This window comes from Schistocerca cancellata, chromosome 2 (genome assembly GCF_023864275.1).
Source record: "Schistocerca cancellata isolate TAMUIC-IGC-003103 chromosome 2, iqSchCanc2.1, whole genome shotgun sequence".
NCBI lineage: Eukaryota > Metazoa > Arthropoda > Insecta > Orthoptera > Acrididae > Schistocerca > Schistocerca cancellata.
Genome location: NC_064627.1, coordinates 909394752 through 909951055, shown reverse-complemented (window position 1 = coordinate 909951055; position 556304 = coordinate 909394752). Strand labels below are relative to the sequence as shown.

The following is a 556304-nucleotide window of genomic DNA, read 5'->3' as shown; positions in this document are numbered from 1 at the left end:
CTTCTACTACTAAGCAACTGTAGACTTTTTCCTCTCCATCAGTTATCTCAATATCTTCCATTTCAATGATCAGACAATGATTCAAAGGAGGGCCATATTACTATCTTCTGCAGTGAAACAATTTTGGAAGATCAAATTCAATATTTTAATCTTCTCTCTGTCATCTTCTGTTATTGGTCAGGAACACACATTTTCAATAACTTGCTGGCAGTCACAAAAAGTTTAACGATTAATAAAGTTCAGTTTAAGAGGAGCCCAAAAAGATTTAATGGTAGCCAACTACTACTACTCCTCCTCTAATAATTATCGTAGTAGAACCAACTGATGATTACGGATTACTACTAACATCAAATAATACACATATTGTGAACAGTTTGAATTCTGTACAAATTCAGTGCAGTAATGTGATCATTAGAAATAAGTAGTGTAAAATGACTTTTCTATTTGATTCTGCATATTACATACTAAGCTGAGCACGGGCTGCTATTGTCTTAGGGTTCTCAAATGATGCATAAATGAACAGGTGTGCCTATTATGCATACTTCAATGCCCATCTCAACTATGGACTCATATTCTGGGGAAATTCCCCAGCAGCTCAAGGGACTTTCAGAATACAAAAAAGAGCCACTAGGTTTAGGACAGGGAGTGGTGCTCGACAGTATTGCAAACTAATATTTAAAGCACTGAATATACTACCTCTACCATCTATGTTTATTGTTGACACACTAATGTACGTAAAAATGTATATGATTGGAAATGATGATAATACTTTAAAAAACAAAGATATACATGATTATAATACTCGAATAAAATATAACCTGCATGTACCCCCAGCCAGTACCAGTTTGTATCACAAAGGTACATGCTATCTGGGTATTAAACTCTATAATAGACTATCAAATAGTATAAAATGCTTACAAAATATTAGTGCTTTTGAAAGATCTGTCAGAGAATATCTACAGTACCGTTGTTTCTACTCAGTAAAGGAATACTTGGCCCAGAATGACTGTTAAGAACTAAAGCTGTTGTAATTTGTAACATTGTATCGTTGTAAGAACTACAACTATTGAAATTGGTAGCATGTTGAAAAATGATTATTTAAATATGTATCATTTTGAACTTAGTAATAAGTTCAATATCATCCTGTACACTGTACTACATATGATCAAAGGACTCAATAAATAAATAAATAAATAAAGAACTATAATATGCATCTTAGTGTACTAAACATTTACATGTTTTTTGACAAGTGTGCTATTACCTTGTAAGTGAAAATATGTTTAATATTTTTGATGTATTCCCACTTTCATAGGGACCATTTCATTTGGCACCTGTGAAAGGTACATTAGCAAATTTGTTCTTCTTTGTAAATCTGTGTTGTGTTTTCTTGTTTTCTGACATGTTCTACATTCTGGAGGACCACCTCACTATGGATCTATTGGAACGTAGAGTACCACACATCTAATCTAATCCAACTTAACCTTGTTAGACTACGGACTAAGGAGAGGACATGCATCTCTACTATGTGTTCTAATGATGACACCCTCTTGGGTAAAATACCCTAGAGGTATAAAAGGGTAAGAGGTTATATTGGATGGAGTGAGGGAGAGCAGAAAGGAGGATAGGGAAGGCAACAGGGTTGAGAAAATCATGGATATTTTTAAAAACTGACCAAATGGGCAAAACTGAGTTTTTATGTTTTCTTTTTGTATTGGCAATAAAAAGGTTCTGTTTAAATTCGTATGATCAATTTTTCAAAACACTAACCCATTCTCACAACTACTTTATTAGCATTTCTTTCCTTGCCCTGTCAGCACTGCATCCATTGATGAGAGAATCTTGTTTGGTCAAAATCAAGAAATAATTTAGGATAGAAAATACCGAAGAAATTAATGAAGATGTATAAATTTCTGCATGCTTCCAAAAAGTAGTGAATTGTACTTTTCAGTCATTATTATTTTTCATCAAATTAAAGTTCCCCACCCAACCCCACATTGCAAGAAAGGTTAAAATACAATTTTAATTAAGTAAATTCCTGTGATGGTAAATAGTTGCTTCACTAAATATTATGGCCGTTTTTAATTTGTTTAAGGCTAACTATGTAACACATTGTATCTTAATTAAATTTTCATAATTAAATATAGTTTTTTTAATGTTTGTTTCTTTAACAAAAAAAGCATAATTTTTTTGGATCTGATTATATTGCAACTACCCTGGAAGGCAGGGCTGGAGAGAAGGGTGGCTGGCAGCTGGGAAGGAGAGGCAGCAAGAGAACAGTATAGGAATCTGGCACTGGTGAGTTCACCCTGGTGCAGGCAAGAGGAGTTGCATGTAGAACACAAGACAGCACAGGAGTGGGTTGGGAGTAAGAGGCAGTGAGGAGACAGAACAAAGTAAGAGGACGACTACATACAAGAAAATGTGTGTGTTGATTGATAGCGTGAAGTAAGCGCCATGAGGACAGCTGCAGAAGTGAGAGTGGCATGGGGGACAGCAGAGACTGAAGTGGGAACAAAGAATGTGTAATGGGGACAATTCCAATCCATGTAATGCAGTGAAGAAGCTGGTATTGGGGAGAGGGAGTTGTGGAGCAGCCATTGCAGTCAGTCAAATAGTGCTCATCAGGAAGTTCCAGCACTGGATGGCCATCTTTGGCCTACAGATTCAGATTCTTTATTGCCATTGACCACATACAGTAGAATAGGCTTTTACAATGATAGTAAGATACAAATATTTATCACGTTACACGTAAAAATTAAATATCTTATATACAGCTATAATCTTAATTATTAATATCAATATTGTCAATATCATAGAACTCTTTTATATGATAACATGGTTTTTTTGTTAGTCCGTCATATAATTTTATTTTGAACTTCTTAAAAGGCAAGGATTGAGCGACAAGAGGAAATTTGTTAAAAATTTTGTGGGCTTTTGCTTTACGGGAGTTTCCTGTTATTGCTAGCCTGTGCCTTGGAATGTCAATGTTTGCCTGCCTTATTTCTAGTATTGTGTTTGTGAATTGTTTTCCTGGCGATACAGTCTTTAAATTTATTCCTGACAAAGATTGCAGCCTCATAGATATACAGATTCACCACTGTTAGTATCCTAAGCCTGGTAAAAAGAGGGCGACAAGTGTTCTACAGGACCAGCATTACACATTATACAATTTTTTTTGTTTTTTTTTTTTTGTTACTGATATGAGGAGAATCCCTACATGAGTAGGCAATATGATATATGTAATTGAAAGAGTCCAAAATGTGCTGTACGGAGATGATTATTATTGACCATATCTCTGTTTCCACATATGAGGTCTCTTAAGGGTTGTGTGTGTGTTTTTTTTGGGAGGGGTGAGGGGGGGGGGGGGGGGGGGAAGCAGATTTGGCTTATATGCTCTTCCCAAGTTAGTTTGGCATCAATATGTATTCCTAAGAGCTTGACACTTTTATTTTCTCTAGTCTTAGATAATCCTAACATAAGCTTTTGGGTTTTGTCTGGATTACACACAGATTTATTGCCTGCAAACCAGTTTAATGCAGAGTCAAGAGTTTCTTGTGTAATCTTATCAAGGGTTGGGACATCATGGTGTGAAGTAAGCAGAGTTGTATCATCTGCATAGCAGATTACAGACTGTGATACAGAATGGGGCAGATCATTGATAGCCACAATGAAAAAGAAGGGGCCAAGGACAGATCCCTGTGGCACACCTGTACCAATTTCTACTAAGGGGTAATGGCTTATTTCTAATTGAGACAACCGTCTTCTGTTGGTCAAATAGGAAGAAATTATTGCTAATGTAGATTTTATACACCATAATACTCCAGTTTTGTTAATAATATGTTCAAAGGAATGCAATAAAAAAAAAGCTTTACTTAGATCACATAATATAAGTGACACCATCTTCTTATTTTCAAAATCTGTTAAAGTCTGATCAACAATTTCCAGAACAGCTGCAGAGGTATATTTACCTGGTCTAAATCCATATTGATTGTTGCAAAGCAGATTATGCTTTTCAAAATAATTCCTTAATTGAAAGTACATGAGTGATTCAATTATTTTTGAAAATATTGGCACAATAGGTACTGCTCGGTAGTTCTGGGGGACTTGTTTATCGCCATTTCTGAATACGGGGATAATTTTCGAGATTTTTAGCAAATCTGGAAAAACTCCATTCTCTAAACATCTGTTAAAAATAAAGCTTAGTGGCTTACTTATGAGGTGGACTGTTCTTTTAACAACATAATTGGACATCCAGTAGCAGTCCATACATTTGGAATTCGATAATTTAGCAACAATTTTACAATCTTGATCGGGTGTGATATTGTTCCAGTGAAACAAATGTCTTTCAGACAGCTGGGGACCAAGCAGATCCCTTGTAGATGTGTCTGTGGCCTTAATTTTGTCTCCGAGTTCTCTGACTGATGAGACAAAGTAGCCATTCAGTTCTCCTGGATCAAGCAGAGTTTGACATACTTGGCTGGAAGAATTATCTTGTCTAATAACTTCCCATGCTGCTTTACACTTATTTGGAGCACCTTCTATATACCTTTCACAAGCTGCTTTTTTGGCTTCTCTGAGCTTAGCTTTGTAACATTTTTTATTTCTGAGGTAAGCATTGTAGACCATATCCCTCTGTTCAGACTCTTGATCGTCCTTACTTTTATATGTTCGATACAATATGAGCAAATTTTCTCTAATTTCTGCTATTTCTTTTGTATATCAGTTTATTTTTGTATTTTTACATTTAACTGAGGATCTAACTTTTATTAATGTGTAACAGGAGTACCATATGTGTCTATATTTTTTAAAGAAAGCTTCAAAATCATTTTCAACTCCTGTTTTTTCTGGATGACACTCGTAAACAGTGTCCCAGTTTGTGTCCTTCAACTTGTTAATAAATGACATAATGTGCTCCTCTCTTTGACCTCTTACCCATGCCACATTAAATTCATTGGAATAAGATGGTTTTTTATGATAAAGCATTAAAAGCAATGGATTGTGGTCTGTAAAAACACCATCAACCAAGCTAACCACATATTCCTCTCTATGCAAATTAACAATAATATTGTCTAGGCATGCATAATTACAAGTAGGACACTTGTTCGTGCAGTGCAAGTTTAAAGATCTTAATATATTAAAAAATGTTCTGGAGTCTTGTTGCCTTGAATTTCCCATTTCAGTATTAAAATCGCCACAAATAATCTTTGTTTTAAACTTAAAAAGTTTCATAACTACTAGTTCAAACTGTTCAAAGAAAACAAATGTCTCCATTTGGAGACCTATACAGGCTAACAATTATTATGTTTTCTTCAGTCAGTCTTATACAGCTGAACTCAGCATTTACTTCTGAACGATATGGCATTATATCTAATTTTGAAAATTGTTGGCCATGCTTGATATAAATTCCAGCACCCCCATTTTTTCTGTTTTTCCTGCACATTATGTCAGCTAAAACATATCCTTGAGGAACAAAACTGTCAACTTGATCTTCTGTTAGCCAATGTTCTGACACACATACCACATCTACATCCTTAATGTTACAAAAATGTTCTAGTTCTGACAGTTCATTTCTTAAACAAGAAACATTGACTTGTAGTAACCTTAATATTTTGCCATTGTTTTCTTTCTCAAGTGAGTTGGCAAACCCGAGTTGCACATATTGTTTGTGACTAACTTGGAATTGCTGGAATATTTACTTCCACTAAAAAAGCATTTTCATCAATGCTCTTGGTATACATCATTGTTTCATCATGTTGCATGTTAAATTCTGAAGATACATCACTTTTGTCTTTCAAATGTATAACATACTTTATACCTCACTGCATGTTCGATTTTGCATGAACTATATCCAAGATCTTGCGACTAACAAATGCTTTCCCCAGTCTGTTGATGTGCAAACTATGTGATGTATGAAATCGTTTCCCTAGTGTGCTTATATCAACATATGTTGTATTTTTGAATTCCTTTTCATATATCTTGCACAGATTTATTCATTTTTTTTCTATTTCCTTGTTTACACAGGACCAATTATGTAGGTCATGATAATGTGGTACAGAAAAAAATGATCACATTCATGTTCCAGAATTCGTGCACCCTCCATTTAACGGAGAGCATGAAATCTTTTTCTTCGTTTTTAGCTATGTCATTTGTCCCCACAAAAAAGACAGAAAAATCGCTACTGTTCAGACCTGATATTTTCTCGAGACTGACTGCAGTTGCTACCTTGAAATTTATGCCTGGCTTCGCGATATTGTTGACCTTATGTCTGCATATACTTTGCAGTTCAGGCGCTATTCCTCGCCCCTGGCTATCAGTGTAAATGTCAATTTTACTTGTGGGCCTATTTGTTGCTGGAAGATCATTGTTATTTGGTCTATAATCACAAGTACCTGTTGCAACTTGATTCACATTTTCCATGTCTTCTTTTTTGTCAACGTGAGATGATGATAACACACAAGAATTACTATTGGTCGGTAAATGAATATTGTTCACATTCATGTTATGTAGGTTGTTTTTCCATGGTGAAATACTTCCTTCTTTCATCTTGTTTACACCATCTTCGATCCTTCCACATGGTTTCACATTGTTCACAGTTTTTTCACAGGCCATATTAGAAAGTAATTGATAATGATTGTCATTCACTAAATTTCCCTATACTATAGTGTCTTGCCCACAGAGTGGCAGTGACCATTCATTCGTGTGGGCACCTAATAGGTGGTCATTCACTTATAAAAAGACTGTGCAACAGCAACAGCAAATCTGGCATTCTTTGAGTTTGCGTGTAGGTAGATTAGAGTACTTGAAGAAAGAAATGATTAGGTTGAAATTAGATATACTGTGAATTAGTGAAGTGCTGTGATGTTAAGAATAGGATTTCTGGTCTGGTGAGTATGGGGTTACAACACAAAATGAAATTAGCGTAAAAGTAGGAGTAATAATGAACAAAAAAGAACAGGAATTTGGGTAATTATTATGAGCAATTTAGTGAACAGATTAACATAGACAAGATAGACACAAAGCCCCTCACTATTTACTGCCCACAGTGGTTCAAGTATATACAGAATGATTCCATGATAATGTTTACAAACTTTCAGGGATGATGGAGAAGGGTAAATGTATCAATTTGAGGTGAGGGACCCTAGTCTGGAAACGATCAAGTTAAAAGCTGCAAATGAAAATCATTCTGATACCTTTGACATTTGAATAAACGTACCAGTACTACAACTGTAGGGTATGCAACTTTCCGAGGTGGTAGTATGAACAAAAGAGTAGCAAACATGGGTTGTAAAATGCATACTTTAAGAACTATGAGCACTTTTCATATTTGATAATGTGAAACATATCTCTTCTACTGAAGAAGTGCTCGTAGCTTTAAGCTACGAATTTTGGATTCAATATTTACTGGAAATCTTTTTCTTGTTCTGGTCCGTATTATCCCCTCCAAAAATATGGAAACCAAAGAGCTTAAAGCAAAGAGATGTGTTTCACAGTAGTGAAGGTGAGCAAGAGCTCATAACTATTAAGGTATGCATTTTAGAGCCCACATTTACAGGTCTTTTTTTCCATACTACCACATCTGAAAGTTGTCTACCCTAAAATCTCAGCAACGACAGTACTGGTACATTCTTTCCACTGGAAGAGGCATCATAACAATTTTCACTTACAACTTCTGACTCCGTCATTTCCGAATCACGGTCCCTTAACTAAGATTGATACATATACCCTTCTCCATCATCCCTGAACATTTGTAACATCATCACCCTGTATGACTACTAGCTCTGAGATGATGGACGGAGTGTTGTCATGACAACACACTACAATGTAAATACTTCACGAGTAAGGATGTCACAAAAAAGCGGAAGCATTGAGTTGTTGAGAGGCATACACAGTAAATAAAGAAAACTTGATAGCTTTTGGAGTAATCCTTGCCTGATGGCACCAACTGGACACACAATGCCAGTGCTGCATTTTGACAGGTAGACTATGTTGGGGCTGGGTTTTTTGTCAGGTGGGATGGGAGGCAGGGAAATGGGTTAGGGTGGGTTGCTAGTGGCTCAGAAGGTGGCAACCATTTTGATGGCTAGGAATGCAGGAGAGAAGGTTGGTAATTGCATGGGCTAGGTGACTGATGCACAGTTGCCAGAGCTGGTGGGGAATGGCACACACAGGTGATGTGAAAACTATTGGGTGGAGTGTGTGGGGCCACGGGGGAACAGGAGATCAAGGCCAGGACATTGTGGGAGTGAAGGATGTGCTGCAGTTATAATTCCTATCTGTCTAGTTAGCCTGAGCTGTAAAGCAGCCATTGAAACTGAGCATATTATACTCATCTTCATCTACATATTTACTCCACAAGCCACCAAATGGAGCACGGAGAGGGGACCTTGTACCATTAATCATCTTTTCCTTTCCTGTTTCATTCGCAAATAGAGCAAGAGAAAAACAATCTATGTGCTGCTGTACATGCCCTAAAATTTTCTTATCTTCATGGTCCTCACACAAAATATACATTGGCAGCAGTGAAATTGTTCTGCAGTCAGTTACAAATGTCAGTTCTCCAAATTTTCTTAGTCCTCAGAAAAAAATATCATCTTCCCTCCAGGGAATCCCGTTTGAGTTCATGAAGCACCTCCAAAATAATCACATGTTGGTCGAGCCTATTGGTAACGAATCCAGCCACCCGCCTCTTTATTGCTTTGATGCCTTCCTTTAAACTTACCTTTTAGGGATCCCAAACACTCGAGCAGTTCTCAAGAATGTGTGCACCAGTGTTCTATATGCAGTTTCATTTACAGATGAAACACAATTCCCTAAAATTTTCACAGTAATCCAAAGCTGTCCATTTGCCTTCCATACTACAGTCATTACGTGCTTGTTCCATTTCATATAGCTTCACAATTTTATGCATAAATATTTAATTGACATGACTGTCAGGCAGCAACTACTAATGCTGTATTCAAACATTAAGGGGTGGTTTTTACTACTCATCTGCATTAACTTACATATGTCTACATTTACAGCAAGGTGCCATTCATCAAACCAACGATAAATTTTGTCTTAAACCATCTTATATCCTGCTACCATCACTCAGTGACAACAGCTTCCTGTGTACCCCAGCATCATCAGTAAATAGCCACAAATTGCTGCTCATCATGTCCATCTTATCATTTATGTGTATAAAAGATGACAACTGTCTTGTCGCACTTTCCTGGGGCACTCCTGAAGATACCCCTGTCTCTGATGAACTCCTACTGACAAGAACAATACACTGGGGTCTATTATTTAAGAAGTCTTTGAGCCACTAGCATATCTGGGAACCTAAACCATATGCTTGTACATTTGTTGAACAGCCTGCAATGCGACACTGTGTTGAATGCTTTCCAGAAACCTGGGAAGAAGCATCTGTCTGTTGCCTATCATCCATGGTTCACAGGATATTATTTGAGAACACAGTAGGTTGAGTTTCCCCCAAGCAAGGAAATTTATTATAATTCATATTCATAATATTTTTAAGAATTCTGCAGCACACCAATGTTAAGGATATTGGTCTGTAATTTTTTGAGTCTGTTCTTTTACTTTTTTTATATGCAAGAGTCAACTGCACTTTTTTCATCACTTGGCACTGGGCATGAGATATGCAATAAATGCAAGCTAAGTAAGGAGCACTGCTGTAGAGTACTTTCTGTAAAACCGAATTCGGATTCTATCCTGACCTGGCAAATTATTTGTTTTCAACTCTTTCAGTTGCTTCTCTATGTCAGGTATGCCTGTTAGTATATGCTCCATAAGGTAATATGTGTGTCAGTCAAACGACGGTATGTTTGTACGAAGTTCCTGCATGAACAAGAAATTTAAAACTTATTCTTTACTTTCGCTGTCTTCTGTTGCCACAACAGACTGGTGTGAATGAGCAACTGGATAGAAGCCTTTGATCTGCTTAGTGACTTTATGTAGGACCATAATCTTTTCTGGTTCTTGACAAGATCTTTTGCTAAGATATGATGGTGGTAGAACTTGTATATTTTGCGATTTGATATTTTACACATGCACAAATCTCTAATAACTTTAGCCTGTCATCACATGCACATTCTATTTTGAACTAAGAGTGTAAGACACACTGCTTCCTCAGCATTTTCCAAATTGTGTTATTAAACCATGAAAGGTCTTTGTCATTCAGCTGCACGTTGTGCCGCTGGGTGGTCAACATTACTATTGTTAGTGGTCACTCATCCTGGTGGACAGCTGGTTGGTAGTCATACAAACATAAAAAGCTGTGCAGTGTTGGACACAGAGTCGGTATATGACGTGGCTGTTTTCACATTTGGCTTGGTGTCTGTTGGTGTAGGGTAAACCTGTGACAGAACTGGAGTGATTGGTGCTGGGTGGGTGGACTGGGAAGGTCTTGCACCTTGGTTTTACACAGAGATATGACCCTTCTTGAGAGCTTTGATTATTTATCATCATGCCCTGAAATGAGTGGCATCCTACCCAAGATCCTTCCCAACCCTCCTAAAGTAGTGTTCCATTACTCATCCAACCTACATCATCTTATGAGGCCACTCCCAACCCCGACCCCATGCCACAGGGATCAAATTCTGTGGTAGACCAAGATGCAAGACCCGCCCAATCCATTCACCCACCACCACGTACTCCAGTCCTTTCACACACTTATCCCTCTTCATCAGGGGCTGGGATACATGTGAAAGTACCCATGTCATATACCAAATCTGCTGCAGTCATTGCACAGCTTTTTATATTGGTATGACTACCAACTAGCTAACCACCAGGATGAAAGGCCATCACCAAACTGTTGCCAAGAACAAAGTTTGCCACATGCTGGCACAATATACAACTAAACATAATATTCCTGAGTTCAATGGCTGTTTCACAACTTCGCCCTTCTGGATCTTCCCACTCAACACAAGCTTTTCAGAACTGCACATCCTTTGCTCCTCCAACTGTCCTGGCTCAACATCTGGTAACTCACTGTCCCCACAGCCTCCATCCAACAGTTTCTCCTATACATGTCCCTACATCACCTGTGTGTGTGTGTGTGTGTGTGTGTGTGTGTGTGTGTGAGGGCGCACCTAACACATGGGTGCGCATGAGCTCTAGCTCGAACAAGGATTATGTACTACAAAAACTAGGAAGTTTTCTTACTTTTTTGTGTGCTTGTGTTATTGACACATCAATTTTGCTTTTCAGTATGTGGTCTCCTTTACTCAAAGTACATATATATATAATTTTTTTTAAGTTGCTGGACATACAAAAGTGCACGAAAATGCCACAGCTTTCTCAATTACTGTTGACAGGGATAGGTTAAAAACAAATGGCAGGTCTCTCAGACATCATGATGAGACACACCCACATTAATAATATGAAATAAAAGAAAATCAACCATTTGATGATTTAAGTATTAAGGGCTATGTATTGCTTTCATCAAACTGAGCTTTCTTTGTTCTCACTCATTCCTAACTTTTATTTTAAATCTGAAGAAGCCGACTACAATTAACATAAACAGGAAAATTCACACTCTTAAATGTAGGAACATAACACCGTTGTCAAGTGGCACATGTAAAGCTTGAATCCTTAGAATATTCCTGCAACCTTCCTTAAACATCAATTTGTGTCTGGGATCTGCATCAGTTTTGACTGGAAAAATGCTCAAAAAATTGAGAAGTTCTTGATGAATGTTATTAAAAATTGGAAGCCTATTAACAATTAATATTCAAAACAAACACCACCATCATCCTCTTCTTGCAGGGGCAATAATGAATGAAACTGGAAATGGAGTAAGTTATATTAGTATAACAGACATACTTTCATTTATAAGCCCTGTTCTCTTTAAAGCAAGGATGGTAATTTTTCAAAAAATGCAGAAAAATGTCTTCCTTTCGCATATGATAAAATATGCCATGAAATTCAACAATGGACAATCAAGGATGGAATATAACAGTATTATGAAAAGAATAGTTGCTACTAACCATATAGCGGAGATGGTGAGTTGCAGGTAGGCACAACAAAAAGAAGCCTCAACCTTCATTAGACTTTGTCCTTACCTTCTAGCCCCTTCCCTGTTCCAATTCCAGCACAACCGTCCTTCATTCCACAAACACACCCAGTCTTTTTACCTAACTGCTTTTCAGCTAACCCCCCACTCTTCATCTAACCTCCCATCTGCACCTAGCTGCCCTACCCTCTCTCCAACTCGTCCCTGTATGCTCCCAGAAGCAGCACTTTACAATCCCCCACACCTGCCCTGCCAACCCTCCCTCCCCCCACCCCAGTCTCCTCCTTGCCACCCACCACCCAGTTGTGCCCCCCATCATACACAGCTGCTTGCAGTGTGGCCCGAACAGCCAGAGACCACAGTCATGTATGCGTGACTTGTGTTTGTGTGAGTATGTTCTATCTCTGACGAAGACTGTTGTCCGAATGCTGTTTTTCAACAGGCTTTTTGTTGTGCCTGCCTGTGACTCAGCATCTGCAGTATATAGTGAGTAGCATCCACCCTTTTCATAATAGCCATGAAATGTTGTTTCTACATTACTACAAGATATTTAATTAGATGATCTCTTAGTGCTTTAGCTACAGACAAATAGTGATTTTATTTGATTGGAGGCACCGATTATGAATTTGAACTTTGCCATCTCTCATTTACACCAGAAACAGACAAAATTTTTTGCTTGTAACTTAAATGAATTTTTGAGTAACGTCATTCCACACTGTCCAGGAACAGTAATGTGAACACATGCCGAAAGCTGAATAACAACCTTTTGCATAGTGGACTGCTGTAAGACGTGCAGAAAATGAGAATCTGGAAGGTGCCAACAGGTATGTGGAGCCACACTGACTCCAGTGCCATCGCCAGCTGCACAAGGTTTCTCGGTTGAGAAACTGAGGCTAACACTCTGAGTTGGTCCAACAGATTCTAAATTGAGTTTAAATCCTGGGAGTTTGGTGGCCAGGGAGTACAGTAAACTCATACTGGTGATCTTCGAAAGGAAAGACGGATTCCTTCTCATCCTGAATGGTATTCTCCCCTGACCCGCGGTTCTGGGTGACTTTCCCACAATCTGCTCCTTTTTCCTAGACCTCTCCAGTCCCTTTCCTTCACCCTTCTTCCTTCCCCTTCAACCCTTCTACCTGAAGGAGCCACCGGCTCTGAAAGCTTACCATTCCCAACAGTCTTATGTGTGTGTTCTGTTATTGCTTGGTGAGCAGATTTTTTATCTATTCAATTAAATAAGTTCTCTGCAATTTTGATTGTAATGATTTTATATGGCCATTGCATTGTTTTTCAGAAAATGTTTACAATATTTGAAGATTTGTCACTTGGCATTTTGTGCCTGTCTGCAACTTGAAGTGTTTCTTTACAGTAAGTAGCAATCTGTCTGTCTTCATTTGTTGATATTCTTACCTGGTGTTTCCATTTTTAAATATAAAGCATTATTTGTTTTGTACAGAAAATTACTGGAGTTCATAAATAAATGAAAATATTTTGTCTTCTTTATTTAGGTTGGTCCAAGAAGCTTAGGCTCCTCTTCCGCAACACCCTCTGCTTGCGTACGAGAAGCATAAACAGTGCAGAACTGTTCCTTCAGGAGCCACTCCCATTTTAAAACCCATACTGCCATAAAAAGACACCCACAAGTCTTCGGATAACACTTCAAAGTTTTGGAAGCGGGAAGGGAGCAAGATTAGAGTTTTGCATCCTTTGACAGTGTGATATTTCGGGAAAGAGCAGAGGCACAGATTACAAAAGGATGGGGAAGAAAATTGGCTGTGCTCTTTACATAGGAACCATCCCGCCATTTGCCTGGAGCAAATTTGAGAAATCACGGAAAACATAAATCTAGACGACTGGATGGAGATTTGAACTTCATCCTCCTGAATGCCAATGTTTTGGATTTCAAATCAACATGGCAGGATATATCAGGTCCCTAGGTACAATGGGTGGACAAATGTTATCACAAAAGCTTTCTGAAGCATTTCTTCAGTTTTTCCACTATGTATAACACAGCTGTGAAAATGGTGTCATTACTAGGTGCGTTTATGAACTGCTAGTATCAGGGACACTTCATTAATTTCTCCAAACTCTGTTCCTGTCTGTAATATCCTGCTAGATCCTTAATTTTACACTGAAGTCTCAAGTGAGATACAGAAGAAATAGAAGTTTCTGAATATCACTAAATACTATGTCTCCTATCTCATTTACAGTTAATCCCCCACGGACATTTGTAGTATTAGTTCCCACCTGCGGAGTTCTGAGAAACTGGTGTCTGGGGGAAGAATCCAGATGGCGCGTGCGGCACAACAGGTCAGGAATATCATGTTGTAGAGCATGCTCTGCAACAGGATATTGTGAGTTGCCAGTGTACACCCTCTGCCTATGCCCATTCATCGTAATTGATAATTTTGTGGTAGTCATGCCGATGTAAAAGGCCGAACAGTGTTTACAGAACAGCTGGTATAATTACGTGTTGTTTCACAGATGGTTCTCCCTTTGATAGTATATGTTTTGCCAGTTACAAGTCTGCTATAGGTAGTGGTAGGAGGGTTCATAGGGCAAGTCCTACAGCGAGAATGGTCACAGGGGTAGGAGCTAAAGGATAGGGAGGTGGGTACAGAAGGAGCATAGGGTCTGTCAACAATATTGTGGAGATTGGAAGGGCAACGAAAAGCTATTCTAGGTTTGGTGGACAAAATTTCAGACAGAAGGGATCTCATTTCAGGGGGCCCTGTCGAAGTAGCTGATTAACACATTCCAGACCAGAATAATACTGTCACCAATGGTGTGCTCCAAAGCTGTTTTTTGGAGGGATCAGCAGTACCAGGATTGGATGTGACGGCTCGGAAGTGTGTAACAGGCCTTCAGTGAGGACGAGATCAACATCAAGGAAACTTCCATCCACATTAAGCATACGAACAAACAACAGTACTTACATTTTCACAGTTACCATCCTTTCCATGTCAACCGTTCCCTCCCATACAGCCTTGGCATCCAAGGCAAATGTACTTGTTTGGATGCAGACACTTCACGGCAATACACCACCATTCACCTCAGCCTTCACTGCATGTAATTACCCCACCAGCCTAGTTAAAAAGCAGATTTCCTGGGCCTTCATATCCAATCCTGGTACTGCTGATCCCTTCAAAAAACCACTTTGGAGCACACCATTGGTGACTCAGTATTAAATCATACCCTGAAATGAGATCCCTTCTGTCGGAAATTTTGCCCACCACACCTAGAACAGCTTTCCGTTGCCCTCCCAATCTCCGCAATATTCTTGCCAGACCCTATGCTCCTTCTGTTCCCATCTCCCTACCCTATGTCTCCTATCCCTGTGACCATCCCCACTGTAAGACACACTCTATTGCACCCTCCTACCACCACCTATAGCAGCTCTGTAACTGGTAAAACATATACTATCAAAGGAAGAGCCACCTGCAAAATGATGCGTCATATACCAATATTTATGTAAACAATGTTCGACCTTCCACATCAGCATGACTACCACCAAATTATCAATTAGGATGAATGGGTATATGCATAGGGTATATACTGGCAACTCATAATTTATCCTGTTGCAGAGCATGCTCTACAACATGACATTCGTGACCTTGGCACCTGCTTTACCTCACGCGCCATCTGGATTCTTCCCCCAGACACCAGTTTCTCAGAACTCCACAGGGAACTGGCACTACATGTCCTTGGTTCTTGCCACCCACCTGGCTTTAAATTCTTCCATCTCAGCATTTCTTCACTGAAACTACTCTTTGCTTCACTCTATTTTAGTTTTCTACATCTTTCATTGTCTTTCCTGTCTTATTTTTCACTGCCCCTCCCATCTCTGTTACACACAATGCACTTGGCTTTTCACTCGTGCATGATGTTTAAGCAGTAATCTCTGTCTGTATATTACCCTGTTTTCCACCTTTAAGCTCTCAGGTTTTCATATCGGATGCAGTCAGCAACAATCTGTCTTCCTTTTCTCATCCCGTACGGTAAGTCTCCCTGACCCGCAGTTTGGGATGACTTTCCCAAAATCTACCCCTTTTCCTTCACCCTTCAAACCTTCTGCCTGAAGGAGGGCCCACTGGCACCAGAAGTCTGCCAGTTGCAACCATCTTTTGTGTGCGTGTTCTGCAGTTTGGTGAGTGGAATTGAAACTTTGATTGACTGGGTAGCATTTTATAACTCACATTGATAAAACAGAATGGAATAAAATTTTCGTTAAAGCTCATAGTGAGGGCAAGCTTTCATTGGTTCCTCATTCGATGGGATTTTCAGTGAAGGTACACTCATTGGTTTGTATATCAACTAGTCTTGGTGCTGAAGGGTTAATAGTAGAAAATGGCATTCTTAGAAAGTGTATGAAACTGGTGTAAAATATACTTACGTTGTGCATCCAAGAGACATGCTGAACCATCTGGAGAAATTGGAAAATGGTGAGGAAGAAAGATACTTTGCAATCCTACAAATGGTAATGGTGGTTTCAGAATGAGTATGAATGATAGTGTTCAGTTAAACAGTTATTATGTTTGCCTGCTTACTTACGAATATCAACATATCTTATAAAAGATAAAGCTTACCTCCAGGGAAAGAGGAGGATCATATCATATTGTGATCAGCAGAAGAAGATGATGGCTGATGAATATGAAATTGAAAACCTAATCTTTGATAGACAAATCTAAAGGTTTTATCATGTAAGTGAGTATTTAATAAAAAGTCATATTTCAGTGTCTATTCTTGCTAGTCTTGTCAACAGATAATGAAATTACATAATTCAAATTACCAGAAAAAAATTATTAAACCACCCACTACAACATTATTGCAGTTTTGGACAGCACATCTGAAGTTGGGAAGAAACTTAGTGATGTTTCTATTCAAATAGTGCCGCAGTAATCTTCCAAGTTCACACTGCGGTGAGAAAAAAGAAGAAAAAAAAAAAACTATATTTGGATAGTTTCAGAGAAAGATACTAAGCTAAACTTTTTCATTTTATTCATGGCTTTAATTTTCAACGACTGTAGTATCTATTTCAAAATAAGATTCAATCATATGATCCTTGCTGCAGCATAACATGTACATAGATGTGATTAAGTTACTTTAAATTGTCAATTGGTATTTACAATAATGAGATACAATATGTACTTTTTTGGACATATCACATTATGCTTATATGAAGAAGATGCTGACATCTGCAAAACCGATACTTAGCTTCTGAAGATGACTACTTTGCTGAAACATGTGAAGCTAAATAAAAATATATTTGCAAGTAATGACAATTTTATTCTGAGTGAAGACCTGATTGTTTTTAGTTTGTTCAAGGAATTTCAACAGCAACATGAAAGACACTAAAATCACATACCACTTCTACGCTAAAGCCTTTAAAGACAAATTCCCCCAACTAAAATTTTACTCGTTGTCAAGTGGCATGTGTTGTTCTTGAAGCCAAATTGAGGTATGATCCTAACAATAATAAAGAAAATAAACTGCAGCTAGAACTCCATCCCTGAAAAGCAAAGAGAGCTACGGATTCTATGAAAGCTGACAACAAAGAGTCAAGGGTCTAACTCTGAAGTATATATTACAAAAAGTAATTTATCTTCATTAATTAAGATACAGTGAAGTGTACTATTTACAGCAGTTTTGAAATGACAACTTTTGCAGTCATGTTGGTGATAAACCAGTCACTTGTTTTTTTTTTCTGGCATAGTGCATATGTGGCAGGGGTGGAAATGAAATTGCTTCCTGTGTGCAGAAAAGCTTTACATTAAAACTTACTTGTAAAAAGAAACTGATAATGTGGAGTGACAACAGGTGCAGGCAAAATCAAACTAAGAAGATAACGTTTCTGTGGGTTTATCGAACAGCAAAGGTTTACCTTATGGAAATAGTAGATATGTTTTGGGTGAAAGGATACACTTTAATGTCTTGTGATCATTAATTTGCTCATACTGAGAAATGAAAGAGGCTAACTGAGTGTGATGTTCTGGAAGTTTTAGTTAGGCTCATTACTGAACCTATACAAGCAGCACAATTCACAGTGACTCTCATGCAAGAAAGATTTTTATTACTAAGCTAGCTGCTGAAAAATACATGAATTTCACCAACGTGCATACTTCAACAGCATAGTGGATCTGACTGAACAGTTCAGTTCAAGAAACATTAGATGTTGAACAGGAACATGAAGCCTTTGGTACTTCTTATCTCCAACAGGTACAGCTGGAAACACTATTGTCAATCTAGGCTCCCTGATGAAATGCAAAAGGATTTAGCTAAAATGATTACATTTGTCAAAAAGGTGAGTAGTAGTTTTACGAGAACCTTGTGAAATGAGTAAAAATGGACATGCTGGCACTTTTATCATTATTTATGTTTGAGCCATTGTATACAAAACACTTCATTTTCTTCAAATTTTCTTCTTAAGCTTAGCAATGTAGAATAAAGAAAAAATCCAGTATGGAATGTAACAATATTATGAAAAGGATAGTTGATACTCACCATATAGTGGAGATGCTCTTAAGTTGCAGACAGGCACAACAAAAAGACTGTCAGGCAATCAGCTTTTGGCCAACAAGGCCTTCTTAGAAGATAGGAGGGGGCGAGCATGCGCACACATGCACATACGAGTGCGCACGTGCAACTCACACACGCACATACGAGTGCGCACATGCAACTCACACACATGACCACAGTCTCACCATCTCTGCTATGTGCTGAGTAGCAACTATCCTTTTCATAATATTGTAACGCAGAATAAAACCGCATGTCAAGAAACCTGGTTTTTGTGTTTGTGTAGAGATCCCCAGCTACTATACTGGTTTGATGCAAAAACTACAAGCATTTTGTTGATTATCTCCAAATCAGTTTTTCTGGCAATCGGCCCATTATTTACTTACATGTAACAACTGATGTGGGACTGGAAAACTGCAGCCAATACACAAAGGAGCTTACTTTCACCTTGATGTCCTATTTTAGAATACTGCTCATATGTGTTTGGAGCAGTACCAAATATAACTAAGAGGCTATGAAATGTACACAAGGAAATGCAGCATTAATGGTCACATGTTTATTTGGCTCATCAGAGAGTGTGACCTAAACAAGTGCTTATTATTCCGCCAAAGTGCACTTACAAAGTACTGAAGGACCAGTATTAAGTTAAGAGTCTAGAGATGCTCTTTAGCCCTCTATGTATAGAGGATGAAGACATAATTACCACTAATTATAGCATATACAGAGGCATTTAAACAGTCATTTCTCCCATGCTTGATATGCGATTGGAACAGGATACCACACTACGTAGATGTAGACAAATTTTGTATTATTGTTGAGCACAGATGGATGTTTCTTTATGGTATGTAGTAACACATACTCACCTTTGTTGTTTTCTTCAGTCCTGCTAGTTTGATGCAGCTCTCCACACAACTCTCATCTGTATAAGCCTCTTCATCTCAACATAACTACTGCAAACTCCATGGATTTGAACCTACTTACTGTATTCAAGCCTTTGTCTCCCTCTACAAGCCCCCCCCCCCCCCCTCTCTCTCTCTCTCTCTCTCTCTCTCTCTCTCTCTCTCTCTCTCTCTCTCTCTCTCTCTCTCACACACACACACACACACACACACACACACGAGTTTCTCCCCTTACGAATTGACGATTCCAAACCTGGGCTTACTTGATATGACCCTATTTTCAACTTGCCTTTAAATTTCCTAAACTCCCTTGAATATCCCACAGATAAGTCATATTCTGATATCCTTTACCACTTCATACACACTAAATGCTCAAGGGCTTCAAGTGGTAAAATGCTGAACTCTTCTTTCCTTTATTTGTTTCGAAGGTAGAACTAGTTTCTTTTCAAATGGGTCCATGGAGAAAAACATTTCATGAATCAGAAATTTTTTGCCTTGCACTCTGAACAGCCCAATCCAGTGGGAAAGGCAATATCCACATGCTACTAAAGATCGAGAAACATTTTGAAATTGTTAGTCTTTTCAGCTATTCTCAAAAATAGTACTACTCATATTCAACAGCATTTCCCAATGAGCCACTGAACACTTTTGTGATACAGAAAAATTTATGAATAGTTTTGATGGCATCCAAGAACAAGATATTCCCTAGTGGGGCATGGGGAAGGCAATGTTGTCTACTTTTTGTTTGATTTTCGAGGCTCCCTTTCCAACTGCTGTCAACCACCAATGTTAAAATGCTAAGGTAACAGTTAACTGCACCAAGTCACACACTTCTGGTTTCTCGCCTGTCCAATACAATGTTATGCACTAAATACAATGTTATGCACTAAACAGCAAATTTTTCAGAAAAGCCACAAGTTCGTTAGTGTAATGAAAACACTGTTTTACAAAAGTATAGTGCTGGCCATCAAAATTGCAACACCAGGATGATAAAAAATAATTAAATTTTACTTAGTCTGTTCCTACAGCATAGTAGGTAATTTCTCATTCCATGTTGCTTCACCTCTATGCCAAGAGTTCATCAATCAGAGGCCGATATGTTAGTGTCTCCGAAACTCATATGTTTTCAGTGCATTTGAGGTCTGGAACGTGCTGGCCAATGCAACAAATGCCTTCTATATTGAGGTGTATCACAACAGCATGGGCAACATGAGGTTTTACATTATTTTGTTGAAAGACAATGTCATGGAAACCTTTAAGATAACCCATTACATGGCAGAAATATAAAGATTGCATTCTGTACCATCACACCAAATGCTGTGACTGTGTGATGACACTGTTGGCGAACACTGTCTGCTGCCACATCAAGGGAAGCTGCAACAATGGTCCCTAGGTTGACAGTTCATTGTGCTCCAACTATCACTGCTGCAAACCAGCCTATTTTCTGACTTACAGTGTGTGACACGGCCACCTGATCATGCACGGCAGAACGAACAATGTCTGTCCTCTTGAGCCTAAGTCACACAGGGCCACTGAGATTCTGTGTGGCGTCTCGTATGGCACTCCTGAACCCACCAATTCTGTATTTACTTGACAGTCATGGGATCCCAAACAACACCAGCACCAATACAGCGCAACAAAGCATAACACAATATTCTCACAAAACACCAACGTTCAAATGGGATTTTTGAATGAGAGTGTTAGTTTTCCTTCTATAAAGGATGTAGGTGACCCCAAATAGTAATAAATTGCTTACACAAGCATGTAATACACTTCATGTCAATTTGATGTTAGTTGTATGGTCCCTTCCAGGTACTGCAATTTCAATGGCCAATAGCATACATTACAAAACATTTATCTTCAAACTTTCAAAAAATGATTTTAAATTAGGTATAAAAGATAAACAACAAGGAAATTTAGATAACTTGAGCTGCTGTTTTACTTCAAATTGAATTATCAATTGGTCAAGAGATATGAATATTTTGATAGTTTGCTTACTGAAATATTAAGAACTTTCTGCAAATGTTAAACCCAGCACCAAAGTACTTGGAACAGATAAATACTTCCTACATTCTACTACTGTTTTTGCATTTACCACCAAATATTCTTCAAAATATTCACATTTTAAATCTATAAAATTTGTATTTGTATGTGGCATACTGTACCTGTTCTACAAGTATGAAATGCTGATTGCAGCCACCAAATCTTGCACCAATGCTGACTGAGCTCTAAAGATTTGACACTGTGCCATTTTGTTGTGTCATCAACAAGTGTCAGATGCACACGAGTGGTAAGTGGAAAAGTGTATGTATAGTGTTGTTTTGTTATGTTCAGTATGTCGAAAATTATACCAAACAAAGAGCATTCATGAACAACATTAATTTTTTGTTTCCATTTGAAGAAAATTGCTGCTGAATCATATGATTACTTTGGGAAGCTTATGGTGAACATGTTCCATCACAAGATACGTGTGAACAGTAGTTTCGGCATTACAAAAATGGTGACTTCAAAGTTGTGGCAAGGAACATGGAAAACAGCCAAAATAAAAAAATAATAATAATTATGTGGAATTGGAAGCAATTTTGAACAAAGATGATTCAAAAACACAGAAACTCGTTATGAATGTAGATGAATACCACACACATTGAACAACAGGCAAATGGAAAAGGGCAAAATGTGTGACAATTTGTTCGCTCGGTACAAAAGGAAGTCATTTTAGCACCGTATAGTTACAAGGTATGAAAAGTGTATTCATTTTGAGAATCTCAAGTGCAAAATAATCATGGGTAGACCAAGGCACACCATTCACATTGACTGCAAGACTGAATTTCTTTGGCAGAGAGACAATGCTCTGTGTTTGGAGGGGCGTGTTCTATTATGAACTGCTAAAACCTGGGGAAATGGTTAGTATTGAACTTTACAAATGAAAACTGACTGATCTGCCCCGCTCGCTGTTTGGGAAAAGGGGGGGGGGGGTAAAAAAACCTCACACCACAATACCAAAACAAGCAACACAAAGTAATTTTTCTTCGTGACAACGCTCCTTCACATATGGCAAAACCAGTTCACGACACACTGGAAGCATTCAGCTGGGAAGTTGTACCCCATGCTGCTTACTCACCAGACTTGGCTCTGCTCCTGATTACCACTTGTTTGCATTGAAGGGTCATGCATTTGCTGAGCAATACTCTGGTTTGAACGAAGATGTGGATAGATGTTTCGCAGCAAAAGGGGAAAATTTTTACTGGCTTGGTATTCACAAATTGCCCGAAATATGGGGAAAATGTATAACAAATGATGGAGCACACTTTGAGTAAAGCACTATTTATCATTCTTCTGAATTTAATGTGTTTATTTGGGGGGGGGGGGGGATTTGCATTTCATACATGTACACCTGGTAATTATGTTAACAATTTCCCAGATAGTTTTGAGAAGGTATACATGATTTTTGTGTGTGTGTGTGTGTGTGTGTGTGTGTGTGTGTGTGTGTGTGTGTGTGTGTGTAGCGATTTAAATACTGAGCTGGGAGAGGCTGGGGCTGGGGCTTATTATCTTCCACTAAGTTATATACAATCACTATCCACATGAAGTAAAATAATTCATGTTTCAGACTTTATACATTATCATGATGCCATCAAAATTTGTGCTGAAAATCATATAAAAAAGGGAGTGGAAACACTGACTGTTGCACATGCTGTCTATTAATGTACTGATGCTTTAAGTGATAGTATAAGCAGCTAATCAAAAATTAAACTTTATTATGAAGTAGATCAGTAAACAGTGGATATATTATTTGTTCAGTAACTCTCATAAAAAGTTTTTACATTGCTTAACTGTTCTGACACATGCATTTGTTGAAGGTTTGCAGTAACAGAAGTAACCAAAATTTTTGATTCCATAATATGGTGTTACTTTCAATAACCAAATATATGAGACAGAACAAGAGAGAGAGAGAGAGAGAGAGAGAGAGAGAGAGAGAGAGAGATCGGGGGGGACTACATCTGTCATTGGCCAAATATAATCATGGAGAATTTAACAACTGCAGTCATTAGTAACATAGTTATAGGCCTCTTAGTGTTTGGACCATTTGCAGCTTGAGTGGAAAAGCAACAAATAAAGGTCAATTCTGTTTTTATTTTCCATGCTTTAAAAGGACGACATGGTATTATCACAAATTCTGCTTTTCATAAACAAGAGCAGTATCATTTCTTCTGGACCAATGCAATTCTTGGACGATCATGTATAAACCATACACAGATATGATCCAGCTAATGTCTATTATCAAAGGACAATTTTATATTATCTACCACACTTTTCTTAATACATGCAGCACTTGGGCATATTAAATTTTTGGTTTCTTAAATTTAGGTTTTTCGAAGTTGTCCACGTCATGCTGTCATAAAAACTTCTATTACTCCAAGTAGACTTTCATAATTGAATTAGAAATGGGGGTGTGATTACTTATCTCTTTTTCAGCACTGTCACTTTTCCATACAAGAGGCAAAACATAGCGCAGATTAATTTATTAAAGTCTTAAAATAAATATCCACAATGTCCTACAGTGATGCAATAATAAAGCAGTCTTGTGCCAAAGCTATATAACATTGGCAATACAGTTTCCAAATATTGGAATAATAAATCATCCACAATGATGCATGTGAATTATATTTTGTAAGCTTTAGTAGCAATGTAATGTTTCCTTTGGGCCAAAATTTTAAAACAAATTTTAAACAGCTTAACAGTTGAACAACAAATTTGTTTTCACAATTTTACACAAGCTACACAGGTTGAAAGTGTCAGTGTAGAAAAGCCCAAAGAAATGATATAGCATAAGTATACAGTTCAGACTTTTATAAATTCAAATCACTCCCTTAAATGGACTCCAAGCAAAATATGTGGGGGCATGGGAACAAACCTCAAGCCATGCCACTAACTTAAGCGATTTTAGTCACGTGACTATCACAGATTGTAACATTATTCATGTATTTGTTTATGTATATGAATTTCAACGTATGTAATAATACATTATTCTTTTACACATTCTATAGCAAATCTGTCATCAGATTACAATTAATATTTACAGAATTCCCTAATAATTACCCCACAAATCATTAAGAAGTCACATTACAATTCTTCGAAAGCCAATTTTGTCAACATCCTCCAGAATGAATGAGCATTTACTATTTACATTAAATTTTTAATATGACTTCAAATGATGTGTGAAATGTAGGGACTATTTATTAATTATATTGTAAAATTATTTTATATAAAATATGGTCACCAGTATTGTATCTGTTGGTTGCTTTGCAACAAAATACGTCAACTTTGAATAGCAACACCAATACACATTACAAGAGGTGAAATAAGCAAACTCATGCTACGAAATTCTCTTAAAATAAAATCTGAGCTCCAAAGAAAAAAGGCAGCATAAGGCAGGTTGAAAGACATCAGGGAATGGAAAACTCAAGCAGATGCACAAGAGCTTCAGCACGAAATACTAAATGTTGCCGACACACTTTCCAGAAAAAAAAATTAAATACAATAATTTTAACACATTGTTTGGAAAACAGATATTTTCAATTATCACAGAGTGCAACAAAACATGAATTTTAAAATGCGAGAAGCAAACTAATTTAAATTTTCCTGTGTAATTCATTTCAAGATTCAGAAGTTTTATGGAAAATAAATGTGTTCATGTGCAACAGTAGTGGCACCTGGAGGCTGTCACTAGGCTCCACTGAGCACCTGGTGTAGTGCTTGCTGCTGCTCTGCAGTCAATTGACCAACACAAACCTGAAACATTTCACCTGTGCCCTGGAAATTGAAATCAATAACATCATTAGTCTGTAGTTAACGAATGGTGGTTAACTAAATACAATAAACCCAAAAAATTCATGACAGATAAATAGAGAGATATACAGAGAACAGGGTGGGCGGGGGCACTTAATTTGAGTTACGATCTCCTAAACACTAAATGTAGAACATTTTCTCAATTTTTATCTGAACAGTCATGTGAGAATACATGATTTATGAGGAATTAACTCCATTCCAGTAACAATCTTCATCAACCAATAGTTTCAACTCTAATAAAACTGACATGATGTACAGATCGAAACTGTTCATCCCCTGTATGTGTACTTTTGGCAACTATTTTTCCTTATTTCTGTAACAGCTTACTGGGAGGTTACTGATCAAGTTGATTATTTGATTACAGAATAGTGGTCTTCCTCAAACGTCAGTCATTGGAACTAGAAATTTTCATACTTAGTATCCCAATATAGATACTGATCTGTGACTGTCTAAGAGTTCCGCTTGTCCTGGTTTAAAGAAAGGCCAACATACTACTGCCTGTGATTGGACAGTGGATTCTCACTGCCTGGAGGATAATCTCAAATGAGCCCATGATGAAAAGCTTCAGAAAGTGCTCCACATTCAATACTATGGATGGCTTAGAAGTTAACAAAATGTGAGGATTCCATGAAGAAAGAACTGGCACTAGGCTTACAAATGAAAGTAATGATGGTCAAAAAAGAGAGGTACCCTGGACTAATGGCTTAGACAGAAAAAAAGGTTATGAAGATCAAAATACACGTAAATCATTTCTTTATTTGATTGCTTTTTTTATTACCAACATGTGGACAACAAATGCCATAGGTTTGCAGTAGGTAGTGTTCACTTTCATGACAGGTATTCAAGATATTTCATTCCATAAAACAGTTTGCAGTTTTGATTAACTCAAAACCTGTTAAAAAAAATTCTCCACAAGCGACTCCAGAATGGGTTGGTAGGTGGGGGCAAGTTAAGTCATGTACTTAATTCTATAAAAATGCAACATATTTAAGTCAGATGTGTTAACACAAGACGTGTGAGCATCTGTTTTGAGTGAGAATTAAAATCACAAATTTTTATCCTAAAATAAGAAAACAAATAGAATTCAATTAAACATTAAAGAAAAAGTGATGCTCAGGAGAGGGCTCGGGCACACATTCCGAGTCCATACTGGACTTCATTCAGGTCATGAATTCAATGTTTCCTCACCATTTGGTTAAACTAACCCAAAAATTAGTGAAAGAGCAAGGCATTCCTCCAGTTTTAGGAAATAAGAAAGGAGTAGGTATAGGTGAAGAAACAAAAAGATCCAGCAGTGTTTTGAAGATAATGAAAGCAGTAGAATGTGCCCAGGTTGCAAAGACAGCAAAAGATTTGTTATAAATGGAGTTAAAGTAACAAAGCAGAAACGACTAGTGTTGTCAAATTTAAATCAACTTTATGTAGCTTTAAAAAATTCTCATCCTGAATGCAAAACTGGAAGGGCAAAAATTTGGGACCTCTGCCCTAAGTGGTGTATTTTGGCTGGATCCTCAGGGCCACACTCCTTACGTGTTTGTTTATATTGTCAAAATGTCAAACAGATGACTGTGGGTGCAAAACTCAGTGATCTTAACTACAAAGAGTTACTAGATTTAATGGTGTCTGACACTAACATTTATGACTGCATGATGAGTTTGTGTAATAAATGCCCTGGTAAGGAAACCGTTATTGAATTGTGTCACGAATATGATGAGGAAATGTCAGACAGTATTACCTTCAAACAGTGAGTCACAACTGATAGGGCAGAAATGGTAACAGTGGTTAAATCTCAGGATAACTTGGAATCCTTAACTGCTTACTTACAAAAACTCAAGTCCCCACTATGTTTCTAAAATCCAAAGTAAGTTAAGTAAGTTTTTGAAGGGCAAAAAAAGCACGACTTCATGAAACTGAATGCATAGTGCTAGTTGATTTTGCAGAAAATTTTACATTTGTGATTCAGGATGCAATACAAGGGTACCACTGGGTCAATGACCAGGCAACAGTGCATCCATTTATTCTCTATTTTAAGAATAAGAAGATGAAGTTTGCAGTTCTTCAATTTGCATTCTAAGTGACTCCTTGGAGCATAACACTTTGGCTGGACGTGTGTTCTAAAGTATATAATAAATGACACAAAAGAAACTTTTTCCAAAGGTTGAGAAGCTGATATACTTTTCAGATGGAAGTGGTAGTCAGTATAAGAAGAAAAAGAATTTTTCAAATCTTTGCAACTACGAAGTAGACTGGGTTGGAGGCTGAATGGCACTTTCTTGCTTCTTGCCATGGTAAAAATGCATGTGATGGAGTAGGAGGTACAACAAAACATGAAGTAAGTAAAGCCAGCCTACAAAGACCGACCATAGACCAAATTCTCACAGTACGGGACATGTATGTCTTTTGCAAGGATAATATTGAAGGCATTACTTATTTTCTGGTCAAGAAAGAAATGGTTCTGCATATGAAAACAATATTTCAAACCAGATTTGAAAACTATATCAATAAAAGGAACAAGACATTCCTGCTAATTCCTTGGCATTGCAGAAAACTTAGTTCGATGGTATGTAACATCAGAAACCGAAATTTATGAGGATCATTTTGTCAGTAAAATTACATCTCTGTCTTTAACGTTGAATGCCATAGTGGCATGTGTGTATGAAGAACAGTGGTGGCTTGCAGAGGTGAAAGAATAAGTTTGGAAAACAATAATGCTTTTGTGCATTTTTACCATCCTGCTGGCCCAAGATCATCATTCAAGAAATCGAGTGACAAAGTTTGGATGGCATTGAAAAATGTTTTAAGGAAACTTCCAGTGCTTGAGGTCTTATGCAGTGCTAGGAGGTCTTATTCTATATCACAATAGCTGTCTGAAGAAATAAGTGTTCTTAACATTCACCGCCAGGTTTAGGAACAGTTGCACCTCGAAGGATGTTAATTGAATATCAATTTCAGTGATGTTTCTACTTTTTGTATATAATTCAGTACCTTACTTCAATAATTGATTATATCCTGCCAATACAACACATTAATAGGCAACAGCCATAAGATCAGTCGTAGAGTAATGTGATTTATCTTCTTTCTCATTTTCAAAAATTCATATCTTTGTTCACAGTCAGATATCAATGCTGAAATTTTTACAGTATGTTACTATCATAAAGATGTACAAACTATGCAAAAATCATTTTTGTATTCAGTCCCACCTGAGATAACCAACCACAAACTTTACAAAAAATGAAAATTTCAAAATTTCAAAAATTCGTAAAAATTTAAGGAAACATTTGTAAGTGTTCTTGCTCTATATGAGGCCAGTAGTGTATGATACCAAACTAAAGGAAAAAAGATAGAATCTCATAAATCACTCCTTGTTTGATATTTTTGGGCCTAAAAAGTGGATTTTTGAAAATTTGTGTAGCAAACTTTGGGAGTCATTTTGACTGATTGTTTTTGAATGTAGGGTATTTTGTGTAATAGACAATGTTTTAACTTAACCCAGTGCAGAGATATACATATTTTCGCTAACGTCTCTAAAGCTGAAACATCGTCGTGCTTACAAACAAAAATGGCCACCATTCAGTAAATGTGAAAGGTAAAATCTTTTTAAAAACTGTTTTGAGCTTTTCAATTACAGGGTAATCACATATAAAAAATTAAAATATTTAAAAATGGTCAAGCAACCAACTTCATTTTTATTGGACCACTTCATTTGGATTGACCTATACAGAGAGAGGAATTAATGATCACTGTACTGTAGCGACAATGGTTATTAAAGCTAATTAATATATCAAGAAGGCTAGGAAAGTATTTTTTGAAGAAAGAGAAAATAAGTAGATGTCTGCATCCCAATAGATATTGGATGGCCAACATTTAGTTCCAGTATGATGAACTTCGACTGGTTATGGGCAAAGTCTAAACTGATTGTGAATGACGCCCTGGAGAAGTATGTGCCAAGTAAGTGGACTAATGAAAACAATGACCCACTGTGGATTAATAACAAAATTCAGAAAATGCTGTGGAACCAGAAACATCACAACTCTGTTCAAAAAAGAAAGCAAAAATGATGATAGACAAAGTTGCTTAGAGATTCAAGCACCAGGAAAAAGATTAAGGCATTAAGCGTACAACTATGAAGTGGTAACGGCACCTGGTGAAAACTGTAACTGTCTACAGAGCTATGACAACACTAAGGAGTTGCCATACACACATTTACAAAATCACATTATGTTGTTGGTTGAGGTAGACCTGTAAAGCTGCCGCACCCAGCCCACTGCAACTGTCGGGGATACACATAAGCAGACTTTATTACACGGCTGTCGTACCTTAGCAAAAGACCTTGCCTATTACCCAAGATAATTCTGGTACTACATAAAATCACTAAGCAGATCGAAACCTTATGTCCAGTCTCACATTGAACAGTTGGTGTAGCAATGGAAGATAGCAAAAGGAAAGTTGAAGTTCTTTTAAATCATCCACACGGAAGGATTGTAGAAACATACTGTCGCTTGACGATTACACATACTCTCATATGGAGGACGTGATAATAGGTATCCCTGGCATATAGAAGCAATTGGAAGAGCTGAAAACAAATAAGTCACCAGATCTGAATGCAACCCCAATTCAGGTTTACAGGGAGTACACTACGGCATCGGCCCTGTACTTCTCTAGCATTTATCGCCTGTATCTCACCCAGCAAAAAGTCTCAAGTGATTGAGAAAAAGTTCACGTGACTCGTGTATGTAAGAAGAGTAAATGAACAGATCCACAAAGTTACAAACCAGTACCCTTAACACGGGTTAGCTTTAGAATTCTTACACATATCCTCAGTTTAAATATAATGCATTTCCTTGAGACAAGAAAGCTCTTCTGTCCACAAATCAGCATGGTTGCAGAAAGAGTCACTCATGTGGAACTTAGCTCGCCCATTTCTCACACGATATCCTGTGACATGGATAAAAGGCAACAGGCAGATTGCATATTCCTAGACTTCCAGAAAGCAATCGACACAGTGCCCTCCGCAGACTGTTAATGAACGTACGAGCATACAGAATACGTTCCCAGATATACAAATGGCTAAAGGACTTCATAAGCAATGGAATACCAGTGCACTGTCCTTGTCAGCGAGCATTCAGAGACAGGAGTATCATCAAGAATGCCCCACGGGAGTGTAATAGGACTGCTCTTATTCTCTACATGCATAAATGATTTGACGAACTGGGTGATCAACAACTTACTGCTGTTTGCAGATGATGCTGTTGGGTACAGGCAGATGTCGTCTGTTGAGTGACTGTAGGATGATACAAGAAAAGACAAAATTTCTGGATGACAGGACAAACGGCAGCTAGCTCTAAATGTAGAAAATGATAAGTTAATTCATATGAGTAGGAAAAACAATTCTGTAATGTTCAGATACTAGGATTAGCAGTTTGCTGCTTGACACAGTCATGTCCATTAAATACCTAAGGGCAACACTGTGAAGTGACATACAATAGAATGAGCATGTATGGACTGTAGTGGGGAAGGAGAGTGGTTGGCTGGTTTATTGGAAAAAATTTAGAAAATGGTGATTCCTCCATAAAGGAGACCATACACAGAACACTAGTGTGGCCCATTCTGTTTTGGATCCTTACCAGGTCTGGTTAAAGGAAGACATCGAAACAATTCAGAGGTGGGCTGCTAGGTTTGTTATCGGTAGGTTCGATCAACAAAAGGTTGTTCGTGAACTCAAATGGGAATACCTGGAGGTAAGACAATGTATTTTTCACAGGACACAGTTAAGAAAATTTGGAGAACCAGCATTTTAAGCTGACTGCAGAATGGTTCTACAGCCACCATTGTATATTTCATGTGGTGACCATAAAGATAAAGAGAAATTAGGGCTCATGCCAAGGCATACACACAGTCATTCTTCCCTTGCTCCATTTGTGAATGGAACAGGAACGGAAATGACTAGTATTGGTGCACGGTATCCTCCACCATGCACTGGCCTGGCTTGTGGAGTAAGTATGCAGGTCTAGAAGTGTTTGTCAACACACTTCCCTTCAATTCTGGCTGTATGTACCGATAAATAATTTGTGTGACAAATACCAGTTCATGAGACTGAAAAGCCCCTCATGTGTTGGTGATGTCGAGTGTACCAATATTACGTAATAACCATATATGGTACACTCCAGATACTACAATGTACGATATTAACTCACCGAATCGACTATTTACGTTCCACCAACAACTTTTCTGTTATCCTGCATGTTTTTAGATACTCAAGCAGTGCTTGTCTTCCACTACTCCCCAATTAGTCTATCATCATAAACTTCTGGGGGGGAAAAAAGAAGAAACACCAGAAGCAACTAGAGGCTGTCACTCCTCCAACTGTACCATGAGGTAGTATATACGGTTTTCAACAGCACTAGTCTCCGGCACTCACCACTGATACTATATTGGTAGTTTGTAAAACAGAATGCCAGTTTATTAGAGAAGTATGGGCAAAGATGAAACAGGCATGAGGAGACTGACCCCAGACCGTGACAAAATCCAGAAATTAACTTATCTGCCTAGGATGACAGCAATATTCACAGTAACCTGTCTGTTGCATGCTAAAGTATCTGTATTACTATTTGGATTATTTGCTGTAGTTGTTCTATGCAAGCATGCCTACATTCAGTCACTTCTGAAGACAGATGATTTGAGAATGGATACAAGTCCAAAAATAGTCACCATCAATAAATAAAGTCTTTCTTAATGGAACATCCACTACATGATCAAAAGTACCCGGACACCCCCAAAAACATACGTTTTTCATATTAGGTGCATTATCATTTAGCTATAATATAGCAGGTCAGCAATTGGAAGCGGTTAATTCCATAAATTATCTGGGAGTAGGCATTAGGAGTGATTTAAAATGGAATGACCATATAAAATTGATCGTCGGTAAAGCAGACGCCAGACTGATATTCATTGGAAGAATCCTAAGAAATTGCAATCCGAAAACAAAGTAAGTAAGCTACAGTACACTTGTTTGCCCGATGCTTGAATATTGCTCACCAGTGTGGGATCCATACCAGATAGAGTTGATAGAAGAGATAGAAAAGATCCAACAGAGAGCAGCGCGCTTCATTACAGGATCATTTAGTAATCGTGAAAGCGTTACGGAGATGATAGATAAACTCCACTGGGAGACTCTGCAAGAGAGACGCTCAGTAACATGGTACGGGCTTTTGCTGAAGTTTGGAGAACATACCCTCACCGAGGAGTCAAGCAGTATATTGCTCCCTCCTACGTATATCTTGCGAAGAGACCATGAGGATAAAACCTGAAAGATTAGAGCCCACACAGAGGCTTACCGACAATCTTTCTTTCCACGAACGATACGAGACTGGAATAGAAGGGAGAACTGATACAGGTACTCAAAGTACCTTTTGCTACACGCCATCAGGTGGCTTGCAGAGTATGGATGTAGATGTAGATTATGCTGCCACCTACTGCCAGGTACTCCATATAAGCGACCTCAGTAGTCATTAGACATCGTGAGAGAGCAGAATGGGGTGCTCCGCGGAAGTCATGGACTTCTAACATGGCCAGGTTTTTGGGTGTCACTTGTCATATGCCTGTACACAGGATTTCCACACTCCTGAACATCCCTAGGTCCACTGTTTCTGATGTGGTAATGAAGTGGAAACATGAAGGGACATGTACAGCACAAAAGCGTACAGGCCACCCTAGTCTGTTGACTGACAGAGACTGCCGACAGTTGAAGAGGGTCGTAATGTGTAATAGGCAGACATCTATCCAGACCATCACACAGGAATTCCAAACTGCATCAGGATCCACTGCAAGTACTATGACAGTCAGGCGGGAGTTGAGAAAACTGATTTCATGGTTGGGCAGCTGCTCGTAAGCTGCACATCACGCCGGTAAATATCAAACAGCACCTTGTTTGGTGTAAGGCGTGTAAACATTGGATGACTGAACAGTGGAGAAACATTGTGTGGAGTCATGAATCACGGTACACAATGTGGCGATCCAATGGCAGGGCATGGGTATAGCGAATGCCGGGTGAACGTCATCTGCCAGTGCATATAGTGCCAACAGTAAAATTCGGAGGCAATGGTGGTGTTGTGTAGTTGTATTTTTCATGGAGGGGCTAGCACCCCTTGTTGTTTTGTGTGGCACTATCACAACACAGGCCTACATTGATGTTTTAAGCACCTTCTTGCTTCCCACTGATCAAGAGCAATTTGGTGATGTTGACTGCTTCTTTCAACACAATCGAGCACCTGTTCATAATGCACAGCCTGTGGCGGAGTGGTTACATGACAATACCATCCCTGTAATGGACTGGCCTGCACAGAGTCCCGACCTGAATCCTATAGAACACCTTCAGGATGTTTTGGAATGCAGACTTCATGCCAGGCTTCACCGACCAACATCGATACCTCTCCTCAATGCAGCACTCCATGAAGAATTGGCTGCCATTCCCCAAGAAACCTTCCACACCTGACTGAACGTATGCCTGTGAGAGTGGAAGCTATCATCATGGCTAAGGGCAGGCCAACACCATAATGAATTCCCGCATTACCGATGGAGAGCGCCACGAACTTTTAAGTCATTTCCAGCCAGGTGTCCGGATACTTTGGATCACATAGTGTATGACAGCTTTTATTACACATTAAAAGTGAACTGATCACTAATACCTTCCACAGACCAGTGAAGTCAATGTTTAGATTGAGTTTCTGCAATACAGCAATAAGCAACAACAGAAATAGTTGATAAAGCATGAGAAAGTGTTTACTTTTTAAATTGATTTTGAAGAAATATTTTGTGTATGTAGTCTGTGATCTCACTGGTTCAACTGACTAGGCTGATCCACTGGCCATGGAAATGGATATATAAGCTTACTCTGTTCTAAATTTTTATAGTGTGTCCAGCAACTCTCAAAAATTTCCCCAAGTTTTCCTGGTGATTTTTTTTCCAGTGTCATATTTTTCTTAGTCACTTGCCAATTTTAATTGCTTTTAGAACAAAATCTACAAATTTTGTCAATGTATAGGAACATTAGCTTAGTGCCCACTGCTTCGCTTGTATAGACTTTATGGCCTGCTGGAATTTTTTATTGTTTTTATTTAATTAAATTTTTATGTTGTTCACAAATTGCAATGTCATCTTAACTTTCACACTAATTAAGGCCATATAAGCATGTTTTTTTTCCAAATTTACTTCTGACCAAAAAGCGATTCTTGTAGCTGGAGTCCAAAGTATTTGTTAATCCTCCCTTTTGTGTTCTTGTGGAGATATTTCCACAACTTTCATCCCCTAACAAATTTTTCTTTATATCTAACCGAAGTGAAATAGCAATTTTCATAAATTTAGCTTTTTTTTTTTTTTTTTACTGTAATGAAATATTTTCTTAAATATTCATCCCCTACTGCTCTCCCTTAGAGGTTGAATTTCCAGAACACTGAAACACATACTATATCTAATCAAGAAGTCAAATACCAACTGTTGTAGATATAGTCTTAAAAATCCTTTAGTAGTTCTGTAGTAATTATTTATTTTCAAAAATAACTTTCAACCACTATTTTAACTCTTGTGGTTGAACTTCCAAAAATGCTGAAACATTTTTGTATCTTCTGACTGAGAAACCAAATACCAATTCTTGTAGTTTTTAGGTAAAATGCAAAAGCCCGAGTTCCTCATAAATAAAAAAAACTCACCTCTTGAGTTTTCCATTATCCAGGACACTGGAAACCTCGTGACTATCTTACGATTCAAAATGCCTAACGCAAATCACATACCTCATGCCATTACTATACTGCATGGAACTAGATTTGTTAGTAAAGATGTAACTACCGTCTAAGTTCACATATTTTAAACTAGCGGTCGTCTTCTCTTTATATTTTCTATCCTTGTTTTACTGACAAGATCTTTCTGAGATGTCTCTCATGCTATTAAGCACTAGAAGCCCAGCCTGTTCATGCTAATTCCTGATATATTGTGTCAGCTGCTGGTTCTACGCAGCTAAGAGAGGAGTGGGCAGACAACTTGTTTGGAAGCAAGGGACAAAGAAAGACTGTCATACTGTCACATCAATATAAATGTGAAATCACCTACACATTTAGAAAAAAAAACAGTGGAGTTCTCAGGTCGCGCCATAACCAGAACCTCAGAAAGCACCACAATATGTGGAAGAAACAGTCAAATATTTATGACCAGATCATAAATTTCACTACTGTTCTTATACAGAAATACATTGGTGTTTTCCTTGCTTTCGTTGGTCAGGTGGAACGATCATCGAAGATACTAATGCTACTGACGATTATTAAAAAGGATGATACCACAGATAACTGACAGATTGCATGCAGAAATGTAGATAATCTATAAATGATGTAAGTTTATTCTAAGCAAAAATTCTCGAGGACCCTCTTAAAAAGAGAGGGCAGGGGAGGGGGATGGAGATGGTATCATCTCTTACTCTTGTGAAGACGGTATATTTTACATACGTGTGAAGCAATGTCGTTGCTTAGTTCAGTAACCAAACAGCTTGCAGAAACTTCAAGAGAAGCAATTCTTACATTGTATGCCAATACATTTACTCCCCAACTGTGTTTGTTGTTAATCATGAAAAGTGAATGTCAGAAGCACAATACAGGAAGTAAAATAATTACTATTTTGGCAATGGGTCTGTCTACGATTCAGATTGGAATTTTATACTCTGGTACACAGGTCTCTAATGGGTTGCTGGCAGACATGTAGAAATAAAATATTTGTCCATAACCACATACAGTGTCGATCTCAAAGCTACAGAAATAATAACTGCTTACATTAGTTATGAGACTATCATTCTACTAAATATTCCCACAAAATTTTGAATAAAATCAGTTTATCTCTGATTGCAGCATAGCAAACTGATCTGCAACCTTTAAAGGAATATTGTGCAATAGTCACAATATTACACACACACCACTCAAGTTAGACGACACACTGCTAATGTGGCAATAAAATATTGGGAAAAATGATCAGCCCCAGGCTCTTGTGGACCAGTATAATCCTTGTTGAGCCCTGTCAGTCATTCACATGTGCCCTCCTCATCTTTTTTCTTCAATCACATATACTATCTCTTTTGAACGGGATGTGTCATTGTTATTTAAATAACAACTTTTTGTTTCACAACTGGCTTCAGATTTTTCAAACATTACCCAGTATTTAGCTGTATAAAAAAGCACACTATATTACCACTATAAAACAGGAATTAAATGGAATGAACATCAATTAATAAGAAAAGGTGGCATATCTTAAAAATATGTTTCCTTTCGTTTTGCTTTACAAATTTAACTTTTTCTTGGTATTTTGATGGTTGGTATACGTAAGGCACGAAATGTGCGAAGATATGATGTTGACTAAAGCCACAACAAACAAAACCACATAATGTGAACATGCTGCAATTTGTATATGTACTTCACCTTTTTCTGCTAGGTAACTACCTTCTTGTTAATTTACATTTGCGCCACTGTGTTCCCATTTCATAGTGGCAATGTGTGCGCTTTTTTAATGAACAGTTCAATTGGCCAGGGGACCTTTCCAGAGCTTTTAAAAATCACTGAGGTACAACCAGTGTGTAAAAAGGGGGCTATCACAGACATTAATAACTACCGGCCAATCTCTCTGACTTCAACACTTGGCAAGCTGCTTGAGAGAACAATTCTAGATCAAATCGAATCCTCCTACTATAAATACAAACTATTCATTAAAACACAACATGGGTTTCGAAAAGGATGATCTACAATAACAGCATTAGCAACTTTTTCCCATGAACTACTGAACAGGCTGGATGAAGGAAACAAAGTTACAGGGCCTTTCCTAGATCTCTCTAAAGCATTCGATTCTGTGAATCATGCAGTACTGTTAGAAAATTACGGGATAAGAGGAGAGGCTCTAAAATTACTAAGTTCTTATCTCCCTGATAGAAGACAGTGCACAAAACTGAATTATAAGAATGAAAGTAAGATCCAAACAGTAAAGTCAGCATACAGAAATCTCAATTGTGGAGTTCCCAAGGAAGTATAATGGACCATTTTTGTTTATAGTATATATTAATGATATAACACAGCCACAAAACTCCAAACTAGTGAACTATGCTGATGCTACATCTTATTAGCTGGGGCTGTACAGAGCAAGCAGCATTCCAAAGCAACAAAAGAGAACTTTGAAATGATCACAGAATATTTAACAGTGAATAAGCTTACACTGAATAAGGACAAGACTGTAGTAATAAAGTTCTTGCTACATTTTAATAATACTCATACTCAATCACTTTCTACAGTTCAAACATCTGAGAAACATAAGTTTTTAGGCATATTGATTGATGAACATCTCACTTGGAAAGCTCCACCTGTAAAAAGGTTTCTAGTAATATTTACTTACTAAAACGTCTTGCAAATATAGTAGCTCCCCTTGTCCTTAAACAAGTGTATTATGGGTTAATACACTAACATCTGCAATATGGGATCGAGATCTGGGGTGGGGCACGCACTGTCTATATGGATCACATTTTCAGGCTTCAAAAGAGAGCAGTTAGGATAATTGCTATTATAAGCAAACACCAGTCCTGTAGGGACTATTTCAAAAATTATAAATTACTGACTGTTTATTCATTGTGTGTATTTAAGGCCATAATGTTTGTAAAAGAGAATGAGGAAAATGGTGTAGAGAACAATGACATCCATAATTACAATACTCGAGCCTAAAGTGACTATCATAGGATACGGACTAACAAGAAAGCTACAGACCACAGTCCATATGTAGGAGACAATTCTATAATACGTTGCCAAAAAATATAAAGCAACTCCATGGCAATCGTTTCAAGGGCAAGTTGAAAAATATGTTAATAGAAAGATGTTTATACTCATTAAAAGAATTCTGAGCTACAGTACTGTTAGTTTATTCTTTTACATACTGCAGTATATAATCATTATACGTTTGGAGTGATATATAATGTGCTGATGTGTTTGTAACATTATTGCATGGAATGATATACAATGTGCTACTTAATGTATATATTCATTCTTGGAATGACATGATATTGATATAATTGCACAAAAAATGACGATGTCTAAGACTGTAAAGTTAACATGGACAAATTACTATTATTATTATTATTATTATTATTACTATTATTATTATTAACCTAAACAATGGATAACAGGCATAAAAAGACAAAACTGAGTGTTACATAACCAACTTATTGTTCCTAAAGTTAGTTATTAAACTGTTTCTTGGTTATTTGGTCAGCCCCTTCCTATATATTCCTGTTCTGGCAGCCTGCAAGTAAGTACTGCTGTCACAATTATTACAACTTTAATTTGTAACTTAATTTTTGTGAAACAACATACTCAATAAATGCTGAGGAAGCAATCTTTCGAACTCCTAATGTATCAGAATGTATATAAGTCATTTAAAACCATTTTCAAACAATAAAACTGGATCTATATTTACGAAAAAGTGAGATATAACTTGCGCACACAAAGAGCGTATGCCACTGACATGTACATACATGCACACTGTTAATTAAAAGTGACATCCAACTAGCTAGCTTGTTACATGGAATGCATTAAAATGATTCTTTTTACAATGAGGGGGAAAATCTTTTTTCTCTATGAAACAGGAGAACAGAAGAGAATTTGGAAAAAAATTATTACACTTGAAAGAACTGGTTTGCAGATAGTATTAACAGCCAGTTAGTAAAACAATTTATTGGGTGCAGTTTTACTGTATCCAAATACACAATGCACTATATATTTCCACTCAACTTACCTGAATGTGTCTAATTATTGCAACCATTCGTTTTGCCACATCATGTTCCGTATTAATGGCATCTTTCGCAAATGCCTCAGCAATAATAGCTATCAGTTTTGGTAAATTACTATTATTTGGACCAAGAACAAGTGGATGATTTGCTTCTATCAGGTCACATAAATAACCATACACATGCGGTGATTCATCATCATCTTCCCATACAGGTAGCCATGACAACCTGGAGAAAATAAAACGAAGTAAATCAGGCAAAGTACTTATACTGACAACCAAATTATTACATCAGTATCCTTCCATAATCTGGCCTGTCCTTCCACAATCTGGCCTGTCCAGATAATATATTTTCATTGTTTATTGTGTACATCCTGTTAATAAACTAAGAATTTTTTGTGTATTTTCAGTATTCCACAGTGTCAACTGATTGTGGCATTCCATTTGGTTGGATATTTTATGAAGTATAATTTTGCATGCATTTTTTACTATCACGTAACTTGGAAAGTGTCGTAAATAAGCACATATTGTGATAGGTTTACTCCGTTTCTTTCCCCATTTGTAATTTGTATGAAACTGACATTTGTGCAATGCTCGGACGCAATGCTTTTATAAAAATTCCCTCTAGAAATTTGAAACAGTTTTTGCATTAAGGTAAGAAATAATTTCCCGTACTTGTGTAACCTCCATCAATTGGCATCCCAGTTTGGTGTAGCATGGTGCACCACTGAGTAAGTAGTAATGCAACATGACAATGAAGTAAGGCATCATAACAGGACAGAAGGAAATCTGTCAAAAAGGTCATCCCTGTAATGTCATGAGTCGAACGTATGATTTCAAGCTGTACATACAAGTGATGTTCGTAATGTTGCTAAATGTTGAATACAAAAATTGGTTATAATTTTAGAAGCAACATAAGCATTTGTTAAAAGAAGTATTTGTACTTCTTTACAGTAAGTTGAAATTACTTGAAGATTCACTGTAGTGGTGAAGTCAATCATGCTGTGCTATCGTGGTTCACAAAGTAAGAGTTATTCTGAAGGTTCAACACGTGAGAGTCAAATTTAAACACACAAAAATGTTTAACACTAATTGTGTCCTTTCGAAATCAGCATGGCTGTGTACAAGATAAACGTTCCATGTTGACTGCTCAGATAATCCAACATTATTTCTTGTAGCACTTGCCAAGCAGAATATTTTCCTATCTTCCTGTACATTTTAATTTAGACTTGCAGTCAGTGACACCTTGTAACACTCTTGTGATAACCGATTCCCCACCCAATGTTAACTCACTCAAAAAGTTGGGCTTGTTTGTGACCAGGACACCTGCCCTCAAAAAGGAGACTGATTAACTGCTGATGGCGATTTCTGAATAAGGCATTTAGAACAATTTAACATGATTCTCTATACCTACTACCAACCCCAATCACTTCTCAAACCCAGTTTATAGCTGTCAAGTTGGAATGTCTCACTAATACTGCAACATCCACGAAATTTATCCACAACCTTCTCATCTTCCATGAAATGTTGGGCCACTACTATTACTGAAGCATTACAAAGGCTATAAAAGCATCCAATTACCATGTATGCCTAAATTAGTTCTCATTCCAATTCTGTACTAGCACCATTTGATATCACATAGTCAATGGCTATAAACAAACTGCCTCCACTGGGTTGCTGATCTTTGCGATACACACTCCAACTGGGGTCACTGACATTAGATATCTAGCTTCAACAATTTTCTGTCCTTAGTACCAGTGTGCAATGTTACTATTTGTAAGCGAGCCTAATTCCAGGACCTTTCCCAGTAGGTTAATGTTAAATTAACATTCTCTTTCTTCAAGCTGCCAAGATGATTGGTACTTTCTCTAATTAATGGGGCTGGTGGTTTACCCTCTATGAAATCTGAACATTATCAAATCAGTGGAGGCAGTCTCTACTCTAAACAACTTGCATGTGCATGCCACACATATTTTGCTATCCTAGTAGCCACTTCTTGTGTTTAGTATACACTTTACTTATTAAAGAGACAAATTCTCAAGAGCATAGGTTCAGAAATCTTCATCCAAGATTGCCTATGGTTTAAGCCTTTTAGTTGGTTCAATTATTGGTTCTGGGAATGATGATGCAAAATGGCTTCCACATTGCATATTATGTTAGCTTTCTTCACAACACCCTCGACTGCATAAAATTGTGACATTACCTTTACGTTATTTGTAATTAACACAATAAGGGGAAATCATGCATCACATGATTACTGAGCAGAAATTAACATCAAATTTTTAAAGTTCATAGAACCACTTTCAGGCTGTTTCTCAACCATTACACACTCTAATAGGGCATGGGAAAAACGCACATATAAATCTTTTCGCGCAAGCTCTGATTTCCCCAATTTCATTACGGTGGTCATTTATCGCTTGGTAGGTGAATGCCTACAAAATATTTTCATATTTGCAGGAGATCATTGGTGACTAATTTCATTTCATGGAATGATCTCCCCATGACAAACACCACCTTTGTTTTAACGATCAGTCACCAACTCGCCTATAATATCAGTGACACACACTTTCTTGTGATTATATCCTTGCCCTTAATACAAAAATGAGTGCCCCTTTTTAATGTCCTCTGTCAATCCTATCTGGTACAAATCCCTTACTACACCACGAAACTCCAGGAGAGATGATGATGATGTTTGGTTTGTGGGGCACTCAACTGCGTGGTTATCAGCGCCCGACTCCAGGAGAGGACTAACACACTCAGTGTAGACAGTTTCATTAGTAGATTTGTTGCATCTGCTAAGTATTCTGCAAATTTAAAATGTCTTTTCTATGTGATGTTTCCAATTCAAGTTGGTTGTAACTGTAACCCCTAGACATTTAGCAGAATCATCAATCTTTAAATTTGTGTGATTCACCGTGTAATTAAAATTCGACAGATTCTTTGTAGTATTCATGTGAGATCTCTCACAATCTCTAAATCATTTTGTAATTTATTTTGAGGGTCTCATGACTTCACTGGACTGCATCATCTGCAAACAACTTATGGCAGCAGTAGCCGACCGAGACAGACACAACAACAGGGAAGTAACTGCTTTTGTGACATTTAAGAGTTCCTAACCGGGAGCGACTTTTATTGTATTACCTGTGTGCTTTAATAATTTAGTTTCTTGAGTTTCTACATGTAAAGGGTAAAGGAAAGGAATGGAGAGGTGTAGGAAACAGGGAGAGCTCAGGAAAGTTGCCCAGAATGATGGGTCTGGGGAGACTAACTGGGTGGGATAAGAAGGAAAGACTGATTGTTGGGGACTCCATCAGATGTGATTGGAAAACCTGGCTAAGGTGTAAGATACAGTAATACAAAAGACAGATAATACATGTGCCACCTGGATTCTTCCTCCAGACACCAGTTTCTCAGAACTCCGCAGGACGGAGAAATGGCATTACAACATAACTATTCTTTTCTTCACTCCCTCTTAGTTTTCTAATGTTTTATTTTCTGAACTGTCTGTTTTTTCCCTGCCCCCCCCCCCCCCAATCCCTCCACCACCATACCTACCACATACAATGCACTTAGCTTTCTGTGCTGCTCATCCAGTGTAGCCCACAACAATCAGTCTTTCATTGCCATCACATCAGGTAAGTCTCCCCTGACCTAGGGTTCCGGGCAACTTTTTCTAAACCTCACCAGTCCTTTCCATTCACATATCTTCCTTCCCCTTCAACCCTTTTACCAAAAAAAGGAGCCTCTGGCTCCCAAAGCTTGCAAATTTCGATACCTTTATATGTGTGTTCTCCTGTCAAAGCTTGATGAGTAGTCTTTTCATCTGTATACTTACATTATAATTTGATATTTTGTTTTCTCAATTGCAATCCAAAACTGATTAACAGAAATACCAATTAGCATTGATTTACATTTCTTTTTCACTTTCTTATTTTTCATCAGGTTCTCAGTATTGGTTTGTGTTAACATTACATTATTACAACATTTTCTACCATGAGACAATCAGAAATTGAGCTACAGCAAACAACTTCAGATATGTCACTAGCATATGCAGATTATAAAGTTATTTGTTGTCATAAAATATACACTGAACTGCTTCATACCAGTGTGGGAGAAGTTCTTGAACATTTACTTGCGAGCTGTTGTACTTCAAAATTTTTGTCACGGCAGAGATAGCATTCTCAGTTGGATTAATATTCTCGACAGCTCTCGAGTCAGCAGCAGTGATCAGTTCAATAAGCCTTGGAATTGCTTCAGCACAAGCACCTATGAAAAAGAGAAAGTAAATAAATCATTAAAACCTTTCACACTGAGAAAATGTGGCAGAAATAATATTCTTGTAATGAGCTCACAAAAAGATAAAAATTGTTTGGTTTTTGTTGGTGTCTGGTACACGAAACTATGCAGCATACTCTCATTAATCTGCAAACCACAACAACTAAACGTTATAAAATGTTCATTACTAAAGTCCTGTGGTAGGGCGGGGTGGCAGCGGAGGGGTGGACACACAAATTGTCGCTCAGATAGTAATTACTCGAATGCAGTTCTCTGGTTGACAAATGGGTTGATGACATTCACATACAGGCGGGAGATTAATTTGGAAAGGAGGAGGTAAGAATCTTGAGCACAGTCTGCAGCTTGGAGCTTTGCATTACTCACAGATGAGCAGTGTCTCTAAAAGGGACAACTGACTGTAGTAAATACCAAATTTCCTTCCTGGTAATGTAAAAAGGCCTGACTATTTTGCAGATCTGCAGCGCACCAGAGGTGAAGTACGACTTCAACTTTATTTTTAATGAAAGAAATGGTTGGCGTACCAATGTAAGTTGCATTAGGAGGTCTCCTTTATTTACTGATAGCGACTGGTTTTTACACGGGTCCATTCTCAAATAATCCATCTTTGCAATTGATTAAATACAACTATGTATGCAAGCACTGAACAACCATAGCAAATAATCCAAATGGTAATACCAATACTTTAGCATAAATTGGACAGGTTACAACAAGTACTGCTCATTGTTAACGTGTCTACTTCAATGCCAAGGCTAGTCACAATTAATAAAGGAAGGACACTTCCTACTGCATCTTACAGCTGTGCTTAAACCATCACTTGCATTGACCATTTTATTCAGGGTGTATACGGGGACAAGGAAAAAAAATTCCCGGATTATTACCGGATTTCTCCCGGATATCCCGTTTAAAAAATACGCTTTCTCCCGGGCGAAAATACACTTTTTCTGTGCTAAGTGACAGATTTTCCGTAGATTTTCCCTCGGAACTGTAAAACTTATCAATTCTTTGAATGGTTAACGTTTTATACAATCGCGTAGAACGTCCCGGGGGGGGGAAAAAAAAAAAAAAAAAGAAGAAGAAGAAGAAGAAGAAGAAGAAGAAGAAAAGACGGGCAGACAAGTTTTGGAGAGAATTTTAATAAAAAATAAAAATAAAAAAAATAAAAGGAGAGAAGTGTTGGAAAGACCTTTGATTTGCAGCAACACATACGTTGCATATTTTCTTATTACGAAAGTATAAATTCGAATTGCACCAAACACAGCGCGTTAGTTTGCGGAGTGTTGAAACCGAGGTTGCGAAGCCATTTTGTAAGCGAGTCATATCTCAAGCCACGAGATCTCGTCAGCCGATGACAGCAGCTATTCAGAGCATAGGACACGTGTTATAGTCAGCCAGTAGCAAGATCACTGGTTAAATAGCGCGAACACGCAAGAGGAAAAGTTAACGGTTTACATTAATGTACACAGTACCGTATATCTACAATAAAAGCTAAGGTTCACATATAATATTAGTCTCTAAGATTAACACGCTACAACAGAAGCTTAGCTTTCACATGTAATATTGATCTTTTTTGCGTGTGTTATACTTTAAGATACATCACACAAATGTGCCAGTAAATTTAATATTATGACATAAATGTCTTGGCTCGAAATTCTTGTAAGTGGCTGGTCCTCAAACTGTTCAGTTTCAAACGCTCTGTGATTTAGATATCCATCCCACTTTCTCACATGTAACATAATTCATCTTGCGTAAAAAGAAATTTGCTTTGAAAGTAACGCTTTTCTAACCACCGTTCGCAATACTATCCGAAGGTTCGATTTACCAGTTTCCAGAGAGTGCCAGAAAACAGGCATTATTGTGCGTGTGCAACTGCAGTGGTGTAGGAATCCCGTATGTTCATGTGTATAAAGCACTAAAAGAGCTTACATTACACCATAAAAGAAACAGGGCATCAGAGGGTATTCCAAAGAGCATCGGAATTTCGTAAACCATACTAAAATGCATAATTCGGCTTGAAGTGCGAATTGGCTTTTTCCAGATTCACAATGAAGTATGTCCCATCTGATACTAAGCTTTCCAGTGTGGTTTTTGGGATGTAAATTTTCTTGGAGTACCAGTACTCTACGATCTCATTTTTGGTTCTTTATTATGGCATAATGCCATGTATGGCAGAAGATGATAACGTACACTTTAAATTCAGCGAAAAGTTGGAACTAGCCAATACTGTAGAATGAAACACTTCGTTTCAAATAAAATGATTGCCTCAGCGAAAGATTAATAGAGCCAAATTTCTTTAGCAAACTTGCAAAAATAACTTCACTGTTCTGCAAGGCGATTAATGCTTGACTGCTACTAACTTGGAAATAAAATAAAAATCAGAAAAGTGAAATTAATAATATATTTTTGCCCTCCATAATTATGTGAATGTATTTTAATTCACTTGATAGCTCCCCGGCCACAGAAATCCGTTTTGTTTTCATTTGACTTGGGAGCTGTACACGAAGAGAAGCAGCGAAATCACTTAACGTAAACACGTGTTACGTGGAGGTTAATCCCATCCTTTCCCCACTACAACTCGGACAACTCTGTGCAAGCGTGAATCTGACAGCTATGGCGCGCGAGAAAAATTTTTCTCGTTTGCATCTGGCTGCTTGCTACTGTTACCGACACAGTTAACAGTCAAACTTCAAGTAGCGGGAGAAGGTACTGCTTATACGCGAGTCAAATGCGCATGCGCAACAGACCGCTGGCAATTGGTCAAACGAACCAAATGTGAACAGTTGTGACGTCATACTCATAGCAAGCAGTTTATTGTTACGAAGAATTACAGTCTGCGCCCTATGGCCTTTGACATATTTTTGCTATTTGCAAACGCTTGTGCATGCACGGTTTTTTGTTGTTGTAAATTGCACATTTCCTTTGTCACTAAAGTTTTATTTTTTTCCCCTCTCTTTTATATTTTATTGCTGCAGTATCATTCTCCAGTAGCAGGATACAATAACATTCTTTGCTAGAGAATAAATTCTGCAGCCAAAATTTTAAAAATTTAACTGAAAGCTAAAACAATGAAAAATTCCCGGAATTCCGAAAAATTCCCGGTTTTCTCCCGGATGAAAAAATTCCCGGGTTTTTCCCGGTTGTCCCGGGTCGTATACACCCTGTTATTATAATAAATTCAACAAATACATTTATTACTAAAATGTAACTTGCTAAATAGAAGCTTAATTTTACTTACATGGGGGAGACCAGTTATGAGAAATTAATAGCTGAATTTGACAATTTGAAAATATCATAGTATGAACTACTTCATGGTACCTGTTTAACTGCATGTATCCCTAGTTCATGGTGGCCTTGTCTCTAGGCATACATATTTGTATCTAGGGCCACATCCTTGTACCTAGTGCCACTATGCAATTTATACCTTCTTCTATATTGTAAAACTTGGTGAACCATGGACCTTGCCGTTGGTGGAGACGCTTGCGTGCCTCAGCGATACTGATAGCCATACCATAGGTGCAGCCAAAGAGGGCTGTCTGTTGTGAGGCCAGACGAATCTGTGGTTCCTGAAGAGGGGCAGCAGCCTTTTCGGTAGTTGATGATTGACTGATTGGGTCTTGCAACATTAACCAAAATGGCCTTTATGTGCTGGTACTGCGAAAGGCTGAAAGCAAGGGGAAACTACAGTCCTAATTTTTCCCAAGGGCATGCAGATTTACTGTGTGGTTAAATGATGGCGGCGTCCTCTTGGCTAAAATATTCCAGAGGTAAAATAGTCCCTCCCCCCCCCATTCAGATCTTTGGGCTGGGACTGCTCAGGACGATGACTTTATCTGGAAAAAGAAAACTGGCATTCTATGGATCGGAGCACGAACTGTCAGATCCCTTCATCAGCAGGTAGGTTAGAAAATTTAAAAAGGGAAATGGATAGGATAGTGTTTGGTATAGTGGGAATTTGTGAAGTTCGGTGGCAGGAGGGACAAGACATCTGATCAGGTGAATACAGGGTTATAAATACAAAATCAAATATGGTAATGCAACAGTAGGTTTGAAATGAATAGAAAAATAGGAGTGCGGATAAGCTACTATGAACAGCATAATGAATGCATTATTGTTGCCAAGACAGACATGAAGCACACGCCTACCTTAGTTGTACAAGTTTATATGCCAACTAGCTCTGCAGATGGCGAAGGGATTGAGGAAATGTATGGCGAGATAAAAGAAATTATTCAGATAGTGAAGGGAGACGAAAATTTAATAGTCATGGGTGACTGGAATTCGGTAGTATAAAAAGGAAGAGAAGGAACGAAAGAGGAAGCCACCTGGTAGAATTTTGCAGTGAGAATAACTTAATCATAGCTATCACTTAGTTTAAGAATCATGAAAGAAGGTTGTAGTTTCATACAGATTATATAATAGTAAGACAAGAGATTTACGAACCAGGTTTTAAATTGTGAGTCAGTTTCAGGGGCAGATGTGGACTATGACCCCAATCTATTGGTTATAAACTGTACATTAAAACTGAACGAACTGCAAAAAGGTGGAAATTTAAGGAGATGGGACCTGGATAAACTGACTAAACCAGAGCCTGTAGAGTGTTTCTGAGAGAGCGTTAGGGAATGTTTGACAAGAACAGAGAAAAGAAATACATTACAAGAAGAATGGGTAGCTTTGAGAGATGAAATAGTGAAAGCAGCAGAGGATCAAGCAGGTAAAAAGACGAGGGCTAGTAGAAATCCATGGGTAACAGAAGAGCTATTGAATTTCACTGATGAAAGGAGACAATATAAAAAGGCAGTACTTGTCAAGAAAGGGGGGGGAGGGGGGGGGGGGAGAGAGAGAGAGAGAGAGAGAGAGAGAGAGAGAGAGATCGAAAGGGAGTGCAAAATGGCTAAGCAGGAATGGCTAGAGGACAAATGTAAGGATTTGGGAGCATAAATATCACATGCAAGAAAATTAAAGAGACCTTTGTAGAAAAGAATATGAATATCAAGAGCTCAGATGGAAAACAAGAACTAAGCAAAGAACGGAAAGCAGAAAAGTGGAAGGAGTATATAGTGTGTGTACACAAGAGCGATGTATTTGAGAGCAGTATTGTGGAAACTAAGAGGACACAGATGAAGATGAAATGGGAGATATGATAATGCATGAAGAATATGACAGAACTGTCAGACCTAAGTCGAAACAAGGCCCCGGGAGTGGACAACATTCCATTAGAACTACTGATAGCCTCAGGAGAACCAACCCTGACGAAACTCTTCCATCTGGTGAGCAAGATGTATGAGACAGGCGAAATACCCTCGGACTTCAAGAAGAATATAATAATTCAACTCCAAAGAAAGCAGGTGTTGACAGATGTGAAAATTATGAAACTATCAGTTTAATAAGTCGTCGTGTTGTTGTGCTCCTCAGTCCTGAGACTGGTTTGATGCAGCTCTCCATGCTACTCTATCCTGCGCAATCTTCATCTCCCAGTATCTACTGCAACCTACATCCTTCTGAATCTGCTTAGTGTATTCATCTCTTGGTCTCCCTCTACGATTTTTACCCTCCACACTGCCCTCCAATACTAAATTGGTGATCCCTTGATGCTCAGAACATGTCCTACCAACTGATCCCTTCCTCTAGTCAAGTTGTGCCACAAACTCCTCTTCTCCCCAATTCTATTCACTACCTCCTCATTAGTTATGTGATCTACCCACCAAATCTTCAGCATTCTTCTGTAGCGCCACATTTCGAAAGCTTCTATTCTCTTCTTGTCCAAACTATTTATCGTCCATGTTTCACTTCCATACATTGCTACGCTCCATACAAATACTTTCAGAAACGACTTCCTGACACTTAAATCCATACTCGATGTTAAAAAATTTCTCTTCTTCAGAAATGCTTTCCTTGCCATTGCCAATCTACATTTTATATCATCTCTACTTCGACCTTCATCAGTTATTTTGCTCCCCAAAAAGCAAAACACCTATACTACTTTAAGTGTCTCATTTCCTAATCTAATTCACTCAGAATCACCCGACTTAATTCAACTACATCCAATTCAACTACATTCCATTATCCTCGTTTTGCTTTTGTTGATGTTCATGTTCATCTTATATCCTCGTTTCAAGACACTGTCCATTCCATTCAACTGCTCTTCCAAGCCCTTTGCTGTCTCTGACAGAATTACAATGTCATCAGCGAATCTCAAAGGTTTTATTTCTCTCTCATTCCCTTCCGAGCCACTGCTTCTCTTGGCTGTAAAATACTAACACAAATTCTTTACAGACGAACAGAAAAACTGGTAGAAACCAACCTTGGGTATGATTAGTTTGGAATAAATAGAAATGTTGGAACATGTGAGGCAACACTGACCCTGCAAATTATCCTAGAAGATACATTAAGGAAAGGCAAACCTACGTTTCTAGCATTTGTACACTTAGAGAAAGCTTTTGACAATGATGGCTGGAGTATTCTCTTTCAAATTCTGAAGGTGGCAGGGGTCAAATACAGGGAGCAAAGGCTATTTACAATTTGACATACACCTATGCGCGTGCGCGCACGCACGCACAACTTGCACACATGTCTGCAGTCTCAGAGAGCAAGATGTGATGGTAGTTTGAGCTCTCCGAGACTGTAGACGTGTGTGCAAGTTGTGTGTGTGTGTATGTGTGTGTGTGTGTGTGTGTGTGTGTCTGTGTGTGTGTGTCTGTGTGTATCTGTGTGTACCACTGACAAAGGCCTTAATGGCTGAAAGGTATGATTGTGTAAATCTTTTTATTGTGCCTATCACGACTCAGCATCTCTGTTGTATGGTGAGTAGTAACTTTCCTTCTCTCGCATTGTTACATTGCATCCTGTATTTTCCTTTGTTTGCTATTTACAATTTGTACAGAAACCAGATGCAGTTATAAAAGTCAAGGGACATGAAAGGGAAGCATTGATTGGGAAGGGACAGGGTTGTAGCCTATCTCCGATGTTATTCAATCTGTATATTGAGCAAGCAGGAAAGGAAAGGAAACGAAAGGAAAAGAAAAAATTTGGTGCAGGAATTAAAATCCATGAAGAAATAAAAACTTTGAGGTCTGCCGATGACATTGTAATTCTGTCAGCGACAGCTAAGAACCCGGAAGAACAGTCGAACGAAATGGACATGTCTTGACAGGAGGCTGCATCAACAAAACCAAAACAATGATAATGGAATGTAGTCAAATCAAATCAGGTGATGCTGAGGATTAGGAAATGAGACAAGAGTAGTAAATGAGTTGCTATTTGGTGAACAAAATAACTGATGATGGTCAAAGTAGAGAGTATATAAAATGTAGACTGGCAATGGGAAGGAAAGCGTTTCTGAAGAAGAGAAATTTGTTAACATCGAGTACAGATTTAAGTGTCAGGAAGTTATTTCTTAAAGTATTTGTATGGAGTGTAGCCATGTATGGAAGTAAAACATGGACGGTAAATAGTTTGGACAAGAAGAGAATAGAAGCTTTTGAAATGTGGTGCTACAGAATAATGCCGCGGATTAGGTGGGTCTTCTTGGCACAACTTGACTAGAAGCGGTTGGTTGGTAGGACATGTTCTGAGGCATCAAGTGATCACCAATTTAGTATTGGAACGCACTGTGAAGGGTAAAAATTGTAGAGAGAGACCAAGAGATGAATACACTAAGCTGATTCAGAAGGATGTAGGTTGCAGTAGGTACTGGGATACCAGAAAATTTTACTTAGCAGGGTAAAAACACAGAAGTCTTCTACCTATCTTACTATTCAGCAATAGTGGATTTGCTTGGCTGCAAAAGGCGGGTGTAACGTTGATGTTCAGTGCAGCTTTCTTTCACGGTGCGTGTGGTTTGACCTATGTAAGCCTTACCACATGGCACTGTATCTTGTAAATTCTGGCCTTTCGTAGTAACAGATTGTCCTTAACTGATTACTGAACATTGTATTTCTACTGGACATTCAATGGAGTACGAGAAAACAATGATTTTATCCACAACAACGTCTTTCTGGGACTCCATTATTAAAGAATCCGTAGAAATACGACTGGCGGAAAATCTGTTAAACCGTGACAGTGGCTACCAGCTGGACAGTATACGGAATCCCATCATCTCCACGATTTGCTCAAATCGAAGACGACAGAGCGCGCCGACGGCCGCGGCAAACAGCAACGCAGAGGGCGACTGAGTTCCGCTATTCCACCAGTGGGGGCACTGCCGGCGGGCAGTGTGGTTCATCTATTAAGTTTTCGGTGCATGCGCAGAATAGTTACAGTACGCTATATATGGCAGAACAAAGGACGTTTTCGCCAGTCTGCGACGGCTTACCTGAAGATGACTGGCAGGTGCCCAGCGGAAATATCGTGCGAAGTATTGAACGACAACTGGCTGCAAGCCCGAAATTTGTTTGAACATTATTGAGTTGCTCAACAAACTTCAATGGTAGATACTAAAAGGAAGTTGCTCTACCCACCATTCATAAACGAAACAGAGATGGGACAAAATGTATGTGGTACAAGAAGTACCCTACACCACACACTGTTGGGTGGCTTGCTGTGTATAGATGCAGAACATCCTTCAGCACATTTGCACTCTTAGTTCATTCTCCTGGCAGACAAAATGTCATAAAAGCTAAGGTTTGTATTACCATTAAGAAGTTAACAATTACTTGTGGTGGGCAACTGTGGATTATAGAATTTATTCCTAAGTGACGCAAATAAGTCCTTGGTGTGTGTGTGTGTGTGTGTGTGTGTGTGTGTGTGTGTGTGTGTGTGTGTGTGTGGGCGCGCGCGCGTGCGCACGCGTTTTCTAAGTACCAAAATAGTGCTGCTGAATATGAACTACACATCTATGACTCACTTTACAAAATGTAAAGCAGCTGCTGGTTCTTTTCATGGAGAGGATATAATAAACTCTAAAAGTGATTAAGTAATCTATTCTTTTCATAATGTTGTTGATATTCCAAACTATACTTTGAACTGTTTGTCTATTACTAAACTAACTTCTTTTCCTATCGAAGTACCTTGCGGCAGAATAATATCGACCCTGGTCGCAGTCTGTTACCTTATGCTTTTCAAGTTACACACAGGTCTTTATTTTATGATTTCTTTATTAATAGCAAAACTGATTTCACTTCCAAACTATTCTTTTAATTTTTTTTTTCAACTTTTATACACACAGTACGGAAAAAAAGATGTAGGGCTAATTACAAATAGCTTTATTCCTGTTAGATATAATCTAAAAATACAAAATTAAAGACCAGCTTGAATATTACACCTTACATAGTACAGCTGTGTACTATGAAGTAATTTGCAAATATGTTGGACTGTAGACACTTGCGCATTCTGCTTGAAGATGCACTATATAAAGGAAGTATTCTACTCTGCAAATGTCTAATGCAGTGAAACAGTGTTCAAACCGAAATAGTACTGTGCCACTGACAATGAATTATGTACATTTATACTATTTTCTTTCAACAAAAAACTGAATCTGATATCACAAAATGGTTACATTTCTCAAATTAAGAGACATCTGCTCTCTGCAGTCACGTCACCATAGGTTGTTGCTTTGCCACGTTAGCACTCTTTTTCGAGCACTGCTATTGTGAAAAAATCTCATTCAGACGTTGAATTTGGAGACACCTGTGTCAAAGTCCACCTCTGTGTCAAAAATCAGCAATTTTTTGGCAAAGCTGTTTCACATTTTTGACAGCCACTGTAAATTTTTTCAACTCTTGGAATGGCCCAGGAATCTGGAAAGCCTTTTGCATTATTGGACTGTCCTACAGCATCATCAAGTGAATTTATTGCAGTGTATATAGCACTGATAACATAGAAGATACTTTTCGGATCTTTCAGAGCTCAAAAGACTATGCTGGCGTGGACAACAATGGATTTGACAATGAAAAGCACTTTGTAGTTTCTGTCCCCTGCACGGCATGGACGACATTTGCTGACCACTGGGCTTCTTAAAACTACTTCTGCAATACTTAATGTATGGTTCTCGAGCGTACAAGCAGCCATGGACAGAATAGAAATAATTTTACTTCTGGGCTATCAACACTGACCTGCAAAGCCATCTCCTCCAAACTGTCCAAGAACTCCCCAGCCATAAACAGCTGCTTGTCGAACTTCTGCTGTTTTGTCTGTGATATAGTTCAGCATTGGCTGCAAGAAAAATTGCTGGTACTTGCTGCAAGCTGGGCCACCAAATTCAATTGCATCATCAAATACACACAGTGCCCACTGACGGTCCGACCAAGGCATCTCTGGAGCCTATGTAACACAGAATGTTATGCACATTAAATTTTTAGACCCCTAAGACAGTTTTAAAACTGTAATTTTCATGCCTTGATATGTAAAGTATACAGTGTACAGAACTGATACATCTCATCAACTGAGAATAAACTGAAACATAGAATAATTTGATTAAAGAAGAAAAAAATCAGTGACTAGCAGAAGCTTTTAGTTGCCAACAGGCACACAAAAAGGGGTGTTGGTGGTGGTGGTGGTGGTGTGTGCAACACTGTTAAAAGATTTGTCCAAAAGCTAATGAAGTTTTCATTTGTGTGTGTGTGTGTGTGTGTGTGTGTGTGTGTGTGTGTGTTGACAACACTGCTACAATTTGGTGAGTTGTCTGCCTTATTCCTATATTATTATATTATTTACATTCTACCAGAACATTCCTTACCATATGAAATGTAAACTTAAGTAAACTGCATAAAAATTAAAGGAGGACTATATCAATTAGTTAAAACATGAATATTTAGTTTGTGTCTGATGCCAAAATAGCCAACGATTTTGTCCAATGAGTGATATTAAACCTGACCAAACCAATCGGGAGTCGAAGTTGGTTGACAAGTAACTATAACATCAACATATTATGAAAAGAAAAGTTACTACTCACCATATAGCGTAAATGCTGTGTCGCAGATAGGCACAACAAAAAAACTGTCACAATAAAAGCTTTCGGCCAAAAACGCCTTTGTCGAAAGCAGATGACACACACACACACACACACACACACACACACACACACACACACACACGTGACAGCAGCTTCTGGCGACTAAAGCCACACTGTTCAAGTCCATTGCTAAACATCAACATAAAATCTCTGAATATTTGGCAAAATTTGGAATGTAATAAACAGACCTATCAAATTCCAATAGATTATGTGACACCAATAAAGTTTATTATTTTGACCCATATGATTTTTTGTGCTAGTGCAAGCACCAAATTATCTATGGGCATTTCTAGTCAGCATTCCAGATGAACAACACAAAACTGTTAGACCTATGAATGAATGCAATGTAAGAGAGTTTAGAACTAGATTAAGGTCAGTTAACTGGAATGACATCTTATACAAAGATATGTGTGTGAATAACACAAGCAAATTATTTATAGAGGAAATTGCAAGAATATTTGATGAGTGTTGTCCCAGATTAGTAAAAAGACAGAATAATAACTAAGCTCATAAACCACAGAGACTAAATAATTGGTTCACACCATACCTCAACAGCATCAGGATTATGCTTCTTATGTTTAAGGACAGATCTCATAACAGTAACGAGCACAAAGAGATGTACATGAGAATAAGAAAAATTTATAGATCTGAAATAAGTTTGGCAAAACGTAGGGCAAATGATAACTATTCTTAAATCCAGAAACAGCTGTAAAGCTGCCTGGGAAATAATTAAAAGTGAAATAAATAGACCAACAACTCAACTAGCTATACCCATAGCCCCAGATATCTTAAACTCACACTTTGTTGACTTCAGTTTACAACAAGATTTGTCTCCCCTCAACACCATGCTTGATGCTAAAACTCTTTTAGGTTCAAATAAGTATGTAGTCCATAAATTCTGCTGGGAAACAGTAACTGAAAATGATGTTAGCAAAGCAATAGGCAAACTAAGTAGTTCCAGAGCAGAGGACTTCTATGGTCTGTCAAACTTTGTCATAACGAAGATATCAAGTGATCTTCTGCCCCCCCTTACCACTCTCATTAACCGTATATTACAGCAAGGGATTTTCCCCGACTGTTTGAAAATAGCAGTAACTATTCCCATATTTAAGAAAGGAGATAAATCAAATCCAAGAAACTATCACCCTATCTCATTAATCCCAATAATATCTAAAATAATCGAAGACTGTGTTCATCAACAAATGAATCACTATTTCGAGAGGAATAATTTGTTAAGTAACTCACAGTATGGATTCAGGTCTAAACTATCCACAGTTAAATCAGTTGAAAATATTGTTAGTGATATATATGATGGCTTTGAAAATAAATTAATCTCATGTGCTACTCTCCTAGACCTGAGTAAAGCATTTGACACTGTATCTCGTAGTACTTTGATCATGAAATTAAGACACTACGGCATGGAAGAGGACACCCTGAAATTATTAGAATCCTACTTAAGCAACAGAGTACAATTTGTTAGTGTAAATGGGCAGCTGTCAAACCCACAAACAATAAAAAGAGGTGTGCCACAGGGCTCCATACTTGGGCCCTTCCTGTTTGTAGTGTATGTTAATGATATGCCACAGTATTTACCCTGTTAAACAGTCCTCTATGCAGACGATAGAACTTTTATCAATTCAGGACAGGCTCTTTAATCTGTACGAGAAAAAAATAATATAATATTTGAAACATCGGTTCATTGGTTTAGTGCAAACTCCCTATTCATAAATGAAACAAAAATGAGGAAATATTCTTTAATTTTAAGGTATCAAACAAAGAAAGTAAGTCCGTTAAACTGCTAGGAATGATGATTGACCAGAAACTTAGCTGGGATAAACATATCACATACGTCTGTTCTAAACTTGCACGTGCTATGTTCCTACTTTATAAGCTTAGGAGTAATGTCAGCCAAAACTTACTGCTGCATTCATATTTTGCTTATATCCACCCCCATCTTTTATATGGTATTCTGCTCTGGGGAAATTCTCCCAATTCAATATCAATTTTCAGATGGCAAAAAAAAAAGGCTCTTCGATGTGTAGTGGGTTTATCTCCTAGGGATACATGCAGGGAACATTTCAAAAAACTTAACTTCATGACAGTTCCTTGTTTGTACATCTATTATTGCTTAGTACACGTAAAAGAAAACATAGCTCAATATCCCCTTAGGTCATCTGTCCACACCCACAATACTAGACGAAACCACACAATTGATCTGCCATACTCTAGACTGTCCAAGATACATAATAGTTACAAATATGTAGGCCTCGAACTGTTTAATATGCTCCCTAAAATTGTACAAACAGTATCTAAAAGTAAATTTAAGACAACATTGGGTCAACGGCTCAAAGGTAAAGCATTTTACTCAGTTGATGAATTTAAAGAGTGTAATATGGCAGTTTTGCTGTTTTAACATAGAGAAGGGTACCTCTGCCCGTAGTAGGACCTAAATTTGTATCACTAGCTTAGGATAATGACAGTGTTATCAACATGTATATGATAATGACATAGTGTCAACAACACGAATACTCCCTGCTTAATATAAATCTGTATGTTTTCCTTTTTATTGTAAAATTAATAATATATAAAATTCCAAATGTGTGCTATTGTACTACACTAAATTTCATACGATTTATATATACATTGTTATGAGAATATAACCGTCTTTATACTGTAATTGACCTTACTGACGAAGCCCATTGTATAAGAAAATACTGAACGGCTAATACAGATTCTTATTCTTATTCTTTAGACAAAAATACATATATATTAAAGATCTTTGGTGATTGCATTTATAATACCTCGAGAAACCACAAAATTAAGTATTACTTTAATTCACAACAAAAACTGGCAAGGGACAATGGGAAAATACTATAAATCCAGAGTATTTAGTGTGGTCCTTGCATATTACCCAGTTCAACATAATCTACCTCTTACAGTTGCAATTATACATGCAATGTTCACAATGGCATTGAATTCACTATATAACCAATATGCACCCACAATATGAAGGCCAGTACCATGATCAGGCTACCCATCTCTGAGACAGTGTACCTAGTAAACAAGTACACAATTTCAGGAAGTTTGTGATCAGGCACTCAATTTACTGTATTTACCCACGTATAAGACACCCCTGAATATAAGACGACCCCCTTTTCTGAGAGGCTTCTTGAGTAAAATTTATTTTTAACGTATTCTTACTAAAAAAAATTACAAACTGTTTATTGACAGGGTATATGCCTAAAGAGTTACTATTACACATATTCTAAACTGAAGTCATTTACTGGTTTTCTACATTTTGATAAAATAAGGAGACATAAAATAAGCAAAAGGAACTTGTTTAAATTAATTTTTATCTTCAGTACCTCTTCTGTTTAGCCTGTCATCTGTGACATCGATATTTTTAATCACCATCATCGTAACAGGGCAGCTGTGAAACTTTTATCTTCATTGTCCCAAATTTGGGCTTTTTCTCCTGAACATGTTGCAGATTATTTTTTGCACACACAGTGGATTTTCCTTCTATACTTGTATGAGAATGTTACAATGTCTTTTGCTACAAAAACATATCATCTGCCCGCCACTCTCTCATTGGCTGTGTAACCAGCATCTGACACCCCATCCCCCACACCCACCCCTACCTTTTCCTCATACCTCACGGAGAATGTCGACACAATTGCTGCATGAAACACTTAAGTACGCCACTGGCCCCAGTCTGGACTTTTAGCATCTCCTGCAGAAATGTATGCTATTATTGAGTATTTTGTCAGTTTTAAAGGCAGTGTGATTCAGAAGACAAAAAGATTTACACAGACAGCAGTTTACAAACGGTATATGTTCATAAAAAGCCAAAGTTTACAGTATAGATTCCCACGATTGACAGCACGACAAAATTTACTGGCACACATCTCTTCCCTCCCCACACTTATTATAGTTCTCAGCTAAGCTCGTGTCACTTTCTTCCCTCCAAGGCTTCCATACAGCTGTGCTTAAGCAACAGTGAAAAAACAGACGGTTGCATATTGTAGGGTACAGGTCATATGTAACAATAACAAAAACTAATATATAACTGAAAGATCACAATCACAATTCAGTCCAATTCTCAAACTTTTTTGCTCGTCCTGGAAATTACTGGAGTCTGTTGGTACGATCTCCACAACGGGTCTTTCCTCCACAATTTATTCTTGCAGTAACAACTGCCATTAGTTTAATGTGTTTTTTCCTTCTTCATTTGTTAGACATTTAATTCTTGGTTGATTTTCTTTCTCGTTTCATCTGAATGTCACCACCTTGTTCTAAAGCTGATTAAAAGCTGGTAATAACATTTTCCCTGGTATTCTAATACATGAACAGCTAATGAATTTTTATTTGTGAAGCACCGCGTAAATCATTAGTTTCTCATACCCAAATAAAATAACAACTAGGGTTCAGAATCGTGTAACAGTTTTATAAGAACAAGATCTTCACCTTTGAATGTTATCTTCACTTACAAAGCAGAATAAATCTATGTATACGGTATCCATACATTTAAGAGAACTTATACAGCAAATCAATTCCAATGCAGCAAAAGTCTGGGTAGATAAAGTTAAATGTTGTTTCCTACTGTGTTTCACAAAGCTGTCGATTTTTTAAGCAGAGCATTAGACTGCTGTAATGCCTAGTACATAGTTTGTCACATATCCGTCCACTGCACTAGTGCCGCAAGTTAAATACCACGTACGTAGTACAAAGTTTCCCACATATCCATCCACTGCACTAGTTCCGCGAGTTAAATGCCATGTGAATGATCCATCAGGATCGATACTGTATCGAGCACTTCTGCGTATCAGGGAATCTCGAGCCTATTCGAATGAAGGTACTGGCTGCTAAGCGATACGCATTGTAATTCTCCAAGATAAGTTACACAAAACCTCAATAGCCAAAACTTCAGCCATAAATGTATGGCGACCCCTATATTGATCAATTAAAAAAAGTTTATCTCAGCAGCGATTGTTTAATCTGCAATTATAAGACAACCCCATATTTTTGAATGACGAATTTGGGACAAAACCTCATCTTATAATCGGGTAAATACAGTAACATTATCTTAAAGTTAATCTAACTAATCACACTCAAAAATTGCACAGAAAATGCACGATTCACAACATAACGTACAAAAGGAGTGGGTGGTGTATCAAAAGTCATAGAGAGCACTAGAGCTTAAAAAACTGCTACAACTAGAGGTTCAACACTATACCCGGGCTGGTGAAACATGTCACAGATCGCATGCGGTTGGCTATACTGCGAGTGCGAAGTTGCAGTAGCTGCCACCACACACGCCCACAACTCCGAAGTATGTTTTGTAAATGTAAGCTACAATCAATGTTTATACATAAGTGCAACAAAGTTCGTTTTTCTAACAATGGAGAACGACGACGGAGGCTAAGCGTTTGATAGTATATGAAGCCGAGAAACAAAAACACCCATAGTTAATGACAATATCTATGAAAATTCGTTCCAAATTGTTACCATAATAGCTGAACTTAAAATGTCATATAATAATGTAAATCTAAGCATACCAAAGAACACGCTATCCACACTCATGGAAAGAAATAAAGCAAAACATGCATAGCCCACCCGATTGGAGATGGAAAGAATTAATTCCAATGTACGATGCCAATGGCACAATTCCATTCAGTTCTCCTTCACTATCATTGGAATTGGTGCTGAAACCATTTTCATCATCATCAAGAGAAATCATTAATTGCTCATTTTCATTTATAATGCCGTCTATAGTCTGTGCTTCGCTTAGCAGTTTAGCAACAGGGTCTACCTTTTTCCTCCATGAGGTAGCGTCTACAGTAGCAAGACCTTCATGTAGCAGTCTTTCCACTTCTGTTATAATAGAAGTCTTGTTGTTACTTCTAATGCACTCCTTGACTTCCCTCCAAACCAATTCAGTTGGATTGAAATGGCAGTGACACGGCGGTAGTCTAATTACCAAGTGAGCGTGTCCAATTGAAATTTCATCTCCAACATATTTAGGCATCAAAAGTTTATTTTGTTTTACGGGCGAGTATAACAGCAGCTTTGTCGTACTCATGTCTGCAGCAATGTGTATCATCTGCAACCAGTGCACCGTAGTTTCTTTACGGTCACTATTGGTGGGAGTTTTGTCTAAAATCATGTCATAGAACGGTGCATTGTCCATCGCAAACATTGTCTGAACACTAAACTGGGGCAACAAATTTTCAAACCACTGTAGAAACTGTGGGTGGTCCTATCTTCACGATAGTTACCACTTTTTTCGATTGAATAACTGAAAATCCTTCAGGCAAAAAGCAGTTTGAAGGTACTGCTCGGGCCACAATAAGTCAGGATCCTCTTCCTGTTCACTAATGACCACTGCTATTCGGAGTACCATCTGTCCAGCATTTCTCAACTGATTCTCCAGCGTTGACCCAGGTTTCACCTAGCCATATGATTGAGTATATGTCCTTTCCTACAATTCTGTGAAAGAAAATGGTACAAGCTGCAATAACACGAGCTTTTTCAAGGAACAGTTTTCGTCCATCTAATTTTTTAAAACAGAAGCCCATACTTTTTAATATCATCTTAAGTGACGTTTTTCCTCTGAGAAAAGCTCACTTTCTTTCAAAGAAATTAGCAACTTTGCAATTGTGGGATATTCTTTCCTTTTGTAGTATCCGTATATGTGCCGACGAATTGCATCAGATTGGAAAGAATCAATATAACACACTGTTTCTCCCACAGGGGCTTTCTTCCACACTGTTTACTTCACTTAGGAAGGCTTAAAAATCCACTACAGAAAGGGGTTGGTTATCCCCCAAAAAAAAAAAAAAAAAAAAAAAAAAAAAAAAAAAATTCAAATGACTGACGTCATTTCACTGGCACGAATGAACTCTAGAACGCGATCGGCCGATCGCGTGTCATCTGCTAAAATTGACGATATATCAGGCGACAGCTGTAGACGGGCGCGTAACGGAGTAAAATAGGGGCACTCAATTAAAAGGTGTCTTACCGTCCACAACTGAGAGCAGTGGGGACAGAGTGGGGGAGGATCGCCGCTTAAAAGATGTCGATGGCTAAAAAGACAGTGCCCTATCCGGAGTCTAGTTAAAATTACCTCCTCCCGATGACGCGTTCGGGAGGAAGAGGTCCAAGCACAAGGAAGAGTTTTTACGTCCCGCAATTTATTTTGGGGAAGTGTCGACCAGTGCGCGTGCCATTAATGAACAACATGACTACATAAAATGCTCCGTAGATCGGCGACGGGAATCGATGGAATAGCTGGCCGAAGAAGAGAGACTGCAGCCTTGGCTGCAATATCGGCCGCCTCATTTCCGCAGATACCAACGTGTCCCGGGAGCCAGAGGAACGCCACCGAGACGCCCCCCAGGTGGAGCAAGCGCAGACAGTCCTGAATCCGGTGGACCAGAGGGTGCACAGGGTAAAGAGCTTGGAGACTGAGGAGAGAGCTGAGAGAATCTGAACAGATAACATACTGTATCCGCTGATGGCGGCGGATGTAGTGGACAGCCTGGAGAACAGCGTAAAGCTCCGCAGTATAGACCGAACACTGGTCGGGAAGCCGAAAGTGATTTGGGGTGTCGCCAACAACATAGGCACTCCCTACACCTACCGATGTTTTCGAGCCGTCGGTGTAAATAAATCTGGCGTCCGTCATTTGTGCACATAGAGCAGCAAATGCCCGACGATAAACAAGTGAAGGGGTACCATCCTTGGGAAATCGACAAAGGTCACGGAGCAGGCAGATCCGGGGACGGAGCCAAGGCGGTGCTGTACCCCAAGTTGTCAAGAAGGTTTTAGGAAAGTGGAAGGAAAGAGAATGGAGCAGATGACGGAAGCGGACTCCCGGTGGTAGTAGGGAGGAGGGGCGGCCTGCATACCCTACATCAAAGGAGGCGTCGAAAAATATGTCATAGGCTGGATTAGCAGGCATGGAAGACAGATGGCTGGCATAACGACTCAGAAGGACTGCTCGCCAATTGGACAGCAGAGGTTCAGCAGTCTCAGCATAAAGGCTTTCCACAGGGCTGGTGTAAAAAGCTCCAGACACTAAACGTAATCCACGGTGGTGGATAGAGTCGAGACGCCGAAGAATAGACGGCCGAGCAGAGGAGTAGACTATGCTTCCATAGTCCAATTTCGAGCGCACTAAGGCGTGATAGAGGTGGAGAAGGACCACTCGGTCTGCTCCCCAGGAGGTACCATTCAGGACACGGAGGGTGTTGAGGGATCGCAGACAGCGAGCCGAAAGATACGAAATGTGGGAGGACCAGCATAGTTTTCTGTCAAACGTAAGACCCAAGAATTTAGCGACGTCTGAAAACGGAAGGTTGACAGGTCCTAGATGTAAGGAGGGTGGAAGAAACTCCTTACGTCGCCAAAAATTAACACAAACGGTCTTACTGGGAGAGAAACGGAAGCCGGTTTCGATGCCCCAAGAGTGGAGGCGATCGAGATATCCTTGAAGACGCCGTTCAAGAAGGCTGGTCCGTTGAGAGCTGTAGTAGATCGCAAAATCGTCCACAAAGAGGGAGCCCGAGACATCAGGAAGGAGACAATCCATAATTGGATTGATGGCAATGGCAAACAGTACAACACTCAGCACGGAGCCCTGGGGTACCCCGTTTTCTTGGGAGAAAGTACGGGAGAGAGTAGTGTTCACCTGCACCCTAAATGTGCGCTCTGCCATAAATTCGCGAAGAAAAAGGGGCAGCCGACCTCGAAAGCCCCAAGAGAACAGTGTGCGGAGGATGCCCGTCCTCCAACAGGTATCGTATGCTCTCTTCAGATCAAAAAATATTGCTACTGTTTGGCATTTCCGGAGAAAATTGTTCATGATATAAGTGGAGAGAGCAACAAGATGGTCAACGGCAGAACGAAGCTTTCGGAATCCGCATTGGGCAGGTGTTAAAAGACTGCGGGACTCCAGCCACCACGCTAGACGGTAATTCACCATACGCTCCAAAACCTTACAGATACTACTCGTGAGAGAAATGGGGCGATAGCTAGAGGGGAGATGTTTGTCCTTTCCAGGTTTCGGAACGGGAACGACGATAGCTTCCCACCATCGTCTGGGAAAAGTACTGTCGGTCCAAATTCGATTATAAAGGCGAAGGAGGTAATGCAGACTATGGGTTGATAAATGCAGCAACATTTGGACGTGGATACCATCCGGTCCTGGAGCGGAGGAGCGAGAAGAAGAGAGTGCATGTTGGAGTTCCCGCATGGAGAAAACAGTATTATAGCTTTCGCGATTTTGAGAGGAGAAAGCAAGAGGTCGCACTTCCGCTGCACGTTTCTTAGGGAGAAACGCTGGCGGGTTATTGGAAGAGCTCGAAATCTCAGCAAAGTGCTGACCCAACGAGTTAGAAATTGCGACGGGGTCCACGAATGTATCATGCGCGACAGTGAGCCCAGAGACCGGGGAGAAACTAGGCGCGCCTGAGAACCATCGAAGCCGACGCCAAACTTCCGAGGAGGGAGTGAAGGTGTTAAATGAGCTAATAAAGAATTTCCAGCTTGCCTTCTTGCTATCGCGGATGACGCGACGGCATCGCGCATGGAACTGCTTATAGCGGATACAGTTGGCCAAAGTAGGATGGTGGCGGAAAACGCCGAGAGCACGTCGCCCCTCACGTATTGCATCACGGCATGCCCCGTTCCACCAAGGAACTGGGGGGCGCCAGGGCAATTCAGAGGTGCGTGGTATTGAATGTTCCGCAGCCGTAAGAATAACGTCGGTAATATGTGTGACCTCATCGTCGACGCTGGGAAAGTGACGGTCATCGAATGTCACTACAGACGAAAAAAGTGTCCAATCAGCTTGGGCAAACTTCCATCGTCGCGGGCGCATGTATGGCAGTTGAGGCTGCAGTCTAAGGACACATGGAAAGTGGTCACTCGAGTGTGTATCATCAAGGGCGAACCATTCAAAGTGCCGAGCTAGCGGAACAGTACCGACCGCAAGGTCCAAATGAGATAAATTTGTCGTGGAGGCAGATAAAAATGTAGGGATCCCAGTGTTGAGGCAAACTAGATCCGCTTGGTGGAAGACATCTAGCAATAGTGAGCCACGTGGACAAGGATGTGGAGATCCCCAAAGCGGGTTGTGGGCATTGAAGTCCCCAACCAGCAAATAGGGGGGTGGAAGCTGACCAACAAGATGGAGGAGATCAGCTCGTGCCATTGGTGTGGACGATGGAATGTATACAGTACAAAGAGAGAACGTGTATCCGGAAAGGGAAAGACGGACGGCGACAGCTTGGAAGGAAGTGTTTAAGGGGATTGGGTGATAATGGAGAGTATCATGGAGAAGAATCATGAGTCCTCCATGGGCTGGAGTGCCTTCAACAGAGGGGAGATCATATCGGACGGACTGAAAATGAGGGAGAACAAAGCGGTCATGGGGACGTAGCTTTGTTTCCTGAAGACAGAAGATGACCGGCGAGTAGGATCATAAGAGGATTGACAATTCATCCCTATTGGCTCGAATGCCGCGGATATTCCAGTGGATAATGGACATGGGGTGAACAGAAAATGGAGGAATGTGACCAAAGTTGCTGTCAACTCAAGACTGCTCGGAGCTAGCGACCGACAGCATGGAATGGCATTCAGCCGAAGGCAGAAGATCCTGATCCATAGGTTGGTCAGGAGCAGCTCCTGCCACCAATGATCGGCCGGTTGACCGGCCACCAGCAGTGCGCCTCGGCGACACAGAAGATGGCCGAGGGCGATTTCCGCCAGGTGGTGCTGTAGATGGGACACGCCATGGCGGAGAAGGAGAGGAACTGGGTTTCTTTGTAGCCTTCTTAGAAGTATGACGTTTAGATGAAGGAGGAACCGATGGTTGGGAAGTTGCGGTATGTAAAAACTCCTCACGAGTATGCTCTTTTTTGGAAGGCTTGGTGTCTGACTTTTGGGCTCGAGATTTAGCAGAACCCGATGAAGGGTGAGCCATAGAGTGGGCAGGCGAAAGTGGTGAGGTTGAACGGGCGATCTTTGCGCTGGCCGATCTGACGACCGTGGCACTAAAGGTGAGGTCGCAAGTCTGCGTGGCTGCCTCCTTTGTTGGCCGAGGAGAAGCAAGGACAGTGCTGTATTTTCCTGTCTGAGGCACGGTGGGCTGGCGACTGGCGAATAATTTCCGAGCAGCAAAGGTCAACACCTTTTCCTTCACTCATATTTCCTGGATGAGCTTTTCGTCCTTAAAAACGGGGCAATCTCGAGAGGAAGCAGCGTGGTCACCCATACAGTTGATGCAGCGAGGGGATGGAGGTGGACAAGCACCCTCATGGGCATCCTTGCCACACGTAACACATTTGGCCGGATTGGAACAGGATTGGCTGGTGTGATTGAACCGCTGACACCGATAGCAACGCGTAGGGTTTGGGACATAAGGGCGAACGGAAATTATCTCATAGCCTGCTTTGATTTTCGATGGGAGTTGAACTTTGTCAAATGTCAAGAAGACAGTGCGGGTTGGAATGATGTTCGTGTCAACCCTTTTCATAACTCTATGAACAGCCGTTACGCCCTGGTCAGACAGGTAGTGCTGAATTTCTTCATCAGAAAATCCATCGAGGGAGCGTGTATAAACGACTCCACGCGAGGAATTTAAGGTACGGTGCGGTTCCACCCGGACAGGGAAGGTGTGGAGCAGAGAAGTACGCAGCAATTTTTGTGCCTGGAGGGCACTGACTGTTTCTAACAACAGGGTGCCATTCCGTAATCTGGAACAAGACTTTACAGGACCTGCAATTGCGTCGACACCTTTCTGAATAATGAAAGGGTTGACCGTGGAGAAGTCGTGACCTTCGTCAGACCGAGAAACAACAAGGAACTGTGGCAACGATGGAAGAACTGTCTGTGGCTGAGACTCAGTGAACTTACGTTTGTGAGCAGATATAGTGGAAGGTGAGGAAACCACTGCGGAAGAATCCCCCATGATTACCAGCGTCTCCGATGGCGCGCTCCTCCCTTGTGGGGGCCCCTCACTGAGGGCACTCCCGCCTTAGGTGATTGTTCACACCTCAGGTCACACCTCCCGACAAACGGACGGAGGGACCAATCGGCACTTTCGGAAGGTATCAGCTCAGCTAATCACCCCTCCCTGGGCCTGGCCGTTACCAGGGGGTACATATGTGTCCGACCTGTCTACCCGGGGCGGGGAATTACGCGTTACCCCGTCACCGGCTACTCATGGAAGTGTGTGGGTCGGCCTTCAGACACGCACAGGGAGGAAAAAAGAGAAAGGGAAAGGAAAGAAGAGGGGTCTCAAACGCCGCAGCGGAGAAAAGTGCAGAGAGAAGCGGGAAGGAAAAGAGAAGGACAGAGGAAGGACGAAGACTTGCAAGTATAGAAAGCAAGGAATTTGTAACAGTATAGAGCGTCCGTCTCCGGACGTAGGCACAAACCATACCCCCAGAGGGGGAGAAAGGGAAGGAAAGAGCCAGAGGTGAGGGGGGGGGGGGAGGCGAAGATGGGGGAGGGGGAAGGATGAGGAAAGGGAAGGTATGCAGCCCGGAAAGGAAGGAGGGCCACATTAGCTCGGGGTCCCGTGCTCGCTACGCACGTGTCCACAAAAGAGTTGTGAACCCCCTGGGGGGTGTTTACTTTACTGTCTTTTAAGTCTTGAAGTAGCACCCCTTTCTTATAATTTTTCTTTCACTGAGGCCTAGAGTGTTCGAGGTACACTCTAAAACTTTAGCAGCAGAAATTGACACATGCCCATGAACAGAAACAAATTGTTTTTCTTGCTCATAAAACTCTAGAGTCATCCGTAGAAATTCCAAGGCCTGACTATTTAACGACACTGCATGACACAACGGATTGTTGCTTGGTGAACGACACAATTTTGGTGACATTGTTTAACAAGCAGCAACACAAAGCGTTCCCACACTAACATACAATGATTACACAGAAGCTGGCAACCTGGCAGCGTCGACGCAGGAACCGGCTTTTGTTCATTGCCATTACTTGTTCAGAAGACACAGTGCCTCGCGTTCCTCACTTGTTTGATAGTTATATTACCAACTCTATGACGCCTGGGGAGTTACCTTGAAATGACATGTTCAGTGGCCCAGGTATAACAATACTTCAAACTGGGTTGATGCCAGAACAACAAGTGCACTACTACTGCTCACAGCCAATTATGAAGAAAATAATATCATCTTATTGAAATACTATGTGCTCAAAGGAAATTTTCAAGTAAATCGCAAACCTGAAAAGACACACAGCAAAAATTTAATTTAATAACATTGGAATATTAAGAAAATGAGTACACGTGAAATATCTCACCAAGCATTTTACGAAGTGTCCAACAACTTGATCAAAGAATGGGAAGAAGTCTGCTTTGTAAGTCAAAAAAAGGGAATGTACAATATCGGCAACTTTGCTCAATATATAAACATCTTCATTATTTTCATCAACAAGCTGCTCTTCTACCACCTGCAAACCAAGCATTTCAGTGTTATGATGGCACAATAATAGCACTCATCATTTCATTCAAGTTATGGAGAGTAATATTGCCATAAGCTCACCTCATCATAATCTTCATCTTTCCTCTTTTCTTGTCGTGCTGCTGCATTTTCGAAGTGATCCTTCATAATTTTGTCAACAATACGGATTAGTTCACCCACAGTTTCTGCTGTCAAGTAGAAACTACCAAGAGTTTCTATGCACTGTTGAAACAAACACAGATTCAGTACACATAGCATGAGACATTAAAATATAGGAGGAAAATTTGCAGTAAGAAATATAACTTACGCTACCAAAATATTACTGCGAAGTATAAGAAACAGGGGCAATATTTGAAGCAGAAAGGAAATACTTTGCGGAAGGGGGGAGGGGAGGGGGGGGGGGGGGCAAAAAGATAAAGCTGAAAACACCTGCCACAAAACAAAAACTAGTTGGTAATAAGAAGTGAGGCAATAGCCCCGTAACAAATTACTTTTCCAACCTAACATCTCTATAAGGTAAGTAAATCTATCCTCTTCATAATATTGTCTTTATTCCATCCTCTGCAGCTCGACTCACAACTTGTGTTCAGTGCAGTCACATGTAATCCAAACATTAACATTTTTCATCAACGTAATATGTAACAACTTGGGAAGTTACTTAACCATTATGCAAACAATATTATGAAAAGGATAGACTACTACTCACCATAACAATTTCAAGTTGCAGGCAGGCACGAAAAGACTGTTGTGCCTGTCTGCAGCTCAAGATTATCTTTAAGGTGAGTAGCATTCTCCCCTTTTCATAATACTATACTGTTTGTACTGCAACCTGGTCTTTTCATTATTTAATCATTGTCTAAAATTTAAGAAACATTTGGTGACAACAAAAATATTTATATATGATTTCAGTAAAGACAGAAATACGTCTACAAACCTTTGCCATTGAATGCATGTGTTCTGCCAGTACCTCGTTTTCGGGTTCAGTATCAATTGCTCTTAGCAGTTCAGGGTAGATGAATGACCACATATCTCTCAAGTACTCTGGGCCTATTCAAAAGAACAAACATGCAGACAAGCATCACAACACCAACTTCGTGTACCAACCTCAAATTTCGCTAACAAATAACAGAGCATAATTTACCTAATAATTTCCATTTACTTTTTTTCATCTATGTAATACAATTTTTACTCATATGATCAAAAATGTTTGTTCTTCACAATACTTAGGTAATACTAATACATAACCATTGTGAAATCTCTATTTTAATGTGCCTGTTATCTAATCACACTAATAAAATTAAATTCTAATGGTGAATCATGCAATACTAAAAATCACCAGACAACAGCTGAAACAATTGTTACGAAAGAGACCAGTATACATAGCTATGTGGATACACACTGAAATCCACACTTGCTTAAAATATCAACTTTTTGAAAACTATGGATTATCAACCCCAACCCACTGGCATGAAGTGCTGTTCTCTGAAGGAAGAAAATCAATTTGGCAATTGATTATTGGATGGAGTATCACAGATGCAATAAGCAAAAATTTCTTTACCTGCTTGAAAATATTGTTCCTCAGGTCCCTGAGGTAATAACACATCTTGTATCCTGCAGCTATCAATTATACACTCCCTCAAACTGCACTATACCTGCCTCCACCTCACTATACTATCCTCCCCCTCTAACCGTGCTGCTCCCATCATGCGCAGTTGCCACTCACAAGGGAACTGTCAAACCTGACATTTCAATACCTGGCCTGAAATTTTTTTATATGGGAAGAATATACCAAAAGAAACAAAATGTCAAAATTTTAGCAGCAAATATTTTTATAAATTATTGAAAATTGTCAAATTCCCAGTTTGCCAGGTGTCTGGAAAAATGTACACCCTACCATAGCTGTAGCAGATGGCACATGTGCAACATGACAGGAAAGTATCTTTGATTCACAGCACATAGGTGAACGGATAACATGGCACAAAGCAAACTTAATTTGTAAAGCGAATTTCAGTTTCCACTGATAGCTTCACTGATACAGTTGTTCACAGTTACTATTCACTTGAATTTGCAACTCATTTAACATGGATAATAATTAGCAGTTGCCTCTGCAGTATCACTAAGTGTTAACGATGGGGTGAAACTGAATTAGTTTCCTTTTTGTTCTCCTCATATATGTTTGCTAATAGTATCTGTTTTTGGAGAGGTTACGTAGTTTCACAGTAATCTGGTATCCAATTAATTTTTCAACTTCACAAAGATGAAATAAGAGGAACATCGTATGTAATTGCAGTTGTCTATTTCTTATGAAGATCTACATGTGTGTTATTTATTTATTAATTTCTTGGACATTTATTTGAATGATTTCGACATTTCATTATAAATTGTGGAAACATTAGAAGACACAGGAAGGAATTCATGTGATTCTGTGAATTGGGGTTTGAACAATGATTGTTGTGCTAATTAAAGTTCAGAGCACAAATACAGTATGTTAATGGCCCAAAGAAAACACAGAGGAATACCTTTCAGTAACAAAGATAATGCTGTAAATTTTTTAGTTAAACAAAAGAGGGAGAAAATGCTTAACTTTCAGCATTGCCGGTATGGTTTCGTAAAATTGAACTGAAGTATATGAATGGTACAAAGATTTACGCACAGTACAAAATATGCATCAAAATGAAACTACAAAAATTATTCAAATGAAAAACTATTCAAAAGATTTAGAACCACTTGTGAAAGTCAATATACTGTTAGTGAGGGAGGTCTATGAGACTAGGCCCTCTGAATTGAAAGTGAGATTAACATCATTGATTTCCAGGATTCTTTGAACTGGTTAAATATTTTCAGAAAATTATACAGAAAAGGAAGTTACAAAATTACAAAGTTTACTTCCAGTACATGTGTAGAGGGGATGTCATTGATAGGTATTACTATAGACAAATTATAGCTTCTTGGTATTCTCCAAAATGCTGTGCATAATAAGCCAGTCGGTCAAGTTTCGTGCAAGAACTGCAACCTGCATTTTTATCATTTTGAGCAGAAAAAAAGAGTTGCTTGTGCAGTCTATGAACTGCTTACAACAATATCAGTGATAACGATCAGTGGATTACTGTTTCTGCAGCTTTATGTCTTCAAGAATCTCAAGGCAAATTACGGCCAAAATTTAAAAACACTGTTTAGGTGCAACAATATTGTAACTGACATGGCAAAATCTGGAAAAACTGGAGAGTTGCAGAAAATAATTCATATTTGGACAGCATAAAGCATTTTGCAGGTAACTGTCAGACAAGACAATTTTCAATAGGTCTTTGTCGTTTCAGGTTTATCAACATAACAATACTGTTAAACTTAAGTCATTTTTTGCACTGTCAGTTTCCTTCATCACATTTTACGAATTTCATCAAGTATGCCTGGTAAACTGCACAATACGCAAAACAGTGGCCACAACCATCTCTTATCCCATACTAATTCTGTCTAAATAACACTAGAAATCACTGAAGTGCCTGAATGCATTAATTTTTCTTTTATCGTGTGTGCCTCGTGTAATGTAAATAAAGGGTGTTTCAAAATGAACATACTGGTTTTAAGGTGTTGTAGCATTTATTACGTTCAACTTACAATTGTAAAAAATACACCAAATGAAAGAGCAACTCAAGTAGTTCAATGGGAAGAGTATGGAATGACTAAGAGTGACTGAAGAATGTGTTGAACGAGTGAGAGTCTTTCACACAGTCACAAGAAATCATTTCAGAAGTCTAATCATGAATTAGCAGCTCCAGTGGAGTTTGTGTGGAAACTTTCAGGGAGACGCTTACAACTACGTCCTTATCGTTTACAGCGTTACAAGCTCTAATACCTACTGACTATGGTTTACATGCAAATTTAGCGAACAAAACGTTGCTGCATGACAACGAAGATTTTGTGGATTGTGTCGTCTTCAGTAATATATCGACATTTCAAGTCAATGGAAATGCGACCTTCCTTGGAGATGAGGCCGCCAAAGAGAAAAATCCTCCGCCGTTGATCACTAAATAAATGATAGGAAACTATATCGATATGCTCATGGATGGCCACCCCCAAGCTCTTGTGGACTCTGGAGCATCACATTCAGTCATTTCGGAGAAATACTGTCGCCAGTTGCAGAAAACTGTATTCATCGACAACAAAACATATCTGCTGAAGGTGGCTAATGGGAAATATGTAAAACCTACAGGAAGGTGTGTCATTCGTGTGGGTATAAGTGGCCATATGCAGCCCTTAGAATTCATCGCCTTACAAGAGACTTCATTCTCAGATGGGACTTCTTGATAGGTTCTCAAGCAATTATAGATTGTGGTCACTCGAAGATAATGCTAGACGAGATAAGATACTCTGGACAGGAAGATGCACATCCGAGTGTGTGGAGACTGTGTGCTGGATGAAGTGATCATTCCTGCAGTCAGCGCGAGAAAGGTAGCAGTCATGTATCATGCCATGCATCAACCCATGGATCTTGTAGTGGAATGTAAGAGAAGCATACCACTGAAGAATAACTTTGTCATCCCAGCCTATGTTGTCTCATGTAAGAACGGATTCGGTGAATTGTGGATAGTTAACGGTCGCCGAGAACCGCAGATCCTCCCAAGACGCATGTGCGTAGCAAATGCTGAGCCGTTAATTGCAGAACAGGTGAGCGCCGTAGAAACCTACCATTCTGAGTCTGTGGGCGAAATTAGCGCTACCACTATGACACAAGATCTTCTAGCTCTACTATCACCAGATATCACTAAGGAACAACAGAGAAAGCTACTTGCCATTCTTCAAGAGTTCTCTGAATGCTTCAATCCACAGGTGAAGAGCAAGTTAGACAAATCAACAGTGAAGCACCGGATTGGCACTGGAGATCATCAACTAATAAGCCAGAAAGCATACCATGGGTCAGCAACAGAACGTCGAATAATTCGCGGCCAGGTAGAGGAATTGATGAAGAATGACATCATTCAGCGTTTGCAGAGCTACTATTTTTAAAGTGTCTCACTTCCTAGTCCAATTTCCTCAGCGTCAACTGATAATCTGACTATGTTGCAGTATCCCTGTTTTGCTTTCGTTGATTTTCATTTTATATCCTCCTTTCAACATACTGTCCATTCTGTTTAACTGCTCCTCCAAGTCCTTTGTTATCCGACAGAATTACAGTATCAATAGCAAATATCAGAAATTTTTATTTCTTCTCCCTGAACTTTAATTCCTACTCCAGTATTTTTCTGTTTACTTTACTACTTGCTCAATGTACAGAGTGATTATCATCAGGGATAAAATACAACTCTGTCTTACTTTCTTCTCAATCACTTCCTCCCCCCCAAACTCTTAACTGCCATATGGTTCTGTACAAGTTGTAAATAGCCTTTTGCTCCCGCATTTCGTCTCCGCTACCTTCAGAATTTTAAAGAGAATAGTCCAGTCTACACTGTCAAAAGCTTTCTGTAAGTCTACAAATGCTATAAACGTACGTTTGCCTTTACTTAACCAAACCTATAAAGTGGGTCTTAACTTCAGTATTGCCTTGCATGTTCTCCCATCTTCCTCTAGGTTGGGTTGTAACAATTTTTCATTCTTTGTTAAAGAATTTGTGTCAGTATTTTGCAACTCTGGCATATTAAACTGATAGTTTGGTAATATTCACACCTGTCAGCACCTGCTTTCTTTAAAATTGGAATTATTACGTTCCTCTTGAAGTCTGAAGGTATTTCGCCTGTCTCATACATCTTGCACACCAGATGGAATAATTTTATCATGGCTGGCTCTCCGAAGGCTCTCAGTAGTTTCAACAAAATGTCATCCACTCTCATGGCCTTGTTTCAACTAATGAAGACTCTCAGCGCTCTGTCAAATTCTTCTCACAGTATCATATCTCCCATCTCACCTTCATCTACACCCTCTCCCATTTGTATAATATTTCAGTTAAGGTCACCTCCATTGTATAGACCCTCTACATACTCTCTCCGCCTTTCCCTTCTTTGCTCAGGACTGTTTTCCCACCTAAGCACTTGATATTCATACATCTGGTTCTTTTTTCTCTAAAAGCCTATTTAATATTCCTGTAGGTAATATCTACATTTCCCCTACTGAAATATGGTTCTAAATCCTTACATTTGTGCTCTAGCCATTCCTGCTTAGCCGTTTTGCACTCCCTGTCAATCTCTCATTTTAGACTTTTTATTCCCTTTTACCTGCTTCATTTGCTGTGTTTTTAAATTTTCTCCTTTTCTCAATTTAATTCAATAGTGCCTGTGTTATCCAAGGATTTCTACTGGGCCTGGTCTTTTTACCTATTTGATTCACTGCTTCCTTCACTATTTTATCTCTTAAAGCTACCCAATCATCATATACTGTGTTCCTTTCCCCTGTTCTAGTCATCCATTGCCTAACACTCCCTCTGAAACTTCCAACAACCTATGGTTCTTTGAACTTATTCAGGTCCCATCGCCTCAATTTCCTACCCTTTTGCTTTAATTTACAGTTCATGACCAATACATTAAGGACAGAGTCCACATGTGCCCTGAAAATGTCTTACAATTTAAAATTTGGTTCCAAAACCTCCGTCATACCATTATATAATCAATTTGAAACCTTCCATGCCTCCAGATCTCTTCCACATATATAACCTCCTTTCACGATTCTTATACCAAGTGTTTATGATGAATAAATTATGTTCTGCACAAATTTCTTCCAAGCGTGGCTTCCTTTCGTTTCTTTCCGCCAGTGCAGATTCACCCACTATTTTTCCTTCTCTTTCTTTCCCTGCTACTGAATTCCACTCTCCCATCACAATTAAATTTTTGTCTTCCATAACTATCTGAATAATTTATTTTCTCTCATCATACAGTTCTTCAATCTCTTCTTCATCTGGAGAGCTAGTTGGCGTATAAAATAGGCATGGGTTTTGATAATGCTTTCACTAAGCTGTTTATAGTATTAAACACACTCCTGCTTTACCCCTATTTCATTTTGTATTTATGACCCTGTATTCTCCTGACCATAACTCTTGTTCCTCCTATCACCGATGACGACATCCTCCCGAGTAGCCCCTACCAGGAGATCCGAGTGGGGGACTATTTTACCCAAGATGATCCCAGCCACCATCATTTAACCATACCATATAGAGAGCATAATCTCAGGAAAAACTATGGGTGTGGTTCCCCCTACATTTTAGCTGTTTGCAGCACCAGCACAGCAAGGCCATTTTGGTTGATGTTACAATGCCAGATTGGGCCATCATCCAGACTACTGCCCCTGCAACTACTGAAATGGCTACAGCCCTCTTCAGGAACCAGATGCCTTTCAAAATCATATGAGTAAATGATAGACCAAGGTGCGCTGGATGCCAGGCACTTTGTGAAACAAGGGTTTTTCCCCTCAAGAATATGAATCCCCCCCCCACAGATCCGGGCTGATGCGCATGCGTGAATCTGGCAGGTTGGCGCAGGAGCAAAATTTTTCCCGGTTGCTGCTTGTTGCGACTGCTTACACAGCCAACGACCACATTTCTGTAGCGAGAAGCGGGAGAAGGTACTACTCATCCGCGACAACAGCGCATGCACCCGCTCGCTAAAATGAACCTAAATGTCAACAGTTGTGACATCACGCTCATTGACGCAATTTGTTGTTATGAAGCATTGCATAGTCTCCCTAAAGCCTTTGATACATTTTGCTACTGGCAGATGCTTGTATGAGCAATGTATTTTGTTGTTGTATATGGCGCATTTCCTTTGCAATTTAAGTTCTATTTTCGTTTTTTTCCCCTAGTTCATGTTTTATTGCTACAGTATTATTCTGTTCTTACCAGTCAAAATTATAAAAAAATTAACTGAAAACTAAAACAATGAAACATTCCCGGAATTCTGAAAAAATTCCCGGATTTTTCAAGGTTTTCTCCCGGATGAAAAGATTTCCAGGTTTTTCTCGGATCTCCCAGTTGTTCTGGGTCGTATACACCCTGAATTTGACATGTTGATTAATTGCACGTACACAAACTAAATGTGATCCAGAAACACCAGCTGTACTACACCATTTCCGCCTAAGCTCACTAAATTTTGAGAAGCTTAGTTCATTTCCATATTGCTTACAATAAGCAATGAACATTTCTTTAAGGTTACAAAGGAGCAGGTGTTTCTCCTTGTGAATCTTTCCTCATTTATTCTTCCTGCAACACAATCATTTTTGCCTGTGCACGAACGAGAAAACGTCATCTTCAATGAAAGTGAGGACATTTTGTTTTATTTCCATCAATGAGCTTTTTCCCCTTTTTGGTTTGCAGGTGTTGACAAAATCCCATATTCCATCTTTAGTTTCCTAACCTTCTTCACCACGTTAGTTGAAACAGCGAACTCTTTACCCATTTTTTCAGTAGCTCAGCTATTTGTACGAGGGTCAAAATTTGAACTTTACTGCTATTGCTTGAAGTCTCAAGTTTAACCCGCGAGCGGGCGCGCCTGTGTATAAAGTGCGCCAACAAAAAATAAAACTATTTTGCATGGTTCCATTTTTGTTTCACAACTACACACCTGTACCTATTCGTTCATTATTGCTTCAGGCGACACAATGATAATTTGTGTTGTCATGCGTCCAAGAGAGCAGCAGTGATATAAAATACAAAGCGAGCTAGGCAGAAAAAATGACCCAGATTATGGGCTAGCAGCCTAATGCCACATTGAGACATTTGTCTATGAGATAATTAGTGAGCAAATAAGCAGCTGGATGGGATCTGATGCCACTGCACTGCTTGATGCTTCAAGTTGGTCATTACTGTCTCTGTAACACCTGTCCTTGGCAACAGGGTGTTGTACTGAAAATTTATTTCATTATTGTTTGATAAAACAGTGGTGTAGCTCATAGTATGTAAGTTTATTTTCTTGCTGTTCAAATAAACTACGATTAAACTGTGATTTTGATCATACATAACTCACCTTAGCAACATCAGTGATTCTCCAAGTGATGATAATGAAGTGTTAGAAAGCATCAACAACACCTATGTCTTCAGTGGATAGCGATTCTTGCTAATCCTGGTGGGATGATTCTTTTGGGGCATTTCATGTCTACATTTGGTATATATTTTCTGACCAAGTTTGAAAACTTTGCTAGTCAGTAACTTCAATGTATCAGACATTGCAGTGTTTACTGGTGTTCAAGCCTTCGGTTATGTTTTTCTTTACCAAATTGTGCAGGAATTGAAATTTTGCCATCAACAAGGCATTCTGGTATGAACAAATTTGGGCATCTTCAGAAAAACCAAGCCCTACAGTGAAGAGGCTCCTTATCAATTAACTGAATGTAGGTCCCTCTGGCCATGATAGAATGGCAATGACTTCAGACAAGATTCAGTATTGATTTTATATAAAATATACAAATTAGGCTATCAAAACATATTGTTTTAATGCTTACCTACAGCTACAACAATGATTACCGAGTATTCAAAAACTCGATACTCAACCCTAAGATTGTTCAGCACAAAAGACTGGCAATGCGAAAATTGCCAATAATGAAAGCAGCAACTGAAACTAGTGATTCAGCATGTATATCACTGCTGTGAGGATAGAGCCTTAAGAAACTATTGCTGCTATAAAATACCAATGGAAACGGAGTGACAATGCATTGTAGGGTAAAAAAATTCTAAAGCAACATAGCATTCTTCTAGATTTTACAATCCTCACAGCATTTTCTGAGATTTGATTATATTCAACACTGTAAAAAATAATGGAAAAACACTTCTTATTAGCGTAGTTACTTTCCCTAAACCACAGGAAAATCTTATAATATTAAAAGACACTACAATAACACATTTTTTGATTTACAAACTTCAAAATTGTGTTAATTTTTGTATTTATCAGTAATCCATTTTCCCTACTTTGATAGGTATTCTTACTCATCAATATGCAAGATCCAGAAATTAAACAATATAGCTTTGAAAGCTTGAAGGATGCTCTATCCAGCTGTGGCAAGGAAAAAAGGATTGAAGAAGACACAGCTGAGATATTTTCACCAAAAGTAGAAAATTTTGGCCAAATTTGCAGATGCATATCTTTTCATCTGAGCATCCTGTACTAACTAAATTTGACTGATATATAGACATCACAGGTAGTAATAGCCATCAGAAGTTTTGGCGTGATTGGCTCATATGAAAAGTAGCTGTGGTTGGTCAAACCATGGCTCTTAGAATAGGGCTAAAAATATTTTAGCCACTTTAGAGGCTTGAATATACAGTTATACGTGGCTAAATCCCTAACTTTTGCCATTGTGTGATTCAACATCAAAATTTTTCTATGTATATTAAAGCAAATGACCAAATGTTTGCCTGAAGTTTTAAAAAAAAGCCTAGCAAAGTTGGCACATCTGCACCTTCGTACATGATGCGGAGGTGAGTAGCCTCTCTTTAAAATCTCCTAAAAATTCAACCACTGAAGATACTGGGCTGAAATTAGGTATATGATCATCAAAGACCATGTAGAACCTTCACACCAAATTTCATTAGGTTTGGAGATGGTGAAGTGTGGACACTTTTTACTATTGGTCCCTCTGACGTGGAATGAGCCAACTGAAGTCTTCCCCCCCCCCCCTCCCTCCCTCTCTCTCTCTCTCTCTCTCTCTCTCTCTCTCTCTCTCACACACACACACACACACACACAGATTCATGTTTTATTGCTGCAGTATTATTCTGTAATCAGGGTCATTAAGGTAGTTTGTAAGCTGTTAACCCAAGCAAAAAGTGAAGGTAAAGGGGGCACTCACTGAGGATCCACCACCCTTAGCATGAAGTCTGGGATAATGGAAGGTAGATTCATCTTGACAACTTTCTATATCCTGAAAAAGCCCATCAAGGTGAACAGCTTTAGATTATTTCTCTATTTAGTACGTTCTTTAATCCCCATTACCATGCTTTCCCATTGTCAGTATTTTTTGAGAACAGACTATGAGGTGGCACTGAAGTTCAGCATCCCCTTTTTGTTTTAAAAAGTCATCCCTAAAACTACAGTATAACTGCACTTTTACGTTCCTGGAACTAACGTTTTCCCGCTGGTTACGACATTTTTTTCACTCCCTTCAGATTTCCTATGTTCAGAATGTCAATTCACACCCATTTTTACTTTAACAGATCAGTAATTTTTCCATAATTTACATTTTATAAATCAATGTTCGTGGAGGGGAAAAAACTGGCATATTGACATAAAATGATGCATGCACTGCATATGCCTCAAGTAGTGTTTATGTAAGTTACACAGTTAACGGTGCTCCACACTGCAAATCTCAAGGCAGAACAAATTGTGATTTGTATCCTGCCACTGCCAACCCCAACTTGGTGTGGTGGCTGATGGGAGTAACTGTTTCCATAGAAGCCAAAATAACGTGCAACTTCTGAGGAACATTCATTTGTTTTGAGTCTATACCAACTTTATCATTCAGTACTGTGCGCTACAAGAAGTAGTGCCCTTACTTTATTGTACCCGCATCGTTTCGGCGTTAATTTCACCCTGTGATAAAGATCACATACAGAGGATATCCTTTCACAGTATTTGGAACTTGCTAATATATGGTAGATTCCTTTATGGTTCGTATAAGCATTGTACAGTATTGTTTGCTATCTAAGGTTGACAACGTTGGCAACGCTCAGAAGCCTGTTCCTACAACCAAAGTGAGTCGATTTAAATCGATACAGCTACTTTAAACAACTGCCGTGAGAAGAGTTGTGTTTGTGACTTTCTTTGTGTCAGATTAAGATGGAAAACGCCGTTACTTTCAAAAGAGTCAGGGAAACCCTTTCTATGGAAGAAAAGGTAAAAATTCTGGAAAGAGTTGAAGCTCGCAGTGGAACACATGTTGCATTAGCACAGAGTTTAGGAATACCCGTTTCTACGTTGAACACTATCATGAAAAACAGACTATTTTGGAAAGTGTAACCAAGAGTGGGCCAAATTCCAAAAAAAGAAATATGCCAGCTATTCGAAATATGCAGAACTGGAAGAAATTACTGTTTCAGGCAGCATGTGCACTGCATATTCCAATAAACAGTGTGATGTTGTGCGAAAAGGTGCTTAAAGTTGCCAATGTACTTGGGAGTGAGGACTTTACAGCATCTAATGGGTGGACTGATAGATTCAAGAAGCGGTACGATGTAGTGTATAATACTGTATGTGGTGAAGAAAGCAGTGGGGCATAAAATCTGTTACGGAATCACAGAGTGGTAGGTCACAAGAATTTTTGAAACAATATAAACAGAAGGATATCTTCGACATTGACGAAACAGATCTCCTTTTCAGCGTATTGGCACATAAAACACTTGCCTTTAAAGGCGAAAACTGCCATGGAGGTAAACACGATAAAGTTCGCCTGACAGCAATGTTAGGTACGAACGTGGGTGGTTCCGAAAAAATTAAACTGTTTGCGATTGGCAAATCCAAAAAACCTCGGTGTTTTAAAAACATAAAACACTGCCACGAACTACAGTGCCAACAAAAAAGTGTAGATGACGTCGGAATTATTCAAGAAGCAATTACATTGCCTTTATGCAAGAATGGGTACTCACAACAGAAAAATTCTCCTGTTAGTGGATTGTTGCCCTGTGCATCCCAGAAATGAGCCTATGTAATGTGCAATTAGAGTTTCTACCACCAAACTGCACAAGCAAATTACACACTTTCGATTTGGGTATTATCCATGCCTTGAAAACGCACTATAGGAAGGCGATTGTGCAAATGGCATTAACTTTGATGGAAGTTGGGAAATACCCAGCCTCCTTTAAAGTGATAATTTTTATGCTTTGCATTATATTGGAAAGGCATGGACAGAAGTTATGCTTCCGAATAGCGGGATTCATTGAAGCCAACAACTGAAATGGATCTGATGCACCAGATGCGAGTGTTAGTGGCAACAGTGAAAAACTGCTTGCTTCATCATGGGAAAAGCTGCAGGTCCAGCATCCGGTTCACGATTTCTTACACACTGACGACGATGTTGTCACTGTGGAAAGTGTTTCTGTTCATGATGTGATCGACTTTCATGCACAAGAAAACACAGAAAGTGGCAGTGACAGTGATGAGGACAATGAGGTTCCCTCACTTGCAGTTGTTAATGCAGCAGTCGAAACAATCAAAAAATATATATTTCAGCTGCAGAAAAGTTTTCATTGTGTTTATGAACTCGAAAATCACAATGAAAAAATTCACCAGAAAAAATTATAACTATCTACAATTTTGGATTTTTTTGCTAAGAAGTAGTGGCTACTGTACCCACTTGTTCACGTCACATTTATAGACCAACCAAACTAAAGGTCAGTATAATAAATATAAATGGCATATTAAGTTTTGTAGATGTGTGCTTAAAATGCTTGAGTGTAGTATGGTTTCCTTCCCTTTAATCTTGGCTGTGGTACAGACCGATCTCTATTGTAACCCCGATGTCTACATCGATTTGAAAGTGTCAATTTGTCTGGGAGCTGACTAAGCCAGTGAGTTTGAAATAAAGGCTGCAGTGACAGACTAATCTGTAGTGTAGTGCCATATTTAACGCACCCTGAAAATTTCACACACCTATATACGCAAAATCAAAAACAGCATGATAAGTGGCCAGTACTGTATACATCAGCTGACGTCACTTTCGCAGGAAAGTTACACTGAAAATGGAGTTTAGAGAGATCTTTAATGGCGTATGCTCTTGACCCACACTTTTCATATGCATGAAGTATAAATACTAAAACTGCCATTTGCATCACTTCAGCTTTGCAAGCACATAAATCAACATGGCGGCTGCATGGTATGCATTATTTTTAATGTGATTTGTTGTGCTAAAGTGTTGATGAATGTTATGTCACCTGCTTAACATAGCACTAAATTCAGGTTACCTTTTATTAAATTATAAACATTCCTTGATGAGTATTTTGTTGCCTATTATCTACATATATCATACAAAACTATGAAAATGGAAAGGTGGTCCCATACATAACCAATAAAACTTAAAAAAGCATTTCCCACATTTTACATTTTCCCGCACTTTACGCCATTTTTTTTTTTTTTTTTTTTTTTTTTCAAGACCCTTGAAAAGTGTAAAAGTAAGGTTTTACTGTACTTCAGAAGCATACATCACTTCTGCATACAAGTAAGTTATAAGGGACAGTCAAATGAAAATGAGACAGGTGAAGAAAAATAAGTAAACTATTTGTAATTTCAAAAGTAATTGTTGTAACTGTTAATACATTTATCCCACTGTGATACAATTGGTCAATGCCTTCAATGAAGAAGGTTTGCAGTTGCCCATGGATATGTGATTGTACGTACCTAGGCATGCACCTCTTCGTTTGAAGCAAATCAGGGCCACGAATGTCTTCCTTCAGGACTCCAAAAATATGGAAATCTCATGGTGACATATCAGAATTGTATGAAGAAGGTTTAAAGGACTTCTCAGCGAAATTTCTGCAGTGTAGGCTAAACAACCTTGGCAATGTAAGCAGGCATTATCCTGCAACAGAATGATTCAGTCCGTCGACATTCCTGGGCATTCGAACTCTATGGCACACTTCAATTTTTACGAAGCGTCGACATCCTACTGAGAGTTAATTGTGGTGCTGTGTTAGAGAGTCTTTGAGCAGTGAGCCCCTGCCAACAATGAAAAATGTCATCATGACTTTCCCAGAGTTAGAGTCCCGAATGTTCCCCATTCCCATGCGAGTGCCATATTTTTGGAGCCCTGCAGGAAGACATTTGTGGCTGGCAATTTGCTTCAAACAAAGAGATCCGCGCCTGGGTACAATCACAGTTCTATAGGCAAGTGCAAATATTCTTCCATGAAGGCACTGACCACGTTGTCTTTCAGTGGGATACATGTGTGTGACGGTGATTACTTTTGAAATAATAAACAGTTTACTTACTTTTTTCCATCTGTTTCATTTACATTTGCCTGCCCCTCTTACATATCTGATATGTTTGCACCTGGAAGTAAGATATGGTAAGATATATCCACAAGCATCTTGTCTAAGCACAAAACAAAGTGTTCCAATAGCAAAGCTGAATAATGTTTGCATGATAAAACATAGTAATTACAACATCTGTACAACAAAATTACCAATGTACAAAACAATTACCTTTTATCTTGGCACACTCTAGAAGATATGGGAGGCTTTCAGCAGCAGCTGTTCTCACTCCATCATGAAAATAAAATTTCAGCATTGGTACCATGAGCCTCACTACTTCCTCCGCATAGTCCGCAAAACCTTCTTTTAGTTCACGGGCATAGCACACTAACATTTCACAAGCAGTGGCCTTATCTTCCAGACCTGAAACATAAAATATAATGATGTACCAACAATTTGCTTTGAACAAAACTGAATCATTCCCACTGTAACTTCTAACTGGATTTTTGTTTTCTTTCATAACCCTAACAAAGACTGTCACCAGGAAAGATAGCAATTACAATTTTATAAACTATGCAGAACCAATAGGTGCATACATAAAAACAAATCATATTCAAAATAAAAAAAGTCTGACTAAATTTGCATTTTCTTTCTTTGGATTTTGCAATTTGTTAGGTATCAAACCTACTCAGGCGACAAATTTAATTGCTTAAAGTCATTGTTATCACCACAATGGCCAAAAAATAAGCTACACCCCCTCCCCCCCCCCCAAAAAAAAAGAGAGATACAAAAAATTAGCCTACTAATACTGGTACATTTTTACATCATGAGAACCTTAACTCTAGTGCTCATTCCTTCACCGAAGACATACAATCATTGCACCTGCAGGCATGATTTCACACTTGCAGGTCCTTGAGGCACTATTTCATTTAGCTTTTAGAAAAGAAGGAGATAATGCAGTACTCCACCTGTCAACAAAGCCATCATGAGCTTTATGTGAGTGAAGTCTCTCCTCATGGACTGCAATATAAACAGTTATTATCATCAAAGGGTTCTGACAGTACTAGATATCCATTGGCCTAGCAGGTAGTAAGGATAATGTATTCTGATAGGAGGATGATGAAAGTAGTGACATTGATGAATGAAATACCAATAGTAAAGTTAACAGTTGTAGCGATGCAAGGGGGTACCAAATTTGTTATAAAAGTCAGTAAATTACTCAACAGACAGTATTTTTCAGTAAAGGTATTTTGTTCATTCCAAAGTCATCATCTAGACACAAGTTGACTGCAATCTGAAGACGTTTTAGCAAACTAATAGTTTCTTTCAGGCGATAAAATTTTATTTACTACGAAATATAAGTTCTTGAAAAGTTTATTCAGAATAGGAAATGTTAATTAGTAATTGCAGGCCATAATTTATGTTTAATATAAAGGTGTTTTGAATTTTGTGCACATGAAAAAGTGTGAATTTACGTGCGGCTTTTACTCTGAGACTAGTTATCACAGAGTGCAAAAAGTGCGCGTGAACAGTTCGCTGACCTACACGGTGAATTTTATTTTTTGTGATTTTGACCCGAATGGAGACAAATCCAGTTTCATTTAGATTTTACGCGAGATAGACATCACGTTATTACAATAGAGTTGTTTAGCAAATTTGGGAAAACTGAAACCTGCGCACTTGATTTGAAATACATTACACACTAGTACCTGATCGAGATGTCCAGTGAATCGTGAATAATAGTTGCAAACTTCTGAACGAAGTTGGAAATTAATTTTGAGACAAGTGCTGATTTTGACAAAAATGAACCGAAAGTTTATTCAAAATATCGAGGTTCTGTTTTAATTAAGATACACATCACCTTGTTGAGCACGTTGCATAGCAACACTGTAAAGCAGATTAATTAATTCATTAAAACAACTTGCGACGTAGTAAGTCTCATTACACATACAAACTGTTACACGAAATTTGCTGACCGCATGAGAGCGATTTTATTTCCAGAAATGCTAATAAACCAACGGTTTGAAAAGTTAAATTACTAACTGTTGTGTAACATCATTGCTTGTCCCATGCCACTGCTGAACGTGTTGTATTGTGTCTCTTCACAAGAGATCTCAAGAAGCCAGGATAAACGTGAAACAGGAAGAAGATTAAAGAAGAGGCATCAGTATACAGTGACATCATAAAGACTGATTACAAGGCTGGCAGGACTGTGCAATTTACAACACGAAAATGTTGTTAATGAGAGTGATTATTAGGACACGTTTTTGTAAATGGGCAAGATGATAACTATTTTGCAGTGAGTCTTTCCCCCTTTCCTATCAAAATAAAGGGTGTAGCTTATCTGTGGACAATATGGTTGTATTATAGCGAATGTGTGTGATTTGGAGTTAAATTCTCCATATTACATAATATGAGAGATGTATTTACAGAATGTAGTCATGAATTAACTTTGGACCATTTATGTAATTTCCATCTATAAGGTACTACGGTGCACAGCCAATTGTGTATGTAAAAGTGCAGTATTTACATCAGACTATCTAATTTTAACAAGACTTTTATGACTTACCAGATGTACGGATACCAAAGTTCTGCTGTTCACCAAGGTAAACAAACTGCCAATCAATATCACTCTCAATGCCCTGCATATCTTCATTATCCAACAACGCTACCTCTGGTTTCATGCCAGCAGTCTTCATAACAGGACCCATTACAAGTGGCAAGTACTGCTCAAACTGTTTTCCTGCAAAATAATCAAGAGTGTTTTGTTGAACACAATATTTAAAAGCTGTCAAATGCAGGAGTAACTCGTAAATTACCATATTCCCAAGATGAGTTACCACAGTTACGATTCAACATCAATTTTAATTTGTCCTCTGAACTTCAACACTATTCACATTTGTGAATATCAAAAAGGTTTTATGATAATGGAAATTTCAGGATGGAAACAACACCCAAAACAGGGGATCAGGAGATGTGCAACCACTCATTTATCGTATTGCTGTGGCACATAGGCATACTCAATAAATCATAAATGACCCCTGGTTTTTCACTATTTGTTCTTCCCATGTTTTATAGTGGATTTTGTGTGTGTGTGTGTGTGTGTGTGTGTGTGTGTGTGTGTGTGTGAGCGCGAGAGAGAGAGAGAGAGAGAGAGAGAGAGAGAGAGAGAATATTGGTCACTGTGGAATCTTGTATATCAGCACCCAGTCAGCTCCACAGTTGAACCTCACTACATTGCCAATACTGAGAATGCTTGCCTTCAATTACCTGAAAGGTGTAAAGCAATTAGTAAATACAGCCACACAGCCAGTTTTCTCAACAAAAATGAAGAACCCATTCTCACAGCTTCCCCTCCCCCCCCCCCCCAAAAAAAAAGAAGAAACTGCAGTCAAATAATTGTTTCAAGATAGCAAAAATAATCTCCCCCAAGAACCGTGGACCTTGCCGTTGGTGGGGAGGCTTGCAAGCCTCAGCGATACAGATAGCCGTACCGTAGGTGTAACCACAATGGAGGGGTATCTGTTGAGAGGCCAGACAAACATGTGGTTCCTGAAGAGAGGCAGCAGCCTTTTCAGTAGTTGCAGGGGCAATAGTCTGGATGATTGACTGATCTGGCCTTGTAACAATAACCAAAACGGCCTTGCTGTGCTGATACTGCGAACGGCTGAAAGCAAGGGGAAACTACAGCTGTAATTTTTCCCGAGGGTATGCAGCTTTACTGTATGGTTAAATGATGATGGCGTCCTCTTGGGTAAAATATTCCCCCATTCGGATCTCCGGGCGGGGACTACGAAGGAGGACGTCGTTATCAGGAGAAAGAAAACTTGGGTTCTACGGATCGGAGCGTGGAATGTCAGATCCCTTAATCGAGCAGGTAGGTTAGAAAATTTAAAAAGGGAAATGGATAGGTTAAAGTTAGATATAGTAGGAATTAGTGAAATTCTCTGGCAAGAGGAACAAGACTTTTGGTCAGGAGAATACAGGGTTATAAATACAAAATCAAATAGGGGTAATGCAGGAGTCGGTTTATAATGAATAAAAAAATAGGAGTGCAGGTAATCTACTACAAACAGCATGGTGAACGCATTATTGTTGCCAAGATAAATACGAAGCCCACGCCTACTACAGTAGTACAAGTTTATATGTCAACTAGCTCTGCAGATGATGAAGAAATTAAAGAAATGTATGATGAAATAAAAGAAATTATTCAGAGAGTGAAGGGAGATGAAAATTTAATAATCATGGGTGACTGGAATTCGGCAGTAGGAAAAGGGAGAGAAGGAATCTTAGTAGGTGAATATGGATTGGGGCTAAGAAATGAAAGAGGAAGCCGCCTGATAGAATTTTGCACAGAGCACAACTTAATCATAGCTAACACTTGGTTCAAGAATCATAAAAGAAGGTTGTATACATGGAAGAAGCCTGGAGATACTGACAGGTTTCAGATAGATTATATAATGATAAGACGGAGATTTAGGAATAATGTTTTAAATTGTAAGACATTTCCAGGGACAGATGTTGTCTCTGACCACCATCTATAGGTTATGAAGAAACTGCAAAAAGGTGCGAATTGAAGGAGATGGAACCTGGATAAACTGACTAAACCAGAGGTTGTACAGTGTTTCAGGGAGAGCATAAGGGAACAATTGACAGGAAAAGGGGAAAGAAGTACAGTAGAAGAAGAATGGGTAGCTTTGAGGGATGAAGTAGTGAAGGCAGCAGAGGATCTAGTAGGTAAAAAGACGAGGGCTAGTAGAAATCCTTGGGTAACAGAAGAAATATTGAATTTAATTGATGAAAGGAGAAAATATAAAAATGCAGTAGATGAAACAGGCAAAAAGGAATAGAAATGTCTCAAAAATGAGATCGACAGGAAGTGTAAAATGTCTAAACAGGGATGTCTAGATGACAAATTTAAGGATATAGAGCAGGGCTTAACAACTGGCCAGTTTTGAGCGCGAGTACTCGCGTCTGCTCAGGCACGTGCTCGCGAGCAGCTGCAAGGTCGCGGAGTAGGGAGGGAGGGGAAATGCGCGCGCGTTTGAATAGGGCCGCAGCGTGCCTATTAAATTCGCGCCGACAGTGTAACGTTTAAAGTACTATGATCAGCTCTTAACAGTCACTTCGCTGGTTAAGAATCATGTGAAGTGTAACCCCAACCATGCTTTCGCAGTTCAACCCCCATTGGGAGGAATTTTATCTGTTTACTAAAAAAGATGGTGTTGCAAAATGTTTAGTATGTCACAAAACGCTGAATTCTTTTACGAAATTTAATTTGCAGCGACATTATATGTCGTACCACGCGAAAGACTATGGACGTGGAAAATGTGATTGACCAGATTGTGCACAGGAAGTTATTAAACTTAAAAGGAAGCTATCCGAATAAGATCTGGACGACGAAGAAAAATCAACTGAGGCAGCTCTCATAGTGGGTTACAAAATAGCTTTGCTTTTAGCAAAATCCCTGCGCCCTTTAACTGATGGCGATTTAATAAAAGAATGTTTGGTAGTTGCAGCGGAACAGTTGTGTCCATCTCAAGTTGAACAGTTTCGGATTGTGCCATTATCTAACATGACCATTATGCGTCACATACAGGACATGGCAGACGACGTCCAGAGCCAGCTTGCAAATATCTGTAAAGATTTTATGATGTATTCTCTAGCTCTGGACGAAAGTGTTGATATCACTGGAACAGCGCAGCTTGCCATATTTATTAGAGGTATTAATAGAGATCTTCAGGTGAGGGAGGAGCTCCTCGATGTAGTAGCCATGAAGAACACTACAACCGGAAGTGATATTTTAAGTAGTGTTGAAGAAAGTGTTGAAAATATAGGATTCTTTAGTTTCAGTGTCTACAGATGGTAGAGGCATACACTAAGCTAATAAAATTATGTGGCACATGTACATTCTCCTTTATTCGTTTCATTTGTCGCAGTAATAATTCGTGAGTGAGATCCCTGCAGGTGGCCGCGTATTTACATCGACTGGCAGCAGCTGTTGTGTACCCCATGTGACTCTCCCCACTCTCCGCTCTGGTCCGGTAGTGGGGGTAGCGTGGTCGCGCTGCTCCGTGCTCGCGCCTTGCTGCTCACAGCTTGCTCCGCGAGCACATATGTTGTGAAGCCCTGATGTAGAGGCTTATCTCACTAGGGGTAAAATAGATACTGCCTAAAGGAAAATTAAAGAGACCTTTGGAGAAAAGAGAACCACTTGCATGAATATCAAGAGCTCAGATGGAAACCCAGTTCTAAGCAAAGAAGGGAAAGCAGAAAGGTGGAAGGAGTATATAGAGGGTCTATACAAGGGTGATTACTTGAGGACAATATTATGGAAATGGAATAGGATGTAGATGAAGATGAAATGGGAGATACGATACTGCGCAAAGAGTTTGACAGAGCACTGAAAGACCTGAGTCGAAACAAGGCGCCGGGAGTAGAAAATATTCCATTGAAACTACTGACGGCCTTGGGAGAGCCAGTCCTGACAAAACTCTACCATCTGGTGAGCAAGATGAATGAGACAGGTGAAATACCCTCAGACTTCAAGAAGAATATAATAATTCCAATTCCAAAGAAAGCAGGTGCTGACAGATGTGAAAATTACCGAACAATCAGTTTAATAAGTCACGGATGCAAAATACTAACACGAATTCTTTACAGACGAATGGAAAAACAGGTAGAAGCCGACCTCGGGGAAGATCAGTTTGGATTCCGTAGAAATATTGAAACACCTGAGGCAATACTGACCCTATGACTCACCTTAGAAGCTAGATTAAGAAAAGGCAATGCTACGTTTCTAGCATTTGTAGACTTAGAGAAAGCTTTTGACAATGTTGACTGGAATACTCTCTTTCAAATTCTGAAGGTAGCAGGGGTAAAATACAGGGAGCGAAAGGCTATTTACAATTTGTACAGAAACCAGTGGCAGTTATAAGAGTCAAGGGGCATGAAAGGGAAGCAGTGGTTGGGAAGGAAGTGAGACAGGGTTGTAGCCTCTCCCCGATGCTATTCAATCTGTATATTGAGCAAGCAGTGAAGGAAACAAAAGAAATTCGGAGTAGGTATTAAACTTCGTGGAGAGGAAATAAAAACTTTGAGGTTCGCCAATGACATTGTAATCTGTCAGACACAGCAAAGGACTTGGAAGAGCAGTTGAACGGAATTGACAGTGTCTTGAAACGAGGATATAAGATGAACATCAACAAAAGCAAAACAAGGATAATGGAATGTAATCGAATTAAGTCGGGTGATGCTGAGGGAATTAGATTAGGAAATGAGACACTTAAAGTAGTAAAGGAGTTTTGCTATTTGGGGAGCAAAATAAATGATGATGGTCGAAGTAGAGAGGATATAAAATGTAGACTGGCAATGGCAAGGAAAGCATTTCTGAAGAAGAGAAATTTTTTAACATCGAGTATGGATTTAAGTGTCAGGAAGTCGTTTCTGAAAGTATTTGTATGGAGCGTAGCAATGTATGGAAGTGAAACATGGACGATATTTAGTTTGGACAAGAAGGTAATAGAAGCTTTCAAACTGTGGTGCTACAGAAGAATGCTGAAGATTAGATGGGTAGATCATATAACTAATGAGGAGGTACTGAATAGGATTGGGGAGAAGAGAAGTTTGTGGCGCAACTTGACTAGAAGAAGGGATCAGTTGGTAGGACACGTTCTGAGGCATCAAGGGATCACCAATTTAGTATTCGAGGGCAGAGTGAAGGGTAAAAATAGTAGAGGGAGACCAAGAGATGAATACACTAAACAGATTCAGAAGGATGTAGGCTGCAGTAGGTACTGGGAGATGATGAAGCTTGCCCAGGATAGCGTAGCATGGAGAGCTGCATCAAACCAGTCTCAGGACTGAAGACCACAACAACAACAGCAAAAAATAAGGGTAAGCCATCAATTAGTTGACAAATAATGAGCATATTTCTCTTATTTTACTGTACTGCTCTTTAATACGATACAGTTCCGCACTGTCGCCTAATAAACAAATTAAGAGCCTACAGAATATCAGACCAGCTGTGTGGCTGGATTGAAGAGTTTTTAGCAAACAGAACACAGCATGTTGTTCTCAATGGAGAGACGTCTACAGACGTTAAAGAAACCTCTGGCGTGCCACAGGGGAGTGTTATGGGACCATTGCTTTTCACAATATATATAAATGACCTAGTAGATAGTGTCAGAAGTTCCATGCGGCTTTTTGCAGATGATGCTGTAGTATACAGAGAAGTTTTAGCATTAGAAAATTGCAGCGAAATGCAGGAAGATCTGCAGCGGATAGGCACTTGGTGCAGGGAGTGGCAACTGACCCTTAACATAGACAAATGTAATGTATTGCGAATACATAGAAAGGAGGATCCTTTATTGTATGATTATATGACAGCAGAGCAAACACTGGTAGCAGTTGCTTCTGTAAAATATCTGGGAGTATGCATACGGAACGATTTGAAGTGGAATGATCGTATAAAATTAATTGTTGGTAAGGCGGGTACCAGGTTGAGATTCATTGGGAGAGTCCTTAGAAAATGTGGTCCATCAACAAAGGAGGTAACTTACGAAACACTCATTCGACCTATACTTGAGTATTGCTCATCAGTGTGGGATCCGTACTAGATCGGGTTGACGGAGGAGATAGAGAAGATCCAAAGAAGAGCGGCGCGTTTCGTCACAGGGTTATTTGGTAACCATGATAGCGTTACGGAAATGTTTAGCAAACTGAAGTGGCAGACTCTGCAAGAGAGGCGCTCTGTATCGCGGTGTAGCTTGCTGCCCAGGTTTCGAGAGGGATGAGGTATCGAATATATTGCTTCCCCCTACTTATACCTCCTGAGGAGATCACGAATGTAAAATTAGAGAGATTCGAGCGCACACGGAGGCTTTCCGGCAGTCGTTCTTCCTGCGAACCATGCGCGACTGGAACAGGAAAGGGAGGTAATGACAGTGGCATGTAAAGTGCCCTCCGCCACACACCGTTGGGTGGCTTGCGGAGTATAAATGTAGATGTAGAATCTACATGATAAGCGAACACTACGACACTACCTTGTGACTTCTACAACGAGTTACTATTAAGTGTAATTATAAATACAATGAGTTACGTTGCAAGTGCATGAACATTTTATTCTTCTCAATTATCCACTGAAGTGTGAAGTAATTATCTTTCTCTATCCACAACTGCAACACCTAGCCTGCATTAGTAAGTAAGCAAAATAAGCTGCCATCTACTTTTCATCCATCAAGTTATCAGTGTTTCATCATTTCACTGATCTGTGTACTTGTACGGACAACTCTGATAACCAAATGGCCTTCATACCAATATCATGAATCATTCTGGAATTAATGTAAAATGTTTTGAGGGCACTGCAGAAGACATAATCAAATGGACTCATTCAAACTTTGGTATCATGTTTACCAAACATGTGTTCTGTATTTTAACATCTTTCTCAACAATCCATCATATAAACAGAATGCAGAAGGTTCTTTATTCTCTAATTTTCTGAGAACATTCTCAGGTCCGCATGAATAAAATGAGTCTGAGAATATACTTCACCTGAGAATGTTCTCAATTTGAGTAACAGCATGGGGGAAGTTGATCAATGTGAAACACATTCACTGGTTTTGTATGAATAAAACTAGAGAAGTTTCTCGTAAGTGGAGAGGACTCCCTGTATTTGAAGTGAGCTCTGTAGCATACTTCAAGCTGTTTTAAGTTCTGTTGAGGTTTTACTCAGAGCTGTTGTAAGTCCTGTTGAGGTTTTACCCAAATTTTTAAGTAAAAAATTTATGTTGCTCTGAAGGTAAAATAGGTAGGTATACATAGCCCCAAGAAAAACCGAAGAGAGAAACTGTACAAGTTAAATAATGAAAACATTATTTGGCCCCTGAATCACTTCCTTCCTGAAAATCACAGAAGACGATGGGGCACCCTTTCAAACGAACTGAATATGAAAACATTTCTGCACTATTCAGCAGACCCACATTTTCAGACTGGTGTAGTAGAAGACAGGTATATGCCAGACAACTGTATCAGTGGTATCTTCAGGCATTCTTCATCATGTTACCAGAAAAACACCTTTGTGGATTTGACTTCCTAGAAACGTAGGAGAACTAGAAATAGTAAAAGCCATGTGGCAATCAACGAGTCAGTTTACAAGTGAAGTGGGGAACCTCAACTGCCCACACATATTAATGATGAAATCTTCTGTAGATGGAGATGAACATATGAACTGAAAGAGTTTTTCCAGTATCAATGTGCAGGCAACATTTGATTTTAATAAAATGTTTGCTAGATTTGATGTCTCATGGTGTGGGTATGTACATGATGCTAGGATATGAAGAAACTGTGATGTATGCCAGATACAAAGAGAGAACCAATGTAATGTTTTACTTTTAGGAAGTGAAGAGTATGACACTGCACCATGGTAACTAACACCATTTCAGAATCTACAAACACCTGATGTGGGCCTACAACAGACTTCAATATAACAAAAGGTAGCTGTTCTGGAAAATTTGGGAGGGGGGGATGATTATTTTATTAAATAACCACAGTGACAGCAAGATTCAACAATCTTCTATATGGATGAGAGTGATGTCAGTGGAGGTTTTCCACTGACACCACAGAAACAAAGCATTCAGCTGCATGTTTAAAGTGTGTAGTTTACAACTGTAAATAGCTGCTTTATGACATTATACTGTCTTAATGTTTTGAAATTTTGAAAGGAACCCTTATCAGTAACTAGTTCCAAATGAAGTACATCTCAGGAATCCATACACTATCTCCCAACATTGCTGAAATACTGAGATACTGTTTCTATATTGCTTTGGTTCTTTCATCCTACACCAGTCCTATTTAAGATGATAGAAATAAGGAGGCGGATCAGAAAAAGTAATAACTGGTTAATTACAAACCTAGTGGTCTACTTCTCGTAACGAAACCACACAGGCGACTACATAATACTTTACGCACCAAGATGACCATAATATGTCATACTTGCTTAAAATTATCTTATGTTAGAAATCTCTGACAGAGTTATGGTTTTGAGTAGACATATTTTTAAAGTTTTGTTTGCATAACATTTTCCTCTAACTTCAATAACAAAAAAGTATTCCAGGTTTCGAAAATTCAGTAATATCACGAAATCAATTTTCATAAGCATCCTATATATTGCAGTCAATTTGTTGCCACACATGAAATTAAAATCTGAACCTAGTGCACCTCTTCCAGAACACATTGATGCCCATTCCATATTTATACCACGAATAGTTTGTCTGTTTAAGCAATATGAACGAAATGTAAGATTACGCGTATATTCCGTGCTGGACATGGCATGCAACATACACCGAGAACTTTGTCAAGAAGGAGAAAAAGTAGTGAGAAAGAACAGGTGTGTACTGGGTGATGAAGTGGGTGCTCCTTTGTAGCTGGTTCTCAAGGATGGTGGCAGGTTTGGGCATGTATGGGCATATGGCACAGGAAAGCTGTTGGTGGACTAGGTATGGTGGGGTAGTGCCTGTCTGAAGGTCTACACCGTACTGGGTAAGGGAGTTTTTGTCATTGCAGATACGCTGTCCCAAGGTGGTCAGGTTGATGGCAGCGATTTTTTGGTGTGGAGTGGATGGCAGCTGTCAAAACGCAGGTGTGGTTGGTGGGTTTGATGTGTACATAGATGTGCATGGAGGCATCAGAGAGCAGATGGTCAGCATCTATAAAATTGGTGTGCTGTGTTGAGGGGGACCAGGTAAAGCAGATGGAGAGAAGACGCTGAGCTTGTGAAGGAATAAGAAAATGGTGTCTTGGCCCTGCCACAGGGACCTGCCGAATCCACCCACCCACTGTGCATTTCCTATTCCAGTCCTTTCACAAGCTTCTCTAACACCACCGGAGGCTGGGCCTCCTGTGAAAGCAGCCATGTCATGTACCAGCTCTGCTGCAATAATGGCACAGGTTTTTACTTTGATATGGCTATCAACCACATGTCTACCAGAATGAACAGTCTGCCAAACTGTAGCCAATGTTGAAGAGGACCACCCTGTGCCAAAAATGTAAGTGAACATAAAATGTCTGACTGCTATGTGTGTCTCACAACTGGGCCACTCGAATCCTCTCCTCCACCACTAGCTTTTCTTAACTGCACAGATGGGAGTTATTCCTACAACACATTCTCCATTTCCAAAAGCATCCTGACCTCAACCCTACACTCAACTATTTCTGTCCCTTCTGTCCTACCACCACCTCCCCTCACCCATTGCCACTGCCACTGCCCCCACCAGTCTTTTCCCCTCTCTGGTCCTCTCCTTTTCAGCTCCATTTTCCCTCCTTTCCTCCCCTACAGCCTCCCAACACTGTGCCAGGCAGCCTTGTTCTGCCACCTTCTAGTCTCTGCCAGGCAACCTCCCCCCCTTTGTCTTGAGCAGCCGGAGATTTGCGCGAGATGTTCCTACTTGTGTGGATGTATGTGCATTTTCCTTTCTTTTCTGAATATGGCTTTGGCTACGTGTAACAGTTTTTTCATTGTACCCATCTGCAACTCAATGTGTCTATGAATTTTTGTTCACTTAAAACTGAGCACTTTCTCAGGGAATGTCCTTTTGCTCTGAGAATGTTCTCCAGAGTATGTTCTTTTTTATTCATGCTACACAATGTGTACATTCATTTTCTAACACAAGGATCTACTAGATTATGAAGAACACAAAATGGTAAGGTACATGACAAGGTTACAGCAGCTTGCAACAGAATAAATGAGTTTTCCAAGTGGATTAACTATCACAGTAAAATATTGACATACACTAACCTAATATTTTGCATATTCTTGCCCAAGCAGATATCAGGTACGATGTCTGTGGATCATCATCTGCCAATTCACCAGTTGTCTGAGTTTTTAGAAGTAGGTCCATTACTTCACTGGCGTCTCGCATAAACTGCAAAACAGAAGTTTCTACAGCAAGGATGTATTAAGTAAATATTGTAGGAAACTGAAAACTTACTTGGCCAACAATGAATGAGGAAAAGCGAAATCAAATTGACAAAAAACACAAAAAGGCATAGATTAAATCTTTTACCAACAGAGAAGGAGAAAAAAACAATCTTTATAATGTGGATAATAAAGTCTAGGGCAGGAGAGGTAATCAGTACAAATAAAATTGTACATTAGTAAGAAGATATGCACAATAATTGAGACTTGAGCTTAGCTCTGCAGAAATTAAGAGTGTTCAGATGAAAGGCAAAGGAAAGTCTCCCCCCTCCCACCCACCCCCCAAAAAAGTGAAGAGGTATGGAGAAGGGACAATGAAGTATAATTATCTCAAATGGTTGGTTAGTGGAATCCAATCAGAGACACCATATTTCAGAAGTGCAGGTATTTGAAGTAGTTATTAACCCTTTGATGCCTACAAATATGCTTGCTGCATTCCGTGAAAAGTGTGGCTTTGTAATCACCTTCTGCACTGAATATTCCTGGAGCACTGGGCACGACTATTTTGTCTGCTGCTCTGGATTTCACCGCCCCCAACAGAAAATAAACACAGTTACTCAAACAACTTCAGTTTTTCACTTTGAATCTCCACCAGAAATGAAACACTGCATAAATACACAAATATTGTCTGACACATAAGAATCACACCTTTACTAGAGTTTTTAGTAGGATGTTAGAAACCTGGTGTCCTTCCATGATTATCTAATGAACCTGCTGTCCTGCATATATTAGGAACTGTAATAACTCAAGGAAACAATGACTATCAGTGACAGCTCTCTAATACCTCACCAGTCATTGGGAACCACAGAATTAACTTCTCCACTCGATTCTGTTTACGAACAGTCAGCAATGTTGTCGAGTGGACATGTGGGCCACTAGTGAAATACCTATCGGCTTTTAAGAAAACTATTTGGCAAGATTTGATTCTTTCGCATTTTATTGTACGATATCTTTGCTCAATAAACGACTGAATTTCTTTTAGTTATTCATCTTAGTTACTGTGCAGCATACAATGAAGTAAAGCATTCCACAATATTTAGAAATCATTGCACAGACTTTGTGTATGGGTTGTTTCAGTTAACTGATTGCTGTGTATGAAATGTAGCTAACATAGTGAAATTCTACTTTAAGCTGAGAACAGAGCAATGATTATATTTAGATGTGCACATGTGCACCTGTGTGTGGTCAAGCATGCACGCCATTTTATACGCTGTGTGAAGAGGCTATAGTGGCACCGCACACACAAATTTGTACCGTATTCACTGTGAGATATTCAGCTTTAATCAAAACCTGTTTGTTGTTTGTCACAGGATGTAATCACTAAGTAAGTAAATGTTTTAGCACCCCGGGATAATAGTAGCAATGCACGTTAACACATCCAGAGCAGTCAAAGGGTTAAAATTATTTATGCCAAGACTGGATATTTGAGTGCAAGAGCGGGACCACACATAACACAATCTTTGGTCATATTTCATGGTATGTCCAGGAACTGACTGCATGGTCTCAGAGTACACAGTTTGCAGTTATTCATTCAGCCTGAGCTAAATTTATCATAGTAAATCCCATTTTTAAAACCTCTCTATGGGCTATGTTTTTTCTTACATGGACATGTTCCTTTACTGGGGGTTCACTCAATTACGCTGAAGGAGTGACCAAGAATCAGAAATGAAACATTCTGCTGTCATAAGTACATTATAATCACTAGCTGAAAACCGTACATAGCTTAGCATGAACTCAATGATTTAGACTTTTTAAGTCACATGCAAAATCTCAAACTGGTGCCTTGATTTTGATTCACTTAAAAGAAATTAATCTGAAAAGAAAACACTGACTTTGCTCAAATACTGTTTCATCCTGTTCACAGAGCTTCACAGAGCTTCACACAGCTCACTTACATCCACATGGTTATTGGAAGTCTGGGTTTTCATCATACTAATAGCCCTGAAGTGACTCACTTGGCAGAAACATATGACTTTCCACACTTAAAGGTAAACAACTGTTTTCTACTGCAATGACTGCTATGCCACAGAGAGCATTTAGAAAACATTTCAACATGTCACAGGATTCGTGGCAGCAACAGACATGTGCGTAGCTGTATAATGTTAATTTTCATTACTGCCTTTCTCTTCAGTTACGAAACTGACGACCTATGCACACAGTTTCTTTGCATTTTGCTTTCACAGACTGAATTTCATCTCCCTGCTCAGATGTGCAGGTGATCTGTGCAATTGTGAGGAAAAAGCCAATATAATGTTCCCCAGATGTGAAGCTGGGTTTTTTACTATCCAGTTATTCTTCACCCGCTCCAATTTTGCCATCTAAATCATTCAGTAATATTGCATAAATTTCTGCAGTCATCCACTATAAAAAGTGAAGTGTACAGTAGTGTTTTTATGTTTTTCACACATCTAAAGCAGAACTTTTCAGTTATCAGGCAACAGTGATGTCCATTTTTCTTATATTATTTTGCATTCAGCATATATTCCTCACTAACATGAAGTATGTACATTGCAAAATACCCGATTTTCATTGAAATTGAAAATTGCATACCACTATGTTAGCTGCAACAGAATTTTTTTCTTCAATTTAAATGTATCATTCAATCTAGTCCAACATTTGATGTGATGAATCTTCAATCATGATCTTCAGCACAATTTCTACCTATTTGACAATACATTTCTGCCTATATGAAATATTCTAGTCATCATTCTATTAAATTATTTTTGGGGGATCATTTTATTAAATCATTTTTGGAGAATGAATGTAAATACTTTGGATGACAATGCACAATTTTTTCCCTTCATGTGTACTGCAGAACATTTAGTTTCAGAGTGCCAGTATGGAAAGGCCTCTTTATTCAACAAACAGCTGAAAGAAGATGGTGGCAAATATTTTCTTGCCAATTCGAAGAGTTTAATGCTGTAATTATTTTTAACATTGTAATTTATGCTGGCTTTGAAGTATGTACATTGCAAAATGCCTGATTTTCATTGAAATTGAAAATTGCTTGCCACTATGTTAGCTGCAACAGAATTTTTTTCTCCAATTTAAATGTATTTTTGGGGGATCATTTTATTAAATCATTTTTGGAGAATGAATGTAAATACTTTGGATGACAATGCACAATTTTTTCCCTTCATGTGTACTGCACAACATTTAGTTTCAGAGTGCCAGTATGGAAAGGCCTCTTTATTCAACAAACAGCTGAAAGAAGATGGTGGCAAATATTTTCTTGCCAACTCGAAGAGTTTAATGCTGTAATTATTTTTAACATTGTAATTAATGCTGGCTTTTGTTGAAAAGGAAGTTTTCGTCTCTTTATGTACATAAATACAAGTACACCAATCTACATTTGAAAAAAAAAAATGTGGAAGTTCATTTTTAATGGATAAGGCTTCCTTTTCTTCAATTTATCATGCAAACATATTGTACATGGGATTAATGCCCTTTTAAGTGGTTTCTTTGTTGAGTGATGAAGACTTAAGAGTAACTGAAATGTAAAATTATTCTGGCAATTTCACTGTAATCCAAAGTGTGAAAATTAAATCACTACTGACATTTCTTATGTTGCAGCTCTTAAGAAATCTTATTTTTCAGTATCTCTAGGAGAAATTCCATATGCAAATTTTCACTTGTTATTTTATATGCTCAACTCCCATAACAATACAAGCATTAATACAGTGATTTAACAATTACAATTTACCTAATTATAATGTAATAAGGCATAATTGAATGGTAATGACAGATGAGTATGAGTATACATACAAATTTCTGTGTTGGGAACATTTTATAGCTGAAGGATGTTCACATTATAAGCTGTGTGGGTTTCCATTTTTGACAGTAATGAACTACGTGAGCATGGTCCTACTTATTGAGATGATGATGATGATGATGATGGTGGTGTGAAGGACATCCCAAAATTACAGCCACAGATTAAAACACAAAGTGAACAACACGGTATTGGACAACGGGAAATTAAAGGCCAGGGGTATGACAGAAGTGAGGGTATTTGTTGAATGCTGACCACAAGTTGGGTGGGGGGGAAAATGTTTGGAATTTCTTAAGTACCTTCGCATTTCTCCTCTATCCATTCCTGATTCATCATTTTATACTTTATCAATCTCTCTTTTTTGAGATTTTTATTCCTTTATGCCTGCTTCATTTGCATTTAGTTGCCTTTTGTCATCATCGTATCAAGTGCTAGCCAAAGATTTCTACTAGCCTTCACTTTTTGTCCATTTGATCCTTCACTATTTCATCTCTCAAATTTAGCTATTGTCTTCTTTTGCATTCCTTTCTCTTGTTTCAGTCAACTGTTTCCTAGAACTCCAGTGCTCCCTTTGCATCTCTCAGCTACCACTGATTCTTTCAACTGACCCTGGTCCCACGCCTCAATTTCTTGTCTTTCTGCTTTTTTCCAGATTTAATATACAGTTCACAACAAACAGATTAAGGTCACAGTCGACATCTTCACTTAAAAATATTCTGCAATTTCAAATTTGCTTTCAAAATTTTTCTTACCGTCACATGATGATCTTGAACGCTTCTGCTGTCTACAGGTCTTTTCCTTGTAAACAGCATCCTTTTGTGATTCTTAAACCCAGTGTTGGTAATCATTTAACTGTGTAAACATGAACTAACTATACTTAGTAGGCAAGTAGTATTATTGTATCAGTAGCTTACCTTTTCAGGTCCAACAGCTAACCCAATTAAGCTTACACATTCAATGGCTTTGCCTCTGAGTGTCTTCAGCTCCTCAGAATTAGCATTCTGTATTATATACTTCAGGCACGGCATTAGACGATCATAATAAGCAACAAACTGTTCCTCTGACGTATCTGCAACTGATGCTATAGTTGTCACTATTTGCTCAAGAACCAATTTGGTCCCTTTCTCCACAAGCTATAATCAAACAAGTCACTTTAATAAATACCAAATTTTCATTAAGTAAAATATTAAGATAAGCATATCATTTCATTAACACTGACAGGTCACAAATTAATGTTAATAAAAACACAGACCACTTGAAACATAATAACAAATGAAACTTGACTAAAGCTGCTACTGCTCTATAGCACTTGAGATAGGTTGAGAAAGGCAAACATACGTTTCTAGCATTTGTAGACTTAGAGAAAGTTTTTGACATCGTTGACTGGAATACTCTCTTTCAAATTCTGAAGATGGTCAAACACAGGTAGGGAAAGGCTATTTACAATTTCTACAGAAACCAGGCGGTAGTTATAAGAGTCGAGGGGCATGAAAGGGAAGCAGTGGTTGAGAAGGGAGTGAGACAGGGTTGTAGCCGACCCCCTATGTTAGTCAATCTGTATATTGAGCAAGAAATAAAACTTTTCAGGTTCGGCGATGACATTGTAATTCTGTCAGACACAGCAAAGGACTTGGAAGAGCTGTTGAACAGAATAGACAGTGTCTTGAAAGGAGGATATCAGATGAACATCAACAAAAGCAAAACGAGGATAATGGAAGGTAGTCGAATTAAATCAGATGATGCTGAGAGAATTAGATTAGGAAGTAAGACACTTAACCCTAGGACACCCAAGCCTTTTTTTCTAACTTGGATGCCTAAGGGGGGGGGGGGGGGGGGGGGTTCGGCGAGCCTGCAGGTATTAAATAAGTTTACCGACGAAAAATTACAACTTTCAAAATGGTTTATGTATTTTAACTAAGGCATCGGTTTATAAATGTCGTTAATTGTTATAAATAATGGATTGAGTGAATAAAACATTGACATATTACAATACAAAATACAGATGTGTTCATATACAGTAGACTATTCTGAGTCCTCAACTTCACGGCAAGAGAGACACTTTACAATTTTTTCTGAATGTGTGTGTTTATGACACTGTCCACAATACTGTTTTCATTTACTTAGATTGTTGTGCTTCTGCTTCTTTGTTTTAGCTTCTCTTACACAAATATGGCACCGACCTTTCCCTGCAGGAGGCTGACGTGCTTCTATTGTCACTTCTTTGATTTTCTTTTGCAGAATAGTCAACATTGATTGAACAATTTGGTTAGATAACCCTCTTGCATTGGCACTTCTTTCTTCTACCTGCAATTTCTCTAGTTCCATCCCAGCTTGCAGAAGATAAAAGTTTCCATTTGTTGTGTTTCTTTTCATTTCATCTTGGATGTTGCTGGATAAATATGGTGGTTGCACTGATAGCACAAATGTCGGTGAGAGAGTAAAATACAGATAGAGGCCATCTCACTGTTCCCCTCTTGCAGGTGTACATATGCACCATTTGAATGATGGTATCAATTCCACCTTTAGTGGAATTATAATATGCATTTATCTTGGTTTTACTGTTCTCTCCTCCAACAGTGCCTTTATCTTGGTGTATTGTTGACAACATCACTAAGCTTTTACTTGCTTTCGCTTTTGCTGTGTAGGACATCAAAGTTACTGGAGGCCTACGTGTTGGGAACTGCACTAACTCACTGCAAGTTTACAAGATAAATAACATCAACAATCACTTCCTCTGAAAGTAAACCGATTGTTGTGAATATCAAGAATATCGACCAACAAGAAACTAACTTGCTTTGATGTAGAGATGAGAAATACAAAATCCTACCAAGGGAAATTTTCTATAGCATGGAAGCCTTGGAGGGGGGGAGGGGGGGGGGGGGGTTGGACCCATAATAAGTTTATTTTTTCTTTCAAAGCAGGAATTTTCTATAAAATATATTGACACTAACGTTTCATAAAATAGCCAACAAACAATAACTCAAAGGGAATATGTAGTATGAAATTTACTTGGGCAAAAGCAGGGGACATAAAAAAAATTGTGGGTTCAACGAACCCCCCCTCCCCCCCCCCCTTAGGTGTCCTAGGGTTAAAGTAGTAAATGAGTTTTGCTATTTGGGGATCAAAATAACTCATGATGGTTGGAATAGAGAGGATATAAAATACAGACTGGCAATGGCAAGGTAACCATTACTGAAGAAGAGAAATTTGTTAACATCAAGTATAGATATAAGACCAGGAAGTCTTTTCTGAAAGTATTTGTATTGAGTGTAGCCATGTATGGAAGTGAAACATGGATGATAGTGTAGGAAAGGAGAGAATAGAAGCTTTTGAAATGTGGTACTACAGAAGAATGCTGAAAATTAGATGGGTAGATCACATAACTAATGAGGTGGTTCTGAATAGAACTGGGAAGAAGAGCACATTGTGGCACAACTTGATTAGAAGAAGGGATCGGTTGGTAGGACATGTTCTGAGGCATCAACAGATCACCAATTTAGTACTGGTGGGAAGCGTCGAGGATAAAAATCGTATATGAAGACCAAGAGATACATACACTGAGCAGATTCAGAAGGATGTAGGTTGCAGTAGTTATTCGGAAAAAACAAGACTTGCACAAGATAGAGTAGCATGGAGAGCTGCATCAAACCAGTCTCTGGACTGAAGACCACCACGACCACAACAGCAACAGCAACAGCAACAGCAACAACAACAACAACAACAACAATTCAGCAGTATTATAGCTGAACACAGGCTGGCACTTTCCAGGTAATTTACTGAAGTATTTAATTTATAAAGTGAGTTGCTATCCATTGCATCGGGGGGCTTCAAGTATTCTGTCAATTCATCATAACAACTTGTGTTGGCCACCAGTCCGCAGTTTAGTGAAAGATTAATGACACAATAAACTATTTCATTATAACTTAATCATTGGTAGTTGGGCATCTATGTTCAACCTAGTACGTATAAAGTGTTCTGATTAGTTGCCAGAACTATTTTACTCTTTTTATGAGGGTCGGAACTTAAATAGTGGCAACTATATAGTCACAACCAATACAAAAGAGTTACATGTTTGCACCTTCATAGTAGTCACCAGCTTTGTGTAGAACCCGCTGATAGCGATGTGGAAGACGTACTATACTGTTAGAAGAGCCTGTTCTGTTGATGGAGCAAATGGAGCGGTCTACTGCCTGCCGGATCTCTGGAACAGTTCTGAAGCAAATGCCATGAAGTGGTTCCTTCATGTTCGGAATCAAATCAAAGTTACAAGGACTCAAGTTCGGGGAGTATGGTGGATGGGACAGTACTTCCCAGTCCCAACGACCAAACAGATCAGCCACAGCTTGTGCTGTATGCACCCGTGCATTGTCTTGCAAAATGATGGGTGGGTTGCACAGAAAGCGTCACCGCTTCTTTCGCAAAGCTGGTCGCATGTGATGCTCCAAAAACAAACAGTAATACTGTGCATTGATGGTCTGCTGTGGAGGAACTTAATGCGTTAGGATAACACCATCACAGTTGTACACGAGAATCACCATAACTTAGACCACTCCATTCGCGCCATCAACAGAATAGGCTCTGCTGATGGTATACTATGCCTTCCACATTGCTAGCAATGCGTTCTACACAATGCTGGTGACTATTTTGAAGGTCAGTAACAGGTGCAAACACACAACTCTTTTGTATCGGTTGTGAATAAATAGGCCACCATTTAAGTTCCAACCCTCGTATATTAAATGTGAAGCATCTGAACCTTAGGAAAGAAGTAGCCTACCTTTAGACTAACAGAGTGCCACAGATTTACAAGGTTAAGCAGCTCAGCAGGTGCATCCACAGGAATTTTGCAATAGTATGTGCAAATAAATATCCACAAGGCAGGTAATTTGTAAGTCACTAACATTCCTAAATTTAGAACAAATAGACCAGAAGATTAATAAATGTAATTTCAGAATTATTGAGGTTTTCACCTATTTCAAAAATCAGCTCTTTAAACCAGATTGTGTTTGATGGTGGACACTTACTGTTTCTCTAGCACTATTCCCAAAGAGGAAATCCTGAACCAACTGTGATGGGAGTAGAAGAAAGAGAAAATAATACAATTATTTTCTTTCTGTTTAAGAATATCCCAATATCTATTAGCGGACATGAAAATGGAGTGTGTCCATCCTTCGCCTTTATGATGGATCGAACTCCAGACTCTTTCAATGAGTTAGTGAGGTATCTGTAGAGGAAAGGCAGCCCATTCTTCCTGATTAGCTGGAACCAGGGAAGTTCTGATGCTGAACACTGGAGTATGGAGTGTAGTAGACTTTCTAATTCATCCCAGACTTTTTTTTTTTTTTATTTAGGTTGTGATTCTGGGCAGCCCAGTCCATTGTCCACAAACCACTGCCTTACAGAGGCCCTTTTATGACAGAGTGCACTGACATGATACAAAAAAATCACCATCTCCAAACTGTTTGTGTATTGTACTCAGTACACAATGCTGCAAAATATGAAACTGCCCTTCTGCATGTAAAATTTAAGTGCAATAAGGGGAATCACACCCTAACCACAAAAATTACTCCAACTCCTCAATATTCACTCGTTGGTCCTATACTTTACGGCACGAAACATTCTCCTGACATTTGCCAAAACCACAAACCCAAACCCTCCCACTGGATTAAATTACCGATTTTCAGTCATACACTGTCCAGCTGCTCCACTCTTTAAAAAACCTAAAGCACTGCTTAGCACTGACCACTGAAATATGTGACTTACAAGGAGGTGCTTGACCGCTGTGCCCCCATTCTTTTTCATTCTCCATGCACAGCACCTTGCAAAGCTGGGCTGCTGGTAGCATTTTGGAACTCATGAGCCATTCCTTCCACTGATTTCACGCAATTTTTAACAAACATCCTTCGCAATTCTCTACAGTTCCCGTCCATCAATACATGACATCTACCTGGCCTTTGTTGTGCTATGGGTGTTCCTTCCCATATCCACTTTACAGTCACATCAGCAAAAGTCAACTTGGGTAGCTTTAGAAGGGTTGAATACTCAGGTCACATCCAATGACTAGTCCACATTCGAAGTCCTGACCTCTTCCAAGTAATTCATTCTGCTATTACTGCTTCTCTCTACTGAGAACACAATACTCCTAACCGCCTTTTATACCGGCAGGCCTCTCATGGCGTCTAGTGGTTAATTAGTTGTATCAATAGAAAAAAATATTGGTTTTGTTATGTTGGTACCAGAGTACTATAACATAAACTCCCACTTGGGCCGTAAAATAGTTTTGTTTATGTGGCTTTTAAATATAGCCACATTGGTTTTTGCTCAAATGGATCAACTGGAATAGCCACTCTGTACTGGTCTTTGTTGGGAACATTTTACTGACAGAAAATTTGACGCAGGCAAAATTTATTCAACAATGGAGGTAGTTTAAATGGAACTTTATACTGATTTTTAATGGTCAAAATCCTAACAATATTTCATTTTGGGACATAATTGTATTAAATACAATTCATATGAATGGTGTACCAAAATCAGAACTACATATTAAAACACTAAGGATGTGCACAGTATAGTATTGGAAAACAGACAATTTTAGGCCTGGACTTTCAGATGAGACAATGTGGTGTATTTCACATGTCTTGCGAACTGCTCGCCAGATGTTGGATGGAAGAAAAATACTTGCTGCTTGTTTTAAAAGGAATCCCACTGATTTAGTGCACCAGTTTTTTATGGTGCACACCATATTTGTTCATAACATTATGACAAGACTAAAACTGGAATTACATCAATGGATGAAAGGTGTAGGTCTACAGCTCAAAACATGCAGTCGACATCACACGAAGGTTGGTGGCATACACGATCCTCTGCCTCAGAAAATTCAATCTACAAGTCTAAGATGTTATTTTCAACTGGCATCACTAATTCCTCACATCAAGTTTAAAGTGCATTACAGGCAAAACAAACATTATAACCTCAAGTAACATGCGTTTTGCTATACTCAAGGGACTTAAGAAGTCACACAGCACAACAAGAACAACATAACATTCAAGAAATACTTGAACTACTGATTCCACAACAAGGACATCTGATCTTATGTGAACATTACCTTTTAAACTGGATTATATTTTTCTAGTTATTCCTTCAGCAAAGAAGATGATGAAAATATCCCATAACTCTTATCAACAACTTAGGTCCTTTTCTGAGTACGTCGATTGAATAGCTCCATACTTACTCACCCACAACCGCTAACAAGACGAAAGATCCATACCCAAAAACTGAAAATTTTCACAGGTTATATCAATACTGAAGAAAGGAAATAGGAGTAATCCACTAAATTGCAAGTCGCTGTCATTAACATCAATATGCAGCAGGATTTCGGAACATATACTGTGTTCGAACATAATGAATTACCTTAAAGAGAATGGTCTATTGACATAACAGTCAAACCAGATTTAGGAAAGGACATTCTTACGAAAAACTACCTCTTTACTCACAGATGTCACTGACTGCGCGGCCCCTCCCACCGGAGGTCTGAGTCCTCCCTCAGGAGGGTGTGTGTGTGTGTGTGTGTGTGTGTGTGTGTGTGTGTGTGTGTGTGTGTGTGTGTGTGTGTGTGTGTGTGTGGTTGATCTTGGCATAAGTTAGTTTAAGTAGTGTGTCAGTCTAGGGACACCCCCCCCCCCCCCCCCCACACACACACACACAAAAACGATGAGTGCTATCGTGAATGGATTTCAAACTGATTCTATATTTCCACAGGAGTTTTGACACTGTAGCTCGTAAGTTGCTTGTAATCAAATTGTGTGCTTAGGAACATCGTCTCAGTTAAACAGCTGGCTTCATGATTTCCTGTCACATTGGTCACAGCTTGGAGTAACTGACGGAAAATAATCAAGTAAAACAGAAGTGACTGCTGGTGTTCCCCAAGGTAGTGTTATAGGTCCTTAGCCTATATAAATGATTTAAGAGACAACCTGTTATAGGTCCTTAGCCTATATAAATGATTTAAGAGACAACCTGATATGGAGATAATGATGTCATTCATCGTCTAGTAAAAATCATCAAAAGATCAAAACCAATTACACAACAACTGAGATACCTGTATGGTGTGAAAGTTGGCAATTGACTCTAAATTATGAAATGTGTGAGGTCATCCACATGACTGCTGAAAGGAATCTGTTTATCTTTGGTTACAAGATAAATCAATCAAATCTGAAGGCTGTACATTCAACTAAATACCTAGGAATTACAATTACAAACAACAAACTGGAAAGCACACAGAGAAAATGATGTGGGGGAAGGCGAACCAACGACTGTGTATAAAGGCCAGAACACTTAGAAGATGCAATAGATCTGCTAAAGAGACTGCCTACACTACACTTTAATGTCCTCTTGTGGAGTATTGCTGCGCAGTGTGGGATCCTTACTAGATGGGATTAACTAATTATACTGAGGAAGTTCAAAGAAGAGCAGCACATTTTGTATTACTGAGGAATAGGGGAGAGAGTGTCATGGACATGATACGGGATTTGGGGTGGAAATCATTAAAACACAAGTGTTTTTCATCGCGACAGTATCTTCTCACGAAATTTCAATTACAAACTTTCTCCTCTGAATGCAAAAATATTCTGTTAACGCAGACCTACAAAGGGACAAGCTATCGTCATAATAAAATAATGAAAATCTGAACTCACACAGAAAAATATAGCATTCTGTTTTTTCTGCATACTTTTGAAGAGTGGAATACTGGAGAATTAGTGTGAAGGTCATTCAATGAACTCTCTGCCAGGCACGTGAGTGTGATTTGCAGAGCAGCAATGTAGATGCAACAATTTTCTACATTCAAATTCAATATGGATTTAGGCAGTGAAGATGCCATCAACATTTTCAAGGCAGGAAATGGACTGACTCATCTACTAAATATTATTAAATCTACAAATAAAGGAACCTTTGTAAATTTAAAGGCTATGTTACTGCCATAGAAAGATTATATATCCAAAAACCAAACAAATGATACCAACCTCCTTGAATTTTGCACTAAGTACAGCTTCCAGTTTTTCCATTATTTGCATCAAGATATTGTGTTAAAATATTTTTGGGGACAGTCTTCACTAAAATTGACAAGCGCAGCACCTGGAACACAAGATACAAAGATACTTTAATTGTGATTTGTAAGTACACATACAGTACATTAATTCTGAACAATGTGATACCTTATTACCTCCTTAATATACTGATTTTTAACCGTATAAGGGATGCCATGAATAGCATTTTCCAATTAAGAACTTTTGATACACGAAAAGCTAAGTTCAAAATGATGAGTTAAAAATTGTTGAAGATCGCTGTTCATAAAATACTGAGTATACTCTTGCACTAGACTGATTGCTGTATCCTGAAACAATTGAGCATGCCAAACTACACACTATTAGATAGTCACAAGAAGGGCAGTTTATGAGAACTGGTCCTCTGGAGAGTGAGCATGAGACTGATTTGATGTGGACATTATTTCATATACAGTTGTTACACTAGATCCATTGCTTTTATATTACCTGTGCTTACATTGATGCAGTCATTTTTGTCACTAGAAAGCTTCCCCGTTTGCATCTGCTCTACTTCATTCTCCGTATCACGGGCATGCATGAATGCATTTCCAATTATTCTTTTCATATGATTTTTGTTTATTGTATTTCTTGTTAGACTATATCAATGGCTGTGTCACAAAGTCACCTAGGTAAACTGCTGCTTGAGCCACAAAACCAAACCAAGGAAGGAGTTTGGTGGTGGCAGTATAGGGTCAGTATTATTCACCTGGAATTATATGGGACTTGTGGTAGGTACCGAATACACCACAACGGCTGTGGACCTTGTTAACATTATAGCAGACCACCTAAATCCGCTCATGCTTGATGTCTTGCATGATGATGATGGCACCTTCCAGCAGGATAACCGTTAGTGGGACAAGGCCAGAATCACACTACAATTGTTTGATTAGCACGATAGTGAACTCAAGTTCATGTCTTGTCCACCAAATTTGTCTGCTCCAAACCCAATGGAACACAATCAGGCAACAGCTCTGCACATACACACCAGCAACATGTAATTTATGAGAGTTGTGTGATCTGCGCTTACGCATCTGGTTCAACATACCACCAGAAACCTACTAAAGACATGTTGAATTTACACCACACGGAATCGCTGCTGTATAGTGGTCCAAATTTAGAAAAACATACTATTCAGCTATATAATTTCCTGTCTATAAAACTTTAATCTCACCCAAAATCCAAATGACTAGTTCGTACAGATGACCATACTTTTAACTTCCTATCACAAGATTCAGGGAACACACATACAAAAATAATACGGCCCTAGGTTGCCATCTGTTGAAAGAAGGGCATACCATGCTTCCGATTAACAGAGGAGTGCATACCCTCCACGTTGAACGTAAAGGGCATTATCTGTACATTCTGGAAGGGAGACAGAACTGTATGTACCAATCATTTGAAAAGCTTGCAATACTGGATGAACACCTTGTGCTCCAATCACCAATGGTTTTTTGATATTTTTATCGGCTTATTGGCTATGTCACTTTTGATACACCACAGTCCCTGTCTACCTACTTTGATTCTTTTCCTTATTTTATGTATTTTAAAACTGACCACTTCAGCATATATAAAATGTTACCACTGTCAGATTCTATGAGATACAGCTTTATTCTAGCTGTCTTAATATGTCAATTCTGTTAATCTCTTCACAATACATACAAGAAGCATTTAATAAGTAATGCAATGCATTTTTATAGGCCAATTACAGTTGAAAAAATGCAGAATATGTTTTGGAATTATCATAGAATATTCCCACTTCAACCTCTATAGTTTCACAGAGTTCCAGTAGTTGACTGCACTATACATAGCCGTCAAAATGGTGTCTGTAACGGAGATGCTTTCCAAGCAGGTAGCTGCTCTTGAGTTTCTTTTGGTGGAAAACAGAGCATCACAGATATTCAAGCGTGTTTGCAGACCGTCTATGGAGATCTGTCAGGTGAAGCATCTGTCATTATCGCAACAAGGTCACGCAAACCTGTGCAATCTCCTGGATGCCAGTGGGCTGAACACAGCTGTGCCACACTCAGGAAATTAGGAGCTCAAAAAATTTCATTGACTGTTCTTCCTCATCCACCCTACAGCCTGGATTTTGCATCTTATAATGAAAAATTGGGTTTTTGTAGCCAAAAGAATGGTGAATAATGCGGCATTTTGGAATCCTGAACAAAACCAACACACTTTCTGAGGGGGTGGGGGGGGGGGGTGGGGGGGGGGGGAGATATACAGTGTGTCCCATTTATCTTGACCACCCTAAATAACTGTTTGCCCATATGCAAATTACAAATTGTTTCAAGCCTTCAGGGGGACATCAATCAGCATGATTGCCTTCATTGTAGCTTTGTTTTCTACAAAGATGAGAACAGTGATATGACTCTTTTAAATGGCACCCTGTATTTTTTATTCGCTAATTCATTTTCTCTCCTAAAGACCTATTCAAAAATACATCACAGAGTACCATTCACTGAAACACAGCATTATTAATTACAGAACACAACATTGATGTTGACGCTCCCAGCACTTGGTGGAGGTACTCCAGGTAATGGAATACATACATGTGCTGATGTTGACAGAGGACAGGTGTAAACATAAGTAGAATGCACACCTATCATTCCATCAATCATCACCTGTTGAAGAGTTGTGTGAGTAGAACGTACACCAAGGAAGAGACGGTAGAAATGCTACTCATCTATGGGGAATTTCTTATGTACGGGTACATTTAGAACAGTAGTTTAGTCTTTTTAAATACTGTTGTGTAGAGTAGGCATACAGTAAAGGCTGTCCTTCCTAAAAAACAGCATCGACACAATGTTTCTTTTGTTATTGTTGTTGTTGTTGTTGTGATGTTGAAGGTTGGCGAAATGCTACGCAAGCAGCAGAACTGTACAGAGAGTGATATCCTGACAAGAACCCACCTGCCTGACGGATGTTTTCTCATTTTGTTGCGACACTTCAGGAAACGGGAAGTTTCAACCCACGATAACACAATTGTCATAGCACTTGCACAGACAAAGCTGCTGAAGTTACTGTTCTTGCTTCCATTGCTATGAATCCACATGTGAGCACACGACAGCTTGAACACGAGATTGGCATTCCTAAAACCAGTGTACATCGCATTCTTACATGTCACCAGTTCCATCCTTAATATGTACACCGACATCAAGAATTGCATGGGAATGATTTCCACAATCGTATACATATCTGTCAGTGGGCACCCCAGCAAATCCTTGCCATTCCAAACTACTTCTCCAATGTTCTATTTACCGATGAATGTCCCGTCTCAAACAAAGGACAGGTAGATACAAAGAACAAGCATTATTGGTCCAGCAACACCCCACGACGGCTTAGACAGTTGGAACATCAGAGTCAATAGAGAGTTCATGTCTGGTGTGGGATGCTTGGTACTACAATTATTGGCCCTTATTTCATCAATGGTAGTCTAAACAGCACAGCGTATGCCAACTTCCTCGGATGAATTCTTCCTCCTCTTTTGGATGAAGTGCCACTAAGAACCAGAACACTTATGTGGTATCAACATGATGAATGTCCAGCACATAATGCCCTGTGTGCATGTCGTGTTCTGAACTGAAGGTATCCTGCCAGATGGATTGGTTGAGGAGGAACAGTTACTTGGCCTGCTATGTCTCCTGATTTAAATCCTCTTGACTTTTTTCTTTGGCGATGCATTAAAGACATCTATCGCGATATTCCAACAACTCCACAGGGCATGCAAGAACGTACTGTGCTTACTTGTAATTCTCTTCAGCAGGCAACACTGTAAGCAGTAAATAGTTCTTTCATTCAACGAGTGCACCAGTGTATCGGTGTCCAGGGTCACCACTATGAGCACCTCTGGATGTTCTACTCCTGGGTAATGGTACAGGAGAGTCAAAGTCAATTTTGTGTAATGTTTTTACTTTGTGTTATGTTTTTACTTGTTTTCTGACAACTCCAAGTGGACAAGTTTGTCATCCCAGGCTCAAAGTCAATGTTGTGTTATGTAATTAATAATGTTGTGTTTCAGTGAATGGTACACTGTGATACATTTTTGAATAGGTCTTTAGGAAAGGAAATGAATTACCAAATAAAAAATACAGGGTGCCATAAAAAAAAGGTCATACCACTGTTCATATCTTTGTAAAAAGCAAAGCTATAACAAAGGCAATCATGCTGATTTATGTCCCCCTGATGGCTACAGAACATTTGCTTGAGAAATTTTGTAATTTGCATCTGGACAAACAGTTATTTACGGTGGTCAAGATAAATGAAAATCATTCAGTTGTTAGCTGATGACATTTTATTAAAAGACCTATTCAGTATTTGTGCAGCACTGTTCTTACACCAAATGTTTGAAAATCAATTGTTTTTGGAAAAATCTTATGTTAGTTGTAAATAGTAACCAACAGTGAATAATAATGAAAATTTTTTAAATGGAAATGCTTATTAACCTGCATGTGCTTGCACGCGTGGGTTTTCATTGTCTTCCAGAACCATCAGAAGACCTGGTACAACTTTGTCATGGAATTTCTTCTCAAAAGTTGGAGCAAAATCAGTTGACATTTGCCCAATTGCATTACATGCAGCATAACGTACTCTTGGGTGCTGGAAAAACGGAATGAAAAAAATTAGTACTTGAAGAGTTATTACATACAGGTAACAAACAAATAAAAAACTTAAAACGAAAACTTCAATAAAATCTTAATAGAAAACCCACTTCCCCAATAAATGCATGATAGCAGACCAACAGCTAGGGGTCAAACATAATTTCCTGATAAATCTCCCCCTCAAATCACCTCACAGCAAGTCAACCACTGGTTAGGATGATAATATTTCACTTTTCTGTCCATCTGTTGCCATCTCACAGTTTAATAAGTAGTAATGTCTTTTTTCACTTTCATTTTAAAGAACAGATAGATGGGACACTTCTCAAATCAGTGGAAGACAAGGCCATACCACTCTAAACAGGACTATTAAAAGAAATTTGTTCAGTGCAAACGACAATGAGGTTGGTGACGGCTTCACACTGTACTTAAATTCTTAACACTCTGATAGCAAAAGGAAATGTATATTCCTGAGGAGAACCTTAGATGGAATCATTTACTGTGCAAATAATTTCATTTCCATTCACAATTTAAAAAAACGATCACCCTTTGAATATCAATCTTCCTGGTTTTGGGTTTTGGTTTATGGCCGTACAAAAGCATCTCTGGACATTAGTAAACTGTCCAAAAACACACACTTCATAGATCTTATATGCAGTATAACAGTCAATTTAACAAAGAATTTTTAGGAACAGGGAGTTGCTTGTTCTGATTCAACATTCACACTTCCTCAACAGAATATCTAAAATAACACTCTCACTATGATGAGCACTTCAAAGCTTGCTCCTTTACAACCCCTGGACCCTTTTTCACGCATATTTCTCTGCTGAAGAATACTATTCCATATTGTACTGACAGCCACCAATGGATATCAGCCTCTGTATCACCCTCTCATCATCAAAATTTATTTCACAGTGCTGCTGCTCTATCTTGCAGAAAGTAGTTTGATATTAGTTGTTCACTCTAAGAATTCACAGCACCGTGGCTGATGGGTGTATCTGTTTCAACAGAAGTTATAAAAAGGTTTAGGTTTGGACCAATATTCACCTGTTTCCTTTAGTTACTAACCTTAAGCTTTCAATACAGTGCCCAAAGAGTAGTTTCATCAAATATATCAACAAATTTAAACAATTTCAAATTCAATTACATAAAGCACTTCTGTGATCTCTAGCTGTGTGTGTTAAGTCTGTTTTTGTTTACAAGTACACTGACACTGTTGCCTGTTGACTGCAATAGCTGTGCTATAAAAGCTGTTTGCACTGACTGAGGCCACTTCTACTGAGACAGTTATTTCATCAGCGTTAACTAAGACAGCGAACAATTTAATACGTCAAACCAGATCAGTTTTTAAAACTAGGAACAAAGTTAAAATATTTGATTGGAAACAAATATAGTATTTTTCATTGACAAACTGCTAATAACTATAGAATAATTGTGTAATAACAGCATATACATATTAAATTCTCTTTATACAATTTATAGTACATGTTGATGTACAGTGTACCTAGAACACTGCAAGAGTGGTTGTTTGTTTCTTTAACTGACAGCTGATATCCCGAACATCATGTCCCAACAAAATTGGAGCTCTGCCTCTTTGGAAAGAACTGGGGCATTGCCATCTTAACAAGGAACTTCCAAACCAGGGGTTTGGGCACTGTGCTCTGGATGATTTGGCTCTCTGCAGATGGTCCCATAGGTCTGCTGATCTGACACTTCACGATTCTTTTTCTTTAGGCATTTAGAATTTATTTATTTATTTATTTATTTTTTTTTTATAGTTGAAAGCCAATGTTTTTGAGTACCAGCTTTGCCAATAATACTGATTGAAATACAGAATTGTATCACTGCTGCCCTAGCGAACATTGGCAGGGAGATGCTCAAATGTGTAAGGGCCGAATCTGACTGCCCCAAAGATGTTTGTCATGTAACACAAGGAGCCCACAGAGCATTTGTAATTATGTGTAATACTTTGTGAAATACATTTACCCAAACCCTGATGAATCATTTGTAAACATCCTGAATATGGAACCTAAACCTCCCAAACGAATGATACAGGAACTGAAATTCAGGGTAGTGAAGGAAAAGCTGGAATGCTTAACTCCACTTTCAAATGTTCTTTTACAAAGAAAAACCCGGGAAAATTGCCCCAATTTAATGCGTACCACTGAAAAGGTGAATGAAATAAGTGCCAATGGTGCTAAGAAAATGCTGAAATTGTTAGAAGTGAGCACAGCTCCAGAACCCGATGGATTTCCTGTCAAAATATACTGAATCTGCAGCCAAGTTTCTTGATTTCCAAAAATCATTTGACTCAGTGCCAAACCTGCACTTATTGTCAAAAGTACAATAGCATGAGATACAAGTGAAATATGTGACTGGACTGACGTCTTTTTGGTAGGGAGCATGCAGCATGTTATCTTGGATGTAAAGTCTTTGTTAGATGTAGAAGGGTCAATCCAAGTGAAGTGATCCAATCAAAATTAAGTTGGTTGCTTGACCATTTCTAATTTTTTTTTAAATGTGTGATTACCCTATAATTGAGAACTTCAAAGCAATTTAAAAAAAATACCTTTCACCATTACTGAATGGCGGCCATTTTCATTTTGAAACACACAGCAGTTTCCCACTTGGATACATTAGCGTTAATTTGAATCTTCCTGCACAGGGTTAAGTTACAACATTGCAATTGACAGAAGTATTTTTTAAAAAGTCTCCTCTACAACACTGCTTATTACCTAAAATACCCAAAATTCAAAAATAACAAGTCAAAATGACCTTCGAAATGTGGTATTGAAAATTTAGACAATCCACTTTTTAGACCCAAAAATAACAACCAAGGAATGGCTTATCAGTGTGTATTTTTTTCTTCAGTTACGTTATCATAAGCTGCTAGCCGTATATGCAACATAAACACTGACAAATGTTTCCTGGATTTTTTTACAAATTTCTGAAATTTGAAAAATCTTTATTTTTGTAAAGTTTGGGGCTAATTATCTCTGGTGGGATGGAATGGCTAATTATCTCTGGTGGGACGGAATATTAAATTTTGATTTTTGTACATTTTGTACACCTATGTGATAGCCAAGTACTGTAAAAATTTCAACACTGATATCGGGTGTCCAATGCTCATCAGGAAAAGAAGTGTATCCTGGCAAAGAAAAGTAGATTTTGTATTTTGTTGCAAATCTCAGACCCACCAGACATATACATTAGAAAATATGAGAACTGTATCAATGATGCAGTCCAGAAATCAGCTACAGGGAAGCCAGGAAGCATTGCTTCAAGATTTGAAAAATGATAACAATGTGAGCAGACCTCGAGGCACCCTGTAACAAACAGAGTTATTCACAAACAATGGAACGTGACAATATTATGAAAAGGATAGTTGCTACTCCCCATATAACGGAGATGCTGAGTCGCAGATAGGCACAACTAAAGGACTGCCACACAATTAGCTTTCAGCCAACAAGGCCTTAGTCACACACACACACACACACACACACACACACACACACACACACACACACACGTGCGCAGGGGATGGTAAAGTGCTGCTGTGGGAGTGTGCAAGGACGAGGTGAGGAAAGGATAAGGCAGCTAGGTGCAGTGAGGAAGTTAAGACGGAGGGTGGGGGAGGGGGCAGAAGACATGAAAGTAGAAAGCCTGAGTGCATTGGTGGAATAGAGGGCTGTGTCGTGCTGGAATGAGAATAGGGAAGGGCCTAGATGGGTAAGGACAATGACTAACGTAGGTTGAGGTCAGGAGGGTTACGGAAACGTAGGATATATTGCAGGGAGAGTACCCAACTGCGCAATTCAGAAAAGCTGTTGTTGGTGTGGAGGATCTAGATGGCACAAGCTGTGAAGCAGTCACTGAAATGAAGAATGTGTTGGGCAGCATGCTCAGCAACAGGCTGGTCAAGTTGTTTTTTGGTCACAGTTTGTTGGTGGCCATTAATGCAAACAAGACAGCTTGTTGGTTGTCATGCTCACCTAGAATGCAGCACAGTGCCTGCAGCTTAGCTTATAGATCACATGACTGATACGTGATGTTTGTGACTGGACAGAAGCAGGTCGTAGTGTTGGGAGGATGTATGGTACAGGTCTTGCATCTAGATGTATTACAGGGATATGAGCCACGAGGCGCAAGGGGTTGGGAGCAGGGGTTGTGTAAGAATGGAGGGGGGGGGGGAGGAGAGGGAGAGAGGGGGGAGGGGGGAGAGAGAGAGAGAGAGAGAGAGAGAGAGAGAGAGAGAGAGAGAGAGAGAGAGAGAGAGAGAGAGACTGCATTATTTGCTATTTACAATGTCCCAGGTAAGAATTTGCTAGCACATTTGTCTACAATGGTAACTGATACTCATATAGCTTTGCACAATGTCCACTAAAGATGCACCCTGTTCAGAAACTTTTCACCAAAGACAACAGAATATAGCTTAAATGTTGCTCGTACACACCATTACCAATCCAAGGACGAAACTTTAAATATATTGCAGAAAACAGTGTGCAACTCTGAAGTAGTGCGAGAGCAGCATTGCCAAATAGAGAGTTAACACTGCTGGCTCTCTGAATGATCTCAGTAATTCTGAGGGAAAGTAGGTTATCCAGGGGCCTTGTTTCAAACTAGTTCTTCCAGTATTTTGTTAAATTCTTCTAATTTCTATCAATTCAACTTAAACCACTCATTTATTCTCTCTTTCTAGAATACTGTTTTTAAGCTCATTTATTTCATGGAACTTTTATACAGGGCGAGTCCATGTTGTTACAAACTGTCAGGGATGATGGAGAAGAGTAAATGTATCAATCTGAGGTAAGGGACCTAGAGTCTGGGTTTTACGGAAGAATCATTCTGATTTCTCTAGCAGTGGAACACGTGTACCAGTACTGTTGGTGCTAAGACTGTAGGGTAGACAACTTTTAGAGGTGACAACAATCTTAAAAACAACAGTACCCTTACCTATCTTCCACTATCAGAGGTATTAATGATTTTTGCTTAGGCCTATAACTTGACTGTTGTTCCAGGCCATGGTCCACTGCCTTAAATTGATAAGTTCGCCATTCTCCATCATCTCTGAAAGTTTGTAATATCACCAAATCACACTATATATTCCTTCCAATTTTCAGCTAACCCCTTTTTTGCTTAGTACCAGCTTACCATATGCGTTCTTTGAATTCATACAGTTCCTTTTCTTTTCTTCTAAGGACTCTTATATTTTCTAACAGGCAGCATTTATCTATCTATTCTCTAATTATACATTCTTTTACAACCTTGCACTTGTCATCCAGTCATAGCTACTAAGCCATTTTTCCCTTTCTGTCCATCTCTTCAGAAATCTGCATCTCTTTCGCCTGCTCTTTTTATTTCTTTCTCATTTGTCAATTGAACTAAAAATATTTCTTGGGTAATTTAAGGATTGTTACTAGGCCTTGTGTTTTTTTTTTTTTTTTCTCCCCATAACCATTTTGTCTCCACTATTCACTGTCTCACAGCTACCCATTAATGTTCTCTCTTATTTTGTTTCACTAAATTTTGTTCAGAGTACATATTGTCCTGGTGTAACGACGAGTGTTGACACGAAGATCAAGAACAATACAGCAGAGACAGCTGTGAGACGATGTCAGCCAATAACACACTGACTAGGATGTCAGCATGATAGGAGCGGCCTCCACAAGAAGAGAATAAAAGCAACACGCCGCCTAGCCTCAGCCATACTAGAAGAGAGGAGTAGAGCTGCACTAGAAGAGCCACAGTGATATTAACAATAGCAGTGGCTTATAAACTTGTGTGATTAGCTTACATGGAAATTGTACATATCAAAGGACATCGATTATTTGCATGTCGCCAATTGCTTCCGACCCATCATGTAGAAACGAAAGTTAAGTATTGTCAATTTAATTACTGTAATAAACTCCATTTATATGATTTGCTTGTATGTTGTCGAACTTCCTAGGCACCCTATAAGAGACGAGTGGGCAGGATCCCACACATATCTAGTTTTAAAATTCTCTTTCCATTATGCAGGGTGTTTCACAATTCCTATTGCAGGCTTCTAGGGCTTGTAGTGGGGACCTAAAGTGCGCGTCATTTACGACAGCGGCCGAGTTTAGGTTCGTTCTGCGCATCTGACGTCACAAAACACAGTCAACCAACGAACAGAGAACGACGTTGCCAGAGCTCGACTGCAGTGCAGAGCACGGACAAGTGTCTTCAGCTTTAGAGACGTTCATTCATAAATAGAGTAATTGAACAAAAGCAATGTCTTGATAGCAGACTTTCTTTTATAGAAAGTTTGGAAAAAGCATTCTTTATACCAATTGCTTCATATTCTATTAATTAATTAAGCTAAATAAGCAAGAAGCCTCGTAATTCAGGCGATAGCAAGGAAAGGTGTTTGTATCATTCTCACTAACCGCTTTTTCGCAATAAAGAACAGCGGTAATTGTTTATTTCCTATTGTACTGGGACAAAACGTGAGTAATTCATAGTCATAGCAACAGTGTTTGTCGGTATTTTGCGTGATATTTTAAAGTCCTCCGGGAGATCTATTGGATGACGAGCTGCGTTAGCGTAAAGGTTAAAGTGTATAGCTGCTAAGCAAAAGGTTCAGAGTTCAAACCTTGTTCGGTGCTTAATATTTTCTTTATTTAAAAACAATATCGAAGCATCTTACTTCATGAATTTACTCGTTTGAATGTAATTTTCTGAAATTTCTAGTGGCAACTAAAATCGACCATACGGAAAGTATACGCTATGGACTTTTACCCCTGCAAACTCTTCAAAATTTCGTGCAATGGTTTACAACATCTAATGCTGCACAATAACTGTGTTGAACATCGAAACAAAATTGAGTCACTTATGGGGGGAAGGTATCAGTCAAGAAGATGTGTAAAAATCAAATTTTTGGGACCAATAGTTTTTGTGAAATCAAATGCTAAGTGTGCCAGAGCACATGTGTCTGCACAGGCAAACAGTGCAGTGATGACAAAATCACGCACAGCGTGGAATGCGGGGAGCACGTCTGTGTAGCAGCGAAAGGATTAATGCAGCCGTGGTGGCTTTATTTCATAAACTGCACGCTCCCCCCAAACGTAAGTTTGCGAACTATACTATGGCGCTGCTTCTCTTGGCGCGTACAACTGGCAACGCAGCACCGCCAAGATAAAAGAATTGAACTATAGTAGACACAGTCTGATAAGGAACTCATGTCTGGAAATGTACCATTTGGATAGAAAATAAGTTCAAAGATCTGATCACTGTCACGCACAAGAGAACCAAATGATGAACATTTGTTACATTGTCCATGCCGTGGGCTTCTGTTAGAGCACACAGGTGAGTGCCCTTTGTCTCTGCTGTCTGTGTATTGTGAAGCAGAAGATTAACAGTGATCTGAAACTTCAAACTTATTTTACATGCAAATGTTACATTTACTGACATGGGTCCTTTACGAAAACTTTGCAAGTCTCCCTCTGCAACCATTAGATGGGTATTTTGCTTACAAAACATTCTCCACTCTGCAAATAATGCCAGCCTCAACCTACAGCTACCTACTGTCCACACATCCTCCAGCTAACAGTTTCCGCCTGGTCTATCCCAACTACTCTCCCCCACCCACTGTATGCTGCCCTCTGCTAATGTAGCCAGCCATCTTTCCCCTGCCCTGCTGCTCTCGTCCCCCCTCCCCCCAAGCTGCACCTAGCAATCTCCCCATGTCTTCGTTCAGTCAATGCACGCTCTCCCAGACAGCACTATACCTATACCTATACCTATACCTATACCACCACCACCACCACCACCACCACCACCAAGACCACCACCACCCGTACCCTGCTATGTCTCCCTCTTCCCTGCCTCATTCCAGACCGCCGCTCAACATGACAGCTGCATTCCGATCCGAGCTGCAGGAAATGGCAGTCATGTGTGCTTTACATGTGCTTGCTTTTGTGAATGTGTGTGTTTTATCTTCTGAAGTTGGCTTTAGCCAAAAGCTAAATGTGTAACTGACTTTTCATTGTTCCTGTCAAACTCTGAGGCTTTACAGTGACTTTCCTTATTTTACTACCGCTATATTTAACTTCAACCTAACAGTTACACCTTTTTACTTCTTTAACGTACCTACCCAATTAACCCTCCAGCTGTGTGCATGAGTGCATTCAGCTTTTCCATACAATTCGAGAGGGCATGGATACAATTTCTAGGCTATTTATACACAGAAATTCACTGTTTTCCTATCAAATATTTTCTGTTGCTCTTTGACATCAGGAGTTGAATTTTATACATTCTCAAGCATCATGGACAATGGAAATCAACAAATTATGACCTGTCTGATTGCTTTTTAAAATATGCGCGAGATACCATGAAGTTGTAAGCAACAAACTGTTGCTAACAATTAACATCAATATTATGTAACTTACAACTACGGAGCACGAAAAATATGTCATTTTTCATTAAACAACAATCGTCAATTGCATCATCAAATGTATTATACTGCTTCATTTGCTGTACAATTAATGTTACTATTTGCAAATACTGGATGTCACTTAAAAATGGACACTATCATCTGAAACCACGAATGACACAGTAATGCAGTTATGTTGAAATTATTTCCTCAAATATTACTCAGCTGTGAAACCTCAACAGCGGAAAAGATCGCAACATTCTTCATTTGTGTAGTCATATTACACATAGTTGCTTTACAATACCTGAAAGTATTTTTGTTCTGTCTTCACAACTACAAGAAAATGTGTGTTTTTCTCACCAGATGCATGTTGCTTCCTTGAAGTAAGCATCACCAGTGGTTTGTAATTAAAGATATTTATAATCTGATTTGTTTTCTAGATAAAAAAATAGTCCATTGATAAATTGTTGGTTTTTACCTACAGTAATCGGTGCTTGATTTTTCGCCTACGACAGGGGACACCACCTGCTAGCACATTTTTGGTTTCTTTCTTCATTACACACTGATACTTGGAACCTTACTGTTCACTGCTTTGCAGAACTACCCATTTATTTATGTTTTATGCAGCACACTTTTTTTTATAACAGTGATATATGAAAAAGAGCACTGTGTAAAACATAAAGAATGCATAGTTCTGCAAAGCACTGACAAATTAGACCACAAATATCAGTGTCTAATGAAGAAAGAAATCGAAGGTGTGCTAGCAGAAAGCGTTTCCTGATGTAGACAAAAAACCAAGCAGAAATTACCATAAGTAAAAACCAACATATTTTAACTGATTGTTTTTCTATCTAAAAAACAAATCAGATCATAAATATTTTTAATTACAGACCAATGATGGTACTTTATTTCTCAGTATGTCAATATATTCTGGTAAAATTTGCTGTGTGTGGAATGAAACTGATGTATGTAACTTTCCTTCTTTTTCAGCAGCTTTCCCTTTTACTTCAAACCCAGGAATAAAAATAAAAAAGACATTTACATACAAGTGCTGCATTACTTGAGTAGTCTGAAATATTTTTTGACAATATGTTGATTCATATTATAACAACTAAAACCAGAAAGTATGCATACCAGGAAAACTCGCAGTTCAAACAATAAAAGACAAAGAAATGGAAGGATGTTGGAGAAAAAGGAGGGAAAGTTTTCATAGCTTTTTTTTTTTGTTATTACAAAGTGTAATCTGTTTGCCTAGACAAGAATGGCACTGAACCACAAACGAAACAATTTGTATTCTGAGTTTTTTTTTTCAAAGTCATGCCATGAGACAAGATTCAGATTGATTGTGAAATAATAACTTCTTTCAACTAGGACAATAACCCATGTTACGAAAAGCGTAAAAAGTTATTGAATATTTACAAAACAAGTTCAGATCAGCTTTAGTTCCAGAAAGAAAGGCTAGTTTGGATGAAAGCTTTATGTTGTTGTTATTGTAGTTGCTGAAAGGAAGGCTCAGCTGGTAACAATATTTACGAAGGAAAAGACCTCGCTCTGACATAAAATAATTTGTTCTATGTGACTCTCAATCAATTTACATAAAGAATTTTTTTTTCATTGGCAAAGACAGTACACCATAGTTGTATGAGCATTAAGGAGTAATATATCTACCAAAACTGTTTTACATCTCATGGATTCTCTATTACACAAAGGCTACTGTGTAACCATTTCTACACATCACCTGAAATTATCGATCATTCGGTTGGTTGGTCTAAGTGGGAGATGGGGAACAAACAGCAACATTATTTGCTACAACACAAAACAGGTATCAAGGGGACTCTTTGAGCAAGTAAAAGGGATCTAACAACCATGCTAGTAGCCACAAAACTTAACAAAAGGAAGATCGGGGCATTCCAAAGAGATAAAGTCATGGTGCTCAAATGAAAAAAATTGCACTATCATGTATAACGGAAACAAAAAGGCGATGAAATAACGGGACCTCAGTTGATACATGGCTATAATGATAGAAAGAATGGCACTGACAGTGCTAACCAAGAACTTTCTTATTATGAGACCATGCTGAAACAGCAGAACATATGTTACAAGAAAGTATTTCAGTACCGGTGTTTTCCTGATCAGCCTCTATTCAATGCAATTATTTTATTCCAAAAAAATTCCAACATGAGGGAAACATTTTTAAAATTTGAAATGAAGAAAATGAAGTGATTCTTGGTATTTAGTTTTTGGTTTCTTCTTACATTTCTTCAAGACACCCCTTGTAACTATCCTAATTATTGAATAAAATTGATCTATTTTATACAGAAAAATCACAACATTGCTTGCGGTTGGAGGATTATGGAATGTAACAATCCGCATTCTGACACACATAACTCTTACTTTTTTTTGGTGGCTGCATTCTCCTCAGTAATCCTCAATTGGAGATTCAAATGGGGAACTATTTTACCTCCACAACATTTTACTCAAAAGGATGCCATCACACATTAAGCCATACAGTACAGCTGCATAACCTCGGGTAAAATAACAGTTACAGTTACTCATTGCATTCAGCTATTTGCAGTGCCAGCATAGCAGGAGCATCCTGGGTAAATGTCAAAAGGCCACTCAATCATCCAGAATGTTTCCCTGTAAAAACTGAGGAGTCTGCTGCCCTCTTCATTAATCACAGCTTTGTCTGACCTCTCTACAGATACCTCTCACTCTACAATAGAGCAATTTGTATTATTGAAGCCCTTAAGCCACCCACCTCAGCAAGGTTCATTATTCACAGTGGCCTTATAACATTACTCAACCAGACCAGGATAAAGCACACACTTTGTAAATGAACGACTGCATACACACCCAATCCATTTTTTTGGCAGTATTACAGAGCAACTACTGCATATGGTAGTTGCGTGAAGAAGTAAAGAAATACTACCTATAGAGGAGACACTGAAGAGTGAAGAAAAAATATTTCAATCCCAAAATCAGGAAAACTAAACCACTCTGCAAAAGCAGCCCAAAAAGGAAGTTTGCATGTTACCAACATTCCAAAAAGTTAAAAAAGTTTAAACTTTGAAAAGAATTCCAAAGACTTGCACCCCAAAATTTAAGTGTGGAGACTTTAGCAGTAAAAAACCTAATTCAGGTTTTGACAGAATATGTGGCTTTATCACAATTGTAAAAGTAGACATGTTAATGCAAATAAAAACATAACATTAATGAAATGAAAGTACGGCATTGATGGCAGGGAGACCCCACCTGGAGGAGTTCTGCTGACAAGTGGCAAGTCTTTTCAGGTGAGGCCACACTGAACAACTTGTGTGTTGTTGAAATTATGAGGACAATACACCACCCAGCTTCCTAATGGAGAAAATGTCCAAACCACAAAGGAACCGAACCAGTGCCCCTGCACGATAAACACGCTGGCCCCTCAGCTAGGGAGGTGTAAAAAACATTAATGTAAACAAGGTTAAGGAATAGTAATCCCACACATTTTCCAAGATTTTGAAGGGAATAATCAGAAACTCAATTTCTACATAAAAGTCTAAAATAATACAAGGTACAATCACAAACATATGAGAAAATCCAACAACTTAATTCATTAGCCTCAAAAATTACCCCAGTGGCTAACACTACATGGAAAGTATTGTGCAGCACTGATAGATTTAAAGTTAAAAGTCTCATAAAATGATCACAATTGCAAAATAGGGAAATTTGATCTCATATGGAGTTCTGCCAAGAGTAATTCTTCCTATGTGCATATGCAAATTGAACAGGATGGGAGAAATGATTACGATACCTGCAATAATTGTCCACATCACAATGTAAACTGGCTTGCACAGTGTAGATTTAGGTGCAGAGACAGTAACATTAATATTATGCTGTTTAAAATTAAGTTTAAAGAGTTATTATTATGTATAATCTGTCCGACCTAGATTTTAATATGCAAGGGTAGCAGATTCATGGAAACCTTTTATGACACTAGGCCAAAGCTGTGACTGTTTCTAAATTTCATGTACAGAAAGGGTAATTGACGTCATACTTACAGGATCCCGAAGAAAGTTGAGCACACCTTCCATTATTTGTGGTAGAAGATTCTCCATCTGTTTATGGCAACCTTCACCCACTGCTGAAAGAGCCATAAGAGCAGCATGCCTGGAAAATTTTAGTTCAAGATAGGTGTAATCCTACAAATATCATGATAGTAAAACTGTGGAGTAGAAATATCAAATGTTCTAAATGTGAAATTTAAACTTAGCACTGTGAACCAAAGGCAGTATGTCTTTTGTACATAACTTATTCATTTCCAAAAATCTGAAGTCTTCTATCATACAATTATGCTGTGCATCTCACCCTGTGCATCTCACCCCCATAAAAAATTATGAGAAACCAGAAAATAAATAATTCATTAGAACATCCTAGGTTTCCTACCAAGAAATGACTGGTTTCAGGTGCCAATAAAGTTTTTGTTTCTGCAATTAATACCAAAGCAATGCGATTTGTGATAATACAAGTACAGAATCACAGCAATAATTTTTAAACAATAACTGCAATAAAACAAAAACTATTTCGCTATATTATTTTTTTTAACAGGAGAAGGTAAAAATTACTGACTTCTGTTTCTTATACAACTCCATTTTCCAGATAATATGTTGCAAATTTTACTGTAGAACTCTCTGTGCCAATGAGGAAGAAATAGCAACAATGTCTACAGGTGTGTGTTTTGCAAGTGACAGATACAGGTGGTATTTCAGATGAAACACGACTCAGCATACATCAGCCATAGTCTTTTCTCTTTTGAAAGAAATGACATTTTTCCATTCTTCTCTTGTAGAGAGAGTTTTCATAGTTATTTGAGACATAAGTTTGATACACTTTGCTCATACCGTAGGTCTTCCATGCTTGCATTGACATCTTTAAAATCAGAAAAGTCAGTTTACACATCAGGATGTGTTCATAGCTTTAACAGACTCAATATACTTGTGCAAATCTCTCGGAACAAAGGCCATGATTAACTATTTCCCTGTAACTGCAAAATCTGTCAACTCAAAAAGCTGCATCCAACCACCAAAAACTTGCATTCTCTCTTTTCAAACCTTAAAGATTTTGAATATAAATGAAGCAATCTAAACTATCTTGTGCAACAAGACTTTTACCACGCATACCACAAAAGCAACTGACATGAATACTCAAAACTGTAGTGACTTAGCTGCCTGCTGTAATACACTCCTGGAAATGGAAAAAAGAACACATTGACACCGGTGTGTCAGACCCACCATACTTGCTCCGGACACTGAGAGAGGGCTGTACAAGCAATGATCACACGCACGGCACAGCGGACACACCAGGAACCGCGGTGTTGGCCGTCGAATGGCGCTAGCTGCGCAGCATTTGTGCACCGCCGCCGTCAGTGTCAGCCAGTTTGCCGTGGCATACGGAGCTCCATCGCAGTCATTAAAACTGGTAGCATGCCGCGACAGCGTGGACTTTAACCGTATGTGCAGTTGACGGACTTTGAGCGAGGGCGTATAGTGGGCATGCGGGAGGCCGGGTGGACGTACCGCCGAATTGCTCAACACGTGGGGCGTGAGGTCTCCACAGTACATCGATGTTGTCGCCAGTGGTCGGCGGAAGGTGCACGTGCCCGTCGACCTGGGACCGGACCGCAGTGACGCACGGATGCACGCCAAGACCGTAGGATCCTACGCAGTGCCGTAGGGGACCGCACCGCCACTTCCCAGCAAATTAGGGACACTGTTGCTCCTGGGGTATCGGCGAGGACCATTCGCAACCGTCTCCATGAAGCTGGGCTACGGTCCCGCACACCGTTAGGCCGTCTTCCGCTCACGCCCCAACATCGTGCAGCCCGCCTCCAGTGGTGTCGCGACAGGCGTGAATGGAGGGACGAATGGAGACGTGTCGTCTTCAGCGATGAGAGTCGCTTCTGCCTTGGTGCCAATGATGGTCGTATGCGTGTTTGGCGCCGTGCAGGTGAGCGCCACAATCAGGACTGCATACGACCGAGGCACACAGGGCCAACACCCGGCATCATGGTGTGGGGAGCGATCTCCTACACTGGCCGTACACCACTGGTGATCGTCGAGGGACACTGAATAGTGCACGGTACATCCAAACCGTCATCGAACCCATCGTTCTACCATTCCTAGACCGGCAAGGGAACTTGCTGTTCCAACAGGACAATGCACGTCCGCATGTATCCCGTGCCACCCAACGTGCTCTAGAAGGTGTAAGTCAACTACCCTGGCCAGCAAGATCTCCGGATCTGTCCCCCATTGAGCATGTTTGGGACTGGATGAAGCGTCGTCTCACGCGGTCTGCACGTCCAGCACGAACGCTGGTCCAACTGAGGCGCCAGGTGGAAATGGCATGGCAAGCCGTTCCACAGGACTACATCCAGCATCTCTACGATCGTCTCCATGGGAGAATAGCAGCCTGCATTGCTGCGAAAGGTGGATATACACTGTACTAGTGCCGACATTGTGCATGCTCTGTTGCCTGTGTCTATGTGCCTGTGGTTCTGTCAGTGTGATCATGTGATGTATCTGACTCCAGGAATGTGTCAATAAAGTTTCCCCTTCCTGGGACAATGAATTCACGGTGTTCTTATTTCAATTTCCAGGAGTGTATATACTGGAATGTGTTAATGTTGGAACAGTACTGTATATCAATAAATATGACAGTGTTTACACAACTGGGGAGTTTTGACTTGGCTGAATCAATACACATTAAATCCATTGCATATTTATAATTTTTATGATGAATCTCCTGTTCAACTACAGCTGCAGTTGTGTGTCCTTCTCACCTCAGGTCAGAAAACTAAATATCATTTAATCTACACAAGTACATATGAGAACTGCGAAAGAACCCATGTTGCATCTCTCTTAAAAACTAACGCATAAATTTGTAAGAAACAGAAGTCAATGGAGACTTTGCCTTATATGAAATGTAAGTTCTTTATACAGTTTAATGTTCATGTGCTCTTCACTCAACTTTGATTGATTAATGGCTTTCATCATGTCCTTTATGTGATCTTTAACTTGCTGTCTATCCATCACATTTAACAGCCGGCCTTCTTATTAAGGATACCTTCTCATATAGACATTACTTTTTTCCAGCCTGAAGAGCTTGCAAAAGTGTGTGTCTGAGTCCAAATACTTTATTGGAAAGCTGTCTTGCAAACTTGCTTAGTGCCACCACCAGTATCAGGTACAGTGTAACACAATGTTAACTGAAGACAACTGCTTGCTAGATTATATGTACCAGCCCACACAGTTTGATTTCTTGTTCACTTTCACTCCTCCTCGTGCCTTTGTACTGCAACAGTGCAGGGTCGACATGGTTGTAAATGGATTTGACCCTACCTGTCACTAATCCATTATACCCAGGGACAGAATAAGTTAAGCCTGACCACATATAGTGGTATTCATATGAAGGCGAGCAAAAGTTTCTAAATGTTTCTGAATCAAGTAAATGAGGCAGGCCTTGGGTGCCAACCCGATGTTAATATACAGGGATGTGGGAAACAGCCTAAAAACCACATCCAGGCTGCCTGTTACACCAGTCCTTGTTAATCCACCAAGAGGATTTGATCAGGAGTCTGTGCACCTCCCCATTCTAGAAGTGGTACTTTAACAAGCACGACTATCTGGGTAGATTCATTTTCACTCTCTATTCTGTAATATTCATTGAAAAATTTGTACTTCTAGTGAAATGATATATCATTGTACGAAGCCTAAAACAGTTCTATGAACTATACTCTACAAACTGATCCAGTCATTCATAAAGATTCAAACATTAAATGTGAGATCACAAATACTACTTGCAGTTCATTAGGTGAGTTCAGTAAATGAAGAAAGTTTGTGTTATCAGATCATTAGTAATACCTTACTGACCTCATTGTTTTGTGCCCCTTTACCAAATCTCCCCCCCCCCCCCCTCCTATATGTGACTTTTGCAGACCCTTTGCCTGTTCACTTCTCAAGATTTTTGTTACTATGTTTGAGGCCAAAATTATCTCCCTCCATTACAAAGATGTCTTGCTAATACATACAAAAGCTTACATGCACTCTGCTTATCACACCAACTGTGCATCTACTAACTGGAGGGGACCTTGACACATGGCACTTTGAATGCCAAACAGCACTGCTTGGCAAAGAGACCACGAATTTGTGGAACACTTTCTCCAAGACAAACAATGGAGAGCGCAGGATGGAGTAAGCTTGTAGAAGAGGTGCTGAGTCACACACAGGCACATTGAAAAAGACTGCTAAAATGTTAAAGCTTTCTGATAAAGTCCTCCACCTGTAGCAGAAAAAAATACACATTCACACAAGCACAACTCAGGGGGATGGGACAATACTACTGATGCTGAAAGTTAGTACAGTAAAATCCCTATTTTACGTTTTTGTGCAACCCACACTCAAAAAATGCAAATTCGAGGAAAATGCAGAATTGGGTAAAACATTAAAAATATGAGCAATATGGCATATATGATAAAAAAAAATCACAGTCCTCTCCAATAGTTTGTATAAAACCTGTCTAAGCAAGGAAATTAAATGTACAATACAATGTTTATACTATAATTCGTGGTAATGAATTTCATCAGTTCTTAAAAAATAACAGTTGTGTAAAAGCAAGTAAAAACTTATCAAAAAATTGAAATTGGTGTATGGGTACCAGGTAATCGAGCTGTTTTCTGGCACGCTTCAACTACAAACTATATGTTCAAAACATGCATTTTTTGAGAGATCATACTTTATGATCACCCAGAAGAACGCAAAAATTGATGAACATGTTGAATAAAACAAAAAACACCACAGCAGCTAATTGGTTAAACCATAAACATGAATGTGGAATCTGCTTCATGACATACTTTGCCACCATTGATGTTTTTGTTCAATGCTTTTATTGTAAGCAGCCTTTCATCTGCTCACCATCAGGTGTAAAGTGTTATTTCAGACTTTATGAGAGAAACAGAGGTGAAAAAATAAGTTTACCTCCCCATTTGATGTTACAAGCTTATTAGAAGTCGGCTCAGTGAATTCCTGTACACTGTGTAAAATGTAAATTTGAAAGCAAGCTCAGATGCTACAGTTTCGTTTCATGCGCTCTATCACTGCTGCCAATCTTTACGACCTACAGTATATGGTGCAATGTACATACATGAGTACTGTATGTAGTTGTTGCAATTGTATCATCTCACATTTGAACACAAGTCTTTCAAATGCGCTTTTGCAAAACCCGTTCTATTTCCGTGCGACATCTCTGTCATAGCACATCATCTGCATATATAGTATATTTTCAGCACTTCGCAAATGCTTTCACCCTTACTTGCACTCCAGTGGCTGAAGGGCCACTCCACCTCTCCACACATCCAGTAGGTGATTGCTGCACAGGCTATTGGGTGACTTAACAAGTCGCCAGCCAATAAATGTTCACAAGCCAGAAATGGATGATGCTCCCTCAATTATGAGCAAGCATATTCTTCAAGATTCTGTGTTTGAATTTAAAAGATCAACAACTGATATTGCTGCTGAATACAGTACATGAAAGAAAGATAAGACCAAGTTCTATGACCCGAAAAAAGATATTGGCTCGGTCCGGAACACTTCACGTCAGCTGTCTTGTTATTTCATAACCGCTGCAACCCAGCAGTAGTTGTATCGTAACTACGCAGTGAAACTAAATGTTGCAAGTTGTGCTGGCAACACTGAATGTGGATTACATTAGCATTTCCTCTCTCACACCTCCCCTCTCCACAAGGGCCTAAAATATTCCCTTAATTCTACCATCACCTGTGCTGCGAACCATCTGTCTTTTGAACCACTTTTAACTTGTTCAGTCACATTAAATGTCAAAAAGAGGAAAACAGGACAAAGTCAAGCGAGACATCAAATAAAACTTTGAATAGAGATAAAACTTACTAGGAAGAAATGTAAAATCAGGGATTTTTTAGCATTAATCTTTTTGTTTTTCACAGAGGTTATAAATTTATGGTTTAGAATCGTGAAAAGTGTAAAATCAGAGAATGTAAAATCGAAGTTCCACTGTAAATGTTTACACTTAACCCTATGTATATCCATTCCAACTTGCAGCACCAAGGAAGAGCATGTGTTGCTGGCAGCTGCTTATTGTTTATAATGCCCCCCCCCCCCCTCTCTCTCTCTCTCTCTCTCTCTGACACACACACACACACACACACACACACACACCCTGAACAGCTGCATAGTGATAGTCTGTACTTTAAATGCTTTGTCAGATATAGCAATTTGAGTCAGACTATAGTTTTATATTTTGCCGTTTTCTTAACTACTTCCATATGACTGCACTGCTGTGAAAATAAAATTGACCTAATTTAATGTGTAAAAAGTTATGTTTACAGTCCAATTTATTTCCCCTCCTAGCTCTCCCCTAACTCTCAAGCAGCTTTTTCAGCTTGGTTACCCAGCCACTAAACACATATCGGTTTAAACATTTTCATAAGTACCCATTATCAATTAATCTGTAAAATGCATAAATTCCTGGGCATTTATGAATTTTGGTCATTTATCCTGGGCATTTTCCCCAACTTATAAATGCCCAGATATTTTACATCACTAGGAGTGGGAGGGAAAAGAGAGAAGTAGGGAAGGTAAAGGACTAGCATGTGTTTCGGCAGAGTAGATGACATGGTTGGTACTGGAGTAGGGATGGGAATGAGTCAGTGGGAACAGGGACTAGTGAATGTATGGGTCACGGGCATTGCAGGAGTGAAGGATATGTTGTAGGCAGAGGTCACACCTGCCACTATCCACAACATCTGCAAGAGTCTCCATCAAACCTCTCCTTATAGTTGCCAAACCCTGCCTTGCAGACCCACAACATTTACTACACACTTAGAAACTCTGTCCCATCACCATTCAAAATCCAGAAACAAAACAGACCCACAACAGTGTCATGAAATGTCCTCCAAAAGCCTCAGCCTTGCAGGAGTATCTGTCCTTTCCAAAGGCACTACCTTTGGCACCACTCACTAGTTCAATCATTATGAACTTGTTGAAGACTCTTCTCTTCCCAATACCTATAGGGGAAACACTTTCGCCACCAATCGGAGTCAAACCAAATCCAACAATGAACCCTGCCTGACCTCAAGAACTCCTCCATCAACTGCTCCTAAATCACTGTTACCATCTCGAGTCTGCCTACAAACACCAATTTTTTTGAATAGCACAGATGGGAACTCTCCCTACAACATGTCTGTTTCCATAACCCTCTAACTCTCCCTGGCCTAAACCTTCATTAGTCTGTCTCCCACCTACCTATCCCCTTCCTACCTCCACTCCAGTACTATACACGTCGTCTATTCCACCAATGCACCAAGAAGTTCTTTCCGCTTCTCTACCTCCCTCCCCCCAAGCAGAAAGCAGCACAACCTTACGACTCATGATGTTTCACTTAACAGCCATATACTGTCCCCACCTTGATCCTGCACACTCCACCAGGCAGCACTAGCTCTTCCCCATATGTACTCTGCTATTCCTCCCCCTCCCCACCTCATGGCACCTCTTACCCCCATCACCCACCCTTGGTTGCTGCTCTGTCAATCACAGTTGCTGTAGGACTGTAATGGCCTGAGACAGTGGACATGGTGTGTCAGCTGTGTTAGTGTGAAAGTGTGCATTTCCAACAGGAAAAGAAAGACTGTCTGGAAGCTTTAATAAATTAACAGTCTTTTCCACTGTGCCTGTCTGCGACTCAGTGCCTCCTCTACATGATAAGTAGCAATCTATTCTTGCATTTTATTACTTCTCCATGACAAGGCATATGTCCAGGGATATATGACTGAGTAACGTGAACACATTAGCACTAAAGATCCATTTTGTGAAAAAACTGCACTTAGAACTTATTACATTTCCATTCCTTAATTATAGTCAGCAGAAATGGCACTAAACAATACACAGACTATATAAGGACCCTTGACATACTACTATGGATAGCAGAGAAAAATTAGAGGATGATGAGGTAGAAGATATACTGAGAGAAAAATACGAAAGCACACTGAAAGATCAAGTGGAAACAAGGAACTTGGATTAGATGACATTCTGTCAGAATACTTTGGAAAACAATGACAAAACCACATCACTTGGCACCCAAGATATACGAGATGGGTAAAATGTCCTCAGACTTCAAAGAGAATGTAATAATTTCAAATCCAAAATAAGCAGGTGCTGATGCAAACATTACTGAACCGAGAATTCATAATATTTACACCAATTATTTACAGAAAAATGAAAAGACTTAAAGACAACATTGGAGATCAATTTGGCTGCCTCAGAAATGTAAGGACATGTGAAGCAATACTGACCCTACAGCTTACCTTAGCAGATAGGTTAAATAAAGGCAAACCTACATTAAGCTAATTTGTAGATTTAGAGAAAGCTTCTGACAATTTTGACTAGAATGCACACACCAAAATTTTGAAGCCACCAGATGTAACATACAGGGAGCACAGAACAGAAACGAAATTGCATCCATCAGTGTCTAAGGTAATGAAAAGGACACGGCACATGACAAGGGAGTGAGATGGGGTCCTATCCCAATTGATGTTCTATTTGCACAACGAGCAACCTTTGAAGGAAACTATGGAGAAATTTGGCAGGGGAAATTAAATATCAGGGAGAAGAAATAAAAAACTTTGAGGTTTGTCAATGACATTTTAATTCTGACAGAGATAGTGAGAGACTTGGAAAATCAGTTCATTGGATACTGTTTATAAAGAAGACAAGATTAATGTGTGTTGTTGTTGTTGTTGTGGTCTTCAGTCCTGAGACTGGTTTGATGCAGCTCTCCATACTAATCTATCCTGTGCAAGCTCCTTCATCTCCCAGTACCTACTGCAACTGACATCATCCTGAATCTGCTTAGTGTATTCATCTCTTGGTCTCCCTCTACGATTTTTACCCTCCACGCTGCCCCCCAACGCTAAATTTAGATCACGTAACTAATGAAGAGGTATTGAATAGGATTGGGGAGAGTTTGTGGCACAACTTGACTAGAAGAAGGGATCGGTTGGTAGGACGTCTTGATGCATCAAGATTAATATGAACAAAAGTAAACCTAAGGCAATGGAGTGTAGTCACAGTGCCGTAGACACTGGCGAGCAGATTGATGCCGTATTCCTGGACTTCAGGAAGGCTTTTGATACGGTTCCGCACTTACGTTTAATGAAAAAAATACGAGCTTACGGAATATCGGACCAGGTTTGTGATTGGATTCAGGATTTCCTAGAAGAAATAACACAACATGTCATTCTTAACGGTTCAAAATCTGCAGATGTAGAGGTAATTTCGGGAGTACCGCAAGGAAGCGTGATAGGACCTTTATTGTTTACAATATACATAAATGACTTAGTTGACAACATCGGTAGCTCCGTGAGGCTATTTGCAGATGACACGGTTGTCTACAAGAAAGTAGCAACATCAGAAGACTCGTACGTACTCCAGGAAGACCTGCAGAGGATTAATGCATGGTGCGACAGCTGGCAGCTTTCCCTAAACGTAGATAAATGTAATATAATGCGCATACATAGGGGCAGAAATCCATTCCAGTACGATTATGCCATAGGTGGTAAATCTTTGGAAGCGGTAACGACCGTAAAATACTTAGGAGTTACTATCCGGAGCGATCTGAAGTGGAATGATCACATAAAACAAATAGTGGGAAAAGCAGGCGCCAGGTTGAGATTCATAGGAAGAATTCTAAGAAAATGTGACTCATCAACGAAAGAAGTAGCTTACAAAACGCTTGTTCGTCCGATTCTTGAGTATTGCTCATCAGTATGGGACCCTTACCAGGTTGGATTAATAGAAGAGATAGACATGATCCAGCGAAAAGCAGCGCGATTCGTCATGGGGACATTTAGTCAGCGCGAGAGCGTTACGGAGATGCTGAACAAGCTCCAGTGGCGGACACTTCAAGAAAGGCGTTACGCAATACGGAGAGGTTTATTATCGAAATTACGAGAGAGCACATTCCGGGAAGAGATGGGCAACATATTACTACCGCCCACATATATCTCGCGTAATGATCACAACGAAAAGATCCGAGAAATTAGAGCAAATACGGAGACTTACAAGCAGTCGTTCTTCCCACGCACAATTCGTGAATGGAACAGGGAAGGGGGGATCAGATAGTGGTACAATAAGTACCCTCCGCCACACACCGTAAGGTGGCTCGCGGAGTATAGATGTAGATGTAGTCAATTTAAATCAGGCAATCCTCTGGGTCTTTAAGTGAGACACAGCAAGAAACTGTCAGTCAGGTAATGGAGGGAAGTGAGGGAATGGGTTATTATAAATTATAGAGAGATAAAAGACTTGACTACAATAATCAGGTTTAAAAAGCACCTTTGGCTTTCTCAAATCTGCACACAACCACGAGTGAGATGGATCTGCAATTTAAATCACGACATACTGTGGTATCAGGGTTCCCTGGAATTAACCCAAAACCATTAGGTGTCAACAACACATATTGAAGGAAGCGACTAGGTAAAAGAAGATGCGACAACCACTGCGAGAGAAACAATAAGGCGAACTGAACAACAGAGAAATATCGAAACACATAAATTAAAATGTGAGCAACAATAAATAGAAGCACAATTGTTGGAACCAAAGTTCATTTTCAGTCTGAAAATGAATGTTACTTAAAATCCGTCTTGATTGCAAATTTTTTTTTAATTCATATGACCGGTTTCGGTTCATTCAGAACCATCTTCAGATCTGATATTTCAGTTACAGGAGTAACCCGTCCAAATCCAGCAACTTTCACATGCTACATCACATGTGACGTAGCATGTGAAAGTTGCTGGATTTGGATTTTAAGTAACGGATTTTAAGTTAAATTATAGAATCACTGATTGCTGTTATCCCATAAGACATTATGTCTGTTTTTACAAACTGAAAACAAATGATGCACGCCTACAAGATTTAATAATAATAAAAATAAATCAACATTAAACAATGATTAATTCACATGGTGTACAGTATTTTAAAGAATAATAGTTGACATTGTGCCACCTCCTAGGTATTATATTTTGTTTTGGGAAGGAAAAATTAAAGATGACAAAATGAGTTACTACTTCATCACCAAACTCATAATATATATATAACTATCATTTGTCCACAAAACTTTGTGTGTGTGATGAGCTTAGAAATCTTTGTATGGAGGCTTCAACACAAATTAACTAGCACTTAGGAAGTCACATCAATTATTGTTTTGTTTATAGCTGCAGCAGCATAAAAGGTTCCTTAACAGGGTGTATACGTGGATGAGGAAAAACAATTCCCGGATTTTTCCCAGTTAAAAGTACATTTCCTCCCGGGTGAAAATACACCTTTTCCGTGTTAAGTGAGAGTATACTTTTCCTCAGAACTGTAAAACTTATCAGGCTTTTGAACGGTTATGGTTTTATACACCAGCATAGAATTTACCGGCACTTTAGAAAACGAAACTCAGGGAACAAAACATGTTTTGGGAAGATTTCTGACGTGCAGGAACATGTACACTGCATATTTTCGTATTACGAAAGTTTGAATTCCACCAAACACCGCACGTTACTTTCCAGAGCACTGAAATCTTAATTGCGATGCACTTTTGTAAGCCAGTCATAGCGCACGTCACGATCTCACCAGCCGATGACAGCGGATATTCAGAACATAGGACACATGATGTAGTCAGCCAATAGCAACATCACTGTTACGTAACGCGAACACACAAATAGGGAATATTAATGGTTTAAATTAATATACATAGTGTTGCTACAAGAAAAGAAAAGCTTTCACATATAATGTTGCCCCTTTTAGCGCATGCATCACACAAATGTGCCAGTAAAATGTTTAAGAATGACATAAATGTCAGATCTTCTGGGCTCCAAATTATTCTAAATCATCATACTCAAAGAGTTGATTTTTAAATGAGAGTCAAACACTTTGTGATTTAAGAAATTCATCGTACATTCTCACACACAGTTCATCTTGCGTAAAAGGAAATTTACTTTGAAAGTAACACTTTTCAAAGCACCATTCACAATATTTTCCTGCGACCTGTTAGAAATAGGTTTGCTTCAGCAGCTGCCAGAGAGCGCCAGATAACAAGCGTCTTACAGAATGTCATAAAAGAAACAACACATTAGAGGATACTCTAAGAGCGCGGGAATTTTGTGAACCATACTAAAATGCATAATTCGGCTTAAAGTGCACATTCATACGTAAATATTCTTAGAGTACCCGTACTGCATTATTTCATGTTTGGTTCTTTATTATGGCATAATGCCATACGTTCTAGAAGATGAAAATATGCACCTGAAATGCAGCGAACAGTTGAAACTAGCCAATAGTGTGGAATTAAACACTCCCTTTCAAATAAATTGGCATTAAATTGGCTGGTTCAGTGGAAAAGATTAATAAACGCCAATTTTCTTTAGAAAATCGACAAAATAACTTCATTGTTCTGCAATGTGATTAATGCTTGACTATCAGAAAGGGGAAATAAAATAAAATCTGAAACTAATAACATATTTTACCCTTTCGTAATTATGTAATTCACTTGATAGCTCCTGGTCACAGAAATCAGTTTTGTTTTCATTTGATGTAAGAGCAATAAATGAAAAGGAAACAGCAAAATCACTAAACGTAAACACGGGTCACGTGAGACTACCCAACTCCCCATTACAACTTAAGACTGCTCTGTAGATCTGCCCCAGATCTACAATATTTCCAAACCAGGGCAATACTAGATAGACATCATGAACTTTGCATTGGTCAAGTGCTTTATCACAAAAGGAAGTAAACCCAAGAAGTAGTGTTTTTAATGACCAAAAAATGTAAGAGTGATACTAACTAGTTCAAGAAGTCTCCAGTGGATAAAAATCAATAATTAAACCCTTCTCCTGGGCCCTTCTATCACTATAAAAGAATGCTATTTACAACATGTTTCACGGTGTATTGACACACTGTTTGACCACTTTTATAAAAATTGAAGCACGGTCTTAGCTTCTTATGTAACTCTGCCAATGATGTTTTTGACAATGTAATGTGAGCCTGATATGTTCCTCTCACTGTTGTCTTTTACATACCTGTGTCTCCAATCAGTACTTGAAAGCATGGTTGGAATTGTGGATTCAATGTGTGGCATTAGAGCATTACCACCCAAACCACATGCCAAACGATCCAGTGCTGATTCAGCTACCACGTTATTACTGAAAACACATTAAGAAAGAATTTGTTACGTAGTAATGTCTACAAACAATCCATAAAAAAAAAAGAAAAACGGAATTCCTCAAATGCTACAAGATGCATCTTTTAATGCTGCTGTGTTTCATGAATCCTAATTCCTATCCCTTGCATATCAATAGTGCTTATTTTTAGAGTATGCATGCTAAAGTAATACACCAAGTACAAAATATATATATGGAGAAAGATTCAATGCCTGTCTATTTCAATCCTGTGCTAATGAGAGAACATGTAACACTCCTGTTTTGAGTACTCTTTTCTGATGAAAAGATCTAAACATGAAACAATTTTCAAAACTAATGTACTGAAAGATGAAATCCTACACAAGAGTGGTTGGCTAAATACTTTCTAGAAGGATGACTCAGTTGACAGTCTCCAGAACTCTAATCATTTACACCACACCTGTATGTGTAAATTCCACAAATTATCTGACAGTTAACCTTATCTCAAAGTTGAAAACACTCACATCAAATGAGATAGACAATCTTCCACATTGCAAATAGCTGCGTTACGTTTCCTTGCTAACCTAGTATGCATATATCAAATGCAAGTGTGCTACGTAGAATTGAACACTACATCTTGTGTAAGTTGCGTAAAGCAAGTACACCAGAGAGAGGTTGCTTGTTTCAACCAGCTACAAATTTGTCCATTCAAGCAGATATGTATGCTTCACCAGCAACGGAATTACAGTAACCAAGCAGCCCACTGCACAATAATTCTCCTCCCAATCTTCTTGGTTATACATGTGTTGATCAACAGAATCACCCGTCACGCATGAACGTATAAACAAACTAATCATACTTGATTAATGTATGATCTTTGGCAAAGTGTACTTACATAACTGTTGCGAACTATTGGGAATACAATGTGAAATCACAACTTACTTCAATTCTCAGTTTTTGTATTCTTATTGAAGAGTAGTGTCACATGTAAAATGATAGGTCCTACTTGCTTCACATTCAAAAGTGTATTCCAAAAAAGTACCAGTGTCACTACTGCCAGTTAGAACTATTCAAGAAGACTTGGAACCTTACCACAAGTGTGCACCTGTGTGCTCACAGGCATCCTGCACACTTACTATATTCGTAAATTTAACAGTTTCATTTAACAACATAGAGCAGCCAATATTTCATATACAGCCAATATTTCATATACAACCATGCTTTCAAAGTAGCTTAAATAAGATCAAACAGTGCAACATTTTATAAGTTGGACACAGAGCTAAAGGCCTTTATAATGAAAGATACCTGTCATTATCTTCATCCACGACCTCATCCGTAACACTCCAATCTTCCTCCTCTTCTAGGTCAGTCATCATTTTCAGTATTTCTGGTATCAGTTGTGTGAGATACTTGCCACCAATTTTACGTAACATGGCTGGAGCAGTTTCTGCTAATGTTACTACAGTTTCCAATGCCAAGTGACGCCATGAATCAGGCATATTTCCATCAGAAATGACCTGTGAAAACATCAAACTGCTGTATTGTAATAAAAAACATGATTGTGTGGATTCTTACTTAGACAGATCACCGGTCTAATGCATCACTTTTCAGTTCTAGAACAATTATTTGATAAGTAATTTGAAATTATTGTTTTATACGAAATAATATGTGGTTCAGTAGCTAATTAGTAAACTACGAATCCAAAGTGCTTTTAATTCAATTGGTTCTCGATTTCTTTTTGTCTCTTATTGCTTCTTTCACCTCTTAACAAAGATTCATAAATGAGAAAAATGCCACACTGCACTGGGCTTAAGGAGTTCAAGCTGACCTGTAACTCCTCGCAACCAGTTGGTTACATCAGTTGAGGCTAGAGGAAGGAATATGAGAACTACTTGCAACTTCCAACAACTTATGCCAAATAAATAGGGACTTCAAACATTCACATTTATTATAAAAGAAAATTCTGTCTCAAAATCTGAAAACGTAAAATTTACTTCAAAGCAAACTGTGACTAGATGAGCTGTTTTATAAGTGTGTTCCAAATAGCTTAAATATAACAAATTTCCTCTTAATGTTATTGGACATCATTTAGCAAAGGCCAATTTGGAAAGATAATGTAATAGTAAGTGTATGAATTCAACAACGTGTCAATGCACTCATTGCTCTGGTGCCACATCACTTGCAGTTGGTTGAAAGGTCTGTATAAAGGCTCCCGTAAATGATCAAAATGCTTGTAAAATTCACTGTTGCCTATCCACGGGTTTGTCAACCAAGTGCGCAAAGATACCAGGAAAGCTAAGTTCACATTTGAAGCAGCTGTCATGAAATATTTCGACACCAGCAGGAATAGCTACAAGTGTAAAGCACTTCTCTCTCTGCACTCCCACTTTCATGTTATGCACAGAATACTGATTTTCTTTGCAACACCTTCCTGCATAATATACAGCTGGGAAATACACAACACCTCTATCATCCTGGTAATTGCATGTGCTATTTTGTTTATATTCATACACAGTGCCTCCGCAACTGGAGAACTCACAATGCAATAAGGAAATCTCTGTCACTAAACAATTTGACTGTCAGTCAAAATTTCTCTCAAATATGTCAAATAGTATCTATATGACAAGCATGTCAAATGAAGCTACACACAGGTAAATAATTTGATAAACACTAAGAACAGAAAATATGATGAAATTGGTGATGTTTGACAAATTACTTGAACATTTTCAGGGGCCTTTTTTTAAAATACACACCACGTAATGCAACACAGCACTTTGACATACTGTAACATCGACAAACGAAGAAATGCATAGATTTGTTTGCTACCTAATGTTCAAAAGTTGAAGTAATGTGGCAGTTTTCAGTGGCAGACATTTTGAACTGTGTTTGCATGAAATACTGGGAGAGGCTGGGCCTGAAATACCTCATTTATGGTGCTGCGAACCTCAGCAGCCGATTGTGTGGTAGCCATTACCAAATGCTTTGTCATTTGCATTGCTCATTGTTCTCTGTTTGTATTTCAAAAGGAGTGAAGAGACTAATCCAGGCCACAACCAAGTTTGATTATACCCTCAACACCAAAAGAGATCAGTGATTCCTGTTCCCACGTGTCAGCTCTGCTTTCACAGAAATACACAATACACAATGTGCTGATTGCCCTGCAGCAGATAGGCAGGGCTTGTTTCACCACACCACTTCTGTGCCGTCTTGCAGTCATAATTCTAGTTTCTTTACGCTCACGGCTGACAGTCAATTTATAATGTCCCCACTATGCACTGTAGCAACCAGAAAACAAAACCAGCTAAGGTATCCTGACTATGAAGTCTTTCTCTAACGTGCAAATAATGAGTCATTTTCTGTTCTCTTTCTACACTGAGTACCTTGTTGGTTCTGTCTGTGGTCTTACACATGAGTTGCTCAGCTTGAATGCCCACAAAAGTTCAAAATCAATATTCTGTAAGATTTTTGATTATCAGCTTGTGTGAGAAAAGAAAAATAATGTTGAGAAACACCTTAAATACTGACCTTATGACTTATCTTGGAAGGAAGATTAAGGAAAGGCAAACCTACGTTTCTAGCATTTGTAGACTTAGAGAAAGGTTTTGACAATGTTGACTGGAATACTCCCTTTCAAATTCTAAAGGTGGCAGGGGTAAAATACAGGGAGCGAAAGGCTATTTACAATTTACCAGATGGCAGTTATAAGAGTCGAGGGACATGAAAGGGAAGCAGTGGTTAAGAAGGGAGTAAGACAGGGTTGTAGCCTGTCCCCGATGTTACTCAATCTGTATACTGAGCAAGCAGCAAAGGAAACAAAAGAAAAATTCAGAGTAGGTATTAAAATCCATGGAGAAGAAATAAAAACTTTGAGGTTCGCCGATGACATTGTAATTCTGTCACAGACAGCAAAGGACTTAGAAGAGCAGTTGAATGGAATGGACAGTGTCTTGAAAGGAGGATGTAAGATGAACATCAACAAAAGCAAAACAAGGATAATGGAATGTAGTCGAATTAAGTCGGGTGATGTTGAGGGTATTAGATTAGGAAATGAGACACTTAAAGTAGTAAAGGAGTTTTGCTATTTGGGGAGCAAAATAACTGATGATGGTCGAAGTAGAGAGGATATAAAATGTAGACTGGCAATGGCAAGGAAAGCGTTTCTGAAGAAGAGAAATTTGTTAACATCGGGTATAGATTTAAGTGTCAGGAAGTCATTTCTGAAAGTATTTGTATGGAGTGTTGCCATGTATGGAAGTGAAACATGGACGGTAAATAGTTTGGACAAGAAGAGAATAGACGCTTTCGAAATGTGGTGCTACAGAAGAATGCTGAAGATTAGATGGGTAGATCACATAACTAATGAGGAAGTATTGAATAGGATTGGGGAGAAGAGAAGTTTGTGGCACAACTTGACCAGAAGAAGGGATCGGTTGGTAGGACATGTTCTAAGGCATCAAGGGATCACCAATTTAGTATTGGAGGGCAGCGTGGAGGATAAAAATTGTAGAGGGAGACTAAGAGATGAATACACTAAGCAGATTCAGAAGGGGGTAGGTTGCAGTAGGTACTGGGAGATGAAGAAGCTTGCACAGGATAGAGTAGCATGCAGAGCTGCATCAAACCAGTCTCAGGGCTGAAGACCACAACAACAACCTTCAATCGAACAAGCACTCTGTAAACAGGCAGGAAAATGCTTCTGTTTCTCAAGAGAGACTATCATTTGTTGAAAGATGACCATTAGAAGTAAACAAAAGACCGTTTTGGGGAGGGGGGAAAGAGGGGGGGGGGGGGGGGGAAAGACTGTTGGAGTTTCTGCAAAAGCAACTGATGAAGTATAAAAGCTTCCCAAAGACCACTTTTTTTATCAGTTAACTACAATCAGTAAGGCTTTGTCTTCAGGCATGTAATATGACAACCTTTTAAATTTGTTCATCTCAAAATTTTGATGCAAAGTTACTAAAAATTGGCACTGAATTTTCAGGTCCCTAATTACGAATTACCATGGTGTTAAAACTAACCAGAGTTGACAACAGCTTTTACCTTAAAATACTTAATAAAACTCCGTACAGCAGAGTACTGATTACCTAAAACAATTTGGGTGAGGAGGGTTGTTATGATAAAAGATTTTTCAGATACACGATTTCTATAAAAACATATTGGATATGAAATTAATACCAAATTAAATACAAAACTGTACATTCAGTATAGCCCCTCTTTCACACTTCCCCATTGTTTACAACATCTGTTAATGTCTTGTCAAATTTTCTATGTTCACAATGTTAATTTGTATTCACTTGAGCATTAACATACCTATAAATTTCCCCTAAATTTACACGTAATGAAACAACATTCATGGAGAACAGGATTTCTTTCAAATAAATAGATATTGTTATTGGGTTGGCTATCAAGTAATGTTTATAATCATTATGCCTTTGTTTTACTACTACCTAGATCTGCTTCAGTATTAGTCATGAAAAGTTGGAACAAATTGTGGCACTCATGCTTTGTTGCCTTTCACTGCCAGCCAAACAATATCTAATAATCTTGCATACCAAGACATCTCTTCTTGTGGTGGCTACTTGGATTAACTGTTCCAACAGATGTCGGAAAATGATAAATGGCCATGCACTTGTGGTCACTACCAACTTCAGCTATCAATACTGTCTGCTAGTATGCTAACATTATGGTAGTCATATTATTTCCGTGTTAACTTGGCCTTGGAATTATGATTGTATACCAATGACACCCACTTCCCAATATTTGTAACTAATAATATAGCATAGTTGCAGGCAGGCACAATGAAAAGGCACTTACACATTAGCTTTTGGCCAAAGCCTTCATCTCATACACACCATTCAGTCACTTAAGCAAGCTCACTTTTCGCACATTTCTCAACAGCTCGGACCAGAATGCGACTGTCACGGAGAATGGAAGCAGCAACCTCGGTGTGTGCGTGCGCTCATGTGTGGTGGGCAGAGAGAGGAATGTGGTAAGGATAAAATGGGTAACTGCATTGGCAGAGGGTGGCACACACAGAGGATGGAAGACAAGAATAGGGAGGAGGTGACAGGATAGAGGGGATAGAAACTGGTGGAGGGTGTGGGGACAGTAGGTTGCTGTAGGATGAGGCCAAGATAGTTATGGGAGCGGAGTATGTGTTGTAAGGACAACTCTCATCTGTCAATTCTCCCTCTTGTTCTCTCTCACTGTTACTACTCGTTCATTCCTTCCCGCTGATGCTGTCTCTTCTCACTGTTCCAGGAGAAAGTGTGTAATATTCCTACTCTGACCCTGTGCTGTAGGAAAGGAAAACTAAGACGATCCTCGTGTTGGCTAACAAATTGTCTTTAACCGAAAGCTATCCAAATTGCTCAACTCTACATTTCTATGACCAACAGAACCCGGGGTACAAGCCCTGGAAAAATCTGTTTCTGTGTGCAGCGTTGTGGTACTATTGGGTAGTGCATGCTGCCACATGCATACCAACTGAAAATCCTAGAGAAAACATTCACCAAGCTAAAACAGACTACAATTCTAAAATTTTTGGCAAAAAAGTAGACTTTTCAGTCAAAAAGCTGCAGACGTGTTCATATGTCAAATTTATGTAAGATAACTGGTTCCCTCTTAAAGATCATTAAAATTAATACAACACCCTGTTGTTCTTTTATAATGTACTTGCTTCAATAGTAATCTCCATTTTTAACTCCTTTGAAAAGTGTAGAAGTGTTATTCATTGTATATATTTCATATTGCAAGTCTTACAAATAAGACAAAAGGACTGACTACATACTGTAGTCTGGAAAGTCCAAAATGGTCATTAATGTAGGCCCAAATATTATACGCAGCAACACCTTTCTGTAACAATGTTTGAAGTTTTCAATGATGCCCCAGTTCATCAGTTGGAAGACTAGAAAAAACTAACTTGCAGTCTTCTCTTTCAAGTAAAAAAGTTTGGAGAATGACTTCAAGCATTATCAATCAACAACATACCATATCCGAAGTCCCAGTTCCAGGCTGCTGCCTTTTTTTTTTTTTTTTTATATACTTAAGAGGTACATACAGTGTCATACCTTTCTATAAACGTCTGTATGTGAATTCTTTTTGTTTCTGCAGATGACCAATAACTTTATTCCCTTAAATCACTTTGACAGCTACAGACCCATCAGTTTCACAAAAGTCGCGTGTGATTACTTGAGAGAGGAAAGAAATCACTTTTAATCAGTAAACGTGAAATTGCAAAATAATATTTATTTTGAGCATGTCCAACAAAAAAATGCTGCTGCATTTTTCAAACGGCTTATGCTATACTGTTAATAGAATGGGATCACAAACAGGGAGCACTCAACACAGCAATCATCATTGGAATCACCTTTGTTTCATTTCTTCATTTTTTCATTCTTGTTTACTTTTACTTCCAGTTAATAAATGTCAGTGTATGAGACTGACAAGGAGCACACCACTCTGTAAACTGCTGGCTCTTTGACGACTTCATACTTCTTGTCACAGATGTCTTCTCTCGCACAGACGACAAAAACCTGGTCAGATGGTTTTCGACTTTTTTTCTGTTTATTGCTGTTTTACATTGACTGTATCTTTTCATGAAGTTGGTAAATCTTTATTTTGGGCCTCATACTTTTCTTCATATTCTTCCAGTACAGTACAAACAGTGATATTCAAGGCATGCAGTTCTCTGGCCATTGGCCATTCGGAATTCTATTTTTGATTATTTTTCCGTTGATCTGGTATGGCAGTTAGTTTTGGATGGTTGAGCCAGTAGTACACATTATGGTCTCTGCACTACAGAGATCTTGGCAGTGACCTGTTTTGTTGCTGTGGCGAATGATTTGATGAAAGTAGGGGACTGTATTGACTGAAATACCTGCTTCGCTGCACATACAGTACACATCTAGATCTTCCACAATCCCTTATCAATAAATACTGAGCATTTTCAGCTCCTCGAAATGTGGCTGTTCGAAAAATTAACCTTTTCAGGTGTAGCTGTACAATGGGTACTTGTTTCATGTGCACAGACTGCATCTGCCACACATACGGCTGACTGCACTACCACAAGCAACCGAGGGTCTCATGACCGCTGTTAATTAATCATAATTAAATTGTCTCAGAACTAATGTTAAACAACAGTTAACAAAATACGTTCAGCTGATCAGGAATTGAATTGCAGTTAATTCCTTGTGTTACAAAGAAAAGTGCCGATGATATATGCAAAAATGATACTCGCTGTCTGTCGTGCTTATGCATGCTTTTCAGTTTATCATCATAACATACCAGAGCTGCACTATACAGAGCAAGAAAAGGAAGCCTAATGTCTCAAAATTTGAAACTGATATCGTTTTAGAGCTGGTCAGCTGTAATGCAAAAGCTTTACAATACAAAAAAAAGGGCAGGTGTAGTGTTAAGAAGATTCTGGACTCTTCAACAGCTTGAACGGTGGATAATGCTGTACTACGATCTGACCTACACACAAGTAGAAATTATTGTTAACATACTTCATCATAGAGATTTCAAGATCGAGATTGATTTTGTACTTTCATTTGAATGGAAGAGGTTTGTCAATCTTGCTCATTATCAATGAAAAAGATATTTACTGACAAGATATCACGAGGCAGTCAATAAAACCAGAACACACACACACACACACACACACACACACACACACACACAAAGTTTCGTAGTACCAAAAAGTTCCAGTGTGTAACTTGGGTTTACTTTCTGACATACACTGACAATTATGTTAAGATTTCTGGCCACTGGATAACATTTCAAAATGTGTCCTTTACAATAAGAGCAGCAAATAGATTATTTATACACGTTCTTAAACTATACTCTCAAAATATTTCTCCAGGTGTTTCGATCTTGCGTGTCCTCTTCCTCTGCGCCCATTCTCCTCATTGTGTGCTGTACATTTTGGAGCCAGGTGGTCACAGGACGTCCTCTTCTTCTCCCCTCTGGTTCCCACTCCAGTATCAATTTTGATATTCTGGCTTCCTCCATTCGTCGTACATGCCCGTACCACTGTAATTTCTTCCTATCCATTACATCATATATTCTTTCTTTTATTACCATTCTCCTTATTACTTCGGTGTTCCATATCTTTTCTTTCCTGGAGATTCTTGCCGATCTCCAAAAGTCCAACTCTAGAGCTTGTAATTTTTTAATGTGCTTCATGTTATTTGTCCAGGTCTCCGTTCCATACAGAACCACACTCTCTAAAATGGATTTGTATATTAATTTTTTAGTTCTGCTCATTACATTCCTGCTCCATAAGACTGAGTTAAGCATCCCAATGACCCTCCGTCCGCTACAAATTCTTTTATTGATTTCTGACTCTGATTTTCCCTCGATTTCTAAAATGGATCCCAAATAACAGAAAGTGTTTATATTTTTTATTTTCTTTCCTTCAATGTATAGCTCATCTGAATCATTAGTCAAGTATTCTGTTTTTTGGTAATTAATCTTCAAACCCCAAGTTTTGTATGCTACTGCTAGTTGATTGCACATACAGTTAGCATCCTCCCCATCTTGTGCTACGACTACTTGATCATCAGCAAATAATAAATGATGTAGGTAAACTCCATCTCTTATTTCTAATCCCATAGATTATTTACAATAAATAACATCGGCTACTGCATGTAATACTTCTATTAAATCAAATGTGTGTGTCTGTGGTTTGTTGTGTCTTTATATACATTACTTTTTAGGTAGGAGGACACAAGCTGGCTTTCTTTACCTTCGCAGCTCACAACACACACAATTATGCTATGGCTTAAATGGAGCAGCCACCTCTCCATGTCAGTATACTGTGTAAAGACTATATTTACAAATGTCATTATTTGATTTTTAACTATGACAAATTGTATGAAAATGACATGCTTTTGATAGACCATCACTGAGCCATAGTAGCAAAGTCCACTGTACCAGCAACTCCAGGAAATACATCAGGTATGCTGAAGCCATTTACCACGGAATGCAATTCTATTCCAGAAGGAAACTTTATTTATTGTGGAGACATTTCTGCTATGATCCCCGAAGTATCACTATAATTCTTTGTGCTGTTTTACTACAGTACATTAGCGCTGTCACCACCAACTATATTAAATGCACTAATTGCATATGTCCTGAAGTCATTCTATCTGTTCACATGCAAGACGGGGTTACTCTCATACGTAAAAAATTCCAACCTCTCACTGATTTGACCTAATAACCACTACATTGTTTCTTCTGAACAACAAAATCTAACTTCAAATGTCCTCTGTAATCTTCAAAAGGATTTGCCCTTTTCACATGTATACCAATAAGGCTGTAGTGACTGTTTATGTTGTCAAGATAACATTGTCCATTTTCTAGGCCTCCTGAAACATCAAAATGTACCACCGTCTTGATACAGTACATGTTTACTTTATTCTAATCACTATGAGTTCAAAATACACGAGCCTCCAACCTCTGTGAACTTTACCTGTTATCAACTAACTTACTTAACTTTAACCAAGGTTCATGTACTCTAATTTTGCAATGACTACAGTTAATAGCCAATTTAACACAATGAATGTTGCTGCCTTATCCAGTTACCCATTAACCTTTTTCATGATATTAACTTCTACTACACCACCACCTTTCCATTCCTGAAACAGCTCATGTGTCTTCAAGTACATCATGTCCCTGCAGCTGACAACTTCACTGCTGTACTTTGTAGGAGTGGCTGCCAAACGCCTACTTGCTAAGCATATTAGCATTTAGCAGCTCATGTACTTCAGCAGCTTTTGCTGTGTCAATCCAGAGCATGCCAATTTTACATTACTTGCCCATGCTAATCCTTATTTCTATGGAGTGGGGATAATAAATTTAATTTAAAAGTTTTCTTCCTTTTCCCCATGTAATTGATCTGGGAGATGTGTTATTTTCTACCGGATTTGTCGATACGAAATTGTAAATGTTTTCTTATATTTTTGTCAGAATATTTTTTTATTGTAATTTGCCTTATTATATGTTAATTTACTTATATTTTTGAGAGTGAAAGCATATTCATTACTATTAGTAAATGTGACGAAGAATATCAGAGAGACTGATTACAAGTGGAAGCTTGTGTGTTGTGTAAAATGTCTTTGACGCTGGAGTCGTCTTTGACTGTACTCAGTCGGCAGTGAACTCGTGGTTTGTGTTGAAGGTAGAACAGTGTGCAGGTCGCCGTCGTAATAATTTGGAAGTGAACAGAAAAAAATGAATTATGTTACTACTTTTTCTATATAAACTTTAAGAAGAAACCACATTCGAAGAAATGGTATTTGAAGCACCAAAAATGACGCAAACGCATTGAACCAGGTAATTTCTGCAGCAGATGAAACTGCATTGTGGAATCATACTTCCACTAGACAACTGAAGCCAAGACAAATATCGCCTCGTAAACATTTCACGGAAAAGATACTCTCACGAAATATGCCAAATTTAAGTAAATAAAAAATAGTGAGCATATTTCACCCAGTAACGTGCCTTGTAACTAGAATGGCCTTGAGCAGTTTTATCAGATTCCTCAAATGAACTGGCACAACAGCACACCATGAGATTGGACATTCTTTTCCAGTGCTCACAAAAGCACTCTGAAGTGTACAGTGTAAATAAATTAGCTGTGCTCACAGGACCACGGCCCAGAAAACCCAGATTCACATAAAACTTATACACCTATTACCAGCCAGACATCCAAGGGGAGTATACAAGACAGTCAAAGATCAGACTCACTGCAGCAGAAAACAGTGCCGCAAAGATCTCAGAGCCTTGTGCTTGCTGAAAAATAAATGTGCTAACTCATGAGTTGTCAACCCTAGGGAGGGGAATAGTCAGATGGAATACAGGGAGACTGTGTCATGGGAAAAGAAGAAATGTTACAATGGCTCATGACCTTGTGAACAGTGTCGTGGACTCACAAGAGAGACAAGTGACCTATGGGAACATGTGAAAAGATTAAGGTAAGAAGAACTGCACTGCTGGGTGTTAATACTGAAGAAAATAAAAAGTTAGTAACATGAATCATTGGAGAAAATCCTTTAACTACTGAGGACGAGTTAACTCTTCATGCTCTGTCACTCCCCAGTTGCTGAGTGCATGTTTAAACATGGTCCTGGGCTTCCCGGAAGTGCCATTGATGCGTTTGTGTGTCCTGTTCTGCCAACTTCACTACTGCCAGCAAGTTACTTCCATATCTCGGTGAATAAAACCTCATTTCAATATCTTAAACTGTTTATGAAGTATCATGATTGTTATGCTCATGACTCCCGATGGCAGGGACACAAATGGGCATGGTGCGCATGACTGCCCATCAGATATAAAAACCAGTAACTCGAGAACGAAATAAGGTATCGCCCCACTCTCAGAGTTAAATAAAATGTCGATATCTTATCTACATTTTGTCTACAACAATGTACAGGATAAAACCAACCGCACACAAAGTTTATGTTGTGTGTTTTTACCTCTGCAAACACACTAACGTTCTATTTAATTTTATGCAGTGTATTAACTAGCTTTAGTTTTTAGTTTAGTTGTAGTTATGTCGTGTTCCATAGATCATTTTCCCGATTATTTTATTGATAAGATGTGGCACTAGATCAGTGACGGCCACGGCGTGCCAAACTGCACGCATGTACAGATGTGCTGCACACGTGCCGTCCAGGGCTTGGTCCGCCTCGCCACTACTCGGCTTTCCTCAGTCTTTCGCGGCACTGCTCGGCACGGTGCGACATTAGACTAGTTGTGCGATGCGACATCTTTTCATCCGGCATAGGGTGAGTTAGTTGATTCGTAGTGGCAGCCATGTTTATTCCTCGCTATTTGTTAGTGATTCGTAGGAAGTTTATAAGTACTGTACAGTCGTTGTTGCAATGGAACACACATTCACAAAGTGGCAGGCGGGGTAGTGACAACGCCACGAGCCTTCAGAGCTGAATGGGAATTGAAATATTTTTTCGAAGAGAAGATGAAAATTCTCAATGTCTATTACGCAGTCGCATACTCACCGGGCACCACAAATTTGCAATAGAACGGCATTATAACACCGCACACAAAGAACTTAATGATTTAGTTGGGGCTGATAGATCAAACGAGTTGGCGGAATTAAGAAGACGCAGTGTTATGCAGCGAGACGGACCGAACGTGAGTACCCCTTACAAATCTTTGTGTTTCCCATGTTTGTATTCCTACATATTTGTCGTTAGAATTCAAATTTAGAGTTCACTCAATTTTTGTTTGGAGCTCTTGACGCCACTGGAAGTAAAGCAGTTTAGTGAAATTAGTCTTTCCAGACAGACAATAGTCGATGTCTACAGGCAGTTAATTGATAGTGCCTGCAAGTTTATTGCATTCTCGACTGCTTTGGACGAGTCGACAGACATTTTGGATACAGCACAACTAGCGATTTCTGTTCGTGGAGTCGACAAAAATTTGCATGTGACAGAAGAACTGTTAAGATTTAGTACCAATGAAAGACACAACGAGGGGTACTGACTCACTAAAAGCAGTTGAAGAGGCAGCTGAAGCCGTTGACCTGAACTGGAAAATGTTAAGTTTCAGTCACCACAGATGGAGCGCCAGCAATTCGAGGGCTCAAAATAGGCTTGTAGCATTGTTGCGTAAAAAACTAGGACGATCGACGTAAGATTTGTACGGAATCATTGTTTTGTACACCAAGAAGCTCTTTGTGCTAAATATGCAAATTTGGAGCACGTGATGAAGTTGGTAGTCACCAAAGTAAAGTTTTTGAAGTCGCATGGCTTAGTACACCGTCAGTTTAAACAGTTTCTCATGAAACTGAACGAAGAGTACGGAGATGATATTTACCACTGGGAAATACGTTGGTTAAGTCGAGGGTCATGCCTCGGGAGATTTTTCAATTTAAGACTCGCTATTGTTGAGCTCCTGAAGAAAAAAGGAAAGGCAGAAACAAAATTAGAAAATCCAAAATGGATTGCAGACCTCGCCTTTTCAGTTGATCTGACTGCACACTTGAATGCTCTCAATAAGACTTTGCAAGGTGAGAAGCAGCTTATTTCTGATCTGATGAAAAAAGTGGATGCATTTAATAAGAAACTCACATTGGGGAAGGAACAACTCATGACAAAGAATACAGCCCATTTCCCTACGCTCGCTAAAGTCAGAGAAAATGCAACTTCTGACGAATATGTTTCTGTGTTGGAGGAACTACAGGCATAATTTTGTAAACGTTTTCAGGACACTGCCAGTCTGACATCTGTCCTTGAACTATTTTCTAGACCCTTTGCCGTTTTCAGTTGAAAGTGCCCCAGTGCATTTGCAAATAGAATTGATCGATCTCCAGTGTAATTCCCGTTTTTAAGGACAACTTTTTTTACGATGGTTTTCCTCGGGAAGAGTTTGCCTGTCTCCACAATGAGACTGCAAAAAAGTTACATCAACGTTTGGATCGACATACGTGTGCGAAAGGTTTTTTTCGCCTATGAAACTAAATAAGTCACGACTACGTGGCAATCTGAGTGACGAAAATACGAGAAACTGACTACGTTTATCTGTGTGCTGTCAGTTTGTGCCGGATACGAACTTTATTATATCTACAGCGAACCAAAAATAATTAAATTAATGGTGATAATTTTGTTGTATTTGTCATATGTTTTGTTGATAATTGTAGTTATTGCAAATTCTGTACAGTAGTTCCAGATAATAAAATTTGCTAGTTTCAAATGTAGTTGGAATCACTTATTCCACATCATACTGCATGCTGTAGACTACTTTTACGTCCGCTTCTATATCTCAGCTTAAATGTTGTAAGAATTTTACGAGTGACGATGTGAGAAGCACAATATTGTGGTGTAATGCAGTTTCAAACCCAGCGTTATTGTTATTTTTCTGTAAGTGTACCAACAGCCAACAAAGATTCAGTAGTGCTCAACATGATGTGTTGTACAGAGCTTAATATTATCAAATGTCATAATATGAAACTAAGCCACATGGTAGCAGGGTGGTATTCTTTACGCAACGCAAATGCACTGTCGCGTGTGGCGTGTTCGTAGTTCCGCGCATGCGCGCGCAGTCAGCTGGTGTGGTAGTGGGGGACATGTGACGTCAGAAGGGAGCGATCCGCACGCGTTCTTGGCCGTCCCTGCACTAGATAGATAGAGACACACACACACACACACACACACACACACACACACACACACACACACACACACACCACACACACAAATAGTACTAACATTAATATTACTGAAATTTTTTGTTCTACACATGCAACTACATTTAGAGATGCCCTTTTTTTTACCATTTCTGAAACAAACTCATCCATGGAGTAGGAGGAGTTGCCAAAAGAAATGATTTTAAGCTAGATTTAAAACTTTATCTGCTACCTGCCAGACACTTTATGTTGTTGGGCAAATGATCAAGGATTTTTGTTGCTGAATAACATACTCCTTTTTGAGCAACTAACAGCTTCAATAACGGATAGGAAAGGTCATTTTTCCCTCTAGTGCTGTACGTATGAACATCACTGTTCTTCGCGAATTGAGATGGATTATTTGTAACGAATTTCATTAGCGAATATATGTACTTTGATGGTACAGTTAAAATACCTAACTCCTTGAATAGGTGCCTACATGACGTCCTTGGGTGAACACCACTAATTATTCTCACTGCTCTCTTTTGTGCAACCAATACTTTATGTCTAAGTGGTGAGTTATCCCAGAACACTATTCCGTAAGACATTATTGAGTGGAAATATGCAAATTACATTAGGAGGCTGATGTGTGTATTAACAAGACTAACAATTATACAAAGAGCGAAAAAAGCTGAACTTAGTTGTTTGAGAAGCTCAATAATATGCTTCTTCCAGTTCAAGCTGTTCGGTGTACAGAACTGGATTTAGTGAGTGTTTTTCAAAATTAAGGGAGAGTCCATTTCCTGAGAACTAGCAAACTACTATTGTTGCGTTCTTTAGTTCCATAATTAGTTTGATGTAGCTCTCCAGGACAACTCATCTGTATTCATCATTCCTTGGCGTCCCTCTACAATTTTTAATACTCAGACTTCCCTCCTTTATCAAACTATTCCTCAATGCCCCAGAATATGTGCTATCAATCAATCCCTTCTTTTAGTTTAAGTTGTGCCATAACCCCCCCCCCCCCCCTCCAATGCGATTCAAAACCACATCATTAGTTTCACTATCAACCCATTCAACCTTCAGCATTTTTTTTAGCCTTACATTTCAAAAGCTATCTTCCGCACGCTGTATTTAATAGCACTACATTTGGATTTCAGAGAGTTGGGATTTCCTTTATCTGCAAGATAAGTCCTAGGATCAGGACTGCCTCACATGTTCTTACATTAGTCCAAAACCCAGAGTGGTCTTCCATGAGGTCAGTTGCTATTATTTTTTTTAATTCCTCTGTAAATGTTGTTGTTGTTGTGGTCTTCAGTCCTGAGACTGGTTTGATGCAGCTCTCCATGCTACCCTATCCTGTGCAAGTTTCTTCATCTCCCAGTACTTACTACAACCTACATCCTTCTGAATCTGCTTAGTGTATTCATCTCTTGGTCTCCCTCTACGATTTTTACCCTCCACGCTGCCCTCCAATGCTGAATTTGTGATCCCTTCATGCCTCACAACATGTCCTACCAACCGGTCCCTTCTTCTCGTCAAGTTGTGCCACAAACTCCTCTTCTCCCCAATTCTATTCAATACCTCCTCATTAGTTATGTGATCTACCCATCTAATCTTCAGCATTCTTCTGTAGCACCACATTTCGAAAGCTTCTATTCTCTTCTTGTCCAAACTATTTATCATCCATGTTTCACTTCCATACATGGCTACACTCCATACAAATACTTTCAGAAACAACTTCCTGACACTTAAATCAATACTCGATGTAAACATATCTCTCTCCTTCAGAAACACTTCCCTTGCCATTGCCAGTCTACATTTTATATCTTCTCTACTTCGACCATCATCAGTTATTTTGCTCCCCAACTAGCAAAACTCATTTACTACTTTAAGTGTCTCATTTCCTAATTTAATTCCCTCAGCATCACCCGATTTAATTCGACTACATTCCATTATCCTCCTTTTGCTTTTGTTGATGTTCATCTAAAATCCTCCTTTCAAGACACTGTCCATTCCATTCAACTGCTCTTCCAAGTCCTTTGCTGTCTCTGACAGAATTACAATGTTATCTGTAAATAATCTGAGTGTTTTGAAATTATGACCTGTTAAATTGATGTTTTGGTAATACTCAAATCTGTGAGGACCTGCTTCCTTTTTGAAAGGATACAGAATTCAGCTGAACTGAATTCAGGTATTTTCTCACAATCATTCGACGTGTGAAAATTTCTGAACCCTTGTTGTTTATAAACAAGCAAGCATGTGTACAACTAATTTTATTAAAAATTTAACAATAATTACATGTGATGAGTACAACAAACTTATTATATATAGCTGATATCCTATACATAAATTCCAACAGTTCACAAGAACACCACCTTTTACAAGCTGCACATTATTTTATTAATGCAACAGATTACTTTCACCTATTTAAAAAAGTATCCCCAGAGGGTGACAGTAAACCATCTAATTCTTTATCTGAAAACCATGCATCATTCCTTTATGTGGAAATCCAGCTGAAAACCTTCACTTTTCTGTGCACTAACTGTGGTTTTGTAACATAATATTTCAATTGCCATTTTCAGTGAGAATATGCTGGCCAACAGAAGAAGACACCCTGCACTTTGTCAGAAGGCAGAGGGCATAACATTCTCATCTGACCAGCAGGCCCTCCCAGTCACCCAGTCACTACAAATGGCTGGTCAGATCACTAAAATGTTAGGAGGAAATGAGGTAATTCAACTGAATTAAAATGACAAAAGATGGAGAGACATAAATGAATTAAAAGATTATGTCAGAACAACCCACGAGCCACGGCAGTAAATATATGCTGCACAGTAACTTCCTTTCTCCCTTTGGAAGTGGTATCAGGGTTTAATGACACAATGAAACTACATCAATCGGCATTTCAGCATGGAGCTTGTTGATGGGTGTTGGTGTAGCAGTGAAAGAATGATCGAAAAACTTGTCACTGGCTCAGCTGAAGAAAATTGGGGACTACAGACCAATATACCAACAGAGGAGAAAGTATGGTGTGCTGTGCTAATGTGAGTGGGAGGCCCAGAGTTCAAAACATAATTAAAATTTAAACACTTGTTCCCCACCGTATGTTGGAGATGCTGAGTCAGAGAAAGGCACAGCAGAAAGAAAGAATCCCTGCTCTCAACACGTGTCGCAGCTCATATCCCCACAATAGACCTGGATGCAAGGCCTGTCTCGTACATCCTCAAACTATCACCTACTCCCATCCAGTCACAAGCATCACCTAACCCATCACATGCAGTCATGTGATCAAGTTAAGCTGCAACCACTGTGCTACATTCTACATGAGCATGACAACTAGTAAGATGTCTATATGCATGAATGGTCACCAACAAACAGTGCCCAAGAAACAGTTGGAACACAAAATGCTGAGCACACCGCCCAACACAACGCTCTTCATTTCAATGACTGCTTTACAGCGTGAGCCATCTGGATTCTTCCCACCAACACCAGTTTTTCTGAATTGTGCAGGTGGGAACTCTCCCTGCAATATATTCTACATTCCTCTAGCGCTCCTGCCCTCAACCTTCATTAGCCTTAATCCTCATCTTCTAGGCCCTTTCCTGTTCCCATTATAGTACTACACAGTCCTCTATACCTCTCTCCTTTTCAGCTAACCTACCCACCCTCCGTCTAACCTCCCGACTGCACCTAGCTTCCTACCCTCTCTCCACCGCATCCCTATATGCTCCCACAAGCAGCACTTCACTGTCCCCCACCCCTACCCTACCCTACTATCCCTCCCCCACCCCACCCCAGCCTCCTCCCTAACCCCACATCTGGTTGCGTCTCCCACCATGCACAGCTGCTTGCAGTGTGGCCTCAGCAGCCAGAGACTCTGTGTGTGTGTGTGTGTGTGTGTGTGTGTGTGTGTGTGTGTAGGCCTTGTTGGCAAACGCTCATTTTCTAACAGTCCTCTTGTGCCTATCTGAGACTCAGCATCTGTCATATGGTGAGTAGCAACTACCCTTTTCATAATACTGTTACATTTCATCCTAGATTTTCCACTGTTCCGATTGATTACCATTCCAAGAAATTTTGCACATTCTTTAGTACAGGTTGTATGCATAAAAATCCCCCTAAGATTGGGGGTGGAGGTATGTGGAATGGAGGCAGGCAGAAGATCAAATCACTGATCATCCAACTTGTGGCCTCACCTTCACAGGTAGTACATTAATTGGCCTCACCGTCACAGCTAGATTAATAATATGAAATGTGAAATCTATGCAAGACTGTAAACATTCAGCTATCACTACCCTAAAAATATGATGTGGTATCTGAACCCTGAAAGTTGTCTTTACGACCAATGTAAGCATGTTTGACAATAAATGTTTAACCATAGGGGCTTACCACTTATGCCGTGTAAACCTTCTCTACCTTTGATAATGATCTCCATATGGCGAGAAAGCTAGTCCACAAGTTTCCTCAGGTATCCCAAATTTAAGCAAGTCACTCATTAGCGATTAGAACCTATAAAGCTATCAAGTGGCAGGAATTTTGACCCCTAATTTCACATGCTGTTCCAAACCGTCCCTGACATTTTCTATGGGATTAAGATCGGCACCAGATTCCAAATTTCGATTGCATAAATTCTCTCTACAGTGTTCACACACTGAAAACTAGTTGAAGTGGACTTGCATTCTGTATAGTAGCAATTCCATTTGTGTTCAAAACTGATTGTCAATGACAAGGTGTGACACTCGCCTTCCTCCCAGTCATTTTAGTAGCCTTTTATGATCACGGCTCTTGCACTGTGTTACATGGCTGCAATTGGTACACTGTTTCTTATTGACACATGGCACAGTCTGCGATGATACACCAATAAATTGGGAACTTCGTTCACGTTGTAGTCTTGGGCACAACCGAGCACATTGCTTCTTTAGACTATTCTGCCATCTCCACATCAACCTATCTTTCTGTGCTGATCCCATGCAATTAAAATACACAGCACTTGACTGTCATGAATTACATCAGTGGTATGGCAGGTGGGGCCACATGACTGCTTGGTAACACTACAACACTCCAAAGCAAACATTGTGCTCTTACGGGAGCAATGCCCTCCAAGGATATCCTTGATTTTCTCAAGAGACTTTGTAATGTCTCAAAGTGAATAGCTATCTGGGAATAAGGTTTTCTGTAATGATATACAACTGATTAGTAGTGTTATTAGAGAGTGTAGGGTTAAGATAAGCAAGGTGACTGGAATAGCTGTTGCAGTTCTGTTGGACACTGTGTGCATTTTTACAAGGGGAGGAGGGACCGGAAGACACAAAAATTTGTTTCATAATTAAATGTGAGTCAATTCCGTTTATTGTGAAGGACTGTTGCCAATCTGTATACCTCTAAATGTTGGACGATCTGGGGCCATTGCGGTTACTAAAGAAGAAATCAAAGGGTTAGACGGATTCAGCAACCCCAATGGCCCCAGATCCATCTGCCCCTCTGAGTTATAATTCCTTCATTTTTGTTATGGGCTTTAGCTCCAGAAGGGAATGTCTGGGTGGGTTTCTGGAGCTGAACATGGACTGTTCAAGAGCCTATTGCCTGTACCTCTTTCAGTCACATCGTATCACCAGGGCAAGCAGTGATGCTGGTTTGCAGTGTGGATCTGAGGGACCATATCTGATTAGCTGGAAATTGTTATAAGATAGGTTTGTGTGTGACAAAATTTAGTCATTTGGCAAGCTCAGTATGAAACAAAGAAGCCATTATCGGTTATGAGTCATGAGGGAACTACAGCCAGAGAGAACCTGGAGAGTAGAGGGGGTGGAAGTTTGAACGACATTAATGCAGCATGGGTTAATAAATGCTGCACTGGCCGAGTACTTCATTGGAATCATTCAAATGTTCACAAATGTTTTGAGCCACCTGGGAGACAGGAAGAAGGAACGATCAAGAATATCCTATTCTGGACATCTGCTCCTGCTTCAGCGGCAAAAGCTACAAACATTAAAAGGAATAAAATTCTACAGTATTATAGCTAGTCATCTATGTTAAATGTAATATGGCTGCAACTGAAGTAAGCATATTGAATGATCTTTGTATTTGATATCTTACCTTCATGCAAACACATAACAGGCTGTCCAGTTGGGGTCGTAAAAATTTTGGGGAAGATTCACTCATATCAATGAAACATTTTAACAATGAATCATCTTCCTGTTTCTGTATACTTTCAACTGTGACCTGAAATTTCAGAAAAACAACATAATTAATGGGAATTATATAGTTCTGCTGTTAAATGAGAAAATAATGTAGTTTTCCCCAAATAATGTTAACAAAACTGAATTACCCTACAACGAAGTACATACAAAAATTTCATTTTGTGCATGCGGTGCCCCACATCTTGCCAATATTTGAAAAAATTCATTTCAAAGCTGTCAGCACCCACTGATACAATAATTCTTTATTAAGAACCACTTTCAATCATTAATTGTTTTCAAGGATTATTTATTACGCATGAAAGGTAATGTTCTTACTGAGGTTAAATAAAATAAGAATCATCCTGTGTTGCTGTTGCCAACAATTAAGTGCATCAATATCTAAAATCTGCAAACCACTCTGAAGTGCATGATAGAGGGTATGTCACATGGTACCAGTTATTAGAGCTTTCCCCCACTCCATTCACATATGGATTGTAGGTAGAATTGAGTGCTCAAATGCCTCTATGTGTGCTATAATTAATCTAACCTTGTCTTTGCGATCCCTATAGGGGCAATGTATAAGGGGTTGTAATTTATTCCTAGATTCATCACTTTCAGCTGGTTCTAAAAACTTACATAAGGTTTCATGGGTTAGTATGTGTTATCTTCATGTAGCTGACTCCTCCCTTGTGTCTAAGAAACCTGCAAACACTTGTTGTTGCCTTCTTTGTATACCTTCAATATCCCTGTTAGTCCGATTTGGTGGGTTGGTTGATTAAAGGGATGAAATTACTAGGTCATCAGTCCCTTTGTTCTCGAACTGACAGGTCAATATGACTGTAGATCAGAAAGGCTACCATGCAAAACCCAGGGGAACAGAACCCCGAGCTCTACTGATGTCAGTGAAGCTAAAGTAAGGGACACAACAATAGAGAGACAGAGAAAGAAAGGTAAGCAAGGTGCCCCATCGAGGGGCAGCTGGAAGCCCCTGAAGGCAAGTGCAAAGAGGGGACATACATCTCCCAGCCCCTGCCACTTACCAGAGGTACTCTACTCTCAGTTCGCCTTGAAAAGACTAGCAGCAGAAAGAGCAGGTAGGGTGAGGACCAGGCTGGATCATGGACCACCTAGCCCAGACACCTGCAGCCCAGTCTGAGCGGCAAAGGCAACAGTGTTTTCACCAACCCCTCAATGGGCCAATATGGTTAAGCAGCCCTCCCTTCAAGGGACTGGAGGTCTGTTTCCGGAACACCAGTCTCAGGAGTGTGTTTACTGGTAGCCAGTTTGGTCAAGCTATCAGCTAGTGCAATCTCCTGGATATATGCTATTCATGGAGAAAAATTGGCAGCAGAGGGCCTCAGGATGAACCGAGTCATTTGGACTTTGTGACAGGTCAAGACGGAACTATGGCCATGGGACACACCACAGAGGTGTACAAGAGTGGGTCCAGAGGAGAGGAGGAAGAGTAAACCTCTGGAGTTCAGAGAGGATGGACTGGATGCAATTTGCCATCATAATCCCTGATCGGGACCCCCATTGCGGATGATGGATTACCGTGTTCCGAAAGAGGAGACAGTAGTTCGGATGCTTAGGGGAGCTGCAAACTTGGGCAACATAACTGACAAGCTGCTGTTGGCGTCTGATCCACAATGGAGGGATCCCTGCCTTCACAAGTAAGCTGTTCACAGGACGCATTCAAATGGTTCCTGTTCTAGGTCGAACCCTGAAGCGGATCCAGAATCCACAACACTAAGTGATGCTGAACAATATGTCAGACCTCATAATCGAGGCGGGATTGTATCAGGGCTTTGTAAAGCTGCAGAAGGGTAGTGCGATCTGTACTCAACCTGTTGTTACTTAGGCAGCAATGTGTATTAAGGTGCAGTCAGCACTTTACCTCAAGCTGGTGAAGAAGGGGAATCATTGTCCACAGAATCTAAGACTAGTCCGAAAAAGCAATAGTTCTCCACAACATTAAGTAGTTGGTCGTCGTGGTAAAGTTCTGGTTGTGGGTGAATGGTATGACATCAACAGAAGTAAATGACGCGAGTCTTGGCGGTGAAAAATTAAAAGCCAAGGGTGATAGACCATGTCTGCACCTTTCGTATGGCATCTTGTAGTTAATGTCCAGCGACACCCACCCTAGAGGAGCAACAGTAGAGGCAAAAGTCATCAGCAGACAAGAAAGGTGATACTGACAACACCTCAAGTGCTGCTAGACCATTGACAGCTAACGGAGGGAGAGGGGTACTCAATACAGAGCCCTGCGGGACCTCATTCTCTTGGATTTGGAGGTACTGTGTGAAGGACCAACTCGAATCCTAAACATACGGTGTGACAGGCACTTCTGGATAAAAATCGAGAGTGAACCGTAGGGACCCCACTTACATAGGGTAGCAAGAATGTAGTGTCACCATGTGGTGTCATAAGCCTTTTGCCGGTTGAAGAAGACAGCTATAAGGTGTTTACATCCAGGCAAAAGCTGTTAGGATGCAGACTCCAGCTAAACTGGATTATCAGTAGTGGAATGGCCTTGGCAGATACCATCCTGGGGCAGAACCAGAAGACCCTGAGACTCAAGCAGCCAAGATAGCCGCCAGCTCAGCATGTGTTCACACAACTTACAGAGAACGTTGGTGAGACTTATTGGCCGATAACTGTCCATCTCTAGAGGGTGCTTACCCAGTTTCAGTGCTGGCACAATGATGCTTTCTCACCATTGTGATGAAAACTCACCCTCATTCCATATGTGGTTAATGATGGCAAGAGTATGACACTTACAATCCGCTGGTAGTTGCTTTATCATTTGGCTGTGGATACAGTCTGGGCCTGGGGCTGTATAAGGACAGTGGGCTAGGATACTGATGAATTCCCACACACTGAATGGAGCATTATATGGCTCCAAGTGGCACGTAGTGAAAGATAATTGTTTTCACTCCGACTGCCGTTTTGGGACATGAAAGGCAGGTTAATAATTCTTAGAAGCCGAGGCTTGAGCATAGTGCAGAGCAAAATGTTCAGCACCAGCATCTGGGTCAAAGTAGACAGTGCCACTCGAGGTAAAGTACCATGTACACCTGCAGGTGTCCAGTATTCTTAGACATCTGATCTTAGCCCAAACCTGAGGATGAATAGTACACGGTACGATGGTTGAAACATACTGTTTCCACTTCTGACTTCGTATTAGGTGCTGGACCTGGGCACAGAGCCACTTAAAGGAAATGAGGTGCAATATCCAAGGGTGCCACTTTTCGTGTTGGAGAGCCCACCTACAATCCTGAATAGCCTTTGCGATTTCCAAGAACCACCAAGGTACTGTCCACTGGGACAGGCCTGAGGAACAGGGAATCGCTAAATCAGGTGCTGAAAGAATGGCTGTAATCTTATTCCGGACTGCCTCATTGATATCGTCAACTGGGGGGGGGGGGAGGGGGAGGGGGGGGGGGAGCCAAGGTCGACAGCAGAGGCAAAACATCCCAGTCAGTGCTGTTGAGAGCCCATCTGGGCAGGCGTCCAGGGGAGTGACACCAAGGGAGAGACAAGATCAGGAAGTGGTCAATACCACACAGGTCATCATGGAGCCTCCAGTAGATGGATTGGAAAAGACAAGGGCTGCAAATGGAAAGATCAATGGCCGAGAAGTTTCCGTGTGCAACACAGAAGTAAGTGAGTACCAATACTCAAGGCGGTAAGGTCAAGTTACGACAGTAAATTTTTGAGGTCTTTACTGTTGCCAGTGACCATGGTTCCACCCCACAAAGGGTTATGGGCATTGAAATCACTGAAGATTAGGAAATGTGGAGGGGAGCTGAGAAACCAATGCAAACAGTACCATCTGAGACACTTCACCATCAGGAGGGAGGTAAACACTGTTGATGGTGATAACCTGAAATACACTTACCCAAACAGCCACAGCCTCCCAAAGGTGTATTGAGAAGCACAAGTTTACTATGTAGACTGTCTTGAACATAGATGGGCGGTGAGAGAGCCATGGCCCCGAATCCACCTGCATGAATGTGGGCAGAGCTGAGAGCAGCTGACCTCTATCTGATAGTTTGTATTGCAAAGACCAGATGACTACGTGCATCCAAGGCGTAAGCATAGCCATTGCAATGTACCTGACTGAGTATATTGTGTTATGGTACAGTGTGTGGTGTATTTGAAATGGCTAATCAAAGCTATGCAGTAAAGCAGCATTCTATTTTATAGTTCGTCTCTAGTTGGGGTGTGATTACTTGTTCACTGAAAGTGAAGGAGGAGCATAATGTTTGATGTATGTTAAAATATTAGCCATAAAAAAGTACAATTAAAATGTCACTAAAGAACACATCACTTGGAAGTGTACAAGTTGAGATATAACTTAATCATCTTAATGATCTACGCAAGGAAGGATTATACTGTTCTACCTACATACAATATAAATTACAGTGCATGATAAACAAAATTTTCCTTTGAAACGACAAATTCGTTAATTTCTTACAAAGGAATGTGATGCCACCTCTTCTGGTTCACAGGAACTATCCACTTCTACTTCACTACAGGATAAACTACTACTAACAGCGACAAACATGTCACCACTGGTTGCACGCGATCTATCCTTTCTTAACACCGTCTGTGCCTTTGTAAAAATTTCGGCAGAATTTATCTCTGGCTTCAGCCAGCTTCCCGTACCTATAACTATTTCAGCTTCGGTGCTTTCTATCAGCGCTTGAAGTTCCAATACTTTACCAATGCAGCTTCGACAGTTTTTAATTACAATACCAATTGCTGCTTGGTCCCAGCATGTCCTGACTTTGCCCCGCATCCTTTGAGGCTGTTGCCCTTTCTGTACTTGCCCGAGGCCATCTAACCTAAAACAACCACCCAGTCCACACCACACAACCCCTGCTACCCGTGTAGCCACCTGCTTTGTGTAGTGGGCTCCAGACCTACCCAGCGGAAGCCGAAGCCCCACCACCCTATGGCGCAAACCGAGGAATCTGCAGCCCACACGGTCGCAGAACAGTCTTAGCCTCTGATTCAGACCCGCCACTCGGCTCTGTACCAAAGGTTCGCAGTTAGTCCTGTCAACGGTGCTGCAGATGGTGAGCTCTGCTTTCATCCCGCTAGCGAGACTGGCAGTCTTCATCAAATCAGATAGCCGCCAGAAGCCAGAGAGGATTTCCTCTGATCCATAGCGACACACATCATTGGTGCTGACATGAGCGACCACCCGCAGATGGGTGCACCCTGTACCTTTCATGGCATCCGGAAGGACCCTTTCCACATCTGGAATGACTGCCCCCGGTATGCACACGGAGTGCACATTCGTTTTCTTCCACTCTCTTGCTGCCATATCCCTAAGGGGCCCCATTACGCGCCTGACGTTGGAGCTCCCAACTACCAGTAAGCTGACTCTCTGCGACCGCCCGGATCTTTCAGACTGAGGGACAACCTCTGGAACAGGACAAGCAGCCATGTCCGGCCGAAGATCAGTATCAGCCGGAGACAGAGCTCCCTATCTCGTTACCATTCGTTTGCCGAGACTGTATCGAGACTCTCTTGGGGAGTCAGTTACTGATATGTCACCCAGCTCGTTACAAGCGAGCTGTGCCCATCACGGGGCAGAGGATGCCATTTTGATCAAAACTGACCCACTTCTTATTTTGGAAATGGCTGCCAATTCCCCAAACTTGTCTTCTAAGTTCTCCAAAAAGAACAAGGGCTTTGTGGCCACACACACACACACACACACACACACACACACACACACACACACACACACACACACACAGAGAGAGAGAGACAGAGAGAGAGACAGAGAGAGAGAGAGAGAGAGAGAGAGAGAGAGAGAGAGAGATATTACACCTGCAATTACCATAATTTCCATTTTTTATATTGAACTTTCCTGCCCACATGCCCACTATGTTTGTGTTGCATTGACAACCATTACTACTCATGCCATAAACAACATCCCTACTCCTTGAAAATACATTAAAATGTACACCAATTCCATCACATTTCCACCCATACTGAGAATGAAGGACCTTCTCAGCTCAGCAAAACAGTTCAAGATACATAAATCTTATCCATAAAATTTGGCTACAGCAACGTACTGATTGAAGAATGCAACCTAAACTCGTCAACCAACTCTGAAAACTTTAATCAATATGGCAGATAATTTGAGCTGATTATAAAGCAATTGCCCTCAGATTAACATAGAAAATGACCTTAGATCAAACCAAACTCTGAAATATGAATTGTATACACATTAATCTCAGATTATGTGGTCATCTCACAGGATCATTTTTGACTGTTTAAAGTTTGTGGAACAAATCAAGTTCAACTACAGTTGCTAGATCACAACCTAGAGGCGTTACAACACAATGCACTTGTTTTGCACAAATACAAGTTAAAAGGAGGAAATGAGGTGGTTAATAACACAAAAAATGATAAGTAAATATATGAATATGCCACACTTCCTACAGAGGTTAAACAAAATTTTAGGTCTGTAGGATTAGGTTATGAAGTTATTGGCTATGTTAGTAATGGCTGTAGATAACTGACCTCATAACAATTCTTACTAATGACTAAATGTGATGAGTTTAAGGTGTTTTATGAACACTTTGCTGCAGTGTAACAGACAGAAATTTGAGACATTTGCAGTGAAAAATTAAGTAGATTAAGCTCAACAGCAGCTAGTAATGACTGAACACCTCTTACAAAAATATTCTCTTGGCCTGAACAGCAGTAACTATACAATTCATATTAATCTTTTGCATTGTCATTATAAGGGTTGAAAATTGAAATAAACTGAGGCTTGAGGTCTTCAACCAGCTTCTGCCAAAAGGCCTGATTAAAATTATTACTTCCAGTTATAAGCACATGTAATTTACAAGGATACACACTGTAATAATAAAATTATACCGTCATGCATGAATACTTTCTTGTACTTTTCTTAATATTGTCATACCATGGTTTCAAACATTTCCAGTCACAATTTGACATTATATTCTATGAATCAAAGTCAACAGCAACATCTTTCCATATCATTCCTTTGTGGGCCATAGTAACTATCACTTTTATTTTGCCTTGTGTTGTCTACATAACGATTCAATATAATTTCCAGCAGCAAATCTTTTTCGGCTGGGGAGAAGTTTGAAGAGTGCACCTTTGTTAGCTTACTTTTCGCCAGCTTTGTAACATGACACCCTTGACAATAAATAAAGTGTATCGACACTGTACGATTAACATCTGGGGTCAATAATCAATTGTAGCAGTGTTGTGAAGTGTGTTTTGTGCTAATTTGTATCAACACTGCATCTCCTTCAGTGGATCCAAGTTTTGTGTTACGTAATGAAGCAGAGTCAAACTGAGTTTAGTTTCTGAACTAAGTTTAAAACTGACCTCCAGTCAGAAATGTTAATATGACGATTAAGCATTGAACTGCGTGAAGCAGTAAGTGAACATCCGACTCTCCAAGACACATTTCTATATGTAAAAGAATGTATATACACTATACAGAGACAGAACAGCACTGCAATTAAATATTGTGAACTAGTGGTACCAAGCCAATTTTTGAAACAAATTACAGGAATATTTCATGACTTAATTAGTAATCTTCACCTGTATCATAGCTGGCAATAAATCTGAGAAGTTTTTCTGAATTGCAATTTCTTTTTCATGAAGTATGATGAAGGCCGAAACTGCTCTGACTGCCTGGAAACGAACCTAGAAAAGTACAAAATAAAAAATAAGTAGCAAATTCATGGAATATTGCCCAATGTTATGAAACACACCACACTTTACCTCATAGTTAGCAGTGTCCATCAATGACCTCTGTAGCATTTGTTTGATGAGTTCTAAATAGTTTGCTTGTTGGTTTCCAAATACCCCAGGGACAGAACTGTAAAAAGAAAATTGAAACGAGTTATTTAACTTAAAATTTTTCACTCTGTTGTCAACATATCAACAAAATAGTCTGTTCTAATAAAACTACTATAGGAAAGGTATGACACATACATTCACCATCCTTGGTACACAAGAGCTGCAACTGTGTAAAAATACTGACCAACACCAAATTCAAGATTCCAATAATCATAAAATACAGTGATACAGGTAACTCCCAATTACTCTTTATATGAATGTCATTCTTTCACAAATCAGTTTCACTAACACCATAATTTACAAATACAACTTTTCATCCATTAACAGCCCATGCCATTTCTACCATAAACTGAAGATATAAACTCTGTAAACAAATCTACAATCATGTTTGGTATTTTATTCAGAAATTTCCATCTTGGTCACATACATTATACAATTCACAATGACTGACAGCGGCTTACTGCCATCATCAGATCACTGAAAGTATTCCGATACAGTTATCAAAATATGTATAGGTCTGTGTACAGATTGTATGAACATGACATTGTTATCAAAATACTTTTGATGATCTGATGAAAGTAAGCTGAAATTAGTAATTGTGAATTGTATAGCATATGTCATCAACACGGACATTTATAAATCAGATGTTATTTATATTTAGTCTTTCAGCTATCTATCTGCATTAATTTGTAAAAACTTGAAGCAGTGTCAATGATTAACAAATACTGTACAAACACAACAGAAAAATAAGGCAATAACCATATAAACACAATGCAGCATATATGTTACCTAACTAAGGCAATAACATATTTAAACTAGAAGCTGTATTCAGTTACTTGAAACATGATCTCTTTCATGCACTACATTACTCACCAAATTTTCAATTCTTTACAGTCGCTGAGAAGTACATTTTGAACTATAATAAAATTATTTCAATAAAATCAGTCTTGATTGCTTACATGTTAATTGTTTCATTCAGTGACTTGTTTCGATCTCTTATAGGATTATCAGAGCATTTTATTCTGCGAAAAAGGAGTACACGTTCTTAGAGGTCAAACGACTTTAGTCTTAAAAATAAAACAACATAGAAGTATGGATGACACACCCTTGGTGACAGCAGGAGATGGTGGTGTGGAGCAGGCCATTCTGGAGGTGTGAAGGATACTGCTGAATGAGGATTAGTCGCTAACAGTTTAATATGAAACTTCTGCCCACCACCTCTGACATAAGGTCACTAATAACCAATGGTTGTGCGAAATGCCTTTTTAAAAATATACAATTACTAGCAGTTTGGTCATAGAATGAACAGCTAAGGATGTTTTGAGGTGCATTATAAAAAGTTCAGAAGCAGAGAAGAAGGCTTTATCCAATGGCATGGGTTTATTTAAATGTTGGGGCAAACCATCTTCACTATGCTTACATCGGCCCTAAGTCCCTGGAGAGCACCAGCTTATGTATAAATGAGTCCATGTCATTGGATAATGATTTCTTCTACGCTTTTGAGCTAAGCACATCTTTTACATAACATTTTAAAACAACCTCAGTTGTTCATTCTATGACCAGAGTTATAACAACTACGTATTTTTATAAATAGATTGCACAGAATGTAGATGAGTCACACAACCACTGGCTATTAGTGACATTATGCTGGAGGAGGTGGGTGGAACTATTGCTAATAAGACTACTTAGTGACAGCCTTATTCAGCAGTATTCTTCATTCCTCTCCAGTGGCTTGCTTCGTATCACCAGCTCTTGCTGTTACCAAGGGCGTATAGGCAATACTTTTATATTATTTTATTTTTATAATTATATTCAACTCCTCTGAATTCTAAGAGTGTGTATTCCTCTTTTTCATAGTGTAAAATGGTCAGATGATCCTATAAAAGACTGAAACAAGTCACCACATGAAATAAATTATTTATATGCAATCTAGATGACTTATTGAATTACAGTTTATCAATAGCTGTTTTTTCCATGGACAATTTTACAAAAAATTCTTGTCTTTGGAAATGTCTACATGTGTTCATCATAGCTTTTATGGACTCCTCAGTCTAATCTTGAACTTGACTTATGAATTTTTAGTTCTGGATATAGGAAATTATAGCAGGTGTTACATTTGATGAGTAAGTTCACTGACGCAAGACATTATTTTCAGCAACAAATTTTTGAGTCCTTTTGCTTAATGCACCAGTGTTATGTTGCAGGAAAGGAACAACATCCCAAGAGATAAAGGTCCAGATTCATGCTAGCAAACATTTTAGCACTTTGACAATTATTTATTTACTGTCCCAATACAAGAATGATGTACTTACACAATGACCGTTATTGAAAAAGATGAAAAGAATTTTTCTCACCCTGGAAAGGAAAATTTAGATTTATATCCTGTCAACCAACAAGGACTTGCACAGGTTCATGTTAGGGAGGGTATGGGGAAACTAGTTTGCATCCTTTTGAGACATGCTGTCCTAACAACTGCCTTAAACAACTTTGAGAAAACAGAGACTAAATCTGGATGGCGCGCCAGGGATTTGAACCACCACCCTTCCAGATGGGAACAAGTCCATTACCACTGTGGCACATCACTTGGTGCTATCAGGCAATAGAACTTGCCTACAAGTTAAAAAAAAAAAAACTGCAAAAATGAAACTAGTAATCAGTCCACTTGTAAATTAGGTTCTGCTGCCACATCAATTTTAGGGTGGGTGAAATGTACCTCCACAAAATATACGCACAGTGTGGCAACACAGGATTCAGCCATGGTCTTATAATTATTACCAATACGTTTTTGTTCCAGCATAATTTAAGAGAAAGCTTCCACCTACAGTGCTGCATTAAATAACACATGGCTGCCAACTGTTCACAATAGGGTACAGCAATTAAGAGTTCACATGCTACAAATCCAAAAAGTACACTGCGAACTGGATGGGAAAAGAAAGATAATGTCAAGAAAATGTTAAGTCAGAAGAGACTGGTTCACACAGACTTAACAGAACTAATGACTGATTGCTGGTGACTGATTGCTGTAAGGTTATACAGTGGCTGGAGGAAGAAATATGACAACATGATTTAAGAATGACAGCCATCAAACTTTATAAAGTCACGCAAATATTTAAACTTAAAAGCAAGTTCTTGACAAAAAAGTACCATATGCCATTAGATTATTATTATTATTATTATTATTTCTCTTTCCTGTCTCAGACGTTATGTCTGGTTAAAAATGGAAAGTGACGCGGACCTTGATCAAGCGTGACTTCCTTTTAACTGTACGGTACACGTTACATTGCATTTAGGGACTTTCGGGTTATTGAACATGTATCAAGAATTACAGATTTCTGTAATTGTATATATATGTTTGGATGTAGCTGTATTGCGTTGATGTACTGGTGGATACTGTGTGGTATGACTCCTGTAGTTGATAGTATAATTGGTATAATGTCTACTTTATCCTGATGCCACATGTCCTTAACTTCCTCAGCCAGTTGGATGTATTTTTCAATTTTTTCTCCTGTTTCCTTTTGTATATTTGTTGTATTGGGTATGGATATTTCGATTAGTTGTGTTAATTTCTTCTTTTTATTGGTGAGTATGAGGTCAGGTTTGTTATGTGGTGTTGTTTTATCTGTTATAATGCTTCTGTTCCAGTATAATTTGTATTCATCATTCTCCAGTACATTTTGTGGTGCATACTTGTATGTGGGAACGTATTGTTTTATAAGTTTATGTTGTAAGGCAAGCTGTTGATGTATTATTTTTGCTACACTGTCATGTCTTCTGGGGTATTCTGTATTTGCTAGTATTGTACACCCGCTTGTGATGTGATCTACTGTTTCTATTTGTTGTTTACAAAGTCTGCATTTATCTGTTGTGGTATTGGGATCTTTAATAATATGGTTGCTGTAATATCTGGTGTTTATTGTTTGATCCTGTATTGCAATCATGAATCCTTCCGTCTCACTGTATATATTGCCTTTTCTTAGCAATGTGTTGGATGCGTCTTGATCGTTGTGTGGCTGTGTTAGATGATACGGGTGCTTGCCATGTAGTGTTTTCTTTTTCCAATTTACTTTCTTTGTATCTGTTGATGTTATGTGATCTAAAGGGTTGAAGAAGAGGTTACGAAATTGCAATGGAGTAGCCGATGTACTTATATGAGTCATTGCTTTGTGTATTTTGCTAGTTTCTGCTCGTTCCATAAAGAATTTTCTTAAATTGTCTGCCTGTCCATAATGTAGGTTTTTTATGTCGATAAATCCCCTTCCTTTCTGCTTAATGTGAATCTTTCTGTTGCTGAATGTATGTGATGTATTCTATATTTGTGGCATTGTCATCATGTAAGTGTATTGAGTGCTTCTAGGTCTGTGTTACTCCATTTCACTACTCCAAATGAGTAGGTCAATATTGGTATAGCATAAGTATTTATAGCTTTTGTCTTGTTTCTTGCTGTCAATTCTGTTTTCAGTATTTTTGTTAGTCTTTGTATTTTTCTTTTAGTTCTTCTTTAATATTTGTATTATCTATTCCTATTTTTTGTCTGTATCCTAGATATTTATAGGCATCTGTTTTTTCCATCGCTTCTATGCAGACGCTGTGGTAATCCAATATGTAATCTTCTCATTTAGCGTGTTTTCCCTTGACTATGCTATTTTTCTTACATTTGTCTGTTCCAAAAGCCATATTTATATCATTGCTGAATACTTGTTATCTTTAGTAATTGGTTGAGTTGTTGCTGCCAGTAGTTTGAGATCATCCATCTATAGCAAATGTGTGATTTTGTGTGGGTATGTTCCAGTAATATTATATCCATAATTTGTATTATTTTGCATGTTGGATAGTGGGTTCAGAGCAAGGCAGAACCAGAAAGGCCTTAATGAGTCTCCTTGGTATATTCCACGCTTAATCTGTATTGGCTGTGATGTGATGTTATCTGAATTTGTTTGGATATAAAGTGTGGTTTTCCAATTTTTCATTACTATGTTTAGGAACTGTATTAATTTAGGATCTACTTTGTATATTTCCAATATCTGTAGTAACCATGAGTGGGGTACACTATCAAAAGCTTTTTGGTAATCAATGTATGCGTAGTGTAGCGACCTTTGTTTAGTTTTAGCTTGATATGTCACCTCTGCTTCTATTATCAGTTGCTCTTTACATCCTCGTGCTCCTTTGCAACAGCCTTTTTGTTCTTCATTTATAATTTTGTTCTGTGTTGTATGTGTCATTAATTTCTGTGTAATGACTGAAGTTAATATTTTGTAGATTGTTGGTAGGCATGTTATGGGGCAATATTTTGCTGGGTTTGCTGTGTCTGCTTGATCTTTAGGTTTCAGATAAGTTATTCCTTGTGTAAGGGTATCAGGGACTGTATATGGGTCTGCAGTGTAACTGTTAAATAATTTATATCTAAAAACAAAGATGATTTGACTTACCAAACGAAAGCACTGGCACGTCGATAGACACACAAACAAACACAAACATACACACAAAATTCTAGCTTTCGCAACCTACGGTTGCCTCGTCAGGAAAGAGGGAAGGAGAGGGAAAGACGAAAGGATTTGGGTTTTAAGGGAGAGGGTAAGGAGTCATTCCAATCCCGGGAGCGAAAGACTTACCTTTAGGCCTCTGTATATGTCTGCTTGTGCCTGTATATGTGTGGATGGATATGTGTGTGTGTGCGTGCGCGAGTGTATACCCGTCCTTTTTTCCCCCTAAGTTAAGTCTTTCCGCTCCCGGGATTGGAATGACTCCTTACCCTCTCCCTTAAAACCCAAATCCTTTCGTCTTTCCCTCTCCTTCCCTCTTTCCTGACGAGGCAACCGTAGGTTGCGAAAGCTAGAATTTTGTGTGTATGTTTGTGTGTCTATCGACGTGCCAGCGCTTTTGTTTGGTAAGTCAAATCATCTTTGTTTTTAGATATATTTTTTCCCACGTGGAATGTTTCCTTCTATTATATTCATATCATTAATTTGAACCCAACAATTACGTTTGTTAAATAATTTAGTTAGATGTGAAAGTGTTGAGGTGAACTACACTCCTGGAAATGGAAAAAAGAACACATTGACACCGGTGTGTCAGACCCACCATACTTGCTCCGGACACTGCGGGAGGGCTGTACAAGCAATGATGACACGCACGGCACAGCGGACACACCAGGAACCACGGTGTTGGCCGTCAAATGGCGCTAGCTGCGCAGCATTTGTGCACCGCCGCCGTCAGTGTCAGCCAGTTTGCCGTGGCATACGGAGCTCCATCGCAGTCTTTAACACTGGTAGCATGCCGCGACAGCGTGGACTTTAACCGTATGTGCAGTTGACGGACTTTGAGCGACGGCGTATAGTGGGCATGCGGGAGGCCGGGTGGACGTACCGCCGAATTCCTCAACACGCGGGGCGTGAGGTCTCCACAGTACATCGATGTTGTCGCCAGTGGTCGGCGGAAGGTGCACGTGCCCGTCGACCTGGGACCGGACCGCAGCGACACACGGATGCACGCCAAGACCGTAGGATCCTACGCAGTGCCGTAGGGGACCGCACCGCCACTTCCCAGCAAATTAGGGACACTGTTGCTCCTGGGGTATCGGCGAGGACCATTCGCAACCGTCTCCATGAAGCTGGGCTACGGTCCCGCACACCGTTAGGCCGTCTTCCGCTCACGCCCCAACATCGTGCAGCCCGCCTCCAGTGGTGTCGCGACAGGCGTGAATGGAGGGACGAATGGAGACGTGTCGTCTTCAGCGATGAGAGTCGCTTCTGCCTTGGTGCCAATGATGGTCGTATGCGTGTTTGGCGCCGTGCAGGTGAGCGCCACAATCAGGACTGCATACGACCGAGGCACACAGGGCCAACACCCGGCATCATGGTGTGGGGAGCGATCTCCTACACTGGCCGTACACCACTGGTGATCGTCGAGGGGACACTGAATAGTGCACGGTACATCCAAACCGTCATCGAACCCATCGTTCTACCATTCCTAGACTGGCAAGGGAACTTGCTGTTCCAACAGGACAATGCACGTCCGCTTGTATCCCGTGCCACCCAACGTGCTCTAGAAGGCGTAAGTCAACTACCCTGGCCAGCAAGATCTCCGGATCTGTCCCCCATTGAGCATGTTTGGGACTGGATGAAGCGTCGTCTCACGCGGTCTGCACGTCCAGCACGAACGCTGGTCCAACAAAGGCGCCAGGTGGAAATGGCATGGCAAGCCGTTCCACAGGACTACATCCAGCATCTCTACGATCGTCTCCATGGGAGAATAGCAGCCTGCATTGCTGCGAAAGGTGGATATACACTGTACTAGTGCCGACATTGTGCATGCTCTGTTGCCTGTGTCTATGTGCCTGTGGTTCTGTCAGTGTGATCATGTGATGTATCTGACCCCAGGAATGTGTCAATAAAGTTTCCCCTTCCTGGGACAATGAATTCACGGTGTTCTTATTTCAATTTCCAGGAGTGTACTTTAACCAGAAATTTGCTATTTTATCATTTCCAGGGGCTTTCCAATTATGCGTAGAATTAATTGCTCGGGTGACTTAATGTTGCAAAATTATCACTTCAGGCATTTGTGGTATCATCTTGTATGTGTCTGTTTCTGCTTGTATCCACCGTGCATGCCTGTTATGTTGTACCGGGTTTGACCATATGTTGCTCTAAAAGTGTTCCATGTCTGTTATGTTTGGTGGATTGTCTATTTTAATGTGTGTGTTATCTATTGTCTGGTAAAATTTCTTTTGGTTTGTGTTGAATGTTTGGTGTTGTTTCCTTCTATTTTCACTTTTTTGTATCTTCTAAGTCGTTTGGCCAATGCTTGTAATTTCTGCTTCTTTTCATCTAATTGCTCTATTGCTTCTTGTTGTGAGATTTTACCTAACCTTTTTCGTTTTTTTTTTCTGACATTTCATTTCTTATAAATTGTGTTAGCTGTCCGATGTCTTTTCTCAGTTTTTCTATTGTGATCTGTAGCCTGTGTTGCCATGCTGGTTTTGTGGGTTTCTTCTGTGTGTTGGTTGGTTCTGATCTCTGCCTAGTGTGTATATTTAGTGTAGTGAGTGCTCCTACATAAACCAGTAGTTGTAACTCTTCCACAGTTTTATTTTCATTTATTTTGTTGTGTATGATTGTGGTTATTGTTGTTTCGACTTGTGGGTTATTTGGTGGTCTATTCAAGAATGGTCTAATGTCTGTATTTGTGTCTTTGTATTCTATATATGTCAGCTGAAATTTTTCTTCTATATCTAACATGTGTGTCACTTCGTGTTCTATTTGTGCTTGTTCTGGTGGCTGTCCTAAAATTTCGTTTTCTTCTGATTGTTTAATTGATGCGTGTTGTTGTTCTTTGTTTGTTTGCTCTGGGATGTTTGAGTCCATTACTGTATTTTCTTCGTCTTCTTCTGATTGCACATTATTTTGTTCCAGTATTTGTTGTACTTGTTGTTTGATGTTTTCTAATTCTGACTGGGGTATCCTGTTATTTTTTATTATTACACGAATCTGATCAGCTAGTCGTCGTCCTGTTAAAAATTTTAATTCTGGGTATCTGGTAATAAATGTTGTGTATACTTGTGATCTGTACCCAGTTGTGTTGGTTCCTAAGTTTGTTGCTTGGTAGTAACAGAACATGAGGTGTCTTAACTTCGTCTGACCATCTCATCCTCTGTCTGTTTTCCTTCTAGGGTGGTTGCAGGAAGCGTATCCTGCAAAACACCTTTATTTGGATTTAAATCATTTGCCGTGTGGCTAGCAGTGTTGTTACCATTGTGGACGGGCATAGGGTTCAAGCGTCGTCCCCGACCATGACAGCGCTTGTCCGAGGCTTCATTAGTTCTGTCCTGAACCAACTAATCACACTAATAGAGGGGTTAGCCCTATTAGTGGTGTGTTCTTTTCGTCGCCTTTTACGACTGGCAGAACATACCGGAGGCCTATTCTTTTCCAGGGCCTCCACGGGGTTTATTGTTATTATACAATTTTTACCTGAAAATGAAGGTAAAGTGAGATGTTCTAGGAAACAGAAAAAAACCACTACAATATAGCACATCCAGAACACTTCAAAAATTTTCTTTATAAACACAGAGGGATACAGGCAGTTTTGTTTCTCCTATATGCTGTGCAGCAATACTGGCAGCACTTACCATGACTTGCGACAGGAAAAGAAAAGGGTTTTCTAACAGTTTTTTGAAGCACTATATATGAAAGACATTTCACAGCAATGAGTTCAAGAAATTTTGCAAATCATTATGAGAATACAGGGTTTCTGAGGAGGAACGACAAGTGTTCAGGTGTATGACAGGAACGATCATTCAAAGCAAGAAAGTCTAGTAAACATGGCCTCTAAAATACATGCCTTAAGAGCTACTGAACACTTTTCCCATAGAAGAGATGTATTTCACAGTATAAAGATGAAGTAGTCTTGACATGTCTTAAAGTACGCATTTTAGAGACCATTTTTACTAGGCTTGTATACTTTGAATGATATTTCTTGTCATATAGCTGAATATTGACTATTCCTCCTCCGACACACTGTATATCCACATAAACAATATATTTGGAAAAAAACAGCAGTCCTAATTCTGTTAGTTCAGAAGATATTCACCAAAGCAAAAATAATTTTATGCAACATGGTACATAGCCAAAATAACACTGGCGTTAATATGAAATATAAGTAAACTTTGATAAACAAGTCTTTTGACTCAACTATAATTGTTCAGTAACTGCAGCAGAGCTGTTTCACATAACACATTCACTGCCTCCGCCGTCTCACTACCAAATGGACTTCCAACCTAATTAAGGCCTCAGGTTACTCTACTGTACTGTACTCTACTGGTAAGTCTATCAGTAAAATCTTCCATAAAAATATTGCAGCTGTGACAAAAGAAATTTCATGTAACATCTGTGACAACAGAAATTTTTATGTAACCTCTTCACAATGTGATGTGACGTGACGTAACTTAACAAGAAATAATCTGGAGAGAATATCCAACTATTTCAATGTAGCAGCTCAAAACACGTAACCTCTTTATTCACTTACCATTGGTTATCCGAAATGTTATCTTAGAACAATATAATCTTACAACTACTATCTCCATAGAGGCAGACCAATTTGATAAAGCAGTCAGAACCACAAAGGTGTATATTTTACTCCCTGTAGCTCAACAAGTCAATGCTATACTCTCTAACAAAACATCATTATTGGTAGCTTGTCCAATACCTTAACTCTGGCACTATAAAATTTTATATAGCTCCTGATATCAATCAAATGTTCCGTTTCTACAGAAATCACGAGTATAATCCTTAATTAATAAATAGTAATTACTGTTGCTCAGAAACTTGCTCAAGAAAAGTCACAAATGAAGCGAAAATTAGACACGTTGAATATTAACCCGACACAGCATTTAATTCTAAGTAAACTTTAGCTTAGCAATAAATACCTGCAAGTATTGTACAACTACCCTAAGCGAGCATATCTATTCATATATGAAACAGATTCTGTAGTAGTGTGCATTCTCTATAACTATGTACAACTTACATATCTAAATATATTCCTCACCTGAACATTCGAAGAGCACTTTCTTTGAGGTGCGGAATTGGTGTACTTGCACACGTAAATAAGAACTGTAAGAATTCTGGCCACTGGTTGTTCCCATCATCATCTATAAGATTTCGAGCAACTTCTGCTGCCACGTCACAGACCTTCCGTCTTATTGTATCCACTTGCTCCTGCTGGACCGCCTGAAGAACTTGATCCTTTAACTCTTGTTGAGCAGCAGGTGGCAGCTGTGTGTTAAAAATAAATCAATTTTTGGCAATAATAAACTAAGTTCATGGACCAAATCATCAGAAATGTTTCATGTGCCCTTAACAATGGAACAAGATAATGCATTTTTAAGTATTATGGTACACACTGATGCCAGAACAGCAGTAGTAAATATGTTTAGATTTACTGCTTTTATGGAGCTGACTAGTAAAAGCGGCATTCATCATGCCAGTTTCTCCTTCTCTCAAACAGATTTTAAAAAGGGTGAAATTCTGGTTGCCAAATTTCTATCAACACTATTTCCTATAAGGGTATTTAGGGGCACCAAAGCACTGAACTTTCTGAAATGACAAGGCTAATCAGGGGAAATGTGTGCTAAATTTGGTCATTCAAAGGATCTGAGATCTGTATCCACAACTAAGACTAGGAACAGTTCTACATATCCTGATTTGAATTTAATACTGTTTTATATTTGTGTTATTTATTTATTTAAGGCAGATTGCTTGCTGTCTTGAGACATGTCAATAGGACACTGCGACTGACTAGTTTTCTTTAGTTTCAGTTTCCAGAGCAGTTTTGGGTATGTATCCTGGGGAAAGCAATATTTAATCTGCACATTCTAAAAATAACACCAAGAAATTTTGGTGGTATGTAAAATCTATGAACACTACAAATAATTCAACACCTTCTCTTGCTGACAGTACAGGTAATGTAACAGATGATGATATACAAAAGGCCGAAATTAAAAACCTAGCTTTCAAAACTTATTTATGGTAGAGGACTGCAGCACCATTCCCCCTTTCAATTATCGAACAAATGCAAGGATGGCTGACCATTCCCCCTTTTCAATTATCGAACAAATGCAAGAATGGCTGACGTAGTGTTTAGTGTATGGAGATTGCAAAACAGTTAAGATCCTTAGACACCAGGAAGGCATCTGGCCAAGACAGTACCCCCAGTAAGATTTTATGTTTACTATGCTACAAATATAGCACCATTCTTATCCATCATCTATCAGATATCATTCGAACAGCGGAAAGTTCCACAGGACTGGAAGAAGGCGCAGGTCATAATCTATAAAAAGGGGTAGAAAAACGGGTGCACATAATTACCGGCCAGTTTCACCGACGTTGATTTGTTGTAGGATCATGGAACATATTTGGTTTTCAGACATAATGACCTTTCTAGACTCTGAGAAGCTTATCTGCAGTAACCAGCACAGCTTTAGGAAACAGCAATCATGCGAGACACAGCTCGGCCCTCTTTGTGCATGATACACAACAGGTTATAGATACCGGCTCCCAGGCTGATGCCATATTCCTCGACTTTCAAAAGGCGTTCGACTCAGTTCCGCACTGTTGCTTGCTCCAAAAAGGGCGCGCTTACAGTCTATCCGATGATATTTGCAGTTGAATAGAAAGTTTTATAACAGACAGAGAGCAGTATGTCGTCCTGGATGGGGAGACTTCAACAGAAACAAGCATAGCATCAGGTGTGCTCCAGGGCAGTGTAATAGGTCCACTGTTTTTTAAGATTTCCATAAATGATCTGGTTGATGCTATTGACAGCGGCATTAAACTGTTTGCCGACGATGCTGTAATCTACAGGAAAGTAGTATCACACGAAAGTTGTGAACAAATCAATCACGATTCGCAGAAAACAAATGTGTGGTGTAATGACTGGCAGTTACCTCTCAATATTAGTAAGTGTAACCTACTGTGTATAGCAAAGTGGAAATCCCCATTAACGTAAGAGTACAAAATAAATGCCCAGTCTTTGGAAGTGGTAACATCCGTCAAGTATCTGGGTATGACCACTCGAAATGACCTCAAATGGAACGATGAGATTAAACAAATAACGGGTAAAGCAAACCCTAGATTGCGGTTTATTGGTAGAATCCTGAAGTGATGCAGTCCTTCAGCAAAGAAAATTGGGTACAATACTTTAGTTCGTCCAGTCTTAGATTATAGTTCGTCTGTATGGGACCCTCACCAGTTAAGTCTGATTCAAGAGATTGAGAAGGTCCAAAGAGGATCAGCAGGATTCGTGACTGGTACATTTAGCCATCGCAAGAGTGTTACAAATCTTATAGAGGGTTTGAAGTGTTACACACTTGCAGGTAGACGATGTGCTAAATAGAAGGGGCTGCTCGCTAAATTCCAAAATCCAATCTTTGCCAAGGATGTAGAGCATATATTATTACCACCAACTTTCAAATTGTGCAATGATCGCCATTCAAAGATAAGGGAAATTAGAGCTGGTACTGAGGTGTTCAGTCATTTTTCCCCCGAGCAATCCACAAGTAGAACAGGGGGGGGGGGGGGGGGGGGGGGGGGGGGGGGGAATATGACTGGTGAGAATAGTGCCCTATGCCACACACTGCTTGGTGGCTAGCAGAGTATACATGTGGATTTAGACTCAGTACTTTAGAGTAATTTTTATTCAATTTCAACAATGTAGGAAAGATAGAGTGCTACCTGCCGTAAAGATGACACTATGTTGCAGACAGGTACAATTAAAAGACACTTACATAAAGCTTTCAGCCACAGCCTTCATCAGTAAAGGACATACGCGCGGGCGCACACACACACACACACACACACACACACACAAGCATACCTCACGCTCACTTGACTCCAATGCCAGCATCTTGGGTCAAAATACAATGCTCACATGGGATGCCAAGTAGCAATCTGAAGGGGGTAGGAGAGGGATAGTTATCAATACATTTATACCTATTGATCCCACTTCATCCTGACGTACTTTAGCATTTTGTTTTCCACATCTGCCCATGCCACACAAACTTTTAACCCTTGACCTAATCCAACCCCCCCCCCCTCCCTTTACTTATTCTGCCAATCCCTGACCCTCACAAACCTAGCACTGCAAAAACGTATCTCCATGGCACAGGCATCTCAGAACCACCTCTGCTCCCTCCGCAAGATACTACTACTCGGCAATCCCTACTCCATACATCACATCTCTGAAACTGAATCCTTTGCTCTCCAGCACCTGGAGGAGCATTCCAGACACCATCTCCACAAGTTATCCAACCTGCTGACGTCTACTGCCACCTCAACCCCTAACCCCTATCATACCCACAGTGTTCCTCCTTGTCCAACCCTCATGGAAGCTAAATCATGCCTAGCTGACCTTTCCAACTTGCCATACCCTCCAAATCTCCCTACCAGCTCTCCATCAAATCCAGAGCCAAAACATTCCAGTAACGCTTATTAACCTTTCCACCAAAACTCTCAGCTCCACAGAAGTTTCAGTCCTATCCATAGGCGTCACCTTTAGCCCTACATCCAACTTTACCTATGCTGGACTTGTCAAAAACCTACTCTCCTGCTCCTGATCCCTGCAATGGAAACACTTCTTTGTCACCAATCCCTCAAACCAAATGTACACTAACTCCAGCACTGAACCTTGCCTCTTCCAGTTCATACCACCTTCCATCATCCTCCCCCTCCATCTAACCACCCACTAGCCAAATTCCAGGAATTCCTTACCTCCAACTTACCCTCACCAACCTTCCCCAGTTCCCTTCCTCAGGACAACCACCTTCCAGTAGAAATAGCCATACACAGCCTCAAAACAAACCATGAGCTAATCAACCTACCTGTAGTCAAAGGTTCCAACACACTTGTTATTAATGACAGCAACAACCTGGCGGAAGGCCTCCGCCAATTATCTGACTATTCCACCTATAAACTAATAGAATGATCCCACCATAGAAGTCCAACACAACTTCCAATCATTGCTTAAATCCTTAGGCCCCTCCCAGAGCATCTCCACTGAATACATTTCCCTCCTCACCCCCTTTGACACCATGCGCACCCACCTTCTACATGCTCCCCAAAATCCCCAAACCTGGATATCCCATTGTGGCTGGTTATTGTGCCCCCACTGAAGGAATTTTGGCCATCACTGACCAACCCTCCAACCAATTACCCGTAGTCTAGCTTCCCATGTAAAAGACACCAACCACTCTTCCACAGACTCTCCACCAACCCATCCTTTGACCTCCTGGATCCCTACACGTCACTTTTGACACCACCTCGATACACGCCAACATCCCTCATGCCAATGGTCTTACCGCTATTGAACACTACCTTTTCCAATGTCCTTAAGACATCCACTGCCTGATTCCTCATACACCCTACCAACTTTGTCCTACCCTACAACTACATCTCATTTGATGGGAAAGTATATCAGGGTGTATACGTGGACAAGGAAAAAAATTCCCGGATTTCCCGGTTAAAAATACACTTTCTCCCGGGTGACAGTATATTTTCCCTTATCAATCATTTGAATGGTTATGGATTTTATACACGGGCGTACAATTTCCCGGCACTTTAGAAAACGAAACTCAGGGAAAAAGACAAGTTTTGGAAATATCTCTGATGTGCAGCAACATGTACGTTGCGTATTTTCATATTACGAAAGTATACATTGGAATTCCACGAAACACCGCATATTACTTTCCGAATCATTGAAATTGAGATTTCAACGCGCTTTTGTAAGCCATTCGTAGCTCATGTCATGTGATCTCACCGGCCGATGACACCGGATATTCAGAGCATAGGACACGTGATGTAGTCAGCCAACAGCAAAATCACTGTTAAGTAGCACGAACATACAAACAAACAGGGAAAGCTAACAGCTTAAATTAATATACATAGTGTTGCTACAAGAAAAGTAAAGTTTTCACATATAATATTGTTCTAAGCTGCAAGAGAAGCTAAGCTTTTGCATATACTGTTGATCTTTTTTGCACGTGTTACACTTTTAAGATATATCACACTAATGTGCCCATAAAATTTTTAATAATGACATAAATGTCTGATCTTCAGGGTTCGAAATTATTCTAAATGGCTTGTCATCAAAGAGTTGGTTTTTAAATGAGAGTCAAACGCTCTGTGATTCAATAAATTCATGGTATATTCTTGCACATAGTTCAACTTACGTAAAACGATATTTACTTTGAAAGTAACGTTTTTCAAACCACTATTCGCAATATTTTCCCACAGTCTGTCAGAAATAGGTTTGTTTCAGCAGTTGCCAGAGAGCGCAGATAACAGGCGACACCACGCTTGGGTAGCTATCATGATGTAGGAAGCCCGTACGTACGTCTAGAACACTGAAAGATCATACATCATAAAAGAAACAAGAGATCAGAGGGTACTGCAAGAACATCGGAATTTCGTGAACCATATTAAAATGTGCACATTTAAAGTGGATACTTAAAGTGCACATTAGTATGTCCGGATTCCCAATGAAGTAGACCTCGACCTGATATTAAGCTTTTCAGTGTGGTTTTCGGGATGTAAATTTTCTTGGCTCACCAGTACTGTATTACATGATATTTGGTTCTTTATTATGGCATAATACCAGACGTGCTACAAAATGAAAACATGCACTTGAAATGCAGCGAACAGTTGAAACTAGCCAGTACTGTGGAATTAAACATTTTGTTTCAAATACATTGACTGCCTCTGTGGAAAAGGTTAACGAAAGTCAAATATCTTTAGCAAACAGACAAAAATAACTTCCTTGTTCCTCAAGGCGATTAATACTTGACTGTCAAAGGTGGAAATAAAATAAAATCTGAAACTAATGATATATTTTAGCCTTCCGTAATTATGTGAATGTGTTTTAAGTCACTTGATAGCTCCCAGCCACATATATCCATTTTGTTTTCATTTGACGTGAGAGTATTCAAATGGTTCAAATGACTGAGCACTATGGGACTTAACTTCTATGGTCATCAGTCCCCTAGAACTTAGAACTACTTAAACCTAACTAACCTAAGGACAGCACACAACACCCAGCCATCACGAGGCAGAGAAAATCCCTGACCCCGCCAGGAATCGAACCCGGGAACCCGGGCGTGGGAAGCGAGAACGCTACCGCACGACCACGAGATGCGGGCGACGTGAGAGTAAACGAAGGGAAAACAGCAAAATCACTAAATGTAAACACAGTTCATGTGGAGACTACCCACTATAACTCAGACTGCTCTGCGCATCAGCCCTGGGTCTATAACATTTGCGAACCGGATCAATACTAAAAAAATCTGATTTTCAAAATAGACCCTATGTTCACCTTGTAGCGCTCATCTTTCTGAAAAGTCTGAAACATAAAACGTATGTATTCGAGGAAATGTAAGACATATTAATTTGGTCTTAAGTATGGTGAATTGCAGTGCCACGCCTCTTCATAAAGCATTTTTCTACCACACGTCCAAACTATATTCAGGAGAGTGGAAATTGAAATGTCCTGTGGTGCCTCTCCTGCTCCCAGTCGGCCGGTTTGACAGCCTGCTCCTCTTAAAAAAAAATCTCGCAATTAATAGCGGATGGGATTATTTGTAATCGAGAGAACAAGAACTCTTCAAAAAATCTGAACTCTATTACCTATTAGTTAATAACTTGCTGTTTTGTGTGACATAAAATTAAATATAGGATATATAAAACCAATACTGACAAGAGATAAGCAAGAAACTACACATTTCTGCAAACCTTAGCTCCTAGCATTTTTTTCTCTCTAATCTTGCTACAGCTTTACATGGCGTGCTTTCCTTTCTGCGAAAGAATCTATTACCTCATCAATGTTCGTCAAACGTTTTGCTACATGAAAAATCGAAATGCCGTTATCTAATACTGAAAAAGCTGTTAATACAAATAATACCCAAGACTGGTGTAGTTTCTCGATCTGATTACGTCTATTTTGTCACTGTCTGCTAGATAAAACAAAATGGGCCTTTCTAATATGGCAGCAATTTTGTAACACACCAAATAAACGAGACTGTTTTGGCACAAACAGCCATTTATATAACACGACAGAATATAATCCACGAAGTACCAATATCGAATGCCTATTAGGCCTACTACAAGCAAAAAGCTTTGTGTTAGGAAATAGTTTCACATTTCATTCATACCCACCAGCTTCGCAAGCATGAGATCAAAACGTGGTATTAAGAAATTTTTATGTAAATTTGGAATAGTCTTATTCTTCCATTAATGGTTGGGCGGGGAGGGGGGTTGGCAGTGTTGCCAGCATGCCATGCGCTCATGTGGATAATATTAATCACTATATTTGGTTCTCCCCTCGCAACACATGCAACTTGCCTCACCAGGCAAAAGCACTGCATTCACTTACGAAACGTTCAGCACAACAGTGCCTATGGAACAGCTGAGGTTGGCTGGAGACTGACCCGTACCACTCAACTTGCAAAAATGTCATCACAAAGTTATTTTAATCACTGTACTGAAAGTAATTAATAACACTTTTGCTCACTCGTCTGCTGTAACTGACTGCAAACCTGCCATTTTGCATTCCAATTACAGCCCGTGACAAGCACTGCCCACCCTACTCTGCAAAACATAACATGCCTACTACTGCACGTCTATCCGGGTACTATGCACTTGACGAAAGTATGTAGCCTATCTTTTAAATTGTGTCTTTCTTGCTAATGTAGAATTTGTCACTTATCACCATTGTGAGCCATGATGAAACAATAATGAAATAAGAAATCACTAGATAATCCACCACTATGACACCTGATGTCCATACAGCCTATGACATTTACAGCGGAGAGCTCAGAATATTATTGAACACTCATTGGCTGTCTAATAAAGCATTACCTCAGATGTACAAAACATGTACACTTTACCTGCCATCATTTGTGACTACAGACACGAACCACAACAGCTGAATGTCAACCAACATTTAATTATTTCAGAACTAACGCATCTTTAAGGATTTACACAGTACTGCTTGTACAGTATATAGATCAAACATATCATAGCATTTAAAATATAGAGAGTAGACGCTACTACCGAGCACAATAAGACCCGTACAAAATTCTATACTATTCAAAGATTTGATAAAATGTACTGATGTAATCCACAGAAAGAGAGTGACGACCTGAGGTCTATATATTACATTAAACTACATTTAACTGAGGCAACTACTGTGTTCTTCGGCAGGTACAAAGGCTTAGACATGAAACACTAAGAGATTCTTTTTGACAAACACTCTGGCGACTTTAAGTCATAAAGCAATGAAAAGTTATGTTACCTTAGGGTAAAATGTCATGAAGTCTGCTGACAAGAGTCTTCGTAGGAGGACGGCTGCCATTTGACGCTCATCTTCATTCACTGCTGCATTCCTAACTGTGCTTAGTAGACATGGAACTTTCGATTCGAATGGCAAATTATTGTATGTCTCCTGAAAAAAAGTTAACAAATATGAGATGAAGTGGAAAGGGTAGAGCCATGGATTAGCTGATTTTTTCCCCCTGAAACGGTCACCTCTTTAACTTATGCGCAGTCTCCCGTCACAAAAGGTTAAGTGCGTTCCATCATTTTCTCCCTACGCAAAAGATAAGTCATTCCTATTACACTACCCTACTAAGATTTACACATCTCAAATTGACGAAAACACTATCAAAATACCATCAGCGAGAATAATTACGTTAGTTAGTAATAAAATAGACAATTCAGTGACAACACGAGGCGACTGCCAACGTGTAAATTATTGAGAAATATGTCCATTAATGACCTATGCAAATCACAGATCTGATGGATTTTTTAATACAGCTATATTTCGCAGAATTTCTTACCTCTGCTGTAGACCTAACAGCATTATCAGTACTTAGGAGGCTGGTAATTAGTTGTTGAAATTGCTCCTGCTCTGCCGCCATTTTACCCTCAGACATTAAAAGAACGGCTACGCATGCGTTATTCAATTCGCGCGTTTTTGGCGCCTGTCACAGATATTGTTGTTCTGTCAAACACAATGAGTATGAGTAACCTATGGTAATTACACTTGGTTAACGAAAGAAATTTAATCCTATCAAATGAACTTGGCAGCACGGTAGTAATTAAAAGGTAGAGCAAATATATATCAACCACGTTCAAAAACTATTTACTTCCTTGTTCGACATCTACAAGACTGTTGTGTAAATAAATGCAGGCTATTAAAATGTATCATTATATGTATTGGACAATTCCCGTTGGGTGTCACGTCACGTCACATCGAAACATTCCACAATGTATTTCAAATGGCGGGATTCACATTGGCCGTCATGTCACGTCACGTCACGGCACGGCACCGTCAAGGTTTCTCGGGAACAAGTTCATCGTCTGTTGTTGATCACGTGATCCCCCAAGCTTATCTCCTTCCAATACACAGCCATGCTCTCATTCTTGATACTCCGTTTCTCCGTGCTTTCTTAGGTCGTGGTTTTAGGCATTGATATAAGTTGTTATTCTATGTCTTTGTTAATTGTTATGGAGGACAGCCGTACGAGTAGAGATCACGTGACGTGACGCGACGTGACGTGACGTGATAGACAGCGTGAATCCACCCGGGCGTGATGGTGCTATAATGTGACGGTGCCGTGACGGCCAGTATGAATTGGCCTTTACAAAAATTTAACCTCTTTCCGTGTTTTTTGGTCGTATTTACAACATCTGGTTACTGTGGATTATTTGTTATTACTATTATTTAAAAAATATATATATGTTTTTCCATATCAATGGTTAATTTCTAAGGAATTTTGTGTTTTATGGATAAAACTTGCTACGTAATGTGCGAAATTGATCTTATTTTTATTTGGTGTTGTTAAATTAAGTTGTGTACAAAAGTTGTAGGACAGCTCGAAGAATATAATATTACACTGAGAAAAACAAACAGCACCGCAAACAATATACATACAAGGTATTCCTAATGCCAGCAGGCCATTAAAGTATGTTAAGATCAGTTGTCCAAGGATTTAGCCTTTTGGGACAACATACTAAACACATGAACGTGTTGCGTCTGTTCTTTCGGACATGTCCGAAAGAACAGACACCATGCAGCTCCGAGCGAGCCGAGATAGTCTGATCAGTTGTGATAACACTGTGTCCCACATGGCGCAGTGGTTACCTCACCTGTCTAGTAAGCAGGGGATCCCGAGTTTGAATCCCGATCCAGTACACACTTTCACTCATCGCCACCGATTCCACGTAATGTCCCAATGCAGCTGACAGCAATGATCCCTCCCCTTCCTTTCCTGTCGTTCCCTCTTCATCTTCAACTTACATATAACGTACTGAATACTTTCCCACTCTGTTTCACCTGCAGCTGATAAGCCAACTCTTTATTTCCTGTTATGTCACTTGAGATTCTAGTCAAGCAAGTGGGTGGTCTTTGATGCCATAGTGTGGGAGTTTTTGTACTAATACATTATGTTTTACACAGTCAATCGCTTTAGCGACATCAAGAAAATCCGCACAGGATGCCTACAATTCAGTTCATCTAGAACTAATATCACTGTAAAATACGATCTATGGACAAAGTAAACTAAACTAAAACACAAGATTATATTCCTGCAGACTATAATGCCATTTACTATAGAAGAACACAAATAAATTCTATAGATATTACACAACAATCTCGTGTCTGCCCACATTCACCAATATTGGACGCGACTGTTTTTATACAATGTTCCAAACAAGGCATACTTATCTACATCTAGACTCTGCAAACCACTGTGAGTTGCATGTACGTGGAAAGAATGATTGTTTGAATGCCTCTGTGCATGCAGTAATTATTCTAATCTTGTCCCAACGATACATGTGTGAGCGAAACGTAGGGGATTGTAGTACAGGGTGTATCAAAAAGAATCATCCGATTTTTAAAAAATCAGAACTATTATGTTATTTGAGATATGCATGTGAACAACAAACTGTTGGAAAGAACGAACTCTCAAGTTTTACATGGTTCCTATTATGGTAGTAGCAGTGTGCGTCCACTTCAGTTCTAGTAAAAATGGTGTTGGGACAACAGAAATCATTTCGTATTTTACATTTTGCACAGTTCATGTCAGTAATAGCTGTTCAGCGTGATTTTCGTACTAGGTACAGTGTGGATCCTCCTACAGCACAGACCATTAGATGATGACATGAACAATTCCAAGAAACAGATTGTTTATGTAAAGGCAAATCGCTGGGCCATCTTCGAGCGTCTGATGTTGAACTCATCCACCATAGTTTCACAAGCAGTCCACACAAATCCATCCGCTGAGCAACTTGACTGTTTAACATGCCCCTGATGTCTGTCTGACGTGTGTTGCGTCGGCGTTTACACACGAAACCATACAAAATTCACCCACTGTAAGCTCTTCGTGAAGGTGACGAACAATGAGTGGAGTTCTGTAATTTCATTCTTGGCAAGATGGAGGATGACAGTTTTCTTCCATGCTTAGTGTTAGTTTTAACGGGAAAAGGTGTATGGCCCATTTTTCTTTGCTGAGAACAGTGTTACTGGTAGTACATATCTCAATATGCTTCAGAACTTTCTTTTCCCACAGCTGGAGACTAATTCGAATGACTTCATTTACCAACAGGATGAGGCACCACCACACTGTGTGGGAATTTTTAAATCAAAGGATGACTGAACGATGGATCAGACCAAATGATTCAGCCCTACAGTACTGGCCATCAGGATCACTGGACCTGACTGAATGTGATTATTTATTGTGAGATTTATGTGCCTCCATTACCAGCAACATGAATGAACTGAGACATCTCATAACAGCAGCTGTGGAAGCTGTAACTCAAGACATGCTCGCTGCAGTGTAAGAACAGTTTGAATATCACACTCACATATGCCATGCATCTCAAGGCGGGTATATTGAACACCTATGAAAAGGTATGAAAAAAAATTTTGAGTTTCCTGTTCACCAAAAAAACAAAATTCATTGCAAATGTTCTTAGTTTCAGAAATACGGACGTGCCAAATAAGATTATTCTTTTTGATGCATCCTGTATATCCAAAGAGTAATCATTTAAAGTCAGTTCTTGAAAATTTGTTAATAGACTTTCTCAGGACAGTTTACGTCAATCTTCAAGAGTCTGCAATTTCAGTTCCTTCAGTGTCTCTGTGATGCTCTCCCATGGATTAAACAAACCTGTGACCATTCGTGCTGCCCTCCTCTCTATACGTTCAATATCTCCTGTTAGCCCTATCTGATACAGGTCCCACACACTTGAGCATTATTCTAGGATGGATCGCCTTAGTGATTTGTAGGCATTCTCTTTTGTAGACAGATTGCACTTCCTCAGTATTCTACTAACAAACCAAAGTCTACCACCTGCTTCATGCATGACTGAACCTTTGTGATCATTCCATTTCATATCCCTGCAGAGTGGTGTACCCATGTATTTATTTGTATGAGCTGGCCGATTCCAACAGTGACCCATTGATATTATAGTCATGGGATAGTCGTTTTGTGCAGCACAAAATTTTACATTTCTGAAAATTTGGAGCAAGTTGCCAATCTCTGCACCATGTTGAAATCTTATCAAGATCTGATTGAATATTTATGCAGCTTCTCTCAGATAGTACTTCATTATAGATAACTTCATCTGCAAAATGTCTGATTTTACTATTAATATTGTCTGAAAGGTCATTAACATACACCATGAATAGCAAGGGTCCTAGCACACTGCCCTGGAGCACACTCAAAGTTACTTCTACAGTTAATGATAACTCTCCATCCGTGATAACATGCTGTGTCCTCCCTACCAAGAAGCCCTCAATCCAGTCACAAATTTCATTTGATACCTCATGCTCATACTTTTGAGAATAAGCATAGGTGCAGTATGGAGTCAAATGCTCTTTGGAAAACACATAACATTGCATCTACCTGGTTCTGTTCATCCAAAGCTTTCAGTATGTCATGTGAGAAAAGTTGGATTTCACACGATCAATGTTTTCGAAAACCTTGTTGGTTGCCATTGAGGAGGTCAATCTCTTCAAGATACATCATCATGTTTGAGCTCAGAATATGTTCTAAGATTATACAATAAATCATCAAAGATACTGGATGGTAGTTTCGTGGATCACTTGTACTACCTTTTTTGTAGACAGGCATCATCTATGCAGTTTTCCAAGATCTGTGCGTGGTTTTCTGTTCGAGGGAGCTATGGTAGATTATAGTGAGGAGAGGCTCTAGCTAACTCAGCCACAAATTCAGTATAGAATCTGACAGGAATTCCATTGGGACCTGCAGCTTTGTTCAGGTTTATTGATTTCAGTTTTTTCTCAACACCATTTCACTAATACTTATTTCATTCATCTTTTCAGTGGTACGAGGGTTAAATTAGGGAAATTCTTCTGGATTTTCCTTTGTAAAGGAACATTTGAAAACGGAGTTGAGCGGTTCAGCTTTTGCATTGCTACCATCAATTTCAGTTCCTGTATCATTCGGTAGGAACTGGTCAAAATTTGCTGCTATTAACAGCCTTTACATAAGACCAAATTTTTTTTGGGTTCAGTGAAAGATCATTTGACAATATTCTCCTATGGTAGTCATTGAAGGCATCATGCATTGCTCTCTTGACAGCCAAACGTGTTTAATTCAGCATATCTCTATCTATAGCCATACACTTTGTTTTACACCTAATGTCTGTTTCTTTAGAAGTTTCTTTACAGTGACTGTGTAACATGGACATTCCCTCCAATTATGAACTGTTCTACTAAGTATATATCTATCCGGTGTGTAGTCAACTATACTTTTAAACTTCAGCCAGAGTTCCTCTACATGCTCCTGACCTGTACTGAAAGTTTCAAGTTCCTCACAGAGAAATGACATTACTGATTTCTTACCTAGTTTACTGAACATATATAACTTCCTGCTTTTTTTAGTCGTCCATTGTGCTATGGAAATCATTATTGCCACAACCACATCATTGTCACTGATAATAGTTTCGATGTGGATATTCTCAAAGAGGTCAGGGCTTTTTGTTGCCATTGGATCCAACGTATTTCCATCATGAGTAGGGTTCCTAACTATCTGTTCTAGGTGGTTTTCAGAGAAGACATTTAGCAAAGTTTCACAGGATGTCTTATCACACCCACCACTAACAGAACCGTAATTTTCCCAGTTAATTGTTGGATGGTGTTTTTTTCTCTACTGCGCTAAACACGCCATCTCCATTTCTCATTTGCTTGTCCTTCCGATATACACTTAAATTTTCCCACAAAATCTCACTGCTATCAATTTCAGGTATCAATCAGTATTCTGTACCTAGCATTATATGAGCTTCACTGCTTTTCATCAGTGCTTCAAACTCTGGCACTTTGTTGCGAATGCTTCGTCAGTTTACCATTAAGATTTTAATACTCTCACCTGTGGGAGGCATTTCTTTCGATTTTACACTGACACTTCTGGGTTTGCTACAGCTGTCATCTGGATTGGATGGGGAGTCGCCTAATCCAAAAAACCCTTGTGTTCACCCCACACACAGTCCGCCACCTGAGTAGCAGCCTCTGATGTGTAGTGCACACCTGACCTGTTTATGAGGACCGTTGCCGCCTAGGTTGTCACAGAACTTTCGAAGTCTCTAGTTCAGTCCTTCCAATCAACTCAGAACCACAGGGCCACGGTCAGTTCCGAGGACAATGCTGCAAATTGTGAACTTCGCCGAAACTCCATGCACAAGGCTGGTCTTCTCAACCTTCTCTGTCACTAGCTGAAATGACCCAAGAATGATTTGAAGCCCAGATGACAGGCATCATCTGTTCCAATGTGCGCCATAGTCTGCAGTTGGTTGCATACTGTCCCCTCAAAGGCTGCTGGAATAACCCCTTCAACATGTTGAATGAGCCCCCGGGCACACACACTAATTGCATCTGGTATGCTTTCCTGTCTCTTGTTGCAATTTCCCTAAGGGATACCATCATTCACCGTACATTTGAACTGCTGACGATAAATAGACCTACCTTTCTGTGTTTGCCTCTTCCTGACACTGGACAAAACAGGCTTCCCCACAACAAGTGAAGTGAATCCCACTGGGTGAATTTCATTGAAAGATGGCACCTCGAAATTTTTGGTTAGGGAGATCAGTACAATACCCTGAGTTCTCTCTAGTCCCCCATCCACCTTATACAAGACGCCTAGATCTACTATTGACACGCCACTTGCGGTCAAGTGGACGGGTAATGACAGATACTGTACTTGCTGCAGAGGAGACAGGATCCACAGGAATGGATAGTACTTGAGGTACCTCTGGTACAGGCATCACAGTTACACGACTCTCAGGAGCTCTTTCAATACACCAATTCGTAATAGTTGTCAATCCCTTAGCAGTAGTCAGGGCGATTTCCAGCTGCTTGCGAACGTCCTCGGTGTTTAAGAACAGCTTTCACAGTGGGGCAGAACTTTGGCTGATGCCATGTATTACAAGGCATTGAACAAAGGATTTTAAAATAAACTTGTTGGTTATCTTTTAATCTGTAGAGCTAAAAAGTTGTTATTCGCTATAAGAATTGAAGCAGATACACAAAATGAGATATCTATTAAGGCAACACAAAAACCTGGGGTTATAATGACTAGTTTCATAAAACATTTTGTGTTAATTGTAGTTGTTAGCGAACTCGAAAACCGAGTTAATTTACGATAAAAGCAGTTAATATATAGGGCTACTTCTTCAGGGAAAATTAGATGTAACACAAAATGTTAGGTAGTAAATCTGCTACAGTAACTAAATCACAGACACCGATTTGTTACAAACTGATCGTAGATTATACAAAGGGCATTGGTAACTTGCGAAATTTCTCAAAAACGCATATTTATTTGGGTTGATATACAATTAAATTCAAGATTAATGTGCACTTTGGCTGAATTTGAACCACAAACGCTGATTTGCTACTAATTAAATCACGTTTCCAAAACACTTGTACCACTAACTTACGAATATATAGTTTTTAAGCATCGGAAATTTCTGAAACTAACCTATTTCTCAGGTAATTGTACAATGAAATTAGAGAAAGATTGTTTTGAATGATTATAGGCCTAATGTGCTTAAAAATTTAGTTTAAGCGTACATTTGGCGATAACAATACTAGTTTATCGCGGCACATGCGAATGTTCGAAATTTCACAATATATCACAGTACAAACGGTTTTGATACTATCAATGAAATATTACACAGAAGAAGCGACGTGAACAGTAAAGTAAGCGGATATAGACCTTAAGATCGGCACACGATATTGTACAAGCGGTCTCACACACAACGGTAAATTCCTAAATCGGCTTTTATATATAAATAAACGTTCGTATTGGGCGGATTTTTCACTTGGCTGATACTGTGCACACTTCTATACTGGTGTACCGAAGAAGAGCGCTGCAGATTAAGTTTATCTCGATGAAGATCGCTAAAATGTGCAGCAGCAACAAAACATGTCTTCTGCCTGTTGCCCAGTGAGACAATGTAGTGAAAATCTTTTTAAAAAAAATAAGTAAATGTGTTCACAATTACTGAGGTACCTCCTCATGCAGTCTGCAGCTAAAATACTAGGCCTGATTCTTGAGTAACAGTTTTCAAATCAACAACCAGATATCATATATAGCACATTTTCAGCAATCTTATAACAATTCACGATTTGTCACGTATGTTGGATGTTAGAGGCGTCTAGCGACAGAAAAACTATCGCAAATACCTACCGAAATATAAGAGAAAATGCATATGATGAGCAACATTAAGTATTCCACCAAAACAAGTAAGTAGAGTGTATAATTCTAAGTTAGATTCTTAAGTAGAATCATTAATGCATGACTTAGGAAATAATGATCATGAAAACATAAAAATAATGTTACTATACTGCCTGAAATATCAAACAAATGCATGCTTTACTGGACGAACATTGACTATCCCACGAAGGATTAGTAAGTGATCCAGTATGATATCTAAAATTATCATTTAAAAAATGTTCATATAATGTGGTACAATTTCACTTGACTTGTCCTATAAGTTTTCACTAGTACACTCTTTGAAACACGACCAAATAAAATCTATTAGTGAAAGGTCATGGGAGATCAAATCTGTAATGTGGTCAGGTACCAGTGTACACCAAGAAAAGATTTAAATTGATTATTAAAATTATAGTTAAAAATTAACCTTAAAATAAAATTCTGAGGGCGATGTTACTGTAGGCAAGTATTTCCAATGCTTAATTGTTTCCGCTACTTCTTTGACAAGTCTATGTAGTTGACAGATAGGGGAAATATTTGCAATGCTCAATTTTCTTCCCTATTTCTTTGACAAATCTACACAGTTGGTGGGTAGCGGTGTGTTGTTTGTCAGGGAGCAGGCGTTTGGGTCCTAGGTGCCAGTATTATAGCTTCTTGAGAACCTTCTACAATGCAGGTAGTAGGCACCAACATTAGATAAGGCTAAAACAACAGTGTGCTTCCACACGACTCTTTGGACCCAATAAGACACAAACTGATTCCAGACAGGTTAGCATTTGTTATAGCAGTTCAGAGAAAGAAAATGTTGATGTAGCATTACTTAATTGCACGAATATCTATTGAAAGGTCCTGAACTGGTCTTGCTTATTAATGATAACGATGTCTGCATTATTACAGGAAGCTGGCTGAAGCCATATGTCACTGGCTATAAAACTCTAAACTCCAAATGGAATGTTTGTCACAAAGATAGGTTGAATGCTGGTGGTGGCGGAGTGCTTATAGCAGTACAAAATGTGATAATACCTAGTGAGCTTAATCCCAGTTCCGAGTATGAAATAATTTGGGGGAAGACAGGTGTTAAAGGGCATCAAAAATGGTCGTCAGATTCTTCTGACGGGAGCAGTAGTGTTGGAACATTTGAAGGGGAATTTGGGAATATTTCTCATAAATTTCCTGTTTGTGTGTGGTATTAGGTCTTGATACCAACTTATCAACTGTACACTGGGAGACTCAAGTGATAGGGAGGGAAGCAGAGCAGGGAATCATACGAAATTATTCTAAATACTTATCCAAAAAAATGATTGAACAGTTAAGCAGAGAATCGACTTGGCACTCCACTGTGCAGACAGCATGCTATGGTTGGGAACAATTCTAGCAGTGGGGGCTCCCTTGTGTTGAGGAATGTAGTTCTACTGCTGACACCTTCACACGAACACCTGTCATGTGTAAGCTGTAAGCTACAATTAGTGTGCATTTGATTAATGTGGACATGACTGACTCCACAGAGCTGACTGGTCTGAACGTGACGCATTTATATCTTATAATTATGTGAGTACACCATTATTCACAACTTTATCTTTCATTTTGTACGTTAACCTCTTAGCACTTGTACTCTAATAGGACCTCCTCTTGTTTACAGTTGGTGGCACCTGAAGGTGACGCTTGAGCCTCAAAACCTGTTGTGCAATAAACAAAGAAATTGCTGCCAACTGAAGTGGATCTTTTATTATATAAAGACTTACGTGGAGTTGCAGTATTGTGGTATTTTTGAATAAAAACCCAATGTACGACATGAAAAAGATGAAAGCTAGGTGTCAGATCTTTCTTGCTGAGCTCACTGGAGATTTGGTTCAACCAAATATCAAAATATGGCCAAATAGGACTTCGTAAATCTGTTCTTCATTTATGGAATGTTCTGTGCATGAACCTCAAGACTCCAGTGTAGCAGTAAAAGGAAAAACTCCAACAAAAAAAGTGTTGATACAGAAGTGATCCTAAAAAAGGAAGACTGCAGAAAGTTGTATGTAATAACTGCAGAAGGAATGTATGTGGTGAGCATTCGACCTCCATAGTGATTAGATTGATTAGATTCAGTTTATGTTCCATAGACCCAAAAAATGAGACGATACTCGTCGGTGTGGAACATGTCAGAAAGTATAACATAAAAACATAATACATTTGAATATAGTACTTACTATCCTGATCATTTCTTAGGAGATTGTCGAAATAGGTGAATACAATGCAGTAAACTGGAACAGCTAATATTTACAGAATTAACACACTGTCAGAATGAAATATTGTTATGCTCTATTAATAAATTTATAATGTGAAAAATACTTAATCTTGCCTGTTGTGACCAAGTGCTGTCAAAACTGAAATCTAACAGAGATTTTTACTTAAGCTGGCTTAACAGTCTCTGTTGCGATATTCATCTATATAGTATGTACAACAATTTCTCTGTGTGAAAAACACAAAAACAGAACTTTTTCAAGAATAAAATCTATGAGTGTAATACAAGGAACTATAACACATGTACAGGACCTTTTTTTCCAGGGTTTATCATTCAGTGAATTTTATAAAATAAAATAAAAATTTTGTTACTTAACCACATTAAATTCTTATGCTGATGTTATATAAAATCTTGCTGAAACACTTTTTATTCATATTTTCATTGTTGTCTTAGTGGAAAAATAACATTATGAAGAAACATTGCCTATCAGTCTCACAGGCTCATCTTACGTGTCTACTGTGAAAAAATATCTTGGGTATTCTAGGATTAACATATAAATATCACAATAACTTCAACTGTTATTGAAACAATAGGCAGTTCATAATGAAGTTGACGAATGAGGCTATGAGATGCACCGAGAATGATGTTTTTTAAATCGAATAGTTCCTTTAAAACATTTGAGAAAGTTTGCAGTGTAGCTGGCATGTGTATGCCTCCAGTCCTATCTGTAATCGAGGTAGGCAGAGAACGAATCGACGTAATGGATGAAGAACATAGCTCAATAGGCGAAAGGCATCTGAGGTGGCCGCTTCTTTGGAACAGAGGATTGAAATCACTTAGCACTGAGAACGAGAACGCGTTTCTGTGCAAGGGCCAAGTTATATTGCGCGACCTCTAACATCTTACAAGGGGAGGCCACGACGTTGAGGTCGCGGATTTATTTCAGACTTTGCACACCATTAATGGGCCAGTAAAACAACATAATGAGCAAGTAGTAAAGTGCACCACTCTGGAAATTCCGAGAAAATCGCGGGAGAAGTTTTACACGTCTATTACGCAACGGATGTATCTCTGTGAGGCAGGTATTGTAGGAAGGCTTTGTGGTCAAGTGGTTAGCGTTCACGCTTGGCAAACGGGTGATGGAAAAGGCAGCGATTCGAATCTCATTCGTACTGAATTATTTAATGGAAAAGGCAGCGATTCGAATCTCAGTTGTACTGAAATTTTTAATAATTTTTCCTTCTTGGTCACATTATTTAATTTATATGACATTTGAGAGGTAATATAAGAAAAAAAACCTACGTGCGTTTTCATGAAGTTGTAGTGAATTTCATATATTACTTGACTACTTACAATTTGTAGCTCGCCCGGCTGTCCGTGCAGTCTAACACGCTTCCCAAGCTGGAAGGCATGCCGGTCCTCGGCATGAATCTGTCCGGTGGATTAGTGTCGAGATCCGATGTGCTGGCCAGCCTGTGGATAGTTATTAAGGCTGTTTTCCCTCTACCTCGAGGAATGCGGGCTGATTCCTCTTATTCTTTCTCAGTTACTCTACGTAGGCGATTGCTGCGCAAACACTATCCCCACCCATGCATACACCATAATAATTACTCTACCATGCAAACATTTGGGGATACACTCATCTGCTATGAGATGTTCCGAGGTGGGGGGGGGGGGGGAGGGTACACTGGGGGCACAACCGCACAATAACCCTGATTTCGGTGTGGGGCAGCTGTGGGGCATGTGGACTGCTGTGGCCTGTTGTGGGGTTGTGAACCAGTGAGGGCATGGTGGGATGAAGTCTCCCAGTCGTTTCTAGGTCCCTGGTTTAATACACACAATACAATACACACACTCACTATTTCTAATTAAAATTTCAAGGACGAGGACAAGCCTGGAAAGGCCAAGTCAAACCTTGATAAATAATTATGCGGATGACATTATTCACAATGAGTACTATAGTAGTCACAATGCGCCAGACCACAAGAGTAATGAACAATTACTCGCCGGCTGTCTCTTGACACCACACCTTGCAGGATACTACTTGTCATACAGACATGAAAAACATAAATTTAAACTTTTTTTATTATATTATCTCCCGAGTGTCGTATAAATTAAATAAAATGAACAGTGATGAAAAAAAGATTAATGATTAAGTTTGAGTGGGAGTTGAATCGTCGTCTCATTCACAATCATCCCAGGAAACTCGAAAGCTAATCACTTGACCACCATGAACTCTATCGTCCAGCACCTATGCACATATACATAAGCCACATAACAGACGCGTAAAACATCTCTTGCGATTTTCTCTGAATTGCCAGATTAGTGCATTTTACTAACTGCACGTTATGTCGTTTCAATGGCTTACTAAAGGCATACAAAGTTGGAAGTAAATTTGTGGTCCTAATGCCGTGGCCTCTCTTTATTAGGTCAGCTGATGACAAACCGACCAAAACATTTCGACTCAGTGTAGAACAGGAAATTAGTGGTCATAAGACCTTTACATTGTCACTAAATACGGCTGTGAATAGGAATACAAAGAAAGGTGGGAGGATCTTTCTACTTAGCAAGAGCGACATGAAACAGATTTAAGATTACCTCACTGGTCAGCATGAAAATTTCGTCTCCAAAACTAACAACGTTGAGTATCAGTGGACAAAATTCAAAAGTATTGTACAATATTCTTTAGAGAAGTGTGTGGTGAGCAGAGTTGTGAGACATGGAAGAGACTATGTTAGAAAGCTGCTAGGAAACCAAAGAGAGCTTCACTGCATATTTAAATACATCCAAAGCCTCACAGACAAACAAAAAATAAACATAGCCAAAATTCGTGTAAGGAGAAAATTTGTGAAGCGTTCAATAAATTCAGAAGTAAAATTCTTTCCAATCATTTGACAGAAAATCCTTGGAAGTTTTGGACCTTATGTTGAATCAGTAAACAGATCAAAGGCATTTGCTTGATCACCATAACAGTACTGAAAAGAAGGATGACACACAAAAATTCTAACAATACTAAACGTCTTTTTCCAAAACTGTTTCACAGACGAATATCGCACTGCAGCAGCTCCTTTAAAACGTCACATGAACAACTAAATGGCTTATATCGAAAAAAGTTACTGTGGATAGACAAGCAAGTGAAATCGCTCAATAGAAGGAAGGCCACTGGACTTGATGGGACATCAGTAGTATCCTACATAGTGTATTCGAAAGAATCAGCCCCTCTTGTAGCAACAGCGTGTGGGATTACGGCGCTGTCTGGTTTACGAGAGCTTGAAAACTATTTTTGTGGCCATTCATAAAGCGAAGGAGAACATACTGACCATAGTATCCAGTCTGCAAGTCCACATTCGTATTTGTTCACTGAAATAAATGTTTCTACTCTCCATTTACTCAGCGGGATCAGAAAATATGTTTATATATTAAAGTTTCGAGGTTTAGCTGATTCAACTACATTTTTTTTTAAAATTCACACGCAAAACATAGTAATATTCCTGACAATAATGGTAACAATAATAATAATAATAATAATAATGTCTCCATCATAAATAACACTAGGAGCAGTTCAGAGGCGACGTCTGTGATAAGTTCTCATTAAATGGTCTTTCGCCCTGACTTTTAGAAATGAAAGTTACTTGCTCGCCACAAAAGTGGAAAATGATCTTACCATTTGCCACACGGTTTTATTACAGGCGGCACACAAATAGTTATTTCCGCGAAATCTGAGCGAAGCAGGACAGTGTACAGTCCTCGCGAGTTCAAATCCCATTTGCACCGAAAATATGCGTTTAGTTTCAGTCTGGCTGTGACATCACCCAAGACAGTGAGCAAGCCAGCATTTGACTGATGAGGACCATATGGTAGAGGGTGCGAAGTGAAGTCATCGTCTCACTGATGCAGCAGCATCAGCTGGTCGAGTTTCCTTAGTTGGGCCTGGAGCAGGTTAAGCACGGTGAGCTGTTCCTGCAATACCTGATGGGATCGGGATTTGTGACTAGACAGATCGAGGGTCCTAACAGTTGATTTGGGTTTGTCCTGAATCTGCTGGGAAGTGGATCACTCCCACAGCAGATCCAGCCACTGTGTTCTTGCCCAGTGGTGTGGTTGGTGGCCCAGATCTCTGATGAGCCCGTTGTGGGATTCACCTTCTTTCTCATAGAACTTTTATGCTGTGGACCGGAAGTGGCCCCTCAGCAACAGGATGCCGGTGTCTTCATGTAGTTGTTGCCTGGGTCATGCCCTGGGTACACGCAGGACGAGTTTAAGCGCCCTGTTTTGGGCCGTTTTCAGGCTGGCTGTCTCGGAGTCAGCAGCATTGCCCCAAGGCATGGCCACATACTCCAGCACTTGGCATGTCAGCGTGAATGTAATGCCATGGTGAGGAGGCAGGGTAAAGGGCGTGGAGGCGTCCTATAGCCCGCTCCCTCATCCAGAGAATGTAAGGGCCCCACGAGCGGCGCTGGTCTTGCTTGACGCCGAGGTAAGCTATAGTCTTGGTCCATGGGATGCGGCCTCCCATGATGGTGAGTGGCGCATTGTCCGACGGTATCCTCCTCTTACTGAAGATGACCACCTGGCTCTATGGGGGTACTGAACTTGAGGAGCCGTTTAGCAGACCAAGCCCCCAGTGCCTCACAGTCGAGTTGCAGGTGGTGTCCCATAGTGTGAGCGTACAGGCTAAGGGAGAATAGGGCAGTGTTGTCAGCATATAAAGCTAACTCCACCCTATCCACCAGCGGCGCTTCAGCCATACAGAGGGAATACAGTGGGGGACACAGTACGAACCCCTGAGGTACCCAGCTCGAATAGGCCAGATGGTGGACATTCCTTAGTTGGCCCATATGTGGAATGACCCTAAAGAGAGGTATGACTTCAGGAGGATCACATGCGACGTTGGGACCCCATGTACAAAGAGTTTGTACATGAGGCCGTCATGCCACATGGAGTCAAAGGTCTGGGAGACATCCAGGAATACTGGCCCAAGGTATTCCCTCACCGCCATGACCCTCAAACAGGCTCCACAGGACGTAACAGCCGGTGAGTGGTGGCATGGCCACTTCATATAGATCCTCTCAAACACTTTCAAGAGGGCCAGTAACAGATTAATGGTCCAGTAACTTGATGGCAATTGTGGGTGCTTGTTGAGTTTTGGGATGGCGACCACTTCCACATGCTTACACATGGAAGGGAAGACGCCTGAAATTAGGATCTCGTTGAAGATATCCGCCAGAGGTTGATGTACCATTGGCAGTTGTTAAAGCAGGAGCATGCCAGTGATGCCATCACTGCCACCACACATTTGGGCGTTCAGTGTCCGAAGTTGTGAAGCGACATCCTCAGCAGAGATTGGTTGATTATGTCATCCTCCTCCCTGATAGCCAGGAAGTTGGGGAGCCGTTCCTCAACAAGGCATTTGTGTACCTCGTCAACTACAACCTCTACTGGCATGAAGTTGGCTTGGAAGGCGTCAGACAACACACTGGCTTTGGCGTTGAGATTGCTGATGGGTTCCTGGTCGATGAGTAGAGGTGAGGTGCATTGTCTACACCACAGGAAGCTGTGCACGACACTCCACGATTGAGGGAGGCGACCAAGTCAACCTAGCCCCTGTTCTGGTGGTCCTCCACAGCTGCCTCAATCTTGCAGTGCATTTGGTTTAATAGGCGTTTCGTCGTCGGCTGAAGTGTGAGTTGCCACTCAGGGAACATCGGATTTCTTCCAGCAGTATCTGCCAAAGTGGGAGGCAGCAGCGAAGGGAGAAGTCCCTTGGTCGTAGGTGCCGGCCAGGTGTGGCAGCGTCAGCAGCTTGGAGCAGTGCATCATTGAGGAAGGCGAGGGCCCTTCTTCCATTGGGTTGGTTGCTTGTTGGAGGTGAGTGAGCATCTTGGCCTGGTATTGTTTGACATTGACATTCCTGTCGGAGGGATGGTCAGCTTGGACCACTGCAATCATCACATCCATGTCAAAGATCATGGGGATGTGATCTGATGACGAGGCTGTTCTCATCACAGTAGATATAAACTTGTCGACCCCCTTGAGGATGGCAATGTTCAGGGCATCAGGCTGCCCACGACCTGGGAAGATCGTTGGGTTGAAAGGCCCTACAATTATGGCGCAGTTCTGTTGCGCAGAACACAGGAGGCAACATACACTGCCGTAGGTGAGGCGAGAGATCCACTTCGTGGACTTTGCATTGAAGTCCCCACCAATGAAAAGCCGCCCCTCCACTGCCAGCAGGGTGTCGATGCCAGCGCTCTGAAGAAGCCCCCACGGCGGTTGGTAGGTTGAAATGAAGGTGATCTTGCCAGCAATGGTGTGTATCAGCACGCCAGTGGCCTCGATCATGGCCAGCTTCAGTAGGTGCACCTGGTGGTGCTGGATAGAATTCTTGACATAGACAGTAGTGCCACCACCGGCAGTTACACTATCTGTCCAGTAGAAGCTGAAGTTTGGCGCCCTGACAGGAAATTCTGGGCTTGAGGTGGGTCTCACAGACGAGGCAAATATCTATTGCCTCAACATAGAGAAATTACCTGAATTCTCCATATTGTGTGAACTCACTACTTGCATTGAAAACACAGATCTGCAGACCTTAGGTATTATCGTCATCCATCTATGGCGTGGTGGCAATGGCGACCTGGATGGCTGTCGAGACAATGGAGACTAGAGCTGGGAGTTGGGACATGACTGTATTAAGGGTTTGCAGCAGAGTTCAAAGCTCGTTTTCAGGAATCCCATTGGTCAGCGTGGCCATAGGAGTAGAGTCCTGAGGAGCACGTGGAGCCTGGGTGGTCGTTGCTGGGAAGGCAGGCTGTTTCAGCACGACTGTGGCAGTGTGCTGGGTAACACAGTCAGCCTGTTGAGGGGCAGGGCCACAGGAGAGCGACCTCCGAGGCGACCAAAATGTTGGGAGGTGGACTCCTGGTCGGTCACCTGTGCTTTGCCGACAGACGCTTAGTTGACTCCAGACTGCACATTGTGTGCCACCTGCTGCTACCACGGTTGTGCGTCTTGAATGCAGTGCAGCCCCTGTAGCTAGCCACATGGGTTTCACTACAGTTGCAGCACTTTTGTGGGTCTTCTTTCTTCTTAGAGCATTCCTTGTTCTGATGATGCCTAGCGCACTTGACGCAGTAGACAGGCGTGGTACATTTCTTGGAAACATGGTCGAGTCCTTGGCAAGAGAAGCTTTGCAATCTCTCGCTCTTTGCTCGAAATGTCTCGGCCGTGGTATCGATGACAGCGATCCTGTCGATATTGAAGATCTTTCGGTTGACGCAGTTGTCAACCAGGACGATAACGAACAGTGGCATCTTCTTGTGAGTCCTGGGAGACTTCATCTGGTCAACTGTGCGAACCGCAAAGCCCCTCTCAGGCCTATTTATATATGGGCGCAGCGGACGACCGAAGAGGACACCTGCCGTCATTTTCTCTATCTCCAAGAAGCAGCATGGCCGGTTTCTCAGACAGATATCATTTTATGACACTATTGTGTATCAATTTTCAATCTTTGTAAATTTTGTATCAATGGAGTTAAGTAGGCACAGAAAAAGTTTTAGCTCGCCTACATATAAACTTTGTCGACTAGAATTTTTAAAATGGAACTGACAGTAGAACATGACCTCTGAACTACATCTTTAAGAGACCTTGTATTGATTGTTATTTACATCAAAGTCTTGAAACTTGTTGTATCTTCATTATTTAATAGATGTAATAGTGCTGCAGTCAGAACTGTCTATCATTAATATAACTGATACTTAATCTACTACAAATAAGAACATTTTTGTTCCAAATTTAGTTTTCAGTAAATTACTCAAAAACAATTCGAGGTAGCTCAGTTGTGTCCCATAGTTAATGTTTCTATATTGTACTGAAGCTTTATACGAATTTTCATATTTCTAAGTCTAATATTTAGCGCCTTCACGTTTTCGTAAAAACATGGATTCTGACCAAAATATTGTTCTGGCCCAGTGGAACTTGTAACTGTTGATTTTGACATACATTTGCATGTTCTGAGCAATTTTTGACTTTCTAGGTTTATTATTTAGCGCCATCTGTTTTTTTTATTTAAAACGATGTATTTAGGGAAACATATTCATCTGATCACTCTGAGATTTCACAATTTAAGGGGACATTGTACATGAAATTCGTTGAAATTTGACATTTTCTGTTTTCTACTCCATAATGTACTTTGGACTTTCCTGAACATTTGATATATAATACATTAAAATCAGACAATTGTGTGACCGTCAAATAATATTTTTAATGTTGACATGTGACTGTCAAATTTCGCAGCTACGCATATACTGCCACAGTTGAGCAGTCATATCTTGGGAACTACATAGTCTAAAAGGCTGTGAACGGCTTTGTTTTGTGCCTACTACTACGTCTCAGAAGTTGGCATTACGAATAAACAAATCAGTCCTTTGTTTCTGATACTAGTTTTTGTTGAAAGTAGAGTGATTGTTGGCTGTTTTTGTAGTAATCTAACTTCTATTGCTTTTTATGTGTAAATAAAATGACTAAGCATAAAGTACTGCCAAGGTTGTACAGTGAAACAGAAGAACAGATTACTGCATAAGCAGCAGTGTATAACAAATTATGATGGCACAAATGGGGGAATGGAGGTAGAAAGAGCAGTTAACATTTTCCAGCGTTGGCAGAAGGAGAGAGGTGTCAGATATGTGAATTACTTAGGTGATGGAGACAGCAAGGCTTTCATTGCAGTACAAAACAGTGAGCCATATGAGGTTCCTATACAAAAACCTGAGTATGTAGGACATGTCAAGAAAAGGATGGGAACACGTCTGTGTAACCTAAAAACCAAGCTGGGTAACACAAAACTGTCTGATGGCAAGACAATAAAATGTGCTGAAAGACTAACGGACAAAGTAATTGATGAATTGCAGGAATATTATGGGAAGGACATTAGAGATAACTGTGACAATTTAGAAAAGATGAAAAGAGCTGTGTGGAACAATTTCTTTCGTCGAATATCAACCGCTGAAAAGCCATGTCATGCCTTGTGTCCACCTCCACCAAACACTGGGTGTAAATATAGACAAGCTGAATTTTCTGGCACCCTGCATGGATTAACATATAAACAATCAAACCTATTTAGAGAGATTTGGCAAATCCTGGGCTGCTAAAGAAGTGTTTACCTGAGAAGACCCAGAATGTGAATGAGTCCTTCAATAATGATGTGTGCTGCTGTGTGCCTAAAATGTATTTGTTGGCCTTATGACTCTAAAGTTAGCAGTGTCTGATGCTGTAATAAATTTTAATGGTGGGAACTGTGAAAGACGTAAGGTTCTGGAGAAGTTAAGGGTAAGATTTGGACAGAACACAGCTAAAGGACTGCATGAACTGGATGAGCTTCGTGTACGTGAAGCAGAGTTAGCTGCTCAGCAAATAACAAAAGAAGCAAGAAAGGAAAGGAGGAGTCAAGCACTGGGCTGTTGTGAACTGAAGAAGACACGGACTAAGGGCCAGGGCAATTCTGGTGCATAAAAGATGCAGAAGTGCAAGTCTGTATAAGAACTTGTAATAAAAAAGTTTGAAACCTGAACATCTCTGAACTACAGTTTTTGCAATAAATTACCCATTTTCTAGAAAAGTACTGATGATAGAGACATGAAATTTTCATAGCATGCCAAGTGTGAGATTCAACACATATGGAACTAGAATAATTAAAAAATTCTGAGTTGTTTCGTTTTTATGTTCATTTATTTACAAAATTCTGTCAAAAAATTGAGTGTTTGAAAAGAAAGATAACGTGTCCCACAATACAATTTTAGTAGTAGTTCTAGTTCAGTGTATCTAGAAAAATGCATTCAATAATTATGGAAAATGGTAAGTTGCTGTCTTAAAAAGTTTCCAAGATAATGGGTCACGAAATTCAATAATTTAACATTAGTGGCATAGGACACACAATGTCCCCTTAAACATTAATATACTGAAACATGAACTGACAAACTTTGGAAAAGCTTCTTTAATTTTTAATTTCATTCTTAAATTGTTTGTATGCTATGCACAGGCGCGGTATGATCACTATCAATGGACCACCCCTTATATACAGGGTGGAGAAAAAATGTGTCACGAAATTTTAACCCCGGATAGCTGAGACCAGTAGGAACCAAAATTACTAATGTTGTGTTGGTCGACAACGCACCATTTTTAAACTACAGGAACTGGGCGCCACGCGCTCTGATTGGCCCTGGGATTGCCCTGTTGCCGTTCGTCGGTTGACGGGCAGTGCTATGGTTGTTGGTTCACACACACAAACGTCCCTCGTCCTGTCACTGCCCCTACATGATAAGTACACGTGTCGAATAGGTCTTGCTGTTTGTCTCCACCTCACGTCCGAAGCACTCACACGTAAGCTTCGCTTCAGAGCACACACACGTCACCTGCGATTTAGTCACACAGTAAACATGGCGGCATAGTCACACAGTAAGCATGGCGGCACAATATTCGTTTGAAGAACAATGAGATATGGTTTTTGTTTATGGACTAGCCAACGGTAATGCACATGAAACTCGACGGTTGTATGAGGAACACGACCCAGCAAAACGCCACACACACCCACAAACGTTTACAGCAATTGACCGGCAACTTGGCGAAACAGGATCGTTAGTGGGATAACATGATGATGCTGGAAGACCTCGAACACGACAGGATGCTACGTTTGAAGAGACTGTTCTCGAGCGCTTCGCGGAAGCTCCTACGACAAGTACTCGAGTGGTTGGACACAACATGGGGTCATTCATCAATTAGTCTGGGAGGTTTTGAGGGATGATGGCCAGCATCCACTTATTTTCCACCTGTCCAAGACCTAAATCCTGCGGCGGACTATGAACAAAGGCTAGGGTTTTGCCGGTGGTTTCTGCGACGTGTTGCAGGAGATCCTGACTTCCCCACCGTTGTGTTGTTTACTGACGAGTGCACCTTCCGTCGGGATGGCCTTTACAACACTCAAAACATTCATTACTGGGCAAGGGGAAATCCTCACATCACGTACGTTCACGGACACCAGGAACGATTTTTTCTCAACATTACGACAGGCATTGTGGGTGACATCAGATTGGGCCGGTACGTCTACCTCCTCGACATACTGTGGTAAATCACCTACACTTTCTGCAAGAAACTCTACCCGGACTGCTGGAAAATGTTCTCCTGGACATTTGGCTACTCATGGTTGCAGCATGATGGAGCACCAGCACATAACAGTCGTGCTGTCCATGGATATTTAAATGAACTCTTTGGCAGAGGTGCTCATAGGACATCGCTCACTTGATCATCAGACCTCACGCTACTGGACTGGAAAAAGTTCAGTAGCGTGGGGATTCTTCAAGGTTCTACTTCATCAAAGTAGACGCAAACCACCCAGAAACGAAGAGGAATTAATGGATTGCATTCAACATGCCACCACTCACATCAGGTCAATGCCAGTAATCTTTGAAAGAGTCTGGCCAAACACTGTTCGACGTTATCAAGCTCGTGTCGTGTCGCAGGGTCGCCATTTCGAGAACCTGTTTTAAGTAACCAATGTCCTAGCTACAAAAAAGACCCTTTTCAGGGCCGACATAATTTATAAAAGACTTTATGTACGCGAACTAACAGCTGTTGACAGGTTTGTTCCCGGTACTTCTTATCATGAAACTACAATGGATTTGTTGGGACTCCGGTGGATTTGCCCCCTGGCCCCCAGAGTGGAAAGATGGCACATCACCACTGAGCATGTGAGCCGCCCGCCTTCGATACATCCCGATCTCCAGTAGGTAATATATATATATATATATATATATATATATATATATATATATATGTATGTATGTATATGTATATATTTATGCTACACCAGAAGGTACATATGAACATACTTGTATTTGAATGCAACATTTTTACAAGATTGCAAAGCAATCAGTAAAGAACTTTAAGAGATATAATATTTTGAACAAACAAACATTTAGTTTTTCGTTCATATGGCTTTTCAGTATAGAAATAAAATCTATACTACTGTAGAAAGTCGAGTTATTGCCTAACATTGTTACCAAATATCTCTAAAAGTTCTTGACCATTTTACTTAAAATTTATACATGATTCTCCATGAAATATTTTGACAGACATAGGCTACATTTTTAAATATTTATGGTATATAAACCTGTATATGCTTTATAAAGAAAAACAATATTGGCATAATTAACAGAAAGTTTGTGACTGATTTCTTTCAAATATTTACACAATGCTTCAACAAATACTTGGACAGACAATATATATATATATATATATATATATATATATATATATATATATATATATATATATATATATATATATACGAGTATATAATGTAAAAGGGAACCACTGTTAGCACAAATCTCGGAAAATTTTTAATTTATTTTCTTTAAGTTTTTACACAGTATTGTAATAAACATTTGGTTGGATATTGGCTACATTTTTTAAAAATATATGTTATGGAGATGTATGTACAGGGTGGTCAGAAACAGCCTGAGAAACTTGTAAGGGTGTTGCAGGGTAGGCTGAGCTGTGAAATAATCGTTAAGACAAAATTTGATATATTGGGAGATTTCCAAGTTAATTAGCATTGAGGTTAGCCAATGAGGCCATTACACATGCCAAATCAAGCAGCCTGCTAGAGACAATGTTATGAAACATGTTCTTCATTTGGTTTCCTAAAAATGTTCAAGACAGCGATATAAAAATTGGACATGGGAAGGCAGTAAGGATGAAACCTGTGCCAAAGGCTTAGAAGTCTCTTGAGTTATCATTTACACTATGAGGAAAACTGATACTAGTTGTACCTGGTAGACTACTTGAATTTGCATGGGCAACTGCGTGATTAGCTAACTTCAATAATAATTAACTTGGAACATATCGCAACATATCGAGTTCTTCCCTGAACTAATATTTTTTAGTACAACCTACCCTACAATAACGTTGCAAACTTTTCAGACTGAATCTGACCCCCCCCCCCCCCCTACATGTATAATATACTGTATAAAGCGGAAATGATGTTACTAAAACCTCGAAACGTTCTTGACTGATTTACTTCATACACTGAAGAGCCAAAGAAACTGGTACAGCTGCCTAATATCGTGTAGGGCCCCCATGAGCACAAAGATATGCCGCAACACGACGTGGTACGGACTCGACTAATGTCTGAAGTAGTGCTGGAGGGAACTGACACCATGAATCCTGCAGGGCTGTCCATAAATCCGTAAGAGTATGAAGGGGTGAGATCTCTTCTGAACAGTACGTTGCAAGGCATCCCAGATATGCTCAATAATGTTCATGTCTGGAGAGTTTGGTGGCCAGCGGAAATGTTTAAACTCAGAGTAGTGTCCCTGGAGCCACTCTGTAGCAATTTGGACGTGTGGGGTGTCGCATTTTCCTGCTAGAATTGCTCAAGTCTGTCGAAAAGCACAATAGACATGAATGGATTCAGGTGATCAGAAAGGACGTTTACGTACGTGTCACCAGTTGGAGTCGTTGTAGACATATCAAGGGTCCCATATCACTCCAACTGCACACGCCCCACACCATTACAGACCCTCCACCAACTTGAACAGTCCCCTGCTGACATGCAGGATCCATGGATTCACACCCGTACACGTCCATCTGCTCGATACAATTTGAAACGAAACTCGTCCGACCATGCAACATGTATCCAGTCATCAACAGTCCAACGTCGGTGTTGACGGGCTCAAGTGAGGCGGAAAGCTTTGTATCATGAAGTTGTCAAGGGTATAGGAGTGGGCTTTCAGCTCTGAAAGCCCATATCGATGATGCGTCGTTGAATGGTTCGCACACTGAATCTTGCTGATGACCCAGCACTGAAATCTGCAGCAATTTGCGGGATGGTTGCACTTCTGTCACGCCGAACGATTTTCTTCAGTCCTCGTTGGCCCCTTTCTTTTGCATGATCTTTTTCCGGCCGCAGCGATGTCGGAATATGATGTTTTACCGTATTCCTGATCTTCACGGTACACTAATGAAATGGTCGTAAGGAAAAATCTCCACTTCATCTCTACCTCGGAGATGTTGTGTACCATCGCTCGTGCACCGACTATAACACCACGTTCAGACTCACTTAAGTCTTGCTAACCTGCCATTGTAGCAGCAGTAATCGATTTAACAACTGCGCCAGACAATTTTTTTCTTGTATAGGCGTTGCCGACTGCACCGCCGTATTCTGCCTGTTTACATATCTCTGTATGTGAATACGCATGCCTATACCAGTTTCTTTGGCGCTTCAGTGTAGTTTTAAACAATATTTAATAATGTTTAGACAGACATAGGCTACACATTTTAATGTATATGGCATTTGAATATGTATGTATACTATGTGAGCTCTGTTCAAAAAAACTCTGGAACTCCTTCCGCAAAATTTTTCTACACTTACATTTTACTTATCGTGCTTGGTCTCCTTCTAAATACTGTCCTTCGCAATTGATACACAGCTTCCAGCGCTGTTTCTGCTTCCGGAAGCTGAATTGTGCGAAGCGCCGTCTGGGAATCTTCTCTATCTCGTCTATCGTTGCAAATCTTCGTCCTTCGTTTTCTTCTTTGGAAATAAAAAAAAAACGTCAGTAGAGACCAGGTCCGGAGAGTACGGAGGATAAGACAGCAGAGTGATTTCGCTTTTTGTGCTGTAGTCACACATCAACAGGAGCGAATGTGCGGGTGCGTTATCGTGACGCAAGAGCCATGAATTTTCTCGCCGCATTTCAGGCCGTTTACTTACAACGTTTTCCCGCAGGCGTCACAATATGCCCCGATAGTACTATCCATTAACAGTTTGCCCCAATGGCACAAATTCATGTTGAACTAATCCTTCAAAGTCAAAGAAAACTATCAGCATAGCTTTGACATTTGACCTGATCTAACGACCTTTTTTTGGTCTTGTCGAAACTTTCCCTAGCATTGTGAAGACTGAATCTTGTCTCAACATCATAACCGTACCATGGTGCTCAGAGCCATTTGAACCATCATAACCGTAGACCCACGTCCCATCACCACTTATAATTCTCTTAGTGAACGTGTCGTTCTCATTTGCGTGATCCAAAGGCTCTTCACAGATTGGTCTTGACTCATGAGCCGTGGGAGGAACCTGACGATAACGCGATGCACTTCAAGATGCTGTGTCAGGATTTCATGACATGATCCAACTGAAATGTTAAATTCTTCTGCAATCTCTCGGACAGTCAATCTTCGATTGGGACGTACAATTTCGTTGACGTACCTGACATGAGCGTCGTCGGTAGACGTGGTAGGGCGTGCTGAACGGAACGAGAGTAATCATTAACTTCCGTCCAGCTGTTCTTAAACCGCACGAACCATTTGTAACATCGAGTACGGCTTATAAGCTCTCATCGCCGTAGGCTTCCTGCATCCTTTGGTGTGTCTCTGTAACGGCTTTTTTGAGTTTCATGCAAAATTTAATGCAAACGCTTTGCTCCTCTAACTCCGTCATCTAGAAATTCGTAAATTGTTCGACACAACGTTCTACTCAGTACAAATACCTCCAAAAAGAACTTCCTGACGCTTAAATCAATACTCGATGTTGACAAATTTCTCTTCTTCAGAAACGATTTCTTGCCATTGCCAGTCTACATTTTATATCTTCCCTACTTCGACCATCATCAGTTATTTTGCTTCCCATATAGCAAAACTTATCTACTACTTTAAGTGTCTCATTTCCTAATCTAATTCCCTCAGCATCATCTGATTTAATTCGACTACATTCCATTATCCTCGTTTTTCGTTCGTTAATGTCCATCTCGTATCCTCCTTTCAAGAGACTGTTCATTCCGTTCAATTGCTCTTCCAAGTCCTTTGCTTTCTCTAACAGAAGTACAATGTCATCGGGAAACCTCAAAATTTTTATTTCTCTTCCCTGAACTTTAATTCCTACTCCAATTTTTTTTGTTTCCTTTACTGCTTGCTCAGTATACAGATTGAATAAAATCAGGGATAGGCTACAAAACTGTCTCACTCCCTTCTCAGCCACTGCTTTCCTTTCGTGTCCCTCGACACTTATAACTGCCATCTGGTTTCCGTACAAATTGTAAATAGCCTTTCCTTCCCTGTATTTGACCCCAGCCACCATTGGAATTTGAAAGAGAGTAATCCAATCAACACTGTAGAAAGCTTGCTCTTAAGTCTACAAATGCTATAAACTTAGATTTGCCTTTCCTTAGCCTATCTTCTACGAGAAGTCATAGGGTCAGTATCACCTCACATGTTCCTACATTTCTTCAGTATCCAACGTTTCCTCATGACATAGTATACATACTTATTCATATTTTAAAGTATATGGCATATAAATATGTATGTATACTATATAAGGAGGAAAAGTAGTCAGCAAAAATTTCAAAAAATTCTTGACCAATTTGCTTCAAATTTTTACATTATACTCTAATTAACGTTCAGACGAACTCAGACTATTTTTTAAACAATTTAGAGGTTTCCTGTTAAAACAAACAGTGAGAAAGAAAACAGTGTGCTGTGAAAATGTAATGTTTAGTTTTCTTCCTTGCAGTCAGTTTTTGGTGTGATAGTCTGCCATTTAAACCATTCTGTCGTCCAGGACCATGTGCCAATGAGAGCGCAGATTCGCCACGAGATGGGGAAATACAGGGTGATTCAAAAAGAATACCACAACTTTAAAAATGTGTATTTAATGAAAGAAACATAATACAACCTTCTGTTATACATCATTACAAAGAGTATTTAAAAAGTTTTTTTTCGCTCAAAAACAAGTTCAGAGATGTTCAATATGGCCCCCTCCAGACACTCGAGCAATATCAACCTGATACTCCAACTCGTTTCACACTCTCTGTAGCATATCAGGCGTAACAGTTTGGATAGCTGCTGTTATTTCTCGTTTCAAATCATCAATGGTGGCTGGGAGAGGTGGCCGAAACACCATATCCTTAACATACCCCCATAAGAAAAAATCTCAGGGGGTAAGATCAGGGCTTCTTGGAGGCCAGTGATGAAGTGCTCTGTCACGGGCTGCCTGGCGACCGATCCATCGCCTCGGGAAGTTGACGTTCAGGTAGTTATGGACAGATAAGTGCCAATGTGGTGGCGCTCCATCCTGCTGAAATATGAATTGTTGTGCTTCTTGTTCGAGCTGAGGGAACAGCCAATTTTCTAACATCTCCAGATACTATAGTCCAGTTACAGTAGCACCTTCGAAGAAAAAGGGACCAAAAACTTTATTGGCTGAAATGGCACAGAAAACGTTCACCTTAGGCGAGTCACGTTCATACTGAGTTGTTTCCCGCGGATTCTCAGTGCCCCATATACAGACAATGTGACGGTTGACTTTCCCGTTGGTGTGGAAAGTTGCTTCATCACTAAACACAATCTTTGAAACGAAAGATTCATCTGTTTCCATTTGAGCAAGGATAAAATCACAGAAATCGATTCTTTTTATCTTATCAGCTGCAGACAGTGCTTGAACCAATTTCAGACGATAAGGTTTCATAACTAACCTTTTTCGTAGGACTCTCCATACAGTTGATTGTGGAATTTGCAGCTCTCTGCTAGCTCTGCGGGTCGATTTTCCTGGGCTGCAAACAAATGCTTGCTGGATGCGTGCTACATTTTCATCACTCGTTCTCGGCCGTCCAGAACTTTTCCCTTTGCACAAACACCCATTCTCTGTAAACTGTTTATACCAACGTTTAATACACCACCTATCAGGAGGTTTAACACCATAATTCGTTCGAAATGCACGCTGAACAACTGTCGTCGATTCACTTCTGCCGTACTCAATAACACAAAAGCTTTCTGTTGAGCGGTCGCCATCTTAGCATCAACTGGCGCTGACGCCTAGTCAACAGCGCCTCAAGCGAACAAATGTACAACTAAATGAAACTTTATAGCTCCCTTAATTCGCCGACAGATAGTGCTTAGCTCTGCCTTTTGTCATTGCATAATTTTAAATTCCTAAAGTTGTGGTATTCTTTTTGAATCACCCTGTAACAGGCGTCTATTATGCTGAATGAGGCCAGGCTGATCAAGTCTAAGTGCTGTAGTGTGCGAGTGACACAAACGAGAATCTACATCATAGGGAAACCCCGCAGGAGCTGTTTGTGCCCAGGGAGATGTAGCAGTGTTAAATATGGCGGACCTAAGATCGGCCATAAGGGGGAACATTTATGAATACTATTTAATTCTGTAACAATTCAGGGAATGAAGCCACAGTAATTTTAATCTACAATCTTTCTTAAATTTTCGTGGTGATTCCAATAAAACTTGAATATTTATCATATCTATAATAGTTTACGATTTACTGTGAAAGTGAAATTAACAAGCTATGTAACAAAGACCTGAATGCTAAAATCTGAACGCTTTGGTCGAGCTTAACGAGCGACATTTCATATAAAAGCGCATCATTAAAATTACAAATGTTGTAAATATCTACTCTGTAACTTTATTTGTTTAAAAGATATAGTAAATTTAAATTATCAGTATTTTCAGTTAAGCATCAGATCAACATTTCCTCCACACAAAACACGTTGAATGGTGACAGCATGACACCATATAGAATCACTGGGTAGTAGAATATTTGTTGTAGAGTTTAGTGCATAATAGTTACTTTTCTTCTTTATTTATTTATCAGAAAGCACGTTGGTGCAAGGCTACTGGTTCTGACATTCAGAGTTAAGAAGGAAAATGTATTGGTTTTATATAAAAGAATTTAACGTTTATTATGCGATTGATATTATTGTTACTTTATTTAGAACGTGAAAGTGGTCAAGCTTTGATTATTTAAACATGTTGAAATGTAAAATAATGTAGAATAAGCTGTAGCCAATCAGATGGACGGCTTCAGGGAAGGGAACTGCACTAGTCAGTTGAGCGCCGATGTTCGGCACGCGGGAGACGCGGCTGGAGACGGGCAGAGGGACAGTGCTGGTGCAGACGCGAAAGCGGACAGTTCGGCTGGAGACACCAAGGTGGACGGTTCTGGTCTAGACAGCAAAGGATACAGTTGGGATTGAGAAGCGAAAGTGGACAGTCGGTGTTTAGGTAGCTAGGAAGTGAAACGACTCCGAAAATTTCGCGTTGGTGGTATCGCGGGACTTCGTCTCTGAGCGGTGAGCAGCCGCGCGCCTGGTGTGAACTCTTAACTTTTCGCTTAGATAACGAGGTGGAGTACTGTACTTGTATTTCGCTATGAGATTGTGAATGATAGAACCATGTCAAATGGAACTCGGCTCGAGTGTAGCAGTAACTCTAAATACGACCACTTTCGCGATTAGTTTACATTCTGAATAACATTGTTCAAATCAAATCGTAAATGTGTGGCCTACATCATTTATAGGTCATTACTTTAGTTCCCGATATTATTATTACTGTTATTATATGTTATATTAACTTTGTACGTTTCACACAAGTTCGCAAACTTCCCATCAGCTAGACAATGTAACCAAAGTGTCACAAGTGTCTAATTAAGGGCGTGTAATGCGACACGTGCGGTTCAACCCCTAGACGAGTTTGAGCCAAGACATTTCGACGAAGAGGAACCGCATGTGAGCCCGAACATCTTTGGGATGTTAGCTTTCATTTGGGGGCTTGTTCAGGATAGGAATTTGGAAAGTGTTAGTTGAGGGATAAGAATCTTGCAAAGTGTTGGAACAGGATTGGATTTTGCAAAGTGTTACTTGCGGAATATGAACTCTGGAAAGTATTAAAATTGGATTTGAATTCTGTAAAGTGTTTCCAAAAGTATTATCTGAACTTCGGTAGGCAGGACTTCTCGCAAAACTTAAACGCGAGATTGGTTCAGGACTGAATATTAGGTTTTCTTAGTAGTTGTGAAATTACAATTATAATTCTCACAGTTAATGACATTCTGAGATCTAGGTCCTAAGTATGTGGCAGTTTAGGCAGTTTGCGCGGGGGCTCTGAGCTACGAATTTTGCGACAGTTGTTTGCTCGGTGTTTTAGCAGTGGTTAGGAGCGATAAAAAAGTAATGCGGAAGAAGAGGCAACATCGGAAGCACGTGGTTCCAGCCACCAGCGGCATCTTCAACGATGTATCATCGCGTAGCGGCGGTTGCAGTACCACAGCAGAGGCTATGAGATCTTCAGCTTCGGCTTCAACTGCAACATTGGGAGCAATACCATGGCAGAAGAATCCAGCACAACAAAGCTAAGTACCTGCGCTGATATCGAGATTATGTATGAATCTGTAGTAATCGCCAATAATAGACGTCGCTAATATTAAGCAGTCGGCCAGTTCGTGTGGGTCCGAAAATACTAGCGAGCCGCTTAGCCGGAAGTTGGAGTGGGAGAGCGTGATCGGCGGTGAATTTAATAGGGCAGATAGTCCGAAATCAGGCAAGGGGGATGCAAATGGGGGAAACATGATGTCGCAATTAATGAAAATGATAAGAAGATTTTGTTAAAACCGATATGGGTGACGTAAATTTAAAAATTGATTCGGTTCAACGCGAAATAGCTTTGGTTGTGAAAGACGAAGCAGGTAAAATTGCTAGTGGAATCGAGGAATTGATAGACGGAAAATTAAAAACCATTCGGGATGAAATGGGCAAACTTTCTGATGATGTTGGTTTACTTGACTCCAAGGTAGATCAAACTGAGAAAAATGTCAGTGATAAAGTGGAGAAGTTGCAGACAGATCTGGGAGGCAACGTAAGAAATTGTATGAGTAGGCAAGATGCTCTAATGGCTGAGACGACAGAGGCTATTAGCAACTTATCCTTTCGAATGTCCGCCCCCAGTTGCTGAATGGTCAGCGTGACGGATTGCCACTCCTCTGGGCCCGGGTTCGATTCCCGGCTGGGTCGGGGAATTTTCTCTGCCGAGAGACTGGGTGTTGTGCTGTCCTCATCATCATCCTATCATCCTCGCTGACTGCAGGTCAAATTGAAAGACCGACACCGGGCGAACGGCCTGCCAGATAGGAGGCCCTAGCCATACTATTAAATAAATAAATCCTTTCGAATAGGTAAAGGGGAGAAAGAAGTAGATAAAATAAAGGAACAAGTAGAATCTGGCATTAAAACTGAAAATGGTGAAATTAAAAAGCAAATCAGTGAAATAAAAAGTGAATTGAATTCCTTAGTTGCACATCACACCTCTACAGTGATCAGTGTTCCGTGATGAACTCGGGAACGGCCAAATGTTTTGCAGGCGACGGGAAATATCACCCAGTAAATTTTCTAGCAGCGTCCAGGGATGGTTTTATAAGGGGAATGTCCGGCGAGGCGAAGATAAAATTCGTGAAAATACATTTAGCAGGCGAACCGCAATCGTGGCCAAATATACACAGTGATACATCCACTACCTACTAAATATTTGAAAGCAGGTTCCTGAACAAGTTCTGGAGTGAAGTGAAGTAAATGAGACTCCAAAATGAGTTTCTGAACGGGCCAACATTTAAATACGGGAACAGGTCGATGCGAATATTTTATAAACATGAAATTGTGAGATTGTTGCTTGTGAAACATCCATTGGGAGTACTTACTGAAATTACGACGTTGAAAAGGCGGTTACCGGAAAATTTGCAGTGGGATCTAGGTCTCGCTGTATGGTGGTACCCCCATGAAATATGTGGTTTTCATGAGCAATAAAAGTTCGGAAATGATGTTTATGTTGATCTCTATTCCAATTTCCTGTACAGGTTCTGAAAGTCTCGGAACCGAGGTGACGCAAAACTTTTTTTGATGTGTGTATTTCCGAAAATCATTTGACTCAGTACCACACCTACACTTATTATCAAAATTACTATCATATCGGATATAAAGCGAAATTTGTGACTGGACTGAGGATTATTTGGTATGGAGGACACAGCAAGTTGTCTTGAATGGAAAGTCACTGACAGATGTAGAAGTAACTGCGGATGTGGGCCAGCAAAGTGTGTTGTGACCCTTGCGTTTTACGTTGTATATTAAAGACCTTGCAGATAATATTAACATGAGGCTTTTTGCAGATGATGCAGTTATCTATAGTGAAGTACTCTCACAAAGAAACTGCATAAATATTCAGTTTTATCTAGGTAAGATTTTAAGGTGGTGCAAAGTTTGGCAACTTGCTTTAAATGTGCAGAAATGTAGAATTGTGCTCTTCACAAAACGAAAAAAGGCGTAGTATCGTATTACTATAACATAAATGAGTCAGAATTAGAATCAGTCAATTCACACAGATATCTGAGTGCAACACTTCATAGGGATATGAAATGGAATGATCATGTGGGCTCAGTCGTTGGTAAAGCAGGTGGTAGACCTCAGACTAAAATAATGAGGAAATGCAATCAATCTATAAAGGCGACTGCTCACAGATCCAATGTGCAACGCATCCTAGACTATTGCCCAAGTGTGTGGGACCCATATCAAGTAGGACTTACTGGGGGTGTTAAATGTATCCATAGAAGAACAGCACGAATTGTCATGGATTTTTTTTTACCCTTTGGAGAGTATCACATAGATTCTGAAGACCTTTAAATAGACTCCTGAAGATAGATGTAAACTACCCCGAAAAAGCTTAGTTACAAAGTTTCAAGAACCGATTTTAAATGATGATTCTGGGAGTATACTACATAACTCTACGTATTGCTCCCATAGGACTAGAATAGATTAATTACAACACGCTCAGAGACATTTAAACAATTATTCCTCAATCGCTCCATGCATGAATTAAAAAAAAAAAAACACTCCATCTACAGGCCACAAGTGGCCCATCGGGACCATCCGAATGCCGTGGCATCCTCAGAGGAGAATGCAGATAGAAGGGGCATGGGGTCAGCACACCGTTCTCCCAGTCGTTATGATGGTATTCTTGACCGAAGCCGCTACTATTAGGTCAAGTAGCTACTCAATTGGCATCACGAGGCTGAGTGCACCCAGAAAAATGGCAACAGCGCATGGCGGCCTGGATGATCGCCCATCAAAGTGCCGACCACGCCCGACAGCGCTTAACTTCGGTGATCTCACGGGAACCGGTGTATCCACTGCGGCAAGACCATTGCCTCCATGCATGAATAGAATGGCAAAAAACTCTGATAACTAATACAATGGGAGGTACTCTCTGAAATGCAATTCACAGTGGTTTGCAGATTGTGGGTGTTGATGTACATCTTTATTATGGAACCTCTTGTCACCTCCTGTACGTAATTTTTCACGCAACTTGAACTTGAGTCTTTATCATTCTGATGAACAATGGTAACTTTTCTTTAATTTCATGTTTGTGTCACACAATGTATGTTACGCTGAAACTGGAAAAATTATCTTCAAAAGCAGCAAAGTATCGATGACCCCCCCAGATCATTTTCTTTCATTGGTCCACAAACACCTGTATGAACTAATTCTCCAGGCTTAGTGGGTTTCAAAATTCTTTCATCAAATGCCAGTCAATGATATTTACCACAGACACACCCACACAAAAGCTGTTATCGATCACTGTCTGTGTTCCACGCTTCTTCAAACAGTGATGCACCTCACCTTTGTTTTTACTTACTCATTTTTTCATGCCATCTCTGTAAAGTATCATCAGTTTCATCAATAACACAACACTTCTCTTGATGAACAACCTTCATAGCCAAATGATAGAACCAATTTTGGTCATAGGATGCAGCATAAACAAACGTTGTATTGTTTTGAAAAATACTCACAATATGCCATCATTTTCAATTATTTGATTTATTCATTTTTGTACAGCTTTCTTAACACAAAATAACTTCCAGAATCCGTCTTCAAAATATTGCTCTGTCTATCAAATACCTGCACATCAATTCGACCTATACCTAATGCTTCAATTAATGCACTGTTTTTGACACTACCTACTTCAAGTGGTTCATACATAGCACACCGATAACACTAATTTTTTTCTGTGATGTACTGCGCCACTACCAATGTGCAGTTCGTTTATGTCTAACGAAAAATTGTGGCTTCTCAATATTAAAATTATTTTCTTAATTTTTTGATGTGTGGGCGTTGCTACAATTTCTTTAACTTCCATTGATGTTACACTATGGCACAACATAGCAAAGGCTTCTCTTTTGTCTGTGCTAGTACACTCTTTTAATCGATGGCCCTTTTTCTCAGATTTAAAATAAACCAATCCTGTTTAATATTGCTTTGATAAGTGACCTCCTTTACCACATGAAAAGCATTTTCTATCTTCATTCCTTTTATAATGAGATGTTTTTGATGTACCTGTTTCAGATGAAGTTTGATTGGACCTTTCTCACTGTTCGTGGATCTTCATTTTCAGCATCATTTATTTATTTCCTTATTTAATATCTATGTCATCGTACAAACCTTACTGGACTGTTGTACAAAGAAATTAAAAATATGGAATTTACAAAATGAAATTGTCTAAAACAATATCAATACATTTATAGTTTTTTGCACATGAATGGTGAATAGTAATTCGTTTCCCACAATAACTACATATAGAGTATATAGTAATATAGATAGTAAAGTAGTATAGTATAAACTGAAACATACATCTTCTCACTGGATTTATCACACAACTGCATTACATATATTGGAGATTATAAAATCATTTTCTTTATCTTCGAGATATTCATTCATTGAGTAACAACCTTTATCTTTTACCATTTTAAGTTATAATTTAAAATTTTATTATCCTTTAAGATATGCATTGTAGAGTCTAATATCCATCTAGGTAACATGCTTCTGAGTTCCTGCTCTTCTTATTTGTTCAATGTGGAGATAGTTCCTCTTTCTCGTGTGCCTGAATCATTTTAGCAAATTATACATAATTTGTTTTCTTTGCATTCAGCGGAATTGTATTTGCGCCGAACCAAGTTTCAATATGTTTAAGGATTATATCATTAGTGAAATGTAGCGAGTTATTATAGTCGCTCACTATTAGACTTGTATCATCTGCATATATTACAGTTGTGAATGACATTGCTGTAGCAACACCTTCATCATCAGCATCTGTTATTCTCAGTTCATAATGTAAACATCGTAACTTACTCCATGCCTTCTCTTAAGCAGGTAAATCGTACCATGCAATATAAATGTAATCAAACTCTTTGGGCAAAATTTGCAAAAATTGTACTCAAAGATCACTATCATCAATGAACTTGTTAAAAAAAATGAGTTTGCTGTTTGTATTTCATCAAATTTCAGCTAGATGTCCTGATATACCACCAGATGCTTTCCATACAATGTTATGAAATTTTTGTCTAAGCAAATCAATGTTTTCAGCAGATTAATCATCATAAACTTTATGCAGCTTATCCCAAACCTCTTTTGCAGTCTCACAAGTCTATGGGATGCTAGACTTGCGAACTCGATGTTATGTTCTAGTCACAGCAAGAATTATATGCGAACGAATGTGTGGTTTTATTTTGGTAAATAGCTTGCCTTTACATTCAACATATTAACAAGAAAAAATTATCTGCTCAGTAACCCAAAACTTCTGCAGTTAAGTCTTTCTGGTAGTTAACCAATTGAACAAATAAGGAAGGGAAGCTAAAAGCACCAACAAAATTAAAGTCACGGAACTCTGTGCTGAAGCAAGAAGAAAGCAATTCACAGTGCTCCTGGTGGCTAGTCCGTGAACCCTGTTGGCGTCTGCCAACGATCAGTTGATTATCTGACTTCTGCAGTCGCTATCCCTCGTCGTTGCTACACAGCTCCCTTCTGGAAAGCAGAGCATGAGTAATATCCAGAGCGCCACCCATGAATCATGCCAGGAAGTGTACCCAGCGCCCAGGATGTGATTGATGCTGAGTCACAGTCAGCGAAGTTTCTAGTGGAGGCTGCTTGCTAATGGGCAGAGTTTCATCTGGTTGTGTGTGAGATACAGGTGTAAAGGTTCTTGTATGACAAACACTGGCTTCACTCTGTCAATGGAGCAGTAGTCATCTCTCTGTTTACGAAGATTTCAAATGTTTCCTCACTTTTGTTAGTGATGCGATGGGGACCAGTATAACGTGGTGTTACTGGCAGTTTGATGTCATCACTTCGCAACATTACATGTATGCAGTACCATAACTGACGATGTGCGAAAGGTTGCAGAGCACCATCGCGTGATTCTTGTCGCTACTGGATCTGCATCAAAGGAACAAACAGACGACTTTTTCCATTTGAAACCTCACAGTACAACGGCGCTTGAGGCTGGAACGTCAACAGGCTGAAGCTGAAGGCCAGATGTAGTATCTTTTTAAAAAATTCTAAAATTCCCAGTCAGAATCTTGCACATGGAAGTAGTCAGGCAAGGCCAGCACAAGTACGTTTTGTTGGTGTGGGTTGTTTACATCAGAGGCAACTATACATTCAGGGGCAAACCTTGTGTTCCCTTTTGACTGTCGGGTCTTAAACCAATTCTTTTGTTAAATGGATTATGGCCCCCAGGGGATAATCCATCCTTCTGAGAAACCTCTTGCCATCCCTCCCCCTTCACCTACCAACCCTTCTTGAAATTTCCAACTCTCCCCCCTTCCACTTGCTGATATAAGTACATTTTCAGGCTGACTTATACTAGTAGCCCCCTCCCACTCTATCAATTTGATTGACTAATTAATTAAACTGAGTAATTAATTAACCCCTCTCCCTATGGTAAATCCCCCCCTCCCCCCTGTGCTGGAGAGGATGGATCACTTGACAGGAAATTTGATTATGTAGCAGAGGGTATACTGTTTATTTATAAAAACTTCAATTTGCAGTGGTTGGATGTCTCTTGCTCATTATTTTCCGCTGTTTGGGGAAGATGCAGGTCCTGTACAATACATCGACCAGAAGTAATTAATTTATCACTTTTTTTATTCCAGTAACACAAGAAAAACTGTCACGAAACACTCATCACACTGTTAAAAATATTTAGATCACGAAGTACTTGCCAAACTGACTCATGCTACCACAGCAGCTGCCAGTCAGTGCCACAAGCTGGTGTCGAAAAGATCACATTGTGCCTGCTTGAGGCCTTGTGACCACTGTCATGTCAGCTGTTGCACTGCCAGCAGCCTCGTGCAGTGCACAGATCGGATGTCGCTCTAATCCCCGAACAAAAGGGTCAGGTGGTGGCGTCCCTCGATATTGATACCTGAGAAATTCCTATTGAAATGTTTACTTTCCATGTCTCAAGGAGCCACATCCTGGGGCATGCTACTGCTGGGCCCACACTCACCATCGTTCACTGTCGGTTCGAACTGCGGACAAATCAGCATTTACCTGGGAAACCCCCAAGCTTCCCCCTCAGAATACCGGTGCATGTGAGAACTCCTTCCAAGGCAAATACTTGACACAGAATCGATGCAGAAAAGCTGCTTAAGGCAATAAATTGATTGATTTATTTATTTCTGGTCACATGATCTTGATGTAGGGGATAATAGGTGGGTGCAGTGGCTCGCCAGTCCCAGTCACAGTTAGTCTCTGGAAGAAGAAGAACCATGAAGCGTCACCAGCAGCAGTCGAGATCCTTATCTGCCTCTTCATTGCAGAAGAAGTGTAAAAGTAAGCACTCACTACATGTCGTTGCTACTATTACCACATGTAGCGGTTCCTCCCCCTCCTCTTCTTTGTCAAGTTCCCTTTCTTTGTTCACCTCCTTATCATTGTCTGTTGATGCTTATTGTTTCTTCTTCTTTGTTCAGTGGTCTCCGTTGTGTCTGAATCAGCAGTAGCAACCATCGGTTTGTCGTAACTTGCAGCGAACTGTGGCCTGGCGGTATCAGCAGCAGTAGCAGCACCATGGGATCCTGTAGTGTACCTGACCAGCATGCTGGAGTAGAGCAACAAGCTGTTACTATCTGTCCCTCTCATTGATTTAGACACTCAGCAAGTCCGCAGCCCTCAGAAGAACTGTGCTGGGGTCCCTACACCACACAGTGCGGGTCAGTACAGAGAATATCTCTGACATATGCACCATTCCCGAACATTTTGGTGTTACTGCAAGGACAGAGTGTGGAGGTGGCGGATGAGAAGCTGCCGATTCTCCCCAGTGCTCTACTAGTTTCCTCTTCAACTTATAATTTAACAACTGGTGGTTCAAAGTGCTTAAATATTGGTATAGTGGGCAGTAACTGGTGTGTTGTGTTAGAGACTGAAAATGTATCAGCCGGCCGCGGTGGTCGTGCGGTTCTATGTGCTGCAGTCCAGAACCGCGGGACTGCTACGGTCGCAGGTTCGAATCCTGCCTCCGGCATCGATGTGTGTGATGTCCTTAGGTTAGTTAGGTTTAAGTAGTTCTAAGTTCTAGGGGACTGATGACCTAAGATGTTAAGTCCCATAGTGCTCAGAGCCATTTGAAAATGTATCAACAAGTATCCAAGTGCTGTTTACGGAGTTGAATTGGATGAACTGTGTTGTGCAGAACACTACATCAATCAACAGATAACCTCTGAGTATTGTCCATCATTTACTCTGCTGGTATGAGACTTTCTGTAACATTATTGTACGACAGTGTGACACTCATGGTGAGATCTGGAGGTCGATTAACCCTTAACTCACGATGTGTGGTCTCTCAGACCGCGCAAAGGTGTTCGAACTCTCTCTCTCTAAGGCCATTTTTGGTGGAATGCTTGTATACTCCCCCTACCCTCCTTAAATTGCCAAACCTACGATGTTTTCCTGTCGGTTACGTGATAGCTTTCTGTGTTTGTTGTTGACACATGTTACTGATAGGTGTTGGAGTCTCCTATACCGCGCCTCGTGATCCACGTACCTGTTTTCTTCAGTACGGTACCGTATCGCTCAAAATGTGTTGACACGTATGTGTCATTTTTAACTTTCCCGAGTTTGATGAAATTGTTAGTCACTCTATGGAGGAAGGTGTCAGTGATATAGATCAAGAAATAAGCGAAAAAGACGACGATTTTACATTAGCCAGTAATCACAGTTCTGCTATCGAACAAGAGTATCATTCAGAGGAAGAACTTCAGGAAAGTTCTGCTGGGGATCTGTCTGTTTCTTCATTGAAATACTTAAAGTGTCTGTTAAAATAGGATGTGTTCTGAGTGGTGATAAGAAAAATGTAGTTCCCCAGCAATTAATGTCAATTTGACATACTTTCTTTTTGTAACTATCGTGTGGAATTCTTATGCGCAAATTTAAACCATGGAATTTAGTTTTATTTGGAAATGTATTTGCTACAGAGGTTGTATAATTTTTCATAATGTAAAATTCACTACTCTAACAGTCTGTTTATGTGTACTATGTAAAAGAACCAGACAAAATTATGTGCTTTTGTCTGATAAATAGCAAAATGCTGCAGGCTTTGTTTATTGCAATAAAATAAATTAGAAGCATTTAAACAACACTTAAATAATTGTAAAAATAAATTTTATATAGCATAAATTAAAAATTTCAAAAGATATTTGCCTAAAATTTCGGTTTAAGCACCCAGAGACCCCACCTCATGGTATACATTACAGAAAAGTCACCTCGCAAGTTAAGCGTTAATTTATCTGCAACACTCCACCATTTCAAACTTGTCTGGTCGATGGACTGTGCTGCCACTTGTAGTAGAAAGACTGAACTGTGGGTTGCCATGTGTTCAAACTGTGTATAAAGACACAGTGAACTATCTCTGACCGAGCGAGGTGGCGCAGTGGTTAGCACACTGGACTCGCATTCGGGAGGACGACGGTTCAATCCCGTCTCCGGCCATCCTGATTTAGGTTTTCCGTGATTTCCCTAAATCGTTTCAGGCAAATGCCGGGATGGTTCATTTGAAAGGGCACGGCCGATTTCCTTCCCAATCCTTCCCTAACCCGAGTTTGCGCTCCGTCTCTAATGACCTCGTTGTCGACGGGACGTTAAACACTAACCACCACCACCACCAACTATCTCTGTATGTTTAGTGTGCATGCAGATGATTTAGAACAGTGCATCGTTACGGGGTCAAAAGAAGAGGCTAAAGAAACATCCCTCGGTTTGAGAGAAATACATTCTGAATTCACTGCATACAAGAAACAGTTATTTGGCAAATACTGAAAAAATTAATCAGTTGCTTTGTTGTTGATGTAATGCAGCCTATACATCATAGCTGAAATGTAAATATAACAGATACAGTTGCAAATCTTTGTTGTTTTTCTTATTTAATTACTCCATCATCATATAATGTAAGGTAGAGCGATTGTAGCTCACTCAGTAAGATGACTGCGCTACAGTGGCTAGATATATTACTATATATATATTACTATAAGTGTTCATTTTTCTATAAAAGCCCATTGGACACCAAAACCTGATGTAGTTAGTATCATGGCCAGGTGGGTGAAGCATCGGACTTCTTTGTAAGTGACTGGTCCTCTGGTGATATGGAAGAAGACTGGAAGAAGAAGAAGGAGAAGAATGGGTACTCCTACCCTATAACTGTAGATCCATCCAACTGTGCCAAGAGAAATGTTCTCCTGTCACTGCTAACACACCTGGACAGATTACGCTTTGAGCATTTTAAAAAACGCTGTTTCAGCCCAAGTAACAACTACTGCTCGAGACACTGCAGGTTGTTGGTGGTCTAACATACACGACATTCAGTCAAAATAGTCAGATCCTTCCAGAAGAAAAAGTAAAGCCCACACAGTGTGCGTGTTTGATGTTGCCATGGAAAACAAAGATAAAATTTTACGATATTTCTGTTTTAGTCATCATATGGATATTTACGAATTTTATTTCAGTCAGACATATTCCAGAATTCCGAAAGAGCTGACGAGGAGTAATTCAAATCTCATTATAGCTTTCAGACAAGATAATTTGAATCTAAAACACATTTGCCAGGTGCATTGTGGGAACTGACATGTCATTCAATGATTTTGTAAAGATACATGCAGGTTGCTGGAATCACGCACAGTACAGGTCTCCCGTTATTGATAAGTCAAGAAAACTGAATGACAGTTGGTATAGACGGAACTTCCAGGAGTTTCTATATATATGACTACGGAAAAAGTGATGAGTATGTCAGTATACATCACACCATGAACCAGTTCGCATGTGTGTCAGGCATTAGCCTGAGAAGATTGGTGTGCAGGGACAGAGAATGCGTCTGTACATAGATGGCAAAATTTCAGTCTCTCGAACACAAAGTTCAGGAGATAGAGACGTGTGCCCAGACCCTTCTGAGACTGATCAATGATCAGATGCTGGGTGTAAAGAATTCGACACATACACCCACATCATGCTGGGAAAGAAAGTACACGGCTTAGCTGGAGAACTTATTGGAACTGAAAAGAAACTACATGATGTACCTGGAAAGGTTGAACGAAATATACATAAGATGTAGCGAATGAAGTACCCAATTTAGTACACACGTCAAAAAAAAGTTTTGCAACACCCCAGTTCCCAGAACTCCTGAAGATAGACGTTGACTATGGATATTGTATCACGTACACAGTCCCTTTGACTGCTCAGAGATGTCACCAAACCTGCTCAAAGATGTAAACAACCATGCATGAGCAGCGCCTATTAGACGGAGGGGGTCCGTTAGCCGATAAATTCCAGTATTTCCACCAGGAAGAAGGTACACGGCTCATGTCGTCTGTAGTTCAACCATGCCTAGACGGTCAACACCGCAGTCTGATCGCGTCCGCATTGTTACTTTGTGCCAAGAAGGGCTCTCAACAAGGGAAGTGTCCAGGCGTCCCGGAGTGAACCAAGGCGATGTTGTTCGGACCTGGAGGAGATACAGGGAGAAATGAACTGTCGATGACATGCCTCACTCTGGCCGCCCAATGGCTACTACTGCAGTGGATGATCGCTACCTGCGGAGTATGGCTTAGAGGAAAACTAACAGCAACGCCACCATGTTGAATAATGCTTTTCGTACAGCTACAGGACGTCGTGTTACGACTCAAAATGTGTGCAACAGGATGCATGATGTGCAACTTCACTCCTGACATCCGTGGCGAGGTCCATCTTTCCAACCACGACACCATGCAGCACGGTACATATGGGCCGGATGGATCGCTCAGGATTGGCATCACGTTCTCTTAACCGATGAGTGTCACATATACCTTCAACCAGACAATCGTAGGAGACGTGTTTGGAGACAACCCTGTCAGGATGAACGCCTAGGGCACGCTGTACAGCGAGTGCAGCAAGGTGGAGGTTCCCTCCTGTTTTGGGGTGGCATTATATGGGGCCGACGAACGCCGCTGGTGGTCATAGAAGGCGCCGTAATGGCTGTACGATACGTAAATGCCATCCTCTGACCCATAGTGCAACCACATCGACAGCATATTGGCGATGCATTCGTCTTCATGGACGAGAATTCGCGCCCCCATTGTGCACATCTTGTGAACGACTTCCTTCAGGATAAGGACAGCGCTCGACTAGAGTGGCCAGCATATTCTCCAGACATGAACCCTATCGACATACTTGGGATAGATTGAAAAGGGCTGTTTATGGACGACGTGACCCACCAACCACTCTGAGGGATCTACGCCGCATCTCCGTTGAGGAGTGGGACAATCTCGACCAACAGTGATCTGATGAACTTGTGGATAGTATGCCACGACGAATACAGGCATGCACAAATGCAAGAGGACGTGCTACTGGGTATTAGAGGTACCGGTGTGTACAGCAATCTGGACCACCACCTCTGAAGGTCTCGCTGTATGGTGATACAAGATGCAATGTGCGGTTTTCATGAGCAATAAAAAGGGCGGAAATTTTCTGTACAGGGTGCGGAACTCCCAGAACCTAGGTGATGTGGGTATATAGAAAAAAAAACAACTAAGCATAAGCTCATCGCTGCACGGAAGGTCACTCAAGAGAAGTTGTGGTTGCTGAGTTTAGGACGGACTGAGAGCAGACACTGCGAGAAACGTTTAAACCAGTGACTGAATCTCCTGTGAAATTACGGAACGACAACGAGGATGCTATTGCCAGTTTCATTAACCGTCACAGCAACGCTGGGATACACAAGACTTTCGGTGTCAGTGGGGAAAAACCATACATGTTGGGCACACGGCCTATAACCTTAACAGGTAAGGAATAGGGAATGTCAAAGAACATCAGGTCTACTGAACGTTGTTTTCCTAAAACCCTCAAAAACAGTAAAATTTCCAGCCAAAAATCTGGAACTGTATGGTGAAATACTACAATTGACCAGTGCACACAGGAAAGCAGGAAACCAACTCAGTGTGAAATACAGAGACGTTATAAAACCATTATTATTAGACAACCGGAATAGTATTGGTGGTGGTATTGACATTCAGCATAAAAGAGTCAGCAGTCAGTCTCCTCAGTATAATTATATACTATGACGACCCCAGTGAGGTAACAGATCGACTATATCTGCTCATGGCATCAGCTGCTGCGGGCAATATGGCTCAGTCAAATGAGTTGTTCAAATAGCTCTAAGCACTATGAGACTTAACATCTGAGGTCATTAGTCCCCTAGACGTAGAACTACTTAAACCTAACTAACCTAAGGACATCACTGACAGCCATGCCCAAGGCAGCATTCGAACATGCAACCATAGCAGCAGCGCGGTTCTGGACTGAAGCGCCTAGAACCGCTCGGCCACAGTGGCCGGCGAACGAGATTGTCTCAATAATTTCATAGCATAGAGAGAGAGGTATAATCGAATAAGTATGGAGACAGTAGTTCGAGAACTGCACAAATCAGCATACAACACATATCGTCGTAGGCATGTTATGATAAAGGTTTGGATGACTTATGGCAGGCTGAGCTTGTAGATATGAGAGAATATTTACATGAGAATAATGGATTCAAATATATTTTAATGGTTATTGATACATACTCCAAATTTGCCTGGGCATTATCTGTTGAAACAAAAAGGGAGATATATGTTGCGGATGTGTTTGAGAATATGTTGCAGACAGGGGCGAATCGATGCTCAGACAACCTCCAAACTGATCATGGTGGAGAGTTTTACAATAGGTATTTCAACACTGTGATACAGCGGTATGGAATACATCACTGCTCAACATTCACCCACCTGAAGGCGAGTATCGTGGAACGTCTGAACAGAACAATAAAATGTCAAATGTGAATGCATTTTAACCTTAGTGGCTCATACAAATGGATATATATCCTATTATAAATAATTGCACACTATAATCGAGCTAAACGTAGCGCAATATAAGTGAGGCCAATCGATGTTCTTGATAATGGACTAATTGATACAGTGTACTATTGTATTAAAATGCTGGATCCACCTAAACAGAAATTTAATGTGGCTGATCTGGCATGTATCTCAAAACACAAGAGAGCATTTGAGAAGTCATACTTTCCAAACTGGTCGACTGAGATATTCAGTTTCCAAAATACAGAGAACAAATCCCCAAATTTACATCTTAAAGAATAGCAATGGCACTGGAATTTCGAGATGTTTTTACAGCAAGTAAGTGCGAAGAGCTCAGAACCACATGTGTTTCTCTTAGAGCGTGTCATAAGACACAGTGGGAATAGGGCACTAGTTAAATGGATTTCCTGCAACACGAAGCAGCTGGATTGATGCTGATCATTTGCTATGTAATGGAGTGCACAAAGCACAATCAGCACAGTAATGTAACATGCATAATAAGAGACACATTAAAGGAGGCAGTGGTATTCTAGACAAACTGTGAGTGGAGTTGCACATTCCAGGATATAATTACTGTGGACCTAGTACAAAGATTCAAAAGCATTTGATCAATGGTGATAAGGGGATTAACCCACTTGACAAGGCGTGCTTGGAACACGATGTTGCATTCACGGAACATAAAGATCTCCCATGATGTCAAGTCACAGATTGAATTTTCGCTGATAAGGTTAAGGCGATACGCAGAAGAAAGGATATTATGACAAGACAGCGCATTACGGCATTTTTAGTTGATAAAACTATGTGTGGTAAAATTAAGTTGGGTTTAGGGGTGATGAATTTAATGTCGTGCACTGAAGAAGGAGAAGACAACGATGAAGAAGAAGAAAGGGTATTTAAAAAATTGTATCCTGACAGCAATGTATGCAGCTCAAAGTGGTCTGAAGCAAAAGGACAGGTTAAAGCACCCAGGGTTCTGCCAGTGCCCAAAAAATCATGTGCAATTATCCCCTTCCTCATTCCTGCCCCCGCAGGTCTCTCAGCGATGGGCTGACTGGCTGGTGGTGCTGCGGCTACTGCCAGAGCAGTCAACAATGCACAGAACTCACAGGAACAGCTAGAGGAAGCAAGAAGATATAACCACACGATGGAAAGCAGCAGCCACTGGAAAAAGACTATACCTGAAACCATACAAGAAAGTACTTGATCTCGTCAATAAAAAAACAACAACAACAGCTTTAGCTATTCTACTGGACAGACCGCTTACAAATACAGACCTGCTCAGTTTGTCAGCGAAAAATTCAGCATTCCAAGACTCCGTGGTGTGCTTATGTATGATGCATTACCTCCGATGACTCTGAGGAAATCCAGAGAATGTGGAATTGTAAATTTAAATGTTGCTGTGGGACCAGGAACCCATTGAGTGCATGTGTATACAAATAACGTCCACTGTTTCGACTCATTGGAGACTTGCAACCGCCAGCAGAGTTACAACGATACCTCACCGATAGAAACTAAAACTAAACTCCTCTTGAACAGGCCGTGAAGGCCCAATGGTACGGAGCGGCCGCCGTGTCATTCTTAGCCCATAGGCGTCACTGGATGCAGACGTGGAGGGGCATGTGATCAGCACACTGCCCTCCCAGCCGTATGTCAGTTTCCAAGACCAGAGCCGCTACTTCTTAATCAAGTAGCTCCTCACTTTTTCTCACAAGGGCTGAGTGCACCTGTCTTGCCAACAGCGCCTGGCAGACCGGATGGTCACCCACCCAAGTACTAGCCCAGCCCTACAGCACTTAACTTCAGTGATCCGACGGGAACTGGTGTTAACAGTGCAGCAAAGCCGTTGGCGATAGAAAACGTGTGTTCTACAATTTTCGTCGCTACCATGGATTTCATACCTACTTATGCGGCCATCTGTGCATCATGTACCTCCTAAAGTTTACGAAGAAGCATATACAGGGTGGTCCATTGTGCGTGATCAGGCCAATTATCTCACGAAATAAGCGTCAAACGAAAAAACTACAAAGAACGAAACTTGTCTAGCTTGAAGGGGGAAACCAGATGGCGCTATGGTTGGCCCGCTAGATGGCACTGCCATAGGTCAAACGGATATCAACTGCGTTTTTTAAAATAGGAACCCCCACTTTTATTGCATATTCGTGTACTACTTAAAGACATACGAGGTGCGGCTAGAAAAAAACCGGACTGATGCTGGAAAAACATTTATTTACAATTATTTACAATTTCATGTTATCTCCTTCAATGTACTCTCCTCCTCGGTCTCTACACCGCTCCATACGAATTTTCCAGTGTTCATAGCAATGCTGCAGATCATTTTCGGTAAGTCCATACATTACTTCCGTCGCTTTTTCTTTTACTGCTTCAACAGTCTCAAATCTAGTTCCTTTCAAAGCTGACTTGACTTTAGGGAAAAGAAAAAAGTCACAGGGGGCCAAATCAGGTGAGTAGGGTGGATGATCTAAGATGGGAATGTTGTGTTTTGTCAAAAACGTCTTCACTGACAACGCACTGTGAGCTGGGGCATTGTCTTGGTGAAGGATCCATGACTTTTTTCTCCACAAATCGTTCCGTTTTCTCCGTACTCGCTCACATAGGGTAGCCAGGACGCTAATGTAGTAATGCTGATTCACTGTTTGTCCCTCTGGTACCCAATCAATGTGCACAATCCCTTTGATGTCAAAAAAAAAAAAACAATCATCATTGCCTTGAATTTCGATTTTGACTTTCGTGCTTCTTTTTGTCGTGGAGAACCAGGAGTTTTCCAATGCATCGATTGGCGTTTAGTTTCGGGATCGTAAGTAAAAAACCACGATTCATCGCAAGTAATAACATTTTGTAAGAAGGTGGGATCACTTTCAATGTTTTCCAGGATGTCAGAACAAATCATTCTTCGGCGTTCCTTCTGTTCAAATGTGAGACACTTTGGAACCATTTTTGAACACACTTTGTTCATGTTGAAACTTTCATGAAGAATCTGCCTAACACTTTCCTTGTCAACTCAGACACTGCTCTGATTGTTAAACGGCGATCTTGTCGAACAAGTTTACCGATTTTTTCAATGTTTGCATCAGTTTTTGCTGACAATGGTCTGCCAGTGCGAGTGTCATCACTGGTGCCTTCGCGGCCATCTTTAAATCGTTTAAACCACTCAAACACTTGTGTTCGCGATAAACAATCATCACCGTACACTTGTTGTAACATTACAAACGTTTCACTTGCAGATTTTCCTAGTTTGAAACAAAATTTGATGTTAACACGCTGTTCTTTCTGTACACTCAACATTTTCCGACGCACAGACAAAACGTCACCTACTTAAAACAGACGCCACGGGCAGACTGAGTGCAGGAGGCAGATGAGACTCGAGCAGTAGGCGGAGCGAGAGTCACGTGACAGGCCACGCGACTTTCAGCCTTATTGCATTCGTTTTATTGTTTCACCAGTTTTTTTCTAGCCACACCTCGTATGTATGTTTTAGGTGGACCACTTTTTTCGCTTTGTGATAGATGGCGCTGTAATAGTCACAAACATATGGCTCACAATTTTAGACGAACAGTTGGAAACAGGTAGGTTTTTTAAATTAAAATACAGAACTTAGGTATGTTTGAACATTATATTTCGCTTGTTCCAATGTGATACAGGTAACTTTGTGAACTTATCATTTCTGAGAACGCATGCTATCACAGCGTGATTATCTATAAATACCACATTAATGCAATAAACGCTCAAAATGATGTCTGTCAACCTCAATGCATTTGGCAATACGTGTAACGACATTCCTCTCAACAGCGAGTAGTTCACCTCCCGTAATGTTTGCACATGCATTGACAATGCACTGACACATGTTGTCAGGCGTTGTCGGTGGTCACAGTAGCAAATATCCTTCAACTTTCCCCACAGAAAGAAATTCGGGGACGTCAGATCCGGTGAATGTGCGGGCCATGTGCTTCGACGACCAATCCACCTGTCATGAAATATGCTATTCAATACCGCTTCAACTGCATGCGAGCTATGTGCCGGACATCTGTCATGTTGGAAGTACATCGCCATTCTGACGTCATGTAGAGAACCATCTTGTAGTAACATCGGTAGAACATTACGTAGGAAATCAGCATATATTGCACCATTTAGTTTGCCATCGATAAAATGGGGGCCAGTTATCCTTCCTCCCATAATAACCCGCCAAGGTCGCAGATGTTCCACTTGTCGCAGCCATCGTGAATTTTCCGTTGCCCAATAGTGCATATTATGCCGGTTTACGTTGGTGAATGACGCTTTGTCGCTAAATAGAACGCGTGCAAAAAATCCGTCATCGTCCCGTAACTTCTCTTGAGCCCAATTACAGAACTGTACAGGACGTTCAAAGTCGTCCCCATGCAATTCCTGGTGCATAGAAACATGGTATGGGTGCAATCGATGTTGATGTAGCATTCTCAACACTGACGTTTTTGAGATTCCAGATTCTCGCGCAATTTGTCTGCTACTGATGCACGGATTAGCCGCGACAGCAGCTAAAACACCTACTTGGGCATCATCATTTGTTGCAGGTCGTGGTTGACGTTTCACATGTGGCTGAACACTCCCCGTTTCCTTAAATAACGTAACTATTCGGGAAACGGTCCGGACACTTGGATGATGTCGTCCAGGATACGAGCAGCATACATAGCACACGCCCATTGGGCATTTTGATCATAATAGCCATACATCATCACGATATCGACCTTTTCTCCAATTGGTAAACAGTCCATTTTAACACGGGTAATGTATAACGAAGCAAATACCGTCCGCACTGGCGGAATGTTTAGTGATACCACATACTTATACGTTTGTGACTGTTACAGCGCCGTCCATCACAAAACGAAAAAAGTGGTCTAACTAAAGCATTCATATTTCTTTGCGTACTACACGAATATGTAATAAAAATGAGGGTTCCTACTTTAAAAAAACCGCAGTTGATGTCCGTTTGACGTATGGCAGCGCCATCTAGGGGGCCAACCATAGCGCCATCTGGTTTCCCCCTTCAAGCTAGACAAGTTTCGTTCTTTGTGGTTTTTTCGTTTGACGCTCATTTCGTGAGATATTTGACCCGGTCTGTGTCAGAATTACTGTTAAACCTATGTTTTTGAGGCTGTGGAATGTAGTTGTAGTAGTAAAAAGAGCATAACTGTATTAGTTTTTAGCGTACATTTATAAAAATATGTAGGAAACATTCTCATCCAGTGCTACTGGAAAAAATTGTAAAAAATATTCTCAACCAGTCTTACTGTTGTAGCGCGTAAGTTAAAAGTTTCTCTGCACTGAAATATCAGAGTCAAATTGTATCTCAAGAACTGAACTGCACCTCAGGAACTGAACTGTACTCAAAAACTGAACCGCATCTCCAAAATCGAATTTTATCTGTGTGAACCGGATAAACGAAAATATTCGTTACCATACGTCATTGTTGTATTTACTTTCAAAAACATCTATCCCCTATTGCATTGCGTATACAGGGTGTTACAAAAAGGTACGGCCAAACTTTCAGGAAACATTCCTCACACTCGAAGAAAGAAAATATGTTATGTGGACATGTGTCCGGAAACGCTTACCTTCCATGTTAGAGCTCATTTTATTACTTCTCTTCAAATCACATTAATCATGGAATGGAAACACACAGTAACAGAACGTACCAGCGTGACTTCAAACACTTTGTTACAGGAAATGTTCAAAATGTTCTCCGTTAGCGAGGATACATGCATCCACCCTCCGTCGCATGGAATACCTGATGCGCTGATGCAGCCCTGGAAAATGGCGTATTGTATCACAGCCGTCCACAATACGAGCACGAAGTCTCTACGTTTGGTACCGAGGTTGCGTAGACAAGAGCTTTAAAATGCCCCCATAAATGAAAGTCAAGAGGGTTGAGGTCAGGCGAGCGTGGAGGCTATGGAATTGGTCCGCCTCTACCAATCCATCGGTCACCGGATCTGTTGTTGAGAAGCGTACGAACACTTCGACTGAAATGTGCAGGAGCTCCATCGTGCATGAACCACATGTTGTGTCGTACTTGTAAAGGCACATGTTCTAGCAGCACAGGTAGAGTATCCCGTATGAAATCATGATAACGTGCTCCATTGAGCGTAGGTGGAAGAACATGGGGCCCAATCAAGACATCACCAACAATGCCTGCCCAAACGTTCATAGAAAATCTGTGTTGATGACGTGATTGCACAATTGCGTGCGGATTCTCGTCAGCCCACACATGTTGATTGTGAAAATTTACAATTTGATCACGTTGGAATGATGCCTCATCCGTAAAGAGAACATTTGCACTGAAATGAGGACTGACACATTGTTGGATGAACCATTCGCAGAAGTGTACCCGTGGAGGCCAATCAGCTGCTGATACTGCCTGCACACGCTGCACATGGTACGGAAACAACTGGTTCTCCCGTAGCACTCTCCATACAGTGACGTGGTCAACGTTACCTTGTACAGCAGCAACTTCTCTGACGCTGACATTAGGGTTATCGTCAACTGCACGAAGAATTGCCTCGTCCATTGCAGGTGTCCTCGTCGTTCTAGGTCTTCCACAGTCGCGAGTCATAGGCTGGAATGTTCCGTGCTCCCTAAGACGCCGATCAATTGCTTCGAACGTCTTCCTGTCGGGACACCTTCGTTCTGGAAATCTGTCTCGATACAAACGTACCGCGCCACGGCTATTGCCCCGTGCTAATCCATACATGAAATGGGCATCTGCCAACTCCGCATTTGTAAACATTGCACTGACTGCAAAACCACGTTCGTGATGAACATTAACCTGTTGATGCTACGTACTGATGTGCTTGATGCTAGTACTGTAGAGCAATGAGTCGCATGATAACACAAGCACCGAAGTCAACATTACCTTCCTTCAATTGGGCCAACTGGCGGTGAATCGAGGAAGTACAGTACATACTGACGAAACTAAAATGAGCTCTAACATGGAAATTAAGCGTTTCCGGACACATGTCCACATAACATCTTTTCTTTATTTGTGTGTGAGGAATGTTTCCTGAAAGTTTGGCCGTACCTTTTTGTAACACCCTGTATAAAAAGGATGTGCATGATACAAGTGACATTAGTTTTATGAAGATGAGTGCTATTATGGAGGTGAAGTTTAAGATGGAGGATAACAAAATACGTAAATAGAATGGTTGCATTGGATTTCGCATATCGTGCAGTACATATTGGCTTATGGGAGGAGGAGGCACATGACCATGTCCACTTCCAAAGACATGTAGCAAACATGTCTAATATTAAATCTCCAGTGCTCGAAGAAAACCACAAACATAGTATCTGGGTAAAATTGTATACTGTCAAAGGAAGAACAGGGTCAAAAAAAGTAGACACAAGTTGTGAGATAAAAAATAATTTAGCTTTCATCCAACTTAAAAGTGATATTACATTTTCATAAGCAGACACAATAACACTATTTTTACAAATCTTCTTGTGTCGATGGAGAGCAGGATACCCATAGAATTCCACATCTTGAATAGCAGCAAACTTGATGATTCGATGCATTCATCAGATCTTCTCCTTCCCCTTCTCATAGAAGGTGGTATCTGTGTGACTGAATAACTGAAGCACCATCACCATATCTTTATAGGGTATACCAGGTTTGTACCAATGAATTCCGTGGTAGAAATGTATTAACCACTTAGCACTCTTCCGTGTTTTAGCAAACTTCACATCCTTGATAGACCTTGGTAATGCAAAGTTTTCTGAGAAGGTCTCCATTATTCCAGCATCTTGAGTTTGCGCTATGAATGCAACATCTTTAAATGTGACCTGTCTATGCTCATCATCATAGAAACCCTGAGCGTCTGGAATGATGTTCACACCTTGAGACAATATTGCAGTCATGTAGAACTAGAGAATATGTTACAGCGTGTTCTGGGAAATTTGCCAAAGATTGAAATACAATTCGTACATCTGTAGGTCCAGATTTAATTAACTCATTCTATTTTGAGAAGACTATTATGATGATCGGCACCAGTTCCTTGAATTTCCATGGGCTAGTAGACATTCCTCCTCTTCATAGTATGATGCATGGAACCTCGCATACATGTCAGATGCTATATTGTACACATCTTCATTCCACTGCAGGTGTAAGTTATCATATGGGTAGAATAAAGAGTTCAGGTAGACTCTGGCGTTATTTAACTTGTAATTATAAAATGTGGTGGAACCATTTGATATATTCTCCCTTCTATTGGTCTGAAACGCAAGTGTGATGAACTGGGCGTCTCCAGCAGAGAGGTGGTTTTAATAGACCACGTTTGTCTGCTTGCAGTCGATAGGACTGGGTACTCGAAAACCTCCCATGAATGGAAAGATAACAGTAGAAATACACCGGCAGTCAGAACTTTTAAAAGCTTCAAACACTACTCATCCGATATTGTGATGTGTGGCATTTTCCATATTATGTTATTGATGGAGATCTCGTTCTCCTCTTGAGCTCCTGTACGTATGAGTTATCCCTTGCGTTCTGTGCCAGAATAAGTTCCTGTTTAGAATTCAAACAATTCGCCACATGTCCTCAAAGCACCCCATAAGCAGATTTAAAGGTATACATGCAGTAAAACTCTTGTGTTGTTCCACTGTTCTATCCGCTGGCTCGCCAATGAATCATCCAGCATTTTCTAAATCGTTCAAATCCGAGGGAGAAGCAGAGACAAATGTTTTAAGAGTTGATGTTATGCCTACATTGCGTGTATGGTCAACCTCGAACCTATTAAGTTGCCGGCCGCTGTGGACGAGCGGTGTGGTTGAAGCAGTATTGAATAGCATATTTCATGACAGGTGGATTGGTCGTCGAAGCACCATACCATGGCCCACACGTTCACCGGATCTGACGTCCCTGGATTTATTTCTGTGGCAAAAGTTGAAGGATATTTGCTATCGTGATCCACCGACAACGCATGACAACATGCGTCAGAGCATTGTCAATGCATGTCCAAACATTACGGAAGGCGAACTACTCACTGTTGAGAGGAATGTCGTTACACGTATTTCCAGATGCATTGAGGTTGACGGACATCATTTTGAGCATTTATTGCATTAATGTGGTATTTACAGGTAATCACGCTGTAACAGCATGCGTTCTCAGAAATGATAAGTTCACAAAGGTACATGTATCACATTGGAACAACCAAAATAAAACGTTCAAACGTACCTACGTTCTGTATTTTAATTTAAAAAACCTACCTGTTACCAACTGTTCGTCTAAAATTGTGAGCCATACGTTTGTGACTATTACAGCGCCATCTATAACAAAGCGAAAAAAGGGGTCCAACTAAAACATTCATATTTCTTTACGTACTACACGAATATGTAATAAAAATTGGGGGTACCTATTTAAAAAAACGCAGTTGATATCCGTTTGACCTAAGGCAGCGCCATCTAGCGGTCCAACCATAGTGCCATCTGGTTTCCCCCTTCAACCTAGACAAATTTCGTTCTTTGTAGTTTTTTCCTTTGACGTTTATTTCGTGAGATATTTGGCACGGTCACGATCAATGGACCACCCTAGAGTCATACTATTACTTTGCAGACACACACACGCTTTCTCTCCCACTCATTCTCTCCCTCTCACTGAATCAGAGTCCCCCGGCCTTTCTCTCGCTACAAGTGAGTAGTTTGAGTATGAGAGAGTTTCAGTCCCGTCTATACAAATGAGCCTTTTAGCATCATGAGTCGACAATCCGATTTTAGATTGCAGCACAGTGTACACCTTGTGTTCTCTCGATTGAATACTAGTTTGCAATAGCATATGTGGCAGCTGCAGTGCAGCACCGTGAACACCACTCTATGTGCAACGCAAATAGTCTTTGACAAGAAGGGCTCTGCATACCATACGACACACACCTTTAGCCTGCTTCTCGGTCGCATCTTCCAAAGTGCAATATGCATACATTTTTTATCACAGACCGACAAACTCCAAATTCGGCGATCCATTCGCCTCGTCTTTCATTAGACCGATTACCTTCTTGTTCTGTGGAACAATACCATAAGGATTATCCGGAGTGTATGAGGACGTGTCGAATTCATTACCATGGTACCTCTTTACTTCATATGGATCGTAGTTCTTCACCCAATGGATGAAGCTATATATAGTAATTTAGGATCTGCAAAATGAGATTTTGCAAACTCATAACAGGTTTAGTACGCACATCCCCACATAAATAGGCTTTGTAAACTCTACTGCAGTTTTCGCTATTCCACAGCAACAAAGTACTTATCAAATATGGAGACCCACTTAAATTTGATCTGGCAATGCAATTTCTTATGCCATAAGGCCTATCCCATTCAGTTCTAACCAAAATTTCACGTCGGTCCTTCAAATTTTCCATTGTTTTACAGAAAATTGAATTATTCATTAATTTATAAAAGTCTTTTTCTAAGTCACACGTTGCGGAAGTTCTCTGTCTCATATTCAAGTCAATATACTCCTTCAACCAGGGGGACTGCTTGAAGGAGATAGCCAGGGTGATTCTAACCAGCTCCATACCCAAGCTGGGACAGTGCTGGACATTACTATAATGTATAATGTATCTCCGCTTATTCCCCTAGCGTTTTCATCAGTTTTGGGGTGGAGCCACCTTGAGGAACTATTTGCTCTGGACACAGCAGAAAATCGGTGTGTGTATCATGCAGACAAAAAGGGTATGTGAGTTCTGCCTGCACCATATACCCTACATCCGAATCAGCCACCATATCCCCCCTGGTATTTCCACCTAAACCCTTGCATTCGTCTTCAGGCACCCATCAAAATTCATCAATCGGCAGTGTTTGCTGCATGGCGTGCCCATATTGTTATTTACATCCAGGTGCATTATACAGGGTGTTACAAAAAGGTACGGCCAAACTTTCAGGAAACATTCCTTTATTCTACCCATATGATAACTTACACCTGCAGTGGAATGAAGATGTATACAATATAGCATCTGACATGTATGCGAGGTTCCATGCATCATACTATGAAGAGGAGGAATGTCTACTAGTCCATGGAAATTCAAGGAACTGGTGCCGATCATCATAACAGTCTTCTCAAAATAGAATGAGTTAATTAAATCTGGACCTACAGATGTACGAATTGTATTTCAATCTTTGGCAAATTTCCCAGAACACGCTGTAACATATTCTCTAGTTCTACATGACTGCAATATTGTCTCAAGGTGTGAACATCATTCCAGACGCTCAGGGTTTCTATGATGATGAGCATAGACAGGTCACATTTAAAGATGTTGCATTCATAGCGCAAACTCAAGATGCTGGAATAATGGAGACCTTCTCAGAAAACTTTGCATTACCAAGGTCTATCAAGGATGTGAAGTTTGCTAAAACACGGAAGAGTGCTAAGTGGTTAATACATTTCTACCACGGAATTCATTGGTACAAACCTGGTATACCCTATAAAGATATGGTGATGGTGCTTCAGTTATTCAATCACACAGATACCACCTTCTATGAGAAGGGGAAGGAGAAGATCTGATGAATGCATCGAATCATCAAGTTTGCTGCTATTCAAGATGTGGAATTCTATGGGTACCCTGCTCTCCATCGACACAAGAAGATTTGTAAAAATAGTGTTATTGTGTCTGCTTATGAAAATGTAATATCACTTTTAAGTTGGATGAAAGCTAAATTATTTTTTATCTCACAACTTGTGTCTACTTTTTTTGACCCTGTTCTTCCTTTGACAGTATACATTTTTTTCCCAGATACTATGTTTGTGGTTTTCTTCGAGCACTGGAGATTTAATATTAGACATGTTTGCTACATGTCTTTGGAAGTGGACATGGTCATGTGCCTCCTCCTCCCATAAGCCAATTTGTACTGCACAATATGCGAAATCCAATGCAACCATTCTATTTACGTATTTTGTTATCCTCCATCTTAAACTTCACCTCCATAATAGCACTCATCTTCATAAAACTAATGTCACTTGTATCATGCACATCCTTTTTATACAGGGTGTTACAAAAAGGTACGGCCAAACTTTCAGGAAACATTTCTCACACACAAATAAAGAAAAGATGTTATGTGGACATGTGTCCGGAAACGCTTAATTTCCATGTTAGAGCTCATTTTAGTTTCGTCAGTATGTACTGTACTTCCTCGATTCACCGCCAGTTGACCCAATGGAAGGAAGGCTGATTGGGCTCCACGGGTACACTTCTGCGAATGGTTCATCCAACAATGTGTCAATCCTCATTTCAGTGCAAATGTTCTCTTTACGGATGAGGCTTCATTCCAACGTGATCAAATTGTAAAGTTACACAATCAACGTGTGTGGACTGACGAGAATCCGCACGCAATTGTGCAATCACATCATCAACACAGATTTTCTGTGAACGTTTGGGCAGGCATTGTTAGTGATGTCTTGATTGGGCCCCATGTTCTTCCACCTACGCTCAATGGAACACGTTATCATGATTTCATAACGGAGAACATTTTGAACATTTCCTGTAACAAAGTGTTTGAAGTCACGCTGGTACGTTCTGTTGCTGTGTGTTTCCATTCCACGATTAATGTGATTTGAAGAGAAGTAATAAAATGAGCTCTAACATGGAAAGTAAGCGTTTCCGGACACATGTCCACATAACATATTTTCTTTCTTCGAGTGTGAGGAATGTTTCCTGAAAGTTTGGCTGTACCTTTTTGTAACACCCTGTATAACTCGAATCAAGGGATGCACTGAACCTGTCACCCATCCGTGGGTTATTTGCCTTTACATGCCTATGGACACATTGGTGAAGTCCCTCAAAGATCCCTCACTCAAAGAAAATAAGCATGTGAGCATCGGCCAATAATTCAACACTTAGTTTTCTTGAGCATGTGCATCCCAAGACATCCCAGGTGCCATTTAATAAAAGATGGGATCCAGAGAATATGTGGTCATGCATAGACTCCGAAATTACTCAAAAACGTCAGCAAGCAAGCGTATATCTTGTATCCATGTACAGCCATGCATACTCTCGTAACTGGAGATTCCTGCCAGACATTCACAGCATGTTTATTCTCTGCATCCATTATGGCATCACCTGAAAGGCTGCTGGATAATGCAGTTCTGTAGGGGAGCCTAGTTTCGTTGAGATTTACCAGACTGTCCACATACTCATGTGCGAAAACTCCCTCCCTAGTCACAAGCTGAAACTTTCCCTCGTCAGAAAGGTAGCTCAAGTGATAGGCATATCCTCCCAATGTAGAGTTTCAACGAGTTTCTGAAGTGGCGCCTATGTTTCAAGAAAGTGGCGTCATTCGTTTGGAGAATGAAACGTATATCTTGGTGCTCCCAGCCGAAATCAGCCAAATGAGTGTCATACTCGCTTAAATAATGGAAGAAAACGTTTATGTGCCTTAGTAGCTGGTACTTCATATTGTATGTATTGTGAATAGCGCCATGGAACCTCCCTATAAAACGACAGTGGTTCCTATGAGGAGTGTCCACTTTTCTATGTAACAGCAGACTACAAATATGACAGTCAACGGCGTTATTGTACAAATCTTCAATCTCTTTCGATATGGTCATGGAGGTGTTGTTGCTGTAAAGCTTATCAACTTCCTATGAAAGTTTTTCGAGCTCAGTGAGCAGCCAAACTGCAGGATTATCCCCAACATAAGATTTGCAACGGTTAAAACTTGAATCATAGGACGATACAATTAGGTACTCTGCAGCATATGATACGTGTTTCTCTCTGAAGATGGCATGTGAGGTCGCATGGTCGCCTACAGAGCGGGTCATAGGAGCGACGAGGCATTCAAAGTCGATGTACACTACAAATGGCCATCGCTCCTGATGGTGAGCATTTTTAAGATTTATGAATTTGTTTTCCTCAGTCGGCATAATAGCACGTACTGTATCCTTGGAAGCGCAATCTGCTAGGTGCGCTGCTAATAACTTTATCTGAGGAAAAATAATTGAGGCACCTTAAGCAGATATGCTGTTTATGTTCATGCACGTGTTCATGTTTGGGAGGCGAGAAGGCGGGACACGTCTTTCATCCAAACATAACGCTGATTATCACCTTGAGAGAAGAGCAGCTTGTTTATATGCATCTTTCGCTGAGTGGCAAATTTTGGGAAATGGAGGAGGCCGACGACAATATGCTTGTCCTGCTCATCTGGCTTCCTTTTCTTCTCCAGGCCATAAACATGGACTGATATTCTCGTATTCTGCACTTCAAATTTGGGTATGTCCTGGATCTTGATGGGGAACTCGATATTATCAAAGTTATAACACTTATGAATGTCAAAGTATTTGCCCTATTGATCATTTGTGTAATTTCTTTCGCAAGCCAGGATTGATCATGCAAATCAAGCCTGATCGCTTTTATTTTGAACATTAATACATGCCTGCTTATCAGCTATATCCTTAGGGAGTTTGATGTAGCTGGACGCTCCATTTACTGGATTCACGAAACCACTTGGTGATTGATGTGCTCCATGTCATCACGCCATTTTCCCGCCAAAGGTAATGAAGACCTGTCTCTTCAAAACCAGAGGCAACTATGGGGAGGGAGGGGGGTGACCGTTGGATGCTCAGCACAACAGTGCATTTAATGGCAGAATGCTGCAGATAATTGACTGCCTTGAGAAGTCCATTTCTATGACATGAAGGCATGCTCTTACAAACTCGACAAGGCTGTAGTACCCTCCTGCCAGATTCTCCATCTTTGTAACGAGATTCGCTCCTTAAAAGCATCTGAAACCACTGAGCTTTCTAACTGCGGTATGGTGTCCTTCACTAAAAGAATGGGAGAGGGAACTGCCACTAGCCACAGGATTGTTGCTATAACTACAACTAGATGATGAAGCTGCTTGTGGGGAGGTGTTGAGGGGTATGTGTCATAACTTGTGAGATTGGTGAGGACGAGATGGTGGTGGAAGCGGAGGAGGAGATACTGCAGTATCGGCTCAGCACTAGCAGCCTGGTTGCTGCAGCCCTGACCCACTTATTAGAGGGAGGGTGGACCATAGACGCTAGAGCAGTGCCAGGGCTGCACCAGGGGTAGGAGCAGCGACAGTGGCAGAGAGACATGCCTCACTGGGCCCCTCTTTGGCGAAGCAGGCTTCTCTGTCCCTAATACCCGAAGCAGGGCATATTGCTTGAATTGTATACTTGATGTCGCTGCTGTAGAAGGGAGATAGAATAATGAACATGATTAAGTACAAAGTTCCAAACATCGCCAGCTGCTGCAAAGAAAGGAAGAGCACAGATTATTTGTAAGGAGAATGGGTATGTATTACCTATCTTGCTCTGAGCCCCTTGCATCTCCCTCATGCCTTCAAGCCAATGAACGTCTTTCTCCATCTCCTCCACCCAAAGTGGCATTTCGTCCTCACATGAACTGGGGAAGAACCATTTGTCCAGTTCCCCTACATCAACTGTAACATAATGGTCTAATAATAAAAATATACACGTGCAATACAAAAAATACGAGAAAAAATGTCCACGAGAAAAAATGTCCATGTCCTGGGAAAAGACTCAGCCTGTGCTGTGCTGCTGGATAGGATGGACATAAGTCTTTATTTTGCATGCAGTGTTTATTTAAACATTTGACGCAGTAGCTCCATCCAGTGTCTTCACCATGAGGTCTGGAGTCCAACTGACTTAGTACACAGTACCGCCAGCATAGGGCGCTGTCGTCCCTTCTGTGACATAATCCAGGATAACGGTCTGTGGGAAAAATGGCGGGAAAAGGACTCAGATTGTTCTGGGCTGCTGGAGAGAGGAAGGACTGTACTTCATTTATTTTGAAACAATTTATTTAAGGTCGGATTTCAAGTAACTTATTTGTTGCACTGATACAAAACACTAACCCTGGCGTGCTTGGCGTCTCAGTAAATAGTCTGCAGACCTGCAACCTACTCATAAATCACCGAATTAAGGAAGTGCACTGATGTACAAACACGCAAACAACTCGTAAATTACCTAAATATTGCATAGAACACCCCAAAGTCCCGCAAATTACTCTTAGATCACCGAAATAATCCATGTAAAACGCTTTGCGGACACGCTTGCTAATTGTGAACCGTCGCAATAATGCATTGCACAGCCTACAGACCTGCAAACTACTCGTAAATCACCGAAATAGTGCAGTTCAATGATGTGCAGACACGAAAACAACCAGTAAATTGTCAAAATAATGCATGTGTAACGCTATGCAAACGCTCACAACGTTTAAACAGCCGAAAATATTGCAGTGCACAAACACTCATTGCACATAAAATCGCTTTAGAAGTTTAGTCAACGGCGACGTATCAGTGAACTGCCCCCCCCCCCCCCCCCCCCTTCAGAACTCCAAGGCGCGCACGCCGGGCAGCGGGCTCATGCCAGTCCCATACGCAAGATGCCTCCAGCCGGTGTGCACATATTTACCATACATCTCTACCTGTGGATACTGACGTCACAGGTTGCACTACAGAAATCTGTTCCAATGCTTGCTAGACTAGCACAGGGTGCTTAGATCCTAGCAATCCTAATGGGACATGCGATCTGCATCTAGCCATGCACACGTGCTTACCTGCCCAGAGTGGCTGATGCATCACTGCAAACTGTTAGTGCCACGACCAGGACCTGTTTACAAAAATAGCGCAGAAAATCACCAATGGCATTTTTCTTGATGGTACTAATGAGACATCATGTGTTCCCTTTCTGGAAATTGTGACGTCCTGCTGTCAACATACGTTTCATGAACGTTAAACGTTCTCACTGCTAAAAGCCTTCATCATATCTGTGCATGCTTGTGAAAACAGAGTTAACTGTAAAAGCATTCTTATTGTTTGGAAAGAGAGCACTGTCTAAGCACAGATGGGTGGAAATCTGAACAATTACGCAAACAGAATTCGAAGCATTGTCCTACAGAAGACAAAAATGGCTTGAATTTTCGGTATCCTACAGCTACTGGTCTGGATATGTCCTAATGCCACAGTGGCGGATGAGTGACAGCATTCCCGCCAGAAATGGATGGCTTGCTTCGACTTGTCTTTAAACACTTGCTTTTTCAGAATTTTCTGTAGATAACTTGCCTCCATCTTCTTCGAATCAGTTTGTAGATGCTCCTATGCCCCATCACAATTGATGTCTTGTGAATGAATGGAGCATTATGATTGGATCTTACTGAATTTACCCTCCAAATTACTGATAATGCTATTGTGGAAGCACTGTCTGCCTTTTCTTTCTTTCAGCAGATGAGACTTTCAGTGGCAAAACTATTTTGTACAGATCATTATATTGCATTGACAATTAAACCCTGCCAAGCAGCCTACAGATCGTCAAATACGGAAATACTCTTACCCAATTACACTGCTCTGCCGCTGAGGACGGATAATTGAATATTAGAGCATGAAACCGATTTCCAACCTGACAATATAATACCGCATACCGTGTCAATGTAGTAAACATACAATTCGTATCCTGCGCCATACAAAATCGCCCCTTTTGCATCTTTCATATAGCTATCGATCGCCAGAAACTCGTACATATACTGCAAAGACAGACAACACAAGCACATGCGCTGTAGATACTTCACGCTACACTAGATATTTCCCATGAGGTCGGGACAAAGACATCACGATTTCTAGCCCCTAACTGCTTGCTTGCTTGCTTTCTACACCAATCTCCGGATTCTGGGATTACAGGACACACATGGTTTACCTGAATGCTATGCCATTTACGTGATACTTCTCGATATCAAGCACATAGCAATATCGCTTGCATAACAGTACCGCTTGCACAACATAATTCCGAAGATATGGACAGGAAATTATCTCTCTAGAAACCGGAAACTAAAGAGCGAGGTGGATCATGCTGTAAACCTCTGAGTAACTAGAAACTTATCCCATCTGCGAAGACCTTTAATGATAACTCGAAAAAAATAGAGGAAACTGATATTTCCACTTGCCAATACCGATCTCGGTGATGTAACGGATTCCAAATCATCTCCATAATTTACAGGACAACTAAGAAGCTTCTCATGTCTAGAGAACCAATAAACGTTTCTTCCACCTGGCTTTCACCTGCTAGGTGCACCCACCACAATCGATGTTCACTCGAGTAAGTAAAGATGCGAAATGTGCAGAAGCAGTCAACTGGACAACTTACATGGGAGGGAATAATGGTCCAGCGCAAACACATGTCCATATTGAATCTTCTCAAATTTCCATGTGATTATGAAAGCAGTCCCATACATATTTGGTATAAGTTCGCTATTCGGACGACCAGAGGATGACAACATAAACTCAGCTACATTCCTACACCCCAACAGGTGTCTCCGTTTGGACAGCTCCTACCATTAGCCGGAAACAGGAATCATCCCTGCCACAGGTCACTGGCGCTGCACGCCAAGCACGCATAGACAGAATCGACCTATGAATGCCGGCCACATATCTATTTTATCCCTTTACTCACAGTTAAATATTACGCTCGCGGTCTCAATTGCATGGCATTCAACAATGAGCGAAGTATCAGAAACGCGTCTTGCTGATGGCTGTGGCTCTGCAAGTAGAAATATCTGTACCATTCATATTACCTGATAAACTCTTCCCTTTGCTGTCACAGTATTTCATGTCAAATCCATACCTTCCTTACAACTGGACACAGTGATTTCCTTTGCACATGCCAGAACACAAACACATACTTCACACGCCTGAAGCTCAAGGCAAACCTATCACAAATCCCCTACTACTAAGTATAATACTCTCCCAATAGCTGATTGCTGGCGATACGAAATAATAATGAGAGAAAATCAGCGATGGGTGAACATGTCTCATAAGTTTTTCCTGCGAGTGCGACCACTGTGTCTTAGAAGGAGAGGCGTAATCGTCTTACAAACCGCCAGATGTTACCTCCGAATGAATTGGAGGCAAATACCACGACACTGAATATAGACGTTTATCGCTGGAGTGTATACCATCAGACCAACAGTGCAGTTACACATAATCCATGATGCAACCTCGTGATATAATCATGGAATTCTGAAACTAATTCGACTAAGGAACGTGGTATGAAGATGGTATTTTAACTCCCTCACACTGCCGCTACATATTTCTTCAATATTTGTAATGTACTCTGTCTCGATGCCATGTCAGAGGTTCTGAGATATATCCAGTGTGTTATAGGCGAAGGTTGATTGAGAAGGATCACAAACTATTCATGGATCGCTGATTGAGGTCGTAAGAAATGTACACAGGCTTTTCAGACCTCTAGTGTTACACTCTCCAGTAGAAATGTTGTCTGGGATTAGGAATCAAGTCTTTCCATTCAAACACATAACTGCATTGGATCCTATGAAGAAGTCCTTTAATGGTTACTGTCATTAATGAATCATATTTCTGTACTCTCATATCTTGAAACGAGTCACCTTTTTCAAACCTATCAGTTAAAGCAAAATTTTAGATAGTATGTATGTCTCCTACAGCTGCTGCCATTTCTGCAACTTTGCGCACGTGGTCATTGCAATTTAAGTCAGAGCTGAGTAGAAGTCGGAGAGAGCTATATCAACCACCTTCTCCAACCTGTGCAGAAACAGAGTGACCTGAGTTAGTGGGACAGGGCCGTGTTTTGACCATTCAATGGAAATGGGAACATGTGGTCATAGCTCTGCCAACAATGTATGATACGTAATGTCAGTGTCAAACGAAGCCTGCCCCTGCAACACGAGGTAGCATAAAAGTCAGTATGGGAATTGGGAGTAGGTCGAGAATTTTGCTACTGCACTGTGGTGCGCCCCAAAACTACATACCAGTACTGCTGTCCAAAGCAGATCCATGTCCCTCAGGGCCCATTCACATCTATCAGCCCAACTTGCTACCTTCGATATTCTTTACCATCCAAGAGAGAAAAATTACGAACCATAAAAGCTCCACTAACTTCATACAATACAGAAAAAAATACTCTGAGCACTATGGAACTTAACATCTGAGGTCATCAGTCCCCTATAACGTAGAACTGCTTAAACCTAACTGACCTAAGGACATCACACACATCCATGCCCGAGGCAGGATTCGAACCTGCGACCGTTGCGGTCGCGCGGTTCCAGACTGAAGCACCTAAAACCGCTCGGCCACACCGGCCGGCTCCAATACAGAACTCGATAAGACTTTTACCTCATCTTTCTCCTGCCATTAATCGAAAACAAATACTGTCTGCATCCCGGCATCGGGCACATGTGACGATCCAATTATATATACAGCTATTGATCCATTGCACGGACCAGTTGCAGTTGCAGTTGCATTGCCTGTACTGTAGGAAGATGACCATATTCCACAAACTATAAGTCGAAGAGACCCTCCCTGTGATCCTATGTCGTTGTTTGAAACATTGCTTTTTTTCTGCTGTAACACGCTTTGTACACTGCCTTACGTTGTTTTTTCCGCCATGACTTCGAGGCCTGTGCCAGGTTCTAAACTGACATGATCTGATCCATTGCATCTCACAGATAACTTAACGTTGCACGGTATAAGTCAAGTTGATACTCCAGCTACCATAACACACCACACACACTGGATGATTTTAAATAAAATTAAATTAAAACATCCGTAAACTGGAAGGGTTTGGCAGCATTGTGGAGAGTTTCCAAACTGTTGTCCAAACGGTATTGATGACCTCTGCATTTAAACTCATCTGTCACAGTGTCAGAATAGCTGATGGCTCTGCATTCCATTTCCATTGATTCCACATATTGCAGTCATGTACGTGATCACTGTTTCGGTGCTAGCCATCCCCAGAAGGTGTTGCCCCTCCACAAAAACTCTTTTTCCAACTCAATCAAGTGATGTCAGTCAGTCAGTATGTGGTAACCAACAGCGTACCAGTGGATGGATGGGATGGAAAAGACACCCCCGATCTACTGAAATGACAAGCATTACAGTTGGTTGTTTGAACAATTTTACCAATTTTACAGTAATTTCAACACCGACCAATGATGTGAAAGCATGTTTCCCAATTTCAGTTGTTGTTGTGGTCTTCAGTCCTGAGACTGGTTTGATGCAGCTCTCCATGCTACTCTATCCTGTGCAAGCTTCTTCATCTCCCAGTACCTACTGCAACCTACATCCTTCTGAATCTGCTTAGTGTATTGATCTCTTGGTCTCCCTCTACGATTTTTACCCTCCACGCTGCCCTCCAATGCTAAATTTGTGATCCCTCGATGCCTCAGAACATGTCCTACCAACCGATCCCTTCTTCTGGTCAAGTTGTGCCACAAACTTCTCTTCTCCCCAATCCTATTCAATACCTCCTCATTAGTTACGTGATCTACCCACCTTATCTTCAGCATTCTTCTGTAGCACCACATTTCGAAAGCTTCTATTCTCTTCTTGTCCAAACTAGTTATCGTCCATGTCTCACTTCCATACATGGCTACACTCCATACAAATACTTTCAGAAACGACTTCCTGACACCTAAATCTATATTCGATGTTAACAAATTTCTCTTCTTCAGAAACGCTTTCCTTGCCATTGCCAGTCTACATTTTATATCCTCTCTACTTCGACCATCATCGGTTATTTTACTCCCTAAATAGCAAAACTCCTTTACTACTTTAAGTGTCTCATTTCCTAATCTAATACCCTCAGCATCACCAGACTTAATTTGACTACATTCCATTATCCTTGTTTTGCTTTTGTTGATGTTCATCTTATATCCTCCTTTCAAGACACTGTCCATTCCGTTCAACTGCTCTTCCAAGTCCTTTGCTGTCTCTGACAGAATTACAATGTCATCGGCGAACCTCAAAGTTTTTATTTCTTCTCCATGAATTTTAATACCTACTCCGAATTTTTCTTTTGTTTCCTTTACTGCTTGCTCAATATACAGATTGAATAACATCGGGGAGAGGCTACAACCCTGTCTCACTCCTTTCCCAACCACTGCTTCCCTTTCATGCCCCTCGACTCTTATAACTGCCATCTGGTTTCTGTACAAATTGTAAATAGCCTTTCGCTCCCTGTATTTTACCCCTGCCACCTTAAGAATTTGAAAGAGAGTATTCCAGTCAACATTGTCAAAAGCTTTCTCTAAGTCTACAAATGCTAGAAATGTAGGTTTGCCTTTTCTTAATCTTTCTTCCAAGATAAGTCGTAAGGTCAGTATTGCCTCACGTGTTCCAACATTTCTACGGAATCCAAACTGATCTTCCCCGAGGTCGGCTTCTACCAGTTTTTCCATTCGTCTGTAAAGAATTCGCGTTAGTATTTTGCAGCTGTGACTTATTAAACTGATAGTTCGGTAACTTTCACATCTGTCAACATCTGCTTTCTTTGGGATTGGAATTATTATATTCTTCTTAAAGTCTGAGGGTATTTCGCCTGTCTCATACATCGTGCTCACCGGATGGTAGAGTTTTGTCATGACTGGCTCTCCCGAGGCCATCAGTAGTTCTAATGGAATGTTGTCTACTCCCGGGGCCTTGTTTTGACTCAGGTCTTTCAGTGCTCTGTCAAACTCTTCACGCAGTATCTTATCTCCCATTTGATCTTCATCTACATCCTCTTCCATTTCCATAATATTGTCCTCAAGTACATCGCCCTTGTATAAACCCTCTATATACTCCATCCACCTTTCTGCTTTCCCTTCTTTGCTTAGAACTGGGTTGCCATCTGAGCTCTTGATATTCATACAAGTGGTTCTCTTCTCTCCAAAGGTCTCTTTAATTTTCCTGTAGGCAGTATCTATCTTACCCCTAGTGAGACAAGCCTCTACATCCTTACATTTGTCCTCTAGCCATCCCTGCTTAGACATTTTGCACTTCCTGTCGATTTCATTTTTGAGACGTTTGTATTCCTTTTTGCCTGCTTCATTTACTGCATTTTTATATTTTCTCCTTTCATCAATTAAATTCAATATTTCTTCTGTTACCCAAGGATTTCTATTAGCCCGCGTCTTTTTACCTACTTGATCGTCTGCTGCCTTCACCACTTCATCCCTCAGAGCTACCCATTCTTCTTCTACTGTATTTCTTTCCCCCATTCGTGTCAATTGTTCCCTTATGCTCTCCCTGAAACTCTCTACAACTTCTGGTTCTTTCAGTTTATCCAGGTCCCATCTCCTTAAATTCCCACCTTTTTGCAGTTTCTTCAGTTTCAATCTGCAGTTCATAACCAATAGATTGTGGTCAGAATCTACATCTGCCCCAGGAAATGTCTTACAATTTAAAACCTGGTTCCTAAATCTCTGTCTTACCCTTATATAATCTATCTGAAACCTGTCAGTATCTCCAGGCTTCTTCCATGTATACAGCCTCCTTTCATGATTCTTGAACCAAGTGTTAGCTATGATTAAGTTATGCTCTGTGCAAAATTCTACAAGGCGACTTCCTCTTTCATTCCTTCCCCCCAATCAATATTCACCTACTATGTTTCCTTCTCTCCATTTTCCTACTGACGAATTCCAGTCACCCATGACTATTAAATTTTCGTCTCCCTTCACTACCTGAATAATTTCTTTTATCTCGTCATACATTTCATCTATTTCATCATCATCTGCAGAGCTAGTTGGCATATAAACTTGTACTACTGTAGTAGGCATGGGCTTTGTGTCTATCTTGGCCACAATAATGCGTTCACTATGCTGTTTGTAGTAGCTAGCTAACCCGCACTCCTATTTTTTTATTCATTATTAAACCTACTCCTGCATTACCCCTATTTGATTTTGTATTTATAACCCTGTAATCACCTGACCAAAAGTCTCGTTCCTCCTGCCACCGAACTTCACTAATTCCCACTATATCTAACTTTAACCTATCCATCTCCCTTTTTAAATTTTCTAACCTACCTGCCCGATTAAGTGATCTGACATTCCACGCTCCGATCCGTAGAACGCCAGTTTTCTTTCTCCTGATAACGACGTCCTATTGAGTAGTCCCCGCCCGGAGATCCGAATGGGGGACTATTTTACCTCCGGAATATTTTACCCAATAGGACGCCATCATCATTTAATCATACAGTAGAGCTGCATGTCCTCGGGAAAAATTACGGCTGTAGTTTCCCCTTGCTTTCAGCCGTTCGCAGTAGCAGCACAGCAAGGCCGTTTTGGTTAATGTTACAAGGCCAGATCAGTCAATCATCCAGACTGTTGCCCCTGCAACTACTGAAAAGGCTGCTGCCCCTCTTCAGGAACCACATGTTTGTCTGGCCTCTCAACAGATACCCCTCCGTTGTGGTTGCACCTACGGTACGGCCATCTGTATCGCTGAGGCACGCAAGCCTCCCTACCAACGGCAAGGTCCATGGTTCATGGGGGGGCCAATTTCAGTATCATAGCTAAACCTCTCCTTCTTTACTTTGCGAGTATCATTGGGAATGTAGATAGATGACTGAGCAGTACATCCATTCTTTGGAGGTCGGTTAAGATGGAGTTGCAAAGAGGTACGATTTAATTGTAGACTGATGATGCATTTAGAGAAAGAGAGGGAGAAGTTGCTGCAGGTCATTTGACCATTTTTTTTTCCTGGTGTTCTGTCAGGATGCATCAGTTGTGTGACAGCCTGCGTTCGACTCATATACAACCGCGTGTTTTCTGCGGCTCTTAGAGCAGTGTCTATTTGCGATCGTTAACAGTAAACCTCTCGGTCATCAGAGGAGCCGGCCGGAGTGGCCGTGCGGTTCTAGGCGCTACAGTCTGAAGCCGAGCGACCGCAACGGTCGCAGGTTCGAATCCTGCCTCGGGCATGGATGTGTGTGATGTCCTTAGGTTAGTTAGGTTTAATTAGTTCTAAGTTCTAGGCGACTGATGACCTCAGAAGTTACGTCGCATAGTGCTCAGAACCATTTGAACCATCAGAGGACTTCCGTCTCGTGTGCAATGAAACGTGACACATTCTTCTAAACGAACGAAGATTTATGCGATGTACTCCATTCCCCTGTCGCATCTTGGGTGTAAGATCGATAATTCAGTTTCATAACTAAGTTAGCGATAGGTGTTTGTGAGACACTGCAATCCCTGTGTATACATATGCTTGACAGATCTGATGTTTACAGAGTTAGTGGCAGCATGACTTGTAATATCACACGTTGGACGCTGCTGCTATGAGTTTATGTGTTTCCTTGTAAGAGGTTTTCTCTGTTACTAACGATCATTTTAGTATAATTTCTGAACTGTGATCGGATGTGAACAGTGGACGCTATACATCTCTGGATGTATCACACAGAGCTGCTGTTTCAAGGAAGTAGTTTTTTCGTTTTCGGTTTCTTACCGTAGTTTATCGAGGGAAACCTGCAAGAAGGATGTACGTCCTTCGCTGGAAATATATTTCTTACAACTGAATATTAACAGCGCTGCATTCCACATGACTGATAGGTCGGAAACTCATGTGATCTAACATTATAGCCTGCTTTATGTGCAGAACCGTGTAGCCTTAAGAGTGCGTGTGTTTATGTTCTCTCTTACCAATACTCTCCGGGTACTGATCCTAGACACTAGAACAATACTTTAAACTTGATAGTGTAGTTGATTCACATAAAATGCTACGAACTCCATCCGTCTGGAGGTCCATCATGCATAAAAATCACCCGTTTCTTGTTCTTCCTAACTGTCTACTATTTCATACAACACTTTCAAAGCTGTTACTATACATCGGTAAGGAGTGCTAACCTCCTTGACATGGGCGCATCTGGAGAAATATTATGCACTTCGATGGGCGAAGACTCGGTAAGCTACATTCATTCACATGATATAGAATGTAGCGGTCTACTTCTGGTCGGCTGGAGATTAAATCATTAACGGTGCTGCAGGACGGGTTGGTCAAATACAGTGTGAGGGAGTCTTTCTAATTTTATCCTAAGACCACGAGAATTCTCTGTGACTCCCATCCGCTTAGAGATAGACCATAAATTAAGCACTATACTCGAGGTGCTAGAAATATGTAGAGTGCTGTCTGGTATACTTTGATGACGTATGTGTTCGAGAATTAACAGTGAATGGATGTACTGCACAATCATCTATCTACATTCACAGTGACACTCGCAAAGCAAAGAAGGGAGGTTTAGCTATGATACTGAAATTGGGGAACATTCTGTCACATCATTGGTCGGTGTTGAAATTACTGTAAAATTGGTAAAATTGTTCAAACAATCAACTGTAATGCTTACTATTTCAATACATCGGGGGTGTCTTTTCCATCCCATCCATCCACTGGTACGTGGTTGGTTACCACATACTGATTGACTGACATCGCTTGTTTTAGTTGGAGAAACAGTTTTGGTAGAGGGGCAACACCTTCTGGGGATAGCTAGCACCAAAAAAGTGATCGTTTACATAACTGCAATATGAGGAATCAGTGGAAACGGAACGCAGAGCCATCAGCTATTCGGTCACTGTATCACATGAGTTTAAATGTAGAAGTTGTCAATCACGTTCCAGTAGCAGTTTGGAAACTCTCCACAACACCGCCGAACCCTTCCGGTTTACTTATGTTGTAACTGTCTTTTATTTAAAATCATCCAGTGTGTGTGGTGTGTTATGGTAGAAGCAGTAACAACATGACTTATACTGTGCGAAGTCTAGTTTCCTGTTAGAAGCAATGGTTCAGAATGTGTTAACTCAGTTTAGAATCTGACACAGACTTCGAAGTCATGGCCAAAAAGCAAAATGTATGGCATTGTACAAAGTATAGTACAGCAGAAAAAAGAACAATGTTTCAAACAACAAGACAGGGTCACAGGGAGGGTCTCTTCGACTTTTAGTTTGTGGAATATGGTCATCCTTCTACAGTACAGGCGATGCAACTTTACACTGGTCCGCGCAATTGATCAATAGCTGTATATTTAATAGGATCATCACATGTGCTCAGTGCCAGCACACAGACGGTATTTGTTTTCAATATATGGGAGGAGAGAGATGAGGTAAAAATTTTATCGAGTTCTCTATTGGATGAAGTTAGTGGAGCTTTTATAGTTCATTATTTTTCTCTGTTGGATGGCACACAATAGCGAAGATAGCATGTCCGGCTGATAGATGTAATGGGCCCTGAGGGATATGGATATGCTTTAGACAGCAATACTAGTATGTTTGGCAGTGCACCAAAATGCATTAGCAAGATCCTCGTCTTTCCCCCAATTCCCTTACTATACTACCTTGTATTGCAGAAGCAGGCTCTGTTTGGCGCCAACCTTACACATCCGAAACTGTTGGCGGAGCTATGACAACATGTTCCCATTTCCACAGAATGATCAAAACACGGCCCTGTCCCTCTAACTCAGGTCACTCTGTTCACACATGGGTTGGTGAAGGAGGTGGATATAGCCCTCTCCGACTTCTGCTCAGCTTCGACTTAAGTTGCAACAACCACATGCGCAAAGCTGCAGAAATTGCAGCAGCTGTAGGAGGCATAGGGACTACCTAAAATTTTACTGTTCTGATAGGTTCGAAAAAGGTGATGCATTAATGACAGTAATCATTAAAGGACTTCTCCATAGGATCCAATGCAGGTATGTGTTTGAATGGAAAGACTTGATTCCTAATACCAGACAGCATTTCTACTGGAGGGTGTAACACAAGAGATCTGAAAAGCCTGTGTACATTTCTTACGACCTCAATCAGCACACCATGTACAGTTTGTGATCCTTCTCAATCAACCTTTGCCTGTAACCCACTGGATATATCGCAGAACCTCTAACATGACATTGAGACAGAATACATTACAAATACTGGAGAAATATCTAGCGACGGCATAAGGGAGTTGCAAATACCAGCTTCATACCACGTTCCTTAGCCGAATCATTTTCAGAATTTCGTGATTTTATCACGAGGTTGCATTGTGGGCTATGTGTAATTGCACTGCTGGTCTGATGGTATACACTCCAGCAATAACAGTCTATATTCGGTGTCGTGGTATTTGCCTACAAAAACCAGTTCATTCGGAGGTTTATAAAGCGGGTATAGCTTTTAACATGGATACTTGTATGCAACTGTAGAATTAAGACCGCTTGTGATAGTAATATGGTCATTACGATCATGTTTTTTAATATCTGGCGGTTTGTAAGACGATTTGCCTCTCTTTCTAAGACACAGTAGTCCCAGTTGCAGATAAAACTTATGAGACGTGACCGCCCATCGCTGATTTTCTCTCAGTATTATTTAGTATCGCCAGCAATCAGTTATTGGCAGAGTATTATACTTAGTAGTAGGGGATGTATGATAGGTTTGCCTTGAGATCAGGTTTGTAAACTGTGTGTTTGTGTTCTGGCATGTGCAAAGGAAATGACTGTGTCCAGTCGTAAGGAAGGTATGTATTTGATGGGGTGTACTGTGACAGCAAATGGAAGAGTATGTCAAGTCGTAAGAATGGTACAGACATTTCTATTTCCAGAGCCACAGCCGTCAGCAGGGTGTATTTCCGATACTTTGCTCATTGTCAAATGTCATGAAATTGAGACCGCGATCGTAATATTTAATTGTGGGTACAGGGATAAAATAAATATGTGGCCGGTTTTCGTAGGTCGATTCTGTCTATGCGTGCTTGGTGTGCAGCGCCAGTGACCTGTGGCGGGAATTATTCCCGTTTATGGCTAACTTTAGGAGCAGTCCAAATGGAGAGGCCTGTTGGGGTGCAGGAGTGTAGCTGACTTAACCGTGTCGTCCTCTAGTCGGCAGAATAGCGAACTAACACTTAGTATGCGTTGGACAGTTTTCGTGATCGTATGGAAATTTGAGAAGATTCAACATGGACTTGTGTTTCCCCTGGACCATTATTCCCTCCCACGTAAATTATCCGGTTGACTGCTTCTGCACGTTTCGCGCCTTTTTTTAGTTGAGGGAACATCGATTGTGTTGTCTGCATCTAGCAGGTGAAAGACAGGTGGAAGACATGTCTGCTGGTTCTCTAGACATGGGAAACACCTTAGTTGACTTTGCAAATTATAGGAATGATTTTGGATCTGTTCTATCTCCAAGATAGGTATTCGCGAGTGAAAATATCAGTTTCCTCTTTTTTTTCGGGTTCTCACGTAAAGGTCATCACAGACGGGATAAGTTTCTAGTTACTCCGTGGTTTACAGCATGCTCCACCTCACTAAATTTCTCGGTTTCTAGAGAAATAATTTCCAGTCTATGTCTTTGGAATCATCTACATCTACATATATACTCCGCTAGCCACCAAGCGGTGTGTGGCGGAGGGCACTATTCGTGCCATAGTTATATTTCATTCCCTCTGTTCCACTCGCGGATCGAGCGAGGGAAAAACGACTGTTTGAACGACTCAGTACGAGCTCTAATTTTCCTTATCTTTGAGTGGCGATCATTGCGAGATTTGAAAGTTGGTGGTAATAATATATGCTCTGTATCCTCGGCGAAGATCAGATTTTGGAACTTAATGAGCAGCCCCTTCTGTTTAGCGCGTCGCCTACCTGCAAGTATATCCTACTTCAAACTTTCTATGAGAATTGTAACGCTCTCGCGATGGCTAAATGTACCAGTCACGAATCTTACTGTTCTTCTTTGTACCTTCTCAATCTCTTGAATCAGACCCAACTGGTAAGGGTCCCATACAGACGAACAATACTGTAAGACTGAATGAACTAAAGTATTGTAAGCAATTTCCTTTGTTGGAGGACTGCATCGCTTCAGGATTCTATCAATAAACCGCACTCTAGAGTTCGCCTCACCAGTTGCTTGTGTAATCTCAGAAATGGTTCTGAGCACTATGGGACTTAACATCTGAGGTCATCATTCCCCTAGAACTACTTAGACCTAACTAACCTAAGGACATCACATTCATGTTGTAGAATTTTAGAACATGTGTTTTGCTCGAGTATCACGTCGTTTTTGGAAACTCAGAATCTACTATGTAGGAATCAACATGGATTCCGGAAACAGCGATCGTGTGAAACCCAACTCGCTTTATTTGTTCATGAGACCCAGAAAATATTAGATACAGGCTCCCAGGTAGATGCTATTTTTCTTGACTTCCGGAAGGCGTTCGATACAGTTCCGCACTGTCGCCTGATAAACAAAGTAAGAGCCTACGGAATATCAGACCAGCTGTGTGGCTGGATTGAAGAGTTTTTAGCAAACAGAACACAGCATGTTGTTATCAACGGAGAGACGTCTACAGACATTAAAGTAACCTCTGGCGTGCCACAGGGGTGTGTTATGGGACCATTGCTTTTCACAATATATATAAATGACCTAGTAGATAGTGTCGGAAGTTCCATGCGGCTTTTCGCGGATGATGCTGTAGTATACAGAGAAGTTGCAGCATTAGAACATTGTAGCGAAATGCAGGAAGATCTGCAGCGGATAGGCACTTGGTGCAGGGAGTGGCAACTGACCCTTAACATAGACAAATGTAATGTATTGCGAATACATAGAAAGAAGGATCCTTTATTGTATGATTATATGATAGCGGAACAAACACTGGTAGCAGTTACTTCTGTAAAATATCTGGGAGTATGCGTGCGGAACGATTTGAAGTGGAATGATCATATAAAATTAATTGTTGGTAAGGCGGGTACCAGGTTGAGATTCATTGGGAGAGTCCTTAGAAAATGTAGTCCATCAACAAAGGAGGTGGCTTACAAAACACTCGTTCGACCTATACTTGAGTATTGCTCATCGGTGTGGGATCCGTACCAGATCGGGTTGACGGAGGAGATAGAGAAGATCCAAAGAAGAGCGGCGCGTTTCGTCACAGGGTTATTTGGTAACCGTGATAGCGTTACGGAGATGTTTAACAAACTCAAGTGGCAGACTCTGCAAGAGAGGCGCTCTGCATCGCGGTGTAGCTTGCTCGCCAGGTTTCGAGAGGGTGCGTTTCTGGATGAGGTATCGAATATATTGCTTCCCCCTACTTATACCTCCCGAGGAGATCACGAATGTAAAATTAGAGAGATTAGAGCGCGCACAGAGGCTTTCAGACAGTCGTTCTTCCCGCGAACCATACGCGACTGGAACAGGAAAGGGAGATAATGACAGTGGCACGTAAAGTGCCCTCCGCCACACACCGTTGGGTGGCTTGCGGAGTATAAATGTAGATGTAGGTGTAGATGTAGATCCATGCCCGAGGCAGGATTCGAACCTGCGACCGTAGCGGTCACGCGGTTCCAGATTGAAGCGCTTAGGACAGCTCTGCCACAGCGGCCGGCACTTGTGTAATCTGATCGTTCCATTTGAGATCATTTCGAATAGTCACACCCAGCTACTTGACCGATGTTACCGCTTCCAAAGACTGGGCATTTATTTTGTACTCATACATTAATGGAGATTTTCGCATTTTTATACGCAGTAGGTTACACTTACTAATATTGAGAGATAAATGCCAGTCATTAAACTGCGCATTTATTTTCTGCAAATTCTCATTTATTTGTTCACACCTTTCGTGTGATACTACAGCATCGTCGGCAAACAGTCTAATGCCGCTGTCAATACCATCACCCAGATCGTTTATGTAAATCGTAAAAAGCAGCGGACCTATTACGCTCCCTTGGGGCACACCTTATGTTATGCTTGTTTCTGTTGAAGTCTCCCCATTCAGGACAACATACTGCTCTCTGTCTGTTAGAAAACTTTCTATCCAACCGCATATGTCATCAGATAGACCATAAGCGTGCACATATTAGAGCAAGCGACAGTGCGGAACTGAGTCGAACGTCTTTCGAAAGCCGAGGAATATGGCATCAACCTGGGAACCGGTATCTACACCCTGTTGTATATCATGCACAGAGAGGGCTAGCCGTGTCTCGCATGACCGCTGTTTCCTAAAACCGTGCTGGTTTCTGCAGATGGGCCTCTCAGGGTCTAGAAGGGTCATTACGTCTGAAAAATAATATGTTGCATGATGCTACAACAAATCGATGTCAATGAAATTGGCCAGTAATTATGTGCATCCGATTTTCTACCCCTTTTAAAGTTGCTATGACCTGGGCCATCGTCCAGTGCCGTGTAACTTTCTACTGTTCCAATGACCTCTGATAGATGACGGATAAGAATAGTGCTATATTTGTAGCATAGTCAACATAAAATCTTATGGGGATACCGTTTGGGCCAGATGCCTACCTGGCGTCTAAGGATCTTAACTGTTTTACAATCCCAGATACACTAAACACTATGTCAGCCATCCTGCGTTTGTTCAATAGTTGAGAGGGGGAATGGTGCTGCAGTCCTCTACTGTAAACGAGTTTTTGAAAGCTAGGTTTAGAATATCGGCCTTCTGTTTATCATCCATTAAAATACCGGTGCTGTCAGCTAGAGAAGGTATTGAATTAGTTGTAGCGTTCATAGATTTTATGTATGACCAAAATTTTTTTGGGTTATTTTTAGAATCTGCAGATAAAATATTCCTCTCAAATTCGTTAAAAGAATCTCTCATTGACCTTTTGACAGCTGCTTTCATTTTCCTTAATTTCACCTTGTCAGCAGGGCAGTGACTATGTTGAAAATGACTGCAAAATTCTCTGTTTTCTTAGCAACTTCCTAATATGTTTGTTGAACAAAGGTTTTTTAATAGGCATATATTTCTCTCGCACATAGCTTTAAATTCCGATGAAAGATGCTCAATATCTTTGTGTCCTGAGGTGAATGCTTGGAGCTGACTACGAAGATATCCATTAATGACACTTTTATTTGCTTTCCGACACAAGAATCTGTACGTTGTTTCTTTGGTTTTTTTGCAACTTCCACTGGTATAGAAGCCACAACGACACTATGGTCACTAATACTTTGTTGTAGATTAACGTCCTCAAAAAGATCAGGTCTGTTTCTCGCCAAGATATCTAATATTTTCCCATCTCGAGTTGGTTTTCAAACTAATTCCTCGAAGTTTTATGTTGAGAGCGCTCCCAGAATAACTTCACACGAGTCTTTAATTCTGCCCCCTGTGATAAACGTGTAACTATCCCCAATCAATGGACGCCAGACTAATGTCTCCATCTATAACTAATGGATAATTTGGATATTTACTTGCTATGTACTTAGGGGAAGGTGGGGGAATTACACACATGTGGGTAATCACACGCAGGCTGATTTACGCAGTTTGAATAGCGCAAGCTGTTCTCAGTTGGTGCTACATCCTGCCGACGGGAGCAACAACTACTACGCAGCTTATGCCAGCCATTTTCCAGTGGCATTGTTGGAGCAGTGAAGTATTGTTTACTTTCGGCGTGTCTCATGTTTTTGGTCAGCTGTATTTTGCAAGGTAAGTGCTACCATAAGTTGCTGTAATGTAATTCTTGCGTATCAACTACTAACCCTGGATGAAACCTTTAATTTAATTGTAGATTTGTCCCGCTATTTGAATTAGGTGCCGAGTTGTGCTTAGATTATTCATTGAACTTACGGTGGGGTAATGCCACGCAGATGTTGAAGTGCGTGGTATTCCCCCCTGCAGGTTATATTTTCGATACTAACGAGTTTTTTTTTTTTAATTTCATGTGGGTAGATATTATAAAAGAAAAACACAGAAAGCAAAATGGACACAAGAGGAACTTTGTAAGGCTCTTGATGCCATCAAATCTGGAAGAAAAATAAGAGAAGTATCAAGAGCTTTCGGGATTCATCAAACTACTCTGCAAACGAGAAGGAAGGTTAAAAATACGGAAGGTCCAAAACTTGGAAGAAACCCAACATTTTCGACAGGACAGGAAAATGAGATTAGGGATCATGTTATTACAATGGCCAAGCTGTTCTATGGCATTACATGCATCCAGCTGCGAAAGATTGCATTGAGTAAGCAGAGGCTAACAACATTGCAAGCAATTTTGATAAGTCATCTAGGTTAGCTGGAAAGGATTGGCTAGCTCTATTTTTAAAAAGAAACAGTATTAGCATGAGAAAACCTGAAGCAACTAGCAGTAACAGAATACAGGCATTTAATGAAGAAGAGGTTAATGCATATTTTAAAAATTTAGAACATATCTTTGAAAAATATAAATTTAAAGAGGGGTGAGTGTTCAACGTCCATGAAATGGGCATAAATACTGTTCAGAAGGTGTTAAACAAAGAGGTGGGACCACGTCTTGGGGAAGGGGGAAAAACGTGACTGTGATATGTTGTTTCAGTGCTGCTGTTACCTACATCCCCTCTATGTTTATCTTCCCCAGGAAGAGGATGTCAAATCTCTTAAGTAAAGGTGGACCAGTTGCAACAATATATGATTGTTCCATCAATGGCTGGTCCAATGAGTCATTATTTTTCGAATGGATCCAACATTTTCAGAACAATGTAAAATCAACTATTGATGACCCTGTGCTGCTGATTTTAGATAATCACAGCAGCCACATTTCATTTGATATTTTTGAATTTTGTAAAAAACGTTCTATTGTCATGGTAACCATACCTCCACACACTTCTCACAAGCTTCAACCACTAGATGTTACATTCTTTTCTTCTTTGAAATCAGCCTTCAGTCGTGAATGTGACATGTATATGAAGTCACAAGTGTATCAAAAAATTACACCATATGAGTTAGCAGAACTTTTTAATAAGGCATATATATTAAGGTTGCTACCATGGACAAAGGGCAGTCAGGGTTTAAGGCATGTGGGATTTGCGCTTTCAATCCAAACAAATTTCAGCATGACGACTTACAGCAATGTGAGATATTCAGAGATGTTGTCCTTGAAGATGAAGAGGTTCCGAATGCAACAAATGGAAATGAACTGGTTGTATCCACAAACGAGCCACATATCCCCAAAAGGAGTCAAGAACAGATTCCTGGATCTTCAGCAGAAGTTGTTCCACTTCTAGTAGGCCTTGAAGAGGTCACAACAACATCAACTAAAAGTGCATGTGACAAGCACGTTAGTGTATTTGACATATCTCCTCTTCCAAAACAAAAACAAGTTCTTTTTAAGACGAAACAAGCCAAGGGAAAGCCCAAGGGAAAGTCAGTGATCCTTACAGTAACTCCAGAGAAGAATAAACTGCTAACGGAGTTATCAACAAAGAAACAAAAAGAAACCATAAAAAAGAAAGCTGAAGAAAACAAGAAAAGGAATCTTAAGGATAAAGGGGATAAGTGCAGAAATCTGCAACTTAAAAAAGTATCGAAGAAGAAACAGACATTACATAAGAAGAAACACCACCAAGAAAGTGAAAGTAGCAGCGAGGATGACCTAAATCTGGACTTGCAGAACATTTGTGATGACAATGAAATGGATGATATTGATCCATTGGCGATTTCAGAAGATGTCTGTTTCGTTTGGGAAAGATGGAGACCTATGGTACCGATTTATTTCTTGTAGCAGATGGAGTCATGAAGAATGTAGTGGCTGGAACAGTCCAAAAGGTTACAAGTGCGATCTTTGCTGTATGAGAAAATGAACTCTTTTCACATCAATAAAAATGTAAAAAACGAAAATTATGAGAGATGTTTGTAGAATTACATTATTTCGTTCTTAAATATACAGTTTACTATTTGTAGTAACTAATAAGCAAATAAAAAGAGCAAGTATTCTACATTTTTATGGTTTGTTTGTTTTACGTGTTATTACCCAGTACTTTGCGTGTTATTACCCTCAGGGGTGGGGAATACCACGCATTTGCACTTTTTTTTTATTTTAATGTTCAAAATTAAGGTACAGTTTATAACTATTTACACACGATTGGATTATGTAGAGAAATGTCCATTGTGTGGTATGTACTTATTTTCGTAGGTTTTAATGACATAACGAATGGTTCACATCGATTTTTCCTTAGGTGCGTGTATTTCCCCCACTCTCCCCTAAGACTTACCCTGAAACGTTATGCGACGTTTGCTGCAGACGCTGGTGGTCCATAAAAACACCCTAATACAATGATCACTCCTTGTCTGATTGACAGCTTTATCCAGACTATTTCACAGTCCGACCAAGTTTCGCTCTCAATTGCCTTTAAACAGCTTTTAACTGCAATAACACACCACCTCCTGTAGCATCAGTCCTATCTTTCCTAAACATTGTCCAATCTGAGTTCAAAATTTCGCTGCTATTTATGTCTAGTTTCAACCGGCTTTCGGTACCTTATACAATATTGGCATTACTACTGTTTATTTTAGAGAGTAACTCGGGGATCTTGTTACAGACTTTTCGACAATTTTCTGACATGAGATTTAGCATATTTAAATCGTTTGGAATGACCTGTTTAGGCGAACTAACAATTTTTACAGTTAGCTCACCCACATCAGTGTCATAAACTGTTAATTTTTCAGGCCAACAGTTTGTTTCTTGTGGGGAGGAACCTAATCTAAAAAAGAACCATGTGCAAGCCACAAGTACTGTGCTACCCATGTAGCTGTTTCCTATGTATAGTGAACCCTTATCTATGGATGGGTGTCCTTCAAACTTCCACCCCATAGCGTAGGTCGAGGAATCTACAACCATTTTCGTCACAAATCGATGTATCCTCTGGTTTAGATTCTCCACTCGACTCCAAACCAGAGGACCCCGGTCCACCATGGGAATGATGCTGCGAATCATCAGCTTGGCTTCCACTTCTCGAGAGATGGAGCCTTCCTTCGCCAATTTAGCCAGCCATCGAAAGGACCCAAGGATTTCCTCGGAACCAAAATGACTTGCATCGTTAGTGCCGGTATGTGAAACAAACTGCAGCTGGCTGCACCCCATACGCTCGATAGCCACTGGAAGAGCCTCTTCCACATCCTGGAGAAGACTCCCCTACAAGCACACCAAGTGAACGTTGGACTTCTTACCCATCCCAGCCACTATATTCCTGAGGGGCTCCTAGGTCCGCCTAACATTGGAGCTCGCAATAACTAAAAAACCCCTATCCCCACATGCCCGTCTGGAACTTGCTGAAGGAGAGGCCACTATCCTGGCAAAAGGTGCATTCTGGCCCAGCTCAACCTCCATCCCCCCCCCCCCCCCCCCCCAATCATCAGATAGCTGTGAAGACATCGTTATTTTGCGATAGATATATATATTTATCTTGTGTTTTTTTCCGTTTGTTCATATATCTTTGATGTTGTAGCGCATTTTTTTCTTTTGTCCTGTAATATAGAGATAAAAGTTGTTTTCTAGATGTAATATGTAACTGTAAATTATTTCTTTTTTGTAAGTAGATAAATATGTTTAGAGTTTATTGATTGTGGAAAGCTTTAATTCTTTTTGTGTTTATCGTTTACTGTAATAAGTTTGGTAGAAAATAGTTGTGTGAAGATATATGTAATTTACTTTGATGTTGTATAAACTGTGGGGGAGAGAATTGAGAAAGAGAGAGAGCAATATGGATAGTCGATACAACAAAGGGGTTTTGTGTTGTTGGGTAGCTAGAGAGGCGGACACATGTTTGACTGTGGGAGTTGTGACTTTTACGAACTGGTGAAGATTGAGTTTAGTGGCAAGCGATGTACGTTTTGAATGACTGTTTTATACCAGTACGTGGTATGATAGTAGTGAGTGTAGAAACTGGGCGAAGTAAATACTGAGACTGTGCCGTGAGACGAAGTAACTATGACAATGCAATCGAGAATGGGCGGTATTGTAGCTCTGTGTCTGTGAATTGAACTGCACTTGTATTTTGACTGTGTTTTCGTACACTCAAGTACTGTGAACTTACATATTTATTCGCGTTTCGATGAACTGTCGGACGCCTATAATCAGTAACAGTCGTTACAAACTTATGCGAACTGTCTATTGTGTGTGAGTACATTCCCGCCCAGGACGGTTTTTCGCGATCGCGGCAGTCATAATACGAATTGACTTTCTATAGAATTCGCCGTCGGCAAGTTTTATAAACTGTGTGTGGCATAAGTAAACTTAAATTGTGTGTGCCAGAAACATTAATACTGTGCACATACGGACATCTGTAACAACAATTACATCGACCAACCTGTGGCCTGCAAAACGCCACTGTAATCAGATTTGCAGCTTAATGAATACTACCGCCCGCCCGATTACAAGGAAAAATCATCAGCTGCAATCACACGACCGTGGGAGCAGATCTCAGCGTTTCACCAGGACCAGCCAGCTGCCGTCGATATCGCGACCATCGTCACAACACACAAGATAAGATTTAAAAGCAGCGCTCTTCTCTCAAAGACTCAAAATTATTGCAAACAATTTTAATTTCCTTTTGGCTGACATACACGTAACATTTGTCTTCTTTAGAATAAAAGTGTTCCCCTCGAAGTGGTGTGTTCTATGTAGACATTGTTGACTTTCATTAGCTGTAGCCATTTCCCTTTTAATTATTTCCATTTTTATTTTTTTTACATTTTAAATCCGCTGCCGCTGCATGTGTATTTTTTTATAGCTTTTGGAGGGTATGTTTCTAAATTCGTGTGCCGTAGCATTTTTCAGAAGTATTGTAATGTTTTGCTACTTGGACAAGGGCGCCCGCCATTAATTTCTTAAACGTCGACGAATGACAGTGAAGCTCGCTTGCTATTGGTGCTAACATTCTATAGTGGGTAATTCAAAGGTGGGTAGCTGTCAAACCACACGGGTTGTGATTACTTTGAATGAGAGTCGTGTAAAATTGTGGGTTCATCACTCAACTTTGGTATTCTTTTGTTTATTGATGCTAGAAACAATTTTTTGTCAATGTCCTTAAATCTTATTTAATATGGTTATTCTATGCTAAACTGGGATAAATGCACGGTCAGATATTGTGTTGGGAAGTAAAATTTGGAGAAACGTCTATTTAGATACGGCTTGATTTGGACTGCATTAGTTAACGCGGTATTTTTCGGGTGTAGATGCTGATGAGGAGGAAAAAATTAATGTGTTTATTATTGTCAAGGATAAGGATGTGGCAACTTGTAGCAAGGAGGAAGAGAGTTTATGTGCAATTAGAAGGGAGTCGAGAGAAGAGGAAAGCTTAGAGATAGGTTGTAGAAAATGGGAATATGATAATATTGAAAGAGATTTGTTACATGAAGGTGAAGATATGGGGGATATTAAAGCTGAACAACCTTTTGTGAAAATGAAAACCTATGGTAGGGAACAAAAGGCTCTTTTGGTTACAGGTAGTGAAATAAGTGCTGTATCAGAGGAATTCTATAATGGTATAAAGGAAGGTAATGAGGTAATGGACGTACCTGTGTTGGGGTTAAAAATAATGGGTGCTACAGGCAAGTTGAGCAAATCAGTCAAGCGACAGATCATCTTACAATTTTTACTTGGGGGCATAAGCTTAGTACATATTTTTTTTGTTGTTCCTGGGCTCAGTGTGGAAATTATCCTGGGCATAGACTGGTTGACAGAGTGTAAAGCAGGAGTAAATTGTGGGGACAGTTTTGTCACTTTTTATAATGAAGGATTAGAAACAAATGTGAAATTTGATGGAATGATAGTGGGTAGCATTGATTTAGTTGGTCAGTTGAAAATGAGAGTGATGACAGTAGGAGTCAATATGAGAGATTTAGAGTTGAACTTGGATTATAGGGGTAGCAGAGAGGAGAGAGAGATAATAGAAGAATTGAAGAACCAGATGGACAAGGTAGAAGGGTTAAGTAAACAACAGACAGAAGAGTTAAGGGAAGTATTATGGATAAATAGAGAGGTATTTTCAGACATACCTGGTAAAGTTAAGAACTTTGAGTGTAAATTAGATGTGAAACCGCACGAACCCTTTGCAAGAAAGCTGTTTTCTATACCATTTGCGTTGAGGGAAGCTGTACATGAAGAGATTGAGAGAATGGTAGACTGTGGAATTATAGAAAGATGCAAGAGTGAATACAATAGTCCCTTAATAGTGGTGGGCAAGAAAGATGGTAGTGTAAGAGTGGTTATTGATGCTAGAGCTTTGAACGACATAGTGAGTAGAGAGACCGATCGCCCTGAAAATATGGATGGGATATTACAGAAGTATTTTAATATGAACTACATGACTAGCCTTGATCTCACGGCTGGGTACTGGCAGGTTCCACTTGCGGAGGAGTATAGAAAGTATACGGCCTTTTTGGTAAATGGGAAATGTTACCAATATACTGTAGTACCCTTTGGTTTAAATATTAGTGTGTCTGTATTCATTCGAGCATTAGACCAAGTCTTGGGACCAGAGTTGAGTTCTAGAATAACTGTGTACGTAGATGATTTGTTGATTGCCACCGAGTCATGGGAGGAACATTGTAGTTTATTGGATGATGTGTTTCAGGCTTTGAGAAAAAGGGGCATGACCCTTAGACTTAAGAAACGTGAGTTTGTGAGAAAGGAAATAAAGTTTTTAGGTAGAATCTTGTCCACTACGGGTATCAAAGTTGACCCTGAGAAGATCAAAGCTGTTAAAGAATGCCCATCTCCCAAGAATCGAAAATAATTGAAGTCCTTTCTCTGTGTATGTAACTTTTATAGAAATTTTGTATCGGGACAAGTATTTAACAATCCAAGTTTAAATAAGTTATTGAGTCCTAAAGTGCCATTTGTTTGGACCAGTGAGTGTCAGGAAGCTTTTACGCAGCTTAAGGGAGCTTTAAAAGAGGATAGAATTTTGCATCACCCTGACCTTATTAGACCTTTTTGTTTAAGGACTGGTTCTAGTGGATATGGTATTGGAGTAGAATTATTTCAGGATTTTGGAGAAGGTGGGAAGGAAGATCATAGAACAATTGCATTTGTGAGCAGGTCATTAACTAAGTATGAAAAGAACTATAGTGTGACAGAAAAAGAAGCTTTGGCAATAATCTGGGGATGTAGAAAATTTAAGGATTATCTGTGGGGAAATAAAACCATCATATATACTGATCATAGGGCTTTGATATTTTTCAAGAAATTTAGGTTGATGCATACTAGGTTGACAAGATCGGTAGTGTTCATGCAACAGTTTGAATATGAACTCAAGTATGTTAAGGGTACTTAAAATAAAGTTGCAGATGCCTTATCCAGATTACTTTTAGGGGAAAATGGGGAAATAGGACAAGATAGAGATGAAGAGCATGTGAAATTATTCTATATTAAGGGAGTTCAAGGGGAAAAGAAAATAGAAAATACATGTAAATACATGAGGAGGTATCAAAACCATGATGAGATCTGGAAAATGATTAAGAGAGACTTAGATATGCGAAATGGTAATGATAAACTGCTGAAATATTATAAATTGCATGGTAGAATCTTCTTCAGGCGAACTAGTGAAAGTTCAGAGGATTGGAAGATGTGTTGGCCTAGTGACTGCATTGATGAAATAATTGACTACATTCATTTGAGTTTTTGGCATATAGGTGCAAGGAAATGTATACAGAAATTAAGAGAATGTGTGGCCTTTGACAACATGGTAAAAAGAGTAAATAACAGGATTAGGACATGTGATAAGTGTCAGAGAGCCAACGCGGTATTTTTCGGGTATTTTGGCGATACTTAGTGACAGGGTAGAATCGCAGTCGTCACATAGCACACTGAATCTATTAGCAAAGTGCATGGGATTTGGCAGGAGCCTGTGTCCATGATGCAGCCATCGCCTCGAGGCTCGAGACTTTGACACAGTCTGCCACCCACAGTGAGGTGAGAGTGGCCGGCTGGCTCAATTGCACCTGATGTCGGCTCAGTGACGGAGAGCTGTGACATCCCACCCCTGCACATCCAGTATATTAGAGGCTGCCCCAGGCACCCCATGCCCACCACATCTCTGGAGCCTGTTGACTGTGGCCAACAAAGCGTCCAGCTGCATTTGGACTGTGGCCAACTCCTCCTGCATCAGCACAAAACAGACACAGTCCTTATCCATCTAGCTAATATGTGATTTACAATAAGAAACTTACGGAAACCTACTGCCACACAAGGTTAACAGCTACACTTTAGTTGGCAGAAAGGACACTCAATAATGAAAAACGATAAAAGTATGGTAGAAACTAGATCTGGTGCTTATTTTCCTGCTAGGGGCTATCTAGTGAATACTGAAGAAAAAAAGAACAGTGACCTATGGTAAAATGCTGGAGGCTTCTAGTGAATATTATTCAATAATTAAACAGTAAGCTACACGTATTGATTATCGTATTTGTAATGTAAACAAATGTTTACGTACACTCGAAAATGACCTAATAAAACTATAAAAACTGCTACCTTGAATGTATCGAGTCTAAATGGCACTAATAAACGTAAAAACTCAGTATTGTACACTGACAGATACAGGTACAAAACGATACCTTTAGCTAACAATAAGAGTTCAGAATGTAAAGCACAAATACGAATTCTACTTTATAGGAGCCGATTGGCTTACAGTATACGATCACTAAAGCCCACAACAAGCTAAGGAATTTAAGCAGACGGCGAGGAGAGTTGTAGCTTTCTGCTCACTAAACCGTATGTAAGAAGGATTCAGAAGTTGTATTATAACACTGATTTACTCAGATATTGTAGTGTAACACTAATTTATCACCTATTTTACGTTTGCTAAGCTGTTACCGCTCGCAGGTTGCGCTGGTCAAATGTATACAAGTGAGGTTAGAATTCACTGTCAGAATCACTTTTCCTAATAAAACGTATAAAAAGTGCTACCTTCAATGTATCGCGTCTAAATGACACCAATAAACGTGAATACTGAGAATTGTACACTAACTTAAACTCATTAGCCCTCGTGTTTAAAATGTAAACAAACGTTTATGTGCACGCGAAAAATGACCTAATAAAACGTGTAAAAACTGCTACTTTCAATGTATCGAGTCTAAATGACACTAATACGTAAATATTGAGTATTATACACTGAATTAATTAATAATCCCGCGTATTTAAAGTCAGTTAAGTATGTAAACAAACGTTTGTGTACATGCGAAACTGTCCTAAACAGGAACTTCGCTTTTCCTATTCAGACGCTAATAAAAACTGAAACCTTCAATTATTAAGTCTATGTGACACTAATGCACGCAAATACTACAGAATATACAGCAAAATAATTACTTACTAGCTAAATTACTTATCGCGCATCACAACAAACAAAAAGCGCTAGTAGCCGGCGTCAGAGCTGCTATTACGTTGCGCGAGCGGTATGGCTATGCAAGCGGTATTGCTGTGTGCTTGATATCGAGAAGTATAGTGTAAATGGTATAATATTCAGGCAAACCTTGTGAAAATACATGTTTTCTGCAATCCCAGAGTCTGGAGATTGGTGTAGAAAGCAAGTAAGCAAGCAGTTCGGGGTTAGAAACGTTGATGTCTTTGTGCCGAGGGGAACTGACCCAGCCTTTGTTCAACAGTTACGAGTGTGACTTCAGTTCACTGAATGCGCTCTGCTCATGTGGGGAGGGGGGTGGGGCAGATGACCACCCGACCTTGCGCCTTGCAGGAAATATCTAGTGTATTGAGGAGTACCTATGGTGCATGTGCTTGTGCTGTCTGTCTTTGCAGTATATGTAAGAATGTCTGGCGGTCGATAGCTATATGCATGATGCAAAAGAGGCGATGTTGTATGGCGCAGGATACGAATTGTATGTTTACTACATCGAAACGGTATGCGGTGATATATCATCAAGTTGGAGATCGGTTTCACACTCTAATATTCAACCATCCATCCTCAGTAGCAGAGCAGTGCAATTGAGTAAGAGTATTTCCGTATTTGACGATCTGTAGGCCACTTTGCAGGGTTTAATTGTCAGTGCAATATGATGATCTGTACAAAATAGTTTTGCCACTGCAAGTATCATATTCAGAAAGAAAGAAAAGGTAGACAGTGCTTCCATACCAGCAGCATCAGTAATTCGAATGGTAAGTTCAGTAAGATCCAATCATAATGCTCCATTCATTCACAAGATATCCTTCATGCTAGGGCACAGGAGCGTCTAAAAAGTGATTCAAACAAGATGGAGTCAATGTATCTAGGGGAAGTTCTGATGAAGCTAGTGGTCAAGGACAAGTTGAAGCGGGGATGCCGTCACTCCTCCGATGCTGTGGCCTTAGGACATCCCCAGACCAGTAGCTGTAGGATACCAAAAATTGACGCCATTTGTCACTTCTGTAGGACAATGCTTCGAATTCTGTTTGCGTAATTGTTCAGATTTCCGCCCATCTGCCCTTAGACAGTGCTCTCTTTCCAAACAACAAGAATGCTTTTATGATTAACGGCGTTTTCGCGAGCACGCACAGATATGATGAAGGCTTTCAGCAGTGAGCACGTTTAACGTTTATGAAACATATGTTGACAGCAGGACGTCACGATTTCCAGAAAGGGAACACATGATGTCTCGTTAGGACCATCGGGAAGAATGCAATCGGTTTATTATGAGCTGTTTTTGTAAACAGGTCCTGGTCGCTGCATCAGCCACTCTAGGCAGGTAATCACATGTTCATGGCTAGATGCAGCTCATATGTCCCATTAGGATCGGTAGGGAACATGCACCCCGTGCTATTCTAGGAAGCATTGGAACAGATTTCTGTAGTGTGACCTATGACATTAGTATCCACAGGTAGAGAGGTATCGCGCCAGCAATGGTAAACAGGTGCACGCCGGCCAGAGGCGTCTTACGTGTGGTAGTGGCATGAGCACGGCACTTGGAGTACGTGACATGGTGGAGTTCTGTAGAGGGGGGGGGTGGCATATCTCTGATTTTACATGCAATGAGTGTTATTGCTTTGCACTATTTTCGGCTGTTTAAGCGTTTTGAGCATTGTGAGCGCTTGCATAGCGTTACACATGCATTTTTTGACAATTTACGAGTTTTTTTCGTGTCTGTTGCATTATTTTGAGAGCAGGTGTGCAGGCTGTGCAATGCATTATTTCGACAGTATACGAATTGTTTTCGTGTCTGTACATCAGTGTACTGCATTATTTCGGTGATTTACGAGTAGTTTGCAGGTCTGCAGGCTGCACAACTCATTATTTCGACAGTTTACAATTAGCAAGTGTGTCTGCAAAGCATTTTACATGGATTACTTCGGTGATCTACGAGTAGTTTGCAGATTTGTAGGGTGTGGTATGCATTATTTCGGTAAGTTGTTTGCGTGTTTGTACATCATTGTGCCTCATTATATCGGTGATTTACGAGTAGTTTGCAGATTTGTAGACTATATACTGAGACCCAAGCACGCCAGGGTGAGTGTTTCTTATCAGTGTAACAAACAAACTACTTGAAATCCGTCCCTAAATAAATTGTCCCAGAATAAATAAAGTACAGTCCTTCCTCTCTCAGTAGCCCAGAACTGGCTGCGTTCTTTTCCCGCCATTTTTCCCACAGACCACCACCCTGGATTATGTCACGGAAGGGACGACAGCGCCCTATGCTGGCGGTACTGTGTACTAAGTCAGTTGGACTCCAGACCACATGGTGAAGACACTGGATGTAGCTACTGCCTCAAATGTTTAAATAAACACTTTATGCAAAATAAAGACTTACGTCAATCCTATCCAGCAGCACAGCACAGGCTGAGGCATTTCCCAGCCAATTCCTAGGAAGAGGTGGTGGTCAGATGACTTAGGTTGGTGGAGGTAGCCCAAGTGACCTATTTTCCAGCCATTTTGTTAGGTTAGTGGAGGTAGCTGTGGTGTGTTGCTCTGTCCTGCTGGAATTTGAACTTCCCACTATTTTATGTGGGAAGGGGCGGGGGAGGTGGGTGGGGGTTAGATTAGTGGAGGTACGCCAATTGACCTATTTTCCCGCCAAAATTTGAACTTTCCGGCATGACGTCTTTTCGATGTTGCCATATCTATCGCCGCCATCTTGGATCCGCCATCTTAAATATATTTGGCAACAGTGGAGAGTTGGGTGACATCCTTGTTGCTCTACTACGTACACAGTAGCAAGAAGAAGAAGAAAAACATGTATCTACTTACAATGCTGTTGTCTGGAGCTGCTGTTGCTGGTTTTTTACAGCCAGGTCGTCAATTATCCGCTGGGCATGAACTGAAACAAAACGAATTCTTAGTGAGAAGAAAAGATGTAACTTTTTATCGATTTTGATACTCAAAATCATCTGTAAGAACCACAACATATTACGCATACAATGAAACTTTTAGAAAGAAATTATGTATACACTGTACTACAATGAAAAACAAATTAAAGGAGATATACGAAAAAAAGGAGTAACGGTTATCGATTTTGATCTTCGAAATCATCTACTATAACAACATACTACATAAACATTGAAACGTTTTTTAGAAATTAATTGCAGATATGGGATATTACGTAGAAAAATAAATAATGGATATATACTAAATTCTTAATGAAAAGTAACATCTATCGAGTTTGGTCCATGAAAGCGTGTACAACAGCAAAACTTCACTGACTGACCGCTGAATAATAGCAACATATTACATACACGAAATTATATACAGGGCGTTACAAAAAGGTACGGCCAAATCAGGAAACATTCCTCACACACAAAGAAAGAAAATATGTTATGTGGACATGTGTCTGGAAATGCTTACTTTCCATCTTAGAGCTCATTTTATTACTTCTCTTCAAATCACATTAATCATGGAATGGAAACACACAGCAACAGAACGTACCAGCGTGACTTCAAACACTTTGTTGCAGCAAATGTTCAAAATGTCCTCCGTTAGCGAGGATACATGCATCCACCCTCCGTCGCATGGAATCCCTGATGCGCTGATGCATCCCTGAAGAATGGCGTATTGTATCACAGCCGTCCATAATACGAGCACGAAGAGTCTCTACATTTGGTACCGGGGTTGCGTAGACAAGAGCTTAAAAATGCCCCCATAAATGAAAGTCAAGAGGGTTGAGGTCAGGAGAGCGTGGAGGCCATGGAATTGGTCCGCCTCTATCAATCCATCGGTCACGGAATCTGTTGTTGAGAAGCGTACGAACACTTCGACTTAAATGTGCAGGAGCTCCATCGCGCATGAATCACATGTTGTGTTGTACTTGTAAAGGCACATGTTCTAGCAGCACAGGTAGAGTATCCCGTATGAAATCATGATAATGTGCTCCATTGAGCGTAGGTGGACGAAACTAAAATGAGCTCTAACATGGAAATTAAGCGTTTCCGGACACATGTCTACATAACATCTTTTCTTTATTTGTGTGTGAGGAATGTTTCCTGAAAGTTTGGCCGAATCTTTTTGTAACACCCTGTATATGTATTGCAGCTGCAACTGCTGCTGCCACTGTTGGACTTATAAGTCCAACTGTTCCTAGATTTGGTGAATGAAAAGCTGAAACAACAAGAAACAAAATTAACACCTAGATCTGAACACAGGTGCTACTAAACTTATTTCTAACTTCGAAATCTGAACATACGATGGTTTGATATTATGAAGCTTTTTTTATGAAAATATACTTAGAAATCTGAACTTGATACAGTGAAACTTTTTACGAAAATATACCATGCGAAATCCGGCCTTATGCTATGAAATTAAATATGTGCTTACCTGGCAATTCCCAATGCCTTGGATGTTTGATGCCACTGGCATTGCCTCTGCTGATGGTTACCGCTGATCGCTTCATTTTAGACAACGACACACTCAACTAAGGAGCAGCCACACTGGCGAACTGATGCTATCAGAATGAGGGTGATTGCAGCACAACGATGGTTTATCTAACCTCCACCTGCTCCACCCACCATTTCACCCAGGGAGCCAATAAGAGTGTGGCATTCTACACCACCTGCTGACGAATGCTGGTCTGAGTATAACGGACAAGTTGGTGCTGGTCTACTGGCCACAGATTTCACGCACTTTTGCATGTGGGTTCAGGCACACTCTGGAAATACCAACTTGTTCCACTAATCCGGCACTTCGTATCGACCAGCCGATGGCTGACTGCGCGTTCGAAAGTTTGTTACAGCATAATTACGTGTGATGAGTGTTTCACGACGGTATTGCTTGCACGATTGGATTAAAAAAAGTGATCAAATTAATTAATTCTTTTCGATGTATTTTACAAGACCTACATCTTCCCAAACACCACTACAAATTGAATTTCTTATGAACAAACAATAAACCCTCTGTTATGAAACTGAATTTCCTGTCGTGAGATCCCTGCTCTCCAGCACAAAACCGTTAATTTGCAGATGGAAGGGGGAGGGGTGGAAGGGGAGGGCTGGTGGATTGCCAGAGGAGAGGGGATAATTAATTGATCAATTTAATTAATTAGTCAACCAAACTGATAGAGTGGGAAGGGGCTATTCGAATAACTCAGGCCTTGAAGTGTATTTGCTTCGGAGTAGACGAGGGGAGAGGGCTGGAGATTTCCAGAGTGCTTGGGAGGAACAGGGGAAGTGGTGGAGTGAGGCTTCTCAGAAGAATGGATTGTCCCCAGGGGTCGTAATCCATTTAGCAGAACAATAAATTAGGTACATGTCAGTCAAAAGGAAAAAATAGGTTTACCCCTGAATGTATACTTGTCCCTGAGGTAGGCAACTCGCACTCGGCATCCATCAGTGTTGAAGTATGCTATGATTCCAGTTGACTGTACTGTCTTCCGGTACGCTTGTTGTTGTTTTGCCGAAAGGCATGGGTTAGGAGTTTATCGTCTGGTATAAATGGCGACGTCTCTCGCTTCCAACTGTGTATGAAAATATTTGATGGATTTATAAGCCAGGTGGTTGGCACTAACTATTCGCGATCACACACAGTCCATTGTTACTGAGCCCGAAAGAATTTTCGTGCAAGAAACGCGGGAGGCTGTCAGGTCTCGTCTACATTCGGTTGCAACGTAGCACAATTGGCATTTGGCTGGTGTACACTGAGAGTGTGAGAGGTGCTTCTAAAGATAGATGAGCAAGAAGGGCTGCATCTGCTATACATTTCTTAGTTGCTTTGAGCGTGTTTTCCATTCACTCTCTCCAATGCAGTAGCGTTTTATTTTTAATCTTAGAACCAGCTAAAGCTGCGGAAAGAAGCTCTTGGAGTTCTGCTGCATGAGGTAAGTAATGTCGACAAATTTTAGGAACTCCAAGGAATCTTCATTGTTCTTTAGCATTTTCCAGCTGTGGAATACTTGATGGTGGTGGCCTGGCTGAAATATGAAATGGCCTAAAAAAATATTCTCTGCCTGACCAAAAACACACTTTCAGATGTTCAACACTACTCCATATTTGCAAGGTTCTTGAATACTTCAATCGGGTGCTGTTTGTATTCCTCTGGGATTGCTAAAAAAACGAGTCTATCATCAAGATATGCAAAGCAATACTGCAAGCATTGTAAAACTGAATTTATAAATATTTTCCATGGTTAGGCAGCATTTTTCAATGCGAATGTCGTAAGCAGGTTCTCGAATAGCCAAACGGCATTATAATAGAAGTTTTCGGAATATCTCTTTCAGATACAGGAATCTGTGTATATGCCAATGGGCAATGTAGTACGCAAAACACCTCTTTTCTAAATAATGCACAATTATAATCTCTCTGTAGAGGAACAGGATAGCAATCCGGTACTGTCCTAGTATTCATGGAGTGGTAATCACAACATGGCCGTCATGTACCGTTCTTTCTGGGTACCAAATGTACGGGTGACGACCAAGGTCCGCTAGACCGGCGAATGATACCTTGCTTCAACATGGTATCAAATTCCGCTTTGGCAACGGCGTGTCGATCAGGGGTGAGACGTCTGAGACAGCAAGAAGTCAGTGGACCTTCGGTAGCGTTGATATAACGTACACTGTTGTGAAATACCTTGTGTGGGGCCACAGGAAGCCTTGTGATACCAGGAAAACTTTCTAGAAATTCGGTGTACCCATCGCCCTTCAACTGGACCGATTTTCGTCGTGTACTGCGCGCTACTACGGATTCTAACCGCAGGTAAGTCCGGTGAAGTTGTCTATTAGATGAGCGTTGGAGACGTCCGGCAACAGATGATAATGCGCTAAAAAGTCGGCCCCGATATTGGACTCGGTTACATCTACCAGAATGAAATTAGACGTCAAGGCGCGTCGTAGTCCCAGCTCCAGCTCAGTGTGTTGCGTTCCATACGTCGCAATGATTGAGTTATTAGCTGCGGAAAGACACAACGATGAGACTGGAAGGTATTTGTGTAACTGGGTTCATTGCAAAACACTTAGGTCGGAACCTGTGTCCAACAAAAACTTGAGTTCTGTCTTTCGACCTGCAATGAAAAGGCACAAGGATGACGAAAGAGTATCCAAAACAATTACTTCCGCCTGTCGTTTAACACTTAGGAAGGTACACGGCGAGGTCAACTTGTGTGTCTGGTCTCCAAACTTCTTGTGGTACAAACGCAGGTCTGTTTGGGCTGAATCGTCGGGTGCTGGAGAATTCGCTGAGGAACGACTACTTGATCTTCTGGCCTCTAGCGTTACGATAGAAGAGTAGGTCGCCCATCTGCTTATTCAGTGCGTCAGCTTAGCTCATGAGACAGTCATAATCCGCTCGAGTTACCACCTAGGCGCTATTACACGCCGTCATAGTACCAGGGCACGAGGTCGGTACGATTGCGTTCTGAACTCGTCTGCTAGATCCGCTATGGCGTCGAGCACCATGTCCGTTAGCGATGGTATAATGGCGCTCACCTGTGCTGACAGCCGGCTGTTCCACAATGTGCACGTAATGCATCAGGCACCGTGCATGGGTAAATCTTGCTTCTTAAATGACAGAGGTACTGGGATGGTTTTCTGTCGCTGAATCCTACTGCATAAGAACCTGGCGCACTTGTTCCTGCTGTGAACCGGACACTCTTCAAATTAACTTCCGCCTTAGCCTCGTGTACGAGTCCGTATCTAGAGATGAAGTTATAGTGTCTTGAACATCGGCTGCGTAGCGGTCATCTAGCTGACTAACCAACAGCGCGAATTTAGTGGAATTGGTGGTCACTCCGGCACAGAGGCAACTTGCCTCCACCTGTGTGAACCATAGCGCCGGATTGCGCAGCTAAAATGGGTGTAGCCACACTGCAAGTATTGATATTATTGATGTGTCTGTCATGCCAATAAATTCCGGTTCTCGGAGGTTCGCCACAATACTTCTGTGTTGCTAGTTTATTTTCTCAGGCTGTGATCACGTTAGGATCACCACTGTTGGAAATCTGCGGGTTGCTAGACTTGCGAACTCTGTATTGTGTTCTAGTCACAACGAGAATTAGATGCGAACGAATGTGTCGCTTCGAGTAAGACTTTATTTCGTTAAATAGCTTGCCTTCACATTCAAAATGATAACCAGAAAAAAATGATGTACTGGCTAACACAAAAGGGTACGCAATCATTTTTATTTTTATTTTTTTTATTTTTTTATTTTATTTTATTTATTTATTTATTTTTTTTTTTTTTTGCTGGCTAACCAAGTGAACGAAAGAACGTGCAAAGCATAAAACATCGACAATACTAAAGTCACCGAACTACGCGATTGCGGCCAGTGCGTGTTGATGTCTGCAAACGATCAGCCGATCATCTGACGTCTGCCATGGCTATCGCTCGTCGTCGCAAGAGCAGTCTTACATTCCCCAACAGGAAGTAAAAGCCTCGTGTCAAGCAATAGAATTAGCCATTTGCTTGCTTTCGCATTAACCTTAGTCCACTTGGCGAAATCGGTTTCGCAATTTTGTCCACTCTGTTCTGGCTTGAACATTGCATCATTTACGACGTGAAAGATATCTTAAAGCTCTAAAATAGATAGCCTTATGATTTCCCAGGTATCCCAATCTTTTCCGCCACTGAGTTTTTCTATTTACTATATTTCGTCGGCCACTGTGTCGTCTTTTGCAGTTCTGTAACGCACAGTTATCGTCGGAATGTCCGCGGCTCGTGGTCTTGCGGTAGCGTTCTCGCTTCCCGCGCACTGGTTGCCGGGTTCGATTCCCGGCGGGGTCAGGGATTTTCTCTGCCTCGAGAAGACTGGGTGTTGTGTGTCTTTCATTATCATTTCATCCTCATTCACTCGCAAGTCGCCGTAGTGGCGTTAAAGAACTTGTGGAACGGCGGCCGAACCGCCCCGCGAGGGGTCTCCCGGCCACCAATATCATAGGCTCATTAATTAACCGTCGGAATCGGCTGCCACTTTCGGATTTCAAGAAATCTTTGCCAACAGCTCACATCTGCTACCATGCTGATAAACATTAAATTCCGTCAAAAAAAAAAAAAAGTAACGCAGCAGTTGCTTAAAACTTTACAAAAGTCAAAACTATCAAGGCGCAACCATCATCACTCTGAAGTCAACTGAAAAGGTTTCTATAAAGACAAATTATGAACTTTAAACAAGGATGTCTCTCATTCTTTGCTGCCCCCAATACATGCGAATGATATGTGACTGTCCATCAGCACAAAATGTAATTTCACAATGTTAGCTGATGAAATTTGGAAATTTGTGGTAAGGACTATGGAACCAAACCGCAGAGGTCATCGGTCCCTAGGCTTACACACTAATTAAACTAATTTAAACGTACGCTAAGGACAACACACACACTCATGCCCGAGGGAGGTCTCGAACCTCCGATGGGGGGAGCCGTACGAACTGTGACAAGACGTCTAAGATTGCACGGCTACCCCGCGCGGCTTAGCTGATGACACAAGCATTGTGGTGGACAACAAATACGTAAGTTTCTAAAATAGATCATGATTGCAAGGATATGCTTGAGGAAATTTTGTCTTAGTTCACTACCAACTCCCTTTCAATTAACCAGATATATACTATTTTCATTAATTTCCACGTAACTCACCAGCACCCAGTATAAGAAGCTGAGAAGCTACAGGTAAGAGAGATGGCTACGATACGCTGAAGCCCCAAAGAAACTGGTATAGGCATGCGTATTCAAATGCAGAGACATGTAAACAGACACAATACGACACTGCGGTTGGCAACGCCTATATAAGACAACAAGCGTCTGGCGCAGTTGTTATATCCGTTACTGCAGCTACTATGGCAGGTTATCAAGATTTAAGTGGGTTTGAACGTGGTGTTATAGTCGGCGCACGAGTGATGGGACACGTAGCGACGAAGTGGGGATTTTTTTGTACGACCGTTTCACGAGTGTACCGTGAATATCAGTAATCTGAGAAAACATCAAATCTCCGACATCGCGGCGGCCGGAAAAAGAACCTGTAGACGACGGAAGAGAATCGTTCAGCGTGACAGAATTTCAACCCTTCCGAAAATTGCTGCAGATTTCAATGCTGGGTCATGAACAAGTGTCAGCTTGCGAATCATTCAATGAAACATCATCAGTATGGGCTTTCGGAGCCGAAGTCCCACTCGTGTGTCCTTGATGACTGCACAGCACAAAGCTGTATGACTCGCCTTGTCCCGTCAACATCGACATTCTACTGTTGATGACTGGAAACATGTTTCCTGGTCAGTCTCGTTTCAAATTGTATCGGGTGGGTGGTTATGTACGGGTATGAAGACAACCTCATGAATCCAAGGAACCTGCATGTCAGCAGGGGACTGTTCAAGCTGTTGGAGGCTCTGTAATGGTGTGGGGTGTGAGCAGTTGGAAGGATATGGGACCCCTGATACGTCCAGATACGACTCTGACAGGTGACACGAACGTAAGCATCCTGCCTGATTACCTGCATCCATTCATATTAATTGTGAATTCCAGCAGGACAATGCGACACCCCACACGTCCAGAATTGCTACAGAATGGCTCCAGGAACACTCTTCTGAGTTTAAACACTTTCGCTGGCCACCAAACTCTCGAGACATAAACATTACTGAGAATATCTGGGATGCCTTGCAACCTGCTGTTCAGAAGAGATCTCCATGCCCTGGTTCTCTTACGGATTTATGGACAGCCGTGCAGGATTCGTGGTATCAGTTCCCTCCAGCACTACTTCAGACATTAGTCGAGTCCATGTCACATAATGTTGCGGCACTTCTGCGTGCTCGCGGGGGCCCTACACGATATTAGGCAGGAGTACCAGTTTATTTGGCTCTTCAGTATATAACAAGTGGACTCATTAAATTTCCTGGTCTCCTTGTTAATAGCAGGCCGAATTAGGACACTAAAACGGTTGTCATCAGTAAAATTTTCTCTACTTCTACGTCTATAGTTTACAAACCACTGCGAAGTGCGTTGTAGAGGGTACTTCCCGTTGTACCGTTGTTACTGTGGTGTCGTAAGCACAGCACGCACTACCAGACAGAGCCAAAGGCGTCGATAGCTCAACAACTCACTCCACAGACGGCGTACAGCCCAGCGATTGCTTCCGCAAGACGTAGCAGCGGTGGCGCCGCCAGAGAAGTGGCATGCGTCGGGCCACAGCAGAGCGGGTAGTTCCAAGTCAGCTCACTATCGAGAAGATCGTCTTCTACTTATGTACTTCGCGCTACATTATCGACAGGCGTTAGTTAGTAACATGTGCCTCGTACATTTTTGGTCCAGCCAAACCGGTGGCCTTCGCGGTTGATGCTTCTTCTATTGGTCTAGGAGCCTATCTGTTGCTGTGTTTTGGTTCAAAGGCTCATCCAATAGCTTGTGCCTCCAAACTTCGGACTGAGACTCCTGCAAATTGTAGTCAGATTGAAAAAGAAGAATTGGCGATCGTTTATGTTGTAACCAAGTTTCATCATTGCTTCTATGGAAGGAAGTTCTATTTGGTCACTGATCATAAGCCACTCACTTCACTCTTCCACCCAACTAAGACTATTCCACCACACACAGCACAGAAATTGCAACGATGGGCTTTATTGCTGTCTAAGTACAACTACGAAATCTTGTTGCGGTTCAACACTCCAAGGCCGATGTGTTGTCTAGATAGAAGCAACGTGTTGTCAGATAGATGCTCTCGACGGTTCTGCTTTGCACAATTTTCCCGTAGACTTTCATCACAAAGAACAGGAGACAGCTGCCTATGCAGATATACGCATTGTGCTGAATTACATCCTCACAGGATGTCCAAAGAGAGTGAAAGACAATGTCCAGCCGGAAGTACGTCGATACTTCACTTACCTTTAAGCCTTGTTATTACAGCGTGGTGTTTTATCGTCACACACTATGAATGACCAGGCCCGAGTCGTCATTTCACACACCCTTCAGCAGGATGTTTTAAAGTTGTTGCACCAGGGACACTGGGGTATTGTGAGGATTGTGAGGAGAAAGCAGCTTGCTCGACGCCATTCTTCTTGGTCAGGGATGGACGCCCAGATTGAAGACATGACACAGGCTGCACCGCTTCCATGGAGCAACAGGCGGCTCCAACTCAACGATTTTCTGAATGACCGCACCCCAGTGGTTCATGGAAACGCATCCACATTTAATTTGCTCTACTGTTCTGGAACATACGATGACTTGTTGTATTGGATGCCTTCAATCATTTTCTCTTTGCAGTTCCAATGAACTCTAGGACATCGGCCAGTGCTATCAGAACACTTACTTCAATGTTTTGCATGGAGGGTCTGCTGAAAGTGTTAGCGTCTGATAATGGACTGCAGTTCACATCACAGAAATTTGAACAGTTTTGCACGACCAGTGGTGCTGAACATGGGACCACAGCACCATTCCACCCACAACCAAATGGCGAAGCTGAATGTTTCGTGCAAACATTCAAAGTGCAGATGAGTGAATTCTGTGGAACTCACTCACTGTAGCAGGCCTTGCAACTGTTCTTGTCCACCTACTGTGCGATGCCTTGAGATGGATCTATTGATACGTAATTAGCATGGTTTCAGAAAACATCGTTCCTGTGCAACGCAGCTAGCTCTTTATTCGCACAAAGTAATGGCCGCTATCGACAGGGATCTCAAGTTGATTCCGTATTTCTAGATTTCCGGAAAGCTTTTGACACCGTTCCTCACAAGCGACTTCTAATCAGGCTGCGGGTCTACGGGGTACCGTCTCAGTTGTGTGACTGGATTCGTGATTTCCTGTCAGGAAGCTCGCAGCTCGTAGTAACAGACAGCAAATCATCGAGTACAACTAAAGTGATATCAGGTGTTCCCCAGAGAAGCGTCCTAGGACCTCTGCTGTTCCTGATCTATATAAATGACCTGGGTGACAATCTGAGCAGTTCTCTTAGGTTGTTTGCAGATGATGCTGTAATTTACCGTCTAGTAAGGTCATCGGAAGACCAGTATCAGTTGCAAAGCGATTAAGAAAAGATTGCTGTATGGTGTGGCATGTGGCAGCTGACGCTAAATAACGAAAAGTGTGAGGTGATCCACATGAGTTCCAAAAGAAATCCGTTGGAATTCGATTACTCGATAAATAGTACAATTATCAAGGCTATCAATTCAGCTAAGTACCTGGGTGTTAAAATTACGAACAACTTCAGTTGGAAAGACCACATAGATAATATTGTAGGGAAGGTGAGCCAAAGGTTGCGTTTCATTGGCAAGACACTTAGAAGATGCAACAAGTCCACTAAAGAGACAGTTTACACTACACTCGTTCGTCCTCTGTTAGAATATTGCTGCGCGGTGTGGGATCCTTACCAGGTGGGATTGACGGAGGACATCGAAAGGGTGCAAAAAAGGGCAGCTCGTTTTGTATTATCACGTAATAGGGGAGAGAGTGTGGCAGACATGATACGCGAGTTGGGATGGAAGTCATTAAAGCAAAGACGTTTTTCGTCGCGGCGAGATCTATTTACGAAATTTCAGTCACCAACTTTCTCTTCCGAATGCGAAAATATTTTGTTGAGCCCAACCTTCATAGGTAGGAATGATCATCAGAATAAAATAAGAGAAATCAGAGCTCGAACAGAAAGGTTTAGATGTTCGTTTTTCCCGCGCGCTGTTCGGGAGTGGAATGGTAGAGAGATACTATGATTGTGGTTCGATGAACCCTCTGCCAAGCACTTAAATGTGAATTCCAGAGTAATCATGTAGATGTAGATGTAGATGGACCTTCCCCAGCCAAACACATGCATGGGTGCCAGCATTGCAACCAGCTTCATCTACTGCACCCATCAACTAGTAGTACTGGTCAGTGAGGGGGGGGGGGGGTCCTCCAGTGTTCGAGACTCCAATTCTGGGTGTAGGCATGCACCCTCCTGTGGATTTCCAGGCGTTTCCGTGGGGGCTCAGGGCAAATGGCCAGGCGTGAACAGGAGCTGGTCGCTGGCTCCAGTCCCAGTTCCTGTCCCATCTGTCCCTACACCCAGCCGCAAGAAGTTGCAGCGGTGGCGCCACCAAAGAAGTGATACTTGCCAGCACCACAGCAGAGAAAGCAGTTCCAAGTCAGCTCAACAACTGAGAAGACCGCCTTTTACTTGTGTACTGCGCGCCATATCACTGCTTGTAGCTAGTCGACACCAGTCAGTCTTCAGTGAACATTCTAGTGGGGCAAGAACTGTTTGCCAACCAGCCTTCGCTTCTGAATAGTAGTTGAACTTCAGGATCTGCTGTCTGAGCCCATTTATGCAAAGTTCAGTATTCGTCAATAAATGTGGTGCACTTGTCACTAATTATTATCAATGTTTCAGTGTTCTCCTCGTTTCCCTCTTATAGTGTTCCCCATCAACCCACTATAAATAGTTGAGAGAGGTGACGAGTAAAATCTCCTTCTGTGGTTGTATCAGAAGTATTATACAACCGCTGTGGTTTCTTTACTTTCCATTGACGTATGGTATGTTCGAATAATTATGGTTTAAAAATGTCTTGGAGCACTGTAATTAGTCCAATTTTGTCCTTGTGATCCATATGGAACCGATAAGTGGAGGGTTGCAGTTTTTCCTAGGTTCATCGTTTACAGCTACGTCTTGACACTTTTTATGCAGGCTTTCTCGGAATAGTCTGCTTCTATCTTCAAGCATCTGCCAGAGAAGTTTTTTCAGCTTCTGTTTCGGAGATTGCAGTAGCTCAGAGTCAGCGTGAGTCAGTTCTTTTCATTCAGTTATGTGTTATATCATAATATACTGGGACAATATGGAATAAAAAATCCGCAGCGCAGATAAGAGCACTTTGAAACATGAGTGTGTCCCTTCCTCCCCATCCTCCTCCCCAGTCTAACCGAAACTCATACTGTAATCTCTCCATACGACTCGGTATAATAGCTACAGCATATCAGTGTATATACGCACTGCACTATTCTATTATAAACAACTCAGCTCAGTATGAAACAGATTGCCATTATCATGACCATAAAACAAGAATGAAGGACGGTGTCTACTCTTAGCTGAAGAATATGGTATTCATAAGAGAACAAAATGTGCTGGTGCTAAAATTTTCAATTCGCTAGAAAATAATATCAATGGTACAAGAAATAACATATCTTTACTTAAAACTGAAGTAGCAATATTTTCTGAGATATTTCAATCACATATGTATGGCCAATTAAGCAGCTATTTTCAGGCACATAACCTTCAGAGCAACAGTCAGTCTGCATTCGAACAGAGCAGAAATACCACTGCGGCGTATTGGAAACTATTGGCCAGACATTAACAGCTTCCAAAAATCCGAATATGGTGTCACTTGTCTTATTTGAGCTAAACAAAGCATTTCACTGCATTCCGCTTGACATCCTGACACCAAAACTAGAATTTTATGGGGTATGTAATCCAGTATTAGCAATAACAGATTCATATCTTCACAATAGAAGATTTTTTGTCACAATTAAACATAAACACCCCCCTATAGCAGTATTTAGTACTGGTGTTTCATGGAGCTCAATTCTTGGACCATTCTTATTCATCGTCACTATCAATTACCTATCTCATTGCACAAATTGTACTGTCATGTGCTGTGCTGATGACACAACACTGCTCACCTTACATCAGAACATATCAGCTTTGGATAACAGTACACAGGAATCACTCATAACTATTCTCCACTGTTTCTCATCAAATAAATTATTGCAGAGAAAACACAACACCTTTTTTTTGGGTTGTCCAAAACCATAGAAAGCAAATCTTTAAAACTGCTAGAAATGTTTTTGATTCCAAACTCAACTGGGAAGAAGATGTAAGTCTGCGAATAACCACTGACCGCTTGTTGGCTCACGCAGGGTGCGTCACGTCATGTAGTGTCCCTTTTGCGATATTTACCCTTATCAAGGTGAAAAATAAATAAAACAGACAGTATGTGATGCAAAATTAATTGCAAACATTGATTTAACTGTAAAAATATACAATATATATCGATAAATGCAGAAAAGACATTATTTTTATTGTATGAGATTATAATGTGATTATCTTTGTTAGAGTATAAAATACAATGCAATGCTCATTCTTCTGTCTAGTCTGTTTTGTTCTGTTCGTTCTGGTGTGAGCTGGAATAAGGTACGCAAGATATTGTGCTGCGCTAGCGTTTGTTTCTGTCGTAACGTAATTGCAAATATTTAATGGTGTAAACTGCGTCCTAGTAAGAATATATTAGTATAAAGTGATCTCCGTGTGTTATTTCAAGAACCTACGCCACATTTATCTTATGAAATGAATATTTAATGAAAATTATTTAGCATGTTTCCAGCTGCTGCGGAGCGAGTAACAGTAATCTCTGACTGTTAACAATTAGCCACCATTACGCGGTACATTTAAAAATATTTTTTCACAGCACAATATCTAATAGCCGGAGCGGAAGAAATTATGTAAAAATATTCTGTGAGATTAATTGAAGTAATCCAGTGAAATAATTTTATTAAAACTTGTCTATTTTCTGTGATAGTAATAATTTCAGAGCTGAGTAATACTACGCTATTGCATTTACAGTAATTTGTAGGGAGCCTGGCGCTCGATAAAACCAGATATAATACGTAATTGGCAACCTACGAAATTCATTATTTTGCTTATTATATCTCTTTTGTATTTTCAAACAAATTTACTAGGAGAGTGTTTCCGCTAAATAAATAGCTAACATTACATTATTTTTTCATTTAAGAGATATAATACTCAGTAGCGCAAAAAAAGTAACTCGATTGTCATCGTTCATTGCATGTACTATACAATTGTGATTCTCAATGTATGGTATTATTTCACGACTTCATAAATGTATAACTATGCCGAAACCACAAGATATGCAAAACATAAAGAATTGCAGTACAATAGTTGGCACATTATAATAGACGTAAAACAGGTTTTGACAATATGTAACTTACATTTATTAAGTGTAATAATTAGCATACGAAGTTTTAACATTTTTGTGAAATTTCTATTTTTTGCAGTTTCATATAACATGGCCGAAAAATATATGCCCATGCGCCAAGATGGCGTAGAATTTCGAGATCGGACAGTTGAAGTTCAGGCGCCATGCATGACTACTGCAGTAAGTTTAAGTAGATCAGAGATGAGTGTAGCAGGAGTGACAAATGATAGCAATGCTCCACAACAGAATAAACTTGATGACACAATGTTTACAATTGACAATACAATGTCACTCATCTCCCAGAGCGACATACCGCTCATGAATGAAACGTCAGAGAGCGATCTAAATATCAATCTTGACAACTTATTACAAACACCACTTGGTCGCAACACAAACATTAACTTCGGAAGTACAGCAGGCAGCAACCACAGTAGAAAAACTGACCCACTGCTATGGCAGTTACTACATAACATAAATAACAGTCTCAGTGATATGATACAAGATATAAATACCAAAATTGATAGTTTGACACAAAATCTCAACTCCATCACACAAGATATGAACACAGTAAAACAGCAACAAAACACTGTTACACAAGATCTAAATACAATGATGAAAGAACAAAAATAACTATTCAAGGATTTGCAAGACATGGTCTCACAGAAATTCGATGACTTAGCGAAACATTTTCGCACTGAAATCGACGAAAAATTGAATGATAAGAAAACACCGGTAAAGCATGAAGTACTTTCTGAAGTTAACAGTAACATTACAGAAGTAAAACAGAAGGTAGATTCTTTTAATGACTATCACGATATAGCTGAACAACAGTTAAAGAAAATCACAGCAGCAAACACAAACAATGAAGCCACACAAAACCAGTTGTTTTGGACAGTAAAATAGGTAACCACTGCCCGCGTTGACTATGAAGGTTTACCTTTAGCTGTAGAAGACCTCACTTTAAGGGTGTCGACATTAGAAGTTAACTCAGCATGTGCTAAGAAGGAGAGAGACAGGGAAAATTTATTTTTGAAGCTATTACTGATACATTTTGTTTCATCTGGTAATTTGTCAAAAATTTTATAGCAGCATCTGTGCGATATCAGTTAGTTAGATAGTTAGTTGGTTGCATGTTCCATTGACCAATCACACAGTACAGAAGACATTAGTGTGGAACATGTCAAGTGCACAAGAAATGCATATTTGATACTAGATTATATATATATATATATATATATATATATATATATATATATATATATATATATATATATTACAGTGCAGTGTTAAATATTAATGTTTCCATAATTTACCCCATGCCCTTAAATGGCGCAACATGCATATACTATACTAATAGATTTATTTATTTCTATTCACGAATTCATCTATGACATAGAAGGAGTTGTCAAGGAGATATGATTTCAATTTATTTTTGAAGCTATTATTGCTACAGTTTGTTTCATCTGGTAATTTGTCAAAAACTTTTATAGCAGCATATTTTACCCCTTTCTGTGCCAAAGATAGATTGAGTAAAGGATAGTGTAAGTCTTTCTTTTTTCTGGTATTATAATCATGAAAGTCACTGTTTTTTTTAAACTGGTCCATGTTATTGAGAACAAATTTCATTAGTGAGTAAATGTACTGTGAGGCTGTTGTAAGAATTCCCAATCTTTTAAGAAGATGCCTACAAGATGTGCGACTATGTGTCCCAAATATTATTCTAACCACTTTCTTTGGAGCAGGGAATACTTGCTGTCTAAGTGTTGAGGTACCCCAAAATATTATTCTGTATGACATCAGAGAGTGAAAGTATGCAAAGTATGTTAGCTTACTAATTTCTACATCCTCAAAATTGGCAGTTATTCTTATTTCAGGAGTTACTGAACCTAGTCGCTTTATAAGGTCCAAAATATGAATTTTCCAATTAAGATTCTCATCTATATGTTCACCAAAAAACTTAGTCTGCTCTACCCTTTCTACTGACTTCTGTTGATATGTTATATTTATTGAGGGAACTGTACTTTTCAGTTGGAGTTTCTTTAACTGGATTAATAACGATTCTTGTATCATCAGCAAACAGTGTCAGTTCAGCTTCTTGATTCAGATAAGTAGGGAGATCGTTCACATATATCAAGAACAGAAGGGGACCCATGATTGAACCCTGTGGAACCCCTAATGTAATTTCACCCCAGTTGGATGAAGTGGTGAAGTGGCAAACTTATTTAAATCACTTGACCTATAAGAAGAAACTTTGTTTCCTGTTCTGTAGATATGACTTAAACCACTCACATGCTATTCCATTTATACCATAGAATTGTAGTTTCTGTAACATTGTAAGGTGACTATAATTTCGTACCTTACAAGCACTCATCTACATACTTTTGCGTGATTTGCAACCGGAATTTGGTATCATTTGGTAGGTTGTACATCGCATATAGGAGTATTTAAAGAAGACTGACATTGTCACGTGCACCTTGTAAGTAGTTGTAACACTTATTGCATGAAAGGTGATTGAGTGTCTTTATTATCAGAATGGCGTAATGAATGATTACCTATACTAGTACTAGTACACATCAGTGGAAATGAAACAGCAGGCGTAACTCAAGCCCTGGGTGGAAAATCCCTCACAGGTGTGTTGGTCCTGCTTCACACAGGAAGTGCCAAGACGGATGGTATGGGTACCTGAGCGTGGAAGCACAATACAGCGGCGGCCAGCCGGTATTGTAGTGGGGCTGGAAGGCTAACCAGATAATACTTCAGAAACTCTGAAAATGTTGGAAGCAGCAGAGAGGAACGAGGAAGCACTAACTCGGGAATCACAGGCTGGGTTTTTTCCGAGGATTTTTACTCTGGGAAGCATACCATTCTATGCATATAGGTATTTCCTCGCAAACGTTCCGCACTGGACGACAAAAGACTAAAATATGGTTGGTCTGCGTACGGAAGAATCTGTAGAGATGGTATGCCATGGTTTCAAGTATTGTTTCCCCTTCTGAGTTACGAGTGAGGGGACCTGAGCTTTGCTGAGAAGCCAGCGGTGGAGAGAAGATGTATTCTGTTTTGAGCGCTCGTGTTTGACGGTCGCTCAGTATCAGCTTTTGTTGGTACAGACGGACTTGCTATCTGCTCTCAGGAGATTTTATAGTTAGAATGGTTAGGCACTGTACTGTTGCGAACTTATACGATTCTGGACTTCACCTCTGGGCAGGGAGTCGTCGTTGTGTACGCAGCGTTCAGTGTTTGGTAGCACTTCTTCTGTTCATACTCACGTACAAACGTTATCTGAATACCGTCCTTGTGGCTGTGAGTTGGTGTTTCTTGTCTATAGAACACAGAGAGGAGAAGACAGTACTAGATTATAATAGTCAGAGGACCGCCTTCTGCTGACCTAGTGTTTGAAAGAGTTTTATTTTGTGGCTGGGGTCCTTCAATCGTCGCAGACGTGTACAAGAACCATCAGCCCGACACACCGGATGCAGTATATGCGGTGATATTGCTAATTGCTTCACCTTATTAGGGCTATAAAGCTAAACATCTGTGATCACGTATTTCCACTGAGGTTGCACACCACTGTAGATGATCTTTCAAAGTAGTGTCTTCTAGTGTTTGGTACACAGATGATGTCAGTCGTCTCATGTTATTTATATTAGATCGCGTAGCCATAAAAAGCGGCAGATTTGGGCAATTGGTCAATTGTATTAGTTAGGAAATTCATTTGTATCTCTTTATGCCCATTTGACATTGACATATAATCATTTGTAATATAAATACAATATAAATACAATAAATGTATAAGGGGAAACAGCATTTATAATTTAGTATTTACTAGTTCCCTTAAACATTCATTTATGTTTATGTTGTAATTTATATGTTAAAGACCAAGAAGGAGATAATCACCATTAACAGATCCTAAGATCTGCTTCAGGAATTGGTCAAACGGGGCCAAATCTTCATTTTCACGTTCAGTATTTCCGTTGCGCACATTCATTTTACACCCGCCTGGAGTAGCATCGTGGAACATAATGCCATGTTACACACAATCAAATGCTTTGAAGAAGTCACAGAAAATTCCTATTGGTGACATTTTACTGTTTAAAGACTCTATTATGAGGACAGTGAAATTGTATATTGCTGTCTCAGAGGAACAGCATTTTTGAAATCCGAACTGTGATTTACTAAGTTTCCCATTACTGTTGAAGTGGCTAACCACTCTTACATACATCATTTTCTCGAAGATTTTTGAAAATGGAGTAAGCAAGGATACTGGCCGATAATTATTTACATCTGTGGTGTCCCCCTTTTTATAGAGAGGCCTGACAAAGATATATTTGAACTTGCCTGGGAAAATACCTTGAGCTAGTGATGCATTACATATGTGACTCAGAATATCAGCTGTAATTGCTCCACATTGTTTTAATATCTTATTAGAGATGTCATCTACTCCAACAGAACATTTACTTTTCAAAGATTTAATAATTTTACTTATTTCACAAGAGGTTGTTAGGTGAAACTTAAACTGACTAAAATTTTTCAAAACTGACTCTTCCATGTACTGCCTGGCTCTTTCTTTTGAACTATTCCCAGCAATGTTTTCTCCTGCACTTAAGAAATGGTTGTTATTACATTAGCTACTTGTGTACTGTTGGTTACGATATTTTCATTCTCTTTAATAGTAATACTACCTACCCCAGTGGTTACTTTTCCTGTCCCACTTCTAACAACATTCCATACTGATTTGATTTGATTGCCAGAGCTGTTAATTTCTTCTCTGACATAAATATTTCTTGATTTCCTTACAACTTTTCTCGGTATGTTACTATAATTTTTATAGTGTAAAACTACTTCTGGATTTTTACTAGTTCTTGCTGTTTCATAAGTTTTCTTTTTCTTTCTGAAGACACTTTAATACCTGTGGTAATCCAAGGTTTCTTTGAAAAATGTATGCTATTACATTTAATAATTTTCTTTGAGAAACATTGTTCAAATAGGGGTATAAATTTATCAAGAAATATGTTGCATTTATTATTAGCATTTCGCTCATTACATACATCTCCCCTTTTAGCATTTCTTAAACTTTCTCTGAAGTGCTCTATAGACACCGGGTTGAGCAACCTCACACTTTTACTTAATGGTTTCTGAACTGGACACCCTGTTAGGTATTGTAATTTAATCTGTTGTGCATCATATTCTGACAATCTGCTTACCACAGGCAAAGCTTGTGTTTGTTTTACATCCTCTTTCTGTACAAATACATTATCTTTTAGACTGCTGTTCTCTTGAGCTATACATGTAGGGAAATTGACCACTGATTCTAAGTTATATGTTGTTAATAACACATCTAGTTCACCTTTCCTATCAGAATTACTTAGAAAGTTTGCATTTAAATCGCCACAGATTAATAACATCTATTTTTTGTCTGACAGATGGCATAATAGGAAGTCAAACTTTTTTATGAATAGCTCCCAGGCTCCTAATAGGGACCTGTACACTGTTGCTAATATCAATACTGCATTATCTAGCTGAAGTTCACACGCACAAACCTCAAAGTGCTGATCAACACAAAATTTGCTTTCTTCTACAATTTTGTACTTATACCCTTGTTTTATGAAAGTGGCAACTGTCTCTTTATCCATCCTAGATCTACATGTGTAAGATACTAAATTATAGCCATTTATACTGACACTATCCATCTCCACAGTTACATGGTGTTCAGATAGACAGAGTATATCAATCTCATTTCATTTTTGAGATCATCCAAACACACTAATAGCTCATCTACGTTATTTTTTATGCCCTTGATATTTTGATGAAGTAAGTTGATGCTGTCCTTAGCTTTGCCCTTATTTTCTGTACATGAAGTTTCTTTTATTCTATTTATCTTAATTGTTGTCTGTCTGGACTTTGGCTTTAACCTAAAAAACCTGTCGGCCTGGATCCATTAACCACGTTAGTCAAGCTGAAGCTGGTATGCTAGATAAGGGTAACACCAGTGCAGAGAAGTTGGTAACCGATTGTAAGTTATACACATATGTAGTAGAAAAAGCTATTCAGAAAAAGAAAAAGAAATCATGAATGAGGTAAACATTGACATACAAGCCGTAGAAGATAGGATCCGCAATCTTTTAGAAGAAAATATTATTGGATCTCGAAATATGCATGTAAATAGTAAAAAGCTTACAGTGAACAAACCACAACTTGTTGGTATCTATTTACAAATTGTCACGAGTCCAACAGCAGGTACCAGTGACAGTTGTAGCTTGCAAAATGTAAACATACCCACAACTCCAATACCTGAACAAATACTAGCCAGAATTACAGGTAACTACAATAACAACATAAATACGATAAAAAATTCCACGAGTCTATCAACTATTTTTGCAGACGAGGGTTTGCTGAGACATCGACAGTTCCCTACATTCACTACCTGAGGCAAAAGAATGAATAGGATAGTATGTATCTGTACTTTTCGCCAAGTATTTTCATGCAACTAGCTGGAAGCACAGAAAATCAGATTTGTCGCGGGGTACACGCAAGGTGGTGAGCTTATATGGGCAACTGAAGTGGCCGAACATTGCAGCACTTACATCCAATGTGAACGAGCTTTCCTCGACAAATACTGGTCTGAGGCAGTGCAAGAAAGACTCAGATGCGAGGTTTTCAACCCTGGAATGGCAAATATGGTAGTCTACATGAATACTTTAAAAATACCTGAACCAGACGCGCTACTGGATGAACAGGAAGACGTGTTAAAATTTTTGAAAAGTCGTTTAGCATCGCACATTAGAGAACAATCAGTCACAATGCCCAAGTATGACACTGAATATTTTTTGTCAGTACTCGATTCTATCGACTTAAACTTTGAGGAAAGACCTGTACCCCATAGAGCAACAGAAAATCAGGAACTACGACAATATCATTACATAAATCAGTCAGTAAAACGTGATTTAAACACACAGCAAGGTTGGTACACACAGCAGCAAAATTACATACCCAGAGGTAATGAGTATGGTAACGGGAATGAAAAAAACAAACGATTTAAAAGAAATTTCCAGAACAACAGAGGTAATTTCAAAGCATGAGTGAATTACAATCCACCATCACAAGGCCCTGCGACGAACATGAATAGAAACAGTCAGCCGCAGCAGTGGCCAACGCATGGCAACAATGTCATGCCTAACGTTGTACCGGAGCCGACCTTTGGGCAACAATATAACTGCACAGCAACTACCGACACAAATTGGCGAAGTACACACACAGTGCAACTGACAGAAATTTCTCCAGGTAATGAACTAAGTCATGCTACGCCGTCGGAGAAACACTAACCAGTCGTAGTTAGGCCACAGGCTATTGACCTCTCAGGGAGTGGGGGGAGGCAGAACAACAAACATGTTTCATAAGATTTGACAAACGAGGTGACATCAAGGATGATTTGTATCAGCATGTGTTAGATATAGTAGATAAAGTCAAGGAAGAACAAGAACAAGCAATCATTAAGGTGAAAATATTTAACATTGACACACAGTTAATTTTAGATGCAGGTTCAACTACCAACCTAATGTCAAATGAATTTTTTTGTGAATTGAAGAAGAGAGGCAAGTTCTCAGCATTTCCTGTACAAAAAGGCAAGGTGGAAACTGCGACAGGCAGTAAGACTAAATTGGTTGACCATCAGACACTTATTCCAGTACAAGTTGAACACTTTATAGTGGAGTGCAACTTTCTAATAACTGACAAACTTATTGTTAATTTTGTTATTGGCATGGACACATTTAGAACGTACAAAACACAGATTGACATAGGTAAAGGTAAATGCCAGTTTTATGTAAAGGGTCAGATCTTTTCTATTGATTTAGTCAAAACACCTGATGAAAGTAAGAAAAACAAACCAGAGTCAAATGTCGTAATGGAATATTTTGTGTATTTCACAAACAAGAAGCAAACTCTGAGGTTAGTTACGAAATGGTAGAGCAGAAACCAAGTGAATCACAGGTAGTAAATGAGATGCAACGACAAGAACTTTCTAACTTGTTGTTTAAGTATGCCAATGTTTTCAGTAAGGAGCCAGGAGTAATCAAAGACTATGAATATAAATTTGAAGTCTATCCACATGAGACATTTTGCGTAATATCATATCCTATTCCATGGGCAAAACGAGAGGCAGTAAGGGAAGAGATCAATCGGATGATGAAGTGGGGAATTATACAACCTTCATTTTCACCCTTTTGTAGTCCAATATTGCCAGTAAGCAAACCAGAGGGTTCTGTAAGATTGGTTCTCGATGCTAGAGGTATCAATAAGATTATAGTACCAGTACCCATAAGACCAGACAATTTGGACGAACAGCTTCTAAAGTTTTACAATAAAAAATATTTCAGTATACTCGATCTCAAAATGTCCTACTCGCAAATAAAGCTCCACGAGGAAACTCGAAAATATACTGCATTTGTTTGTGGGGGTTGTGGGGCAGAAGTTACGAATTCTGTGATCTACCTTTTGGACTGAACATTAGTGCAGGAGTGTTTATACCTGCATTGGACAAGGTTTTAGATCCAGAATTGCTTGGCAAAGTCACTGTCTATGTAGACGACCTGCTAATAGCCACACCTACTAGGTTAGAACATATGAGGCTCTTTGAACAGGTGCTTCAACGATTTGTAGATTACGGAGTAACAGCCAATTTAAAAAAGTCTAGTTTTGGTAAGGAGCAAGTAAAATTTTTTAGGACATGTTGTGTCAGAACAAGGTATATTACCTGATCCGAAAAAGCTTGATGCCATACGCAATTGTCCAGCTCTAGGGAATAAATAACAACTAAAGGCATTTTTAGGACTAGCTTCGCATTCTCGTAATTTCGTACCACAACAACTGATGAACAGTGATGCATGCGTTGCTCAACTTGTTACGAAAAAGTAGGCTTTGGTTATGTGATGATAAGTATCAAGAGATCTTTAATAACATTAAGCAGGCATTGGTAAATGCAAACATTCTTAACCACCGTGACATGTCCAAGGATTTTTGTCTATGCACAGATGCCTCATCTCAAGGGCTGGAGGCATGCTTATTCCAGATATGAGTGGAAGAAGGTAAGGAAGTATTGGGTCATCAATTTTGCTAGTCGCAAGTTATCAGAAGCAGGAAGTTCTTACTCAGTGTCAGAATTGGAAAGTTTAGCGGTAATATGGCATTTAAAAAGTTTAAATATTTTTTGTGGGGAAAGAATGCCAAAGTTTACTGTGATCACCAATCACTGTCATTTCTTTTAACATGTAAACTATTGCACCATAAATTAACTAGGTGGTGGCTATATTCACAAGAATTCAATTTTGAGACAATTTATATTAAAGGAAGTCAGAACATTATTGCAGACGCCTTGTCTAGGTTACCACAGGATTAGACGAATTTATTGAAATAACAGAGCAAGATGCAGAAATCAAAACGTTATTAATGCAGGGTACAACGCAGCAGTCTGATTATCATGAGTTTTGTAAGCAAATGAAAATTATACAACAGCAAGGTCACAGATGTAGAAAAGTCATGAAAAACCTTAAGGATATACGGAACGCCTTATGCTTACAATGTTAAATTGAGCTAAAAGTTAGGAAAATTTTCTCATTTGTTATTTGGACGATACTCTTGATTTTTTCACAGAATGCAGAGATATGTTCTGCTTTTATGCTGAATTATTAATTTTGAAAAAATAATGTATAGTTTTTCAGATATTTTAATTTTTGTAAATGTTAAAAAATGTTATACATTTTAACAAGTATTTTAAAATTTACATCCATTAATACAAAATAATTCCACATGTCTTTTAATTCAGATATATTAGAAGGTCTTAAGGAACAACTACAAAAAATTTCATCTTTCTACTATAAATAGGCCCTGAGAAAATGTACCTTCTACACAAAAAAACTAAAGTTACGGGAAATTAGCTTCAAAGTTTTTACTTCAGTACAAGCCTGCTCCATAGCTTGTATCATCAGAATCGTCCAACAGCTTCCTCTTGATGGCTCTGCTATGCTGTCTAGCCATCTTTGAATATACTTTTATGGCATTATCTGAAGACCTGAGCCGTTCCTTGTCCAAACAAAGCATAGCTGCGGCAGTTCGTAGTCCTACACAGAGCCCCAACTTCTGCAGAACTTTGCACTTCGTTATATTGCCCTGATTGAATGATGAAACAGCATCATAAACGCCAAAGTGAAGTGTGTTTATACCCACAAACACAGTTTTAGGTAGTCTATTCCATATCACATGGTTCAACACTCATTTGGATTTAGAGTCCGGCCATGAAGACATTTCTTTAGTAGACTAATATCTGTGAGGTCTCGGAATATTGGTTTTATTTCATCCATTATGGCAGGTGGCAGGTGATGATATTGTTTCTTAGTTACCTTGCCTCTGTTGTACTTGCACCAACTATCGTCTCCTTTTGGACATAGCCCATGTTGGGGATTCTCATTGTTTGAAGCTGTATGAAAAAATAGAGCCCAGACTGCTCTTTTCATTAATTCTGCATCTGCTGTATTCTGTCTTATTGCTAGACCATAGCACTTCTGAATATGATCTATTGTAGCATCTGTCAGTCTATTTTTCCCATCTAAAGTTTTTCCATCGCTCAATTTCTTGCCTTTCATGCTAGCTTTGAGCCATCGAAGTCTTGATCCCATCCTTTTCTGAACATGACCAAGACACTCCAGTTTGGAAATTTTCACATCGTTACCATAGGGTCTCAGTTCCTCAATTTCTTTGAAAGCCTTTGAGTCACCATCTCCAAGATAATTTATGTATCTAACGTTGTACCATTTTACTGAGCGTTGATAAATACTTCTTACATCAGCAACTTCCATACCACCACTTGACCCATAGTAATTTGCCATGCACTCCTCTTCATGTTTATTTTTCATTTTCTCCTTGCATCTGCAATGCTTGGAAAGTATTGCCACATCAACTACCTTACCAGTGTCCACACTTGTAGCTGTTACTACACCATTCAGAGATGTGTGGCTTCTCTTCTGCCAGCTTCCATCAAAAGCTATGGACAAGTCTCTGCTATTATTATTTTCAACAACTGCTTCCTCAACAGTATCTTTCATGTTTTCCTGTGCCACATCTTCTACAGCAGAGCCTATTGCAATTATGTGTTTGTTAAATATTGAAGGTGGAGGAGGGAGGTTCATCACACCACACAACATGGCACCTGCAGCCCTGCCCTTTCCTATACACTGCAATCCATAAACCAGTCTAATGTTTATATCGCATAGTTTACCTGTGTCTGCAGTAACATGTGAGGAATTGAAAAAAGTAACACTGTGTTTGCAATAACTGCACATCAACTCTAATTCACAAGCAAGTCCTACATGTAAGTTTGTTTTCAATGAAACACCACATTTTCCACATTGTTTGCATCACACATTGTTCTCCAAAACGTCTGATAATAAAGAGACGTTAATTACCTCATATTTTGTAGTCCCAGCATTTAGTTTCTTGTATTCTTCTTCAATTCCAGCTGGTTTTCTTCTTGAAGCACTTTCCGGTGTAGTGGCAGCAGCATCACTCAATGTATCACTACCAGTGTTGAGGTTAGTCGCTACTGGGACATAAGATACTGATGAATATGTATCACACGAATTTTTAGTACACATTAGTTTCTTGCGCCAATGTACACGCTTTCTAAATACCTTCAGACTAGGTCTTGGCATGTTGAAGGAAAGAAAACTCATTGACTTCTCCACATACGACTTTCACAACAATGACATGGATGTACTCACAAAGGAAACAATACAAATGGTGCAGAATCTATTGTCAACTGTCTAGCAGTGTAGCCAACAGAAAAGCTAACTCTCTTGTGCTCAATTATATCTCTGGCAAGGCTGTCTATATCAGGTATACTTCGCGTCTCATATACAAGGTGCGGAACATTGTCTGTCGAAATTATTTTAAAAAATTATTTAAAATAGTTCTATTCACGTCATCCAAATATTTTATACACGGTATTAAACGGGAGAGTCTAAATTTTTCGAAAATGCATTTACCCAAAAATCGATTTTTTCATCGAAAAACTCATTCCGTATACCCTTAAGCAGGATGAAGGTGGAAAGGTAAGTAAATGGTATCAGGAGTTCAAGGGCGTTTTGTTTCACAGGAAAGATGAAAAATCTGATCATTGGTGTGTGTGTGTGTGTGTGTGTGTGTATTCCTGAAGATTATATCGACGAATTTATAAGACACACACATGATGTATGGGGGCTTTATGGAGTAGGCAAATGTACTGAAAAAATTGCAACACTTGGTTATTTTCCAAATTTGAGAAGGCGAGTCCTACAGGTATTACAAAAGTGTGAAATATGTCGAAAGTCAAATCAGTCCAATGTGTCAAAATATACTGAAGTACAACCAATACTCAAAAGAACCCTCTAGATATTGTATCCCTGGACATAGCTGGTCCATATCCAAGAAATCAAGTAGGAGTAAGAAACGTAGTAGCAGTATAAGATATTTTCTCGAAACATACGAAAACGTATGTCATTAAAAATGCAACAGCTACAAATATTAGAAAAGAGAACTGAGGGAAACTATTTGAGAAGAGTAGGTAAACCAAAGGTACTACTAACTGATAATGCTTCATATTTAATTTATGCAAAAGTGGAAACGATTTGTGACCTCACAGGGCTTAAAGCACATATTAGTAAGCCTTTTTCACCCAGAAGAAATCTCAGTTGATCGAGTCTTTAAAGATTAGGGCATACAACCCTCACAAACACATCCGATGGGTAGAATACGTAACTCCTCTCATGCAAGTTGTAAATAACCTTCCACATTCTTCAACAGGTTTCACACATAATGAATTGATATTCCACACAAAACAAATGAATGAGTGGGAAAAGCCCATACCAAAGGTACCCACTGCGGGAATGACACTACAAGACAAAATCAAACAAGCCATAGTTACACTAGAAAACTGGGCCGAGTTTAAAAGGAAAATTTATAGCAAGAAACTGAAACATGTTACACAACTTTTTGAAGACCAACGAGTCCTCTTACGGATGCATCCTAAATCGTCAAAAATTGGCAATCTAAATAAGAAATGGCAGTTACTCCAGTCAGGACCATATGTAATTTCCAAAATACCATACCCAGGGGCGTAGAGATAAACCTATGAGAAAAGAGGGAGAGACAAGGGTCGCCACCCTCACAAAGATATAAAAGCCTTTATAAAATGATGAAGCATGGTAACATTTATTTTTTATCGCAAGATAATTGTACGTAGTGTATATAATTCTAAGCGTAACTTTTCTTCTGGCGTTTATTTTAAGATAAAGTAATGTGTATAGGCATAAGTAATTCTTTTCATTTGTACATGTAGGCATAAAATTAAGAGCAATGAGAAGTGATACAGTGCTTCATGTGAAGCGAAAGTATAAACAGAATTAGCTTATGGCTCAGTTGTCGCGCACTCAACAATACGTTCTGAACTCAGTAGCAGGACAGGAGACATTGACCTGTGCACATGCGTGACAGACTGGCAGAAGGTGCAACCAAAATAGGAATGCAATGTGTACTTAACTTAAATACAAAGTAAATGGGAATACTACGCAAATACATCTACTGTCTAAGAACTAGGGAACCTATTGATATATGTAAACAGAGATTTAATTAAATACCAAGCTATATACAACATATTTACAACTGAAAGGAAGCATTATCAAAACCTGTATGAGACATGTACGCTAAGGACTAACGACAAAATATTGTAAGAAATGTCAGATAATTTTCTTTGCAGGGTAAATGATTATAAAGCGTAACAGAATAAATGAATGTCTATGAATTTAAACAAAATATGGATGTATCTGCAGACGAATGTAATGACCAAATGTATCAGTGGCCACCGAGCTATGAAATGAAATTAGTTTTCAGTTTTTTCTTTCAGCGACCAGTGCATTGTCTCGGCGCAGAAGAGAATTATGTCGAGAGTAGCAGGTACCAAATGAAGAAACAGGCTGCACCTCCACTAAACAATTTAGTTATAAGGATAATTATACAAAGGTCATAAGGGAAATGAAATATGCATTGTTGCAGTGTGTCTCCCTGACATACCTATTCGCTGCAGAGTACAGATAAGCATTGAAGCATGAGATTATTAAAAAACCGATTAAATTTTTTTATTGTGTCACATGAAAGCTTGAATAATGGCATGTCTAGGTATTTGAGAAAGATAAGTATACACACATGAACTGAAGTAAACAGCACTAGCACATGAGGAAAGAACATGACACTTCGTTAGTGATTAGTTGGTACGCATTATTTCAATGAATCAAAGTTCCTTAGCAACTAGTCCATGATTGTACGAGTAACATTTCCACATAAATCCTTGAACCAGTAGATGAGTATTTCTCTTTTTCCCTCCCAAACAAAAGATATGGCCCCGAGCACAGTTAGGCCAGCCATGCACAATGTTTTAGTCCTATTTCGAATGTTTTTCTTCCTCCTCTACTTAAGATGGAAATGAGCTCCCATAAGTGTTAAAGACCTATCTATAAAATGAAGCAAAAATGTATCATTTGCTTGTATTGTGTTATAAAAATGTGATATGTAATTAATTTGTGTATGTGATGTGAATGAAGATAAGTTGAAGCTAACAAACAAGGCGCTCCAGTCTGGAACCGCACGACCGCTACGGTCGCAGGTTCGAATCCTGCCTCGGGCATGGATGTGTGTGATGTCCTTAGGTTAGTTAGGTTTAAGTAGTTCTAAGTTCTAGGGGACTGATGACCTCAGACGTTAAGTCACATAGTGCTCAGAGCCATTTGAACCATTTTTTTAACAAACAAACTGTAGTAACAGGACCCAGTTAATGAAAATTTTATTACTTTTTAAAACTTAAGGAATTTACGTTCGTAATATAAGCAATGGATGGAATGTCAGCCATAGGTATAAGCTGTCATGTTATGTATACTGTTGAAATTCAATACTTGTATGAATTTTCATTGGAAACCAAACACTATATGAAGAAAAGAACTTCAAAGACAAGCAGTTTCTACAATGTCTTGGACGACTTTATGTGTATTTCAACAAGCGCACACTCAAGTGTGGTGACATGAACATGTGTGTGCAACGAAATAACTTCTGAGTATCGTGGCTCACAGCACTTGATATATTGACAGGTGAACTATAGCCAGCCAGTGAGGCCAAGCGGTTCTAGGCGCTTCAGTCTGGAACCGCGCGACCGCTATGGTCGCAGGTTCGAATCCTGCCTCGGGCATGGATGTGTGTGATGTCCTTAGGTTAGTTAGGTTTAAGTAGTTATAAGTTCTAGAGGACTGATGACCTCAAATGTTAAGTCTCATAGTGCTCAGAGCCATTTTTTTGGTGATCTTTAGTTGTTCTAGCAGGTAATCGCCTCATCGAAGGATGCTGTTGGTCAGGGTTCTCTCTGCTGAAAATGCGAGTACGACGGGTTGTAATGACGCCTGGGCCGTAAAAACGGAGATCTTCTGCCACAGCTTCGCATTTTGAACAATAAGCACACACCCTCTGCACCCAGAATGAAGACAAACGACACAGTAATTCTTAAGTATGTCACACTCAGGTGAAAGTGTGACACTCAATGTGACATAAACACTAAGAAAACGCACACACCCACTGCACCCAGAACAAAGACAAACGACACAGCAATTCTTTATATGGGAAAACAGAATGAAGTATGTTTTATTTATTGAAGTAAGTGAAGAGGAATACTACAAGAAGAGGGTCTTCGTGATTACGACAAACACCGGTGTTCCCGGAGTCCGCTGCCGCCTGCAGCTTCAACTAGAACGTCAGCGAAGTCCGATTGCCAAGAAAAATTAAGATAAGCACAGACATTTTAACAACGCAATCCTGTTCAGTTACATTCATTTATAATTCATTTGAAAATTTTATGGGAGTAGGGGCATTTTCATTAGTGGTTTCCTGGTGGTTTTTGCACTTGAAACTGGTGGTGAGCCTATTTTAGCCATTGGCAACCCCGCATATGACTTGCGGCCTTCTCATTTGGGGTCAAACTTCTAACACTACCAAAACTTTGAAAAGAACATTACACATTATGTCAAAAACAGGCCCCAGGGAGCACTGTCGTCCTCTACTTACCAGGCTCAGAATATTGACTATTGTAAACTTGTAGATATACGTCAGTGTACTATATGTAAAAAAAAAAAGAAAAAAAAAACGGTAGCATGAAAACTGCTGTTACGGAAGAAATCCACTCCTATACCACTAGAAAGAAGGAAGTTTGTGACACACCAAAGTACTGAGTAACATACTTGTAACTCATACAAGGTGAGTATTTCAAAAATCTTCAACAAGCTATGACAAACTGTTCAGGCCATGCCATTAGTATTTTGTGGACTATGCAACTGGTTATTTGACAACGCATTTTACTTTAAAAAAGGTTTATGATTTGAGTAGCGCTGAGATCAGTTTCTAAAAGTGACTTTATGAATTGTTTAATCTATTTATGACATCCTATCAATTAACAAAATGGTGTGTAATGGTTATTAGCATGTAAGATAATAGTTATATTCACTTGTCTAAATAATGTCGTGCATCAGTTATATGAATTACTAATTGTATTTACACATTGTGTTCACTGTATGAATATACTTTGTTTGTGTTCGGTTAGTACATTAACTGTGTTCACCAAGTTAGTAAGTGTAGTGTGAACTAAACACTTCATTCACTGTCTTAATATTATGGTATTTACAAATTTCTTGTACATCAACTCTGTCTGTTCAATATAATCTGTCTGTATTGACTCGTTCCACATCCAAGCGGCTTGCACGCACTTAGTGATTAATGGAAGTCGAACAGTACAGCGTAAATAAACTTTATTTCACTTGAAAACCTCTGTCCTGTCATGTGGATGTTTTTACAAATAAATAACTCCATTTATTATTCCGTTGCTAGCAGAATTCTATGGTTTACGGCCACATATCCCAATTCCTATTTGTTAGAAAAAATGTTATGAGAAGTGTCGTGTGGAAATTATTTTATATATTTATTTCTGTGTCAGTTGCGATTAATCGAATCTTCAATCGATTGCATGCAATTTCCCGCCAAATGCAATTCTCGCGCGCGGAGGGTGTGTTTACAACTTGCGTGTGGTGACTGAGGTTTTGTTGGTGTGTCAGTAAGTGGAGTTTCGCCGAATTTAAATACCACAGTGAAAGTGCGAATGGCAGATACAACACGTAAGAAAGAAAAAGCTATAAGGTTTTACGTTTATTGTGATTTGTTTATGTGTAAACTTGAGTGAGATTCTACGCTAAATGCAACTGGAAGGTTTGCTCTACATTGAAGAATTATTCAAGTGCAAACACGGCGATTGTGATTTTACTTGCAAACTCCACGCCATTCCTTGTCAGTATACATTTTTCACGCTACTATTTAATGCTATGAAGTGATGATTCAATTTTTCATCCGTTGTCACAGAACGATGATCCACATAATGCCCACTCGTTTCTTAGCCATTTCACGTGCCACGTTTCGTCCTTTCTAATCAAACAGAGCTATGTATTGTAAGGCAGATAGGAACTGATTGTAGTAGGTCTGTTGTCAAGTAGTAATGGTACTTCAGTTAATGTCAACTAATTTAAATATTCTTAGTTTTTAAAAGTAATATGCAGATGAAAATCATTTGGCGGAGGACTGAGGCTAATTCAAAACATTCACTGCCAGCGTGTTTTCAGAGAGAACTCTCGGCAGAACTCTGAAATTTTAGGTACGACATCCTATACATCGAAAGTAGCATATGATAATTTGGTCAGGGCCATGCCTTGGAAGGAGATTTATGTTTCCCCTCATGAGCTTAGGCTTTCAAAATGTGGATAGGCCCAAATTCACACTGTCATTTAGTGACTTCCTCATTCTCAAACCCCTATGTGCAAAGATCTCCCACCATTGTAAGTGCAGCCAAGAAACTAGCAGTAGAATAAACTCCCAGATAAAAGTTTCATAGGACTAATAATGAACTGCAAGCAGCCATAATTGCGTTGAATAGTCATATCCTCCCAAAGGTTTAAGATCTCATGAAAAGTGGTCAAAATAAGTATGATGTAAGACTTTTTTCTAGTTCTTTTTCTGTGCAATGTGTTAAACATGATACGAGCGTCTAAATATTGATTTCAGTGATATTTTACCATTGATTATGATAACATTTCTAATTCACATCAATATAAAGTACTGGAAAGAACGTTTTTGTGTGTATTTTGCTTATTGTGGGTTTCCTATATTTACTGGTGGTATGATAGATATTTTTATCATTTAGCTTCTGACAAGAATAAGGAAACATGGACCCTCATCTTTTCCCCAGTCCTCCGTATGTTGCAATATTTTACCTGTCCTGTCCTTTCTCTCTCACCACTATCTTGTGATTTTTTCCTTGTTTGACTATTTGTCATTGATCTCCTTTACCATCAGCTGATTGTTAATACTGTGGAAATTAAATTTTTAGATATTAGTCCATTGATAAAGTCTTATTCCTATACTTCTGTAGTTAACATCTATACTCCGCAAACCATTGTGCAGTATATGGCAGAGCGTGTTTCCCAGTGTGCCAGTTGTTAAGGCTCATTTCCATTCTGTTCAGGTATGGAGTGTGGGAAGAATAATTACTTAAACATGTCTGTAAGTGCCGTAATTGCTCTGCTCTCATCTTGGCAATCCCTACAGGAGCTGTAGATAGGAGGTTGTAGCGTATTCCTTGGTTTCTCACACAGATGGTTCTTGATACTTTGTAAGTAGGCTTTCATGGGAAAGTTTGTGTAAATCTTAAAAGTGTGTGCTGTTCACATTTGTGCTTGACCCTCTTAGTGAACATTCAATATCCTGTTTTAGTTCTAGTACAAATCACACACTTCAGCAATATTGTAGGATGGGTCAGATGAGTCTTTTGTTAGCAGTCTCCTGTGCAGATTGACTGCTTTTTTCTAGTATCCAACCAGTGAACTGACATCTGCCGTGTGGTTTCTCTCTGAGTGAATGTGTATAATATATAAGAACTTTCCAACAGCATTTTTTGTAATAGGCTAATTCCATTTCATACCCCTGAAGACTGTTAAAGCCAGATATTAATATTAGTTGACCGATTCCAACTGTGCCTTTTTGATATTGTTGTCATAGGATACTACATTTTACTATTTTGTGGAGTACACTATTTTACACTAACTTAAAACAAGTTACCAATTTTTGAACAACTCTGAAATCTAAGCAAGATCTGATTGAATATATGCGCAGCTTTTTTAAAACAGTAGGTCTATGTCATAGATGACTATAGCAACTAGGAAAAAAAAATTAATGTGTGTGGAAGGTCATTAATGTATACCAACGTGAAAAGCAAGGAATTATTAATTCAGCCATGTATATAATTTTTTAAAAATAAAACCTTGTATATGGTTAGCATATAACAGTGTTTACACATTAATGTAAAATTACTCGTTCCACATTATTACAATTAACTGTACAAATGACCCATGGAACCTAAAAGTAACAAACAAGTTTTCTACCATATGATATACCTAAAGTCATTTTGAGATCTGTTTATGATTCTCCATCCAAGGTAGCATGCTGCGTCCTTACTAAGAAATTGTCGAGCCAGCGACAGATTTCGCGTGATGCCTTTAATGAACATGCTTTCAATAATAAGTGTATGACTGGTACTTAGATGTTTATCAGTAGTTAAGAAATATATTGTTTATCTGACTCCTTTGATATGTGACTTTCAGTATGTGAGAGAAATGAGCATTTGGTTTTGCTCGACCAATGTCTTCATAATCAGTGCTTGTTGGCATGCAGAAGGTCATTCTGTTTGAGAGATTTTATTATGTTTCAACTGAGAATATGTTATATTATAATCTGTTATAGGTGTGTGTCAGGGATATTGGACGGTGATTTAGTGGATAACATCTGCTGCACTACTTATATACAAATGTGACCTGTGCTTTCTTCCAACTACTGGGCACAGCTCTTTTGTTTGTGGGATTTATAGTACATAATACCCAAAATAAGAGCTACTTCGAAGAGCAATTTCAATATATAGTAAGACAGTAGTTACATCATTTCCTGGGGCCTGTTAGCTATTTCACACTACCACTGTAACCAATATCTACACCACTCCTCTTTGTAAGGTGTGAGAAGTAACCTAGGGCGGTTCACCTGTATCTTCATAGTAAAGGAGCATTTGAAAATAGAGCTCAGCATTTCATCTTTTGCTTTGCTATTCTCAGTTTCAAGTACTGTGTCATCCTTGAGTGTCCAGTTACTAATTTGGTGGCCACTTGACACCCTTTACATATGACAAGAATTTCTTTGGGTTTTCTATGTACTTGCAGAGACATGTGAATTTTTGTAGTGATCACTTGATCAGGTCTTTGTTGAACCATATCAGCAGCTGATGAGCAGTTTTCAATCCTATCAATATGTCTCAGAATCATAAGGCATTAGGAAACGGTACTGCTCCTGCATTAACATGTAAGCATATTCCAGACTCGTGTGCATAAAATGACAGTTGTTTCGCCCACACTGTTTTAGATATATTGCTGTTTGTAAAATGTAACATACCATAACTTTTTTCTCAACTGTTGTGGTGGTGATTCATTAAGCTATTGTCACATTTTATCTTGGCTGCTATCAGTTCGCTGTAGGCCTACTACATATTGTTAATGGATTATTATTGAGACAGTCACAACAGTCCATGTATTGTGTGATTTTAGTGTTATACTTCAGACTTCCAATTTTCTCTATCTTTGAGCTTGTTTATGCACATGTCCTCACTTTCCATCTTGAAGTTTTTTTCCCCTTTTTTTGTAATGTGGCACAATCATATATAGGCTAGATTTTTGTTATGTCTGCAATACTTACTTTTCACAAAATATTATTTATGTTCCATTCAGAATCACTAACTTATTGGAAGTAGAATTGTGTGTCAGCAAATAATACCTAAGATACAGTTGAACTTGGATATTAATTATTAAGAGTTGCACAAGCACTGCAGGAACAACATACAAACAGACTGACTGTTCACACAAGTGTAAAACACACATGCACAAACAGAATAGGATCACCAACACAGCACAAATGATATCACTGAATTAATGCTGAAATGAGTTTGTGTTTGTTTCAAATATTTTAAGTTATTAAGGCAGTTTCTGACAGCTACTTCGCTTTGGCTCATTCTATATCACTAAAGATTTCCTTTATCGTGGGATCCATGGATTACAGTGATATAAAATGGTTGTGCTCTATACTGTTCCTTCTGAATTCCTCATAACACATCATAATGTTAGATGGTATGCCACTTCAGAATTCACACAAATATAGGCTGCACCAGCGTAGTGACCCAGATAATGCCACATTATTGAGTGACCCTGGTAGCGCCACATTCTTGAGTGACCCTGATAGTGCTGTGTTCTTGAGGCATGCCCAAACTCCCAAGATCCTTGTCATTGATCACACCATGACCAATCCTTACCACAGATTGTAGTTGATGACGCAAAGGAAGCAGCTCACATCCCACATTTCAACCTTCCTACAAGAAATTGGATATTACTACTTTATTCAAAACACTAATTTTAGTAGTTTTAGTTGTGGATATCATTTCATTTCCTTTAGCATCCTAGTTCTTTGTGTGTGTGTGTGTGTGTGGGGGGGGGGTGTCTCCCTTCATGCTTGCTCCTACTGATCTAACTTTGTCCATGCACGTCTTGTTGTTGTTGTTTTTGTTGTGGTCTTCAGTCCTGAGACTGGTTTGATGCAGCTCTCCATGCTACTCTATCCTGTGCAAGCTTCTTCATCTCCCAGTACCTACTGCAACCTACATCCTTCTGAATCTGCTTAGTGTATTCATCTCTTGGTTTCCCTCTACGATTTTTACCCTCCACGCTGCCCTACAATACTAAATTGGTGATTCCTTGATGCCTCAGAACATGTCCTACCAACCGATCCCTTGGTCAAGTTGTGCCACAAACTTCTCTTCTCCCCAATCCTATTCAATACTTCCTCATTAGTTATGTGATATACCCATCTAATCTTCAGCATTCTTCTGCAGCACTACATTTCGAAAGCTTCTATTCTCTTATTGTCCAAACTATTTATCGTCCATGTTTCACTTCCATACATGGCTACACTCCATACAAATACTTTCAGAAACGACTTCCTGACACTTAAATCTATACTCGATGTTAACAAATTTCTCTCCTTCAGAAACGCTTTCCTTGCCATTGTCAGTCTACATTTTATATCCTCTCTACTTCGACCATCATCAGTTATTTTGCTCCCCAAATAGCAAAACTCCTTTACTACTTTAAGTGTCTCATTTCCTAATTTAATTCCCTCAGCATCGTCCGATTTAATTCGACTACATTCCATTATCCTCGTTTTGCTTTTGTTGATGTTCATCTTATATACTCCTTTCATGACACTGTCCATTCTGTTCAACTGCTCTTCCAAGTCCTTTGGTGCCTCAGAGAGAATTACAATGTCAACCTCAAAGTTTTTATTTCTTCTCCATGGATTTTAATACCTACTCCGAATTTTTCTTTTGTTTCCTTTACTGCTTGCTCAATAGAACACCAGTTTTCTTTCTCCTGATAATGACATCCTCTTGAGTAGTCCCCGCCTGGAGATCCGAATGGGGGACTATTTTACCTTTGGAATATTTTACCCAAGAGGACGCCATCACATTTAATCATACAGTAAAGCTGCATGCCCTCGGGAAAAATTACGGCTGTAGTTTCCCCTTGCTTTCAGCCGTTCGCAGTACCAGCACAGCAAGGCCGTTTTTGTTATTGTTACAAGGCCAGATCAGTCAATCATCCAGACTGTTGCCCCTGCAACTACTGAAAAGGCTGCTGCCCCTCTTCAGGAACCACATGTTTGTCTGGCCTCTCAACAGATACCCCTCCATTGTGGTTGTACCTACGGTACGGCTATCTGTATCGCTGAGGCACGCAAGCCTCCCCACCAACGGCAAGGTCCATGGTTCATGGGGGGGATGCACGTCTTACATTTTATTTTATTGATACTCTCAGTTCACTGTTCTCCATAAGTCATTTCTTCTGTGTTACTGCAAAACTCTTATATTGTCTTGTTGATTGTGAGGTATCACACTGTCGGGTTCTTTGTAAAACCCATTCATCATCTTTATCATTAGAAAACGTTTTGTGTTTCAAATCATAGTCACCTTGTAGGTTAGGGAAGCATATCTGTGAATAACTTCTCAAACAAATCAATGTAATGTGTACTTGTGATGTTAGGAAAAGGGTAGATTGCTATTCACTGTAAAGGTGACCTGCTGAGTTGCAGATGGGCACAATGGAAAAACTGTTACACATTATATCTTTCAGCCAAAGCCTTCTTCTTGTGTTCTTTGCTGTGCTACTGTGTAAGTGTCTTTTCGTTGTGCTAGTCTGCAACTCGATGTGTCATCTTTACGGTAAGTAGTAGTCGTATCCTCCTAACAGTGTTGATATTCCAAACTGAAGTTTCCATTGTTTCATGTAGGTTTGTTGTAGGAAAGTTCTGGTAAAATGCAAATGTATGTTTGATAGTTGTGACACAGACGGTGGGTTGCACTGCTGCTTGTGAAGCTATTAGGTAAAATGTAAATATATATTTGATAGTTGTGACACAGACGGTGGGTTGCAGTGCTGCTTGTTAAACTATTGGATCCTGCCCCATGCCCTGCAAACATTTGCCTTCGGTCTGTAAATTCTGACTATTTAGAAAAAAACTTCCATATATAATACTTTACCAGGACATGTGAAGTGCATGACACCACATATTATGTTAGGATTTCTTCTTATTCCAATTGTGTATGGACCGTGGGAACATGACGGCATAAATGCCTCATCTTCACGGCCCCTGTGGGAACGTTGTTTATGGGGGCAAGGAATATCTCTTAAGTTCCTCAGTTAATACTTGTTCTTAAATCTCAAAGTAGATTTACTCAGTATATTTGGTGACTTTCTTCAAGAGGCCACCAAATCAGGTTTTCCAACATATCTGTGACACACATTCATGAGTCAGACTAACCTGTAATCATTTGTATTGCTCTTCTTTGTATACATTCAGTATCTCCTGTTAGTCCTGTGGGGTATGGATCCCTCACGCCTGAGCATCGTTATGAGGTGGGAAAAACAAGTTAATTATAAACTGTCTCCTTTGTTGACTGCATTTTCCCAGTCGACATCTACATGATTACTCTGCAGTTCACAGTTAAGTGCCAGGCAAAGGGTGCATCGAACTACCTTCGGACTATTTCTCAATGACCCCACTCTCAAACAGTGCTTCGGAAAATGAACACTTAAATCTTTCCTTTCGATCTCTGATTTCTCTTCTTTTATTACAATGATCATTTCTACTTACGTACATGGGTGCGAAAAAAATATTTTTGCGTTCAGAGCGGAAAGTTGGTGATAGGAATTTCATGAGAAGATCATGCTGCAATGAAAAACATCTTTGTTTTAATGATTTCCACTGCAATCTGCATATCATATCCGTGGAACTCAGTCTCCTATATTGCGATAATACAGGGTGACACAGAAAAATGGGAACATTTTGACAATCCAGTAAAACTAGAAGTGATGAAGGAAAGAAAATGCATTCATAGTAATTGAAACCTTATAGCTTTGCCATTTACGAAACACTGATGGCATTTATCATTTTTTAAAAAATTACATCCTTTAGATGGCATCATCCTGTACCAATACGTTCGTGAAATCTGCTGTTGAGATTCCTCATTGACTACAGCAAGATCTCAGCTGTGATACTGTGAATTGGATCCCAAATTCTCTGTTTTAACTCGTTCAGGGTTCTTGGTTGAGTAATGTAGATTTGATCTTGAGGTAGCTCCCCACAAGAAAAAAATCGCAAATGGATAAATCTGTCGATCTAGGGGTCAGGGAACAATTCTCGCACATATGCCATTGATTGCCCTGCAGTGTGTGATGTTGCTCCATCCTGTTGAAACCAGGCTTCGTGAATGTTTGGAAAGTTGTCCAATGCAGGTGTAATGAAAGTTCGTAACATCTCCACGTAACAATCGGCATTGACAGTTATTGTGTTTCCCTGTCTATTTGCGAAAAAATATGGTTTGATAATCCCATTTGATGAAACACCACACCATACTGTCACTTTACTAGCATGTAAATGGCGCTCATTAATGTCATTAGGATTTGTGTTTGCGCAGTAATAGTAGTTCTGTTTGTCCACATAACATGCGAGATGAAAATGTGCCTCATCTGACATACACAACTTGTTTAGAAATTCATCATCATTGTTTATTTTAGTTATCATCTGTTGACAGAATCCTGGTCATAACCGGTAATCACTGTCCTTCAATTGGTGCATCATCTGTAGTTTGTACAGATGACATTTTAAATCAAGATGAAGAATTCTGCAAACACTCTCCCGGGACATTCCAACCACTGCTGCTTTCTTACGAATTGAACGCTGTGGGCTCTGTAAGACGGACTCGCGTACAACATCAATGTTCGCTGGAGAACGTACACTTCTTGGTTGTCCTGTTGGTTTCTTCTTGAGGACAGATCCAGTCTCTTCAAAGTTATTAATCCAACATTTTATCGCATGTTTCGACAGAATGATATCATGACGTCCTAAATTGTAAAAACATCGAAACTCCCTCTGTGCTGCTACCAGACTATCTTTGTTTTTATAAAACTTTTTATGGCTAATGACACTGTTGCCTGTTCCACTGATCCATGATTACTGAAATGGCGGACTGTTTATTCACGAACTGTCATGAACCCGCAGTGCTGCCACCTGCCCATGGCTGCCACTACTCATTTCAAACATACCCATTATTCTGTGTCACCCTGTACTAAATGAGCTGCCCTTCTTTGACCTTTTTTGGTATCCTCCATCAGTTCTACCTGTTGCAGATCCCACACTTTTTAGCAATACTCCAGAAGAGGATGGAATAGTGTAGTGTAGGCAATATGCATTATCTTAGTGTTTTGGCAATAATTCCCAGTCTTTGGTTTGCTTTCTCACAACATTATCTATGTCGTCATTCCAATTTAAGTTTTATGTAATTGTTATTTCTTGAGTATTTAGTGGAATTCACAGCCTTTAAATTTATATGATTTATTGTGTAGCTGAAATTTAGCAAACTCCTTTAAGTACTCATGTGACAGTCTTCACACTTCATTTAGAGTCAATAGCCACTTTTTGCACGATACAGACATTTGTCTAAATCATTTTGCATTTGGTTTTGATCCTCTGATGATGACTTTACGAGATAAGTGACAGCATCATTTGCAAACACTCTATCCTATCAATGAACAGAAGTCTACTACCTACAACTGAGCCTATATCAGAAAATATTACATTTTTTCATTATGTGAAGTGCACAATATTTCATTTCCGAACATTTTAAACAAGTTGCCAGTCTTTACACCACTTTAGACCATTGTCAAGACCTGATTGGGTATTTGTGTTGTTTTATTCAGATAGTATGGTAGATCATTACAGATACCTGCATTATCTTAAAAAGGATTACATGTGGCATCCTCCATACCGAGAGATCCTCAATCCAGCCACAAATTTTGTGTGATACCCCCCTATAACTGTACTTTTGATGATAAGTGTAGGTGTGGTACTAGCACAAATGCTTTTCGGAAGTCAAGAAATACTGTATCCATATGATTTCTTTGATCCATAGTTTCTTGGGGAGTTATTTGTAGAAAGTGCAGGTTGGGTTGCACATGACCAATGTTTTTAGAACCCACAATGTTTAGTGTGGAGGAGATAATGCTGTTTGAGATCAGAGTAAGTTTTGGGATTCTATAATGGTAGTCTGTCAGGGAGATTGGACGATAGTTTTATGGATCCTATCTGCTATCCTTATTGTACCCAAGTGTGACTGGTACTTTCTTTCAAGTACTGGACACTGATTTTTGTTAGAGGCATCTACAGTATGTTATAATTAAAATGAGAGCTAATTCCACTGAAATTCTGTATAGAATTATCAGGGAGTTCATCAGGCCCTGGACTAAACACTAAATAGTGTTTGCTGTTTCTCAATGCAACTATAACCAATATCTGTACCACTCATCCTTACAGTGGTATGGAAAGTAAACTGAGGCAATACATCTGTCCTATGCTTAATAAAGGAATATCTGAAAATGGAGCCCAGCATTCCTGAGTTTTGTTTTTCCACCGTCAGTTTCACTACCTGTTTCATTCTTAAGTCTCTGGTGTCTTTGACATTCATCATCATCATCATCATCATTTAAGACTGATTATGCCTTTCAGCGTTCAGTCTGGAGCATAGCCCCCCTTATACAGTTCCTCCATGATCCCCTATTCAGTGCTAACATTGATGCCTCTTCTGATGTTAAACCTATTACTTCAAAATCATTCTTAACCGAATCCAGGTACCTTCTCCTCGGTCTGCCCCGACTCCTCCTACCCACTACTGCTGAATCCATGAGTGTTGTGACATTCATTTGACCAGAATTTCTTTGGGTTTTGTGAGAGATCTTTCAATAAGGTACTGATGTGGTGGTCGTTGAAGGCTTCACATGTTCCTTTTCTGTTAGCCAATCATGTTTCATACAGCATCTATCTATAGCCCTATGTTTTGGTTTACACCTGTTTTACAGAAGTCAGTGTTTCATTAGAAGTTTCCTTATAATGGTTATATACCTTGGAGTATTTCTCCCATCGTAAATGTGAATTATTGTAGCACCATGCCCACTGGCAAATGTTTTGAGATCCTGTTTTAGGTAAGACATGATTGCCTCTTTATTTCAGCCTATTGAACATGTAAATATTCCTACTAGTTTTAGCTATTCCTTGTACTTTAGTAATCAGTATTCCTACTTGTTTTAGATGTTGTGCTTTAGTATCAGCAAGAGAGCTAGTATTCCTAATTGTTTTAGGTGTTCTGTGTGTTTTAGTAATCATTGTTGTGACAACTACCTGTGTCACTGATATCAGTTTCATTAGGGGCATCCTCAAAGAGGTCAGATCTATTTGTTGCAATTATGTCTGTTATATTCCCATCATGAGCAGGCTTCGTAGCTATTTGTTCTAGGTGGTTCCCAGAGAAGGTGTTTAGTAATTCTTTTGTGGAAAGTCATGTCACATCCACAACTTACAAAACTGTAACTATCCCAATTGATTATTGAATTATTAATGTCTTCTCCAATTTGATAGAGAAACATGTGTACTAACAAACTGAGATTTTCTGTAAACTACTTGGTGGTATCTGGGGGTGACTCTAGTGATCGGTAGAAAGACCCAGTTTTAACTTTATGCCCACTCTTGATACTGATTGTGGGCCAAACAGTATCACATGCAACTTCTCTTTGTTGGTCAATTTGGTTTTATTGTCTATTGTGGCAAATCCATCACCCATTTTGCATAAGCCAATCCTTCCATATAAACTTACTTTCCCAAAAAATCTCACTTCTGTTGATTTAGATTTTTAGCCATACCTCTCTAATTAGTGTTGTATGACCTCCACCTCCTTTTAGGATTGCTTCTAAGTCTGAGACTTTGTTGCATATGCTTAGTAACTGTTGCTTATTCCACTGTGACCATTATTTTGCTTGTGAGAAGCTAGATTAAGAATTAACACAGTCATCTGAATGTTACTAAATGTCTAATCAAATTTAAATGTTGGACTTACTAATTATATCTTCACTTCTAGCTCACAGGTCCCGGCGACAAAAAGCGGATCGTAATGGTCGTCTCGCTGCACTTGAAAAACTGAAACAGTTGAAAGGAAGCAAAAACAAATATGAAGTGGAGGACTTTGAAAATGTGTATGAGGAAGTGGATGAAAAGGAATATTCGAAGAAAGTGCTGGAACGTCAGGTTGATGACTGGATTGTTGATGACGGTAATATTTACGTAAAAATCTCACCTAAGGACTTCTGGATTTCAGTCATTGTGTTCTACTTCTTAAAGAGATTGTTCTTATCATGTATGGTAATGTGTTTTTTTAATAAAGTATGGTATGGTTTTTTTTTTTTTTTTTTTAACCTAAAAACTTTTTCTTTGTAGATGGCAGTGGATATGTTGAGGATGGTCGTGAAATATTTGATGATGACCTTGATGATGAATCAATTACTTCAGCTTCACGACAGAAAAACAGCTACAGTGGGAAACACGTTAAGAAATCAAATAGTAAAAATGATGCGAAGAAAAACGGTGATGGGTCAGCGAGTATTCGCAATATGCTTATGAACATGCCATCACGAAAGAGGAAAAGAGAAGCAAATGTGAAATTGGATGATGATGATATCCTAGGTGACATTATGCAGGAGTTACATGGTAATAACAGCATCAGCAAAAAACAGTCATTAGACACAGGATTATCTCCACAGTAAGTAATTTTATTACCGATCATATATTAAAGGTTCTTAAGATATATATATCTTGTAACTAATTTGATTAAATCCAACGTTTCTTTTATGGTGGCAAAAGAGAGTTCATTACATGTCTTTAATAACGGGCAGTTGTAATTTTAATAAGAATCCAAATTTTTAAATCAGAATTTCAGTCATTTAGGAGTGAAGGAGACCACTTGCTGAATAGTAGAAGCATTGAGTTGTCAACAGGCACTCCAAGCAAAAAAAGAATAAAAACACAGAACACACAGGGCTAGGACTGCAGTGCAGCAGTCAGACGGTGGAGAGTGGTTGTACCTCGGGGCGGGGGGGGGGGGGGGAGGAGGATTAGAAAGAGGCAGAAAGTGGGAGGAGGGGTTAGGGAGGGATTGCTAACAACTTGAAGGAAGATGGCAGGTGCGTGGCATAGGATCGTGCGAGGGAGAGGCAGGAGCTGCACGTACGCGAGCCAACGAGTTCATGGAGGGCAAGATGATGTGGAGTGTGGATTGGGAAGGGATGACAGGACAGAGGAAAGGGGAGAATGTTTGGTAGAGGTGTGAATGCAGTGGCTTAGTGGAGATTGAGTTCAGGAGGATAATGAGAGCGAAGGATGTGTTGCAAGGATAACTGTCATCTACTACATAATTCAGGAGGGGGGGGGGGGGGGGCTCCAAGTGGCATGCTGTGATGAAAGTGCAGCAAGGTTGGTATAAGACATGGGTGCTGTCACAGGTGGTTCTGCTTATTATGGGGGTAACCCTTTGTCAGGACTACATTAGGATATGCTGGGTCGGTGAATTGGCAGATTTTGCACCTGGGTCTTCCACAGGGGTATGACCTGTGTGGCCAGGAGTTAGGAGTGGGAGTGACATACGGCTGGACCAAGATGTTGTGTAGGTTGGGTGGGCAGCAGAATACTTCTTTAGGATGGGTGGGAAGGATTGTGGGTTGGATGCCCCTCATTTCTGGTCATGATCTTAGATTGTCATAGTGCTGGCTAAGGGCATGGTTTAATTGCTCCACTCCGGTGCGATGTTGAGAGGGGTGTTCCTTAGCATTTGGTTCTTCAGGGTGGTGAGAGGTTTAACAGTGGTGAAGATATGGAGCAGGAAATCTATTTGCAGGCTATAATTTGGGTGATAGTGTCTGCCTGTGAAGACCTATGTGAGACCTTCAGCATACGGGGCAAACTTATAAATCTGTATTCTCGAGTAAACCAGCAGCCTTTTTATATGGTCACGAGAACCTTTTTATATGGTTACGAGAAACTGAATTAGTGACATCTGTTGCATTGGAGAGTAAGTGCTCCTGTCACTGTGGCAAATGAAGTCGTTCAGTATGTTGTGTCTGTGAAACCTTGTACTTCTGTTGTCATTACAGAAGAATGCATCACTACTGGTTTGCAGGTATTGGGTTATTCATGGACATGTGTCAAAGGTGTACTTGTGTGCCTTGATTTGGGGAAACTGCTTCTGCCAGTCTACTGCTCTGGAGAGAGATAGGTATTCTCATATGGGTGGTGGTGGTGGTGGTGGTGGTGGTGGTGTGGGATGAAATGGATCTGTGATAATGTCTGCCATCACCCCTCACTGGAAAGTCATATGTGAATCCATTGTCTGATTTGCTACATCCACTTGCTTGCCTACAACATTGTGCAGGTGAGTAGGATGCTTAGAAAATTGAATGGTGTCAGGATCACCAGATGTGGGGTTATTTTGCTCCTTTCCCTCCCACTCCATCTATGATTCTGTGATCTTGTTCCTAATGAGCTCATCTGGGATATAATTGAGTAAGTTGTGTGCTCACTGGTCCTAGATTTTGCCAGTCCCATTAAGTTGTGGGTGGCAGTTGAATGATGACAGATAAAGATGGGTCCTTATTCCTTACGGTACTTTGGAACCTGTGCAGTGATCCATCACCGCTTGTACTAGAGCAAAGGAGTTGGTGTGTGTTATTAGGTAGATGTTTAATTAAATTGTTCATGGGTCCATGCTAACAGCAATTTGAAGACATAATGTAAATTATTCAAATTAGAATATTCCCTTAAATCAACACAAAAATCTTTTATTGCGCACTATTCTTTTCTTTCTTTTAATGTTTGTTTTCCTTGTACCCATTCATATCGACTCATGGTTATCCATATTTTCTCCACCTGTATATAATTAAGTGTGTATTTATTTATTTTATTTTTACAGTTATCCACCACTTCAAACAGCATTCCCACTTTGATGCAATTATCATGTCTAGAAACAAACAGTTTATGAGTCAGGTATAATATTCCCCCACGAATAGTGGACCTTTGTGTGTTGGGATGAGTTGGCTTCCCTCAGAGATAGAGATGTCCATAGCACAGATACAACTTCATACATCTGTGGAGAGGCCACGTTTAATGTGTGTCTTCTGAAGATGAATTGTTATAGGAAAGACAGTATGTAAAATTAATCTATCCAGAAAGGGGGGGGGGGAGGTTAACATAAGAAAATATGGCCTTGCTACGTCAGTACTATTGAAAGCAAGGGGACTGTAGCCATTATATTTTGCCATGGACATATAGCTCTGTTGTATGATTGTGGGTAAAACATTCCAGAAGTAAAATAGTTCCTCAATTGGGTGTCTGGGCGATGACTACTCACAGCGATTTTATCATTAGTAAAAACAAATATGGCAAACTTCAGGTCAGTGTGTGGAATGTTAGATTCCTTAACCCTTTAACTGCTCTGGACGTGTTAACGCGTGCTCCTTTGTACCTGTCCCTATGTGCTTTGAACGTGTTTATGCATGCCACCAGTCCTTCTACATGGTACTCTGAACGTGTCTAAAAGTAGACACATTCAGAGTACCAGGTAGAAGGACTGATTGCGTGCGTAAACACATTCAGAGCACACAGGGACAGGTACAAAGGCACACACGTTAACACGTCCATAGCAATTAAAGGGTTAATTGTGTACATGGTTTAGAGAAACTGAAAAGGTAAGTAGGTATGTTGAAGTTACATTTAATGGGGATTTGTGAAGTGTGATGGCAAGAACACAGGACTTCTATCCAGGTGAGTATAGAATTATTAATAAAAAATCAAATAGGAATAATGAAGTATGGAGGTGCTGGTCTAATAACAAACGAGAAAATAGGGCCACAGGTAATCTACTGTGAGTATGTGCGTGGCGAACATGGGGCCCCGAGCTATTGCAGCACTCCTTTTGTTGCGTAATCACCACCTCCTTTTGGCACTCCCTGGTCTCCCTCTGGGGTTTGACCTCCACTACTAAATTTCTCTTCCGTAGTGTGAGCCATTTGGGGAAGAGCACCTTACCTAGTGTCTCCAACGTGTGCCCTCCTAGTTCATTCCATCTTTTTTTTCACGTCATTGTCTGACAACAGGGTGCATAGCCAGCCCGTTAGCCAGCCCGTGTGGTGGGGTCGCTATGTACCCTTTTGGTTGAGCCCCCTGAACATATAGGGATCACAGTTCTGATACCTGAGCTGTGACCACCTCATGTAAGCCTACGAGTGGTTGCTCGTCATCCTGGAGCATCGGAACTCCTGGCAATGGCTGCCATGCCAGACGACCCTTGCTGTGGCTGGGTGGTGCCCGTGAGGAAAGCCCCTGATCAGAGTGGGTGATATCAGGGCGGACACTATGCAAATGAAACGCATATGGGTCCAGAACTCTGGGCGTTCTTCTGTGGCCGTCTCTCTGTGTGGAACTGATTCTTTTAGTGCTGCTTCTCCTGCCCCTTTGGCCTTCCCTTCCATGGCTACCCTGGGAGGAGGGTCAGGCCCGTCGGCTAGGGGCGAAATCTTTCCCCCCTATCTGGTTTGCACCAGGACTGATGGGGATACTTTCACCAATACCAAAACCTTTATTCTTTGTGGAACACATTGAAGACAAGTTTGGCGAAGTGGACTCCCTGAGCAAGATGTGGTCGGGTTTGTTGTTGATGAAAACTGCTTCAGCTGCCCAGTCTGTGGCCCTTCGTGCCTGTAACCATCTTGGCACAATTCCTGTGTCCATTACCCCCCACCAGTCTCTAAATATGGTTCAAGGTGTGATTTTTCACAGGGACCTCATCCTTCAAACTGATGAGGAACTTGGGGACAATCTCAGACGGCGGGGTGTTCACTTTGTTCGGCATGTTCAGAAGGGTCCGAAGGACAATCACATTAATACTGGTGCCTTTATCCTGGCCTTCGAAGGGGATACACTCCGTGGGAAAATAAAGATTATGGTTTATCGATGAGATGTGAAGCCGTACAGCCCACCCCCTATGAGGTGTTTTAAGTGCTTGTGTTTTGGACACGTCTTCCCGCTGTTCGCAGGCCCCTCTCTGTGGTGACTGTGGACGTCCACTCCATGAGGGGAGTTCCTGTGTTCCCCCTCCTGTGTGTGTTAATTGTCATGGCAATCATCACTCATTCTCCACATTCACCAGATTGCCCAGTATATAAGAAGGAAAAGAAGATACAGGAGTATGAGTCCCTTGATCGTTTAACCTACACTGAGGCTCGTAAGAAGTATGCACGTCTTCACCCTGTGTCCATGACGTCTAGTTATGCTTTAGTTACATCTTCACCCCTTCCTTACCCCAGTCCCAGACCCCTCTCCTCCCCCCCTTTCCTGCAGCTCTCCCACCTTCTCCTCCGGGTGCTGCTCCCCCTCCCCAACCGGAGAAGTGTCCCACTCCTTCGGCGTCTGCCTGTCAAGGGCGCCCCTCCTGGGATGCCCCTTCCCGGCACCTCCAGGCCAAAGGTCTGCTGCCATGCGAGAACCGCGGTCTGTCGGCCCCCAGGTCGCCTGATCTCTTTCTGTTCCCGACCTTGCTGCAGTTGGCTCCTTTATGCCGCACAGACCACCTCGATCTCAAACAGAAAAGAAGAACAAACATAAGTCCTGGGACAAGGAGCCTCTGGTGTCCCCAGAGGTCCCATCCCCGGCTTCACAACCAGATTCTGACCTGTTGTTCATGGATGTCCCCCCTCCTTGTTGGAGATGGGTGGTGCCCCAGCGGTATGACTGGCTTTAGCCTGTTCAACCCCCATCTGAATCATTGTTCTGTGGTTATCCAGTGGAATTGTAATAGATACTACCTTCACCTTCTGGAATCGAAATCCCTTTATTTCGTCTTACTCAGCAGCTTGTGTGGTTCTACAGGAACACTGACCCTCTGTGGGTTCCGTTTTTCTGTCGAAATCGGGTCAGACCGCTGCGGGCTTCTGGTGGCGTTTGTGCGTTGGTCCATACAGACGTTGCTAGCGCGTGGATTCCTCTTCAAACTACACTGGAAGAGGTTGCTGTTAGGGTCCACCTGGACTTTGAGGTCACAGTTTGCAATCTTTTATCTCCCTCCTGACAGGACACTTACACCTGCTGCCTTAACTGCCCTTCTTCAGCAACTTCCTCCTCCTCGGGGATTTTAATGCTCATCATCCCTTGTGGGGCCTTCTTAATGATGGCTCCCCTCCTCATTTCAGTGCCGGTCATGGTACCTTTTCTGCCATCGATATTTCTCTTTCTTCTCCCTCCCTCCTCCCTTCATTACACTGGTTGCCACACGATGACCTTTGTGATAGTGACCATTTACCATTGATTCTCTCGCTCCCTTCCTACTCCCCGTTGGACAGGTTACCCCGTCGGTCTTTCCAACGCCCTGATTGGCCTCCATACACTGCACAGGTCGTGTTTCCTCCCTCTTTCTCGAGTTGTATTGATGACGTCCTACGTGACGTGTCCAACGTGATTGTTCTCGCTGCTAGCCTTGCTGTACTGCGCTCATCTGGACCATTTCGTCGCCGGCAAGTCCCGTGGTGGAGTACGGCCATTGCCATCTGTGATCGCCGTCGAGCTTTGCAACACCTTAAGAGGCACCCATCCGTTGCCAACCTTATTACCATTAAACGCCTTCACGCTAAAGCCCGTTATTTAAACAAACAGAGCAAACGAATATGTTGGAATAATTTGTTTCTTCCCTCAGTTCTACTGTCCGTATGTTACGGGTATGGGCTACACTTTGCTCTCTCCAAGGTTGTCATTGGCAGTCCACCCTTCCAGGCCTTCACCTCCCAGATGGCCTTTCTACAGACCCGTTGATTCTTGCGGAACATCTTGTGATCCATTTTGCAATGGCATCAGCATCAGCCTCCTATCTGGCTGCTTTCTTTCACCGGAAACAGTGAGCCGAAGCTTCCACCTTATGTTTCACCCCTTGTCAGTCAGAATCTTACAACGAACCTTTTACTGAATGGGAATTTCTTTCCACACTTTATTCTTCTCATGATACAGCCCCTGGCCCAACTCCATTCATAACCAACATAACAAACTGCTTCAACATCTCAGTGCTCCACAACAGCAACATCTTCTCCGGGTGTTTAACTGTATTTGGCTCCAGGGTGACTTCCCTTCCCAGTGGAGGGATAGCATCATGGTTCCTGTCCTTAAGCCTTGTAAGAACCCCCTATTTGTTGAAAGCCAATTAGTCTGACAAATGTTGTTTGCAAGTTACTTGAATGGATGGTAGCCTGTCGCCTCAATTGGGTCCTCGAATCTTGGGACCTATTGTCCCCTTACCAGTGTGGCTTCCGAGAGGGACAGTCTCTGATTGATCATTTACTTCGCTTGGAATCTGCAGTTCGGCAGGCTTTTACCCAGTGCCGCCATTTGGTTGCAGTTTTTTTTTTACCTTGGCAAGGCCTATGACACGGCTTGGTGCCATCACATCTTACTTACACTTCATCAGTGGGGTCTTCGGGGTCCACTCCAGATTTTTATCTGCCAGTTCCTGTTCCATCGGTCATTCAGGGTTCGGGTTGGTACTGTTTTTAGTTCTTCACGGACCCAGGAGATGGGCATCCCACAGGGTTCTGTATTGAGTGTACTTCTTTCCTTCATTGCTATCGATGCACTTGTGGCCTCTGTCGGTTCTTTGGTCTCCCCTGCTCTGTATGTGGATGATTTCTGCATTTGGGTTCCTCTTTGATGGCCTCTGCAGAGCGGCAGCTCCAGGGAGCTACACGGCGTGCCTTTGAATGGACCCTCTCACACGGGTTTCAATTCTCTCCTTTAAAATCGCGGGTGGTCCACTTCTGTCGCCGTACTACAATCCACCCTGATCTAGAGCTCTATCTCGATGCACAACGATTGCCTGTGGTCCCACAGTTTTGTTTCCTGGGTCTTCTTTTCGACAACAAGCTCACTTGGCTGCCCCATATCAGACTTCTGAAGGTAGGATGTTTCTGTAAACTCAATGTCCATTGCTTCCTTGCCCACGCCTGTTGGGGTGCGGACCGCTCCCTCCTCCTCCGCCTTTATCGTGCTTTAGTTCTGTCTCGCTTGGAGTATGGTTGTCAAGTTTATGGTTCAGCTGCTCCTTCCACACTGCACGTGCTGGATCCAGTCTACCATCGTGGTATCCGTTTGGCCACCGGTGCCTTCCCTACTAGCCCTGTTGATAGTCTCCTGGTTGAAGCTGGGATCCCCCCCCCTCCCCCTTTCTGTTCGGTGGTCCCATCTTCTGGTGTCTTATGCAATCACTGTCCGTTCCTCTCCCACTCATCCTTCCTATTCTATCCTTTTCCAAGACCATGGACGTCGCCCACCTTATTCCCACCCTCGGGCAGGTTTACCAGTTGGGCTCCTGCCTTGCATCTCTTTGCCGTGATTTTCAGCTTCCTTCTTTGTCCTGTCTTCCCACTCTCCCCCCTCCCCCCACCCCCCTCCCCCCACCCCCCTCACTCCCCCCAGTTAGTTCCTCAGCCCCGAATTCGGATGGATCTCCGCCGAGGTCCGAAAGATTCCATCCCCCCGATGGTGTTCCGTTCCTTTTTCCACCGAATTTTATGGGAGTTTCGGGATGCTGTTGTTTTTTACACCGATGGCTCTAAATCTGCTGATCATGTGGGATATGCCTTTACGTCCTCTGTTGGAACGGAAAATCATCTGCTGCCACCTACATGTGGGGTGTTTACTGTGGAGTTGATGGCAATTTCCCAGGCCCTTGCCTTTATTAAACAGTCCCAACACAACTGCGTTTTGTTATGTACGGACACAGTGAGTGGCCATTTGGCTATTGACCAGTGTTTTTCGCGCCATCCCTTGGTCTCTGCCACCCATGACCATCTCGTTGATATTCACCGTGCTGCTTGTTCCATTGACTTCCTTTGGTTCCCTGGCCATGTGGGTATCCCAGGTAATGAGCCCGCTGATGGTTTGGCTGGGGGAACAGTCTTTTACCCCCGTTTTCTGTAACCCCTCTTGCAGCGGATTTACGACTTCACATCAAATCCCACTTCGCACAATCATGGGCCAACTCTTGGGAGGCTACTTCCCTGTCTGTTTTCTTTTGCGTGATGAGCCACCCCTCCCCCCCTTGTGGTTGTGGAGCCTTCCAGTCAGTAGCGCACTTTTTGGTTGAATGCCCCCTTCTTTTGGCTCTGCATGCTAAGTACAGACTCCCCCCCACTTTACCTTTGATGTTGGCTGACGATTCCCGGATGGTCGAACTGGGGTGGTTTTTATTCTCAGTTTTAAGGTTTTTAATCTCTCTCTGGTGTTGGAGCAGGGTGGTGAGTGTTGGGGTATCTCCCACTGTAAGCCGTGTTTGGAGATTCCCGACTCCCCTCCCTGGCCGAGATCCTCTTTTCTTCCCCTTTTACTCTGTTTTTATCACTTTTTAGGATTGGTTAGTCTCCTTTTCCCATACACACTTCTACATCCTAGCGGTTGCATGCTTCTAAGTTGCAGGTGGTCTTGCCTCTACTGCTTCAGAGGTGGGATATTTCCTGTCTCTAGCATAGCGTGGGGTTCGCTCTCTTGCTGACTTACCTCATTTTGTTTTTACCATTGATGACATGACTGCACTTTTACGTTTTTTTAGCCTTTTCCCTTTTGTCATTCTGACTTGTCTGAGATGTCACACTATCGGAATGGACCACATTTGAAACAAGGGGCTGATGACCTTGCTGTTTGGTCCCTTAAGCACCAATCAACCAACCACTACAGTAGTAAAAGTTTATATGTTTACTAGTCCAGTGCTCTGTCTTGCTTATTGGGCCAGCACTACCATAACTAACTTTCATAATGCAGTTACAGATTGTTACTTTGTGATATAGTCTCAGTGTGTTAGCTATTTTTAGTTTTTTTTGGGAAGATTTTTAGTCTTTTTCCTTATTTTAGACCTTAAATATTGATATGCAGTCTGTATTGTGTTATAAATTATACTTGTGTCCTAAAATGCTTGGTAACTTTCATTTCTGACCCTTATAAATAATGATGGCTTAAATCATATCATATATAATTTCAACTTTCTCTCTGCCTGTAGAAGTTACCTGAAATCGTTGGCAGAAGCTGCTCCTGCAAGATGTTTGAAGGCTCCAGAGGAAAAACAACAGTCCCCTGTGTGAGTATGGATCAAAAGTAGAAACATTTCTTGAAACATTTTTTAATTTTGTATGTTATAGTTAAGAGCTCTAACTGTGTTACTTTTGTAAAGTATAGAAGAAACATTTACCTTATATTGTTATTTCATTCAAGATGCAATTTGAGCCCTAGAGGGTTATTCACCATCAAAGAAGAAGTCTCCTAAGAAACAGGAGCCTGCAGTGGCCCCTGCCCCACCAGTCCCCCACGGCTCTGTTTCCAAGCACGAGGTGGAGATCCTGGCATTCCCTGAGGACCTAGGTCTCGCTGACGCTTCAGATGCATTGGTACTTGATGCCAACACTCAGCGGGTGGCAGCAGATGATGCTGAGGCCTAATTTGTCTCCTTGGTCACTTTATGCCTTCCCACATGACAGAAAGTGTCATTTTCCAAGGGAACTGTGGTCGTTTATTCTCCCACGTGACTGAATTACATCAGCTTCTAAGTGTTACACCTGCTTTTTGCTTTGTCCTTCAGGAAAGCTGGTTTCCCGCAGTGCAGACCCCCACCCTTCATGGCTATCGGGGTTACTGCAAAAACTGTCTTGCCTGTGACAGACCATCAGATGGAGTTTGCATCTTTGTCCTTACCTATGTCTTTAGCGAACCTGTGCCCCTTCAAACACCTTTAGAAGCCGTGGCTGACAGAGTGAGACAACGCAGGAAACTACCATCTGTAACATCCACCTCCCTCCAGATGGTGATGCACCATCCCATGTATTGGCTGCACTCACCTCGCAACTCTCCCCACCTTTTCGCCTTCTGGGTGATTTTAACATTCATAACCTTTGGTGGGGTGGAACCGAGGTTACTGGCTGTGGCAAAGATGTTGGGGATCAACTAACTCAATTTGACCTTTGCCTTCTAAATGCAGGTGCCTACACACATTTCAGCATTCCAGTGTGGCACATGGCACATATTCAGTCATTGATCTCTCTGCCTGCAGTCCTGGCCTTCTCCCATCTATCTACTGGAGAGCACATGACATGTTTGGTAGTGACCACTTTGCACTCTTCCTGTCCCTACCCCAGCATCCCTCATCTCGACGCTAGCCCTGCGAGCTCTTCCCAAGCCTGACTGGGACACTTTCACCTCCGCTACCATTGTTGAATCTCTGTTTCATGCCACCATCGATCAGGTGATTCACACCATCACTAATACCATTATTACCACAGCTGAATTGGCAACCCCATGTTCCTCCGGTTGCGCCCTGCGGAAGTCAGTGGCGTGGGGGTTACCAGAAATTGCTGTGACCATTAGAAACCATAGGTGGGCCCTCTGTCATAAGTGCCACACCTCCCTGGAGAACCTTACTGCCTTCAAGTGGCTCCATGTCCAGGTTCGCCTCCTCGTCAAATGAAGGAAGCAGAGTGTTGGGAATGCTATGTCTCCGCCAGGTTTGGACCAAGTTCTGCCGAGTTTATGGCTATGAGACCCCTGCAGGTGTACCTGGAATAGCCATAAATGAAGCTGTATCTGCTGATCCAGGCATAATTGCACAATGTCTTGCTGAGCATTATGCTCACATCTCTGCGTCTGAGAATTACCACCCCACCATTAGTCTCCTCCAACAGCAGGTAGAAGGAGAACACCTCTCTTTTGCTTCACGCCACCCTGATTCACATAATGCTCCTTACAGTGAGTGGGAATTTGTCAATGCCCTTGCTGACTGTCCTGACAGAGCCCCTGGCCCAGACCACATCCATTTCCAAATGCTCAAACATCTGTCAGCGGATTCCCAGTGCCAGTTCCTTGCCATTTCCAACCGCATCTGGAGTGATGGTGAATTCCTATCGCATTGGCAGGAAAGATTATCATCCCAGTGCTAAAGCCTGGTAAGAACCCACTAGATGTTGATAGCTATTATCCTGTCAGCCTCACCAACATTCTATGCAAGCTGCTTGAAGGTATGGTGAGCCGGCGGTTGTGTTGACTCCTTGAGTCACAGGGCCTTCTGGCTCTGTCCCAGGGCGGTTTTCACCAAGGGTGCTCGACAATCGACAACTTGGTCCACCTGCAGTCTGCCATTCAGTCGGCCTTTTCCCGGCGACAACACCTTATTGGCGTCTTTTTCGACTGACGAAGGCTTACGATACCACTTGGTGACACCATATTCTCACTACTCTGCGTGAGTGGGGTCTCCAGGGCCTGCTCCCGATTTTTATACAGAACTTTTTGTCGCTTCGCACTTTCAGATTTCTCGTCGGTGCTTCCCACAGTGCACCCCATGTACAAGAGAATGGGGTACTGCAGGGCTGTGTCCTGAGGATCCCACTCCTTTTAATTGCTGTCGATGGTCTAGCATTAGTAGTTGGGTTGTCAGTCTCTTCTCTCCTACATGCTGATGATTTTTGTGTTTCCTTCTGCTCCTCTTCTGTTGGTGTGGCTGAATGGTGGCTGCAGGGAACTATATGGAATGCACAGTCATGGGCCTTCACTCACAGCTTTCAGTTTTCGGCCACCAAGACTTGAGTCATGCACTTCTGTCGTCATCGTACTGTCCACCCCCATCCAGAACTTTACCTCAATGACCAACTACTAAATATAGTGGAGACTTACTGCTTTTCAGGACTGGTCTTTGATGTCCGCTTAACTTGGATTCCCCATCTTCGTCAGCTTAAGGCCATTTGCTGGTGACATCTTAATATTATTCAATGCCTGAGCCACACCGACTGGGGTGCTGATTATCCTACACTGCTGCAGCTGTACAAAGCCCTCATGCAGTCCTTTATTAACTGGGAGCCTGGTGTACGGTTCAGAATCGCCCTCCACACTGCATATGCTGGGCCCTATCTACCACTGTGGAGTTAGGCTCGCAATGGGAGCCTTCCGAACGAGACCCGTAAACAGCCTCCTTGTGGAGCTGGTGTTCCTCCACTGCGGCTCCAGTGGCAACTGCTGCTTGCAAATTATACCACCCACATTCATAATTCGTCTTGTCATCCAAATTAATGTCTCCTTTTTCCTAACATGGCGATCCATCTCCCACAATGGTGGCCCAGAACTGGGAATCCACTCGCTGTGTGTGCCTGGTCCCTTCTTACAGAACTCAAAGCTTCCCCTCTACCATCTTTTCTGAGAGTCCACTTACGTACACCCGTACCTCAGCCACAGCTTCGGCTGGACGTACCACAAGGCCCAAAAGGCCCTGTTTCAACATAGGCCCTCTGCCAGCAATCTCTCTTTCTTCTTGGCATTTTCGAGGGTTCAGAAATAGTCTACACAAATGGATCAGTGGTCAACAGTCCTGTTGGCTTCGCTTACGCTTATGTTGGCCATACTGAACAGTGCTCCTTGCTGGATGGCTCTATTGTTTTCACTGCAGAGTTAGTGGGCATCTATTGTGCTCTTGAGCGTATCCGCCCCTGCACTGGTGAGTCCTTCGTTATCTGTAGCGACTTCTTAAGCAGCCTCCAAGCTCTCGACCAGTGTTTCCCTCGACATCATATCCTTTGGTAATGGCTACCCAGGGATCTCTTTGTCCTCAGGAACAGTGGACATTCAGTGGCCTTCATTTGGACCCTAGGACATTTCAGGATACTGGGCAATGAACTTGCTGACTGCCTACCCAAACAGGCCACCAGTAAACCAACTGTGGAGATTAGCCTGCTGGAGACAGATTTGTGATCGGTCTTCTGCCGCAAAGTTTTCGGGATTTGAGATACTGACTGGCGCACCTTTAGTGCACCAAATAAACTCCATGTTATCAAGGAGATAATGAATGTATGGTGCTCGTACATGGGTGCCACTCGCAGGGGAGTGTTGTCCTTAGCTGTCTCCGCATCAGGCGTATGTGGTTAACACATGGTCACCTCCTCCATTGCGAGGACCCGCCTCAGTGTCGCTGTGGCTCCCATATCACTGGTGTCCACCTGTTGTTGGACTGCCAAATTTTAGCTGCTCTGTGGTGGACTTTTAACCTTCCCAGCACGCTGCCAATGGTGTTAGGCGACAGTGCCTCAACGGCAGATTTAGTTTTATGTTTTATTTGTGAGTGGGTTTTTTATCATGCAATCAAAGGGTCGGTGTCTGGCCTTCTCTCCAAGGCCTCCACCCTCTCTAAATTTTAACTCGTTCTCACCTTTCCATTGCACTTTGTTTGCCATGGTGTTCATCTTTTCCCTATGTGTGTTCATCTCTCCTTGACTTTTAGGCTGGACATTTTAGTGTGCTGCAGAGTGGCTGGCTCATCCTTTCTTATTCTCGTGAACAGCCGGCCCGGACCATCTGCTCTGTCATTTGCATAACTTCCTGTACTTTTCCTTGTGGTGTACATTTTCCCCTTTTTCGTTTGTTTGTTTCTTTCATTTTCTCTTTCGGTGTGGTTCCCCATTCCTTTTATGCCCTTTTACTTTCCCAGACTAATTGCGGTAGTTGTTTTACCTTCAGCCTTGTTTGCGTGAGGAAAAAGGAATTGATGTAGTTTGGTCCCTTTATACCCCCAACCAACCAATCATTCATTTGCAACTTGTGTACCATATATGCCATTATGAAGGAGAGCCAGCTGCTGTTTTTGTTAATATTTCAAACTTCTAAGACACGCGGAACACTCTGGGCTGTCTGTATACTGGAGAGGTAATAACATTGTTTAATGTGAACATTTGTGGTAACTAAAATTCAAATCTTCTATTCCAAACATAGGTCTCCACAAGAGGGACCATTCCCCCCCACCCACCCTCCATCTCCCATAAATGCCCCCCCTCCCCCCCCCCCCCCCAATAATCTGTAGTACAGAGTTTTTGTCATAGAATTCCCACACACTTAAATTAGTAGATAAACATCAGTTCTTTGGGATATTTCGTATCACTTCCTTCGGCATGAATGTCTCGAAATTGACCAACCCATTTATATCAAATAGGGCAGTTTTAGTGTCTTGTCATTTTATCTCCATTCCCCTCCTGCATGAATTTTTGCAGATGTATATGAGACTGAACATTCTGATTAATTATAGAAGGCATCCCCCCATGAACCATGGACCTTGCTGTTGGTGGGGAGGCTTGCATGCCTCAGTGATACAGATAGCCGTACCGTAGATGCAACCACAACGGAGGGGTATCTGTTAAGAGGCCAGACAAATGTGCGGTTCCTGAAGAGGGGCAGCAGCCTTTTCAGTAGTTGCAGGTGCAACAGTCCAGATGATTGACGATTCTGGTCTTGTAACACTAACCAAAACGGTCTTGCTGTGCTTTTACTGCGAACGGCTGAAAGCAGGGGGAAACTACAGCCATAATTTTTCCCGAGGGCATGCAGCTTTACTGTATGGTTAAATGATCATCTCGTTCTCTTGTGTAAAATATTCCTGTGGTAAAATAGTCCCCCATTCGGATCTCCGGGCGGGGACTCCTCAGGAGAAAGAAAACTGGTCTTCTGCAGATCAGAGCGTGGAATGTTGGATACCTTAATCGGGCAGGTAGGTTAGAAAATTTAAAAAGGGAAATGGATAGGTTAAAGTTAGATATAGTGGGAATTAGTGAAATTCAGTGGCAGGAGGAACAAGACTTCTGGTCAAGTGACTACAGGGCTATAAATACAAAATCAAATATGGGTGATGCAGGAGTAGGTTTAATAATCAATAAAAAAAATAGGAATGCGGGTAAGCTACTACAAATGGCACAGTGCACACATTATTGTTGCCAAGATTGACACGAAGCCCATGCACACCGCAGTAGTACAAGTTTATATGCTAACTAGCTCCGCAGATGATGAAGAGATTGATGAAATGTATGATGAGATAAAAGAAATTATTCAGATAGTTAAGGGAGACGAAAATTTAATAGTCATGGGTGACTGGAATTCGCTAGTAATAAAAGGAAGAGAAGGAAATGTAGTAGGTGAATATAGAATGGGGGTAAGGAATGAAAGACGAAGCCGCCTGGTAGAATTTTGCAGAGCATAACTTAATCATAGTTAACACTTGGTTCAAGAATCATGAAAGAAGGTTGTATACATGGAAGAGGCCTGGAGGTACTGGAAGGTTTCAGACAGATTATATAATAGTAAGGCAGAGATTTAGGAACCAGCTTTGAAATTGTAAGACATTTCCAGGGGCAGATGTGGAATCTGACCAAAATCTGTTGGTTATGAACTGTAGATTAAAACTGAAGAAACTGCAAAAAGGTGGGAATTTTAAGGAGATAGGATGTGGATAAACTGACAGAACCAGAGGTTGCAGGGAGTTTCAGGGAGACCATTAGGGAACGACATGAATGAGGGAAAGAAATACAGTAGATGGAGAGTGGGTAGCTTTGAGAGATGAAATAACGAACGCAGCAGAGGATCAAGTAGGTAAAAAGATGAGGCCTTGTATAAATCCTTGGCTAACAGAATAAATATTGAATTTAGTTGATGAAAGGAGAAAATATGCAGTAAATGAAGCTGGCAAAAAGGAATACAAACGTCTCAAAAATGAGATCAACAGGAAGTGCAAAATGGCTAAGCAGGGATGGCTAGAGGACAAATGTAAGGATGTAGAGACTTATCTCACTAGGGGTAAGATAGATACCGCCTACAGGAAAATTAAAGAGACCTTCGGAGAAAAGAGAACCACTTGTATGAATATCAAGAGCTCAGATGGAAACCCAGTAATAAGCAAAGAAGGGGAAGCAGAAGGATGGAAGGAGTATACAGAGGGTCTATACAAGAGCGATGTACTTGAGGACAATATTATGTAAATTTAAGAGCATGTCCTTGCTTTTAAATGTCTCAGTGGTAAGGCTTGTTACATTATTAACCAGAGTAAAAAGGAGTAGTGGGAGCACTATGTTTCCTCGCTGGGGACATATGCCTTTTCATCACAGGTTTGGTTCAAGCTCCGTAGCCTTCTGAGCCACCAGCATCAGTCAGCTGTCCAGGGTCTTAATCTCGAAGATGCTCTATGCACTGATTCATTGGTCCTTGCAGAACACCTTGCAATACACTTTGTGACGGCCTCAGCGTCCTCTTCCTGTCCTACTATCTTCCTCCAGCAGAAACCCCGAGTTGAACAGACTCCCCTCTGTTTCACCCCACACCGTGCTGAACCATATAATGAACCCTTCACTGAATGGGAATTCTTGCTGGCTCTTACCTCTTGGTGTTACACAGCCCCAGGCCTGGATTTTATCCACGACCAGATGCTCCAGCACTTTGACATTCCCCAGAGGCAACATCTCCTCTTCAACTGCATTTGGCTCATGGGTGCTTTTCCATCACAATGCTGAGATAGTATAGTTATCCCAGTCTTTAAGCCCAATAAAACCAAATGTCTCTCAACAGCTACCGCCCAGTTCACCTGATGAATGTACTTTCTAAACTGCTCGAGATGGTTAGCTTCAGATTATGTTGGATATTTGAATCTCGAGTCCTTTTGTCCCCATATCAGTGTGGCTTCCGGGAAGGACGATCTCTGACTGACAATGTACTCAGATTAGAAACAGCAATCCGATAGGCTTTTACTAACTGCCGGCACCTTGTTGCGGTTTTCTTTAACGTGCGTAACACACGTGGCATGGCTTGGTGCCATCACATTTTAATTACCATCTGTGACTGGGGCTTCCATGGTCCCCTTCAGATTTTTATCCACGAGTTTTTATCTCACCGGCCCTTCTGGGTTCCTGGTGGCGCTTTACTCAGCACTCGTCGGATTCAGAAGAATGGTATCTCACAGGGTTTTATGTTAAGTGTCACACTCTTCTTCATAGCCATCAATGGGTTTGTAACCTCTGTTGGGCCTGTGGTTACCCCGGCATTGTATGTCGACAATTTTTGCATCTTGTGCAGCTCTCCCTCCGTAGCATCTGCTGAGTGCCTGCTCCAAGGTACCATCTGATGGGCCTCTGTGTGGGTCATCTCCCACGGCTTTCAGTTTTCTCCATCCATATGTAGGTTATGCATTTTTGTCATCTACCCACTGTATACCCCAATCCAGAACTTCATTTAGGTGACCAGCTTCTCGATGTTTTAGCACAGTCCCCTTTCTTGGACCTCATTTTTAATAAAAAGCTGACGTGGCTGCCCCATATTCACCGCATGCTTGTGGAAGCTTAATGCTCTGCGCCTCCATGCCCATACATCTTAGGCTGAAGACCATACTCTCTTCTCCATCTTTACCGTGCACAAGTCTTGTCCAGGCCTGATTATGGTAGTCAGGTTTATGGCTAGCAGCTCTTTCCACTCTGCAAATACTTGACCCTGTTCACCGTTGTGAGATGCGTCTGGCTATTGGTGCTTTTCGCACTTGTCCCATTGGCAGTCTCTTCGCAGAAGCGGGAATTCCTCCTCTACAAATACGACGCAGCCAACTCCTGGTTTCTTATGCAATCGCCATTCACCAAGTCCCTGACCATCCTGTGCTTGAGAGATGTCTCCCTCCTGACAACCACCAATGGGTGGGATTGCCTGTTGGAATGCGTCTCACTTCCCTCTATCAGGATCTCCATCTCCATTCACTGGAATGCGCCCCATGTGTTTCTTTCCACCCCCACTTTCCCCCCTCTCTTGGACACTGCCCAAACCATGGATTAAGACATTCCAGGGTCCTAAGGTCTTCTATCGCCCCTATGGTTTTCAAGCGTCTCGTACGTGCCATCCTTGCATAGTTCTAGGTTGATACCATATTAAAACTGATGCTTCTAAGACAATAGATAAGGTGGGATATGCTTTCATGTCTCCTACTTTGGTAGAACACCATTTATTGTGGGGGTCATGTAGTGTATTCACAGCAGATCTCCTAGCCATTCATAGAACGCTCATTTTGTATCTCAGCCCTCTCTCCACAATGTTTTAATTTGTACCGACTTCGTGAGTAGCCTGCAGGCTGTCGAACTGATGCTACTCTCATCACCCTTTGGTCTTTGCTATCCATGACCTCTGCCCTTGGCCGTGCCGCCTGCTCAGTTGTCTTTCTCTGTGTCCCAAGTCATGGGCATCCCAGGGAATGAACTGGCTGACCGTTTGGCTAGAGAAGCAGGTACTTACACCCCATTCCCTTCCATGATTCCAGTTGTGTATATGTGGACCTCTGTCAGATCTCTCTTTGCCCAAAAGTGGAATGACATCTGGTGCACTACTGCTCACAGTAATAAACGCTGTACACTCAAGGAGTCTATTGCAGTGTGGCACGCTTCCTTCCGCTCCTCACAGAAGGACAGAAGGAGTCTACTGTTTTATGCCACCTATGCATTGCTTACATCAGGCTCACCTGTTGTTTCCTTCTGTGTAATGAACCAACCAACCACAATGTGGTTGTAGAGCCAGACTGTGACCGTATCCCATGTATTGTTGGAATGTCCCCTTCTTTTGGCCCTTCGTGCTTCTAGATTCCTTAATTTTAATACTAGCAGACAATTTACAGACAGTTTTACTGGTCCCCAGTTTGCTCTGTGAAAGTGGTTTTTATTTACAGATATAAGGTTTTGCTTTCCTCCTGGAGCAGGGGCAAGGTGGTTGTGGTTGGGACCTCTCTTCATGTCTTCTCGGTCTGGGCCCCCATGACCACTCCCCCATGAAAGAATGCTCTTTTTTCAGGTTTTTTAATTTGGTCTCACCTTTTATGCCTTTTACTGTGTGTTTTAACTTCATTATTATATAATTTGACTCACCTGACTGGACCCATCCATTTTTAGCCGAAGCTCTTTCTTCTGTTAATAACTTCAGAATTGCAAGACTGATGACCTTGCCATTTGGTCCCATAAACCTTCTCAATTAATCAATCAATCAAAATTTTTGTCTTTGCCTAGGCCAGTTTCGAAAAGTCACTAAATTCATCACAAAGTTCACCTACCCAGTCTTTAGGCATAGTGAGTTTCACAGAGAGAATATTGTCTTGAATGTGCAAGCCAGACAGATCAAAGGAGTCCATACCAAAAATATTTTCACTTCCACATGAGCACAAAACTGGGAACAAAACTGTCTTTGTCATGTTATGAAATGTGGCAGGTGGGCCGCAAATGTCCACTGTAACAAGAAAGAGTTGACTATGACTTACGTAGCTTGGGGCTTGGCTGATATTTCTTATGGGCCTCTGCTGAACAAAGTCACTGACACACCACTGCTCAAGTGCAAGCATATTTTGTGCTTGGCAATCTGCAGAGTGAAAAACAGCTGGGCAATGAAACACTAGTCTGTTGCCTAACACACTGATTGTTTACATCGCTACCCTTGCTGGGATTTTGGGTGCTGTGTATTCCTGAACTGTCATCCAAGTACTGAAGCTCCACTAATTCCAAAACTTCTTTTACATCCCAAACTCTGCCCGGGACATATTTGCCCCCCCCCCCCCCCTCTTTTTTTCCCTACAATTAGATCACCCTAGCTTGGCAACTGATGTAGATTTTCGTTGACTCGGACAATGACTGATTGAGTATAAGTTATTTCTTTTCTTTTGAATGATGTTGTTTATATCAGGACAATGGACAAAGCTTTCAGAAAACAACAGGACGACCGTTAATTACGTGTATTTGTTTACCTTTTTACAAAATTTGAACTAGTTTGCACAAGTTTGAAATGTAGAAATGATTCACATTAAAAAACAGTCAAAATGCATTATTTTGCACTAGAATATGAGTAAAGCTGAATTTTTGAAACCAAGTTTTCAATGTTATTGTAGTAATCCATATTTTATTTATTTGATTCATTTTAAATGGTTTTCATGCATCGAATTCACATAAGATGAATTTTATGTGCTACATTTAGCTTGACTTTAAACCATTATATCTCGACAACAGATAAAGATTATTGGATAAAAAGAATTCGTTTTGACTTTATCCATTTATCTACCTTTGTGAAAAGTTTGAACTGATTTTGTACAAGTTTGAAGTATACAAGTGATGTGCTTCAAAAACCTCCCATAAAAAAGGTGTTTTTTAGTTGCACGGAAACTCCAAATGCAGCACAGCTTTTTCAAACTGTCAAAACTTATCTTAGAATGTCCACTGAATTTGAACCATCAATCTCGCTCCAATTCTGAGCTATTTAAGGGTGACTGTTTTTGCACATAAAATTGGAATATTGCACATACAGTTGATACCGTTAGCTGATCATTAATTTCAATCCAATTAAAATCTTTTGCAGAAGGAAATAATCAATTCACACAGTTTACAAGGGGGTCAGCTCTGGTTTGTCATTCAAATCTTGCTTAGCATTCTGTAACATAGCTACAGTAAGGCAGATGACCTTTTAAGACATGATTACCTCTTTATCTGGTGGGAAACATGTAGCAATGGGTGCGAAACATGGAAGATATGGCATGACTCAAAGAAGTTACAGATTAAGTAAACTGTACTGTATGAGCTGGAAAATACCTGCTGTCAAAACACTTATACCCTGTCTGACAAAATGGGCTCTGCAATATCAAAATGAGTATAAAGACAGCTGATCATCATAAGGTGTAAAAATTACAGAAATTGAAGTGCTAGTGTTAGGGGAGTTGCAAGTCAACTTTAGTCAAAATAAAACTGGCCCAGATGCTATTTATAAGACTGAGGCGGAACTGATCCTTGTTAATGAAAAGAACTGCCCACCACAGAAAAATATGAAAACAGTGATTTTGATACCCCCATTGGTTACCGTCATGTGACAGTGCTGCGCACCTCCTCCATGCTCTGCCACGAGTGCTTCACTGTATCATTACATTTGAGTGAGTGAGAGGAGCAGATCTGCATACTGACTAGTTGAAAACTGCACAGAAAAGTGCTAACAATAAAATGACACATGTTCATTGTAAAGTGTTATGCAAAGCATAATTCTTGGAAAACGTGTGAGGGATTTTTTGCACAAACAGAGTAACATGGAAGTGTTTTGACGATACCTCCAGCAAAGCCTGTAATGCAAAAGTTAGTGGCAAAATGGCATAAAACCAGCTCTGTAGCAAATAAAAATTGTTAACTCTCTGGAAAGTGTTTAAACACCATGTCAGTCTTGTAAATATTTCCTGAGTCAGTTTTATTTGACCCACCTAATACATTTTATATTGAATTTACAGTGAAACTGGTGTCTCAGATGGAAACTGTAATATAAATTATTTGGTAGATCATTCTGTTTGATGGGGAATAGGTTTAAATTGTTACAGTTTTTATTAATTAAGTCATAGAATAGGTGTGGAGAACTATAGGGTTTTATTACTGCTGTTGATTTGTAGTATTAGGACTTAAGTTGTGTATTTGTAATATTACCTTACTGTCCTTCAAGATGTAACAGTCTGCTTGTTGTAGGCATGAATATGCTAATTTGAACCCATTTAAACATATTTTATGTGTAATCTGAACTTTCTATGTGCCTTTAGGAGCCATTTGAAATCATTTTCTGAAGCTGATTCCACAAGACGCCTGAAGTGTCCAGAGGGAAAAAAGCAATCTCCTAAGTGAGTATTGGTCAAGATCATGAAAACGTATTTTTTGTGGGTTATCCATGTGTAAGTGTTTTATATACAAAAATGTCAGTTATTTAGAGAGTAATTTTTTTCGCTTCTGCTTGCTGATAATTCCTCTATAATTGCATTTGTGTTAAGATTATTGGTCATAGGACATGATATTAAATTGTATCCAAACTTTAGGCCCAGATGTTTACTGCATTAACTCCTTGAGTTTACAGTTCTGTTGAAGTGAGTATTTTTTTCACTGAATAAACAGCTGTGATTCCTCATAGAACCAACTTGTATGTTATTCGTAGGGACCAGAAAAAAATGCATTTTGTGATAAATGCGAAATACATGCGAGTTCTGCCTCAAAATGCGGAGATGCGAAATTACTTAATACATGGTTTCATAGAAAATTAAATCTAGATGAGCTATTTATCAGAGATAGTTTGAAACTGCTTTATTATCTGCATACAATATTGAAAATGTAAGCATTTACTGGCATCGTACATCATCTGGCGAAGCACAATTTGGAAAGATAATATGTTCCAGAACCTACTTGCAAAATAAAGTGTATGAACGCAATGATGTATCAGTGTGCTCAATGCTATAGTGCCATGCCAATTTGGATGGTTGAATGGTCTGTTTAAGTTACACGTCACATGATGCAACTTAGTACTTAACCATGAGACCTAGCATTTTATAAGAAGGAAACACAGATGTTTGTTAGCTAAAGAGCTAAAGCTCAAAAGATTGTGTAATATGGTCAGTTTTCACGTAGTAAATTAGGTAGTGGATGTATTGATCTGCAGTGCATAGAATACGGCTAGAAGTCGGGTCAGAACTGTGTTGTTAACAATACTCTGCTAACTTCAGCAAGCAGTTGCACGGCACCCATCCCAGAATGCTTTGTGTTGTGTGTTGCTCGTTGTTTTCTTTTCTTCCTTTGAAATAAGAGAAGTGACTAGTCCTGGTCCGTCAAGGATTTCATTTATGACTTACAATACCAGAAGAGATTGGTGATCCCTGTGACAGTGTGTCAGTTCCTCTCTGGGCTGCTCCCCAGCAAAATGGAGGGGGGTTTGTTTCCGTTCACTGCATCTTCCCCTGTGCTTGTCAAAATTCTAGTCTGTTTACTCTTGCGGCCACTTGCAACTGTAGCCTATAACGCTATCTCTCTGTACTACAGCGACTGGAAAACAAACTGTGACATTTTTCAACGGTGCCAAAATTCTTCCCCTAACGTTAAAATCTAGTTGCCATATGTTCCGTCCTACTTGTATGCTAAGTGCCATATCAGTTCTGTCTGTAGCGTTGTGAAGCATGGGTCATAGGGCTATGAATGCCCATTAAAGGTTGAAATTAGTAGTCTGCAGGCTTTTTAATCTTCAAATACGGTGGGAAAAGACAAATAATGCTCAGAAACAAACAATGCTCAGAAACACCTTATATCGGAGACGCAGTCACTTAGATGGCGGGAAAATGCTGCTGCTTTTCAACAGAACAATCATTTTCGAAAGCTTAAATGCAGCCAAACGAAGAAAAGGAAGGCCATTTTGGAAGAAATAGGTGTTGAAGTTTTTGCAAATGCACACATTCCAGCAAAAAGTTCCCAATCAGCACTTTAACATTTTCAAAGAACTAGTAATTTGTTTGTCTCCACTCATCTACAGAGACAACCTTTTAAATTTGTGCATCTAATCGTTTACAAAGAAAGAAAACATGTGAATTTGACAAAAATAGATGTGAATTTTGCAAAAAATAGAGGCGAATTTTTGTCAAAAATATATGCTATGTTTTCCGGTCCCAAGTCATCAGTAAACCCAGTTTAGAATAAATTGTCCTTTTAAAGTATAGATATTTGCAATAGGTGCATGGTAGTTCTTGAAATTTTGTCTGTGGTGCATTTTAATTATAAAAATGGCATTAGGGAAGGCATAAAGTGGACAGAGATTTGGTATGCAAACAAAAATCCTGTAAGCATTTGCTCGTCACACACACACACACACACACACACACACACACACTTGAGTAAGGGGCAGAGGAGTAGTTTTTAAGTCCACATTTAATAATCTCTATTATAGATGCAGCATCAAGATGTGTCACAGGCTTTTATCCTGCACATTCTGTTACATTCCAGACACGGTGTACACTGCACCATTTATAGCAGCCCCATGATTACAAAAACCCAGATGTTGCAACTATGTAATATTTTATGTGATTATCACCATCAACCCTCTATTTCCTCATTTGGTCACCAGTAAACAATAACAGATTTAATGGTCAACTGGCAGAACACGGTGAGCTTCATTGGTCTTGCCTTTCTTCTGACCTCAGTCTCCACTTCTTCCAGACATCACATCTCTGTGAATAATGTTTTACTTGTTGTTCACATTCCAACCAAGAGCATTCTATAAATGCAATTGACTAATAATTTTATTTCCTTTTTTTCTCCAGGAAAGCTCGTGTTATAATTCCAGCCACACCTCCTGTGCATGAAAGGACCGACAGGATTAATCCTCAGTTGTTAGAGAAAATGACAGATGAAGAAATTGATGATTTTGATGATGTGAGTGTTTTGTGCTGTTTGAGTTACTAGCTTTGCATGAATGAAACTAAAGCAAAATTAAACCTAAAAAATATATGTATCCATTAAGTGTAAATGGAAAGGGAGAGGGTGGCAGGCTGTTCTGTATATTTGTGAATTCTGGTTAAGACATGGCTTTCTCCAGGTGTGTTGAAACCTAGAGTCTGCTAAGTTAATCACGTATCACAAATGCAAATCAATGACATTCTCAGCTGAGTAACCCTTTTGAATTCTTAGCTATGGTTTGCCATGTTGTTGTATTATAAAAACACAGATTCAACACTAAAAAGTCAAAGTTCAATGAATCAGTATTGCATGACACATTCCAAGAATTAATTCATATTTAGTTATTTATTAACTAAGTAATTTGGACTGATATCTGTCTGAATGTTGTTTTTACTTTGGTATAGTTATTTTAGTACCTGTTGTATGAAAACCGGGACAGTTGTACAAAAACCATAACAATTGTAGATGTGCCAGTGCTGTGGTTGAAATTTAGTGCTACTGCATCTGCTGATACCTTTCCAGTCAAGTTTTCATGTTGGGGTGTGATTGACGTATTCCAAAATCCTTTGAAAATATCTGTGAGTGCCACTGATCAAAATGTTTTACCTTTTCAAAATACAATGTTGGAAATTAGAACACACACACACACACACACACACACACACACTTGTGCTGCTACATTGTGTGGGCCGAAAACACTGTGCTGGGATGAGTAGTTCTGTCAGTTGGATGGGATGACGGGACAGAGGAGGCAGTGAGCAGCAGAGAAGGTTGGCTTGTGGTTGTGATGACTGATAGATAGTCATTAGGTGCAGGGGATAGAATGTGGCGTGTACACAGGATACGAATGGAACATGGCCCTGGCACTGGTGTGTTTGTTCAGCACACGATGAATATGACATGATGATGTGGAAGAGTGAATTGGGAGGGGGTGACGAATGGAAGGGAAGAGGATATGGGTGCAGGATGAGTGAAGTTAGGGTTCTGGGGCAGGGTAGATGTGGGGCAGGCAGCTAACAAAGCTTGAGCCCTGGAGGTTTACAGGAATGTTCCCTCAATCTCTGCTAATAGCCTGCCCAACACCCTCTACTTTGCCCCCAAGACCCTAACTTCAGTCATCCTGTACTCACACCCCTTCCTAGCAGCCTCTCCTTGCTCTGTTCTTTAATTTTCATGGTTTCTTGTGACAGTGTATTAAAAAATCTACTTATTTGAGCCTGCCTTGCAGAATATGATGATGAACTCTGTGCAGTGTTAAGAAGGTACCAAAGATGTCATGAATACGTACGGCCAAAAATTTTAGTGTAAAATATGTACTATGGAGAGGAGTAGAAATCAAAAGATTGCCACAACAGGACTCCACTAAATGGCTAAGTACCTATTAATTTTTTTTCAGGACACTACAATTGTTGATGCTTCCCAACTAGAGTCACAGCAAGAACAACAAATGCAGTCACAGATTATTGAAGACTTTGATTCAAATGATGGTTTCCCTGACAGCAGTGCACTTGCTGTAAGTATTTTTCACATACAAATATGTGTATAATTTTTGGTTGGTTGTATCACAAGTAAAAGACCAAATGTGATTATTAATATAATTTGGTATGCTAATAAATTCAGATCACCCAAAAAATCACTCTATTCAGACGTTAAATTTGTGAATGTAAGTGGAACATTCTATTTTGTTATTCAGTGTGTGTACATTGTAGCTCATTGCAGTGATTTTTGTCCCTTTAAATACAGTTGGTAAAACAGAGAATCCTGATTGTATTTTTATTTCCAGCCACTCTAATCTGCTGGAAGGGGATGTGATCCGCAATGTTGACAGGGCACTGAACACCTATTTCCCTTCTCCTACTCTGTTTTCCTTACTTTAATGCTCCTCTTGATGCTTTTCCTCATTCCTTTTGTTCATATTGTTTCATTTAAATAGAAGTGGTGGTAGGGTAACAACCTGCTGCAGTGGCCTTATATAGCCCACAGATGGCACTTGATTGATTAGTAATTAGGTAATGCCATTGCAGATGGTGTCAGTGTCTGGGCTGCTGGTACCACCACTGCAGTTGTCGCGTAAACATTGCAACGAATGTCTGTGGCTCTTCTCTACATTGAGAACTTGCTTCCATGCAGCGCCAAGATTATATGTGCTGTCATGGTTGAAAATCTTTTCACACATTCTTATTCTACAGCCTCTTTAATTAAGAATTCCAGTTTGTAGAAGCCTGGGACAAAATGACTGTTTCATCAAAAAGTATTTTATGTTTGTTAGTGAGCCTATTTCAGCAACTACAGATTTTTCCAGTTCTCAATTTCTGATAAGCTGCACAGCAGTCAGAAATGGTGTTTGTTGACTAACCAGTGTAATTGCATTCGTACTCTTAAGGGATGTTGTGAATCCCAGGGGTCTCAAGGCTGACAACATCACTTGTGAATGTGGAAGCAATTATATCGGTCAGTTCATCCGCACCATTTCTGACTGCTGTGTAGGACATCAACAGCATATCAAAAATTGAGAACTGGAGAAATCTGCAGTTGCTGAGCACAGCCTCACAAACAAACATAAAATACTAATTGATGAAACAAAAGTTTTGTTCCAGGCTTCTACGTACTGGGACTCTGTCATTAAGAGGCTGTAGAAATAAGATCTTCAACCATAATAGTGGATCAATCTTAGTGGTACATGGAAGTGAGCTCCCAATGCAGAGAAGAGCCAGAGATATTAGTTGCAATGTTCACACTATGGCTGGAGTGATGGCACTACCAGCACAGATGTTGATCCATCTGCTATGGCATTACGTAATTACAACCAATCAGAAACCACCTAAGGGCTATATAAGCAGTTTTGACAGTCAGTTGCTCGTGACGAAGACGATGGAGGTATTGTTGAAACCTTGAAGTTTACACTGTATTGATGCAGCAAGAAGTCTGAGAATGTGTTATAAAACATTGATATTGCTGCAATCTCTTAAATCAGTCAGTCAGTCAGGATCTTAATAATGCTGATAGATACACAGATGAGTACATAGCATAATCCCACTTTTTGAAATTATTATTTCCTTTCTAAATGATTGTAGTTATGCGAGCATTACAGTATAGACTAAGAAATATTTTTGTCTCCTAATACCGAAGATATCGTCAGAGGCTATAAATATCTTTTTTGTTGGTTTTTGAACTCGACGAGCTGACCTGTTTTTATGTAGACACGGAATAGTGGGATCATTAGATTACGGCGTTGGCATTGGCATGTGTTATGGAGCTGGAAGGGTTGCTCTTTGTTATATTTAGTAGTAAAACCCATATAAGTAAATTCAGTTCACCAAGGGTGTAAATACTGTTCATGAAAGCCTGCAGTTGCATTTGTACTTTACTTGAGGAGGAGAGACAAATAGGTATGGGGACAGGTATATTCTTCCCTTAGGCTTCATTGGGATAGTGACAAATTCAGAACTGAAAGAGGACTCTGGCAAGGAAATTACTTATCACTAAAACTGTTTCCAGAATGAGATTTTCACTCTGCAGCGGAGTGTGCGCTGATATGAAACTTCCTGGCAGATTAAAACTGTGTGCCTGACCGAGACTCGAACTCGGGACCTTTGCCTTTCGCGGGCAAGTGCTCTACCAACTGAGCTACCGAAGCACGACTCATGCCCGGTACTCACAGCTTTACTTCTGCCAGTACCTCGTCTCCTACCTTCCAAACTTTACAGAAGCTTTCCTGCGAACCTTGCAGAACTAGCACTCCTGAAAGAAAGGATATTGCGGAGACATGGCTTAGCCACAGCCTGGGGGATGTTTCCAGAATGAGATTTTCACTCTGCAGCGGAGTGTGCGCTGATATGAAACTTCCTGGCAGATTAAAACTGTGTGCCCGACCGAGACTCGAACTCGGGACCTTTGCCTTTCGCGGGCAAGTGCTCTACCAACTGAGCTACCGAAGCACGACTCACGCCCGGTACTCACAGCTAGTTCTGCAAGGTTCGCAGGAGAGCTTCTGTAAAGTTTGGAAGGTAGGAGACGAGGTACTGGCAGAAGTAAAGCTGTGAGTACCGGGCGTGAGTCGTGCTTCGGTAGCTCAGTTGGTAGAGCACTTGCCCGCGAAAGGCAAAGGTCCCGAGTTCGAGTCTCGGTCGGGCACACAGTTTTAATCTGCCAGGAAGTTTCAAGTTTCACTAAAACTGTTATCAGAAATGCTTGAGAAAATTATCAAATTATTAAACAAGGCAGTTGTAGGTTGGACCATACATGAACCACTTCCATTTCACTAATGACGTTATATTGTTTGCCTGTAATGGAGATAAACTTCAGCAATAAATGGAAGAACTTAGTAGTGCAAGTTTGCTGAAAGCAGGTCTTAAAACCATTAATAACAAGAATAAATAATGTAGAATGAACACATTAAAAGTGAAATATTACAAATTAATGGTGAAGTCATAGAACCAGTCAATGAATTACGTATTTAAGGCATTTGAAGACAAACACTAGATGAACTGCAAAAGAAATTAACAGCTGTAGGAAACTGACGTGGAGTTCTTTGTGGTAAACTAAGTCTTTTCAAAACCTAGCTTGTGATCAGTGTGTATTACCACTTTTTATTTATGCAATTTACAAATGTTACCCTCTTATGTGAAAATTAAAATGTATTTCTTTCAATGGTTTATTCTTTATTTCTCTTCTACATGTCCTTGCAAATGTTTCCATGAAGTGTCATTGCCCTACGATCAATTGTTTTTCATGGGTCCCTCTTAGTGAAAGTTTGGTTATGACCACGATGTACATGGTGAGAATTACTAGGGCAAACAGCAAAAAACGTATTCCACACAATGTAGAACCTAGTTTAATGACCTATCACAAAGCTCATAATATGTGTTTTGTGTCTTAATGCCACTCAAACATATGATGGTAGCAACACTTTCAAATGGTAGTGAAAAGATGAAACTACTGACTCAGTCATACTGCTTGCTAGTAGCTGACCTACAGAGGTATGGGTGGTAATGCCTGTTGCACTTATGGTGTTTTTGATGAAGCCAAATGCGTGCTCCCCTCTCACCCCTGTGACCCCCCTCTGACGCCCCTCTCTGACGCCCCCTCCGACGCGGCCCCACCCCTCCGACAGCCCTCTGTCTTTCTAAATGGCAACCACCCTATGGAGCTAAGCCTTTGTTTGCTTGGGCATGCTTCAGCGACGATAGTTCGGTGTGGCGGTGAAAAGTTTTATGTCTCCAGGTACAAGAATCTTGGCTTAACCGCTCGGATCATGAGGTTGGCAAAAACCTGTGTTGAGGAGATGCATGGCTGTTGAGGCTGAACAGTAGTTAGCAGTCAACTTCCGGCGAACCTGCCACATCTCAGTTATATAAGGTGTACCCACGCAAGTATGGCTCTAAGTGGACCGTTATTTGCCTAGCTGCTCGTGGAACTGAGATGGACCCCTCAAACTTAAACTTACCAACTCCTAGTGATATAGGTGTACTGCTTGTGGGTATCAACAACAAACCTAAAAAGGACTATTGTAGCCAGTTGTCCTGACACAGAGATTCTTCGAATACTTCTGTTAATAGTAACATTTGGTAGAATGTAGAGAGCATTGCTGGAACTTTAAAATCCATAAAGCAATTAAAAATAGGACATTGTTGGTTGGAACTTGTAGTTCCCAACAAGCAACAGACCTTAGTTCCCAACAAGCAACAGACCTTCAGACTGCTAAATGCCTTGGGGAATATGCCATTGGAACAGAGCTGCACGACACCTTGAACTACAGCAAAGATGTCGTATTGTTCGGAGATCTACAGATATTACCAAAGAAGAAATGAAAGATGAATTGACTCAGGAAGAAGATGTCACTGACATGCAGCATGTAATGAAATGGGTAGATGATGAACTGAAGTGGTCAAACCAAATTCCTTTATTCTTGTGTCAGTAGAACAACAATTTAGAGCATATAAAGGCAGGTTTCTTTCACTTAAATGTAAGGCCATGTATGCACTGTTTCAAATGCCAGCTCTTTGGGCACCCTTTTCTGGTATGTAAGGGAGAAGCCACGTCTGACAAATGTGGTGAGGCAACCCATGAAGGAGTCATTTGTTCATCTCTGTGCTCTGTGTAAGTGTGTGGAGATCACATGGTCTGGAGTAGAGACTGCAGTATCTACCTCTAAGAAATGAAGATACAGGAGCTAAAAACAACAAAGCATATTCTGTAAGGTGAGGCAAAAATGTAGAGCATGCTACCTCTCACTTTCAAAATTTTTTTAATTCTTCCTTGATACAGATCTCAAAAAGCCTATTGCGGAAGTTGATGCCTCTACTCAAATGGAGGTTAATAGTGATGTGTCCTGTAGCTATGTGTGGGTTCTAAATGCAAAAAGAAGAAATGAGACAACAACAGTTATTTGAAATGCATTTGTGTAACTCAGTGAGCTGTCGCATACAATTTCAGCCAGATCCCAAGTGAATTTTCTAGAGTATCCTGTTCCATAACCAAGTCCATTATTCCATAACCAAGTCCATTATATTGCAGTCACTGATAGAGACAGTAGCAGCTGTGCTGGCATGAATATGTGTGTGTGTGTGTGTGTGTGTGTGTGTGTGTGTTTGTGTGTGTGGAGGGGGGGGGGGGGAAGAGAGAGAGAGAGAGAGAGAGAGAGAGAGAGAGAGAGCACGTGCGCAATTTCAGGAGAAGGACTTAATTATATGAAAGCTTACATGATTAGTAGTCTTTTTATTGTGCCTGTCTGCAACCTTATGCCTCTTCAATGTGATTAGCAATCTGTCCTTTTCACATTGTTGTTATTCCATCCTGGACTTTCCATTGTTTGTTTAAATTTAACAATTGTTTTGTTACAGATGATTGATGATGGTGATTCCCATAATATAAAAGAAAATGGCACTGAGAAAGGTTTTGAAGACAATATAACAAGTAATATTGCAGCATGTGAACCTAAAGTCCCTGAGCTACCTTTGGAAAAACCGGATCCAACAGACAGGAATTTCAGGTTTGTGGCTGATGTACCTTTTGTTGCAAAATGGACTTTTGAAACATACAATTAAAAGTATTAATTACACAAAAAACGAAAAGAAGTGTCCGTGTAACTTGTTGTGAACGTGAACGTGCAATGGAAAAATTGGTAAAGATGGAAGATGAGCAACTTACAGCTCATATATGCAGCAGGCTTTGACTGTAATTTGTGTTTAAAATACCATTCATAAGCATGGCTTCACGTTTGTACTCGGTTGTGTTTTATTATGGAATATTTTAACAGTGAAACATGCTGAAGTTAAAAGCAGTGCTTGGTTAGTCAAAATTTATGGCTTTTAATTTATTCCTCACTTTGTTTCTACACGTGGCATGTATTTTACATAGAAAATAATTAGAGTAATTTTTTTTAGAGTTTTGGTTTAAGGGATCTGGTGTGTTAATCCATGCATCTGTGTTGAATGCTTAGTATTTATCTGCCTCTACTTCTCCGGATCCCATTTCACTTACCGAGGGGCCCACCTGAAGTTATTTTCACATATGTTGATTACTCTCCATCAAAGGTAACATGTTGTGTCATTCCTACCAAGAAACCCTCAATCCATTTACAGATTTTATCACGCGTCTTTCTTCTCATTCGTATGATAAGTCTCCCTGACATTGGATTCTGGGCAACTTTTCTCATCTCTCCCCATTTCATAAATCTTATTGATCCTTTTGTTCCTCCACCTCCTCTTCTTTCTCCTTCAACCCTCCTGCCAGAAGAAGAAGAAGAAGAAGAAGAAGAAGAAGCCACTGTCTTTGGAAGCTTGTTAATTGTAGTTTTTTTTACCCCCTATCCAGTTACATTATATTTTCTGTCACAAATCTTGTTTGGTACCCCATACAATTATTATTTTGTTAATAAGTACTAGTGTGGTACTCACATTATTTTTGGAAGTCAAGAAATACTGCATCCACTGAATTGCCGTGCCCTGTGGTGTTGCCTGAAAAAGAATCAATTGGTCTTCACATGACTGGTGTTCTTGAAATCCATTCTCGTTGGTGTGAAGGAGGTCCGGTCATTTTCTGTGAGATATCTTAATGCACTGGAACCCAGAATATTATCTCAGATTTTACACCACATGGATGTCAGTGATGTTGGATAATAGTTTTGTGGATCAATTCTGCTACCCTTATTATAGACAAGTGTGACATGCGCTTTCTTTCAATCGTGGGGCACAGTTTTTTTTTTAAGGGATCTATAGTATATTTGGTTAACTTCTGTGTTGAATTTGATAGGAATTAAGTCAGGACCGTGGCCCGTGTTCAATTTTAGTGATTTCAGCTGTTTTTTAATGCCCATATGATTATACTTATGACAATAAGTGTAGGTGCGGTACTGAGTCAAATGCTTTTTGGAAGTCGAGAATCACGGATCTACCTGGTTGCTTTGATCCAAAGCTTTCAGTATGTTATGTAAGAAAACTGCGAGCTGGGTTTCACATGATGGATGTTTTTGAAAACCATGCTGGTTGGCTTTGAGGAGGTCATTCTGTTCCTATACCTCATGGTGTCCTGCTCATCACTACTGTTGCCACCTTTCTTTATACTAACATCCCTAATGCTCGTGGCTTTACCTGTATTGCTCACTATCTTTTCCCAGTGCCTGATAGATTCCAAACCGGCAACCGCCTACCTAGTTGCCATGACCAGCTGTATCCTCGCCCACAATTACTTCTCCTATGAAAGCATTACCTACAAACAAATCTGGGGTACGGCTACAGGCAGTCGCATGGCATCATCCTATGCCAACCTATTCATGGGCCTTGTAGAGGAATCCTTCCTAAACACCCGGAGTCTTAAACCCCTCACCTGGTTCAGATTCATCGATGACATCCTTGTGGTCTGGATCGAGGGTGAGGACACCCTACCTACATTCTTCCAGAACCTCAACCGCTTCTCCCCATTTACTTCACCTGGTCCCACTCTACATCTACATCTATACTCCACAAGCCACCCAACAGTGTGTGGCGGAAGGCACTTTACGTGCCACTGTCATTACCTCCCTTTCCTGTTCCAGTTGCGTATGGTTTGCGGGAAGAAAGACTGCTGGAAAGCCTCCGTGCGCGCTCGAATCTCTCTAATTTTACATACTCAACCCAATAAGCCTCCTTCCTAGATGACCTCCACCTCAAAGATGGCTACATCAATACTTCCGTCCATATCAAATTGACTAACCACCAGCAGTACCTCCACTTCAACAGCTGCCACCCATTCCATACCAAGAAGTCCCTTCCACACCGCCCAGCCACCTGTGGTCATCGCATCTGCAATGACAAGCGGTCCCTCTCAAAATATACTAAGGGTCTCACTGAGGACTTTACAAACCATAATTACCTTCCCAACCTCGTACAAAAACAATTCTTCTGTGCTTTTTCTATCCAGTCACGCACTACCTCCCAAAGTCCAACTATCTGGCCACAGAGGAGCATTCCCCTCGTGACTCAGTACCACCCAGGACTGGAGCAATTGAATCACATTCTCCGCCATGGTTTCAACTACCTTTCATTGTGCCCTGAAATGAAAAATGTCCTACCCCCTATCCTTCCCAGCACTGCGCAGTGCGCAAGTAGCAGCAAGTGGCTTATTTAGCGTTCATGTAAGTGTAGTAGTCAGGTTGAAAATTTGTTCTTAGTGAACTTGTTTAATTAAATCCATCAAATCATTGTGTAGTTGTGCAATTAGCAGGGGTAGATTTGCATTTTAATATCTGTGACTTGTAAAGTTGGGTAGTCGTTCATCATTTGTTTATTTCTTTCAAATAGTTTTTGTAGGTTACTGACAGTACAGTTAGCCTTCTGCCGCCGAGCAGTGTGTCAGCAGTGCGCAAGTAGCAGCATTACTGCATTTACTAGGCAGTCTTGTATTTTAATAACAGTTTAAATTTTGTGTCACATTGTTTGTGCTCTCTGTAGATTAGTTCATATGTTCTTTGCACAACAGTATTTAGTATGGATAAGGACTGCAACTGCTGTGTTCGGATGCGGGCTGAGTTGGCATCCCTTCGCTCCCAGCTTCAGGCAGTGTTGGCTTCGGTCACACAGCTTGAGGCTGTTGCCAATGGGCATTGCTGTGTGGGGTCCATATGGGGGTTTGTCGGGGACGGCCAGCTTGTCCCACGCATCCCCCGATCGGACTACGGCTGTGGCTGCCCGGGATACTGCCTACATTAAGGCTGACACCTCACCCATGGTAGAGTGGGAGGTCATCTCGAGGTATGGCAGGAGGCGAAAGACATTCCAGAGGGCTGAACGGAAGGCCTCTCCAGTTTTTCTGACAAACCGGTTTCAGCTCTGTCTCTGGCTGATACTGATCTTCGGCCGGAAATGGCTGCTTGTCCTGTTCCAGAGGTTGCCCCTCAGTCTGCAAGATTCGGGTGGTTGCAGAGGGTGGGCTTACTGGTAGTCGGGAGTTCCAACGTCAGGTGCGTAATGTGGTCCCTTAGGGATATGCCTGCAAGGGAGGGGAAGAAAACCAATATGCACTCCGTGTACATAGCGGGGGAGTTATTCCAGATGCGGAAAGGGTCCTTCCGGATGCCATGAAGGGTACAGGGTGCACCCATCTGCAGGTGGTCGCTCATGTCAGCACCAATGATGTGTGTCACTATGGATCGGAGGAAATCCTCTCTGGCTTCCGGCGGCTATCTGATTTGGTGAAGACTGCCAGTCTCACCAGCGGGATGAAAGCAGAGCTCACCATCTGCAGCATCGTTGACAGGACTGACTGCGGGCCTTTGGTACAGATCTGAGTGGAGGGTCTGAATCAGAGGCTGAGACAGTTCTGCGACCGTGTGGGTTGCAGATTCCTCGACTTGCGGGTTGCAGATTCCTCGACTTGCGCCATAGGGTGGTAGGGTTTCGGGTTCTGCTGGATAGGTCGGAGTCCACTACACACAGCATGTGGCTACATGGGTAGCAGGGGTTGTGTGGCGTGGACTGGTTGGTTTTTTAGGTTAGATGGCCTCGGGCAAATACAGAAAGGGCAACAGCCTCAAAGGGTGCGGGTCAAAGTCAGGTCATGCGGGGACCAAACAGCAATCGTGATTGTAATTGTAAACTGTCAAAGCTGCATTGGTAAAGTACTGGAACCTCAAGCGCTGATAGAAAGCACCGAAGCTGAAATCGTTATAGGTATGGAAAGCTGGCTGAAGCCAAAGATAAATTCTGCCGAAATTTTTACAAAGGCACAGACGGTGTTTAGAAAGGATAGATTGCATGCAACCGGTGGTGGCGTGTTTGTCGCTGTTAGTAGTATTGCATGTTTGTCGCTGTTAGTATTAGTTTATCCTGCAGTGAAATAGAAGTGGATAGTTCCTGTGAATTATTATGGGTGGAGGCTATACTCAACAACCGAGCTAGGTTAATAATTGGCTCCTTTTACCGACCTCCCGACTCAGCAGCATTAGTGGCAGAACAACTAAGAGAAAATCTGGAATACATTTCACATAAATGTCCTCAGCATGTTATAGTCTTAGGTGGAGATTTAAATTTACCAGATATAGACTGGGACACTTGGATGTTTAGGACGGGTGGTAGGGACAGAGCATCGAGTGACAGTATACTGAGTGCACTATCCGAAAATTACCTCGAGCAATTAAACAGAGAACTGACTCGTGGAGATAACATCTTGGACCTACTGATAACAAGCAGACCCAAACTTTTCGACTCTGTAAGCGCAGAACAGGGAATCGGTGATCATAAGGCCATTGCAGCATCCCTGAATATGGAAGTAAATAGGAATATAAAAAAAGGGAGGAAGGTTTATCTGTTTAGCAAGAGTAATAGGAGGCAGATTTCAGACTACCTAACAGATTAAAACAAAAATTTCTGTTCCAACGCTGACAATGTTAAGTGTTTCTGGAAAAAGTTCAAGGCAATCGTAAAATGCGTTTTAGATAGGTACGTACTGAGTAAAACTGTGAGGGACAGGAAGAACCCACCATGGTTCAACAACAATTAGGAAACTACTGCGAAAGCAAAGAGAGCTTCACTGCAAATTTAAACGTAGCCGAAACCTCCCAGACAAACAGAAGCTAAATGATGTCAAAGTTGGCACAAGGAGGGCTATGCGTGAAGCGTTCAGTAAATTCGAAAGTAAAATTCTATGTACCGACTTGACAGAAAATCCTAGGAAGTTCTGGTCTTACGTTAAATCAGTAAGTGGATCAAAGCAGCATATCCAGACACTCTGGGATGATAATGACATTGAAACAGAGGATGACACGCGTAAAGGTGAAATACTAAACACCTTTTTCCAAAGCTGTTTCACAGAGGAAGACCGCACTGCAGTTCCTTCTCTAAATCCTCACTTGAACGAAAAAATGGCTGACATCGAAATAAGTTTCCAAGGAATAGAAAAGCAACTGGAATCACTCAACAGAGGAAAGTCCACTGGACCTGACGGGATACCAATTCGATTCTACACAGAGTACGCGAAAGAACTTGCCGCCCTTCTAACAGCCGTGTACCGCAAGTCTCTAGAGGAACGGAGGGTTTCAGATGATTGGAAAAGAGCACAGGTAGTTCCAGTTTTCAAGAAGGGTCATCGAGCAGAACGCGCAAAACTATAGGGCCATATCTCTGACATCGATCTGTTGTAGAATTTTAGAACATGTTTTTTGCTCACGTATCATGTCATTTCTGGAAACCCAGAATCTACTCTGTAGGAATCAACATGGATCCCGGAAACAGCGATCATGTGAGACCCAACTCGCTTTATTTGTTCATGAGACCCAGAAAATATTAGATACAGGCTCCCAGGTAGATGCCATTTTCCTTGACTTCCGGAAGGCGTTCGATACAGTTCTGCACTGTCGCCTGATAAACAAAGTAAGAGCCTACGGAATATCAGACCAGCTGTGTGGCTGGATTGAAGAGTTTTTAGCAAACAGAACATAGCATGTTGTTATCAATGGAGAGAGGTCTACAGACGTTAAAGTAACCTCTGGCGTGCCACAGGGGAGTGTTATGGGACCATTGTTTTTCACAATATATATAAATGACCTAGTAGATAGTGTCGTAAGTTCCATGCGGCTTTTCGCGGATGATGCTGTAGTATACAGAGAAGTTGCAGCATTAGAAAATTGCAGCAAAATGTAAGATGATCTGCAGCGGATAGGCACTTGGTGTAGGGAGTGTCAACTGACCCTTAACATAGACAAATGTAATGTATTGCGAATACATAGAAAGAAGGGTCCTTTATTGTATGATTATATGATAGCGGAACAAACACTGGTAGCAGTTACTTCTGTAAAATATCTGGGAGTATGTGTACGGAACGATTTGAAGTGGAATGATCATATAAAATAAAATTAATTGTTGGTAAGGTGGGTGCCAGGTTGAGATTCATTGGGAGAGTCCTTAGAAAATATAGTCCATCAACAAAGGAGGTGGCTTACAAAACACTCGTTCGAGCTATACTTGAGTGTTGCTCATCAGTGTGGGATCCGTACCAGGTCGGGTTGACGGAGGAGATAGAGAAGCTCCAAAGAAGAGTGGCGCATTTCGTCACAGGGTTATTTGGTAAGCGTGATAGCGTTACGGAGATGTTTAGCAAACTCAAGTGGCAGACTCTGCAAGAGAGGCGCTCTGCATAGCGGTGTAGCTTGTTGTCCAGGTTTCGAGAGGGTGCGTTTCTGGATGAGGTATCGGATATATTGCTTCCCCCTACTTACCTCCTGAGGAGATCACGAATGTAAAAATTAGAGAGATTCAAACGCACACGGAGGCTTTCCGGCAGTTGTTCTTCCCGCGAACCATACTCGACTGGAGCAGGAAAAGGAAGTAATGACAGTGGCACATAAAGTGCCCTCTGCCAAACACCGTTGGGTGGCTTGGGGAGTATAAATGTACATGTACCACAGTGGTATTCTGATGCCCACTGTACCTACAAAATAACCTCGTCCATCCGTACACAACCTCTGCTCACAACCCCTTGCTCATATCCCTGTAATAGACCTAGATGGAAGGCCTGTCCCATACATCCTCCCACCACCATCTAGTCCATTTCGGTCACAAACACATCCTATCCCATCAAAGGCAGGGGTATCTGTGAAACCAGTCGTGATCTACAAGCTAAGCTGCAATCGCTGAGCTGCTTTCTATTTGGGCATGAGAACCAACAAGCTGTCTGTCTGCATGAATGGCTACCAACAAACTGTGGCCAAAACTGGAACACCCTGTTGCTGAGCACACCGCTCAACACAGCGTTCTACATTTCAATGACTGTTTCACAACATGTGCCATCTGGATCCTTCCCACCAACACCAGCTTTTCTGAATTGTGCAGGTGGAAACTCTCCCTGCAATATTTCCTATCTTCCTGTAACCCTCCTGGCCTCAATCTCTGTTAGTTATTGTTCTTACCCATCTAGCCTCCATCCCTGTTCCCATTCCACCACTACACGGCCCTCTGTATCTCACTAGTGCACCCAGTCTTTTTGCTTGTCTGCTTTTCCACTAACACCCCCCCCCCCCCCTTCCATCTAACACCCCGACTGCACCTATCTGCCCTACCTTCTCTCCATTTCATCCATCCATGCATGCTCCCTCCTTCCTTGCTTCCTTGCTATCCCTCTCTTTCCCTGTCCCTGCCTCCTTCTTACCCCCATCCAGTTGCCTCTGATCATACACACCTGCTCGTAGTGTGACTTCAGGTGCCATAGACTGTGGTCATTTGTGTGTGAGCTACATATGTATTTGCTTTGTGTGTGTGTGTGTGTGTGTGTGTGTTTGTGTGTGTATATTGTCTACTTTCTTTGAAGGCCTTGTTGGCCGGAAGTTTATTTTGTGAGAGTCTTTTTGTTATGCCAGTCTGCGACTCAGCATCTCCAGTATATGCTGAACAGCAACTATTCTTTTCATAATAATGTTACTTTCCATCCTGGAGTTTCCTTTGTTTTATTTTACAATAGACTTATATGTATAGTAATGAAAAGTAGGCAAAATAAAAACTTTAATGTTATCTTTGACTTTCACGCAGTAATTGTGTAGTTCTCTGTTTATCATTGGCGTAAATTTAATTTTAGTTACATGATAGTTTAAGTATATACAAAGAGGGTACAGCTAAAATTTTATTTCTATAGTACACCTTTTACTGTGTATCTGCATCCCCTGCGTAGGACATTTTCTTCGTTACAAATACGTTGCTGCTTACTTTTGAGCAGATTATTTCCATATGATTTTCCCAAATCATAAGTCTGTCTGTCTGTCAATGCCAAGAATGTGCTACTGTCAGTTTCTGTTAGAGGCACATTGCAAAGTTTCATGTTTAGTTCTTCTACATGTGTTGTTCTCTTTGCATTTATTTCCATGTAAGTTGTTCTCTTTTCATTTATAAATAGACTGTATTCACTAAAATATTCATTTGCCCTTTCTATGTCCATGATAGTTCTTGTTTCTAAATTGTTTTTTGAGCTACTACTTGCAATGAGGGACAGGCGTATCATCTGCATACATGATGAGTTTTCTTTTACTGAGGCTGCCATGTTATTCACATACTTTATTAACATTTGCAGATCAAGTATTGAGTCTTGTACTATGCTACACTTTACCACACGAAAATCAGAGTGAAAAAATTTCCTACATATTGTTTCCCGTGTATCTTAATTCTACTTTTTGTTTCCTGCAGATGATTTTAATACACTGGCTGCATTCCCTTGACACCATATTAGTGCAACTTACTGAACACAGTACTATGGCACACACACAGAGGTCATGAAATATGGTACAGACATTCTTCTGTTCTTCCAAACTCTGACTGTGTGTCATGGAAATTGCTGCTGCTGTTTTTTGTACATTTCTCTTCCCTGAACCCATGCTCTGCTTGATCCAGGATAGCTTATTTTTCTATGAATTTTATTACAATGTTTTTAATAGCTGTTTCTACAGTTTTCAATAAGGTGGGTGCAATTGTTATAGGTCCATAGTATCCAGGATCCCCTTGTCACCATCCTTATAAAGTGACATTAATTTACTCTTTTTCAGTCATGCTGGAGACAGACCCTTCTCCATTACCAGTTTCGATGTGAATGTCACAGGCATAGTTAGATACTGTGTGCAGTATTCGATTATTTTTGGAGATGTTTCACATATGACATATGTGTCTTGGGTTTCATAGTGATCTGATCACATTTGTAAGTTCAGTTTAATAGGAGTGCTTATTCTGTTGTTTCTGGCGAAACTATATGTTTTTTTAAAGTCAGTGCTTCAATTTATTTTATTGGCTTCTGTACTATATTTACATGATCGTGATTTAAAGTGGAACATACTTCACATCGGCCAGTCAGTTCGTCCCCTTGTGCTTTAAGAACTCTGTTCCTACTTCCTGTCTTATTTGATTCATTCCTATTTGTATATATGTCTTTGAAATATTTGTTGAAATTCTAGTTTGATGTTTGTAATATCTAGTTTTTGCATGCATTATCATTTTGCTATATTCTTTTCTCTTGTGTCTGTATATTCTACCATCTGCTTGACTATTACATTTCCTACATCTTTTAAACAAGTCTTTTAATGTAACTCTTCAGGCTTTCCCTGCAAGATCTTGAAATGCGGAATAATCGGGTCCGCTGCCAGATGTTTGTGTCACTTTGGCACCGTATTTTGGTCACATAACTCATTGCCTTCTTCAGGTGCTCCCTGAGACTACCGTATTGGAGGATCTTGTCCAGTATTTATGCCCAGAGAGTGCTGGGCGCTCTGTTTGCCGTCCGTGCCCGCCTGGCACTGCTTGTAAGGTGTTGTCTCTTCCCCGGTGCTCCCTTGGACGTCCGCACCCGACTTGGTCCTCATCTGTGTCAGCTTTCTGAGGCTCGTCCTGTGTTGGGCGTTCCGTTTGCGGTCCGCGCCCGCCTAGTGCTGCTCCTGAGGTTTTGGCCCTTCCCTGGTGCTCCCACGGATATCCGCGCCCGGCTCGTCCACCATCTGTGGTCGTGGCAGCTGTCTTGGGCTGGACCCGCGTTTGGCATTCCATTCGTGGTCTGCGTACACTTGGCGCTGCTCCTGAGGTGTTGACACTTCCCTGGTGCTCCGACAGATGTCCACGCCCCCCTTGTCCACCATCTGCAGGTGTGGCAGCTGTTTGAGACCCATCTCGCATCGGGCGCTCCGTTCGCGGTCCGCACCCGCCTGGTGCTGCTTGTAAGGTGTTGTCTCTTCTCTGGTGCTCCGTCAGACGTCTGCGCCTGATTTGGTCGTCATCTGTGGTCGCGGCAGTTCTCTGAGGCCTGTGCCGCGTTGGGTGCTCCCTTTGTGGTTCGCGCCCGCCTGGCGCTGCTCCTTAGGTGTTGGCACTTCCCTGGTGCTGAGACGGTCATCCGCGCCTGGTACGTCCATCATGTCCAGTCGTGGCGGCTGTCAGAGGCCTGTCCCGTGTTGGGAGTTGTGTTCGCAGTCCGCGCCCGCCTGGCGCTGCCCCTGCGGTGTTACTACTTCTTGAGGAGTTTCTTGGTTCCTTTCGTTGGGCCCTGATAAGCTCCAGAGCCGGACTCCACGCCGAGCTGAGCTGGTAACCGCTGTCTTGGTTTATTATGTTGTCTGTGACCTTGACCTCGATGGCCTCCTTTATGACACTGTCCCAAAATCTTGGCGTCTGTGTCACAATTTTGGTGTTGTTGTAGTCCATTGAGTGACCGAGCTCCAGACAGTGCTCTGCTATGGCAGATAACGCGGGTCCGGCCCCAGACAGCTTCCACGACCACAGACAGTGGACGAGCTTGGTGTGGACGTCCGTGGGAGCACCAGGAAAGGGCCAGAACCTCAGGAGCAGCACTAGGCGGGCGCGGACCGCGAACGGAATGCCCGATGCAGGACGGGCCTCAGAGAGTTGCTACAGATGACGACCAAGTCGGGCGCGGACGTCTGAGGGAGCACCGGGGAAGAGAGAACACCTTACAAACAGCGCCAGGCGGGCGCGGATGGCAAACAGAGCTCCCAGCACTCTCTGAGCATAAATACTGGACAAGATCCTCCAATATGGCAGTCTCAGATAGCACCTGAAGAAGGCAACGAGTTATGTGGCCGAAATATTGTTCCAGAGTGACACAAACATCCGGCAGCAGACCCGATTATTCCGTATGTCAAGTCTTTTAATTCTTCTTTGCCATTTACGATTTCTTTCGTGATCCATTTCCTAATATGTATTACATTTATCTCTCTGCAGACCTCTAGACAAGCAGTGTTTAGGTGAGTTAAGGTTGAACTGAAAGTTTTCCTGATATCTTTTCCATCTTTGCTTATCTGAGAAACATTTCCAGTGTGTTGTAATTTTTAGTGTTGTGACCAGACAAAGCTACTTTGTCTGGCCATAATTGTGTGTTCTGTGATTCTTGGAGAAGTGCTCATCTAGAAAAGATGAAATATTAGTTCACTTTGTTACGTAACTGAATAAAATATTTACTTAATTTTCACCCACTTATTTGCCACAGGAAGACTGGATCATTTACAAGTGTCATGGGCTAGCAAAGCATCACTTGATGCACTAATTAACAATCTGTTCTCTTGCAGTACAAAATGCGAAATTTACCAAAGTTCGTCAGAAACTTCAACTGTCACTGTCCTTACATGATGATGTTGACTGCTGTAGTTTAGGTCTTGAACAGGGGGCTGAGCTCCTCCAAGCTCGGCTCTGTATTGACCTCAGTGCAGGGCACTAAAGTGCTGGGGAACAGGCAAGGACTTCAGGAGCACTTCCCATACGCCATTGTGGATTGCTGTGAGCCCCCTCTAATGCCTGTGGTATCTATGCATTGCTGACTTTTGTGTGGCACTGTGATCTTTGGATGATACCACAGCCAGCATTTGTCAGTCAACAGTCTACAATTACATTTCCAGTTTCAGTATTCTTTTTTTGTGTTTCAGTTAACTGACGTTGGTGATCTGAAGCGAACTACTATTAAGCATGGGAATTCTTTAATATCTTTGCTAGGTAGTGTTTCAAGTTGTATTAGGAAATCTTTTGTCCTAGATCTTGGAGAGCAATATATACCTAACACTAAATGTTTCTCCTCCTGAAAATTTGAACTGCTGCTGCTTCAAAATACTTTTTTCTATGGTTTGCAACGGCCACAGAACACATTTGCTTGTACTGCTATCCACATACAGTGCTACCCTACCACTTATGTATGTTCAGTTCTATAAAAATATGGCTTTTTATGATAACACTGACAATTGTATGTTTTTATTTCATTTTCGGTCAGTTCATGCTCAATCATTATGAAGATGTTTGGTAACTTTGTATAAGTGTTCAAGACATCAGGCATGAGTCAATAAGCTCACAATTAGTGACACTGTCTTCACTTGTATATGTAGTGATCTTTATAAGCTGTGAATGGACATTCAGTGCGTTTTTTTCCCCTTCTATTATAGGAATAAGCAATTTGACAACAGAGATGATAACATATTAGCAGCATGGGCATCAATGACAGATAATATAAAACAAGAATCAGAAGCAGCTGCAGTCAGCATTTCAGGCTCTGAATTACCACTTGTTACAAATGGCAGCAACAAAGAGGTAAGTTTTGTGAAGTACCAGAGATAAATATCTTTTGAAGAATGTTTATTGTGATGAGACGGGAGTACAAGCTGTGGAGCCTCTGGAGATAACTGTGTTTATTGTTGTAGATCACAGAATTTAAGGAAGAGTTTTTTAAAATATGTTTTACTGGTTTTATATTCCCAAATATTTATAAACTCACAGCATCCCAAATTCTCTGTCACATTTGCCAGTATTTAGTAAGCCCCTAAGCCCCTTTAAACTATAAAATTTGTTCTTGCATGATAAACTAAATTCTGAAAACGGATTTGTTTTAAATACATTGTTTAATTTGCAGGTACTTCGTTTCTTTTGGCTGGATGCCTATGAAGAACCATTCAAACAACCAGGTGTAGTGTATCTCTTTGGAAAAGTGTTCGTACAGTCTGCAAAGACATATGTGAGCTGCTGTGTCAGTGTCAAGAATATAGAAAGAAAAATATATCTCTTACCTCGAGAAGAAGTTAGTAGTATTTATGAATGGCATTTCTGTTTTATTTGTTTAAAAATTCCTCCTCATCACATAAGATACAAGACTGCTTCAGTTTCTAAGAATTTATTTGTTGTAAAATATAAGTGTAGAGCTGCTACCTGAGCTTGAACTGTCATTACATGTGACATGTTTGATTAAAATTTATCAACTCAATGTCAGTTGACAAGCAGCCGGAATGCAGAAACTGCGCAGCCCATATGGAGCCCCATGGAAAGGACATTCATAATTGTTTTTGAAAAGTGGGAGGAACAAATGCAGAAGTCTGTGGACTCAAATGATGCTTACTTTGAGGGTAATTGCCACCTGAACTGATGTTGTAAGTACACTACTCTAATTTGTGCCACCAGTCTTGTTTCATTTGTCGGATGCTCTAGAGAACATTTCTCAACAGAGCTTGAGACTATCTCCGTAGTAAAATGCCTTGTATTGCCACTGAACTGACTGAGTAGTGTAAAACATGTTAAAGCATAAAGACCTGTTTAAAAAGTGCCTTGACAAACAGGAACTTAATAATGTGAGCAGTCATGTTCCTTTTGTGTTGAGGTGACATCTCATGATGATGCTTAATTTATTTTGTGTGGTAAACTGATTCTGAATTGAACTGTCACAAAAAATTAAATCATTGTGTAACTTTGTGCTTGTGTGGTTGTTAAAATGTAAAAGCAATAATGCATCCGTTATCGAACTTCGATAAGGACATCAATGTTGTGCCGCAATATAAAACATTTCTGTGGTCTCAGTGACACTTCATGTTCCATATACCATCATAAATCATCTTTTTACTGGTCTGTGTAGGTAGGAAGGGAGGGCATATGAAACTGGATGTCTTTCAGCTGAAAGGGATGTGACATTTTGGGAAAGTTGTTTCGTAATGTATACATAGAACATGTTCATGAACTGATTTAAGTATTCCTCTTCAATTGGTATGCTAACTACATTCACTCTAATTCCTACCAAAACCTCCAAATTAGAAGATGTCTCATTGCCTGTTCCGTACAGATAGCATGCTTTCTGCAAATTTGTACTGATTAAAATTCTGGGCTATTATGCCATGGCTGGTTGAATTTCTTGATGAAAGCCAACCTTTCATATTCGTCCATTAGGGAACTCTTTACCCCATGGTGAAAGAATGGTACATTTCTTCTTCCGCATCAGTATCCAGGTGCCATTTAGTTTCAGACGAGGCTTTTGATAGAAATTGTGTAGGTGTTTAGTAATCTCAGGGGCTCTCTGTATCGCTTTTCATAGTGTTCACATACAGCCGCCAGTACCGTAAATCTTATTGAATCAGATCCCTTGGTCTCCTGGCTGCAAAGCATGTCCCGTAACAGCTTATCAGTCTGTTTCTCTGTTTCTACAGTTGCTTTTGTGTTCTAAGTCATTTTTTGGCAGTTCTTATAGTAGTACGCAAGTACACCTCCCCCCAGGGGACTCACCATTTTTTGGTGAGTTCATACTTGGCTACCATGGGGCCCCAGCTTTTGCAGCACCTTCTCCTTTTCCATGTGTCTTGTCTCTCCTCCTGCTGTTCTTTCTCCCCTCCCATGGGGAATATGTCTGGGATGTTTCTGGGAATGTGTTCTGCATTTTCAGTAACTGACATTAGAACAGTCTAACCATTGTTTTTGTCCCTTTTTTCTTTCTTTGTTCATCTTCTCCTGTTCTTTCTCCGCTTCAGCATTGAGGTTCCTCATTTTCTTCTTCCTGCCTCTGTGCTTCTGAAGGCAGGCCCATGCGTTTGATGCATGACAGGTGGCTGGGTAACACATAATTCCCAGCCCCGGGCTGACAGGTAGGTAGGCTATAGGGCAGGCCCATGGAGGGGTGCTTGCCTGAGCTGTTATCTCCCTAAATTGGCAATTGGTCCGCTTGTCAGGAGTTCAGGAGGTGTGACCTGAAGCAAAAACGATAACCTAAGAAGGGTGGCCCCCCTCTGTGGGGCCCCTCAGTTGGAAGGAGCATGCCATCGGAACCACTGGCAATCCTGGAGGATTTTTTCGTAATGAGCTAATCACCATCTCAGTCTACATCTACTAAATGTAAATGGAATGAGGCTAAAGATTCCAAGAATATCCCAGTTGCCCTCGGTTCCTCGTGGTATCGTACTGAAAAGGTCAGTCCTTTGCCACAGTTAATCTGCTTATTATTCAGAAAGGTGTTGAAGGAATTGCAGGCCCTGTGAAATAATGATCTCGTTTAGATGATGGCACTTTGCCTTTGGAGTCCAGTTGTGATTTTCAAGTCCAGCAACAGCTTGCAGCTTTGCTCCACCATGACTGTTTGTCTGTGTTGGGACCCATTGAATGCAGTATTCTTCACATGGTGTTATTTACACAAGACTGCTCAATGGTCTGACGAGGGAAAAATCCAAACTAACCTCCCTTACCAGGGCGTTGCTTTAGTCCATCAGCTAATGAAAAAGATTGATGCAATCTTAGCGCCTACAGTATTTTTTTTTCTCATGTTTGACACTGTAGTGCTTCCATCAAAGATCAAAGGAGGCTATGAAGTCATCACAGTCTGACCGTACATTCCAAACCCAATGTACTGCCACCAGTATCAGTGTTATGACGACACTTGCATGTCCTGTTGAAACTTGGCCAAATGAGTTAGTTGTGATAGGTATGCTCACGAGGGGGATTGCCTGCCTTCTCCTCCCCACAGTATAAATTGCAATAGTGGCTGTGCAGCCTCATCCCGAGAATCTTTCATGTATCTCAATGAGTGGGCTGTCCAGGTGAAGGAAAAAGTGTCTTACCCTGTCGTTTGCAAGTTGTTGGCTGATCGAAAGCCCTGCATTTTACAATCTGACACATACAGTACTGTTCTTGCTATGCCTCGCTCCACAAAGGAGATGCCTACCCAGACTTGGGACATCAAATTCAGCACTGCAGTTGTAAAATCACAGAGTATCACGGTAGCATCCCTGTCTTCTTCTCCTCCAGCTGTGCAACAAGCCAACAGATCTTTGCCTCCAGTGGCAAATCCACCTGCTACACAATTGACAGGCCAGAAAAAAACAGAAGGAGTACTCCTACGAAGACTTTTTAGATCCCTCTAGCCAACAAACATCTGACTCTTCATCTGCCAATTGCAAAGGCTCTAAGAAATCAAGCAAAGGAAATGGTCTTCTCCTTTCCCAACTTAGAAATGCTCTTCAAGCGTGGCACTGCGTGATCCCCTCACCTGGCTGACCTCCATTTTGCCGGTGCACATCGCCTACCATTTTCCTGCATTGGATTCCGCAGGCTCACGCAGTGAGAATACCGATGCTTCTGTAGATCTTCTAGCCTCTGCGCTCTGTGGCAATGAGTCTTCGAAGGCTGACACTTGGCAGCTGCTGACATTACTACCCTTCCTTTGTTTCCTCCTCCCCAATTGCCTTATGACACCTCTCAAATGGTATGTTTGTGGCATTAGATCCAATAAGGGGAAATTATGGCTGGTAGTGGAATTGCAGTGTCCACTTGTTATCTGCCTCCAAGAAACAAATTTGTGCCCTATTGACCGCTTTGACATCTCATATTTCCTTCTGGTCTACTTTGACCCCTACCCTCCAGGATGGCATTCCATCTCGTGGTGGAGTCATGCTGCTGATCAGGGATGATGTTCATAGCTAATCCATCTCATTTAACATGCAAGTGCAAGCTATTGCCGTCCGCATTATCCTTCCTCACTTCACCCACTACGTCAGTCCATCATTCAGTGTTGCCAGGGCAGACTTCTCCCAGCTTAGAGATCAACCCCCTCACCCCTATGCTGCTCGGTGACTTTAACGTCCACCATCCCCTTTGGGGCTCTTTGAGGACCTATCCAAGAGGTATCTTCTTAGCTGACCTTCTCAGTCAACTCAACCCCATTTGTCGTAACACTGGAACACCCACATTCCTATTTGGACCTCTCATTCTGCACTGCCCAGCTTGCCTGTCATTTCTAGAGTGGTCCGTTCTCTCTCTCTCTCTCTCTCTCTCTCTCTCTCTCTCTCTCTCTCTCTCTCTCTCTCTCTGTCTTGAGTGACAATTTCCTGTGTGATACACATTTGCTGACCCCACCTATGTGCATACCCAATTGGCAGTTTTCTAAGACTGACTGGAGATTTTATTCCTCGCTGGTGACCTTTGGCGAACATCATTTCCCCAGTCATGATGACCAGGTAGGATACCTCACAAACGTTATCCTTGCTACCGCAGAATGTTTCATACCTCGCACTTTATCTTTACTGCACTGTGTCCAAGTCCCATAGGAGACTGGGGCTTGCCACGATGCGAATCACGTGAGGGGATGTGTTGTCCACATTTTTAATCGTCTCCCTATGATGGGAAACTGTATTTGTTATAAACAGTTGAGTGCACAGTGTCTTTGTGATAACAAAAAAAAAAGTTAGATTTCGTTTACTAGTTCTGTCAACAGTTCCATTCCCTCTCTTCCATTGTGTGGGGCAACCCCTGTCAGCTCTCGGGGACCAAGGTCCATTCCCCGATTTCCGGCCTGACCATAGCAGATGATGTCATTGTGGACTCTGTAAATTCTCCAACATCTTGGGCCACAATTTTGCTGAGATTTCAAGCTCCACCCGCTATCACTCTGCCTTCCTCCCTCGCAGATGAGTGAAGGAGGCTCGGATACTACCCTTCTCTCGGAATCGCAAATGCTACAGTGCTGCCTTTACTATGAAGGAACTAGATCATGCTCTCAGTTCATCCCGATCTTCCATTTCAGGGCCAGACAATGTTCACATTCAGATGTTGCAGAACCTTTCTCTTACAGCAAGCACTTTGTCCTTGATATGTACAATCACTTTTGGACAGATGGTATGTTTCCCAGACTGGTGTGAAGCAACTGTCGTACCCGTACCTAAGCCCAGCCAGGAAAATGTCTTCCTTCTAGCTACTGCGCCATTTTTTTCACTAGCTGTGTTTGCAAGGTGATGGAACATATGATTTATAGCCGGTTGGTATGGTGGCTAGAACCTCTGTCTACTAACCACTGCCCAGTGTGGATTTCGAGCATGCTGTTCTACACTCCTGGAAATTGAAATAAGAACACCGTGAATTCATTGTCCCAGGAAGGGGAAACTTTATTGACACATTCCTGGGGTCAGATACATCACATGATCACACTGACAGAACCACAGGCACATAGACACAGGCAACAGAGCATGCACAATGTCGGCACTAGTACAGTGTATATCCACCTTTCGCAGCAATGCAGGCTGCTATTCTCCCATGGAGACGATCGTAGAGATGCTGGATGTAGTCCTGTGGAACGGCTTGCCATGCCATTTCCACCTGGCGCCTCAGTTGGACCAGCGTTCGTGCTGGACGTGCAGACCGCGTGAGACGACGCTTCATCCAGTCCCAAACATGCTCAATGGGGGACAGATCCGGAGATCTTGCTGGCCAGGGTAGTTGACTTACACCTTCTAGAGCACGTTGGGTGGCACGGGATACATGTGGACGTGCGTTGTCCTGTTGGAACAGCATGTTCCCTTGCCGGTCTAGGAATGGTAGAACGATGGGTTCGATGACGGTTTGGATGTACCGTGCACTATTCAGTGTCCCCTCGACGATCACCAGTGGTGTACGGCCAGTGTAGGAGATCGCTCCCCACACCATGACGCCGGGTGTTGGCCCTGTGTGCCTCGGTCATATGCAGTCCTGATTGTGGTGCTCACCTGCACGGCGCCAAACACGCATACGACCATCATTGGCACCAAGGCAGAAGCGACTCTCATCGCTGAAGACGACACGTCTCCATTCGTCCCTCCATTCACGCCTGTCGCGACACCACTGGAGGCGGGCTGCACGATGTTGGGGCGTGAGCGGAAGACGGCCTAACGGTGTGCGGGACCGTAGCCCAGCTTCATGGAGACGGTTGAGAATGGTCCTCGCTGATACCCCAGGAGCAACAGTGTCCCTAATTTGCTGGGAAGTGGCGGTGCGGTCCCCTACGGCACTGCGTAGGATCCTACGGTCTTGGCGTGCATCCGTGCGTCGCTGCGGTCTGGTCCCAGGTCGACGGGTACGTGCACCTTCCACCGACCACTGGCGACAACATCGATGTACTGTGGAGACCTCACGCCCCACGTGTTGAGCAATTCGGCGGTACGTCCACCCGGCCTCCCGCATGCCCACTATACGCCCTCGCTCAAAGTCCGTCAACTGCACATACGGTTCACGACCACGCTGTCGCGGCATGCTACCAGTGTTAAAGACTGCGATGGAGCTCCGTATGCCACGGCAAACTGGCTGACACTGACGGCGGCGGTGCACAAATGCTGCGCAGCTAGCGCCATTCGACGGCCAACACCGCGGTTCCTGGTGTGTCCGCTGTGCCGTGCGTGTGATCATTGCTTGTACAGCCCTCTCGCAGTGTCCGGATCAAGTATGGTGGGTCTGACACACCGGTGTCAATGTGTTCTTTTTTCCATTTCCAGGAGTGTACAATTGACCACCTCATCACTTTGTCAACTCATATCATGAATAGTTTCCTGCGGAAATACCAGAATGAGGTCGTGTTTTTTGATTTCTAGAAAGCCTATGACACCTGCTGGAAGACTGGTATCCTTCGTACTCTATGTAGGTGAGGTTTCCCAGGCCACGTGCCTCGTTTCATTCAGGAATTTTTAAAAGACTGAGTTTTCAACGTACGTATGTATTCAGCCTTGTTAGACAGCAAGAAAGGGTGTCTCAAGGCTCTGTCCTGAGCGTCATCCTCTTTGCTATAGCCATTAGCCTGTTATGGCCTGTCTCCTGCCAGACATCTCCAGCTCTCTTTTCATAGGCAACTTTGTTATCTGTTGCAGTTCTCCATGGACTTGTGTACTTGAACAGCGTCTTCAGTGATGGGCCGATCATTTGTGTACTGACAATGGCTTTTCCACTGACAAAACAGTTTGTATGAATTTCTGGCCGGGTCAATCAGTTTTTTCTTCCATCTTTACATCTTGGGCCTGTTGCTCTTCCCTTCACTGAAACTGTGAAATTACTGGGGCTCATGTTTGATAGAAAACCTTGTTGGTCCTCTCGCATGTCTTACCTGGCTGCATGCTGTACCCAGTCTCTGTGTCTCCTGCATGTTTTAAGCAGTACTTCCTGGGGAGCGAAACGGATCACCCTCCTCTGTTTGTAATGATCACTTGTCTGTTCAAATCTAGGCTATGGGGTGTTTTGTTTGTGCATCTGCACGTCCATCTTGTGCTGTCTTAATACAATCCACCATTGTGGAATCCGTTTGGCTACTATCACCTTTTACATTATTCCCATGATAGTCTCTATGCAGAGGCTACAAAAATACCGCTGTTGTACTGGCATGATGTTCTCCTCAGTGGATATGCGTGCTGTTTTGTCTGCTATGCCTGCCCACCCGTCCTATGCCTCATTTTTCGATGACTCCTTTGACCTCCAGTATGGGGCTCATCCTTCTTCTGTTTTCTCCTGGAGTTCGCTTTTGGTTATTGCTCCAGTGGCCTAACTTCAAGCTACCTGCCACATTCCCGATGGAAACACTTCATAACCGTGGCTTTCTTTGGCGGCAAATGTTCGTCTTGGACTTTATTCACTTCCTAGGGAAACTAGTCTGCATTCGATCTATTTCTGTAAGTTTCTCGACCTTCCCATTGAACTTAGCGATAGTACCTTTGTGTACGCTGATTGCTCGAAGGCTGACAGTGGTGTCGTGTGTGTTTCCATCATTGGTGCAGACCATTTTCGGTCTCAGTTTCTAGAACACTGCTTAGTATTTACGGCAAACATCTGGCAACACAGGTTTTTTAATTGTCATATGCCCCGGTTCTCTCAATGCTCTTCAGAGCCTCTGTGTGCTGTATCCAGTCCATCCCTTAGTGCAATGGGTCCAAGAAAACTTCAATTTTCTCGCCGTTGAGGAAACCACTGTGATGTTGTCGGTACCTGGTCACTTCAGTTTTATGGGAAATGAGGCTGCTGCCAAGGCTGCAGTCCTCCTACCTTGGTGCACTAGCACTTCCTTCCTTTCAGATGGTCTCTTTGTTGTTGTCTGTAGGCACATGGCATCACCTGTGGTCTTCTCTTCACGGGAACAAACTCTGCGAAATTAAACCTTTTCCAGTGGCTTGGCCGACCTCATCTCAGCCTTGTCGCTGCGAGGAGATCAGTTTAGCTAGATTTCATACTGGGCGTTGTCGTTTTAACCGTTGCCATTTGGTAAGTGGTGGTCTCCTGCTGCCTTGTGTTCATTGTCATCAACCTTTGACTGTTTGTCACTTGCTGACCGAATGCCCTTTTTTTTAACTACTTAAGTTCTCAGGTATGTTTGCCATCTGAGTTGCTGGGTGTTTTAGAGAACGACACGTGGGCTGTCAACCATGTTTTAATTTTTATCCATCTTAGCAGTATGGCAAAAGGACATTTAATCTTTGATTCGGGAATTCCACTGTCTCTACAGCATATTTCGTGGATCTTCCTCCATGAGGGAGTCCTTGTTCTTTGCTTACTTTCCTTCCATCAGTTTGACTTAACATATAGTCTTTTGGCTTAATGTATAGTTGCTTTTAAGTTCTTTTACTTATTGGTGATCTAAGGTTGTGATGTGGGTGCTTATGACCTTAGTTGGTGTTTTGTTTCATCTAGATATTTTGTGTGCAGCCACTAACATCTTAAATGAATGACAGGAAAACCCTTGATTTTGCAGGCACCTGTACATCACCGAGATCTTTTTGTGACTGTCTTCACGTCACTTTTATCTCAGTGGGAAAATATCAATTCTTCAGGAGCACATTGGTGTGGTACTCCAGTTCCATGTTGAGCATCTCCGGTTCATAGATGTTCTTTGTTATATTTGTGTACATTTTTATAATATCTCACTTTTGTTGTTGGTGGTAATATGAACCCGATGTAGGTAATGTTCCTAGCGTGTGGGTCTTTGATATACCATGTAGCCCAAGCCAGCATCTTCAAGGAAGTGTTATCTGCTGTGTACTTCCACTTTTGTAGTGAATTGTATCATTGGTTTTTCTCGCTGAGATATTAATAAAAATGACCTAATTCACCTCTTTCATGTCTCCACAACACAAACATATCATCAGTGTAATAGTTCTTTGTTGGCAGTTCTTAACGTCTGTTTTTTTGAATTTTTCCATTAAAAAAAATGCTATCACTAGGCTTAAGGGGCTCCCCATAGCCATACCATTCACCTGTTTGTGTAAGTGCATTTGAAGCACATGACAGTGAGACAATTTGGCAAGTAGTTCTGCAACATTGAGAGAAGGTGTCCTTTGCGGACAACAAGACATTCATTTGACTATGGCATAATAATGAAATATTGTAATGAGTGTAACATTTCCAGGCATGAAAGTTTACTTGTTACTGTTTATTTACCTTTGTGACAATCACTTCAATTGCCCAGCTACTTATGCATTTTTCCACAGCAGTATGATTTTGTAAGTGTTCAAGGTGCATTTAGTATGGCATTAACTTGAATAGATGGAGTTAAGGCCAGAATTTAAATGTGATAATCTTCATGTGAGCTCAAATTATGTAGCCCAATGTTCAGTTGTTAGAGACCTTCTTTTCCACATCTCTAGGTTTTTCACCTTTTTCGTGACAGTCTCATGAGGTTCAAACAAACATGTCATCATTTGTGTTTCCCTTCTTTGTATATATTCAAAAATCCTGTTAGACCTATTTGTTATGTGTCTCACCGACTTAAGCAATATTCTGGGATGGGTCAGGCCAGTATTTTATAAGCAGTCTTCTTTGTAGACCAATTATTTTCTCATTATCCTGCCAGTGAACTGTAGTCTATCACCTGCTTTATCTTTACACTAAAGCTAACGAAATCAACCCATTTCATAGTATTTCCTTCCAGTGCCCAATGTCCAGCCACTGCTGGGTTGGGACTGGTATAGTACTAATCCAGCATCTGCATATAGGCTATTATTATGATAGGGTCACCACACCAAGGGAATTTGAAAGCTGCTGCCAGCTCCCCCCCCCCCCCCCCCCCCCCCCCCCCCCTCCCAGGAAGAAGTCAGTGTACCCCTTCTGTGTGCTTCTAGTGTATCCCACATGGTCAAATGTGACATAGTTTTCCAAAATGTTTGCACATTGTTTAACTGAGATTGGTATGTCCCTAGACGAATGTGCTTGGCTGTATGGAAGGGTCAGTCGTTTCCTATCATCATAAGTTGTTACACACAGATATGTCCGCCCCCGGTAGCTGAATGGTCAGTGTGATGAATTGTCAATCCTCTGGGCCTTGGTTTGATTCCCAGCTGGGCTGGGGATTTTTCTCCGCCCAGGGACTGGGTGTTCTGCTGTCATCATCATCATCATCATCATCATCATCATCATCATCCTCCTATCATCTTCATCGACTGCAAGTTGCCGAAGTGGTGTCAAATTGAGAGACTGGCACCCGGCGAATGGTCTGCCCGGCAGGGGGCCCTAGCCATACGATTAAATAAATTTACAAATATGAGTTGACTTGTTTCAGTTGTGGTTTGTTGATATTGTAGTCATCAGATACTATGTTTTTGAATTATGTAAAGTGCCCAGCTTTACATATCTGAACATATAAATCAAATTGCCGATCTTTGCACCACTTTGACTTCATTTGAAGATTTGACTGAATATTCATGCAGCTTTCTTCAGGTAGTAATTCATTGTAGATAACTGTATACTTCAGTAGATATGAGGGTCGTATTAATATTGTCTGACAGATCAGTAATATGCAACACACTTCTCTGGGGCACACGTGAAGCTACTTCTACATCTATAGATGAATCCCCATCCAATATAACATTGTCCATCCTCACTAGCAAGAAATCCTCAGTCCAGTCACAAATTTCAACTGATACCACTTTGCAAACTGAAATCCAATTATAATGAAATTCCTAATATTTTAAAATTAGTTCCATTAAATTACTGATAAAGAAAAATATCAGTAATTCACAATCAGTGGGCAGGTCATAGCATCTGGTTAATAAGTTCGAACTCATGCCAATTTCCACATGGGACAGGATGTCATAGAAAACTTTGCCTTGAGGTCCTAGTGTAAAAATTGATTATATTGTGTTGTTTATAAAAGAGCTGAATTTTGTACAGTTAAAGTTGTGTCTAGTTATGGATAGCAAAAGAAACAAATTCAGCAGAGGCTGACAGTTACTTGTTATGCTGAAGACAATTGGAATGTTAAACTCTTTGACATAGCAAAGGAATATAATTTGGTGCCATCTCCTTTGTGCAATACATACTGAAAAGTAAACAGGCATTCGCAAATGTTGAAAATCATTATACTTCCGAATTGAAAAGAGAGAACATTTGTGCTTCATTGTGTAAAGAACACCTACACACCTTCCAATTTAATGCTCAGTTATCCAAACAAGTCAAAATCTGAACAGTTATTTAACTGGAACTGTGTAGGCTACATTCAGTTGTCCTGCCAGGTCTCTTAATTCTGTTATTCCTGAGGATAAAGTGACAATGGGGAACAGAGAAAGTAGATCTGTAGTTTACTATGCGGCAGCAGCTATGTTGCTTCTTTAATTCTTTCAAAAAAGAAAAGTGAATCAAAAATTATTTATTTGCTTCACTCCATGACAAGTTGTGTCATGCCTCAGAAAGTTTCAGAGATTGAGGGACGCAATATTGTGGTATTAAGAAACATTTGCCTTAGCTTATCTGGACACTCTACATGTTTCTTAAAACACTTCAACCCCGTTGCTTCCTTATTGGACATAACATTTTCTAGCAGGACAATTATCCAATCCATATGACCAGAATCATGATCTTCTGTATTGAGGAGTATGACTATGAATTGGATAGTGTCCTGATCACCTGATTTACACAATACCAATGGTATCAATTGCCTGTTAAGAGTTGAAAAACCACCCTCTTGTAAACTTTTGAAATGTGGTACCTACTGATGGAAACTGGCAACCTCTGCCTCTACATGTATCAAAACTAACAGAATTCATGAAATAACTTAGTAGCAAATTGTGCCTAGTTTCAAGTCAGAGATAGCCAAACATACTATTAGGTAAGTAGCAGTGGCTGATTTAACGAAAATCTGTGATTTCCTAATTGTAAACGGTCCTTCTAAAATGATTTCTTCCATATTTGGTGCTCGACAAAACCATGTGCTATATATCCTAGTAAAATGTACATTTGGTTGCTTGCAGATGTTCACAGTGAATTAGTCTATGTCTTTAATGTACAGGATGTAATTTATCTTGTGCTATACATACGTAAAAGAAAACCTCCTACTCAGTGACATTGTATGGTCCAATTGTCTAAACGATTTTTAGAATAATACTTGTGTTTTGAATATGCAGCGGTGGGACCTTGAAGGAAATGTCAGCACAGGGCAAGAAGTAAAATTTCCAGATGTTTATGAGGAATTTAACAAGAAAATAGCAGAGAAGAACAAGATTCTGCAGTTTAAATGCCGGAAGGTTGAACGTTCATACTGTTTCAGTGAGCCAGGGGTCCCATTGGTGTCAGAATATTTGGAGGTGAAATATCCTGTAAGTAATTTATGTATTTTGTAACTTTTAATTTACTGTATTTATAATTTCTTAATTAATTTAGTTTTTTACACAGGTTTTATTGTAATTATGTTAATATCGATTAAAGGACAGACATATTTTTTATAATTCAGAGTAATATCTCTAACAAATTGAGAAGTATTTCATTATACAGTGAATGATTTTTAATGATCTCTGTATAGGTCATTGATACACAAGTTGAATCAGAAACTGAACTGAGACCTAATTTCTAGATCTGGCAGTGTAACTTATACTCGTCGACCAGTTGGATACCTTTTGTCTTCAATTTCCATTTTTGTCGTTTTCTTGACACACATTGGGGGAAATAGAACTGTGTGAAATGATGATCCCAAATTGATTCTTGTTTGAAATCTGTTAACTTAACTATCCCCTATACATTTTATTATACACGGGTTTAGGGGTATAAGTGCAGATATTTCTGTTGATAACTGAGAACGTTGTACTGAACAACGTTGCATTATTATTTACTTCATTTGCAGACTAATAGTTACAGCTATTACGAGTAGTATGTTTTTAGGGGCAGCCTGATTCTGCTCCAGCATGAATGGGCAACCTGACACCATTGGTACCTGCTGGGATTATATGTGGATGCTCGGACCTTCATAATCTCAGTGGTCAAATGTGCTCCTGTCATGTGATTACTGTTTGTGTACTAATATTCTTGTTGTCACTCTGTGACCCAGTAAACCTAACAGTTAGTTATTTAAGACTTTGTGTTTCCTTGTGTCCCTAGTTAGAACAACTTGATGGTAGGAAGATTGTCTGCTACTGTAGAATTACCAATGACAGAGAGCAATGTTTATGCAAAGAAGCACTGTGATGCAACTGACACGTCTCCATGTATGACAGCTGATTAACTGAGTCAAGGCTGCGTGGGGTAGCCGCGTGGTCTGAGGTGTCTTGCCACAGAGTGCATGTCTGCACCTATCAACAGGTTCGAGTCCTCCCTCGGGCATGGGTGTGTGTGTGTGTGTGTGTGTGTGTGTGTGTGTGTTGTCCTTAGCATAAATTAGTTTAATTTAGAGTAAGTAGTATGTAAGCTTAGGGACTGATGACCTCAGCAGTTTGGTCCCATAGAACTTACCACCAAACTGATAAAACCATTGTACTAAAAGCATCTCCTTTGCCAGCTGGAAAGGACAGTGGTTTTGTATTACTGATTTCAGTAAGATCAGTATACGAAAGAACAGTGCAGTCAAAGATCAGCAAGTCTGTCTTCCAAGAGGATGTTGCTAGCACTTCGATGTCATATGGTGAATCTAAGAAAGAATCAGAAAATTTGGAGAGTAGATTATTGGTAGCTTCTAATTAAGATAAAATGTTCTGTTGGACTAATATTTCTTTGTGAGTGGAATAGTTCCTCTTTTAAAGACCAAGAGTGAGTGGCAGTACTCTTTATCCATCTGTAGATGAAATTCAGGAAATTGCATGATGATCAGTAAATGTAGACATTGTGTGAGGCATTATTTGGGGCAGTGGCGGGGTAATTTTTGGAATGGAACTAATCTGAGGATAACATCAGTTTCTCTGTATTGTTTGTTCTTATTTATGAAAAATATCTTATTTGGCGGAAGAAACACTTAAATACAAAGCTGGATTATTGCTTTATTTTTATTGTTTGCAAATTGTATATATGCAGTATAACGACAAACTAATTTAGTGGAAGGGAATTTTCAGGCCCAGTATCCACCGCTGCCATCTGATCTGAAAGGTGAAACATTTAGCCATGTATTTGGTACTCGTACATCATCGCTGGAACTGCTATTACTAGACAGAAAGATACGAGGACCATGTTGGTTGGATATCCACGAACCACAACCTGTAGCAAACCCAATTAGTTGGTGCAAAATAGAGGTTTGGGAATAAAAATTGTTTTCTTTAATTTGTTAATAGCAAGTATGAATTGCCTTTCAAGGCATGTATGTGCTCACACCCAATTACTAAAATATGCTGGGTTGGTTTACATTTTGAATGAAACAGTTCCTTCGTAGAAGCAAGAATAATGAGGCAAACGGACTTAATTATGTATGGTTGCAGTAGTGTGTGGCAGCTAGCACATGTTTTTCAGTCCACAGATATAACTTTTAAATTAAAAGAAAAAGAAAAAGAAAATGCCTGCATTCAATAAGCTCAGCTCAACATTCATAGTTTCATTCAGAATGTGCCGACAGTCCGATTCGTGGTATACATGTTTGTCGTTATTGTCCTCTTCTCTCTCTCTCTCTCTCTCTCTCTCTCTCTCTCTCTCTCTCTCTTCTCTCTCTCTACACACCTGTGAGTGAAAATTTCATGATCACTGAGACTTGTCTTCAGTGTGCATTCTCAAAGCGCGCGCGCGCCCACACACACACACACACACACACACACACACACACACACACACACCTGCATGCACATCCTGACAACACAGCACAATATTCAGGAAATTTCCACCATTGCCAGGAACACATTTCAAACAAAGTACAAGAAAATTAAAAATTCTGCAATGTCATCTCTGTATACACATATAGTCTCATACTTAGGTGACAGATGTACATTTGTGTACTACTCGTGCATAACTATGTACAAAGACTTTGTGATGATTTTCTTTTTTTCAGATACATACACTTGTAAAGGTGTTCTACTCCATGTGTATGTGGCACTGATGCAAAATGCTGATATTCATTGGTAGTGCAGAATAAAATATAAATATATATTCTAGCTCAAAAGCCTTTGTGGATATGATGTCCTGAAAACTTATTGGCACTGTGGTGTCTGACTGCAAGAAAACAATTAAGCGTAGTCGGAACCCATGTGTAGGTTGTGGTTGAGTTGTTTCAGTCGAGGGTGACATTTAACAGTGAGGATCTGTTCATTTTCAGTTGGTTCATGAGCTGGTTGAAGGATTAGGAGTATCTGTGTTAGGAGTATCTGTGGATATGGCACTGGAGATCTGTTATGGATTAGGTTTTGTCTTTTAATGCTGTGTGATGTTCGATGGATCACTTGGCATAATCACGCTTATGTCTGGCGAAGTTGTTAGGCGCGACATGGTAGGATGATTGTGCTGGTGCCATTCATGGCAGATTTAAGGACTCACGTGGACTGCCATATTCTCACTTGTCAACCACGCGCTGTTTACATCAAGCTCTCAGGTGCACCTTTCAACAACAACCTTCCAGGACTGTGGTTTGAAATTTATATGACAATATTTGGTTTGCACACAGATTTGTCCAAGTGTGATTTGAACTTTGTTGTTACATAATGGCAACATTTGGTTCCTTTCTTATTAATGTGGGACTGTCTTGATTCAATGTGCAACTGACTGCTGTGTTCCCAGTGAAGTGACTGCATGTGGGATGCACTGAGAGCATGAATTGTATCCACGTTTCTCAGTCGAACCTACAGCAGGGTTTTAACAGTTTGGTAAAGGTCATAATAAAATCGTCAGCCTATTGACCAAGGAATTACTCATCATTGCTAGTGTGCTATGCATAGGTTGTAACTTACCAGGCTTACCTGCACAGATATCCTTGGTAACAGCACCTCCGTTGAAAACTGGCTGAAAGTAGGCTACTGTCAATAATGTAGTCCACACAAAACTGATTTTCAAACACTCTAATTGCACTTGAAGCTTGTCAGAACTCATGTTTATGGCCAGTTTGTCTCTCACATACTTCAGTTTCGTGCAGATAAATGGATAATTACATACTACCTTCAGTTGATGTTCTAAAATGTAGTTCAAGTGTAATAACCTGACATCTGCATAGTCAAACTGTTCAAGTGTGAAAAATAACAGTCACTTAAGAAATCACCCAATACACTGTCCTTCCACTTGTATAGAATTATTAATGTTACATGTGCACAGTAATACTCTGTTCTCATTAATCAACTCTGTTATTATAAGTCATTGTTAAGGATTAAGTCTTTTGTGTCATGTATATGATCACACATGTAATTATAAAGAATTGCCTATGAATTATTGAGTCATAAACAGTAGAACATGGAACATGTCACAAACATAGACTATTTTTGGGTTTAATATATCCATAGGATCAACTGTGGTATATCCTTCATACAGATGGGCTTAGATGTTTCTCCATTGCAATCTCACTGCAGACTTAAGTATTTCATGGTAGAAGTGGATCTCGTAAATGGTGATGCCGATGCAAACTCTTATTTTGAAAACTACATAATGCTGGAAAATTTGGCTGGGCTTGAATTTACTGTTTTTAATGGACTACAAGAACCAATAAAATCGGGTTATAAAAAATGTTGCTAGTTACAAATTTAGAAAAATGCACAGTTGTGAAGAAGCCCCTTATTTACATGAAAGAGCACCATATTACAGTGAATTATGTATTTTGTCTTCATTGTTTATTCGCCTGTTTCTTCTGCACTTACAGTGACCACTGAAAATACTTCAGAATAAAGCAAAATGCATTTGAACTTAATATGACTTTCATTGCAGTTGCAAAAGACACTATTTAACCTATGCAACTTAAAGTGAATTACATGTAATTATTAATTAGTGGATTAATGAGTCACTGCTGTATGTCATTTTGTATAGAAAAATTGAACTAACGAAACTTTGTAGTCAGTCCAGAAGCTCACAGTAGTTCTGACAGAATTTACAATGAGAAGTTTCAGCCTCTCTGAACTGGAAAGTCAATTAATACACAACATAATTAATTTCAGATAAAATAAAATGCATTACAATGAAGCTTGATTCTTGTACTGTTGAATAGTATAGGTCCCAGTCTCCTAATCTCATCTCAAATTTGCATGTTCATACAGCATTAATATTTTCAGTAAATGATATTTTCTAATTAACATGCCCTCTAGCCATACTAATTATACTGATGGATTCAGAGTGATTGAAAGAGTGCACTGAGTGACAATGCTTTGTTAAATCAAATAGTATCTATATGGAAGTTTAATAAAATTTAGTTCCTAAAGCACTAAGGATTGTTTCTAAAAGTTCTCTTATTGGTGATTATCATGACTAGTTCCACATTCCAAAATTTTCTCTCATGATGGAATCTATGAAAAAAGATGAAAGTGATTAAATGCATGTGACATTGTTAATAGTAATAACTGTGTTTTGGTATTTGCAGGCTGTATGCAGTAAAATGGGACATTTGGAAGTGAGCCCTGTAGATCTAAAGCCACCACCACCACTTGTTATTCTTGCATTGAATATACGCACAGTGGCTAATGTTCGTACATCTCAGTCAGAAGTGGTAATGGTTGGCTGTCTTGTTCACAATAGCTTTCCCCTTGACCGTGGTGCACCACAACCACCATTCCAGCAACACTTTTGTGGTGAGTATAGTAGAGCTTAAAAATCTGTTACAACAAAATGAAGCTAATTCCAGAGAAGTAAAGAATGATCTATGGGTTCTACTTCCTTTATGCACATCACGCATTTTAATAATAAATGCAATAGTGTGTAGTAGGTCTGTAAGAAAATTACAAGTTGTACCTGGAAATATTGTATTTGGTCTTAATGCAGTTGGTAGTCCTGAAACACGCTAGCCCTGTATAATTCTGTCCTGACAAAGGTAAGTCATTATCATCACAGTAATGGTTTCTTAAGGGAATATTAATGTATTTGGTACATGTATTACTAACTGTAATGGCCAGGCACAACAGAAAGACTGTCACAAAATAAGTATTGGGCCAAAAGGTCTTTGTCAAAAATAGACCACACACACACACACACACACACACACACACACACACTCCAGGTAGTCGGCTTCAGCTGCCAGAAGAGTCTGTGGTCGTGTGTGCAAGTTGTATTAGTGTGTGTGTGTGTGTGTGTGTGTGGGGGGGGGGGGGTCTATTTTTGACAAAGACCTTTTGGCCAAAAGCTTATTTTGTGACAGTCGTTTTGCAGTGTCTATCTGTGATCAGCATCTCCGCTACATAGTGAGCAGCAACTATCCTTTTCATAATATTGTTACTTCCATCCTGGATTTTCTATCATTTGATTTTAACTATTCCAGACCTCTTTGATTAAATATTTCATGACAGCTTGCTCAAGACCCGAAGTTGTGTAATCAAAGGATAAATTTGTTTCAGTTTTAGTTAAAACAAACCAGCTCATTACTACTCTAATTCCAAGGTAAGTGGGTAGTCCTTCATCATTTTATGTAGAACAAACAGTAACATGTTTCTTAGGAACCCTACTGCTCCTTGCACTTTTTATTCAGAGACAATAAATTGCAGAACTTTAAGAATCCAGCAATAGACAATGGCACTATGCCTCTACAAAAAGCTACAGAACTGATAACTAACAGCAAATCCCAATAGCAAATTGGTACAGAAGATGGATGGCAAGAACAAAATGGAACTAGAAATCGTAATTCTCCTAGCCGGCCAATTTCTGACTCACAGTTATTTCATTTTTGAATACCAAATCTGTAAACAAATTCATGATACTATCAAGGGTGTTCACTTGGCAGTATATGACACCAACTTATTTATGGGCCATCTGGAGGAATCCTTCCTATCCACTCATCACCTGTAACACCTTGTCTGGTTGAGATTCATTGACAACAATTTTATGATCTGGACTCATGGCAAGGACAATATTTGCTCTTTCCTCCATAACATCAACACCTACTCCCAAATCCACTTCACCCAGTCCTCCTCAACTCAGTGAGCCACCTTTCTAGATGTCGAACTTCACCTCTCAGATGGTTCCATCAATATGTGTGTTATATTAGACTTACCAAACAAAAGCGCTGGCAGGTCGATAGACACACAAACATACACACAAAATTCAAGCTTTCGCAACAAACGGTTGCTTCGTCAGGAAAGAGGGAAGGAGAGGGAAAGACGAAAGGATGTGGGTTTTAAGGGAGAGGGTAAGGAGTCATTCCAATCCCTGGAGCGGAAAGACTTACCTTAGGGGGAAAAAAGGACAGGTATACACTCGCGCGCACACACACACATATCCATCCGCACATACACAGCAACAAGCAGACATTTGTAAAGGCAAAGAGTCTTTCCGCTCCCGGGATTGGAATGACTCCTTACCCTCTCCCTTAAAACCTACATCCTTTCATCTTTCCCTCTCCTTCCCTCTTTTCTGACGAAGCAACCGTTTGTTGCGAAAGCTTGAATTTTGTGTGTATGTTTGTGTGTCTATCGACCTGCCAGCGCTTTTGTTTGGTAAGTCTCATCATCTTTGTTTTTGAACATATTTTTCCCACGTGGAATGTTTCCCTCTATTATATTCATGTGTGTTATATTAAGCACACCAACAACCAATAGTACCTCCACTTCGACAAATATTACCTTTTCCATCTCAGGAAGTTACAGTCTCATTTCCAATGGTTGCTGCATGTGTAGTGGAAAGCAGCAATTGTTGAAATATACTTTTAACCTTGCCAGAGCCTTTGTTAACTAACAGAATTCTAACCAGCTCATCCAAGAACGGAACTCCCATGCCATCTCGTCTTCTGACACCAGTAACCCTTTTAACCAGCTACCATCCAACACTTCTCTAATAACCCAGTATTACCCTGGCCTCTATAAGTTCAACCACACTCTTCACCAGGGCGTCAACTATCTCTTGTTGTACCCAGGGGCTAATTTAGCTGCTTGCTGCCCCAAGGCAGAGAAAAATACTTCCACCCCTCATTTTGACGTTAATATACCACCAAGTAACTTACATCTGTACGTAACTGAATACTACAATTGCTACTGCTAACAGTAGTAGTAGTAGTAATTATTATTATAATTACTATTATTATAAATACATGCATATTGAACGTAGCACACTCAAATCAGGCAGAGCTGTTTACAATGCGCTTTCTTTGTAGCAAATTAATCGATCATATCTTCCTCTAGTTACTTTGTCATATCAGAATTCAGGACTGTTGACTCGGTCCTGCGTCGTGGGTGATCTCAAATAGCTCTAGAGTCTTTTGAGGAGAAGTAAAGAGCACTTGGGTGAAAAGTTGGTTGCTGCGATTGACAAAAATATTCATAGTGCAATCTGCAAATTTGGAAACAGTTTTTGAACGATGTTTTCTTGCAACACACTATACAAAATAGTTAGGGAGTAGGTGTTTATTTTGTTGCTCTTCATGTATGCTTTAAAATCAACAACCTCATCACTAAAAAAAAAAGTTATGTTGCAGTTTTTAGCACATTTCAATAGTTCAGTGTTTTCTTGTCCAGGAAAATTGATTTCTTTCTTTTCTCCAATTCAGTTATCGATCTGACCATAAAACCAGAAATGTATTCACCTGAAAATCTTCCTTTCTTTCAAAAGTAATGTCAAGCTTGGCTATTTTGTCCACTTTCAGTTTTCATGACTTTTTACTTTTTGTGACTGTTTTGTACATATTTATCTTCCTCTTTTCAGTGTCAGCTTTTTCATATGTGTCATACATACACTGATTCCTCAAATATATTCAAGTAAATAATTGTTCAACTTTATTACTGTCTCATTATCATCATCAACTTTTTCCAATAGTTTATTTGTAACATTAAATCTCTTCAACATCACTAATCACAGAGATGTCAGTATCACAGTTTCCACACCCTGCAGACTGCTCAGCATTCCAGTCACCTTGCATCTTATTAAAGTCTTTTGAGTTTCATCACCCTGAACAACTTCGAAGCTAATATTATTTCTGCCAAGTGCATATTGAGACTATAGCAGGAACTGTGACACCCTGACCAGTTTGTTTTTGAAGTTCATTTTATGGAATCTGAAGTATTTCATTTTAACGCCAAAATATTCTAACCGCTCATCAAAGCAGAGAAGAAAGCATAAAATTGTTTCAACAAATGGAAAAATAATGCCTGCTGAGGAATTGCGTCACAAGCAGCCTTCAGTCGGCTTGAGGCAGCTGACATTGCATACTTCAGCATTGGCTATAACACGACAGCAGCACGTGTATTGAATTTACACATGCCGTGTTGGGAGGTGCTCTGCCTTCCTGCCCACCACCGTTCTTCGCCATCTGCTGTATTGCAGTGATGGTTGCCTTGTAGCAGTGAAGTTCGACGAAATTGGCCTGCCACCCAGAGAGGGCCTATTCACTCCGCTGGAATGTCAGGTGCACTGGTGTCCTATCCTGGTGGGAAGGAAAGACTTCCACTTCCTCCCATCTGCAACAGAGGTAGACTGATGATTATGGCGAGGAAGCCATCTCTTCCTGTAGCAGTTATTGTTGTGTGTAGCGTGCAGGAAACCTACAACAGACTAACGCCAGACGTCACTTCGTTGCAATCACGGAATCAAGTGCGAACGTCATTTTCGCCATTGATCCGTCCGACTGACTGCCTTACGAGCTAAACTGCTGGGGTATTTATGGAGTGAAGTAATAGCTAACATTTACCTGACATCACTTGTCATGACTGCATAGATCTTCCCTTCTCCCTCTTTTTTTTTCTTTGAACTATGTCATACACACTCATGTTTCATCAAGCCAAATTATATCGTCAAAATTTGCCCTACCAATTCCCTAAGAACGCTGCAATATCTTCATGTTCCGTTAATAATTTGTGACCAGAAATAAATTTATTGCTGAATCTTAAATTTTCACAATTCATGGCAATGATGATTTCCTACCCTGAAACAGGCTGCTGCTACAAAGGTAGCATGTAACTTTTTAAGTGTTGGACACTGCTTCCTGGAGTAATACATTGAGGTGACCAAAGTCACGGGATACCTCATAGTACAGCAACTTGACGTGGCATGGACTCAAAAAGTCATTGGAAGTCCACTGCCGAAATAACGAGCCATGCAGGCACTGTAGGCATCCATAATTGCAAAGGGTTAGCAGTGCAGGATTTTGTGCATGAACTGACACCTCAGTTATGTACCATAAATGTTCGATGGAATTCATGTTGGATGATCTGGGAGGGTAAATCATTCACTTGTTGTGGCCTGGTGACATGGCATGTTGTCATCCATAAAAGTTCCATTGTTATTAGGGAACAAGTAGCTGAACATGACCATTTCCAGTTAATGATTAGTTATGTTGTTCCAGAGGATCCAGTCCATTCCATGTAAACACAACCAGCTTGCTCAGTGCATTGTTAACAGTTTGGATCCATGTCTTTGTGGGGTCTGTGTCACACTCAAACTCTACCATCAGTTCTTACCAACTGAAACTGGGACTTATCTGATCAGGCCACAGTTTTCCAGTCGTCTAGGGTCCAACTGATATGATGATGATCTCAGGAGAGGTGCTGCAGTCATTATTATGCTGTTAGCAGAGGCACTTGCATTGGTCACTGCTGACATAGCACATGAATGTAAAATTTTGTTGCACTGCCCTAATGTATACATTTGTCGTTTGTCCCACATTGATTTATGCTGTTATTTCATGCAGTGTTACTCATCCGTTAGCACTGACTGGTCTACGCAATCGTGGTTGCTCTCGGTCATTAAGTGAAGGCCACTCCATTGTCTGTGGTGAGAGGTAATGCCTGAAATTTGGTATTCTCAGCATAGTTTTGACTCTGTGGATCTCGGAATATTGAATCCTATAATGATTTCCGAAATGGAGTGTCCCATGTGTCTAACTCCAATTATCACTCCCCATCCAGAGTCTGTTAATTCCCGTCATGCAGCCATAATCAAGTCAGAAATCTTTTCATACGAATCACCTTGAGTACAAATGACAGCTCCACCAATACACTGCCCTTTAAAAATACCTTGCGTAAGCGATTCTGCCACCTTTTGTATATGTGCTTATTGCTATCCCATAACTTTTCTCACCTAAGTGTATGTTTATAGCTCACACGACAAATCGCATTTTCATGAAAAGAGTCAAGTTTTGTGACACTATTCTTGATGTGCCTCCTCTTCCCCAGTGTCACCAGTTTAGATGACTCGCCTGATACCTTCACGAAATTCTCCTTCCAAATTATCATTCACTGGTTTGTTGAGCAGCTGCAGTTCACTCCACTGCTGTATCCAATTGAAAAAGATGTGCTCCAGCATCTCTCTCTCTCTCTCTCTCTCTCTCTCTCTCTCCCTCCCTCCCTCTCCCTCTCCCTCTTCTTCCCTCCCCTCCCCCTCCCCTTCCCGCTCCCCTGTTCCTCCCCCTCCCCTCCCCTGTCCCTCCCCTCCCCCTCCCCCGTCCATCACCCTCTCCTTCCCCTCCCCCTCCCCTGTCCCTCCTTCTCCCTCCTCCCCTCTCCCTCCTTCTCCCCCCTGCCCTCTCCCTCCCCTCTCCCTCCTCCCCTCTCCCTCCTCCCCTCTCCCTCCTCCCCTCTCCCTCCTCCCCTCTCCCTCCTCCCCTCTCCCTCCTCCCCTCTCCCTCCTCCCCTCTCCCTCCTCCCCTCTCCCTCCTCCCCTCTCCCTCCTCCCCTCTCCCTCCTCCCCTCTCCCTCCTCCCCTCTCCCTCCTCCCATCCCCTCCCCATCTCCTCCCCTCCCCTCCCCCATCTCCTCCCCTCCCCTCCCCCATCTCCTCCCCCTCCTCCTCTCCCCCATCTCCTCCCCCTCCTCCCCTCCTCCCCTCCCCATCTCCTCCTCCCCTCCTGCTCTCTCCCTCCTCCTCTCCCCTCTACCTCCTCCTCTCCCCTTACCTCCTCCCGTCCCCTCTCCCCCCATATCCCTCTCCCTCTTCCCTCCTCCCCTCCCCACCCCTCTTCCTCCTCCTCCTCCTCCTCCTCCTCCTCCTCCTCCTCCTCCTCCCATCCCTCCCTTCTCCCCTGGCCCCTCCCCTCCCTTCTCCCCCTCCCTTCTCCCTCCCCTCTCCCCACACCAAATATTCTCCCAAATTCATGCAACTGGCTGTGTATGATCACGCCATGTCTGACCCTTTGTGAAAGTTTCCTAGAAGTGTGCAAGTCTGCTCCTCATTTGACTACTGTCATCACACATCTTCAGGCATGCAAAGCTAAAATTCACCCAAATGTCACACTATGATGTCTCTCTGAGGACTGGCAGACACATTGCTTTAGGTAGCACAGCACAGCGGAAGTGGCAACACAATGAGAGCCGACTGTGCCAAACTCCCATTGGCATATTGTTGACTGGAGCCATGCAGTCTGCTACCTGTCAAATGACAAGAAGTTTAAATCCAACTATAGTTATCTGGGCCATGTTATGTTGACTTGCTTCAACTGAGGTTTCCTCAGTTGTATGACAGGGTGTTCCGAAAGCGTTGAAAAGTAAGTTGACTGGCATTCGTGTCGGGCCCGGTGAGTCCATGAGAGGTGATTCTGTCATTTCAATAAATGTCAGGCATAATTTCCAAATCAGAAACCAAATGCGAATATTTGAATCACTCTTGGAGAGCTGAAAGAATAAATATAATATCAGAAGAGGAGGACAATTTCAAGCCATTTTGTGTCACAGCTGAAAGTGTCTCTTATGTTACATCAGAAGCAAGTTTTAGTAAATGAAAATTTAGGTGGTTGTGAAAAAAGAGCTTAACAGTTGAAACAGTCAGTCAGATCTAGATTGAGTGCTTTCTCCCGTATACTGCTACTAGTTTATGTGAATGGGAGTAAGCTCAGTGTAGTGTCATTGCGTGCATGTACTTAAATCAACTGCCAATTGTATCAGTGCAGGCTGATCAGTAGAGGCTGCAAGTAGGAAGCAGGCACAAAGCAAGATCTCCACCACGCCATCCACTGGTGACTCGTGCCTATATACGTGCGGAGCAGCGGTTACTCACTGCCACTACGTTCTTTTAGTTTGTACCGCTCACATCTGTTGTCCTGTGTATTGCCTATGTTGCCCCCTATGTATGATTCTTTTGTCTTGCAATGTGTGGAGTTACGTTAGGCTTATTTCCATTATTGTTCAGTGGTTTATGAATAAAGCCATATTTATGTTACAAGGATTAGTTTTGTGTATTACTCGGTTGCTTCACTTGCAGTTGATCTTAGACTGATGAAAACTGTGGAGAATTCAACAGAATTATATAACAATAAGTCTGCTTCTGTGGTATTTCTGTTTTCTTACAAGATATTGACCATTTGCTTTCCGCTTTCTTCTTTCCCGTGCCTCTTCATTAGTCTGCTGGTAACTGTCCACTTTTTATGTCACGCAGAATTCAAAGTCGTTTTCTTCTTCTTCTTCTTCTTCTTCTTCTTTTTCTTCCTGTCCTTCCCTTCCCTTCCTGCAATCTTTCTTTCAGTGACTCTTCTTGTATGCAATTTGCTTACAGTATACGTCCCAGTGAAGATATTTTCACCCTGTTTGTCATTCATACTAGTTTTCTTTCTGTTTTTATTTTATTTTTATTTTGGGAAGGATTTATTTATTCATCTCACTTTTAATATTTTCCCTCACAAGCTCATTTCAAAACTAGCCGAGTATTTTTATGTCCACTGACACACCTATAGCTTTTAAAAGGGGGATGACCATTACTTCACTTTAGGAAGGTAAACAAGACTCTGCCCATAACTTGGCTGGCTCATACCATAAAATGACACTGTTGTTTTCCACCAATAAAATCAATCAATTGGAAATTAAAAATCTGATAAGCACATGAGACTCCACATCACATACAAGTAAAGCTGCATGTAAGCACTAATTAATCTAGGCATCTTGAAATAAAAAATATGTAATGTATGTAATAAGGTACTTCTGGATGACAAAAGAAATAAATCTAAAATTGTAGGTATTTATATAATATTAAATTATATGATTAAATGTATTATATAATAAAATATTACAATATTATTACAGCATTTTTTTGTTTATATTTAGGTTTGTGAAACTTTGTTATTTGGCTGTTACTTCAGCTCATAAGTTACTGTAACTTATGAAATAACAAAAATGACTTTAAAAGTATTATATTTAGTCTTTTACATCTTATTGCCACCTTATTTACAGTTTGTTTGGAATCTAATTGCACTGCCAGATCACAATGAACACTCATTAGAGGAAGACTAGTAAGTCTGTCATTTCCCATTTTATTTCTGATGTATGTTTTTAGCCCCTTTAGAGCAGAGAAACATCTTTCTGGCATCATCATAGATACTGGAAGTGTGGCTATGACGAGAAGCTTTTTTTATGAAAGGGAGAAACTGTTCATTGCACTGACCAGTAGCTTCTATTTCAGTGGCATGTTTATGATCTAGAGTTTTCCAGTGATTGTGCCATATCTCATATTCACCCAGAAATACTGTGCCTGCATTTTCACCCAGAAATATTTGTGCTGTCTTTGTGAGACTTTTTTGTCCTGGAGTCATCATTATTATTTTTTTTTTTTTTTCAGGCAAGAGCATCTGAATTCCTTTGATCATTTCTTCATGTGGTTTAAAATGAGCATGGAGTACTGTAATCACGTGTTCAGTAAAAGGGTAAATCACATGTTCTGTAAAAGGGTAAAATACGTTTCTGCAGTGATATATTTTGGCAGTGTCTCCTGGTACATTGTTGCACTGGGTTTGCCTTCCAGTCATTCTTGGAACAACTATGTCACTTGGCCTCATCTGTTTTGCCTGCTCAAAAAGGAATGAGAATTTACTTTCGTTCCAAATATTTGCAAAGTAATTTTTATTGTTTTCGCATAGCTTCAAGTGTTGGTAAAGTCCTTATAGACCTTCTGCTTTGCTTTGTGTAGTTTCACTAGCTATGAAAAAACTTTTCTTACTCTAACTAGGGACACAATAAAGTGGCTGTTTTCTAAAGTGGTCTGCAGTTGGTATGCTTGAGTGTCGATATCCCTACTAGCAGCGCCTTGAAGTGTCTCAAGTGTTGCTTGTACTACAGACAGCATTTCTGCAAATTTTTCAACAGCCATATGCTTTTCTGTCCACCATGTCTCACAAAGGGAGATAAGCATCAAATGATTAGAGTTAATTTGTTCTGCAATTTTCTTCAAAAGGTTGTCCCGAATTGGAATTGTCAAAAAAGGTTTACTGTAATTTTTATAGTTCTGATCCATTTCCGTATCATAGCTATCTCACATGAAGGCACTAGAACTGAATTAAGAATATGTGCCACACAGTTTATGGTATCGTCCTGCAATATTTGTTCTCAGATCTCGTAACTGGCTGCTCATCACTGCAGCACCATCAGAGCCTTGTCCAATAAATTTATTCATATCTAAAAGAGATGCATTATAATTGTTGTTGGCAGTCCTTGAGCTGAAACATCTTCTACGCAGATAAATTCAAGAAAATCTTCCCTGATGATCAATTTTCCAGATGACGAATCTACTTATCGTAAAAATAACATTGGTTGCTCTTGCCATGATATGTCTTCTGTATTGTCAACCAGTACAGTAAAAAAAAAAAACATCTTCTTTTACTCTTTTAAGTTCTTTCGGTTGAAAGGCATTACTACACAGTTTGATAATTCCATTTTGAATTCTGGAAGAGGTATACATGGCCTTATTGTGGCTATTTTGTGTAAGCAAGTGATTCTTACGTGTTTTATGGCTGGATGGAGAACAAAAATGAAGTAGTGCTCTAAAATTACTGTCTTATCTGCAGGTTCTTGTAACTTCTCCAGAATCATGGGATCCTCTGAGGGTAGTTTCCTGTCTTCCGCACAAAAGAATTGTTTCCATAACAGATTTTAATTTTTTTCTGTTCTCTTAAGCAATTTTACTATTTTCCATATTGATTTACTCAGTAACATCAAATACTGTGCCTTCTGCAACTTTACAAAACTTCGTGTCTGCTCGGCAGCATATTTATGATATTTCGTATCTGCATGGTGATCAAAGCTCTCTAAAGCTTTCATCCAGTTAGGAAATGGCTTGCTAACAAAGGCCCAGTGTTCTTGATGACCATGACCACCTTGTATTTTTCCAAGGAAAATACATACTTTCCAAAATGCTCCCTGCATGACATTTGAATACACAAACCATGAGTGCCTGGTAGTCCAATGACGTTGAAAAGAAAGGTTTTGGAAACTTGAAGATACCTGATGGGGTCCAAGGCTCTTTTAGAGCTCTCAGATTTTCCTCATCATTGGTTGGAGGATGACCAACATACTTCCCAGTATCATAATCCGTGGATGGAGACACAGATAAATTCACCCTGGTTGAGTGAAAGAAAGGTATGAATTAAAATCAAACACTAGAATAACACATCCATTTTTGCCGATGTACAGCTAGCTAGAGGAATGGTTGATAAACCACAGCATGCTGCTTCGTCCTGGATATTTTTGTGTATCGAATATGTCTGCAACACACTTCCTCAAATGCGTGCAGCTCTTTCACAAGATAGTGCATAGCTGTTACAGGATGGCCTGTGTCAAAAATAAAGCCTGTGACTGAGTGGTGACCAGTTGTAAATGTGACGGTCGTACAAGTCCTCCGTTAACATCCACCATTAATGTGCTTTTGAGTTTTAGTGTGAAGATCACCCAGAGTAATCTCCACAAAACTGATAATGCAAATGGCTGTTGAGCTCCTCTTAAAGAAATAACAATGATGGTATTACGATTTATATATATATATATATCTTTGTATGATTTGTATTCATTTTTCTGTAAAGTATTGAAGTAATTTGTTTGAATGAGTGTTATTAATTGTTCATGATTCCCCATTCAACAAAAAAGAGAAAGTCTGCTTTCTTTCTTATGTACAAGGATTGCAACAAAATTATGTGAAAGGGCAACATTAAAATTTTGGTAATGTTGGCTTTAAAAAAAATTTTAATTAGTTTTTATACAGTGTGAATTAAATAAAAATAAAATTTTACATAAAGATATCAGAATTTTAGTAACTTCCTCCTACCAATGCTGTAGATTCCTAGACCTCAAAACAGTCATTTTAGAGAGAACATACATGGAGAATCAATGCAAAATCAGTAAAATTTCTTTCTGTGTTGCTTAAGATTAAACTGTGTTAAATACGGTCGTATCATCTACAAGCAGTATTGCTGACATATTGTGTGATCCATATTTATTAAGGCCTGAGCTCCATAGTACTGCTCAGGCCTCGCCAATACAATTCAGAAACTTTCTTGAGTTCTACTGCTATCAATCTACACTTAATGGTGCGGTGTAGCCATTATGCAGTGAACTCTTATTGTCTGACTTTTTTACTGTGGCCTTAATTTAATTTAATTCCAGATTTAATCTTCACTGAAACGACTATAGCATGTTGTAGGTGAATGTTCCACTAAGGACTTGTTTGGCTATGTGCCTGAGGGGTGAATGCCATCTTGCTTCTTGCCCTAGTCACAGCATCCGCTGTTTAATCGATAGGTTTTACAGGCAAGCACCAATCACACGTAAATAAAGTCGGGTAATATATGGCTCTGAGCACTATGGGACATAACATCTGTGCTCATCAGTCCCCTAGAACTTAGAACTACTTAAACCTAACCAGTGAAATACAACAGGGAACCTGCCTCAGTTATCTGCACTACTATTAGTAAATGTTCATTACGATATACAACCAAACATATGAAAGCAGTGTGATAACGACACCATCCAGTGTTGGAAGGGTTCAGCTGTACTGCTTAGGAAAAGCAAATCCTACTCCCACCAGAACACTATTCAGACTGTGTGTCAGTGTTCTGCATCTCCATTGTATGCTGACAAACAAAAAGACCCAGAGACGCTCCATTGCTGCCTATTTCAAAGCTTGGAAACCAGATCACACTGGTCATATTCACGATTTGTTACTGAACTGTTAAAATTATTGTCATCAATTATTACATTAATTTCATTTTCCATAAAACATATCATCGTGGGCATCTTCTCAAGCTTATTACTCTCACCTTACAGATCAATCTAACATGAACATCATAAGAGTTATCAACGTAAACACTGATGATGGTGGATTCGTTTGGCAACAGCCTTTTGAGTCGTGCCATCATACATTAATTTAGAATGAATAGAACATAAAGAAATATGTGCATGTAAAAGATCATGCCACATCAAAAACGAAGACATTCTGATATTCAATATTGAGATACACTCAATTTGTAGGTAACATACAGATTTGAATGATTCATTGTGAGTTCTCAAAGAGATTCTAGAACAATACGTATCTGAAAATGGTTTTCAGTTTAATTGTCAGTCTGCTCTTTCATTACAGTTGCTGATGTACCTCATTACTTCCAACTTGAGCTGATAGATTTACAGTGTAACACCCCACTCAACGACCAGTTGTCCAGTCCAGGAGTTTACAAGACTTTTATAAAATGATGCCCCAGGAGCAATATCCTAGACTGCACAGACTATCTGCTAAAGTGTATTCAATGTTTCATTCAATACATTTGTTAAAATTTTTTTCTGTTATGAAATTGAGATAGTCCCACCAGCGTTTGGGTTTATTGGGGTTAGCAGATTTTTAGCTTGCCTAATTCCATGCGTTTGACTTTATCACTAAACACAGTTACCGATGATGTATTGCATATTCCAAAATGGAAAATGTATAAATTAATGAATATCATAACTTTATGTTAAATGCCTGTATGTAAAGCTTTCCACAGCTTGATCTTAAATGCCTGTATGTAAAACTTTTTATAATTTTGCTTACCATATTGGTTAATATTTAGTCACGTAATAAATGTTACTGCTTTGGTAGAAAAATAAAAAGATGAAAATAAATACGCATGATAAAATCCTGCTTATAACAGTGTGCTGCAATGTTCACCTCTTAGAAGTAGTGTTGCAAGCACATCTGCCCTAGTTTCCCGCATGCGCAGCCTTCGGCATGTGGGCGTCTCAATCACACATCTGCCCAGAATAGTGCAGTGGGGGGAGCTGGGGGTGCTTAGCAGACTCAGCTGCACTTGCAGCTCTTAGAATGAAACACATCCTGATGTCATGCTACGAGTTTCTGTGTATTACTTTGAGCCTTGATTCTATTTAATCATATTAATTAAAGTCATCTTTATTCTCATATCTTTTGAGTTTCATACGAGGGTTATTCCAAAAGTAAGGTCCGATTCGCCGTAACTATTGAAATTTGGCGCCAATGACAAAACACGCATGCGCGCCGACTCCCGGCAAGCCTTGCGCGTCAAACGCCGCCATTCGCTTTGTTACTGTTGCTGAGTGTAGTTCACAGTGTCACTTTACAATGTTTAAGACAATTGATCAGCCCGCCGATTGTGAAGTAAGGGCAGTGATACGGTTTTTGTCTGCAAGAAACAATTCAGCGGCGGAAATCCATCGGCAGATTACTGAAGTGTACGGTCCTAACATAATGAGCGACAGTAAAGTGCGCAAGTGGGTGCGAGCTTTTAATGAAGGACGGGATAATGTGCACGATGAACCACGGTGTGGCCGACCATCAGTGATTTCAGACGATTTGGTCAATGCGGTTGACAAAAAAATTCGTGAAGATCGCCGATTCACTATTACAGACGTAGACATGCATTTTCCGAATGTGAGTAGAACAACTTTGTACAGAATTTTGTCTGAACATTTGAAGTTTCACAAATTGTGTGCCCGTTGGGTTCCCAGGCTGCTTACTGAGCCCCAACGAATGAAATGAATGGCTTTTGCTCTTGATTTTTTGGAGCGATATCATAAGGAAGGTGACAGTCTTTTAGACAATGTTGTCACAGGGGATGAGACATGGGTTTCTCACATCACTCCAGAGTCTAAACGTCAGTCAATGCAATGGCGTCACACGTCATCGCCAGTCAAGGTCAAGGCAAAGCAGACAATCTCAACACGTAAGGTTATGGCGACTGTGTTCTGGGATAGACGTGGAGTATTGTTAGTCGACTTTATGGAGAGAGGAACAACGATTAATAAAGCCGCCTACTGCGCTACCCTGACTAAACTTCGACGTGCAATCCAGAATAAGCGACGTGGTCTTTTGTCGTCTGGAATCTTGTTGTTGCATGACAATGCCAGACCCCACACTGCAAATGAAACGCAAGCTCTGATCAAGAAATTTGGATGGGAACAGATGGACCATCCTCCTTACAGTCTGGACCTGGCGCCAAGTGATTTCCACCTGTTCCGTTACTTAAAGGAGTTTCTCGGCGGCAAGCGCTTCGACACAGATGATGAAGTGAAAGAAGCAGTTAAGGACTGGTTATCGTCACAGGCGGCCGATTTCTATAACATGGGCATTCAAAAGCTTGTTGAACGATGTGACAAATGTTTAAATAAGTATGGAAGTTATGTAGAAAAATAGATAAAGATGTAAGGAATGTAAATAAAACAATTGTTTTGAAAAAACATTTTAGTTTTGATTTTTTTTTATAACCGGACCTTACTTTTGGAATAACCCTCGTATAAACCAAGTTATAGTGTATTTACAGGATCTAAGTGCTACAATATGGCTTATCAGGGAAGGCTGTTGCTGTACTGGTTTGTCAGTGGTTTAACTTAAAATGTTTGTCAAACCATAGTTTAAAAAAGCTGTGTTACTCGTGAACTAGATGTCGTACAGCTGTGCGATGCTGTAATGAACTTGTGAATTCAAGATGCGCAGCTTGTTATGTGTCATGAATGATTCCGTACAACTCTTGGCTTCAGTTGTAAAGTTTTTTACCTCTGCAAACTAACGCTGTGGCTGTGGCAGTAAGCCATCTCACGATTCTCCTTTCGTGGAAGGTATAAGATTTTTGTTGCTGAAACAGTGTTGATTACTGTTGCTGTTCTGTCTTTCTCCACCAACTAGCCTCCTCTCAAGCAGGGGTGGCTGTTTTCTCTGTTCTGGCTCTCCTCACCAATCGGGCCAGCTGTTCCCACCTCCCATGCAGGCTGTCCATCCTGATGTCTTACAGTGAACATTGTTGCAATGCACTGTCAAGAAACCTTGTTATTTCCACTCATCATTCTTAACATAGCAAGTGGTCAGGGCGTATCACCAGCTTCAGGACTGAGGAAGATACTCCCTGACCCCACCACAACATTCATAGCTGTAAAATTTCTTATCACTCCCCTCTACGCGAAGTGCACAGCTCATGTGTCATCTCAAGAAAAGTTGAATCGACTCTCACTTAACCAGCCTGTAACTTTGTCACAGATATTCGGCATTCTTGTGCACAGGCCTTGTCGTAGAAAGCACGGATCTGCTTTAACACGTTCCAGTGTTCACATGACGACTCTTCAATATTACTTTTCACTTCAATATTACTTTTCATATAATCCGTATCACACTGTACAGTCTTAGTCATTGTAATTTTCAGATTACCACGAAAAAGCGTTTCAAAGCAAAACCATGCCTTCTGTTATACCTTTGTACTGGGCTGGGAAAAGGTTGCTTTAGAAAAATTATAAAAGCTGTTTCAGACGGCCGAAAAAGTCTGTAAGTGAAGATTTGCACTACCAATACATGTGCCTATAACCTATTAAAGTTTCATTGACACCAGACTAATACTTTTGAAGATTTCAGAGTGAGAAGCTACATTCATAGTTGCCAAAAACCTACACTGTCCTTGCAACAATCATACGTTGAATATGAAAATCAGGTTGTCTCATACAGCCTAATGCAGAAGTATAAAAGAAAAATATTGCTGTAACTCATTTGCTCATAATTAAAGCCTAAATTCCAGTGTCCATATCTGTAATACAACAATTCAACAGTAGACAGCAAACCACCTTAACACAACCAAACTGCAAATGCAGAACAACTACTCTGTAAAGCACTCAAAAAATTAGTCACAACTGGCAATACCTATAAACAACAGATCAGATGAAAAGGTAATGGAGAAATAAGCTTTTTTTTTACAAAATTACTGTGCAAAATGAAATAAACCTCTTCTACACTTGATCCTCAGGTTTTCTGGAAGGGCCTGCTGCCACTAATTCTTCATGGTGTGAAATTCTGCACCAAGTAGAACCACACCACAGTCTTCTGAAGCAAGTTCATTAGAATCCAGTCTCTCTCTCTCTCTCTCTCTCTCTCTCTCTCTCTCTCTCTCTCTCTCTCTCTCTCTCTTGGTAAAAAAGCCCCAAAGAGATTTCTAACTTGTATGTTTCATAGGTTTTTCAAGCGTGGCTAATCAAACACATGTACACGATGTTTAAGCTTGGTTGATTCATGGCACCCTAAACTCTCACCTTTAATAGTTGACTGCCCAAAGCGAAGCTACACATCTGACTGGCGTTAGTTTGTGACGCGCATAGCAATGGGGATGGGGAGGGGTGTATGGGAGAACGGTAGGGGGGGAGGGGGGGGAAGACAAACCCCAATTCAGAGCACAGCTATCGATGTTTATGTCCCATTTCAAAATTATGTTGTACAAGCTGACAAGGAAGTTGACACTTTTGTTTAAAGACAGACAAAATTCAGAACAAAGCTTGGTGTTTCAAACCTGAGTGAAGAGTGCACTGTTTCATCTCTCTTCCACTGTCAAAGTCAGATATTGGCCTGTAAAACAGCTACGTGTATATGCTTTTAATTTATTTTATAAGTAATTGGGCTGTCCATGATTTGCTGTCATATAATTACTGTCCAGACAAACGTGATGAATCTATTTCTTATTTCTGCAAATGTAGTATGTGGACATGTTTCACAGAGTTCGTACTTATTTTGAGCATTTAACCTGTTAGTCAGACTTCAGTTCATCCTTAACATTGAAGTTGAGGTTACACGATTTTCTAAGTTCATGTAATTATTTCAGTTTTTTTGTTTTCAACAGTTGTTACGAGACCTTCTGATGGTGCTTTCCCTATGGATGTGAAACAGTCCCTGTCTCGATTCCGAGCCACAAGAGTGGAACACGTTGACTCAGAGCGGGCTTTGCTTTGTTACTTGGTGGCGAAGGTTTCGAAGATTGATCCCGATTTAATTGTTGGGCATGATTTACACGGATTTGCACTGGAGTTATTGGTGCATCGCCTGCAGGTGCACAAAGTTCCACACTGGTCAAAGCTTGGACGACTGCGACGTGCAAATCTCCTATTTATTAAGGTAGATTATTTTTTTATTTTAAGGTGATTATTTTTTTTGGTACGAAGTGCCATTACATGTTTTTTGTCTGGGTTCCCAAAACGTAAGAAGTTTGATTGCCTCTCTTAATTTGATTGACAGTATATATGGATTGTTGGCTGTACAGTTATATGGCAGAGTACAGATCAAGAGGTATGAGTTTGAAATTCCCAATTTGTGCTAGGATTTTTCTGACATTTAACGTATTGTGCACATTTGGCACTGCTGTGTGTAATAAAATTTGGCATGGATTCAACATTAAACTGTACGCGAAATTTCTAACTTGGCTAGATGAGCGGACTACCAGATTAGAGGAATAGTGACTTGGTAAAGTCATCACTTCTATGTGAGAATAAAACTTGACATAGGAGCAGTGTCCCCTAGTTAAATGTTTGGTGTAAAAGTGTCTAAGATATGTAATTATAGTCATTGCCTTTAGTAAAATGGGAGGGGGCAGGCAGTTTTGGATAATTAAAAGTTAACTTTAGATGGATTAGGGTCCTACGGTATCTTACAAAAGAAGTGTTCCCACATTAGGTCTTCGCATTTCAGTGTAAATTTGTTCACCATTTGGTGCTGAGTGGTCCATATCTGTGTGTAGTATAGGGTTGTTATAGTTAAACTTTTGCTATTTGAGCCAGTGTAGACAGAAAACTATTTACCATATGGGTATTCAACTTTATATGAACGATGTTCAGACTGTGCACTGCAGGATCTGTGTGGTTAGAAATATATGTCACAACTTGCCGTTAAGTGCCAGTACTGGTACAGTGACGGAGGATTGAAACACAAGCCTCAGCATGCATTACAGTTGCAGAACATCAACGTGGGTCTGGACAACATGAGTATGGCTGCACTTGTAATGATGTTTTATCAAAACAACAGCACTAGTGCTGCTGCTCTTCACAAGCATTGTCACATTGAAGGAACACGGGGAGGTCCTCTTTCCACATCATTGAAGAATATGATTTAGAAGTTTGAATTAACTGATGTCTTAGAAATTGCTCCTGGGAGAGGTGGACAAACAATGGTGCCACAAATTTTTGAAGAAGTTGCTGTTGCCATGGCTGAGAATGCTAGATGAAATGTGCAATTTTTAAGCAGTGCATGAACTGTGTGGTGACAGCTGAACATTACATAGTCCACTTTTTGAAAAGTGCTACAAACAGTTGTGAAATGGCATCTTTACTGCGGTTTCAGGCTGTCATGGATGCAGATTGTCTTCTCATTGAGCAGCATTCATAAACTAGAACATAAACGTGATACACAATTTGCAAATATTATCCTCTCATGTGGAAATTAAAATGTGTTTCTTTCAATTATTTCTCTTTTGTATGTCCTTAAAAATGTTTGCACCAAGTTTGTGTCCTATGATCATTTGTTTTTCATGGGACCATTCTCGGTTAGTGAAAGTTTAATTATAACCACCCTGTACATGATGAGAATTACTATCTAGGGGAGACAGCACAAAAAACAGAAAGACATTTTGCACCCATTCAAGGCGATTTCACTTGAAATACAATTATTGTTTTTGTATTAGTCTTGTCCAGGTCTGAGTATCTTTTGCATAAACTAAATTCCCTTCTGGAACCTTGTTCATTGAAATATCACAAAAGTCATAATATGTGTTTTGTCTCCAAACACCACTAAAACTTATATAGTGCCAACACTTTTTAAAGGTAATGAAAGGCTGAAACTACTGGCTCAGTCACATGTGCTTACTCAGTCACATGTGCTTACTCAGTCACATGTGCTTAGTCAGTCACATGTGCTTAGTCAGTCACATGTGCTTATTGATAGCTGGCCTGCAGAGGTAGAGGCAGTAATGATTGCTGCACCCATGGGGTTTTCAATAAAGCCACATGTGCTCCCCCCCCCCCCCCCCCCCCCCCCACACACACTCTCCCTTTTGTCTTTATAAATGGCATGGAGATAAGCCTTCATTTGCTGGGCTATTCTTCAGCAACCATAGTTCAGTGCAGTGATGGAAAGTAGTCAACTTCCAACAGTATGGACGTACTTATTTTGGGTATCAACACTGATCCTAAAAAGAGGTATCCTGTAGTCCTCTCAGACAGTGAAGATTTAATTAAAATCACCCTGTAGTATTTCCTCAGGCCTTTGTGAAGGGAACATCAAAAACTAAAATCTTTCGGGAACAATGGTGCACACTGTGCAAGCAATTATACTCTCTGTAAGTCTGTTAGACAAATTTCCAACAGTCATATTTTTATTAGAAAAGTCAATGTTTTCAAATATTATGAGATATTTGTGAAATTACTGTTGGTTATTCTATAGACTTGGCATTCTGACTGTCAAAGGAGGCAGAACATGTAAACTCAATAAATACATCAAAATCTGAGCATAGAGCCCATAGAAGAATTTTGGCACAAAATATATATGTGTGTATGAAACATTTCAGTTTAATACAACAATTAAAACATAATTGAAAGTTAACAAACATAGACCTTTCTAATTATTTACAGGTTTACCATATTTACTCGAATCTAAGCCGCACTCGAATCTAAGCCGCACCTGAAAAATGAGACTCGAAATCAAGGAAAAAAATTTTTCCCGAATCTAAGCCGCACCTGAAATTTGAGATTCGAAATTCAAGGGTAGAGAAAAGTTTTAGGCCGCATCTCCAAATCGAAATAAAGTTGGTCCATTGTAAGATGAGATACAATTTAGGTCGAATGAATGACGATACAGCTACAGTAGTTTGGTTTGAGTCGTAAGCTTAGCAGTTAAGCTTTACCAGGTAGCCATTGCTATGCGTCAGGCGATCCGTCCATATTTATACGGGTACCCTTCCTTTTTCACGTGCTTCGTCTGGGTTGAATTGATTGCTTATTTTTCTTTGATCTGATAAGTGCCGTTACTTTGTTATAGGTGTTTCGTCACTTTAAGCTGAAAATGCATTATTGTACTGTGTCACGCATTGTTTGTCGCATTCTGATAGTGAGTGTTTACGACCTGTCGCCGCTCGCGGCATGGCTTGCTTTTGTACGCACTACCGCCGCTTCCAATTGAAAATAAATAAATAAATAAAAATAAATAAATAAAATCGTCTCATTAGCGAAACAATAGCAAGAGACTGCAATTTGTTGTTACTTACACTGCTGCTTTCTTTGATAATGATCAACAAGAACCAAATAATAGACTGCGTGAGATAGATGTTGTGAAGGAGAGTTTAGCGAAAATTTTTCTCAGTTTGAATATCTTTCCAGATGCCTCTTTAGTACATTACCTTCTGCACAGAAATTAGAGTCATCTTAGATTTAAAAATCTAGTCAGTTGTCGTGCTTCACTTCTGACTGTATCTCTAATCGGCGTAAAAATAATACTAATATAAACATGGCATGATATGTATATTCTTCCGCGATTGCTGTTGTCTCACTCTAGTTTCGTAGTTTATTAGGCAGACAGAATTTAAATGAAGTAGCAGCAAACACAAAAGAATACATGGCAAAATGTTTATATTCGTATTATTCTTATGATGAAGAGAATACTGCATGTGATTCACAATTCATAAAAGTTCCTATTAGCAACCATCTCTTCTCACAGGTAGGAAAAAATTCAGAACGTAGAGTTGGCCATATTGACAAACATCCCTAACAGTCTTGCCAGTCGGATTTTCGTAGTACATTGAAAGGCTGCTACATTCGAAGATGAACAATACGGAATTTGTATTTACTTCATTGGATAATTTATGAAAATGTGGTCTAAACTCGGGGCGGAGAAAAAAGCTCGTCTTCCACCTTTTTTCTTTTTTTTTTTTTAATTTATTTACTGACGCAGAGGTTTTGGCGCCAGTATTTATCTTTGTGCCTGCAAAGCATGCTTGTGTAGCGCTACATATAATCGACGGCAAAAGGTACTTGTGGTGGCACCTACCAACATTTTACAGAACTTCCGCTTACTTTGCACTCGATTCTAAGCCGCAGGTGGTTTTTTGGATTAAAAAAACCGGAAAAAAAGCGCGGCTTAGATTCGAGTAAATACGGTAATTAATTACACAACTAATGTTACTCTATCTATTCACTTCCCATCATCAGTAATTACACACATTGCACTCTATGCACACATTACATACTCATACTTGTGGCTGAGATCTGGACCATATCTTTGTATGACAAAATCCTTCCATAATCAAGATGTTGAGCTCAGGAAGGTGAAAGAAGTCCAGCATCTGACATCACAGTTCTAAAAACATACAGTTGTCCATGCACATGGCATACATACTACAAGTGTATTCTGAAATGACAGAGATTTTTTATTTTGTAATTTTTACCAATCCCAACTTTTTTAATCAATCCCCTACTTTGCATCATTTAAATAATATTTTGGTGTATAGCATGTAGTATTTAAGAAGTAAACATGTCGATTTTAGTTATATGTTTTATTCCTTGGCCAATTTATTACAGATTTATGATTCCCGGGTAGAAAATACTGTTTCAGTCTTCTGTTTAATTTTTCTTGGTATACAGAAGTAAATCTAGCTCTTGTTCCATGACTATTAATAGATCTGTTAGTAAGATAATTACTGGAGACTGGATTATATGCATCATAAAAACCCTAAAATATTTACGAAAAAATGCATGAAAAGTGTCGAAATATGCAAGATCAAATTATAAAAAAATATGGTAGTTACTGTATGCATGTATCTCAAGGTCGAACCTGTGCATATCAATTACAGGAAAAAGCGCCAGCCACATTTAGAATGCCGATATCATTTTCTGAATACTTTCCAGTAGAGGTTAGGAAGGGGGCCTTTCTGGGATTATCTTTTACAAATTTGCAAAATAGGGATGCGTGCCATGTTTCAAGAATTGCGCCTTCTTTGCAATTGTTGTCGGTAACAAGCAGATGCGATGCAAGTGAGTTGCAGCGAAAAAATCGATATGAACGGGATCAGCTTCGAGATATATCACATGCAGAGGTGCACACTCAGAAACTTCATAATATTTTATTTAAAAAACTACATACACTCATGAATTTTTTTTGAACAGCATTAACTTGTAATTAATCCTATTGGTCCAAAGCATCTTTAAAATTTATTTTACATGTTTCTACTAATGTAAACATAAACGACCAAGTACTGTTCCAAATGTTCGCTAGTAAGATTGTGTCTTCAGCCACTCAGAACATTGTTATAAGCAGAAAAGAACCATTCTACATCAACTGAGGTAACTGGGAAGTATTTGAACTTGGTTGCTGTGTTCGCACTTATTGTTTCTGGGATAAGTTCACTTTTCCCATCAATTTGGCACATAGGTTCAAAGCCTGAGTTATTGCTTAAAATGTTTTCAAACTTTTCTTTAAGTTTTCTTGGGAATACGTCTGGCAATGAGGAGTTCACTAGAATAATTTTATTCTTTAACTGTATAGGTTTATTCAACACCAAACCTCAAGTTGCAAGCTTTGTAATACTTGCAGGTATATGGAAAAAATGAGTGCTAGTAACAGCATTGTCTTTTTTAATACTGGAATCATTAAAAGCTTCATTGCACTGGCAAATTGCCAAAGCCTCTGCACTATCAAAGTCTTTTGCTACCCTTCTAATGGCCTTTAAATGTTTATTGTAAAACAACACAACTTCGACCCATGTACCCCAGTGAGTTATCACTGATTCGGGAGGTAAAGGCACATTTGGTAGTTTTTTTATGTAGGTCTTGATGCTAGCGAGAGCCTTTAGAAACACTTTCTTTGTGGATGAAATCATGTGCATGTGGCCAAATGATTCACAAACTTGGAACGTGCTTCTTCAGCAGGGTGATGTACTCCACGAGCAAAGCATGTCACATGAATCAAATTGGGATAAAATACTCAGAGGGCTTTGCCTGCTTTGATCATATAGGATGCAGCATCTGAAATAAACGCAAACATCCTTTCATCTGCAGAACATTCTGGAAATATTTTTCTAATACCCTCATTCACAAATCTGGCGATCATAGAATGATTTACTTTTTTAGGTTCTTTGCAAGCCGTCAAATAGGAAGAAGAAGGCTCTTCTTTTAAAGCACCAACAATTAAATTTGCAATGTAGCGGCCACAAGAGTGTAGTTTCGTCAACTGAAATCCATATAACGCTGTCCTTGAGTTCATTGCATATTTCTTCCAGAACATTTACGTAAATTGTTGGTTTGTAATTTTTACACGTTGTTGATTTGTCTGGTATATTTTGATTTAAGCAATATTTGCACAGGAAGCCTTTGATGATAGGGACTGTTAAGTGTGTAAAGAGGAATATTGCTTGCAATGAATGCTTGACATAGATCCATGCTAAACTGACTTTTTTGGTTACCTTTGGGCAAATTCCTGCTACTGCAACTTGCTGTTGTCAGAAGCTGTGAATGAAGACTTGTCTGGACATACTGGTCTATTTGAAACATTTTTTGCATGAAATGTTTTTCTTGCAAACTTGACAGTATAAAACAATTCCGTCGTATGTAAATGTTCCAGGATGGTCAGCTATCCATGAAACATTTCTTTTTTTGGGTGGTATGGCACATGAGACGTTACACACTATACGTCGTAAACATGTTCATACATGTTCATACATGTTCAACTGTGTACAGGTACACAGTTCTCTAGAGAACCCCAATGGCAGTGGGGAGAATTTCAGTGATGTTCCTCCCAAAGTTAGAGAAGCTAAACTCACACATTTTGGAGAAACTAAAGCAATGGATAATTGAATCCTTTGGAAACAGAAACTATTGATGATAATTCTGACTTGTTGGTTCTAGAACTTTTTGTGTTGTAAAGGAAAATATACTCCATTCTTAACAAAGTTAACTATGGATGGTATTTATGCATGTGTTGTGACTCGCCGATCTTTCAAAGTGCCGCCGCGCAGTTATGCGTGTCCTCTACATGCGGCACTGTCTGCCAGCCATGCAGCAGCAGCAGTGCCACCTAAGCGGCCAGCTAGCCAGCGGCCGCTAGACTCGGACTCAGTTATGATTTGACTGTTACAGTGACACGCGTCTTACTCTGTTTACTTGTTCTATGACTTTCATGTATTGTGTCGTCCGTGAAATATATTTGTTCAACTTGAAGCTATAATAGCATGTAAGGCTTTTCTATTTGGCATTGTATGCTTGTCAAAGTTGTTGCCATGATTAAGACAGTTTTGTGTATTAAAGACAACATGCAACATAAGTAACTAAGAGCTCTCTGTTTGAGAGCCAGTTAACAGATTTAAAAACTGTCTGAGGGCATGGAATTTTCTTTCCAATCTTTAAGTGCCCAGGCTTTATATATTTTCATCTTCTTTAATGACATAATTAGCTTATGGTTTGAGTCTCCTTTCCTGTAACTACAAAATGGTACAAGTGGTCTATGTCCATATCCTTTACTGGACAAAGCTGGTAATCCGAAGGTTAACATTCCTGTTAGTAAAACTTGCTATACGTCATCGTGCCTGGCACAACACAAGCAGTTTACCATAATTGTGTTTTTTGAACTGGGTTGTATGTTTTGTTCCATTGTCTGATGTTAAATTACTTTATTTCTTGCCAAGTGTTAATGCTGACTATTAATATGATTTAACTCACGTACAGGGCAAACAAGTAGGGCTTGAGCGGCAAGTAACGAGTGGCCGACTTATATGTGATGTAAAACTGTCAGCAAAGGAACTGATTAGAGCTCGTAGCTATGATCTTGGAACACTGTGCAAGCAGGTAAGTTTTTGCATTTGAATATTTCTTCAGGTTTATTTTACCGGTTAGATTCATGTGTATCATTGTTACATAAATGTGTAGGTGGCACGTAACTGTGCTGACCCGTGAACATTTTTGTGTTTTATAATCATAACTACTTAGAGTATAAAATAGAGGTACGGCAGCATTGGTATTTCCATCAATCTTATGTGCTATTGCACACATGAGAAATAACTTAGTGTAGTCAGTGCCAAAGTCTGTCAGAACTATAACACTGTTAACTGGAAACTTATCCACTTACACAAAAGTCCTTAACTTTAAGTTCATATAAATGCAGTAAGGGCACTGTAAGAGTGAAGACAGGATGTTTCACTAATCCTGTTACAGACTTCTAGGGGTTGTAGAGAGGACTTACTGGATGTAGTTTTCATAAAGAACCTATGTCTTGAAATGCACCGTTTGTATATAAAATAAGTTTGAAGATTAGATCACTTTCAAATCTCCTGCTTCATGGTAAATAGTTAAATTGAGAAGAGGGTGCCATCATCTCTCTCTGTTGTAGTTATGACATCACATACCATTTTCATTTGACAACAACAACAGCTGCGAGACTCTCATATTTTCACAAGTGGAAGGGTTGGCGGCGGTGCTCCACAGACATGCCATACTGTTGACTTGGAGGATAGGACATCCTTTGTCATGTAGAAGAGAAATTGAAAAGTTACTCAAAACAGTGTCCATGCTATGGGCATAGGTTCCTTATCATAACTTCATCTGTTATGTTCCCTTTACAACCTCTAGAAGCCTGTATTAGGAACAGTGAAACACAATTATTTGTATACGTCTTTCAAAGGCAAGTGCTCTACCAACTGAGCTTCCCAAGCATGACTCTTGACCCATCCTCACAGCTTTACTTCTGCCAGTACCTCACCTCCCACCTTCCAGACTTCACAGAAGTTCTCTGCGGAATTTGCGGAGCTAGCACTCCTGCAAGAAAGAATATTGTGAAGACAGGGCTTAGCCACAGTTGGGGGGGATGTTCCCAGAATGAATTTTTTACACCGCAGCTGTGTGTGCACTGATATGAAACTTTTTGCTGGATTAAAACTGTGTGGGAGACTGAGACTCACTCAGCCCTTCAGCCCTTGTGAGGCAAATGAGGAGCTGCTTGAATAAACAAACAATGGCATCATCATGATTCATCTACCAGCAATAACAGCTGAAGGGTTTAGTGACAAGGCCCATGATCACAGATCGCTCCTTGTACTGCTTTGTAGGCAGCAGCCTGTCAGTCAGAACTGGATTAAAGCCAAAGCTGTGAGTGGTGTTTGTTTTCACATTTTATGTTATGTCGTTGAGGTTTAAGGCTGATTTCAGAATCCCCTTATTCGTCCTTTGGACAATGTTGTAAGTCCTCAGAATCTGAATGCGTACTTATCATTTCCAGAAAATGGGAGGGTGATTGCTCCATGGGCTAGAAACTTTTACAAAATACATTGCTTTATGTGATCAGAGAAAATTTTCAGCTATACATCTGATGAACAGATATTAACCACTTTGTCTCTTCCTACAGAAGCGAAATGGATTTTGCAGGATCTCTTTTGCCATCTCTGCCATATTGATGCTCTCCATCTCTGCCTTCATTGCCATTGGGCATCCCACATTGTAGGCTAGCTCACTTTCCCTCACCTCTTTCAAGGCAGCAAGCAATTCTTCTCTGTCTTTCATTTGGATCACTGCGGTTCTGAGCCACCCTGCCACTGGCAGGCCTAATCCATCATGGTGTGGTGGGGGGTGGGTGGGGGTGGGGGGGAGGAGATGCTATTGTGTTGGAAGAACAACAGTTTTTTAAACTGATTTGATAGGGGTTGGTTCTGCTTGCATTCAATCACAGTGACCAAAGGGTTTGCTTGTACAAACCCTTATTTTGGTGGCAGTCGCTGGATAAAACATAGCAAAATTCTTATACTTTTACTGAGAGAATCTGTTATAATAAATCCGATTCCTGTGTGGTTCAAGGTTATATAAGAGAGAATGCTTAACTTGAAATGAGTGGCACCTGTCAGTTGATGATATGGCTTCTTAAGGGGACATGTATGTCCTATGCCGCCAATGTTAAATTATCGAATTTTGTGATCCATTGCCTTGGAAACTTTTTGAGACACCAATTTACAATTTTCCATAATTATTGAACGTGCCTTTCTGGAGACACTGAGCTGGAATTATTACTAAAATTGCATTGTGGGGCATGTTATCTTTTATTTTTTATTCAAACACTCAATTTTTTGACAGAATTTTGTAAATAAATGTACATAAAAACTAAACAACCCAGGATATTTTAAGGGGAGTTGGAATGCCGGAAAATGGAAAAAATTCACATTTTCAGTTTTTAACCTTATAACTTAATTTGAAATTTTCTGCTTAAAATGGTGCAAAATTTGTTAAGAAATTCCAATTGGAAGTATTTTTATTTAATTTTTCAAAATTACATGTGCGCCCAGCAAAGTTACCCATCTTGTGATTTGTACACATTTAAATCTTCGCATTTCCGAAAACATTACATATAGAAGGCTGTGGATTTCACTCTTCAGTTGTAGAATCTTTGATCCTTCCATAGGTACCATTGTTTTTACGACTAGCTGTGTTTATTGTTCAGTTTTTGATCTGTGAGTGTTTGTTTTGAGCCTCGAGTTTAGTTTGTCGCTCATTTGGAGTTTGTTATCTGTCTTGTTTTGACTTTCAGTGGTGAGTGCGTAGTTTCTACGATGCCTAGGAGTGCATCATTATTTAAAAAGCGAAAGTTTCGCGGTAATAGATTTACAAATAACGTTTGTTCAAGTGATTCTGCTTCAGCACCTGTTGATGCTGGTGAAAGTTCTGACGTTTGTACAGCTGAGATGTGTGAAGGAGACACGCCCACCAGTGCATCAAAAAAGAAGTTATCAAACTGTGCAAGTGAAATTACAGATGAAGCTTCTAATGAACAATATGTTTTAGTCGACTTTCCTGTTTTTACTGAGTTTATGAAGAAATGTTTGTGTTGTAATCTTTGTGGAGGTTCTTTTGATATGAACATAACAAAATCTATAGGACTTTCCTGCAAAATTGCTATAGTTTGTGCCAGTTGTGAAAATGAGACCTGTTTTTGGAGCTCTAAAACATGCAGTAGCAATTTGTTTGAGAGTAATATCAGGCTAATGTATGCAATGAGAGCAATTGGTAAAGGACATACTGCTGCTCAAACATTTTGTGCCATAATGAATCTTCCACCTCCACCTGCTAAAATTGACAATTACACTGAAGTGATAGGAGATGCTGTTCAGTCTGTAGCAGATTTATCAATGAAAGCTGCTGCCAGTGAAGCAAAATATATAAATGAAGGAAACCCAGATATCCCTGTTGCTTTTGATGGAACCTGGCAGAAAAGGGGTCACACATCCAAAAATGCTGTTGCTACTGTTACTAGTGTGGACAGCGGTAAAGTTTTGGACTATGAAGTGCTCACTAAACATTGTTACCATTGTGCATCTGGTAAGATAGAAGCAGCTCACATATGTAGCAAGAATTATGAAGGTACGAGTGGAGGCATGGAGGCTGCCGCTGCTGTGAAAATGTTTAGCAGATCAGAAAAAGAACGGGGAGTATTTTACACAAAATTCCTTGGAGATGGGGACTCCAAGGCATACAAAAGTGTTACAGAATCCATGCCATATGTCAATAAGACAATAACTAAACTAGAATGTGTCGGTCATGTTCAGAAACGAATGGGCACTCGTCTAAGGAAACTGAAACAGAATCTGAAGGACAAAATTTTGTCAGATGGTAAAACCATTAGAGGTCGCCTGTCAGATAAAATTATAAATGAATTACAACAATACTATGGTATGGCAATAAGAAATAATGCAAATAATTTGCAGGAAATGAGACAAGCTGTATGGGCCACATATTTACATCGATCATCAACTGATGATAATCCTCAACATTTTGCTTGTCCAGATGGTCCTCAGTCATGGTGCAATTATAGAAAATCTCAAGCTACTGGGGATCCTTATCACCATAAAAATTATATTCCATTGGCTGTTATGGAAGTAATTAAACCAATATATAGAGACTTGGGGCATCCTGATCTTCTGCGAAAATGTCTTCATGGTTGTACCCAGAATCAAAACGAGTCGTTCAACAACCTCATTTGGACTCGTGTACCTAAGAATGTATTTGTTGGGATAAAAACATTGAAATGGGGAGTCAGTGATGCTGTTATTTCATTCAATGATGGTCATATGGGTAGGCTAAAGGTCATGGCAAGGCTCGGCATTGCTCCTGGTATCAACACCATCAGAGGTCTTCAGCTTCTGGACAGCGTGCGAGTAAGGAAGGCTCAGTATGCAGCTGAATTTAATACAAAAAAAGCAAGGGCAGCAAGGAGAAGAAAGCTTCTAGGTGAAGAAGAAGAACTAGAAGATGACCCTGATTACTCTGCTGGACACTTTTGATAATAGAATAAAAGGTATTTGTGAATTTTCATAATAAATTACTTTAATCGCATTTTCTGGCATTTGACATTTTTAGTGTTACATGTACCTTTATCTCATAAACCACTCAACCAACAACATTCAAATTTTCAGAAATGCTGCAAAACAGTTCAAAGAGGCCACTGAACTAGAATCATGACAAGAACTGGCTTATTCTCTGAACTAGGGAAGTTTATGTTATACTTTTTCCAATAAAAAATGGCTTAATGGTAAAAAATTCATAAATACTATACCAACAAAAAGAAAACATTGGTTCTAGTTCAGTGGGCTCACAATATATGCTGAAAACCTCTGCCAGAATTTCAAAGTTCTGAAGATAATAGTTCCAAAGAAAAAGGTACACAAAGTTAGCAAATTTAACATTGGCGAGATAGGGCATTCCAACTCCCCTTAATTATTCTAGTTCCATATGTGTTGAATCTCACACTTGTCATGGTGTGAAAATTTCATGTCTCTACCATCAGTACTTTTTTAGAAAACGGGGTCATTTATTGCGAAAAATGTAGTTCAGAGTTATTGAGATTTCAAACCCTTTTATTACAAATTCTTATACAGACTTATATATCTGCAACTTTTATGGACTAGAATTGCCCTGGCCCATAGTCTGTGTCTTCTTCAGTGTCACAACAGCCCAGTGCTTGCCTCCTCCTTTTCTTTCTTGCGTCTTTTGTCATTTGTTGAGCAGCTAACTCTGCTTCACGTACATGAAGCTCATCCAGTTCCTGCAGTCCTTTAGCTGTGTTCTGTCCAGATCTTACCCTTAACTTCTCCAGAACCAGAACGCTTAGTCATTTTATTTATGTATAAAAGGCAATAGAAGCTAGCTTACTACAAAAATAGCTTTCAACGAAAGCAAAAATAGCTTTCAATGAAAACTACACTCCTGGAAATGGAAAAAAGAACACATTGACACCGGTGTGTCAGACCCACCATACTTGCTCCGGACACTGCAAGAGGGCTGTACAAGCAATGATCACACGCACGGCACAGCGGACACACCAGGAACCGCGGTGTTGGCCGTCGAATGGCGCTAGCTGCGCAGCATTTGTGCACCGCCGCCGTCAGTGTCAGCCAGTTTGCCGTGGCATACAGAGCTCCATCGCAGCCTTTAACACTGGTAGCATGCCGCGACAGCGTGGACGTGAACCGTATGTGCAGTTGACGGACTTTGAGCGAGGGCGTATAGTGGGCATGCGGGAGGCCGGGTGGACGTACCGCCGAATTGCTCAACACGTGGGGCGTGAGGTCTCCACAGTACATCGATGTTGTCGCCAGTGGTCGGCGGAAGGTGCACGTGCCCGTCGACCTGGGACCGGACCGCAGCGACGCACGGATGCACGGCGGCGTGCACACGGTAGCTCATCAAAGGATTTGGATGAAACCCAGCAAAGTTTACATTCTTTTTGTGTGCCTGTCAGTGACCCAACATGTCAAGTACTTGGCGAGTGTTTTCCTTTACCCTAAATTATTTACATTCTGTCACAACTTTCCTTACCAGATTTGTGCTATTTACTTTGTTTTTTGGTTCCCAAGTAGCTGGCCTTTGTCATTGGAGATCAATTTTCGTGTGTGCACCAATTCCATAGACAGGTAGCAGAGTGTACATGTCTTTGTGAAATTTATTGACAGGCAACTTGGTATGCATGGTCACAATTTACATATTTTTATGAATTTAGTTATTGCCTATGTGCTATTTTATGTGCATGTGAAACAGTTGTAGTTGTATTTGTATTTGTAATATTTGGCTTGATTTATAAGTAACACACCATATTTTGCCTATGATTTGGAGTTGTGGAAGAATTGTAATTTACAATTAAAGCAGTTGTTATACTATATTTTATTTTTTGCATTTTATGATGTGTTACCAATAACACAATTGAAATACAGGTTCTAAATGTTGATGAAAGTAAACGTTGGGACTTGACTGCTAATGAAGTGCGTAGTCAGTATAATTCATCGGAGTCACTGGTACGCCTTATATCTCTCACAATGCAGGATGCTGCTTTCATCCTAAGGCTCATGTGTGACCTAAATGTTTTGCCCTTGGCACTTCAAATAACCAATATTGCTGGTAAGTACTGTGAAAAAATTATTATTATTTTGTGGTCTCTGGAACTGGAGTTTTAGTCAGAATAATCCGTGAAATAAATTGTACTTCAAATGCTTAGCTTTATAGGAAAAGTTGTATGTGGCTGTCTTACATCTTACAAATATTCAGCCACAAATATTAGTTGTGAAAATAATCATTAAAAAAGGGATGCTGTTAAACATTGGAAACGCTAATTCAGACTTTTGTTCCTTTATTTATGTCATATGTCATACACAGTTTCGTTTTATTTGAAATTATTTACAGTGAAACTAGTTCTCTAGTATCAGAAGTCAGCAGTTTAATTACCAAAAGTATTTGATTCTGTCTGACCAAAGTATGTTTTGTTGAAGAGACTTACACTGCTGAAGGAACTTTCGTGTAACCTTAAAAATCTTTATTTGAAACAACCTTGAACTGGTTCATCTCAATGTTTAGAACACTTGCTACAACTGATGATGATGATCCATGATAGGAATTTTGGGAAGGCAAAGGTTGATCGCTCACTAGACAAATGGGTCCTTGATATTGACAAAATAGTGTAAGTGTTCAAAAAAAATTATTGTTGTTTCTTGCCACAACAGTTAGTGCTGTGATAATACAAAATTAAAATATTTTGCCGTGTGCTATTTTTTGTCTGCGGTGGTGCAGCAGTTGCAGTCACTGGCTGTCAAACAGGTCATAGTGTGATTCCCACCTCATGCAGTTATTTATCATTTGAAATTTATGGTTTAAGGAGGTTTTTGAGACTTTGTTATTCACGGAACATTGCAATTTGCTAGAACTTTCTTCCGTGTGAAGTGTTAGTTCTTGTTGACAGCCCTGGCGTCATAAGTGGTGGTCAGTCCTGGATTCTATGCGAAAATATAAAACATTAAAGATAAAACTCTAAAGCTAACAAATCTCCATAGATTGGGGGCCAAAGAGCAGTAGACAGACATATAGTTACAAATGCTAAATCTTCTTTGTGCAGCAGTATACCGCTAAATCCTCAACTAAATGGTGAATGATTATCTTACCTCTTTTCATTTTTTGTGTTCCTCCCACGTTACAATTTACAAATACTGTGAGCACGCGTAACAGCATAACTGGTAGAACCTGAAGAAAAAAGATTATTTGGTCAGTTCTCTAAATGTTGTGCAAAAATGGAAATAAAAACTCGCCTGAACGCCCGTAAGTACAACAATAATCAATCGCACTGAGAAAACCATGGATTAATGGGTGCCATATCCATGGAATTCGATAAGCCACTTGTGCTCCCCTGGCCGTGCTAAATGGTGAGCACTTCAGGGAGCTCAGTGTTCATTTGCTGGGTATGGGTTTAGCAAACGAGAGTTGCATTACCTGGGGACTGGCAAACCCTGCCAGTCCTCTATAATCGTGAGCTGTGTGCGTACTTCAGCGACTGCCATGCAGTGCGGCAGTGGAACATTATGCGTCACAGCGATTGGGGATCTCGACTTCACCTCCCGGATCGCAATGATGGTATAATTGTCTTTAATATATGTAAAAATAAACCTCAGTCTCAAGGTACGCTGCACACTGATGAGATGCATTGCTGTTGAGGAGGAACATTCATTCCTGGGCAAACCCTGGGGAAGTGCCTCACCTCTGTTTTGTAAGGCATACCCTGCCAAGCTGGGCTCTGTCTGGGTGGATCTTCATATCCTTAGATGCTCGTGGGAATACCATGATGAATCCACAACTTAAAAACCTTCCCAACACAATGGGTGCACCATTGGGAGTACTCACAGTCATTCTTCCAAGAGACTGTGGAAGGCTAGTCCTTCTGATTCTCTGGTTGTCTGTAGTAACAGGGCTCAAGAAGTCATAAATCAGTATCTTTTTCTAATGATCAACAGGAAGATGGGGACATTTAAGAAAGTGCCCCTTTCTATATCCATAAATGTTTAGAAACATTAAGTGGTACCTTGAAATCTATTAAAACGTCACCAAGTGGTTCCTTGTTCATTGAAACCAACAGATCAAAGCAGGTGGAACTCCTAATGAATGGGGGGGGGGGGGGGGGGAGAAAGAAATTGGGTGATTATGATACGGTTGTTGAGATGCACATCTTTCTCACCAAGGATGTAGTCATATGACGTACTGTTGTGGACATGGATACCTAATCCTATGTGATGGTGCAAGTGCCAGTGATTTGGCCACACAGTACTGAGCTGGAGACGCGAAGCAACTTGTAGGAAATGTGGGAAGGCAACCCATGAATATGGCACAGACTGCCTGTGCCCAGCTGTATACATCAACTGCTTTGGGAGTCAGTCAGCCTGTGGAGCCAAGACTGGGCCACATTTGCTGAAGAGCATAAAATTTAGGAAATACAAACTGCCATCTTAAATGGTTTACTCTTAAAATGTATGGAAATTGCAGCATTTTACGGTTTTACAGATGGACAGTGTCATTTTACAACTTCACAAACAAAAATATGAAAAGTTAATATTCGATGTCACCCCACTTCCATACAATTGATTATTTGCTTGGGTCAAAGGCAAGTCTACTATAGTTGACAACTCGTTGTTTGTAACAATTGGTACTTATAACTGTGTGATGTTTGTGTCTTCATTGGAAAGGAATTTAAAGCCTGGATAACAGTTCTTCCATGTGAATCTTATGTGTCTACAGGCTCTGCGCTGCAAATTCTTTGTTCCGCTCCATTTGCATATTGTTATTTAATCCATATTCTTTGACCACATATGGACTAATTACATTCATTTCACGTGTGTGTGTGTGTGTGTGTGTGTGTGTGTGTGTGTGTGTGTGCGCGTGTGTTAGAGAGAGAGAGAGAGAGAGAGAGAGAGAGAGAGAGAGAGAGAGAGGGTTACCATGTGCATATTCTTTGTTCACAAGGTTGACGTCACGTTTTAACCTTTTCGTGACCAAACTATTTTTTGCTCAGTTTTTTAAATGTTTGTTTTGTATTTTGCTTAAGGAATAGCTTCAAAAGTGTATGATTGCTATGACCAGTTTTTTTTAAATATTTTAAGTAGGACTTACATGTCCCATTGGTCATTAGGTGGGAGTATTGCATAGGTTTGAATAAAAACAGAGCATAAGAGAGAACATTTAATTTCAGCTGCAACTTTTACAAAAAAATAATTAATTTTTGTGACAGTTTAAACAAATACAAGGGTTATATTACAAATGATGTTTGATGTTAATTTTACCAATGCCGATATCAGGAACATTTATTTTCTATGAAATTTTTCGAAGCAGGGATGTGCATGTAGAGGATCTTTGCAGTGTATGCACATCATGTTGGTTCGTACTTCCTTCTGCTTTGTGCTGCAGAACCTGCAGCGTTTCCTCGTGTCTTTTACTGGGAAATGTTTTACAGCTTGACACCTGACTTGTTTCTTCTTAGAAAATTCGGTCTTCCTCTTCTTTTGATTTCATGACGCGCTGTTAGTTGTCTGATAAGCAAACGGTGAAAGGATAACTGGTTATGACCTCCTCCGTGCTTACAGTTCCACATTATGAAACTGTTAACAATTGCCAGGTCAATTACGAAAAAAAGACGATGCCACCACTTTAGAGATCGTCTTCCAATTGAATATCTCCCACGCATCTGATCAAAGCGATCCACACCTCCCTTAAGTGTATTATACTCGGCAACTGCTTTAGGACAGAATACCTCTGATGAAGTACCATCTCTGTTTTTCCTATTGAGGAAGGTTACAACTTTTGGGCTATGATAAGTGCATAGTATTGTCACAGTCTTGTTGTCTTACCATTTTATTGCTGAGACACATCCCTTTGTTTTGAACTTAAACTGCCCCCATTGCAATTTGTCTTGTTTCTTCATCATACCTGGAAGTCCCTTCCTGTTTGTCCTCACTGTTCCAACCCCAAAAAGTCCTCTTTTCATTTGGTGACTCCATCAGGTTGTATGATATGAAAAAGTTATAGAACACAATTAGTCAGTGAGACTGCAGGTGTTATTCAGTAAGATGGAGCACAACATTTTTTCCCAAACTGAACAATAGTCTTGGGTGTGCTTCTTTCCGGTATACACCTCGAACTGGGTTATGAAACCTGTTTTTGAATCGGTGAGACACCAAATTTTGTAACTCGTTTTACATACTTCATTGGAAGCTACTGCTTTATAGAAAAGCGCCCTTTGAATGGGACCATACTTTCATCAAAAGCCATGATACTTATGGAGTGTGTACGTTTTTCAAATTGTTATTGATAGCATCACTTATTGGGCATAATTTGTGTAGGCCATCATAACAAGCTCCACCTCTTGGTACTGCTGTAGCATTGTCATTGCAATGAATCTTTTCAGTCAGTTTTTTTTAACCTAGTTTTACTCATTAGTTGAGAAATTGCACTTACACCTAAAAGTGGTCGGTGGACCGATAGTGACTCAGGCAGCCTATGTATTCCCATTAGAATGTGAATGGCAATAAAATATTTTATCTCTTCAACATCAGTGTCTTTACAATTGCAGCTGGCCTGTCTTACCCTTTTACCTATAGTAATGTTGTCACAAATTTGAGTTGCATAGAGGTTAGTTTCATCTTTGATCTTCCTCAAACAATCATCAGTAAAAATTGTAAAAAAAATAATCTATTTCTATTATCATTTTGTCCAAAATCAAATTTCATATCTGCACTTCCATCAAGAGATGCTGATAAGTTTTCAAAATAAGTTACGGTGTCAGTCCACTCTGTTTCAGTTTCATTGGCATGTTTGGCCCCATTCTCTTGTTCTGCACACACAATAACTTCCTTTGCAGTGTCATTGGTAACTTTGACGACATTTTCTTTTACTGCACACGCAATACCATCATTTTCTGCCACCTCCAGTCTAGCACTATCACCATTGTTGTGACGACCATAGCTAGGTGGCTCAGCCAATGTCGTATGCGGTGTAGTATCAATAGATGTACTATTGGATGCATCAAGATGGGTGAGTTCATCTGCAGCTTCATCATCACTTGCTTCGTCTGAAAATTCTTCATTATCAGGAAGCGAAAAGTAATACTCAAGAAGTTCTTCATCTTTCAGACGTGACATTTCTAAAAAGAAAATGGAAGTAAGGTCTGCATTGTTGTTGTTGTTGTTGTTGTTGTTGTTGTTATTTGTATTATTATTGTATGAATACTTTACTGTGCTAAGTGATGTAGCATTGCACAGAGAAAGAAATAAAAGCCAAAATGTCGAATGTATAACGAAATTATAAATAATATGTGGGACAAATATATCCCACTGACCACGTGGTTGATATTTCATGCAGTCAAAAACTAAAACCTATTTACCAAGTCACTGAAATACATTTTACACTGAAATTCCATGTAATATTTACAAATAAATCATAAGAAACACAATAATTACAGTTATTATGCTTACCTTGCTTATTTACAAAAGAAAAGTTGAAAAATATGCAAAAACTTTCACAGAAGCAATCAAACAAGTTCACTGCATCAAACAACTTCCAGCAGAATGCAGCTGTTTGGCAGGAAGAAGTCTATAATGGTTTCAGGTAGTAGCGAATGCTTCCAGTAGATGGTAGCACACCACAGATGTGGGTTTCTGTTGTCCCCTTGGTTGTGAAGCACGAAAAAGTGAAGTGGGACACACATGTCCCATTGGTCATGAGAGGGTTAATGGTTTAAGACTTTGCTTGCTTTGCCATGTTTCTTTTGATACTAATATTGCACATGGTCGAAGAAACAATTTAAGTAGTCATGTGAAGTGCGGTTAACAAGTAAATTATGTTAATCAAAGAAAGATAACAAGAAAGTCAACACCTCTTTTGCCAAGCCTGGAAACATTGACAGTGATGTAATTAGGACTGAGTGTCTGGTTTTACTTCCTTTTTGGTGGAACACAGTGGCCCTCATGAGTGGGTGATCATGCTGGTGCTTTATTTCAGATGATATTTCCCACATAAGAAGTCGTAAAGAAATATAGGTGTGGTTGCATGAAAATTATATGTGTTGTAAATAAAATGGCCAAAAAGGCGTCATCTGAAGTTGTTAATTGCCTTCGGAACAGACCATTTTCTTTGGCAGTGGCTGGGAGCAATTATACAAATGCCAAGTTGTATCCTGTTATTACATCCGGTGATATACCGCGGGAACAAACAGTGAGCACTGTGCTATCCATACCAACATTAGATGGGGCTCAACAGGGCAAAAGATAGGTTACATGATCTTACCACAGCTGATTTCTCATAACATACCAATTGAAAACTTCGGTTTTCTGCTCTGACATTGCTCCTGTTATGATAGGACACAAAAATGGGGTTTCAGCAGTTCTGAAGGAAGTTAAACCAGGTATTGCCATCATAGGTTGCATTTCCCACCTGATTAATCTAGCAGCTGGAAAAGATGCTGGAAGATTACTTGTGAAGTGGATGAGATCCTTGGTGATATATTTTATTTCTTAGAGAAGAGTATCAAGAGGAAAAAACACCTTCAGAAATTTCAGAACTTGCACAATAAAGAGGCAAAGAAAAATCTGAAGTATGTGCATACTGGGTGGTTATCTTTAGGCAGAAGTTTGTATAGACTTTTGGACCACTGTGATCTGCATCATTGTTTTTTCAAGGAGGAAGTAATATTAAGGACCCAAAACATTTCCACAAGCTTGATGTCTTTCAGAATACCTAGAGTTCAACAAAGTGGGTCCAAAGAGTATCAGAAGAATAGAATTCTTGATTCTGCTACTACTCATGCACCTAAAAGAAAAATATATTCTTCCAAATGTGTCGAACCTATCCTAAAAAGTAAGACTTCTGCTGCAGCATGTGATGAAAAATTATTTATGTTCCTTTACTCAGACTTGGACTAGGCCTTTTGCCCTTTGCTTCATGTGACTATTTCTGTATTTGACAAATTAAATATTGCCCTTCAGACTTGTTCCCCCCACAAGATCACTTTTTATTACAGCTCCTAATGGATTTGCTGAAGCAGTTGTTCACCAGGTTTGTTAAGCCCAAAATCGTCTAAATCTCCTCATTGCATGAAGTTGAGTACAACTTGATTCAAAATGAAAGAACTCATGATGAGTTAGTTATTGGCATTCAGACATCAAACATAGTGAATGATCTCCAGGATACAGATATATTCCTTTTCTTTTCATCAGTGAGATACTACTTTTGTACTGCCTGTAACTATGTCATCAACAAGTTTCCACTCAAGGATGATGTGTTAAGCACACTCAAGCTACTTGGTTAGAAAAAATTGAAAATGTACAGTTTTCTTCCATTTATGTTTTCTTGGGATAGTTTCCTATCATGTTATGCAAGGAAGAGAATGAAACTGCAGATGAGGTGGTGAATGGGCTTCAAAGGAAGTTACAGCTATTCAAGTAGGTGACAATTTGGTTACTTATCAAGGTGATGCAAGTGATTCCAGTTGGGAACTTGGAGAGCAGATGAACTTCATAAGTATAACAAAATTTTTAGAGTAATGATCTCTATTCTCACCACAATCCATAGCAATGCAAGATCTGGACGCATTTTCAGCCTTGTGAAGAAAAAGAGAACAGAGTTCAGATCACCCATGTCCATTGACTCTCTTGAGTGTATTTCTGTTTTCAAGACCAGGAATTCTGGTCCCTGTTATGACAAATCATTTTCGCAAGACTTTTTGCAAGAAACGAAAAAGGCCATGACTATGACTTAAAAGTCGAACTAGCATGCGATTTGCAGCGTGTATTATATTATTTCTTGCCCATTTTACATTAAACAAGTTTTATTGTGTAAAGCCTCTTTCAGTTATCATACATCTGCTTAATTTATAAAGGAAGTTCTGTTGTGTATGCTCCAGACCAATATTCACCACGCCTGCTGCTGTTTAACACGGATTCCTTCTTGATTGCTATGTCCATCTACAAATCATTGGCCTGTGATGTAAGTAAATGTGATTTCATTGAGGTATCCTGTTTAAAACATGAGTTATTGTATTTTGTAGCACAGAACTATTACTATTTTCATCAACCCGGGGTATGTCAAAAATCATTAGATTTTTTGCCGTGCGTGAATTTTACTGATAGCCCAAGAAGTTGGAAGGTATGGAAATAAATGTGGCAATGGCCGTCTCTTATGCAGAAGCCAAGAAAAAATACAAGGCAAAGAAACACCCGGTCTTTGCCACTTATTTTGCTGTTCCACCATGTTCTCCGACTTCGTTCTTAGGATTGGGCTCCCAGAGCAGTTTACAGATTCTTATGCAGAATTGTTCACTATCAACATAGCACTGGAGTAGGCGAGAAGCATCATGGCAAGAAATTCCTTATCTGCTCAGATTCCCTAAGTGCCCTTATTGCTATGCACTCATCAGATAGCTTGTGCAAGAAGTCAAGGACGTTCTCCTCTTTTTGCGGGATGAAAAAGGAAATTATTTGCTGCTGGGTTCCAGGGCACATCGGGATCTGGGGAAATAAACTTGCTGATGCCAAGCACACATGTTCCTTTTTACCTCCTAATCACTGTTCTGTTCTCGTGCAGGCTGTTACCACATATATGACTGAGAAGACAATGAGTTACTGGAAGGCTCAATGACTGGAAGTACAGAGTAATATACTGTGTGCAGCGAAACCTTCAGAGTGACCGTGGTTTACTTCCTTCCATTCATGACGAGCTGAAGAAGTAGCCCTTGCAAGGCTTCAAGTGGAACATTTCCCATTGACACACCTTTCTTTTGCACTGTGAGGGACTACCAGTGTCTCACAGATGTGGAACACAGTTATTGATATTTAACTGCTTGTGCGTGACAATGTTAGGACAAATGTGGGTCTCGCTCAGGATCTGCCCTATATTTTATCTAATAATGAAATGAGTTTGGTTTGTGTTTTAAGTTTCTGTGCGATTTCAGGACTCCTTCCCGAAATATTGGGAGATTTTAATGTGTTGCAGAGTGGCTTTGTCATCCATTATTTCTAAGTAGATACCACACCACAATAATCAGGGCCCCTTTTGATGTGCCTGTACTGGAATTTTACCCTTGATCTTATTTTGTTATTCTGGTGTGATTTATCTGCATTTTATGGTTGCTTTTTTATTAATCTCAAAATGTCAGTGATGTAATTTTAAATCATGCTTGTTGATATAGCTGGTTTAAAATATAGTGTTCTTTTTTAGTTTATAGTCATCAATTTCATCCCTCTTTATTTAATTTTGGATGCTGGTGACCTTGCCATTAAGGGCCTTACAACACAAATAATGATGATGATAATCCTCGTCCTCATCACACCCGCCACTGAGAAAATGTGAGAGATCATGTAGCATTGATAATGCTTTCAATTTAATGCATTAAGAGTGACGCTATTTTCATCAGTTAGAGAATACTGACCTACATGAAATTTTGTTGTCTTTTCAGTACGAAGTTTCTGCAGTGAACCACATGCACTGTGGCCTCCCTACCCACCACTACCTTTTTTATAACTGTTTATTACAGATACTGTAGTTTTATTGTTACATTCTACACAAAACTTGATTTTAACACTTTTGTCATGTGCTTGTGTAAATACTTTGGTATTCGCTTGTTGTAGGAAATGTCATGTCTCGAACTTTGCTTGGTGGTCGATCTGAACGGAATGAATTTCTCCTACTCCATGCCTTCTCAGAGAAGGATTACATTGTTCCGGATAAAGAGTATGGCAGGAAAAAGGTTGCACATGTAAGTATTTCACAGTTAAACAAAAACTATAGGAGTTCATTGTTATAAAGTTAATACTCTTATTTGTAATGTGGATTTAGTTAAGAAAACATGTTCGTATAATCATTTGCTCAGAAATTCCCTAGATCTTATATTTCTGAAACTCTGTTCCAGTTTTCATGTATTTTTGGCTGTGACTTTTCCAATGTGAAATACATGCTAGTCATATTTACATAAAGACTTCTTAACTTCATCCTCTGTTTGAAATCTGTGTTGACTGATGTGAAAACTTCACCAAAGGTCTCTTCGGTTTGGTGTATTCTATAAATTTGATAATATGTCATTACAGAAGGTAATATTGTGGACAAAATCAACTTCTGTGGTTGAATTAATATTTACTTTTCTGCACTTGCTTAGACTAGAAAAGCTGTAGAACTTGTTACATGTCGGTATGCTCCACCAATAAATCTTTGGGTAAATAATTGCAGTATTTTATTTTCTGAAAACAAAGATGTTAATTTTTAAATAAATTGTAACTTAGTCACATTCAAGTGAAATTAAACAACTGAATGAAATACACAAAATGAAAAATAAATCGAGAAGCATAAAATTAACCTGTGACATCCATCCCTCCATATTGTAGAGCCTGGGGTAGAAAGCCTCTACAATGGTAGTGTTGATGATCAACAGACACGCATTTTATTAGAAAACAAACTGCAGCACTCATGGCATTGTTCCATTGTGCCAATGCCCCTTTGATGTGTGATGACAGCAGTGAGCATGGCGTGCTGCTGCAGCGGATACTCAGTGGCCTGCTGGTAGCTGCGTCGGAATGCTGATACATGGCATGATTCTTCAGTTTCTTATGGTGTATTTGTTGATTGAACAGTCTACGGATGTACTGCCATCTCACAGTGTCCAAAGGGCACAATGTTTTGGCAGTCAGACATGTTGCCATCATCAGGTGCGCTGATGAACTGAGTTCTTGAGGGCACGTAGCTGACTCATCCCCTGCCTCCATGAGCTGCTCCCTCCAGTCTGTGCCCGCAGGTCGCATGTCAGCAGTTGTTGAGACGATTGCATTGCCATCTATGATAGTGTTAATGCCAATTCTCTGTCCACCGTGGTCACCAGATCATGTTGTTTTGTGAGAGTCTTCTTAATTAAATTCAGTGCTGGTTCCCAAGACTTGCTAAGATCTTAGCTGCGATCATGGTCGATGAGATCATCCCTGGTGTGAATTTCTGGCTCTTCTAGAAATTCGGATCAGGGATGATCTCATTAGCCAAGATTGCAGCTATAATCTTGGCAATGCTTGGGAAGCAGCACTGATTTCAATTAAGAAGACTCTCAGCAAACAAAATGATCTGGCGACCATGGCGGACAGAAAACTTAAATAAGTGCTGTCACAGTCATCAACGATAGCGTATCCATGACTCCCCACGTGTGGCCGTGGGCACAGACCACCAAGGGACTAGCTTTTGGGGCAGGAGATATCAGTTGACCACACACCCTCAGGAGTTGAGTTTGTCAGCGCACCTGACGATGACGACATGTCTGATCACCAAAATATTCTGCACATTTGACACCCATGGCAGTACACCCATGGACTATTCTGATAGGTGATGTCCGTTCGCCAGTGCAACTCAGGGCAGGGCGCCCCAGATGCAGAAGACTGTCATGATTCTTGTAGAGGAAGACAGCTACCAGTGGTGGTGTCCACCTTTGCTAGTAGAGGCATACATCAACAGTTTGCTGCACAAGTGCAGGCGGTGAAATAGCTGCACTGCGCTGATCACAAATGGTTGCTCTCCAGGGTGGGAAGCTGGCTGCAGCTGAAGTAAGCCCAGAGGTTGCCCGCCAGCTGGGAGAACCAGCAATAGGCTTGTCGGTGGTGGAGCCCAAGTCTCGTAGTGGCTGCAGGCAGAACAATGTCACTTGATCATCTGGTGTAGTCCTCCCCTTGTTGGTCGTGCTACCATACTGTGCTGCTTTTGCTGGGCTATTTGTACAGGTTCGGTGCCAACTTGTTGTGCCAGGGCACCGCTTCCAACGACACACACCAAAACATGGCGGTGGCTAGAAGGTTTAGCAATTGGCCTGTTGTTCCTTTGCCTTTTTGCAGTGTTGTCGGCACTGTGGGTGCTGGCCCTGGGTCTGCAAAGTGGAAACAGGCTGGTGGTATTGCTGCATCTGACATGTTAAGTGTTTTGGTCAGTTCTGTGCTCAATGACATTCAGGGCCCTTTTGCAACAGCTGTGGCAGCACTGCTATTTCTTTACTTAGTGCTGAAAAATAGTGGTGGTGCTACATATCTCCCCTCTGATACATCCAATCCAAGGATCATAGCTCAGAGCAATTCTGCAAAGACACAGAATGCATATGTTTGTCAACTGCATGTTAAGTCTTAAGACACTAGGCCAGTATATTTCCATTTATGTATGATCTGCAGTTTCTGTAAGTGACTACTTATCAATGAAATCATATGACTTTTCCCAATTTTTTCCCTCTTTATGACAGGGCATGAGGATCTAAAAAATATTTATATTTTCTTGGGCATTTCATTTGATATACCCAGAATGGCAGAATTTGACACTACTGTAACATCTTTTCTGAATACATGTAAATAATCCAACTAAGAGTTGTAAATGATCACCAATCACACAGACTTACTGCTGTCCATTGTTGTGTCCTGTCACTTGCACATTCCAATCTACCAAAGTTTATATCATCAATAGACACTGAAGTGCCAAAGAAACTGGTATAGGCATGTGTGTTCAAATACAGAGATACGTAAATGCGGTGCTGTGTCGGTAGCACCTATATAAGACAGCAAGTGTTTGTCGCAGTTGTTAGATCGGTTACTGCTGCTACAATGGCAGGTTATCAACATTTAAGGGAATTTGAACATGGTGTTATAGTCGGCGCATGAGCGATGGGACGCGGCATCTCGGAGGTAGCAGTGAAGTTGGGATTTTCCCATATGACAATTTCACAAGTGTACCTGAATATCCGGAATCCGGTAAGACATCAAATCTCTGACATCACTGTGAGTGGAGAAAGATCCTGCAAGAATGGTGAGTGGAGAAAGATCCTGCAAGAATGGGACCAGCAACAACTGAAGAGAATTGTTCAATGTGACAGAAGTATAACCCTTCTGCAAATTCCTGTGGATTTCAGTGCCAGACCATCAACAAGTGTCGGCATGTGAACCATTCAACAAAACGTGGTCGATATGGGCTTTCGGAGCCGAAGGGCCACTTGTGTACCTTTAATGACTGCACAACACAAAGCTTAATGTCTCGCCTGCATCCATCAACACAGACATTAGATGCTGATGACTGGATACATATTGCCTGGTCGGACAAGTCTCATTTCAAATTGTATTTGTCAGCAGGGGACTGTTCAAGCTGGTGGAGGCTCTGTAATAGTGTGGGGCATGTGCAGTTGGAGTGATATGGGACTCCTGATACATCTAGATATGACACTTACAGGTGACATGTATGTATGCATCCTGTATAATCACGTGCATCCATTCATATCCATTATGAATTCCGACAGATTTGGGCACTTCCAGCAGAAAAGTGTGTCACCCCACATGTCCAGAATTGCTACAGAGTGGCTCCAGGAACACTCTTCTGAGTTTAAATACTGCAGCTGGCCATTAGATTCAGAACAACTCCCCCCCCCCCTCCTCCCCCCCTCCTCCCCCCCTCCTCCGTACTCTTACAGATTTATTGACAGCCCTACAGGATTTATGGTGTCAGTTCCCTGATATTAGGCAGGTGTACCAGTTCCTTTGACTCCTCGGTCTAATGTAAATGGATAGATAGAAAAATCTCCTCACCAAGTGGCAGCAGAACACGCACGCAAACAGGTTTAAATTTTATATTCTTTTGGAGCCAGTGGCTCTTTCTTCTGGTAGAAGAATTGAAGGGGAAGGAAGAGGGGTAAGGAAAAGGACTGGAGAGGTTAAGGGAAAGGGGTACATTTCAGAAAAGTCACTCAGAACTCCAAGGGAGGCTTGCAGGATGGGATGAGAAGGAAATACTGATTTTCGGGGACTTATTTTCAGTAACGGTTGATAGGCAGTCCATTTAGTAACACCCAAACCATATGATCTTTCTGTTCATAATGATCATTTCAACTTTCATTATGCACTGTGATGGTAAGCCCAATCTTCAGGCTTTAAGTTCCATGATTCGCAGTCCCGACAAGTTCTTTTTCATCTCAAATCAACAAACGCATGTCTTGCCATATTGTTGTACAAGCACTCACTAACTTTCCCTCACTGTACAAGGAGCGTTTTAATAGTTCATGCCAAGTCCCAGAGACAGCACCACCAGCCCGTATCGAGGTCATGTTTAGTTAGTAGCATCTTTGGAAAGAATGTACACCAAATTTCAGCCATATTGGTCTATTTCTTTGTGTTTGGCATTCGTGTGAGTCAAGGAAGTCGAGTGATTGTCAAAAAATGGACGGAAAAGAATTTTGTGTGGTGATTAAACATTACTTTATGAAAGGCAAAACACCTCAGGACACTAAAGAGAAGCTTGATAAACATTACAGTGACTCTGCACCTTTGATTAGAACAGTTTATAAGTGGTTTCCAAATTTCAAAGTGGCCATATGGCACAAATGATGCTGAACGTCTGGACGCCCTGTGGAGGTGTTAAGACTCCAGAAATCATTGATAAAATCCATAATATGGTGATGGATGACAGGAAGAGTTAAGGTGTGTGAGATTGCTAGAGCTGTGGGCATCTCGAATGAATGGGTACATAATATTTTGGTATAAACATCTGGACATGAGAAAGCTATCCGCAAGATGGGTTGAGCAAAAACGGAATCGTGTGAAGTGTTGCAAGGATGATTTGTAGCTGTTCAGGAAGAATCTACAGGACTTTAAACGTAGTTTTGTCATTGTGGACGAAACATGGGTACATTACTATACTCCTAAGACCAACAACAATCTAAACAATAGGTTACCAAGGGGAGAATCTGCACCAAAAAAGGCGAAGACCATCCTTTGGGCTGGAAAGATTATGGCGGCTGTCTTTTGGGATTCACAAGGGATAATCCTCATCAACTATCTGGAAAAGGGGTAAAACTATTACAAGTGCATGTTATTCATTGTTATTGGACCATTTGAAAACCGAGCTGCAAGAAAAAAACGTCAGCAATTGGACCGCAAAAAATTCCTTTTCTATCATGACAATGCACCAGCACACATCTGCAGTTGTGGTCGCAAAATTATTGGAAATAGGATTGCAACTCGTTTCACATCCTCCCTATTCTCCAGACTTGGCTCCCTCGGACTACTATTTGTTCCCCAATTTGAAGAAATGGCTGGCAGGACAAAGATTTTATTCAAAAGAGGGGGGCGATTGCAGCATTTAATAGATATTTTGCAGACTTGGGCAGTTCCTATTATTCGGAAGGGGTCAACAAATTAGAACAGAGTTGGACAAAGTGTATAAGTCTAAAATGAGGCTATGTCAATAAATAAAAAAAGGTTTACCCCAAACACGTAAGTAGTTTTTTATTTTTGCACAGACTTTTCAAACACCCCTTGTATATCACTGCTCAACTGTGTTTCTGATATTGCTGTGTGTGCTTTCATGTCTACGATTTACCTAGCAGTTCATCATTTCATGGTTAATATAGCAGATGCAAATAAAATAAACAAAAAAATTTAAAGCTTTTTCATATTCAGGTAATAATAAGAAAAACAGATTTATCCTTTAGAGAAAAAGAAATATGTTTTAACATTATTAGCGATCATAACTATGCTACACCATCTAAGATAAGAATACTAAAATCAAAAAAAGTGAAAGAAATGACAGAAAAAATTACCTATCACTAATGGCTTTATCTTAACAAATTCCATTTTTATCGTCCCTGTAATCTCCCTTCCTCATAGTAGTTCAATGCTACTACTACTTTAGCATTGTTACCATTGTATATGGAGTAGGATCCCAATGCAGCCTTGCCCACTGAAAATACGGCTGTGACTCAAAGATACCCTTTGGAGCATCTCTTGCTGTCTGCTTTATCTACAAATAACTGTACCTCACCTGTGTCTGGCAGGTCTGGACCACATGGGTTGGGTATATGGCCACTTTTTCCCCCTCTGACAGTGACAGAATTCTTACGCTGATATTACCATGCATCTTCACTCATCCTCAGAGATTAGCACGTACAGGGTGGGGACAAATAAATGTCTCAGAGAACTGAGTTCCAGGGCACAAAAAAACGTAACTTTGGAAAGGAAATACAGTACTTAACCTGACTGTAACAGATGTTAAGAGGACCATTCGTCTCTCAGAACTTTTGGGCCCTGGTCAGCAAGTTGCTGAAGGTGGATCAAAGCTGGACTGTTTTAATTGCTGCAACACAATTTTCCAGAGCCCAAAATGATCTTCCCCAAGGTCACCTTCTATCATTAAATAATTTGAATATACATTTTGTAACTATGACTTATCAATACCGCCCCCCCCCCCCCCGCCCCCCCCTCTGGAATTGCAATTCTTGAAGTCTGAGGGTAATTCATCTGTCTTAAAAAAATATTTAGTTTGCAGTCAGGACTAATTAATCTGACGATTCTGTAATATTCAGTCATCAGCACCTACATTTTTAGAAGATGGAATTATTTCGTTAGAAACTCATTACTGTCGTGTATTCCAGAAATATGGCAAAATGTTTTATGTCATTCACATTCTCTATGACAGCTGCAGGCCCCATGCAGCAGCTTTTCAGGTTTTCTAATAGGTTATTAGCATATCTATTGACATCAGTAAACTCTGTGCCACAATTTATGTATTTCTATACCAGTAAGAAGGTCCACTGAAAGTAGCCACACTTAACGATGTTTACGTGTGGCACAATGACATGCCACACATCGGGTCTACGGTAGGTGAGTGGTTGCTTTTCCCATAGTTTTGCATAGAGTTCCATCCGAGAGGTTCCAATAATGGTTATGATGGTTACGGCCAATTGTAATGTATCTTACTTCTCATTAGTTTATAGTTCAAGAGCCATTAAGTTCTTAAGCCATCATGAACATCTAACTTTTTCTGTTTCCCTATGAAGCAAAAGGTTGGTTCCAAACCTATTGAGAAACTGTTTTCAGATCCTTTATGGCAGTGTTATCTTCATCTTTGTACTTTCCTTCCTTTGTAGGCACAAAAAAGGAGCCAACATTTAGTTAGTAAAAGAGTTTTTAGTGGTCAGTTAGACAGAACACAAAAAATCAAAGGAAATAGCTTTTGAAACTGTGCGCTTCATTTTGAAATACATTTGTTCTAATAGAAGGATACATTACCAGTTTGCTCTTTATATAGTTTGTAAGTTTTTGTTTAATCTTACCCTGGAATAAATATGAATTAATATCAATACAGGAGGATTTTGATGGTGATAATGAAGAAGATGGAGACGGGACAATTCGTAAAAGCCGAAAGAAGGCACAGTATGCTGGTGGCCTTGTTTTGGAACCCAAAAAGGGCTTTTACGATAAACTGGTGCTTCTGATGGACTTCAACTCCTTGTATCCAAGCATTATACAGGAGTACAATATATGCTTCACAACAGTCAAACATTCCAACTTGAGTCATGAGGTACGTTATTTATATCCTTGTCAGAAATAAGCACTTATGTGGCACATATAATTTTGATAAAGAAAAAGATATACTTGTGTCTGAACAGCACACTTCATGCATTCTATAATATATTAATGGAAATTTCAGGTTGAAAACAACAAACAAGAAATTGGAAAAATACACTTAAAACATCCCCTCCCCCATCCCACACTGCCCCCCACCCCCCCACCCCCCCCCCCCCCCCCCCCCCCCCCACCCCCCCCCCCCCCCCCACACACACCTGCTCCTCTGTGGCCAAGAAAGAAGGGCGAATGGGTAGTATATATGTAAGGAAAAGGGATAAAAAAAGTCCTTTTGTCACACGTTCTTCATTTTCTCCAGCATATTTGTTGATAGAATAGTCTGCGGAGTGTTGTCGGTTCATGGTGTCCAACAGGCACAATATTTCAGTGGTCAGACATGTTATCATTATTTTTAGGTATTAAGTTGAATTTACAGCCTTTATATTTGTGTGATTTATTGTGTAACCAAAATTTAACGGATTTAATTTAGTATTCATGTGCATGACTTCACATCTTCATAATTATGAGATCAATTGCCAGTTTTCTTGTGGAATAAAACAACAAATTAGCCAGTGTTTCACCCCAGGCCTGATTCTATCTAACATTGGCAGTTTTCTTGGATTCAGTCCTCAGAAAAGTAAATTTCTTACTCAACACGGGCAAAGCAAAATGAAACAACACTGCACAACTATGCTTGGTGAATAGAGAAACTAGTTGCAGTCATATTACCACACATCACTGCTAACCAGAAAGGCAGCCATCCTGCACAAATCACATGTGGTTCATCAGATTGCCTGGGATTTCCACGTGACCAGCGATCAGTGACTGACTGCTGTGATTTGTCCATACATGCTATCTACGAAGCGATTGGTTGCCCATATAATGGATTCCTGTGAAGCGATGCTTGTCTGTGGGGCCTTTTGGAAATGTAAACGGTTGCGATTTCACACTCATCAAAACGAGGCCCACAAGAAAGACGCAATAAAATCTAATCAATATGGAATGTTGTTAGAAGGGAGACAGGAAAAGTAACCACTGAGGTAGGTAGTATTACTATTGAAGAGAACGAGACCATCTTAACCAACAGTACACAAGTAGCTAATGTATTTAACAACCATTTCTTAGCTGTAGGAGAAAAAATTGCTGAGAACAGTTCAAAAGAAAAAGCCAGGTACCACATGGAAGAGTATGTTTTGAAGAAATGTAGTCAAATTAAAGTTTCACCTAACAACCTCTTGTGAAATAAGTAAAATTATTAAATCTTTGAAAAATAAATGTTCCTGTTGGAGTAGATGACATCTCTAATAAGATATTAAAACAATGTGGGGCAGTTACAGCTGATGTTCTGAGTGATATATGTCATGCATCACTAACTCAAGGTATTTTCCCAGACAGGTTAAAATATGCCATTGTCAGGCCTCTCTACAAAAAGGGGAACACCACAGATGTAAATAATTATCGGCCAGTATCCTTGCTTACAGCATTTTCAAAAAATCTTTGAGAAAGTTATGTACTCAAGAGTGGGGTTAGCCATCTCAACAGTAATCGGATACTTAGTAAATCACAGGTCGGATTTCAAAAATGCTGTACCACTGAGACAGCAATATACAGTTTCACTGTCCACATAGTAGAACTTTTAAATAGTAGAATGTCACCAATAGGATTTTTCTGTGACTTGTCCAAAGCATTTGATTGTGTGAACCACGACATTATGTTACAGAAATTACAGTTCTATGATATAAATGGAATAGCATATGAGTGATTTAAGTCATACCTTCAGAACAGGAAGCAAAAAGTTTCCTTATATGGGTCAAGTGATATTTAAATAAGTTTGCCACTTCATCTAACTGCGGTGATATTACATTAGGTGTTCCACAGGGTTCAATCATGGGTCCCCATCTGTTCTTGATATATGTGAATGACCTCCCTTCCTATCTGAAACAGGAAGCTGAACTGACACTGTTTGCTGATGATATAAGCATAATTATTAATCCAGTAAAAGAAACTCCAATTGAAAATTATACAAATAGGGTCTTTGGAAAAGTCATTAATTGGCTTTCTGCAAATGGGCTTGCTATAAACTTTGGGGGAGGGGGGGGGGACCAGTACATCCAATTTTCTGCTGCAAAAAGTACAGTTCCTTTAATAAATGTAACACATCAACAGAAGTCAGTAGACAGGGTAGAGCATACTAAGTTTTTGGGTGTACATATAGACGAGAATTTTAATTGGAAAATTCATATTTTGGATCTTCTAAAGCGACTAGGTTCAGCAACTTTTGCAATCAGAATAATAATAAGTGGTTAGAATAATGTGTGGGGTTCATAGTCGCACATCTTGTAGGCATCTTTTTAAAAGATTGAGAATTATTACAACAGCCTCACAGTACATTTACTCACTAATGAACTTTGTTCTCAACAACATGGACCAGTTTAAAACAACAGTGACATTCACGAGTATAAATCTATAAATATACTACATGCATTTTGTGCCATTTAAGGGAATGGGATAAATAATAGAAATATTAATCTTTAACTCTGTATTGTAAGATTTGTTTCATACGTGCATTTATTGTGCACTTGACATGTTCCCCATCATAACGGCTACCGTACTGTACAATTGATCAGTGGAACATGCAACCAACTAACTAACTAGAAGTGAATCAGGAACAAAACCACTATAAGAACCTGCGTGGACCACATCTAGCTTCTTTTCCTGTCGGCTGATGACCCCTATTGCTTGGAGTGTCATCCATCCAGCATTTACCGACAACTTTCCTGGCATTAATCCACATTTCATCTAGGTATATTATGGAATGAATTCCCTTGCCCACAATTTCGTACAAGAATATGCTTCGATTCTGTACGGTATGTGCCTTTTCTGACAGGACTTCCCGTTCATCTAGAGCTTCGTAATGGAAAACCATACTTTTGTGTATAATTTTCAGTGAGGCTTTCCCACCCATGGAAAGTTCACTTTTTTTAACGACACTAGCAACTTTGCTACTGTAGGATACTCTTCCCTGCAATAGTAAGCATAAATGTTCCTGCAAATAGCATCACTCTGGAAATAATCTTAAGTCGGTGATGGGGTGAGACTGCTTTTTCTTCTTTCCGGGAGTTGCTAAAATGACATTATCTGATCCAAACACCTCGGAATCATTATGGTTCACATCTACATCCTTCAAATTTTGCAGTAAGACTCCCTTACTTCCTAGTGTTCTTGCACTAAGTCCAAGAATTTTTGATGTGTGTTCCACTACTTTATCAGCAGGAACCGATGGCTCTCCATGAATACTCTCACATTCTTTCTCTTGTTTGTAAAACTCAAGATTTCTCTGTAATAAATCCAGTGCCTGACTGCTTAGCAGCACACGTCGAAGCAGCATTGTCAATAGGCGATCGAACTCTTTTTCTGTGGCATTTTTCACGTATCAGAATTTCCAGAAGCACAGAACAATGCAAGTGCATGGTGGAAACTGACCACAAAGCACATTGTTTATGTCAAAAAAAACAAAGCCAGCGATGCAGGAGCTTTGACACCACGACTGGGAGCAATTATTGCACTGTGATTGGTTTGTGCCACACGCTTGGTGCCCCACACTTCTCATTCTTCACTTGTCAAACGGTTCTGCTGCCAACTTGAAACTCATGCGTCGAGTACAATGTATTACAGGCCCTTGTATTATAAGTGTGTGTTGATCAAACCTATGAGTAACAAAATCTAACAGTCTGCCCCTGTATTGCTTCGATGTCTTCCTTTAATCTGTCCTGGCGGCAATCCCAAACACTAAAGCAGTACTCAAGAATGGGGTAGCACTAGTGTCCTATATGTGATATCCTTTACAGAGGATCCCTACTTCCCTAAAATTCTCACAATAAACCAAAGTCGACTATTTGCATATCCTACTACAGTCCTTACATGCGCATTGCATTTCATATCATTTTGCAACGTTATGTCTAGATATTTAATCGATGTGACTGTGTCAAGCTGCAGATTACTAATACTGTATTCGAGCATTATAGGATTGTTTTTCCTCCCTAACCAGGGCATGCGTCACAGTATTGGCCTGTTGATTTCAAAAGAACTATAATTTCTGTGTAATGCGAAAAGTGATGTATTATCATTACCACATAATGATTCCTTTCCGTGTCTTCCCAAAAGGACCTAAGATATCGAAACCAATCTGCTCAAATGATGTGCTGGCCTTTGGTTATCTCTGCAGCGGGATATGCTCGTGACTCAATTTGACTTAAGTGTATGGTACATTCTTCTTTAAAGATTGTTCTATGTCCTGCATATACATTCACCACCAATATTATTGAGATATGTCATTCTGTTGTTCTACAACTATCAAGCCTTGCTAATGCATGATCAAGCACCTGTTTAAATACTTCATTTTGTAACACAGTTGGTACCACAATTTGAGATACAAGTGCATGACAATTTTTGGTTGTGTTATAAATAGCGTGCAGTATGCATCAGCTGCTAATGCCTTCTGCCACACTGCACAGATGGACCCCACTCATTGCATCACACTAACTTTCTGACTCAGATTGTTGATATTTCCGTTTGACTTGCCAGGGTTTATGAATCACCTCAGAATTGAACTCACTGAATATTAGCACCTAGCATGTTAACCGGATTGTCATCCTGAATTTTCTCTAATGCAAATAACATCAAAAACATGTTATACAATATATGAGACACAGCATTTCTTTCCTTCTCTGTTCAGCTGTGCTGATGCATAGGCAACCAGATGTTTTGCCCCATCCATTTCCTTACTTAATACACAGCCGATAAGTTTAATACAAATGCAATTTAAAAAATGGACTCTGTCGATGCTGTAAATGCCTGCAGCCTGGGCAAGAATAGATAGCGTGAACTCTGCAGTGTTGTGGGGCTGTCTATTTGCTCAATGAGACGAGGCAAGTCCATGGGGAATGGATATCCAGACTCGCTGATGTTTGTTTGAGTCACGTTCGTGCAAAACGTCCCCCCAGCCAGTTAAAGCATCGAACTGTATCCAGTTTACACCTCGCCGATGTAGTATTTGCATCTTTCTTTCTGTTATTGTTACCTTTATTTAAAGATTGAGAAGTAACATGAACGTCTTACACATGTAAACAACCACTTCGTTTCATCCGTGACATAAATAAAGCCATTAGAACATAATGGTGGATACTGTAGCGTCACATGTATCCATTGAGGTACAAAAAAACACAATAGGCTACACTAAATTGTACACCATGCCACATATGGTAATTTCATTCTGTACATTTGATGTCCAGGCTTATCTTCACGGAATCGATACATACACCTACGAACAAAATTCACTTCAGAGATGATGATCAAAGCAACCACCCAGTTGCCTAAGCGGCATGCACGCTAGCTATTGGGTCATGTTTATCCATGAATAGAATACTATAAATTTGTTGCCTTAAATATCCCCTTAAATAAAATCTAGCCGGTTAAGGTCTGGGGGCACGTGGAGGCCAGAACAGTGGATGTCCACGACCAATACATTTCCTTGGAAACGCTTCATTTATATAGTTACATACATTCATTCCAAAGTGTGGCAGTGCACCATCATGCTGAAACCATAGCTGTCACCAAACACCAAGAGGGATATTTTCTATTGCTTCAGGCAAAGTATTGCAAAGAAATGTATGCTAGAGGGCCGCATTCAACTAGTCTGGCAGTAGGTAAAGGGCCCTAAATCACTCCTCCCACAATTCCAGCCTACAGGTTTATGCGAAAGCATACCTGAAAGCCACATTCATGGTTGATGTGGGTTGTTGGGGAGGGTGAAAATAACTTCACTAGCGAAGCTAGTGTGTAATGATATGCATGCAGTTTTTCATCTTGAAATACTTCAAAACCCAGTTTTTGAGATATGATGAATACTTTGCCAAGGTGATGATGAACAGTTTCAAGAATTGCGACCTCTGTTTGTGGAGTAAGTCTAGTCCTTGGATGCCTCTGTACGTTACTTGTGGATGAAGATTACCTGTTTCTCGACGGTGTTGTTCCAGCCAATGAAAAACATTCTTATCAGGATGGCACCTTTGAGAGAACCATACAGCATATGTACGAACCGCAGGAGCAGCTTGATTATCGGATACACCCAGCAAAAAATGCATATTGATGTATTCATCGCATGTGTACTCCATTGGGAAGCCACCCATACATGAACGTAACAGGATCAGTTATGGTTGTGCAGTGCACGGTTGGTAGACACATGCATGCAATTTAATGGACCCTATTGGCATGTGATAGGCTATTGTCATGTGACAAAATGATGTCCGGCATATAAACAATGAAAACCAGGAAACACGTCTAAAAAACAAAAAAGGAACCTGGTGGTTCGAAAAATAGCTTCATGGTGTGTGTGTGTGTGTGTGTGTGTGTGTGTGTGTGTGTGTTTCATGTCCCAGCAGTCTATTGAGTGAGCTATGACGGCTGGTATGATAGTGCAGGGTGCTTCTTTGTACATTCCAGTACACTACACGATGTGACAGTGTTGCCATCTCCCCGTTTTCACACATGTGTTTTTAAAATGCACCCAATCTGAGTTTGCTAGATAAACTTTTGTCTTGAAACTGGATGAGGACTTGCATGCTGACTTCCAAATGGGGCATTTTTTTTTTCCACCGTATGGGAACAGAGGTGTCTAGAATAAAAATATTCGACATTTACACAACAGATGTGAAAGTTAAATTTGGTAATATCATTAATGTTTTCCAACAGTGTCAGCTATTTACAGGTGGCTCTTTGCTTCTGAAGAAAAAAAATGAGTGTGTAGCTTTGAACCAATGACAAGAAGTCTGTGAACTACCAATTCATCCTTATTGTAAGAAGTATTAATATAAAAATAATTACACAGAACTATTTGAATGTGTGGTAAAATATAATATACAAAGCCATATCTTATCTCACATTATAAAATTTAACCCCCAATCTACAGCAGAAGAAATTTTCCATAAGTTGAACTGTTATTGAAACTTGACTTAAAACTTTATTGGTTTAATTGCAAATTGAAATACACACCCAGCAGGTCACTGATTTTGCTCATTGTTTACGTTATGGTAGTACATCCTTAGACGTAACACAATTACTGCTTTAGTCGGAGCACTTTTCAAGAGTTTCAGAGGTTTACAAGCCTGCCGAATATTATAGATGAGCATCAGCCACCAAGCAGTGCTGTTAGTGCAGCCAGATAAGACAGCAGGTTAGAAGACTGCCTGCACTATGTTCAAGTCACATCATTTCCTATTCATGACTGATGCTCTTGTGTGGTATTCAAAGTCTTATAAAACTTTTAACCTTGTTTTCTCAAATACTGATGCTGCAGTCACGCAAAAGATGGGTAATATTGGTTAACCATTGCATATATGCCAGCAGAATCTTGTGCAGACATCACATTATTTTAGGTTTTTTTTTCACTGGGCTACACCACTTGCATCAGTTAATAGCAGAAGAAATAAAGCTTTGAATTTTGCCTAGTGTAACCACGTAGCATATTAGTTCATACTTGCATAGGCACTTCCTTACAATTCTGGTTTTAATAGAGCCTTGCAATATTTAATGTGTGGCGTACGTCGGCCCAACATAATGCCACCCCAAAACAGCAGGGAACCTCCACCTTGCTGCACTCGCTGGACAGTGTGTCTAAGGCGTTCAGCCTGGCCAGGTTGCCTCCAAACACATCTCCGATGATTGTCTGGTTGAAGGCATATGCGACATTCATCGGTGAAGAGAATGTGATGCCAATCCTGAGTGGTCCACTCGGCATGTGATTAGGCCCATCTGTATCACGCTGCATGGTGTCGTGGTTGCAAAGATGGACCTCGCCATGGACTTCAGGAGTGAAGCTGCGCATCATGCAGCCTATTGCACTAAGGTTGAGTCGTAATACGACGTCCTGTAGCTGCATGAAAAGCATTATTCAACATGGTGGAGTTGCTGTCAGGATTCCTCAGAGCCATAATCCATAGGTAGTGGTTATCCATTGCAGTTGTAGCCCTTGGGCGGCCTAAGCGAGGCATGTCATCAACAGTTCCTGTCTCTGTATCTGCTCCTTGTCCGAGCAGTATCACTTTAGTTCACTCAGAGACGCCTGGACACTTCCCTTGTTGAGAGCCCTTCCTGGCACAAAGTAACAATGCGGATGCGATCGAACTGTGGTATTGACCGTCTAGGCATGGTTGAGCTACAGACAACACGAGCCGTGTTCCTCCTTCCTGGTGGAATGACGAACTGTTTGCTGTCGGATCCCCTCCATCTAATAGGCACTGCTCATGCGTGTTTGTTTACATCTTTGGGCGGGTTTAGTGAACAGTCAAAGGGAGTGTGTCTGTGATATGATATCCACAGTCAACGCCTTATCGCCAGTAGTTCTGGGAACTGGGATGATGCAACTTTTTTTGATGTGTGTAAAAAGGGTGAAACTGTCCTCAGCCCAAAGGTTGGTTTGCATACCACAGTGATTCAGTAGACATGGTACTTCTGTAGGTGATGTGCTGTTGCCTTCCTCCAACCTTTGAACATGGAGAGCAATGTGCTGTAGTGGCTGCCAACGGGTGTAAGTGATGTGGTACTGTCACAGCTTTGGACCTTAAATGTTTGGTGCCAATTAGTTTAAACCAGACTAGAGATGTTAGGTACTTACAGTCTACCTTCCTTCTCTAACAAGGAAAATAAAAGGCAAAAAATATAAGTATCATAAATTAAAGAACACCACAAAAATCTGAAAAAAAGTGTAATGGAAGGAAGAATTTAAAGGCAGCAGAGAAATCATTAGAACCTACATAGCAGAGATGAATTAAAGAAACAGTAACAAAGGGTAACATTGTGACATTTGCATGGCCTCATAATGGTGACTTGGTTATGTCATCACTTTTATGGGGGAGGGGGGGAGACACAGACATAGATTATGTCTGCCAAAGGAAGGAGAGCAGTGGTGGTTTAATCAGAGTCCATTGTTGGTTGAAGTGAGAGACTGTGTGCAATCATTATTATGCTCATCAGTCCAGTATGAGATAACGCTATGGTCGCAGGTTCGAATCCTGCCTCGAGCATGTGTGTGTGTGATGTCCTTAGGTTAGTTAGGTTTAAGTAGTTCTAGGTTCTAGGGGACTGATGACCTCAGATGTTAAGTCGCATACTACTCAGAGCCATTTGAACCAAAGATGAATGCAAATTGTGAAAATATTTGTAACTGGTTAGATCAAGGTTTTTCTTTCACAGTAGGTTAGATTTGCAGCTTCAAATTTTTTCGTTTGATTTTCTTGAATTCAGATGAGAACACTGTTTCTAACCTCATCTAAAGTACACTGTAAACTATAGTAATCCTAAAATTAACTCCCATAGTCTGCATAAAATTGATGATGGTAATGATGATGATCATTATGAGACACTGTTTGTCCACTGGAACAAGTTTTGAATAAACTGTTTCAGCTGTACAGAGAAATACTTTTTTTATGTTGGTTCTAGTGTTTGACTTATAACTATACTTATAATGTAGCTACAATCTGGTTAACATTTTCTTCTTAAAACATTGGTTAACTATACTTATAATGTAGCTACAATCCGATTAACATTCTCTTCTTAAAGCATTGGTTTCCAATACAGGATATGATGGCTGATGTACCTGATAGCAATCAGAATGCGGGAATACTTCCAACTGAAATCCGCAAACTCGTGGAGAGTAGGCGAGCTGTGAAGAAACTTATGAAAGCCAGTGATCTCTCACCAGATTTGAAGATGCAGGTAATTTTAGTGTTGTGAATATATTTGTTATTTTGAAGTCTTACAATGAAATACAAAAATAATTATTTTCTTAATAACTGTGATTATTGTAATTCACATGAAATGGAAACACCTTTTATCATTTTAATGTGCTACATGCTAGCTGAACAGTTTTACAGTTGCAATAGAGTGCTTGGGACTGGTTGAACTAATTAGTTCTAATGTCAGTATTTGCAGCAGCAATTATTAATTTCTCCCTAAGCATCTGCATGTATGTATGTAGTCATTGCAGGACTGATAAGTAGTTCTGAAATATTGCAGTGTAGTGTTGATCAAATTATTGTCTATCCAAACTGATTTAGGGAGTTCTGTATTTAACCAACTATCTGCATTTTGCTGGATGATGTTACGTCATACTCCAGGGCCACTTGCTTCCACAGAGTTAAAACATATTTGAGGCACATTGTAAACATGGGCATGCATTTTACACCAAGTTGAACTGTAGGGTATGGTAAATAATGGTGCTGTTCCGAAACTAGTTGGAGCAGAATAAAGGACAATTTAATATCAGATTTTTGTAGTATAAAAATGTTTCATACAACATATTGAATCTGTATTTAAAGTGTTTTCTGCTTTTCCTGAAGTACATTTGTAGTTGTACTGTACTTCACTTGTGAAAACTATGTGTATCAAAACTATGTAAATCAAATACTAAGTGGCAGCAGGAACACACACACACACACACACACACACACACACACACACACACACACATACATACACACACACAGGGGCTCTTTCTTCTGGCGGAAAGGTTGAAGGAGAAGGAAGAGGACTGGAGTGGTTTAAGAAAAGAGTCAGAGTTTGGAAAAGTCACCCAGAACCTGGGTCAGGGAAGACTTACCAGATGGCATGAAAGGAAAGAGTGATGATTGTGGACTGCATCGGATGAGATGTGAGGATTTGAGAGCTTAAAGGTGGAAAACAGGGTAATATGCAAGACAGAGATTACTGATAAAACCTTGTGCATGAGTTAAAAAGAGTGGAAAGCTAAGTGCATTGTGTGCAACAGAGGTGGCAAGAGTATGGCAAAAAACACATGTCAGAAAATAAAAGATGTAGAAAACTGAAAGAGAGTCAAGAAAGGAGTCATTACTGTGAAGAAAGTTCCTAGCAATCAGTCATTCCTTCTCATCCCACCTGGTTAGTATCCCCTGACCTGGGTGACTGTTCCACACTCTAAGCCATTTTGTAAATCTCTCCAGTCCTTTTCCTTCACCCCTCTTCCTTTCCCTTCAATCCTTTTGCTGGAAGGAGGAGCCATTGGATCAGAAAGCTTGCATACGTAAAACCTTTTTTTATATGTGTGTTCTCCTGCTGCCGCTCGGTGAGTAGATTTTTTGTCTGTCCAATTACATTATATTGTCAAAAATCCTCCCCCAGCTCTCCCCCCTCCCCCCTGCTCACCCCCCTCCCCCCTGCTCACCCCCCTCCCCCCTGCTCACCCCCCTCCCCCCTGCTCTCTCCCCTCCCCCTGCTCTCACCCCCCTCCCCCTGCTCTCCCCCCTCCCCCTGCTCTCCCCCCTCCCCCTGCTCTCCCCCTCCCCCTGCTCTCCCCCTCCCCCCTGCTCTCCCCCTCCCCCCTGCTCTCCCCCTCCCCCCTGCTCTCCCCCTCCCCCTGCTCTCACCCCTCCCCCTGCTCTCACCCCTCCCCCTGCTCTCACCCCTCCCCCTGCTCTCACCCCTCCCCCTGCTCTCACCCCTCCCCCTGCTCTCACCCCTCCCCCTGCTCTCACCCCTCCCCCTGCTCTCACCCCTCCCCCTGCACTCACCCCTCCCCCTGCACTCACCCCTCCCCCTGCTCTCACCCCTCCCCCTGCTCTCACCCCTCCCCCTGCTCTCACCCCTCCCCCTGCTCTCACCCCTCCCCCTGCTCTCACCCCTCCCCCTGCTCTCACCCCGCCCCTGCTCTCACCCCGCCCCCTGCTCTCACCCCGCCCCCCTGCTCTCACCCCGCCCCCCTGCTCTCACCCCTCCCCCTGCTCTCACCCCTCCCCCCTGCTCTCGACCCCTCCCCCCTGCTCTCGACCCCTCCCCCTGCTCTCGACCCCTCCCCCCTCCTCTCGACCCCTCCCCCCTCCTCTCGACCCCTCCCCCCTCCTCTCGACCCCTCCCCCCTCCTCTCGACCCCTCCCCCCTCCTCTCTCTCTCTCTCTCTCTCTCTCTCTCTCTCTCTCTCTCTCTCTCTCTCCTGGACCTACTCTGTATTGCTGTGTATGGACATCTTTGTCCTATTTCTTTTGTTTTTCAATTTTTCTGGGCTTCTTTTGTTCCCCATGAAGCTTGTATCGTTCCGTTTTGTTGGTAGACATGCCTGCATATGTAGAAGAATAATGATGGTAATCATTATTATTAGATAATATATTTCTTTCTATTCCAGCAAATGTATTCTTTAACTTTTCTGATGATTTTTGACAGAAGTGCTAATGTACTCTTTAAGATGTGGAAGTGTCAGCCATATAAGAGTTCCTTCATTTGATGAACATGGCCATGTGTAAGGTGTGCATTTAGTAAGTTAAGAGAAGTGCAATTGGTTTGTAAAATTAAGAACCATTTACTCATGTGTGCCTTTGTCTGTAAAATGAAGAGGTGTATTCCATACTGTTTTAAGACTGTGTGACCATTATTGAATTTGATTTTTGTTCCTTTGATTGTGAAGCTATGAGAGACATTTTTTCTATGTGTGCATTCAGTCATCCCCTATTCCTCTCTTCCTCAGCACTACTCCTGCCTTTTCTCAAGCATCTTCTTCACCAACAGGTTTTTATCTTTCTGTTTCTGTTACATTGCACTGAGATAATGTGTAGAATTTGTTGACAGTATACTTTGTAACTTTGCAGTATAACATTCGTCAGATGGCTCTGAAGCTGACAGCAAACAGTATGTATGGTTGCCTGGGATTTTCACATTCACGATTCTATGCCAGACCAATAGCAGCACTTGTAACAGGTAACATGGTGTATTGAAAACTATAAACAACTTTATTTATTGTATTGATAGGTGTGTTTATACAGTTACCTTTATTATTTTAGCTAAAGGGAGAGAGATCTTAATTAACACCAAGGACCTTGTGGAGAAAATGAATTACGAGGTTATTTATGGGGATACAGATTCCTTAATGATCAACACAAAGTGTCTTGATTACGACGAAGTATTTAAAATTGGAAGTAAGGTGAGTAGATGATTAATGATATCAGCCTGTCAACATAATAATAATAATAATAATAATAATAATAATAATAAGGCAGGGTTTAATTTAAGGAATAAAGGTAATAACTTGCCAAACAGTAGAGGCACTGATTCGTCAACAAAACCCCACCTCCACTAGTCAGTGAGTTGTTGCCTTTCAGACAGTGTTTTTGTTGTGCCTATCTGCAACTCAGCATCTTTGCTGTATGGTGAGTAGCAGCTATCCTCTTCATACATTGTTACTTCTTACTTATTTACATTCCTCTAGGACTTCCCATAATACAGCATTTGGTGTGAAATAGGATCACTGCTAACTACCTTTGAGTGGTGGTTCCCTGGTAAGAAATTAATGCGTTGGTTGTTTATTTTTAGCTCTTAAATGTATAGATTTCTACAGAATAAAACTTGGAGGTTATTGTTGTTGGAAACTGTGTGTATCAGATTCAAATGACTAAAGAACTACCAAGTCAAAACTCAGTTTTTCTGATAATGTTTAAGCAGACCACCTATATTACAGACAGGTTTATTAGTCACCACTTTACAAGAAATTGAAAATTTCTCAGATTACATGTTTAATAATTCCAGGTGTACTACATTGGCACTTTTAATCCTTCTTTGGCTTCACTTTTTAATCCTTTGTTGGGTGTTTAGCTACTTGATGATACTTAAAGCAACTGAAGGAAAGTTATTTACTGTAGTGGACTTAGTGAACTTCCTTCTTTGTATATCTGCATTACCTTTTTATCAAAGTGAATATTTACAGATTTACGGTATGTATAATTTTGAGTGAATCTGAATGGAGTCTAGAAGGAATAATGACAATCTTATGAGACTCTGAAGTCATAGACAGGCGGTTGCGGGATCTCAGCTGTTCTATATGTTGAATCAAAACTCCTTCAGCCCTTTAAATTTCCAGTTGTTATTTTATTGAGCAACCCATTTCAACAACACACTACACTATCTTCAGGCCTCCGACCGCCGTGCAGGAGGAACCCCAACTCTGGTCCAGTCAGAATAGGGGTAACATTCTGTGATTGGTATCCAGAGATTTTTGACACAGTATCAAATAGCAAAACTCATCTACTACATTTAATCTCTCATTTCCTGATCTAATTCCTTCAGCATCGGCTGATATAATTCAGCTACATTCCATTACCATTGTTCTATTTTTGTTGATTTTATAGACTCTTTTTGAGACTTGTTCCATTCCGTTCAACCGAAACTTCCAAGCAGTTTGCTATCTATGACAGAATTATAGCATTGTCGGCAAATCTGTGAGTTTTTATTTCTTCTCCCTGAAGTTCGATTCCATGTCCAAATTTCTCCATGGTTTCCTTTTCTGGTTTATCAATAAACAGATTGAATAACATTGTGGATAGGCTAGAATCCTGTATCACTTCGTTCTCAACTACTCCTTACCTTTCATGACCTTCAATTGTGTTCATCTCTGATACATGAAGAATTTCTAAGAGATTACTACAGTCTACATTGCAAAAATGTTTCTCTAAATCTTTAACTACTATGAACATAGGTTTACCTTTTTTCATTGTGTCTTCTGAGGTGAGGTGTAGAGTCATTGTTACCCGGATTGTCTCCCGGAAGTCGGCTGCTAGCAGTCTTTCATTCATATCGGTCCCCGTCACTATTAAATTTTCATCTTCCCTAATGTACTGATGATATCTTTTATCTCATCATACGTTTTCCCCCGTTATCTCCACCATGTGTAAAGTAGGCATCTGTACTTGTACTAATGTGATGTTTTTATACTTGTTTCTATTTTGGCTGTGACAATGTATTCACTGTGCTGTTTATAGTAGTTTGCTGGCATTCCTAATTTCCTATTAATTTTTTGAACTACTCCTGCGTTACTCCTACCTGATTTTGTGCTGATGGCTCTTTACTCACCTGACCAGAAATATTGTCATCTCCGCCACAACACTTTGCTAATTCTCACCATATCCAGCTTCAGTCTATCCATTTATGTCCCCAAATTCTATAAAGTACATACCCGATTAAGGATCTAACACACCATGCTCCAGTCCAAAAAATGCCGGATTTGTTTCTCCTGGAGACAGTATCCTCTTCACCAAGTCCCAGACTGGGGAGATCTGAATGGGTAACTATCATACCTCCAAAGTATTTTGCAGCGTTAAACCTTGCAGTAGAGCTACATGTCCTCAGAGAGTATAACATCTGTAGTTTTCCTTTGCTTTGTGCTAGTAGTAGTACCAACATAGCGTGATCATGTGGACTAATGTTACAAGGCCAGAACAATCACCCAAACTGTTTCCTCTTTTGAAAACCACACCAATTCCTCTTCAGAAACCATATATTTGTGTTACTTCTCCACTGATACCACTCTGATATTATTTCACCTATATTAATTTCTCAAATAAGCCCTGTAATGAGATTATCTCCCTTATACCCTAGCCCCCACCACTCAATGTTGCCCGTAGTGCACTAGGACATTCCCAAACCATTACTCCTATTTAAATGTTCCTACACCTGTAGCCATTTCTGCTGTAAAACTTACCCTATGCACCCACCCATTCACTTAGTCGTCCCACCACTTGTAAAGCCATGCTGTAGGCCATACAGAATGACTCAAGAAATCTTTGTGCCACATTCTTTTGGAAACTCTCACAATGGGAGCTAGGTCCTCAACACATCTTTTCATATCCTGCACATGTTATTCATTAGCACTCCCATTTTTCAATGGTAGAAGTTTATTATCTACTCAATTAGTCATTATTATTTTAATTTGTACTCCCTCCATCTCTCACTCCTTCATGATCTTCCCCTCTCTGTTATTTTTTTATGTTCTTATTCATTGCACTTGCTATTCTTCTTCCTTTTTAATCCTTCTTTTAATTTTCACCCTTCCCTTCTGCCATCTCAAAACAGCAACTGGCACAATGCTTACCAGTATACGATCTTTGACCTCCTCCTCTCTCTAATGTCTTTTATCTTCATCCTTTCCTCCCCTTGTCCTCAGAAGTGGCGAGCTCCACACCCCCACCCCCTCCCCCAAACCACCCCCAAATCAAAAAAAAAGAGTGCTTTTTCATTTCCAACTGTCTGTGTCCAACTTCTCTTTCTTCTCGGAAAAAGGAATGTATAAGTTCCTTGATAAAGTATTTTTAGTGGTAATATTGAGAATTTCGCTTCCTGAAGGTAAGTTGTGGCCATCTGTTAATTCTAATAGTTTTCTCTGTTGAATTTACCTTTTGACATAAAGAATAACTTTTTTAAAAATTGTGTTTTTAATTCAGATCAAACAAGAAATAAACAAGCTGTATAAGCTTATTGAATTGGATGTGGATGGTGTATTCAAGTACCTCTTGCTTCTGAAAAAGAAAAAGTATGCAGCTGTTACACTAACCCGATTACCAAATGGTGAATTATTGGAGCAACAGGAACATAAAGGTCTTGACATTGTTCGTCGAGATTGGTCACAGTTATCTGCTGCGGTGGGAAGGTAGGAGTTTGCTGTTTTTCTTTGCTTCCATTTTGGAATACCTTGTAATTGTATATACAATGTAGGAAAAGATAGATTAATACTCACTGTAAAAAAGACATGTCAAGTTGCAGACAGGCACAATCAAAAGCTTTTGGCCACAGCCTTCATCAGATGAGACACACACACACACACACACACACACACACACACACACACACACACACACACCTGCCTACTCCAATGTCTTGGGCTGGAATTTTCATTTTTTGTAATTTCTGTTGTTTTATAATTGTATATATTAACATGTCATTGTACAGTGTCTTCTAGAACCTCTGAAAATTTTCACTTAATAGAATCTGGAAGTTATAATAATTCAGTTTCAAGTCTTTCTTGAATTAAGGGTCTCTTGACATACTTAATCTCTTGGAAACATCAAAATCAAATGTGACATTCTCAGACAGTGGTAAATCAAATATTCATATTCATCAAACAAACAAAAATTGTAATGCGATGAAGCCCCACCTTCACACTTTTCAAGGGACTTTAAAATAATGGCTTAAAATGTGGGAAATTTCTTTTTAGTGAGATAAAGGTGTGTGTAGGATTCCCCCTCCCCTTGCATTTTCATAATATATTTGATATATATACATCTAATAAATGTTATCTGAATTCTATAAAACTTTTAGCTATTAATGTAACTGCAACTGGTAAATATCTGGGAAACAGAAACATTTGAGTTATTTTCTTTTATCATAAATGATGTTTTTGGAAAGTCAGCAACTGTGCCATTCATTATTTAACTAATGCAGCATTGCACTGGTTACATAATTTTTGATGCCTAGCATGACACATTTTAGAATTTATTCTCTTTGTCAGGCACAAATAATTACATAAGTATTTTGTCATGGTGTTTGCATGTGTGTCATTCCACCTCTCTTGCACTGTGTAGTCATCTTTTTGAGATTATACGGTTATGTGCCACCTCCATTATGCAGAAGACCATGGATGTGCAAACCACCACTCACATTGTTGGTTTGTTGAACAAAACAAAAAAATATTTGCATACATATTTGCAGTTGACAACAAGAATAAATTTTCGAAACGCGTCTTGCTCAGCATGAAAAAGTGTGTAACTGGTGCAGTGTTTCATTATTAAACCAGAAACATTTGAGCAATGCAAAGAGAGCAAAGCTGACAACTAACACTACAAGTGGCCAAACAGTGAAACACTTGAAATATGCATTTGAGTAACATTAAGGTGTCATGATGATCACAACAATTAAGAATTTGCGCTTGCACAGTAGAAACAAAATGGTTGTGATTGGTCACAATACCTTTATTCAAACAAACCTGGTTACTCCTATCAGCCACCATGCCAGCGTTGGACAGCAGCAGGAGACAAAACTTGATTTGTTCTCACTTTTGTCAATTCAGATACATGGAGTAGAGTGCTCTGGTGACAAGAAACTTACCAATATGATGCCTTTAAACATTACTTGAAGGCCAATGCCATACCAGCATTATTTTATGTCAGTTTAGGTCAGTTTTTTTCTCGGCCATAATTGCTTCCTAAAGCATAGACTGTATGAAAATTATAAAGATGTTAACACAAAACTGGGTGCAGATTAACATTGTGAACATAGTAAATTTGCTGGAAGTGATAAAAAAACGTTGTAAATGGCGGGAAAACATGTATTCTGAGTGGGATTATACTGTATGACAAATGTAAATACAAAACAAGTGTTGCATTTTGATTACTGTTTGATTATGCTGTCAGCAAAAATCACTGGCCACTTCAAGCATCCATCTGGAGTGACCTAAAGTGAAAAAGCCACATTTTTACTATTATTACCCATTACCGTGTACAATTCCTTCTCCTTCCATGAGAGCCGGTTACAGGTCTTTGATTGTTACAATGGTTGAACTAATCCATCTTAACGATCAATTAAAACAAAAAGTTTTTTTTTATGTACATGGAAGGCGACTGATATTTAGTGTTTTTTATTTAAAAAACGGTCTTAGAACTAATGAAGAGTTGAATTCCCATTTTAAAAAATTGATCATAAAATTTGCAATAGGGGTAGGGGCAGACAGTTTGTGTTTTACTTTACATTTTAATAACTTTTTGCTAATTTGGGATAAGAAAAAGGGAATTAATCTTCCTGTATACTCTGGTTAGTACCGAAACACACGTGTGCAGGTCAAACAACACGCGGCCTCTTGGCTGGACAGCTGAGTGTCGTACTATGTCAAAGCGATGGCCGCTGCTTGGTGCTAGAAGTGGTGGTGAAGCCGGCGCGCATTCAAACTTCTGTGTGTGGGCGACAATGTGGCGTCGCTTCCCCATTATGGCACGCCTGTAAACTGTCATGACCTTGTGCTGTTATTCGTCGTTGCAATTCTTTAGTTATTACTACTTTATTACCCATCGGGGTCTTGTGGTATACCATCTTCTATAACAAAATCACATAGTGATGCATACAGGTGGCATTCTACATCTCTCTTGTGATTCTTTCAGTTCTTCTGTGGAATCATCATCTGTTTCCGCAACTCTTAACCTTTCTGCTTAGGCTGTCAGCATTGCTGTGCAGGCGGACAGTCTTATGGCGAACTGTGTAATCATATTCTCACAGTTTTAATGCCCATCTAGTCAAGTGACTAACGGGGCCTTTTAAACTTAACTAAACCAGTGTGGTCTGTGACCACAGTGAACTGACATCCATACAAGTAAAACTTAAAATAATTTACTCCAAACATGAGAGCTAGCAACTCCTTCTTAGTAGTACTGTAAGTAATTTATGCTGAATTCATTTGTCTAGCAGTGTAACCAATTGGTCTTTCCTCACCATTATATTGCGGACTTAAAAAGAGCTCTGACAGCGTAACCTGATGCGACCTTTGAAAGAATAAAAGGTTTTTCAAAATCTTGGTATATTAGTAAATGTGGACTAGTTAAAATTTCTTTAATTTTCCTCACTGCTGCTTCACACTCATCTCTTCATTCAAATACTGCATCTTTCTTTAGTAAGTTGGTTAATAACTTTGCTATTGTAGCATAATCCTGCACAAAACGTTTATAATAGTTGGCTGAACCTAGGAAAGATTGTAATTCTTTGACCTTTCTTGGGGTTGGATAATTGTCCACTGCTTCAGTAGCCAGTGATCTGGCTTAACTCCATCTGAACTAATGATGTGCCCCAAGTACTGAACCTGTGACTGCGCAAAAGAACATTTTTCTAGTTTTAAACTCAAGTGTGCACTTTGCAATCTAGACAATATATTTCTTAATCTTTCAGCAAGCTCTTCCATTGTTTTTGCAAAAATTATGATGTCGAGATACACAAGAAACATAGTAGGCTGTAAACCTCTCAATAACAAGTCGACAAATCTTCGAAAAGTGGCAGGCGCATTCCTTAAACCAAAAGGCATCCGTAAGAATTCATACCATGCAGATGGGACTTCAAAAGCAATTTTAGGTCTATCTTGTGGTGCAATCAGAATCTGATGTATCGAGGGCGCATGTCTAGGGTGGTAAAGTATTTGCAATTTCCTGACTTGTCTAAGGTCTCGTCGATACGTGGCAGAGAATAAGTATCCAGTGTGGTAGCCTTGTTTACCGCTCTCATATCGACACACAGATGACAGTTTTTCTCCCCATTGATTGATTTTTTGGACACGGTTACAATTGTGCTGGCCCAAGGGCTAGCGGAGGGCAGAATTATCCCTGCAGCCAATTGCTGTTGAACTGTATCTTCAACAACAGGTTGTAATTGACGGGGTAAACAGTACAGCTTCTGCACTATTGTTGTAGCGTCTCCTGTGGGAATTTCGTCTTGTATGAGGTCAGTTCCTGGAAAATATTGCCTTTCCTTGAATAGCCCCGCATATTCCTCTGAAACTGGATACAAAAGATTTTGCTCTGACTGGCAAATGTGTCAACTTCTCTTTCAAACGATTTCTTAATGAAAGTGCTAATGGGCAAACCTTTCTCACAGTTAACTGCTTATGTCTCTTCTCTTGACGCTGCTTCTGGTTTGAAACTAATATTTGCATAGCTTCTTTGCCACTGGCTAGTATTCTGCCATAAAATTATCAACTCACAATCGTATTTGAAACTGGTTCCCTTTTACTTCACGTCTACTTAGATCTCTCTTAATGTGGATTTGCAGCCTGTTGAGAAAGTCATTCTGGGCAATTGGTTCAACCAGACAGTCTGATCTCAGCGATACCCAATCTTGACTTCAATCCAGAGAACTTTTTCCATTCCAGCGCCAATTGTTACAGATACGATAGTTTTCAATGCCCATTTTCGCGATTCAGTGGGAGCTTGTGAGGTAGGCCTCACTTTACAGGTTCCTTGTGAATGAGACACATGGTCATTGTCTGGACAGCGGTGTGTATCACTGAACTGAACAGTGCACATCCTAGCTATCAAAGCCTGATAGTGTGTTAGGAAGTCATTCCCCAGGACGATATCAAAATCCCATCTGCATTTCGTCTGTACTTCCATATCAAAGACATAATTTTTCCCTTCAATGTGAAGGTCTGTTGTACAAGTTCCTGCAGGTATAATCATTTCGTCTCCAAGTCCACCTATAATGTGGCGTGTTGGTTTTAGCACAAGCTTGTCATTATTATAAACAAAAAGAACTCTCCAGAATGAGATTTTCACTCTGCAGCGGAGTGTGCGCTGATATGAAACTTCGTGGCAGATTAAAACTGTGTGCCCGACTGAGACTCGAACTTGGGAACTTTGCCTTTCGCGGGCAAGTGCTCTACCATCTGAGCTACCGAAGCACGACTCACGCCCGGTCTCACAGCTTTACTTCTGCCAGTATCTCGTCTCCTACCTTCCAAACTTTACAGAAGGTCTCCTGCGAACCTTGCAGAACTAGCACTCCTGAAAGAAAGGATATTGCGGAGACATGGCTTAGCCACAGCCTGGGGGATGTTTCCAGAATGAGATTTTCACTCTGCAGCGGAGTGTACGCTGATATGAAACTTCCTGGCAGATTTTAATCTGCCAGGAAGTTTTAAAAAGAACTCTATTCTGAGTTCCAGTGTCTACAAGAATTTTGACAATCTTCCCTCTTAGCTTCCCCTCTGAATCTAAATTTGCCACCTCAGTGGATTCTCCCCTTTTTATAGGGTTCATATATTTCATGTGGGGCGAGGGTGAGTGGCAGAACATGCCAATGAGCAGTAATGCCTGTTATCTGGCACTGACAGGCAGCTGCAGAAACGAACCCATGTCTTAGTGGTTGCAGGAAAATATTGCAAATGGTTCTTTGAAAAGCGTTATTTTCAAAAGAAATTTCTTTTTACACAAGATAAATTGTTACATGTGAGAATTTGCAATTAATTTCTTAAATCATAAATTTTACTCTCATTTAAAAATTAACACTTTGAGTACCAGCCACTTCAAATAATTTTGTGCCTAGAAGACCAGACATTAATGTCATTGTTTAAAATTTTACCGGTACATTTGTGTGATGTATCTTAAAGTGTAACACATGCTATAAAGACCAATGTTATATGTGAAAGCTCAGCTTTTCTTGTAGGTACACTATGTACACTAATTCAAACTATTAACTTTTCTGCCGGCCAGAGTCGCCGAGTGGTTTTAGGCACTTCAGTCTGGCACGGCACGACCGCTACAGTTAGCAGGTTCGAATCCTGCCTCGGGCATGGATGTGTGTGATGTCCTTAGGTTATTTAGGTTTAAGTAGTTCTAAGTTCTAGGTGGCTGATGACTTCAGATGTTAAATCCCACAGTGCTCAGAGCCATTTTTTTATTAACTTTTCCTATTTGTGTGTTCATGCTGGTTAACTGCTGTTGTTATTGGCATGACTACGTGACCTGTCTCATGCTCTGAATACCTGCTGTCATTGGCTGGTGAGATCACACGACATGAGCTAAGATTGGCTTACAAAATTGCGTTGAAATCTCTATTTCAAGGCTTCAGAAACTAACGTGCTGTGTTTAGTGGAATTGAAATTTATACCTTCGCAATGAAAATATGCCATGTATCGTAATATAAAAATATGCAATGTACGTGTTGCTGCATATCAAAGATTTTTCCAAAATGCTTTTCTTTCTTTTTTTTATTTTGTGTGTATTTTCACCGTGGAAGAAGTGTATTTTAATATGGGAAAAAGTGCGTTTTTAACGAGGAAGAATCCAGGATTTTTTTGATTTTCTTGTCCACGTATACACCCTGTATATTCTTAGACATCAGAAGGTGTACAATACTAGTTGAAGACACTGTATTCTTGCACAGCTGCATCAGTGGGGCTTTAATGGGTTCCTCCCCATCTTCATACCGTCTTTCCTGTGTACAGTTTTTTCAGACCCAAGTTGGTGGCTCACTGTAAGATCATTTTAAGTGGGAGAATGGTGTCCCTCAAGGCATTGTTTTAAGTGTTGCCCAATTTACCATAGCCCTAAACAGTATCAGATCTATGGTAAGGAATCCTTACAGTGCTCCTCATTTGTGGATGATACTGCTATTCTGTGTTCCTCCTCCAGTGTTGCAACAGTAAGCAATCAGTTGCAATTCAGTAAGCAGTCAGTTGCAACTTACAGAGGAGTGGGCTGCAAAGAAAGGTTTTCAATTTTCTGCGGATAAGTGTGTGTGTGTGTGTGTGTGTGTGTGTTTTAATCATTCTCGTCATGTTTTTAATTTATCTGCCTTGCATATGGAGGACTCTGTGCTACATTTTAAAGACTCACTGGGGTTTCTGGGCCTCATTTTTGACTCGAAATTGCCATGGTTGCCACACCTGAGAGACCTGAAAGCCAGAACCCTGAAGGCACTGAATCTCGTAAAGTGCCTTAGCCACAGGTCTTGGGGAGCAGGTAGAGCATGTCTCCTCCAGTTTTATGGGACTTTCGTGCATTCGCAGCTGGGTTATTTGTGCACAGTGTATGGATCAGCGAGGCCTACTTATCTGAAGATAATTGACGCTGTTCACCATGAGGGGATTTGACTGGCCACGGGTCCAGGACCAGTCCCATACCCAGCCTCTGTGCTGAGGCTGGGGAACTGCCATTTACCATCTGGTGGCAGCTCCTTGTGGTGCATCAGGCATGAAAGATCCTTGCAGCTCCAACTTCACCCGCACACGATACTGTTGCTCTTCCACCTCTGGAATGCCTTTTCTTCAACCATCCACGAGCAACAATGCTGTTTGAGATCCGCGTACAAAACCCAAATCCAGGGTCTGCCACCCTGGTCACTGCAGAGACCCAGCGTCATTTTAGATTTAGTGCAGTACAGGAGAGATTGCACTCCTGCTTCTGTTTTTAATTCAATATTTACAGATATTTTATATGGGCACTGCAATTATGTAGCTGTCTTTATGGATTGGTCTAAGCAGGGACTCTGGTGATTGCTCTGTCATTTTCCTGGATCGTGTCCTAAAGGCCCAACTGCCTTGAGAATTTACTATCTTCGACACACAGTTATATATGTTCTTCCGGTGCTAAATTTCTTGTCTGTTCAGATTCTTTGAGCACCCTTTATTCTCTCCAACGTTTGTACCCAGCAGCTAGTCATCCAGAATATCCAGGATGTCCTTCTCCAACTAAAACAACTGAGGAAGGAGATGTATTTCTGCTGGGTACCTGGGAACATGGAAATTGCGGGGAATGAAAGGGCGGACCACGCAACCAAGGAGGCATGTCATCATACTCAGGTATTTCAGTATGCCATCCCCTGCGTGCTATCGTCTCGCTGTTGAGGTGCATCGATGGGAAAAAGAGTGGCTGGAAGTGACTGACAACAAACTCCATGTCGTAAAGCCCACAACTTGCCTGTGGCGTACTTCCTTCCAGCCATGTCGACGGGACGAGGTCTTTCTTACGTGTCTTCACATGGGCCACAGCCCCATGACACACTGATTATTATTCTGGCAAAAGGACCCTCCAATGTGTGATGCTTGTGACATACAGATCACTGTGTGCCACATTTTATTGGACTGCGTTTATTTGCCAACCAGCGGACTGTGGCGGATTTGCTGACAGATTTGCCCTGTGTTTTAAGCAGTGTTTAAACGAATGTAGTTCAAGTTTTAAAGGTTTGTGAATTGTCCAACATTTTTAACAAGATTTTAGGGAGATGTTTTTAACTTGTCTATAGGGTGACTGGCTCATTCCAGTTTTTTGTAAGTGGTCAGCCAGTCACATTTCCCTGTGCGTTTCTTTTGGCTCTCCTGTGTTTTGGTTTCTCCATGTTTTAGTTTCATGTATAGCTGCTTTCTCTCGTAACTGGTTTTAGTGCATGAGAACTAGTGACTGTGTGGTCATTTCAAATGCATGAGTTTCCAACAATTTTAGTTTCTCTGCACATTCGTTTGTTTTGATGTGTGTCCCCCCTGCTGATGACCTTGACGTTGGGTTGCCATAAGATCCAAAAAAAAAAAAAAAAACCACACACACACACACACACACACACACACACACACACACACACACACTCACTCACTCTCTGTAGTGGACTGACAAGACAGCCAGTCCACAGTGACAGGTAACCGAAAGGCACACGTACACACACGCCGGCTGGCGTGAGTTCTGGAACAGGATACGTATGAATGCACTAAAGAAAAGTACGTATTGTCTGTTTACTTAACTTTAATTCATCCTTGTGGTACATCGCTATTGACGATACAAGTGAGACTCTCTCCAGATATGGTTAATGGCGCCTTGCTAGGTTGTAGTCATGGACTTAGCTGAAGGCTATTCTAACTGTCTCTCGGCAAATGAGAGAAAGGCTTCGTCAGTGTAGTCGCTAGCAAAGTCGTTGTACAACTGGGGAGAGTGCTAGTCCGCCTCTCTAGACCTGCCATGTGGTGGCGCTAGGTCTGAAATTGCTGACAGTGGCGACACGCGGGTCCGACATGTACTAATGGACCGCAGCCGATTTAAAGCTACCACCTAGCAAGTGTGGTGTCTGGCGGTGACACCACACACACACACACACACACACACACACACACACACACACACACACACACACACACTTAAATTGTTAATTATCTTCAAACTCGAAATTAAAACATTCTTGAAAGTCTTGCAACCCCTGGGACCTATATCTAGACAGCATCAATGTCAATAACAGGTAAAACTTGTCATGATCCTCGATTCCTGGAATGGATGAGCTGTCTATATACATATTTCAGTTTTTACGGAACCCTCAGTGTGTGAGTCTTACTCGCACCTGGCGTATTTTTTAGTTGATTTGTCACTGTGGTAATGTTGTCCACCACTGTATTGAGCATGGCATCCAGTATAACCCTTGCAGAAATGGAATGTATTGAACTTATACCTTGTCGAATGTGTGTGAGAGCAGTTTTCCTTGACTGTTGGCATACAGTAGAAGTCCTTTAGTGCATACTTATCTCGGAAAGTGAAGTTCTGAAATGTTTTGTCAATGTTTTTTTGTTTGAATATGTTGGTTGTATTACCACAATCAGAACCTAGTATTGAAAATTTATTTGATTTCAAAGTGTGGGTATGCTAAGAAGAGCATCTGATCGTATTACGCTTATGTTGTCTTTGAGTTAATGAGGTGAAAAAAGGTTTTATTGGTCTGCTAATCCTAATTCCTTACGTATTCTAGTCGTATTACTGTAACCTGTTATCAACAGATATTACTGTAACCTGTTATCAACAGATGACGATCGCTGATTCCAAATGGTGATTGCTTACCAGAATGAAAGTAGCCTGTTGAGACTAATGTTACAACTTAATGTGTATGAAAACATACATATCAGAGGATTTTAAAGTGTTATTAACTTGAGGTTTTTGGATAGCTGTTCATAATGTTATTAGATTGATCTCTGAACTCAGCAGACCAAAAATAATTTAAAATTGTTTTTCTACAGTTTAATGTAATAAAATGTCAGCGAGGTGTGTGGACTGTCTTCTTTTCAAGATTTGCAGTTATGCAAAAATAGGTGCCTCCTTCCCACAGAGCCTCCAAAAGTGTAAAATTAGATCTTTCTGATCTCATACAAAACAGTTTAAGCTACTACAGATTTGACCCAAAAGATACAGGTCACAACTCGAGGAACTCATCAGTTTTCTTCAAAACGTTTCCATTAGTATGCATTGTAGAAGGTTAATGTTGAACAAAGTTTAAGGAGATGTATAAAACTACACCATAAAGCAGAGAAAATGAAAAATCTCCTGCTAAAATATAGTGTAGAGTCATGTGAACTTTTGTTCTTTCCCTATTGTAATATTGTGGAAGCTCGTTTCCCATCTGGGGAAAGAACGATAATTTGTACACAGTCAATTAAAAAATATTCTGGACCATTACTGTGAATTTAAAAATGCAGAAATGTTGTGTAATTTATACAAATTGTCTTGTGATATGGTTTTATGAAACCAGTAGACTTAGCTGCAACATTCAATGTGAGTTCATGTGATACTGTTGAACACTTAATGACCTGACACAGCTGGAGGCAGCAGTACAAATAAAATTGTAATTAGGATAATACTGCCATGTCAACAGATGAGCAAGTGTGTATTACCTTCTACAATTGTGACCAAAACTTCCATAAATTATAGTAACCAGATTCTTACTTCTTCAGTAGATAGCAACATGTTGTTTAACACTCTAATATTATACAAAGTTATCAAAATTCTCTAAATTCTCATTTTGACTGTGATTCATTATTTCTTGCAGAAACATATTGGACCAGATTTTATCAGATCAGTCAGCAGATGAACGTGTGGAGAAAATCCACACTCAGTTAATGAAGGTCCGTGATCATCTACATGCTGGAGTTGTTCCAGTAGATTTGCTTGCTATTACAAAGCAGCTGACTAAAGCTGTAGATGAATATGCTGACAAGAAAAGTCTTCCTCATGTGCAAGTGGCAATGCGGCTCAACTCACAGTCTGGTGGCAAACATGTAAAGGCAGGGGACACGGTATCATATGTTATATGTGATGTAAGTTTGTGATAGTTATTACATAGTTTTAACAAGAAATGATATTGCTATACAATAATTTTTGTGTGCTTTGTAAATAAATATATGCATCCATACAGAGAAAGAGAATTGCAATATTGTTGCTGTCTAATAGCATTAAATGCAAGAGTTGTTTTAAGATGCTCTAATTTGCAGGATGGAAGTAGCTTGCCAGCTTCCCAACGAGCTTATCATGTGGATGAACTGAAGGAGAATGATAAACTGAAGGTGGATGTAAATTATTATCTATCACAGCAGATTCATCCTGTTGTTTCACGTCTCTGTGATCCTGTTGAAGGAACAGATGCTGCTCGAATAGCAGAATGCCTCGGTTAGTACTATTTCTTACTCATTCTTTTCAGCCTATGATTAGTAGCAGAATTTTTGTTATGGTATAATGACACTGGAGTCTGGGTAGAGGAAGGTGATGGCATTGCTGAACATAGTAAGGCATCACATATGCTAAGACACTGGATTTCCATTCATTGTCTCTTTCTTTTCTCTTGATCTCCTTCCCCCTTCTCAGTTATTTTGTTCACATTATTTCATATTAAGATGTAAATTACTAAAATAGGAAAACTGAATTAAAATTATTATTAAGTCACTAATAATATTTGTTGCAAAGAAAGACTGAAGGGCATGCTAAATCACAAGTCATCAGGAACCTCAGCTAGCTTTGCTGGGTTTGGTGTGGATAAGATTTGTACAATTAGAAGTGTCTTTATTTGGTCAACTCAACAATTTTTTGCTGCAGAGAATGTCATATAACTGTTCATAATGTTTAGTGGACAGGATGTCCATAATTAGTGTTGCAGTTTCAAAACGCTGTAGAAAGATTTATAGAGGTGGATCCCCTCCACGCCCGCACTGGCATGATGGCCAACTCAATAGGTCTACTGCCATCTCTGCATAAGGGTTAGTTTCCACTAAAGTGAGGTGTTGCAGGATGTGGATACTGCAATGTTTGTGTATGTCTGGTTAAGGTTAACCATTAATACGCACTCATTTGGTGATAGATTGGGTTGAGAGTCGAACGAAGGATAGTGACTTGAAGGACAGAGGGGGAAAAAAGTGCCAAGGCAAGAGCCAAGGGGAAAAAACCTCTGCTCTATCGAAAGGGAACCACAGCTCAGAATGATGTCAAATTTGAACTGCATATTATTGATGCAGGGGGAAACATAATGGGGAAAAAAATAATGAAAATTTTACCTTAGGTGGAGCTATAAGAGTCAGAATATGCAAATCAACAGAAGTGCAGCACACAGCTGTTCCATAGTTTGTCTCTGAGATGCCCAACATCATCATCTCCATGAAGGATCACTCGCTGTTGGCAAAGCACTTTTATAAGAACATTGACTGTGCACCAGTAGCCGTGCAGGAGTTCTATACACACAAGGGTATGAAAAAAGGCACTGATTTGATGTTTTTGGAGAAAATGTTCACAGAATTTGAAAATACAGATTCTTTTCAAGTGCAGTATGGAAGAGGGAGGAAAACAATTGATCCAATGTCAGTAGATGACGTGGCCATAACATTGGAGCAGAAGTTGAGCGATGGTATGTGAACGTGCAGTACATGGAGAATTGCCCAGTGTTTAGACATGCCTGTGAGCACTGTGCATAAAATTATAAAATTCTATGTAACATTCCACATTGCTCTCTACACACAACTACCCATGTTCAAGAGTTTCTTCTTGCTGACCTGTCAGTAAGACAAACATGAGCTCTAGAATTTCTTGTTCAGATGGAACATTCTGTGTACGGATGAAGCCCCTTTCCATCTCCAAGACCATGTCAGTACACAGAATTGCAGAATGTTGGTAGTGGAAAAGCTGCACAAACATCAACTGGTACCACTTCATTCTGCAAAGGTGACTGTGTGGAGTGGGTTGATTGCATTGTATTTTTTCGAGGAGATGAGTCATACAGGTTATATAACCTGTTCTGTCAGTGATAAAAGGTGTGAAAGTTTTTTGTGCACCTACATGATTCCTACCCTTCAACAGCTTGGGTATGTGGGTAGAATCATTTTCATGCAAGATGGCACTCTTTGGTACATAGCACAGTTAGGGAACTGGCTGCAGCAGAGACATTTAGGAAATGCTGGAATCATCAGTCATCATTTCCCTCCAGTCTGGCTGTGCAGATCACCTGATCATAATTGGTGTAACTTCTGGCTGAAGGGTTTTCTGAAAGATGATGTGTTCAGTGCTTCAGTTATGAACATAGCTGAATTAAATTGAAGGCACACATTGTGCTATGCATTCTGTATGTGTTCCCGAGGCACTCCAACCTGTTGTCAGATGTGATGTTTCTCGAATCAACTTGGGGCAGAAAACACTGGACAGCACATTGAACATGTCTTGCACCAGTTTCACAATTAGAAACCAATCTCATTTTGCTTTTTATGCAGTTTTTGTCCTGAGAACAATCAAAAACGACTTACCTAATAGGGCCACAACTGGTGACTGCCAAACTTGTGCAATAACGTACGTTGAACAGTGTGAATGGTGTAATGTGCAACTCATACCTTAGTCGTTGTCGTGTTATTCGTCTGTCATTTGTAGCCAACCCTATTTACGTAATAAGTTGTTCATATTTGAAATCATTCTGAGCAGTGGTTCTCTTTCTACAGCGTTTTGAACTGGAGCTTTAATTGATTGTGAATGCCCTCTACTTGAAGGAGTTTATATTAAAATGGTCAGCTAAAGAAATTTCTCTATTTTTATATTTCCTGTGTACAGTAACAATGATTTTTTGAACATTTTGTTAGAAATCATCAAATTTATTTTTAAGACATCTGTACAGCACTGTAACAAAGGAACTTCATTTACAACTAGCTTTATTGCTGATATCTTAGATGCCATTTCTGCACTCTGTTATGTGATGAAATCTAATTTTGCGCACTGTAGATGATCTTTAATACGTATGTTCCTCCTCTGTCTATGTCCTGCTATCTACTAAATTTTTGATTAGTGCATAGTTATCAAAGGTTTATCATTGTAATAGAGTTATTAGAAGAATCATGTTCTGTGAGGAAGATCTCATCAACCTTCTCCTCACTTACTGTATGCTGTGATTGTATGCACTTGTTGCATAAGTACTGAAAATTTTTATGTGGAACTCTTGAGATATGTTTTATTTTTTTTGCTTCTTTGGGACTTTCCTTTTGGGGACTATATTTTCAAAGCTTTTCTGTGATAGGTAAGGTTTCAATGTATTTACAGTATAACTTAAGTACACAATACTACCAGAGACCACAGTGAATGGGAGTTTAAGTGATATGGATCTTAATTCTGTTCTTCCTTTTCAATATTATGTTCAACAGTTTAGCCCTGAAACCAGTTTTTTTTAAATATTACCATCTTTGCAAGAACAGTGTCCATAATATGTCACAGTCCAGTTCTCCTTATTGATAGTTTTTTTATTTTTATTCTAATTTTCTCAGAGCAGACAAAAAGCTTGCTTTAAGTTCAAGACAAAAAAATCTGCAGTTTTTTCCTCTTTCATGTAGTGCACTTACATATATGCTGAAGTTCAGAGATTTTGCTTTGTTAGGTACTCAACTGAAAGTATTTAACAAAGAGAGGATTATTACCTTAAATGGTTATTATCTAATCAATTAGCACTTCAGGAAATTGCAAAATAATCTGTAAAGGAATGCAAGCTGTTACTCATCCTGCATTTGAAACCTAATACAGCAGAGATACTGTGTGGCATGGATTTGACAAGCCCTTGTTAGGTTACTGACAATTTGTGGGCGAGGAACTGGTGTGTGTGGTAGTTTCCAGATGTGTTTCATCCAGTTCAGATTGGGCGGATTTGATGGCAAAACTGGCAGTGGGAGCTTACTATCACACTCTTCAAACAACTCTAACCAAATTCCAAGACGAACAGGTATGCTACTGGAAGATGCCATCAGTCTGAGAAGATTTCAAGCATGAAGGGATGCAGGTGGTCCACAATTATGTTCATGAAATCCACAGCTATCGTGGTGCCTTCAGTTACTACCATATGTCCCATGGAAGCCCAGGTTAATGACCCCCAGAGTGTAGTATTGTCCCCACTGGTGTGCTTCCATAGTATGGCGCATGTTTTAGTATCTGTCCACCTGGATGGCAGAGTATCTGCACTCAGATGCATCCACCTGGTATAATAAGAAATGAGATTCATCCGCTGACACATTTTCATTAATCCACAATCCAGTCTGAATGATCTCATACCCACTGCAGTCGTAAAGGTCACTGTCATTGAATCAGCATGGGAACATGTAGAATTGTCTGCTTACAGAGCCCCATATTCAGCAATGTACACTAAAATGTGTGCTCATTTTGTGATGAGCACGGTTGTGAAACACCTACACATCTTCTAATCCACTACTTATGGTTTCACCATCCTTTGACCACATTCCATAGAGGATCACTACAGTAGTACATGAACAGTCAACCAACTTCACCATTCCCAAGATGCTGGTTTCCGGGCCCCACTCCATAACAATTTGTCCTTTGTCAAAGTCACTTATGTTACTGGATTTCCCCTTTCATCTCTGCTCTGCTTATATGCTTTCCTTACTGTGTCACACCACCACCCTGTGGCATTCAGTCCCATGGTGGGCAGTAGTCATAGTGTTTTCACTCATCAGCATACATAAGTACACCACAAACTAGTATAGACAACTAAACTTATTTGTGTAATTGATGAGAGGTTAAAACAGAGTGGTTGTGTCTGCAGTTCAGTATTTTCATTCTTTTAATTTCAACTTTCATCTTATGGCATCAGTGAAGGGGTAGTTTAGCCATGAAATACTATGTAATGCTTTTTTTTATTGAAAAACTTTCAGAAACAGTGTCACCTTCTTCTGGCAGAAGGGTTGAAGGGGAAGGAAGAGGGGTAACATAAAATGACTTTATATACCTTTGAGTTAAAATTTGTGCATCATGGTCTCATAGGCCATTCACGCTTTTGCTAATAGAATGTCCATATAGTAATGAACAATGAATAAAAATATTGTCTATGGCTGTGCTACTGTTCCTATACGCCTGGACAATAGCTTGTGTTATTAGGAAAGAGACATGTATTAAGTTATAAGGCATCATCCATCTGGGAACTAAGTACATGTGGGGTCCCACAAGGTTCCGTTTTAGGGTCCTTACTTTTTCTTGTGTATATCAATGACCTTTCATCAGTAACATTACCAGATGCCAAGTTCGTTTTGTTTGTGTGTAATCTAACTTCTGCACCACTTCAGTGCAGTAATGTGTTCATTGTAAATAAGTATTATAGTAGTTCTATTACATGTTTATTACCTTATAAATAAAAAACTTTTTTATTTTAAATTCAGTGCATTAATGTTTGTAAAATCATTCTTTCATATAGTGTTCATTAAAAAAATGATCATTCCACTTGGGATCTGTGGAAGGTACATTAGCTTATTTGTTTCAGTTGTAAATATTTGTCATGTATTATTGTTTTTCTGACATTCTACATCCTGGAGGACCTCCTCTCTACGGATCAATTGGAATGAACGTGAATCTAATCTAATCTCTAGCTTGAGAAGAAATACTCTGAAGTCAGAGTAACAACAGTTAGAAGTTAAGTAACACTAAATTCAACTGTCTCTGCACAATATTCAAATACCTGTTCAGTACAGTGCCTAATATGTCTATGGACTCATATAGAATACTGTTTATTACGTACGTGGCCACTCCCCCACTCTGCAAAGGACTCAAATAGAATACTATTTTTTACGCATGTGGCCACTCCCTGACTCTGCAAAGAACTCCTTGAAAATCAGCCATCTAATCTGTATCCTGGTAAAGGAAACCTCTGAATTGTCAAATTATTTAAGTGGTGCTCCAGTATACCAATAATGTCAGAGTGAACATCTATAAGCAGTTCACTAACTTTCTCTAATATCTCTTATATTTTGATGAAATATGCCAATTCCTTCACTACCTGGGTACCTGACCTCCTTTGATTGGGATTCCTTTGTTGGAGGGACTTCCTTTAAGCAGGGATACCTATCAGCTGACTTCAATCAAAAAAAGGTGCGGCTGTAACACCAACTACTACAGGAATTTTTCCATGAGTGATCCGACCACCACACACTACAGTCACCTACAAGCTTTAGCAGACTCCCATTTCCATATCTATTGAGGCGCAGGCTATGCCTAGATGAGCTACGCTCTCTGAGAGTTCCCTCTGTAAATCAATGTTGACTGTTTGCCTTCCCTACTACCAACCATATGTGCTCATTCTATTTCATATCACATTACGGTGTTATAGCTAGATATTTAATTGACATGACTGTGTCAAGCAGCGCACCAGTAATACTGTAGTCGAACATTATAGGATTGTTTTTCCTTCTCCTCTGCATTTAACCTTTTTTTCTATATTCCGAGCAAGTTTCCATTCATCACTCACAACAGAAATTCTTTGTACACCATCCTGTACAGTCACTCTATGATGACACATCCAAAGTATATTATGAAATGTTCTCAGATTGGGATGACTTCAGCTATACTATTTGTTGGTGACATATGTCACAAATAAATAGTACATCTGAAGTCAGTCTAGATTTAAAATTTGTGAATAAAATTTTGTAATATTTAGTGAGCAGCTGTGGATCATGCTGCGGTGTCTGAAGGAGCATCACATAATGCGAATTGTCAACACAGACTTTGTATAATAACATAATAAACACTTCCAGTCAGTCACAGATGGCCGCTCACCCTATCCATCAGATAATTTATGTATGTATATAGTGGACAAGAGCAGTTGTATCGCACTTCTGTGGGGCAGCCCGGACGATACCCTTGCCTCCAATGAACATTGACTGTCCAGGACCATGTCCTGAGTTCTGTTACTTAAACAGTCTGTGAGTGACTCTCATACCTGATAACATATTCCGATTGCTCAGACCTTTTGTTAGCAGGCTGCAGTGGGGCACAATGTTGAATAATTTCCAGAAGTCTAGTAATTCACAGGATGTTCACCAAAATAAGGGCAAGCTGAGTTTTACAGGGTGATACTTTCTAAATCCATGCTGAGTTATGGACAGAATTTTCTGTGTAAATTTTTTTTTTATATTGTGCATAAAAATATTATTAATTATTATATTATATTTAGAATAAGCTCAAATAATTCTGCAGAAAACCAGTGTAAAGAATACTGGGCTTTAATTTTGTGGGTCCGTTCTTCTACCGCTCTTATACAGGGTGTCTCGGGAGAATTGTCAATATTCAGATATATGATATGAATAGTCATTCAGAGCAAAAAGGCTTTAAAATGCATTCTGTAAGAGCTATGAAAACATACTTAACTTTGTTACTGTAAAACAAATCTCTTCTCGTGAACAAGTGCTTATAGCTTTTAAGGTATGGATTTTAGAGCCCAAGTTTACTGTAGTTTTTTTCTTTTGTTTTGGTCCATACTACCTTCTCCCATAATACAGAAGGCAAAGATCTAGCTCTAGAAGAGATTTGCTTCACAGTATTGTGTATCACACTTTCAGCATCAGTATCACAGATCGTGTAGTAGTGCTCACAGCTCTTAAGGTGTGCATTTTAGTGCCCATGTTTATTAGGTTTCTTTGCTTCCAATGATTGTTTCCATCAGGTCCCTGAATATTGACCATTCTTCATGGACACCCAGTATACTGGAGTTGCCTGCACTATTTTCTAGTTCCTTGGGCCTTAGCCAGAATCGAGACATCTGTGATAAATTCACCCTAAGTAAGTGGATAATGTCGAAGAGTACTCCATATGGGAGGCTGTGCGATAGTGTAGATGGTTTGTCTGTACAGTCCTGTTGCATGAAAGATTTTTTAAAAGCAAAATTTAAAGCATAAGCTTTTTCTTTTGCTGGCTTCTATTGCCACACCAGACTGCTTGACAAGTGACTGAACAGAAGCTTTCGACCCACTTAAAGTTTTTAATAGGACCAACATTTTCTTGGGTTCTCAACAAAATCTTTATCTACTGAATGATGGTGGAAGTTGTTGTGTGTGTGGTGTCATCAATGCCTGCACCACGCCACCTGCTGCCACGAAGCCACAAGTCACAAGTAAGACAGTCTCCAAGGCTAGCAGTTTTCGGCTCAGCATAGTACCGCTCAGCCAGACAGTTTTGGTGTAGCCACAGTGCATAGTTGCTGTATCATAGCAATATCGGTTGGTGTTCCCTTCCAAAACAGCTGTATGTCTACAATGCTCTAATCACTCTGTACCATGCCAAAGAAGACTCATTGTTGCCGCCGGTGCTCTGTAAGTGCGTGTAGCACGAAGCTCCAGCAGTCTTGGCCTTGGCTACTACCTTAAAACCACTGCCTTAATGCCTCACCACTCAGATCGATCTCATCTGGATGTCTACTCTGTTAGGTGCTGGACTTTCTTGGTATTTCTACTATACGGCATCCCGTTCTCCCGATTTGTCCGTAGGCTTTGCTGCTCGCCATGCCAGTTGCAGTACTCAGCTCGGCCACTGGAGTTTTCTTTTCCTGTCTTCGCTTGTGGAGAAGTAAACTGTTCTGGTTGCTCATGCTTTCTATTATTTGTTGTAACTACATTCACTGATACAACAGTATGATTTGTGCATCAGTCTTATAGATACATGAAAGTGTTAGCAAGATGAGTGACCTCTCAATCGACTGCTGTGAGAAATGTCATTTCCAGGTTGAAGGTAATGAATTTATGGACAGAAATGTTTCAGGAGGAAAAACCCTTGACCCACTATCACTAATGTGAAACAAAAAGGTAGCACAGGGGAATAGCTCTTCACCAGCCGAAAAAAATTCTGCACTTTGCTGTCAGCAGGAATAGTCCTGCTTCCTCTCTTTGGGTTGCAAAAGGGGTAATTTTGTAGCATTTCTTGTGAAGAGGATTAACAGTGACTAGTAAATCTTACTCAGATCTGTTACAAAACCACCTTCAACTTAAAATTAAATGATTATGATTTTTGACTGCAGATGTTAGTTGCAGCACGAAAATACTCATCCCATTACTGCCCATTTAACTGTAGCAACAATACGGACTGTGAATACAGACATCTTACCAGACCCTGCCCAGAATGAATTACATGTGTCCAGACATGTCATAGTAGTACTGGGAGGCAAGCATTTCAGAAGCGATAAATAGATGGAAGCTGAAGTGCACAAGTTGCTGCAATCACAGCTAAATAAATTCTTCCCATGGGGATGTCATGCCCTTATGAAGCTATGGATGTGTAGTTACATGTCAGGGTTACCATGCTGGCAAATAAATAAATAAATTTCTGTATTGTCTTTGCAGAATAATAATAATAATAATAATAATAATAATAATAAAGGTTTTCACTTGAATCACCCTCATATTATTTGCAGTTGTTTCAGATTATCATCTGAAATTGAGACTTTCAATAGAAATATTGAAAGACTGAAATATAAGTGTTTTAAAAATGTGGACACTGTTCATGATGTTTTATGAAAGCACGGATGCATAGCTTAAAAATTCAAGCTTACTGTTTTAAAAATATTACTATATGTTGTTGTTAATGGACAGTATACCACTCACTCACACTATAATTTCAATTAGTTTTTATTATATTTTACATTGTGGAATCGTTTCACATCATACTTTCACTAAATATTATAGTTTCCAATTGTATTAAAAGCTGTGAGACTTCAGGGAAGTTAAGGTTCATGGCTGGGATTATGGCAGTGTTGCTGTTCTGCCTTAATCATGTCTTGTTTACAATGGTTGTACTGTAATATGTGATTTATTTAAGTCTTCTCACCAGCAGTGTCATTGCCATACTCAGCATCTTAGTAGAAATTGGTGACTAATAAGAAGGAGTGATTTTGTAACATAACCTAATTTTATTTACATTTATATCAGTGAGTTTGCAGGTGTTGAATTTGTTTCCATACTTTACTCTCATGGTGTATACCTTAGTTCTAATTTACAGGCTTACTTTCTTACGTACAGAACAAAATTTTACGTACAACAAATCTGGCACACAAAGATTGGCATGTATGTTATATATATCACTTGCTGATGAAGAAAGAAGTGCTGTTTTATTTCCTAAGGGAATTATTTTGTATAAATAGATTTTCATTACTGAATAACCAATTGCCACAAACAATGTCTTGCAGGTCTTGATCCTAGTAATTATAAACATATCCAAAGGCAAGAAACCGAATCAAATACACATGATGATTTAGGTGATCAGCCCATACTATCAGATGAAGAAAGGTTTAAGCATTGTGACAGGTATGTATTCTTGTCATTTATTAGGAATATCTAAAATAATGGAAAGACAACCACTTACCTATAGTGGACTGGTGCATGGCACACAGGAACACACAATAGAAAACAGTTAACACTAACTTTCAAGCTTTTTCTCTTTTTCTAATGTACACACACACACACACACACACACACACACACACACACACACACACACACACATCCTTGCGGCAGCCGCGACGTTGATTACTGAATATTGAAAGAAGTTGCTTTTTTAGATGGAGGTGGGGAGAGAAGGGATGTAGTGCGAAGCAGGTCTTTCACCAGATGACTCTGCGACTGCATAACAAGACGAAAGGGGTTCAGTGGATAGAACATATAAGATATAGGGAGCGGGTGGGGTGAAAAGGAGAGGAAGGTGGTGATGAAAGTGGAGAGAGGGAGGGGTAGAAAAAAGTGGAAATGGGGAGAATGCAGGCATGTCTGGAAGGAGAGGAAGAGTGGTGGAAGAAGGCAGTATATGATTTGGATGGGCAAGGAGTGGTGTGGACGGGAGAGGATGGAGAAGGAGAAGGTGAGGTGAGGCATTGGGAAAAGTTAGCAGAGGTTTGGATCAAGGGGACTGCAAGACCATGGGAAATGCTGGAGAGACAATTCCCATCTGTGTGTTTCAGAGAAATCAGTCTGTCTCTCCAGCATATCCTGCTCTCTCACAATCCCCTGGTGTAAAGCTCCTCCCCTAACTTCTTTCCCACTTGTAACATCCCCCTCACTTATCGACCTTAATGACAGTGAAAAATTAAACCGCGTGTACCTAATGGAAATTTGGGAAAAGCAATCATCACCGAGGTTAATTTGTTGTAAAGAGGGAGGAAAGGGTTACATCTAAATGAAAGGAAAAATGCTAATGAAACTGGTGGAAATTAATTTTGAAATAGGGGTAAAATTAATAAAGAAAGTAAATGTGCGGCCGTTAAGTTAACAATCAACTAGCGGTAATTAGATATTTGAGATTTAGGGGAAATTATGGTCGCCAGTCCTAAGGACAATTACTATAGTACTGAAAAAGAAAGATTATTACACATATAATTAGTACTAGAAGCGTGGCAACTGAAGGTTGACAAGTGTAGTGTGAAAACTGAAAGTTTGTCAGAAGTAATAAATTTCGCTACACTCTGACTTAATTTAGCAAAAGAATTAATAAAACCGGAAAATCGAAAGTTAATTTAGTGACTGAAGTTAATAGTGAGCTTTCTTTCTGAAGCACATCGAAATTCAGTAAAATACGGTTAGTCTTGGACTACCGCAACAATCATTTCAAAAGCTACTTGAATCTACGCAATTCAGAAATAAGAGATTTAACTTTGAACTTGAATTAAATGATTATGAATAATTAACAATAGTAAAATTTAGTACGTACCAAGCTGAGCTGCAGTCACTGGTAAGCTAAAATACGGTAACAAAACTCGCACTCTTAATTTGTGCTTGTGTAATCTGAATATTGTAGCCAGCTATGAATACTTTAACTGAACTTTGAAATTAAAGTAGTGAAGTGGAATGATGCTGGCGTTTGAATTTCAACGACACTCGGGTTCATTCCGGAAAAGGAAGGGACCCTGCTTGGTAATGCAATTGAGACAATGAGCAACAAACGTTCATGCTAAGTTGCTGTAATTTTGTGATGCAACAATTTTAAAAGTTTGAAAAGCTGAGGTCTGCCATACAGTTCTAAAACTTTACGTGCTTCCAGTCTTCCTTGTTGGTTGATTGAAGGTTTGAAGCCGTCGATCGAGGATGTGGTGACAGTCACTCATTGTCGGCCAACGCTGTTGCAGAAGCTGGATGTTGGCGCGCCTTCTTCTCACCACGGTCACCAGACGAAACGGGCTCTTGATGTGCGCCAGATAATGCTTCCCATCCGCGACACTATGTCAGAAACTATCATCGCAAGTCGAGCGCAATTACATGCTGCCAAACACCGAAAGCACGGCAACTCGCGGGAGCGTCACACAACACACCTGCTCCACTCGCTACTCCAGCCAGACTCCCTCTGACCGCGCTCCACGCGGCAGAGTTAACACTACCAAAAATCCTACACACTTTGATTCTTCACATGACCTATCGATGTAATCGTTCGATAGCAGTTTTCCCTACGCAAGACCCAGCGTAAAAATACAAATAATATTTACGAAACAAACCAATTAAATATATATATATATATATACAAATAGTAAAACAATTACAATATGTAAAGACACAGAAATGTCATATATTCAGGTAACAAAAATAAGGAAAACAAATTTATAGTACAATAGATGGAAATAGGAGGATATGCATTTCCGGCGTTACACACTGCCTTACCTTTCACCTTCTTTTTCCAGTGGCATCTCTAAGCGAAACCTGAATGTTGGCGGCAAATCAGCTTTGGGAGGCCCCTTTCACTATCCAATCAGAAAGAAAATGTTAAATTAAATGGGGTGAATTATACACTAATAATAATTATACCAAATTTTATTATTATAATGTTTATTATTATAATTATTATAATAATTATTATAATTTATATTATAATGTTTATTATTATAATGTAGTGCAATGACAAAAATTACATTAAACATACTCATGTTAAAATAGATGAAACTTCGGCTTTTCGCCTCACTGAATTTTTTTTTAAAGATTCCATCATAGCTAATACCAGTCGCTATTTCCGCTTCAATTGATAGTACTGACAATGCAAGTAGTCTTTCTTGGCACATTGTGCTTCTTAAGTATGTCTTAGTCAATTTTAACTCTGAGAAACTTCTCTCAGCAGAAGCAGTACTGACTGGAACTGTGAGCATTATTCTGGTTGTTATGTAAAGATTTATATATACTTCTTCCAAATTATTTTCTAATATGTACTGAAAAAGTTGTTAAGCATCTTTTCAAAGTATTGTACCTAAATCATTACAATGTTTGTGAAGGTCGTCTTTGGATAACGATTTCAAATAATTCGTATCGTAAATAAAACCAAATCATTCAAAACATTCGTTGAGCGCTTTGAATTGACATTCAGTGTCTGGTATTATAGCATCAATCATTGTGTTAAAAAAAGCTAACTCTGTACTGCATTTCAGCAGATTGTATGGTTCATCAATTTGTATATAACTGAATATTCATTTTTTCTGCGCTATTCTCTTTTTATTTTTTATTTTATTTTATTTTTATTTTTTTATACTCAGACTCAATTTTTGCAATTACTTCTTTCTACAAACAATTGAGCCTCTGCAACACTTGTTTCAAATCTTGTGCTAGAGAATTCTTGAATCCAGTCACTAAATGAATGTTAAGTGTCAGTACCGGCTTTCAAGTTCACGTGAACTGATTGCCACAGTTTACTAATATTGTTGACATGTAGCAAAATCTCACATGCAGGATTGCCACAGGTTCTGAAAATCACAGAATTTCAAACATGTCAGGGAGATATCAGGGAAACTTGGAAAAAAAAAACCTGAAAAAATCTCATTTTCTTTCAGTACATTAAATGGTTTGTTTACTGAGATGTCATGCATTGTCGCTGATTGGGTGCAGCTGAGAACATGCTCTGCTTCCCTACTCCCTCATTACTACTGCTTCTCCCCTTCCTTCCTCACCCCTTAGCTGCAGTCAGTGCTGCTACCACTTCTTGCCACTAGCCTAGCAGCTGCCGACGAGAAGCAGGGAGGCGTGGGGAGTGGTTTGTTTGTATCTGATTCTCAGAGATTGTAGCTGCAGCGGCAGGAGACAGCAGTCATGTGCATGAGTCATGTCTGAGTGATTGTGTGAATGAGTGTGTGCTCTCATTTTATCACAAAGGCTATGGCCTAAAATTTAGTTCAGAGAGTGTGACTGTCTTTTCTATGTGCCTGTCTGTGGCTCGGCGATCGTCTTCTATGGTGAGTTGCTACCATCTGCATTATTATTGATTCTCAGGATAATTGAACAAGTTATCTGTTACATTGATTGATCACCAGGGTCTCATTCCATCAACATGCTGTCTGTGGCTCGTGAGTAGCTGGCCACACAAACAGATTTCAGCGACGGACCAAAATGGCAGGCCATTTCTGCGGGTATCTGTAATGGTTTGGGCCTGCCAATTTGAAGGTCATTTGGTTCCCACTAATGTGCAGGAGCTACCCGTTGGATCTAGTCTCACCGATCTGCCCACAGGCCACATCTGTTTGTGTGTGGCATAATGCAGTAGATTTTTGTGGTTTATCCATGGACCCAGGACTGCAGCTCTCCTCAGCAAGCCAAAGGCTCTAGGTGATGGATTTCAGGAATTGCGACTGTCCCGCTGCAAGTATGTTGTACAGTGTGGCATTTTATAGACATTTTTATGTGTTCTAGTATATTTTGATACTTCAAAAGTAGTTTATATGTTAGAAAGTATGGATGACAAGAAGGAGAAAATTGTCAACTGCTGGCAGTTTGTACTCTTTGTACTCGTATACATTGAAGCACCAAAGAAATTGATATAGACATATGTATTCAAATACAGATATGTGTAAACAGGTAGAGTACAGCGCTTCAGTCGGCAATACCTATATAAGACAACAACTGTCTGATGCAGTTGTTAGATCGGTTACTACTGCTGCAATGGCAGGTTATCAAGTTTTAAGTGAGTTTGAATATGGTGTTATAGTCAGCACAATAGCAATGGGACACAGCATCTCCAAGGTAGCGATGAAGTGGGGATTTTCCCGTACAACAATTTTACAAATGTACTGTGAATATCAGGAATCCGGTAAGACATCAAATCCCCGACATTGCTGTGGCCGGAAAAAAAAATCCTGCAAGAATGGGACCGACGACGACTGAAGAGAATCGCTCAGCGTGACAGAAGTGCAACCCTTCTGCAAATTGCTGCAGATTTCAATGCTGGGTCACCAACACCCTTGATAACTGCATGATGCAAAGCTTTACGCCTCGCCTGGACCCATAAACACCAACGTAGGACTGTTGGTGACAGGAAAATGTTGCGTGGTCGGACGAGGCTCGTTTCAAATTGCATCGAGCAGATGGACATGGACCATGTATGTCAGCAAGGGACTGTTCAAGCTGGTGGAGGCTCTGTAATGGTGTGGGGCATGTGCAGTTGGAGTGATGTGGGACCCCTGATATGTCTAGATAAGATTCTGACAGGTAACACATATGTAAGCATCCTGCCTGATGACCTGCATCCATTCATGTTCATTGTGCATTCTGGACTTGTCCGTTGTGGACTTGGGCAATTACAGCAGGACAATGAGACACTCAACATGTCCAGAATTGCTACAGAGTGGCTCCAGGAACACTCTTCTGAGTTTAAACACTTCAGCTGGTCACCACACTCCTTAAGACATGAACGTTATTGGGCATATCTGGGACATCTTGCAACGTGCTGTTCGGAAGATATCTCCACCCCCCTTGTACTCTTACAGATTGATGGAAAGCCTGCAGGATTCGTGGTGTCAGTTTCCTCCAGTACTACTTCAGACATTAGTCAAGTCCATGTCATTTCATGTTGCAGCACTTCTGCATGCTTGTAGGAGTCCAATGCAATGTTAGGCAGATGTACCAGTTTCTTGAAAGAAAAGTCACACAACACCTGTAAAATAATAGATATAACACAGTGGGTAATAACCGACAATAATGAACATAGTAGAACCAACATTTTATTTGCAGTCACCTACCTTGTTGGCTTGCATAATTCTCCCCCCCCCCCCCCCCTTTCTACACTTCTTTCAAGAGGCCTAATTCAGGAGGACGACGGTTCAATCCTGCGTCCAGCCATCCTGATTTAGGTTTTCCATGATTTCCCTAAAACCACTCCAGGCAAATGCCGGGATGGTTCCTTTGAAAGGGCACGGACGACTTCCTTCCCTAATCCGATAAGACCGATGACCTCGCTGTTTGGTCTCTTCCCCCAACCCCACAGGGGGGCAAGGCCATCAGCGGTCACTGATGTCTAACGCTGCCACTGTCCTTCTCTTCTGTCTTTGATCCACTCCACTCCTTCCCAATCCAGATTGTGTAATGCCTTCTCCCATCACTCTTCCTCCCTCCCCTTCCTCCTATATCATCTCTCTCTCTCTCTCTCTCTCTCCCCCCCCCCCCCTTCTACCTTTCCCTCACCCTCCCTCCCTTTCCTCCTTCCTAACCCCTCTTTCATTCCATCTCTCTCCCTTACTCGCTCTGCTCCCTTTCTTCCTCTTTATCACCAACTTTCCTTCATTCTGCTCCCTCACCTTTTTCTATCTAGGGCTACCTTCGGAACTCCTGCAGCCACTGACTCATCTGCAAAAGCCGATTCAAAACATCATAACAACCAGACTGAATGAAATTTGCATATGCTATTTTGGTATAGTGTAGTGTGACATCTAGGGGTACAAATATAGTGTCCGGCGTGGTTGTGCACATGTGACGGGCCCGTGACGCTGGAGAGGAGGAGGCAGTTGTGTGTTCCATCCTTTTGACATGGCAGTGCATGTGAGGACATTATGGATTTACATCGCAAAATTCAACAGTTAAGGAGCAACAAGATGTTAGATTTCTGACTGCAGAAGGGGTTAAACTGGCCAATATTCATCTCTGGATAATGACCGTATACAGGGCAGACTGTCCAGCAAGTTAGTGAAAAAAATGGAGTGCCTGTTTTCTTGAAGGCTGGGAATTTTTGAGTGATGACCCGAGACCAGGTGGGGCATACTTGGTAATCATGGTTGAACTCGATGACTAGGTGCACAACCTGGTGAAAAATGTTTGGCATGTCACAGTGCGAAAATTGGCAGTGATGATGGGATCCAGTGTTGGAACAGTGTAGTCAATTGTGCCTGACAGTTTGGGTTACCAAAAGTTTTGTGTGCAGTGGGTTCCGAAAGAACTCGGCGAACTGCAAAAGGAACTGTGTATGGGGCTAGCGTTGTAGTACCTGTTCCGGTATCATGAAGACACTGCTTTCCAGGAGCGGATGGTCACCGCGGAGGAGAGCTGCTGTTATCACTTTGAGCCAGAGTCAAAGCAGGACAGCGTGCAATTGAAGCATGTGTCATAATCTCCCCCTAAAAAATTCAAAGCGGCCCCCGCAGCAGGCAAGGTGATGCTTACCATCTTTTTCAGTGTCTGAGACCCAATACTCATCAAATTACTTGAACACGGAAAAAACATTAACAGTGAAGTGTACTTTGAGACACTCTGTAGCCTATGCATGTCCATCAGAAGCAAACGGGCTGGGCTATTCACAGATGGAGTGATTTTGCTTTACAATAAATGAAGTTTACATATCTCCAAGGTCACACATGGTTCAAGTTCAACTGAGAGGATTTTGAGCATCCAGCCTACAGCCTGGACATGTCACACCTCAACTATCAGGTGTTTGGTCTGCTAAAAAACATCTTAAAGGAGAGTGCTTCAACTCTGGCAATGAACTGAAGGACAATGCTACAGGAATTCTGGGATCTAACATCTTCCAGGGGAACAGTTCCTGTTCCCCTGGAAGATGACAGATTAACGCTCTGCAATCAGCATGATGAAGTGTGTGTTGGGATTCATCAGACCATGAAACACTCTGTTACTGCGCCAGCAACCAGTGCCGATGGTCACGTGCCCATTTCAGTTGCAGTTGCTGATGTTGCGGTGTTAACTTTGGAACATACACAGCTTGTCAGCTGTGGAGGCCAATCGTTAGGAGTGTTCGGTGCACTGTGTGTTTAAGATACACTTGTTCTCTGTTCAATATTAAAGTCTGAGGTTAGTTCTGCCACAGTTCACTGCCTGTCCTGCTTTACAAGTATTCCCAGCCTACGATGTCTGACATGTGTAATGAGGGGTAGTTGCCCAACCTGTACTGTGGGATGGAGACAAACTGGCAGCAGCTCCATTACACTCTGAGGGACATTCATGAAGAAATCCATGGGTCCAGTGGCAATTGTGCAAGGCACCATGATAGCCATGGAGTATCATACACTGGTTGTAGACCACTTACACCCATTCATGATAGTTGTGTTTCCCAACAGCAGTGGCATTTTTCAACAAGTTAATGCGCCGTGTCACAAAGCCAGGAGTATAGAGGAGTGGATCAAGGAACACAGTGACGAATTTGATGTACTGGCCCCCAACTCACCAGATGTAAACCCAATCGAACACATCCTACCAAGGCCTCATTAATTACATTGCATGACACATTGTTGCTGTAATGCATGCCCAAGACTGACATACCAGCTATTATATAGGTGATCATAGTGTTCTGGTTGATCAGTGTAATTCTGCTTGTTGTATATTAGGTGGAAGATAGATTACATGTATGAGGAGCAATAGCAGACCTAAGATTGAGCCTTGGGAACCCCATATGTGATTCCTCTCATCAGAATTATGTCCCTGGACTATATTGGTTGAATTACTGAGTGCAACTTTCTGCATTCTTTTTGTTAGCTATTATATCACCCATTGGTTGGCTATACCATAAATCCTATGGAACTTGAGTTTGTCTGGGAGAATACTGTGGTTCACACAGTCAAATGTGTTAGATAGCTCGCAGAAAATACCATCTGGTGCTATTTTATGCTTGTAGAAACTGGTGAGTGGACATGAAAATGGCATTCTCAGTAGAGCAACCCTTCTAAAACCGAAACAGAGATTTGCTGAGGATACTACTGTGTGAGTAATGTTCTAAAAAAATTTGGGAAATGATGTCAGCAGTGAAACAGGTGGTATTTATTGACATCTGTTGAAGTGTTTTATGCTGTTGTTGGCTTGCTCCTTGAATCAGAACACTTCATGAGACCTGTCACCTGTTGTAATATCTGACTATTTACCCCTCTTCTTTTTTTAAATCCAGTCGCTGCAGTTCATTCTCTTGAAGTAGAGGTCCTGCTAATCGGTGCCTCTGGAATCCCATATGTAGCCGAGGAAATGCTTGACTTGTTCACATTCTGCAGCTGTTATTGGAGCAAAATAAGATAACTTTCATTCATGTCCCAAAAAATCCCATCCACTACTTTGCTTTTAGAAACGTATGTTTTCTTGAGTGCTGTACAGATCAATAGAGCAGTTCATAAATTAAAATAGAACACAACATTTCATGTGGCATATATCTCAAAGGCTCAACATGACATCCAAGATTACAACACATTTTATTTGTTACAAACCATCGTGTCTTTTGTCTTCATTCATGGAGAGTGTGGTTGCCCCTTGACTGTCAAGTCACCACCAAGCCTCGGCACCAAAAAGGTCCTGCCCAAAGCAGAAAGCCGTTTACTTGTCATCACACCTTGCCGTTTTCTCATATTCCTACCTGCTGTTTAATGTCTGCACATGCAAAAACAAACACTCGCATCCAGTGTACGTTCTGCAACTTGCTCCCTACTCAGTGTTATTCTGTCAAGACCATCTTCCCTTGTACTACACAAGGAGTGTGAAATGTCATTTGCCTAAACAGCATGTAACTTTTAACTGTCTTATCACCTTTCTGAAAGATGTGTTTGACAACGGCATATTTGAATCTCTCTGGAAAAATGCCACCAGTCAGTGATGCATTGTGTATTTCAGGTAATAAGCGGCTTATTATATGGCAAAAAAATCTTGGATACTCTATTGGAAACACCATCAAAACCAAATGAGCTTTTATTTTTGAGAGAATGCATAATTAATTTAAGAACAAGAAGTTGAAGTTGGTGATACTTTCAGATGATTGAATATAATGAGAGTTGTTTTTAAACATACTATTGTGATTTTTTTCTTGAGCTGTTTATCCCTATCCTTTCTACTGTATTTTTATCCTTATGATTCCTACTATATTTAAGCAATGATTATTAAATACATTTGTTTCCTGTGACTCATCATTTATAGCTCTTCCATTCAGGTCAGTACTGAGATTATCCTGTTCTGTGAGTGATTGGTCTGTCTCATTTTACTACTTTCCATATAGCCTTAAGTGTGTTGTCCATATAGCCTTAAGTGTGTTGTCCATATAGCCTTAAGTGTGTTGTCCATATAGCCTTAAGTGTGTTGTCCGTATAGCCTTAAGTGTGTTGTCCATATAGCCTTAAGTGTGTTGTCCATATAGCCTTAAGTGTGTTGTCCATATAGCCTTAAGTGTGTTGTCCATATAGCCTTAAGTGTGTTGTTGAAATGACTGATTTCTGACATGAAATGCATGTTCCTTAATTTTTTAATAACATTTCTTAGTCATTTTGAGTACTTTTTGTAGTGTGCAACTACTGCAGGATCTCTACTTGTTCTTGCCAAAAGATACATTCCCCATTTTCATTTCACAAGATTCTATAATCTCTCTGGCTGTTTAATGTTCTTTCTGATTAGCTTATGTCAAAAGCTATTTTTCAGGGTCTTTAATTATTCTGATTTCCACTGAGGATTATCCGTACTGTAAGGCTCTCTGTTATTTATCCTAATTAATTGCGCATCGTGATCAGAGAGCATTTATTACTGGGCAACACTTATTTTCTTGTTTTGAGCTTCAGCATTTGTTATTCGATAACAGGTATTTTCCTGTTTTGAGCTTCAACAAAAGAAAACATTATCAGTGAGAATCCTGCTGTCTTTATCCACCCGTTTAGGAAAGTTAATTTTAGATATCAAATTGTAGGAGCCAAATGAGGCTTCCAGATAATTGTTCCTTTCTGAATCCTTTAGAAAATCTACATTGAAGTCACAAAAGACGGCTTGCTGGTGTGACAGATAGTACAGTAAGGAAACGAGATTGCTCATAAACATTTCAAAACTTCCCACTGGGGATCTGTACAGAATCACAATTAAAAGTGAACTATTTTTCAGTATTAATTCAAAAGCACACACTGCTGTGTTCTTATCACTACAAAATTTACTTGTCTCGATGTTTATGAACTTGTGTTTTGTTTTAATTTATGTAACAACTCCTGCTCTTCCCATATTAATTCTGCATGAGTAAACTGCTAGAGTGTAATCTTTTATATGTAACTAATCTAACCCTGTGGCTAGGTGGTGCTCAAACGGGCACAGGATGTCTTATCTTTACAGTGCTTTCTAAATTTGCCCAACAGGCAAGAAAGTCTTCTATCTTATTACTCAGTTTTCTACTATTGTGATGAAATGAGCTAATCTTACTCTTCTGTGCATTCTTAAGCATTTTGTGGGCCTCTTCTATTATTGTGACTTCTTTTAAAACAAAATCTTGATTCTGACCTAAAAATGTGTGTTTCTGATACTAACCACAGGGATCTTACTGTGTGTGTGTGTGGTGGCTGAAAGCAATGAACCTTAGTGCTCACATCTGTTTAAAAGTCTGAGCAGGAAGGAAGACTGTCCATAGCAGCGATCCCAACCAGTTGTCACTGAAAGATACACTTTGTGGTGACTGCAAGCCTAGAACTATTCTTGATGGCTTTACCTGTAGCCAATGTGAGATTTTTTTTACATCTGAATACAGTAGTTGTAGCTATAAACAAATCCTTGCTGTTGTCCTGTTGATAAAAAAAAATTGTAGTTAAATGAAGATGTGAAACCACTTGTATTTTGTGAAAATGAAATGGATGCGTGACTGCTGAACTTCAGCTATTATCATGTGGTTGCTGTAGAATGTGTGTGCGATTGATTGAGTCCTATTGCATGGTTCTCCATTGTATCTTTCCAACATGTTCAACTCAAATACTGGTGTGCTTAGCAGCTGCCATAAGTTGCACTGTGTATGCCATTGTTCAAAGCCTCTTTTATCCAAATGCTGAGGAATTACAACACATTTGGAGTAGTGTAGTTGACCCAATTTAGTTGTTTGTATGTGGAATCCACAGCTGTGATACGTATTATGTAAACTGAAGGTGGAGGGAAAGGAATGGAAGGGACTATCGATGTAAACTGCATCAGGGCTTTATGTGGAATCAGCAGCTACGAGTGAAAATATATACTGGAGCAGGACCTGAACACGGGATTTCCTGCTTACTAGGCAGTTGTGTTAACCACTGCACCATCTGGACACAGTGTTTATGGCATTTGTGCAGATTATCTTGGCACGTCTCCAGGCCGACCCACATTCCTATCTAGCACCACCTATCCGCATTCCCCCTCCCTGTCCTCTGTGCTCACTATCTGGAGATTATCACATAAGATTAGACATAATTGTGAATCCGCACCGAAGGTGTTGGATTCATTGCCCACCGTGGAGGACATGGACGAGGACTGTGGACAGGTGGTGCCAGAGGGGAATGTGAGTTGGCCGGAGGTGTGCCGAGATAGTCTGTACAATTGCGATAAACTGTGTGTCTCTATGGTGCAGTGGTTAATGCAAACTGTCTAGTAAACTGGAGCACCCAGGTGTGAGTCCAAGTCTGGCTCATATTTTCATTTGTTCCTGCTGATTCTGCATAAAGTCCTGATGCAAGGACATCAATAGTTCCTTACCTTTCCTTTCCTTTCCTTTCCTTTCCTTTCCTTTCCTTTCCTTTCCTTTCCTTTCCTTTCTCTCCCCCTCTACCCTTAGTTTACATAATAATTCAGATACTTTTGTGAGTAGCTGTGTGATGAAATATGTCCATTTCCCCCTATAAACAAAATTAGTGTCATGTTATCTAGACCTAATAAAAGCACTCCATGGTGCATAGATCATCCTTGGCCAAACTGTGGAGTGCTATACTTGCAGTGTAGCCTATACTGTCTGCAAATGTACTCACTCATCACAAGCCACATGTACAAAAATTGCAGCTTCTGTGTGTACTACTTCACTATTAGTGTCGAGTGTATAGCCTGCTGGCAGGTGTTGACCCATGTTTCTCTTGTTAGAAATTGTGGGTTGTCGTTTGACATTATTGTATGGGGGTTTTACTGATGCATGGCTATAATGCTGTTAATTGCACGTAATCCAAGAACATATTTGCTGTATCCCTCCTACAAGACAGCAACCTGCAAACTTGTAACACCCTCACATCCCACAGGTGGCGAAGCTTCAGGCATTGTTTGCCACAACAGGCACAAATACCTGCAAGCAAAATACCAATTTGCATCGTCTCACATATTGGTAAGTGTTCCGGACAACAACAACGACAATACACCCATTTGTTGTCCACCATGTTTCGGGCAGCCGCCAAGAGAGACACCAAGTCTGCTGCCAACAGAGTGCATTTCCATGATCATGGCACCATTATTACGAACACTATTTTTCTACAGCATGTCATGTGGCCACCAGAAGCTTGCACTGTATCCATGAGCATGACAGCATTAAGGCCAGTGTTCAGCCACAGATCAGCAGATTGGTCTCAGCTATTGAACCAGTTACTTTTTGAGCTCTCCCGGCCAGGCACCAGCTGCGTTCACAGCCCATCGATTGGAGATTCACTAAGGAATCATTGTCAGACAGTCATTTTGCAATGTGTATCTCCAAATTTCTACCGAACTCTGCAGTGTTTATCTTCTAATTTCTTCCAAGTTTAGGGCAGTGACTTCCCTTCTTCAGACTTTGACTTTACATCTATTAAGTTCTGATTGTGTGATTGATTTCAGATCATTCCAGATGGTAACTTGTACTGAATTTAAACTTGTTTGTCATGTGTGAATCTAGACTGTACTTTTGGACCAGGTTGTCCTAGGCAAGGCGGAATCATTTCAAAGGAAACCAAGTGAAGTTCAAGTATGAGAGGCACCAAATATCGTAAGCAACGAAAGGAAAGATAGTCAAAAGCATTTATAAAATGGTACCCGAAAATTAAAAGGTACAGTTCGAAACATTCATTACAAATGTTGCACTATGTAAAATAAGGCTGTACATACGAGGTCTGTTCAAAAAATTCCAGAACTTTGACCACAAAATTTTTCTACGCTTATCTTTTACTTATTGTGCAAGGTCTCCTTTGAAATACTCTCCTCCACAGTCGATACATCACTCCCAGTGCTGTTTTCACTTCCGGAAGCAGTATTGGTACACCTCTTGCTTGATCGTGTGAAGTGCCGTCTGCGAATTTTCTTTTACCTCATCTACCTTTGCAAAGCTTAAGACAAAACTTTGCAATGCTGGATGAGGTAAAAGAACACAGGAGAGTAGAGAGGATGAGGCAGCATAGTGATTTCATTTTTTGTGCAATACTCACGCCCCAACAGGGAGGAATGTGTGGGTGCATTATCGTAATGCAAGAACCATGAATTGTCTTGGAGCATTCAGGCATTTCCCTACTTACATTTTCTCGCAATTGTCGCAACACATCCTTATAGTCCCGTTGATTAACAGTTGGTCCCTGTGGCATATCAGCATGGCTTTGACATTTTTTGGTCATGGAGACCCTTTCCCAACCATAGTGAAGACTGAACTTTAGTCTCAACATCATAACCATAAACCCATGTCTCATCAGCATTTATGATTCTCTTAAGGAACACCTCGTTTTCATTTGCATGATCCATAAGCTCTTTACAGATTGTGAGGCAAATGTCTTTCTGGTCTTGACTCGGGAGCTGTGGGATGAACTTGGCGGCAACTCAGTGCATTCCAAGATGCTGTGTCAGGATTTCGTGATGTGATCCAACTGAAACTGGCAAACACAATTTTGTTGACGTTCCTCGCTTGAGTGTCGTCAGTAGACGTAGAAGGGCATCCTGAATGAGTAGTACCTTTAATTTCTGTTCAGCCATTTTTAAACCATTTGAACTATTCTTAACACTGAGTACAGCTTAAGCATTCATCAGTGTAGGATTCCTGCATCATTTGGTGCGTCTCTGCAAAGGTTTTCTTGAGTTTCACACAAAATTTAACGTTATACTCCATAGAGTACTGAATTATAACTGACTGACATACAACAATGAAGCTTCCAGCAGTTGCACATTAACCACCAGTATGTGCTGGGATGCCAACTGCATTTTGCTCCAAGACACCATTGACATGAAATTATGAATGTTCCGGAATTTTTTGAACAGTCCTCGTACACCAGAGGTCAGCTGCTGCTCATTCCCACAACTTTGATGGTGTTTATCACAGATTTCCTCCATGTAACCTCCTCCTCCTCCAATGGTTGTGCAGCATATTTTGATTGTGGCATGTATTTGGCACACACTTTCTCAGGCAGATCTGTGATTTCGTATTTGCAGTTGATCAGGATGCAATAGCTTCCTGCCTTCAGTTTGTGCCACCAGACAGAATTCAAATATTTTTTATATTATTTTGTTACACCATTAATATTTGACATTGTTTCATCATTTTTATTTCCAGATTCAGATTTACATGTATGAATGAGAAGTGTCAACAAGTAATAGTTATGGATGGACCTTATAGGAAAACTGTAAGTATTACTAATAGAGTGTTAAAATATTATTGTTTAGATCATTCAGTTGCTTAATTGTCAATATAAAAACAGTTAACTGTGAGTGTCCAGCAAGTTGTAGTTAAACTGAGTTTGGTATTTACTAGAAATCCTTAGTGAGTTAATATTGCAATATGCAAACTACATGAGCAGCAATTAATAATAATAATAATAATTATTATTATTATTATTCTGGATTTACAATGTGAGTACATTTTTCCAGCACCTATTCTAGATTACAGTAAGTCACTAATTATTGTTCTCCACTCTTCTCTATTTGTCCATAAATCTTCAGGAATGTTGTTCTTCCTCATTGCTGACTGAACTCCCTGTTTCCATGTATCAGGTGGTCGTCCCCTTTTTCTTCTTCCAATTGGTACCCAGTCGATTATGCATTTTGGTAGCCTTTCCTGTTCCATTCGTCTGATGTGTCCATACCATTTAAGTTGTTTGTGCTCGATGAAATCAATAATTGAATTTTTACATTTCATCTTGTCTCTGATTACTTAATTTCTTATTCTTTCTCGTCTTGATATTCTTGCTGAACGTCTCCAGAAATCCATTTCTGTGGCTAATAATTTTGATTTCAGTTGCCATAATAATAATAATAATAATAATAATAATAATAATAATAGAGGCAGTAATGAATATATGAAATTTCAGGTGTATTGGTCTTACTAACATTGTGTTAAGCAATTTCCTTGTTATGTTCTTGTGCAATCTGAGTAATGATATCTGTCAGAAATAAATGGCAACCACATAGAAAGTATTGACTTTGGAGAAAAAGTTAACTAATGAGTGGAGGAGTGATGGATAATGTTGTGAGGTTAGTAGATGAGGTAGGAGAAATAAACCAGGAATAGATAGAAATGCGAAATGTGTGATTATTGTTTACAGTGTAACAGAAATACTAGTGTGCAATTGAACAAAAGGAAAGCAACTGGAATGTGTCACTTTGGTGACAGGTAAAGTTCTGATCTTAAGTGCAATGATTTTGGATAATACAGAATTACTGAGTAGTTTGTTCCAGAGTTGTGTGGCTGAATCGAAGGAGTTGGAGACAGGTTTAACATTATGCAGAGGTATAGCTAACATTCGGGATGTACATGATCTGGTGTTGCAGTTATGGAATGATGATAGATATTTGATATGCAAGGAGAAGTATTGATGACATTAATGACTAAGCACCGATGACAAAAGCTGAGTGTGTGAAAATCAAGTCGCTTGTTTGGTTGCACCCACCCTAAGTGAGAAAAGGAAATAATGAAGTGATCAAACAACCAAATATTACATAAGTATTTATGGCTAGTTAGAGTTATCTGGTGTTTTCACTAGATAAAAGTAGAAGATAGGACTTATTTTTGTTTAATATGTAAGTTTTCTTATATGCTGTGACAGTTTGTTCTTACCGGTGCTTGTACAAGATTGTGTGATGATATTTTATTTTCTGGTGGTGTAATTAGACATGATGAAGTATCGGAGGAACTGTTTAATGAAGACGTTTGCTGATCAACATCAGGTGGGATGTGAGGAAGACATGAGACTTTTTGGAATTTAGTTTAAAACCCACATTTTGTGCCCACTGTAATGTTGAACAGTGGTTGCCATCAGCAGCTTTCTTAGGGCTGGCATTTGAAACTGGATGTCATTAACAGTAATTAAAAGAATGTAGCACACATGAAATATCATTGATATGTAGTGAAAAAATCAGTAGACCCAGGATTGAACCCTGGGGACTCTAGAGAGCACATGCTTCTGTGATGACTTATCTATATACAGATGACTCGTTGATTTTTTTTTTTTTTTTTTTTTTATTTTTTTTTTTACCTTGAACCACAGTACTTCACTGTTTGTGAAATTCAGCTGTTTCATTATCAAAGTAGTACAAAAAATAATTGAGCCTTGCTGGGATCAAATAGTATTAAAATGGTTGCTTCACACCTGTCCATAGCACTTATTGATGTTTTCATTCAATTTGATTAATACAGCTGCCATTATGTTGTTGTTTTCAAAACCTAATTGATATTTATCATGGATGTTGTAAGATTTTGGATAGTCTATCAGTTGTTCAAGAATAACATACTCCACTGCTTTTGGCACTGCAGGTAATATGTCGATTGGTCTGTAGTTGCTTGGTGATTTTGGGTGATCATTAACGATTTTTTTGTCCATGCTTCAGAGTATTCCTGCTTTATTTTACTGGTCCTTGAAAACCACAGCAAGTTGTGACAGTATTGTTGGTAATGCATTCATTCCAGCAGTTGAGCAAGACGGAACACGGAAATAGTATGTGCCATTCACGAAAACCATCCAGGACTAAATGAAATAATTGACAGTCGAGCAAGATGGAACACGAGAATAGTATGTGCCATTCATGAAAACCATCCAGGACTAAATGAAAAAATTGACAGTCGGGACTCTAGTACAACGACTACAAGAGAAGCCTGTGGTTATACCCTCCTGCTGGGCTTCGCCTTCGTGCAACCCCTCCCACCCTCCCATTGGACAGGCTTTAGAGGATACAGTGATTGAACTATTGATGCATGTTTATGGAAAGTGGCATCATTTATATTTGGATAATTACTATAACAGTGTAGAACCTGTGGAGTGTTTGCTTACAGAGAAAATTTGAGTTTGTGGAACACTGCAGCAAAATAGAGGAGTTCTGGAAAAGTTACAGAACACAAAACTAAATGCATTTTAAACTAAATATAACAACAAAAGAGGTGAAATACTCGCAAAATTATGGAGAGCGTTTAAGATCAAAATAACACAAATGATTTCTGCTATACATAATCAATTTAGTTGAAACACAGAATTATGTAGAAAAACCAATTACACTATTCAGAAACCTGATAATGTATTGAATTATACTAAATACATTAAGGAAGTGGATTGAGTGCACCAATTCCTTGGTTACTGTCCTTGTATATAGGGCAGTGACTAAGGAATAGGAGAAACTATAAAATGGTCAAAAAAAGTGGTCTTACACCTGTTTAATTGTGATTTATAAAGCACATGCAATTAACGTTGAGTATAGATTTAAGTGTCAGGAAGCCTTTTCTGAAAGTATTTGTGTGGAGTGTAGCAAGGTATGGAAGTGAAACAAGGATGATAAACGATTTAAACAAGTAGAGAATACAAGTTCTTGAAATGTGATGTTACAGAAGAATGTTAAAAATTAGATGGGTAGATCACATAACTAATGAGTAGGTACTGAATTGAATTGGGGAGAAAAGAAATTTGTGGCACAACCTGACTAGAAGAATGGATCTGTTGATAGGACACATTCTGAGACATCAAGGGATCACCAATTTAGTACTGGAGGAAGGAGTGGGGGTACAAATTGTAGAGAGAGACCAAGAGACGAATACAGTAAGCAGCTTCAGAATTATATCGGTTGCAGTAGTTATTTGGAGATGAAGAGGCTTGCACAGAGTATAGTAACATGGGAGCTGCATCAAACCAGTCTTCAGGCTGAAGACCACAACAACATATAATGGATTCATACTGCATCAGCATTATGATGCAGGTTGCAAATATCTTTATTTTCATGACTTTTTTACTGAAAATATGTGATACATGGATTAAAATTCACCTGCTACTGAAGAGAAATTCGAGGTCGCTACTACATCGCATGCTCCCAATTGTGATTCAATCAACAGATGTACCGGGCAGTTCAAGCTACACCACCCCACACACATGTCCAAAACCAACCCATGAAGAGGACAAATGTGCCATGTATGTTAAAAAAAATAGGACAACAAATTTAATGTGTAAGTCTTGTCGAGTCACATTACACCTCAGAGATTGTTTTGCTTCCTACAATTGAAAGGAGAAATACTAAAGATTCAAGAAAATTTCAGTAAATAAATATACAAACAAATAAATACAAACAAATCTTGCATTTGCTTACGCACAGTGAAACTTGTTTTTGTGCAGTATATTGGGATCACAAAAACATTGGAGTAAAGAAACTATTCAGAAATTTTATAAATAACTGTAACAAATAATTGTTTACAACATAGTAAAGAAAAGCAGTGGGGAGAGACCACATGAAAAAACCTGCACAAAATAAATAGCGCAAAGAAACTAGCATAGAAAAGGACCACTCAAAAACAGTTTTGGCTGTATATCTTCCAAATTTTGGGAAAATAGAGGGACAGGTTTGAGATCTAATGGGAACTGGTGATGACGTTAGTAAAACTCCCAAGAACCTTGACAAACTGCTGGCGACAAGCAACATGATTGGAGGCAGTCCTACCTGCACCAAACAAAAGAATACCAATGAGACATGCAGATGACACAGTTTTAAAATTTATTTGAATGATGGTATTGTAATCTTCCAATACCCCGATTGTTGGTGGGTTACAATTCATGAGAATTCTTCATATGAATCTGTCTGAAATGATGCTTATTAGCCCTGAATTATTATTAGAAAGTAAATTATTCCTGCCAGTTACAAACAACAGATGTAATGGAATGTGACTATTCAGTTTCAATTTAAAGTGCAAAGTGGAATTGTTCAGATTAATTTCTTCTCCACTTTCCAATGGTCTGCTTTTCCTTCAGTACAGTGCTACATTCCAGATATGCAGTTTAGTTATCATCTTCCATGAGACAACCTGATCCTAGATAGAAAGTTTTGGAGTAACATGTCGCTTGGCTTTTGACATACTTTTTGCATTGTCAACCCTGAATATATCACGGAGATTATTGAGAAAATTCCCAAAGTTACATGACATGTTGTTGTCTAAGCTCTTCTTGATCAGCATTCCACCACATTCTTTAAAAAATTACAGCCATTCGAAACTGCACTGGCTAAATTGTTTTTCTTGGTTATCTTTAATCGTACACAAAGTGTAATTTGATTTTATAAATCGTAGAACATGCTAGTTGTATGGGTGAGGTGCTGATAATTATACGAGGCGTCTCGCAGCTGTTATTACAGGCTTCTTCTAGGGGTTAAAGATGAGACTTAGTAAGTATTATTGTGGTAAGAGACCCTTGCCCAAAAATGTATCATTTGGATGTAAAGCAAGTTTCCAGATTGGATCACTTCCATATCTCCCACTTCATGATATGCACATAGCAGAGGCAACCATCTCTGACGTGTGTGCTCTACAGTAGCTGCTCCATTGGGCGACTTTGCTGTCTGTTGCACGAAGTGTATGTAAAAGTTTTTTTACATGTGGTCCTTGGTGAATAATTTGTGCTGCCGCCAAAACTCGTGCAAGAAGATCTTCCAACTGTACAGGAATCTCATATGCAAGACTCTCCATATGACCCAACAAGATAAATTCGAGAAGAGTTAAATCTGACGACCATGGTGGCCAAGGAGTTGGTCCACCTCGACCTCTCCACCTTCTACGGGATTTGGCTGAGATATTCAGATGCCACATGTAAAATGTTTGAGTGCATTATCATGTTGGAACCACATCTGCTGACAGATTGAGGGTGGAAAACCTTCCAGTAACTCCACCAGTACCTCTTGCAGGAGTGTTGAGTATAAGGGACCTGTCACACAGTGTGGAAGATCGTGGATTGATAAGACGATCTTCAGTGATACCATCCCGTACATTGAAACCAAACTGTTTCTGAAATCAATATGAAATTGTGGCATGAGGATTTTTTACATCCGAAATGTGGCTATTAAGACAACTGAAAAAAGCTTCCCTGATAAAGTGAGCTTAAGGCATAAAAATAGCATGCCTTGGAAATTCAGTTGTGCATATACAGTGATGTAGAAACTACGTAAAAAAATGGACACTTAGCAGAAAACATTCTGTTGGTGATAAGTGTGGAGTTGCTAGTCACACAGAACATGCCAGATGCTTGTTGAGTGATGCAAGTACCCAGCATGGGCAATGTTTCGAGTCCTTGGCCAGACTCTCTTCTGCCTGATGGGGGATGTCCTTCTCAAATTTGAGAGTGCAGCATGTCTTTGGAAACAGGTTCCTTATTCAGACTTTATATATAAAGTCCCCTCTACAGCTTCTAGAAGTCCATAATATGAATTGTGAAACACCATGTATAATTTCTTTGTGATTTATGATATCATTGTGGTAAACATTGCTTTTCTTATGACTCTGATCACTCAGGCAATATTCCTTGGTCTGTCTGAATAAAGTGATATTAATTCCTTGAAAATGTATGCTGCAATTGATTCTCATGTCCAACTGTTTTAAATCTTGCATGACATAGTTTTATGTTACATATGCTGAACATTTTTGTTAATTTATTCTGTATCTTCTGTTTTCATTACTGTAACATGTCTCACATTTGTGCAAATATCTGTATTTGCACATTTAGAAGTAAGTTTCATCTTGCAAAACATTTCCAGACCATTTTCCCTATCCCACAGTTCTCTCAGTAAAACTTGTACCCACACTACATTTTACTGCATCCCCATAACCAGACATGCCAAACTAGTCTTTGTCACTTATCAGCTTCCATCAGTTTGTCTATTGGTCATAAAAGTAATGAAAACGAACAGATGGCTATGAAACTGAGTGAATGGGCTTGAATTTGGTTTTGTGTGTCACTCAGGTATGGTTCTAGAAGGGAATTACGTATTAGTGCTACCCAATAATTATTGTATCCAGCAGTCCATTTAATAAAAATTCTATAAAGATCCACCAAAACTCTTAAAAAGTCTTTGTTATCAGTAGGAGCTTTTATATCAATCTCTACAAGTCATGTTAGCACAGTCTCTGCTATTGCAGTGTGGAAGTTGGAGTGGCAGGTGCGGAGGGATGAATTGGAGCTGTGGCATTATTAACAAAGAGCTATAAGAGGTGTATATACATATCGGAAATGACGTGTAAACTGTAGCTCTGCCCAAGACAGTGCTGCCATTTAATGTTGTGCAGGCGTAATGTCAATTAGAACAGCTGTTTCTTTAATTCTATTCACTCTTTCTTCTATTTAAATCTCCTTAGAGGTTTTAGATGGTGAAATTTCAAGTTTGACTAAGAAATTTAATACTGCATCTCTTATTGTTAAATATAACATTTGACATGAATTTACGAGAGCATGCTGAAAAGAAATGCCTCCGAATTATTTATATGAAAACTCTTAAAACTTTTTAAATAAAACAATGTTACTAAAATTCAACATCTTTATTCTTCATGTCTGTGTATATGCAGTCCTGTACTGCTAGAGGGCTCCAAATTGTAGCGTGTAACACGGTGGCATTTAACGTAACTATGTCCATGTGTGAGAAACAGCTTACTGTAATCGAGTTTCGAATTTGAAGAGTTTGTCTACACATGGTACACCATCTCCTTCAGCAGAACAATGCCTGACCCCACACAAGCACTGTGACATTACAATACAATTTTTATCTGTTTCTGAAACATAAAAAGAACCCTTATCATTTTGATAGTGAAGAAGTGATGCAAACAGAGATGAGATGTTCCCGTCAACAAAGTCAAACATTGTGCAGTAATGGTGCCAACAAGCTGTCTCTCAATGGGAGAAATGTCTTCTTTGCCAGGGTGAGTGTCTTGAGAAATAAATGTAGAGATGTGAAGAATAAGGATGTTTGTAATACTTACAAATCTTTAAGAGTTTTCAAGTAAAAAGTTCAGAGGCAGTACTTTTCAGCGGGCTCTCAAAGTTTTGTAATTGTTATATTGTCTTGAGAAAAACTGGAAGTTTTCGCTTCATTAGTATATTAAACAACTTATATTTTAAGTGATGCAATGATAAACAGAACAGAATAGAATAGAAAAGAAGTTAATTATCTCGTAACATACAATTTCAAGCCATTGACTTAATGTGCAGGAGACTCATCAAAACACTAAAACTGGTTTACAGTTTTCCTCATAATATCAGTTATATAATTTATGGTGCTGAATAATTAATTAATTAAGCAATTAATAATTTTTTTCAAAAGTAACAAACTTTTACAACTTAACAGTCCTAAGTACTTGCTTTCTCCTGCTCAAATTTTCAGGTTGTCATTTATGAATTCTGCTACTGAATAGTAACATTTTTGCACTAGTTTCTCGTATAAGGTTTTTTTTTTTTTTTCCAGTGTTTCTAATGCTGAGTAGTTCTCGTCCTTTCACTTTGTTATAAATTTTCATACCCACAATATGTGGAATTCGGGCATCAAGTTTTAAACAGTGGGTGGGCAGCATACAATTGTTTTGCTTTCTGATGTTGTAATCCTGTTGAAAATGATTTGCTACAAATAAATTAGGATTACTATGAATAAAGATAATCAGGTCATAGATATATACTGAGGAAACACTTAATATACTTAGATTTTATAGGACTGGACAACATGATTTTCTTTGCCCTACATTGTCGATATTTCCAATGATGGTTTTCTGAAGTTTTAATATTCGACACATAGGTGTGACTTACCCCAAAATACAATTCCATGCCTTATTACTGACTCGAAATAGGAGTGATTTAGTGCTTTTCTTAAGTCCATACTTGCAGCATTGCACAATATCCTCTTTGCAAATGCTAGGCTATTTAATTTATTTGCAAGGTATTTGTGTATATGTGAATCCCATGATAGATCTTTATCCAATTGCATTCCTGGAAATCCTGGTTTCTGTGACAGACCTGAATATCTTTTAATTTTGCTTGTTTTGTTTTAAAGTGCATTAAATGAGTGTTTTCCATGTTTAATTTTAACCCATTTAAGTCAAACCAGGTATCTAATTTTTCTAAAATATTTAATACAGTTTGGGGGATTTGGTCAGTACTGTTATTTTAATGATTACAGATATGTCATCTTCAAATAAAACTGAGTGACACTTACTGTTAAGCGGCAGATTGTTTATGTAAAGCAGAAACAGAATGAGACCTAAGACAGAAGCCGGCCGGAGTGGCCGAGCGGCTCTAGGCACAGGTTCGAATCCTGCCTAGGGCATTGACGTGTGTGATGTCCTTAGGTTAGTTAGGTTTGAGAGTTCTAAGTTCTAGGGGACTGATGACCTCAGCAGTTAAGTCCCATAGTGCTCAGAGCCATTTGAACCTAAGACAGAACCTTGGTGTACTCAATGTGAAATAGTTTTCCATTCTGAAGTATAAGTTCCTCTCTCTTACGATATAACCACTCTTTGTCTTCGGTTGGTTATATAGGATTAAACTATTCTAATGCATTGCCCCTAGTTCCATACTTTCCCAGTTTACAGAGTAGCATGGAGTGATTCACACCATCAAAAGCCTTTGATAGGTCACAAAAAATTCCTGTGGCATGCAGTGAGTTGTCCAGGGACCAGCAAATTTTATCAACAAAATGATTTATAACAGATACTGTGGTTTTGGCTTTTTGAAATCCATACTGGTTTTTGTGAGGTTATTTTAAATTTTTCTATAAAATTTTGAATTTATGTGGTGACTACCTTTTTAAATATTTTTGACAGTGATGGAAGAAGAGAGACTGGGCGATAGTTTGCCGTATGTTCTTTTGTGCCTTTTTTGAATAGTGGATTAACTGTTGTGTACTTCAGTGTGTTTGGAAAATAACCTTCTTGAGACTTTTGTTGGTAACCCATCCCATCGTTTACTGGAGTAAAATCAGTGAAATTTGCACTGAAACCTGATATTTGAATCAGATCGATGAATTTTGTTGATTTGTTGGCTTCACTGGCTAGATCTGCAGTATGTGATCAAAAGTATGTGGACACCTGGCTGAAAATGACTTAAAAGCTCATGGCACCCTCTGGAATTCAGTATAGTGTTAGCCCACCCTTAGCCTTGCTTCCACTCTCGCAGGCATATGTTCAATAAGGTGCTGGAAGGTTTCCTGGGGAATGGCAGCCCATTCCTCATGGAGTGCTGCATTGAGGAGAAGTATTGATGTCGGCTGGTGAGGTCTGGCATGAAGTCAATGTTTAAAAACATCCCAAAGGTGCTCTATAGGATTCAGGTCAGGAGTCCATGCAGGCCAGCCCATTACAGAGATGTTACTGTCATGTAACGACTCTGCCACAGGCCGTGCATCATGAAAAGGTGCTGGATCATGTTGAAAAGTGCAATCGCCATCCCTGAATTGCTCTTCAACTGTGGAAAGCAAGAAGGTGCTTAAAACATCAATGTAGGCATGTGCTGTAATAGTGCCATGCGAGACAACAAGGGGTGCAAGCCCCCTCCATGAAAATCACGACCAACCATAACTCCACTGCCTCCAAATTTTTCTTCTGGCACTACACGTGCTTTCGGATGACATTCACTGGGCATTCACCATACCCACACCCTGGCATCAGATCGCCACAGTGTGTACTGTGATTCGTCACTCCACACAATGTTTTTCCACTGTTCAATCGTCCAATGTTTACACTCCTTACACCAAGCGATGCATCATTTGGCATTTACTGGCATGATGTGTGGCTTATGAGCAGCCGCTCGACCATGAAATCCAAGTTTTCTCACCTCCCGCCTAACTTTCGTAGTACTTGCATTGGATCCTGATGCAGTTTGGAATTCCTGTGTGATGGTCTGGATAGATGTCTGCCTATTAAACATTACGACCCTCTTCAACTGTCGGCAGTCTCTGTCAAGTCAACAGACAAGGTCATCCTGTACAGCTTTTGTGCTGTACGTGTCCCTCAATATTTCCACTTCACTATCACATTGGAAACAGTGGATCTAGGGATGATTAGGAGTGTAGAAATCTCGCGTACAGATGTATGACTCAAGTGACACCCAATCACCTGACTACGTTCAAAGTCCGTGGGTTCCGAGGAGTGCCCCATTCTGCTCTCTCATGATCAGGTTGCTGATATGGAGTACCTGGCAGTAGCTTGCAGCACTGTGCACCCAATATGAAAAACATATGTTTTTGGAGGTGTCCGGATAGTTTTGATCACATAGCGTATGGTGAAAGCAGCAGTTTTATATATATAAAACAAAGATGATGAGACTTACCAAACAAAAGCACTGGCAGGTCGATAGACACACAAACATACACACAAAATTCAAGCTTTTGCAACAAACGGTTGCTTCATCAGGAAGCTTGCTTCCCTCCTTCCTGACGAAGCAACCGTTTGTTGCAAAAGCTTGAATTTTGTGTGTATGTTTGTGTGTCTATCGACCTGCCAGCGCTTTTGTTTGGTAAGTCTCATCATCTTTGTTTTTAGATATATATATATATATATTTAAAAAGAAAGATGATGAGACTTACCAAACAAAAGCGCTGGCAGGTCGATAGACACACAGACAAACACAAACATACACACAAAATCTAGCTTTCGCAACCAATGGTTGCCTCGTCAGGAAAGAGGGAAGGAGAGGGAAAGACAAAAGGATTTGGGTTTTAAGGGAGAGGGTAAGGAGTCATTCCAATCCCGGGAGCGGAAAGACTTACCTTAGGGGGAAAAAAGGAGGGAAAAAGGACAGGTATACACTCGCACACACACACATATCTATCCTCATATACACAGACACAAGCAGACATTTTTGTCTGCTTGTGTCTGTATATGTGTGGATGGATATGTGTGTGTGTGCGAGTGTATACCCGTCCTTTTTTCCCCCTAAGGTAAGTCTTTCCGCTCCCGGGACTGGAATGACTCCTTACCCTCTCCCTTAAAACCCACATCCTTTCGTCTTTCCCTCTCCTTCCCTCTTTCCTGATGAGGCAACAATTTGTTGCGAAAGCTTGAATTTTGTGTGTATGTTTGTGTTCGTTTGTGTGTCTGTCGACCTGCCAGCACTTTCATTTGGTAAGTCACATCATCTTTGTTTTTAGGTATATATATATATATATATATATATATATATATATATATATATATATATATATATATATATATATATATATATATGATGAGACTTACCAAACAAAAGCGCTGGCAGGTCGATAGACACACAAACATACACACATACACTCCCTTCTCCTTCCCTCTTTCCTGACGAGGCAACCGTTGGTTGCGAAAGCTAGATTTTTGTGTGTATGTTTGTGTTTGTTTGTGTGTCTATCGACCTGCCAGCGCTTTTGTTTGGTAAGTCTCATCATCTTTTTTTTTAAATATATTTTTCCCACGTGGAATGTTTCCCTCTATTATATTCATATCATTAATTTGAACCCAACATTCACGTTTGTTATTGTTATTGTCACTGTTACATTTCGTCGTCTTTTCTGTCATCTTATTTCCTCCTTCTGTTTTTGCCAGCAGTTTTACTTTCTATTCACCTTCTCCTTTTTTACCGTAATCCAGTATACAATTTTATCCCGCCGATATATACTCAATTATACGTAAGAATACGTAACCCACTTCCAAACCATAACCAAAAATTTTTTTTCCGCTTTCAACACTACCGCTGCTATAAAATCCGCCGTTTCCAGTTCACAAACAGTTCCTTTCAGCTATTAAACAACCTTTTCGGCCAGTTTTAATATCTTTTGCTTTATTTCCATTTCCGTTTTTCTCACATCATCGATCATTTTTAGCCGCTTCCCACAGGTTTTAACGTCATTATTTCTTCATCAGACAATTGTTAGCTTCATTTCCATAATCTGCCACCACCAAACCACCCTTTTAATACATCCTCACGTAGTTTTTTCGAAATTTTCCCGCATTTCTCCACCCTTTAACGTGTTTTGGCGGCAACACAACCACCTAACCTTTATGCACATCATTATCTACCTACACAAGTTCACCATAGGATCAACATAGCCCAGCTCTAACCAACCCTTTTTCGCCTTTTTTCACACCAGATCTCCATTTGATTTCTAGTTTCACCTTTATCTCTCCCCATATATTTTTATATTTATTTTCATTTTCATTTCAGCCTCGTGTTCCACTTTCCACCTTCTAGTACCATGTCACCCTCACAACACCACCACAACGACCCCATTAAGTTTTATTTACATTCCCTCCGCAAACATGCCTTCACCCTAGCCAGATTACACTCCCATATTTTATTTTCTCAGGCTTGTCTGACATTTGGCATCACCCCCAAAGGCCTCACACTTAAAGTTCCCATCTCTGGCTGCAACCCTTCTTTCCATCAGTCCCTATACCAGTTCCAAACCGAACAATCCATTGCCCTCACCCACCTAATCCTTCACCTACACATCCACTCAGCCAATCAACACACCCATCAACTCCTGTCCCTAATAAAAGTCCTCAATCTTTCCTCTCCCACATCCACACCGGTTGTTCAGAGCATCCTCCTACAGGCCAACCGCAAATTAGAACAGCATGCCACCCCCACCTTAAAAAACTATCCAATCTCCTGGTTTCCCACCTCCGGAAAGGCAACACACTCACCCTTCACAACCATTCCAGCAAACCTCAACCTCCTCTCATTGCACACAAACCCAGTCTCTCCCATCTACTCAATCTCCCACTTCCAGCTCCACTCCCTCCAAAACCTCAAAATTCCAATCAACACAATCTGGAACCACAACACCCCAATTCAGTAGTTAACCTCTCCTCCAAACCTCTCTCCCAATCCGAAACCTCTGTCCTATCCAAAGGCCTCACCTTCAGCCCCACTCCCAGATTTAACCAAACAGCCCTTGTGAAAGATTTACTGTCCTACACCCGTACTCTCTGCTGGAAATATCACTTTGCCACGAAGAAAAATGATCCTAATCCTACTCCTAATGATCCAACTCCCCAAGATACTAAGTCCCTTCTCCTTCCCTCTTTCCTGACGAGGCAACCGTTGGTTGCGAAAGCAGACTTTTGTGTGTATGTTTGTGTTTGTTTGTGTGTCTATCGACCTGCCAGCGCTTTTGTTTGGTAAGTCTCATCATCTTTTTTTTTAAATATATTTTTCCCACGTGGAATGTTTCCCTCTATTATATATATATATATAATAGAGGGAAACATTCCACGTGGGAAAAATATATTTAAAAAGAAAGATGATGAGACTTACCCAACAAAAGCGCTGGCAGGTTGATAGACACACAAATAAACACAAACATACACACAAAACTCTAGCTTTCGCAACCAACGGTTGCCTCGTCAGGAAAGAGGGAAGGAGAAGGAAAGACAAAAGGATTGGGTTTTAAGGGAGAGGGTAAGGAGTCATTCCAATCCCGGGAGCGGAAAGACTTACCTTAGGGGGAAAAAAGGACAGGTTTACACTCGCACACACACACATATCCATCCACACATACACAGACAAAAGCAGACATTTGTAAAGGCAAAGAGTTTGGGCAGAGATGTCAGTCGGGACGGAAGTACAGAGGCAAAGATGATGTTGAAACACAGGTGAGGTATGAGCGGCGGCGGATTGAAATTAGCGGAGATTGAGGCCTGGCGGATAGCGAGAAGAGAGGATATGCTGAAGGGCAAGTTCCCATCTCCGGAGTTCTGACAGGTTGGTGTTAGTGGGAAGTATCCAGATAACCCGGACGGTGTAACACTGTGCCAAGATGTGCTGGCCGTGCACCAAGGCATGTTTAGCCACAGGGTGATCCTCATTACCAACAAACACTGTCTGCCTGTGTCCATTCATGCGAATGGACAGTTCGTTGCTGGTCATTCCCACATAGAACGCTTCACAGTGTAGGCAGGTCAGTTGGTAAATCACGTGGGTGCTTTCACACGTGGCTCTGCCTTTGATCGTGTACACCTTCCGGGTTACAGGACTGGAATAGGTGGTGGTGGGAGGGTGCATGGGACAGGTTTTACACCGGGGGCGGTTACAGGGGTAGGAGCCAGAGGGTAGGGAAGGTGGTTTGGGGATTTCATAGGGATGAACTAAGAGGTTACGAAGGTTAGGTGGACGGCGGAAAGACACTCTTGGTGGAGTGGGGAGGATTTCATGAATGACTTCCTCAAATCCTGTCCTGAAATGAGATCCATCCTTCAGACTTACGTTAGGGGGAAAAAAGGACGGGTATACACTCACACACACACACATATCCACCCACACATATACAGACACGAGCAGACATATTTAAAGACAAAGAGGCAACAGTTTGTTGCGAAAGCTTGAATTCTGTGTGTATGTTTGTGTTCGTTTGTGTGTCTGTCGACCTGCCAGCACTTTCATTTGGTAAGTCACATCATCTTTGTTTTTAGGTATATTTTTCCTACGTGGAATGTTTCCTTCTATTATAACCATATATATATAATTTTTTTTAATAGACACTGGAATTTTCAGCAAAAAAGTTTTGTTATTTGTGCACCTGGAATCCTATACACAGATAAAATTACAATATTTTGCTCCAGCATTATGCAGCAGCTTTGAAATATATATATTTTTCATTAAGGGAATCAAAATCAAATCTTGCTCTGTATTCCGTTGATCTTTCTACAAGTATTACTCCTACAAAAACTACTGGCAACATAAAAGTTTTCAAGGTTATTTAAGATTTTGATACGACCCTTTGTAAGCCATTGTTCATTCAAGCATACAACCTTGATATTTGGTATTTCTGACAAAATGATTTGCAAGTCGTTAAGTTTTGTTTCTCTGACATTTGTATAGTTTGAAGTTAACCCATTTTTGTTCAAATACATTAAGAATGTATTGTTACTTTTTTGAATATTCCTAATGGCATTTGTTTTGAAATGCTGTTTGTGTATTTTCGTTTGAACTTCATTATCAATTTTTACTACCCTATCTCTGCATACTAATTTCCCTTACTAAGTATGATCTTACAAATATCACTATACACATCGCTCTATTCCTATCCAAATGAACTCCACCATTGTGAAGTCCTGTACGTAGTTACTGAGCGATACTCTTGTCATAACTCAAAGAAATGTAGCATCTGCTGGACCACAGAGCCCAGTTGGATCATCCCAGTAGTGATGAGAACAACTGAATGAAAACAATTGATTCAGCTGGTTGTTGGAAAACAGCTGACTCATCCAGTTGTAATTTTATGTATTGGTTGGACTATTCACTCACTCTTTTGAGTGAAACCAGTCTGTGGGAGCAACTGAATGAAAACGATCAATTCAGTTGGTTGAAGTTTTGCCTATTGGGTGGATTATTACGCATTCATTTCTTTAGAGTGAAGTAAGTCTGTGGGAGCAGAAACATTACATTGTTTTGTCATTGTTAATTAAATTTTGTTGACTGCACTTTGTCCTCTCATGTTATCACTGTTGTTGTTCTGATATTTGCTTTTTATTGAGTTTTTATTAAGTAGCTTTCAGTTCAGTTTTTAGTCCGTGTTTGTGAATAGGTAGTTACTTAATACTGAACTTTGTGTCTGGATCAAAATGTCTAAACATTCAGTGTTGAGGGAATGGAAGCAGTTACATGATTGGATAAAAAGTGACCCTCAAGATAAATTCAATGCAATATACAGTATGTGCAGGTATAATTTATGTTCTGAAACAGTGCTAATGAAAGAAGTTCAAAGAAGATTAACAGACAATGGTAAGTATTTCTTCAACAACAACAACAACAACAACAACAAAACAAGTGACAATATATGTGTAATAGGCAAATGATTAACCCCAACCAGTTAACCCCCCAAGCAATTCAAGAAATTTGTCTTATTTGGTTTCTGTTCATGTCACTTCAGTGTTTACTGGAAGAGAATTATCGGTGACAGTGAAAACTACCCAGAAGAGAGAGAGAGATTGACATTGCCTGTCTCTAAAAAAGTTAGCAATGCTAGTCATGGTTCACATATAACCGAAAGGCTGAAACAGTTTGTATGAGGGTGGAATGAAAAGTAATGCCTCCTCCTTCGATAATTGGGTTTGGATGGGGATATTTTAATAAATCAAATGCAGAAATAATCCTTAGAAGGTGATCTTTAATTACCAGTATTCACTTTCTGACATAATCACCAGCCAAGTGGATACATTTGTGCCAATGATGAACAAGTAGCCATCACAGAAGAAGTTGACAATCTGTTTCTGCAACCACAGTCTCACAGTTCTCTCAGCGTCTTCATCAGAAGCATAATGATGTCCCCGCAGATTGTCTTTCATTATTGGGAATAGATGGAAGTCAGACGATGCTAAATCTGTACTGTGTGGAGGATGCCATATGGTGGTGAGATTCAGTCTCTGAAGTTCTGCTGTGGTGGCGCATGAAGTGTGTGGTGTGGCGTTGTCATGCTGCAGGAAAACATTTCCCTTTTCCTTTCGGACCCTTGTTAGCCGTCGTTTCAGTGTTCGCAGCATTGTGATGTGACACTCTGAATTCATTGTTGTTCCATGGTCAAGGAAATCAACATGAATAACACCAGCTGCATCCCAGAGCACTGTGGCCATGATTTTTTCAGCTAAGGGCTGCATCTTGAATTTCTTTTTCTGGGTGAGTCTTTGTGTCAATATTCCATGGACTGACATTTCGTCTCTGGGTCGTAATGGTGTACCCACGTTCCGTTTCCTGTCACAGTTGAATGGAGAAAGGCATCACCTTCATTCTCGTAATGCAAGAGGAGTTCTTGGCAGATTTAAAGTTGGTTCACTTTCATTTCAGGGGTCTGCATCTGGGGTACCCATCGTGCACAGATCGTCTGATAGCCAAGCAAAGCAATAATGTGACCCATACTTTCTTGTAAAATGCCAATTGTGCTTGCAGTTTCTCTCCGAGTGATATGACGATCGCCCTGAATCAATCTGTCAACATTTTGCTTGTGAAACTCTGTGGTTGCTGTCACAAACCATCCAACTCTTTGTTTGTGACGAAGGTCAGATATTCCTGCGTCAACATCTTTAAACTTACTCACCTAACAATGCACAGTACTCACATCAACACAATCACCATAAACTGCTTTCATTCTCTGATGAATCTCCTTTGGGGTGACACCTTCTGTTGTCAAGAATTCAATGACTGCATGTTGTTTAAATCGCATTGACTGGCCGTATGCGCAGGGTTCCATACTTTACACTGTAACAACACAACCGTTCAATGGGAAGGCTTCCCGCCAACTGGAGCTGTAGAGAAGACGCTACGGAACAGGCCAGTACCTGCCTCATACCAATGCTGCCAACTGCTGAAGAGTTACGAAGGTGGAGGCACTACTTTTCAGTCAACCCTCATAAGTGAAATCATTCAGACCCAGAAACAGAGTGAAAACATTCGTATAACCACCACAGACTGTGTCAGTCAATTGTCTTGCATTAAGTGAAACAAATCAAACCAAGAGAGTGAGTGAAAATCATTCATGTAACAGACATGGCTACAGAGTCTAGTTTCATTTGACTGAAAAAAATGAAGAAATGAAAAAAAACAATTGACTGGCCAAGTCAGTTATCCCATGACTACATCCTGGGCAGCAAGAGTTTTGCCAAACTCTGTAAATGGATACTTGCTGTCCCATACATCCTCTCAATTTACAACCTCCCCAGATTTAAAATAATACAACACTACCTTTTTCCGTTAATGTCTGTTAGAAATTTTAAAATGTGAAATTCCACGTAGATTGGTACGTGGAATGCCATTCAGATTAACTGCAGAAAACATTGACAATATTTTATTTGTAATATTGCAGAGCACACATATTGTATACTGATAATATCGAAAATTAGGGAAGTCAACTGTTGTGTAACACTTCAAAGATATCGCTCAGTTCAAAGAATACTAAGTTTGACACAATAAGTTGTCACTCAGACCCAAAGTTCCGACAAATAATTTATTTCTTCATATTCCTCCCCTTCATTTTCCCTTTTTTATTGTATATATTAAACTATACTAATTATATTCTCTCCATTTGTCATTTTTCTTCTGTATCCATCCTCACTTCCCATTCTCATTACATTCTGTGGTATCTGAAATTTAGGTGGCTTCCTTTCTCCTTGAGATAAATATCTCTCCCCCCCCCCCCCTCTCCCCCCTTTTCCGTTCAGACAAATATCTCCCCATTCCACTCCACACTTTTCAAATATATGTCTTACTAACTGTACTGGGACCTGTCCCCAGTGAATGTAAGCAAGAATGTGTTTAATTTTGTGTAGCTTAGAAAATATAGCTCTAAATTAAATCAGTTGATTGTGTGGCAGTTGCAGACAGGTGCACACTTTAATCAGTTTGGCCATTAAAAGTCTCACATCTTTGAAAGTTTTAAGTTGATTACACTCAGCAAGTAAAAATGATGCCTACATAGCAATTCTCTTACTATTTTCTTGCATAATAATTATTGTGTCATCTGTAATGGAGCAGTGCAGATTTATAGGAAGATACTCTCGTACCATATAAAAATTTGGTCCCTGAATTGGAAACTTGCCCACATGCATCACATGCAAGAGAACTACATACCATAAAAGTGTGTTATGTTTTTCAGGAGGCAGGACCTATTTTACATCTTGAAAAGTGCCCCAACCCACAGTGTGCGGTATCTCCACTCTCCTATCTTGCAAACATACAAAACCGCTTAGCAGTTGCTATTCGTCACTACATACATCTTTATTATTTGGTAAGTGTATTACTAGTCATATTATTAAAATTAGTGTAAGCACAGCACAGTAAGTACGTGCTTAAAAGCACACTGATTTTAATTGCACTATATTTAATGTACTCATAATATCTTTTCACAAGGTAAAGTTAATGTATATTGCTCTGTGGCATTGAGATTGTTTCGGATGATAGTGGTCAGGTAAAGAAAATTATAAATGTGCTTCGAATTAGGCTCTATAATGGGATGGTGGTGCAAACCCCAATTATTTGCCAGGATACATGTCTCTTAACCGAGGGGAACAGGTCAATGGGTTGCATAACATCGACAACGTGGCTGTCGAGGAGTAGAGTTCAAATGGAAAAATACATTCTTTATTTAGGAAGATACTTGCACAGTGGTTGAAGGAGGTAACTCAAAAGTGTGCATTGACTGCAGGCAGCAGAGTCAACCTCAGCAAATCACAATGTTGCATGTTTGGCTGTGAGTACATGTGGTCACCGTCCAGGCATGCGGTCTTGACAAAGTAGCAGCATCAGTGGCTTTGTCGACATGAGACTGCTGTTAGGTATTTCCGTGCGCCAGTCAGCAGGTGGCTGTGGTAGTGGGGTCAGGTGGATGGCATGCTGGAGTGCAGGCCCCAACCCAAACCCTTGGAGATGCCAAGAGACTGGTTGAAGTCACTCCAGAGATGGCTTCCTAGTGTTGGCTCTGGCTAGAGCCCCAAAATCATCAGGTCTAGCAGTTTAATTTACAGAAGCCAGTATGTTGTCTTCGACAGCAAGCATTCGTCAGAAACAAGTGTATTGTCAGGAGGGCCCCAGAGCAATGTGATAGGACAACTATTATTCTCTTATACATAAATAATCTATCAGACAGAGTGGGCAGCAATCTGTGGTTGTTTGTTGATGATGCTGTGATGTACGGTAAGGTATCGAAGGTGAGTGACTGTAGAAGGATACAAGATCAAGATGATGTAGACAAAATTTCTAGATGGTATGATTAATGGCACCTAGCTCTAAATATAGAAAAGTGTCAAGTTAATGCAGATGAGTAGCAAGAGGGGAAAAAAAGAAAAAAAAAAAACAGCAGCCAAACTGTGATGTTTGATGTTAGGTTACAGCATTCGTAGTGACCTGCTTGACACAGTCACTTTGTATAAATATCTGATCATAACATTGCACAGTGATGTGAAATGGAACAAGTATGTGAGGATTACGGTAGGGAAGATGAATGGTCAACTTTGGTTTATTGAGAGAACTATAGGAAAGTGTGGTTCATCTGTAAAGGAGACTGCTAGGGTGGTCGTTTCTTGTGTACTGCTTGATTGTTTGGGATCTGTACCAGTTCAGTTTGAAGGAAGACATTGAACAAATTCAGAGAGTAGCTGCTATATTTGTTACTGATAGGTTGAACAACACGCAAGTCTTACAGAGATGCTTCAGGAACTGAAATGGGTATCCCAGGAGGGAATATGACGTTCTTTTTGAGGAACATTATTGAGAAAAATTTAAGAGACCCAGTATTTGAAGCTGACTGCAGCTTGTAGACTAGCAGCTAGTGGATGAAGCTGCTAGATATAGACAAAGCCAGTTTGTCCACATGGGACCATTGGTCGGTGTGGAGTATGTCTGTGTCAGTAGTAGTCAGAAGACAGTATGCTGCTAAACTTGAATTTGAGTAATCAAAATATCCACGGGTGTACTGCCTGTGTACAGTGTCCAACGAGCACAATATTTCGGCGATCATACATGTCGCCATCATCAGGTGAACTGATGGACTGAGCTCCTGTGAACGTGCCGGTACGGAGATCCGTACGCTATGGCTGCTCAGGGGGTACTGGTTTCGGTTGCGGCGGCGGCCAATTTAAATACCCTCCACCCGCGGCGCACTCCCTCCGCCGTCCGCGCCCCACGCCATGGTCGCGCGGTGGAACAGATTGCGACGGTGTCCGCCGCTCGTGGTCTCGCGGTAGCAACATTATTGAGAAAAATTTAAGAGACCCAGTATTTGAAGCTGACTGCAGCTTGTAGACTAGCAGCTAGTGGATGAAGCTGCTAGATATAGACAAAGCCAGTTTGTCCACATGGGACCATTGGTCGGTGTGGAGTATGTCTGTGTCAGTAGTAGTCAGAAGACAGTATGCTGCTAAACTTGAATTTGAGTAATCAAAATATCCACGGGTGTACTGCCTGTGTACAGTGTCCAACGAGCACAATATTTCGGCGATCATACATGTCGCCATCATCAGGTGAACTGATGGACTGAGCTCCTGTGAACGTGCCGGTACGGAGATCCGTACGCTATGGCTGCTCAGGGGGTACTGGTTTCGGTTGCGGCGGCGGCCAATTTAAATACCCTCCACCCGCGGCGCACTCCCTCCGCCGTCCGCGCCCCACGCCATGGTCGCGCGGTGGAACAGATTGCGACGGTGTCCGCCGCTCGTGGTCTCGCGGTAGCGTTCTCGCTTCCCGAGCACGGGGTCCCGGGTTCGATTCCCGGCGGGGTCAGGGATTTTCACCTGCCTCGAGATGACTGGGTGTTTGTGTTGTCCTCATCATTTCATCATCATCCAGGAAAGTGGCGAAATTGGACTGAGCAAAAGATTGGGTAATTGTACGAGCGCTGATAACCACGCAGTTGAGCGCCCCACAAACCAAACATCATCACCCTCAGATTGCGACGGTGTCTGATGTGACATCGGTGTGATGGCTCTGTCCGCCGTGGTTGTCACAACTATACGTTTGCTCAATTTACTCTTGATTAACCCAATTGCTGGTTCCCAAGCCTTGCTATGATTATAGTGACGGTTTATGAGGTCGTCATTGGTGCGAATTTTGATGGCCTCTCTAACAACGCTGTCCCAGTATCTCGATGTCTGTACCAGAATCCTCGTGTGTTCATAGTCCATAGCTTGATTTTCTGACAAACAATGTTCAGTGACCGCCGACTTGCTTGGATACATCAGTCGAGTGTGCCTCTGGTGTTCACGGCATCGATCCTCGATGGTACGCATCGTCTGACCAATATACGACTTGCTTCATTGACACGGAATCTGGTACACGCCGGCCTTCCTCAAACTGAGGTCATCTTTGGCACTCCCCACCAGTGCACAAGTTTTATACGGAGGACAAAACACAGTTCCGACCCGGTGTTTCTTCAAAATGCAGCTGATTTTCCCCGAGAGTGCGCCTGTATATGGAATAAACGCAGTGCCTACCTCCTCCCTCGTGATTTCATCCATCTCCACAGGTTGTGCTGTAGTGGTTGGGCAGAGAGCACGTTGAATCTGCCATTCTGAGTACCCATTTGTTCGAAATACAGTTCTCAGATGTTCCAATTCCTTGGGTAGACTCTCTGCGTCAGAGATAGTGCGCGCCCTATGTACTAGAGTTTAAAGTACCCCATTCCTCTGTGAAGGGTGGTGGCAGCTGTGTGCATGCAAATACAGATCAGTGTGCGTTGTCTTCCGATACATCCCATGACCTAGGGTGCCGTCAGCCCTTCTCTTGACCAAGACGTCGAGGAAAGGTAATTTACCCTCCGTTTCAGTCTCCATAGTGAATTTGATGTTGGGGTGTATGGAGTTTAGATGTGTAAGGAAGTCAAGGAGTTTATCCATACCATGTGGCCAGATGACGAACGTGTCGTCCACGTAACGGAAAAAGCAAGTAGGTTTCCATTCGGATGATGACAGTACTGTACAGTGCCGAGCCTAGGGTGTCATTTGTGTACTGTCGGACACCTTTGGCCCCGTCAGTTTGCAAACAAAGCTTAATTCTGCATTGTACTGTTGGAAACTTTAAAATGAACAAGAGGTGATACCTAACCGAGTGTAAACATCCATCAGTTTCTTTAGTGTTCACCCTGAATTCACTCAAATCTACCCAAGTCCACTTTCACAAATCGAACATTTAAACTGACTCTCCAATCCAACTATTTTGCTGTCGTCAATCACTTGAATAGAAAGCAGTACAAAACACTTTTTCACTCACCACTTTACGATGCTGATGCTGGACATTGACCAGTGATGTCACTAGCTGTCACGGGCTCTCTTCTGACACCATTGGCTGCCTCCATTGCTGAGTGTGCAGCACAGCAGAATGCCATGCCAGGGGCCCAGGTTTGATTTCTGGCTGGGTTGGAGATTTTCTGTGCTTGGGAACTGGATGTTGTGTTGTTTTCATCATCATTGATATGCAAGTTACCGAAGTGGCATCAACTAAAAAAGACTTACATCAGGTGACTGGTTTACCCTATAGGAGGCACTAGCCACACACATTTCATTGTTGTTATGGGTGGCTGTGCCAAACCTGATTAATTGGCAGGATGGACATCCCTTCACTCAGGATGCAGGACAATGGACTGCATAACACAAACATCTGTGTCTGTGGAATCAGTGGAATTCAAATGTAAAAATGTATTTTTCATTTAGAAAGATGCTCGTACAGTGGTTGAAGGTGGCATCTCAGAGGTGTGCATTGACTCCACGCAGGAGTCTGCCTAAGCAAAGTACAAAACGATCGTGTTTGGGTGTGAGGGCACATGGTCACCACCCAGACAAGCGGCCTCTGCAAAGTAGCAGCATCAGCGGCCTTGAGGATGCAACACGAGAGTGGCAACAAGTGTTTCTTCAGCAGCAGGATGCTTGTCTGCCAGGCAGCCAGTGGTTCTGACAGTGGGTCAGTTGCAATGCTCGCTGGAATGCAGACCCCAAACCCAAAACCCCTTGGAGATGTACACAGACGTGAAGTGACCTTATAAGAGCATTCTAAGCAACAACAGGCTCCTAGATACACATAAAACAAGAAACACGTAATTTAGTATAACGTAAAAGAGAAGCTTCTCATTTCACAATGGCTGCAGCTGTTCAATCACGTGAACACCACAAAAATTTCTAGGTTGAAAAGAATCCGGACTATTGTCATCACAGCTTGACGGTCAGTGACAAGCGAGAATTACATGCCCAAAGTGGACTACAATCACTGCGAGTTTAAACAGTATAAATTTTATGTCCAAACGGGTCACAATTAAAACGGTGTCTGAAAATCACAATCATCAAAGTCTGTGAATCAGTGAATACAAAGTCCTGACACCTGTTCCCTGATAGGCCAAAGTTGGTGAGCGTTGCTAATAACAGATGGCTGACACCCCATAGAAGGCTTCGAAAGTGATGGTGTCCAGGATGGCGCGTCTGCTTCAACTGACTTCGCTGTGGCCATGTGGCGGGCTAAACAAAGTGTCTATGGACTAACATGACATTGCAGACGCAAGAAGTGCTGTGATCATCGCGCCACCTAGTGGCAATGTGGTAGCTGGCGGATGGGGAAGCAGGTGCCGCTAGCCACAGCGGCCTACCTTGTTATAATGGTGGACTACGTGTTCCGATACGGCAAGACCAGATGAAGTTACCTTGTACGTGTCACCTCATAGTGGCTGCAGCATAAGTACCAGAATCTAGCAGCAGCATGTAGACCAGCAGCTAACGGATAAAGTGAAGCCTGTTGAGCTACATGGGTCCATTGGCTCTCGTAAAGTATGTGTTGGTGTTGGCAGTAGTCAGAGGCAGGGTACTGCTAGCTACGAGTGGTGAATATTTATAGCCACTCTGGCCGGCTCTGTTTTTATCACCACCTTTAGTAATGTAGGGGAATAAGGTAGTGCAGCATCACGGCATGGCATGACATGACACAATTTAGCTTGTCACTACAGTGGATTGGTGCCTTGCACCATGCCGCTGAGAAATTTTCCAGCCCTAGTAAATATATTTCACAGACCAGCTTGTTTACACCCTTGTCACAGAAGTTGTGAAACCTGCTTGGAAGAGTGTTTCTACAGCAGCTTCAAGTAAAGTGCCTGACAAAAAAAGTTGAAGCCTCCAGAAGAAATGATCAGATGTCAATGGAACTTTGTACAAATACACACCATTGGCAGGTGTGTAAATTATTAGAGTTTTAATTCTTTGTGACAAATAGAATGGCCGCCAGTGTGCATTAGTATTGTTCATATATAGTATTGTTACCATTCTTGGTATATAAGTGGCACGAATTATCATCAAATGTTGAGTGATCACTGTGCAGGACACAGCGGTTCCTCACACTCATGTGATAATTTATCAGCACCAGACAGAGTGTGAAAGGACCCCTGTTATGGGTTGTCCATATGTCCAGATAGTCAAATTGAGAAATACCCGGAGTTGTGGGGCATTCAGATATGACAGTGGCCCAGTGTTCGACTGCATGGGAAGGTTAGGGCAGGCATACTCATCAGGGTTCCAGGAAACCGCATCTGACCACCACAAGGAGAATCCACATGGAGAAGCACATTGTAATCCCTTCAAATCTGCGCTTGCCATCTGACAACAAGCAATGGTCTCCCTGCAACATTCTGTGTCATGATGTAGCAGTGGTGAGAAACTAGCAGGAACTGGACTGGGGAATTTCCATCCATGTGTTGGTTGCTGTTAACACAATGCAAATGGCTGAATATGGAATGTTGCAGTGATCCGGAAGCATGGACTGCTGATGAATGGCATTGCATTGTGTGCAGTGATGAATTGTGGTTCTGCACTACCCTGGATCATCAGTGAGTATGATGGTGAACTGGGAAGAGGTCCCCCCTCCTAATGTTTTGGATAGGCACAGCAGTGTTACCTTGGCATCATGATGTAGGAAGCCATCAGGTATGACTTCAGATCATAGCTGTTCGCAGTTGAGGGACCTCTTGATGGCATAGTGACACATCTTGAGCATCCTGCGTCCTCATGTTACCTATAAAATGATGGAAATTCCTGGATGGAGCAGTATGAAAATACGGGAAGGTAACCACTCACCCACAGTGGATCTATTTGTGGATCACTGAAACACACAGCAGAAAATGGCATTCACACTAACTTCCAAGCACTGTCTCTTTTTGTAGTAATACCATACACATTCACATGCACAGACACCCAAATACACAATCCTGTGGCCAGTGCAAGACTAATTGGAAGCAATTGCCTGAGCTGAGGGTGTAGGCAAGGATACAAGGAGGGGTAGTGGAAAAGAGGCAGGTCTCTGGGCAGATGACTTCATGGCTGTGCAACAAGATGAAAAGAGTACAGAGGGCACAACAAAAAGAGATGTAAGGAGAGGGAGAGGGGGTGAATCTGAGAGCAGAAAAGATTGAGGGGAAGGGAAGGAAAAAGAGATAAAGAGGGAGAAAGGGAGGGGGAGAGAAGGGAGTGTGGTTGAGGAGGAGGGAGAGGGATGATGATGATGATGATGATGACATTATGATGATCGGTTTGTGGGGCATTCAGTTGTGTGGTCATCAGTGCCCTTACAAATTCCCAATTGTTACACAGTCCAGTCTAGCCACTTCACTAATAATAATGATGTTGATGCTGCTGCTGCTGCTGCTGATGATGATGATGATGATGAAATGATGAGGACAGCACAAACACCCAGGCCCCGGGCAGATAAAATCCCCAACCCGGCCGGGAATCGAACCCTGGGACCCCTTGATCCAGAGGCAGCAACGCTAGCCACTACACCCTGAGCTGCGGACAGAGGTAGAGGTAGGATGCCTGCATGGGGGGGGGGGGGGGGGGTTATGGAACATGGTAGTACATGATCTGGATGGAGGAGGAGTGGTGTGGACACAGGAGATTAGGAAAAGACAAAAGTGAGACATTGGGAACAGATTAGCGGAGGTATAGGGCAAGGTGGTGGTGGGGGGGGGGGGGGGGGGGGAGACTGTGAGATTGCAGGATGTGTTAAAAAGACAATTCCCATCTGTGTAGTTCAGAGAAACTTTTCTGAAGTGGGTTTCCAGGTGCCCTGCCTAGTGAAGCAAAGTGAGTTTACAGATGGGGGTGCAGCATATTTAGCAATTGGATTGTTGTCAAGTTTGCAGTTTGCCATAGGCCATTCATGCCAGGATCGATCATAAGGGAACAATACAAAGGATGCAGGATTGGGAGAGGAGTGGAGTAAGGATGGACAAGGATATTCTGTAGGTTGGGTGGGTGGCGGAACACTACTTTGGGGACATGTGTAGGATGTGAGTCCTGATCATTACGCGGACCACTTGGATACTTCAAGCACAAGTTTCTCTGAACTGTGCCTGTGTGAACTGTCTCTTCACCACATACTGCACTCTCGCAATCCCCTTGGCCTAATTCAATAGTGCCATTTTTCTACAGGACAATGCTCATCCACATATGGCACATGTCCCTGTTCACATGATATTGTACTCGTTTTCTTATCAGGATACTCAGATTTGTCGCCAATCAAACGTTTGTAACCAGCTCAGACATCGACTCCACAGTTATGAGCCAGGTACCCTCAGGAGAGGATACAACGGCTTTGACACCCTTCCCAAATGAATTAGTGCACGCATCCAGGCCAGAGGAGGTGTGATGTCAGACTGATATGTGAGCTCATTCTGTTAAATTCTTTGTAAATTCATCTTGATTTTCTTAATCATTGTAATAACATCCCGTACCTTCTTAACTTATGAAATTTCATTTCGTTTCCTTCTCCTCTTCTGGGTGCTTCATTTTTTTTTCTGGCTGCGTAGATAAAAACTTAAACAGCAGCATTAGAGATAGAAAGGCCAACAGTAGTAGTTGAAAAAGAATGTGATTGCAAGGACATAGTTTTTTGTGTTAAAAGCTAAACAGGGAATTGGAGACAAGAATAAATGCAGAAATTGAGCAGAAGATTCATTTTGAATCACAAACGGGGGAGCAAAATGCAAAGTAAGGTAATACTTCCAGATATTTGGCTCCTAATGATCCTCTTTTTGATGGGTATATATTTGTTAATGTAACGTTTGTATTATTTTTTATTTTATATTTCATTTTATTATATCCTCATTATAAATACTGTTGTTAATTTGTTTCCTAGAACTGGCTCGTGTGTGAAGATCCTGCGTGCACAAATCGCACTCGCAGGCTGCCACTGTGGTTTGGCCGTGGCTACCCAGTGTGTAACTTGTGTGGCAAAGGACTGATGTATCGTGAGGTGAGTGTATAAAATGTGATGCTACCATGTGTACCAATCCATAGATATAAGTAATAGAATTAATGTTGTTAGACACAAATGGTTCAAATGGCTCTGAGCACTATGGGACTCAACATCTTAGGTCATAAGTCCCCTAGAACTTAGAACTACTTAAACCTAACTAACCTAAGGACATCACACACACCCATGCCCGAAGCAGGATTCGAACCTGCGACCGTAGCAGTCCCACGGCTCCGGACCACAGCGCCAGAACCGCTAGACCACCGCGGCCGGCTGTTAGACACAAACAACTGTTCAAATGTTTTGTAATATTTCAGCTGTAAAAGATTTATTTAAATAATGAAATGTTTGAATGCCCCAGTTAATATTCTGTACTGGAATTGGGAGCTGACAATATTTGACACACATTCATCCATAGATGCACATCTGGAGTAGGGCTGACACAAACAGTTTCATCTGCTTTTCATATCTTTTATATGAATTCTTCTTAGGAGAAAAATAGGGTTTTGTAGAAATCCGTCTTAGGAGTAAAACAGGGATACAAAGTTAATGAATGTGAACATGTGCTGTAAAGAATGAAAAACCACTAGATGCTGACTAGAATAGAAAGAGGATGCAGGGCAAAAGAGACAAGTTTGTGGTATGTTTGTCTGATCTCCCTGTCTCATATACTCTTAAAATTAAATGTGATATAAAAGAGCTGAAAGGAGTACTGCAAATGAGCGGTGTTGTGGATTAATTCCTTGCAATGAAAGGTCTTGTGGATGCCAGGCAGATCATTAATATTGCCCTTCCAGAGCGTTATTCAAATCTGGTGGCAATGGACAAATGACTCAATACCAGCTATGAAATACACCACAACCAGAGGATATACATACAGCAGACACAAGAACAAGGATGGTGTTGTGGGTGTTGGAGAAAACAATTCCTTTATTCCCACATACATTTAGCAATAACTGAACACTACAGACATGAATGAATTGTGTAGACATGAACAGCACGGAATAACTAATTAAAGCTAAGTCAAAGAATAACTATATCACTGCACGTAAATTAACACTTCACGGAATGTTTATGAAGCACTGTACACTTGTAGGGATCGATTGTCAGAAATAGGTCACTACATGATTCCCCCCTTTAATGCTAACGATACCGCAGATTAAATTTCACACGCCGTCCAGCTCTTGTAACTACTTCTTTCTTGAAACCGGGCGGTGCGTCACGTGTGTCAGTGATTGTGTCAGGGAGTGGTGTAGTAGTCCTCGACGTCGGTCTTGGTGTTGCAGTGACTGGTGTTCGCTGAGCGTTGTGGTGTTCATGGGGTACAGGAACACATCTTGTAGCTTCTCCTGTCTTCTCTGGTTTGTGTTCAGTGGTAGCTGTGGTGTCTGTTGCGTCCAGAAACGTAGGCTAGATACGGTCCACTGCAACTGTGGTGGGTGTACCGTTAATCATTATGCGGAAAGTATTGGTATCCCTACTGACTACCAGATATGATCCGTCATATGGTGGCTGCAGTGGTTTACGCACAGTATCATTGCGTAAGAATACATGCGTGCACTTGTCTTGCTCCACAAAAACGAACGAGTGTCTTCCAAGCTGGTTTCTGGGCATTGTTGGTCTCAATTGGCGTATATGCTCTCTTAATCTTGTGGCGAATTCTGAGGCTGTGATTGTATCATCTACCATGCTGTGCAGAAATTCTCCAGGTAGGCGTAACGATTGTCCATACACCAGTTCTGCTACTGTTGCTTTCAGATCACTTTTGAATGACGTTCGTAGACCCAAAAGTATGATAGGTAGTGTCTCTGTCCAATTCGGTGTTGCGTGACATCTCAGTGCTGCCTTTAACTGTCGATGAAGACGCTCAACCGTGCCATTTGATGCGGGGTGGTATGCCGTGGTGCGTATATGCTTCGTACCTAATAACGTAGCCAATGCTTTGAAAACGTAGGCTTCAAATTGCCGTCCTTGATCAGTTGTAATTCTCAGTGGAACTCCAAACCGGGCAACCCAACCACGAATAAATGTTTGAGCTATAGTTTCTGCAGTGATGTCCTTCATTGGAAATGCCTCAGGCCACCTAGTAAATCTGTCAATCACCGTGAGGCAATAACTGTAGCCTTCCGATGTCGAGAGTGGGCCGATGATGTCAACATGCACATGGTCAAAACGCTGATTTGGTGGAAGAAATGTGCCTAATGGTGCCCTGACGTGCTGTGTGATTTTATTCCTCTGGCACACGAAGCATTGCTTCACAAATGTTTTACAGTCTGTGTGCATACATGGCCATACAAATTTTTGTTTGACCAATCTGAGTGTGGCTCTTACTCCTGGGTGTGACAGATTGTGCATTGATGCAATTGCCTGTGTTCTGACTTGCTGTGGCACAAATGGACGCATCTTTCCTCTTGCTACGTCACAGTACAACTCAATGCTTGCTTCAGGAAATGTCACGAGCTGTAGCTTCAATCCTTTCTCTTGTTGCAATAGATCACACAACTCACTATCACATTGTTGCACATGCACGAGGGCGTCATAATCAATGGCCTTTGTCACTGCTTCCACCTATGCGATGTCATCTGCTACTGTGGACATTGCTTCTATGCGAGAAAGTGCATCAGCTGGAACATTTAACTTCCCTTCCACATACACAATGCTGGTCATGAACTGGCTGACATAATCCGAGTGTCGCAGCTGCCTGGGCGATGCTTTCTCTGGCTTTACCTTAAAGGCATAGGTAAGTGGTTTATGATCTGTGTAAATCGTGAACTGTCACCCTTCTAATGCGTGTCTGAATTTTTTTACTGCCGCATAAGCTGCGTACAGCTCACGGTCATATGTTGCCCAACGTTGCTGAGATGGTGACAATTTATGACTATAAAATGCAATGGGCTGCCATAACTGATCAATTTGTTGCTGAAGTACGGCACCAATGGCAGTGGACGAAGCATCAACCATGAGAGCGAGTGGAGCATGCGCGACCAGGTGTGCTAATTGCGCGGCCTCTGCTATAGCTTTTTTTATAGCGTGAAATGCGGTGTCCGCCTCGATAGTCCATTGCACACTGTGGTTAGGTTTAGGTGCGCCTTTAAGTAGTTCATTCAATGGTGCAGTTATCAGTGCATGATTGCGAATGAAGTGTTGGTAGAAATTCACTACTCCAATGAATCATCGTAATTCTCTGACTGTGACAGGGCGGGGGTATTTGTTTATGGCCTCTACTTTACTATGTGGCAGTCGAATACCTTGTGCATTCACCAAATATCCTAGAAAGCGGACCAAAAACACACTTGGCAGGATTAATTACTAGTCCATGTGTGCGTAGGCGGTCAAACACTTGTGCCAAATGCTGTAAGTGCTCCTCTTCTGATGCATACATCACCAATAAATCATCTATATACACATAGCAAAAATCTAAATCTCTTGTAACCTCATCCATAAAACGTTGGAAGGTCTGGGCGGTATTACATAGTCCGAATGGCATTCGGGTGAATTCAAATAGACCAAATGGTGTTGTCACCGCTGTTTTAGGAATGTCTTCTGCAGCTATAGGGATCTGATAGTAAGCTCGAACTGGATCAATGGTAGAAAATGTAGTCTTACCGTGAACATATGTTTATGTGGAACTGGGTAACGGTCTGGAATGGTCCTTGCATTGAGTTGGCGATAGTCACCGCATGGGCACCATCCATTCTTCTTTTTAGGCACGATGTGAATTGGGGATGCCCAACTGCTATAAGAAACTCTGCAGATACCTTATGACAGCATGCTGCGAAATTCCTGCTTTACCACTTCTAGCTTTTCGGCCATTAAACGTCTAGGCCGAGCGTGAGTTGGCGGCCCTGACATGGTCAAAATGTGGTGGATGGTTGTATGCTTGACTGGTGGGAGAGTAGGCGATTGCTGTGTGATTTCAGGGTATCCTTTCAGTAATCGTATATATGGTGTGTCGCCTGTGACTGTGCGTACCTCTAGTGGTGTGATAAACGGACTTTTCCTGTTGTATGCAGATTAGTAGTCAAATCTATTGGTCGCTGACGTCGCAGATCTGGCAGTAAGTCGTAGAAGGACAAAAAAATCTGCTCCGATAATAGGCTGTGATATATCTGCCACTGTAAATTGCCATTCAAACACACGGCGTAGCCCCAAGTTAAGGAATAATGTTACTCGACCATATGTTCTAATTTTGGAGTCATTGGCGGCGTTTAGATAACAGTCGTCGCAGCTCCGGCGTGATAGGCGGTTTGCTGGATATACGGACACTTCTGCGCCTGCATCAACGAGAAACTGTAGTTTTGTTTCGCGGTCTGTCACAAAAAGTCGGCGAGTGTTGGCACTGGAAGTTATCACTGCTACGGTGTCTGCTTCATGTTTCCACTTGCAAGGTGGCATACACTTTTGTGCATCATTACCAAATGTCTTGTGGTACCAGCGTAAGTTATGTAGTGATGCTGATCGATTGCGACTTCGTGGCCATTGGCAGTTGTGCGTTGTTTGTAATGCAGCTACCTGTGCGGTCAACTCTGCCAGTTGTGGTTGTAGGGAGACTATCGTCACTGTGGGCGAATTTTCTTGTTGTGGTGTTAATGTTGAGACACTTGATGTGGGATACATTTCAATTAACCTGTCGGCTGTTTGTGCCAGTGCCTTTAAATTGCCTGCACATACAGTGAGAATTTTTTGAGTATCTGACAGCAACCGAGACAACCACAACATCAGTTACAGTGTTACTTGCCAGTGTGCGCAAACGTCGTAAGAGTTGTGATGGAGTGCAATCTCAGAGTTCTTCAGTGCGCAGTAGCTTCTCTAGCCGTTTTGCCTCTGATTGTGACAAACGCATTATTAATGCATTTTTAATGGATGCATAACGATCGGTATCCAGTGGTGTGGCTGGGATATCTTGTACTGCGAGGACGAACTGGCTTTCTAACTGGGCAAACCACAATAGAGGATTATGTAACCAGAATGGTGGAGGTTTTATCGTCACCCTGTTAATTGCACTGCTGGCTTCAGGTTGAATTGAGACTGGCGAATCAGTCATTATTGTGCTGAAACGAGCGCGACGCGGCTGGCGCGGAAGTTACAAACGTGAACGTTGCAGAACTTCGTTAAACGCTGAAGCCGACGCGGATGTTAACATAGTTCGTCGGGTGTCACCAATGTGGGTGTTGGAGAAAACAATTCCTTTATTCCCACATACATTTAGCAATAACTGAACACTACACACATGAATGAATTGTGTAGGCATGAACAGCACGGAATAACTAACTAAAGCTAAGTCAAAGAATAACTATATCACTGCACGTAAGTTAACACTTCACAGAATGTTTATGAAGCACTGTACACTTGTAGGGATCGGTTATCAGGAATAGGTCACTACAGTGTCATTCAGGAGAACCAGATTAATATTCAGCTCACTGGCATGTTGCAGAAAGTGATACATATCACTGTCAAACAAACCAGAAGTGAAGAATCAGATGTACAGATGGAAAGGATTCCTGTTGAAACTAACCCAAACTTTACATATCTAACTATGACAGGCATAGTAGCTTTGAGGAATGAAGTAGTGAAGGCAGCAGAGGATCAAGTAGGTAAAAAGATGAGGGCTAGTAGAAATCCTTGGGTAACAGAAGAAATATTGAATTTAATTGATGAAAGGAGAACATATAAAAACGCAGTAAATGAAGCAGGCAAAAAGGAATACAAACGTCTCAAAAATGAGATCGACAGGAAGTGCAAAATGGCTAAGCAGAGATGGCTAGAGGACAAATGTAAGGATGTAGAGGCTTATCTTACTAGGGGTAAGATAGATACTGCCTACAGGAAAATTAAAGAGACTTTTGGAGAAAAGAGAGCCACTTGTATGAATATCAAGAGGTCAGATGGAAACCCAGTTCTAAGCAAAGAAGGGAACGCAGAAAGGTGGAAGGAGTATATAGAGGGTCTATACAAGGGCGATGTACTTCAGGACAATGTTATGGAAATGGAAGAGGATGTAGATGAAGATGAAATGGGAGATACGATACTGCATGAAGAGTTTGATAGAGCACTGAATGACCTGAGTCGAAACAAGGCCCCAGGAGTAGACAACATTCCATTAGAACTACTGAGATCCTTGGGAGAGCCAGTCCTGACAACACTCTACTATCTGGTGAACAAGATGTATGAGACAGGCAAAATACCCTCAGACTTCAAGAAGGAATATAATAATTCTAATCCCAAAGAAAGCAGATGTTGACAGATGTGAAAATTACCGAACTATCAGTTTAATAAGTCACAGTTGCAAAATACTAATGCGAATTCTGTACAGACGAATGGAAAAACTGGTAAAAGCTGACCTCGAGGAATATCAGTTTGGATTCCGTAGAAATGTTGGAACACGTGAGGCAATACCGATTCTACAACTTATCTTAGAAGAAAGATTACGGAAAGGCAAACATACATTTCTAGCATTTGTAGACTTAGGGAAAGTTTTTGACAATGTTGACTGGAATACTCTCTTTCAAATTCCAAAGGTGGGAGGGGTAAAATATAGGGAGTGAAAGGCTATTTACAATTTGTACAGAAACCAGATGGCAGTTATAAGCGTCGAGGGGCATGAAAGGGAAGCAGTGGTTGGGAAGGGAGTGAGACAGGGTTGTAGTCTCTCCCCGATGTTATTCAATCTGTATATTGAGCAATCAGTAAAGGAAACAAAAGAAAAATTCGGAGTAGGTATTAAAATCCATGGAGAAGAAATAAAAACTTTGAGGTTCGCCGATAACATTGTAATTCTATCAGAGACAGCAAAGGACTTGGAAGAGGAGTTGAACGGAATGGACATTGTCTTGGAAGGAGGATATAAGATGAAGATCAACAAAAGTAAAACGAGGATAATGGAATGTAGTCGAATGAAGTTGGGGGATGCTGAGGGAATTAGATTAGGAAATGAGACACTTAAAGTAGTAAAGGAGTTTTGCTATTTGGGGAGCAAAATAACTGATGATGGTCGAAGTAGAGAGGATATAAGATGTTGACAGTCAATGGGAAGGAAAGCGTTTCTGAAGAAGAGAAATTTGTTAACATCGAGTATAGATTTAAGTGTCAGGAAGTCGTTTCTGAAAGTATTTGTATGGAGTGTAGCCATGTATGGAAGTGAAACATGGATAATAAATAGTTTGGACAAGAAGAGAATAGAAGCTTTCGAAATGTGGTGCTACAGAAGAATGCTGAAGATTAGATGGGTAGATCGCATAACTAATGAGGAGGTATTGAATAGAATTGGGGAGAAGAGGAGTTTGTGGCACAACTTGACAAGAAGGGATCGGTTGGTAGGACACGTTCTGAGGCATCAGGGGATCACAAATTTAGCATTGGAGGGCAGTGTGGAGGGTAAAAATCGTAGAGGGAGACCAAGAGATGAATACACTAAGCAGATTCAGAAGGATGTAGGTTGCAATAAGTACTGGGAGATGAAGCAGCTTGCACAGGATAGAGTAGCATGGAGAGCTGCATCAAACCAGTCTCAGGACTGAAGACCACAACAACAACAATGACAGGCACCTATTCTTCATACAGTATAATCCAGTAGCTTCAGATTCTTTGGCATCCAAATCACATGAAATCAGTGATTAGAATGCTTGAGCATTGGATAAAAGCAGAACATACTTTATCCTTTGTAGCAAGAACACCAGATGTAATAATACAGATAATGGACCATTCATAATTATTGTTGAAAGTACTTAAAAATAGAATTGGTAAACTCACACATACGTAACATGGATATCACAGTATACCAAAGTGAAATCCATAAATCATTCTTAATGTCCTCCATTCTCCCACCCACCCATCCCCCTCTCTCCCCACCCACCACAAATTGTCCTAACATCCTCATCCCAGTAGAGAGATAGATAAAGGGAAAAATAAAACCTCAATGGTAAGATTTCTCTCATTGTGCACAGAATTGGCAATTGAATCTCAATGTAGACAAGTGTAATGTGCTGCGTATACATAGAAAGAAAGATCCCTTACCATTTAGCTACAAAATAGCAGGTCAGCAACTGGAAGCAGTTAATTCCATAAATTATCTGGGAGTACACATTAGGAGTGATTTAAAATGGAATGATCATATAAAGTTGATCGTCGGTAAAGCAGATGCCAGACTGAGATTCATTGGAAGAATCCTAAGGAAATGCAATCCGAAAACAAAGGAAGTAGGTTACAGTACGCTTGTTCACCCACTGCTTGAATACTGCTCAGCAGTGTGGGATCTGTATCAGATAGGGTTGATAGAAGAGATAGAGAAGATCCAACAGAGAGCAGCGCGCTTCGTTACAGGATCATTTAGTAATCACGAAAGCGTTACGGAGATGATAGATAAACTCCAGTGGAAGACTCTGCAGGAGAGACGCTCAGTAGCTCGGTACGAGCTTTTGTTAAAGTTTCGAGAACATAACCTCACCGAAGAGTCAAGCAGTATATTGCTCCCTCCTACGTATATCTTGCAAAGAGACCATGAGGATAAAATCAGAGAGATTAGAGCCCACACAGAAGCATACCGACAGCCCTTCTTTCCACGAACAATACGAGACTGGAATAGAAGGGAGAACCGATAGAGGTACTCAAGGTACCCTCCGCCACACACCGTCAGGTGGCTTGCGGAGTATGGATGTAGATGTAGATGTAGATGTAGAATGTGGAATAGTGCAAATGTATCAGATTACTTTTCTGTCATCAAGCTCGTGAACCAGTTGCCATAGACTCCGTAGCTAATCTCATCACACAGCCTCCTTGCTGATTCCTTGCTTATGGATTTAAATGCTTACCATATTTTAAGCTGCCTGGTGGCACTTTAATAAATTTTTCAATGGCTATGTGATCATTTGGAGTTCAGTGTCTTGTAGTTAACACTTGTAGATTTGCTGTAAGGCTTTCCTCCACCACTGATCAAAGGCAGGAAGCATAACAGCTCAGTGGTAGATAATCGCTGATTTGCACTACCGTTAGGCTTAGTGCTGTACTACCGACTCCCTGTATTTGAACATAAACACAATATCTAGGAATGGTTAGATCGCACCACTGTAGTGGTTAATAAAAAAAAGAAAAGGAAAAAGAGAAGAAAAGAAAAGAAAAGGTTGACCATGGTGGGAAGAAATGGTGAATAAAAAGGTGGTTTTAAAATCGTAAATGACCGTGAAAAAAGGAAAGAATGAAATGCAAATCAGACTTCATATTACAGAAAAGCTATAGTTGGGGTGGTCCTTGTGGCGTTTTTGAGCAAAAGTTAAACCAATTTCCACTACAAAACTTACTGAAAAGAAACAGAGAATAACAAAATGTAACTGACAGGGGAAAGTGGCGTAGATAAATCATCCTTTACCAGGTTAACTTGTCTTCTTTCGTGCGGCGTCCAGGTCTTCAAAAATCTCCTTCAATTCTGCGTGAAAAGTCTGCTCCGAAATCTTGCAATTGTCCAGGAATCACTCATTCATACCAATTAAAATCATCTTGATACGGTATGCAATTTAATTTACTTTGCTACTTCCATCCTCCGAATTTCTTAACAACTTCCACAATATGTCTACACATTAAAATCAGATCAAGACTAGGTAATAAGTTTTTTTTAACGTCTTCATCAGATCACGTCTGCCTTAAGCTTCGGCTATCAAGAGACAATACAAGAAACGGATAGAAAAACAATAAAGAGTTACAATTTTAGTATTTTCTATCTGCCGTCGAGCGCTCATACCACTGCGACGGTATAATTTTTGTCTGAGGGAACGAGTGTAGCGCGGCGAAATTCAAAGTCCCGCTACACCACTAACACTTTTTCTGCTGTGGGTGTGTATACATGTCTTGCTACACCAATCCCCAGTGTTGTGGATGTGTATACGCGTGCAGCTTGGATTTTCCTACAGTGCTGTGGACATCTGAATGCGTCTTGGATCACCGACATCTCACTATTGCATACAGATTACGTGCCTATCTCGATGAATAAATAATTTCGAGGATTTATCATACAACACTTGTGTCTGATTTGCAGAAAATCTTATTTCAGTATCTTGAATCATTTATGAGATTTGACAGTTGTTACGAGCACATGATTCGTGATGTGCAAGTATTTGAATGAGCATGTTGCGAGTGACTGTTATTCAGATATGAAACCCAATAACTAGAGAATGAAATGGGATAGCCTTCTGATCTCAATTTTAAATAAAATTTCAATATCTTATCTGCATTTCGTTCACTGCAGTGTATGACCTAAAATCAACCATATGCAAAGTTTACGCAGTGAGTTTTTATTTTTGCAAAATCTTGAACATTTCACACAGTGTTTTATTCAATATGATGCAGCATGTTAAGTATGGCATTTAATGAAAAGAAATTCAGTTGTTTATTGAGTGAAGATATCCGACTGTAAGATGTGCAAAAATCAAATTTTTTCAACAAATAGTTTTCAAAATATCAGATAAGTATTTCATATTGGCAGGAACGCTGTTTCTCAGTACAGGCACCAGCATTTGATGAGCAGTGCACGGAATGCAAATAGCTTGTCCGTATCAACGAAAGGGCTAAGTGTGATCAACTGCACAACTATACATTCATACCAAAGGCTTCAGGATGGCGTAAAAGATAAACTGTTTCTTGCAACTCTGATATATGGACCAGGCAGTGAGCTCTGCACGGGTTTTTGATATCCCATTCAACCATGTGTACTTATTAAGTAATAATTGTGTGATACAAAATTCTGGTTTAGATTGTAAGATCATAGCTAGACTGTCTATGCTGTTAACAATCCAGTGTATGTTTGCTCCCAAAAATTGCGTGAGAATGTAGCACTTCAGACTCACTTGCTTACGAACTTGGAAAGCAAATGACACATTTTTATATGGATAGATACATATGAGTAGAAAGGAATATTTTATTTTGTGCTACTTTTCAGACCTATTAGAAAGAGACTTGGCAAAACCAGATTGAAATGGCTTCAGTATGTACTGCTTACATTATCCTCAGGGTAAATGAGAAGCCTGTTGCAACTTGATTATATAGAATGTGATTTTGGGGCAAAATTTTAAAAGTTTGTATGTTTGGTGCTACATTATCCTTGACATTCAAAGATTATATTGCAACATGTTGAATTCTTCACATACAAGTATACTGTATATAGTGTAAACCTCGTGTAGCAGTGTGGTAAATTGATCCATTTACCACACGTGCTACACGAGAGTTAAACTTAAGTGTTTATGAGGGCTGTTCAAAAAGTAAGGTGACTTTCCAAATTGCACAGCAACGTACATTCGATTGCTGACTTTTTTTTTTTGTATGTTTGGGACAACTGTACCAACATTTACGTTCACAGTTTCAAGTGTACAGCATACTTCATTTGTTTTTGACAGATAGAAAGATTAGATGTGTTGTAGTGTGCTCGGCGATTTTAGATTATTATAAAAAATGGAGCAAAGAATTTGCATCAAATTTTGTGTGAAAAATAGAATCTAGTGCTCTAAAACACTTCAAATATCGACTGTGGCATACGGTGAGCCTGCTCTAATATACACAAGTGGTACAAGCTCTTCCAAGATGGCCTAGAAGATCCCAATGACGAACCTTGCCCTGGATGCCCCACCACATCAACAACAGATGATAACAGAATGAGATTTTCACCCTGCAGCGGAGTGTGCGCTGATATGAAACTTCCTGGCAGATTAAAACTGTGTGCCCGACCGAGACTCGAACTCGGGACCTTTGCCTTTCGCGGGCAAGTGCTCTACCAACTGAGCTACCGAAGCACGACTCACGCCCGGTACTCACAGCTTTACTTCTGCCAGTACCTCGTCTCCTACCTTCCAAACTTTACAGAAGCTCTCCTGCGAACCATGCAGAACTAGCACTCCTGAAAGAAAGGATATTGCGGAGACATGGCTTAGCCACAGCCTGGGGGATGTTTCCAGAATGAGATTTTCACCCTGCAGCGGAGTGTGCGCTGATATGAAACTTCCTGGCAGATTAAAACTGTGTGCCCGACCGAGACTCGAACTCGGGACCTTTGCCTTTCGCGGGCAAGTGCTCTACCAACTGAGCTACCGAAGCACGACTCACGCCCGGTACTCACAGCTTTACTTCTGCCAGTACCTCGTCTCCTACCTTCCAAACTTTACAGAAGCTCTCCTGCGAACCTTGCAGAACTAGCACTCCTGAAAGAAAGGATATTGCGGAGACATGGCTTAGCCACAGCCTGGGGGATGTTTCCAGAATGAGATTTTCACCCTGCAGCGGAGTGTGCGCTGATATGAAACTTCCTGGCAGATTAAAACTGTGTGCCCGACCGAGACTCGAACTCGGGACCTTTGCCTTTCGCGGGCAAGTGCTCTACCAACTGAGCTACCGAAGCACGACTCACGCCCGGTACTCACAGCTTTACTTCTGCCAGTACCTCGTCTCCTACCTTCCAAACTTTACAGAAGCTCTCCTGCGAACCTGCAGAACTAGCACTCCTGAAAGAAAGGATATTGCGGAGACATGGCTTAGCCACAGCCTGGGGGATGTTTCCAGAATGAGATTTTCACCCTGCAGCGGAGTGTGCGCTGATATGAAACTTCCTGGCAGATTAAAACTGTGTGCCCGACCGAGACTCGAACTCGGGACCTTTGCCTTTCGCGGGCAAGTGCTCTACCAACTGAGCTACCGAAGCACGACTCACGCCCGGTACTCACAGCTTTACTTCTGCCAGTACCTCGTCTCCTACCTTCCAAACTTTACAGAAGCTCTCCTGCGAACCTTGCAGAACTAGCACTCCTGAAAGAAAGGATATTGCGGAGACATGGCTTAGCCACAGCCTGGGGGATGTTTCCAGAATGAGATTTTCACCCTGCAGCGGAGTGTGCGCTGATATGAAACTTCCTGGCAGATTAAAACTGTGTGCCCGACCGAGACTCGAACTCGGGACCTTTGCCTTTCGCGGGCAAGTGCTCTACCAACTGAGCTACCGAAGCACGACTCACGCCCGGTACTCACAGCTTTACTTCTGCCAGTACCTCGTCTCCTACCTTCCAAACTTTACAGAAGCTCTCCTGCGAACCTTCTGTAAAGTTTGGAAGGTAGGAGACGAGGTACTGGCAGAAGTAAAGCTGTGAGTACCGGGCGTGAGTCGTGCTTCGGTAGCTCAGTTGGTAGAGCACTTGCCCGCGAAAGGCAAAGGTCCCGAGTTCGAGTCTCGGTCGGGCACACAGTTTTAATCTGCCAGGAAGTTTCAACAGATGATAATGTCGAAGCTGTGAAGCAAATTGTTTTTGAAAATCGTTGAATTACCATAAGAAAAGTTGCTGAGGACGTAGGCATATCGGTCGGCATGTGACGTGCAATTTTTTCGGATTTTTTGGGCATGAGATGTGTCAGCGAAGTTTGTTCTAAAACTTCTCAATTTGGATCAGAAGAACCGTTGAATGAGCATCACTCAGGAGCTCTTGAATGACGTCAATGATGATCCTGATTTGCTCAAAAGGCCATAACTACTGATGAAACATGGGTTTATGGTTATGATGTTGAAACCAAAGTCCAATCGTCCCAATGGAAGCATCCCGGAGAGCCAAGACCGGAAAAAGCATGCCAAGTTCGATCAAATGTCAGTTTTGCTCACTGAGTTTTCAGTTACCACGGTGTACTGCATCATGAATTTTTGCCACAAGTTTGTGTGACGTTATGCACCATTTGTGAGAAGCAGTACACAAAAAAGTCTGGAATTGTGGAAAAACAGTTCATGGCTTTTGCTTCACGGGAGTGCGCCTGCTCATTCATTGTTGCTTGTGACAGATTTTTTGGCCAAAAACAATATGACAATCATGTCTCGGGCACATATTCATCGGATTTGGCCCTCTGTGACTTTTTCCTCTTCCAATAACTGAAGAGACCTATGAAAGGACCGAGGTTTTCAACAATTGAGGAAATAAAAACTTTATCACTGGAAGTACTCAAGACTGTACCAAAAAGTGCTTATGAGAAGCACTTCGAGGATTGGAAGAAGCGTTGGCACAAGCGTATTATGTCGGAGGGGCTTGTTGCTTGTGACAGATTTTTTGGCCAAAAACAATATGACAATCATGCCTCAGGCACATATTCATCGGATTTGGCCCTCTGTGACTTTTTCCTCTTCCAATAACTGAAGAGACCTATGAAAGGACCGAGGTTTTCAACAATTGAGGAAATAAAAACTTTATCACTGGAAGTACTCAAGACTGTACCAAAAAGTGCTTATGAGAAGCACTTCGAGGATTGGAAGAAGCGTTGGCATAAGTGTATTATGTCGGAGGGGCTTTAATTTGAAGGGTTCAACATCAATATTACTTATTATTCATAAGTAAGTATTTATTTATAAAAATATAAAGTCACCTTACTTTTTGAACACACCTTGTATATCATTAGTTCACCAGCTTTCCAGTGTGTTTGGTATATGGAAAACACACACTAACACACTATGAGCAATGCTATAATGTTATAGACTTCAAGTAGGGGAAAAAATTCCTAATTTGTGGAATGATATTTTAATTTCCCTTTTTAAGTCGGGAAATGTACATGCCTGAGAGGGTATCGAAGTTTTCTCTCTTATAGCTCCATCAGAGGGATTTGTTGCAGAATGCAGACAGCTCCTTAGTTGCTCTCATCCCACCATTGACAACCTGGCTATGCCAGAGGCTGGCACATAGTGGGCTTTGCTACAGCCACACAAGACAATGTTTTCAGTATGACCCTTTTCTCAATATATTCAGCACAGTGGCTAGCACACTGGACTCATATTTCGAAGGATGACAGTTCAAACCCGCGTTCAGCCATCCTGATTTAGGTTTTCCGTGATTCCCCTAAATCTTCACGTGAATGCTAGAAAGGTTCCTTCAAAAGCGCACAGCCGACTGTCTTCCCCATTCTTCCCTTATCCTACAGGATTGATAACCTCACTGTTTGGTCCCCTCCCTTGAATCAACCAACCAATGTTAACACATTCATTAATGGCCTCTTCACACACGGTACTTGGCTGTAATCTAGTGTAACTGGGTTGCTTTTAAATGATACGGAAAATACAGGAATGTGATAGGAATATGAGTCTCGCATCATTTGAAAGGAAAAAGTACACACACTGTAGGAATATGAGTTTATTTGAAGACTACCCATTCAGATAGATGATGCAGTTAGACACATGTAAGTTGTCAGGGTGTATACGACCCGGGACAACTGGGAAATCCGGGAAAAACCCGGGAACTTTTTCATCCGGGGGAAAACCGGGAAAAACCCGGGAATTTTTTGGAATCCCGAGAATTTTTCATTGTTTTAGCTTTCAGTTAAATTTTTGTAATTTTGACTTTTAAGAATTGATTCTCTAGCAAAGAATGTTACTGTATCCTGCTACTGGAGATTGATACTGCAGCAATAAAGGAGAGGAAAAAAAATAAAATCTTAGTGGCAAAGGAAATGCGCAATTTACAACAAAACACTGTGCACGCGCAAGCGTCTGCAAATAGCAATAATATGTCAAAGGCTGTAGGGCGAAGAGTATGTAATTCTCCGTAACAATAAACTGCTTGCTATGAGCATGATGTCACAACTGTTCACATTAGGTTCATTTGACCAGTTGCCAGCGGGCTGATGCGCATGCGCAGTTCACTCGCGTATGAGCTGTACCTTCTCCCGCTACTTGAAGTTTGGCTGTTAGCTGTATCGGCAGTAGCAGCAAGCAGCCAGATGCAAACGAGAAAAATTTTTCTCGCATGCCCTAGCTGCCAGATTCGGGCATGCACAGTGGGGAGGGGTTAGTTTCCATGTGACCCATGTTTACGTTACGTGATTTCGCTGCTTCTCTTCGTGTGCAGCTCCCACGTCAAATGAAAACAAAACGGATTTCTGTGGCCGGGAGCTATCAAGTGTAAAATACGTTCACATGATTAAGAAGTGCAAAAATATATTATTAGTTTGTTTTCTGATTTTATTTTATTTTCAGTTAGTAGCAGTCTAATAAAGAACCAAAAATGAGATCGTAGAGTACTGGTACTCCAAGGAAATTTACATCCAAAAACTGCACTGAAAAGCTTAGTATCAGATGGGACTTACTTCATTGTGAATCTGGAAAAAACCAATTTGCACTTCAAGCCGAATTATGCATTTTAGTATGATTTACGAAATTCCAATGCTCTTTGGAGTATCCTCTGATGCCCTGTTGCTTTTATGGTGTAACGTAAGCTCTCTTAGTGCTTTATATATACGAACGTGTGGGCTTCCTAGACCCCTGCTGCTGCACACGCACAATAATGCCTGTTTTCTGGCGCTCTGTGGCAACTGGCAAATCAAATCTATTTCTAACAGTCTTTGGATAGTATTGCGAACGGTGGTTAGAAAAGCGTTACTTTCAAAGTAAATTTCTTTTTACGCAAGATGAATTATATTACGTGTGAGAAAGTGGGATGGATTTCTAAATCACAGAGCGTTCGAAACTGAACAGTTTGATGACCAGCCACTTACAAAAATTTCGAGCCCAGACATTTATGTCATAATTTTAAATTTACTGACACATTTGTGTGATGTATCTTAAAGTATAACACACGCCAAAAAGATCAATATTACATGGGAAAGCTTAGCTTCTGTTGTAGCGTGTTAATCTTAGAGACCAATATTATACGTGAAAGCTTAGCTTTTCTTGTAGCTATACTGTGTACATTAATGTAAACCGTTAACTTTTCCTCTTGTGTGTTCGCGCTATGTAACCAGTGATCTTGCTATTGGCTGACTATAACACGTGTCCTGTGCTCTGAATATCTGCTGTCATCGGCTGGCGAGATCTTGTGGCTTGAGATACGACTGGCTTACAAAAGGACATCGCAACCTCGGTTTCAGCGCTCCTGAAACTAACGTGCTGTGTTTGGTGCAACTCGAATTTATGCTTTCGTAATACGAAAAAATACAATGTATATGTTTCTGCAAATCAAAGGTCTTTCCAAAACTTCTCTCCTCGTCTTTTCTCTTTTTTCCGGAAAGTTCTACGCGATTGTATAAAATGTTAACCATTCAAAGGATTGATAAGTTTTACAGTTCCGAGGGAAAATCTACGGAAATCCTACTGTCACTTAGCACAGAAAAAGTGTATTTTCGCCCAGGGAAAAGCATATTTTTTAAACGGGATATCCAGAAATAATCCGGGAATTTTTTTTTTTTTTTTTTTTTTTTTCTTGTCCCCGTATACACCTTGGTTGTAAAAAATGTTTACTTGCTATCTCTTGTGTTCTACAGTTATGCTTCTTTCTGTCTTCATTCATACAATGTTTAAAAATAGCTACATGTAACTAAGAATATTTTGTATGCTCAAATATATTTAATTTTAGTATGGCAATCCTGGAAGCACTGTGGAACACACAATCCGATGGAAAATATAGCACAATATTGATTGCGACTCAACAATTTACTCACAAATTCTGACTGCAAAACAGATAACAACTCACTGAATAGTAGCACCACTGAGTATCAACAGTTGCATGAAAGAAAATGAAAACTTTGTAAGCTACCATATTTAGAGTTTATTTTTAGGTTGTCTTTACATTTCATTGTTGACACAATGTTATCAGCATACTAATTTGTTTCACTTTTGATGCATTGAATCATACAGCCAGTATATAACTGAGTTAAAATAATCAGATTCCTCAATGAAAACTGCAAGGTTACACTCACTTCCCCTAGAACATTTGCAGTTGCGATTGTCTAGTTTTGAGCAATCTTGCTCACTACCTTAGAGATACGCACACAAGTAGATGCTACAGATTGTGATTGATGGTTCTGTGCCACTCTCTGAACAGTGAAAGAATGCTTAGATCAGAGCTCGTAAGTCACAAATGGATGTGAATATTTGAACATTGCTCACAGTACAAAAAAGGAGAATGAGCATCTCGTTTTACAGACAACTGGAACATGAAAAAACTGATTCATCACTGGTACTTTCATCTAACAGTACGAGTCTTCTCTGTATCTTTTATTTCATTTCAGGTAAATTATACAAAATCTTCACCTTTGTCAGCTTGCTATGTGCCATTTGTACCTTTGTAAATAACCACGAATGATCTACAAATGATTCTGTCCTCGAACTTCTCTCTTTCACCACAAGGTTGAGAAAACCGATTAAGTGCAGCCCTCTGGTAATAGAATAAGGAGGGGCTTCGTCAGCACATCAAATGACCTTCAGGTGGGTTGTGGACTTTCACCTGTGTGGGATATGGGTGCTGCCTGGAACAGGACAAGCACGCCCGCATGGCATACTGACACCAAGCTAAAAATGTTAGTGATAGATAATAGAATGTCCAAAGTAAGGAGACACATTCAGGTCTCATCATTTGTGGATGATATTTCAGGTTTTTTGTTCATTCAGCTTCCCAGCAACTGCCTGTCAATCGCAACTAACGAGACGCAGAATTATTGTCAGCAAATATCAGCTTTAAAGTCTTCCATTGAAGGAGTTTTTCATCCTCTAGAATTTAAAATTAGGGGCATCATTCTAAATATAAGTTTTGATGAGGTTTCTGGGCTCCATTTTTTATGTTGTGCTTCCTGGTTGCTACACATCAGTGATTTAAAGTACAGTCCTTCAAAGTGCTTGATATTTAAAATGTGTTAGTCACAAAACATAGATAAGTAGGCAGAATTCAACTGTTTTATATATTCTTTGTACGATACCAGTTCTATGGTTGCACAGAATGCACATAGTGCTTGAGTGCCATACTGATGCAGTCCACAGTCACTTTAAGACTTGCTCCAGTGTCTTTTTTGAGGTTGGAAAGCTGTCATTTTCAATTTGATGGCAAATCCTGATTTGAAAAGCATATAAAATTTTATCTGTTCGCAGGCAGCAGTTCTAACGTTTTTCGGACGACAAGAGACAGTGTGGTATTGAGTTGCAAGGCACACACATCTCTCAAATCAGTTAACTTGCACGTTGTGTGTAGCCGATCATCTTCTTTGGGTTATCAGCTACATCGATCCCCATAAAGCTTCTTCTCCGAAGACTATAGCTGGTTAGAGGAATTTATTAAACTACTTCTCTATCCTTGAAATGATTTGAATACTCGTAGAATACTTTTCAGTTCAATCACTTTATATTTTCAACTTTCACAGACAATAACTAGACAATAACTCCAGCAAGCTAACTTATTCCATAAACATTAGACTCATTCACACATATCCAAATAGCATACATGTGCCTTGCTTCGTTCATCGCCAAGACATGAAGTAATTTAAAAGTCTTTAGTCTCAAGCGAGTCCAGTACATGAATGTACATAGAAATCTATGTTCAATTGTTCAAGTCTTTTGACAATCAAGACAGACACTAAAGAGCACGGAATACTACATAAACCTTTCTTGTTCTTCTCTACCCATACACGGGATCTCTGGACTGTACAGCGAGTACTTGTCTGCCGCCATTCGGCTGTCGGGTCCATCTTTTTCTCGTAACTGTTTCTTGACCTGCACATACAAACAGGCGATGCGCAGTAGGGCGTATTCGTTTCTACCACTCACCTCTAAAATATCGGGTGTTCAAAACGGTGGAAGGCTGAGAGGCTTTAGAATTTACTCCGAAATTCTCGAAGCACTACATAATTCGCCCCCCCCCCCCCCCCCAAAGTAAATTTATGTATTTATGTCACATACTGTTCTAACAGTATACATACCAATATGATCTTTGTACTCATTCAGAATAAACTTAGCTAATCTTTAATTTATTGTACTCTCACTTTATTTTGACATCAAACACGAATACTCAGTGGTGACCTGGCAAGTTTTCCTGATATTTAGGATTCGTTAGAACTCTATCTCAATTTCCAGTCGCAAATTCCAGGTGTTCACGACATTTATTTGAGTACTTTATTATAATTCTTTATATTGCTTCTTTATTATGCAATGGTCTTATTATTTATAGACCTTTTGCAGTCTGAAGGAACTCTGGGCAAAATAAAAGTGTTCGTATTGACACTCATAAAACATAGTAATGCTAGTGAAGTATAGGATTTAAACTTTCCAGAATAATTTCTACAAAATTTTGTGACTCATGACACGATACTGCCCTTTCCCCTCTAGAAACAGTTTTGGTAGGTACACCCCATTTCTAATTCCTATTTTCCTATGGTACAGGTCAATCCCCTTCTTGGTGCCCCTGTCCTCACAGTATAGGCCAGCCTTTGTTAGGTCTGCCTATCTGCCCTTTTCATCCAATACATGCTAAGTGCGCCCCCCTTCCCTGCCCATCCTTCTTGAGTAGGCCTCATGGTTCATTGCCCTAGTATACACATTTGTGTACACTATAATTAAATATTACCTGGTAAAATTAAAATCTACTTCACACTTCCCATGTTTGCTTTTTCATACTTCTCTTTATACCCTAGAGTCCTCCATTACTCATCCACTTCTACATTTCCAGTATCTACTTCATGCCTACATATGTTATTTAATATAAAATATGCTTACTTAGGTTATATGAGTCCCACTATCCTACAAGTCATTAGAATATTTGTTAGACTGACCTCTCCGGCGTATGCTCTTTCCTTATTCATGCTTCGTACTTAGGTATACTCGATGTAAAATTATCATAGTTTTTATATCCTTATGTACCTATGCGATATAGAATTGTCATTGTTCTTATACATATATTTCCATGTATACATATTAATAAATAACTACATGATAGGTTTGCCAAGTAATTAGGCGATGTTGAACTGTCACAATAATCAACCATAAGTGCATATTTCTCTATGTGCACATTCTTTCTCGCTACAACACTTGACAGTTCGCAAATCCTTTTAATCTGTACTTTCATTGTTTGCGTCTTCATGTTATGGTGTGTGATATGGAAGTGTGTTTGTGTAGCCTGATTCTTGGCCTATGTATATGAAACCACGGAAAATAAGGAGGACTTCATCAATAGAAGTATATGCATATGGAAACAGGAAAATATAGACCGGTACTCAGATGAGAAGTAAGAAAGGAAAAAGTAGAAATGGTTGCTAAGATTGAAGAAGAGAAAGAAGATAGCCCCAAAGACAGGAAACCCCCTCCCACCCCCCTTTTCCAAGATCCCTACTTCTCCGGTACTTGAGTGAGAAGTAGGAGGAGGTATGATATTAAACGTCTAATACAGAACGGACATCCTCACCTTCACCTTTGAAGTCCCCGAAGAAAAATCTTAGCAACCGCAATGGAATGGCAAACGGTGAAGAATCAGTCACTCTTGTCTGCGAGGGTTGTCTGAAAGGTGTATGTTCAGTGTTAGTAACGCTTGTACTTACACTACCTACCCCTTCCGAAACTAATACAAACCCTCCCATCTACATCGCATTTCATAAAAGGTGTAAAATATTCTATACTAAACAGAAAATTATACACCACTATAAAATAGTTGTTGAGTCTTTAAGCTTATACTATATTTTTATACATACATAAAAGATCATGTTCAGTTCATCTCGTATAGATATCGTTCTGTTCAAATAGTACAATCATATTGTTTTCCACTAATACTATATACTATTCGTTGCGTTTCATATTTAGAAATCACTGTTTATCCATGATTCTCTTAAGTCTGTTATCTTTTAGTCATATTTAGTTTCCTGGTACTAACATTATAGGAAAGTTTAAAAATTCATTAATAAATAACAGAATAGCTTAAGATTTGAAGGGAATGCAGTGCAGGCAAAATAGTATAGAAGAAACACCGAAAACACTCGGGATCAGATGGTTGTCACTTTGCCCGTTAACACAGAATGTTAATGTCCCTGGGAGACAGATGTGACTCCGCCCGGATCCCATGGATCTGACATTAACCTCATTGAATTGCTTACGGAGCAATACTTCTCGTTAAGTTTTGTGTGAAAGCCTCCCCACAACTACCACTTTATTAGGTAACACAACATCAGGTAAAGTTATTCTATTTTGTAGTGGTTAATAAAAAAAAAAAAGAAAAGAAAAGGTTGTAAATGTGGGAAGAAACGGTGAATAAAAAAGTTTTTTTTGTTTATTTTTTCATTTTTCATTTTTTTTTTTTTTTTTAAATCGTTAATGACAGTGAAAAAGGGAAAGAATGAAATTCAAATCGGACTTCGTATTACAGAAAAGTTATCGGACTTCGTGATTCGGAAAAGCTATTGCTGGGGTGGTCCTTGTGGCGTTTCTGAGCAAAAGTCAAACCAATTTCCACTACAAAAATTATTGAAAAAGAACAGAGAATAACAAAATGTAACTGACAGGGGGAAATATAATAGAGGGAAACATTCCACGTGGGAAAAACATATCTAAAAAGAAAGATGATGAGACTTACCAAACAAAAGCGCTGGCAGGTCGATACACACACAAACAAACACAAAGATACACACAAAATTCTAGCTTTCGCAACCAACGGTTGCCTTGTCAGGAAAGAGAGAAGGAGAGGGAAAGATGAAAGGATTTGGGTTTTAAGGGAGAAGGTAAGGAGTCATTCCAATCCCGGGAGCGGAAAGACTTACCTTAGGGGGGGGAAAAAGGACAGGTATACACTCGCACACACACACATATCCATCCACACATATACAGGCACAAGCAGACATTTGTAAAGGCCTTTACAAATGTCTGCTTGTGCCTGTATATGTGTGGATGGATATGTGTGTGTGTGCGAGTGTATACCTGTCCTTTTTTCCCCCTAAGGTAAGTCTTTCCGCTCCCGGGATTGGAATGACTCCTTACCCTCTCCCTTAAAACCCAAATCCTTTCGTCTTTCCCTCTCCTTCCCTCTTTCCTGACGAGGCAACTGTTGGTTGCGAAAGCTAGAATTTTGTGTGTATCTTTGTGTTTGTTTGTGTGTCTATCGACGTGCCAGCGCTTTTGTTTGACAGGGGGAAATGGTGTAGATAAGAGTTCATCCTTAACCATGTTAACATGTCTTCTTTTTTGCGGTGTCCATGTCTTCAAAAATCTCCTACTTCATTTCTGCATGAAAAGTCTGCTCCAAAATCTTGCAATAAGTTTCATCGTCCAGGAATTTCTAATGTATACAAAACTGTCTTGATATTAAATGCAATTTATTTTATGTTGCTTCCCTCCTCCAAATGTCATAACAGCTTCCACAATATGTCTACACATTAAAATCATGGTGGTTCATGGTGTGGGTTCCTGTAGTCATGTCCTAGTTCATGAACCACGGGCAAAGTATGAGTGGCCAAGTAAGTGGTCCCGACAGTCGGGATACCAGTTACTTGGGAATAAGGCTGGGCATCTCGGACATATTCTGAGTCGTGGTCACCTTTGTGCTCATATGGCAAAGACTACCAAATCCACCGGTTAGCCCTCAGCCGTTAGGGGTAAAACCCAATGGGACTCGGGGTAAGTAAGGCTAGCAACCTGCTTCCCTGGTACTTTAAATATGATGCTGGCAATAATCACAGCAAAATGCCTCGGACCTTTGGAGGTGACGGAGTCCCACCTCTAACTGACAAACCAGGGACTCCTAAGATACGACTTGGCAAACAAATGGTAATGAGATGGGGAGCTATTAATATCAATGGGGGCTACTCTGGGAAGAAGGTAGAGCTGGCAGAGGCTGCAAGTAAGATGGGGCTGGACGTTTTAGCGGTTATTGACATTCGGGTAAGGGGTGAGAAAGAAGAGGAAGTGGGAGAATACAAGGTCTACCTGTCAGGAGTCAAAGCAGGAATAGCACAATGGGGTGTAGGGCTTTACATCAGGAAAGAAATGGAACCCAGTGTAGTTGCAATAAGGTATGTAAACGAACGACTGATGTGGATAGATTTGACAGTGTCTAGCAAGAAAATTAGGATTGTGTCAGTATATTCGCATTGTGAAGGGACAGATCAAATTAAGATGGATAGTTTTTATGGGGCACTCAGTGATGTAGTTGTTAGAGTAAAGGACAAGGACAGTGTTCTGCTCATGGGTGATTTTAACGCCAGGATTGGAAATCGAACAGAAGGGTATTGAAAGGTTATGGGTAAATTTGGAGAGGATATGGAGGCCAACAGGAACGGGAAACAACTCTTGGATTTCTGTGCCAGTATGGGCTTAGTAATCACAAACTCCTTTTTTAAACATAAGAACATTCACCGGTATACTTGGGAAGGCAGGGGAACCAGATCTGTCATTGACTATATAATAACAGATCAGGAATTCAGGAAAGCTGTGAGGGACACACGTGTATTCAAGGGATTCTTTGATGACACTGATCATTATTTAATCTGCAGTGAAATTGGGATTGTGAGGCCGAAAGTGCTGGAGGTCAGGTCCATATGTAGGAGGATAAGAGTGGAGAAACTTCAGGATAAGGAAATCAGGCACAAGTACATAACAGCGATCTCAGAAAGGTACCAGTTAGTTGAATGTAGTCAATTACAGTCATTGGAAAAGGAATGGACAAGGTACAGGGACACAGTACTAGAAGTGGCTAAAGAATGTCTTGGAACAGTAGTGTGTAAAAGTAGGATGAAGCAAACAGCTTGGTGGAATGATACAGTCAGGGCAGCCTGTAAAAGGAAAAATAAGGCATATCAAAAATGGCTACATACCAGAACCCAGGTAGACAGAGAAAGTTATGTTGAAGAAAGAAACAAAGCCAAACAGATAATTGCAGCATCCAAGAAGAAATCGTGGGAAGACTTTGGAAACAGGTTGGAGACTATGGGTCAAGCTGCTGGAAAACCATTCTGGAGTGTAATTATCAGTCTTCGAAAGGGAGGTAAGAAGGAAATGACAAGTATTTTGGACAGGTCAGGAAAACTGCTGGTGAATCCTGTGGATGCCTTGGGCAGATGGAGGGAATATTTTGAAGAGTTGCTCAATGTAGGTGAAAATGCGATCAGTAATGTTTCAGATTTCGAGGTAGAATGGGATAGGAATGATGATGGAAATAGGATCACATTTGAGGAAGTGGAAAAAATGGTCAGTAGATTGCAGTGCAATAAAGCGGCTGGGGTGGATGAAATTAAGTCAGAACTCATCAAATACAGTGGAATGTCAGGTCTTAAATGGCTACATAGGATAATTGATATGGCCTGGGAGTCAGGACAGGTTCCATCAGACTGGACAAAAGCAGTAATCACACCAATCTTTAAACATGGAAACAGAAAAGATTGTAACAACTACAGAGGTATCTCTTTAATCAGAGTTGTGGGTAAAATCTTGTCAGGTATTGTTGAAAGGAAAGTGCGAGTATTAGTTGAGGACCAATTGGATGAAAATCAGTGTGGGTTTAGGCCTCTTAGGGGTTGTCAAGACCAGATCTTCAGCTTACGGCAAATAATGGAGAAGTGTTATGAGTGGAACAGGGAATTGTATCTATGCTTTATAGATCTAGAAAAGGCATATGACCGGGTTCCTAGGAGGAAGTTATTGTCTGTTCTACAAGATTATGGAATAGGAGGCAAACTTTTGCAAGCAATTAAAGGTCTTTACATGGATAGTCAGGCAGCAATTAGAGTTGACGGTAAATTGGGTTCATGGTTCAGAGTAGTTTCAGGGGTAAGACAAGGCTGCAACCTGTCTCCACTGTTGTTCATGTTATTTATGGATCATATGTTGAAAATAATAGACTGGCTGGGTGAGATTAAGATATGTGAACACAAAATAAGCAGTCTTGCATATGCGGATGACTTAGTTGTGATGGCAGATTCGATTGAAAGTTTGCAAAGTAATATTTCAGAGCTAGATCAGAAATGTAAGGACTATGGTATGAAGATTAGCATCTCCAAAACGAAAGTAATGTCAGTGGGAAAGAAATATAAATGGATTGAGTGCCAAATAGGAGGAACAAAGTTAGAACAGGTGGACGGTTTCAAGTACTTAGGATGCATATTCTCACAGGGTGGCAACATAATGAAAGAACTGGAAGCGAGGTGTAGCAAAGCTAATGCAGTGAGCGCTCAGCTACGATCTACTCTCTTCTGCAAGAAGGAAGTCAGTACCACGACTAAGTTATCTGTGCACCGTTCAATCTTTCGACCAACTTTGTTGTATGGGAGCGAAAGCTGGGTGGATTCAGGTTACCGTATCAACAAGGTTGAGGTTACGGATATGAAAGTAGCTAGGATGATTGCAGGTACTAGTAGATGGGAACAATGGCAGGAGGGTGTCCACAATGAGGAAATCAAAGAAAAACTGGGAATGAACTCTATAGATGTAGCAGTCAGGGCGAACAGGCTTAGATGGTGGGGTCATGTTACACGCATGGGAGAAGCAAGGTTACCCAAGAGATTCATGGATTCAGCAGTAGAGGGTAGGAGGAGTCGGGGCAGACCGAGGAGAAGGTACCTGGATTCGGTTAAGAATGATTTTGAAGTAATAGGTTTAACATCAGAAGAGGCACCAATGTTAGCACTGAATAGGGGATCATGGAGGAACTGTATAAGGGGGGCTATGCTCCAGACTGAACGCTGAAAGGCATAATCAGTCTTAGATGATGATGATGATGATGATGATTAAAATCAGATCAAGACTAACTAAAAGTTTTTTACGTCTGAATTAAGCTTCTGCTCTCGAGAGACAAAAAAGAAATGGATAGTTACAATTTTAGTATTTTCTCTGCCGTCGAGCGCTCATACTGCTGCGACGGTATAATTTATATCTGAGGGAACGAGTGTAGCGCGGCGAAATTCAAAGTCCCGCTACAATTTTGTACTCTGTCATGGACAAGTTGGAATTGTTTGCACAAGTAGTCTATAACATTGCTATTATCATTAAGTTTGAATAAAAGCAACTGACGAAATGTTTCTGGAGATTGTCCTCGCGGCAACTTTTCGAGCGTTTATTTCCTCTACTTCTTCCTCCAGAATACTTTTATTTATTAAGTCTGAAGTGACTAGTTTCTCTTTAAAGTGACGGTCCACATTATCTACTCGCTTGTTAATGCCTGCAATTTGTGATTGGATTGTAGGAATAGTTTGTCTTGCTTTTAAACATTTTCCTTTAAAGTGTGTAACCTTTGTTTTACAGCATCAAATGCAACATAACATACACTTTGAAATGATCGTAGTTTTTTCACTCAGTTCAGACTCTAAACTATTACATTTATCTTCAGTATCAAGTTCTAGTTTCTTTACCAATTCCTGGAATTGGTTACTCTGTGTATGACTAGTCAGTGAACAGCTGCTTGACGTGACTACTTAAAGAGCTAGTTAATTCACCTTTCAAATCTACCTAAAAAATTTCCACTTTGGTGGTTAAAATATCAAATTCAGTCTTCAAATTTCCCACACCTTCACGCAACTGGCTAAATTCCTTATTTTGTTCTTATACTTTTGCGCCTAACGATCCTAAAGTCTTATTCTAAATGTTCAGTTTATCATTTACTTGAATATTTACTGTTTCTACTTCTCTACTTAAATTAGCGCTCTGTGCATCTAGCTTTTCACTTAAATTCACACTCAGTTCATCTCTCCAGGAAGCATTCTGAGCATTTAAAGTTTTACTTAGAGTAGTAATTTGACCACTTGACTCTGTTTTTACAGAGTCTAACTTTAGACTTTGTTCTTTGATTATTAGACTTAGTTCTTTGATTAAATTTACTACTTCAGCCCAGTCTGGCGTTTCCCTATTCACTGTCATAGCCATGACTGGTTCTGCTAGTTGCTGTTCTTGATGCATCACGTTATTGATTTTAGACCTAGTAATCATCTAAAAGAAAATTCACCACTGAGTTCAATAACTACACTAACAGTTTATCATTCAACAGTTCTATCAACTTCACCAAACAATTATTGTTTCTCACTCACCCGGCGTAGAGTTCTAGTTGCATTAGTGAGCGGATGTGTAATCAGCACCGGTGGACAGCTGTAGTGGTTGTTAATAAAAAAAAGGAAAAGAGAGAAGAAAATAAAAAGAAAAAAAAAGGTTGAAAATGTGGGAAGAAATCGTAAGTGAAATTTTTTTTTTTTAAAAAAATCATTAATGACCGTGAAAAAAGGGAAAGAACGAAAGAAATGCAGATCGGACTTCGTATTAAGGAAAAGCTATAGTTGGGGTGGTCCTTGTGGCGTTTTTGAGCAAAAAATTAAACCAATTTCCACTACAAAAATTATTGAAAAGAAACAGAGAATAACAAAATGTAACTGACAGGGGGAAGTGGCGTAGATAAGAGTCATCCTTTACCAGGTTAACTTGTCTTCTTTCGTGCGGCGTCCAGGTCTTCAAAAATCTCCTTCATTTCGGCGTGAAAAGTCTGCTCCGAAATCTTGCAGTCGTCCAGGAATCACTAATTTATACCAATTAAAATCATCTTGATACGGTAAGCAATTTAATTTACTTTGCTACTTCCATCCTCCGAATTTCTTAACAACTTCCACAATATGTCTACACATTAAAATCAGATCAAGACTAGGTAATAAGTTTTTTTTAACGTCTTCATCAGATCACGTCTCCCTTAAGCTTCTGCTATCAAGAGACAATAAAGAAGCGGATAGAAAAACAAAAAAGAGTTACAATTTTAGTATTTTCTCTGCCGTCGAGCGCTCATACCGCTGCGACGGCACAATTCATGTCTGAGGGAACGAGTGCAGTGCGGCGAAATTCAAAGTCCCGCTACACAGCACTGGCGCCACCAGCGTCGAATGTTGGTTTCAGCAACGTCGTTGGCGAGTGGGCACGGAGTCAGCACCAGTGAGCAACAGCTGGTGCAGTCGGCGTCAGTCGCTGGTTACTGTGTTGGTGCGATGTCATGTGTGAAAACTGCTTACTCTCCACGCCCAATCTTCTTAGTTGAAAAGTTGAGGCCTTCTATCCGGTCCTTCCCCCCACTATTACTTTCTCATGACTTCTACTGCATTGCACTCGCAAATTTCTTCCATTGGTTTATTGGACTCAATACAATTACTGGAAACAGTTCTCATATCTTGTTAGGCCTGGTTGCTATGGCAACACCTAATATCTTCTTCCCACTTCTGTTGTAGGCGACTTGCCCACAGCAAATAATTGCATAGCCATCCGGTATAATGTGTTAACAAAAAAATATTTATTCGCAAAAACTCACAATGGGAAGAAACTAAAAAAACAACAGAGAAGTAACAAAAACTAGGAAACTCTATAGTATTATGGCAAAGATTAAAAAAAAACAACGTATGACCAGAAAAAAACTCTCACGCGCTTTTGATATCACTTTGCACCAGACATGAGAAATATCACTGTCACACAGTGACACCCCCCCTCCCCCAAAGTGTGGAGCCCCAGGGATATCTTGATACTTGAATTTTATTCGACGTCCAGCTCTGGTGTGTGTAGGGTATCTCGGGGACGGTGACGTTGTTTGTGGTGGTGATTCACCTGTCTTGGACGATGTACTGAGTGGTGTTTCGGTATGCTCTGCGTCCATCATGTGTTGATCCACAGGCATTGTGTCAGAGGTCGGAGAGGGTAAAACCCATGCTGGCTTGACACATTCAATCGATACCTTTTTCGGAACACCATTATACATTATGTCCATGGTATGCTTATTTCTACTCAATACCTGAAATGGGCCAATATATGGTGGTTGTAAAGGCGCTTTGACTGGGTCTGTTCACAACATTACGTGAGAGCAATTGTATAAGTCTTTGTGTGCAAACACTTTACGGTTGTCATGGTGAGAAGATGGCGGGCAATCTGTATTTGTGCAGTGACGTTTTAGCTAGTGCACCCAGTGTGTGAGGCCCTCTGATCCAGGTAGTGAGGTTGGTACTAAATAATGTGCAGGAATCCGTAACGGCTCACCGTAAACCATCTCGGCAACTGATGCACCAATATCGGGTTTGTGAGCTGTCCGCAGACCTAACAACACTAATAGTAATGCTTCCGTCCATCTCTCTTGATGACACATCAATGCTGCTTTGAGTGTTCTGTGCCATCGTTTGACCATACTATTACTGGAAGGGTGATAGGTAGTCGTGTGGTGGCGTTGGAAACCACACATCTTAGATAGCTCGAGGAACAACGTGGATTCGAACTGACGTCCTTGGTCAGTTGTGACATGAAGGGGGCATCCAAAACGGGCAGCCCACGTACACAGAAACATCTTCGCAGTAGTTTCGGCTGAAATATCGACTATTGGAGTTGCTTCTGCCCATCTTGTGCATCTATCTATGGCCGTGAACAAATATCTGTAACCCTCTGACTTTGGGAGAGGTCTAACCAGATCCACGTGAACGTGTGCGAATCTCGCAGAGGTACCTTGAAAAATCTCCAATATCAGCACGCACATGTCGTCCTACTTTACTTTATTGACAAGGAATGCAGGAACGTACCCAAAGGCGCGCATCTCTTTTTCATAGAAGGCCATACATAGCGGTCAATCAGCAGCTTGATTGTAGCATTGGCTCCTGGGTGTGATAGTGTGTGGACACTGCCGAATGCCGTCTTGTGCAATATTTCTGAAATGAATGGTTTTGGTCTGCCTTGAGAAAAGTCGCACCACAGCTTCAGCTTGGAGTTAGGCACCAGAATTTGCTCGAACTTCAGACCTGTCGACGGGTCGTTTAACAGCTGTCGTAGCGCTGCATCCTAGGTCTGTTCCACTGCAAGTTTATCATAGTCTATAATTTCTGAAGTCCCGCAAATACGTGAAAAATAGTCAGCCACTAAATTTTCTGTGCCTCTTAAATGGCGTATATCTGTCATGAACTGACTTATGAACTCAATATAACGGAACTGTCTTGGTGAGCACTTATCACTGGTGTTTATAAAAGCCGATGTTATGGGTTTGTGGTCTGTAAACACAGTCACTGGTCTAGCATCTATTTGTGGGCGGAAGTATCTAATTGCTTTGTGGATCGCGAACAATTCTCTATCATACGCGCTCTGTAACTTTTTAGAGAAAAACCGTAGTGGTTGCCATTGCCCTTCTACACGCTGGTGCAGCGCCGCCCCTATTGCTGACTGGCTTGTGTCTACGACCATAGCTAGCTGTGCGTATGAACTGGGTGAGTGAGCAACACTGCTTTGCTGAGGCTTGCTTGAAGATCGTTAAATGCTTTGTCCATTTCTTTTGTCCACTTAATTATTCGTCGACCTTTGGTGTTGCGTCCCTTGAGTGCATCAGTGAGTGGTGCTTGCACCATAGCCGTTGCTGGCAGATGACGTCTATAAAAATTTATTACTCCCATGTATTGTTGTAGCTCTTGGTAGTTTGTCAGTTGCGGAAGGGCCTGTATCACTGCAATCTTCTCTGGCAGAGGCAATATACCTTCTGATGACACGGTATGGCCGAGGAAAGTGACTTGGTTCTTGTACATGACGCATTTATTTTCGTTTAAAACGACTCCGTAGTCAGATAGACACTTACGAAGTTGACACAGATGCAGTTCATGTGTTTGACTATCCGGAGAGAAAACAAAGATGTCATCAAGATAAGCAAAGCAAAATGTTAATCCCTTTATCACTTCGTCGATAAAATGCTCCCAAGTCTGTGCTGCATTCTTAAGGCCAAAGGCATAAATAAAAACTCGAATAATCCAAATGGTGTAATCACTGCTGTCTTCTGAACATCTCTTGGAGCCACCAGTATCTGGTTGTATGCTTTCTTGCAATCGAGGACGCTAAAAATTTTCGCGCCGGCCAAAGCACATGTGAAGTCCTGTATATTAGGTACTGGGTATCTATCTGGAATGGTTCTTGAGTTTAATGCTCGGTAATCCCCACATGGTCTCCATGATCCATCTTTCTTACGTACTAAGTGTAGGGGTGAAGACCACGGACTGTCTGACAGGCGAATTATTCCCGACTGTAACATTTCCCTGAATATCGCCTTTGTTTCTGTCAATCTCTGCATCTACATCTACATCTACATCCATACTCCGCAAGCCACCTGAAGGTGTGTGGCGGAGGGTACCCTGAGTACCTCTATCGGTTCTCCCTTCTATTCCAGTCTCGTATTGTTCGTGGAAAGATGGATTGTCTGGTGCGATTCTACGTGCTCGTCATGAAACGGGTTGTCCTGGCGTGGTACGAATATAGTGAACTGTACTATGTTTAACTTCTTTTGTCTGTCTGTCAGAACATCTCCGATTCTTCTCTTCGTCATGTAGCTCTTCGGCTACAGAGTTGCCAATCGCCTGTAGCTTCTCACAAGTTGCATGCCCTTTAGTGCTTGATATTGCACTGTTGTCTGTCAGATTTAACAAATGCTTTCCTTGTAAGTTGACCGCCAACTCGAAATGTGCCAGAAAATCAGCACTCAAAATAGGTTCTGTTATACCAGCTATCACAGAAGACCAGGTAAACTGTTTGGAAAAACCCACATCAATCTTGCACACTGTACATCTGTACATATTAATCACAGAGTTATTCACTGCCTTCAAACGTGGCTGTATGTATTTTTCATTGTGTGACGCATGGCTGACAGGAAGCGAACTAATGTCTGACCCGGTATCCACCAAAAACCTTGTACCCGTAATTACGTCTGATACATACAGTCTTTTCGAAGGAGGAGGCATATGTATTGATGATTGCTGTCGCTGACATGAAAACACTGCACTGTTTCTGTACATACCTTGGTTGACTGAGTAGGCGCACGCTGATATACATCTTGTAGCATCTCTCCCAAAACGTTTATGGTACACCTTAGCTCTTCCTCTTGTTGACTTTGTGTTTCACGCCCAGCCCGGTCTCTCTTGCACTTAAAGATAACTTGTGGTCACTGTAGCGTGCGTAGCTGCGTTCGCAAATCCTCTATTGCAGTTTTTAAATCTCTAATTTCATTTGAACTTTTTGTTGTTTGTTGCGTTGCGACCGCGGCACAGTTTACTGTTATATCGTCAGTTTCGTCTTGCTGGTAATCGTAGTTATCGTACGTGGCCTCTGTCGACGTCATTGTGACTGTTGGAGTATGCTCGTGCGACTCGTAGATTCTGTATGCAGCGAGCAGCAGTTCGTCTACTGATCTTTCGTCATATATAGCTAGTGTAGTTCTTACTTGCGTTGGTAGCTGTTGTTGCCATACGTGGAGTAACAGTCTATCAGAGACTGTCGAGCTATCTACCAGGCTGCGTAAATGACGCCAGTATTCTGACGGGGTCCTATCTCCCCGTTTCTCTTGGTACAGTACTTGTTTGATGTCGACTGACTTCACACACCGAGAAATTAATTCTTCTTTCAGACTACAGTATGCTCCTTCTGTAGGCTGGTTCACTATAATGTCAGATATCAAAGCCGAGGTCTGATGGTCCAAATTACTTATCACCAAGGTCAACTTCTCGTGATCACTGACTTTTCTTTGTTGTAGAAATATATTTTCCATTACCGCAAATCATGAGTGTGGCTGAGAAGGAATGAATGGGGGCGCTCGTAATTGCAGCCGTTGAGTCGGTGAAGCGTTCAAACCAGCGGGTAGTTCTGTTGCTGTGATTGTGCTGCAGTAGTCCCAGTTTCCGATGATGTTGCCTTGCTGGTATGTGCCATGGTTGTTGAACCAATGTCATTCCTATGGTCCAGTATATGCTTGAAGTTCGTATCTTTCGAAATATGCAACTGTAAAGTTTCTATCTCATTCTGAAGCCTATGAATTTCTTCTGTTATCGAACCGTATTGTTTGCCATCGTCGTTCATTGCTTTTGCAGTTAATGTTCGACGTAGCTAACGAAAGGTTTAAAGTTCCTTAATCGGAGGTCACCAATTATGTAGGCGACTTGCCTACAGCAAATAATTGCATAGCCGTCCGGTATAATGTGTTAACGAAAAAGTATTTATTCACAAAAACTCACAATGAGAAGAAACTAAAAAAACAACAGAGAAGTAACAAACACTAGGAGGCTCTATAGTCTTACGGCAAAGATAAAAAAACAACACATGACCAGAAAAAAACTCTCGCGCACTTTTGATATCACTTTGCACCAGACATGAAAAATATCACTGCCACACTGTCTTGAAATTCCCATTTTCTTCGGATCCTGACTTGGGTCGCCACGTTCTTACGTTTTTCGCCACAGAAAATAATATCTTCTCATTTCTGTAATCTATTGATCACATATATGAACTTAAGTGTCAATGTACTTGTTGATTAACGATGTACTAGAACTGCTGTACGAACAAAATTCTCTTCTTAGACATAAATATCTTCATCTTCTCACTCGTATCTCGAGCTTTAGAAATAATTAAGTACGTTAAGACATACGAGTTGGTTTAAAAACCATATGAAAATATGAACATGCGTCTTGACTTCTCAGAGTCCAATACGTGAAGTAAGTTAAAAGTCTCTAGTCTCAAGCGAGTCCAATACATGAATGTACATAGAAATCCGTATTCAATTGTTCATTAGTCTTTTTGAAATCAACACAGACACTAAAGAGCACAGAATACTACATAAACTTTTCTTTTTCTTCTCTACCGTACAAACTCTGTAGACTATACAGCAGGTACATGTCTGCTGTACCACCGGGTCAATCTTTTTCTCATAACTGTTTTTTGACCTGCACATACAAATAGGCGATGCGCAGTAGGGTGTATTCAATTTTCCCACTCACCTCTAAAATATCGGGTGTTCAAAACGGTGGAAGGCCAAGTGGTTCTAGAATTTACTCCGATATTCTCAAAGTACTACACAGTGTACCATATGTTTCGTGCCAATTCATGGAACAATGTTTTTAATAACCATTTGTGCACAATAAAACCGTCTAAGATTGCAACAAAGACACAGGTTTGGCAGATATCAATGTTGGAGAAAACCACTAGCTCTGATTCTTACGAGGCGCAGAGTTATGTTTGCTTTAACAGTTCTTCGAAGTGAAAGCACTCCTAAAGTAGTTTAAAAGTGTCCTGATTTTGTAGTGGAAGGGAGTAGTATTTTGCTGATTACTAGGTCACCGAGTAAGCTGACATACGAGCAAGGAACTGAAATATGATCAAGGAAGTTTATTGAAGAGACACCATGGTAAATGGTCCTGTGTCTCTTTGAGAGATTGCCTCGAAGTTCAGCCAGAAGGTCTTGTTCAGTTAGGAGGGAAAATGGCTGGAAATGAAGGACAGTAAGATGTGGTTGGTGAAATAAACTTCTTTTTCTGTGCATTTGGAGGGAACAAAGTAATAAAAGTCTCCATTAAGGGCATGGCCATCTTACCTTTGGGTATCTATTCTGTTGAGACGAATGGCGTACCTGTCATGATTACTACATGTGTTTTTCAGTATACCACATGTTAATATAATGTGTCTCATATTCTGAAGAAGAGGATTCTGTATGTTTTAAATAGGAGATCTATCCTCTATTTTAGCTGGCAATGAGAAGACTGTGGTGTGTGTGTGTGTGTGTGTGTGTGTGTGTGTGTGTGTGTGATTTTGTTAATTGTTTGGGCTGCAATCTAAATTTTATAATATTTTATTTTACTTTAGGCATCATGTCCTGTTCAGATTTAATAGTAGTTAAACTTTAAACAAGAAGTACATAAGTTAATGCTTTTCCCATCAACCGCCACTAATTCCATGGTATTTATGTTAGTACATTACAGTCATAGCACTGCTCTTTTTTGTAAGGATTAATAGAACACTATAGAAATATATTCACCAATATTACTGACAATGAACTTGTTAACATGATTTACGTGTGTTTCTTAGTACAATTTGCTGATGGACAGTGGGAGACGACATGTTCCAAGGTGAAAGCTATTCTTATGAACACTAGAACAATGTGAAAAAACTGAGGTCTTAATTCTAAGAATATGTACTGGATACACACCACTTTAATAAGACCAACTTAATATAGGGAGCTACAGTGTGATGGAGCAAAATACAATGAAGGTGGCTGCTGAGGAGCTTGGCAAGGTGCAGAGACTGGCCTACTTAGCCATAACAGGCAGAATTAGCAGCACACCCACTACTGGGATGGAGACCATGCAGGACATGTGCTCATTACACTTGTGGGTTATAATGGAAGCATAACTGGAGCATATAGGCTGATAACTGGAAATATTGGGTATCTTTAGGGTATCCTGAATCCACACCAATATGGGATGTGTTATATATAGGAATGGTCAGGGAAATGCCAGCTACCATATAGCAACTTGCAGTTGCTCCAACAAACCTTCCATGTAACAGTTGGAAGTAGAGAGCAGTGGAAGAACAAACCACAACACCATTAGGAGGCATAATCTGGTTCACTGATGGGTCAAAATCATGAGGGCCTTGGAGTGGGTGTTCTCTCTAGTCTAGACTGCACCCCATACAATCTCTGTAGTAAAGTTGGCCACATTGTTCCAGGCAGAAATAAATGCTATCAGAGTGTACATGGAGGAGAATCTGCATATCATTCAGACAGTCAAACAGCTGTGAAATCTCCATCAGGCACTGCAGTGAGATCAAAGATCATTGCAGAATGCTACAAAGCCCTTTTGAGGCTATGGGTTGCTGGTCACTCGGTAATCAGTGGCAATGCAGAAGCTGATAGGCTAGAAAGGACAGCTGTTAAGACTCCATTTATTGGATGGGAACCAGTCCTAAGCACAACTAAAGTGACGATTAAATAGAAAATACAAAACTGGATCAGAAGACAACATGCTGAATATTGGACTATGACCCAAAAACAAAAATATGGCGAGCTAATTATACCAGAGCCATGATTTAAGAGTAGTTCTGTAACCCTGGGCTTGAACGGGAGACAGACTAAACTCATGGTAGGACTGACAGGCTGTTGAAACTTTAAGAAACACCTACACATGATAGATGCAAAGAAGCCTCTATGTGCAGGCCATGTGATGAGGATGATGAAACACAACCACACCTAATCATCCAGTGCAAAGTGTTGCGTGATCAAAAGAGAAAATATTTGTTTGATAAAGTCCTGAAGAAATTATGCCTAATAAAGAACTAGCAAATGGCCTACTACTGTATAAGGGTACTGGTTGGCTTTACTGGAACCATAGGTAGCAAAATGGTGCAGCAATTGTGGGATAGGATCTTTTTTGTTTTTATCTTCCTGACCAAATAAAATAAAATCAAATAATAAGAAGTATGTAAGTTTATCCTTTTTCCATCAGCCACCACTAACTCCACAATACTACTGTCAGTACATTACAGTCAGAGCACAATTCTTTTGTGTAAGGACTAATAGAATAGTAGAGAAATATATTCACCAATATTAGTGACAGTGAACTGTCAATGTGATGTACATGTATTTCTCAAAACTATTTGCTGATAGAGAATGGGAGACAGGGTGCCTCTTGATATATTTTTTGTATTTCCAGCCCAAATTATTCTCTTCTCCAAGAGGAATTCACTGTCTCCCACAATATTTAACACTTTCTAAAATATGTGCCCTGATGTAAGATTTAAAGAGTTACGTATTTTGGTAAGAAGAGAATAATTTGGGCTGGAAATACAAAAAATATATCAAGAGGCACCCTGTCTCCCATTCTCTATCAGCAAATAGTTTTGAGATATACATGTATGTCACATTGACAGTTCACTGTCATTAATATTGGTGAATATATTTATCTACTATTCTATTAGTCCTTACACAAAAGAATTGTGCTCTGACTGTAATGTACTGACAGTAGTATTGTGGAGTTAGTGGTGGCTGATGGGAAAAGCATAAACTTACATACTTCTTATTATTTTATTTGATCAGGAAGATAAAAACAAAAAGCTGGCTCTGGTCGGTATTCCCGTCCCCTTGTTATTGACAAATAAATGCCTATGCTGTTCATACACTGTTACATTTCACACATTGTTGACTGTGACACTTTGCCCTGGAGAAAGGTGGTGAGAGATGGCACAGTGATTAAGACACTGGACTTTAATTTAATTTGAAGGATGGTGCTACAAATACTTACCTAGCCATTTAGATTTAGGTGTATGTGGTTTCAGTAAATCACTTAACAGTAAGTTCTAGAATAGTTACTTTGAAAAGAATGATGCTGATGTCCTTCATTATCCTCCAATCTGAGTTTGTGCTCAGTCTCTTAATGAGATCATCATCATCATCATCTTTCCCTGCAGATAGTGTTTTTTTCCTGTTTGGCACAGTGAGAGCCTTGTACAATGTCTGGTGAGCGGCACAGTCAGTCAAGCTTTAGAGATGAAGTGCCCCACTCTGTGGTCTGGAGCATTGTGATCTTGCTCCTAAACCTGTATCATATTGTAATAGTCACAAGCTTATTGCAGTGTCAGTTCCCATCAGTTATATGTTGTGTCTACCACCATATGTTTAGCTAACAGGAGCACCCTCCAGTTTCTCTTCAGCATGTGTGCTACAATGGATTCCATCCCCCAATGACATCCAAAAGGCATTTTCACTAATCTCACTGAGTCACGTCTGTTATATACTTATATTGCTGTTTAATGAAATATTTATCCATCGTCTTTCTGTAAACAGATGGCAAGAGATTTTATTTTCTTTTTCCTTTTTCTTTCAGTATACCGACAGTGAGCTGTACAACCAGCTGTCGTATTTTCGGCACATATTTGATTTGACAAAAGCTCCCGAGCACAGTAAGTAAACATTATATGAATGCATTTACTTCCAATTAATATTAAAATTTGTAATTAATATACATCTGTCATTCTGGTGTGCCAGCTTATTTTGCACATTCTGTTTTCTGTAAGTTCAAGAAAGCTAAAATATTTTATAGTGTTGATTTCTGGACACCTTCTACACTCAGTTTAAAAATAAGGTTATAGCCATTTGTTACTCTCAGTATTTTAGTGATAGCAAACAGTCATGAATAAGTAGTTTGTTTTTAACAGCAAAAAAATAAATGCTATTGTCCACAGAACCAGGTGCTGTACGAGTACAAAATGATGTTGATATGGCATACGTAAAATTACAGAAGCAGTTGGACTTGATACTAAGCTCTAGTGCCTACTGCTCCATAGATCTTCACAGATTATTTGCAGATATGGGTTTTGGGATATCCGAAACTCCAGGAATACAGGAACTTCCCAGCTCAAGCTGATTTCCCATCAAACGTTTTGTACTGTTGATTTTATATGTATAGATTGTCTTTTATTAGAAAAAAACTTTGTACAAAATTTAGTTGCATGTATTTTCAGGAGTTATTTTAATTTATATTTGTAAATATTTTTAGCTGTACATTTATTCTGCAGTGTTCATATAACTGCCTTACTCACTTCTTTATTGTACATACAGAATGAACTATTTACATTTGGCACATACTTTTATATTTCAGACAAATAAATAAATGTAAAAATTTGGTCCTATATTTCCAAGTGCCTACTTCAAGAATTTATTTTTTGTAAACCAAAATTATACTTTATCTGAAAGTTCATTACCTGCTCAAGTAACAGTATTACATCACGTAACAGAATCCTTTTATGACAAGTAATGCACATTTTTATGACTTTAGACAAACTTAAGAGACACACTTTGGGAAATATTACCAGTAGATAGAATACCAGCACACCTTGTTAATCCAACAAAAAATTATATGACTTATACTAATCCTATGCTTATGCTTCACAATGTGCGTTAAAGAAGAACCTCTTGTATAAGTCAATAAGTCAACTTTTTAAGGGAACTCGTGTCATAAGCAGACAGCAGGTAAAGCAGTATACATATGAATCTATGTAAATACAAAGAACAAATGCGAAAATTAAAACAATTTATGACATATTCAGCAGTGTTTTATGTCTCCAGAGTGTGCCCTTACCTTGTTCCATTACTAGCCATGGTGTATGTTTATTTGCTATGTAAAATCACTTCTGTATTGCATGAACTGTGAATAGAATTTTTAACACCATTTCATATCTAGTTTAAAGGTTCAGTTTTGAAATGCTTTTTCATTGGCTGGCTTTGGTATGTCACAAATGTTCCCTTATTATTTCATGTTTTTGAGACCAGTGGTTTTCTATGTCAGGCACCTCAGATTTGATCTGTGAAGGGGTCTCCCTCCTTCATAAATTACTTTCTGACACTTCGTCACTGTTGTTGTTTGTGTGTGTGTGTGTGTGTGTGTGTGTGTGTGTGTGTGTGTTCAATTCTCCTCCTCCTTCATACTGCCGAATTTCAGTGTTTGTTTCTTCTCTAAACCTTCAATGCTCGAAGACTGATTCACAGTTAGTGCGTTGTTTCCTTCTTTCTCAGTGTTCATGTCTCGAACAGCCTCACAGTTGTCTTGTAAACACAGTGTTTCGATGTTTTTGTTAGCAGTTTAATACTGAATTGTTTATTAATTTCAAACAAGAATCACTCTCTACAGTCTTGATAGGACTCATTATTTCCTATTCCCTGTTGTTACTCCAATTAACAGTGCTTCCTAGGTGTTTTAAAGATCCATTGTTCTTAAGGTACAAGTTGCTTATCTCCAGTGTTTCCCTGCTTATTATTTGTCTTGTTATTACCATACACTTTGATCAGTTTTCAAATCCACTTCTTGCTTCTCTTATTATTTAGTCTTCCTCTGTTACACTTCAGTTAAAATAACTCGGTGACTGGCAGATTGCAGTGGGGTGAGGCATTATTGGGTGGCATGCAGCTAGCCAAGTTTGTGCATGCTCCTAAAGAACAGGCAATACTGTGAGTCACATAGCATTTGAGAAAGAGCTATAATTGGCTGGCATCTACAACTCAGCCCTTTGAAATGTCAGTCACAATGATATTTCAGTGGAAGTATATAAAAACTATTTTATCTGCAGAGTCTAACAAGCTCACATCTCTGCCAACTGATAATGTCTATTTTAGACAGTCAATGTCAGGTGCTTTGAGACCTGTCATGAGTGTAAAAAAAAGAAAAAATATGCAGATTCTCTGTCTTCAGTCCTTACTTTACATTTAGCAGCCTCAAAGCACATTCTAGTCAGTCTGGTTGATTTAATAAGATTTCTTTATTATTCCATTATCTTTCATATGCCTTCATAGGCTACATTAAAAAAGTTTGTAAATAGACAATGGTTTTAGAAGATGATTGATTGAGAACGAGATGTACAGGAAAAAGAAATATCAGTGGGTAGAGCATCTCTCAGTTTCATTTCATGTACTTGCATAGTTGCAGAGCACACCACTAGAAGTTAGTCTTCGTCTGCTATACTTTGATTAAAGTAACTTTGTGACTAACTGCCATGGTGGCTGGCAATGTTGCGAAGTGGAGCACTAGGAGGCAGGTGTGTCACAACGTGGTGAATAATGGAGACACATGCATTTTGTATCCTTGAATTCACTAAATGTGAATCAGTTGTGACAGTCCAACAATGATTTCACACCAAATACCAGGTAAAAGCTCCATCAGACAAAGGAATCAATGGGGGTCACAACACATTCCATAAGAGTAGCTGCTTACAAAGTGCAAAGAAAACAAGCCAACTGGGATCATCACTAGACAACGTGGAGCATGTGAAGGAATCATTTGTGCAGATACTGCAGTCAACTGTCTCGTGCATCCTTTGCAAATGCATGCTTGTAAGATCATACTGGCTGCATTTGTTAAATCTGCAGACTAATCAAGACAGTAAACTTCATTATTACTTTTGCTATGACTTGCACTGTCTACAGGAGAAATATAGTTTTCCATAGAAGTTGGTACTCAGTGACGAAGCCATGTTTCAAGTGTCTGGAAAGGTGAAATGTCATACTGTGCATGTTTAGGGCTCAAAACATCCACACAAGATTGTAGAACACGTTCATAATTCATCTAAAATTAATGTCCTGTCAGTGGAGACTTCATTTTCAAGAAGACTGTGCTCCACCACACTTTCTTTCTGGCAGCCGTGATTACCTCTTTGTCTTAGCATTGAATTGAATGTGCTTCCCATCATGACTCGGTTTATCAGGGCCCCCATGATCACCTGACTTCAATGCATGTGATTTCTTCTTATTGGGGTTATGTCAGAGACTGTGTTTTCCTGTCTCCACTGCCACGTAATCTGGGAGAGTTGCAAGGAAGGATAATTAATGTGGCCGTGGATATAAACCATGGCGTGTTAGTATGTGTATGGGAAGAGTCTTACTATCACAATTACTTTGCCTATATCTCACATAATGCCCATATCAAGTGCGTGTAATACGAGTTAAAACTTTAGAACAATGCTCCATCCACATGTGTGTGTCTGTGTCTATTTTCTGCATATCTTGCAGTTTTCGTGCTATTGTCTTCTGAAATACTTTGCACAGCTTTCTTTTGAAACACCGGCAGTACTTATGAATAATGCTGTGTACCTTATTAACAAATTACTACTTTTTCTCACTCAGTCATTTGTCTGAGTGTGAATATTGGTCTGCCAGTGACATGCTACTCCAAAAACAAGCCTGTTGTTCCAAGGTTTTCCTCCATACCAGAGAGTAACTTTTGTAAGACAATGCTTATGAAGATCTTGTGTGTACTACATAGTTCACCTCCCTAAAAATCTCATATTTGGACCTTTTCTGTGTGTTATGTATACAGTGAAACTACTATTTTATGTGTTCGTGCAGTCCAGACTTTAATGCCCAACTGAGAAAAATGTTAAAACCCTTCAAAATACAAGCAAAAAGACATGGAATTGGCATATATGATGAAAAATCGCAATCCTCTCCAATACATTGTATAAAATATGTATAAGTGAAGGAAATTAAATTACAATACTAAGTTTATATAATAATTTGCAGTGATGAATTTCATCAGTGTGTAACAGCAAGTAGAAACTCATCAAAAAATTGAAAATGGAATTTGGATACAAGGTAATCGAGCAACTTTCTAACATGCTACGACCACAGATCATACGTCAAAACACACGTTTTTGAGAGATCTTTCCTCCGTGCTCATAGAAAAAAGCAAAAACTGGTGAACATGGTGAATTAAAACAAAAATATCACACCAGTTAAGTGGTTAAACCATAGGCATAGATGCAGACATCTGCTTAGTGACAAAATTTGTCAGCATTGCTATTACTGTTTAATGCTTTTCGTACGAGCCACATTATAGATGCTTGCCACCGTCAAAATGTTATTTTAGGCTCAATGAGAGAAACAGAGACAGGAAAGCTCAGTGAATTTTTGTATACTGTGTAAAATGTAAATTTGAAAGAAAGCTCAAGGCGTTACTGTTTCGCTTCATGTCCTCTGTCACTGCTGCCAATCGTTACAGTCTACTGTGTGTGGTGCAAAGCGTATGTGTGAGTAGTGTATGTAATTGTTGCAATGGTATTGCATCAGAGTTGAACACAAAAATCTTTAAAATGTGCTATAGCGTGTAGCACATTATCTGCATAAAAAGTAATTTTCAGCATTTCACAAAATGCTTTCACCCCTACCTGCACTCCCGTTGTTGAAGGGCCACTCCCTCTCTCACACCTCTAGCAGGTGAGCTCA

At 40.3% G+C, this 556304-nt stretch overlaps 2 protein-coding genes across 2 annotated transcripts; one reads left to right on the top strand and one right to left on the bottom strand.

The window, feature by feature from the left end:
* Positions 1–23160: 23160 nt before the first annotated feature.
* On the bottom strand, positions 23161–187422 carry LOC126162845 (importin-5). The gene is given in 24 exon segments (XM_049919608.1): positions 23161–25236; positions 39073–39292; positions 43167–43329; positions 53403–53610; positions 67628–67777; positions 67870–68010; positions 68723–68835; positions 82892–83083; positions 85230–85403; positions 95454–95580; positions 100317–100535; positions 108420–108464; positions 108466–108498; positions 108500–108531; positions 112946–113099; positions 125534–125642; positions 138619–138741; positions 140023–140234; positions 159947–160072; positions 167635–167739; positions 167818–167914; positions 178435–178661; positions 186727–186876; positions 187271–187422. Coding segments are annotated over 24 exon segments (3303 nt in total). The 5' UTR covers positions 187367–187422; the 3' UTR covers positions 23161–25149.
* Positions 187423–308300: 120878 nt separating this feature from the next.
* LOC126162843 (DNA polymerase alpha catalytic subunit) lies at positions 308301–552679 on the top strand. The gene is made up of 30 exons (XM_049919607.1): positions 308301–308421; positions 319905–320096; positions 320261–320582; positions 329901–329978; positions 342258–342335; positions 344787–344898; positions 346319–346435; positions 351765–351913; positions 364304–364448; positions 364768–364932; positions 377276–377467; positions 379187–379363; positions 382606–382813; positions 400003–400274; positions 407858–407977; positions 414376–414559; positions 424093–424220; positions 431600–431815; positions 441493–441630; positions 444510–444618; positions 444702–444841; positions 448131–448336; positions 459010–459277; positions 459452–459626; positions 469423–469540; positions 484695–484764; positions 503966–504097; positions 512968–513084; positions 551419–551494; positions 551777–552679. Exons 1-30 carry the CDS (start codon positions 308406–308408, stop codon positions 551956–551958), a joined length of 4602 nt encoding a protein of 1533 aa, XP_049775564.1. The 5' UTR covers positions 308301–308405; the 3' UTR covers positions 551959–552679.
* The last annotated feature ends 3625 nt before the right edge of the window (positions 552680–556304 follow it).

Excerpts from the sequence above, each read along its gene's own strand:
- LOC126162843 (XM_049919607.1), top strand. Across the intron at positions 364,933-377,275 it reads ATCTCTTACCTCGAGAAGAA|CGGTGGGACCTTGAAGGAAA; the intron begins GTTAGTAGTATT and ends TTGAATATGCAG. Across the intron at positions 414,560-424,092 it reads TCAAATAACCAATATTGCTG|GAAATGTCATGTCTCGAACT; the intron begins GTAAGTACTGTG and ends CGCTTGTTGTAG.